This window comes from Hyla sarda, chromosome 5, assembly GCF_029499605.1.
Source record: "Hyla sarda isolate aHylSar1 chromosome 5, aHylSar1.hap1, whole genome shotgun sequence".
Classification (NCBI taxonomy): Eukaryota; Metazoa; Chordata; class Amphibia; order Anura; family Hylidae; genus Hyla; species Hyla sarda.
This window is the reverse complement of record NC_079193.1, coordinates 138640157-139216872: the sequence shown is the minus strand read 5'-3', so window position 1 is coordinate 139216872 and position 576716 is coordinate 138640157. Positions and strand designations below refer to the sequence as shown.

Genomic DNA, 576716 nt, shown 5'->3' with positions numbered 1-576716 from the left:
CCTCATGCTGCCAAGACCTCCACACTGTGTCATTCAGCCACTATATGGTCTCCTCATGCTGCCAACACCTCCACGCTGTGTCATTCAGCCAATATATGGTCTCCTCATGCTGCCCACACCTCCACACTGTGTCATTAAGCCACTATATGGTCTCCTTATGCTGCCAACACCTCCACGCTGTGTCATTCAGCCACTATATGGTCTCCTAATGCTGCAAACACCTCCACACTGTGTCATTCAGCCACTATATGGTCTCCTCATGCAGCCAAAACCTCCACACTGTGTCATTCAGCCACTATATGGTCTCCCCATGCTGCCAACACCTCCACGCTGTGTCATTCAGCCACTATATGGTCACCTCATGCTGTCAACACCTCCACGCTGTGTCATTCAGCCACTATATGGTCTCCTCATGCTTCAGCCTCATCCAAGCTGTGTCATTCAGCCACTTTATGGTCTCCTCATGCTGCCAACACCTCCACGCTGTGTCATTCAGCCACTATATGGTCTCTTCATGCTGCCAACACCTCCACGCTGTGTCATTCAGCCACTATATGGTCTCCTAATGCTGCCAACACCTCCACACTGTGTCATTCAGCCACTATATGGTCTCCTCATGCAGCCAACACCTCCACACTGTGTCATTCAGCCACTACATGGTCTCCCCATGCTGCCAACACCTCCACGCTGTGTCATTCAGCCACTATATGGTCACCTCATGTTGTCAACACCTCCACGCTGTGTCATTCAGCCACTATATGGTCTCCTCATGCTTCAGCCTCATCCAAGCTGTGTCATTCAGCCACTATATGGTCTCGTCATGCAGCCAACACCTCCACGCTGTCATTTAGCCACTTAATGGACTCCTCATTCTGACAAGACCTCCACGCTGTTTCATTCAGCCACTATATGGTCTCCTCATGCTTCAGCCTCATCCAAGCTGTGTCATTCAGCAACTTTATGGTCTCCTCATGCTGCCAACACCTCCACGCTGTGTCTTTCAGCCACTATATGGTCTCCTCATGCTTCAGCTTCATCTAAGCTGTGTCATCCAGCCACTATATGGTCTCCTCATGCTGCCACCACCTCCGCACTGTGTCATTCAGCCACTATATGGTCTCCTCATGGTGCCAAAACCTCCTCATGCTTCAGCCTCATCCAAGCTGTATCATTCAGCCACTTATATGGTGGCTGAATGACACCTATATGATCTCCTCATGCTGCCAACACCTCCACACTGTTTCATTCAGCCACTATATGGTCTCCTCATGCTTCAACCTCATCCAAGCTGTGTCATTCAGCAACTTTATGGTCTCCTCATGCTGCCAACACCTCCACGCTGTGTCTTTCAGCCACTATATGGTCTCCTTATGCTGCCCACACCTCCACACTGTGTCATTAAGCCACTATAGGGTCTCCTTATGCTGCCAACACCTCCACGCTGTGTCATTCAGCCACTATATGGTCTCCTAATGCTGCAAACACCTCCACACTGTGTCATTCAGCCACTATATGGTCTCCTCATGCAGCCAAAACCTCCACACTGTGTCATTCAGCCACTATATGGTCTCCCCATGCTGCCAACACCTCCACGCTTTGTCATTCAGCCACTATATGGTCACCTCATGCTGTCAACACCTCCACGCTGTGTCATTCAGCCACTATATGGTCTCCTCATGCTTCAGCCTCATCCAAGCTGTGCCATTCAGCCACTATATGGTCTCCTCATGCGGCCAACACCTCCACGCTGTGTCATTCAGCCACTATATGGTCTCCTCATGCAGCCAAAACCTCCACACTGTGTCATTCAGCCACTATATGGTCTCCCCATGCTGCCAACACCTCCACGCTTTGTCATTCAGCCACTATATGGTCACCTCATGCTGTCAACACCTCCACGCTGTGTCATTCAGCCACTATATGGTCTCCTCATGCTTCAGCCTCATCCAAGCTGTGCCATTCAGCCACTATATGGTCTCCTCATGCGGCCAACACCTCCACGCTGTGTCATTCAGCCACTATATGGTCTCCTCATGCTTCAGCCTCATCCAAGCTGTGTCATCCAGCCACTATATGGTCTCCTCATGCTGCCACCACCTCCGCGCTGTGTCATTCAGCCACTATATGGTCTCCTCATGGTGCCAAAACCTCCTCATGCTTCAGCCTCATCCAAGCTGTATCATTCTGCCACTTATATGGTGGCTGAATGACACCTATATGGTCTCCTCATGCTGTCAACACCTCCACGCTGTGTCATTCAGCCACTATATGATCTCCTCATGCTTCAGCCTCATCCAAGCCATGTCATTCAGCCACGTAATGGTCTCCTCATGCTGCCAACACCTCCACGCTGTGTCATTCAGCCACTATATGGTCTCCTCATGCTGCCAACACCTCCACGCTGTGTCATTCAGCCACTATATGGTCACCTCATGCTGCCAACACCTCCACACCGTGTCATTCAGCCACTATATGGTCTCCTCATGCTTCAGCCTCATTCAAGCTGTGTCATTCAGACACTATATGGTCTCCTCATGCGGCCAACACCTCCATGCTATGCCATTCAGCCACTATATGGTCTCCTCATGCTGCCAACACCTCCATGCTGTGTCATTCAGCCACTTTATGGTCACCTCATGCTGCCAACACCTCCACGCCGTGTCATTCAGCCACTATATGGTCTCCTCATTCTTCCGCCTCATTCAAGCTGTGCCATTCAGCCACTATATGGTCTCCTCATGTGGCCCACACCTCCACGCCGTGTCATTCACCCACTAAATGGTCTCCTCATGCTGCCAAGACCTCCACACTGTGTCATTCAGCCACTATATGGTCTCCTCATGCTGCCAACACCTCCACGCTGTTTCATTCAGCCACTATATGATCTCCTCATGCTTCAGCCTCATCCGAGCTGTGTCATTCAGCCACTTTATGATCTACTCATGCTGCCAACACCTCCACGCTGTTTTATTCAGCCACTATATGGTCTCCTCATGCTTCAGCCTCATCCAAACTGCTTCATTAAGCCACTATATGGTCTCCTCATGCTGCCAACACCTCCACGCTGTGCCATTCAGCCACTGTATGGTCTCCTCATGCTGCCCAAACCTCCAGGCTTTGTCATTGTGCCGCTCTGCTGTGCCATTCAGCCACTATATGGTCTCCTTATGCTGCCAACACCTCCACGCTGTGCCATTCAGCCACTATATGGACTCCTCATACTGATGCCACCTCCAGGCTTTGTCATTGTGCTGCTCTGCTGTGCCATTCAGCCACTATATGGTCTCCTTATGCTGCCAACACCTCCACGCTGTGCCATTCAGCCACTGTATGGTCTCCTCATGCTGCCCAAACCTCCACGCTGTGTAATTCAGTCACTATATGGTCACCACATGCTGCCAACACCTCCACGCTGTGTCATTCAGCCACTATATGGTCTCCTCATGCTTCCACCTCATCCAAGCTGTGCCATTCAGCCACTATATGGTCTCCTTATGCTGCCAACACCTCCACGCTGTGTCATTCAGCCACTATATGGTCTCCTCATGCTTCAGCCTCATCTAAGCTGTGTCATTCAGCCACTTTATGGTCTCCTCATGCTGCCAACACCTCCACGCTGGGTCATTCAGCCACTATATGGTCTCCTCATGCTTCAGCCTCATCCAAGCTGTGTCATTCAGCCACTATATGGTCTCCTCATGCTGCCAACACCTCCACGCTGTATCATTTAGCCACTATCTGGCTGCAACGTTTACAAAAAAAAAGTTTTTTGGGGGTGTTTTTGTAAAAAAATAAAATAAAAACTCAGTGAAAAACCAGGCTATATAACACACAGCTCCTGAACACATAGTAAATCTTTTTATAGCATGTTAAAGAGTACCTGTCATCAAACCATATTTTCTAAACAAACTCAGATTATATTCCCTAACTACTTCCAGTCCTGCCTCGAAAAATAAAAAAGCCTTAAAAAGCTTTTTGTCTCCCGGCAGGAGAAAGTGGGCGTTCCCCAGCAGGTGCAACATCACTGAAGCCTGCGAAAGCTGTGCTTCGCCATGCCCTGCAGGGCACTTCCTGAGATTGGTCTCCTGCTAGGCCGGGAGGAGACCACACTAACTGTTTGAATTGTGCAGGGAACAGAACAGAGTCACCTAGTGGCCATTTTTTCATTCCACATTAAAACCATATAAAGGTTGAGAATTTTAAAAGCAGGTAAATAGCAAAGTGTCTTATAATTACATAAAGAACAATATATTAAAAGTTTAGTTTGGTGACAGGTACTCTTTAACATGCTATAAAAAGATTTACTATGTGTTCTGGAGCTGTGTGTTATATAACCTGGCTTTTCACTGAGTTTTTTTTTTTTTTTTTTTTTGCAAAACACACCCCAAAAAAATGCCACACTGCATTCTTTTTTTGGTAAACGTTGCAGCCAGATGTTAGCTGCAAGTCAATAGGGTTTTATAAAACACCATACCCACTAGGCATTTTTTGTCTTTGGCATTTTTTTACTCCACTCTAATGTTTTTCAGCAATTTGGGCTCAGTGGGCGATCTGCAAAATCATAGCAAGTTAAGACTATGTAACTATGAAGATACTACATCAGCTTTCCCCTTGAACTGAGTTTAGTGTCACCTTAATGTAGAATATCCTTGTGGATATAAATAGCAATCAATTAATTATGTTTCTTGATTCCTTCTTTAGATTTCCTATTAGGCTTCATTATACTGTATCTGGAAACCTTGGAATAACTGAGTTCCTAAAGCTAGAAGGATTTTTTTTTGCTACTATTAGTTACATTAGGTAGCAAAGACCAGCAGTGGTGTCCTACTTTCCTCTCTGCAACACATCATTAATGTGTTCCACTTTTTAAATGAATGTTTCCTAAGGAAAGCAATTACTTATTATGTACAATAATATGCACTGGGGTATAGACTTTTCAGCCTACAGGTTGTGAAAATGAATATCTACCTGTATAAAGTACAAGCCTACAGAAACTACTGTGCAGAAATAGACAATCCCTTGTGGGGCAATGTGCAAGTGTTTTATTTTGTCCTAGTATTTCTACTAATGGATGAAATGTAGGGCAGGTAGGAAAGATAAAGCAAACCTTTAGCCTCATTTGAAGTCTATTTTGTCAGTTAAAGGGCTTATCCAGGGGTGATTTTAGTACATAACTGGCAGACAGTAATGGCTATGCTTAGGAAGGGTCTATGCTTGTCTTGGGGTTAAATGGCTATGCTGTGAGATTACCATAATACTGTGGCTAGCTTTTTGTGAACTGGTATTTCCTGTTTGAGTTTCCTTCTTTTGACTACAAATCCCATAATTCAATTTTCCTCCCTCCCACACATCAGCCACCCCACCCATTGAAACATAAATGAGCTGCATCCATTCAAAAGACCTGTTGTTTTCAATCAGGATGCCTACAGCTGTTGCATTAGTTGCAGATTGATCTCTCTCCCACCAAGCGATCCCTCCACCCATTGAAGCAGACAGGCTCCCTGACTAGTGAGTCAGGTCTCGGCCACATTGCAACCTGGGAAAATTCTGAGACAACAGTCATTTTGTATGCTGGTAAAAATAAATTTTGGGGTGAAAATCACAGAAGAATTGTGAGAAAATCGTCACACACAGGTACAAACACTATATTGTAAACTACACTAACTTTATAGCCCCTGTAGCATAGACAAATAAAAAAAACATTCCCCTTTAAGCCTAGGACATTATATAGAGTAACATTATGGGATTATGCTGATTAAATAAGAACTGTCCACAGGTAAGAATGAGGAAGTTTTTGTTCTCACATTGCTAATACCATTCTTCTTTCCCAGTTACATTTAGTCTAAATATTAATCATATGGAAATACGCCAGAATAAAACAATTCAAAGAAGGGGGATTCTTTTAAGGCTGTTTACCAGTTTTCTGGCATTAAGCAGCATCTTTGCTAAAAAAAAAAAAAAAATGAACTGGGCATAGGAACTGCCACAATTATTAAGAGGCTTTTGTTTCACAATCTGGCACTGTTTTATTTTTATTTGGGCTACCGGTCTTAATAAATTTGCCCCCAAATCCTTAATTCATCAGAGGTGTATGTGGAATGAACACATTTACAAATTGTTGTGCCAAAATTTTCAATACATTTTTAACCTAATGGCAAACATAACTTTGTCACAAAAAATGTCAGTTTTGGTAAAAAATAAATGTTAATTTAAGACATGTATTTGTGTGAAGCCCATGAAAATATCATTTATTTTATCTCAATTACTCTAGTTTAACACAGTCGTGTACAATCTTTTTAAGTTTGAAAGCTACATATTGTCATATTGTACCTCAAGTTCTAAAGCATCAATGCAACTTGGGCATACTTTAGACAGAACTTTTTCATGTAGTTTTTTTTTTTTGGCTTAAAAAAAAGGCTTCTTTGGCTTCCTATATACTAGAGTTGAGCAAGCTTTTCAAAAGTTTGGTTTACCGGACTTGCAGAACTTTTCGGAAGAGTTTTGTTTGCAGCAAACAAGTTCTTTGCAAATCAGCAATGCAATAACCCTGAAAACACATGTATAACATTGCCTAGAGTCACGTCTGTGAGTTACACTACCATTCACTTCAATGGGTCCGCAATAGTGGCAGATTTGCAGATTGCTGGCAGACCCATTGAAGGGAATGGTAGATAATTTGCATCGGATTTCCTGTAGCAATGACTGTGAGTTACAATCGTGTGACTGTACACTTGGAGTTCTAAAGCCCTGTATAAGCCCTGTATAAACCCTACATTCAAGTAGTTTTAAAGTGGTTTAAAGGCTAAGTTAAAGGGGTTATTCAGGGGAAAACTTTTATATGTTCTTGTAGACCCAGTTTTTTTTATTTGTACAAGGGGTAATAGGAAAAAAAAATTTGTAACCCAATTTCTCTCGAATAAGGAAATATCTCATATGTGGATGTAAAGTGCTCTGTGGGTGCACTAGAGGGCTCAAAAGGGAAGGAGCGACAATGGGATTTTGGAGATTGAATTTTGCTGAAATGGTTTTTGGGGGGCATGTCACATTTAGGAAGTCCCTATGATGCCATAACAGCAAAAAAACAACAAAAAAAAAACAACATGACATGACTAATTTGGAAACTACACCCCTCAAAGAATGTAACAAGGGGGAGCCTTAGCCACTTAAGGATGCAGGGCGCACCAGCCCTGCGCCCGGTCGCGGTGTCTAAAACGGGGTCATGCCATGGCCCCGCATTACACCGGGTCGGTCCGGGACCCTGGACTAATAGCGCACGGCACCGTCGTTATTAACCCTTCAGACGCGGCGATCAAAGTTGATCGCTGAGCTGAAAATGAAAGTAAACGCTTCCCGGCAGCTCAGTCCAGCTGATCGGGACTATCGCGATAAAATCGCGATGTCCCGATCAGATAGGACGCAAGCGGAGACCCCCTTACCTTGCTCCGTCGCATCCGATCGGCATTTGATTTATCCAAACCTGAGCTACAGGCTTGAGCAATCGAGCCCCTATCTCGCTGATCCATGCAAAGCTATGGCTTTGCAGGGATCAGTATAAAAGATCAGTGTGTGCAGTGTTCTAGCCCCCTATGGGAGCTATAACACTGCAAAAAAAGTGGAAAAAAAAGTTAACAAAGGTCGTTTAACCCCTTCCCTAATAAAAGTTTGTATCACCCCCTTTTCCCATAAAAAAAAAAAAGTGTAAATAAGAATAAACATATGTGGTATCGCCGCGTGCGTAAATGTCTGATCTTTAAAAATATATTGCTGATTAAACCGCACGGTCAAAAATAGCTTTTTTGGGTCACTTTTTATATCATAAAAAGATGAATAAAAAGCGATCAAAAAGTCCGATCAACGCAAAAATGGTACCGATAAAAACCTCAGATCCCGGCGCAAAAAAGTGGCCCCTCATACCAGCCCATACGCTGAAAAATAAAAAAGTTATAGGGGTCAGAAGATGACAATTTTAAACGTATACATTTTCCTGCATGTAGTTATAATTTTTTTCAGAAGTACGACAAAATCAAACCTATATAAGTAGGGTATCATTTTAACCGTATGGACCTACAGAATAAAAGTAAGGTTTAATTTTTACCAAAAAATGCACTGTGTAGAAACGGAAGCCCCCAAAAATTACAAAATGAAATTTTTTCTTCAATTTTGTCGCACAATTAATTTTTTCCCATTTCGTCGTGATTTTTTGGGCAAAATGATTAGTGTCAATGCAAAGTAGAATTGGTGACACAAAAAATAAGCCATCATATGAAATTTTATGTGCAAAATTGAAAGCGTTATGATTTTTAGAAGGTGATGAGGAAAAAATGAAAATGCAAAAACGGAAAAACACTGAGTCCTTAAAGGGGTACTCTGCCCCTAGACATCTTATCCCCTATCCAAATGATAGGGGATAAGATGTCAGATCACCGGGGTCCCGCTGCTGGGGACCCCCGGGATTGCCGTTGCGGCACCCCGCCGTCATTACTGCACAGAGCAAGTTCGCTCTGCAAGTAATGACGGGCAGAACAGGGGTCGGAGCATCGTTACAACACGGCTCCGCCCCTCGTGATGTCACGGCCCACCCCCCTCAATAGGAGTCTATGGGAGAGGGCGTGGCGGTCGTCACACCCCTGTCATAGACTTGTATTAAGGGGGCGGACTGTGATGTCACGAGGGGCGGAGCCATGACGTCACTCTGCTCCGTCCCCTGTATCGCCCATCATTACGCACAGAGCAAACTCGCTCTGTGCAGTAATGACAGCGTGGAGCCGCAGCGGCGATCCCGGGGGTCCCCAGCAGCGGGACCGCGTTGATCTGACATCTTGTCCCCGATCCTTTAATAGGGGATAAGATGTCTAGGGGCGGAGTACCCCTTTAAGGGGTTAAATGGGCACTCTCATTAACCCCTTCCCGACCTATGACATACCTGTACGTCATGGGTGGCAAGGTGTTCCCAACCCATGACATACAGGTACGTCATGAACATTACTGCCGCTACTCGCGGCACCCCGCAGCGCCCGGAAAGATGGTGGCTATCACTGATAGCCAGCCATCTTACCGTGCGACCACGGGGGGTTTCATCCCCCACCCCCCCCCAGCGATAGCTGCTATCAGCTGGTCAAATCTGACTAGCTGATAGCAGCGTTTCGCTATGAAAATACTTAGCAGCGCGGTGTGTGAGTCCCGATCACGGGGATCGGGACACACACCGCTCTGCTAAGTGTCCCTGACCCGTCCCCCGGCGTCACTTACCCGTCTGAGCAGTGTCTCGAGCGGTCCCAGCGGTCCCGGCGTCCTCCATGCGCTCCTGGCTGCGCTGCGTCCCGGAGGTGAGTTTGCAGCAGCAGTGCGGCATCTTCATTGGCAGCAGTGAGATCGCCGTAAAGCGATCTCACTGCTGCCTCTGAGAGTTTCAAAACTGCAACTCCCAGCATGCCCAGACAGCCTTTGGCTTTCTGGGCATGCTGGGAGTTGTAGTTTTGCAACATCTGGAGGTCCACAGTTTGGAGACCACTGTATAATGGTCTCCAATCTGTGCTCTTCCAGATGTTGCAAAACTACAAATCTCAGCATGCTCAGTCTGTCCAGGCATGCTGGGAGTTGTAGTTCTCTAACATCTGGAAGAGCACAGATTGGAGACCATTATACAGTGGTCTCCAAACTGTGGACCTCCAGATGTTGCAAAACTACAACTCCCAGCATGCCCAGACTGCCCAAGCATGCTGGAAGTTGTAGTTCGGCAACATCTGATCCTTCAGATATTGCCGAACTACAACTTCCAGCATGCCTGGGCAGTCTAAGCATGCTGGGAGTTGTAGTTTTGCAACAACTGGAGGCACACTAGTTGGGAAACAATGTCCGTTTCCTACCTCAGTGCCTCCAGCTGTTGCAATTGTTGCAAAACTATAACTCCCAGCATGCACTGACAGACCATGCATGCTGGGAGTTGTAGTTTTGCAACAGCTGGAGGCACACTGGTTTGGAAACACTAAGTTTGGTTGCAAAACACTTGAAAGTTTATTACTTAACTTAGTGTTTCCAAACCAGCGTTCCTCCAGCTGTTGCAAAACTACAACTCCCAGCATGCACGGACAGCCAAAGGGCATGCTCGGAGTTTGCAACAGCTGGATGTTTGCCCCCCCCCCCCAATGTGAATGTACAGGGTACACTCACATGGGCGGAGGTTTACAGTGAGTGCTGCAAGTTTGAGATGGCGCAAATTTTGCGCTGCAGCTCAAACTTCCAGCGGCAAACTTGCTGTGAACCTCTGCCCATGTGACTGTACCCTAAAAACACTACACTACACTAACACTAACCTAAAATAAAAAGTAAAAAACACTACATATACACATACCCCTACACAGCCCCCCTCCCCCCAAAAAATGAAAAACGTCTGGTACGCTATTGTTTCCAAAATGGAGCCTCCAGCTGTTGCAAAATAATAACTCCCAGTATTGCCGGACAGCCATTGACTGTCCAGGCATGCTAGGAGTTTTGCAACAGCTGGAGGCACCCTGTTTGGGAATCATTGGCATAGAATACCCCTATGCAAATCCCTAATTCAGGCCTCAAATGCGCATGGCGCTCTCTCACTTTGGAGCCCTGTCTTATTTCAGGGCAACAGTTTTGGGACACATATGGGGTATCGCCGTACTCGGGAGAAATTGCCTTACAAATTTTGGGGGGCTTTTTCTTCTTTAACCCCTTATGAAAAGGTGAAGTTGGGGTCTACACCAGCATGTTAGTGTAAAAAAATAAATTTTTTACACTGACATGCTGGTGTTGCCCTATACTTTTCATTTTCACAAGAGGTAAAAGGGAAAAAAGACCCCCAAAATTTGTAACGCAATTTCTCTCGACTACGGAGATACCCCATATGTGGGCGCAAAGTGCTCTGGGGGCGCACAACAAGGCCCAGAAGGGAGAGTGCGCCATGTACATTTGAGGCGATTTGCACAGGGGTGGCTGATTGTTACAGCAGTTCTGACAAACGCAAAACAATAAATATCCATATGTGACCCCATTTTGGAAACTACACCCCTCACGGAATGTAATAAGGGGTGCAGTGAGCATTTACACCCCACTGGTGTATGACAGATTTTTGGAACAGTGGTCTGTGAAAATGAAAAATAAAATTTTTGATTTGCACAGTCCACTGTTCAAATATCTGTCAAACGCCAGTGGGGTGTAAATGCTCACTGCACCCCTTATTAAATTCCATGAGGGGTATAGTTTCCAAAATGGGGTCACATGTGGGGGGGGTCCACTGTTCTGGCACCATAGGGGCTTCCTAAATGGGACATGCCCCCCAAAAACCCTTTCAGAAAAACTCACTCTCCAAAATCCCATTGTCGCTCCTTCCCTTCTGAGCCCTCTACTGCGCCCGCCGAACACTTTACATACGCATATGAGGTATTTCCTTACTCGAGAGAAATTGGGTTACAAATTTTAGGGTGATTTCTCTCCTTTTACCCTTGTAAAAATTAAAAAATTGGGTCTACAAGAAAATGCGAGTGTAAAAAATGAAGATTTAGAATTTTCTCCTTCACTTTGCTGCTATTCCTGTGAAACACCTAAAGGGTTAAAACACTTACTGAATGTCATTTTGAATACTTTGGGGGGTGCAGTTTTTATAATGTGGTCATTTATGGGGTATTTCTAATATGAAGACCCTTAAAATCCACTTCCAACCTGAACTGGGCCCTGAAAAATTACGATTTTGAAAATCTTGAGAAAAATTGGAAAATTGCTGCGGAACTTTGAAGCCCTCTGATGTCTTCCAAAAGTAAAAATTTGTCAATTTTTTTATGCAAACACAAAGTAGACATATTGTATATGTGAATCAATATGTAATTTATTTGGAATATCCATTTCCCTTTCAAGCAGAGACTGTCAAAGTTAGAAAAATGCTAAATTTCCAAAATTTTCATGACATTTTTAGATTTTTTACCAAGAAAGGATGCAAATATCAGTGACATTTTACCAATAACATAAAGTAGAATATGTCACGAAAAAACAATCTCGGAATCAGAATGATGAGTAAAAGCATTCCAAAGTTATTAATGTTTAAAGTGACAGTGGTCAGATTTTCAAAAAATGCCCAGGTCATGAAGGTGAAAATGGGCTGGGTCATGAAGGGGTTACAGGGGTATTCCGTGAATTTTTTTTATTTGACTATGCTACAGGGGCTGTAAAGTTAGTGTAGTTCATAATATAGTGTCTGTACCTGTGTGTGACGGTTTTCTGACAATTCTTATGTGATTTTTACCCCAATATTTATTTTTAACAGCATACAAAATGACTGCTGTCTCGGATTTTTCCCAGCTTGCTATGCGGTCGAGCCCTGACTCACTAGTCAGCTGATGACAGGGAGCCTGTCTGCTTCAATGGGTGGAGAGAGCAATCTGCAAGTAATGCAACAGCTGGAGGCACCCTGATTGAAAACCACAGGTCTGCAGCTCATTTATGTTTCAATGGGTGGGGTAGCTGATGTGTGGGAAAGAGGAAAATGGAATTGTGGGATTTGTAGTCAACAAAGAAAACTGAAAACAGGAAATACAAGTTCACAAAAAGCTAGCCACAGTGTTATTGTAGTCTCACAGCATAGCCATTTAGCACAAGACAAGCGCAGATCCTTCCTAAGCATGTCCATTGCTATTTTTTATTTGTGCTTAAAAAAGCTCAAGAGCACATTTTCCCTCATCTTATACACAGACTTTGGACCGAAGCCCAAACACAGGAAGTGTAGCCTGGTGTGCTGAGAGGGGTGTGTCCAGCCTCATCCAATCATAGCTCATCTCACACTTAGCTGCCATATGCTTTTGGTTGGACACACCCCTCTCAGCACTCCAGGCTGCATTTTTTAGTCTTCGGTCCAAAGTCTGTGTATGAGTGTGAGATGGGGGAAAAATTTCTCTTTAGCTTTTTTAAGCACAAATAAAACATAGGAAACATTTTTTTTTTTAAAACAAGTATATTAGATATATTTTTTATTTACCATAAGGAGTGCAATAGCAAAAATTAGTTTTAATGAGAGTTACACTTTAACACCCCACAGGTGTTTGACGACTTTTCATTAAAGTCGGATGTGTAAATGAAAAAATTTGGGGTTTTTTCCCCTAAAATGCAGTTTTTTTCCCCAAATTGTAAATTTATATAAGGAGTAAGGCTAGGTTTCCTCCTTTTTTTTTTGTACACCTAAAAAAACGCCAGCAAAAACGCCAGAAAAACTGCCACAGGTTTTTCATAAGTTTTGGCAGTTTTTCTTTTCTGGCGTTTTTTCTGGCATGTGTGGAAACAGCCAAATTTGTCCCCTGTGGCAGTTTTTTCACTGTCTTTAGGGTACCACTCTGTGGGTCGGATGTAGAGCGCCTGGTCCACAGAGTTTAAGGAGATGAGGAGTGATGTACAGCCTCACTACTCACCTCCCCCGGCTGTATAGTATACAGGGGGGCATAGTGTACACGTGTATACTATACAGGAGCCGAGAATCCTGTCACCAGACTGACAGGACTGCCTGCTCCTATAGCCCCTTTGGGCAGTATATAGTGTATACAGAACAGGAGGTCCACTTACCTCCCTAGTTTCTATCACCGCCGGTCCGTGTAGCTCTGCCCCTAGTGATGACATCATTAGGGGGAGGAGCTACAGACGGGATTCAGGCTAGTCTGAAGCTCTGTTCACATTGTCCGTTTTGGATAATGCGAACAGACCCTTCTGCCAGTGTCTACCCAGACAGGGAGACTCCAGCTGTTGCTAAACTACAACTCCCAGCATGCCCAGACAGCCAAAGACTGTCTGGGCATGCTGGGAGTTGTAGTTTTGCACCAATTGGAGGCTCACTGTTTAGGTAGACATTGCATTATGGGCACCCTGGTAACGTCAGGCTGTTGCTGCTTTGTTGGTATCTGGCTGATACTGAATATACAGGGAACCCTATGCATTTTTTTTTCATAAATAAATAAAAAAATAAAAATAAACGCATAGGGTTCCCCCTATTTTCAGTATCAGCCAGATACCAACCAAGCAGCAACAGCCTGACGTTACCAGGGTGGGCGAGGACCATTGTTACTGGCCCTCCCCAGCCTAAATAACGCCAGCCTGTTACCACCTAGGCCCAGGATCGCCTTTTTTGATGCTCTGGGCCTGTTGATACCGGCTCTTCCCGGCACCCCTGTGGCGGTGGGTACCGGGGTAATAGTTGGGGGTTAGCGCCAGCTGTTTTTGGGGCTAACGCTAAGCCCTGACTTAGTAACGGATTCCGTCTATTAGACAGCCTCCATTACTAAGCCTGAATATTCACTAAAAAAAACACAACACATTGGAAACATTATTTTATTTAAAAAAACACTCCCCCACAGCCCTCGTTAACCATTTTATTAAAATAAAAAAAATCAAGTTCATCCGTCGTAATCCATCGAATCTGTCGTAATCCTCTGCATACACGGATCTGAAGTGAGAAGAAAAAAACACAAAAAAATGGGTTAGGACATTTTTGCGCTCTCTGCAGGGGAGAGCGCCCATAATGCAATGTCTACCTAAACAGTGAGCCTCCAACTGGTGCAAAACTAGAACTCCAAGCATGCCCAGACAGCCTTTGGTGACCACATTTTGGAAACGACACCACTCACAGAATGATATAAGGGGGACAGTGAGCATTTACACCCCACTGGCGTTTGAAAGATCTTTGGAACAGTGGGCTGTGCAAATAAAAAATTAATTTTTTTTCATTTTCCCATCTAACATTAACGAAAGTAGTTTCCAAAATGGGGTCACATGTGGGTATTTATTTTTTTGCGTTTATGTCAGAGCTGCTGTAAAATCAGCCACCCCTGTGCAAATCAAAAATGTAGGCCTCAAATGTACATAGTGCACTCTCAGTCCTGAGCCTTGTTGAGCGGCCGTAGAGCATTTTACGTCCACATATGGGGTATTTCCGTACTATGAGAAATTGCATTACAAATTTTCGGGGTCTTTTTTCCTTTTACCTCTTGTGAAAATTTTAAGTATGGGGCAACACCAGAATGTTAGTGTTGCCCCATCTAGAAAAAATGTAGACCCGAACTTTTCCTTTTCATAAGGGGTAAAAGGAGCTTCTAAGACACTTGAGATTGCCATACTGCTGGTTTTATGACCAAATCAATGTCATACCCAAAATTGCCCATGTGGTCTCCAGGCCTTCTCCAGCATGGGTTATACAGGAAAAAAACTTTTATATATATATATATATATATATATATATATATATATATGTATATATATATATATATATATATATATATATATATATATATATGTATATATCAACTGGCTCCAGAAAGTTAAACATATTTGTAAATTACTTCTATTTAAAAATTTAAAATCTTAATCCTTTCAGTACTCATGAGCTGCTGAAGTTGAGTTGTTATTTTTCTGTCTAAGTGCTCTCTGATGACACCTGTCTTGGGAACTGTCCAGAGTAGAAGCAAATCCCCATAGCAAACCTCTTCTACTCTGTGCAGTTCCTGAGACAAGCAGAGATGTCAGCAGAGAGCACTGTTGCCAGACAGAAAATAACAACTCAACTTCAGCAGCTGATAATTATTGGAAGGATTAAGATTTTTTTAAAGAAGTAATTTACAAATCTGTTTAACTTTCTGGAGCCAGTTGATTTAAAAAAAATCAAAAGTGCTACTTATCGCTGAAGAAGAAAGATCTCCATTCCAGATTCCATTTCTGTCTTTTTCTGCACCATGATGTCCTTTGACAGCAGCAACATAAGCAGAGGCATGAAATGTTATTACAGGGGCTTTAGTTACAGCAAAAGGTGAATTGTGATGAGCACAAATATTTTAGAATTGTAATTAACCTTCTTTTTATGTGTTTTATGAAGGAGAATGTATTTTAAATTTAAAAATGTAGGGGTTTCTTCCTAGAAACTGAATTATTTAGTTAAAACTAGAGGCATGAAATACTAGAGGGATGAAATACTTAGAAAGTATAACTGGGCTAGCACATGTACTGCAGGGAATTTTGTGACACTTATTTACATCCCTTTTTTTTATATATCCTTATACAGTGGTATGTTGAGGGATCCGTGCAATGTTAAAGTGTAGCTCCCACCAAGTAATATATAATATAATCTGTCCCTACCTATTAGTAATCTAGCCCTAACCCCCTACCTGGCTTTAAAAAAAATTAAATCGCTTTAATAGAGCAGATTTAGTGCTTCTAAATCTGCTCTATAAAGCAGGGCAGGAAGCAGCGCGTCCCAGCAAGCGCAACGTCACTGATGCCTTGCTGGGCGCTTGCTTCCGCCCTCAGATCGTCTATGCAGCGCTTCTGTCGGGAGCGCGCATAGATGATCTGCCAATAGCACGGCAGGCAGCTCCGGGGTCTCCTCCTCCCTGTTTACCTGTGCATGTGCTATCCAGGGAGGAGGAGTAGAGGAGCATCGCCGGCCTGCCGTGCACGATAATACTGCCGAGACCCGGGACCGATTACAATAATGGTAGCTATTCTAAATAACTTACCCATCCGGAGGATCAGCGCAGCAATGAGTGCGAGCGCTGCCTCCGGACAGGGTAACGGGGGCGGGCGGGGCCGCGCGCGAGGCCAGTGGAGCTGGCCAATGCGCGTAGCCCCAGTTATCAGTGTGCTTGCTCTCGCCTGTTTGATTGACAGGCGGGAGCGAGCACAGCAGTGCCTGGATTTCGACTCATTGCCAGGCTGAAATGAGTCGAAATCCAGTAGTGACGTCACTGCTGAATGCATTCGGCCACTAGGAGGGCGACCCCTAGTGGCCGAATTTAAAAGTGATTTTAAACTTGTTTAAAATCACTTTTTTTAATTAAAGTATATTAGAGATATGTTGTAGTACTTAAGTACTACAACATATCAATTTTTTTACTTCATGACAGTGCCCATTTAAGTTTAGGGAGTTATACTCACCAGTCCCCGCCGCTCCGGACAGTCACCGCTGCCCTGGATGTCGCCCTCCATCATTGTCACCGCATCCCCGGGGTGTCCCCGCCGCTCCGGACCGTCTCTGCTGCCTGGGATCGTCACTCTTCATTGCCGTCATCCCGTCGCTGTGCACGCCGCTACTATTTGATAATGGGATGGCGTGCGCGGCGATGTGATGACGACGAAGGAGAGCAACAGCGATGCAGGGGATCCTGGACAGAACGGTACGGAGTCCCGGGGACAGGTGAGTGATCATCACCGGACAACAAGGGGCACCTTAAACAGCTATCAGACTCTGAGAGGCCATCTTATGTTGAAATTATCGTATGTCGGGGCCATCGTAGGTCGGGGGGTCACTGTAGTTAAACATGTATTTGTTTGAAAATTGCTGTTGTTTTTGGGAAATGGTATTCTGCAATAAAACAAGAGTCTCTGGATCCACACCATGGGGACTAGTTATTATGTGCTATGTACTAGTGGCCACAAAAAGTAATACATATGTGATATAACATCTGTTATAAAGGACCATTTTGAAAGTGAACCGACTATTATGGGAACTACTGTATGTACTGTACCAAATCTAATTTGTCCTCTAAATGTCAGGCATACTTCAGGTAGATTTCCATTAAGTGTGCTATATTCAGAAAGCTATGACATCTGGCGATACCTTATGTTGATATTAGAATATTGCTATAACTCAAGGCAACACAGTTTCCATGTGCACACAGGCAGTTATTAGAACAGCTGCTGTCTTCCGGCATGTTTACTAGGATGTATCAAACAAAAAATACTTTTCAAGTAGTTATTTGCGATATCCATTCAAAATGTACTTATCCCCAATCTCTCCACGTGCCTGCCCTCCCCATGATCTCCTGAATGGGCCTGGCGCTCAGTGAAGAGCACGTTCTGCATAACTAATTTCTATGGCAACCCCGAATAGACCCAAGTACAGCACTTATGCATTATGAGTGCTCACCAATATCGCGAGGGACCTGTGGATAGGGGATAAATTGATATTCGCTGGAGTTCTTCTTTAATGTTTTCTGGGCGGACATTCCCCACATTTTTGGCGGTGTGAACATGGCCTTAGGAGGAGATTCAGATTTGACTATTTAATATGAGAAAGTTTTCTTCCTCATAGATCAAAGTTAGTGTAATTTGCAAACATATTTTAATAGAAGGGCATGTCAAATCATAAAAAATACTAGAAAAATATTTTAAGACATACCAAGATTAAATTGAAAAAAAAAAGTCAAAGATAATTATATAAAGCCTTTATACAGAACTTCTTTGTTCATTTCTCTGTGACAAAATAAGTTCTAGTAGCAAGAACTTTCTTCTGTGTCAAAGAAGAAGTTTTACAATTGGAGCTGTTATCTGCAATATTCTGTGTCCTTCATTTGCATTGCTTAATAAGGGGAAAACTTTTATGCATGACTCTTTATTGGTTGTACTAGTTGTAGTATTTACTTAACTGAAATGTCACTTAAGATTAAATACCATTTACATAGTAGCATCAAACATGCTTGTAATATTAAAAGTCTGTCATTTCATTCCTAAAAATTATGAGATTACTTTACCATGTTCCAACAAAATAATTATTTAAGAAATACAAGCACATTTTGCTGTGCCCAATAAAATAGGTCAGTCCCTGTTGACCTCTGTACATTCCTTACATTCAGTTTTAAACTATTCTAAATCAAAACCAGTTTCTAGCAGATCCCCTTCTGACTGGACAGAAGGAAATCCACCTTTAAAGCGAAATCCACCCTTAACCCCTTAGCCCTTTTTCACCTTAAAGGGGTAGTCCAGTGGTGAAAAACTTATCCCCTATCCTAAGGATAGGGGATAAGTTTGAGATCGCAGGGGGTCCGACCGCTGGGGCCCCCTGCGATCTCTCTGTACGGGGGCCAGGCTCTCTGGCCAGATGTCGGTTGTCGGCCCCCGCACGAAGCGGCGGCTGACACACCACCTCAATACATTGCTATGGCAGAGCCTGACATTGCCGAAGGCAGCGCTCCGGCTCTGCCATAGAGTTGTATTGAGGGGGCGTGTCGGCCGCCGCTTCGTGCGCGCGGGCTGCCGGGGCCCTGTACAGGAGATCGCGGGGGGGCCCCAGTGATCGGACCCCCCGCGATCTGCAACTGTTAAGTTATTCACCACTTGTTCACTACTGGACTACAACTTTAAGGACTCGCCCGTTTTTTGCAATTCTGACTACTGTCACTTTAAACATTAATAACTCTGGAATGCTTTTACTTATCATTCTGATTCCAAGATTGTTTTTTCGTAACATATTCTACTTTAACATAGTGGTACATTTTTGTGGTAAATTGCATCCTTTCTTGGTGAAAAATACCCAAATTTGATGAAAAAAATTAAAATTTTGCATTTTTCTAACTTTGAAGCTCTCTGCTTGTAAGGAAAATGGATATTCAAAATACATTTTTTTGGGGTTCACATATACAATATGTCTACTTTATGTTTGCATCATAAAATTTAAGAGTCTTTACTTTTGGAAGACATCAGAGGGCTTCAAAGTTCAGCAGCAATTTTTACATTTTTCACAAAATTTTCAAACTCACTATTTTTCAGTGACCAGTTCAGTTTTGAAGTGGATTTGAAGGGTCTTCATCTTCGAAAACCCCCACAAATGACCCGATTATAAAAACTGCACCCCCCAAAGTATTCAAAATGATATTCAGTAAGTATTTTAACCCTTTAGGTGTTTCACAGGAATAGCAGCAAAGGGAAGGAGAAAATTCAAAATCTTCATTTTTTACACTCGCATGTTCTTGTAGACCCAATTTTTGAATTTTTGCAAGGGGTAAAAAGGAGAAAATTGTTACTTGTATTTGAAACCCAATTTCTCTCGCGTAAGGACCTACCTCATATGTCTATGTTAATTGTTCGGCGGGCACAGTAGAGGGCTAAGAAGGGAAGGAGCGACAAATGGTTTTATGGTGCCAGAACAGCAAAAAAAAAAACACATGGCATACCATTTTGGAAACTAGACCCCTCGGGGAACGTAACAAGGGGTAAAGTGAACATTAATACCCCACAGGTGATTCACGACTTGCATATGTAAAAAAATAATAATAATTTTTACCTAAAATGCTTGGTTTCCAAAAAATTTTACATTTTTAAAAAGGGTAATAGCAGAAAATAACTCCCAAAATTTTAAGCCCAATTTCTCCCGATTCAGAAAACACCCCATATGGGGGTGAAAAGTGCTCTGCTGGCGCACTACAGGTCTCAGAAGTGAAGGAGTCACATTTGGCTTTTTGAAAGCAAATTTTGCTGTGGGAGCATGCCGCATTTAGGAAGCCCCTATGGTGCCAGAACAGCCAAAAAAACACATGGCATACCATTTTGGAAACTAGACCCCTCAGGGGAATGTAACAAGGGGTAAAGTGAACCTTAATACCCCACAGGTGTTTCACGACTTTTGCATATGTAAAAAAAAAATTTTTTTTTTCCTAAAATGCTTGTTTTCCCAAACATTTTACATTTTTAAAAAGGGTAATAGCAGAAAATACCCCCCAACATTTGAAGCCCAATTTCTCCCGATTCAGAAAACACCCCATATGGGGGTGAAAAGCGCTCTGCTGGCACACTATAGGTCTCAGAAGAGAAGGAGTCACATTTGGCTTTTTGAAAGCAAATTTTGCTCTGGGGGCATGCCGCATTTAGGAAGCCCCTATGGTGCCAGAACAGCAAAAAAAAAAACACATGGCATACCATTTTGGAAACTAGACCCCTCAGGGAACGTAACAAGGGGTAATGTGAACCTTAAAGGGGTACTCCGCCCCTGGCATTTTATCCCCTATCCAAAGGATAGGGGATAAGATGTTAGTTCGCCGCGGTCCCGCTGCTGGGGACCCCGGAGATCGCCGCTGCAGCACCCCACCATCATTACTGCACAGAGCGAGTTCGTTCTGTGCGTAATGACGGGCGATACAGGGGCCGGAGCAGCCTGACGTCATGGCTCTGCCCCTCATGACATCACGACCCGTCCCCTTAATGCAAGTCCATGGCAGGGGGCGTGACAACCGCCACGCCCCCTCCCATAGACTTGTATTGATGGGGGCGGGCCGTGATGTCACGAGGGGCGGAGCCGTGACATAACGATGCTCCGGCCACTGTATTGCCTGTCATTACGTGCAGAGCGATCTCGCTCTGCGCAGTAATGATAGCGGGGTGCTGCAGCATCGATCCTTGGGGTCCCCAGTAGCGGGACCCCGGTGATCTGACAACTTATCCCCTATCCTTTGGATAGAGGATAAGATGTCTAGGGGCGGAGTACCCCTTTAATACCCCACAGGTGTTTCACGACTTTTGCATATGTAAAAAAAATTTTTACCTAAAATGCTTGGTTTCCCAAAAAATTTACATTTTTAAAAAGTGTAATAGCAGAAAATACCCCCCAAAATCTGTAACACAATTTCTCCCGAGTACGGCGATACCCCATATGTGACCCTAAACTGTTGCCTTGAAATACGACAGGGCTCCAAAGCAAAAGAGCGTCATGCGCATTTGAGGCCTAAATTAGAGATTTGCATAGGGGTTTACATAGGGGTATTCTATGCCAGTGATTCCCAAACAGGGTGCCTCCAGCTGTTGTAGAACTCCCAGCATGCCTGGACAGTCAGTGGCTGTCTGGCAATACTGGGAATAGTTGTTTTGCAACAGCTGGAGGCTCCGTTTTGGAAACAGTGGCGTACCAGACGTTTTTCATTTTTATTGGGGAGGGGAGGGGGGCTGTGTAGGGGGTATGTGTATATGTAGTGTTTTTTACTTTTTCTTTTATTGTGTGTTAGTGTAGTGTAGTGTAGTGTTTTTAGGGTACAGTCGCACGGGCAGGGGTTCACAGTAGTTTCTCGCTGGCAGTTTGAGTTGCGGCAGAAAATTTGCGCGGCTCAAACTTGCAGCCGGATACTTACTGTAAACCTCCGCCCATGTGAGTGTACCCTGTACATTCACATTTGGGGGGGGGACATCCAGCTGTTGCAAAACTACAACTCCCAGCATGTACGGTTTATCAGTGCATGCTGGGAGTTGTAGTTTTGCAACAGCTGGAGGCATACTACTTTGGCTGGGGATGCTGGGGATTGTAGTTATGCAACAGCTGGGACACACTGGTTTGCTACTTAACTCAGTGTTTCACAACCAGTGTGCCTCCAGCTGTTGCAAAACTACAACTCCCAGCATGTACGGTGCATGCTGGGAGTTGTAGTTTGCAACAGCTAGAGGCACACCGGTCGTGAAACACTGAGTTAAGTAAAAAAAACTCTGTGTTATCACCAACCCCGAGTTTTCTGTTGATTTTTTCAATACCTCTGACACTGAGGGAATATGTGTCCCCCCCCCCCCCCCATGAATTTCACTGAAATGTCGGGTTAGTGCTTACACCCCCAACTTTGAGACGTTTCATGTCCAAAATGTGTCTCCCAATACGGACCTTAAGTTGTGTGCAGTATGCCAGATAGAGAGATAGTACGACAATTTTCGTAGCTTTTTATAGGATATGTCATATTTGTACTATATGATGTAAATTGGTCAGTTTTCTCCATGTATCTACATGTTATACATCTTGTATCTCCACATACTATGTTTCCTATGTATTTTAACCAAGATGCATTTTCCTGTCTAGAGCTCTTTCTGCTGCTATAAGTGCTTGGTGAGAGGACCGATCCTGATGTCGGTCCTCTCCTAGGGACTATGTTCACACCTTTTGCGATTACTTCCCTTAACACAGTATTCACTTGTAATATAGGTAAATATTTAAGAATATTTTGTTTTATAGCATCAAATTGAGCACTATATGCAGTAACAAATGCTGTTTTTTTCCTTATTTTACCTACAATGTTTCCTCTGTTGGTTCCTTTTCTCCTCTGATTAGACCGTTTCTGTCCTTCTCACTGACTTTTTGCATAGCATAACATAAGTTATTTTCTGTGTACCCTCTCTCTATTAATCTCTTGTTTAGTTGTTCTGCCTCCTGTATGAATGTGTCCTCCTGTGTGCAATTCCATTTTAGCCTACATAATTCTCCATATGGGATGTTTTGAGTGACAGGCTTGGGGTGACATGATGTGGCCATTAATATAGAATTTGTAGCTGTTTCCTTACGATATGGACTAAAAATAGTTTTCCCTGCACTAGTAGTCAATGTGACATGCAGGAAGTTAATTCTTTTTGTGTCAAAGTGCAATGGGAATTTTAGATTTAAGTCATTCTCATTGATATACTGCACAAATAGGTCAAATTGTTTCCTTGTACCCTTCCCTATGATAAGCAGGTCATCTATGAAATCCCCTATCCATTATATGTAATCAGAAAAAGGGTTATTCGGAGTAAAAATAAATTGTTTTCCCAGAATATCATAAAGATATTCACAAACAACAACAAATATTCCTCATCAAACATATAATTTAACAATATGTCTACGGCTGACATGAGGTATTCCTCCAGACCAGGGGAGTAAGTACTGTAGTTGTATAAGCAAAACAACAACGCATCCATCCATTCTCTCTAGGGAATGGAAGGGTACAAAGAACAACACTGGTGGAACAATTGGTGGAACGTGATCTAATCAGGCTACATGAGAGTACCGTCCAGGACAACATGCTGGGTAATTTAAACGCGGAAAAAACATGCCTTTTAAACAACTGAGTGAAAATCCTCATATAGTGGTGCGTAACACCGATAAGGGCAGCAACATTGTTGTCCTGGACTCTGATCTGTATCGTAAGTTAAATTATGACAAGTTACAGGATGATGAAGTTTATAAACACCGGAAAACCTGACTGAATGGGTTAAAACCAAACTCAAAAAAGTACTGAGAGAAGGAGTGATATTGGGTTGTTAGATGAAAAATTTAAAGAATATTTGTACGTAGAGAACCCAGTGATGCCAGTATTCCATTCACTTCCATAAATCCACAAGGGACTCTTTCCACCACCTTTAAGACCTATAGGGGCAGTGATAGGGTCCCTTGTGGAGAGACTGGGTGAATGGGTAGATTTCTACCTACAACTCCTTACCAAAATTACTCCTATGTACATTAGGGATATCAGCCATACCATCGCTATGCTGGAGAACCTAAAATCATAAATATTTAATGTTTGATGAGGAATATTTCCTTCAGACCAGGTGAGCTTCGATGAGGGCCAAGTACTCACCATCATTTGCGAATATCTTTATGATATTCTGGGAAATACAATTTATGTTTTACTCGGAATAACCCTTTTTCTGAATGCATCCAATGGATAGGGCATTTCATAGACGACCTGCTTATCATATGGAAGGGTACAAGGCAACAATTTGACCTATTTGTGCAGTATATCAATGAGAATGACTTAAATCTAAATTTCACATTACACTTTGACACAAAAATAATTAACTTCCTGGATGTAACATTGACTAATAGTGAAGGGAAAACAATTTTTAGTCCATATCATACAGAAACAGCTACAAATTCTATATTAACCCCTTAAGGACCAAGCCCATTTTCACCTTAACCCCATAACGACGCAGGGCGTATATTTACGTCCTGCGCCGGCTCCCGCGATATGAAGCGGGATCGCGCCGCGATCCCGCATCATATCGCGTCTGTCCCGGCACTCATCAACGGCAGGGACCCGCGGCTAATACCACACATCGCCGATCGCGGCGATGTGCGGTATTAACCCTTTAGAAGCGGCGGTCAAAGCTGACCGCCGCTTCTAAAGTGAAAGTGACCCGGCTGCTCAGTCGGGCTGTTCGGGACCGCCGCGGTGAAATCGCGGCGTCCCCAACAACTTACAGGACACCGGGAGGGCCCTTACCTGCCTCCTCGGTGTCCGATCGGCGAATGACTGCTCCGTGCCTGAGATCCAGACAGGAGCAGTGAAGCGCCGATAACACTGATCACAGGCGTGTTAATACACGCCAGTGATCTGTGCAAGAGATCAGTGTGTGCAGTGTTATAGGTCCCTATGGGACCTATAACACTGCAAAAAAAAAAGTAAAAAAAAGTGTTAATAAAGGTCATTTAACCCCTTCCCTAATAAAAGTTTGAATCACCCCCCTTTTCCCATAAAAAAATAAAACTGTGTAAAAAAAATAAAAAATAAACATATGTGTTATCGCCGCGTGCGTAAATGTCCGAACTATAAAAATATATCATTAATTAAACCGCACGGTCAATGGCGTACGCGCAAAAAAAATTTTGGTCACTTTTTATACCATTAAAAAATGAATAAAAAGTGATCAAAAAGTCCGATCAAAACAAAAATCCTACCGATAAAAACTTCAGATCACCCCGCAAAAAATGGGTCCTCATACCGCCCTGTATGTGGAAAACATGACATTTTTAAACATATAAATTTTCCTACATGTAGTTATGATTTTTTCCAGAAGTGCGACAAAATCAAACCTATATAAGTAGGGTATCATTTTAACCATATGGACCTACAGAATAATGATAAGGTGTAATTTTTACCGAAATATGCACTGCGTAGAAACGGAAGCCCCCAAAATTTACAAAATGGCGTTTTTTCTTCGATTTTGTCGCAAAATGATTTTTTTTTTCCGTTTTGCCGTGCATTTTTGGGTAAAATGACTAATGTCACTGCAAAGTAGAATTGGTGATGCAAAAAATAAGCCATAATATGGATTTTTTGGGTGGAAAATTGAAAGGGTTATGATTTTTAAAAGGTAAGGAGGAAAAAACAAAAGTGCAAAAACTGAAAAACCCTGAGTCCTTAAGGGGTTAAAGGGGTTCTCCGGTGCTTAGACATCTTCTCCCCTATCCAAAGGATAGGGGATAAGATGCCTGATCGCAGGAGTCCCGCCGCTGGGGACCCCCGTGATCATGCATGCGACACCACGTTTGTAATTAGTCCCCGGAGCGTGTTCGCTCCGGGTCTGATTACCGGCGACCACAGGGCCGGTGGTGTGTGATGTCACCCCTCCGCCCCCGTGTGGCGTCACGCTCCACCCCTCAATGCAAGCCTATTGGAGGTGGTGTGCCACATGCCTTGCTGGTTTGGGGCGGCTCCTTTTTTTTTGTTTGTTTGTTCCGCCCTTTACCCACCCTACTATTTTCCCGGGTCAGCCCCCTAAGACAGCACACTAATATAATCAGCCCTGGTTGTGATACACTTGCATACTCACACAAAAGGGACTCCAACTCCCAGCATGTGTCATTCAGGAGTCTTCAGTCTGTGGTATATCACCAGCATGCTGCCTCTGTAGTCTCCTGGGGGTTGTAGTTCACCACACCTCTATAGGGCATGCACCAGTGTTTCCCAACCAGGGTGTCTCCAGGAACCAGGGTGCCTCCAGGTGTTGCAAAACTACTTCTACCAGCATGCCCGGCAGCCAAAAGCTGTCAGGGCATGCTGGGAGTTGTAGTTTTGATACAGCTGAAGACACCCTGGCTGGGAAACAATGCACTTTGTAATATACGGAATTGGCTAGAACAGTGTTTCCCAGCCAGTGTGCCTCCAGCTGTTTCAAAACCACAACTCCCAGCATGCCCAAAGGCTGTCAGGGCATGCTGGAAATTGTAGTTTTACAACAGCTGGAGGCACCCTGGTTTGGAAACACTGGTGTAACATGATGTGTATGCTGAATAGGCTAGGACAGTGTTTCCAAACCAGTGTGCCTCCAGCTGTTGCAAAACTACAACTCCCAGCATGCCCAAAGGCTGTCAGGGCATGCTGGGAGTTGTAGTTTTGCAACAGCTTGAGGCACTCTGGTTTGTAAACACTAGCATACACACACATAATAGGGACTACAACTCCCAGCATGTGTCATTCAGGATTCCCCCCCCCCAACCCCTTTACACATAGAAATCATCTCCAGTCCGAGATTTATTCCCCTGCAGTCTATACATCCCCAGCCCGTGCACTTTGTTATCCTCCCCTTCAGATTACACTTAGACCTGCATCCTCTGGGCTCTCAAAGAACAGAGAAAAAAAAAGCCCTGACACGTTGTCCACAGCCTAATCCTAACATGGCCGACACTGTGGACGACAGTAAGAGATCCAACACAGAACTACAGAACTTCCTGGCCCACAAACAGGTAGGAAAAAAAGACAAATGCTGCACAAACATATAATACATGTCAATTGCAAAAAACATGAACATTAAAAGAAGATGCAATATAGCCCAAAATCTTAACCACTGGAGTACCCTTTTAAGGACCAGAGCATTTTTTGCACATCTGACCACTGTCAATTTAAAGGGGTACTCCGGTGAAAAACTTTTTTATTTTAAATCAACTGATGCCAGAAAGTTAAACAGATTTGTAAATCATAAAGAAAAAGGATAAGTGCAGCTCAAAATTAATACACTAATCCGAGGTTAAATTGGGTAGGCACCTATACCCTAGGTGCAAGAGGAAAAAGTTCAGTAGCAAAAATGTTTACCCAAAACCTCAAGGAAAGTGTATATAGTATATATAGTATTTATAATGAATGGAACAGATCGTGCTTCAATTAACAGTAGTATTTATTATAATATCACATTAATTATAAAAATTGTGGTATGGTTAAGAAGATCCCCTCACAGGGCCCTATGGGGGGATCAGACAATAAAATAAAATACACTAAAATAGTTCTTCATGCCTCTAATGCGTGTTCATATAGCAGATAACATATAAATATATCTAGCAATAAATGGTTCACTGTAAAGGTATAAATGTCACTTTGTAATGTATCACAAAACTGTTCTTTCAATAAAGATGAATGGTAATTATTGTGAATGGCAGCTGTTTATGAAAAATGTTGCTGTATTGTTCTTCTGATATAAAAGTGTATCAGGATTGCGGTATCCTCTGAAGGCAGAGATATTAAAAGTTCCAGCAGAGTAAAATAGAAAGTCTGTGGACTATAAGTGCCGATATTTGTCTGCGCTGGCAGGCGCTGACTAAAGATGTTGCCGGTGGTGATAGCAGCTGGTCCGGACTGCACCGGACCTGTTGTTTAGGCTGCCCGTCTGTGTGCACAGGATTATAGAAGCGCTTTAAGAGTAAGGGTTATCCACCTCCTAGACACGTTTCAGGGTACTTAGATATCGACCCTTTCTTCAGTACCCTGAAACGTGTCTAGAAGGTAGATGCCATCTACATGTGCGGCTTTTCATTTGGCAGTTGCAGTTCTAATCGAATTTACCTCGCAGAGGATTTATGCGGCTAACACTTACGGCTCCTATTCCATCTCCACTCCGGTGAGGCCGTTGTTCCAGCAGAGTTCTCAGTGACGTCACATGCCAACTCCACGAGGCCGAGATATTGGAGCGCATCAGATTACCGTCAAACAGCTCTTGTCCCAGATCGGGTACTAAAGTGGACTGCCTAACATCAGATACTGGTGAGCGCATAACCCTTACTCTTAAAGTGCTTCTATAATCCTGTGCACACAGACGGGCAGCCTAAACAACAGGTCCGGTGCAGTCCGGACCAGCTGCTATCACCACCGGCAACATCTTTAGTCAGCGCCTCCCAGCGCAGACAAATATCGGCACTCATAGTCCACAGACTTTTTATTTTACTCTGCTGGAACTTTTAATATCTCTGCCTTCAGAGGATACCGCAATCCTGATACACTTTTATATCAGAAGGACAATACATTTTTTCATAAACAGCTGCCATTCACAATAATTACCATTCATCTTTATTGAAAGAACAGTTTTGTGATACATTACAAAGTGACATTTATACCTTTACAGTGAACCATTTATTGCTAGATATATTTATATGTTATCTGCTATATGAACGCACATTAGAGGCATGAGGAACTATTTTAGTGTATTTTATTTTATTGTCTGATCCCCCCATAGGGCCCTGTGAGGGGATCTTCTTAACCATACCACAATTTTTATAATTAATGTGATATTATAATAAATACTACTGTTAATAGAAGCACGGTCTGTTCCATTCATTATAAATACTATATACACTTTCCTTGAGGTTTTGGGTAAACATTTTTGCTACTAGATTTGTAAATTACTTCTATTAAAAAATCTTAACCCTTCCAGTACTTATTAGCGGCTGTATACTATAGAGGAAATTCTTTTCTTTTTGGATTTATTTTCTGTCACGACCACAGTGCTCTTTGCTTACACCTCTGTCCATGTCAGGAACTGTCCAGAGCAGGAGAAAATCCCCATAGCAAACATATGCTGCTCTGGACAGTTCCTAAAATGGACAGAGGTGTCAGCAGAGAGCACTGAGGGTTTGAAGGAAAATAAATTCAAAAAGATAAGAACTATCTCTGTAGTAGTGTAGTGAATTTATGGAACGGTCTACCTCAGGAACTGGTCACAGCAGGAACAATTAACAGCTTTAAAACAGGGTTAGATACATTCCTGGAACAAAATAACATTAATGCTTATGCAGAATTATAAAACTACATCCCTTCCCCTTATCCCCTTACACCCTTCACTTCAATTCCCTGGTTGGACTTGATGGATATATGACTTTTTTCAACCATACTAACTATGTAACTATATACAACTGCTAATAAGTACTGGAAGGATTAAGAAATTTTAATAGAAGTAATTTACAAATCTTGTATATACATAAATGAAAGTCCGGCACAGCACTGGCGAGCAAAGGGTATACAGTGGTATGATTGGATCCGTACGTAGGAGTGCAGTGAGATCACTGAAGGTGCAAAACGGGGTGCAGGTAAGGAAAGGCACAAGTCGCTGTGTAATCAAAGCAGTAGAAGAAAACCACACTCACCCGTCAGTAGTGCACCGATGCTTTATTACAAAAGAACCGTGGACATGAACGCAAGACAGCAGGATACCGGCAGGAACGCCAGGGCACACACACGTTTAGTAATACACCCTTGCATTCCTGCCGGTATCCTGCTGTCTTGTGTTCATGTCCACGGTTCTTTTGTAATAAAGCATCAGTGCACTACTGACGGGTGAGTGCGGTTTTCTTCTACTGCTTTAATTTACAAATCTGTTTAACTTTCTGGCACCTGTTCAGTTTAAATAAAAAGTTTTCCACTGGAGAATCCCTTTAAGCATTAATAAGTCTGGCATGCTTTTACTTATGAATTTGATTCCAAGATTAATTTATCGTGACATATTCTAATTTAACATAGTGGTAAATTTCAGTAGATACTTACAACATTTCTTGGTGAAAAATTTGAACATTTTATTTATTTTTTTACTTTGAAGCTGTCTGCTAGTAAGGAAAATAGACATACCAAATAAATTATATATTGATTCACAAATACAATATGTTACTTTATATTTGCATCATAAAGTTGACATGTTTTTACTTTTGGAAGACATCAGAGGGCTTCAAACTTCAGCAGCAATTTTCCAATATTTCACAAAATTTTTAAAATCAGAATTTTTCAGAGACCAGTTCAGATTTGAAGTGCATTTGAAGGGCCTTCATATTAGAAATACCCCATAAATGACCCCGTTATAAAAACTGCACCCCTCAAAGTATTCAAAATGACATTCAGAAATGTGTTAACCCTTTAGGTGTTTCAGAGGAATATCAGCAAAGTGAAAGAGAAAATTCAAAATCTTCACTCGCATGCTCTTGTAGACCCAGTTTTAGAATTTTTACAAATGGTAAAAGGAGAGAAATCTCCACAAAATGTGAAGCCCAATTTCTCACGAGTAAGCAAATACCTCATTTGTGTATGTAAAGTGTTCGGCGGGCGCAGTAGAGGGCTCAGAAGGGAAGGAGCGACAATGGGATTTTGGAGAGTGAGTATTTCTGAAATGGTTTTTGGGGGGCATGTCACATTTAGGAAGCCCTATGGTGCCAGAACAGCAAAAAAAAACTCAACAAGGGGTACAGTGAGCCTTAAAGGGGTTCTCCCTTGTTTATACAGTTTTTTGTTATTATGTTTGTGTGTTATGTGTGTATAAGTATGTTTTTTTATGTGGGTTGTGATTATGTATATATGTATTTTCTTACCTTTTGTGAAGATCCGGAAGCTGGCCCCTTTTTCTTCCAGCGGCTTGCTGTGTACCTCGGCCTCCACCATGTTGTGTTCGGTAAGTGGGATGTCGGGGGGTGTGTTCTTGCGTCTCTCCATCCTATCTTCTGACGTCCGAGGCAAAGCTTTTCTTCCTGTTTCTTCTGTGGCTCAGCGATGAATCTGCGACCTCTTCCGGCGCATGCGCAGGTATATATTTTTTTTTTAACAAAAATTTTTTTTTGTCTAGTTGACAAACTGTCTGCGCTTGCACGAAGCTACGCTATTAGCGTAGACCTAACGTACGCTACGCTGTTAGCGTAGCACTTGCGTACTCGCGCATGCGCAGACAGTTTGTCAATTAGACAAAAAAAACTTTATTGGTAAAAAAAAAAAAAACAACTACCTGCGCATGCGCCGGAAGAGGCCGCAGATTCGTCGCTGAGCCACGGAAGAAACAGGAAGAAAAGCTTTGCCTTGGACGTCAGAAGATAGGAAGGACAGAAGCAAGAACACACCCCCCGACATCCCACTTACCGAACACAATATGGCGGAGGCCGAGGTATACAGCAAGCCGCTGGAAGAAAAAGGGGCCAGTTTCCGGATCTTCACAAAAGGTAAGAAAATACATATATACATAATCACAACACACATAAAAAAAACACATACTTATACACACATAACACACAAACATAATAACAAAAAACAGTATAAACGAGGGAGAACCCCTTTAACACCCCACAGATGTTTAACGACTTTTCGTTAAAGTTGGATGTGTAAATTAATAATTTTTTCACAAAAATGCTGGTTTTCCCCAAAACTTTACATTTTTACAAGGGGTAATAGGAGAAAATGCCCCCAGAATTTATAACCCCATTTCTTCTGAGTATGGAAATACCCCATATGTGGATATAAAGTGCTCTGTGGGTGAACTACAACGCTCAGAAGAGAAGGAGCGCCATTGAGCTTTTGGAGAGAGAATTTGGGTGGAATAGAAGTCAGGGGCCATGTGGGTCTACAAAGCTCCCGTGATGCCAGAACAGTGGACCCCCCTACATGTGACCCCTTTTTTTCTGAATTACACCCTCACAGAATATAATAAGGGGTGCAATACTGGGAGTTGCTGTTTCAGGGGTGGGGACACTGTAAGGGTGTGTATATGCAACATTTTACTTTTTAATTTGTGTAAGTGTAGTGTAGTGTAGTGTTTTTAGGTGTAGTGTAGTGTAGTGTTTTTAGTACATTCACACTGGCGGGGATTTACAGTGAGTTTCTCGCTGGGAGTTTGAGCTGCGGCGGAAAATTTGACGCATCTCAAACTTGCAGCACAAAGCTGGCTGTAAACCCCACCCCTGTGACTGTACCCTGTACATTCACATGGGAGGGCTAAACCTTCAGCTGTTGCAAAACTACTAGACCATATATGCTGAGAGTTGCAGTTATGCTGCATCTGGAGGCACATTGGTTGCGAAACACTGAGAGTTTGTTACTGAACTCAGTGTTTCGTAACCAGTGTGCCTCCAGCAGTTTGCTGCTATAAAACAAATTATTCTTAAATATTTACCTATATTAAAGGTGGATACTGTTTTAAGGGAAGTAATCGCTCCAGGTGTGAATATAGTCCCTAGGAGAGGACCGTCATCAGGATCGGTCCTCTCACCTAGCACTTATAGCAGCAGAAGGAGCTCTAGGGGCTTAGCGTTAGCCCCAAAAACAGATAGTGCTAACCCCCAAATATTATCCCTTTACTCACCGCCACAGGGGTACCGGGAATACCAACAGGCCTGGAGTATCAAAAATGGTGCTTCTGGGCCTAGACGGTAACAGGCTGACTGGCAGTTGGAGTTTTGCATGTTTTGCTTGAAGGGACCACAACTCCCAGCATGCCCAGACAGCTAAAGGCTGTTCAGGCAGGATGGGAGTTGTAGTATTACACAGGTATAGAGTAATTAGCGTAATGTAGTGTTAGCGCAGTTTTGGAGTTATTAGCGCAGCATAGTGTTCGCGCAGTCTTAGCGTAGTCTGTGTAGCGTAGTGTTAGCGCAATTTTAGCTTAGTTAGCGTAGCATAGTGTTAGCGCAGTTTTAGCATAGTTAGCTTAGCGTTGTTTTACACATGTGTAGTGTAGCTAACTTAGTTTTAAAGGCAGATAAAGCGTAAAACTAGTAGTAGCTGTGACAAGACCAATCTCGCCACATTGCATTGGAGAAGCCTGGTTGCCCGCCTGCTGCCTTTGGAATATGGCCCTGGGAGATTGGGCCCTTTAAAAACAGTATTCAGCCACACCAGAGTGTATGTCACTCATTCTGGCCCTTTAAATACAGTGAGGTCATTCGGTACTTGCCCTCTGTGAGCGGTGATACCCCAGATAGCTATGCCATGGAGCTCATTCATATAATGAAAGACTATGGGAAAGACTTTAGCTTCATGGCAATTGAACTGTATGTGTGTGGTCTGAGCACCATTTGATAATGTGCGCTCAGACCTAAGCTATCTGGGGATATGTTGCATGTATATATTTTATGTAGTAATTGTGGCATTGTGTAGTTTTATGTCTTTTTGCAACCATGTGCTCAATGGAGTCTGCCTCTATCCCTGGATATAATTGGATTATTTTCCCATTGTCTCCAGGTCAGAGGGCTCTGTGGAACCAGTTTGAGGCAGATAGCCATGTGCCAACCAGGGCCCAAAAGATATTTTACTAACTTTTGAACCCCTAGTCTGATTCATGCCATTTTTAATATGTTGTTCCCCTGAATGGATTGATTGTTAATATGTAATTTGTATGTGAATGTGATGTATGGTTTTAGAGTTATGAAAGTTGGGTAAAAAGTATGTTTTAACTGTATGTGTAATTGAATTTCCTCTCAGGATAAGGGGAGGGAATGTGTGGGATGTAACTGATATGTGATTGGTTGTTTTATACCTCCCTGTGGGTGGTCCTGTATTTGAAAAGACTGTAATAAAAACCAGGCTGGGTGTGCCAGCACCTCAGCCCACTGCTTGACCCTCAACACAGAGCCTTGTCTCGTTCTTGGGGGGATTCACTGTATGCTGTTAGAGACTGATTGCCAGAAGTGTAAGCCGCTTGGGAGCTTTTCCTGTTTGTCTGGTAGCAGCTATTCGTTAGGTTCCAGTTTGGAGTGCTATTTTGTATCCAGTTTGGGAGTTTGGTGTTCTGCAGTAGCTGTGCCTGTGTTTCTGAAAAGGGGATTATCGCCTAAACGGTTTTTAACCCCTTGTGTGCAGAAACGGTCCGTTACAATTGGTGGCAGCGGCGGGATCGTTCCTACAGCCAGAAGGACAGCTACAGAACACCATTTCTTTGGATTTCCAAGTTGGGGGCAACGCATGTCCCAGTACAGTGACCCTAAAAGCAACAGATTGGAACCAGCAGTTTTGTATGAGGAGGAAGACCTGGATGGCCGGGATGCAGTCCACAAAGGCATCTGGTACCAGGCACAGGGTATTGTGGAATATCTGCAGGACGAGAGGCTCCCCAAGGAGGAGCAGCGACAGCAGAAGCAACTAGCCCTGCGGATGCCTTTCCTGGGAGAGCAGCCCCTGGAAGAGTGGGTAGAAGATCTGAAGCACCTGGTATGTTGGGAGATGTGGCTGGAAGATGCCTACCAGGCGCTGTGGTGGTATGAAGCTCAGTACTTACCCCGGACAGCCGAGCATGACAAGCCAGAGGGAGACAAGTTTGACGGTCCTGGCTTGTTATGGGAGACTTTTGCAGAGCCTGAGTTTGGGAGCACTACACAAGCCCGGATCCAGGATCTCTTTGAGTGGAGGGAGAGCAGGTATGACTGGGATGACCTTCATGGAGTGGAGCAATACCTGGCCCCCCTAGTAATCCGAGAGATGGAGCTGGAGCAGGATTACAGAGATCTGTTCTGTTTCATCGAGGATACCCAGCAGGAGAGCATCGTGGCAGACCCAGGTCCAGAGCCCTTCAGCTCGGAGGACATCGTGGAGATTTACTGTGAAGAACCCCAGGGAATTGGGAGCCCAGTCTCCATTCCCCAGAAGGCAGTGGCATATGTCGGGAATTGGGAGCCCAGTCTCCATTCCCCAGCGGCAGTGGGATATGCCGGGAATAGGGAGCCCAGTCTCCACTCCCCAGCAGCAGCATGATTTTTTGGGAATTGGGAGCCCAGTCTCCATTCCCCAGTGGCCGAGTGAGGTGCCGGGAATTGGGAGCCCAGTCTCCATTCCCCAGAGGCAGAGTGTCCAGCAGAGAATAGAGAGCCCAGTCTCCTTCCACCAGCAGCAGGACACTGTATTGGGAACAGAGACAGTCGGTCTCCCTCCACAGAGGATGAAAGTATGTATGGGAGAGGAGCTTGCTACCACATCTCCCCAGCGGCAGATCATTAATGGGCAGGGAGTAGAGAGCTCAGTCTCCTTTCCCCAGCGGCAGAATGTTCTATCAGGAGAGGAGCCTGTTACCCCCTTTCCCCAGCGACAGCTGAGAGTATCCAAAGGGGAGACAGTAGGTCTCCCCCTCTGGCAGCAGAGCTGTGCAACAAAAGGGGAGACAGTCGTGCTCCAGCAGCAGAGCCGTGCAGCTAAAGGGGAGACAGTCAGTCTCCAGCAACCAGGCTTCAACCAGACTACTTCCGTGGCAGTGCTGGCATCAGGGCAGAGTACCACTGGTCTCTGCCCCCTCAGCAACCCACCAAGGCAGCTTACCAGTTCGCCACACAGCCGTGGTGAGGCACCTGGACAAGATTCTCCTCTACCCCGGTGTAGTAACCAGTTATTGTGGGTGGGCGGCAGGAGGTCAGATACCCTGTTAAAAACTCAAGAGAAAATATAGGTAATTGGTTTTCTCAATCCAAAAAATTATAAAGATATCCCTTGGTGAGAGTAAATAGTATATAGCATAAGCGAAAGATCACCAATAAGGTTTAGATATCAAATCTTAATTTATTTAGTTGATAAAATTGTTATCAAAAAGTGTTAACTAATAATGGGAAGGGGGTGAGGGTACAGGTGAGTGCCTACACTCAGAGCCCTACCTATCTAGGGGGGGGGGGGGCTCCTAAACTAAGTGTGGATAGGAATAGGGGACATAGAGACAATACATACAGATAAGTTAGCCTCTTCTACCAACGCGTTTCGCCTAATGTAGATACATAGGCTCATCAGGGGACAAGAGGACAACAAATATATACAACGATAATAAGATATTGGTACATTAAAGCATTAGTGGGTTAACACTTAGGTACTAAACGATTGACATAGGACAGATATATTCAGATAGGTAAAGATAGGTAAAAATTGGTCTCAGTGGTCAGGGACAGTCAAACTTGAATATATGTCGTCAGTATCTAAATGTCAAGATATAGATGAATAGAGACATTTAGGAATGGGATATAGGATAAAGTATCAGACATAAATGATGTATAACAATGTCCTATACAGGTTAAAGTGATAGTAGAGAAATAATCTTCAGAGTATTTCTAGGTTCACTCCATGTAATATTTCATGCTGCAAGAAACAAATTACAAGACATGAGACATCCAATCTCAAAGGATATTCATAGAGATTCCACATCGTATAACAATTTATCTTACCACAGATGTTAATGTGGTAGGCGCCATGGTCAATAGAAAATGGTGATAGACCAAAGAGGTAACGTTAGGTCTAGACAAAAAAAGATAAACGCAAAAATTGTAGTTTACAACCACAGTATAACACCAAAGAGTAAAAGACATTGGAGCCATCGCATACCCTGATACGGAGACCTGTACATGTTAGATATCCCATATAGACCAGATTCGATTGGTTCCAGATCTAAATTGATGACTGTGAACCCAAAATTGAGGTCAGAATCAATTCATATTTTCCATGTGTTTCAATAGACATATATATAATGATAAAGTAATATGATAAGATAAAAATGGGAGCCAGTTGCACTGACCTGTCCACAGCCAATAGATAGAGTCAGCGTGTACATAGATAAAGTCAGGCCCATCAGCCCGAGGTGAATCCCAGGTAGCTGAAGAAAAATGAGGCCAAATCAAAATAGAAGGAAGCTGTATGGACAATCAATAAGTAAGGTACATAGTATAACTCCTTAAAATACCTTATTAGATGGAGGTATGATGGCTGCTACCGAGGATGGTGAGCACCAGCACGCCGCTGGATACCGTGGCTCACCCGGCGTTTAAATAGAGCTCCCGGGCGTCTTTGATGATGCTGCTTCCTGTATGTGGAACGCAGCAAAGACGTCATATCCGGTGAAATGACCCGCAGGGAAGACAGAGCTAATAGCGGCGCTACTTACAATATGTGGAGCGCAACCGGAAGTGCACTGTGGTTCAATGGACCGCAGAACAAAACAGCTCCTAGTGCCTGGAACGCAACGGGACGTAACTTCCAGTCCCCGTGGACCGCAAGAAAGGCGCAGTAGGAGTTAGGTAATAACCGCCAATAGCCCAGATGCTGACATAAATCAACACCATAACATGTCACATCACATCGGATTGCGATGTATAAACTGGCGTGACAGTCCCAAGTAATATGGAAAAAGAAATAGATAATAAATAAAATTAAAATAAACAAGATAAGAAAAGCACAATAGGGGCAACAAGAGCCTTCCTGAAAAAACACATGGAAAATGATTGATAGTTTGTCTGTTCAAGCACCACTGGGGCCCAACGATATAGATGGCATGCAATTAATATAATGAGGGATAATGGGGGGGGGGGGAGCACAATGAACAATCCCATGACCTCTTAGGGTAATCGACGATACTTTAGATGAATGATGCAAATGAAATTGCATCATTGAGTCCAAAGGGGACATAAGTCCTCAACTGATAAATCCATTTGGTCTCTATTTGTAGAAGTTTTTTGTCTAAATCTCCACCCCTACTATCTAGTTGGACCGTAGTAACACTCTGGAACTTTAGATTACAAGGAGAGTCTGGGTGGAAAAGATGCATATGATTAGATAGGGTTTTATCCCTTTGGTTTTTTATGTCCCCTATGTGTTCAAGAATACGTTGTCTAAGTTGTCTACTTGTTTTTCCGACGTATCCCTTGGGACAGGTGCAGGAGGCTAAGTAGATGACACCCATTGTTTTGCAATTCGCATAATTCCGATTGCAGACATCATACCTCCATCTAATAAGGTATTTTAAGGAGTTATACTATGTACCTTACTTATTGATTGTCCATACAGCTTCCTTCTATTTTGATTTGGCCTCATTTTTCTTCAGCTACCTGGGATTCACCTCGGGCTGATGGGCCTGACTTTATCTATGTACACGCTGACTCTATCTATTGGCTGTGGACAGGTCAGTGCAACTGGCTCCCATTTTTATCTTATCATATTACTTTATCATTATATATATTTCTATTGAAACACATGGAAAATATGAATTGATTCTGACCTCAATTTTGGGTTCACAGTCATCAATTTAGATCTGGAACCAATCGAATCTGGTCTATATGGGATATCTAACATGTACAGGTCTCCGTATCAGGGTATGCGATGGCTCCAATGTCTTTTACTCTTTGGTGTTATACTGTGGTTGTATACTACAATTTTTGCGTCTATCTTTTTTTGTCTAGACCTAACGTTACCTCTTTGGTCTATCACCATTTTCTATTGACCATGGCGCCTACCACATTAACATCTGTGGTAAGATAAATTGTTATACGATGTGGAATCTCTATGAATATCCTTTGAGATTAGATGTCTCATGTCCTGTAATTTGTTTCTTGCAGCATGAAATATTACATGGAGTGAACCTAGAAATACTCTGAAGATTATTTCTCTACTATCACTTTAACCTGTATAGGACATTGTTATACATCATTTATGTCTGATACTTTATCCTATATCCCATTCCTAAATGTCTCTATTCATCTATATCTTGACATTTAGATACTGACGACATATATTCAAGTTTGACTGTCCCTGACCACTGAGACCAATTTTTACCTATCTTTACCTATCTGAATATATCTGTCCTATGTCAATCGTTTAGTACCTAAGTGTTAACCCACTAATGCTTTAATGTACCAATATCTTATTATCGTTGTATATATTTGTTGTCCTCTTGTCCCCTGATGAGCCTATGTATCTACATTAGGCGAAACGCGTTGGTAGAAGAGGCTAACTTATCTGTATGTATTGTCTCTATGTCCCCTATTCCTATCCACACTTAGTTTAGGAGCCCCCCCCCCCCCCTAGATAGGTAGGGCTCTGAGTGTAGGCACTCACCTGTACCCTCACCCCCTTCCCATTATTAGTTAACACTTTTTGATAACAATTTTATCAACTAAATAAATTAAGATTTGATATCTAAACCTTATTGGTGATCTTTCGCTTATGCTAGATACCTTGTTAAGAAGAAATGAAGAGAGAAAAAAACGGAACCTTGTCTAGGCACTGTTCGCAGATCCAGGTTACTGAAACACAAATATGTATAGAAAGTAAAGTGCCCGGAGGCACTGCGTTTATTAATAGAGCTTCCAATGACGCATTTCAGAGGGTATTTCCTCCTTCCTCAGACTGGCATGCGAACAGCGCCTAGACAAGGTTCCGTTTTTTTCCCTTTTTTTTCTTTTTTTCTCTCTTCATTTCTTCTTCATCATATGGGAGAAGATTTCATCCTCTCCTGTTGGACCCTGGGCCGTGCAGTTCGCTTCCATATGCTGAGTAACCCTAAGGGGTGATATGCCTATTTCTACATACTTCCGGTGAGCAGCCATTTTATAGATTTGCTGCTTCCTTAGTCCCTGATTGGGACACAGATACCCTGGGTAATACACGAGGCGCAGCCCTCTCCTTAGACCTAAGGCCTTAGATACCCTGTTAGTCTGTTTGTAAAAGTGGAGAGATGTGAAGAGAACAATCTCGCCACATTGCATTGGAGAAGCCTGATTGCCCGCCTGCTGCCTTTGGAATATGGCCCTGGGAGATTGGGCCCTTTAAAAACAGTATTCAGCCACACCAGAGTGTATGTCACTCATTCTGGCCCTTTAAATACAGTGGGGTCATTCGGTACTTGCCCTCTGTGAGCGGTGATACCCCAGATAGCTATGCCATGGAGCCCATTCATATAATGAAAGACTATAGGAAAGACTTTAGTTCCATGGCAATTGAACTGTATGTGTGTGGTCTGAGCACCATTTGATAATGTGCGCTCAGACCTAAGCTATCTGGGGATATGTTGCATGTATATGTTTTATGTAGTAATTGTGGCATTGTGTAATTCTATGTCTTTTTGCAACCATGTGCTCAATGGAGTCTGCCTCTATCCCTGGATATAATTGGATTATTTTCCCATTGTCTCCAGGTCAGAGGGCTCTGTGGAACCAGTTTGAGCCAGATAGCCATGTGCCAGCCAGGGCCCAAAAGATACTTTACTAACTTTTGAACCCCTGGTCTGATTCATGCCATTTTTTAATATGTTGTTCCCCTGAATGGATTGATTGTGAATATGTAATTTTTATGTGAATGTGATGTATGGTTTTAGAGTTATGAAAGTTGGGTAAAAAGTATGTTTTAACTGTATGTGTAATTGAGTTTCCTCTCAGGATAAGGGGAGGGAATATGTGGGATGTAACTGATATGTGATTGGTTGTTTTATACATCCCTGTGGGCAGTCCCGTATTTGAAAAGACTGTAATAAAAACCAGGCTGGGTGTGCCAGCACCTCAGACCACTGCTTGACCCTCAACACAGAGCCTTGTCTCGTTCTTGGGGGGATTCACTGTATGCTGTTAGAGACTGATTGCCAGGAGTGTAAGCCGCTTGGGAGCTTTTCCTTTTTGTCTGGTAGCAGCTATTCGTGAGGTTCCAGCTTGGAGTGCTATTTTGTATCCAGTTCGGGAGTTTGGTGTTCTGCAGTAGCTGTGCCTGTGTTTCTGAAAAGGGGATTATCGCCAAAACGGTTTTTAACCCCTTGTGTGCAGAAATGGTCCCTTGTGTGCAGAAACAGTCCGTTACAGTAGCGTAGGGTGTAGCTTAGCTTAGTCATACAGTGAAGGGGGGCTACATTTCCCAGCATGCCCAGACAGTCAAAGGCTGGATGGGAATTGTAGTTTCGCAAAAGTAGCAGAGGCCATTGTGCTTTTCTATGTTAGCATAGCAGAGGTGAGTACGTCCTTGTACGTTAAAGTAGCAGAGGCAGTTGCGCTCTGCTACTTTAATGTAGCAGACGCCATTTTGCTCTGCTATGTTAATGTAGCAGAGGCGTGTGCGCCCTGAGCTGTGCTAGTTAGTTCATTAGGGATATACAGCCATCTATATAGATGGCTGTATACCGTCAGAAGGCCACTTACCCACCTCCGTTCCTGCTCTATCACTAGACGTTGAGCAACACAGGAAGATGACAGAGCTGGAATGGGGGTGGTAAGTTAGGCTCTCCAGGGCAAGAACACCCAAAAATGTACTAACCAATCTTTTTGTGTTTTTCTTCTACTACGTTGGATTTCGTGGACTACGACGATGACCTGCATTTATTTATTTATTTTTCATTTTTATAAAATGGATAACGAGGGCTGTGGGGGAGGGTTTTTCCTATTAAAAATGTTTTAACTTCTGTGTGTGTGTGTGTTTTTTTTTGTATTACTTTACAGGCTTGGCAGCGGAAGCTGGTAACGTCGGGCTGTTGCAGTTTGGTTGGTATCTGGCTGAAAATGAAAAGATGGGGAACCACACATTTTTTCTAATAAAAACGAAATAAATAAAAAAAAAACTGCGAGTGGTTCCTTGTCTTTTCATTTTAAGCCAGATACCAACCAAGCAGCCATATTTGGTGCTCTATGCCTGTTGGTATCGGCTCTTCCCAGTACCCTTTTGATGGTGGGTACCAGGGTAATAACTGGGGGTTAGTGCTAGCTGTTTTTGGGGCTAACGCTAAGTCTATAAGACGACTTCCACTACTAAGCTGGTAAAGGAAAAAAGGAAAAAAAAAACACTTTTTAAAAACTTTTATTCCAAAAAACCACTCCCCCACAAGCCCTCGTTTGCCATTTTTTTAATATTTAACAATAATAAAAAAATTAAAAAACACTGGTCATCGTTGTAGTCGACGACCCTGTAGCTAAACTAGAACTCCGGTGATGTGAGTTGTAGTTTAGCAACAGCTGGTGGACCCCATTCCTAAACTACAACTCCCATCATGTAGGTTGTAGTTTAGCAACAGCCGGAGGCATCCCGATTTTAAACTACAGCGGTGGGGGACTCTGGGGCTAGTGACAGGAGGGAGATGACTAGGTGGGGGGGGGAATAGATGAGCGAAATGAAGGAGGGGGATGAGTAGCGGGGATAAGATGGAGCTCAGGCGGCGGCAAAGTGATGCCAGTCCAAGCTCCTTTGTACAGGTCCAGGCTGGCTTACATTTACGGTTGCTTTGAAGGCGGTTGCGACTTTTCGTGCAACTTTCGCACTTGATAAATCCCTGACCACTGCAAAGTGAAATCTGACATTTGCTTTGGTAAGCTCTTTTGTAGATTTTTTATTTTTATTTACAACACATAGACATAAACAACACAAAAAAAACATCATAATACTAAAGTACAAGCTGTTTGGTTTCTCAATGTCACCTCTATTAATAAACCTAATCTTATTTTTCGTGTAACCTGTAACCAAAATTTAACTACTGCATTTTACATATTCATTCATGCAAAAGTCAATGAATTAATAAAGATTGCACCCTATCTTATATAATAACTGCTTGCCTTTAGCAAAAAAAAAGAAGAAAAATTAAGAATAAGAATAAAAATAAGAATAAGCCCTCCCATGCTTTGGTCCACTTAATTATTATTTATTATTAAAGTGTGTATCCAGGGAGGCCATGCTTCATTCAGAAATGAGATAGATATTATACTTCCCGTATTATATGCAATTGCTTTTTCACATTGGTATGAGTGAAATATAAAGTTTAGTAACTCTTTATAAGTTGGTATCACTGTGGATCTCCAATATTTTATAATGGTAAGTTTTGCCATGGTAAGAATCTTACATACTGCTATTCTCTGTAACTTTGGATAGTTTTGGATACCGATCAATAAAAGAATAATCTGTGGTGTCGATTGTGTATTTCTATTTGTTACTTGTCTTATTAATCTTTCCACTTGATTCTAGAACATTTTTAATTTTGGGCATAAGCATATAATATTTGAAAGTGTCCCTCTGTTTCCACAATGCCTCCAGCATTCCGGATCTGAATTAGCATACATGGCGTGGAGCTTAGTTGGCGTCACATACCATCGAAGTCTCATTTTAATAGCCACCTCCAATTGTGTCACACAGGGTAATGCCCTTCGTGTACACTGGAAGTTTTTTTTTTTCCATTCCATCTCTGATATGTGACATTCCAACTCCCTTTCCCATGCCCTATGTGCCGCATATTCTGCCAAGGGGAGGGATGGTTCCAATAAATCATAAATGGGGCGTAGTTTGAGTTGTGTTCTATTAAATATTCTATAAGCTTCAACATTGTAATGCCATCCTGCCTTATTTCTATCTTGAATACAATGCTTTATTCTTAAATATATATAAAAGTAGTTTTTAGATATATCAAAGGTACTTTGCAGTTGAGCATAGGAGCATAGGACCCCCTTATCGTTTATCAACTCTATAGTTTTAATTCCCTTTGACATCCAGGTCGATAGATTAAGGTCAGGTATAGCAATTGATAATATTGACAAAGGGGTTTCCATTGGTCCTAATTCTTGGGATTTCCCTGTTAAGTTCTGTAACATTGCCCAACGCCTCATCCCTGCCGCAGTGATGGGGGAGATCAATCTTGGTGAGTTCACTTTCCATATATTCAAATAGGGCATGAGTATATGAGAAATTGGAGAACAGCATTCTGCTTCTATCTAAACCCATGGTATTGATAACATTACATCTCTTGTAAAGATGTCCATCTGAGAGACTATAGTTGCTAAATAATAATTACGGAGGTTTGGTACCCCTAAGCCTCCCTTGTCTCTATGAAGAGTCATGAGTGACATCAAGGTACGTTTTCGCTGGCCTTTCCAAATGTAAGATGACATCAACTGGGTAATTTGTTTAAAAAAGGAACCAGGTAGGGCAATTGGGATAGTTCTATATAAATACAACAGTTTAGGTAGAACCATCATTTTAAATGAAGCTATTCTTCCTAGCCAAGATATCTCTATTCTCCCTGTCAATTCTAGCTCTTTTCTAAGTATTTGTATGAATGGGATATAGTTAACCGTATATAAAACTGAGAAAGTGTGAGGAATACGTGAGATATGTTGTCCTCCAATCTAATGAGAATTTTGATTTCAGATTTCTATCTGTCTCTGAGGGCGTATGGTATATCAAAACTTGTGACTTTGCAGAATTTATAATTAGATACCTGTCCGAAGGCTTCCAGAAGTCACATAGCCTCTGCCAGGGACTGCTCCGGGCTCTCCATTGACAAGATTATGTCATCCGCATATAAAGAAATCAGGTGCGCTGATGAACCAATAGAAATACCTTTAATTTTTTTCACTAGATCGAAAAGCAATAGCCAATGGCTCTATACATAAAACAAAAATTATTGGAGATATGGGACAGCCCTGGCTGGTACCATTTGAGATCTGGAAACCCTCGGACGTCACCCCATTAGAGAAGACCTTGGCTCTTGGAGATGAATATAAGGCCTATATTGCTTGCAATATAGCTCCTCCAAATCCAAAGGCCCGCAGCACCGAGAAGGTAAACGACCAATTTCTACGGTCGAATGCCTTCTCGGCATCAAGGGACAGGAAGGCGGATGTAATTCTCCTCCTGTCTATATGATAGAGAAGATTAATTATTCTTCTAGTATTCTCATAGGCCTGACGGTCTCTGATAAAACCCACCTGGTCCCTTGTCACCAGGCCAGTGACTACTGATGTTAGGCGATTGGCTAATAATGGGGCATACATTTTCACATCCCCATTCAATAAAGATATCGGATGGAAATTATTAAGTCTATCTGGCGTTTTCCCAGGTTTCTGCAAGGTCACAATGTATGCCTAAAGGTTCTCTCGAGATAAATTACCTTGTGTCATTGTTTCAATAAAAAAGGCCTTCATATGTGGTGCCAAGATAGAGGAGAATATTTAATAGTAAGTAGAGGTGAGGCCATCAAGGCCTGGGGCTTTATTTAAAGGAGAGGATTTTATAACCCGTGTTATTTCATCTATTGATATATGAGTATTAAGGGAAGAAATTTGAGACTGTGTAAGACATGGAAGAGATAGTTTCTGCAGAAAATCTTGTATGTTTAATTCTGTGGGTTGTGGAAGATTACCCTCAGTTGAGAGATTATAAAGCTCAGAGTAATAGTCTTTAAATATTCCAACGATTTCTGAGGGATGATATATTTTATGTGTTGACATAGCATTCCAGAGGTAAGGGATTCTTGATTTTGAATGTTTACTTTTTAATCGGAAAGCCAACAGCTTTCCCACTTTGTTATCATTACGCATAATATTGAGATTTTAATTTCCCTATTTGCTTTGCGTACTTATCATAAAAGTGTATATGTATTTTATCTCTAATCTCTCTTAGTTTATTAGCTAATTCTTGTTTGTTCAAGTCATCTGCTATTTTCTATTGCTCTAATAGATCATGTAATTCTTTCATGCGCTCTTTCTTATAAATATGACCCCATTTAATGAATGACCCTCTTTTGTAGATTTTTGCTTACAGCCAAAAGTCGCACAAAAAATTTCTTAGGCGCAGATGTGACTTTGTGTGTGACTTTTGTAAGCAAAAAAACAGCTCTAAATCCCTTAATAAATCTTCCCCCTCCCCCCCCCCCCATGTGTAAAACCACCACAATCTAGCATGAGAAAGTCATTAGAATTGCAACGCTTGGAAAAATCCATGCTGTCTTTCTCACTTGGCAGATTAAAAACCTGTTATTACTCCCAAAAAGGGATAATTTTTGGAATGCTCTGAAACATCCATGCTGTCTTCCAATACCTCTGTGTGCATTTTTACACCGTCAGGCATCTAATAACAACCAGGGATACTTTATGCATCTTTATTTTAGTCAATAAGCATAAAAAAATCCTTATCTCTAAGTAATGAGAAGTAACAGGCCTGGAGAAATCAGACTACATACACAAGTGAATGTTCAAGTCAGTCCTGTTTATTAATAGAAACCCTAAATCTTCACATGAACAATGACGTTTTTTGAAATAATTAATAGAAAAATGCAAAAATTAATAAATCAAGCAAATTATCAACTGAAACTCTAAAAAGTGACAGCTACAGAAATGATTACATGTTCTTCCTTCTTTTCAAGATGTACCAAGATGTTTCCACAGCTGCATGCCCCTGAATCAAGGTTCCTAAGAACTAAAATAAGCTTATTTCAACGTAATGGTCTTTGTCTTAGCAAGATGGCATATAAAAGTTTTAGCTTTATCCAAAATGAAGTCTAACTAGGGCAAAATAGCATATACTGTATTCTGTATATTTTCTCAGAAGTGCATTGAACAAGATGTTAGTTGCCATGGGTTACCGCATGTCACCATAATTGAACCTTAAAACCGCTTTAAAACTAGCTGAGTGCATTCCTAGCAGTGTTACACAGGGATTTGGCAGTGTTATAAATGTGGGGCTTATTTCATTGCCGGTTCGCAACAACCTAGTTTGACTAGGACTGAACATTTTAACATTTTGCAAAAGTTCAGCAAGCTTAGTGAGTCACACTTTTCAAAAGCATGTTCCTCTCTAGTATGCAGCAGAAGGAGGCAGGCTTACAACATACAGGAGGAGGTTTCAAAAAGAGGTTTTTCAAACTGTTCAAAAAGAGGTTTTTCACATTTTGCACTGCATGCACTGTGCTGCACATTGATTACTGCATGGAGTGTCCCACCCTCTCTGCCATATGAATGTGCAAAGCAAGGACCAGTGGTAGCTGTAGCCACTGGACAGCAGTCATTGGTGGACTAATGATACTTGTAAAGTGTCTCCATGAGCTTACGTAGAGGCCTAATTCCTAAGGTTGGACCTCCCTGTGCCTCACTTTCTCTCTGCAGAGACAGCACTGTGCCTGGTTTCCTGCATCTGGTAAGATAGCAAACAATTTCCACATGGCAGAATATCGTAAAGTGATAGGTACACTACCACTAGACTTTGCCCCTCCTCTGGAAGGCTATTTTCCTAAGCCTTCAGATGCAGCAGCATTGCCGCCACCTGCTCCTGAGCCTATCAGACCAACAGGCCTGCTGACATCTTCATACTCCTCATTGTCCCCACCACTACTCTCAGTATGAACTCCTGATGCCTGATCGTAGGTTCCCTGTCTCCCTTAGCATATCCACCATGATGCCTTACAGTATCCCCACCTCACCTACCACTACCAGTCTCACTAGTGCTATGCTCTGCCGCTGCTTCCCCTTTACCACCTCACCATCACAATCCAAAGACCTGACGAAGCAAGGGGTTCCTTGTGAAACACGTTGTCTCTGTATACTTTTTTACACCAAATAATCCCGTTGATTTTACCTCCGCTGTCCTCCATGCATTTGTGACAGGCAGCCACCTTGTAGCGCCGAATTGCGATCCACACCAGTGAGGGGCATATTCCTCATCATACCATTGATTGCAAGACCGACATCCTAGATGACTGGGAGCAGGACACAAGGCTGCCACAAGGAATCATCTTGGGTACATATACTGAATCATGCGCATTACAGTGTTCAGCACACCACTGAAAGATGAGTTTGCAATCTAACCACATTACTAACAGCACAAATCAGCCATTGCTTGTACTATCTTATTTTTTGGGAAAATTGTTGCACTTAAAAAGCGCCTCTTCTCTTTTCTGTTCTTTTTCTATGTGTATCCACGATCCAAAGGCTGACTGTGACACAACTTCTCCCTGTAGCTAATGCTATCCTTCTGCTTCACAGTAGAAGGGGGATGGGGGGAAGGTAGGAGAAAAGACAGAGATGATGAAACAGACCATCTAGGTTGCTTATAAGTGTTCAATGTAAACACTTTTAAGTGCGCTGATATATTACAACAAGGTAAGTATACTGTGTGCAATTAAATGAAGAAAATATATACGTAAAGCTGGCTAATACGCATTTAATGTACATGTTTTAAACTGCATTATTTTACAACCAGGTAGGTTTATTGGGTGTGCGATTAAACCAAGAATATATACCTACAAATGCTTTAAATTGCAAATGCCTGTTCAATGTACATCCTTTAAACTGTTTTATCTTACAACCAGGTAGGTGTGTGCACGATTAAACCTCAAAAATATTCATAAAGGCATTTTAGGCCTAGGGTGTGTTTGATGTACATGCTTTAATTGTGTTATCTTCACAAGCAGATAGGAACACTATGTGCACAATAAAACCCTGAAAATATAGGTAAAGGAGCTTTGGATGCCAATGCTGCATTTACAGCACTTTAACTGAGTTTACAGCACGTTGTTCTGTTTTGCACTTTTGTTTTTTCCTCCTTACCTTTTAAAAACCATAACCCTTTAAATTTTTCACCTACAAATCCATATGATGGCTTATTTTTTACACAACCAATTCTACTTTGTAATGACATCAGTCATTTTACCCAAAAATCCACGGTAAAACAAGAAAAATCATTGTTCGACAAAATTACATTTTTCTGTAAAAATTACACCTTCTTTTTATTCTGTAGGTCCACATGATTAAAATGATACCCTACTTATATGGGTTTGATTTTGTCTTACTTCTGAAAAAAAATCATAATTACATACACAAAAATGAATATGTTTAAAACTGTCATCGTCTGACCCCTTAATTTTCCACATATGGGGCGGTATGTCGGCTAATTTTTTTTTTTGCACCGTGATCTGAAGTTTTTATCGGTACCATTTTTGTTTTGATCGCTTTTTATTCATTTTTTCTGGCACAAAAAGGGACAAAAAAATACACTATTTTGGACTTTATGTTACACATTTTTATTTACAGTTTTTTTTTAATGGGAAAAGGGGGTGATCCAAACTTTTATTTGGGGAGGGGTTAAATCATCTTTATTAACTTTTTTTTCCACTTTTTTTTGCACTGTTATAGCCCCCATAGGGGACTATAACATGCATTACACTGATCTCTTGCACTGATCAATGATATGCCATAGCATAGCAATGATCAGTGTTATTGCCGCTTGACTGCTCCTCTGGATCTCAGGCACGGAGCAGTCATTCGGCGATCGGACGTCGAGGAGGATGGTAAGGGAAGCGGTTTCACCAGCTCACCACTGAGCTGCCAGGAGTACTTTTTTGTAACTTTAGATGTGGCAATTGACTTTGATTGCTGCGTCTAAAGGGTTAAAGGGTACCTCTCATAAAAAAAAAACTTTTGATATATTATAGATTAATGTTTGCAGAATAACTTTACAATTGCATGTTATTAAAAAATATGCTTCTTTCTATTTAATTTTCCACTTTGAAGAAATGACAACTAGGGGTCTCCCTACCAGTCCTGGCAGCAAGCATTTCAGACTCATGCTGGAGTCCTAAACTCTACGAGCTGCCAGTCTGCTTTGTTCACAAAGGAGAACACTCAGAGCTGCCAGCCTGCTTTGTTCACAGCCTGTTTGGCTGTGAACAAAGCAGGCTGGCAGCTCTGAGTGTTTAGGACTCCAGCATGAGTCAGAAATGCTTGCTGACAGGACTGATCGGGAAAAATACAATAGAAAGAAGCATATTTTTCATTAACATGCTATTGGAAAGTTATTCAACATTCATTAATCTAAAATATATCAAAAGTTTATTTGATGAGAGGTACCCTTTAATAGAGCACGTCACCATGATTGGTCCTGGCCGTTGTTAGATTGGTCCAGGCCCAACCCGCTATGACCTCACATTATAGGAAGGGAGCGGCCGCCCTTCATCTTTAGGCTAAGTTTCTACTTGTTTTTTTTTGTGGCACAAAAAAATGCAAGAAAAAACGCTGTGTTTGGCGTTTTTTTTCTTGCGTTTTTTCTTGCGTTTTTTTTTTGCATTTGAGTGGAAATAGCATTTTTGGCCCCTTTGTTTTTTTTTTGGAGGTACATACAGCCTTTATTTTTTCAGTCACTATTTTATAAGCTCTTTCATGTGCTATTTCCTAGTCATCAACCTGCCTAGATAACCTGAACAACCCCTGAAAGAGTTTTTTATGCACCGATTTTAAAATGAGTAAGCATGTACAAGTAATCAGACTTCATGAATGAGAAATGAGAATTTATTTGCTGCATATACTGTAAGTGACACATTTGTTTAAACCTTTACAGAAATGTAATTTTATTTAGTTTTTTAAGTATGTGGGCAGTTAGGGGTGTACCCATAGTTTGAATAGAAGTTGCAGTAACCTCCAGACCCTAAACATGGGTCACAAATAGTATGTTCCAGGAAAAAAAAAATCTGTTGTTGTAAGTGGTTTTCTAGGCATACTTACTTGGGCAAATTTTTTGGCAGAAAAAAACAGCAACCTTTAACTTCCAAACCATGGGCCCCACTTTTAATTTTGTCAAAGACCACACTTAGTCTTAAACCCTTTCTGCAGACAACCCAGATCTGTCTAAGGTTACATGATTCTTGCAACTGGAAAAGTAGTTAGTTGTCTTGCTTGCAGCAAGTCACCGGATAAGCCTCAACTTCACTAACTGGACATAGGAGGTATACTCTAACAAAGTCAAATTCTTACTCACTTCTATACCTTCCAGACCTACAAGAGATGTGCACACTACACTGGCTAGAGCCAGACTCTGAGTAGAGTGGGTTGCAATAGGATATTTTCCCTCAGCCTTTCTGGAAGCTTCTACATAAAAACTAGCTGGGGAGTGTAAAATGACCCACTCATCTTAAGATAATGCAAATGTTACACACCTGTAATACTTTAGTGTATGCTAAAAAAGTAATGTACAAAACAGCAGCTACACAAGTTAAGGCAGGCATTAGGCAATGGGCATTTGGAAAAGTGATTCAATTCACTCAATTTTGATATTTTTACTGTGGCACCAAAGAGTATGACATTTTAACAAAATGTAACCACATGCTGTGGAAAATTTTTAGCAGAAATTAATCTGATTTATTTTATCTATAAAGTGCATATTTAATAATGCACAGCATGTTAATTTCTGACATATAATGTGTGTGTACCGTATTTGTTGCAGATTCTCTCTATTCATATAAATTAGGATGTCAAAATCCATAATTAAAGATTTTAAAACCTTTTTTTTTTTTTTTTCTGTGAACAATCCATCAGAAAACCTGAAATGACAAATATACATAAAGGCCATATGATTTGATGAAGATTTGTCCTGAGGATTTCCCTGCAGATTCTTTTGTAGTGTGAACTTACACTAGTGAAGAAACAATATGATAGCTTATGTTTAGAACTACCTTTTCTATTAACACTGATCCTGTTTTACTTTGCAAGTCCTGGCTCTAAAACATAAAAAATGAAACAACAAAGGTTTTATGAAAGTATTATAGTAACTATCAGTGTTAAAGGGGTACTCTGGCTTTATACATCTTATCCCCTATCCAAAGCATAAGGGATAAAATGTATGATCGCAGGGGTCCCACCGCTGGGGACCCCCTTCAATCTTGGTGCAGCCCTTGGCAATCTGTGCCGGGCGCTGCCTCTGAGATGGGGACGTGACATCATGGCCACACTCCTGAATTCATGTCTATGGGAGGGGGCGTGATGGCCATCAAGCCCCCTCCCATAGACATGAATGGAGGGGCGTGGTGTGATGTCACTAGGGGGCTTGGCCCTGACATCATGTCCCCGTCCCGGAGGCAGCACCTGGCACAAAATGCCAAGGGCTGAACAAAGATTGCGGGGGTCTCCACCGGCAAGACCCCTGAGATCATACATCTTATCCCCTATCCTTTGGATAGGCGATAAGATGTATAAAGCCGGATTACCCCTTTAAGTCAAAATGCAAAATACCCCGGTGGAGAAACAGGTAAGTTATAAACTACTAACTCCACCAGATTCCTAACCAGGATGCCTTTAAGTATGCCCTCCTAGACATACAGCACCAAAATGGTCTTTCCTAAAGCCACTTCATCTGTAATATTTCATTACTATTCAGTATGTCTTGGCGACCCTCTACCACTACTGCCATCTATACCCTACAACTCACAGTTCACCACCCCTGCTGCCACTCACTACTACCAGGCCTACATAAGCACAGGTCCCTCTCTTGTACATTTACACTCTACTGATACTGCTGCAGCTACTTCTACCACCCTCTGCCTCTATACCTACCAGATAATTTCTAAAAAGAGAAACCATCATCCAAGACATTGTCACAAGCAAGTACCTCAGGGGATAAAGACTAGTGTTTTGGGGGGGGGGGGTGCGCTACCTAATGTGGGGAATCTATGCTATGCTACCTAACGTGGGGAATTTATGCTACGCTGCCTAATGTGGGGAAACTGTGCTACGCTGCCTAATGTGGGAAAACTATGCTATGCTGCCTAGTGTGGGCAAACTATGTTACGCTGCCTAATGTGGGGAAACTATGCTACGCTGCCTAATGTGGGGAATCTATGCTACGCTACATAATGTGGGGAAACTGTGCTACGCTACCTAATGTGGGGAAACTGTGCAACGCTACCGAATGTGGGGAAACTGTGCTACCTAAGGTGGGGAAATTATGCTATGCTGCCTAATGTGGGGGAACTGCTGCCTATCTAATGCAGATTAATGTGAGTTGCAGTGCAATGTTATGGCATAATCCTTTTTTTTGGGGGGGGGCAGGCACAGGCACATTCTTTTCACAGGGGCCCTCTGCTGTCTGTGTCCACCCCTGGCGCCAGGCATAGGCTGTATCCCTCTATATGGGGGTGCAGCTCCGTCCCCTGAAAAAAATCTCTCAGTCCTGCCACGCTGGTCCATCAATAACCGCCCTCCTCCCTGCCCTATTGCCCATCCACTCGCTGCTTTAAAAAGAAAAAGCGCAGTTCACATGTCACTTATTTCATCACTGCTCCTGCCCAGCAGCACTGTGTGTGCCTTTAAGACTCACACAGCATTCAATATGCGCCGGCGGCTGAAGTGACAGAAAGGAGCCAGCAGCTTCATCAGGTCACTCCTGCCCGGGCTTTCTGTGTGGCAGCGGCTTAGGGCTCGTTCACACAGCCGACTGCTCCCGTAAAAAAATGACCATTATGCAACCCGTTTACTAATTTTGCAAACGGGTTGCAAAGGGCTTTAACTGGATCCCATTAATCTCAATGGGATTTTTTTACATTCCTTTATCACCCATTTGCACCCGTTCTGTTTGTAACCCGTTATTTTTGAAAATAATGGATGTAAAGCGGGTCTTTTAAATGTAACATTGAAGTCTATGGCAAACGGATAAACCTTTAATGTCAGCCGTTTGCCCCCGGTTTATACTAACCTTTATTACTTCTGAGCATGCTCAGAAGAGGCTAAATCACCAGACTCCTGCAGTGTTGTGGGACTATTACTTCCATCATGGAACAGAATTGTTTCCATGATGGGAATAGTAGTTCCCTGGCTGTGGGAGTCTGCGGGTGACTGAGGAGACTACATTAGTTCTTGTACTACTACCCCCATCATGGAACAGGCTCTGTTCCATGATGGGGGTTGTAGTACAGGGGCTGAGGGATTGATCGCACCGGGTCTCACTTCTGAGACCTGATGCGATCAGAAGTTATAAAGCAGGGGAGAGGGTGGCATGGTCCGCTCCCCTGCGATGTATAGAGTGTTTTAACTTTCATTTTTAAATCCCCCGCGGGGAGCCCTGAATGGCCAGTACTGGGGAGCCATTCAGGGCTCCCAGCGGTGTTTTTAAAATGAACATTGTGAGTTGCAGGGGGGTTATATCTATATAAAAACGCTGTGGGGGGCAAGATATATAGCACTGCAGGGGGGGGGCAGACATATAGCCTACATATCTTTCCCCCAGTGTATTTATACTATGTCCCCCCCCCCCCGCAGCGCATTTATAAAGATATAACCCCGGCAGCACACTTATAAGAGCTATATATGAAAAACATTCTAACAGCAGCAAGCCGACCCAAGGCCTCTGGTCGGGCTCTGCACCATTTGGGACAGATAATTGTCTTTAGCTATGGTCACCTGTTTCCTTTATGAGATTCACAGGTCTCGGTCTCCCATTTTATATCAGTATAGTTAAAGTCCCCCATTATTATCACCTCATTCTAGACATGTGCAATTCGTTTCGGAATGAATACTAAACTTAACGAATTTTCCAGTTTTCGGGTGTTTGTTACAATCCAAATGCACGGAAAAGAAAATAGAATATTTCCAAAAAAGAATACGAATATACAGTTAACGAATGCATTTGTTAAGTAACGCATAACGAATAATGCAAATTAACGAATAACGAATGCATTCATTATCATTAAACCGAATGTAAGGAATGAATTAGATTTTTTTCATTGGGTTTACCTGAGAAAACTGCAAAAAAAGGTGAAAACAACAAGAATCCTAAGATAACACATGCTATTTATTACAAAAGAGGATCAGCAAGTGAAACTAATGTGCATTTCGTTTAGTAACAAATGCTAAATTTAACGAATTTTACAGATATAACGATAGATCAAAATTAACGAGTGCATTAGATGATATTGACGAATGCATCCGAAAATGAAAAAAAATTTTGCGGATGCATCCAAAAAACGAATATGACGAATGCACAGCATTCCGAATATTCACAGAACCGAAAATTTTTGAAAAACGAACAAAAGGAAAAAAACGAAATTTTTGGTTCTGCACATGTCTACCTCATTCTGATTTGCTGACTTGTTTATTTGCTTCATTAATTGATCTGCTTCTTCCATTATGTTTGGTGGCTTATATTTTTTTTTTTTTATCTCCATAAATTTCTACCCATAATGACTCTCGCAGTGCGGCCTTCCGACTGGACTTTACATAAAGACAAATTCCTCCCCCTTTCTGTTTTGTCTGATCCTTCCTGAATAGACTATAACCCTGTATGTTGACCGCCCAGTCACAGGTATCGTCCAACCAAGTCTCTGTTATACCCACTATGTCATAATCCTCCTCAGACATCAACCACTCCAGTTCCTCAGTTTTATTGGTCAGACTTCTGGCATTATTCAACATGCTATTCAATGGCATATGGTTTTTCTTACTTTGAAGCCTATCCCTATTAACTATTCGAACCCCTTCCTCCGCTCCACCCCCAGGTACATTAATAAGTCCCCCCTCTCTATCTACACTATCTTCCCCCTCTATGTTGTAGGTTCCCTCCCCCCCAGTCCCTATTTTAACCCCTTAAGGACAGCGGGCATATGCATACGCCCCCATTTTAAAGTCCTTAAGGACTGAGGGCATATGGATACGCCCGTGGGAACTCCGGTCCCCGCCGCTCGCCGGGCGGGGACCGGACTGGGGTGACTGCTGATATCTGATTTGTCAGAACGACAGATCAATCACGACCCTGCTGGGCGGCGATGGGGACGGCGAAGATGGCGGAGATTGGAGTCGGCGGGAGTCTCCTACCTTGCCCTGGTCCGGCGGGGGTCCCCTTGGGATAGGTGGCGGCAACAGGAGCAGCAGGATCGGCGGCAGCAACGGTGGCGGTCCCAGCGGAAGGATACAGCAGGAGGTGAGGCCTGATCACTTCCTGCTGTTGCTTAGCAACAAATCGCAGCATGCACAGGCAAAGGGCATGCTGGGAGTTGTAGTTTTGCAACAGCTGGAGTTCCAAATACAACTCCCAGCATGCCCTTTGGTAGTCTGTGCATGCTGGGAGTTGTAGTTTTGCAACAGCTGGAGGCACACTGGTTGCGAAACACTGAGTTAAGTAACAAACTCTGTATACCAGTCCTCTAGGGATAGCAGGAAAAAAGAGAGAAAGTAAGAAAATAGAAAAATAGAAAAGTGAGAAGTGAGAAATGGAAGGAGAGTGGAATAAATATAAGTGGTCAATAATGGATGTATTTATATCACTATATAGGATTAAATGAATAATAATTGTGATCAAATACGTATGAGTGCTGAGCCAGAGATGGACCGCACATAAACACGGTATATATACACACAGTATGTATGTCACTCTATGCGCACAGCAGCCTACCTACACGTATATCTAAAATGGACACACACATGGATTTGCAGGTCCGCACACAGAGCGGCCACACACAGGAGATATGACAAGAAAACGAACCTGAGAATGGATAAATTGAATGTAACAATTTATTTCTACAATAAAATGAATGTATATCTGGGCAGGGCCCTTGCTCCAGGTATACCAATCAATGATTAAAAAACGGCTGAAAAATTTAGAGATATTAGTCCATTGTAAGGATAAAAATTATGCTAATATAATAAAATGGTACTAGAACCTATTTCAGAGTTCAGTAGAAGCAGAGTTCAATAGAGTTCAATTTAAACAGTTGTAGCCAGAAGGATAACCATTGGCTACAACTGTAACAAAGTTCAATGCAGTTCAACTTTTCAGAAAATGATGCCACTGATTGGATGTTGCCTACAGTGCACTGTGGAATTAATTATATGGTATAATTTTTGATACCTTGTTTTAAGATGTTACCGTAGTGGATGCAGTGAATCTCCCTCAGAGTGGCATGCTCCGTGGATATGGGAATCTGTGCTGGTACGGTCCTGCGCCCGACCTTCTTACGGTAGCAGATGTAGCTGATGGTAATGTGTAATCTCGGTGGCTCGGTTCAGCGTCCGGCCTTTAAGGTATCAGCAGTGGCAGTGGCAGTGGTGGCAGCGGCAAACCCAGCAATAGAATCTGGGGACCCGGCAATTGGTCCAGCCGGTATGTCTCTTGGGGTAGTTGGTGAACTGCACTCCGTACAACAGAGGGAGGTGAGCGGTCAGCGTCCCTCGTGTGAATTGCGCGTGAGCCGCACAGTGGGCGTGCAGGTGCGGTGCTCCAGCGCTGTCAAGGATAGAGGTGTTACGCTGAGCGCCCCGGGTCCCCCTCCTCCTCCGGAGTGCTCGCGGCGTCTTCTGCCCTGCAGCGCTCCGGTCCGCAGCGCTGACCGGAGACGCTGCTCTGAGTCCCCTGGCGGGGATGCGATCCGCGCAGCAGGACGTGCCTGCCCGCGGGTCGCATCCCGTTCTTCTCACCTGTCCCGTTCCCCGGCTGTCACGGGCGCGCGCGCCGGCTCTCTGAAATTTAAAGGGCCAGTGCACCATTAATTGGTGCCTGGCCCAATCACTTGTTATCACTACCATTCTATATAAACCCACTTCCCCTTCCTGTCCTCGCCGGATCTTGTTGCCCTAGTGCCCTGAGAAAGCTTTTTGTGTATCCCAAGCATGTGTATCCAGACCCTTGCCGTTGCCCCTGACTACGACCCATTGCTGCCTGCCCTGACGTTCTGCTACGTCCGACCTTGCTCTTGCCTTGTCCCTGTGTACCGCGCCTGTCTCAGCTGTCAGTGAGGTTGAGTCGCTATCGGGTGGAATGACCTGGGGGTTACCTGCCGCTGCAAGTCTATCCCGCTTTGCGGCATGCTCTGGTTAAAACCAGTAACCCCTTTAATTCCATTCCCCTGGTACGGCCCACGCCATCACCTCACTGACACAGAGGATCCACCACCAGTGTCCTCTCCGCGTACCAGTCCGGATCCTGACAGTAGATCCGGCCATGGATACCGCTGAGGTCCCGCTGCCTAGTTTCGCTGACCTAACCACCATGGTCGCCCAGCAATCACAGCAGATTGCGCAACAAGGATAGCAGCTGACTCAACTGACCGTTATGCTGCAACAGCTTCTGCTGCAACTACAGCAACCATCTCCTCCGCCAGCTCCTGCATCTCCTCCGCAGCGAGTGGCTGCTCCCAGCTTCCGCCTGTCTCTACCGGACAAGTTTGATGGGGATTCTAAACAGTGCCGTGGATTCCTGTCCCAGTGTTCCCTACACCTGGAGATGATGTCGGACCAATTCCCTACCGAACGGTCTAAGGTGGCTTTTGTGATCAGTCTCCTGTCTGGAAAGGCCTTGTCATGGGCCACACCGCTTTGGGACCGCAACGATCCCGCCACCGCTACTATCCAGTCCTTCTTCTCAGAAGTACGTAGTGTTTTTGAGGAGCCAGCCCGGGCTTCCTCAGCCGAGACTGCTTTGCTGAACCTTGTCCAAGGGAGTTCTTCTGTGGGTGAATACGCCATCCAGTTCTGTACCCTCGCTATCCTGGAATAATGAGGCCCTCTGCGCGACCTCCAAGAAAGGCTTATCCAGTCACATCAAAAATGTCCTGGCCGCACGAGAAATTCCTGCTAATCTGTCTGAACTAATCCATTTGGCCACCCACTTCGACATGCGTTTCTCGGAAAGACGCCAGGAACTTTGTCAGGAAAAGGATATTGTTCGCACCAGGTGATTTTTCTCCCAGGCTCCTCTCTTCCAGCGTCCTTTGCAATCTGTTCCTGTCCCTTCCGCCGAGGAGGCTATGCAAGTGGATTGGTCCCGCCTGACCCTACAAGAGAGGACTCGCCGCCGAAACGAGAATTTGTGCCTGTACTCTGCCAATACCGAACATTTCCTAAAAGACTCTCCTATCCGCCCTCAGCGTCAGGAGAAACGCACGCACCTAGTTCACAAGGGTGAAACGACTCTTGGTGTGAATTCTGCCTCTCCATGTCTGACTGTACCTGTGCGGATTTCTCCTTCCGCCAACTCCTCCTTCTCAGCAGTGGCCTTCTTGGACTCTGGTTCTGCAGGAAACTTTATCTTGGCCTCTTTTGTTAATAGGTTCAGTATTCCAGTAACCCGTCTCGTCAAACCACTCTTTATCTCTTCAGTAAACGGAGAGAAATTGGACTGCACTGTGCGCTACCGCACTGAACCCCTGCCCACGAGCATTGGACTTCACCACGAAAAAATTTAATTTTTCGTTCTGCCTAACTGCACCTCTGAAGTTCTTCTCGGCTTGCCGTGGCTCCAGCGTCATGGTCCTACCCTCGACTAGCCCACCGGGGGGATCAAAAGTTGGGGTTCTTCTTGTCACAAGCGATGTCTCACATCTGCTTCCACTAGTAAAACTCCTGTGGCTTCTTCCTTACCAGGCCTTCCCAAGGCTTACCAGGACTATTCAGATGTAATCTGCAAAAACCAAGCAGAGGTCTTACCTCCACATAGACTTTTTGATTGTCCCATTGACCTTCTTCCTGGTACCACTCCGCCCCTTGGCAGAATTTACCCTCTGTCAGCCCCAGAGACTCAAGCCATGACAGAGTATATCCAGGAGAACCTAAAGAGAGGTTTTATTCAGAAATCCTCATCCCCTGCTGGAGCAGGGTTCTTCTTTGTTTCTAAAAAGGATGGATCCTTACGCCCATGTATTGACTACCGCGGTTTAAACAAGATTACCAAGCAAGTATCTTCACCAAACTGGACTTAAGGGGCACGTATAATCTTATTCGCATCCATAAAGGTGATGAGTGGAAAACCGCTTTCAATACCAGAGATGGACATTTTGAATATCTAGTTATGCCCTTTGGGGCCTGCAACGCCCCTGCAGTCTTCCAGGACTTTGTTAATGAGATCTTTCGGGACTTATTGTATACCTGTGTTGTGGTCTACTTGGATGACATCTTGATTTTTTCCTCTAACTTAGAGGAACACCGTCGTCATGTCCGTCAAGTGCTCCAAAGACTCCGTGAAAACCACCTGTACGCTAAATTTGAAAAATGTCTCTTTGAATGAAACAGTCTTCCTTTCCTAGGTTACCTAGTCTCTGGCCAAGGGCTTCAAATGGATCCAGATAAACTGTCAGCGGTTTTGGATTGGCCACGCCATTCTGGACTCCGCACTATCCAACTCTTCCTGGGATTCGCCAACTATTATCGACAGTTTATTCCCCACTTCTTCACCATTGTGGCCCCTATTGTGGCTCTGACCAGAAAGAATGCTAATCCTAAGTCGTGGCCTCCAGAAGCGGATGAGGCCTTCAATCGCCTCAAAGCTGCCTTTGCCTCTGCACCAGTTCTGTCCAGACCTGATCCGTTAAAACCATTTTTCCTGGAAGTAGACGCTTCCTCCGTCGGAGCCGGAGCCATACTTCTGCAAAAAAACACTACCGGACGTAACATTACTTGTGGTTTTTTCTCAAAGACTTTCTCTCCGGCAGAAATGAACTACTCTATTGGAGATCGTGAACTTCTGGCCATCAAGTTAGCACTCGAGGAGTGGAGACATCTATTGGAGGGTTCCAAACACCCCATTGTCATTTACACTGACCACAAGAATCTGTCTTACCTCCAGTCCGCTCAGCGTCTGAATCCTCGCCAGGCTAGATGGTCGTTGTTTTTTGCCCGCTTCAACTTCGAGATACACTTCCGTCCGCTGACAAGAATGTCAGAGCTGACGCCCTTTCTCGTTCCTCTGATGCCTCCGAGTCTGAAGCCCCTCTGCAGCATATCATACCACCTGAATGCCTGGTCTCCTCTGCTCCAGCCTCACTGGGGCAAACCCCCCCTGGAAAGACTTTTGTTCCTCCACGCCTTCGCCTCAGGATCCTCAAATGGGGGCATTCTTCTCACCTAGCTGGTCATGCTGGCATTAAAAAGTCCTTACAGCTAATCTCCCATCTGTATTGGTGGCCTACACTGGAGGGTGATAGTTACATAGTTACATAGTTACATAGTTAGTACGGTCGAAAAAAGACATATGTCCATCAAGTTCACCCAGGGAATTAAGGGGTAGGGGTGTGGCGCGATATTGGGGAAGGGATGGGATTTTATATTTCTTCATAAACATTAATGTTATTTTGTTCCAGGAATGTATCTAATCCTGTTTTAAAGCTGTTAATTGTTCCTGCTGTGACCAGTTCCTGAGGTAGACCGTTCCATAAATTCACAGTCCTCACGGTAAAGAAGGCGTGTCGCCCCTTGAGACTAAACTTTTTCTTCTCCAGACGGAGGGAGTGCCCCCTCGTCCTTTGGGGGGGGTTTAACCTGGAACAGTTTTTCTCCATATTTTTTGTATGGGCCATTAATATACTTATATACGTTTATCATATCCCCCTTAAACGTCTCTTCTCAAAACTAAACAATTGTAACTCCTTTAATCGCTCCTCATAGCTAAGATGATCCATGCCCCATATTAGTTTAGTCGCGCGTCTCTGCACCCTTTCCAACTCCGCAGTGTCCCTTTTATGGACAGGTGCCCAAAACTGAACAGCATATTCCAGGTGAGGCCGTACCAATGCTTTATAAAGGGGGAGTATTATGTCCCTGTCCCTTGAGTCCATGCCTCTTTTGATACATGACAATATCCTGCCGGCTTTGGAAGCAGCAGCCTGACATTGCATGCTATTCTGTAGTCTGTGATCTACAAGTACACCCAGATCCTTCTCTACCAGTGACTCTGACAGTTTAATCCCCCCTAAGACATACGATGCATGCAGGTTATTAGTACCCAGATGCATAACTTTACATTTATCCACATTGAATCTCATTTGCCAAGTGGATGCCCAGACACTTAGTCTATCCAAGTCATCCTGTTACTTATGCACATCCTCTATAGACTGTACCGTGCTACAAAGCTTGGTGTTATCTGCAAAGATAGAAACAGAGCTGTTAATACCATCCTCTATATCATTGATAAATAAATTAAACAACAGCGGGCCCAGTACTGAACCCTGGGGTACACCACTAATTACCGGGGACCAATCAGAGTACGAATCATTGACCACCACTCTCTGGGTACGATCCATGAGCCAGTGTTCAATCCAGTTACAAACTAAAATTTCCAAACCCAAAGACCTTAACTTACCTGTCAGACGTCTATGAGGGACAGTATCAAATGCTTTAACAAAATCCAGAAACACTATAGTTACAGCCATTCCTCTGTCAAGGCTTCTACTCACTTCTTAATAAAAGCAAATTAGATTGGTTTGACAACTTCTATCCTTAGTAAACCCATGCTGGCTATCACTTATAATACTATTATTCCCTATGTATTCCTGTATGTAATCCCTTATAAGTCCTTCAAACAATTTACCCACAATGCACGTTAAACTTACCGGTCTATAGTTTCCTGGGGAAGACCTAGAGCCCTTTTTGAAGATTGGCACCACATTCGCCTTGCGCCAGTCCCTTGGCACAATACCAGACACCAGAGAATCTCTAAATATCATGAACAGGGGTACAGATATTACTGAACTTACCTCTCTAAGAACTCTTGGGTGCAATCCATCTGGCCCTGGAGATTTGCTTACATTTATATCACTTAACTTACCTTGTACCATCTCTACATTAAGCCAGTTCAGTACATTACATGATGTGTTACCAGCACTGACCTGGCCAATGTCAGCTCCTTTTTCCATAGTGTATACAGAACTAAAGAACACATTCAGTAGCTCCGCTTTCTCTTGATCGCCTGTGACAACCTCCCCATTATCATTATTAAGGGGTCCTACATGCTCTGTCCTTGGTTTTTTTGCATTTATATATCTAAAAAAATATTTAGGATTAGTTTTGCTTTCTTTGGCCACCTGTCTCTCGTTTTGAATTTTTGCAGTTTTTATTACATTTTTACAGATTTTATTAAGCTCTTTAGACTGTTTAAATGTTATCGCTGACCCATCAGATTTGTATTTTTTTAAGGCTATTTTTTTGTTGTTAATTGCTCTTTTAACATCATTTGTCAGCCATGTAGGATTTAGTTTTAATCGTTTATATTTGTTCCCCTTTGGTATATATTTAGCTGTATAGTTATTTAGAGTTGATTTAAAGATGTCCCATTTACCTTCTGTATCAGTATTTGACAACACCTCCCCCCAGTCTATGTCCTGTAGTGCAGCACTCAGCCCAGGGAAGTTTGCCTTTTTAAAGTTATATGTTTTTGCCTTCCCCGCCTGTCTTTGTTTTCTACATTTTAAGTCAAAAGTAACTATATTGTGGTCGCTATTACCAAGGTTTTCCCGCACAGTTACATTACCAACCAGCTCTGCGTTGTTGGAAATGATCAGATCCAACAAGGCATAACTTCTTGTTGGGTCCTCCACAAACATGCCCATAAAATTATCCTGCAATAAATTTAGGAATTGACGCCCCTTTGTAGTTTTAGCCAACCCCGGACCCCAATCTATATCTGGATAGTTAAAATCTCCCATTATTACCACTGTACCTGCCCGGGCGGCCCTCTCTATTTGTTTATGAAGCCGAACTTCTATCTCTTCAGTGATATTAGGGGGTCTGTAGATTACCCCAAATATTATTTTTTTAGTATTTCCCTCCATTTGTAATTCTACCCACAGTGATTCCACCTCCTCAAAATCATCACACACTATGGCACCGTTCACACTGACTTTCATACCACTTCTTACATACAGACAGACTCCACCACCTTTTCTGTTCATTCTATCCTTGCAAAACAATGTAAACCCCTGCAGACTGACAGCCCAGTCATGCGAGGAGTCCAGCCATGTCTCAGTGACCCCAACTATATCAATATGTTCCTCCAGTATCAAGGCCTCAAGCTCCCCCATTTTATTTGCTAGGCTTCTGGCATTTGTGAACATACACTTTACATTTCCATCCTTTATGTTATTGGGGTTAATGGGATTCAAGGGTGTAAGTTTTATTTTCCTATGAAGCCTATTCCTATTAACTATTCTAACCCCTCCCTCCGCTCCACCCCCAGGTACATTTATAATTCCCACCTCTCTATCTACACTATCTACCCCCTCTTTGCTGTAGGTTCCCTCCCCCCAAGTCCCTAGTTTAAACACTCCTCCACCCTTCTAGCCATCTTCTCCCCAAGCAAAGCTGCACCCTCCCCATTGAGGTGCAGCCCGTCCTTACGGTAGAGCCGGTAACCGACAGCGAAGTCAGCTCTGTTCTCCATGAACCCAAACCCTTCCTTCCTACACCAGCTTCTGAGCCACTTGTTTACCTCCCTGATCTCCCGCTGTCTCTCTGGTGTGGCTCGTGGTACTGGTAGTATTTCAGAAAATACTACCTTGGTGGTCCTTGCCTTAAGCTTGCAGCCTAAGTCCCTGAAATCATTTTTAAGGACACTCCACCTACCTCTTACTTTGTCATTGGTGCCAATATGTACCATGACTGCTGGGTCCTCTCCAGCCCCGCCCATGTCACTCATGTCACTGATTTTGTTCGGGCTTGTACTGTTCGTGCCCGGGATAAAACTCCTCGCCAGAAGCCTGCTGGACTCCTCCATCCTTTTCCCGTCCCTGAGCAACCAGGGTCCCAAATTGCCACGGATTTCATTACAGATCTTCCCATATCCCATGGCAACACCGTCATCTGGGTGGTCGTTGATCGTTTCTCCAAAATGGCTCACTTCATTCTGCTTCCAGGCCTTCCTTCTGCGCCACAGTTGGCGAAGCAAATTTTTCTGCCGATTTTTCGTCTTCACGGGCTTTCCACGCATATCGTCTCGAATAGAGGCGTTCAATTTGTGTTAAAATTTTGGAGAGCTCTCTGTAATCAATTAAAGATCAAATTAAATTTCTCATCCTCCTATCACCCCCAATCCAATGGACAAGTGGAAAGAGTAAACCAGATTCTTGGTGACTACTTGCGACATTTCGTGTCCTCCCGCCAAGATGATTGGGTCGACCCTCTGCCCTGGGCCGAATTCTCGTACAATTTCAAAAATTCTGAATCCTCCACCAAATCCCCATTCTTTGTGGTGTACGGCCGTCACCCTCTGCCCCCCCTCCCCATTCCCACTTCTTCTGGAGTTCCTGCCGTGGATGAAGTAACCCGGGACTTCTCCGCTATCTGGAAGGAGACTCAAAAGTCGCTCCTACTGGCCTCATCTCGAATGAAGAGACATGCAGATAAAAAGAGAAGAACTCCTCCTGTCTTTCTCCCTGGGGACAAAGTGTGGCTCTCTGCCAAATACATACGCTTTCGTGTCCCTAGCTACAAGTTGGGTCCTTGCTGCCTCGGTCCTTTTAAAATCAAGAATCAAATTAATTATGTCTCTTACAAACTTCATCTTCCTTCTTCTCTTCGCATTCCTTACTCTTTCCATGTGTCTCTTCTCAAACCTCTTGTGCTTAACTGCTTTTCTCCCAAGGTTACTGTTTCCGCTCCTGTTTCTGGCTCCTCTGATGTCTTCGCTGTCAAACAGATCCTCGCCTCCAAGGTGGTCAGAGGTAAAAAAAAAAATTTGGGTGGATTGGGAGAATTGCGGTCCTGAGGAGAGATCCTGGGAGCCTGAAGCCAACATCTTAGATAAGGACCTCATTGCCAGGTTTCTTGACTCCAAAAAGAGGGGGAGACCTAAGGGGGGGGGGGTACTGTTACGCCGAGCGCTCCGGGTCCCCCTCCTCCTCCATAGCGCTCGCGGCATCTTCTGCCCTGCAGCGCTTTGGTTGGCAGCGCTGACCGGAGATGCTGCTCTGATTCCCCTGGCGGGGATGTGATCCGCGCGGCAGGACGTGCCTGCCCGCGGGTCGCATCCCATTCTTCTCATCTGTCCCAATCCCCGGCTGTCATGCCCCGGCACGCGCGGCCCCGCTCTCTAGGGCACGCACGTGCCGGCTCTCTGAAATTTAAAGGGCCAGTGCACCATTAATTGGTGCCTGGCCCAATCACTTGTTATCACTCCCATTCTATATAAACCCACTTCCCCTTCTTGTCCTCGCCGGATCTTGTTGCCCTAGTGCCCTGAGAAAGCGTTTTGTGTATCCCAAGCCTGTGTATCCAGACCCTTGCTGTTGCCCCTGACTACGACCCATTGCTGCCTGCCCTGACCTTCTCCTACGTCCCACCTTGCTCTTGCCTTGTCCCTGTGTATCGCGCCTGTCTCAGCTGTCAGTGAGTTTGAGTCGCTATCGGGTGGAACGACCTGGGGGTTACCTGTCGCTGCAAGTCCATCCCGCTTTGCGGCGGGCTCTGGTGAAAACCAGTAACCCCTTAGATTCCATTCCCCTGGTACGGCCCACGCCATCACCTCACTGACACAGAGGATCCACCACCAGTGTCCTCTCCGCATACCAGTCCGGATCCTGACAAGAGGTATAGATGGAATATCTCAAATAATGATTAGAATTGGAGGCTATACGCGTTTCACGGCTTGCTGCTGCATTCCTCAGTAGCCAAAAATATCACAGTATTTTTGGCTACTGAGGAATGCGGCAGCAAGCCGTGAAACGCGTATAGCCTCCAATTCTAATCATTATTTGAGATATTCCATCTATAACTCTATCCTTGACAGCGCTGGAGCACCACACCTGCACGCCCACTGTGCGGCTCACACGCAATTCACACGAGGGACGCTGACCGCTCACCTCCCTCTGTTGTACAGAGTGCAGTTCTCCAACTACCCCAAGAGACATATCGGCTGGACCAATTGCCGGGTCCCAAGATTCTATTGCTGGGTTTGCCGCTGCCATCGCTGCCGCTGCCACTGCTGACACCTTAAAGGCCGGACGCTGAACCGAGCCACCGAGATTACACATTACCATCAGCTACATCTGCAACCGTAAGAAGGTCGGGCGCAGGACCGTACCAGCACAGATTCCCATATCCACGGAGCATGCCACTCTGAGGGAGACTCACTGCATCCACTACGGTAACATCTTAAAACAAAGTATCAAAAATGATACCATATAATTAATTCCACAGTGCACTGTAGGCAACATACAATCAGCGGCATCATTCTCTGAAAAGTTGAACTGCATTGAACTTTGTTACAGTTGTAGCCAATAGTTATCCTCCTGGCTACAACTGTTTAAATTGAACTCTATTGAACTCTGCTGCTACTGAACTCTGAAATAGGTTCTAGTACCATTTTCTTATATTAGCATAATTTTTATCCTTACGATGGACTAATATCTCTCTATTTTTTAGCCGTTTTTTAATCATTGCTTGGTATACCTGCAGCAAGGGCCCTGCCCAGATATACATAAATTTTATTGTAGAAATAAATTGTTACATTCAATTTATCCATTTTCAGGTTCGTTTCTTGTCATATCTCCTGTGTGCGGTCGCTCTTTGTGCGGACCTGCAAATCCACGCGTGAGTCCATTTTAGATATACGTGTGGGTAGGCTGCTGTGCGCATAGAGTGACATACATACTGTGGGGGACATGTATCAAATATTTTACCCCTGTTCTGTGTGTATTTTTTTTTGCAAAATTTTGCGCAAGCCCTTTTTTTTGCGCATTTTTTTGCGCACGTTTTGGTAGAGCATGTCCTCCAGATGCGCCTGAATCTGGGAACCTTGGAGTGACATCTATAGTACACATGGATTTATTAACTGCGTACTTTTCCTTTACACCAAAAATGTTGCCGCAAGAGCTGTTTTTTGCGCAAATATAAGCCATCTTGGACTTAACGTAGCAAGATGCTCTAAATCATCGATTCTATTTTCCAAAGAGTGGATTGAGGAGATTACTATATTTACCCGCAATTTATGAAGCTCATTGCACTTAATTGATAAATTTAGCGCTTCTGCACATAATTTAGAATTCGGGAAAAGGGGTAAAATGCTTCTACCATACACAAATAATGATACATGTCCCCCTGTGTGTATATATACTGTGTTTATGTGCGGTCCATCTCTGGCTCAGCACTCATACGTATTTGATCACAATTATTATTCATTTAATCCTATATAGTGATATATATACATCCATTATTGACCACTTATATTTATTCCACTTTCCTTCCATTTCTCAATTTTCTATTTTTCTATTTTCTTACTTTCTCTCTTTTTTTCTGCTATCCCTAGAGGACTGGTATACATTCTTTGTATTTCTTTGCTGTCCAATTGTTGGAGTCTTGTGGGATTTAGACTTCCCAGTTAACCTCGGGATTGCTACTGAGTGAGCTACACTACCTTTTTGTTTTATTAAGTAACAAACTCTGTCTTTTGCAACCAATGAGCCTCCATCTGTTGCATAACTACAACTCCCAGCATGTATGATCTGTCAGTACATGCTGGGAGTTGTAGTTTTGCAACAGCTGTAGGTTTGCCCCCCCCCCCCCCCCCCATGTGAATGTACAGGGTACATTCACACGGGCGGGTTTACAGCGAGTTTTGCTGCAAGTTTGAGATGCGGCAAATTTTCCGCCGCAGCTCAAACTCCCAGCTCAAACTCATTGTAAACCTGCGCCCATGTGAATATATCCTAAAAACACTACACTAACTCATAATAAAGGTTAAAACACTACATATAAACACTCTAATATAAAAAAAAATAATGTATTGTACGGCAGTGTTTCCAAAATGGAACCTCCAGCTGTTGAAAAACAACAACTCACAGTATTGCTGACAGCCACTGACTGTCAAGGCATGCTGGGAGTTTTGCAACAGAGGATTCAAATACCCTATTTAGTCATCACATGCGCATAGCGGCTCTCTCACTTCGGAGCCCTGACATTTCTCAAGAAAAGTGTTTAGGGCCACAAATGGGGTAACTCGGGAGAAATTGCGTTATAAATTTTGGGGGGCTTTTTCTCCATTTACCCCTTAGGAAAAGGAAAAGTTGGGGTCTACACAAGCATGTTAGTGTAAAAAAATTTTTTTTTTACACTTACATGCTGGTGTTTCCCCATACTTTTAATTTTCACAAGCAGTAAAAGGAAAAAAAGACCCCCAAAATTTGTAACTACCCCATATGTGGGCGTTAAGTGCTCTGTGAGCGCACAACATGGCTCAGAAGTAAGAGCGTGTCATGTATATTTGAGGTCTAAATTGGTGATTTGCACAGGGGTGGCAGATTTGACAGCGGTTCTGACATAAACGCAAAACAATAAATACCCAGAGGTGACCCCCATTTTGAAAATTACACCCCTCACGGAATGTAACAAGGAGTATAGTGAGCCCTAACACCCCACAGGTGTTTGACAAATTTCCGTTAAAATTGAATGTGAAAATGAAAAAAAAAAATGTCACTAAAATGCTGGTGTTACCCTACATTTTTCATTTTCACAAGGGAGAATAGGAAAAAAGCCCCCCAAAATGTGTAGCCCCATTTATTCTTCTTTTTTCTTTTTTTTCATTCAATAATTTTTATTGAAGATTTGTTTTGTAAATAAAACAGAACAACACAAAAACATCTGAGTTATACAGTGAAGTACACCATGAAAAAGTACAATAATTACTAGCAGTCATACTTTTACAATCAAAGGTATGCAACACTGCTCCTCGTAACATGAACACGGTCTCTATACAGCCTGCTTGTGAGCAGAAGCAAAATAGAACCCTTATGGTTCTGAACACGGGAACCATAGAGAACAATATAGAACAAATGAAAGGTTCGAGTATACAGAAAATACGCTAGAACAAGTAGAAACAATCGCACCAGTGTGTGTCAGCTGATTATCATGACCACAAGGCCATGTTTTAGGATATTCAGCCTGGGTCGACTTGTGGACAGTGTGGGCTCGATATCCAGGATTTCCAGTGTTTAAGATATGATTTGAATTGGGAGCGGGCCAATGCGTATATTTTTTCATAGCTACAAGATAGGTTGACCATATTAATCAGTTCCATTAAGTCTGGCACTTCGACCGACTTCCATCGCCTGGTAAGCATCAGTTTGGTGGACATCAGGATGTGTGCAGTGACCGTACGTGCATGCATAGGTATGTTCTCCAGACCCAACAACAGGATGGCTAAACTAGGTTTTAGTTTAAAGTCTACACCCAAGAACCTTTTCAGTAGACAAGCGACGCCTGCCCACAGAGAAGAAAGTTTAGGACACCCCCACAGGATATGTAGGAGAGTCCCCTCCTCACCACAATTTCTCCAGCATAGTTTGGAGCAGTCAGGGTTAAACTTATGGAGTTTACTGGGAGTGTAATACCAGCGGTAGATGGATTTAAGAACTGCTTCTCTATGATTAGTGGAGCGAAATGAGGATTTAACTAGCCTAAGGGCAGTCAGCCATTGATCTGTCGTGAATGTAACCCCCAAGTCTGTCTCCCACTTATCCATGAATGGTAGCCTATTCGGTTCCGTCTTGTCGTTCAGTAGGTTGTAGAAAAGTGTGATACTTTTCTTGCTAGGAGAGGGCATTTGGAGAAAGGCCAAAATCCGGGATGGAACCTTAAAGCTACGTGTAGATTTGTCTGTCATGAGACTCCTAATCTGTAAACATTTATAGAAGTCAGTGCGAGGGAGATTATATCTGGTCTGCAGGTATGGAAAATGGATCGTGTCGTTGGAATCATAAAGATCTCCTACTGTTTGGACACCTCTCTCTTGCCAAGTATGGAGGGAGAGATCCGGGATATAGTGCGATAGAAAGTCCAGTGGAAAGTATTTCATCAAGCAACTACGTTTAGGGATAGGTTGTGCTAGGAACTGCTTCCAGATTAGATCAGAAAGGTTAATAGAGGTCAGGATAGTGGAGGGAAGAGCGGAAGAAGACCCTGTGGGAATTAACAACCTAGACCTTAGGGAGAGAGGCGCAGAGCATTCCCTCTCAATGCCTACCCAGTACTTATCGGGATTATCTGTCCACCAATACTGCAGCTGGTCCAATATACAAGCCCTATGATAGTCCTCGATATGTGGGAGGCCGAGGCCTCCAGCATCAGGGTGCAAAGTCATGAGTTTACGGGCCACTCTAGGTTTCCCATTTGCCCAGATGAACCTGGAAATGTCCCTGTTCAGGGAGGCAAAAAAGGACTTAGGAATAGTAACTGGTAGGGTCCTAAAAAGGTACAGGAGCTTCGGGAAAAGAAGCATTTTAAAGGCCGCCAGGCGACGCAGCCATGAGATTATTTGTTTAGAGTAGGACAGTAAAGATGTTGATATAGAAGCGGCTAAGGGAGGAAAGTTAGTGTGGAAGACAAGCTTGGAAGGGGAGGTCAGTTTGATACCTAGGTATGTTATTGCTTCTGTCTGCCAGTCGAGCTCAAACGCCTGTTTAAGAGATCCTACTTCACCTTGTGATAAGTTGAACGGTAAGATCTGTGATTTCGAGGAATTAAGCTTATAGAAGGATACCTTACTGAACTCTTCCAGCAGAGAGAATAGAGAGGGCAGGGAAGTAGGGACATCGATGTCAAGATGATGTCATCAGCAAATAGCGCTAGTTTGTGTTCCCTGTCTCCCACCCGTATCCCACGAATGTCAGTCTGTTCTCTAATCCTTTGAGCTAGAGGTTCGACTGTGAGAATAAAGAGAAGGGGAGAGAAAGGGCATCCCTGCCTGGTGCCATTCGACAGAGTGAACCGGCTGGATAGGGCTCCATTTATATAATGGTTATAATGGAGTATAATGCTTTAATGGCACTTAAGATGGCTCCGGAAAAGCCAAAGGTCTCCAGGACAGAGAAAGGGTATTGCCAGTTCACTCTGTCGAACGCTTTTTCAGCGTCAAGGGTTAAAAAAGCTGCAGGGGAATCGCGACTCTCACAATATTGGATCAAGGACAATATCCTTCTAGTGTTATCTGGACCTTGCCGACCTGAGATAAAGCCCACCTGGTCCGCATTAATCAAGGTAGGCAGGATAGGCATCAATCTAGAAGCTAGAATTTTTGCGTATACTTTTATGTCTCCGTTTAACAGGGAGATCGGTCTGTAATTTGAAGCCACGTCTGGGGATTTACCTGGTTTGGGTATAGTAGTAATCAGAGCAGTCAACATTTCCTGCGGGAGGGAGCCCGTGGTCATAGCTGCATTAAAGACGGTCAGTAAATGTGGTGCTAATATCCCGCTATATCTCTTAAAGTATTCATTAGGTAGTCCGTCAGGGCCGGGAGCTTTATGTGAGGGTAGTGACTTTATGGCAGTTAGCACTTCCTGTAAGGAGATAGGAGAATTGAGAGACTGCAAAGAAGAAGTAGATAGATGGGGAAGTTTCAAAGAGTGGAGAAAGGTGTCAATAGAAGATTGTGTTGGCTGTGGCGTTTGGGGGTCCTCTCGCAAGTTATACCGGTCCCTGTAATATAACTGGAATGCTTTCGCGATTTCTCGTGGGGAGAGAACTGTCCTACCTGATTTAGGGTGGGTCATGGCAGCAATTCTACTCTTGGCCAGAGATGGTTTAAGCCTTCTCGCTAGCATGGTGCCTGGTTTATTGTCTTGGGTATAAAAACGATATTTAGATTTACGCAAGTCCCTATCAAACTGGTAGAGAAGGATTTGTCTCAGCTGAGTTCTAGCTTGCATTAGGGTAGAGAGGGTGTCTGGGAGGGGATTAGTTTTGTGTAGGGACTCCAACACTGCCACCCTGTCCAATGCCTCCCGTAACTCTCGCATGCGTTGCTTCTTAAGGGTGGAGCCAAGGCGGATAAAATCCCCCCTTACTACCGACTTATGAGCTAGCCACAGAGTCGTTGGGGAGACATCTGGGGTTTGGTTAAGGTGGAAATATTCAGTTAACGCTTTTTCTATTGTAGAGCTATGCTGGGAGTGCGCAATAATATGGGAGTTTGCACGCCACACAAAGTCACTGTGGGTAGGCCTAGCATCAGTCAAAGTAAGCAGTGTAGGCGCGTGGTCCGACCACGTAATCTCACCTATATCTGTCCCACCAACCCTCTCTATCAGCCCCCTAGAGATGAGAGTCAGATCAATTCTTGAATATGTGTGAAACTGTGGAGAAAAATAGGTAAAGTCGCGTTCTGAAGCGTGGAATAGACGCCATGCGTCAAATAGATCATTTTCTTTTAGGATCCCATCTAAGTAATAAGCACGCTTCCCATCAACTCTAGATAGATCAAGGGCTGGATTAGGCACAGAATTAAAATCGCCGCACACGATCACTTCACCCTCCCTGTTGTCAGCTATCAATTTGAAAACTTTCTTCAGAAAGCGACTTTGTCTGTGATTTGGGGCATACACATTCACTAATGTGTATGGCACATTGTTGATAGTACAGATCAGGATTATGTATCTACTTTGCGGATCTATGAGCTGCTTTGAGATAGAGACTGCCAGGAGTCCCTAAGAGCAATTAGGACCCCCCTTTTCTTTTTTGCAAAAGTAGATGTTACAAGTACAGGGAACCTTCTATGACGCAAGGTGGGAGGGTTGGTGGAAGAAACGTGGGTCTTAAAGAACATGCACTTCAGCAAGAAAATGACACTTAGCAAACGGTGGAATAGGCTCTCAATCTTACACCGTAACGGTGGGTGTGGGGAGAAAAAGTCACTTAAAGGTCAAATATGTTGCTTTGAGCCATATCACCGGGTCACACTAACAATGATATTGGGGAAACAGCACAAGGTTAAATCAATACAGTATTATTCTCACTCCGGATTGCTCATGTGAGCCGGGGTAGAGCTAGAAGGTGTCCACTATCAGGTAACATGCCCCAGTCCTTCAGGATAGACAGTCCCATGTCAGCATTCTGCAAGGCATACATTTTTCCCTGCCTGTTTATAAGGATTTTTGCAGGGAAGCCCCACCGGTAGGGGACTCCGAGGTTTCTAAGAGCTTCAGTCAGGGGACTAAAACTGCGTCGAGCTTGGAGCGTAGCTGCGGATAGATCAGCAAACAACTTTATGTCTCTGTAGGGTTCTGGTAGGCTAGGGTGTCTGCGGGAGTATTGTAGCAACAAATCTTTGGTTTGAAAAAATGTGAATCTCGCCAAGACATCCCTAGGAAGATCTTCGGGTATAGAGCGCGGCCTTGCCACTCGATGGGCTCTGTCTACACTGTACTCATAAGCCTCCAGATCAGGAAGTAGGTGTTTGGCTAGTTGTTTTACATATGTGATCAACTGAGACCCAGGTATGTCCTCCGGTTTTCCCCTAAACTTCACATTATTTCGCCTATTGCGATCCTCAGAGTCCGCCATCTTTACATGCAATGCATCAACTTTTCCATCCAAAGCATTGTGGGCTTCCTGTAACTCATTATGGGCCCTGGCAAACGTGACCAGCTTGGTTTCCGTATGGCACACTTTCTGTTCTAACAGTTCAGCTGAAGCACGTATAGGCTTCAATAAGTTGCTAAAATCAGCCTGGAGGGAGCTGCGCACTATTTGCAGCATTTGTTTTAACATGGTGTCGGATACTGCAGCATCTTTGGTTTGTAGTGAGGAGAACAAGTCAGGGTCAGATGAAGGGCCATAGTCCCGATCTAATGCGGAGTCCTCGTCTGGGGCAGTCAGATGGGGCTTTTGTTTCTGTGGACTGACCTGTGGAGAAGCTGGTGTCTCCGCTGCATCAGGGTTCCCCTCTCTGGTCGCATCTGCTGGCGCGTCTGTCAGGCCCTCGATATCAGGCTCCCTCTCTCCTCTACCCTCGCGAGGCCGGTCCGAGGCTGTCGGGGAGCTCCAGTGAGACGGCACTTCAAAGGATAGGGTTTGATTTACCCGAGTAGAAGGTAAGGAGTGGTACGGGCTAAGCGAGGGTACTTCACCGCCACCTCTGTTGCGCCGGTTCGGCTTGCTTCTTCCCGCCGTGGCTTGAGAAGGGCGCACAGCGGCGCCATCTTGGAAAAACTTGCGGGCCGAGTCTCCGGGGTGGAAATAGTCCGTTAAACTCTGGTAATCCCCTTTTTTGTAGTCTCTCTTCCTGCCTTGGGTCGCCATGGTGTCAGATGCAGCTTAGGGTATAAGCTGAAAGTCGCTGGCAGAGAGAAAAGTACGTTTTGCCCGGCTCTACAGCAGGAGCTCTGAGTTCACACAGCCATTCAGTTCGGCGACCAAGCCACGCCCCCTGCCCCATTTCTTCTGAGTAAGAACATACCCCTATATGTGAATGTAAAGTGCTCTGCGGGCGAACTACAATGCTCAGAAGAGAAGGAGCGCCATTGAGCTTATGTCGAGAGAATTTGTTTGGAATGGAAGTCAGGGGCCATGTGCTTTTACAAAGCCCCCGTGGTGTCAGAACAGTGGACTACCCCACATGTGACCCCGTTTTGGAAACTACACCCCTCACGTATTGTAATAAGGGGTGCAGTAAGCATTTACACCTCACAGGTGTCTGACAGATTTTTGGAACAGTGGTCTGTGAAAATGAAAAATTAAATTTTTCATTTGCACAGCCCACTGTTACAAAGATCTGTCAAATGCCAGTGGGGTGTAAATGTTCATTGCACCCCTTATTAAATTATGTGAGGGGTGTAGTTTCTAAAATAGGGTCACGTGTGGGGGGTCCACTTTTCTGACACCACGGGGGCTTTGTAAACACACATGGCCCCTGACTTGCATTCCAAACAAATTCTGTCGACATAAGCTCAATGGCGCTCCTTCTCTTCTGAGCATTGTAGTTCGCCCGCAGGACACTTTACATCCATATATGGGGTATTTCCATACTCAGAAGAAATGGGGTTACAAATTTTGGGTGGCTTTTTCTCCAATTACTCCTTGTGAAAATGAAAAATTTGGGGTAAAACCAGCATTTCAGTGAAAAAAATCTAATTTTTCATTTTCACGTCCAACTTTAGTGGAAATTTGTCAAGCACCTGTGAGGTGTTAAGGCTCACTGTACCCCTTGTTACGTTCCTTGAGGGGTGTAGTTTCCAAAATAGTATGCCATGTGTTTTTTTTTTTTTGCTGTTCTGGCACCATAGGGGCTTCCTAAATGTGACATGCCCCCCAAAAACCATTTCAGCAAAATTTGCTTTCCAAAAGCCAAATGTGACTTCTTCTCTTCTGAGCATTGTAGTGCGCCCGCCGTGCACTTGACGTCCGCACATGGGGTATTTCCATACTCAGAAGAGATGGGGTTACACATTTTGGGGGGCATTTTCTCCTATAACCCATTGTAAAAATGTAAAAGTTGGGGGAAAACCAGCATTTTAGTGAAAAAAAATAAAAAGGTGTTAAGGTTCACTGGACCCCTTGTTACGTGCCTTGAGGGGTATGCCTTGTGGGGTTTGCTGCGGTTCTAGCACCATAGGGGCTTCCTAAATGTGACATGCCCCCCAAAAACCATTTCAGCAAAATTCTCTCTCCAAAATCCCATTGTTCCCTTCCCTTCTGAGCCCTCTACTGCGCCCACCAAACACTTGACATACACATATGAGGTATTTCCTTACTCGTGAGAAATTGGGTTACACATTTTGGCGGGCTTTTTCTCCTTTTACCCCTTGTAAAATTTGAAAAACTGGGTCTACAAGAACATGCAAGTGTAAAAAATGAAGATTTTGAATTTTCTCCTTTACCTTGCTGCTATTCCTGTGAAACACCTAAAGGGGTAACACACTTTCTGAATGTCATTTTGAATACTTGGAGGGGTGCAGGTTTTATAATGGGGTCATTTGTGGGATATTTCTGGAGACCCCTCAAATCCACTTCGAAACTGAACTGGTCCCTGAAAAAATCTGATTTTTAAAATGTTGTGAAAAATTGGAAAATTGCTGCTGACTTTTGAAGCCCTCTGATGTCTCCCAAAAGTAAAAACATGTCAACTTTATGATGCCAACATAAAGCAGACATATTGTATATGTGAATCAATGTTTAATTTTTTTTGGAATATTCATTTTCTTTACAAGCAGAGAGTTTCAAAGTTAGAAAAATGCTAAATTTTCCTAATTTTCATGAAATTTGGGGATTTTTCACCAAGAAAGGATGCAAGTAACAACGAAAATTTACCACTGTGTTAAGGTAGAATATGTCAAAACAATCGGTAAAAGCATTCCAGAGTTATTAACGCTTAAAATGATGTCACGATGCCGGCTGGCAGGTAGTGGATCCTCTGTGCCAGAGAGGGATTGGCGTGGACCGTGCTAGTGGACCGGTTCTAAGCCACTACTGGTTTTCACCAGAGCCCGCCGCAAAGCGGGATGGTCTTGCTGCGGCGGTAGTGACCAGGTCGTATCCACTAGCAACGGCTCACCTCTCTGGCTGCTGAAGATAGGCGCGGTACAAGGGAGTAGGCAAAAGCAAGGTCGGACGTAGCAGAAGGTCGGGGCAGGCAGCAAGGATCGTAGTCAGGGGCAACGGCAGAAGGTCTGGAAACACAGGCAAGGAACACACAAGGAACGCTTTCACTGGCACTAAGGCAACAAGATCCGGCAAGGGAGTGCAGGGGAAGTGAGGTGATATAGGGAAGTGCACAGGTGAACACACTAATTGGGACCACTGCGCCAATCAGCGGCGCAGTGGCCCTTTAAATCGCAGAGACCCGGCGCGCGCGCGCCCTAGGGAGCGGGGCCGCGCGCGCCGGGACAGAACAGACGGAGAGCGAGTCAGGTAGGGGAGCCGGGGTGCGCATCGCGAGCGGGCGCTACCCGCATCGCGAATCGCATCCCGGCTGGCAGCGGAATCGCAGCGCCCCGGGTCAGAGGACGTGACCGGAGCGCTGCCGCGGGGAGAGTGAAGCGAGCGCTCCGGGGAGGAGCGGGGACCCGGAGCGCTCGGCGTAACAGTACCCCCCCCCCTTGGGTCTCCCCCTCTTCTTAGAGCCTGAGAACCTGAGGAGCAGACTTTTGTCTAGGATGTTGTCCTCAGGTTCCCAGGATCTCTCTTCAGGACCACAACCCTCCCAGTCCACTAAAAAAAAATTTTTCCCTCTGACCTTTTTGGCAGCTAAAATTTCTTTGACCGAGAAGATGTCCGAGGAGCCAGAAACAGGAGTGGGAGGAACAGATTTGGGAGAAAAACGGTTGAGGATGAGTGGTTTGAGAAGAGAGACGTGAAAGGCATTAGGGATACGAAGAGAGGGAGGAAGAAGAAGTTTATAAGAGACAGGATTAATTTGACACAAAATTTTGAAAGGACCAAGATAGCGTGGTCCCAACTTGTAGCTAGGGACACGGAAGCGGACATATTTAGCGGAGAGCCATACCTTGTCTCCAGGGGAAAAAACGGGGGGAGCTCTTCTTTTCTTATCCGCGAACTTCTTCATGCGTGATGAAGCCTGTAAGAGAGAATTTTGGGTCTCTCTCCATATGATGGAAAGGTCACGAGAAATTTCATCCACAGCGGGCAGACCAGAGGGCAAGGGAGTAGGGAGGGGGGGAAGAGGGTGACGGCCGTACACCACGAAAAATGGGGATTTGGAGGAAGACTCAGAGACCCTGAAGTTATACGAGAATTCGGCCCATGGGAGGAGATCTGCCCAGTCATCCTGGCGGGAGGAAACAAAATGTCGCAAATAATCACCCAAGATCTGGTTAATCCTTTCTACTTGTCCATTGGACTGGGGATGATATGCAGAAGAAAAATTTAATTTAATCTTGAGTTGTTTACAGAGAGCCCTCCAGAATTTAGACACGAATTGGACGCCTCTATCCGAGACAATCTGCGTAGGCAACCCGTGAAGACGAAAAATGTGTACAAAAAATTGTTTAGCCAACTGAGGCGCAGAAGGAAGACCAGGAAGAGGGATGAAATGTGCCATTTTGGAGAATCGATCAACGACCACCCAAATAACAGTGTTGCCACGGGAAGGGGGTAAATCAGTAATAAAATCCATACCAATCAGAGACCAAGGCTGTTCGGGGACAGGCAGAGGATGAAGAAAACCAGCGGGCTTCTGGCGAGGAGTCTTATCCCGGGCACAGATAGTGCAGGCTCGCACAAAGTCCACAACATCCGTCTCCAGAGTCGGCCACCAATAGAAGCGGGAGATGAGTTGCACAGATTTCTTGATACCCGCATGACCTGCGAGATGGGAGGAGTGACCCCATTTGAGGATTCCGAGGCGTTGGCGAGGAGAAACAAAGGTCTTTCCTGGAGGAGTCTGCCTGATGGAGGCAGGAGAAGTGGAGATCAGGCAGTCAGGTGGAATGATGTGTTGCGGAGAGAGTTCAACTTCTGAGGCATCCGAGGAACGAGAGAGAGCATCGGCCCTAATGTTCTTATCGGCAGGACGAAAGTGAATCTCAAAATTAAATCGGGCAAAGAACAGAGACCACCGGGCCTGGCGAGGATTCAGCCGTTGGGCAGACTGGAGGTAGGAGAGGTTCTTGTGGTCGGTGTAGATAATAACAGGAGAACTTGATCCCTCCAGCAGATGCCTCCATTCCTCAAGTGCTAATTTGATGGCTAGAAGCTCTCGATCCCCGATGGAGTAGTTCCTCTCCGCTGGAGAGAAGGTCCTAGAGAAAAAACCACAAGTGACAGCATGCCCGGAAGAATTTTTTTGTAGAAGAACAGCTCCAGCTCCCACTGAGGAGGCATCAACCTCCAATAGGAAGGGTTTGGAAGGGTCAGGTCTGGAGAGGACGGGAGCCGAAGAAAAGGCAGACTTGAGTCGTTTAAAGGCGTCTTCTGCTTGAGGAGGCCAGGACTTGGGATCAGCATTTTTTTTGGTTAAAGCCACGATAGGAGCCACAATGGTAGAAAAATGTGGAATAAATTGCCTGTAATAATTGGCGAACCCCAAAAAGCGTTGGATAGCACGGAGTCCGGAGGGGCGTGGCCAATCTAAGACGGCAGAGAGTTTGTCTGGATCCATCTGTAGTCCCTGGCCAGAGACCAAATATCCTAGAAAAGGAAGAGATTGGCATTCAAACAGACATTTCTCAATTTTGGCATAGAGTTGGTTGTCACGAAGTCTCTGAAGAACCATACGGACATGCTGGCGGTGTTCTTCTAGATTGGCAGAAAAAATTAGGATATCGTCCAGATATACAACAACACAGGAGTATAACAGATCACGAAAAATTTCATTGACAAAGTCTTGGAAGACGGCAGGGGCGTTGCACAGTCCAAAGGGCATGACCAGATACTCAAAGTGTCCATCTCTGGTGTTAAATGCCGTTTTCCACTCGTCCCCCTCTCTGATGCGGATGAGGTTATAGGCGCCTCTTAAGTCCAATTTAGTGAAGATGTGGGCACCTTGGAGGCGATCAAAGAGTTCAGAGATGAGGGGTAAGGGGTAGCGGTTCTTAACCGTGATTTTATTAAGACCGCGGTAGTCAATGCAAGGACGTAGGGAGCCATCTTTTTTGGACACAAAGAAAAATCCGGCTCCGGCAGGAGAGGAGGATTTACGGATAAAGCCCTTTTTTAGATTCTCCTGGACGTATTCGGACATGGCAAGAGTCTCTGGGGCAGAGAGAGGATAAATTCTGCCCCGGGGTGGAGTAGTGCCCGGGAGGAGGTCGATAGGGCAATCATAAGGCCTGTGAGGAGGTAGAGTCTCAGCTTGTTTTTTGCAGAAAACATCCGCGAAGTCCATATAGGCCTTAGGGAGACCGGTTACTGGAGGAACCACAGAGTTACGGCAAGGGTTACTGGGAACCGGTTTTAGACAGTTCTTGGAACAAGAGGACCCCCAACTCTTGATCTCCCCAGTGGACCAATCCAGGGTAGGGGAATGAAGTTGAAGCCAGGGAAGTCCAAGGAGAATTTCCGAGGTGCAATTGGGGAGGACCAAAAGTTCAATCCTCTCATGATGAGATCCGATGCTCATAAGAAGGGGCTCCGTGCGGAAACGTATGGTACAGTCCAATCTTTCATTATTTACACAATTGATGTAGAGGGGTCTGGCGAGACTGGTCACCGGGATGTTGAACCTGTTGACGAGAGAGGCCAAAATAAAATTTCCTGCAGATCCTGAGTCCAAGAAGGCCACTGTAGAGAAGGAGAAGGCAGAGGCAGACATCCGCACAGGCACAGTAAGATGTGGAGAAGCAGAGTAGACATCAAGGACTGTCTCACCATTGTGCGGAGTCAGCGTACGTCTTTCCAGGCGAGGAGGACGGATAGGACAATCTCTCAGGAAGTGTTCGGTACTAGCACAGTACAGGCAGAGGTTCTCCATACGGCGTCGTGTCCTCTCTTGAGGTGTCAGGCGAGACCGGTCGACCTGCATAGCCTCCACGGCGGGAGGCACAGGAACAGATTGCAGGGGACCAGAGGAGAGAGGAGCCGAGGAGAAGAAACGCCTCGTGCGAACAGAGTCCATATCTTGGCGGAGTTCCTGACGCCTTTCGGAAAAACGCATGTCAATGCGAGTGGCTAGGTGAATAAGTTCATGTAGATTAGCAGGAATTTCTCGTGCGGCCAGAACATCTTTAATGTTGCTGGATAGGCCTTTTTTGAAGGTCGCGCAGAGGGCCTCATTATTCCAGGACAATTCTGAAGCAAGAGTACGGAATTGTACGGCATACTCGCCAACGGAAGAATTACCCTGGACCAGGTTCAACAGGGCAGTCTCAGCAGAAGAGGCTCGGGCAGGTTCCTCAAAGACACTTCGGATTTCCGAGAAGAAGGAGTGTACAGAGGCAGTGACGGGGTCATTGCGGTCCCAGAGCGGTGTGGCCCATGACAGGGCTTTTCCGGACAGAAGGCTGACTACGAAAGCCACCTTAGACCTTTCAGTGGGAAACAGGTCCGACATCATCTCCAGATGCAGGGAACATTGGGAAAGAAAGCCACGGCAAAACTTAGAGTCCCCATCAAATTTATCCGGCAAGGATAAGCGTATCCCAGGAGCGGCCACTCGCTGCGGAGGAGGTGCAGGAGCTGGCGGAGGAGATGACTGCTGAAGCTGTGGTAGTAACTGTTGTAGCATAACGGTCAGTTGAGACAGCTGTTGGCCTTGTTGCGCTATCTGTTGTGACTGCTGGGCGACCACCGTGGTGAGGTCAGCGACAACTGGCAGAGGAACTTCAGCGGGATCCATGGCCGGATCTACTGTCACGATGCCGGCTGGCAGGTAGTGGATCCTCTGTGCCAGAGAGGGATTGGCGTGGACCGTGCTAGTGGACCGGTTCTAAGCCACTACTGGTTTTCACCAGAGCCCGCCGCAAAGCGGGATGGTCTTGCTGCGGCGGTAGTGACCAGGTCGTATCCACTAGCAACGGCTCACCTCTCTGGCTGCTGAAGATAGGCGCGGTACAAGGGAGTAGGCAAAAGCAAGGTCGGACGTAGCAGAAGGTCGGGGCAGGCAGCAAGGATCGTAGTCAGGGGCAACGGCAGAAGGTCTGGAAACACAGGCAAGGAACACACAAGGAACGCTTTCACTGGCACTAAGGCAACAAGATCCGGCAAGGGAGTGCAGGGGAAGTGAGGTGATATAGGGAAGTGCACAGGTGAACACACTAATTGGGACCACTGCGCCAATCAGCGGCGCAGTGGCCCTTTAAATCGCAGAGACCCGGCGCGCGCGCGCCCTAGGGAGCGGGGCCGCGCGCGCCGGGACAGAACAGACGGAGAGCGAGTCAGGTAGGGGAGCCGGGGTGCGCATCGCGAGCGGGCGCTACCCGCATCGCGAATCGCATCCCGGCTGGCAGCGGAATCGCAGCGCCCCGGGTCAGAGGACGTGACCGGAGCGCTGCCGCGGGGAGAGTGAAGCGAGCGCTCCGGGGAGGAGCGGGGACCCGGAGCGCTCGGCGTAACAAATGACAGTGGTCATAATTGCAAAAAAGGGCTCAGTCCTTAAAGGGGTTATCCAGGAAAAAATTTTTTTTTATATATCAACTGGCTCCAGAAAGTTAAACAGATTTGTAAATTGCTTCTATTAAAAAATCTTAATCCTTTCAGTACTTATGAGCTTCTGAAGTTTAGGTTGTTCTTTTCTGTCTAAGTAATCTCTGATGACACGTGTCTCGGGAACTGCCCAGTTTAGAAGAGGTTTGCTATGGGAATTTGCTTCTAAACTGGGCGTTTCCCGAGACACGTGTCATCAGAGATTACTTAGACAGAAAAGAACAACCTTAACTTCAGAAGCTCATAAGTACTGAAAGGATTAAGATTTTGTAATAGAAGTAATTTACAAATCTGTTTAACTTTCTGGAACCAGTTGATCTATAAAAAAAAGTTTTTTTCCTGGAATACCCCTTTAAGGTGAAAAAGGGCTCAGTCCTTAAGGGGTTAAACACTCCTCCATCCTTCTAGCCATCTTCTTCCCAAGCACAGCTGCACCCTCCCCATTGAGGTGCAGCCCGTCCCTATGGTAGAGTCGGTAACCGACAGCGAAGTCAGCCCAGTTCTCCATGAACCCAAACCCCTCCTTACTACACCAGCTTCTGAGCCACTTGTTTACCTCCCTGATCTCCCGCTGCCTCTCTAGTGTGGCTCGTGGTACAGGTAATGTTTCAGAAAATATTACCTTGGAGGTCATTGCCTTAAGCTTGTGGCCTAAGTCCCTGAAATAATTTTTAAGGACACTCCACCTACCTCTTACTTTGTCATTGGTGCCAATTTGTACCATGACTGCTAGGTCCTCTCCAGCCCCACCCAGCAACCTGTCAACCCGATCCGTGATGTGCCGAACTCGAGCGCCAGGAAGATAACACATTGTTCGATCCCGGCCTTTGTGACAGATCGCCCTTTCTGTCCCCCTAATAATTGAGTCCCCCACTACGAGTACCTGGCTGGCCTGCCTGCACTCCTCCCTCCCTCCTTACTGGAGCAGACACCCCCCCTGGCGGTCAGAGGCAGAGTCCTGCTGCAGTACTGCTAGCTTTGAAATGGCATCCCCCTCATCTGCCAACCGGGAAAACTTGTTGGGGTGTGCCAGATCAGGACTAGCCTCCCTGTCACTTTTCCCTCTACCTCGTTTTCTAACTGTAACCCAGCTAACTGCCTGACTGTCCTGCACCTCCATCCCATTATCCTCCCCCACCTCTACCACAGAGAGTACTTGCTCAGTGAGCAGGAGACTCCTCTCAATGTTGTCATTGCGTCTAAGTGTTGCCAGTTGCTCCTCTAGATCCAGGATCTGGGCTTCCAAATGAACAACTCGCACACACCTCGCACAACAATATGCACCCTCAAACTGCTGTTCAAGGATTGCATACATTGAATAGGATGTATTGCTGACTGCAGGTTACAACATAGAGGCCATCTAGTTATGGGGATTTCACAGATTAATCACCAATAACAGACAGTAAATATTACAAATTAATTCTCTGTAGTCCTTGTGAGTTAAAGTCTGTACAATGTAAGTAAAGTAACACTCACAGCAATCTCAAACTTCTGCTTTCAAACTCTCAGATTTCTAACTCTCTAAGCAATGCCACTCTTACAAAGGCCCACTCAGACTAAGCAAGCTCAGATTGAGTCCCAATCTAAGATTTATACACCTGTGTTTGACTAAACTACACCTCCCCCTAGTGGTAGACTGAAGGGAAAAAAAAAAAGGGTGTGCCCTGCATGGCACACGTGTTCGTTCAATCTGGTTGTCAAGTGGTTCCTGAAGAGTTTCCCCCATCTGCAAGACATCCTAACAATGGGAAGGAAACGTTTCATGCACATCAGCCACTCGAACACCGCAAAGCACACCCTCCTTGAGCTGCAGCATCAGAACGATATCGCCCAACATAGTCTAATTTGCGACGTTTCCACACGTTGGAATTCCACCCTCCATATGTTGGACCGACTATACGAACAGAGAAAAGCCATCACCGATTTCTTGATGATCCATGTAACTTCAATGTCAACCAGTGGCAGCTCATAAATGACACCAGCCGTTTGCTCAGGCCCTTTGAGGAAGCCACCGTAGTAGTCAGTCACCAGGATTACGGGATGAACAACGTCATTCTACTACCTTATCTACTGCAACACGTGTTGGAAACGATGGCTGGTCAGGGCACTGGAGACATGGCGCTTACATCTCACAGTCACATGAACCCTGTGGGGCTGAACTGGAGGAGGGGAAGAAGGGGTGGAGGGGCCCAGTGGAGCACAGTTTAGGTTTCGCAAGATGTGCGGTTTTTCCAGTCATCTGACAGAAGAGGAGGAGCAGGAGCAGCCAGAGGAGCTAGAAGATTATGAGGAAGTTGAGACAGAGGACCGAGACACACCGTAACAGTATGCAGTGGAGATGGAGGCAGGGAGTCCCTCCGAGTCACTTGTACAAATGGCACGATGCATGCTCACTTGCTTGTGTAGTGACCGCTGAATTGTCACCATTCGGCAGCGGGATGACTTCTTGCTTTCCACCTTATTGAACCCTTGCTACCGGCACAAAATGGGGGCATTTGACCTTCTACAGAGACATCCTATGTAGTCAGTTGGCTGATATCTATCTGCGCCATCGTCCATCCTCTCGCAGGTCTGACTCGAGGGCCCTCTGTGCTCACATTCCACTGCCATGTCTGCTGGGGAGGGGTAGGGTGGCAGGAGCAGTACCAGCTCCATAAGCAGCAGCCTGAGTCTACAGTCGCTGATGAGTAGCTTTTTTTCACCCACATAGTGAAGCAACTCATCAGCAGCAGGTAGACCTGGAGCTGGATCTGAACAAGCAGGTACCTTGACATGGCCATGCCAACAGACCTTGAAGCTCCGCTGGACTTCTGGGCAGCCAAACTTGATTTGTGGCTACAACTAGCATAGTTTCCCCTGGAAAAGCTGCCCCCAGTTACAGACATTCCTCCGCATCAGACCACAAGTAAGTACTGAGGATATGCATTAGCTAAAACTTAAAGGAGTACTTCGGTGGAAACGTTTTTTTTTTTTGTTTTTTTTTAAATCAACTGATGCCAGAAAGATAAACAGTTTTGTCAATTACTTCTATTAAAAATCTTAATCCTTCCAGTACTTATTAGCTGCTGAATACTACAGAGGAAATTATTTTCATTTTGGAACACAGAGCTCTCTGCTGACATATAGTATTCAGCAGCTAATAAGTACTTGAAGGATTAAGATTTTCTAATAGAAGTAATTTACAAATCTGTTTTACTTTCTGGCACCAGTTGATTTAAAAAAAAATGGGTACCCCTTTAACTTTTCTTAGGATAAAATACATGTATCCAAAATCTTTTTTAAGTCAAACAAAAGGAAAGGTGTGCAACAAAACACCATGTGCCACCTACACAACCAAGTATTGATGTGATGCAAAGTCCTCTAAAAGGCAGAAGGGAACAACATATGGTTAATTGTCACCGATGGGGCTAAAAACTTCCCCTGTAAGGCACTACTCTCGCATTATGAATTCCCTTCTTGGCAAGTATTACTCGCCCTTAAAAGTGCGGCCCCACACAGGAACCTCTCCCTATTTCCACCTACAAACACTGCCATTTCACAGGGTATTTAGGTGGAAATGGGGAGAAAATCCTGTGTGGGGCCACCCTTTTTAGAGGCCCCGAGACGATTACATGCAGGAGTAGAAAGACTAAACATCCGACGAACAGAGAACTTTTGCCAAGAAATTAATGGACACTAGATATGCTAATATATACGGACACAATATTTGAACAACCAATCAAACTCTAACATATTAATTGTGATGTCATAATCAACCCTCCCTAAACCTCCTTCTTTGCAAAATGCAAAAACCAACAGTTTTTCCTGAAATAAAGCAGAACTCTTTTTAGGAGCAACAGAGCTTCATGCTAAGAAAGAGTGTATACCAACAAGCCCTGTGTGGTGTATATCTTCTTGTGTCGACAATTGGCAAAGTATATAGCAGCACAGTTAATCACATTTGAAAGCCCCCACTCGGTCGATCCTTATAATCCTCATGCTACCGCCACCTCCACACTGGGTCATTCATGCACTACATGGTCTCCTCATGCTGTCGCCAACTCCAGGCTGTGTCATTCAGCCACCATATGGTCTCCTCATGCTGCCACCAACTCCAGGCTGTGTCATTCAGCCACTATATGGTCTCCTCATACTGCCACCAACTCCAGGCTGTGCCATTCAGCCACAATATGGTCTCCTCATGCTGCCGCCAACTCCAGGCTGTGTCATTCAGCCACTATATGGTCTCCTCATGCTGCTGGCAACTCCAGGCTGTGTCATTCAGCCACCATATGGTCTCCTCATGCTGCCGCCAACTATAGGCTGTGTCATTCAGAAACTATATGGTCTCCTCATGCTTCTCCCACCTCCAGGTTGTGTCACTCTACCACCATGTGGTCTCCTCATGCTGCTGGCACATTGAAATAAAACTTTTTAGGTTCATCTATTTGAAATCTTCAATTTAAATGTTAAAAAATATCTTTAAACTTTTCAATTGTGAGGCCCTATAGTCTCGTCAGGCTGATGCCCCCTCCAGGCTAGGTTATTGAGCCACTATATTGTCTCCTCATGCTGCCGCCACCTCCACGCTGTGTCATTCAGCCACTATATGTTCTACTCATGCTGCCGCCAACTCCAAGCTGTGCCATTCAGCCACTCTATGGTCTCCTCATGCTGCCGCCAACACCAGACTGTGTCATTCAGCCACTATATGGTCTCCTCATGCTGCTGGCAACTCCAGGCTGTGTCATTCAGCCAACATGTGGTCTCCTCATGCTGCCGCCAACTATAGGCTGTGTCATTCAGCAACTATATGGTCTCCTCATGCTTCCGCCACCTCCAGGCTGTGTCACTCTACCACCATGTGGTCTCCTCATGCTGCTGGCATAATGAAATAAAACTTTTTAGGTTCATCTATTTGAAATCTTCAATGTAAATTAAAAAAAATAAGTTTAATCTTTTCAATTGTGAGGCCCTATAGTCTCGTCAGGCTGTTACCCCCTCCAGGCTGTGTCTTTCAGCCACTATATGGTCTCCTCATGCTGCCGCTAACTCCAGGCTGTGTCATTCAGCCACTATATGGTCTCCTCATGCTGCTGCCACATTGAAATAAAACTTTTTAGGTTCATCTATTTGAAATCTTCAATTTAATTGTTAAAAAATATCTTTCATCTTTTCAATTGTGAGGCCCTATAGTCTCATCAGGCTGTTGCCCCCTCCAGGCTGTGTCATTCAGCCACTATATGGTCTCCTCATGCTGCCGCCAACTCCAGGCTGTGTCATTCAGCCACTTTATGGTCTCTGCCATGCTGCCGCCAACTCCAGGCTGTGTCATTCAGCCACTACATGGTCAGCTTTTGCTGCCGCCAACTCCAGGCTGTGTCATTCAGCTACTACATGGTCTCCACATGCTGCTGCCATCTATTTGAAATCTTCAATTTAAATCTTAAAAAATATCTTTCATCTTTTCAATTGTGAGGCCCTATAGTCTCGTCAGTTTGTTGCCCCCTCCAGGCTGGGTCATTCAGCCACTATATGGTTTCCTCTTGCTGCCGCTACCGCCACCTCCACACTGTGTCATTCAGCCACTATATGTTCTACTCTTGCTGCCGCCAACTCCAGGCTGTGCCATTCAGCCACTATATGTTCTTGACTTGGCGAGTGGGCTTGTACTTTTTGATCAAAAATGTATACTAACAACCTGTTAGTTTTTGATATTATGCTGAGAAGCAATCAGATCATTATACAAGATTGTAGATGTGCACCATGTCTGTTTTTCTACCCGAATTCACACTGTGATTTCTATCCCCTCTTTTTTTTTTTTTTTTGAACATGTGCTGCACTCTTCCCCACCCCCTCAGCCCAACCCTATATAAGTAGTAGTTAGCTACACATGGGTCATTTCTTTCCTAGCAGCCTCCCAGTCTGACTGGGAGAGCATGGTAAGTGAGCCATTACACCTTGTTCACACTGGTGTGGTGCTGTGCGGTGTCCGTTACTGCCGTGGCGCCGTGTCTGCGGGGGGGGGTGCGGCCCATAGACTGGTTTGAGTGGCATTGGGGCCGCTCTGCTGGTGGGTCGTTCCCCTCTGTGGGCATTGGTGTCGCGGCGGTGGTGGTCGCCGCTCGGTACTGTGCCATTTTATGCTAGGGACGTTAGGGACCCACTCTAAATAGGTGGCCTTGACGTGGCGAGTGGGCTTGTACTTTTTGATCAAAAATGTATACTAACAACCTGTTAGTTTTGATATTATGCTGAGAAGCAATCAGATCATTATACAAGATTGTAGATGTGCACCATGTCTGTTTTTCTACCCGAATTCACACTATATGTTCTAGTCTTGCTGCCGCCAACTCCAGGCTGTGCCATTCAGCCTCTATATGTTCTCCTCATGCTGCCACCAACTCTAGGCTGTGTCATTCAGCCACTATATGGTCTCCTCATCCTGCCGCCATCTCCATGCTGTGTCATTCAGGCACTATAGGATATCCTCATGCTGCCAAACCATCCTCCACACTGTGTCATTCAGCCACTACATGGTCTCCTCCAGGCTCTGTCATTGTGCCTCTAATCTGCATGTCATATTGAATAACAGTATTATTTCACTAACCCAGCACACACCCTATGCTTGTTACAGCAAGGCAAAGTGTTGTACACCCCTATTGAGGCTGTCTGTAGGACAGAAATAGCCATTTTTAATACAGATTCGCCGCAAATAAATTTGGACTGAATTAATTTTTTTCGGTAAATTTGGCGGAACGGCCAAATCAAATATTTCAAAAATTCGCTCATTTCTAGGTTCTACCTCACTACTCTATCCACATGTGACTATGTCTGCTCTGGACCTCATCCACAACAGTGTCCCCCCTGAATCACCGCAGTTTGGTGATGATATTAGCTCTCTTTATTATTTAGATGTTTTTTTTGCTATAATATATAGGAAATTTACCTAATTTCCTAAATATAATATATAATTGCCCTAATCAATCAAAAAACATTTTTAGACTTATCTTTTTTGTGTGTGGGGGGACCTCTGGCAGTATTGTAACGTGGCATATAAAATTAAGCTTCAGACTTGGGAGCACTAAACTGAATTTTTGCACCAGGTACTGGAAAACTTAGCTACACCTCTGGATCTGATGGTGTGCAACCAAATAAGTGCAGTACGTTTAGTGAAATGATGCCAAACAAACACAACATGGCCTCTAAAGAGAACAATTTAATAATCCTACACCAAACTTGGTAGCAGAATTAGAGTTATCCTCAGATCTTAAAGCTTTTCAGATTATTGGATTTGTCCCTGGGCTGTTTAATGAGCTATATTGAATTATAGTAACAATAATAGATTGCTTTTATAGGCAACCTGTTCAAATAGGTCAAGTTTTTCCTACAGGGTAAAGCCTGTTTTTATCTTCTTATTTACGTCTTACCTATACTAGGCAGAAAAAGTACAAGTTGCTATATACAGTACGCATCATTTCAGTCCCACATTGTGACATTTCTTACAAGTGCCTCTCACCTTCACTTACAAAACACAAGTCTCCTTGATGGATTTTGATATTAAGAGTAATAACTATTACTAGCATATATATTTCTATTTACTGTAAACACTCTCCCCACCATCAACCCCACCGTCAACTATTTAACCCTTCATGAATTTTTTCCTCCTCACCTTCTAAGACTAACTTTTTAAATTTTTCACTGACAAAGTTGTATTAGGGCTTATTATTGGGGGCAAATTGTAATTTTTATTTTCTCACTTTATTTTATTCTAAAATATATTCCGAAGTCAGAAAAAAAATTATATGTAGGGCAAAATGTAAACAATCTTGGGGGGGCAAAAGTTTTTTTTCGGAATTTACAATATGTAAAACTGCAATGTCAAATTTATGGGTCAGTACAATTCCAATAAAATCAAGCTTAAATAATTTTTGTATAATTTATGGTTAAAAAATGTTTTTAACTTGAAAAATAAAAAAATAACTCTGTAAGCACTGTGGTCAGACAGAAAATAACCAAAATACAACTTCCTCTATGGTATACAGCAGCTGAAAAGTACTGGAAGGGTTAAGATTTTTAAATAAAAGTAATTTACAAATCTGTTTAACTTTCTGGCACCAAAAATGTTAAATATGTTTTCCACCGAAAAACCCCTTTACGTTTCTACACAGTACATTTTCTGAATCTTCTACAGTGTGTTTTCATAGGTTTGTAAACAGGGTTGTTGGGATTGTCCACATACATACATTTTGTATTCACATCTACCATGTTATATTTATTGTCACCAGTAATATCCTCATGAATAACCCAAATCTGGCTTAAAGGGGTACTCCACTGGAAAACATTTTTTTTAAATCAACTGTTGCCAGAACATTAACCCCTTAAGGACCGACCCATTTTTTACCTCTATGATCAGGCTCTTTTTTTTAAAATTTGACATACATCTCTTTAAATGGTAATAACTTTAGAATGCTTTTTCTGAGCAGAGCGATTCTGAGTTTTTTCGTGACATATTGTACTTTATAAAACTGGTGCATTTTTGTTGACACATGAAGCATTTTTTGTGAAAAACTTCTAAATATTGTGAAAAACTGGAAAATTTCTGGCATTTTTTTATTTAATTTTTTTTGTGGTGTACACTGTGCGGTAAAAGTGATTTATTCTGTGGGTCAGTACGATTATGGTGATACCCATTTTATATAGCTTTCTATGTTCTTTTTCCTTTTCTGAGCAAAATAATTTTTCTGCAATTCATTTTCCAACAGCCGTAACTTTTTTATTTTTGGTCCGACGCCATTGAGTAGGGGCTTATTTTTTGTGGGATGAGCTGTCATGTTTTGACCTCCTGCTGCCATAGCAACCAACGGCGACCCGCGATTGTATCGCGGCGCCGCCGTTGGAGAACAGGGGGTGAGCGCTCCCCCTGTCAACACCATAGATGCCGTGATCAGGATTGATCACGGCATCTATGGGGTTAATGCTGCAGGGACCGGCGCGATCGTGGCTCCGGCAGCTGCGGCGGGACTCCGGCTGTGATTGACGTATCGCTATGACGTATGCATACGTCCAATTGCGCGAACACGTCGGATGATTGGATGTATGTATACGTCCCATAGTGGGAAGGGTTAAACAGATTTGTAAATTACTTCTATTAAAAAATCTCAATCCTTCCAGTACTTATCAGCTGCTATTTGCTCCACATGAAGTTCTTTTCTTTTTCAATTTCCTTTCTGTTTGACCACAGTGCTCTCTTCTGACACCTCTGTCCATTTTAGGACCTGTTCAGAGCAGGATAAGTTTGCTATGGGGATTTGCTCCTACTCTAGACAGTTCCTAAAATGGACAGAGGTGTCAGCAGAGAGCACTGTGGTCAGACAGAAAGGAAATTCTAAAAGAAAAGAACTTCCTCTGGACCATACAGCAGCTGATAAGTACTGGAAGGATTAAGATGTTTTAATAGAAGAAATTTACAAATCTGTTAAATTTTCTGGCACCAGTTGATTAAAAATTTTTTTTTCCAGCGGAGTACTCCTTTAAGTGAAGGCTTCCATTATACCTAAAGGCACAAAAATGATATTTGTTAGTTGCCTATACTTTTTTCAAAGTAAGTTTAAGTGAATTAAGGTGAACAACAGTGAATCATTCAAAATTCTAGTAAGTCTGGGTGTGGTGCAATGTGAAAATCCTAGATATTTCACCTAAGACTGACAGCTGCATTGTATTTATCCAGTCTTTATATGTAAATGTGTCTTGTATATTAACATGTTTTGCTACTTTTTTTGAGATATCAAGGAGAAAGGTTATGTGCACACTGATTTAAGGGTCTAGACTTCTATGTTACTGATGTTTTCTCTTTTAGCTGTGCTCCCTTAAACCATTATAAAAACTGTAAAAAATAAACCGTTAAAAAAATAAATAAATAAAAAAAAACTCTAAACCAGGCAACTAATTTACTATTTATACAGTTATGTAATTGTAAAAGAGGTTCAGTCTTTGAAGAAATGCGATAGATTAATTATTTAGAGATGAAAGTCACATGAGCAGATCTCTGACAAAGGCCACCCAACATCCTCCCAGTAAAGACTAAATCATTTCACTAATCATGAAACAGATGTCACTAACAATAAAAGCAAAAACAATAATCCCTGGTAACAACCTTTTCGAGGTGGAGAAAAGTAACTATTACAGTTACTGTAAACTGGTTCACCTGATATGCAGACTGATTACTTTACAACATAATGGCACCATATGCTCTTTAGAGCTAGCAAATAGCCCACAGTCACTAGGAATTACTTTAGGCAAAGACAGTTGCCTTTTCTTGATTACTAATAAAAAAAATGTGACTGTAAAATTAGAAATGAAAATTATAGACAAATACAATTTAACTATAATAACAACCCATAGACAGCTGTACTCTTTAGGTTTCCATTGAGTACACTGAGTAAACCTCTTCAGTGCAGGGAGAAGAAACATGAGCCTATGTTGACTTCTTCAAGATTTATTTAGCAAAATATGTTTCAATTAAGGAGATGAGGTTAAAACAAGCGTTAGTTTTACTATTGCTTTACAAACTAAATAGAGACGCGCAAATCCTAGATTCTGACAAATCTTACAAAACTTCTCATAAAGGTCTAAAAGGCTACAAAGGCATTGCAAAAGACCTGGGTGTACATGAATCCATGTGTTACGCCCCACGCATGTGAAACCCCTGTGCCACAAGTGGCAGCTAGCCAGGCAGGCAGAATGGGGAGAATAGACACTATGGAAGGTGTCAGACACAGCAGAACTGAACAGGTGTAATAGCAGAAGCTGTGAGAACAACTAGCCACGATGGCTACAGATGTAACTAGGTGGGTGGAATAAGCTTACTGGCAGACCGAGGCAAGGTTGACAGTCCAATATCAAGCACAGGAATGACAAGACAGGATCCAAGGGATGAGGCAGGAACAAAGTCTAGTATACAGTACGGTGACCATTTTAGGACATCGTCAGTCATCAGACGTAACTCTGTCCCGCGTCAGGCAAAACAGCGTCCTGCCTCCTCCTTCAGACCAATCTTCAGTCAGTCATCAGTCACAACTCCCTCCTCCCTTCTCCATCATCCGAAACTCCCTCATCCAAAACTCCCTCATCCCTCAGATGAAAAACTTTCTGAAGCATAGCAGAGCCGAATCAGTGTCGGCTCTCTGCTATAAGGGTTCTGCTATACATGTCATTCAGTGTCGGCTCTGCTATACAGATTCTGTAGAATATGTAGTGTTTGTAGTACACGTGCAAGTTTCACAGTTTTGACTCTGCTGTACATGCTGTGCAGTGTTGGCTTTGCTATGCGGCAGGAAGTTTCGTCTGAGGGAGAATTGTCTGAGGGATAATGGAGTTTTGGACGAGGGAGTTTCGGATGAGGGAGGCGGGAGTTGTGGCTGATGGATGAAGGTGAGGGAGGAGGGATGAGGTGGGATGCTGTTTTGCCTGATGGGGGACGGAGTTGCGGCTGACGATTGACGGCGATTGGTCGAAGGCGGGACCCTGTTTCACCTGAAGCGGGACGGAGTTACGGCTGTTGACTGACGATGTCATAAAATGAATGCCGTAAATACAGGCAATGGTCAGGAACACTTGACCAGCAGAAACCTCAGAGACATAAGCTGGGCAGGAAACTACACTATTGCTAAGGCATCAGGCAACAGATGGTGCTGCTTTATATAGGGAGGGTTGGAGGTGGTAGGTAGGCAGTACATGACAGGATGTTCTTATTTGGTATTGTACTATTAATATGCTCTCATTGTATGGATCTTATTGCATTTAACTTTTGCCTGGGTCCACTGTTTGCTAATGTAAGCCTTGTGGATTTCCTCAGTTTGTAAATTCTTTTGCATTTTTGATCCATACCATAGCATTCTGTATACTGTTTCCCTGTACTTCATGCTGCTGTTTCCACCATACCCCCTCCACTTTTTCTGCAGTTGTGTTACGCCGAGCGCTCCGGGTCCCCGCTCCTCCCCGGAGCGCTCAAGGCGTCTCTCTCCCTGCAGCGCCCCGGTCAGTCCCGCTGACCGGGAGCGCTGCACTGACATGGCCGTCGGGGATGCGATTCGCACAGCGGGAAGCGCCCGCTCGCGAATCGCATCCCAAGTCACTTACCCGTCCCGGTCCCCTGCTGTCATGTGCTGGCGCGCGCGGTTCCGTACTCTAGGGCGCGCGCGCGCCAGCTCTCTGAGACTTAAAGGGCCAGTGCACCAATGATTGGTGCCTGGCCCAATTAGCTTAATTGGCTTCCACCTGCTCCCTGGCTATATCACATCACTTCCCCTGTACTTCCTTGCCGGATCTTGTTGCCTTGTGCCAGTGAAAGCGTTTAGTGTTGTCCAAAGCCTGTGTTACCTGAACTCCTGCTATCCATCTTGACTACGAACCTTGCCGCCTGCCCCGACCTTCTGCTACGTCTGACCTTGCCTCTGCCTAGTCCTTCTGTCCCACGCCTTCTCAGCAGTCAGCGAGGTTGAGCCGTTGCTAGTGGATACGACCTGGTTGCTACTGCCGCAGCAAGACCATCCCGCTTTGCGGCGGGCTCTGGTGAACACCAGTAGCCTCTTAGAACCGGTCCACCAGCACGGTCCACGCCAATCCCTCGCTGACACAGTGGATCCACAACCTGTAAGCCGAATCGTGACAGTAGATCCGGCCATGGATCCCGCTGAGGTGCCGCTGTCAAGTCTCGCTGACCTTACCACGGTGGTCGCTCAGCAATCGCAGCAAATTGCCCAACAAGGACAGCAGCTGTCGCAGTTGACTGCCACGTTACAGCAACTTCTGCCTCTGCTACAGCAGCAACCATCTCCTCCGCCAGCTCCTGCACCTCCTCCGCAGCGAGTGGCCGCTCCTAGCCTCCGCTTGTCCCTGCTGGACAAATTTGATGGGGACTCTAGACTCTGCCGTGGATTTCTGTCTCAGTGTTCCCTGCATATGGAGATGTTGTCGGACTTGTTTCCTACAGAACGGTCTAAGGTGGCGTTCGTAGTGAGCCTTCTTTCAGGAAAGGCCTTGTCTTGGGCCACACCGCTCTGGGACCGCAATGATCCTGCCACAGCCACAGTCCAGTCCTTCTTCGCTGAGGTCCGTAGTGTCTTCGAGGAGCCAGCCCGAGCTTCTTCTGCCGAGACTGCCCTGCTGAACCTGGTCCAGGGTAATTCTTCAGTGGGCGAGTACGCCATCCAATTTCGTACTCTTGCTTCCGAATTATCATGGAATAACGAGGCTCTCTGCGCGACCTTTAAAAAAGGCCTATCCAGTAGCATCAAGGATGTGCTGGCCGCACGAGAGATTCCTGCCAACCTGCAAGAACTTATCCATTTGGCCACCCGCATTGACATCCGTTTTTCTGAGAGACATCAGGAGCTCCGCCAGGAAAAAGACTTAGATCTCTGGGCACCTCTCCCACAGTATCCTTTGCAATCTACGCCTGGGCCTCCCGCCGAGGAGGCCATGCAAGTGGATCGGTCTCGCCTGACCCAGGAAGAGAGGAATCGCCATAAGGAAGAAAATCTTTGTCTGTACTGTGCCAGTACCGAGCATTTCTTGGTGGATTGCCCTATTCGTCCTCCACGTCTGGGAAACGCACGCACGCACCCAGCTCACGTGGGTGTGGCGTCTCTTGGTTCAAAGTCTGCTTCTCCACGTCTCACGGTGCCCGTGCAGATTTCTCCTTCAGCCAACTCCTCCCTCTCAGCCGTGGCCTGCTTGGACTCTGGTGCCTCTGGGAATTTCATTTTGGATTCTTTGGTGAATAAATTCTGCATCCCGGTGACCCGTCTCGTCAAGCCGCTCTACATTTCCGCGGTCAACAGAGTTAGATTGGATTGCACCGTGCGTTACCGCACAAAACCCCTCTCAATGTGCATTGGACCCCACCACGAAAGGATTGAATTTTTCGTCCTTCCCAACTGCACCTCTGAGGTCCTCCTCGGTCTGCCATGGCTCCAGCTTCATTCTCCCACCCTTGACTGGACCACCGGGGAGATCAAGAACTGGGACTCTGCTTGCCACAAGAAATGCCTCTCCCCCCCTCCCAGTCCCGTCAGGCAAGCCTCAGTGCCTCCTCATGGCCCCCGTCCTGGTGTCACCCTGCCCCGTGCCAAGCTTCACCCTCTGCCCTCCCTCCCCATTCCCACTCCTGCTGTACGGCCTGCCTTTGAGGAAACCCTTCAATCACTCCCGGTGTCCTCATCCCATGGGAAGCAGTTACCGGACAAAGAAAGGGGGAGACCTAAGGGGGGGGGGTACTGTTAAGCCGAGCGCTCCGGGTCCCCGCTCCTCCCCGGAGCGCTCACGGCGTCTCTCTCCCTGCAGCTCCCCGGTCAGTCCCGCTGACCGGGAGCGCTGCACTGACATGGCCGTCGGGGATGCGATTCGCACAGCGGGACGCGCCCGCTCGTGAATCGCGTCCCGGTCCCCTGCTGTCATGTGCTGGCGCGCGCGGCTCCGCTCTCTAGGGCGCGAGCGCGCCAGCTCTCTGAGACTTAAAGGGCCAGTGCACCAATGATTGGTGCCTGGCCCAATTAGCTTAATTGGCTTCCACCTGCTGCCTGGCTATATCACATCACTTCCCCTGCACTTCCTTGCCGGATCTTGTTGCCTTGTGCCAGTGAAAGCGTTTAGTGTTGTCCAAAGCCTGTGTTACCTGAACTCCTGCTATCCATCTTGACTACGAACCTTGCCGCCTGCCCCGACCTTCTGCTACGTCTGACCTTGCCTCTGCCTAGTCCTTCTGTCCCACGCCTTCTCAGCAGTCAGCGAGGTTGAGCCGTTGCTAGTGGATACGACCTGGTTGCTACTGCCACAGCAAGACCATCCCGCTTTGCGGCGGGCTCTGGTGAACACCAGTAGCTTCTTAGAACCGGTCCACCAGCACGGTCCACGCCAATCCCTCGCTGACACAGTGGATCCACAACCTGTAAGCCGAATCGTGACAAGTTGTTTACTTGGTGCCTTGTTTTTATATATTTCTTCTATTCCTAATGTGTTTGTCTTTATCTGCATATATGTTCAATAAAACGATACATTTTTACATTACTGGTCTTTTTGCTTGGTGTGTTTATATAGGGAGCGCCAAGAAGGCATTGGAGGGGGAACTATTAGGGAGTGCACATTGGCCCTATAAGTTCAAGGCAGTTCTCACATGCGCCCCCTAGTAGACAAGGTGGAAACTGCAGCCAAGGCTGAAGCAGCAGGAGAGAAAGCAGAGTATGTCCCCTGACGCTGAGAAGAACACAAGCCACAATACACCATGGGTAGGCAAAACATCTACAGAGAAAACTCAAGTGTTTTACAATTCTATCAAGGAGCATCTACAAGGGCACCAGTCCTAAAAGACACTAGAAAGAATTAAACTAAAGGATAACAGCAAAAAGACCCACAGAAGTGTAAACAATGTGCAACAACCTCTGTTCACTTGTCCATTAGTAATGAAAAATTACCTAAGGACAATAGAATAAAGTTGCTGCAGTCTACGCAGCCTGTCTCAAGTTAAGACCACTTGGATGCTCCATAATGCTTCTTTGAAAAGGTTATATGGACAATGTGACAAAAGCAATGTGTATATGTGTATCTATGTGTAACAACTGGGGCCATCATTTTTTAATATAAATTTCCTTGGCTGAATATTGCAAGGTAATAGTGCTACAGTAGGTAGAAAAAGTATTTGATATGCAGCCGATTTTGCAGGTTTTCCTACTTACAAAGCATGTAGAGGTCTGTAATTTTTATCACGTTGTATGATTTAAAAAAATTAATTTGCATTTTATTGCATGACATAAGTATTTGATCACCTACCAACCAGTAGAAATTCCGGCTCTCACAGACCTGTTATTTTTTCTTTAAGAAGCCCTCCTGTTCTCGACTCATTACCTGTATTAATTGCACCTGTATAAAAGACACCTGTCCACAGACTCAATCAAACAGACTCCAACCTCTCCTCAATGGACAAGGCCAGAGAGCTGTGTAAGGACATGAGGGATACAATTGTAGACCTGCAAAAGGCTGGGTTAGGCTTCAGGACAATAGGAAAGCAGTTTGGTGAGAAGGCAACAACTGTTGGTGCAATTATGAGAAAATTGAGCAAGGTCCCCCTGCTCAAGCAAGCGCATGTCTAGGCCCGTCTGAAGTTTGCCAATGACCATCTGGATGATCCAGAAGAGGAATGGGAGGACGTCATGTGGTCTGATGAGACAAAAATAGAGCTTTTTGGTCTAAACTCCGTTCACCCTGTTTGGAAGAAGAAGAAGGAAGAGTACAACCCCAAGAACACCATCTCAACCGTGAAGCATGGAGATGGAAACATTATTTTCTGCAAAGGGAACAGGACGACTGCAACATATTGAGGGGAGGATGAATGGGGCCACATATCGTGAGATCTTGGCCAACAACTGCCTTCCCTCAGTAAGAGCATTAAAGATGGGTCATGGGTCTTCCAGTATGACAATGACCCAAAACACACAGCCAGAGCAACTAAGGAGTGGCTCTGTAAGTAGCATCTCAGGCTCCTGGAGTGGCCTAACCAGTCTCCAGACCTGGACCCAATAGAAAATGTTTGGAGGGAGCGGAAAGTCGGCATTGCCCAGCGACAGCCCCGAAACCTGAAGGATCTGGAGAAGGTCCGTATGGAGGAGTTGACCAAAATCCCTTCTGAAGTGTGTGCAAACCTGGTCAAGAATTACAGGAAATGTTTGATCTCTGTAAATGCGAACAATGGTTTCTGTACCAAATATTAAGTTATGCTTTTCTGTTGTATCAAATACTTATGTCATGCAATAAAATGCTATTTTTTTTTTAAATCATACAATGTGATTTTCTGGATTTTTGTTTAAGATTCCATCTCTCACAGTTGAAGAGTACCTATGATAACAATTACAGACCTCTACATGCTTTGTAAGTAGGAAGACCTGCAAAATTGGCTGTATCAAATACTTGTTCTCCTCACTGTATCTACTGAGCTACATTATAAATGACCCTAGACTGATTACACAAGGCATTTACTTTTAATTTTACTGTATTTATTAGTCTTATAAAATCTTAAATCACCTTGTTAAAATCTTAAATCACCTTGTTTATATTCTGCATGTGTTTTACCATATTTTTAAATATTCAGCACTTTAATGTGTTTCTTTCATATACCGTTTGTTACTCTCTGTTCTTTGTTTGCTTTCCCTATGCTGGTTACTAATCCTTATTGCACCTGGTTAAAGTGGTACTCCGCCCACTAGACATCTTATTCCCTATCCAAAGGATAGGGGATAAGATGCCTGATCGCAGGGGTCCTGCCGCTGGGGACCCACGGGTTCTCAGGAGCGCCACCCCGCTGTCATCACAGCACAGAGGAAAATCTCTGTGCGTGATGACGTGGCGATTCAGGGTCTGGAGCACAGTGACGTCATAGCTCCGGCTCCTCGTGCCGTCACATCCCGCCCCCTTAATACTAGTCTATGGGAGGGGGTGTGGTGGCCGTCATGCCCCCTTCCATAGACTTACACTAAGGGGGCAGGGTGTGACGTAAGGAGGGTCCGGAGCCGCGACGTCACGGTTCTCCGGCCCATGTATCGCCCCATCATCATGTACAGAGATTTCCCTCTGTGCTTTGATGACAGCGGGGTGCAGGACCCCCGCAATCAGACATCTTATTCCCTATCCTTTGGATAGGGGATAAGATGTCTAGGGACGGAGTACTGTCAAGGATGGCTGCTGGTTAGGCCTTAAACTGTGAGTGACTGCCACTGTATACTGCTGAGTGCCGGCATAAGGAATACACACCAGACAGAATGTTGGTATAACATCTCCTTTTCAGCATACTGGCTAAGGAGCTGCCCCAAGGAGTTCTGTTTATTACACGGAAGAGCAATGGTTTTTACATTTGACAAAAAGGGGAGGTTAGTTATCACGTCAAAATCATCATGTTATCTTTTGATTAGTTATTTGAGTATTGCGTCTGTAAATAATAGCATATTTAACATTAATTTCTTTCTTGGCCGTAGTTCACCATCCTCCTATCTACCAGAAAATTCCAGATATCTCTGACCTTCTACACAGTCTATATCTCTTCAAATATTTTGTCTTCCAACTTTCAGCCTCTTATCTTGCTTCTTCTGATCCTGTTCCAAGGTCTTCATCTTCTTGGTCAGCAAGTTAGCAAGCTGAAATGTTTCATAAGGAAAATAATGTATTGATCATTAATCAAAATCAAAATGGTCATCCTTATCAGTATTTAAGATTGGACTGCAAAGTCCAGCCTCTCCAGATTTAGCTCCACGTCTGTCTGTCCTGGCTGCCATTCTTTTATGAATTTATTATATCTTGGCATTATATTACATTATAGTTTGACTGTTCTATTTTTTTTTTATTTAATTCTCAGTTTTTGTTACTTATTTCATCTCTGACACTAACCCATTAATGTTATTTACTCACTTTAACTTTTTTGTGCATATATACATATTTTAGAGTGTGTTAGTAATATGATAGTCTTTGAATTTGAACTTACAGTCACTGGCAATAAATCATACCTGACTTCTAGTAGACTAGTAAACTATTATATATTACATTGTATCAGAACTTTGTCTTACAAATGAATGTTACTGGCACAATAAAGACTTGCTAGAAGGAAATCTGGTTATGTCAGAACAATATGGCGAATGCAAAACATATCTCATTACTGCTTCATAGAAACATCATTAAATAATGCTTACTTGAAAAAAGTTGGCTACCCCCCCCCCTCCCCCTTTTGAAATCCTCCCACTGTTAATAAGGGGGGCTGGGAGCCAGATGGCTGTTATGAGAGATGAGACAGTGCACAGGAAAATAGTATTGAAAGAGAATGCTTATAAAAACACATACAAATAATATAAATGTTCCAAATATCACATGGCAATTACCTGTTGCATTTCATTAAAAAAATATTTTGAATTACTTTTTTGCTCTGTTAGAACTTTCTGACACCAGTTTATTTAAAAAAAAAATGTTTTCCACTGAAGTACCTTGTCATGACCGACTGGGAGGACAGAGAGAGTGATCCCTAAGCTTTCCCTAAAAACCACCCTCCCTGCCTACTTGCCCATCCATCCTAAATGGTGGATCGACAACTTGGAGCCAGTCCCTCCCTGTGCTAAAGTGCAGTGGCGTAAAAACAAATAATATACATAGTCGGTCATAGCTCAGAAACAGAACGGGAAAAATACCAGACAACCAGAAATACCAGACAGAATAACTCACAAACTGGGCAGAATATAGAGAATAACAAAGGACACTGTTCACACTGGACACAGATAACTAATACAAACAGATTAAGTTCAGAGTACATAGATCAGTGAGTAGCACAGAGGACACTATAGACCAATCAGGACCATCTTTAACGCGGGGCAAGAGGGGAAGCTGCCCTGGGCCGTCATTCCTGGGGGACCAAAGCAGCTAGCCCTTTAGCCCCACACTTAAGCAGGTAGCCGCCACCACCGATCAAGGCAGGGCCATATTAACGTAGGGGTGGATGGAGCTTCAGCTCCAGGCCCCAACTTTAAAATAGGCCCAGCAGCCTGCAAAGGTCACCCAGTGCCCACAGCAGCAACATTTGCAGAAAAAGAGGGCCAGCCCTGCGATGTCCCAGGCCGGCCCTGTTTCCTTACCTACTTTACCTTGGGTGATGACATGGGCTGGGTAACCTCCTGACCTGCGTGCGCACGTCCCTGCTGCGTGCCCCACGTGACATCAGGGTAGTCTAGGAGGCTCCTCCCCATAGCCGACCCGCACATAACAAGATTAAAATAATACCCCACATTGTGGCTGCTGCCTGCCTGAGGTCCTGCCGGTGGTCCTGCCTCTGGAGTCTCCCCCAAAGATACCACCAGTCCACCAGTCATGAACTAATTTGCCATTCAGGTATACAGAAAAGCTAGGTGACAATTTCTCACCTAGCGTTTCCATGCTCCTAATTGGCATGTCTGCTTATAATAGCTGAGCTATTATAAGCAGATATGCCATTCAGGAGCATGGAAAAGCTAGGTGAGAAATCGTCACCTAGCTTTTCAGGGCTGCTGAATGGCATATCATAGCTCAGCTATAATTGACAAATTTGACTAAAAGTTATAGGTAAATCTATCTATAATAGCTGAGCTTTGATAAGCAGATATGCCATTCAGGAGCACAGAAAAGCTAGGTGACAATTTCTCACCTAGCGTCTTCATGCTACTGAATGGCATATCTGCTTATAATAGCACAGCTATTATTGACAGATTTGAAGAAAAGTTATAGGTAAATCTATCTATAATAGCTGAGCTATTATAAGCAGATATGCCATTCAGTAGCATTAAAATTCTAGGTGCGAAATTGTCACGCAGCTTCTCTGTGCTCCTTAGTGCCATTTCTGCTTATATTAGACAGATTTGCCTATAATTTATAGAAAGTTATCCTTCTAGGCTTTAAGCAGCAAAGGCATTCAGGAGCACAGAAAAGCTAGGTGATAATTTTTCACCTAGCTTTTTCATGCTCCTGAATGGCATATATGCATATAATAGCTCAGCTATTATAGACACATGTGCCTAGAAGTTATAAACAAATGTGCTTCACAAAAAGTGTTAAAACAAATAAAAATGAAAAAAGGGATACAATTGAATTAACCCCTTCCCTAATAGAAATTTTAATCCCCCTTCTCATGTTTAAAAAAAAAAATGTAAACCCCCCCCAAAAAAAACAAAAAAAAACAATATATATATATATATATATATATATATATATATATATATATATATACATATATATTTTTTTTTTCTTCAAAATATTAAAATATAAAGTTGAGTAATCCGCATGGTCAATGGCCCAATTTGGGTATTGTTGTAATCGTATGGACCTTCAGAATAAAGCTAATGGAAGATATTTATCAAAACATGTGTAAAGGAAGAGTGGTGCAGTTGCTCATAGCAACCAATCAGATCACTTCTTTATTTTTTTAAAATGAAACAAGCGACCTGATTGGTTTCTATAGCCCAGTGATGGGAAACCTTTTTGAGCCTGAGTTCCCAAACCGTAATGCACGCCAATTTTTTTCCCTCAACTCCTTGGGGACGGAGGGCGTATGCATATGCCCTCGCGTCTCGTTACTTAAGGACGGAGGGCGTATCCATATGCCCTCCATATTTCCAATCACCGCAGCTCACCGGGCGGGGATTGGAACGGGATGCCTGCTGAAATCATTCAGCAGGCATCCCGTGACATCGCTCAGGGGGGTCATGAGACCACCCCATATCAACGATCGCTGCAAATCGCTGGTGAATTCAGATGGCGATTTGTAGCAATTCCGATCCCCAACGCTCGCCGGCCGATGATCAGAACAAAATGCTTGCTGAAATCATTCAACAGGCATACCGGCACAATGCCGGGAGGGGTCATGAGACCCCCCCATATAGGAGATCGCTGCAAATCACCAGTCTATACAGACCGGCTAGTTGCAGCGTTTCCGGGCATTCAGGGGTCTCCATAGACCCGGTGACCTGGATGTAAAGGGTCACGTGTGGTGTAGCACACGTGACCTAGCTGGCCTCAAGGTTAGCTGTGAGAAGAATCAGTGATCATCCTCCCACAGCCCTTTGATTGGATGGTACTACCATCCAATAAAATGTATTGGCGGGAGGGGAGCACCCTCCCCTTGCCCTCCAGAGGCCCCCAAATAACCTCAAAGTCCTGCTCTGCCCACCAAAAGCTTGTAGTTGGTGAGCAGAGCAGAGACTGTGAGGTGAACTACTAAAATCCCCCCATACTGTGCCCTTAGAACCCCCCTGTAGCCCCCTGTCCTGTCTTAGGCAGGGAGATTAAAAAAATTGTGAAATCCCCCCCATACTGTGCCCTAGGGCCCCCCTTTAGCTCCCCTGTAGTCCCCTGTCCCCTTGTCCTGTGAGGGATAGTGTTTTTAGGCAGGGACAGCTTGGTATAAAAAAAAAAGTAAAAAAAAATAAAGTAAAAAAAAAAAAGAGTCCTCCGTCTGCGGGCATTTATTTTTTTTGTGTGCCCCAGCCCTTATAGGGGCGCTGCGGCTTACCCCCATATTTTTTGTGGGGTGTAAGTTTATTTTTTTTTTTTTTACCCTTTATCCGCTAACTTTGGCCGGACCCTCTTCCCTATAAAGAGCGTCTGGCCACTGTTAGCGAATCGCCCACCCCACTGCATTTTTTTCGGGTGCAGCATTTTTTTGGGTAAATAAGAATTTTTCTTCTTTTTTTTTATAGCACCTTTTTTAGGGATTTCCGGTCCATGCCACCAGCAGCAGGACCGTACCCCTGTGTGTGCCTGCCCTGACCGCTGACAGTAATATATAACTGATCAGCGTTTTTTTTAGGGTTCAGGCAGGTGCTTTTTTGTTCCCCCCTTTTTGGTGTCTTCTGCGCCCCCTGCTGCCACTGAGCCCTAATCAGTGGCGCACACAACTGATTAGGTATACCCTCTTTTGTGCAGGTTTTTTTTTGGCGTTAGAAGCACACGCTTTTTTTTTTTTTTTCCTTTTTTTTTTCTTTTCTAGGTTTGGTATAAAGTAGAACTCCCCCACACATATACACAAAGTAAAACACACACACATATACACTCCCCCCCCTTTCCATAAGTGTTAGGCGATGGCTCGCAGGGCGTTTTCAGCGGAGGAGGCATATGCCTTACTTGCCTCCAACTCTGAAAGCGTCAGTGAGGGCGGGAAGACCCCACTTGCCTGGTCTCTTCCTCGCTCTCCTCCTCATCTAGTCATGATGAGGCCCCAAGGCGACGGAGACGCTGCCTTGCGAGACCACAACCCCCCCATGCAACTGACCCTGTGCCCCATACTAGTACTAGCGATCCTGTCGCCAGTGCTAGTATGGCAGCCCACCAGGCAAGTCCACTGGTACCCTCTACCAATGAGCCTGTCTGGACTACCCCAGAGAACTTTGAGCCCGTGATGCCTGGGTTTGTTGGTAACCCAGGAATCCAAATTGACATCGCCGGGTTCATTGAAATAGACTTTTTTTTTGTCAATATTTCAGTGACGACTTTGTCAACATGATGGTGACACAGACAAATCTGTACGCCCAACAGTTTGTCGGTGCTCACCCCGGCTCGATTTTGGCTAGGCCCAATGGCTGGTCTCCAGTCGATGCAGCCGAAATGAGGACCTTTTGGGCCTGGTCAAAAAGCCTAGTGTCAGGCAGACCCCACTCTACAGTATGGCCATGGCATGGGAACGTTGTGAGGCTTCTATGGAGCTATAACATTGCAAAAAAAATAAAAAATTAAGTCAATAAAGGTCATTTAACCCTTCAATAATAAAAGTTTAGTTTGCCCCCTTTTCCCCATCCAAAAAAATAAATAAATAAATTAAATAAATAAATTATATTTAAAAAAAAATAGTATGTCTGTATGTTTGTGTGCGTGTGTGTGTGTGTATGTATGTATGTATGTATTATATATGTATAACAAAAAAAATAAAAATAAATTCTGTGTGTTGCAGACATGCACGTATGTGGTATCTCCGCATGCGTGCATGTCTGGGGTATAACAATATGTCGCCGTTTGAAGTGTTCCGTCTATGGCGTACACGCAAATATAAATAAATAAATGAATAAATAAAATAAAATAATTTCAAATTAAAAGAATTAAATAAATATTAAATTTCACTATACACGTGAAATACATAATAAATAATATTGGTAATTTAATACACATATGACGGTTCTGTTTAGCATATTCGATCAATTTTCCTACCGTATGTATGTATAAACGACGTTAAAAAAATAAAGAAATAAAGAAATAAAAAATCAGAGAAAACGGCAAGGGTACTACGGACTACTTCGGATTACGGTGCAAATATTTGAGCTTTCATATCGTCCCCTCTTATTTACCCAGCTCCTCACCCCGCCCACACTGGCACCTCCCCTCTTACTCCCCCCCACTGCGTCCGCCCCCTCCCCATCACCTCTCCGCCCCGTGTTCCCAACCCCCCCCCTGCTGCCGCTGCTGTCCTTCTTCCTCCTGCCTCTCCAATGCCCCCCGTGGAGGGGTAGTGAGTGTGGTGGCGGAGTGCCCGCGACCCGGTGGTCTCCAGCGTGCCTTGTCCGACGCCTGCTGCGGTGGTGAAGTGGTTCTTCCAGCTATTGGCTTCTCCGTCTTCTGGAATTGGTGAGTGTTCTGATGCGGGGCTTGGCCCCTTCCCCGGTTAGTGTGCTTATGGCTGCGTTCTGTGCAGTGTTCGTCCTTTTGTTTCTGTGTGTATGTTGAGTTTGGTCTCTGGTTGGGAGTTGGGTACGTCTCTTCTTGACAGGGTGCTTTGGTAGGGTATCGTTTTCTGCGGTGCGTTTTCTTCGGTAACGGTATTGGCCTTACGCTCTGGGTGGCCGGGGTTTGGCAGACTTGGCTCCTGAGGCTTGTTCCTTAACCTGATTCGGTGGGTGCCGCCCTAGTTACGATTTTGTTTCTTATGGTTTTCTCCCCCTTTGTTTGGTTTATCTCTCCGTCTTTTCCCAATCTCTGGTAGGCATGGGACTTCTGTATGTCATTCTGGGAGTCTCTGTTTGCCTTGACTTGTGAGTTCTTCTGTTCGTGGTGGTATTCCGGAGGGTGATTCTCCTGTGCTCTACGCTTGTGGGGGTGTGGTTTGTTGTTGCAAGGCTGACATGCAAATTGTGAAGCGTTCCATATTTGGTGCTCGCTTCGGCAGCACATATGCTAAAATTGGAACAATACTGAGTAGATTAGCATGGGTTCCGCATGCCACGTTGGCGTTGGTCTGCTGCTTTCCTGTGGTCAGGGTGTGATTGCGTTTTCTCTGTTTTGGTTTCTTCGGGGCTCGCTAGGTGCCCTGGTTACGGTCCTTGCTGGTTTCCTGATTGTTCCACATGGACTATGGTTCCGGGCGGAGTTTTTTCCTGCAGGTTGTCTCTGGCCGCCGAGGGTTTGTGGTGTCTGTGCCCCCGCATATGTGCCCCGGGTGTGCTAAGGGCTGACGTTTCGGCTGGTTGGAGTTTTTCATGTGTCGTGCAGTGGACAGGCCTGCTTTCTGTCCCCCGTTGCAGCTCACGGGGAGCTCGCTCTGTTTCCGGATGTGGCCAGTTTGGTTGGTTGATGGTGTGGTTTGGTTTCCCAGTGGTGCTCCTGGGTGGTTTAGCTCTGGGTCTTGGTATTCAGTGGGTTTCTGCCATGCTTGGGTTTTGTTTGCGCTTTTGCCTTGGTATTGGTTGTGGGACTTTGGGTGCTTGCTTCGGTAGCTCATGTTCTGGACTTGTAACGATACTGTGTGGGTTGGCATGGCCCCTGCGCTTGGTAGCACTCTAATTTGGTGTTACTTTTCTTCTTTTCTGGGGTGCTTTGAGTGATCGTGGCATGTTGTTGGTCTGACATTCGGGGAGTTTTCACTGATATTACTCTTGCGGATTTCTTCCTGTGTTCGGCTTGTTGCGCCTAGTGCTTCACTGTTTGGAGTTACGATTTATGTTGGGGCTGTGCTCCCTGGGGTCGGTATTGGGTGTTGACGCTTTGTTCCGTTTTTCTCTGGCAGTGGTTGCTCCCTCGGGCGGAGTCGGAAGGTTTGTTTGTGCGGCCGGCCAGTGGGTCATCGTGAAGTGTGGTGTGTATTTCTTGGTCCGCTTTGGTGGCTCCTGCAACTTGGTTGCACTCACGGTGCGGCGTTTGCGAGTGGTTGGTTTGGTGTGGAGGCCGGGATGTTTACAGTGGAGGTGGGTCCTGGAGGTTTCATATGTGTCTGTGGATAGGGGATTTGTTTTTCGTACCTGGAATGCCCTTTGTAGTAACCTTCCAGGCTCTGATGTTTATTCCTATTTCGTTTTCATAGGATGTGATGACGGAAGTTACCTGCTGTGTCACCTCTCCAAGGAGGTTCGAGATTTGGGCTGTGTGCCGCCGGGTATCTTCACCTGTTCATGTGAATCACCTTCTATTCAAAAAAAAGAGGAGAAAACAGGTGGGTGGCTTTCCCACTGTGCTGCGATCCAGTGGGGTGCGGTTGGCGCATGGCGGAGGGTAATTTTTTCTTTTCTACTTTGCGGTTGGTGGGATGTTGGTGTGTACCTAGGGGCTGGGCCCGCAAGTGGGTGGCCTTGCTGTCGGCGACCGGTTTTTCCTATCAGTTTTGGGTCACTTGGTGCCAGCTGCGGGTTGGATTTTTGGTTGTCGCTATTGCGTCGTTTTGCTCATCCAAGGTTTGCGCTGGCTTTTTTTGGGGCTATGTGGATGGGGCACTTCCTTTCTCCTCATCTGCGACTGGGGTGTCTGTTTTTTGGGTGCCTATTTTGTGCATTTCGCGTAACAGTAAAAAAAAAATATATATATATATATATGAAAAATAGAATAATTAAAATAAAAGGGCCCCTTTTTTGTCCGAGACTGCTTCGGCGATCCAGGTAGCGCAGCTTGTGCTGCATGGGGGCCAGCGAATGACAGTTTTTTCGGGTTGTCGTCCTATTTCTTCACTGGGCGGCCCCCCCTTTTTTTTCTTTTTTGCTCCCCGCCCCCGGTTATTCAGTTTCGAGTTTTTTGTCTGTTTTGGGTTTTGCTTTTCTTTGATAGGATGGGGTGTTGTGAGTTTGAGATTCGCCCTCTTTTGTATTAGGGCCGGCGGAGATGGCTTGGTTTCCGGAGAGGGTAGCGCAGCGCGTGGGGCGCTGGCCATCTGCATGTTGCGTTGCTATTTTCGCCCAGTTTGATGTTTCCCATATGTGTTATGTTTTGCGAGCGGTTTTCCGCAAGGTGGTGCGAGTGCTGTGGCTCTCTTTGGTGTATGGGCGAGTCTGAGAGATGTGTTCGCACAAGAGTTATTAAAAGATAAAAATAAAACTAAAAAATATTTAATAAATAAAATGAATGAATACAAATAAATAAAAGAAATAGGTCCTGGCGGCAGGTACCTCGGTTTTCCTGGAGAGGAAATGTATTGGGCGTATTTCCTGGAGAGGAAATGTGTTGGGCGGATTTCCTGGAGAGGAAATGTGTTGGGTGTGTTCGGGGGGCTGAGGTGGCCCCAGGTGTTGGCTATCCAGTATCTCTTGGGTGGGGGTCGGAGCCCAGTGTAGGGCTAACTGGTCTCCTCCGTGGCGGTAAGAAGACGGTGAAAGCGGGGTCAACCCGGGGTAGACCTCCACACAGGACAGTATGGCAGCACCTCTCAGGTTGGCAAGAAGCCAATCGGTGTCTTTGTTACAGTTAAATTGTTATTTATATAAGTAATTTTATAAATAAAGCTGTGGCCGATCTCCACCCACGGAAAAGTTGAATTGTTGTTGTGTCAGTTATTATTTAATTATTGTAATAAGGGGGAGTTACAGCCTGCTAGGAGCTAATTGGGTCTCAACAGTCTGGAGGGGCAAGCTGTGCATAACTAGCTTGCCCCCTGACTGGTGAGCAGTTAAGGGGTTAAGAAATATACAGGCAAGGTTTTTAGCCCCCTCCTCCGCCTGTAAAAACTTGTTGGTAACTATAGTGGTATGTCCCATGGGTGGGGGGGAAGGAGTGCACCAATCAGGGGTTTAATAGTTTCCCGGGCTTTCAGGGGCCCTCCCCTGGGTATTTATAGCTTTGGTGCCTCCCTTCCCCCCTCAATCTGCCCAGGACCCGGAGTTTTGCCCTCCCTCCCTCCCTTTTTTTGTATCTCTGTTTATTGTAAGTCACAGCTTGGCGGTAAGAAGACGGTGAAAGCGGGGTCAACCCGGGGTAGACCTCCACACAGGACAGTGTGGCAGCACCTCTCGGGTTGGCAAGAAGCCAATCGGTGTCTTTGTTACAGTTAAATTGTTATTTATATAAGTAATTTTATAAATAAAGCTGTGGCCGATCTCCACCCACGGAAAAGTTGAATTGTTGTTGTGTCAGTTATTATTTAATTATTTTAATAAGGGGGAGGGGGAGTTATAGCCTGCTAGGAGCTAATTGGGTCTCAACAGTCTTGTAAATACTCACTGTACCCCTTGTTACGTTCCTTGAGGGGTGTACTTTCCAAAAAGATGGCACAGTTGGGGGGGGGGGGGATCCTCTGTTCTGCCACCATGGGGGCTTTGAAAATGCACTTGGCCCCCAACCATAATTCTAGCCAAAACAGCGCTCCTTCTCTTCTGAGACCAGTAGTGCGCTCGCCAAGCAATTTACGTCAACATATAAGGTATTTACTTATTCATGAGAAATTGGGCTACAAATTTTGAGGGGATTTTTGTTCAATTACACCTTGTTAAAATGAAAAATTTGGGGTAACATAAGAATTTTAGTGTTAAAAATCTAAATTTTCACTTTTACAACCCACTGTTCAATAAACCAGTGAGGTATAAGTTATTACTGTAATGCTTAATATGTTCCTTGAGGGGTGTAGTTTCCAAAATGATGTCATATGTGGGGCGTTTCCGCTGTTCTGGCACCAAGGGGGCTTTGTAAATGAACATGGCCCCCAACTTCAATTATAGCAAAATTCTCTCTCCTACAGCCAAACAGCGATCCTTCTCTTCTGAGACCTGTAGTGTGCTCACCGAGCAATTTACGTCCACATATGTGGTATTTACTTATTCATGAGAAATTGGGCTACATATTTTGGGGAGATTTTTGCTCAATTACACCTTATTAAAATGAAAAATTTGGGGTAACACAAAAATTTGTAGATTCCAAAATAGTATGCCATGTGGGTTTGTTTGTTTGTTTGTTTTGCTGTTCTGGCACCATGGGGGCTTCCTAAATGCAACATGCCCCCCAAAAAACATTTCAGCAAAATTCTCTTTCAAAAAGCCAAATTTTGCTCCTTGTCTTCTGAGCATTGTAGTGCGCCAATATAGCCCTTAAAGGGGTTCTCCGGTGCTTAAACATCTTATCCCCTATCCAAAGGATAGGGGATAAGATGCCTGATCGCGGGAGTTCCGCCGCTGGGGACCCCCGGGTTCATGCACGCGGCACCCCGTTTGTAATCAGTCCCCGGAGCGTAGGCTTGCATTGAGGGGCGGAGCGTGACGTCACACGCCGACGCAGGTGTGACATCACACGCCGCCCGCCCTGTAGTCGCCGGTAATCAGTCCCGGAGCGAACACGCTCCGGGGACTGATTACAAACGGGGTGCCGCGTGCATGATCCCGGGGGTCCCCAGCGGCAGAACTCCCGCGATCAGGCATCTTATCCCCTATTCTTTGAATAGGGGATAAGATGTTTAAGCGTCGGAGAACCCCTTTAACGTCCATATATGTGGTGTTTTCTTAATTTGGAGAAATTGGGCTTTAAATTTTGGGGTCCATTTTCTCCTATTTCCCCTTGTGAAAAAGAAAATTTAGGGTAACAGCATCATTTTAGTGTTAAAAATCAAATTTTCCATTTTCACGTCCAACTTCAATGGAAAGTCGACAATCACCCGTGAGGTGTTAAGGCTCACTATACCCCTTGTTACATTCCTTGAGGGGTTTAGTTTCCAAAATAGTATGCCATTTGTTTTTTTTATGCTGTTCTGGTACCATGGGCGCTTCCTAAATGCGACATGCCCCCCAAAAACCATTCCAACAAAATTCTCTCTCCTAAATCGCAAAGCTGCTCCTTCCCTTCTGAGCCATGTTGTGCGTCCGCAGTGCACTTAACATCCACATATGCCATACTCGAGAGAAATTGGGCTACACATTTTAGGAGTCTTTTTCTCCTTTTACCCCTTGTAAAAAAAGTGGGGCTACGAGAACATGTTAGTGTCAAAAAATGAGCTTTTGATTTTTTCCTCCACTTTGCTGCTATTCCTGTGAAACACCTAAAGGGTTAACAAAGTTTCTGAATGTCATTTTGAATACTTTGAGGGGAGAACTTTTCATAATGGGGTCCATTATGGGGGGTTTCTTACAGAAAGGTCCCTCAAATCCACTTCAAACTTAACTGGTCCCTGAAAAAAATTATATTTTGAATTTTTCATGAACATTTTTAAAATTGCTACTTTAGTTTGAAGCCCTCTAATATCTTCAAAAAGTAAAAACATGACAACTTTATGATGCAAACATAAATTAGACATATTGTATATGTGAATCAATATATAATTTATTTGTTATGTCTATTTTCCTTACAAGCAGAGAGTTTCAAAGTTAGAAAAATGCTAAATTTTCAAAATTTTCATCAAATTTGGGAATTTTTCACCAAGAAATGATGCACGTAACACCGAAAATTTACCACGAACATAAAGTTGAATATGTCACAAAAAAACTATTGCGGAATCAGAATGAAAAGTAAAAGCATTCCAGAGTTATTAATGCTTAAAGTGACAGTGGTCAGATGTGCAAAAAATGCTCCCATCCTTAGGGTTAATATGGGCTCCGTCCCCAAGGGGTTAAAGTGCCAGCACAGCAATTAAATCAGAATACTGGGGTTTAAGTTTAGAAAAAAAACAAAGGTAGGCAGTATGTTCCCCCCACATTAGGTTGCAGTTCCCCCACATTAGGTTAGAGTTCCCCCACATTAGGTAGGTAGTATGTTCCCCAACATTAGGTAGGAAGTAGAGTTCCCCCACATTAGGTTTTAGTTCCCCCACATTAGGTTGGCAGTATGTTCCCCCACATTAGGTTGCAGTTCCCCCAAATTAGGTTTCAGTTCCCCCACATTAGGTTGCAATTCCCCCACATTAGGTTGTAGTTCCCCCACATTAGGTAGGCAGTATAGTTTCCCCACATTAGGTTGTGGTTCCCCCACATTAGGTAGGCAGTATAGTTCCCCCACATTAGGTTGGTAGTATGTTCCCCCACATAAGGTTGCAGTTCCCCCACATTAGGTTGCAGTTCCCCCACATTACGTTGCAGTTCCCCCACATTAGGTTGCAGTTCCACCACATTAGGTTGGCAGTATAATTCCCCAACATTAGGTTGGGTATAATTCCCCAACATTAGGTTGGCAGTATGTTCCCCCACATTAGGTTGGCAGTATAGTCCCCCTACATTAGGTTGGCAGTATGTTCCCCCACATTAGGTTTGCAGTATATTCCCCCACATTAGGTTGGCAATATGCTCCCCGACATTAGGTTGTAGTCCCCCCACATTAGGTGCAGTTTACAGTGTATGGCTGGAGGCTGTATGTATGTGTACTGCTCCACTTCAGTGCTTCGACCACCATTCCTCCGGTCATGGGTCACGACCTATAGGCCATAGCAGTAGGTCCCGAAACCAGAGGAGCGGTGGTCGGAGCACCGAAGCTTAAGTGTAGGTGGTAACTTACCATCTTGGCCAGCGCGCGTCCTCCTCCTCGATGCTCCGCTCCTCCGTTCCTATGGGTGCACGCACAGGACATCAGTGACGTCCCTGCGCCACAGAAAGGTAACCGGGACATCCTTGTGTTCCGAAAAGATCTTTTGGGACACAGGGTTGCCCACAGAGGGGGCTCGGTGTGCCACCTGTGGCACGCGTGCCATAGGTTCACCATCAATGCTATAGGCGATTGCACCTCTCTTCTTCAACACAGGTTTTAATAAATCTCTCCCAATGTGTCACTGGTTGCAAAAAGTGCACTGTGTAGAAAGCCCTGCAAAATTGCATTTTTTTTTTCAATTTTGTCCCAAGAATATTTTTTGTGTGTTTCACTGTAGATTTCATGGTAAAATAAGTGATGTCATTGCAAAGTACAATTGGTCATGCAACAAACAAGCCCTTATATGAGTCTGTAGGTGGAAAAATAAGAGTTATGTCTATTAGAAGGCGAAGAGGAAAAAAACGAAACCCCAAAAATGAAAGGGTTAAAGCCAGGCTATAAGCAGCACTGGCATTTAGGAGCATGAAAGAGCTTGGTGACAACTTTTCACCTGGCTTTTCCATGCTCCTGAATGGTATATCTGCTCATAATAGATCTGCTACAAGACATGTGCCTATAAGCAGATATGCAATTCAGGAACACAGAAAAGCTTGGTCACAATTAACTCACAATTTCTAGCTTTTTCATGCTCCTCAATGGTGCATCTGCTTATATAATCTCAGATATTATAAAGAGATATGCCATTCAGGAGCATGAAAAAGCTAGGTGTGAAGAGCTTTTCCTTGTTTCTGAATGATATATCTTCTTATAGCTGTACTACTTAATGCAGTGCTGGCTAAAATGTTTCCCTACCAATTCTGCAGAAACGATATACGTCTGGGAGGAATCATCACAGCGGTCTGTGCTATATGGAAAATTGAAAGAGGACGACTCTTATGAGAGAAGATATTGCCTGTGAGTCTTACAAAATGGCATTACCATTTGGGCACTATAGATAGGCGGGGTTCACACTTGTTAAAATTAAAATTGTTTAAAGTGCATCTGTTGTACGCTAGTTTCACACTGCCGTTGCGCTCCGCCCTTAAACGGCCATTAGGCTCTTTTTCTTTTCAGCCTTTAACGGACGTTTTAGGAACGGTGCACAATGGTCAACAACGGGTCCCGATGGATCCCATTGTTATTAATTGGGTCCGTTGGGCACCGTTATTTTGTAGTGGGACTAGCAGAACAAAAAGACGGCGCAAGCAGTAATTTTCCTCCCGCTATTCCCCCAGGCTCCCCCGACAGCCGTCACAGTACCGTGTCCTAATGGCAGTGATAAAGAAGCCTTCTGCACATGAAATTGCTAACATAGCCAAAAAAAAGATGTTGATGCATGGATACTTTACATATCTTCATAGATGTTGTTTGTTCCTTTACAAAAATAAAAAATTTTAGGGGTGCATTGAGTGTCAAAGAGGTGTGGCTAGGGTGCGCTGTGCTACAGGGACAAAAAAATTGCTGGTCCAGGGTCCAATCAAAATTAAAGACGGCCCTGAGACCAAAGGTAAAGCACAGAGGAAACACTAGATCAGTGATCATGTACTCTATGATCAGTGCATGTACAATAAACTCCAAAGATCAGAAATGAGGAACTCTCTAGACTCCCCACTCCACAAAAGGAGTAGACATTATAATAAAGCAAAATAGACTACTAGCCAGAGGGTACACTTCAGCGTGTGATCAGGATACTGACCTAGTAGGAAACATAAACATAAAACACGAAACACACGACCAGAACTAGATGAGTTTGAATAGACTCCAGGAAACCAAACAGAAATTATAACATACAGAGCACAGGTAACACTAGATTAGAACCGGATGAGTCTGGATAGATTCCAGGATACAAGCAATAGACTCAGACAGTGTGAACACAGACTAAGCAGAAAGGACATACAAATCCTAAAAACAGACAGATGTAACACAGACTAAAATCTACAATAAACAAGAATATTTAACCATAGCTAAAACTCAGACAATATCACAAGATAAATACAAGGTGCATGATCAAACAGACATGGAAGTGTATTGCACAAATAACCAGCCAAGAATGCAGGAGAAGTCTGGTTTAAATAAACCCTCCCGAGTTCTCAATGGTTCAGAGCATTAACTATTCCCTATCCAGACAAACTGCTCAGAACAACCTAATGGGTGAATACACACTTAAACAGAAAAATACAAAAACAAACAAGCAGACATTACATACCCCTATAACCCCTTAAGGACCAGGCCATTTTACACCTTAGGACCAGAGCATTTTTTGAACATCTGACAACTGTCACTTTAAACATTAATAACTCTGGAATGCTTTTAGTTGTTATTCTGATTCCGAGATTGTTTTTTGGTGACATATTCTACTTTAACATGGTGGTAACTTGCATCCTTTCTTGGTGAAAAATCCCAAAATTTGATGAAAAAATTGAAAATTTTGCATTTTTCTAACTTTGAATCTCTCTGCTTGTAAGGAAAATGGATATTCCAAATAAAAAAAATTTTATTCACATATACAATATGTCTTCTTTATGTTTGCATCATAAAGTTGACATGTTTTTACTTTTGGAAGACACCAGAGGACACCAATTTTTCACAAAATTTTCAAATTCACTATTTTTCAGGGACCAGTTCAGGTTTGAAGTAGATTTGAAGGGTCTTCATATCAGAAATACCCCATAAAAGACCTCATTATAAAAACTGCACCCCCAAAGTATTCAAAATGACATTCAGTAAGTGTTTTAACCCTTTAGGTGTTTCACAGGAATAGCAGCAAAGTGAAGGAGAAAATTCACAATCTTCATTTTTTATACTTGCATGTTCTTGTAGACCCAATTTTTGAAGGAGTAAAAGGAGAAAATGTATACTTGTATTTGTAGCCCAATTTCTCTCGAGTAAGCACATACCTAATATGTCTATGTAAAGTGTTCGGCGGGCGCAGTAGAGGGCTCAGAAGCAAAGGAGCGACAAGGGTATTTTGGAGAGTACGTTTTTCTGAAATGTTTTTTTGGGGGCATGTTGCATTTAGGAAGCCCCTATGGTGCCAGAACAGCAAAAAAAAAAACACATGACATACGATTTTGGAAACTAGACCCCCTGAGGAACGTAACAAGGAATTAAGTGAGCCTTAATACCCCACAGGTGTTTCACGACTTTTGCATATGTAAAAAAAAAAAAAAATAATAAATTCCACTGAAATATGTGTTTCCCCCCAAATTTCACATTTTTGCAAGGTTTAATAGCAGAAAATACCCCCCAAAATTTGTAACTACGGGCGAACTACAATGCTCAGAAGAGAAGGAATGTACAGACAAGGAGAGCGCTCCTAGTGTGATACCGTAATGCAAAAATAATGTAAACAGACAAGAAAACTTGCTCACCAAGTATAGTTGTACTGCAACCAAGTACAACTATGGTGAAGGCGTGAAGTGACCCTGCAACGGGCGAAGAACGGCAGCTGCTCCTGGACACACAGGCGAAGTAATTAAACGGATCCCTCCAAGGAACAAACCAGGATAGAGGCAGCGCACAGGACTTCAAAGGTAAAATGGTTTATTTACCCGGCATGCAACGCGTTTCGCTGGATAACCAGCGAAACGCGTTGCATGCCGGGTAAATAAACCATTTTACCTTTGAAGTCCTGTGCGCTGCCTCTATCCTGGTTTGTTCCTTGGAGGGATCCGTTTAATTACAGAAGAGAAGGAGTCATATTTGGCTTTTTGAGAGCAAATTTTGGTTGGGGGGCATGTCGCATTTAGGAAGCCCCTATGGTGCCAGAACAGCAAAAAAAAACATGTGGCATGCCATTTTGGAAACTAGACTCCTTGAGGAATGTAATAAGGCATGAAGTGAACCTAAATACCCCACAGGGGTTTCACAACTTTTGATTATGTAAAAGAAAAAATTTTTTTTCATTAAAATGTGTGTTTCCCCCCAAATTTCCCATTTTTGCAAGGGTTAATAGCAGAAAATACCCCCCCCCCAAATTTGTAACCCCATCTCTTATGAGTATGGAGGTACCCCATAAGTTGAACTGAAGTGCACTAGGGGCGAACTACAATGCTCAGAAGAGAAGGAGTCATATTTGGCTTTTTGAGAGCAAATTTTGGTGGGGAGCATGTCGCATTAAGGAAGCCCCTATGGTGCCAGAACAGCAAAAAAAAAAAACACATGGCATACCATTTTTGGAAACTACACCCCTCATAGAATTTAATAAGGGGTGTAGTAAGTATTTACACCCCACTGGCATTTGACAGATCTTTGGAACAATGGGCTGAGCAAATGAAAAATTTAATTTTTCATTTTCACGGACCACTGTTCCAAAAATCTGTCAGACACCTGTGGGGTTTAAATGCTCACTGTACCCCTTATTACATTACGTGGGGGGTGTAGTTTCCAAAATGGGGTCACATGTTGGGGGGTCCATTGTTCTGGCACTATGGGGGCTTTGTAAACACACGTGGCCTTAAATTCCGGACACATTTTCTCTTCAAAATCCCAATGGCTCTCCCTCTCTTCTGAGCATTGTAGTGCATCCGCCAAGCACTTTACATCCACATTTGTGGTATTTTCTTACTCAGAAGAAATGGGGTTACAGATTTTGGGGGCTTTTTTCCTATTTTCCCTTGTGAAAATGAAAAATTTTGGGTAACACCAGCATTTAAGTGAAAAAAAAAAAATGTCATTTCCCCATCCAACTTTAATGAAAATTTGTCAAACACCTGTGGGGTGTTAAGGCTCACTATACCCCTTGTTACATTCCGTGAGGGGTATAGTTTCCAAAATGGGGTCACATGTCGGTATTTCTTTTTTTGCGTTTATGTCAGAACCGCTGTAAAATTAGCCACCCCTGTGCAAATCACTAATTTAGGCTTCAAATGTACATAGTGAGCTTTCACTCCTGAGCCTTGTTGTGTGCCCGCAGAGCATTTTGCGCCCACATCTGGGGTATTTCCATACTCAAGAGAAATTGCGTTACAAAATTTTTTTTTACACTAACAGTAGACCCCAACTTTTTGGGTGTAGACCCCAACTTTTCCTTTTCATAAGGGGTAAAAGGAGAGAAAGCTCCCCAAAATTTGTAGTGTAATTTCTCCCGAGTACGGAGATACCCCATATGTGGCCCTAAACTGTTTCCTTGAAATACGACAGGGCTCCGAAGTGAGAGAGCGCCATGTGCATTTGAGGACTAAATTAGGGATTGCATAGGGGTGGACATAGGGGTATTCTACACCAGTGATTCCCAAACAGGGTGCCTCCAGCTGTTGCTAAACTGCCAGCATGCCTGGACAGTCAGTGGCTGTCCAGAAATGCTGGGAGTTGTTGTTTTGCAACAGCTAGGCTCCGTTTTGGAAACACTGCCGTACAATACGTTTTCAATTTTTATTGGGGGGGACAGTGTAAGGGGGTGTATATGTAGTGTTTTACCCTTCATTTTGTGTTAGTGTAGTGTACTGTAGTGTTTTAGGGTACATTTTCACACTGGTGGAGGTTTACAGTGAGTTCCCTGCTAGAAGTTTGCGCTGCGGCGAAAAATTTGCCGCAGCTCATACTTGAAGCAGAAAACTTACTGTAAGCCTGCCCGTGTGAATGTACCCTGTACGTTCACATGGGGGGGCAAACCTCCATCTGTTTCAAAACTACAATTCCCAGCATGTACTGACAGGCCATGCAGGCTGGGAGTTGTACATTTGCAACAGATGGAGGCACACTGGTTGGAAAACCTTCAGTTAGGTTCTGTTATCTAACTCAATATTTTCCAACTAGTGTGCCTCCAGCTGTTGCAAAACTACAACTCCCAGCATGTACTGATCACCGAAGGGCATGCTGGGAGATGTAGTTATGCAACAGCTGTAGGGATCGCAACTACAACTCCCAGCATGCTGAGACAGCTGTTTGCTGTCTGTGCATGCTGGATTTGCAGTTTTGCAACATCTGGAGAGCTACAGTATAGAGACCACTGCAAACTGTGGCCCTCCAGATGCTGCAAAACTACAAATCCCAGCATGCCCTGACAGCAATCAGTTGTGTGGGCATGCTAGGAGTTGTAGTTTTGCAAGATCTGGAGGGCTATAGTTCAGAGACTACCATATAGTGGTCTCAAACTGTAGCCCTCCAGCTGTTTCAAAACTAAAACTCCCAGCATGCCCAAACAGCTGTCTGGGCATGCTGGGAGTTGTAGTTTTGCAACATCTGGAGTGCTACAGTATAGAGACCACTATATAGTGGTCTCGGAGTGCAGCCCTCCAGATGTTGCTAGGCAACTTATCGGCTTCTGTCGGATCCAGGGAGCCTGCTGCAAGTCATCGCCGCCCGCCGATCTCCAACGCCGATCGTCGCCCGCAGCCTCCGCAGATCGGTAAGTGGACTCCGGCGCCGGTCCTCTGTCATTTCCCCATTCTGCCCCGCCTATTGTGGGAGGTCAGGACGGGGAAAAGGAAAGTTAACCCCCCGCCCCCGATCTGCTATTGGTGGTCGCATCTAGACCACCAATAGCAGGGATTGGAGGGGTGGCACCCCTGCCACCTCACTCCTATCTCTTCAGGGGGATCGTGGGTGTCTTAGACACCCGCGATCCCCCTTATATTCCGGGTCACCATAGACCCGTAATGACCAGGAATCGCGCAAATCGCAAGTGTGAATTCACTTGCGATTTGCGCCGATCGCCGACATGGGGGGGGTTGATGACCCCCCCTGGGCATTTGCACGGGGTGCCTGCTGATCGATATCAGTAGTCACCCCGGTCCTATCCCCGCCCGGCGCGCGGCAGGGACCGAAATTCCCACGGACGTATGAGTACGTGCCTGGTCCTTAAGACCCAGGGTGCAGGGACGTACTCATACGTGCTTGGTCCTTAAGGGGTTAAGGACACAGACAATTTCATTTTTGTTTTAGTTTTTGTTTTTTCCTCCTCACTTTAAAAAAATCACAATCATAATTCTTTTATAATTCCATCTACAGACCTATGTCAGGGCTTGTTTTTTGCGTGGCCAATTGTACTTTGTGATGACATCACTAATTTTACCATAAAATGTATGGTAAATCCAAAATTTGTGTTAAAAAATTGAAAATAAAACTGAAATTTTGTAGGGTTTTGTTTTTTACGCTGTACACATAACGGTGAAAATGACATGTTTTATTTATTCTGTGGGACAATACAAATAAAATGATACCCTTGATTACATTGTAACAGTGAGCGCCCCGATCCCCTCCTCTGGACCGGAGCACTCACTGTCTCTGCCCCAGTCTGCGGTTAGCGTGGCGGACGGTCCCCGCACACACGCCGCATCCCGTGTCCCCTTACCCGCGGCCCTGTCCTCGTGCGCTGCCTCCCGGCACGTGTGGCCCTGCTCCTTAGGGCGCGCGCGCGCCGGCTTCATGAAATTTAAACGGCCAGCGCACCATTGATTGGTGCCTGGCCCTCACTGTTTTAATAAATGTCTCCAGCCCCTTCCTGCCCTCGCCGGATCTTTAGTGCCTTGTGCCAAGTGAAAGCGTTCCTATTGTTCCTGTGTTTGCCCTTGCCCGTTTCCGACCCGTTGCCCTTGACAACCGCCTTGTGAACCCTTGCTGCTTGTTGCCTGACTATCGCCTGTGAACCTGTGCCGCCTGCGCTGCGGGTTACCTGCCGCAGCAAGACCATCCCGCTTTGCGGCGGGCCCTGGTGAAGACCAGTAGCCCCTTAGACTCCGTTCCTCTGGTACGGCCCATGTCATTGCCCCTCTGGTCCAGTGGATACACCACCTGTCACCTGACCGGTTCGTTACAGTAAGATCCGACCATGGATCCCGCTGAGACGCCACTTCCTAGCCTTGCGGATCTTACCACCGTAGTGGCTCAACAGACTCAGCAGATTGCCCAGCAAGGTCAACAGCTGACCCAGTTGGCCGCCATGATGCAGCAACTCCTGCCTACCCAGCAACAGTCACCTCCGCCTGCACCCGCTGCTTCATCACAGCCTGCAGTCGTCTCCAGTGCCAGAATCCGCTTGTCCTTGCCGGACAAGTATGGCGGTGATCCAAAGCAGTGCCGAGGGTTCTTGTCTCAGTGCTCACTCCATCTCGAGTTACTGGTCGACCAGTTCCCGTCCGAACGAGCCAAGGTGGCCTTCATACTCAGCTTGTTCTCTGGGAAGGCCCTGGCTACACCTTTATGGGACCGCTTTGACCTGCCCGGGTTTCCTCTGCAGAGTCTGCTTTGCTGAACCTGACCCAAGGAGGCTCTACCGTGGATGAATACGCCATCCAATTCCGCACCCTCGCCTCTGAGTTGAATTGGAACAATGATGCCCTTTGTGCCACCTTCAAGAAGGGACTAAACAGTGAAATTAAAGACGTCCTAGCTGCACGGGAGATACCAGCTACCCTCAGTGACCTTATACTACTGGCCACTAGGATTGACAAACGCTTCGTCGAGAGACAAGAGGAACTCCTTCAGGAGAAGGAGAGAGCTTGTCCAAGACGCTATCCTCATCTGGCTCCTGTTCTTCAGCGTCCACCGCAACCCGTCTCTGGGCCTCCCGCCGTGGAAGCCATGCAGGTGGACCGGTCTCGCCTGACCCCGCAGGAACGAAGCCATCACAGAAATGAGAATTTGTGTCTGTACTGCGCCAGTACCGAGCACTTCCTCAGAGACTGTCCCCTTCGTCCACCGCGTTCGGGAAATGCTCGCACCGAGTAAACGTGGGAGAGGCGTTGCTAGGTGTGTATTCCTCCTCTCCACATCTTGTGGTATCAGTGCAGCTTTCCGTTTCCCCTTAGTCAATCTTCACTGCCACCACCTTCTTGGATTCTGGATCTGCCAGCAATTTCATCCATGCCTCCTTGATTGACAAGCATCAAATCCCTGTGGTCCCTTTGCCCAAGCCATTGCAGTACCGCACTTTGCCATTACCGATGGACATCGGGTTTTCGCATACAGAGACTTTGGAGTTCTTGGTCCTTCCATACTGCTCCTCAGAACTCTTCCTGGGCTTGCCATGACTTCAGTGTCACTGTCCCATCCTGGATTGGTCCTCCGGAGAGATCCTGAGGTGGGGTTCCTCTTGCTCCGACCGTTGCCTCAAGTCTGTTTTTGTCAAGCAAGACCCCGCTGTTCCTCCGCCACCTGGTCTTCCGGAGCCTTACCACTGCTTCGCTGACGTTTTTTGCAAGAAGCAAGCCGAAGTTCTTCCACCCCATAGACCCTACGTTTGTCCTATCGACTTGGTGCCCGGGACTACTCCACCCCGGGGTAGAATCTACCCACTCTCACCACCAGAGACTCTCGCCATGTCGGAGTACATTCGTGAAATTCTACAGAGAGGTTTCATAAGGAAATCTTCCTCTCCTGTTGGGGCCGGTTTTTTCTTTGTTACCAAAAAGGATGGTTCCCTCCGTCCTTGCATAGACTACAGAGGTCAAAACAAGATTACTGTCAAGAATCGTTACCCTCTCCCCTTGATCTCTGAGCTATTTGACCATCTCCGTGGGGCTAGGATCTTCACCAAGTTGGATCTGTGAGGAGCTTACAACCTGATCCGAATCCGAGAGGGTGACGAGTGGAAGTCCGCTTTCAACACACAGGATGACCATTTTGAATACCTGCGTGGTTGTATACCATGACGACATCCTAATCTTCTCCTCCAACCTGGACCAACATCGGGTCCATGTTTGTCTACTTCTTTCACGCCTTAGAAAGAATCGCCTGTAAGATCAAGAAATGTCTGTTCGAGCGGTCCAGTCTGCCCTTCCTAAGGGAAATCATTTCAGCCCAGGGTTTACAGATGGACCCGGCCAAGCTCTCAGCGGTACTGGACTGGCCACGTCCCTCAGGTCTCCGTGCCATTCAAAGATTTTTGGGTTTCGCCAATTATTATAGGCAATTCATTCCCCATTACTCCACTCTGCTGTCTCCCATAGTAGCTTTGAACAAGAAAGGGGCTAATCCTAAAGCATGGCCTTCTCAAGCTGAAGAGGCCTTCCAGTCCTTGAAAGCCTCTTTTGCCACCGCACCTGTACTCTCCAGACCTGACCCCACTAAGCCCTTTTCCCTGGAAGTGGATGCCTCCTCCGTGGGAGCCGGAGCCATACTCACCCAAAAGTCACCCAGGGGCAAGACACTTACTTGCGGCTTCTACTCCAAGACCTTCACTCCGGCCGAGAGAAACTATTGTATTGGTGACAGGGAACTGTTGGCCATAAAATTGGCACTCGAGGAGTGGAGGCATCTTCTCGAGGGCTCCATCCACCCTGTGAGTATTTTCACGGACCACAAGAACCTTGCCTACCTCCAATCTGCACAAAGGCTGAATCCACGTCAGGCTCGCTGGTCGTTGTTCTTTGCTTGCTTTAATTTTGTAATTCATTTTCGTCCAGCGAGCAAGAACATCAGGGTGGATGCCCTTTCCCGCTCTTCCAATGTGGTGGGCGATGAAATAACTCCCCAGCATATAATTCCGCCTGAGTGCCTAATTGCCGTTGCTCCAGTGGATCTGCGCTCTCTCCCTCCAGGCAAGTCCTATGTGCCTCCACATCAGCATCTACGAGTCCTCAAGTGGGGCCATGCCTCTTTATTTGCAGGTCATCCTGGGGTACAAAAAACTCTCCAGCTTATCTCCCAAAGATACTGGTGGCCTACTATGCAGAAAGATGTCTCGGACTTCGTCCAAGCCTGTATGATTTGTGCTCGGGACAAGTCACCTCGCCAGAAGCCAGCTGGTTTCCTCTTGCCCCTCCCTATTCCTGAGACTCTGTGGTCTCACATCCCCATGGACTTTGTTACCGATCTCCCCTCCTCCCACAGAATGACGGTCATTTGGGTCATAGTAAATTGCTTCTCAAAGATGGCCCACTTTGTACCTCTGCCTGGTCTTCAGCCTGCGCCAGTGTTGGCCAAACAGTTTTTCCAGCACATTTTCCGCCTCCACGGTCTCCCCAAGCACATTGTCTCAGACCGAGGGGTACAGTTTGTCTCTAAATTCTGGAGGGCTTTATGTGGTCAGCTCGGGGTCAAGTTGGACTTCTCATCTTCCCATCACCCTTAGTCCAATGGCCAGGTGGAACGGGTGAATCAAATTTTGGGAGACTATCTACGCCACTTTGTCTCCTCACACCACAGTGACTGGTCTGATCTGCTTCCCTGGGCAGAATTTTCCTATAATTACAAGCACTCCTTTGCCTCTAACAAGTCTCCATTTTTTGTAGTTTTTGGTCGCCATCCTCTTCCACCGCTGCCGCTGACTTCCTCTTCTCCCAAACCTGCAGTTGATGACCTTGTCCGGGATTTCTCTTCTGTCTCACCGCTCTCCTCAAAGCCTCTGCCCGCATGAAGTCTCAGGCAGATAAGAAACGCAGAGCTCCTCCAGAGTTTTTCCCTGGTGACAAGGTGTTCCTCTCCTCCAAATATATCCGATTTAGGGTCCCAAGCTACAAGTTGGGTCCCTGCTACTTGGGACCCTATAGAATCAAGAAGCGACTCAATCCTGTGTCCTACCAACTCCATCTTCCTTCTTCCCTCAGGATTCCCAACTCTTTCCATGTCTCCCTCCTAAAGCCTGCCATCTTTAACCACTTCTCCCCCAAGGTCTCTACTCCTACCCCTGTGACCGGCACAACGGATGTGTTCTCAGTCAAGGAGATTTTGGCATCTAAGCTCATCCGGGGAGGAAGATTTTTTTTGGTTGACTGGGAGGGCTGCGGCCCTGAGGAGAGATCTTGGGAGCCTGGGGAGAACATCTTGGACCGCAGCCTCATCCTCAGTTTCCTTGGTACCAAAAGGAGGGGGAGACCAAAGGGGGGGGTACTGTAACAGTGAGCACCCTGGTCCCCTCCTCTGGACTGGAGCGCTCGCTGTCTCTGCTCCAGTCTGCAGTTTCCCTGCACGTCCCGGTCAGACACGCTGACCAGGAGTGCAGAGTCTCCTCCGCCGGGGATGCGGTTAGCGTGGCGGCCGATCCCCGCACACACGCCGCATCCCGTGTCCCCTTACCCGCGGCCCCGTCCTCGTGCGCTGCCTGTGCCTCCCAGCGCGCGCGGCCCCGCTCCTTAGATCATGTGCGTGCCCCCGCTCCTTAGGGCACGCGTGCCGGCTTCATGAAATTTAAAGGGCCAGCATACCATTGATTGGTGCCTGGCCCTCACTGTTTTAATAAATGTCTCCAGATCTTTAGTGCCTTGTGCCAAGTGAAAGCGTTCCTATTGTTCCTGTGTTTGCCCTTGCCTGTTGCCGACCCGTTGCCCTTGACAACCGCCTTGTGAACCCTTGCTGCCTGCCCTGACCTGTTGCCTGACTATCGCCTGTGAACCTGTGCCGCCAGCCCTGACCTTTGCTACGTCCGACTATGCTTCTGCCTGCTCCTCTTGTACCGCGCCCATCTCAGCAACCAGAGGGGTTGAGTCGCTACCGGGTGGAACGACCTGGGAGTTACCTGCCGCAGCAAGACCATCCCGCTTTGCGGCGGGCCCTGGTGAAGACCAGTAGCCCCTTAGACTCCGTTCCCCTGATACGGCCCACGTCATCGCCCCTCTGGTCCAGTGGATCCACCACCTGTCACCTGACCGGTTTGTTACATACATACTTTTCTATTATTGTACTGCTTTTTTAAGAACCCTAAGGGTTTACCTTTTCTGAGATTTTGTTTGGCTTGGTTGCTTTGCTACACCTTAGCCAATCTGGCTGTGGCAGATATCAGGCTGAGTCACCTATGAGCTGTAAATTTAAGCCCAGCTCATTCCTTTGCTGGTTGCCAGTGAAAATGTCACATCAGGTAGGGATAGAGTGCAGCCCTAAACTTGCCCACACCCTCTGGCCTTGCCTACTTGCGTTCCTAAATAATGGGTCCACAACCATGAAATAAGTGAGGGACAGTCAAAAGTCAAAACAATAAAATACAATATGGTAGGCACACAAAACTAACAGAAAACAAACTAAACATACACACAGAAAAGCAAGGTCAGACTTGCCGTTCGGCAACTAGAATATACAAGGTAGCAATACGCAAATACAGAAGAGAGGTTGGAAAGCCAAGATCAATATCAGGAAAACAGACACAAACAACGCTGGTTACTTGAACAAGTTCTTTCACTGGCAACCAGCAAAGGAATGAGCTGGGCTTAAAGCATACCTGTCAGCTCACCCAAAAAAAAAAAAAGAAAAAACTTTTTTTATTTTATTTATTTTTTTGGGAGGGGGGGGGGGGGGGGAAGTGATTTGACCAAAACACAGCAATTTTGGACTTTCTTTATGTTTACGCCATTCACCGTACAGAATAATTTATATTTTGATGCCATGCATTCATCACATCATGTAAAGAAGGAAAATGTATGCATTATTGGTACCTGGTGCATTAAGTACCAATACGAATAAAAGGAAAAATGAAGCCACTACAACAATCCAATAAAATTTACATGTTAATTTCAATTAATTAAAATCATCACATCATATTTAACCCCTTGTGGACTGAGCCCATTTTGACCTTAAGGACCAGAGCATTTTTTGCAATTCTGACCACTGTCACTTTAAGCATTAATAACTCTGGGATGCTTTTACTTATGAATTTGATTCAGAGATTGTTTTTTCATGACATATTCTACTTTACGTTAGTGGTAAATTTTCATCGATACTTGCATCATGGTGAAAAATTCAAAAATTTCATGAAAAATTTGAAAATTTAGCATTTTTATAACTTTGAAGGAAGGAAAATAGACATACCAAATAAATTATATATTGATTCACATATACAATATGTCTACTTTATGTTTGCATCATGAACTTGACATGTTTTTACTTTTTGAAGACAACAGAGGGCTTCAAAGTATAACAGCAATTTTCCAATATTTTAAGTAAATTTCAAAATCTGAATTTTTCAGGGACCAGTTCAGTTTTGAAGTGAATTTGAGGGTCTTAAAACTGCACCCCTCAACATATTCAAAATTACATTCAGAAAGTTTATTAACCCTTTAGGTGTTTCACAGGAATAGCAGCAAATTGGAGGCGAAAAGTTCAAATCTTCATTTTTTACATGTTCTTGTAGACCCATATTTTTATTTTTACAAGGGGTAAAAGGAGAAAAAATCCCCTAAAAAATATTAATACAATTTCTCTCGAGTAAGGAAATACCTCATATGTGGATGTAAAGTGCTTTGTGGGTGCACTAGAGGGCTCAGAAGGGAAGGAGCGACATTGGGCTTTTGGAAAGCGAACTTTGCTGAAAATGTTTTTTTGGGGGCATGTCTCATTTAGGAAGCCCCCATGGTGCCAGAACAGCCAAAAACACCCCCCATGGCACATTGTTTGGGAAACTACACCCCTAAAGGAACCTAACAAGGGGTTCAGTGAGCATTTACACCCCACTAGCGTTTGACAGATCTTTGTAACAGTGGGCTTTTTAATTTCCACGGACCACTGTTCCAAAAATCTGTCAGACACCTGTGGGGTGTTAAGGCTCACTATACCCCTTGTTACATTCGTGAGGGGTGTAGTTTCCGAAATGGGGTCACATGTGGGTAATTATTTGTTTGCTTTTATGTCATAACCGCTGTAATCAGCGGCCACCCCTGTGCAAATCACCAGTTTAGACCTCAAATGTACATACTGCGCTCTTACTCCTGAGCCTTGTTGAGCGCCGCAGAGCATTTTATGTCAACATATGGGGTATTTCCGTATTTGGGAGAAATTGTGTTACAAATTTTGGGGGTATTTTTTTTCCTTTTACCTCTTATGAAAATGAAAAGTATGGGGCAACACCAGCATGTTAGTGTAAAAAATGCTGGCGTAGACGCCAACTTTACCTTTTCATAAGGGGTAAAAGGAGAAAAAGCCCCCCCAAAATTTGTAGTGCAATTTCTCCCGAGTACGGAGATACCCCATGTGTAGCCCTAAACTGTTACCTTGTAATACAACAGGGCTCTGAAATGAGAGAGCGCCATGCGCATTTTACGCCTAAATTAGTGATTTTCATAGGGGTGTACACGGACGCAAGCGTTACACTTGCCCCCGCCACCAAAAATACTGTACGCCAGTTTCCCCCAAACAGGGTGCCTCCAGCTGTTGCAAAACTTCCTACATGCCTGGACAGTTAATGGCTTTCCGACAATACTGGGAGTTGTTATTTTGCAGCTTGAGGCTCCGTTTTGGAAAAACTGATGTACAATACGTTTTAAATTTTTATTGGGGGGGGGGATATTGTAAGGGTGTAGTGTATATGTAGTGTTTTACCCTTTATTTAGGGTTAGTGAAGTTTAATATAGTGTTTTTAGGGTACATTCACAGGGGCAGGGGTTTACAGTGAGTTTCCCGCTGCAGCGGAAAATTTGCTGCATCTCAAACTTGTACCCTGTACATTCAAATGGGGGGACATAACTACAACTCCCAGCATGCACTGACAGATCGTGCATGCTGGGAGTTCTAGTTATGCAACAGCTAGAGGCACACTGGTTTAAATTTAGAAACACTGAGTTAGGTAACATACCGCTGTGTTTCCGCACCATGTGTTTCCAGCTCAGTGTTTCCCAACCCATGTGCTTCCAGCTGTTGCAAAACTACAACTCGCAGCATGCATGATCTGTCAGTGCTGGGAGTTATAGTTTTTCAACAGCAGGAGGCACACGGGTTGGGAAACACTGAGTTAGGAAACAGACAACCAGTGTGCATCCAGTTGTTGCAATACTACAACTCCCAGCATGCCCAGACAGCAGGAGGGCATGTTGGGAGCTGTAGTTATGCAACAACTGGAGGAGAACAGTTTAGAGACCACTGTGTAGTGGTTTCCAAACTGTAGCCCTCCAGATATTGCAAGACTTCAACTCCAAGCATGCCCAGACTGCCCAGTCATGCTGGGAGTTGTAGTTTGGCAACATCTGAAGTGCCAGGTGTTGCCGATCTATAATTCCCAGCATGCCTGAACAGTCTCTGCATGCTTTGAATATACATCTGGAGCGCTATAGTTGGGACATCACTGTATAGTGGTCTCCAAACAGTGCTCTTCCAGATGTTATAAAACTACAAATCCCAGCATTCTGAGACTGTCCAGGCATGCTGGAAGCTGTAGTTCTGCAACGTCTGAATGGCAAGATGTTACAGAACTTCAACTCCCAGCATGCCTGGACTGTCTGGGCGTGCTGAGAGTTGTAGTTTTGCAACATCTGGAAGGACACAGTTTGGAGACCACTGCACAGTGGTCTCCAAATTGTGGCCCACCAGATGTTACAAAACTACAACTCCCAGCATGCTTAAACAGCCAATGGCTGTCTGGGCCCATTGAGAGTTGTAGTTTTGAAACTACTAGAAGCAGCGGTCAATATCACTTTACGGCGATCTTCATTCCTGCATCTGACACCGCTGCCGCCGCTGCATCCGCTTGCCTGCCGCCGGTCTCTGGTTCCTGTGTGATTCGCAGGTAACTGCTGCCGCCGGTCCCTGCCGCATCCACAGCCCCCGCACCATCGACACCATCTTCTCCCGCTCTGCACCAACAATCCAGGGGCGGGCAGAGCGGGGGAAATTAACTTTCAACACCCCACCCCTGCCCTGCGATTCACCAGTCAGTCCTGATGGGCCAATCACAGGGGATAGGAGAAGGTGGCACCCCTACCACCTCGCTCCTATCCTTCAGGATGGTCGGGGCTGTCTCTGACAGCTCTGATCATCCCTATTTTCTAGGCTATTGAGTCATCAGAGACCCGATCAGCCCGGAATCACCACAAATTGCCGATCTGAATTGGTGATCAGCCGGCGATCAGCTGGCATGGGGGGGGGTCTCAGGACCCCCGAGGCATTTGCACGGGATGCCTGCTGAATGATCTCAGCAGGCATCCCGGTCCGGTCCCCACCCGCCGCACGGCGGGGACAGAAATTCCCACAGGAGTTCAGGTACGCCCTTGGTCCTTAAGTACCTTAACGCCCTTCATCCCCAAGAGGTTATTAAAAGGAGGAATAATACATCACATGAACCTGCACTATCATAATACATACAAGAAAGATGGCAATCACAGTGAAAGAATTATGTATATTAATAATGCCTCAAAAACAGTACATAAGGTATGTACTGACCGGAGTCACCTTTTTACTCCAGTCGGCTCATTTTTGACCCGTATCCTTTTTTTGACCGGACCTTAAAACGTAGTATACTAAGTTTTGAGGTCCGTGCAGAAAACCGGATATGGGTCAAAAATGAGTAAAATGGTGACTCCGGTCAGTACATACCTTATGTACTGTTTTTGAGGCATTATTAATATACATGTAAAATGGAACTGGCCTGCAATACAGGCTCTAAAGTGACTAAGAAATCAGACAATACATGTATAAATAAAGTGCGATGATTAAGCCAGACTGACCACTAAAAGTGCAAGTGCAGAGAATTAATAGGGTACTCCGGTGGAATATATATATTTTTTTTAAACAACTGGTGCCAGAAAGTTAAACAAAATTTAGGAACTGACCAGAGCAGCATATGTTTGGCAGGATTTTTCCGTTTTTGCATTTTCATTTTTTCCTCATCACCTTCTAAAAATCATAACACTTTCAATTGTGCACATAAAATTCGATATGTTGGCTTATTTTTTGTACCACCGATTCTAATTTGCAGTGACATTAGTCATTTTACCAAAATATCCACGGCGAAATGGAAAAAAAATTCATTGTGCAACAAAATTGAAGAAAAAATTTAATTTTGTAAATTTTGGGGTCTTCCGTTTCTACGCAGTGGATTTTTTGGTAAAAATAACACCTTATCTTTATTCTGTAGGTCCATACGGTTAAAATGATACCCTACTTATATAGGTTGGATATTGCCGTACTTCGGAAAAAAATCATAACTACATGCAGGAAAATTTATATGTTAAAAACAGGGCGGTATGAGGACTCATTTTTTGCGACGTGTTGTGAAGTTTTTAATGGTACCATTTGTATTGATCGGACTTTTTGATCACTTTTTATTCATTTTTTCATGATATTAAAAGGGACCAAAAATATGCTATTTTGGACTTTGGAATTTTTTGGCGTGTACGCCATTGACCGGGCGGTTTAATTAACAATATATTTTTATAGTTCGGACATTTCTGCACACAGCGATACCACATACGTTTATTTTTATTTAAAAGGGGGGTGATTCAAACTTTTATTAGGGAAGGGGTTAAATGACCTTTGTAAACTTTTTTTTTCCACTTTTTTTTGCAGTGCTATAGCTCCCATAGGGAGCTATAACACTGCACACACTGATCTCTTATGCTGATCCCTGCAAAGCCATAGCTTTGCATGGATCAGCGAGATAGGGGCTTGATTACTCAAGCCTGTAGCTCAGGCTTGGAGCAATCAAACCCTGATTGGACGCCACGGAGACAGGTAAGGGGACCTCCGCTCCTAGCTGATTGGGACATCGCGATTTTATCGTGACGTCCCGATCAGCCCAACTGTGCTGCCGGGAAGCGTTACTTTCACTTTCAGACGTGGCTGTCAACTTTGATCGTCGCATCTGAAGGGTTAATAGTGTGCGGCACAACGATCGGTGGCGCACGCTATTAGCCCAGGGTCCCGGTTATCGTTAGCAGCCGGGACCGCCCCAGTGTGATGCGGGGTCACAGCGTGACCCCGTTTTAAACACCGGGACCGGGCGTAGGGCGTACAGGTACGTCTTATGTCCTTAAAGGGGTACTCCGGCGCTTAGACATCTTATCCGCTTTCCAAAGGATAGGGGATAAGATGCCTGATCACGAGGGTCCCGCCGCTGGGGACCCCCGTGATCTTGTACTCGGCACCACAGTTAAAATCAGTCCCCGGAGCATGTTCGCTCCGGGTCTGATTACCGGCGACCACGGGGTAGGCGGCGTGTGACGTCAAGCCTCCGCCCCAGTGTGACGTCACACTCCGCCCCTCAATGCAAGCCTATGGGAGGGGGCGTGTCCAGAGCAGCATATGTTTGCTATGGGGATTTTCTCCTACTCTGGACATTTCCTAAAATGGACAGAGGTGTCCGCAGAGAGCACTGCAGTTGTGAAGAAAATAAATCCCAAATAGAAAAGATCCAAGCAGTAAGAAGAGAACGGACGGCTACTCTTTGTTCTGTAGTATATAGCTGCTAATAAGTACTGGAAGGATTATAAAATTTTAATAGAAGTAATTTACATATCTGTTTAACTTTCTGGCACCAGTTGATTTAAAAAAAAAGTTTTCCACCTGAGTATCCGCTCACTACATGATGGCACAGTCAGATATATAACTCATATCTCTGACTGTGCCATCATATAGTGAGTGGTGAAAAGCAGGTAGAAAATAGCAACTGGTCCATTTATAAGCCACACATTTTACCTTTTTTCCCTCTGCTTGGGTGAGGCTGAGGCCTCTTAGATTTATTACAGAAATAGCACAGCAGTAGTGTTGAGCGGCATAGGCCATATTCGAATTCGCGAATATTCGCGAATATATGGACGAATATTCGTCATATATTCGCGCATATTCGTTATATTCTCGTTTTATTTTCGCATATGCGAAAATTAACATATGTGAATATTAGCATATAAAAAATTCGCATGCGAATATGCGAATTTTCGCACGCCAGTCTCCCACAGTAGTATTACAGCCTTCTTTACACCACACAAGCTGGAAGCAGAGAGGGGTGATCACTGTGATGTGTACTGTGAAGAAAAAATATATATATATTCGTAATTACGAATATATAGCGCTATATTCGCGAAATTCGCGAATTCGCGAATATGCGATATTCTCGAATAATATTCGAATTGCGAATATTCGCGAGCAACACTACACAGCAGCACAGAGTATTTCTGGAAGGAACTGTAGTGAGTTAGACTGTCTGTTTCAATACAGTTCCTGCCAGAAATACTCTGTGCTGCTACCTGCCTTTCACCGCCCCCTACATGATGGTACAGTCAGAGATATAAGTTATACTTCACGTATAAAACTTATATCTCAGACTGTGCCATCATGTAGGGGGCGGTGAAAGGCAGGTAGAAGATACATACAACTATACAATTCATAAGCCAACCACCTGGCCAGGCTAGACTATTTATGTGTCCATGCAGATGCCGACTGAGAAAGCCAGCAGAGAGATCAGGGCAGTTCTTCGGCAGGGCACTTCTGTACACCGATGACAAGCAGGGCTCGGTACACCGAGGACAACCAGGGCTCCGTACAATGAGGACAAGCAGGGCTCCATTCACTGAGGAAAAGTAAGGCTCCATACACTGAGGACAAGCAGAGCTCTGTACACTGAGGACAAGCAGGGCTCTGTACACTGAGGACAAGCAGGGCTCTGTACACTGAGGGGGCTCCATACACTGACAACAAGCAGGGCTCTTTACATTGACAAGCAGGGCTCCTTACACTAGGGACAAGCAGGGCTCCGTACACTGAGGACATGCAGGGCTCAGTACACTGAGGACATGCAGGGCTCCATACACTGAGGACATGCAGGGCTCCGTACAATGAGGACATGCAGGGCTCTGTAGAGGACAAGCAGGGCTCTGTACACTGAATACAAGCAGGGCTCTGTACACTGAAGACAAGCAGGGCTCTGTACACCGAGGACAAGCAGGGCTCTGTACACCGAGGACAAGCAGGGCTCTGTACACCGAGGACAAGCAGGGCTCTGTAGAGGACAAGCAGGGCTCTGTACACTGAAGACAAGCAGGGCTCTGTACACCGAGGGCAAGCAGGTCTCTGTACACCGAGGACAAGCAGGGCTCTGTACACTGAGGACAAGCAGGGCTCTGTACACCGAGGACAAGCAGGGCTCTGTATACAGAGGACAAGCAGGGCTCTGTACACCAAGGACAAGCAGGGCTCCGTACACTGACAACAAACAGGTCTCTTTACATTGAGGTCAATCAGGGCTCTTTACATTGAGGACAAGCAAGGCTCTGTACACTCAGGGGGCTCCATACACTGACAACAAGCAGGGCTCTTTACATTGACAAGCAGGGCTCCTTACACTGAGGACAAGCAGGGCTCCGTAACATAGTAACATATTTCGTAGGGTTGAAAAAAGACCAGAGTCCATCTAGTTCAACCTATATCCTTCATGAGACCCTACTGAGTTGATCCAGGGGAAGGCAAAAAACCCTCATACTAGAGGTAAAAATTCCTTCCCGACTCCCATATGGCAGTCAGAATAAATCTCTCGATCAACATGCTGTCCCTAAATATCGAGTATACATAACCAGCGATGTTATTATTCTCCAAAAAAGCACCCAGACCCCTTTTGAACTCTTTTACAGAGTTCACCATGACCACCTCCTCCGGGAGAGAATTCCACAGTCTCACTGCTCTTACAGTAAAGAACCCCCGTCTGTAGTGGTGTAGAAACCTTCTTTCCTCTAAACGTAGAGGATGCCCCCTTGTTATAGATACAGTCCTGGGTATAAATAGATCATGGGAGAGATCTCTGTACTGCCCCCTGATATATTTATACACAGTTATTAGGTCTCCCTTAAGCCTTCTTTTTTCTAAACTGAATCCTTCTTTTTTCTAAACTGAATAACCCCAATTCTGATAATCTTTCTGGGTACTGTAGTCATTCCATTCCCCATATTACTCTGGTTGCCCGTCTTTGAACCCTCTCCAGCTCCACTATATCTTTCTTGTACACTGGTGCCTAGTACTGTACACAGTATTCTAAGTGTGGTCTGACTAGTGATTTGTACAGCGGTAGTATTATTTCCATGTCATGGGCATCTATGCCCCTATTGATGCACCCCATAATTTTATTTGCCTTGGCAACAGCTGCCCGACACTGGTCACTACAGCTAAGTTTACTATTAACTAAGACCCCTAAGTCCTTTTCCACGTCAGTGGTCCCAAGTTTGCTCCCATTTAATATATAACCCCGTCTCAGATTTTTCCTCCCCATGTGCATTACCTTACATTTATCAGTGTTGAACCTCATCTGCCACTTCTCAGCCCAAACCCCCAGCCTATCCAGATCCATTTGTAACATTGTACTGTCCTCTATTGTGTTTACTGCTTTACAGAGTTTAGTATCATCTGCAAAGATTGCTACTTTACTATTCAACCCCTCTACAAGGTCATTAATGAATATATTAAATAGAACAGGACCCTGTGGTACCCCACTAGTAACAGTCACCCAATCAGAATAAGTATCATTAATAACCACCCTCTGTTTCCTATAGCTGAGCCAGTTACTCATCCACTTACACACATTCTCCCCCAGCCCAATCCTTCTTATTTTATTCACCAATCTTTTATGTGGCACCGTAGCACATGCTTTGGAAAAATCCATATATACGACATCCAGCGATTGCCCTTGGTCCAGTCTGGAGCTTACCTCCTCATAAAAGTTGATGAGGTTAGTTTGACACTGAGGACAAGCGGGACTCCCGTACACTTAAGACAAGTGGGGCTCTTTACACTGAGGACAAGCAGGGCTCTGTATACTGAGGACAAGCAGGGCTCTGTACACCGAGAACAAACAGGGCTATTTACATTGAGGACACACAGGGCTCTGTACACTCAGGACAAGCAGGGCTCTGTACACTGAGAACAAGCAGGGCTCCTTACACTGAGGACAAGCAGGGCTCTGTACACTGAGGACAAGCAGGGCCCCATACACCGAGGACAAGCAGGGCTCCATACACTGAGGACAAGCAGGGCTCTGTACACTGAGGACAAGCAGGGCTCCGTACACTGAGGACAAGCAGGGCTCCGTACACTGAGGACAAGCAGGGCTCTGTACACTGAGGACAAGCAGGGCTATTTACATTGAGGACAAGCAGGGCTCTGTACACTGAGGACAAGCAGGGCTACGTACGCTGACGACAAGCAGGGCTCCGTACACTGACGACAAGCTGGGCTCCGTACACTGACGACAAGCTGGGCTCCGTACACTGAGGACAAGCAGGGCTCCGTACACTGAGGACAAGCAGGGCTCTGTACACTGAGGACAAGCAGGGCTCTGTACACTGAGGACAAGCAGGGCTCTGTACACTGAGGACATGCAGGGCTCTGTACACTGAGGACATGCAGGGCTCTGTACACTGAGGACAAGCAGGGCTCTGTACACTGAGGACAAGCAGGGCATTGTACACTGAGGACAAGCAGGGCTCTGTACACTGAGGACAAGCAGGGCTCTGTACACTGAGGACAAGCAGGGCTCTGTACACTGAGGAGAAGCAGGGCTCTGTACACTGAGGAGAAGCAGGGCTCTGTACACTGAGGACAAGCAGGGCTCTGTACACTGAGGGGGCTCCATTCACTGACAACAAGCAGGGCTCTTTACATTGACAAGTAGGGCTCTTTACACTGAGGACAAGCAGGGCTCTGTACACTGAGGACATGCAGGCTCCCTACACTGAGGACATGCAGGCTCCCTACACTGAGGACATGCAGGGCTCCGTACACTGAGGATATGCAGGGCTCCGTAGACAGAGGATATGGAGGGCTCCGTACACTGAGGACATGCAGGGCTCCTTACACTGAGGACAAGCAGGGCTCCATACACAGAGGACAAGCAGGCCGGACGCACTGGTCTTCGGTGGCAGCAGTAAACTCCGGCACTTTTCTTCACTACACTGGAAGTGAAGTTCACGTGACCTAAGCGCCGCTCCCAGGCAGCCACTGCGGTTCTCTTAAAGGGCTGCTGCTACAGTGGCTGTCTGGGAGCGGTATAACTGTAATAGCTCCGGCTCTGACTTAGCCGCAGCGGCAGGCCATTTCCCCGTGCTGGGTCCGGCTATTTAAAAAAAAAAATACTTAAAAAAAAAAAGATTTTATCTGACAAGCGGGGGACAGCTGGCCCTTTTCCCGACCGGGCCTTCGGACCACGGCCGAATGGACCGGCGGTCAGTCCGCCCCTGGAGAAGTGTTTGTTCCAATACACTATTATGTTATTCACTAAGAATATGTGCTATATGCATACAAGGTTCATACAAGGATCTGCAAATGATTTTCATTCAACCCTTTTACAACATTGCTGTATGCAATTGTAATACAGTGAAACCTCTCCAAAAGACAACCCCTCTAGAAGTTTGGAGGTGGAATTCTCACCTACACCTACTCTGTCTTTATCCTGCTGAAAATGGGTGTTTAAGGGTACGTTCGCACTGCGGAATTCCGTGAGTAGAATTCTGTGCAGTGAACAGTACCAGTGGCAGACAATTCCACCGCCGAAATTGTTCCGCACAAAGAAAGAACATGTTCATTCGTTGCACGTAATTCCGCGAGTACTACATACACGCCAATGGTAACGGCACAGTGCCCCGCAGTCCTACTGCAGAAGTCTTTTCAGTGGCGACCGCCTGACGGAATCTCTGCTCACGGAATTCCACGAGCGGAGATTCCATGCTGTACATACCCTAAAACCCTAAAACTGCCTTGGTATAAGTAAACATGCTCTTTTTCTTGGCATTTAGAACCTTTGTCTTGAAAAAGGTCTAAGCACTGGACACAGTATGAGCAATCTCTCTCTCTCTCTATATATATATATATACATATAGATGCATATTGTAAAATGTTGCAGTATCTTGTAATACCTTTTTTATTGGACAAACAGAATTTAGTATAGACAAGCTTTTGGGATTCCTCCCTTTATCAAGTCTTTGGACTTGATAAAGGGAGGAATCCCGAAAGCTTGTCTCTACAAAATTCTGTTAGTCCAATAAAAATGGTATTACAAGATACTGCAACATTTTATGATTTGCATCTGCATCACTGGACTAATACGGCTACTCAAATTTATTAAATATATATATATATATATATATATATATATATATATATAGTGATAAGGTGGCAAGGAAAGGGTGTATTTCCTTGGTTCACCCTGAAGTCTCTCTCACCTGCTTCTTAATTAATGAGGCAGGAGGGAAGGGAGGTGTGTATATAAGATGGAGAGTCAGTCTAATCTGGGCTCTTCCTAGGAGACAGCAAGTGGGCTGTAGGGGAGAGACAGAGCCTGCTGAGGAGTACACAGCCCGAGCTATGAGTGGCTCAAAGAGTGACATGAATTGTGAGTAGAAGGTTGCAGGTGACATATGTTTAACCAGCTGAGGGAAGCTCAGCGGTTGTTAGCCAGGACAAGCTGATCTGTTTAGTCAGTGACCAGACGGTCTAGGATTTTGTTTTGTTCCTGCTTTTTGTTTATTTTTTTCCCTGCAACCTGTCTAATAAAACTGGCAAGGTGCCAGATTTGCATTATAAACGTTTGTTTGCTGATTTATTGAGAAGAAACGCATCCTGTGGCGTAGTCTGGGACGATCCCAGAGTGAATCCCCGAGGACAGTTCCTTACAATATGGTGGAGGATGCGGGCAAACCGTTGCCAAGGGCAACCAACGGATGAGTTGCAGTTGAGCCGTTGCTAGGAGCAACCCCCTGCATGTTACAAGTCGGATGAGCCCAGCAGAGGAGTTCAAGCACAGGATGGTGTCTGTGGAGGAGCGTTGCTTGGGGCAACGGATTGAGATTTTTTTTTCTCTCTGGAAATGGGTCGCCATCGGGAGGTTGTTGCTGGGAGCAACCGACGTGGGCCACAACCGATGGTCACAAAGATGGAAAAGAGGACCCGTGAGTTATTAGTGGGTGGAGTCCCACTGTTGGTGGAGTTGGACTTTTGCCAGACTGTATCTCGGATTATGCCGGAAATAATTCCCTTTCTGAAGTCCCGCCCGGAGCCCGGTAAGACTGTTCAAATTACCTTTGATATATGTTTTGGGACAGTAAGCCAGATGATGGAGGTATGTGTGGAACTTACAGTGGAAATTGTACTAGGCAGAGACTTTCCGTATTTTTAGCAGCTGTGGGATGCCGAGAGTGCACCTGAGAGTTCGCACCCAAAGGTTCTGGAAGTAGTGAGGACTGGGGTGTCTCTACTGGTCTGTGTGAATGGTGCTGTATATTGTGATCCCGTGCAGGCTGATAATGTTTTTCTTGAAAAACTTATGTTAATGTGTTCTGATGTAAAAAGTACTGTTGCCACCTCTCGCAGGACGAAAGAAAACCTGTGTGAACTGGCAATAGAAGGTAAAAAAGATGGTGGTTTTGTTAGATCCAAAATGTGTAATAAGTCTGGCAAAGACCAGCTGCAGAAAGCCAAACCCTGCTGTAATGTCTATACAAGCCGGTATTTGTGGTTATAAAACAGTTAATGTGTATATTTCTACCCCCAATGGTACCATAAGTCACAAGGTTGCAATAGAGCCAGTATGAAGTAGTGCTGGGGAAGGATTTTCCGTTTTTTCAGCAGTTGTGGGAAGATAGTCAGGTGACTAGAGCAGGAACACCTGATAGGCTCACAACACTTGATTTGCACCACATAGCAGGGGACAGTAACTCAGCAGAGGCTGAGGACGGGGAGTGTCAGCAGACCCTAGGTATATCTCAGGTGGGAGTGTGCCAGACCACTAGGGGAGCTGAAGAACAGTTTGCAAGTCAAGTTATAGAGGTGACTGGAATAGAAGCTACAGAGATGCCTGTGGAAAAACCAAAACTCCCGAAGAGAGTACCAGTGGAGCTGGGGGCTGCGCTTACGGTCACAGACAGAGTCCTTAGTGAAGGAGATGTGGCGTTTGGACCAGAGAGAGGTCGCAACCAGGAAGGTCGAACCACTGGAGCAGATATTATTGCAGACCCAGGAGCCCTAGTCATTTTTGCCAGGCCGTGGAGAGACTGTGACAAGACAAAAGAAAAGTCTGCCAAGGAACCGAGAGACAGTTCAGAGGAACTGTTCGAGAATCACCTGGACTCGCTGGTGCCAAGAGCCATTGAAGTTGTTGCTAAGAGCAACAAACTTTCCGCCAAGAGATTACCAGTCCAAAAGGAGTGTTTAGCAAGAGTCTCCAGAGTTGCCAACTTGGTGGGAGAGGAAGAGTGCCAGGTGTCGGTGGCACCTATTGTTAATGATGATAACGAGGCACAAGCGGCCGCAGCCCCGAAAAAGGGGGAGACTTCATCTAGAGATGGAGAAGAGCTAGGTTGAGTGCCTGACAGAGGACCAGAGGAAGTCTCAAGGTCTAACAGCGAGAGTGAGGAGACCGCTGTCAGTAAAAGGTCTCGGAAAAGACAAGCTGGCCTTGGAAAAAAACTGGAGCAGATCCAGAATCTGGAAGAAACACTGCAGATGGTTTCTGTGAAGTTGACGGAGAAAAAAAAAGAGGTACATCGCTTGACAGAGGAGAGGGACAAATCGCTTGCTGACTTTAAGAAAGAGCAAGAAGTGAGGCTTCAGCTGGAAAAAGTCACGGAGCAACACAGAAGTGAGTTTGTGGCTCTGCAGGATGAAAGGTCCCGCTCCCAGGGTCTTGTGACCAGCAAGGAGAGTGAAGATGAGAGTCTGGCCAAGCAGATGTCATTCCAGGAAGAAGAAGTGAGTCTTCAACATGGTGCATATCAGGCTCTGCGGAGTGATCACAAGGCTAGGCTAGTAGCCATGGAAAAATTAGAAAAAGAGAAGAATGAAATGAAGATGGAAGTTGATGATCTTGCCAGCAATCTGGAGAGTGTCTCTAAAGATAAGAGACAACTTGAGGAGGAAGTCAAGGCGAATAATGCCCTTGCACATGCTCTTCAATCTGCCCGTCATGACAATGACTTGCTCCGTGAGCAGTATGAAGAGGGAAAGGCTGAGCTTGAGGCAGCTCAAAAGGAAGCCCGCAGATTGAGCACTGAAATCTTCAAGCTGAAGAATGCTTATGAGGAGGCCCTGGAACAAGTTGAGACTCTGAAAGAACTTGCAAGAACTTGCAACAGGAGATCTCAGATCAATCTGAACAGATTGGTGAGAGTGGAAAGTTTATCAATGAATTAGAGAAGACCAAGAAACAGTTGCTGGACAGTGAGAAGATGATCTCCGCAAAGCTCAAGAATGAGCAGCTGAAATATGTAAAGCTGGAAGGAGACATGAAGATCTTAAAAGAGAGCAGAGACCAAGCTATAGTGCAATTGGCTCAAGAAAGGCTTCTGGGGCAGAAGTCCCAGGATACAGGGATGCTTTCTCTGAATGCCAAAAAGTCCTCTAAAGCACAGGTTGAGGTGGAGCCTGGTAAAAAGTCCTCTAAAGCTAAGATTGAGGTGAAATCCGGTAAGAAGTCCCCTGAAGCTAGGACTGAGCTGAAATCTGGTGAGAAATCCTCTGAAGTGGAGACTAAGGAGAAGTCAGGTGGGAAATCCTCTGAACCTGAGCAGACCAAAAATTCTGAAGATGCTGAGACAGAGAAACCCTCTGAAGCAGAAGCTAAACCAGAGTCTACCTCAAAAGCTGTGAGTAAAGAAAATGGCACTACTGAAGCTACAGGTGAAGAGAAGAGTAAGCCTGAAGAAGCTGCAGAGAAGAGTAAAACGGTAGTAGAAGCTGATTCTACACAAGAATCTGAAGGAGCCAAAGACTCTGAAGCCAAACCTGAGGAAGCTGGTGCCCCTGAAGAGAAAGCTGGAAGGGATGAGGTGAAACCATATGAGAAATCCACTGAAGTCAAGACTGAGGTGAAACCAGGTGGAAAGTCCTCTAAAGTTGAGACAGAGATGGACCCGTGTCAGAGGTCCTCTGAAGCTACAGAGAACAAGACAGTGGTTGGTGAAGCCACTGAGGCCAAAAGATTCTCAGAAGCAGAGGCAGAGGTCCGGCAAGCCAGAAGAAGACAAAGTTTAGAAGCATCGGTCCTCTCTGTCCTTGATTTCAAGAACTCTGCCCACACCAGGGTGAAGAACCTGGTACTGGAGAGGTGTGACCGAGATACTTGCAATTGGTAGCTGGTAAAAGTCCGGAAGAAAGAAGTCAAGGACTTCAGAGACTGTGGGACAAAAGTTGTCCAAGAGAAAGGAAAGGCAGATGGTTTCTGCCTTTCAAATATATGTGCTCCTTCCCGGTGGTCTGAGCAAAGGGGGGGGGGGGGGATATGTGATAAGGTGGCAAGGAAAGGGTGTATTTCCTTGACTCACCCTGGATTTTGTTTTGTTCCTGCTTTTTGTTTATTTTTTTCCCTGCAACCTGTCTAATAAAACTGGCAAGGTGCCAGATTTGCATTATAAACGTTTGTTTGCTGATTTATTGAGAAGAAACGCATCCTGTGGCGTGGTCCAGGACGATCCCAGAGTGAATCCCCGAGGACGGTTCCTTACAATATATATATATATATATATATAACTCAATGAGGGACATGTATCAAAGATTTTACCCCTGTTTTGTGTTTACATTTTTGCGCAAAATTTTGTGCAAGCTGTTTTTTGCGTCTTTTTTTGCATACATTCTGGTGGAGCATTTCCGCCAGATGTGTATGTTTCGGTGTACCTTGGAGTGACATATTTAGTACGCATACATTTATTAACTGCGTACATTTCATTTACCCGCAGAAATCTTGCACAATGACCATATTTTTTACACAAATATAAGCCATCTTGGACTGCACGTAGCAAGATGCTCTAAATCATTGCTTCTTCTCTGTCTTCCATGGCTTCAATATCACGCTTCGCAACTCAACTGGAAATCTGGTGAAATAACATGCTGGGGACACTTTTGCCAAAATCACTGTCTTGTATCAATCCAGTCTAAAACTGTCTCTGCACCTCCTCCTATGCCTGGTCTGTTTCTTCCATATCAGGACTATTCAGACGTATTCTGCAAAAAGCAGGCCGAGACCCTTCCACCACATCGTCCCTACGACTGACCCATTGACTTACAACCTGGAACCACGCCTCCTGGAGGAAGAATCTAACCTTTATCTGTTCCAGAGACTCAAGCCATGGCTAAATATATCCAAAAGAACCTCCAAAGGGTTTTATCCAAAAGTCCTCTTCACCTGCTGGAGCGGATTTCTTCTTCTTTGTAGGGATGGTTCCCTCCCATCCTTGTATTGACTACAGGGGTATTAATAAGATCCCGATCAAAAATCGCCATACCCTACCTCAGATCTCTGAACTTTTTGATCGTCTTTGTGGTGCCAAGATCTTCTCCAAGTTGGATTTGCGAGGAGCATACAATCTTATTCGTATCTGCAAGAGAGACGAATGGAAAATGGCCTTTAATACCCGAGATGGAAAATTTTGAGTATCTTGTAATGCCTTTTGGTCTCTGTAATGCTCCAGCTTTTGGTCTCTGTAATGCTCCAGCTGTATTCCAAGAATTTGTCAATGACATCTTCCGAGACCTGCTCTACATGTGTGTTGTTGTATACCTTGATGACATCTTGATTTTCTCATCCAATTTGGAGGAGCATCGCTTACATGTCCATCTGGTTCTACAGCGTCTATGGGAGAATGATATTTATGCCAAACTGGAGAAATGCATTTTCAAGAGATCTAGTTTTCCGTTCCTCAGTTACATTATTTCTCATCAAGGCTTACAGACGGAACCTGACTAATTGACTGCGGCATTGGATTGGCCTTGTCCTACAGGTCTACGGGCTATTCAACGCTTTTTGGGACTTGCCAATTATTATCGTCAGTTCATTCCAGATTCCTCTTCCTTGGTTGCCCAGATAGTGGCTCTCACTAAGAAGAAGTTTAACCCCAAGACTTGGCCTCCTGAGGCCGAATAGGCCTTCTCTCACTTAACCCCTTAAGGACCAGGCCATTTTACACCTTAAGGACCAGAGCGTTTTTTGCAATTCTGACCACTGTCACTTTAAACATTAATAACTCTGGAATGTTTTTAATTATCATTCTGATTCCGAGACTGTTTTTTCGTGACATATTCTACTTTAACTTAGTGGTAACATTTTATGGTAACTTGCATCCTTTCTTGGTGAAAAACCCCCAAATTTGATGAAAAAAAAGAAAATTTAGCATTTTTCTAACTTTGAAGCTCTATGCTTGTAAAGAAAATGGATATTCAAAAAAAAATTTTTTTTTGGTTCACATATACAATATGTCTACTTTATGTTTGCATCATAAAATTTACATGTTTTTACTTTTGGAAGACACCAGAGGGCTTGAAAGTTCAGCAGCAATTTTGAAATTTTTCACAAAATTTTCAAACTCGCTATTTTTCATGGACCAGTTCAGGTTTGAAGTGGATTTGAAGGGTCTTCATATTAGAAATACCCCATAAAAGACCCCATTATAAAAACTAAACCCCCCAAAGTATTCAAAATGACATTCAGTAAGTATATTAACCCTTTAGGTGTTTCACAGGAATAGCAGCAAAGTGAAGGAGAAAATTCAAAATCTTCATTTTTTACACTTGCATGTTCTTGTAGACCCAATTTTTGAATTTTTGCAAGGGGTAAAAAATAGAAAATTTTTACTTGTATTTGAAACCCAATTTCTCTCGAGTAAGCACATACCTCATATGTCTATGTTAATTGTTCGGCGGGCGCAGTAGAAGGGAAGGAGCGACTAATGGTTTTTGGGGGGCATGTCACCTTTAGGAAGCCCCTATGGTGCCAGGACAGCAAAAAAAAACACATGGCATACCATTTTGGAAACTAGACCCCTCAGTCAACGTAACAAGGGGTAAAGTGAAGCTTAATACCCCACAGGTGATTCACGACTTTTGCATATGTAAAAAAAACTAAAAATTTTTACCTAAAATGCTTGGTTTCCCAAAAATTTTACATTTTAAAAAAGATAATAGCAGAAAATACCCCCCAAATTTGAAGCCTAATTTCTCCCGATTCAGAAAACACTCCATATGGGGTGAAAAGTGCTCTGCTGGCGCACTACAGGTCTCAGAAGAGGGGGCATGCCGCAGTTTGGACACCACTGTATAGTAGTCTCCAAACTGTAGCCCACCAGATGTTGCAAAATTACAGCTCCCAGCATGCCGAGACTGTCCATGCATGCTGGGAGTTGTAGTTCTGCAACATCTGAAGGGCCACATGTTACACAACTACAACTCCAAGCATGCCTGGACTGTCTGGGCATGCTGAGAGTTGTAGTTTTGCAACATCTAGGAGGGCACAGTTTGGAGATCACTGCACAGTGGTCTCCAAACTGTGTCCCTCCAGATGTTGCAAAAGTAAAACTCCCAGCATGCCCAGACAGCCAAAGGCTTGAAACACCTAGAAGCAGCAGTGAAGATCCCTTTACGGCAATCTTGACTACTGCATTTGACACCGCTGCTGCATCCACTTGCCGGCGACGTTTCCCTAAAGCCTGCCTGCACCAGTGATCAGGTAACTGCCGCCGGTCCTCCTACCACGCTGGCCACCGCCCCCACGCTGGTCCTCTCTGCCATCTTCCCCTGCTCTGCCCCAACTTCCAGGGGTGGGTAGAGCAGGGGAAATGAACTGTCACCCCCCGCACCTGCCCTGCGATTCGCCTGTCAGTCCTATCCTTCTGAGACAGCTCTGATCATTCCTATTTTCCGGGCGATCTGGTACCAGAGACCCGATCAGCCAGGAATCGCCACAAATCGTCAATCTGAATTGATCGCGATCGCCCACATGGGGAGTCTCAGGACCCCCCCAGGCATTTGCACGAGATGCCTGCTGAATTATTTCAGCAGGCATCCCATTCTGGTCCCCGCCCAGCGCTCAATGGGGACTGAAATTCCCACGGGCGTACAGGTACGTCCTGGATCCTAAAGTCCCAGGGAGCCAGGGTGTACCTGTACGCCCTAGGTCCTTAATAAGTTAAAGGGGTACTCCAGTGGAAAACAATTGTTTTTTAAATCAACAGTGCCAGAAAGTTATACAGATTTGTAAATTACTTCTATTTAAAAATCTTAATCCTTCCTGTACTTATCAGCTGCTGTATGCTCCACAGGAAGGTCTTTTCTTGTTGAATTTCTTTTCTGTCTGACCACAGTGCTCTCTGCAACACAATTGAAGGGGATAATGCAGAGTCTCCCTCAAATACTCTCTAGATGAATTGCTCTTGATATCAACCAAAACCAGACAGTAAATATAACATCAATGAGGCCAAATAAGAAAAAACATAACCTTTACTGGTATATTAAAATTTCAAATATAAAGAAATACAAAAAAAGTATACACTAGGTAGTGCAGTAAATAGAAGTAAGAAATTGTGCACTGTATAATGGATATGGTAATAGTTATCCAGATCAGTTAACTACGGGATAGGGAAAAAGGGGTACAGGTGACCGTACCTGTTCACAACCCAAAATATACTTTCCCTACCTTGTCTAAATTATCCCTACCTACACTCAAGTGTGGAGGGGTAAAGGATAATATTAACACAATCATATGATCTCCAAGATGGGGGTAAATTAACTCTAAATCTATTACTCCTTCCAACGTGTATCTCTCATGGTATCATTTGAGTTCTTCAGGCATGGAGGAGATATTTATAGAATAATATATAATGTCACCAAACATGTAAATAGACAAGCATAGATTGCTGAAATGTAAAGTAATCCAACACCTAAATAAACTTCAGCAATACACAAATACCAAAAAATGCTAAATTTTATTAGGTAAATACACAAATGAAGATAAAATCAAAGTACATAAGCATGGTGCACAGGACTGAGAGAATGCCGGAGGCATAGGCTAGAAAAACATTGGAATAAAGTAGCTCTAATTGCATATGTGGTATGCCTCGGGGGGGTGTAGGGTAGTTGGGATGTTGCTGTAGTATATGAGGGGTTAATTTAACCCTTGTCACTCGTGACGCCAGGGTGAGTGTTAAAACTCTGTGGTAATGCTGGGCCTATCGCCACCCTTCCCAAGAGCGATAGGTGAGTGTAGAATAACGGATTGTCCACAACCGGTGCTGAACTGAAAAACGTGTAGAAACTTTACTGAAGATTTTCTGTACATGCAGTAACGGTAACAGTCCAGATAACAGAGTCTATATACAGCACGGCAATGACTGACAGTTGGTTGGGACCGGTAAGTTCTCTTTGAGTAGGAGAATTAGATTGCATAGATCCGCATAGATCCATAGACAGCTGCGCAGATCCTACCTCATCAGCAGCCCATGAGGAAAGAGAGAGATTAATGGCCGCAGCTCCCTTATATGGGCAGGGGCTGAACCGTTTTAGATTGGTCCATGTCAGCTGTCACTCACCGTTACATAGGATTGTGGGTGATCACCTGACTAGAACCACCAAAGGTCCTTTAGCAAACCATAGAGTTCTGTGAACCAAGTCACATAACCCGCAGGTCCTGCGATGCTAATAAGGTAGGCATCTTAAATATACATATTTACACTTTTATTTACACAAATTTTAGCTAACTGAGGGGTGACGAGGGGTTAACTAAAGAAGAGGACCCCCACTGTTCCTAGGGACTCTGACTTTGGGGACCCCACCACAAGGTATGGTATGAAATGCGGTACCGGGAAACCACACATAGGTGTAGTCAACTGAGTAACAGTGGTACAAATGCAAATGAAACAAATCACAATAGTGAAAACTACAAAAGATACATAGATAGAACAATGTAGGTAACACAATGTAGAGCCAGATGCCACCTGCACTTACCCCAACGTACGTTTCACGCTACTGCGCTTCGTCAGGGGAGGTGACGAAACGCAGTAGCGCGAAACGTACGTTGGGGTAAGTGCAGGTGGCATCTGGCTCATATCCAGGATGAGAGTAGCCTGTACATTTGGCTACTTACCTCTCTGTGGTTGTCAGGATTTGGCAGGCTGGAGGTGGATCCTCTGTGTCAGAGAGGGATTGGCGTGGACCGTGGCGGCGGACCGGTTCTAAGTTGCTACTGGTATTCACCAGAGCCCGCCGCAAAGCGGGATGGTCTTGCAGCGGCAAAGGCTCAACCTCTCTGACTGCTGAGATAGGTGCGGTACAAGGGATTAGGCAAGAGCAAGGTCGGACGTAGCAGAAGGTCAGGGCAGGCAGCAAGGATCGTAGTCAGGGGCAACGGCAAGAGGTCTGGAAAACTGGCTTGGGATACACAAGGAACGCTATCACTGGCACAATGGCAACAAGATCCGGCAAGGAAGTGAAGGGGAAGTGAGGTAATATAGGGAAGTGCACAGGTGAACACACTAATTAAAACCAGGCGCCAATCAGTGGCGCACTGGCCCTTTAAATCGCAAAGAGCCGGTGCGCGCGCGCCCTAGGGAGCGGGGCCGCGCGCCGGGACAGCACAGACGGGTAACGAATCTGGTAAGCTGGCAGGGATGCGCACTGCGAGCAGGCGCGTCCCGCATCGCGAATCGCATCCCGGCTAGGGACATTATCGCAGCGCTTCCGGTCAGCGGGTCTGACCGGGGCGCTGCGAACAGGAGAACGCTGCGAGCGCTCCGGGGAGGAGCGGGGACCCGGAGCACTCGGCGTAACAGTGGTGGTAAAGAAATTAAGATAATTGAGGTAAAGATAAACCAAAGAGGAAATATTCTCTTAGAGATGATCCAAAGAGATTCCCTATATCGGCCCTGAGAAAACAAGATAGTAAATATTGTTTCATTAAAATAACAAAAATAAAGGGAAAAAAAGTTTAAAGAAACATAATAAAGATCACATCCTCACCTGGTAATATGACTCCCAATGAGATAGATGTACTGTATAAAACTTTCAGAAGAACCCATCAAGATATCTGGGTCTTAAAACTACAGTAGCCATACTTTCAAAAAATAAATGAGAGACATATGCATCATTCAAGACACTATTCCACTTAATAATTGTGAATTCGGGTAGAAAAACAGACATGGTGCACATCTACAATCTTGTATAATGATCTGATTGCTTCTCAGCATAATATCAAAAACTAACAGGTTGTTAGTATACATTTTTGATCAAAAAGTACAAGCCCACTCGCCACGTCAAGGCCACCTATTTAGAGTGGGTCCCTAACGTCCCTAGCATAAAATGGCGCAGCGCCAGGCGGCGACCACCACCGCCGCGACACCAATGCCCACAGGGGGAACGACCCAACGGCAGAGCGGCCCCAATGCCACTCAAACCAGTCTATTGGCCGCACCCCCCGCAGACACGGCGCCACGGCAGCAACGGACACCGCACAGCACCACACCAGTGTGAACAAGGTGTAATGGCTCACTTACCATGCTCTCCCAGTCAGACTGGGAGGCTGCTAGGAAAGAAATGACCCATGTGTAGCTAACTACTACTTATATAGGGTTGGGCTGAGGGGGTGGGGAAGAGTGCAGACAACATGTTAAAAAAAAAAAAGAGGGGATAGAAATCACAGTGTGAATTCGGGTAGAAAAACAGACATGGTGCACATCTACAATCTTGTATAATGATCTGATTGCTTCTCAGCATAATATCAAAAACTAACAGGTTGTTAGTATACATTTTTGATCAAAAAGAACAAGCCCACTCGCCATGTCAAGGCCACCTATTTAGAGTGGGTCCCTAACGTCCCTAGCATAAAATGGCGCAGCGCCGGGCGGCGACCACCACCGCCGCAACACCAATGCCCACAGGGGGGAACGACCCACCGGCAGAGCGGCCCCAATGCCACTCAAACCAGTCTATGGGCCGCACCCCCCCGCAGACACGGCGCCACGGCAGCAACGGACACCGCACAGCACCACACCAGTGTGAACAAGGTGTAATGGCTCACTTACCATGCTCTCCCAGTCAGACTGGGAGGCTGCTAGGAAAGAAATGACCCATGTGTAGCTAACTACTACTTATATAGGGTTGGGCTGAGGGGGTGGGGAAGAGTGCAGACAACATGTTCAAAAAATTTTATGCTAGGGACGTTAGGGACCCACTCTGAATAGGTGGCCTTGACGTGGCGAGTGGGCTTGTACTTTTTGATCAAAAATGTATACTAACAACCTGTTAGTTTTTGATATTGTGCTGAGAAGCAATCAGATCATTATACAAGATTGTAGATGTGCGCTATGTCTGTATTCTACTCGAATTCATATTGTGATTTCTATCTTCCCCCTTTTTTTTTTTTTTTTTGAACATGTGCTGCACTCTTCCCCACCCCCCTCAGCCCAAACCTATATAGGTGGTAATTAGCCACACTAGGGCCATTTCACTCCTAGCTGCCTCCCAGTCTGACTGGGAGAGCAAGGTAAGTGAGCCATTACACCTTGTTCACACTGGTGTGGTGCGGGGCGGCGTCTGTTGCTGCTGTGGCGCTGTGTCTGCAGGCGGATGCGGCCTATAGACTGGTTTGAGAGGCATTGGGGCCGCTCTGCCAGTGGGTCGCTCCCCCCCCCCCCCCCATGGGCACCTGTGTCACGGCGGTGGTGGTCGCCGCCCGGTGCTACGCCATTTTATGCTAGGGACGTTAGGGACCCACTCTGAATAGGTGGCCTTGACGTGGCGAGTGGGCTTGTACTTTTTGATCAAAAATGTATACTAACAACCTGTTAGTTTTTGATATTGTGCTGAGAAGCAATCAGATCATTATACAAGATTGTAGATGTGCGCTATGTCTGTATTGTACTCGAATCCACTTAATAATTGCATCCATGGATAGAACAAGTAAAGGGTATACAGATAGAGCAGGCTTATACAGGGGTTGGTGGAGGACTGGCGGAGAGGCTATGTTCCTTTCGCGGTCTACCCGCTTTCTCACACAGGCTTGCCTGTTCCAGAAAGACATCAGCAACATCACAATGCCCCACTGGAGAGTATTGTGGTGCAGTTCGCTCCTCTCTACCCTGCCTTTGCAGTATTCTTCACGCAGGTGAGCACTTTGTGAGTTGGTGAAAATATGGGTGCTATAGGCAAAGACAAAGTAAATTATGCTGGGAGTTGGAATCATAAGCTTACTTTGTAAAGTGTCTGACTTGGTGAGAACTAGCCTCATCTTCACAGGTCAGATCTTGAGATACCCTGCCACCAGCATCTGCCAATGAGGAGACAGACACCTCCATCAGCATCAGCCTCCTCATTGGTTGATTATGTTGAGCTGCCTGGCGCCGTAGCGCAGGGAGGCCCCATGACCCTTTGTTGCCGGGAGGCCCCCATGAGTTGTCAGTCCACCCCTGCCAGAGCAGGATAGGTTTTCTATGGGAATTTTCTCCAGCTCTGGACAGTACCTGAAATGGACAGAGGTCTCAGCAGAGAGCACTGTGGTCAGACAGAAAAGCAATAAAAAAAAAAGAACTTCCTCTGTAGTATAAAGCAGCTGATAAGTACTGGAAGGATTAAGATTTTTAAATACAAGTAATTTACAAATCTGTTTTAACTTTCTGGCACCAGTTGATTTAAAAAAAAAAATTATTTCCACTGGAGTTCCCACTTAAAGGGCATGTATGTTAGAAACCTCTATAAATATCCCATATTAAAAGAGCACCCAACAATGTATTTTGTTTTTTACTTTTTTTGTTTTTTGTTTTGTACTTTGGTTTTGTGACACGATAGCCATAAGGATGTATGAAAGAAAATCTTCTTGTGGCAGCCAAGCAGCACTAACTCTGACTGTATGCATAGAAAGAGATTAGTGTATTGCTGAGAGGTCCTTGTTCAGCCTTCTCTTCTCTTGAACTAGGCTATATTCTCCCTTTAAAAGAATCTTGCAAAACTTTTGTTATGGGGCAACTGGCATGAGCCTAATAGGGGTTTTGGCCTTCCTCTGGATCAACACACAAATGTTTCTGGTTAAACTTGTTGGACTATTATCTTTTTTTAAAGACATGCTGAGATTAGGCACTTGAAACTTTACACTGACTTGACTTTAGACTACAACCTAACTTGAGACTGACTAGTCTTTAAACTAATTTGACTTTAGACTGACTAGAAGTGAGAGTGCGTACTTTAGGACTCTTCATGGTAGAGTATTCTCCCTCCCTCACCTACGTTTCCTTGGGTTACTCTGAGATGTCCTTGATCTGAGGATATCCAGAAGGGAAACCCCAGATGTTAGTCCATCACTTTGGTCAGGCCAGCACAGAAGATTCCCAAACCTAGTCACCTATTCCTTATTTTGCTAGAGGGCCCGTCATCTTTGCTCTTGTCTCTAAAGTATCCACTTGTGTTGGTACGACCCCTGTAGCAGGACACGCCAGAAAGGTACAGTTTGTTGCCTAGACCTGTATTATTGTAGTGGGAGGCAGCCTCCTACTGAAGGTATGGAAGATGCTGCTGAATGATATTCCCAAAAAAGAATTCCAGAGCCTAACTAAAAAAACATATGCTTTAGATCCCTCCCCTGTCTGGACTGCGGTGGAGACAGGACAGCCCTTCATGAGCTGAACGGTGGACATGTGACATGTTTTCAGCTTTACATAGTGCAGATATATACAGACTGTTCACCATTTTGCACTACATTTGGAGTGCATGCAAAATACATATAAGGATATGGAAAAATATGCTTGCATGATTAATAACACATAGACCTGACATTGAATTGGGGACTTTTGAGGCAACAACCACCCAATAATATTCATGCTAGTAAAAGGTGACCTTGCTTTGGAACAACCCATAACAAACCAGACATATATCCACATAAAAAATACAAATCAGAACATACCACTACAAATGGTGCATCAAATTATTACTTGCAGATGAAAGCACAAGAAAACAGTGGCTGCTATTCTCTTCTGTTCCATTGGTCCTGCCTTTTGGGGAACCCACTTCCTTGTGGGGTGGCCCCAACCATAGTGGTGGCCCCTCTTTTAATTTCTAGGGCAGGATAAAACAAAAACAGGTACGAGAGGGGGGGGGGGGGGGGGGTTGACACATCTATAGCAGAGTCTACAGTCACCTGCACAAGACATGCTATAGATGTCCCACCCCATTTTTGTTTTTCCCTGCACTAGAAATTAAAAGAGGTGGTTTTGCCCACCCTTATAAGAAAGGTAGAACCAGAGGGAAAGGTCGAGAAAATATGTGGCAGCACTGTTTTTCTCTTCCTCCATATCTCTCCATATCAGATACTATCTGTAGTGGTATGTTCTGATTTGTAGTTTTATGTGGATGTATGTCTGATATGTACTTTTAGTGAATTCTTTTTAAAAGTTAAGTTTTAATTATATGCTCCACAGTAGTTAGTTTCCATACTAGGTAGCCCCCCCCCCCCCACACCCAGGTAGGTAGCTAGTTAGTTGGGTTGCCAGATATGTAAGTAGGTAGCCAGCAAAGTAGTTAGGTAGCCAGGTATGTAGGTAGTTAGCTAGCTAGGTAGATAGTAAGGTATGTAGGTAGTTAGGTAGCCATGTATGTAGGTAGCTAGCTAGGTAGATAGTCAGGTATGTAGGTAGTTGGGTAGCCAGGTATATAGGTAGCTAGCTAGGTAGTTAGGCAGTCAGGTATGTAGGCAGCTAGCTAGGTTGTTAGGTAGCCAGGTAGAAAGTCAAGTATGTAGGTAGCTATACACATTAAAACACCATAATAATGCCCCAATATTAATAAATAAAATATACAAACAATATCAAGTTTATTCAAACGACTACAAATTGAAACACGTAAAATGCTCCTAAGAGCAACACTGCACGAGGGGGCATAATATGTACACGATTAGTGATCTTATGTTTGACAAAATGAGTGATGGCTGCTACCCAATCCATCCATAGCACCCTCATGATCAATATACAATCATGCTGAAAAAGAAATTGTGCACCGATGGACAACAGGTGCTATGTATGCCTGAAGGAATAGAAGTATAAGTGAAATCAAATTACCAATCCACAATACTAACCAATAAATATGAGCTGTACAGGTACACATGAGGGAGAGAAAGGCTAAGTTCACATGTTGGAATTTCCGTGCAGAATTCCGATTGGAATGTCCGCACGGAAATTCTGTTGTAGCAGACTCTGTCCTGTTGAATTCAATTGGATTCTGCTGTGCCGTGCACACTGCAGAATTTCCGAGCCATATGCTTCTGGCATGGAAATTCCATTTCCCATGTCCACACAAAGAATGAACACATTCATTCTTTGTGTGGAAACTGCACTGAATGTATAGCTGCCTATGACATGGTGCATTCCTGTGTGGTCCTAGCGCCTGCATATTATGTAGACGCCTGCACTCCCCGGAATGTCCGCACAGAGATCCTCCTTCTGATATGTAAACATAGCCAAAGAGATACTAAAGTAGTAAAGCAGTCACGCCCCCTCCCATAGACTTGCATTGAGGGGGCATGGCATGACATCATATGGGGCGGAGTCGTGGCATCACAATCTCACGTCACCATGGTCGTGAGGCGTTAGGATGAGAGCCTCCAGCGCTGCCGGAAGCCGCAACAGGTGGGTGCTGAAGCCGAGATCCCGTGGGGTCCCCAGCGGCGGGACCTCCTTTAAAAGTACCATACTCAACATAAAATGTCACAGACAGGCATATGTGAATAGCTATATGATCCAACAAAGTAGCATATATAGTTACATAGTTACATAGTTAGTATGGTTGAAAAAAGACATACGTCCATCAAGTCCAACCAGGGGATTGAAGGGAAGGGTTTAAGGGGATAAGGGAAAGGGATGTAGTTTTATAATTCTGCATAAGCATTAATGTTATTTTGTTTTAGGAATGTATCTAACCCTGTTTTAAAGCTGTTAATTGTTCCTGCTGTGACCTGCTGTAAGCATGAGCATTTCACTGTTACTACACACAAAATATTCAAGTGCATGGACTGACTAGCTGTCTAATAGCTTCTATGTATCATACTCGTACTGTACCGTACTGCTCTGGGCCAGAACTAACTGCTAGCAGGTCCGTTGGGGTCAGCACATCACAGGGACCATGGAGAAGCAGTGATCAGCATGGGAACAAGGGCATTAGCAGGGCAGCTGCTGGGGACTGAGGTAGGTTCCTTCTTTACAACCTTGTAGAAATGTATTTTCCCTGGACAACTTCTTTAGTTTAGAATTTACAATTTCTCTCTATCTTGACCGATCTGATGTCTCCAATGCTTTTTATTAATTTCCTCTGGTATTGTTCCTATTCTTTCCAAGATTCTGCATTATCAGTGTCATTGCTTCTGCTGGTTGTGTGATTCCTCCCTTGGGCCTTTGATGATTTTTTAACTAAAAGCTTTCATGTTTAACCAATAGAATAAATTCTTTTTAGCCATCTGCTAGCCCATTCAGCACGTTTTCCTTGTGCAGTAGTAAGAAGGCAGCAGCGGTACATGCCTATACAAGCTATCCTAAGCTGTCTGGATATGAGCTCCTCCTTCTCATGCTTCATGTGTAAGCAGCCCAGGCTTTCTGCTTCAGCTCACTTCTATCCTGATCACCAGGGCTGACAGCCACACTTCCATGTCCCATACCTCCAGGCTTTTTTTACTATAAAGGGAGAACACAATTCAACCACACGCTGTGCACTACTGCAAAAAGCAATTCTAGTCAAAATACAACTTGCCTGGAAGGAGAGACATACAGACTGGATTATTATAAGGAAATCTACAGGATGATAAACCAAGCATTTACGTTGAACTTATCATGAAGGCATACACACACAGGAGGAGAAAAACAGTAGCAGCCAGTGGTCAATGAGATGCTACACATTCCTCTTTAACTAAAGACGACATAGTTTTTAGTCAGTATATCCTAGAGAAAATGATTCCTCCAAGCGACACCATGGGAGACAGCGTGGAAAAAGATGATGAACTTGGAAACACCGAACAGCCTCACTCTCCAGCTTCCACCAGTAGCCAAGAATCAAAGGTATTTCCTTTTGTCTTTTGACTTGTCGTAGTGGCCCTACAGGTTGCTACTCTAGAAAGGGTGAAAGCTAGTGTGAAAAATTCTACATGTGTTCTTAACCTGACCCAATGTCTTTGATGTACTGTGACAATGATTTGCTTCAGAATTGTCTTAGGAATGCTACATATAGATGTTCAATGAATACAGGGAAACCTCTCCAAAAGACCCCCTCTTTGAGAAGATTACCCCCTTACCCAGACCAGATTTTAGTTCCTCATTTAATAAGCGTTCTTTGAGAAGATCAAAGACCACTTCCCTAGACCAAAGACCACTTTCACTTTTTGTAAAATTTAGGGTGGTTATCTCAAAGAGGTTTCACTGTATATTGTAAGCTAATGGTATACTACCTGCAAGATGTCTGAATATTCGAGTGACGTTCCTCGTTCCTAACTTTCGCTTTTACTTTATGTTATTGCTTTATCAGCAATTGGTATGCAATTGTTGGAATCCCTTCTTTTGTACAATGATGATAAGCCAACAGGGTTGGGGGTTTCCAATGCCGCCTTGCAGATGGTGGTAGCAGAGGTCAGGTGCTGTTTATGACAGCCTGTATTTAGTGGATCTATTTCACACACAAGCTGTTGATGCCCATTGAAACACAGCAACAATCTTGTAAAGGGTGCTTGTATTTTACTCATATCGCATGTAAAGAATGAGAACCCTGCAGATTATCAGATAATCTTAGAAGACATTTCCACACTTAACATTTTAAGGGTATAAGGTGTCAGATTTTTCATCTGAATGCAGTATGCATTAATCCCTGTACATGCTGTTGAATAAAAACCTGTTTAGATTTACGGGTAAGACTTTCACTCACTGAAATTTCTGCAACAAAACCACCATGTGTGAGCAAACTCTAATATGGAATAAATAAAGATACAATTTACTAATATAGGTAATGCTGATTTGGGACAGAGATCAGGAAATTGTGCAGCACGTATAGACATAGATATGTATTTTATGATAGCTACATGAATATATATATATATATATATATATATATATTTGTAAAATACATTTACCATTAAATGTAACATGGGACAACATTTTTCTTAAAATGCATACCTTCCCTATTTTGGAGATATAATTCGGAACTTTAGGCTTTTAAATCACTCTGGGTACAGCTTTGAAATAAAGTGTGTACAGCAGGCATATGCAATGCAAGGTGAGGAGTTGGCATGGAATGTTCTTTTCTGTATGCCAAGGATGTCTTCGACTTAGATCCGCTTCTATGTGCAGTGATGAAGTGTTATCCCAGGAACCCTGACTTGCTGTGTAGTCTTGATGCTGTGTGTTCATTCTTACTAGTCAGGTGCAAATGTTCGTGTTTATGCTGCTCAACCAGGACATTAACAGTAAAAGTTCTTGGTACTAAAGGGGCAGTGGAAACATTTTGGAACAATATCAAGTTCTGCAGTCACTGTGTAAACACTGCCTACTTTTTCAATAACTGTTTCAAATAATGATGTGTTCAAGGCAAAACTGAATTGTGGGCCTATTGTAAGTATACGCATGAGAAGGACTCTAAAATAAGACTAGGAAAGTGATCAAAAACTCTATTAGGTTACTTAAGTACTTGTCCACAATTTAGTGTTAAAGCACCTGCCATACACATGTCCGTCCACCCTGATGTATGTCTGTACTATGCCATGCTTTATGATACCAGTTAAGAATAACTTCTGGGAGGGAATCTTTAGCTGCAGGTGCTTCCAAAGGTACTTGTGTTTAAAGGGTACCTCTCATCAAAAAAACTTTTGATATATTATAGATTAATGTTTGCAGAATAACTTTACAATTGCATGTTATTAAAAAATATGCTTCTTTCTATTTAATTTTCCACTTTGAAGAAATGACCACTAGGGGTCTCCCTACCGGTCCTGTCAGCAAGCATTTCAGACTCATGCTGGAGTCCTAAACACTACGAGCTGCCAGTCTGCTTTGTTCACAAAGGAGAACACTCAGAGCTGCCAGCCTGCTTTGTTCACAGCCTGTTTGGCTGTGAACAAAGCAGGCTGGCAGCTCTGAGTGTTTAGGACTCCAGCATGAGTCAGAAATGCTTGCTGACAGGACTGATCAGGAAAAATACAATAGAAAGAAGCATATTTTTCATTAACATGCTATTGGAAAGTTATTCAACATTCATTAATCTAAAATATATCAAAAGTTTATTTGATGAGAGGTACCCTTTAATAACTAGACTTTATAAGCATCTACATATTGTGTATTGTAATTGGTGCAGTCTTATGGGGAAGATAGGGAGGGATGTATTAATGCTTTCACCAGAAAACTAGTGTAAAACTAGTTGCAAATGTTTGGACATGTCTTTGCAAAACACAGGAAATGTCACAAATATGCAGTGGTTCAAAAAGTAGCGACAATGTTTCATTAAAACTACTCAAAAAACATTGATAAATGAGTTCTGGCCGCAGTTCATAAAAAAGATGCCCAGGAGTTAGAAACAGTACAAAGAGAAATGGCATGATAAGTGATAAGTCACAGGGAGAAAATAATTAGAGATGAGCGTATTGAAGCTGATGAACACAAATTTGTTCCAAAGTTCATGAAAAATTTGATTTGCAACGAATGCGAATATCGCCGCGGTTCTATCTCGCAAATCGCTTCATTAAACTCCATTTACTGCGGTCCAGGCTCCAGGGCATCTAAAATGGCGGATCCACATGTCAGTACATGGGGCAAGGAATCCTGGGAAGGCCGGAAGGCAAGGCGGGATGACCCTGAATCACATGCAGGATGCAGCCCATCAGCAGCCAGTCCCCCCCGTGATGTCACAGCCCTATATACTCGGCAGCCATATTCTGGCTCGTAATTTCATTCATTACACTGCAGAGAGATAGCATGGACATCGCTGTGAGTGTGTTACACAGAAAAGCTTGTTGCAGCAGCGTTTCACCTCTTAGTCACCTCAGCCTTCTGTAGGACACAGAACACAGCGTTTTTGCACATATATTAATTCGTACTGCAGCGATTAACCTCTCAGTCACTGTGAACAGCATTGTATTACAAGAGAGGGGCAGATAGCTGTCTGTTGCCTCAGCTGCAGAAACATTTTCAGAGGAGGGAGAAATAATTTTATAGGGCAAATCTGTGTCTTTGTTCCACAACAACTGGTCTGCTAGTTATACTAGTCTGTAGACAGTATAATCCATACCCAGCAGTCCATTCCTAATAGTATTTTAGAGAGAATCTTTTTGCAATTTTGGGTTTAGTACAGTGACTGTGAGTTTCTGCTGGTGTGCAATTTTTTTTGCGTACATTAGCACATTTTTCTGCCCTCATAAGTGCATACCACATACGTACATCGAAGTAGAGTACTATTTTAAACCTGTTAATCTGTCAAGGGCCTAGATACTGTGAGAGTCCAGGCAAAATACTCACCGGCTGGTGTTTTTACTGAAATACTTTTTTAGGTGTACTGTAAAGCATTTTTCTGCCCTCATAAGTGCATACCACATACGTACATCTAAGTAGTGTACTATTTTAAACCTGTTAATTTGCCAAGGGCCTTGATACTGTGAAAGGACAGTCAAAAGTACACACCTGCTGCTGTTCTAGACAAATACTGTTTTAAGCGTAGTGAAGCGTATTGTACTCATATACGCACTAAGTGTGTAAGGCAGAGAAATGCCAGGATTTGCACAGAGGAGTGGCAGAGGCCTAAATTCATCAGGCAGAGGTTGCAGCAGACTAGGGGCAAGTGGCAGCAGGAGTCGCAGTGAGAGGCCTGAGCTCCAGGTATCAGCTAGCAGTCATATCTCAACCAGCAACCCATCTGCCGGTCATCCGCTTAATCACAAGTGACCTTTGATACTCCCAGTCAGTGGGTTCCTCAGACACAACCCTCAGTTGGCATGGCCCGGGAGCATTCACTGTCCTTTCATTGACTCTGTCCTTTGCCGTTCCCTCCCCTAAAGAAGTATCTTATGCTGTGGGATGAGCTCCACTATTCACTGAGGACGATCTAATAGAGGACAGTCAGCAGCTACTGCCCAGCCAAGAAGTGAAGAAGACATCTGCCGCTTCCCACGCTAGGTGGGCAAGTAGTGATGTGGAGAGTGATGTGGGAGGCGGTGTTGCCAGGGTTCAGGGTCCTGAAGCAGACACTGTTGAGGAAACTGAGGAGGACATCAGTGACGTGCAGACACTTGTTGATGATGATGAAGCTGATCGCAATTGGGAGCCAGGTATAGAAGGGGTGTAATAATTATCAGGAGAAAAGAGTTGCAGGTTGCCCATGAGACAGCAGCTGAGACAGCAAGGTGGTAGCATGGTTGTCAGTCAGCATGGTGGCACAAGTAGAAATTCTGGAGCCAAACGTGCCCGGGGGAGACCACCTGCTTCAGGGCAGCCTACCTTCCCGGAAGGTAGTGGAACAGGGGTTCCTGGAAAAGGCGTCAGTAGCAGTCGATCTCATGCTTCTGCCAACTACTGACTGTGGCATTCAGCCACTATATGGTCTCCTCATGCTTTAGCCACCTCCAGGCTGTGCCATTCAGGCACTATATGGTCTTCCCATGTTGCCACAAACTCCAGGCAGTCATTCAGCCACTATATGGTCTCCTCCAGGCTCTGTCATTGTGCTACCATGTTAGATTTGGTCCTTTGTGCCCAAACGCCAGGGTCCTGGGATACTAAAACTTGGGAGTTAAAATTTCAGCAACTATATGGTCTCTTCATGCTTCAGCCACCTCCAGGCTGTGCCATTCAGACACTATATGGTCTCCTCATGCTTCAGCCAACTCCAGGCTGTGCCATTCAGACACTGTATGGTCTCCTCATGCTTCAGCCAACTCTAAGCTGTGTCATTCAGACACTATATGGTCTCCCCATGCCGCCACAAACTCCAGGCAGTCATTCAGCCACTATATGCTCTCATACTGGTGCCACCTCCAGGCCTCCTGTCACCTCCTGTCATTGTGCTGCCATGTAACATGTGAATCATTGTTAGATTTGGTCCTTTGGACCCACACGCCGGGGCCCGGGACCCTAAAACTTGGGAGTTAAAATTTCAAACTCAAAATCCTCAATTTCAGTTTAAAAAATCTTAAATTTAAATTTAAAAATCTTAAATTTCAATGGTCCCTTCATGCTTCTGCCAACTTCAGGCTCTGCCATTCAGCCACTACATGGTCTCCTCATGCTTCAGGCAACTCCAGGCTGTGTCATTCAGCCACTATGTGGTCTCCTCATGCTTCAGCCACCTCCAGGCTGTGCCATTCTGCCACTTTATAATCTCCTCATGCTTCAGCCACCTATAGTCTGTGCCATTAAGCCACTTTAGGGTCTCCTCATGATTCAGCCACCTCCGGGCTGTGTCATTCAGCCAATATATGGTTTACTGATGCTGCTGGGCCTGGGCCTGAGCCTAACATTTTTTATGGTAGCCCTAGCTACTAGTACTACCATAAATCTTCAATTTAAATTTCAAAATTCCTCTTTCTTAGGGATTGTGAAGCCCTAGTGTCTACTCATGCTGCTGCCAGCTCCAGGCTGTGTCATTCAGCAACTATATGGTCTCCTCATGCTGCCAACACCTCCGCACTGTGTAATTTATCCACTATATGGTCGCCTTATGCTGCCAACACCTCCATGCCGTGTCATTCAGCCACTATATGGTCTCCTCATACTTCAGCCACATCCAAGCTGTGTCATTCAGCCACTATATGGTCTCCTCATTCTGCCAACACCTCCACGCTGTGTAATTCAGCCACTATATGTTCTCCTCATGCTGCCAACACCTCCACGCTGTGTCATTCAGCCACTATATGGTCTCCTTATGCTTCAGCCACATCCAAGCTGTGTCATTCAGCAACTATATGGTCTCCCCAGGCTGCCAACACCTCCACGCTGTGTCATTCAACCACTATATGGTCTCCTCATGCTGCCAACACCTCCATGTGGTGTCTTTTAGCCACTATATGGTCTCCTCATGCTGCCAGCACCTCTACGCTGTGTCATTCAGCCACTATTTGCGAATGCTTGTAATCTGCATGTCATAGTGAATAACAGTATTATTTCACTACCCCAGCACACTCCATATGTGTGTTAGAACAAAGCAAAGTGTTCTACGCCCCTATTGAGGCTCTCTGTAGGCCAGAAATAACCGTTTTTAAAGGGTTACTCCACTCCCAAGCGTCCAGAACATTGAGTTCCTGAACGCTGTGTGCGGGCTTCCGTGTTCACGCCGGCCTCCTCGTGACATCACACCTTGTCATGTGATGTCACATCCCGCCCCCTCAATGCAAGTCTATGGGAGGGGGTGTGATGGCAGTCACGCCCCCCTTCCCATAGACTTTCATTGAGGGGGCAGTCCATGACATCATGAGGGGGTGGGCATGAACACGGAAGCCCGCACACAGCATTAAGGAACTCAATGTTTCGGACACTGGAGATCGGAGTAACCCTTTAACCCCTTAACGACGCAGGACGTATATTTACGTCCTGCGAAGGCTCCCGCGATATGAATTGGGATGGCGCCGCAATCCTGCATCATATCGCGTCGGTCCCAGCGCCAATCAACGGCCGGGACCCGCGGCTAATACCACACATCGCCGATCGCGTATTAACCTTAAAGTGAAACTGAAAGTGACCCGGCTGCTCAGTCGGGCTGTTCGGGACCGTCGAGGTGAAATTGCGGCGTCCCGAACAGCTGACCGGACACCGGGAGGGCCCTTACCTGCCTCCCGGGTGTTCGATCGGCGAATGACTGCTCCGTGCCTGAGATCCAGGCAGGAGCAGTCAAGCGCCGATAACACTGATAACAGGCGTGTTAATACACGCCTGTGATCTGTGTAAGAGATCAGTGTGTGCAGTGTTATAGGTCCCTATGGGACCTATAACACTGCAAAAAAAAAAAAAAAAGTGTTAATAAAGGTCATTTAACCCCTTCCCTAATAAAAGTTTGAATCACCCCCTTTTCCCATAAAAAAAATAAACAGTGTAAAAAAATAAATAAATAAACATATGTGGTATCGCCGCGTGCGTAAATGTCCGAACTATAAAAATATATCATTAATTAAGCCGTACGGTCAATGGCGTACGCGTAAAAAAATTCCAAAGTCCAAAAAGCGTATTTTGGTCACTTTTTATACCATTAAAAAATGAATAAAAAGTGATCAAAAAGTCTGATCAAAACAAAAATCATACCGATAAAAACTTCAGATCACGGCGCAAAAAATGAGTCCTCATACCGCCCCGTACGTGGAAAAATAAAAAAGTTATAGGGGTCAGAAGATGACATTTTTAAACGTATAAATTTTCCTGCATGTAGTTATGATTTTTTCCAGAAGTGCGACAAAATCAAACCTATATAAGTAGGGTATCATTTTAACCGTATGGACCTACAGAATAATGATAAGGTGTAATTTTTACCGAAATATGCACTGCGTAGAAACGGAAGCCCCCAAAAGTTACAAAATGGCGTTTTTTTTTTTCAATTTTGTCGCACAATGATTTTTTTTTCCGTTTCGCCGTGCATTTTTGGGTAAAATGACTAATGTCACTGCAAAGTAGAATTGGTGACGCAAAAAATAAGCCATAACATGGATTTTTAGGTGGAAAATTGAAAGGGTTATGATTTTTAAAAGGTAAGGAGGAAAAAACGAAAGTGCAAAAACGGAAAAACCCGGAGTCCTTAAGGGGTTAATATAGATTCACTGCAAATAAATTCGACCCGAATCAAATTCTTTCGGAAAATTTGGCCGAATCGAATTTTTCAAATGTTTTCTCATCCCTAAATAATTTTATTTAGCTGAGAAAAGAGACATCTAAGAGAGTTTAAATAACTTGTATAGTAAATAAATAGCCTGAACAAAAAATATGCTGAAAATTCCCTCAAAAGACAATCCTTCCTCCTGGAGTAAGGCTGGGTTCATATATGTCCTACCTCCAGCATAGGTGAACGCAGCTTAAATCTCGTGACAACTGATGCCGCAACTGATGACAATGTGCATCAGTTGTCATCAGTTGGATGGCATCTGGCATCAAAATTGGGATGCTGGATGACTGTGAACTGTCCCAATCAAATGAATGGGATCAGTTCTAGCATCTGAATCCTCCCCTGCACGAGTACCCATTACCCTGTCTGTGTTAATCAGCTTGCAGAGATTGAAGCATTATACTTCTTGAATAAAGGACCGAGCTGCTTTTGACAAGCTACTATCCCAGTGTGGTGAGTGCATTCATTTCTCTACTATACAAGGACTGTACCACTATGACTTGCTGTCAGTGAATAGCACCCCACACCACACCTGTATTTTCCTAATTGCTCCCTGACTAAGCAGGCTAGCAGTGCATAGTGCATCTCCTTCATTTACTCCGTTCTCGCATCAGTGTCCCTCCGGTGCAGGACAACTGATATATGTGAACCCAGCCTAACAACGGTTTGAAAAAAGGTGACAAGACTGAAAATCGGTGAAACAGTCTACATCAGGAGCTGTCTCAGCAAAAACAGTATTTCAAAAAAGGATTGAATTTCATTTCTTTGAACAAAGTGACATCGGCACGTATTTATATTAGGTTGAACTCGATGGACTTTTTTTTTCCACCTTACAAACTATGTTACTATATGTATACCGTTCTGGATTGAATGTTAATCCGGTCTGATCAATACCATGGAGCAGTTTTTTTTTTATTTAAAAAAGGGCTCTACATACTTAAATGTTGGGATGCAGAAGGACCCTTTTAGAATCAATGGAGTCTATCCAGCTCCATTCATGTCTGTTTTGTAATCATTTTTCATGTTGTGCTCCTATGACAGAGCAGAGATACAAAAATTACAAAGCAGATGTGCACAGGGCTTTAGTGATTAGATACATACAAGGATGGACCATTAGAATGTAGAATAGTCACATTCTTTACTAGCAATTTTACATAAATCATTAGTACAAGAAAATATGAGAAAAATGTGAAAAAAAATGTGTAATGTATTTTATTAGAAAAAAAAGCTTATTTCCTCACTTACCAGGCTTTGTTCCGTGCCCTGCCGCAACCTCATCATTTACACTGAAAAAATTGCTAAAATGCATCTTTAGAGTAGGGTCACACATACATATTTTGCTGCATATTTACTGCTGCATATTTTCTTACCCATTGAAGTCAATACATAGCAATATCAGCTGCAATATGCAGCAAAATACTGCACATGTGAGCGTACCCGAAGGGCACGTACACGTGTATTTTACTGCAGATTTTCTGCTGCTGATTTTCCTACCCATTAAAATCATTGAAAATCTGCTGCATAATATGCACATGTGAACATGTGGCTCGTTCACAAGGGCGGATTTGATTGCGAACTTGCAGTATGTTTCCCGCTGTGAGTTTAAATGGGGCCGAGCTCTCCATGGGCTGTCTGCAGCAGATTTTCGGCAGCGGAATTTCCGCTGTGGAACATCTGCCTCGGACCCCAATGAAGTAAATGGGAAATTCCACTGATGAAAAACTATCATAGACTGCTTGTGGAGAGCCCACCCTCATTTAAACTCGCAACGGGAAACTGACAACCTCACACTCACATGGGCGAAAGGGGTCTCTTGAATATATTGAGGTGGGCAGGCATATGAGAGCAGAGGGGAAGGAGACAGGAAAGCTGGGTATGCCGAGTCCTGCCTCCAATGCACCGAACCGAAGATAAACATATTAGCAATGGTGGCTAATACATTGTATATCTCCGGGATGATAGCAAAGATCTGGGTGAGTGATAAACGGTTTTATTCTGGTGAACCAGCTGTCAGTTTCCATTGAAAGGTATCTGTGTTAAAGTTTCGACAACTTGCCTGGACTAACCTTGACTGTAACTAACCACTAACTGGAGGTCTCCCTGATGGGATTGAGTTTTTGCCTTGCTTTATTAAATCGTATGAAATATGCACAGTACATTCCATCAATACTGAGCGCCAAGGGTTTATTTACATGCTGTCCCTCTGTACATGGATGTGAAAAGGACATTGTATATATTTATGTCATCTGTAGAATTATGTAAATGTAATTTCATCACACAGCCAAATGTAATGACTGCCAGGTAGACATACTTCTCCTAGTTGTGGTGCTATGAGATCAGTGTCTGGGAAAGAGCTGCATCTTATATTAAAGGGGTATTCCAGGATTTTTTGTTCTTTAGGCTTTGAGCCCATTATATAATATTGTGTAATATGTTTCTATTACCTCTGTGTGCCACTTTACCTTGCTGCCAGAGGCAATGGGGGAGATGGGAGTAACCTGTGTAGAGAAAATGTTGACCAGTTGCCCATAGCAACTAATCAGATTGCTTCTTTCATTTTTAAAAGAAAATTAAAGAAGTGATCTGATTGGTTGTTATAAGCCACTCAGCAACTTTTCCTCTGGACAGGTTTTGATAAATATGCGCCTATATGTCATAAAGGAGTACTCCTGGATCTGAAAATGTATCCCCTAGCCTAAGGATCTCCCATACGGGGCCCCAGCAGTCCGCTGGGAGGGGGCGTGTTGACCACCACATGAAGCTGTGTCACACACACATCCTCAATACAGCGCTATGGCTCTCCCATAGCATTGTATTGAAGGGGGGGAGATGTCAGCCATGTGGCCTATGATATTGTCTTTGGCTGCATGGAATGCTGGGAAAGGACACAGACAACAGTAAAATAAAAGACTTGCACTACAGCCCTTTCGGGTGTGGGCCCTGTGCATGAAAATGGGATAAAGTTGTGCATGGAGGTAATAGAAGCTCTTTTAACAGTGTTTTAACTTACCACTATGGGCTCAAAGACTGAAGAAAAGAATCCTAGTATACCCCTTTAACCCCTTAAGGACAATGGACGTACTCCTACGCCCCCGTTTCCGAGTCCTTAAGGACCGTAGGAGTACGTCCTGTCCATTCCCGGCCCCCCGCCGCTAGCCGGAGGGGAGCCGGTGCCCGATGCCTGCTGAAATCGTTCAGCAGGCATCGCGGCATATCGCCCAGGGGGGTCATTATGCCCCCCCATGTCGGCGATGGCCGCAGATTGCTGGACAATTCAGTCCAGCTATTTGCGGCGATTCCGGGTAAATCGGGTCTCCAGTGACCCGGTGACCCGGAATTACTGGCTGATCAGCCTGCAGGGGTGAGGTGGCACTGGTGCCACCTCATGATCGCCCTGATTCGTCGGCCGGATTCCCGGCCGACCAATCAGGGCGCCTGCTGCGGGTGTCACTCCCACACCCGCTCCGCCCCTCTTCCGGAGGACGTGAGCGGGTGCGGGACGTGCACCCCTGGTGCTGGGGACCCCGATCCCCGGCGTTAATGTTGGGATCGGGGCCCTAGGAGCGACGGCGGCGGGACTGACCTGCAGCGTCGATCAAGCAGCAGCAGGAGGTGAGTGATAGCCTCCTGCTGTTGCTTAGCAACAGCTCCCAGCATGCAAAAAGGGCATGCTGGGAGCTGTAGTTATGCAACAGGAGGAGGCAGACCACCACAACTCCCAGCATTCCCTTATGGGCATGCTGGGACTTATGGTTTTGCAACAGCTGGAGGCACATTCTTTCTATGGAAAAGTGTACCTTCAGCTGTTGTGTAACTACAACTCCCAGCTTGCACAAACAGCTAAAGTGCATGCTGGGAGATGTAGTGGTGCATCTGCTGGTTGCATAACTAAAACTCCCAGTATGCCCGTTGGCTGTCGGTGACTGCTGAGAGTTGTAGTTTTGCAACAGCTGAAGGCACACTGAGTTAAGTAGCAAACCAGTGTGTCTCCAGCTGTTGCATAACTACAATCCCCAGCATCCCCAGCCAAAGTAGTATGCCTCCCGCTGTTGCATAACTACAACACCCAGCATGCCCTTCCGCTGTCCGTACATGCTGGGGGTTGTAGCTTTTGCAACAGCTGAAGGCACACTGGTTGCAAAACACTGAGTTTGTTGCCAAACTCGGTGTTTCACAACCAGTGTGCCTCCAGCTGTTGCAAAACTACAACTCCCAGCATGCACTGATAGACCGTACATGCTGGGAGTTGTAGTTTTGCAACAGCTGGATGTTTCCCCCCCCCCAATGTGAATGTACAGGGTACACTCACATGGGCGGAGGATTACAGTAAGTATCCGGCTGCAAGTTTAAGCTGCGGCAAATTTTCTTCTGCAGCTCAAACTGCCAGCGAGAAACTACTGTGAACCCCCCGCCCATGCGATAGTACCCTAAAAACACTACACTAACACAAAATAAAATAAAAAGTAAAAAACACTACATATACACATACCCCTACACAGCCCCCCTCCCCAATAAAAATGAAAAACGTCTGGTACGCCACCGTTTCCAAAACGGAGCCTCCAGCTGTTGCAAAACTACAACTCCCAGCATCCACTTATAGACCCTACATGCTGGGAGTTGTAGTTTTGCAACAGCTGGATGTCCCCCCCCCCCCCCCAATGTGAACTTACAGGGTACACTCACAAAACAAAACAACTACTCCCAGTATTACCAGACAGCCACTGACTGTCCAGGCATGCTGGGACTTTTACAACAGCTGGAGGCACCCTGTTTGGGAATCACTGGCATAGAATACCCCTATGTCCACCCCTATGCAAGTCCCTAATTTAGGCCTCAAATGCGCATGGCGCTCTCACTTTGGAGCCCTGTCGTATTTCAAGGCAACAGTTTAGGGTCACATATGGGGTATCGCCGTACTCGGGAGAAATTGTGTTACAAATTATGGGGGGTATTTTCTGCTATTACCCTTTTTAAAAATGTAAAATTTTTGGGAAACCAAGCATTTTAGGTAAAAAAAAATTTTTTACATATGCAAAAGTTGTGAATCACCTGTGGGGTATTAAGGTTCACATTACCCCTTGTTACGTTCCCCGAGGGGTCTAGTTTCCAAAATAGTATGCCATGTGTTTTTTTTTTTTTTTTTTGCTGTCCTGGCACCATAGGGGCTTCCTAAATGTGGCATGCCCCCAGAGCAAAATTTGCTTTCAAAAAGCCAAATGTGACTACTCCTCTTCTGAGACCTGTAGTGCGCCAGCAGAGCACTTCTCACCCCCATATGGGGTGTTTTCTGAATCCGGAGAAATTGAGGTTCAAATTTTGGGGGGTATTTTCTGCTATTACCCTTTTAAAAAATGTAAAAATTTTGGGAAACCAAGCATTTTAGGTAAAAAAAAATGTTTTTTTTTTACATATGCAAAAGTCGTGAAACACCTGTAGGGTATTAAGGTTCACATTACCCCTTGTTACGTTCCCCGAGGGGTCTAGTTTCCAAAATGGTATGCCATGTGTTTTTTTTTTGCTGTTCTGGTACCATAGGGGCTTCCTAAATGCGGCATGCCCCCAGAGCAAAATTTGCTTTCAAAAAGCCAAATGTGACTCATTCTCTTCTGAGACCTGTAGTGCGCCAGCAGAGCACTTTTCACCCCCATATGGGGTGTTTTCTGAATCGGGAGAAATTGGGCTTCAAATTTTGGGGGGTATTTTCTGCTATTATCCTTTTTAAAAATGTAAAATGGGAAACCAAGCATTTTAGGTAAAACATTTTTTTTTTTTTTTTTTTACATATGCAAAAGTCGTGAATCACCTGTGGGATATTAAGGTTCACTTTACCCCTTGTTACGTTCCCACGAGGGGTCTAGTTTCCAAAATGGTATGCCATGTGTTTTTTTTTTGCTGTCCTGGTACCATAGGGGCTTCCTAAAGGTGACATGCCCCCCAAAAACCATTTGTCGCTCCTTCCCTTCTGAGCCCTCTACTGCGCCCGCCGAACAATTAACATAGACATATGAGGTATGTGCTTACTCAAGAGAAATTGGGGTTCAAATACAAGCAAAAATTTTCTCCTTTCTATCAATTGCAAAAATTCAAAAATTGGGTCTACAAGAACATGCAAGTGTAAAAAATGAAGATTGTGAATTTTCTCCTTCACTTTTCTGCTATTCCTGTGAAACACCTAAAGGGTTAATACATTTATTGAATGTCATTTTGAATACTTTGGGGGGTGTAGTTTTTATAATGAGGTCATTTATGGGGTATTTCTAATATGAACACCCTTCAAATCCACTTCAAACCTGAACTGGTCCATGAAAAATAGCGAGTTTGAAAATTTTGTGAAAAATTTCCAAATTGCTGCTGAACTTTGAAGCCCTCTGGTGTCTTCCAAAAGTAAAAACTCATAAATTTTATGATGCAAACATAAAGTAGACATATTGTATATGTGAACCCAAAAATGTTTTATTTTGAATATCCATTTTCCTTACAAGCAGAGAGCTTCAAAGTAAAAAAAATGCAAAATTTTCATTTTTTTCATAAAATTTTGGGATTTTTCACCAAGAAAGGATGCAAGTTAGCATAAAATTTTACCACTAAGTTAAAGTAGATTATGTCACGAAAAAACAATCTCAGAATCAGAATGATAACTAAAAGCATTCCTTAGTTATTAATGTTTAAAGTGACAGTGGTCAGAATTGCAAAAAACGCTCTGGTCCTTAAGGTGTAAAATGGCCTGGTCCTTAAGGGGTTAAGCTAGTGAGACTTTTTAGGCTGGTTTCACACAGTGTTTTGTACCATTAATTCTTGTTTTTAATGGAATTTTCAATGTCTCTTTAGTGGCCAGATGTTACATTGCAATCTATAGTGAAATATTAAACACACTACAAGTGTTTTTCTTTTTGACATGTTACCGGCTTCTTTTTATTTCCCAGCATGCTCTGGGTATGGCATTTGTTTCTGGTATTTGTCCCATAGGCTTCTCTAAGAAAACAAAGACAGAAAAATACATGTCCTAAATCTATATATATAAAACTCAACGTGTGTGTGTGTATGTATGTGTGTATGTTCCAGCATCACGTCCAAACGGCTAAAGATATTAACATGAAACTTGGCACACGTTACTTATATGTCAACAACAAACATAGGATAGGTGATTTAACCCTTACTCACCCCCATTTGCCAGGGGCGGAGTTTATGTTTAAAGTCCCATACAAGTCAATGGGAAATATATGTTACTGCATAACTTCCAAACGGCTTGAGATATTTTGATAATACTTGGTCACATGTTACTTATATGTCCACTTAAAATATAGGATAGTTAATTTAACCCTTAACCACCCCCATTTGTGAAGGTCAGGGTTTTTGTTTAAAGTCCCATGCAAATCAATGGGAAATGTATGTTCCCACATAACTTCCGTACCGCTGGAGATATTTCAATACCTGGTACACAGATTATGATATGAAGACGTGATATGAGGTTGGGATAGGAGGTCGGGATAGGAGGTCGGGATAGGAGGTCGAGATAGGAGGTCGAGATAGGAGGTTGAGATAGGAGGTCGGGAAAGGAGGATGGGAAAGGAGGTTGAGATAGGAGGGCGGGATAGGAGGACGGATAGGAGGTCGGGATAGGAGGACGGGATAGGAGGTCGAGATAGGAGGTCGAGATAGGAGGTCGTGATAGGAGGTCGGGATAGGAGGACGGGATAGGAGGACGGGATAGGAGGACGGGATAGGAGGACGGGATAGGAGGATGGGATAGGAGGATGGGATAGATGGACTGGATAGGAGGAAGGGATAGGAGGACGGGATAGGAGGATGGGAAAGGAGGATGGGAAAGGAGGTTGAGATAGGAGGACGGGAAAGGAGGACGGGATAGGAGGACAGGATAGGAGGACGGGATAGGAGGTCCAGATAGGAGGTTGTGATAGGAGGACGGGATAGGAGGACGTGATAGGAGGATGGGATAGGAGGATGGGATAGATGGACTGGATAGGAGGAAGGGATAGGAGGACGGGATAGGAGGATGGGAAAGGAGGATGGGAAAGGAGGACGGGAAAGGAGGTTGAGATAGGAGGACGGGAAAGGAGGACAGGATAGGAGAACAGGATAGGAGGACGGGATAGGAGGTCGAGATATGATGAAGGAATAGGAGGTTGGGATAGGAGGTCAGGATAGGAGGTCGGGATATGGGGTTGGGATATGACAACAATATATGAGGACGGGATATGAAGCTTCCTCCTTTGTTGATTTTCCTCCACAACAAGGATTAGGAACGAAAAACCGGGAAACGCCGGGTACTCAGCTAGTATTATATAAAATGACCTCCAAAAGTACCAACAATGTTATGAAAATGAAATAAAGATGTTTTAAACATATTTTTTGAATGTTCTCAAGTAAAGTAAATAAACACTGTAAAAATAGCGTAGTATGATTCCTTCAGGGTAGATACGTATTGACACTTTCTAGCAGAATAAATATTTACGGATCCCTTAACGAGATACATTTGTTGTATCTTAATGTACATCAATATGGAAATGGATTTATTGCATGGCTGACATATCAAATAGTACAGTATGCGAGTGAATTACTACATTAGAATGATGGATCTCTTGGCAACTACATTGATTTATTATTATTTTTCTTGTATTGTATTATCATGCCAGAAAAAACGCACAGACTAGACAACTTCATGCTGCGGATGCACTGACAGCAGTGACAAGAGGGACTGCACAGTGCGCTCCATCCCAGCTGCAGCCGGGTAGCTCTGTATGTCCGCTATTAGCGGCAGATTTAATGCTGTAAAAATCCCCCACTGCAGCTGGGAGATCACTCTGCAGTCCCTCTTGGGACTGCCGTCGGCAAATCCTCGCAGCAAAATACGCTGCGGATTCACCCTGTGTGAACCCGCCCTTACGCAGTTATTAATGAAATTTATAGGCTGTGTATGCACAGGTTTGGAGGGTCTCTGTTAACTCCGAATTTTCTACTAGTGTACTTTAAAATGGATTTCCTGATCCAGACGTAGTTTTTACTCAGGGGCATAAATTTGTAGGTCTAGGTAGGACATAAGCCTGGCATAAAGATTGACTATGTTGTAAATAAGATTTCATTTATAAAGACGCATTTGTAAACCTTAGCACGTATAAAACCAAACATTGTGCCTCCGGCTGTTGCAAAACTACAACTCCCAGCATGCCCGGACAGCCAAAGGCTGTCCGGGCATGCTGGGAGTTGTAGTTTTGCAATAGCCAGAGGAACACTATTTGGAACAACACTGGAATAATGCTTTACAAAGAAAAAGTTCACCGCAGTGTTGGATGTGCATTCGTATGCCCGCAGGTTATCGGTAAAAACATCGCTGGCGTAGTCCTGTTATTTAACTGAGCTGGAAGGTTGAGGGTTAGAGGTACCGCACTTTGACTGAGATCAGTTCTGATAACCTGATGGGTAGAAAAGCTTTTTAAGGCGCTAAAAATAGATCCAAGTGGTTTCCGTGCTTTCTTCTCATGGGCTAATAGCTTTACAAAGCAGGAGCAGGTAGCTTAAACCATCTGCTTGGCAATTCCCAATATTGCTTCTTTTTAATATCACTTTGCCTACAGCAACACACCGTAGAAGAGTAGCATACAGCAACCTTTATAGCTTCCAATAACAGGCTAGGATATTTTCCTTTTCTGGACTGCAGCGCTGCGTACATATGTATATCTGTGTCACTACTGCGAATAATCCATTGACCGACTGAAAATTGAATTTGCAATTAAAATCAGGTTAGATATTATTTAGTTATGTGACTCATCGCTCTACTATTACTTGCAAATGAATTGTTCCACTCAGCAGATCAGAGCGACATAATTCCTGGTCCATGTCCATTTTATTTGTCTAATAGAGTGAATGATGCCCCTCCATTCTACATTAGAGGCTGATAAGGAAGACATTGTAAACGTCTAATCTCCTGGGTTTTAGTCTTGTAGGCCATTGAGGGACGTTGATAAAACTGTGCTTTGGCACAGATACAGTTGAATACCTTGTAGCTTGTATAGGCAGATGGAGGGCAGATAGTTTGCTGGCATTGTGTTGTGTCTTTGCTCACTAAGTGTCACTTTGGTCGTAATTCATGGAAGTACGTAATAGAGAATTCCAACCGTTTTAGTAGAGGGCGTTTTCAGAGGTCAGTAGTAAGACAATACAATCTTATATCATATGGCATGAAGAAACTGATTCTATCATCCTATTAAAGGTGACATTAAAGAGATTAAAAAAAGCACCCTTTTGTCCATAGGTTGTATCAAGTGAATGAAACTAAGCTGCAATCACACAAAGCACATGGACAAGAGTGATACCCTTTCTGGGAAAAAAAAAAGTTTTCTTTTTTTATTTCCTACCGTACAACCCTAAAGCCAGCCTAAGAGACTACTGCACACATTTTAAGTTGTGATAGCTAGAGATGAGCGAATTTCTAAAAAATACGATTCAACCGATTCGACAAATTTTCCCAAAAAAATTGGTTCGGACCGAATTTATTTGCAGCAAATCACTGTTAAAAAGGGCTATTTATGGCCTACAGAGAGGTTAACCCCTTAACGATGCTGGACGTATATTTACGCCCTGCGCCAGCTCCCGCTATATGAAGCGGGATCGCGCCGCGCTCATCAACGGCCGGGACCCGCGGCTAATACCACACATCGCCGATCACGGCGATTTCCGGTATTAACCCTTTAGAAGCGGCGGTCAAAGCTGACCACCACTTCTAAAGTGAAAGTGAAAGTGACCCGGCTGCTCAGTCGGGCTGTTCGGAACCGCCGCGGTGAAATCGCGGCATCCCGAACAGCTTGCAGGACACCGGGAGGGCCCTTACCGGCCTCCTCTGTGTCCAATCTGCGAATGACTGCTCCGTGCCTGAGATCCAGGCAAGAGCAGTCAAGCGCCTATAACACTGATCACAGGCATGTTAATACACGCCAGTGATCTGTGCAAGAGATCAGTGTGTGCAGTGTTATAGGTCCCTATGGGACCTATAACACTGCAAAAAAAAGTAAAAGAAAAGTGTTAATAAAGGTCATTTAACCCCTTCCCTAATAAAAGTTTGAATCACCCCCCTTTCCCCATAAAAAAAATAAAACAGTGTAAAAAAAAAAATAAATAAACATACGTGGTATCGCCGCGTGCATAAATGTCCGAACTATAAAAATATATCATTAAGTAAACCGCACGGTCAATGGCGTACGTGCAAAAAATTCCATAGTCAAAAAAAGCGCATTTTTGGTCACTTTTTATACCATTAAAAAATGAATAAAAAGTGATCAAAAAGTCCGATCAAAACAAAAATGATACCGATAAAAACTTCAGATCACTGCGCAAAACAATAGTCCTCAACCCGCCCTATATGTGGAAAAATAAAAAAGTTATAGGGGTCAGAAGATGACATTTTTAAACTTATAAATTTTCCTGCATGTTGTTATGATTTTTTCCAGAAGTGCGACAAAATCAAATCTATATAAGTAGGGTATCATTTTAACCGTATGGACCTAAAGAATAATGATAAGGTTTAATTTTTACCGAAATATGCACTGCCTAGAAACGGAAGCCACCAAAAGTTACAAAATGGCTTTTTTTCTTCGATTTTGTCGCACAATGATTTTTTTCCGTTTCGCCGTGCATTTTTGGGTAAAATCACTAATGTCATTGCAAAGTACAATTGGTGACGCAAAAAATAAGCCATAATATGGATTTTTAGGTGGAAAATTGAAAGGGTTATGATTTTTAAAAGGTAAGGAGGAAAAAACTAAAGTGCAAAAACTGAAAAACCCTGAGTCCTTAAGGGGTTAAATAGGGGTGTAGGTCATTTTGCCTTGTCCTAACACACATAATGAGTGTGCTATGTTAGAGAAATAATACTGTTATTCAGTATGACATGCAGATTACAGGCATCGCTATTAGAATCACTGCCACAGAGCGTCTGGATGTGGCAGATTTTTCATGTAACTTTTATTTAATTTAATTTGAATTTATTTTAGTTTTTTGATTACCCATTCTCGTGAGCAACGAGCTGGTGGTCCTCCGGCAGGCGAGATGCAACCTGTTCCAGCCCCTGCCTCTCAGCGCCCCCTGACTGTGAAAGTGAGAATGTTTCATTGAATCAGTTATGGTTCATTGATATTGCTCCAAACTGTTTTATTGTATTCTTGTGATAATTCCACAGGTAATATGATGTCAATGACCATAGGGCCTCAGTCTTGAAAAGATTACATAGATTTTTTTAAATTTAACTTTAAGAATTATATTAGATTCCCAAGTTTATTGTCCCAGTGTTTACTTTGAACTAATACTGTATGACCACAAAACCCAATCTCACAAGGAGTCACATGGTGGCACAATGACAGAGCCTAGAGGTGGCAGCAGCATGAGGAGACCATAATCTGGTAGAATGACAAAGCCTGGAATTGGTGGTAGAAAGAGGAGACCATAAGGCTTCACAATCCCTAAGATTAAAAGTAGAATTTTCAAATTTTAATTGAAAATTTATGGTAGCTAGTGCTACCATAAAATTTTTTAGGTAATGTCAAAGGCCCAGCAGCATTAGTATACCATATAGTGGCTGAATTACACAACCTGGAGCTGGTGGCAGCATGAGACAATAGGGCTTCACAATTCCTAAGATTAACCCCTTCAGGACCCAGGACGTACGGGGACGTCCCCGCGCCGGGCAGAGATCGGAAGCGGATGCCTGCTTAAATGCTTCAGCAGGCATCCAGGGCAAACCCCGAGGGGGGCCATGTAGGCCCCCCATGTCGGCGATCGTCGCAAATCGCAAGGGAATTCGCCCCTGCGATCTGCGGCGATACCGGGCTGATCGGGTCTCTGGGACGCGACCGCCCGGTAATTTTGCATGATCCCGGTTGTCACAGACAGCCAGGATCATGCTGGAGTATAGGAGCGAGGTGGCAAGCCTGCCACCTCCTCCTATCCCCTGCGATCCGTCGGTTAGCCAACCGACCAATCGCAGGGGGGGGGCTGTTACTTCCTCCCGCCCTGCCCGTTTCCTGGAAGTCCAGACCGGAGGACGCGGTGGGGGACGGGGGAGTGCTGGGGCCCGGCCCGACCTCGTCCCTGAAGACCCGGATCCCGGTGATGAAGACAGCGGCGGAAACAGGTGAGTTCCTCTTCAGCCGCGGTCGGGCCCTTTACAGCACTGCACGTCGCCGTAAAGCGACATGCATTGCTGTAATGGGACCCTGTATACTACAACTCCCAGCATGCCTAGACAGCCCTTGACATCTGGGCATGCTGGGAGTTGCAGTTTTGCAACATCTGGAGGTCCACAGTTTGGAGACCACTGTGCCCTTCCAGATGTTGCAAAACTACACATCCTCAGCATGCCCTTACTGTCCAGGCATGCTGGGAGTTGTAGTTCTGTAACATCTGGCCCTTCAGATGTTGCAGAACTACAACTTCCAGCATGCCTGGACAGTTTTGGCATACTGGGAGTTGTAGTTTTGCAACATCTGGAAGGGCACAGATTGGGAACCACTGTATTAGTGGTCTGCAAACTGTAGTCCTCCAGATGTTGCAAAACTACAACTCCAAGCATGCTGGGAGTTGTAGTTCGGCAACATCTGGCTCTAAAGATGTTGCCGAACTACTACTTCCAGCACGTCTGAGAATGTTTGGGAGTAGTGGTTTTGCAACAACTGGAGGCACACTGGTTGGGAAACATTTGTCTGTTTCCTAACTCAGTGTTTCCCAACCCGTGTGCCTCCAGCTGTTGCAAAACTATAACTGCCAGCATGCACTGATAGACTGTGCATGCTGGGAGTTATAGTTTTGCAACAGCTGGAGGTGTCCCCCCCCCCTGTGAATGTACAGGGTACATTCACATGGGCAGGGGGCTTACAGTGAGTATCAGGCTGCAAGTTTGCAATGCAGCAAATTTTGCGAGGCAGCTCAAACTCGCAGCGGGAAACTCTCTGTAATCCCCCGACCGTGTGACTGTACCCTAAAAACACTACACTACACTAACACAAAATAAAATAAAAAGTAAAAAACACTACATATACACATACCCCTACACAGCCCCCCTCCCCTCCCCAATAAAAATGAAAAACGTCTGGTACGCCACTGTTTCCAAAATGGAACCTCCAGCTGTTGCAAAACAACAACTCCCAGTATTGCTGAACAGCCGTTGACTGTCCAAGCATGCTGGGAGTTTTGCAACAGCTGGAGGCACCCTGTTTGTGAATCACTGGCGTAGAATACCCCTATGTCCACCCCTATGCAAAACTGGGGAGCAGCCCCTTAAATCTGTTTGGCACTGTACATATTTGTAACATAGTAACATAGTTCATAAGGTTGAAAAAAGACCAGAGTCCATCAAGTTCAACCTATAACCCTAATGAGTCCCTACTGAGTTGATCCAGAGGAAGGCAAAAAAAAAAAACTAAAACTCGAGGTAAAAATGTATTCCCAACTCCAAATATGGCATGAGAATAAATCCCTGGATCAACCTTCTGTCCATATAGATTTAGAATCCATAACCTGTAATGTTATTATTCTCCAAAAATGCATCCAGACCCCTTTTAAATTCTTTTACAGAGTTCACCTTGACCACCTCCTTTGGTAGAGAATTTCACAGTCTCACTGCTCTTACAATAAAGAACCCCCGTCTGTAGTGGTGTAGAAACCTTCTTTCCTCTAAACCTAGAGGATGCCCCCTTGTTATAGATACAGTCCTGGGTATAAATAGATTATGGGAGAGATCTCTGTACTGCTCCCTGATATATTTATACACAGTTATTAGGTCTCCCCTAAGCCTTCTTTTTTCTAAACTAAATAACCCCAATTCTGATAATCTTTCTCGGTACTGTAGTCCTCCCATTCCCCGTATTACTCTGGTTGCCCGTCTTTGAACCCTCTCCAGCTCCACTATATCTTTCTTGTACACTGGTGCCCAGTACTGTGCACAGTATTCTATGTGTGGTCTGACTAGTGATTTGTACAGCGGTAGAATTATTTCTTTGTCGTGGGCAACTATGCCCCTATTGATGCACCCCATGATTTTATTTGCCTTGGCAGCAGCTGCCTGACAATGGTCACTACAGATAAATTTACTATTAACTAAGACACCAAAGTCCTTTTCCACGTCAGTTGTCCCAAGCGTTCTCCCATTTAATACATAATCCCAGCCTGGATTTTTCTTCCCCATGTGCATAACCTTACATTTGTCAGTGTTGAACCTCATGTGCCACTTCCAAGCCCAAACCTCCAACCAATCCAGATCCATTTGCACTGTCCTCTATAGTGTTTACCGCTTTACAGAGTTTAGTATCATCTGCAAAGATTGCTACTTTACAATTAATCCCCTCTACAAGGTCAATAATAAATATATTAAATAGAACAGGACCCAAGACTAACCCCTGTGGTACCCCACTAGTAACAGTTATCCAGTAACAGTTGTGAAGTGTTGGTGTGGCACCATGGTCAATCTACTCTGATTCATCTGGCATTGGTGGCTGGAAATCCTGGCTGATCCATGCCTGATTCATATTCACAAAGGTCAGTCTCTCCACATTTTTCATGGACAGACGAGTTCTCCTTGGGGTGACTATGGCCGCCGTTGCACTAAACACCCACTCTGATGGCACACTACTGGCCAGGCAGGACAGCTTTTCCAGGGCAAACTCTGCTATTTGCAGCCACAAATCAAGTTTGGCTGCCAAGTAGTCCAGCGGATCTTCAAGGTGTGTTGGCATGGTCATGTCAAGGTATGCCTCCACCTGCTGGTTCAGGTCCTGCTCCAGATCTACCTGCTGCTGATAAGTTGCTTCACTCATCAGCGACTGTAGACTCAGACTGCTGCTGATGGTGCTGGTATTGCTCCTGCCACCCCATTCCCCCCAGCAGCCATGGCAGTGGAAGGTGAGCACCCCGAGTCAGACCTGCGAGAGGATGGACAATGGCGCCAATAGGCATCGACCAAATGACTACGTCAGATATCTCTGTAGTAGGTCAGTTTGTCCTCCCTCTCAGTGGGTGTAAAAAAGGCCCCCATTTTGTGACGGTAATGAGGGTACAATAAGGTGGAGACCCAGAAGTCATCCTGCTGTCGAATGGTGACAATTCGATATTCACTACACAAGCAAGTGAGCATGCATCATGCCATTTGTGCAAGTGACTCAGAGGGACTCCCTGACTCCATCTCCACTGCATACTGCCATGGTGTGTCTGGGTCCTCTGTCTCACCGTCCTGATAACCCTCTAGCTCCTCTGGCTGCTCCTGCTCCTCCTCTCCTGTCAGATGACTAGAAAAATCACCCATTTTGCGAAACCTAAACTGTGCGCCACTGTGCCTCTCCCCCTCCTTATCCTCCAGTTCAGCCCCCACAGGGCTCATGTGGCCATGAGATGTAGGCATCAGGTTTCCAGTGCCCTAATCAGCCATCGTTTCCAACACATGTTGATGGAAATTAAGCAGTGGAATGACATCGTTCATCCCGTAATCCTGGCAGCTGACTAATAATGTGGCTTCCTCAAAGGGCCTGAGCAAATGGCAAGTGTCATTGTTACGCCGAGCGCTCCGGGTCCCCGCTCCTCCCCGGAGCGCTCGCTTCACTCTCCCCGCGGCAGCGCTCCGGTCACGTCCTCTGACCCGGGGCGCTGCGATTCCGCTGCCAGCCGGGATGCGATTCGCGATGCGGGTAGCGCCCGCTCGCGATGCGCACCCCGGCTCCCCTACCTGACTCGCTCTCCGTCTGTTCTGTCCCGGCGCGCGCGGCCCCGCTCCCTAGGGCGCGCGCGCGCCGGGTCTCTGCGATTTAAAGGGCCACTGCGCCGCTGATTGGCGCAGTGGTTCCAATCAGTGTGTTCACCTGTGCACTTCCCTATATCACCTCACTTCCCCTGCACTCCCTTGCCGGATCTTGTTGCCTTAGTGCCAGTGAAAGCGTTCCTTGTGTGTTCCTTGCCTGTGTTTCCAGACCTTCTGCCGTTGCCCCTGACTACGATCCTTGCTGCCTGCCCCGACCTTCTGCTACGTCCGACCTTGCTTTTGCCTACTCCCTTGTACCGCGCCTATCTTCAGCAGCCAGAGAGGTGAGCCGTTGCTAGTGGATACGACCTGGTCACTACCGCCGCAGCAAGACCATCCCGCTTTGCGGCGGGCTCTGGTGAAAACCAGTAGTGGCTTAGAACCGGTCCACTAGCACGGTCCACGCCAATCCCTCTCTGGCACAGAGGATCCACTACCTGCCAGCCGGCATCGTGACAGTAGATCCGGCCATGGATCCCGCTGAAGTTCCTCTGCCAGTTGTCGCTGACCTCACCACGGTGGTCGCCCAGCAGTCACAACAGATAGCGCAACAAGGCCAACAGCTGTCTCAACTGACCGTTATGCTACAACAGTTACTACCACAGCTTCAGCAGTCATCTCCTCCGCCAGCTCCTGCACCTCCTCCGCAGCGAGTGGCCGCTCCTGGGATACGCTTATCCTTGCCGGATAAATTTGATGGGGACTCTAAGTTTTGCCGTGGCTTTCTTTCCCAATGTTCCCTGCATCTGGAGATGATGTCGGACCTGTTTCCCACTGAAAGGTCTAAGGTGGCTTTCGTAGTCAGCCTTCTGTCCGGAAAAGCCCTGTCATGGGCCACACCGCTCTGGGACCGCAATGACCCCGTCACTGCCTCTGTACACTCCTTCTTCTCGGAAATCCGAAGTGTCTTTGAGGAACCTGCCCGAGCCTCTTCTGCTGAGACTGCCCTGTTGAACCTGGTCCAGGGTAATTCTTCCGTTGGCGAGTATGCCGTACAATTCCGTACTCTTGCTTCAGAATTGTCCTGGAATAATGAGGCCCTCTGCGCGACCTTCAAAAAAGGCCTATCCAGCAACATTAAAGATGTTCTGGCCGCACGAGAAATTCCTGCTAATCTACATGAACTTATTCACCTAGCCACTCGCATTGACATGCGTTTTTCCGAAAGGCGTCAGGAACTCCGCCAAGATATGGACTCTGTTCGCACGAGGCGTTTCTTCTCCTCGGCTCCTCTCTCCTCTGGTCCCCTGCAATCTGTTCCTGTGCCTCCCGCCGTGGAGGCTATGCAGGTCGACCGGTCTCGCCTGACACCTCAAGAGAGGACACGACGCCGTATGGAGAACCTCTGCCTGTACTGTGCTAGTACCGAACACTTCCTGAGAGATTGTCCTATCCGTCCTCCCCGCCTGGAAAGACGTACGCTGACTCCGCACAAAGATGAGACAGTCCTTGATGTCTACTCTGCTTCTCCACGTCTTACTGTGCCTGTGCGGATGTCTGCCTCTGCCTTCTCCTTCTCTACAGTGGCCTTCTTGGACTCTGGATCTGCAGGAAATTTTATTTTGGCCTCTCTCGTCAACAGGTTCAACATCCCAGTGACCAGTCTCGCCAGACCCCTCTACATCAATTGTGTAAATAATGAAAGATTGGACTGTACCATACGTTTCCGCACGGAGCCCCTTCTTATGAGCATCGGATCTCATCATGAGAGGATTGAACTTTTGGTCCTCCCCAATTGCACCTCGGAAATTCTCCTTGGACTTCCCTGGCTTCAACTTCATTCCCCTACCCTGGATTGGTCCACTGGGGAGATCAAGAGTTGGGGGTCCTCTTGTTCCAAGAACTGTCTAAAACCGGTTCCCAGTAACCCTTGCCGTAACTCTGTGGTTCCTCCAGTAACCGGTCTCCCTAAGGCCTATATGGACTTCGCGGATGTTTTCTGCAAAAAACAAGCTGAGACTCTACCTCCTCACAGGCCTTATGATTGCCCTATCGACCTCCTCCCGGGCACTACTCCACCCCGGGGCAGAATTTATCCTCTCTCTGCCCCAGAGACTCTTGCCATGTCCGAATACGTCCAGGAGAATCTAAAAAAGGGCTTTATCCGTAAATCCTCCTCTCCTGCCGGAGCCGGATTTTTCTTTGTGTCCAAAAAAGATGGCTCCCTACGTCCATGCATTGACTACCGCGGTCTTAATAAAATCACGGTTAAGAACCGCTACCCCTTACCCCTCATCTCTGAACTCTTTGATCGCCTCCAAGGTGCCCACATCTTCACTAAATTGGACTTAAGAGGCGCCTATAACCTCATCCGCATCAGAGAGGGGGACGAGTGGAAAACGGCATTTAACACCAGAGATGGACACTTTGAGTATCTGGTCATGCCCTTTGGACTGTGCAACGCCCCTGCCGTCTTCCAAGACTTTGTCAATGAAATTTTTCGTGATCTGTTATACTCCTGTGTTGTTGTATATCTGGACGATATCCTAATTTTTTCTGCCAATCTAGAAGAACACCGCCAGCATGTCCGTATGGTTCTTCAGAGACTTCGTGACAACCAACTCTATGCCAAAATTGAGAAATGTCTGTTTGAATGCCAATCTCTTCCTTTTCTAGGATATTTGGTCTCTGGCCAGGGACTACAGATGGATCCAGACAAACTCTCTGCCGTCTTAGATTGGCCACGCCCCTCCGGACTCCGTGCTATCCAACGCTTTTTGGGGTTCGCCAATTATTACAGGCAATTTATTCCACATTTTTCTACCATTGTGGCTCCTATCGTGGCTTTAACCAAAAAAAATGCTGATCCCAAGTCCTGGCCCCCTCAAGCAGAAGACGCCTTTAAACGACTCAAGTCTGCCTTTTCTTCGGCTCCCGTCCTCTCCAGACCTGACCCTTCCAAACCCTTCCTATTGGAGGTTGATGCCTCCTCAGTGGGAGCTGGAGCTGTTCTTCTACAAAAAAATTCTTCCGGGCATGCTGTCACTTGTGGTTTTTTCTCTAGGACCTTCTCTCCAGCGGAGAGGAACTACTCCATCGGGGATCGAGAGCTTCTAGCCATTAAATTAGCACTTGAGGAATGGAGGCATCTGCTGGAGGGATCAAGTTCTCCTGTTATTATCTACACCGACCACAAGAACCTCTCCTACCTCCAGTCTGCCCAACGGCTGAATCCTCGCCAGGCCCGGTGGTCTCTGTTCTTTGCCCGATTTAATTTTGAGATTCACTTTCGTCCTGCCGATAAGAACATTAGGGCCGATGCTCTCTCTCGTTCCTCGGATGCCTCAGAAGTTGAACTCTCTCCGCAACACATCATTCCACCTGACTGCCTGATCTCCACTTCTCCTGCCTCCATCAGGCAGACTCCTCCAGGAAAGACCTTTGTTTCTCCTCGCCAACGCCTCGGAATCCTCAAATGGGGTCACTCCTCCCATCTCGCAGGTCATGCGGGTATCAAGAAATCTGTGCAACTCATCTCCCGCTTCTATTGGTGGCCGACTCTGGAGACGGATGTTGTGGACTTTGTGCGAGCCTGCACTATCTGTGCCCGGGATAAGACTCCTCGCCAGAAGCCCGCTGGTTTTCTTCATCCTCTGCCTGTCCCCGAACAGCCTTGGTCTCTGATTGGTATGGATTTTATTACTGATTTACCCCCTTCCCGTGGCAACACTGTTATTTGGGTGGTCGTTGATCGATTCTCCAAAATGGCACATTTCATCCCTCTTCCTGGTCTTCCTTCTGCGCCTCAGTTGGCTAAACAATTTTTTGTACACATTTTTCGTCTTCACGGGTTGCCTACGCAGATTGTCTCGGATAGAGGCGTCCAATTCGTGTCTAAATTCTGGAGGGCTCTCTGTAAACAACTCAAGATTAAATTAAATTTTTCTTCTGCATATCATCCCCAGTCCAATGGACAAGTAGAAAGGATTAACCAGATCTTGGGTGATTATTTGCGACATTTTGTTTCCTCCCGCCAGGATGACTGGGCAGATCTCCTCCCATGGGCCGAATTCTCGTATAACTTCAGGGTCTCTGAGTCTTCCTCCAAATCCCCATTTTTCGTGGTGTACGGCCGTCACCCTCTTCCCCCCCTCCCTACTCCCTTGCCCTCTGGTCTGCCCGCTGTGGATGAAATTTCTCGTGACCTTTCCATCATATGGAGAGAGACCCAAAATTCTCTCTTACAGGCTTCATCACGCATGAAGAAGTTCGCGGATAAGAAAAGAAGAGCTCCCCCCGTTTTTTCCCCTGGAGACAAGGTATGGCTCTCCGCTAAATATGTCCGCTTCCGTGTCCCTAGCTACAAGTTGGGACCACGCTATCTTGGTCCTTTCAAAATTTTGTGTCAAATTAATCCTGTCTCTTATAAACTTCTTCTTCCTCCCTCTCTTCGTATCCCTAATGCCTTTCACGTCTCTCTTCTCAAACCACTCATCCTCAACCGTTTTTCTCCAAAATCTGTTCCTCCCACTCCTGTTTCCGGCTCCTCGGACATCTTCTCGGTCAAAGAAATTTTAGCTGCCAAAAAGGTCAGAGGGAAAAATTTTTTTTTAGTGGACTGGGAGGGTTGTGGTCCTGAAGAGAGATCCTGGGAACCTGAGGACAACATCCTAGACAAAAGTCTGCTCCTCAGGTTCTCAGGCTCTAAGAAGAGGGGGAGACCCAAGGGGGGGGTACTGTTACGCCGAGCGCTCCGGGTCCCCGCTCCTCCCCGGAGCGCTCGCTTCACTCTCCCCGCGGCAGCGCTCCGGTCACGTCCTCTGACCCGGGGCGCTGCGATTCCGCTGCCAGCCGGGATGCGATTCGCGATGCGGGTAGCGCCCGCTCGCGATGCGCACCCCGGCTCCCCTACCTGACTCGCTCTCCGTCTGTTCTGTCCCGGCGCGCGCGGCCCCGCTCCCTAGGGCGCGCGCGCGCCGGGTCTCTGCGATTTAACCCCTACAGGACCCATGACGTAACGGTACGTCCCGACACCCTGGGTCTTAAGGACCAGGGACGTACATTTACGTCATGGTCAGTTTTAGTCCCCGCCGTGCGCCGGGCGGGGATCGGAGCGGGATGGCTGCTGAAATCATTCAGCAGGCATCCCGTGCAAATGACCAGGGGGGTCATCAGACCCCCCCATGTCGGCGATCGCGGCAAATCGCAAGTGAATTCACACTTGCGATTTGCGCGATTCCGGGTCATTACGGGTCTATAGTGACCCGGTGACCCGCAATGTAAGGGGGATCGCGGGTGTCTAAGACACCCACGATCCCCCTGAAGCGATAGGAGTGAGGTGGCACGGGTGCCACCCCTCCTATCCCTGCTATTGGTGGTCTAGACGCGACCACCAATAGCAGATCGGGGGCGGGGGGGTTTACTTTCGTTTTCCCCGTCCTGCCCTCCCACAATAGGCGGGGCAGGACGGGGAAACGACGGGGACCGGCGCCGAAGATCCACTTACCGATCCGGGCGGGCGTCGGAGGCTGCAGGCGACGGAGATCGGCGGGCGGCGATGACGTGCGGCTGGATCCGACGGAAGCCGGTGAGTTGCCAAGCAACATCTGGAGGGTACAGTTTGAGACCATTATACAGTGGTCTCTAACTGTAGCCCTCCAGATGTTGCAAAACTACAACTCCCAGCATGCCCAGACTGCTGTTTGGGCATGCTGGAATATGTAGTTTTGCAACAGCTGGAGGGCTACAGTTTGAGACCACTATATAGTGGTCCCTAAACTGTAGCCCTCCAGATCTTGCAAAACTACAACTCCTAGCATGCTCAAACAACTGTTTGCTGTCAGGGCATGCTGGGAATTGTAGTTTTGCAACAGCTGGAGGTCCACAGTTTGGAGATCACTTTGCAGTGGTCTCTAAAACTGTAGCCCAACAGATGCAAAACTGCAAATCCCAGCATGTCCAAACAGCAATCAGCTGTCTCGGCATGCTGGGAGTTGTAGTTGCGTACCTCCAGCTATTGCATAACTACATCTCCCAGCATGCCCTTCGGCGATCAGTACATGCTGGGAGTTGTAGTTTTGCAACAGCTGGAGGCACACTGGTTAGAAAATACTGAGTTAGGTAACAGAACCTAACTGAAGGTTTTCCAACCAGTGTGCCTCCAGCTGTTGCAAAAGTACAACTCCCAGCATGCACGGTCTGTCAGTACATGCTGGGAGTTGTAGTTTTGGAACAGCTGGAGGTTTGCCCCCCCCCCCCCATGTGAACGTACAGGGTACATTCACACGGGCAGGCTTACAGTAAGTTTCCTGCTCCAAGTTTGGGCTGCGGCAAATTTTTCGCCGTATCTCAAACTTCTAGTGAGAAACTCACCGTAACCCGCCAGTGCGAATGTACCCTAAAAACACTACACTACACTACACTACCACCTAATAAAGAGTAAAACACTACATATACACCCCCTTACACTGTCCCCCCAATAAAAATGAAAAACGTATTGTATGGCAGTGTTTCCAAAACGGAGCCTCCAGCTGTTGCAAAACAACAACTCCCAGCATTTCCGGACAGCCACTGACTGTCCAGGCATGCTGGGAATTTAGCAACAGCTGGAGGCACCCTGTTTGGGAATCACTGGCGTATAATACCCCTATGTCCACCCCTGTGCAATCCCTAATTTAGTCCTCAAATGCGCATGGCGCTCTCTCACTTTGGAGCCCTGTCGTATTTCAAGGCAACAGTTTAGGGCCACATATGGGGTATCACCGTACTCGGGAGAAATTGCACTACTAATTTTGGGGGGCTTTTTCTCCTTTTACCCCTTAGGAAAAGGAAAAGTTGGGGCTACACCAGCTTGTTAGTGTAAAAAAATAAAAAAAATTACACTAACATGCCGGTGTTGCCCTTTACTTTTTATTTTCACAAGCGTTAAAAGGAAAAAAAAGACACCCAAAATTTGTAACGCAATTTCTCCTGAGTACAGAAATACCCCATATGTGGGTGTAAAATGCTTTGTGGGTGCACAACAAGGCTCAGGAGTGAGAGTGCACCATGTACATTTGAGGTCTAAATTGGTGATTTGCACAGGGGTGGCTGATTTTACAGCGGTTCTGACATAAACCCCCCCCAAAAAATACCCACATGTGACCCCATTTTGGAAACTACACCCCTCACGGAATGTAATAAGGGGTACAGTGAGCATTTACGCCCCACAGGTGTTTGACAGATTTTTGGAACAGTGGTCCGTGAAAATGAAAAATTTTATTTTTCATTTGCACAGCCCACTGTTCCAAAGATCTGTCAAACGCCAGTGGGGTGTAAATACTCACTGCACCCCTTATTAAATTCTGTGAGGGGTGTAGTTTCCAAAATAGGGTCACATGTGGGGGGTTCCACTGTTCTGGCACCACGGGGGGCTTTGTAAACGCAGATGGCCCCTGACTTCCATTCCAAACAATTTTTTTTCCCAAAAGCTCAACGGCGCTCCTTCTCTTCTGAGCATTGTAGTGCGCCAGCAGAGCACTTGACGTCCACACATGGGGTATTTCCATACTCAGAAGAGATGGGGTTACAAATTTTGGGGGGTCTTTTCTGCTATTAACCCTTGCAAAAATGTGAAATTTGGGGGGAAACACACATTTTAGTGAAAAAAAAAATTTTTTTTTTACATATGCAAAAGTCGTGAAACACCTGTGGGGTATTAAGGCTCACTTAATTTCTTGTTATGTTCCTCAAGGGGTCTAGTTTCCAAAATGGTATGCCATGTGAGGGTTTTTTGCTGTTCTGGCACCATAGGGGCTTCCTAAATGCAACATGCCCCCCAAAAACCATTTCAGAAAAACGTACTCTCCAAAATCCCCTTGTCTCTCCTTCGCTTCTGAGCCCTCTACTGCGCCCGCCGAACAATTTACATAGACATATGAGGTATGTGCTTACTCGAGAGAAATTGGGCTACAAATACAAGTATACATTTTCTCCTTTTACCCCTTGTAAAAATAAAAAAATTGGGTCTACAAGAACATGCAAGTGTAAAAAATGAAGATTGTGAATTTTCTCCTTCACTTTGTTGCTATTCCTGTGAAACACCTAAAGGGTTAAAACGCTGACTGAATGTCATTTTGAATACTTTTGGGGGTGCAGTTTTTATAATGGGGTCATTTGTGGGGTATTTCTAATATGAAGACCCTTCAAATCCACTTCAAACCTGAACTGGTCCCTGAAAAATAGTGAGTTTGAAAATTTTGTGAAAAATTGGAAAATTGCTGCTGAACTTTGAAGCCCTCTGGTGTCTTCCAAAAGTAAAAACACGTCAATTTTATGATGCAAACATAAAGTAGACATATTGTATATGTGAATCAAAATTTTTTTTATTTGGAATATCCATTTTCCTTACAAGCAGAGAGCTTCAAAGTTAGAAAAATGCAAATTTTTCAAATTTTTCATCAAATTTTGGGATTTTTCACCAAGAAAGGATGCAAGTTACCACAAAATTTTACCGCTATGTTAAAGTAGAATATGTCACGAAAAAACAATCTCGGAATCAGAATGATAACTAAAAGCATTCCAGAGTTATTAATGTTTAAAGTGACAGTGGTCAGATGTGCAAAAAACGCTCTGGTCCTGAGGTGTAAAATGGCCTGGTCCTTAAGGGGTTAAAGGGCCACTGCGCCGCTGATTGGCGCAGTGGTTCCAATCAGTGTGTTCACCTGTGCACTTCCCTATATCACCTCACTTCCCCTGCACTCCCTTGCCGGATCTTGTTGCCTTAGTGCCAGTGAAAGCGTTCCTTGTGTGTTCCTTGCCTGTGTTTCCAGACCTTCTGCCGTTGCCCCTGACTACGATCCTTGCTGCCTGCCCCGACCTTCTGCTACGTCCGACCTTGCTTTTGCCTACTCCCTTGTACCGCGCCTATCTTCAGCAGCCAGAGAGGTGAGCCGTTGCTAGTGGATACGACCTGGTCACTACCGCCGCAGCAAGACCATCCCGCTTTGCGGCGGGCTCTGGTGAAAACCAGTAGTGGCTTAGAACCGGTCCACTAGCACGGTCCACGCCAATCCCTCTCTGGCACAGAGGATCCACTACCTGCCAGCCGGCATCGTGACAGTCATGTATGAGCTGCCACTGGTTCACATTGAAGTTGCACAGAGGGATACCCCTATCCGCTTGCATCATCAAGAAATCAGTGATGGCTTTTCTCTGTTCGTATAGTTGGTCCAACATATGAAGGGTGGAATTCCAATGTGTGGCAACGTCGCAAATCAGACAGTGTTGGGGGATACCATTATGACGCTGCAGCTCAAGGAGGTTGTGCTTTGCGGTGTACGAGTGGCTGAAGTGCATGCAAAGTTTCCTTCCCATTGTTAGGATTTCTTGCAAATGGGTTGAACACTTAAGGAACTGCTTGAAAACCAGATTGAACAAGTTAGCCATGGGGGGCGCATGGTTCAGCCTTCCCTGTCGCAGCGCAGACAAGATGTTCTTCCCCTTGTCAGTCACCATGGAGTAAGCCATGCTCCAACTTCTTTATGAATGACTTTTAGCAGTTCCTCCCCTGTGTGGCTCTGTTCGCCAAGGCAAACCATGTGAAGAACAGCATGACACTGCCGTGCCCTGCATACATGGTATGCTGGAGAGGCACTGAGACTTGTCCGTGCTGTGGTGGCTGAGGACATGGTGGAGGATGAGGAGTGGAGATGCACACTGTCACAGGACCAACGGCCTGAGAGTGTGGAGGAGGAAGCGGCGTGACCTGTCCAAGTTGCTGTTGTAGCTGTGCAGGAACTACATTCCCCCAGCGGGCCGTAAAGGAACCTGAATGCTGGCAACACCACCTCCCACATCAATCTCCTCATCACTACTAGCCCGCCTAGCGGAGGAAGCGGCAGATGTCTCCTCCACTTCTTGGCTGGGCAGTAGCTGCTGACTGTTCTCTATTAGATCGTCCTCACTGAATAGTGGAGCTGAACCCACAGCATAAGATACTTCTTAAGGGGAGGGAACAGCATAAGGCAGAGGAAATGGGAGGACAGGGACTGCTCCAGGGCCATGCCAACTGAGGGTTGTGTCTGAGAAACCCACCGACTGTTGAATGGGGGTATCAGATGTCACTTGTGATGAAGTGGATGATCGTGTTAACCAATCGATGACGGCAGATGGGTTGCTGGTCGAGACACGACCGTTAGCTGATACTGAGGGATCAGGCGTCTCACTGCGACTCCTGTTGCCACTTGCCCCTAGTCTGCTGTGACCTCTGCCTGCGCCTGATGAATTTAGGCTCTGCCACTCCTGACACTTCTCTGCCTGACATATTTAGTGCGTATGTGAGGAAAGTACAATACGCTTCACTACGCTTAAAACAGTATTTGTCTAGAACCGCAGCAGGTGTGTACTTTTGGCTGGCCTTTTACAGTATCAAGGCCCTTAAGACTTTAACCGGATCAAAAAAGTACACCACTTAGATTTACGTATGTGGTATGCACTTATGAGGGCAGAAAAATGCGCTACAGTACACTTAAAAAAGTATTTAAGTAAAACACCAGACGGTGATTACTTTTGCCTGGACTTTCACAGTACCTAGGCCCTTGATAGATTAACAGGTACAAAAAAGTACACTACTTAGATTTAGGCAGAAAAATGCGCTACAGGACGCTTAAAAAAGTATTTGAGTAAAATAACACCTGGTGATTAATCTTTGCTTGGACATTCACAGTATCTAGGCCCTTGAGAGTTTAACAGGTACAAAATAGTACACCACTTAGATGCAGGTATGTGGTATGCACTTATGAGGGCAGAAAAATGCGCTACAGTACCCTTCAAAAAGTATTTCAGTAAAACACCAGCCAGTGATTACTTTTTCCTGGACCTTCACAGTATCTAGGCCCTTGACAGATTAACAGGTACACCACTTAAATGTAGGTTTGTGGTATGCACTTATGAGGGCAGAAAAATGCGCTACAGTACGCTTAAATAAGTATTTATGCACAACATCAGCAGTACACAGCAGTGCTTCAGCACACAGTCGCTGTATACTAAACCCAAAATTGCACATTCTCTTTCAAAGACCATTTGGAATGGACTGCTGGGTATGTATTATACTGTCTACAGACTAGTATAACCAGAAGACCATTTGTTGTGGAACAAAGACACTGAGTTGCACTAAAAACATATTCCTCCCTCCTCTCCTAAAGTTTCTCCAGCTGAGCCAGCTTGTTCAAACGTATGAGGCAACACACAGCTCTCTGCCCCTCTCTGTAATACACTGCTGTAGAAAGTGACTGGGAGGTTAATTGCTGCAGTAAAAAAATTATTTTCAGTGAATAACGCACTGCTCTCTGTCTTCCTGAACACTGACGTGATTAGGAGGTGAAACGCTGCTGGAAAAAGCTTGTGTGTGTAACACACAGCTCTATCTGTCCTATCTCTCAGCAGTGAAAGGATGAAGTGATTAACCGGAATATGGCTGCCAATTATAGAGGGCTGTGACATCACAGGGTGACTGGCTGCTGATAGGCTGCTTCTTGCATGTGATTCAGGGTCATCCCACCTACCCGCCTTCCCAGGATTCCTTGCCCCATGTTCTCACATGTGGATCCGCCATTTTAGATGCCCTGGAGCCTGGTCCGCACTAAATGGAGTTTAATGAAGTGATTTGCACGATAGAATTGCGGCTATATTCCCATTCGTTGCAAATTGAATTTTTCATGAAATTCATAACTAATTCGGATTTGTCTCTAGTAGTAGCATCTATTAAAGTCTACAGGGGCCACAATTCGCCTTTGATTTCATCATGCATGATCACCTGTCTTAATAAAGGGGTTATCCACCATAAGGAGAATTTAGTACTTGCCAGCCAGACAGTAATAGATATGCTTAGGAAGGATATGTGCTTGTCTTGGGGCTAAATGTTGATGTTGTAAGTTCACCATAACACTGTTTCACCATAACACTGTTGCATTGTTGACTTTTTCCTTTTGGAGTTCCCTCCCTAAAAGTCCCAGGATTGCCTGTTTAAGGTCACTTTTCTCCCTTCCACACATCAGTCACCCCACCCATTGCAGCACATCTGAGCTCCCTTTCATGCAATCTGTGCTTTAAACAACAATTCCCTGCAGCCCTATGGAGAATGATCTCCCTCCCACCCAGGGGTCGATCCGTCCATTGAAGCACAAACATGCTCCCTTTCAACTCCTGGCTAGTGATGTAATTTCTCTGGCTGCATTGCAACCTAGGAAAAGCCTGAGATAACACTAATTTTGTATGCTGCTAAAAATGAACACTGTGAAAAGGTCACATAAGATTTGTTAGACAAGCCATAAAACACAGGTACAGACACTATATTATGAACTACATTAACTTTACAGCCCCTGTAGCACAGTCAAAAAACCTGGAATACCCTTTTAGGGTCTATTCACATGTGCAGTATTCGGCGCAAATTTGATGTGCATATTTGATTACGCAGGATTTTAAGCTGTGTTCAGTCATTCAGTTTTTACATTTAAATCTGCAGCAGAAAATCCTGTGCATCAAATCTGAACAGAATACTGTACATGTGAATAGACCATTAAAAAGGTTTATCTGTGTATGTTGTATGGAGGCACTCTATAACAGCACATGGAGTGTCTATGGCTTCATTCTAAAGAACAGAGGGTTTCCTTTTGCCTCTATACAGGCTCCATTCATACAGCTCTTTTATGTGAATGACAACTAAGGCTAGGTTCACTGAAGCATACTTTTCTCATTTTTTTAAACTTATCCAACCTGATACATAAAATGACCTTTAATATCCAACATATTTTGCATCCAATATAACAGACAGCATAATCTTTGTCCTCATTGCCTGTCTTACCCCTTTTTTTTTTTATTTATGGGATCATGTACTTAACTGTAGGCTTTACCTCCAAGATATTTATTGGATTTCTCAATTCCTCATTTTTTGTTGTTGTTGTTGGTAATAAAAATGCAAACACGCTATTTTTAGCATAACGATTTTGTGGATTATGTGTTTTTTTTTTTGGTTTTTGTTTTTTTACCAGAGTACATCCTTTAATTTTGTAACTATAATAGGCTGCATTCAGACTAACATGTGCCTTTAAAATTATTGTAAAAAATTAGTAGGAATCCCTACTAGGCATAACAAGGTTATGACCTACGCATGGACTTACATTATGTTGTCAGTATGAGAACAAATCTTTGTGACATCGTGCTGTGGGAATCTTTATGTTGTGCTTTCTGAAAAAGCAATTAAGATGCAAATAAGGTGCATATATTTAACCTTTGATTTAATGGCTTGAGTGGCACTGAGAGGATAAGGATTCTGACAATGCATGCGTATCTGTATTGAGATCCTTTGGTAAATCTACTATCATCTTTAAAGACAGGAAATGTTTTCTACATAAAATCTCCAAATTTTGTATGAATTTAACCCATTTGCTCTATAACGTTGATGAGTGTCCTGCTAGAAATAATTGACTGTTTTCCGTTGCGAGAACTGGAAAATAATACTGTACTATACATGTTTTTCTTTATATATGGCACTTATATAGAAAATGCATACACAAAGGTTTATGTTCTTTGGATAATCCCTATTTGTTCGTTGGGCCTCCTGATGACAAAATTATTACACTGTCTACTACTAGCAATCCCAATTATCAACTGCAATCTATAGAAAACCAGGTCGAAAGTCCTAACTATTCCTGCAGTGCCACCACAGGGACAATGGAGAATTACACAGTCACACATTACTGAATCCTCCAGAGAAAGGTGTTCCAGGAGCTTCTCTCCAGTCTGGCTAATAGAAGAAATCTCTAATTTGGAGTTGGAACATGGGTTTTCTTAACAAGGCAACACTTTTAAAGGGGTACCCCATTGGCCAGTATTCAGGATATTTAGTTCCGAATGCTGTGCACGTGCTGCGGGCGTTGGCCACGTCCCCTCATGATGTCAGGCCCCTCCCCCTCAATGCAAGTCTATGGGAATGGGCACCATGCCCCCTCCCACAGACTTGCATTGAGGAAGAGGGGCCTGATGTCACAAGGATGCGGTGCCAGACCTCGCAGCGCACGCACAGCATTCAGAACAATATGTTCTGAACGCTGGCCAGTGGAGTACTGCTTTAAAGGGTAACACCATTACTTCTCTTGATACAATTGTGAATCATATGGAAATAGAGGTAGTACATCAGGAAATATTGTGGCCAAAAAATACAACCCCTTAATGCCTCTCCTGTCTTTGTACCATTACCACCCAACATGTCGGCTGCCTTCATGTCAAAAATTGTGTCAGCCGGGAGAAAATCTGGGGAGCTGAAACATGTATCTACTCTATCCTTTAGGACTAGCCATTTCTGCATTATTTTCTATAGTGATACTATTTTTGTAACCATGGTTAGTAGTCACATTTTCTGGCTCTTTAAAATGTTTTACCTTGAACAGTATAGCATTAAATGTATTTATTGGTGCCAAGCTGTAGTTGGTGTGATGCTTATGTTCCTTAATCTGTATAAGCTTTTGCAGCCTTTGATGACTTTCAATCTGTATCTTCCGAGTATAAAGAATGGATAGAAGGTAGACAAAGCTTTCAGGGATATTTATAGCTTGTGTACTCACTTCCTTTTGCATCACAAATGTATTTTCCCCTCTGTGCTCTGAACATCAAGGGGCTATGTCATCTGTTAAGTGGATGCATCAGAGAATAATGATTTCCTATTACGTGTTATCAAGTCTGGTAGCTCCATACAGTTTTATTAAATTGACAGTGACAGTACAGTCCAATTTCCATACAGCAATCTACACCTGAAAGCCAGAGAAATCCTCTTCCTTTGATGTTTTCTGGGATTGCCATGGTAACCATTGTGACGTTATAGGGAGAGAATCCACATCGTCAGTGCATAAACAGAAGAACAGATGGATTCCATGGGATGCTGCCTATATACTGATACATGGCATAAGTAATCTGAAGAAACAGTTGCAGGCTTCCAGCCATATACTGAGACAGATTGGGACATGCTCATTTGTGTTTGCTTTATGAACATTTATTTATAGGAAATACAAACCTCTTTATGTACCAGGACACAAAATGAGCTATTTTATTCCTGGTCACAATATTAGAACCGAAGTTCTATTTTTAGACGCTGCCTCATGGAACATGTATATATGTAACAGTATATATGCTACACTATAATGCACTGAATAACTACATTTGCATATTAAAGTGATAATAATCTGTCTATCAATAGTGCTTTTCGGTATTCCCATTATTAATGCACCTAATGACATTGCAAAATGCAGGTTGTGCAGGTTGTTTCATGGTGCAGAGGGACACTTAAAGGGGCTATGTTAATTGAATAATGTCATGGAATATCATTAGAATATCCTATACTATCCTATTTTATTTGGCCGATTTGCCAAATTTTCAGCTTCAATTTGCTCATCTCTACTACACTCCTTAACATTGAAATTACGACACAAAGACATTGAATTATGGAAATCACAGGATCAATACACATGTTAATGATGTGTTAATGATGAGAAATTGGCAACAATGTATTTTCTAGTATCTTGATGTAATTAATGTGGAGTGTGAATACCAAGTGCAGAAATACTTCTACTTACACCTTCTGCTATAAATAAAGAATAAAGAAATGTTCTTCCATGGTGAATGCACTTGGGCACATAAATCTTTCAATCATAAGGTCCTCTGCTGGTAGCTTTCTTTGCAATTTTCGGCCAATGCTTTCACAGATGTGCTTGATGGAAGACAAGTCCAGAGCCACTACAGGCCATGGTACCACATATAGACCACAGAGACTGCTCACAGTAGCAAGAGAAACATGCTGCTTAAAGTTGTCTTGCTGAAAAATGGTTCCTGTAACACATTGACTAAAGCTGTTAGTGTACCTGGAATAGAGACTGGAGGGGTCCGGCTACAATACATTATGCCAACCCATTCTGGGAGTAGAACCAGTATGACATTCCCCCATTAAGTAGGAGAATGCTGTTCCCACAGCAGAAAAAGGATGTCTTCCTGGCGCTCCTCCAGCAGTGGTAAATCATTTTAACCGTAGGCACGGACTTAGAAAATAAAAAAGTTTATTGAAACATAGATAATGGCGGACTATGTGTTTCGAGGGGCGTGATCCCCTCTTCATCAGGTCCAAGGATCATTGAACCTGACGAACAGGGGATCACGCCCCTCGAAACGTGTAGTCCGCCATTATCTATGTCTCAATAAACTTTTTTATTTTCTAAGTCCGTGCCTATGGTTAAAATTATTTACCACTGCTGGAGGAGCGCCAGGAAGACATCCTTTTTCTGCTGTGGGAACAGCATTCTCCTACCTGATCTTCAAGACCGCCTGAAGGACGGGATCGATGTCGGCAGCACCCCAGCTTTAGTGAGCCACGAATTTGGTTGGCTATATGCACAAAGTGGTGTTGTACCCAGAGTACAACACAACAAGGTGAGCGTATTCCACTATAGTACATAGTATACCTCAAACCTATAAGGATTAACCACGCATAGCTGCGCTTCTTTCTGTCTCATTTTCTCTATGTATGCATCCATTCCCCCCATTAAGGATTTTTTTATGGTGTTGCCCCCATGGCCTTCAGACCAAACTTCAGCTATCAATGCATCTAAGAAAGGATTGTTGAAAAGAATAGAAGCCATTCCAGCCTCCATGACTATCTTACTTTGCACCACAATAGTTTTCGAGAGTGGTATATGAGGTCAATGGAACACCTGTAGCTGGACGTGTAGCTCATAACGCAATGTTGTGAAAGTTGCTTTTTGTGTAGACACTAATCGACTCCCTAGACTTGGTATGTGATGTCCAATTTCACTCACAGTATAAAATGGTGTACTATGTGTCATTCTTCTACATAGAGATATTCTTAATCCATTAAAAGGGTACTCCAGTGTAAAACATATTTTTTTAGTCAACTGGTGGCAGAAAGTTAAACAAAATTTAAAATTACTTCTATTTAAAAATAATAAACCTTCCAATACTTATCAGCTGCTGTAGGCTCCACAGGAAGTTGAGCAGTTCTTTTCAGTCTGACCAAAGTGCTCTCTGCTTACACTGTTGTACGTGTCAGAACTGTCTGCAGCAGGAGAGGTTTCCTTTGGGGATTTGCTCCTACTCTGGACAGTTTCTGACATGGACAGAGGTGTCAGTAGAGAGCACTGTGGTCAGACCGAAAAAAAACTATACAACTTCCTCTGGAGCATACAGCAGCTAATAAGTATTGGAAGGATTAAGATTTTTATATAGAACTAGTTGATTTGAAAAAAATTGTTTTCCACCACCCTTTTAAGTGATTAAGAATATCTCTATGTAGAAGAATGGAACGTAGTACACCATTCTATACTGTGAGTGAAATTGGACATCACATACCAATAGTTTAATTGAATGATTAGATCATTTGGCATGTTTTTAATAATATAAGGTAAATATTACAGGAGGTAAATCACTTACAGTTTATTTACTGAACACCACTCTTTTTATGAAAAAGGTACAGAGGCAAACAAAACTAATAAGGGACATAGAGCATCTTAGTTATGAGGAAAGATTGAAAGAATTACATTTGTTTAGTCTTGAGAAGAGACGTTTAACCCCTTAAAGACCAAGTGTTTTTCCGTTTTTGCACTTTTGTTTTTTTCCTCCTTACCTTTAAAAATCATAACCCTTTCAATTTTCACCTAAAAATCTATATGATGGCTTTTTTTTTTTTGTGCCACCAATTCTACTTCGCAATGACAACAGTCATTTTACCCTGTAAATTTTGGGGGCTTCCGTTTCTACGCAGTAAATGACACCTCATCTTTATTCTGTTGGTCCGTATGATTAAAATGATACCCTACTTATATAGGTTTGATTTTGTCGTACTTCTGGAAAAAATCATAACTACATGCTGGAAATGTAATATGTTTAAAAATTTCCTCTTCTGACCCCTATAACTTTTTTATTTTTCAGCGTAAAGGGTGGTATTAGGGCTCATATTTTGCGCTGTGATCTAAAGTTTTTATTGGTACCATTTTTATTTTGATCTGACTTTTTGATCACTTTTTATTCATTTTTTATGGTATGGAAAGTGACCAAAAATACACTATTTGCGACTTTGGAAATTTTTTGTGCGTACGCCATTGACCGTGCGGTTTAATTAACAATATATTTTTATAGTTCAGACATTTACACATGCGGCGATACCACATATGTTTTATGTTTTTTTTTTTATGGGAAAAGGGGGGTGATTCAGACTTGTATTAGGGAAGGGGTTGAATCACATCTATTAACTCTTTTTTTTACACTTTTTTTTGCAATGTTATAGCCCCCATAGGGTTTATAACATACATTACACTGATTGCAGGCACTGATCAGTGCTATGCCAGTGCTGGATCTCAGGCTTAGAGCAATCAAATGCCGATCAGAGAGCGTGGAGCCAGGTAGGGATCCTCCCACTGTCCTCTCAGCTCTTCGAGACCGGCAGCATATTTTCCCGGCTTACCAGCTGCATATTCTCCCGTTTTAAACGCCGCAATCAACTTTGATTTTAGCGTCTGAAGGGTTAATACCGGACATCAGCCCGATCAGCGATGTCCGGTATTAGCCGTGGGTCAGAAGCTTCATAGATCGGGAGCCGGCCACGGACATAAATATATGTCCGTGGTCGTTAAGGGGTTAAGGTGTGATATGATCAACTTTTTTAAGAATATAAATGGCTCATACAAAAAATATGGGGGAAAACTTTTCCAGGTAAAACCCCCTCAAAAGAGAAAGGGGCACTCCCTCTGTCCGAGAAAAAAAAAAGATGAAGTCAGGCAAAACTTGTATCATAGTAATAATAATATAGTAGTGACAATCTACCGTAAATTTTATGGTTCCCATTTAAAGTAAATTTACCTAATTTCTGAATAATTGAAGTACATTAGATTTGGTTGCACTTTGCTTGGTGTGGAAGTTTCTATGAAAAAAGCTTCTTTTTAACATAAGTCAAATCTTGGCTGTAGAAAGATGTACATTATACGTTATGCTTCAATTTTTTTTACTCTTTTTTTTTTTTAAGAGTGGCAGCTGTGTTTACTTAAAACATGGAAAATGGGATTAAAATGTCATGACTTTTTCATGACCAGTAGTTAATACTTGATGGTGTTTACTAAGGAACACACTGTACCATTACACAGCTTTTTAAATCTAGGATAAGCTGTGAAGCCCAGAAAAAGAATGACTCTTTGAGATTGTCATTTCTTTGTCATTTTAGTCAAGCACCCTACACACCTGCTATGTTACAAGCTGTACTCTTGCAAGTAATCATTAGTAACCCTGGGCTTCTAGCCTTTGCACTATGTTTGCACTGTGTTACAAATATTTATTTTTAATAAGTTTTAGAAGAACTTAGAGGGAATTTACTAAGCCGTTTAGGTTTTTAAACATTCAAAAATGCAAATTTGTGTGGTGTATGTCACATTTGAGCAGAGATCTGCAATGTTTTTTGCCATTTAACTTGCCTTTTGTCTTGACATTCACAGTTAGGGGTGGTTCACATCACGTTTTCTCCCATACGGGAGCGCATACGGCAGGGGAGAGCAAAAACCTCACGCTCCCGTATGCCTTTCTATGCACTCCCGTATGTAATTCATTTCAATGAGCCGTCCGGAGGGAAATGTTTGGTCCAGTCGGCTCATTTGCGCTTTTTCCCCAGATCTAAAACTGTGGTCAATCACGGTTTTAGGTCCGGTTGTAAAAGTGCATACGGCGCAAAAATGAGCCAACCGGACAGAACGTTTCACTCCGGACGGCTCATTGAAATTAATTACCATATTTATTGGCGTATAACACGCACTTTTTAGGCAAAAAATTTTTGCCTAAAGTCTACCTGCGTGTTATACGCCGATAAGCCGCTGCAGTTCAATGATTTAAAGCGGGCGCTTTAAATCAATGAACTGCAGGGGCTTTGCAGGTGCAGAGACCGCTGTCGCTGCCAGCTTCTCTGCCCATGCCTGTCCTGGGGTCTAGAGCCCTGCTGCCGGCCCTTCTCTCCCCCTGGCTATCGGTGCCGCTGCCTGTTCTCTCCCCCTGACTATTGGTGCCAGCGCCCCATTGCTGGTGCCGATAGCCAGGGGGAGAGAAGCAGCGCCGGCAATGGGGCAGTGGCACCGATAGCCAGGGGGAGAGAAGGGGCAGCGGCACCCATTGCCGGCGCCGCTGCCACGTTGCCTCCCCCATCCCCGGTTGTATAATTACCTGTTGCCGGGGTCGGGTCTGCACTGCTTCAGGCCTCCGGTGTGCGTCCCCTGCGTCGTTGCTATGCGCTGCGAGACGCAATGACGTCACTCGTCATTGCGCTGCGCCGTGCAGCGCATAGCAATGACGCAGGGGACATACACCGGATGGCTGAAGCAGCGCGGACCCGACCCCGGCAACAGGTAATTATACAACCGGGGATGGGGGAGATAGCAGCGGGAGATAGCCAGCGGGGCAGATAGCCAGCGGGAGAGAAGCGGCGGCAGCAGGGCTCTAGACCCCAGGAAAAACAGGGGGAGAGAAGCGGGCAGCGACAGCCCCTCTCCCCCTGCCTTTCCTGGGGGTGTATTGGGGTATACGCATGCACACACACGCACCCTCATTTTACCAAGGATATTTGGGTAAAAAACTTTTTTTACCCAAATATCCTTGGTAAAATGAGGGTGCGTGTTATGGGCCGGTGCGTGATATACCCCGATAAATACGGTACATACGGGAGCACATAGAAAGGCATACGGGAGTGCAAGGTTTTAGCTCTCCCCTGCCGTATGCGCTCCTGTATGAGAGAAAACGTGATGTGAACCCAGCATTACAGGTGTGCCTAATTTATTAAAAGTTTAATAAACTTGGTGCATCTTATGCCACCATATTTCAATTAATTTGTCCCCTAATCTCCAGTTTAAATGATTTATATCATTATAGTTTATTAACTACTTCCAACTAAAAAAGGTCCCTACAATAGGATGTATGCATACGTCCTATTGATCTTCTGCTCTGAGCACTGCACTGCAGGTGATCGGCGGCAGACACTGTTGTCAATAGCTGCTGAGACTAAGATCACTCTGGTCACTCACTGTCCCCATCAGGAACCCAGCATAAAAAAAAGTGTAAAAATATGTCCCTTTCCCCATGAAGTCCTGTATTAGCACAAAAAAAAAAAACTATTCATAATAGGTATTGCCACATTCGTAATGACCTGTTAAAAAAAAAACAACAGTAATGTAATTTATTCTGCACGGTAAGAACCGTAAAAAAAACAAAGTGAAAGAATCACTAATTCTGTTCCAAGACATTGAATAAAAATGTTCAAAAGGTAACATTTATCGTAAAAATTACAGCTTGTCCCAAAAAAACATGAACCCCTCACACAATGTGGTCAGACGAAAAATAAAAAAGTTATGGCTGTTGAAACATGGCAACAGAAAAAAGAGAAAAAAAGGATTTTGTTATGAAAAGGAAGAAGAACAAGTGTGGGAGAAAAATGCCCTCACGCTTACAAACAAGGGTTCCTGAGACTTGAAGTTGGAGGAAGGAACTCCAACATGGAATAGCTATTTCACAAAAAGATAGCCTTAACGGTATGATAATCACATAACACAGCTATTTAGCCCCAAGAAAAGCATGGATCTTTCCTGGTGATCACCATGGGCCTAATGAAACGCTGACAGGTGTGAAGCGACTGTCGTCGTCCAGGTGAAGACGACGACACATAGGGAATAGTTGAAAGTCTGTCATTTGATGTGTCTGATGAATGAACCACTGTGAAGATAAACCTTCCTGGGGAGTGCACTCGTCTCTTTTCTTTTTCTTATAGTTGGATTCAATTCTACTTTAGCCAGTCTTCAAGTGACAAATCCTGTTGCCATCGCAACATGCTGTCAGTTTTTCCATCCATTTGCTAGAGCACCAAAATTGTACTGTTCTATATCAAGCAAATACTTCGGCCTTTGTCCAAGTGCCATTTTATTTATTTATTTATTTTTGCTGCTTATAGCACCATGCACTCATTGCTTTGCATCTTATTTAGCATCACCACAAATTTTTGTATTCTGTGTTAATCAAGTATTTATACGGTGTTGTTATACTTCATCCCATGTCTTTGCAATGTTGTTCTAATTTTAAGAACATTTAAAAAAATCTTTTTTCTACATGAAATGCCTTCAAATTTCACATTGCTGTACAGAAATTGCCAATTTGCTATAACTCTCGCAATCCTCTCTTATTAATTTCCTATGGCTATTTCCATGGTAATTTATTTTCAAATTGCATAAAAATTTTAAATTATTACTAACGCTACACAGCTGCCAATCTCCTACCTGGTTTATTATGTTCCATACTGTACTGCTGCTGTTGCTCTCACTGCCGCTATAACTCAATCTACTACCACAGCTGCTAACAACACCTAAAAGCAACATTTTCAACCATATCCATCATATTCTTTACTGTTCTACTGCTGCTATCAATGCTGCTAAAAGTACCTCCCCTACAGAGCCACACATCTACCGTGTTGCACCTCATTTTTGATTGTGTATTGAGTGTATTGCAGATACAGCTACTACTACCCTTACACAGCTGCACATCTCCTGCTTTGTCTATCATTATGGACATTTATCAACTGGTTTAGTCATGTTTTCTTTACTATAATTGTCGCAAAATTGTCGCAACTACGACTACGCGATTTTTCGTGCGAAATTTTGACTGGAAAGCGAGAAAAGCAAGTTTTCCAAAAATGAACTACGTAGTAATAATTTTAAAATGGACTATGGGTAGTCAGGTATTTATTAACTGCGACAGTCGCAACTGCGCAAAAAAAAGTCGCAACAGGGTTAAAAATTGACTAAATTTACTCCAGCTCAAACATGGAGCAGAAAAAGCTACTACCAAAGTAAAAAAGGAAAAATTGCTTACGTGAAAGAAAATTATCAACAGGCTGAAAGCAGTTGATAAATAAGTCACACATAAGCAAAAAAAAAGTAAGGAAAAAAATTACAAAAAAAAAGAATACATAAGCAAACATTGATAAATGTCCCTCCATGTTCTCAAAGGAAATCTGTCATCAGTGTCACCTGAACTAACCTGTCATGATGCCTACCTGCCTGACGAAGGGGATCCTAAGCCCCCAAACGCGTTGCACCCTGGCTTAATAAATATCATATATATTCATCATTACCTTCTGATTGAATTTGTGGACTGCGCTGTGGAACCGGGTATTTTTTCTCTATATTTATTTATTCTGTTCTGAATCGGCCTGCTCATCGCTGGATCCGATACCGGGAGGCTGCACCACTATCTTCATGCGCTTGTGTGGTTGTGTCAATTACACAACCGTACCAGGTGAGAGGACCACTAAAACATTTGTGATTCCTGCACCCACCTACTTTTACATTGTCTACAACGTATTGTCCTATGAGGAGCTCTGCTTTTTGTTGTTTTTAGACCTGCACTAAACTGTCAGTACAGACAGGTAGTGCAGGTGACACTGAGGACAATGGTACTTACCTTGTCTCGTTCCATGCTGTAGTTCCCTGGCAATCTTCGGTATCTTCAGCCCCAGGCCGACTTGGAGCATGGGCGGAGCTTATTGACGTCGCTGCTGCTGTTTGCTAGCAGTGGGACAAAGCAGAGAACAGCAGAGGTGACGTCACTAAGGTCCGCCCATGCTCCAAGTCGGGCCCGGAGCTCCAGTATGGAACAGGACAAGGTAAGTACCATTGTCATCAGTGTCACCTGCTCTACCTGTACTGTACTGATCGGCTAGTGTAGGTGACACTGATGACAGATTTCCTTTAATGTATTACTGAAGCTAATACTGTACGACACCTGAAGCTGCTACCAGTATTCTTACATAAAAACACATCTTCTGTATTTTCCTTCATATTATATACTGTGCTGATGCTGCTGGGAACCCTACTTACAACAAAACCAAAACTGCTCTCAAATAAGGGATGCTTTTTTTAACAGTTTATACAAAAGCCTTTGCTTCTTTACTTCCCAGGACAGGCACACTAGGTTCAAATCAAATCAGGGGCCACATCTGCATGGCATTTGCCAGTTCCTCCATTGTGTTTGTGTGGATTTATTTCAGCTCTCCCCACTGAAATACAAGTTATACGCAAATACATATAATCCACCAAAAAATTAGGAACTGCATAAAGGACTGAAAATATAGTTCATTAGAAAATCAGAACAAACATATTTCGAACAAACATTGAATTGTAAAATGAATTGGTCCAAAGTAACCCCAAATCCATCTGAACCTGATGGGGTTACTCCAATTGAATAAATAAATCAATAAAAGTGGCTGGCAAAAAGTGTCACAGGGCTAGGGAAAAAAAAGATATTTATCAATAAGAATGAAATTTGTGGTTTGCTGCATCATGCAAGATAAATGTAATGCTATAAATAGTGAAATATACACCTCTGTATAGAACGCAGATAACTTGTGGTCATATGTTAATTTATAAATTGTATATATATATATATATATATATATATATATATATATATTTATAAATGTAGCACCCCATTAATAGTGAGATGCCTAAAAATGTTTACAATACCATGCAGTGTGCAGTATGCAGGAGATAGAGCATAGCATAGCTCATCATAAACCAAAAAGACAGCCACATTTCATAGACATACAAAACAAATATAAAATTTAAAATACTGCAGATAACACCCACCATACACAATGCACCGTTTTGCATTACCAGAGGCTTCAGCTAAAATAAAAAATTGGCAAATTCATTAACCCCTTAAGGACTCAGCCCATTTTGGCCTTAAGGACTCAGACAATTTAATTTTTACGTTTTCATTTTTTCCTCCTCGCCTTCTAAAAATCATAACTCTTTTATATTTTCATCCACAGACTAGTATGAGGGCTTGTTTTTTGCGGGACCAGTTGTCCTTTGTAATTACATCACTCATTATATCATAAAATGTATGGCGCAACCAAAAAACACTATTTTTGTGGGGAAATTAAAACGAAAAACGCAATTTTGCTAATTTTGGAAGGTTTTGTTTTCACGCCGTACAATTTCTGGTAAAAATGACATGTGTTCTTTATTCTGAGGTTCAATACGATTAAAATGATACCCATTATTATATACTTTTATATTATTGTTGCGCTTAAAAAAAATCACAAACTTTTTAACCAAATTAGTACGTTTATAATCCCTTTATTTTGATGACCTCTAACTTTTTTATTTTTCCGTATAAGCGGCGCTATGGGGGCTCATTTTTTGCGCCATGATCTGTACTTTTTTTTGATACCACATTTGCATATTAAAAACTTTTAATACATTTTTTATAATTTTTTTTTAATAAAATGTATTAAAAAAGTAGGAATTTTGGACTTTTAAAATTTTTTTTCGTTCACGCCGTTCACCGTACGGGATCATTAACATTTTATTTTAATAGTTCGGACATTTACGCACGCGGCGATACCAAATATGTCTATAAAAAATGTTTTTTACGCTTTTTGGGGGTAAAATAGGAAAAAACTGACGTTTTACTTTTTTATTGGGGGAGGGGATTTTTCACTTTTTTTTTACTTTTACTTTTACATTTTTTTACATTTTTTTTTACACTTGAATAGTCCCCATAGGGGACTATTCATAGCAATACCATGATTGCTAATACTGATCTGTTCTATGTATAGGACATAGAACAGATCAGTATTATCGGTCATCTCCTGCTCTGGTCTGCTCGATCACAGACCAGAGCAGGAGACGCCGGGAGCCGCACGGAGGAAGGAGAGGGGACCTCCGTGCGGCGTTATGAATGATCGGATCCCCGCAGCAGCGCTGCGGGCGATCCGATCGTTCATTTTAATCGCGAACTGCCGCAGATGCCGGGATCTGTATTGATCCCGGCACCTGAGGGGTTAATGGCGGACGCCCGCGAGATCGCGGGCGTCAGCCATTGCCGGCGGGTCCCTGGCTGCGATCAGCAGCCGGGATCAGCCGCGCATGACACGGGCATCGCTCCGATGCCCGCGGTTATGCTTAGGACGTAAATGTACGTCCTGGTGCGTTAAGTACCACCTCACCAGGACGTACATTTACGTCCTGCGTCCTTAAGGGGTTAAAGGTGGTTATCCATTATTACAAAAAACATTGCTGCTTTCTTAACCCCTTAAGGACTGGGCCATTTTAAATTTTTGCACTTTAGTTTTTCCTCCTCACCTTCTAAATATCATAGGCCCAGATTTATCAAAGACTGTCTATGGTAGAGCTATTTTCCCACGTTTATTTAGGTGGTGGGTTTATCTAGCGTGGATCTTATTTATCAGAAGGTGCAGCAGATGATGAATTTTGCGCAGTTCTGCTGTGGTGGGAAAAGCTCTACCACATACACTTTTTCTAGACGCTTGTGAGGGAGGGAAGTAGACACTTTCCCTGGTCCTGAATTTGGCAGGTTAGGTGTTTTTACTTAATTTCACAGAGCTGCCTGGACATTTTTACATGCATTTTAGACACTACAATCAAATTTGATTGCTGTGTCTAAGGGTTAAAGCCGGGCATCATCTCAGGCATGGAGCAATCGAGCGGCGATCGGACGCCAAGGAGGAAAGTAGGGGCTCTACTCGTGTGTCCGCAGTGATCCTGAACAGCCCGACTGAGCTGCCAGGAAGCATTTTTTTTACATTTTAGATGCGGCGATCAACTATGGTTGCAGCGTCTAAAGAGTTAATGCCGGACAAAGAGTTAATGTCTGAAAGGCAAAGTCCGGCAATAGCCATGGGTCCTGGCTGCTGGTAGCAGCCGGGACCGTGCGGGCATGATGCGAGCTCAGCTCCTGAGCTCGCTTCATAACCCTGCCATGCCGCAGCGTCGTTTATAAATGGCGTTCTGTGACAAGGGGTTAAAAAAAATGTGAAAAAGAGTCCTCAGGTTGTGTGTGGTATTACAACTCAACAATAAACTACAAGGGTTTTTATTGCCACTGATCAATTTAACCATATATACATACATACAAGTCTGTCATTTTTTTTGTTGGGTGGAGTTGCCCCATATAGTGCAATATATGAACACAGCCCTTTGTGGCAGTTGTCTATGTATATTACACAGCAATTTATAACTCATTATTGTATGAAATATATGTTTGGCCGTGGGGTAACACAAGTCCACTTTTTGGGAGGAGGTCCCAGGTTGTTTTGGTTAAGTGACCACAGATTGTGGTACAGTTCAATATTATAACAGCACAAGTCACTATATGTGGAACCCTCCTGCTTATATGGTAGTTTTGCACGTGACCCTACTGATGTTATGGGAACACAGGATAGTGGAATTTATAAAGACTCTATAGGGTACATTTTATGGTTGTGTAATAAAGATTGTTTTAATTTTAACCCCTTATGGACAATGGACGTACATGTACATCCTGATGCGATGGGACTTAACACCCCAGGACGTACATGACAAGAGCACTGGACCGGTGCTCATGTCATGCACTTCAGGTCCCAGCTGCTATCACCAGCCTGGGATCCGATCGCGCTGATGTGCATCATTCACCCTCAGATGCCTTGATCAATAAAGATTACGTCATCTGCTGCAATGCGGGTGCACTGATTGAAAAAAAAAGTTTAAAAAAAAGGTTAAAAAAATTTGAAAATCCCCTCCCCCAATAAAAATGGAAATCAACCCTTTTTTCACGTATATCGCGTAAAAAATTTATAAACATATTTGGTATTGCCAATTGTGTAAATGTCAGAACTATCAAAATATAATGTTAAATGGGCCCTGTCATCAACTTTTTTTTTAATATGTTGTAGTACATATGAACTACAACATATCTCTAATATATTTTCATAATTTTTTATTTTTTTTATTAAAATGTTTTAATTTACGTTTTAAAACTGGCCACAAGGGGTCTCCCTCCTAGTGGCCGGCTGCAGGCTGGCGTGACGTCACGCCTGAATTCGGACCAATGCCGGCCAGGCAATCAGTCCAAATTCATTCAGCCAGTGCTCAATCAGACAGGCGGGAGCGAGCGCATTGGCTGCCTGGCCTCAAATGCCGGCCACTCCTCCCGCACCATGTCGCTGCTGCTGCCCCTGCATGATGCTGCTGATGCTGGACACTGCAGTTTGTTTGTATGTATGTTTAGGGGAGTGCAGGGATCTGGGTTTCAACACGGGGGTTGGGGGAGAGAGAGACTCAGAGTTTTAACATGGGGGGGGGACGGAGGGAACAGGGTAGTGCAGCACCCATGGCTCTAACTTATTGTTTTCAGCACAATGTGCCTCCAGCTGTTTCACTACTACAACTCCCAGCATGCCCTGACAGCCAATGGATGTCAGGCAAGCTGGGAGTTGTAGTGGTGAAACAGCAGGAGGCACCCTATGTAGATGAACTAAGGGCGGAAGTTGCCCCCCCCCCCCAGCAGGCATCAGTGAGCACACTACCAGGCCCAGGTAAAAATCTGTATTAATGTGCATAAAGAAGCCAAGGAAAGATGGGAAAAAAGGCATCAAAAGGCATCAAATTACAGATTAGACATTATTATAATATGTCAACAAAAGTTAGATTTTATTTCAATCATTTGCACTTTCAAAATAACAGAAAACCAAAAAATGCCATCTGCAAAAGTTTGGGCACCCTGCAGAGTTAATATCTTGTACTGCCCCCTTTGGCAAGTATCACAGCTTGTAAATGCTTTTTGTAGCCAGCCAAGAGTCTTTCAATTCTTGTTTGAGGTATCTTTGCCCATTCTTCCTTACAAAAGTCTTCCAGTTCTTTGAGATTTCTGGGCTGCCTGTCACGCACTGCTCTTTTAAGGTCTATCCACAGATTTTCAATTATGTTGAGCTCAGGAGATTGTCAAGGCCATGGCAAAACCTTCAGTGTACGCCTCTTGATGTAATCCTCCGTGGATTTCAAGGTGTGTTTAGGATCATTATCCATTTGTAGAAGCCATTCTCTCTTTAACTTCAGCTTTTTCACAGATGGCATCAAGTTAGCATCCAAAATTTGCAGAAATGTTATTGAATCCATTTTTCCTTCTACTCGTGAGATGTTCCCTGTGCCAGTGGCTGCAATACAACCCCAAAGCATGATTGATTCACCCCCATGCTTAACAGTTGGACAGAGGTTCTTTTCATTAAATTCTGTTCCTCTTCTTCTCCAATTGTACGTTTGCTCATTCTGGCCAAAAAGTTCAATTTTAACCTCATCGGTCCACAGAACTTGTTTCCAAAATGCATCAGGCTTGTCGATATGTTCATTTGCAAAGTTCAAATGCTGATTTTTGTGGTGAGGACGTAGAAGAGGTTTTCTTCTGGTGACTCTTCCATGAACACCATATCTGTATAGGTATCTATTCATAGTGGAATAGTGTAACCACAACTCCAGTGTCTGCCAGATCTTTCTGGAGGGATTGTGCAGTAAAAAGTGGGTTTTGAATAGTTTTTCTCACAATTCTGCAAGCTGTTCTGTCTGATATTTTCTTGGTCTTCCAGATCTTTCTTTAACTTCCACTGTTCCTGATGACTGCCATTTCTTAATTACATTCCGAAAAGAGGATATTGACATCTGAAAATGTTTTGCCATCTTCTTATAGCCTTCTCCAGCTTTGTGAGCGTCAATTATTTTCAGATTTCTAGACAACTGCTAAGAAGAACCCATGGTGCTGATTGTTGGGGCAAGGTCAGATGAGTGTGGGCATTTAAAACCTTTGAGATTGACATCACCTGGTCTTCCCAGACGATGATTGAGAACAATCCATGACACTGGCAGGTCTCAGCTATGCAAAGGGGGCAGTGCATGATATAAATTCTGCAGGGTGCCCAAACTTTTGCAGATGAAATTTTTTTTTTTCTGTTACTTTGAAAGTGTAAATGATGGAAATAAAATCTAACTTTTGTTGACATATTATAAGAATGTCTAATCTGTGATTTGATGCCTTTTGGAGATGTTTCCATCTTTTCTTGGCTTCTTTTTGCACATGAATACAATTTTTTACCTGGGGTGCCCAAACTTTTGATCCCCTCTGCAAAGGCTTCTGCCTATAACCCTTTGTATACAGTACAAACACTGGTAGACAGCTACATACCCCCCCCCCCCCCCCCCCAACTAGAAAAGATGAGTTTTAGACCTTTTCTAATTTACATTGATGTTACTAATACTATCTCGGCAATGATGAGCTAGAAAGGGGTTGGAAACTGTCCTCAGAGTGAAAGATCATACACAACTTTTCTAGCCAATTGGGGCACTCCTAAATCTGATTCAGTCTCCTAACTAAATCAGGTGCTGGTCCTGTCTGTTTCGTGTTCAATCCATGAGGGAGAGGAGCAGGATTCTTCTTTTATGTTTCTGCAGTATACTGGAGCCCTCATAGCAGCTAGTGTCTACCCACCTAATCTGGTGAAAGATGCCATATAAGTTGTATAATGGGCAGAAATAGTACTGCTCCTCATGTGCACACAGAGCTTATAATGTCTATTTAGCATCTTTAGCTATCGCAGAGTTACAATACGTGCCTCCTGTTAAAGCACCGCACTATACATGTCCCTGTGATAAAACTTACTTTCTTTGTGCTGTAATTGTTTTCAAGAAGACTTTAGGCCTTTTTATTTTTGTCATTTTGTCAGTAACAAGATTCTGTTCTGTTGCCCATGGCCCGTATACTGGGCTGCTTGAGCATGGGAACAGAAAGTGTTATCTTGGGGACACAGGCATATAAGATCTTTTCAAAGCATGTGAGTTATTTCAAACCCTGAGAACCGACCTCCATTAATTTCTTTATCCCATCTCTGTCTCATATTTAAAATTAACAAAGGTGAAGTCCTTGGGGAAAACAATCAGTTTTCCTCAAAAGTTAGCAAATAAAGTGCTTTTCGGAGTCTATATCATTAAATATTTTTATCACAGAAACAAATGGCATTTTGTCATCATACATAACTGTGTACAGCGCAAGGCCAGTGGAAGTAAAATTATGTAAATTCCCATCTGTGTGGAAGGCTCTATTAGGATCTTATGTAACAGATTCTGCCAAATGTATCCTTTTATTTCTGGCAAAATAATAGACACTGTGACAGAACCCCAACAGAACCTATTAAAGTCAATGGGGGAGATTTATCAAAGGATTTAGACTGTTTTTTCCTGACTAAAATTGTCACACAGAAAGTTGCAGTCTAAATACATACAACTTTTTCTTTAGAGGATTTTTAGTACATGATGCATTCTTGGCTACTTTAGAGGGGAAAAATGCATTGGTGCTGAATTTATCATTAGCGACTTTTCTGTGAAATGTCAGACCATACTGAAGCAGGTTTAAATACAGTCTTAACCGTAGATCCTGAATTCCGTGCGCAGAATTTATCATTTATCGTGTGCCTTTTGATAAAATAGGCACACAATAGACCGGTCTAACGCTCTGCAGGTTGGTCTATATTGATCCGGAAAATAGACAACTTTGATAAATCCTTCCCAATGGGTTCTGCCATCGCAGTTGGTGTATGTCATATTATGGATCCAGTTCTGGCATTCATTTTTCTTTTCCCATGACAAATGAGGAAAACAGAATTGCAGATGCAGATTTGATCTAAGCCATATGCAGCAAGTACAGAATTCAATGGGTCCCATTGATCAAATGAGATATTAATCAGAAAATGCTAAGATCAACATGAGAATATGTGTTTAGCCACAAAGGAAAGTGCCTATACACATTTATTACTGCATACAGTACTGCTGAAAAACCGACCGAATGTGTTACAGAGTATTTGCTATTTTGACAGATTTGGTAAATTGGTTTTTCAACTTATTGTTTTTTTAAAGGGGTACTCCACCCCTAGACATCCTATCCCCTATCCAAAGGATAGGGGATAAGATGTCTGATCACGAGGGTCCTGCCGCTCGGGACCCCCACAAACTCGGCTGCGACATACTAGACATCCGGTGCATGGAGCAAAGCTGAATAACTGGCGATGCGGTGTGGAGGCTCGTGACATCACAGTCATGCCCACAGTCATGCCCAAGTCTATGGCCGTCATGCCTCCTCCCATAGACTTGCATTGAGGGGGCATGGCAGTGACGTCACAAGCGGGGCCCAGCACTGAACATCTTAGAATAAGATGTCTAGGGGCGGAGTATCCCTTTAACCCCACTGGCTGTTATCTAGACTTCTGTTGCTTTTTCTGGGTCCTAACTGTGGCTTCTAGTCCTCAGATACTTACAGTAGAGCACAGAATGACCAGCAAGCAGTCACAAGGAAAAGTAGACAAGCATGTTTCAACATAAAAAGGAAACAAAAACAAGATGGCAACCTACCATTTGATGACTGGAACTGGAGATGATGCTTTGAATGAAACAACTAAATAAGGACAGCAACAAGTGATGAAATAGAAGATAAAAAGTTAAAGCTAAACATAGCAAGCTTACCTTACTTCTCCTGTAATATAAAATAATAGCCCTAGATTAAACAAAGCCAAAAAACATAACCAGGAGGTGTTAAAATAACAGGATAACACCGTTGCCTGGCATTAACCCTTAATAATCTGATAAAAGCAGATTGCAGGAATTAAAATGATGCCAGATGATTAATTGCATTTTTTCCGTTTTGCCCCACAAGTAATGTTTTGGCTTCACCATGGATGCTGTTGTAAAATAAGTGATGTCATTACAAAATACTATTGTTCATGCATAAAACAAGGCCTCATATGGCCCCTTGGGTGGAAAATGTAAATAATTATGGCTATTAAATGCAAGGAGGAAAAATGAAAATGCAAACATAGAATGGCTTAAGGGGTTAAGCACTTTACAAAAGGTATGAAGCATTGACACTAGTGTAGAAGTAAAAAAAAAGGAAACGCCCCAGGAAAGGCGCCTTGTTCCTTACCCTAAAACTGCAGAGAAAGGGAGAGGGGAAGAGTCCAAGACTCTTTAAAATTGCCGCTCACCTTGAGCATATGTAAATACGCGTGTAACCACAATCTGAGGTGCAATGAGGATGGATCCCGTGCGACCCCAAGGTCCCAGGAGATAACCAGAGGATGTAATGTGAAGCTCAATGTAAATCAGAAAAATGACCTTAACAAAGGCGCCCAGGTATCCAGAGGGAATATATAATAACCAGATGAAGGAAGTGAAATACAGTTCTTGTTTATTAAATCAATAAAACAAGTAAAAACAATAACGCGTTTCGGGGTGTAGCAACCCCTTCTTCAGATTGGTACAGTGCATACAACAGAGTGAACATGTGGCCTTTTATATGGTTATCAATAAAGGCACAAAATGGTGGCAAGGTCAGGAGTTAAAGTTACATGATGTGCAAAAACAAGTATGTAAATGTTTTTTTCATGAATAGAACATGGCTTCAGCAAAAACTAAGAAAAGCAATATTACATATAAACAATAAAGCAGTTTGGAGAAGAAGAACAGTAATAATGTAGTAACGTTTCACTGTCAAACTGAACTTCATCCGAGGCGTGCTGAAAAAGAGGCTTGGTTGCTGTAAAAGGAGAAATAGATCACTCCGTGCGCTCCATGCACTCCACAAATTGTAAACAAAGTCTGCTTGTCTCTCCTTGATAGTGAGGGACGCGTTGCCACGGAGCAGTTCCTGTGCAGTGCGTGATGTTGGAAGCGCTCAACAGTGAGTGCGGGCGCTCATTAGAAGTGCTCTGAGTTATAAATGATGCTCACAGCATTAAGCAGGAGCTGCTGACAGGGACGGTATAGTGGAAACCAATGATGGACATAGTGGACCACAATGTACTAGAATGTACTATGTAGAATAGAAACTAAATATATAGTTGCAGGACAAATACATAGTTGATGTCACGATTCGGCAGGCTGGAGGTGGATCCTCTGTGCCAGAGAGGGATTGGCGTGGACCGTATCGGTGGACCGGTTCTAAGTTGCTACTGGTTTTCACCAGAGCCCGCCGCAAAGCGGGATGGTCTTGCAGCGGCGGTAGCAACCAGGTCGTATCCATCGGCAACGGCTCAACCTCTCTGACTGCTGAGAAAAGCGCGGTACAAGGGAGTAGACAAGAGCAAGGTTGGACGTAGCAGAAGGTCAGGGCAGGCAGCAAGGATCGTAGTTAGGGGCAACGGCAGGAGGTCTGGAACACAGGCTAGGAACACACAAGGAAACGCTTTCACTGGCACAATGGCAACAAGATCCGGCAAAGGAGTGCAGGGGAAGTGAGGTATAAATAGGGAGGTGCACAGGTGAAGGTACTGATTAAAAGCCATGCGCCAATCAGTGGCGCACCGGCCCTTTAAATCGCAAAGACCCAGCGCGCGCGCGCCCTAGGGAGCGGGGCCGCGCGCGCCGGGACAGCACAGACCGGGAACGAGTCTGGTAAGCGGGTCGGGATGCGCATCGCGAACGGGTGCGTCTCGCATCGCGAATTGCATCCCGGCTGGGAACATTATCGCAGCGCACCTGCCGACCGGGGCGCTGTGAATAGGAGAACGCTGCGAGCGCTCCGGGGAGGAGCGGGGACCCGGAGCGCTCGGCGTAACAGTTGATTACAAACAGTCATGAATAGGTACATTATTCATGTAGAAAGTAGGAATATGTAAAAAGTTTATATTTATAGGTGTATCAATAAGACCAGGCAATTTAATAAGATAAAAGCTAATAGTGGATGACAGGTTAGTAGTAAGATGTATGCTAATAATAAAATACTGATGATAATAAATAGATTAAGGTGATAAATAGGGGGGCATATAGTTCGAATAGATACATAAAAATATTCTAATAAAAGAATATATATATATATATATATATACACAAAAATATATAATAAGGTATAGAATAATAACATCTTTTATATAAATATAATGGGTGTATATAAAAAGAGAGGAACAGAATTCTCTTATATGACTTCAGATTAAAGATTACTTTCAATATACTCTTTTAGGCCTAGAGGATGCAAAGTGCGCAGTTTGTAAATCCAAAAATTCTCACGTTGTATTGTATATCTGTATTTTGTCTTTATTAATGTGTTCAATAGCAGGGATTTTGAATGTATTTGATTTGATTTGATTATGATGTATAGAAGCGTGTCGTGAAATGCTATGGAGCTGATATTTTAAAGTTACATTACTCCAATGTTTATTCATATGATTTCTCAAACATTGTGTGGTTCGTCCTATATACTGCATATCGCAAGTACATTGTAAGAGATAAATTATGTACTTACTTGTCATATGAGATTTCATAGGGAAAACTTCCACAGAGACTTTTCATCACTCTACACAATTATTGATCATAAATTGGGTCTCAACGCAATCTCTCACTACCTCAACAATGATGCCACTATATCTCAAGAGCAAAGGGATTTTATCCTTAAAGGAATCAAATAAATTTTAACCCACAACTATTTTTCATTTTTAAACCAAATATACACAAGAGAGAGGGACCGCAATGGGGACTCGTTTTGCGCCTAGTTTTGCAAACCTTTTTGGGCGTTTTGAAGATATTGTTTTATACACACACCCCTCTTTTATCCATTGTAAATATTACAAATTGTATATTGACAATATTTTTATTGTATGGGATGGCACCCATGCAGAATTAACATCTTTTTTTACAACAATTGAATAATAATGACTGGGCCTTAATTTTGACACAAAATATTAATGAAAACAACACTGAATTCTTAGATGTAAATAAAAGTACTAAAGACAATATTACTGAATCCCAAAAGAAAAGATGTCTACATTTTATTACTACCTTTCCGAATAATAGTAGCCAAATCAGACACATTTTGGCAAAACATTGGGACATCTTATTAAATTATCCATTTCTTCACTCTAGTCTTCCACCTAAACCTCAACTAACATGCCGAAGAGCAGTCTTTGAAGAACATTATTGCTCCTAGTAAACTTAAAACCCATAGTGACAGAAATCCAGTAACCTTTCTTCAACAAAATGGCTGCTTTAAATGCAATCACACCCGATGCTAATGTTGTTCCAACATGACACACCTGGTGAAAGAATTCCGTTCAAAAGTCTCTGGGGAAATTTCTGATCAAATCTGATATGACATTTGATTCTCAGTACATAATTTATCTCTTACAATGTACTTGCGATATGCAGTATATCGGACGAACCACACAATGTTTGAGAAACCGTATGAATAAACATCGGAGTAATGTAACCTTAAATTATCAGCTCCATAGCATTTCATGACAAGGCTGAATGACACAGCCTGGAGTTGGCTGAAGCATGAGGAGACCATATAGTGGCTGAATGACACAGCATGGAGGTGTTGGCAGCATGAGGAGACCATTTAGAAATTTAAATTGAAGATTTATGGTAGCTAGTGCTACCATAAAAATGTTTAGGCCCAGACCCAGCAGCATCGGTAAACCATATATTGGCTGTATGATACAGCCTGGAGTTGGCTGAAGCATGAGGAGACCATATGTTGTCTGAATGGCAAAGCCAGGAGTTGGCAGAAGCATGAGCAGACAATTGAAATTTAAGACTTTTAAATAGAAATGTAAGATTTTTAAACTGAAATTGAGGATTTTAAAATTGAAATTTTAACTCCCGGGCCCCGGCGTGTCCCGGGCCCCGGCGTGTGGTTACAAAGGACCAAATCTGACAAGGAGTCACATGTCACATGGCAGCACAATGGCAGACCCTGGAGGTGGCATCAGTATAGGAATGGGGTAGCTGGGGTAGTGAAATAATACTGTTATTCACTATGACATGCAGATTACAAGCATCGCTATTAGAATCACTGTCGCATATAGTGGCTGAATGACACAGCGTAGAGGTGCTGGCAGCATGAGGAGACCATATAGTGGCTAAAAGACACCACATGGAGGTGTTGGCAGCATGAGGAGACCATATAGTGGTTGAATGACACAGCGTGGAGGTGTTGGCAGCCTGGGGAGACCATATAGTTGCTGAATGACACAGCTTGGATGTGGCTGAAGCATAAGGAGACCATATAGTGGCTGAATGACACAGCATGGAGGTGTTGGCAGCATGAGGAGACCATATAGTGGCTAAATTACACAGCGTGGATGTGTTGGCAGAATGAGGAGACCATATAGTAGCTGAATGACACAGCTTGGATGTGGCTGAAGTATGAGGAGACCATATAGTGGCTGAATGACACGGCATGGAGGTGTTGTCAGCATGAGGAGACCATATAGTGGATAAATTACACAGTGCGGAGGTGTTGGCAGCATGAGGAGACCATATAGTTGCTGAATGACACAGCCTGGAGCTGGCAGCAGCATGAGTAGACATTAGGGCTTCACAATCCCCAAGATTAAAATATGAATTTTGAAATTTAAGTTGAAGATTTATGGTAGCTAGTGCTACCATAAAAAATTTTAGGCCCAGGCCCAGCACCATCAGTAAACCATATATTGGCTGAATGACACAGCCTGGAGGAGGCTGAAGCATGAGGAGACCATATAGTGTCTGAATAGCACAGCCTGGAGTTGGCAGAAGCATGAGGAGACCATTGAAAGATTTTTAAATTTAAGTTTAAGATTTTGAAATTGAAATTGAGGATTTTGAAATTGAAATTTTTAACTCCCAAGTTTTAGTGCCCCGGGCCCCGGTCTGTGGGTACAAAGGACCAAATTTGACAAGGTCACATGTCACATGGCGGCACAATGACAAGAGCCTGGAGATGGCATCAGTATGAGGAGACCATATAGTGGCTGAATGACTGCCTGGAGTTTGTTGCAGCATCAAGAGACCATATAGGTCATGAATGGCACAGCCTTCAGTTGGCTGAAGCATGAGGAGACCATATAGTGGCTGAATCGCACAGCCTGCAGTTTATGGAAGCATGAAGAGACCATATAGTGGCTTAATGGCACAGCTTGGAGTTTGTGGCAGCATGAGGAGACCATATAGTGACTGAATTGCAAAGCCTGGAGTTGGCTGAACCATGAGGAGACCATATAGTGGCTGAATGAGACAGCCTGGAGGTGGCAGAAGCAGCATCAGGAGTCCTGAAAGTGACTCTAATGCAGGGGAATTTCTGAAACTGGGGACCAGCACCTTACTTATGTTTTGCAGTATCCATGGCAGCACAATGAGAGAGCCTAAAGGTTACAGCATCATCATGAGGAGACTATAGAGGAGCACAATTAGAGTGCCTGGAGGTGGCAGCATCAACACGAGGAGACCATATGGCAGCGCAATGACAGTGCCTGGAGGTGGTAGCATCAGCATGAGGAGACTATAGAGAGACCATAGAGCAGTACAATGAGAGAGCCTGGAGTTGGCAGCATCAGCATGAGGAGACAATGATATAGGTCTAGAATCCATAACCTGTAATGTTATTATTCTCCAAAAATGCATCCAGACCCCTTTTAAATTCTTTTACAGAGTTCACCATGACCACCTCCTCTGGCAGAGAATTCCACAGTCTCGCTGCTCTTGCAGTAAAGAACCCCCGTCTGTGCTGGTGTAGAAACCTTCTTTCCTCTAAACGTAGAGGATGCCCCCTTGTTATGGATACAGTCCCCTGATATATTTATACATAGTTATTAGGTTGCCCCTAAGTCTTCTTTTTTCTAAACTAAATAACCCCAATTCTGATAATCTTTCTGGGTACTGTAGTCCTCCCATTCCCCGTATTACCCTGGTTGCCCATCTTTGAACCCTCTCCAGCTCCCCTATGTCTTTCTTGTACACTGGTGCCCAGTACTGTACACAGTATTCCATGTGTGGTCTGACTGGTAATTTGTACAGTGGTAGAATTATTTCCTTTTCATGGGCATCTATGCCCCTATTGATGCACCCCATGATTTTATTTGCCTTGGCAGCAGCTGACCGACACTGGTTGTCATATACGATGGCTAAAATATGTATCCATGTTGCATTGTGGCTGATTGTCATTCTTTACTTGTAATATATGTCCTGCCAAATGTCCATCGGTATGCACACTTTTTAATCCCATTACCCTCTTCTGTGTTAGTTTAGCATTTCAAAGAATCCCTCCTGTTTGGTCACCCTGCCAGGAGACGACCGTCTAAGCTATGACTTCCAGTGGCCATTTGGGGGCGATTAACATAACTGTGCTAATTAATGGACACTGCTTGCCTGGATGGTAAATTTGACGCCTTCACAGCCAAGCAGACTCCAAGGCCTGTTGTCAATAGATCAAAGAAATGTTTGGGACATATTCCCCCTGTGTAAATGCCATGTCTTCCAATATGAAATATGGGGGTCAGGGTAGTATGTATGCAGCCCTATATTGTACGGTTAGATTCTCCATCATAATACCTTTAAAATGAGTCCTCACATGACCCTTGCGTATTGATCCCTGCCCGAACTATATGCACTGGGTAAATCATACACAATAAGGGGGACATGTCAGGTACCCCTAGAAAGAGGATTTGATGGAGAACCCAAATATTAGAAAATTATGTGGGTGCCTGGCCCATGATAGAAGATAGAAGACATTTCCTATTCTTTGGGCATAAAGGTATCATAAGGGAGTGGCAACATCTACCTCTCCTCCTTGTCCTGTCCAGGGGCTGAACATAGAGGTGTCTCTTGTTCATAGCAGGATATAAAACTGCAGACCTGGGGGGGGGGGGGGGGGACTAGGGGCGCTTGCATGGGGGACGAGATCTAATTTTGGATGCCAGATGCCATTTCCTACCAGACCCCATGGGATAGAACTCTAACTTTTTTAAGTAAGGACTCTATGTTTTTTCCCTTTTATTTTATTTTCTGTGTGGTGAAACTTTTTCTTGTTAATATCTGTTTTTATATGTGCTGTAAACATTTTTCTTTCATAATAAATCATTCATTTATTAAGTACCGCCTTATGTCTGGTAAAACGGACATACATTGTCCTTGAAGAGAGCTAAGTTATAGTCTTAAATTTACTTACCGGTTCGGCTACATTATAGATTTGGATTAATCTTTTTCCTGTTTTTATATACTACTGGAGATAGTAGATTATATTTGGGAATTGTAGCATATCCAGATTGGATTGATAGCTTCCTGTCGGCTTGAAATTGACAGGTGGTGGCAGCGATACATTTAATTGGGTGGCGTAAGAGAGATTTTTTATCATTATTTTCGGTCTAGTGCAGACAAATAGTGATTGTATAGATGACCCTTCCACCTGCACATCTCGGTTCGTGACACTGGTCACTACAGCTAAATTTACTATTAATTACAATTTTTTTAGTGGTTTTGACATAAACCCAAAACAATAAATACCCACTTGTGACCCCATTTTGGAAACTACACCCCTCACGGAATGTAACAAGGGGTATAGTGAGCCTTAACACCCCACAGGTGTTTGACGAATTTTCGTTAAATTTGGATGTGAAAATGAAAAAAAAAATGTTTTCACTAAAATGCTGGTGTTACGATACATTTTTCATTTTCACAAGGGAGAATAGGAAAAAAGCCCCCATAGTGCCAGAACAATGCCCCACATGTGGCCGCATTTTGGAAACTACACCCTCACAGAATTTAATAATGGGTGCCGTGAGCATTTACACCCCACAGGTGTGACAGCCCACTGTTCCAAAGATCTGTCAAATGCCAGTGGGGTGTAAATGCTCACTTCACCCCTTATTAAATTCTGTGAGGGGTGTAGTTTCTATAATGGGGTCACATGTGGGGAGGGTCCACTGTTCAGCATGTAAATGCACATGGCCCCCGACTTCTATTCCAACCAAATTCTCTCTTCAAAAACTCAATGGTGCTTCTTCACTTCTGAGCATTGTAGCTTGCCCACAGAGTACGTTACATACACATATGGGGTATTTCCATAATCTCCGATTACCCCTTGTGAAAATGAAAAATTTGGGGTAACACCAGCATTTTAGTGAAAAAAATCAAATTTTTCATTTTCATGTCCAACTTTTCAAACACCTGTGAGGTGTTAAGGCTCACTGTAACCTTTGTTATGTTGCTTGAGGGGTCTAGTTTCCAAAATAGTATGCCATGTGGGTTTTTATTTTTTATTTTTTGCTGTTCTGGCACCATAGGGGCTTCTTAAATGCGACATGCCCCCCCCCCCCCCCCCAAAAAAAAAAAAACATTTCAGCAAAATTTGCCTTCCAAAAGCCATATGGGACTCCTTCTCTTCTGAGCAATGTAGTGCACACGCAGTGCACTTGACGTCCACACATGGAGTATTTCCATACTCAGAAGAAATGGGGTTATAAATTTTGGGGGGCATTTTCTCCTATTACCCCTTGTAAAATGTAAAATTTGGGGGGAAAACAGCATTTTAGTGAAAAAAAAATTAATTTACACATCCGACTTTAGCAAAAAGTTGTTAAGGCTCACTGTACCCCTTGTTATGTTCCTTGAGGGGTGTAGTTTCCAAAATAGTATGCCTTGTTGTTTTTTTTTTGTTTGTTTTTTGCTGTTCTGGCACCATAGGGGCTTCCTAAATGTGACATGCCCCCCAAAAACCCTTTCAGAAAAAACATACTCTTCAAAATCCTATTGTCGCTCCTTCCCTTCTGAGCCCTCTACTGCACCAGCAGAACACTTTATATATACATATGAGGTATTTCCTTACTCGAGAGAAATTGGGTTACAAATTTTGGGGTCCTTTTTCTCCATTTATCCCTTGTAAAATTTTAAAAACTCTGTCTACAAGAACATGCGAGTGTAAAAAATTTAGATTTTTAATTTGCTCCTTCACTTTGCTGCTATTCCTGTGAAACACCTAAAGAGTTAACATACTTTTTGAATGTCATTTTTAATACTTTGAGGGGTGCAGTTTTTATAATGGGGTCATTTGTGGGGTATATCTAATATGAAGGCCCTTCAAATCCTCTTCAAATCTAAACTGGTCCCTGGACTATTCTGTTTTTGAAAATTTTGTGAAAAATTTGAAAATTGCTGCTGAACTTTGAAGCCCTCTGATGTCTTCTAAAAGTAAAAATATGTCAACTTTATGATGAAAATATAAAGTAGACATATTGTATATGTGAATCAATATATCATTCATTTGTTATGTCTATTTTCGTTATAAGTAGAGAGTTTTAAAGTTAAAAAAAAATGCAAATATTCATATTTTTGTTCAAATTTTAGCATTTTTCACCAAGAAATGATGCAAGTATCAACACAAATATAGCACTGACATAAAGTAGAATATGTTGCGAAAAATAAAATTTCAGAATCAAAATGAAAAGTAAAAGCATCCCAGAGTTATTAATGCTTAAAGTGACAGTGGTCAGATGTGCAAAAAATGCCCAGGTCCTTAAGGTGAAAATGGTCTGGGTCCTTTAAAATTATAATCCTTGACTTACCTCCTGCCACTCCACAGTGCAGCTGGTATTGCTCTCCCATTCTCTGTTGTTTTCTTCCTTCCTCGCTTATGGGGCCCACAGCGATGTTCTGCCTCAGCCAGTGATATGCTGAGCAGCAGACTGATGTGCCGCGCCTTGCCAACAGGAAGAATGCTTGGCCCCAAAAGCAGGAACAGTAGTGTACAGGAGGACAATAGAGCGACACCAGCAGCACCTGGGGTCTGGCGGGAGATAAGTCAAAGTTTCTTATTTTAATTGCGTCACTCTGAGCATAATGGGTGAATAAAACATTTTGTTGGAGTATTCTTTTAAGTTTAACTCTAAGTCCATTGCTTTATGAAAGGGGAACCAATAAGGTATCAATCAGCTGGCCACAGTCTGTTGTTTAAAGGCATTAATAGAGCAACATCTAAAAGGTGAGTATATGGCAGGAGGGGCACTCTTAAGCAGCTCCCCCTTTTTGAAGCATTTACATCTAATCTTTGCATCCCTTTGTTATGCAATCTGTCCTATAAAGCACTTCTTCGTTACAGTGCTAGATATGTAAGATCTCTAATAGTGAAACACAGTGTTGATCCTAGTATGCCTTCTCTACCCTTGTACGCAGCTTCTATAGTGGTGTTAATGGAAGTTCATTTTTCAGTCTATATCAAGATTAACTTTCCATAGAAAACTTTTCATAGATTGTAGCTGTGTGTCTGCACATCAGTGAGTATCATTGGCCGTGTGACATAGACAGTAATCATCTACATTGTTTTGCTGCCAGCATGCTTGAGAAATAGATCTCTTCTGGACAATATCAGTTGCAATCTTTTGTGCCTCATACTGCTTGTGTTTATGTTATGAAAGAGGAGCTAGCCAGGCAGATTACAGTGCGTTCAGTGATGTCAGCTGATATAGTCTGTATGCTTGTCCCATGTGTGAGGCTATTACCAACAAACAAACAACAACAGACACCTTGCATAGTTCAGGGTTCAGTGAAAGTGCACCTCATTCTTCTTCCTGCGAAAAAAGAGAAGCCAGATGAATGGCTGACAAAGCAAGTATTTCCTGCTGCAATGAAAGAGGTTCTCAAATAACCTTTCTACTCATTAGGGATTCTGGTGCATCAGGGACTTTTCTCATTAGGGACTCTTCTCATTAGGGACTCTTCTCATTAGGTACTCTTCTCATTAGGGACTCTCAGTGCAGAATTTAGTTCAACATAGTTCAAGTAAAGTCAGTACAAAATTCAAGAACTTGTGCTCATTGCCAAAAATGCAATTCACCCCCCCCCCCCCCCCCAAAAAAAAAAAAAAAAAAAAAACAGCAAAGCTAGGCACTCAGCACAACATAAGGGTGTCAAAAAGAAAGTAGGAGGCCATAAAGCTCCTTGGGGCTCTACTATACCTCCATATACTTTCATTCTGATGCATGGAAAGTACTTTTTTTCTTCTGGCAGATTGGATGAGCTGCAGAGGTATGGTTGAATTCTATCCTAAAATAATTTTGTCAAGGACAGTGTACTGGCCTAGAATGGCAACTTAAAGGTACTTGATACTCCACTGTTTCGATGTAATAAAAATAACTTTTAAAATTGTCACCCACAAAACTGGGCATGCATGAGATTTCGGCAATTGCTTGTTGAGATCGGGGCTTAAGGCGTAAATACAATAAATGCTTAGCTGTTAGTGAGGTTCTCAGTGTAGTGAGTCCAGGCTCGCACTGTGATTTTATAGTATCTGTGCCATTTTGTGGTATAATACTGTGCAATGTGCAAAGGGGATAGGAGTAGGACTATTTAGAGTCAACCCTAGGGACTGAGGTTGTGGCGGAGAATGATGAATTGTTTCAAACAACTTTCCCATGTGATAGTCTTGGTGTTTACAACTATTTTTGGAAATTACTTATTTTACCAAAAATGACTCCATACCCCAGAAAAAAAGCTTTTTTGTCTGGGCTACTAACAGGCATTGTTACAGTCCTGAAGATTGTGACTACGTGCCACAGGTTCCCACCCAAATGACTAGTTGCAGGTAATTTTAATATTGCAGTCAATGACATTAAATGTTAATTTATTTACGTCTACAAATTAGCTACAGACATCGAACATTAGTAGGAAATATCATATCATAGTTATATGCATTGCTTGCGGTCATGCTTATATAGGCTAAATATTAGTGACAGGTAAGAAGTGGTTTAGCTAGGCCTGGGGCAAATCCAATACCAAAATGCACCACTGGTAAAGGGGAGAATATCTCCATCCACATGGGGTCCAGCAGTACAATGAGGATAAATAGCTCCATACTGAAGGAACTGTGTCACACAGGCATTGTACCCGCAAGCGCTAAGTCATGTATATATCTGTAATATTAATATGTGTTGAATTGATATGTAATGTGCTTATAGCTTTCCATGTTTCAGTGTTAAGTAAATGGGCTTTAAATCAGGATTTATACCACGTTTAAAGCTCTTATTCAGTATCAATTTTATTTGTGTTGAGGGTGTGATGAGGGCAGATGGAATTACATTAGGGGCAGATGGCATTAACCCCTTGTTAACCATTAACCCCTTGTTTACCAGGACGTGGTTTAACCTCTTCACTACCTGAAGGTATACCGCTGGATCCTGGGCTAGGCAAGGGGCAAATAATGACTCCGACGCCAACAACGACAGCTTTACTGACTTAGACAGATGCACCAGTCTTAACAGCTTAGCCAGGCTCAAGGAGGTGACCAGTGACTTCAGAGACCTCATGGCTCACTGGGACTTATAGTCGACTTGAACAATTTGATTCAGGGCCACGCTGACTTGACACGGCTGCGTGGTAGGCTTCAGGCCTCCTCAGGACACCAGACAATCTCTCTGGACATGACCTCACTGTTCCTCAGCAAGAACTAATCTCAAGAGAAGAGACTGAACTAGCTCCTTCCAGGGTTTATATGGGGGAGACTCTGGAGGGGTCCCATAGGTCACCCTGTAGGTCACATGGTCACTGGTACCTTCCCTGGTTACAACACATAGCAACATTACTTAAAGGTATATAACATTATATGTACATTACAATACAGAACATAAGCACTGTCAACTAGTTATGGCACATAGGTGAAGGGGGGGCCCCAGGGGTCACTGGATGGAGTCTGCCTGAAAGGGCAGCAAGGGTACAGGGGTGCAACTCCTGTACTGGGCCACCGAATATTCATGAAAAGAATATGGATACCTTCAGTCCATGGAGGTGAATGGATGCTTTCAGTCCATCTTACATTGCTTTTATGTTCTGCTCAGTTGTATTAATCTGTGTATATTGTGTGTGTGTGTGTGTGTGTGTGTATGTGTGTGTGTGTGTGTATGTGTGTATGATGGTTTGGCAACTATGTTTACCAACTGCCTAAAAAAGCATGTGAGGCTGAGCTTCTATATCATCTCAATAGCAGAAATAAGGGGCTGCCAGACATGTCCTCGATCCTTGTTTCCTCTGCTGTGGACATCATGATCCAGTCAAGCTGCCTTAATTCACATTAACATGTCAGACAAATATGTAATGTGTATGGCCAGCTTTATTTCATACCTCTTTGTATAGCACTATATGGTAAAGAGACTAAACAAAAGCATATCGCACCACTCACAACCTAGAACAATGTGTGATAATTATTTACGCTCAGTGAACTATAATATGTAAGCTATTTGCTGCATTTATAGTGTGTGAAAGGCTGTCAGATGCTGGCAAGTGTGGCTCTTAAATGGTGGTTATAAACAGTACAGAGCTACAGAGCCATCACAACCAGCCTGAGGGCAATATCTCATAGGAAGTATACGAAAATTGCTAATTATTCTAGTCATATTTTTCTGTTTTAGCCTTATAGAGGGTTGACATAGTAAGTTATCATAAGATTAGGTCCAAGGCTCTACTTTCCTAACATTAACTAGTAGTATACTACATTGTCATAAAACATGAATGGATGAATTATAATCTATATACAATGTTAGGATGTAAAGGACGCACTAATATGCATGATAAATTAACATACACTTCTCAAAAAATTGACTTTTCTGGATTTTTTGTTGCTGGACTTTTTGAGAATATGCCACCAATATCTGATCTGTGGGGATCTGACAACCAGCACCCCCGCCATTCTGCTGTTTGCCAAAACCACAGCACCAGCATGCACAGTGAATGGGGAAAGAAGCAGACAACTCCATACATTATGTAGAGCCAGGGCTGGGTTACGGCAGTACAGTTACATACTTTATGTGGGTACCATGGCTCTGACAAACAGCTGATACACGGGGGTGCCAGCTGTCAGACCCTACTATTTATCTATTGATGGCCTAAATGAAAAAGCTCAGGAAACCCCTTTAAGTTTAAGAATATAACACCAAGTCAATTTAACTTTAAAGATATCAATATATCTGTCTAGTAAGGAAGCATAGACAATTGTGAATACATTTCACCTGGCTTGGTGCAAAATAAAAGGGGCAACAAGTACAGTGGAGATGCAACAGCCACCACAGGGCATGTAGGCTATTCTTTGAAGGGGTACTGCAGTGTGAGACAACTTATCCTCTATCTGAAGGATAGGAGATAAGTGTCTGACTGTTGGGGGCTCTACTGCTTGACCCTTGTGATCTCCTGCATGGCACCCCAGCTCTGCTATGCACTGACCTGTGTCAACCCCCACACAAAGCGGAGGCCAACAAACCCCTTCTGTTGGGTGTATCTCCGGCTCTCCCATAGCAGTAGATGGACGGAGTGTGTCGACCATTGTTTTGTGCGTGGGTCAACAGTCTCCTTAAGTGGAGCGGAGATGGGATAAGTTGTCTTACAGTGCAATAATCCTTTAACCCCCTTGACGACACAGAACATATATTTACGCCCTGCGCCGGCTCCCGCGATATAACGCAGGGTCACGCGGTGACCCCGCATCATATCGGGTCGGTCCCGACGGCTAATAGCGGACTTCACCAATCGGTGAAACCGTGTCCCGATCAGCTGTATGGACGCGAGGAGGGTCCCTACCTGCCTCCTCGTTGTCCGATTGCCGAATGACTGCTTCATGCCTGAGATCCAGGCAGGAGCAGTCGAGCGCCGAAAGCACCAATCAATGCTATGCTATGGCTTAGTATTGATAAGTGTGGGCAAGCTGTGTAATGCATGTTATAGTCCCCTATTAGGGCTATAGCATTGCAAAAAAAAAAAGTGGAAAAAAAAGTTAATAAACATGATTTAACCCCTTCCCTAATAAAAATATGAAACTGTGTAAATAAAAATATATATAAGCATATATGGTATCGCCGCATGCGTAAATGTCCGACCTATAAAAATATATAGTTAATTAAACCGCATGGTCAATGGCGTACATGTAAAGAAATTCCAAAGTCCAAAATAGCGTCACATTTGGTCACTTTTTATACGATTTATATGATGGCACCAATTCTACTTTGTAATGAAATCAGTCATTTTAGCCAAAAATCTACAGCGAAATGGAAAAGAAAAATTATTGTACGACAAAATTAAAGAAAAAATGTCATTTGTAAATTTTGGGGACTTCCGTTTCTATGCAGTAAATTTTTCGGTAAAAATTAAATTTTATCTTTATTCTTTAGGTCCATACGATTAAAATGATACCCTACTTATATAGGTTTGATTTTGTCGTACTTCTGAAAAAAATCATAACTGCATGGAGGAAAATTTATACGTTTAAAATTGTCATCTTCTGACCCCTAAAATGTTTTTATTTTTCTGCGTACGGGGCGGTATGAGGGCTCATATGTTTTGATAAGACTTTTGATCGCATTTTATTCATTTTTTTATGGTAGAAAAAGTGACCAAAAATACACTATTTTTGACTTTGGATTTTTTTTTTTGCGCATACGCCATTGATCATGCGGTTTGATTAACTATAAATTTTTTTAGTTCGGACATTTACACACACGGCGATACCACAAATGTTTATTTTTATTATGTTTAACAATTTTTTGTATGGAATTTGGGAAGGGGGGGTTATTTAAATTTAATAAGGAAGGGGTTAATGTGTGCGTTTTTAAACTTTTTTTTACACTTTCAGTCCCCTTAGGGGACTTATGGAGAAATCATTTGATTCCTTATACAGATCAATGTGGTTCCATAGAACCACATTGATCTGTGTGCTCTGCGCTCCATTAATAAAGCCTGGTCCTGCCAGGTTTTTTCATTCTGAGAGCAGGAGCAGCTGTGGAAGGAGAGGTAAGACCTCAGGCTACCTCAGCAGTGAATCGCTTAACATTAAAAACAATCACATTAACAACTATTTCACATAAAAAATTACATAATACATTTTTTTAAAATCATTTTCTGATCACCAATAACATATTAACAATAACTTATTTGCCCACCTATTGTTTGTCAACACGGTAAACTAGATATACAGTATAGTGTATAAAGGGTATACAGTTATCTTCAAACATTTTTTATGATAGATAGATTACATGTACAATCTATCTCATATCTATCTATCTATAGACATGAATTAGCTCTGAAGATAAATGCTGCATTAGAAATTCAATCTCAGATAGCTGCAGCACATATTATATAGCTGCCAGGCACTTTTAGGATCTGTTTCTATTTTTAGCTGCATAGCAAGTATAAAACGTGTGTGTACTACCACCAATAGTGTTTTCTTTTAACTGGTTTTGTTTAACAACTTATTACTTAGTATATTTATAACATATACAATACCATAACTACACAGAATGTCATCATGGGAATATTCTTATAATTTACAGTTATTCTGTATTTAAAAAAAATGTGATAGTTTATCTTGTACTCCTAATAATATAAAATTTAGGAATCACAATATATTATGAAATTGATTTAATAGCAATTACTTTTTGCAAAAACGCTAAGAAAGGCGATAGGAGATTTTCCCCTGTGATCTTACAGTAGCTGGCTCTTTTTGAGCTGTCTAGTAATGAGTAACAATTGTTCAAGTATGTGTTATTTACCACAATCTTCAATAATCCTCATTAAACAGTAGTCATAGCATTAAAGTGAATGTAACACCAATATTTTTCACAACTAGAGGCAGATATTAAAACATGCTTTTTTAGTTTTTTATTTCCTGACCTACAGATATGCTTTATAGCAAGTCCCATGGACCGTAGGCAACCATAGACTGAAGCTGTCCCATCCAGAGGAATTGAAGACACTAGTGAGCATTCTTTGTGAACTTTTTGGAGGTCATTTTACAGGGAGGATGAGGGATAGGAAAAATGACCTTGGCAGCAGGCGCTCAGGATCCCAGTGGAGGCAGTCACACTCAGGTCACGAAGTGGTAAAGTTCAGCAACATTATTTGATGTACAGATGGTTGTATTGCTGTACATCAAAAAAAAGTTGCTGAACTTTACCACTTCGTGACCTGAGTGTGACTGCCTCCACTGGGATCTTGCGCGCTTGCTGCCAAGGTAATTTTTCCTATCCTTCATCCAGTATATCTACAGGACACCATCTGGCTGTTCCTGGGACCTTTGGGCTGCACAGATCAACACCCTCTTTACAACCCCAATACGAGGGGATATGCATATTTCCTATATGCGCAAGGTGAGCGGCTAATCTACAGAGCCTGCAAGAACCCCCCTCCCGCAAGGGACACCCCCTACTTATCTAGGGTAACGCACGAGGCGCCATCCTCTGGTCTTCTCTTTTTTCTACTTCTCTATAGATTTTACAAGGAGGGATGTTCTGATCTCTGCGGTGGATCAAGTGTTATCGCTCTACTGGTGTCACCTTTCACTGTTCTCTTTGTCTGTTACTCAGAAATGATCTGTACCGAACAGAAAGTCTCTGTTTTAATTTTAGCCTTAGTGGCCAGAAAGGAAACTGCAAAATGTCATGGTTATTTCAAAATATAGATAGTTAAATGGAAAATTAGAAGAAGAAAAAAAAAGCAATCGCCACAAATTCTTTAAAACTACGGTTAACATAAGATCTTGATTTAAGCAATGGGTAATTTTTTGATCATACATTCCTTTTAAAACCACTGACAGTTAAAGTTAATAACATTGATTTTATTATTATTATTATTACTACTATTATTATGGTGCCTGTCAAGCAGTATGACACTTTTAAAGGGGACAGCTACATGGGAAGTTTGTGTAGAAGGTATGGAGGATGTTGGTAAGGCAAAGACCAAAAGACATCTGGGCAAAATAATCTTGGAAAAAGTAAGTCATGATGGTCTGGGTTGGACAGAGAGGAAAATGATAGTGAATTCCCAATATTATTCTACCCTGCAGAGCACCTGTGTAGCCATGAGATAAGACCACTACATGGTTTGAGTGTGGTAACATTATTGGTTATATTTGTCTGTGGTGGCTAGTGTGGGAGGAATATTTGGGCCATTTCTAAAATAATTTTTGCATGTTTGATAAATGCATGACTAAATGATGAGGTATACTTCCATATATACATTATAAAGCAATAAAAAGGAGATACCAATGTGATGAAATTTGTTTCACGTTTTGTCAGTTCAGGCTCCCAAATTGTGAGACACTGACCTGCAGTATAGGATCACTATTGTACCTGTACCTTATAAAGACATATTTCTTCAGGGGGAGAGATTATTTAGCATACCTATTCACATGAACCATTGCCCATAACATTCCCTAATCCAACTGGTGGTCTCCAGGAGGAGAAACAATATTCCAAAAGCTACATTAGAAGCTATATATCCAGACAAATAATATTATCTGTATTGTCCTCAGGCAAGAACCCCAAAACAGTTGTTTGTCTCTTTCTTTTGGAGGCTACCCTGGCTTGGCTAAAATCCCTAGTCATGTTTAAAAGCTCTGTATAGTACAGCTTACACCAACTGTTGAATGGATGGATGGATGGATTGAATACAAATTCAAGGCCCATGCCATTCCCACACTGTACATTTATAGAGCTATGTAAAAAGTACAACAAATAAATTAAAATGCACCAATAAAAAGTTGTTTGATCTAATGTTCAAAGGCTTCATTAACAACCAGCAAAAGAACTGCGCTCAGCCCTGTGATACATGCCAGTAGCTCTGGCAGGCAGACTTATGAGCTCACACCACAAGTTGGCAGAGTATGTACACACTTACAATCTCATCAGTAACTTTGCACATAAATATCTGTTATTGAATTATTCAAAAAATATACACAGATCTATAGTATAAAAAATAAGATATAAAGCCATCAGTGGAGTGAATTAGACTGGTAGGTATGCAAATACAAAGCTTCGTACAAAATGCTTTTGGGGTCCCAAGATCATTTCACTGTAGAAGTTGGCAGCATGCATTGTGCTTATTATTTTTTATTTTGAACAAGTATTTATGTGATCAAATATATTTCTTTGATGCTTCACCTATGAAGTACCTTTCTTTTATCATTCTTTTGAAAGGGCTGTCTGGGACTAGAAAAAAAGCATTTTTAGATTTATTACCACTATTGTTGATAGGCTGTGTCTAGCATGCAGTCATAGACAATGGCCCGCATTTATCATTGCAGTGTAAGTGAAGCATTTTTTTTACTCCTTTTTTGTGTGCTGGTAATGTGTAGGAACAGCAAATGTATTAAATGGTCAAAGAGCATTTGATAAATTTTGTGCAGGTCACATTTTCTGAAATTTCTCTCTTCACATACACCAAAAAGCTAAGCTAAGTCTGGGCTGGTACAGTTTTAGAGACTTTTCAGTGGCTTTGCACCTTTTTTGCTTCTTTTCACAAAAAGGCGCAGTTGATAAAACCCTTCCATATCATGTGCATTGCCAAAATCAGTGGATTTCAACCCAAAATCAGCAGAAATGTGTAAACAAAAAGGGGCAAAAAAAAAGGCGCAAAAATCCCTGCTTGCTCCTTTTTTCGCCCCTTGTTAGACACAAAAAACAGTCTAAAGAAAATGATAAATGTGGGCCAATAGTGGTACAATTTCTAGAAAACATTATTACTTCTTTAATCATATATAACATTACAAGCCACTGAGCTCATGTTTTCTGAGAGCTACAGAGATCATGTTTTCTTGACCATGCATTTTTTGCATTTCTTGTAAAAAAAAAAAATATATATATATATATAAAAACAAAAAGAAGGTAAATAGCTTTCTGTCATTTTTACTGTAAAAAAAAACTAAACAAAAACAAAACACAGGAAAATAGGAACTAAACTCCCCACTGAAAATGCTGTGGCAATGCTACATGTGAACATCTAGTACCAACATATTACAGAGGCTACAAAGACAAGGCAACACCCTAAATCAGTACTATAAGATTTAAAAACCTTTTGTTAACAATAACTTTTCCCATATAATATCTATACTTCATAAGAAATGTTATGGCCAAAGTCCAGTACATGAGGGTGGGACTAGCACTCTGTGCTCACTCCTGTCCTATCAGACTGAAAACAGAAAGGAAGGGATTACAGAGCAGCCTGCAGTGATTGGATGAAGCGACCCAGCACAGTACAGCAGACACAGCAGTGAGAAAGAAGAGTAATGCAGAATGGGACACGCCCCCTCCAAAGCACAGAATGGCAAACCAAGTGAGAAACAAATAGAATGTATTTGTGAGAGAAATATAGGTGCTAGGCACATAAAATTATTTGTACATGATCAGGATTACTGAGTAACATTTTGTTTTTGCTTGTTCTTTTTGTGGGATATCACAAGTACTTTTAAGATCTGGTGAAAATATATAGAAAGATTTGTATAGACAATTAAAGCAATACCTGTTCTTCGAATGTTAGCTTAGTTTTCAATAGTCAAGAAAACTCTTCCTTAGAGCTTATTCACACATGGCTTTTTTTTTTTTTAATACATTGCATGTTAATATGGATCAGCATGGGTACAGTTTTTAGCCCATAGAAGTCAATGGGTAAAGGTTTTTTCCAGGACAATAAGACAAATGGCAGGATAGACCATCAATCGCTATCTGGCTTTCATTACACTAGTAGATGTTAGTTCAATCTCAACCTAAATAAATAATTTAGACACATATGTTGTGACCTGGGGTGAGGTGTGCAACCCCAGGTCACAACAAATGTGCTCATATATATCTTTGGTAATCCCATAGAATTTATTTGGGGGAAGAGTGACCCATATTTTTATGGTTTACTAGCCATCCGCCCCTCACCGATCAAATACTGATTACCTATCCTGTGGATACCAAAGTGTTTACAGATCAAATAAAACCACATCACTACTAAGTGTTTCTCCTCATGCAATGTTAGCTGCCGACTGACAGATGGATAAATGTTAAGGACGATTTCTTCCACCTAGCAGGGATGGGAAGGACATAAAAAATAGTCAATCCTCTGATCACTCCCAGTCCTGCGCCGCCACACCAGACTGTCCAGTAGAGGTGTATTGTAAAGCCACCATACAGTGTGCATAGGTCAATGCAACCAATCACTGGCCTCGGAGATTACAACCTCAGGAGCAAAAAACCTCATTTACTCCTTCCTGACCGATGACGTACAGTTACATGATGGGTTGGTTGAAGAAATATGTTTATAAGGGTCAAAACAGAAATGCATTGATTTTTTTTAACCCCTTAAGGACTCAGGGTTTTTCCGTTTTTGCACTTTCGTTTTTTCCTCCTTACCTTTTAAAAATCATAACCCTTTCAATTTTCCACCTAAAAATCCAGATTATGGCTTATTTTTTGCGTCCCCAATTCTACTTTGCAGTGACATTAGTAATTTTACCCAAAAATGAACGGCGAAACGGAAAAAAAAATCATTGTGCGACAAAATCGAAAAAAAAATGCCATTTTGTAACTTTTGGGGGCTTCCGTTTCTACGCAGTGCATATTTCGGTAAAAATTACACCTTATCATTATTCTGTAGGTCCATACAGTTAAAATGATACCCTACTTATATAGGTTTGATTTTGTCGCACTTCTGGAAAAAATCATAACTATATGCAGGAAAATTTATACGTTTAAAAATGTCATATTCTGACCCCTATAACTTTTTTATTTTTCCACGTACGGGGCGGAATGAGGACTCATTTTTTGTGCCGTGATCTGAAGTTTTTATCGGTATGATTTTTGTTTTGATCGGACTTTTTGATCACTTTTTATTCATTTTTTAATGGTATAAAAAGTGACCAAAATACGCTTTTTTGGACTTTGGAATTTTTTTGCGCGTACGCCATTGACCGTATGGCTTAATTAATGATATATTTTTATAGTTCGGACATTTACACACTCGGCGATACCACATATGTTTATTTATTTATTTTTTTACACTGTTTTATTTTTTTTATGGGAAAAGGGGGGTGATTCAAACTTTTATTAGGGAAGGGGTTAAATGACCTTTATTAACACTTTTTTTTACTTTTTTTTGCAGTGTTATAGGTCCCATAGGGACCTATAACACTGCACACACTGATCGCTCATCCTGATCACAGGCGTGTATTAACACGCCTGTGATCAGCATTATCGGCGCTTGACTGCTCCTGCCTGGATCTCAGGCACGGAGCAGTCATTCGTCGATCGGACACCGAGGAGGCAGGTAAGAGCCCTCCCGGTGTCCGATCAGCTGTTCAGGACACCGCAATTTCACCGCGGCGGTCCCGAACAGCCCGACTGAGCAGCCGGGATACTTTCAGTTTCACTTTAGAAGCGGCGGTCAGCTTTGACCACCGCTTCTAAAGGGTTAATATCGCACATCGCCGCGATCGGCGATGTGTGGTATTAGCCGTGGGTCCCGGCCGTTGATTAGCGCCGGGACTGACGCGATATGATGCGGGATCGCGGCGCGATCCCGCTTCATATCGCGGGAGCCGGCGCAGGACGTAAATATACGTCCTGCGTCGTTAAGGGGTTAAAGGGGAATATGGTGGAAAACATTTTTGTTTTTTAAATCAACTGGTGCCAGAAAGTTAAACAGATTTGTAAATGACTTCTATTAAAAAATCTTTACCCTTCCAGTACTTTTTAGCAGCTGTATGCTACAGAGGAAATTATTTTCTTTTTGAATTTCTTTTTGTCTTGTCCGCAGTGCTCTCTGCTGACACCTAATGCCTGTATCAGGAACTGTCCAGAGCAGGAGAAAATCCCCATTGCAACCTATGCTTCTCTGGACAGTTCCAGACACGGACAGAGGTGTCAGCAGAGAGCACTGTGGACAAGTAAAAAAAAAAAAAATTTAAAAAGAAAATAATTTCCTCTGTAGCATATGGCTACTAAAAAGTACTGGAGGGGTAAATATTTTTTAATAGAAGTCATTTACAAATCTGTTTAACTTTCAGGCACCAGTTGATTTAAAAAAAAATATTTTCCACCGGAGAATCCCTTTACGGGTTTGTTTTAAGGTAAATATTATAGCACATATATTAAACCAAAATCCCATAATTCTTATCACCACAAGCAGAAATGTCCAGACTATTAAAATATATTACTCCCTAAAAAGCCATTATCCCCCAAAAAATCTTATGTATGGTGGCATTTACATCATGATTGTACTACACATTTTTGCATATGTCAGCATCCTGTCAAAGGGATGCCAGTGTTTACCGCCACATGCAAGCACCATGACAGCACCATTAACTTTACTGGCCCAGACACCAGTTTTGGGCCATTTCTTGCACATTTATATTTCTGCTGTACATTTGAGTCCTAGACATATAAACATGTGGGAATGGCCAGAACATAATTACTAGTTAACTACAGTTAGGCCATTAAAATGAATGGAGGCACTGACAGTACACAGCAATATCTATAGACATTACTTTTTGACAGGATGCCTATATACAGAAGATGGTGGAGGGGCAGTAGATATCGCATATCTAGATTTTAGTAAGACTTTTGACACTGTGCCACATAGAAATGTATCAATAAACTGCAATTGAGCTTGCATTTCCATATTGTTAAATAGATTATGCAGCGGCTGAGTGACAGAGGGTTGTAGTCAATGGAGAATATACAGAGCAAGGTCTTGTTACCAGTGGGGACCTCAGGGATCTTTACTGGGACCAATTTAGTTTAACCCCTTAAGGACGCAGGGTTTTTCGTTTTTTGCACTTTCATTTTTTTCCTCCTCACTTTTAAAAAATCATAACCCTTTCAATTTTGCACCTAAAAATCCATATGATGGCTTATTTTTTGCACCACCAATTCTACTCTGCAGTGACATCAGTCATTTTACCCAAAAATCTACAGCGAAATGGGAAAAAAATCATTGTGCAATGAAATTGAAGAAAAAACGCCATTTTGTAACTTTTGGGGGTTTCCGTTTCTATGCAGTACATTTTTCACTAAAAATGACACCTTATCTTTATTCTGTAGGTCCATACAATTAAAATGATACCCTACTTATATTGGTTTGATTTTGGTTTGATTTTGTTGTACTTCATAAAAATCATAACTACATGCACTGAAATTTATATGTTTAAAATTGTCATGTTCTGACCCCTATAAATTTTTCATGATATAAAAAGCGACCAAAAATACGCTATTTTGGACTTTGGAATTTTTTGGCGCGTACGCCATTGACCGTGCGGTTTAATTAATGATATATTTTTATAGTTTGGACATTTACACACGTGGCAATACCACATATGTTTATATTTATTTTTATTTACATGGTGTTTTTTTTTATGGGAAAAGGGGGGTGATTTGAACTTTTTATTAAGGAAAGGGTTAAATGACATTTATTAACTTTTTTTTACACTTTTTTTTGCAGTGTTATAGCTCCCATAGGAGGATGTAACATTGCATACACTGATTGCCAGCACTGCTCACTGCAAAGCCATAGCTTTGCAGTGATCAGTGTTATCGGCGGTCGATTGCTCAAGCCTGCATCTCGGAGCAATCAATCGCCAAAGGGACACGCCGGAGGAAGGTAAGAGGACCTCAGCTTGTGTCCCAGCTGATCGGGACACTGCATTTTCACTGCGGTGGTCCCGATCAGCCCCACTGACCAGCCGGGCAGCTTTCACTTTCGTTTTAGACGCGGCGTTCAACTTTGAAGGCGTCTAAAGGGTTAATAGTGCGCGGCACCGCAATCGCTGCTGCGCGCTATTAGCCCCGGGTCCCGGCTTCAGATACATGCCGGGACCGACCCGATATGACGCGGGGTCACCGCGTGACCCCGCGTTATATCGCGGGAGCCGGCCAAGGACTTAAATATACGTCCTTGGTCGTTAAGGGGTTAATATCTTCATTAGTGATATTGCAAAAAGTCTCGATGGTAAGGTATGTCTTTTTGCTGATAACACAAAGATTTGTAAGGCTGGGTTCACATATGTCCGGCATCCGGCATAGGTGAACTCAGCCTAAATCTCGACGCAACTGATGCCACAACTGATGACAACTTGTAATCAGTTGTATGGCATGCAGCGTCCATTGTTTCTGGGCAAGCTGCGTTCCCCTGTCCGGTGCCCTCCGACCATCCGGCGTCAAAATTGAGACGCTGGATGATTGTGAACTGTCCCACTCAAATGAATGGGATCAGTTCTAGCATCAGTTTCCCTCCGGTGCATGCCGGAAGGAAACTGTGCCGGACGACTGATATATGTGAACCCAGCCTAACAGAGTTTGTGTTCCTATTTGATCATTTCATGAGACTTAAATAGGCAAACAATGTAATAGAGCAGCAGGAAATTCCATCAGAATGCTTGGGTGTATAGGGAGAGGTATAATCAGTAGAGAGGAAAGGTGCTCATGCTGCTTGCAGAACACTGGTGAGATCTCACTTGGAGTATTGTGCGCAGTACTGGAGACCGTATCCCCAGAAGGATATAGATACTCTAGAGAGAGTTCAGAGAAGAGCTACTAAACTAGTACATGGATTGCAGGATAAAACTTACCAGGAAGGGGAAAGGACCTTAAAATGTTTAGCTTGGGAAAAAAAGACGAGACAGATGAGATATGATAGAAACGTTTATATACATATAGGGAATCAATACGGGGAGAAGAAAGAAGAGTAAAAAAAACTACCACAAGAGGACATAGTTTTAAACTAGATGGGCAAAGTAGATGGGAAGTATTACTTTAGTGAGAGAGTAGTGGATGCATGGAATAGCCTTCCTGCAGAAGTGGTTGCTGCAAATACAGTGAAGGAGTTTAAGCATGCATGGGATAGGCATAAGGCTATCCTTCATATAAGATAGGGATATACATAAGGCTATCCTTCATATGAGATAGGGATAGGCATATGGCCATCCTTCATATAAGATAGGGCCATGAACTATAAATAGTATTTAGAATTCACAAATGTTCTTGTCTGGAGACACATTTTATGTTTTTATGTTTCTACCAGAAATGTTTAATGAAATCTGCTGAAAAATATGCTTGGGAAAGTGAACTTTAAAAACTGACGGCAACTGGTAGAAACTGATGGCCAGTAATGTTTGTTTGTTTTGAACAGAAAAGGGTAAAAAAAAAAATCTTGATGACAACTGATGCACTTTGGCATCAGTTGTTGCCAGTCTTGAGATAAAAAAAGAAAATGAGTCTGATTCAACTGATAAGTGTGAACATACTCTAAGTGTTAACATACTGATAAACATAGTGTGAGTAATGATAATCTCTGCATAGTGTTGTATTATATATCTGTGCTATAACGTAATAAAAAGTCCCTACGGCTCGATAAAGAAAAGTTTTACAGTTCTACTATGTGCATGAGGCATAATGGTGGTAGCAAATTGTACTTACCAGTGTATACAAATCAAAGCTATATAATCTGGTCTCTTTGTATTGTATGTTCTTAGTATATTTGTAGTTTGCAATAGTAAAAATAAGTAACTGAAGAAAGGCGCAGACTTCTGTGGTAAAGGTATAATAACTTTATTAAATGCACACAAAAATAATAAAATCCATAATGATACATTAGGGATCATTATGGATTTTATTATTTTTATATGCATTTAATAAATATATTGGACCTGCATCATGGGAGACAGCACTTTTCTTCAGCTGCAGTTGGGATTTGGCACACTGTGCTCCCAGGCATAGAAACATTTTGCAGGTGTGATTAGCTGACGCTTTGTATCACTATAGCAGAAATACGGTAAGTACTGTACTTTGAGTCTCTAATGCATACACAAAACATTATAGACTATTATGACCATTATAGATTATTTGGAGCATTTGTAAGTCTTACTAGTTTTAAGATGCTTGTCTACTCAAGTCTGCGCTGCATGTAGATTGTCCTGCAAAGTAAAAAGTAAATAAACAGTTAAATTATTACAATCGTTCCATAAAATACTTGTAACCCCCTGGAATTATGGATGTGTATTATTCTGCAATTACATGAAGTGTCCAGTAGATGGTGGAGTGCACAAGCAAATGAATTGTGCAATGACCAAAGCTGGGAAGGGGGAGTTTTGTGGACATGTGCTTCTGGCCATCTTGAATTTTTCAATTCCAGTAGAGCAAGCTGAGAAAGAGGTTCAAAGAGTGCTGCTTCAGCAGCTGAAATATATCTGCTTGCAGGTTAAACTATATCTAACAACTATTCAAAATATGTTGTTATGGGCATATCCGTGACCCCCTAGCATATATGACTCCATAACGATACCATCAAAATTAAACCTCACATGACCCACGTGTATGGATCCCTGCCTGAACTGTACTGGGCAAACCTTACACAATGGGGGGGGGGGGGGGTCATGTCAGGTATCCCTATGAAAGGCAGTCTATGGAGAGCCTGAATATTGAATAACAGGTCGACCAGTTGAGGGTCTCAGCCCCTCCCATTTCTCCACCTTGTGCAGCCCAGATGACTACCTACAGGTGTCACCTGCCAACAGCATATATAGAATTATTGGCCCAGAATGCAGGGGTGAGCTTACATGGGGGGCAATATCTAATTTTGAATACTAGACTCCACTTTTCTGCCAGATATTATGTAATTGAATTTTATACTTTTCTGTATGTAAGGTTCTATGGGAGAGATTTATCAGAGCCTGTGCAGATGAAAAGTTGTCCAGTTGCCCATAGCAACCAATCAGATTGCTTGTTTCATTTTTCACAAGCCTTCCTAAAAATGAAAGAAGCAAGCTGATTGGTTGCTAAAGGCAACTGGGCAAGTTTTCCTCTGCATATGTTTTGATAAATCTCCCTCTATATTTTTCCCTTTTTTATATCTTATATGTGGGGTGTAAATTCAATTCTAAATACCTGTTTTTTATCTGTACTGTGAATATTTTTGCTTCTTAATAAATAATTAATTTATTAAGTCCTGCCTTAGTCTGGTAAAACAAATCATGTATTGTTCTGGAAGAGAGGTGGGTTATAGTCCTAAATTTACTCACATGATTGGCTATACTGTAGATTTGGGTTAATCTTTTTCCTGTTTTTAAGCTCCTGGGAATAGTAAACTATATTTGGTAATTGCATAAAATGAAGAAATGGAAACAACGGAGCACTCATCCGATATGTCTTCCAAAAGGCTTTATTCCAATGATGCAAAACATGCACGGATAAACGGGTCAGGTACAGGGGAGCAGCTGACCAACAGGAGGCAGGGGAGCTCTTCATTTCCTACTCCCCCACCTCTTGCTTGTCAGCTACTACCCTGCACCTGCCCCATTCATCCATGCATGTTTTGCATCGTTGGAATAATGCGTTTTGGAAGTCATATGGGGTGAGTACTCTATTGTTTTCATTTCTTCTTATTATGCATGGACTATTTTTCATGATGTGGAGCACCACCGATTCCGACCTCACTGGACTAAGTGCAGTATTGATTGCCTAATGCAGTGCCTGAGTCATTTCCAAGGAATTGCAGGGGCAGGCCCTGTCTATGTCTGACATTTTGGATTATATTTGGTAATTGTATTGAATCCAAGTTGGATTGATGGCTCCTGTTAACCGGAATAGACAGGTGGTGACAGCAATATATTAAAATTGCGCCCTATCACCCACATTATGACATGTGTGACAAAGACTATTTAGAAAGTTGTTTACTTTTTTATTCAGGAATAAAATCATTTAAAAAAATGATTTGCAAAGATAGCCATTGAATTTAAGGTCGGTGGCCTGGTCTTAATCAATGTTGATCACTTCAGTGGTCTGGAAAAGTGTTGACATGCTAAGGAGGATCTGAAGCAATAAGACTCAAAGGAATACTGGGACAGCAACAAAGTGAAGATGCGGCAAAGACAGAAGCAAGGACATACTGATCAAGGCCTCTTCTGTAGAGAATTTTGAAATATGCTGGTGACATATAAACTGCGGCATAGAAATCGGGGGATTACAATATGAACAAAATTAGGTTTGGCCATGTACTCCGGGCTATAAGTGCTCTACAAATCCATGTAGGTCATTAAAAAACTGATTGATGAACTTATGATGCATGAGTTAAGTGGCTTAACCCCTTGGGGACGGAGGGTTTTCCAGTTTTTGCACTTTCATTTTTGCCTCCTTACATTATAAAAATCATAACCCTTTCAATTTTGCAGCTAAAAATCCATATGAGATCTTATTTTTTGTGCCACCAATTCTACTTTGTAATGACATCAGTCATTTTACCCAAACATCTACAGCGAAACAGGGAAAAAATTATTGTGTGACAGAATTGAAGAAAAAACACAATTTTGTAAGTTTTTGGGGCTTCTGTTTCTACGTAGTACACTTTTCGGTAAAAATGACACCTTTTCTTTATTTTGTAGGTCAATATGATTAAAATTATACCCTACTTATATAGGTTTGATTTTGTCGTACTTCTGGAAAAAATCATAACTACATGCAGGAAAATTTATACATTTAAAATTGTCATGTTCTGACCCCGATAACTTTTTTATTTTTCCACATATGGGACATAATGAGGGTTCATTTTTTGCGCCATGATCTGAAGTTTTTATTGGTATCATTTATGCATTGATTGGATTTTTTGATCACTTTTTATTCATTTTTTCATGATAAAAAGAGTGACTAAAAATACGCTATTTTGTACTTAGGAATTTTTTGGGCGCGTGCGCCATTGACCTTGCGGTTTAATTAACGATATTTTTTTTAATTCGGACATTTCCGCACACAACGATACCACATATGTTTATTTTTATTTACACTGGGTTTTTTTTAATTGGGAAAAGGGGGGTGATTCAAACTTTTATTAGGGGAGGGGTTAAATGATCTTTCTTCTCTTTTTTTTTCACTTTTTTTTTGCTGTGTTATAGCTCCCATAGGGACCTATAACACTGCACACACTGATCTTTTACATTGTTCAATGGTTTCTCATAGGAAACCATTTATCAACGATTCTGCCGCTTGACTGCTCATGCCTGGATCTCAGACACTGAGCAGTCATTCGGCGATCGGACAGCATGGAGGCAGGTAGGGACCCTTCAGCTGTCCTGTAAGCTGTTCAGAATGCCACGATTTTGTTGCGGCGATCCCAAACAGCTCCCTGAGCTAACCGGCAGTTCTTTACTTTCACTTTAGAAGCGGTGTTAAACTTTGAACGCCGCATCTAAAGGGTTAATAGCGCGCTGCACTGCGACCAATGCCGCTCGCTATTAGCCACGGGTCCCGGCTATTGTTAGAGGCGTTGCCCAGCATTATAGAAAGGGAGTGGGCTGAGGGCGCCCTCCGTCCCCAAGGAGTTAAAGGGGTACTCCGGTGGAAAACTTTTTTTTTTAATCAACTGGTGCCAGAAAGTTAAACAGATTTGTAAATTACTTCTATGAAAAAAATCTTAATCCTTCCAGTACTTAGCTGCTGAATACTACAGAGGAAATTATTTTCTTTTTGGAACACAGAGCTCTCTGCTTACATCACGAGCACAGTGCTCTCTGCTGACATCTCTGTCCATTTTAGGAACTGTCCAGAGCAGCATATATTTGCTATGGGGATTTTCTCCTAAAATGGACAGAGAGATCAGCAGAAAGTACTGTGCTCGTGAGCAGAGAGCTCTGTGTTCCAAAAATAAAATAATTTCCTTCCAGTACTTCTTAGTATTCAGCAGCTAAGAAGTACTGGAAGGATTAAGATTTTTTTAATAGAAGTTATTTACAAATCTGTTCTGGCACCAGTTGATTCCACCGGAGTTCCCCTTTAACCCTTTAAGGACAGACCCATTTTTTAGATTTTTTTACATTTTTTATTTGACATGTATCTCTTTAACCCCTTAAGGACCCAGCCAATTTTCACTGTAGGACACGCCCATTTTTTGCACATCTGACCACTTTCATTTTAAGCATTAATAACTCTGGGATGCTTTTACCTTTCATTCTTATTCCGAGACCGTTTTTTCGTGACATATTCTACTTTATGTTAGTGGTAAAATTTTGTCGATGCTTGCATCATTTCTTGGTGAAAAATTCCAAAATTTGATGAAAAAATTAAGAATTTTGCATTTTTTTTAACTTTGAAGCTCTCTGTTTACAAGGAAAATGAATATTCAAAATAAATTATATATTGATTCACATATACAATTTGTCTACTTTATGTTGGCATCATAAAGTTGACATGTTTTTACTATTGGAAGACACCAGAGGGCTTCAAAGTTCAGCAGCAATTTTCCAATTTTTCACAACATTTTCAAAATCTTTTTCAGGGACCAGTTCTGTTTTGAAGTGGATTTGAAGGGCCTTCTTATTAGAAATACTCCACAAATGACCCATTATAAAAATTGCACCCCTCAAAGTATTCAAAATGACATTCAAAAGGTTTGTTAACTCTTTAGGTGTTTCACAGGAATAGCAGCAAAGTGAAGGAGAAAATTCTAAATCTTCATTTTTTACACTCGCATGTTCTTGTAGACCCAGTTATTGAAATTTTACAAGGGGTAAAAGGAGAGAAATGTTCCTAAAATTTGTAACCCAATTTCTTTCGAGTAACGAAATACCTCATATGTGTATGTCAAGTGTTCGGCAAGCGCAGTAGAGGGCTCAGAAGGGAAGGAGCGACAGTGGGATTTTGGAGAGGGAGTTTTTCTGAAATGGTTTTGGGGGGGGCATGTCACATTTAGGAAGCCCCTATGGGGCCAGAACAGCAAAAAAAAAAAAAAAACACATGGCATACTATTTTGGTAACTACACCCCTCAAGGCACGTAACCAGGGGTCCAGTGAGCCTTAACACCCCACAGGTGTTTGACGACTTTTTGTTAAAGTTGGATGTGTAAAAAAAAATTTTTCACAAAAATGCTAGTTTTCCCTCAAATATTTTTTTACAAGGGATAATAGGACAAAATGCCCCCCAAAATTTGTGACTCCATCTCTTCTGAGTATGGAAATACCCCATGTGTGGACGTCAAGTGCTCTGCTGGCGCACTACAATCCTCAGAAGAGAAGGAGCGTCATTGAGCTTTTAGGAAAAAAGATAGTTTGGAATGGAAGTCAGGGGCCATGTGCGTTTACAAAGCCCCCCTTGGTGCCAGAACAGCGGACCCCCCACATGCGACCCCATTTTGGAAACTACACCCCTCACAGAATTTAATAAGGGGTGCCATGAGTGTTTACACCCCACTGGCGTTCGACAGATCTTTGGAACAGTGGGCTGTGCAAATGAAAAATTACATTTTTCATTTTCATTGACCACTGTTCCAAAAATCTGTCAGACACCTGTGGGGTGTAAATGCTCACTGTACCCCTTATTACATTATGTGAGGGGTGTAGTTTCCAAAATGGGGTCACATGTGGGTATTTCTTTTTTTGCGTTTATGTCAGAACCGCTGTAAAATTTGCCACCCTTGTGCAAATCACCAATTTGGGCCTCAAATGTACATGGTGCGCTCTCACTCCTGAGCCTTATTGTGTGCCGCAGATCATTTTACGCCCACATATGGGGTATTTCCGTATTCAGGAGAAATTGCGTTACAAATTTTGGGAGTCTTTTTTTGCTTTTAATGCTTATGAAAATAAAAAGTATGGGGCAACACCAGCATGTTAGTGTAACATTTTTTTTTTACACTAACAAGCTGGTGTAGCCCCCAACTTTTCCTTTTCATAAGGGGTAAAAGGAGAAAAAGCCCCCCAAAATTTGTAGTGCAATTTCTCCCGAGTACGGAAATACCCCATATGTGGCCCTAATCTGTTTCCTTGAAATACGACAGGGCTCCGAAGGGAGAGAGCGCAATGCGCATTTGAGGACTAAATTAGGGATTGCATAGGGGTGGAGATAGGGGTATTCTATGCCAGTGATTCCCAAACAGGGTGCCTCCAGCTGTTGCTGAATTCCCAGCATGCCTGGACAGTCAGTGGCTGTCCGGAAATGCTGGGAGTTGTTGTTTTGCAACAGCTGGAGGCTCTGTTTTGGAAACACTGCCATATAATACGTTTTTAATTTTTCTTGGGGGGACAGTGTAAGGGGTGTATATGTAGTGTTTTACCCTTTATTATGTGCGAAAAATTTGCCACAGCCCAAACTTGAAGCAGGAAACTTACTGTAAACCTTCCCGTGTGAATGTACCCTGTACATTCACATGGGGGGGGGGGGGGGGGGGCAAACCTCCAGCTGTTTCAAAACTACAACTCCAAGCATGTACTGACAGACCGTGCATGCTGGGAGTTGTAGTTTTGCAACAGCTGGAGGCACACTGGTTGGTTCTGTTAACTCAGTATTTTCCAACCAGTGTGCATCCAGCTGTTGCAAAACTACAACTCTCAGCATGTACTGATCGCTGAAGGGCATGCTGGGAGATGTAGTACGCCTACGTCATGGGTCCTTAAGTACCAGGGTGTCATGACGTAGGCTTAACCCTTAAGGGGTTAAATGGTAATAATTTTAGAATGCTTTTTTCTGAGAAGAGCGATTCTGAGATAGTTTTTTCGTGACATATTGTACTTTATATAAGTGGTGCATTTTTGTTGACACATGTAGCCTTTTTTGTGAAAAGCTTTAAAATATTGTGAAAAACGGAAAAATTTCTGGCGTTTACATTTTATAATTTTTTTTTATGGTGTACACTGTGCGGTAAAAGTGATGTTATATTTATTCTGTAGGTCAGTACGATTATGGCAAAAGCCATTTTATAATAGCTTTCTATGTTCTTTTTCCTTTTCTGAGCAAAATTCTTTTTCTGCCATTCATTTTCCAACAGCCGTAACTTTTTTTATTTTTCGCCGGACGCCATTTAGTAAGTGCTTATTTTTTGCAGGATAAGCTGTACTTTTTATTGGTATCATTTTTGTGCTATGTGCTACCTTTTGATCTTTTTTATTCCGCTATTTGTACCAAACTTGGCAAATTTTGTGCTTTTTTTGATGTTTTTTTTACGCCATTCACCATACGGGATAATTTACATTATAGTTTTATAGTACACGTCATTACGGACGTGGCAATACCTATTATGTATATGATTTGTGTTTTTGATCTTTTTTTGTGATAATACAGGGTTTTTATTGGGAAAGGGGCATTTTTGTATTTTATTTTTTTTAACTTTTTACAGGTTATACTATGCTACAATACATTTGTACTGCAGCACAGTATGACCTGATGAGCTGCACACACTACAGCCTTTGCGATCCAGCCTCTGGCTGGATCTCACAGGCTTCCGTAGCAGGCAGACAGGAGTTCATGATCTGACCTCCTGCTGCCATAGCAACCAATGGCGACCCACGATCGTATTGCTGCACCGCCGTGGGTGAACAGGAGGAGAGCGCTCCCCCTGTCAACACCATAGATGCCGTGATCAGGATCGATCACGGCATCTAGGGGGTTAATGCTGCCGGGACCGGCGCGATCGCGGCTGCGGCAGCTGCAGCGGGACTCCAGCTGTGATTAACAGCCGAGTCCCGTCACCGATCTCCTGTGCTGCCCGCAGCAGTGCCGGAGATCGCTAGGAAGTATGCATACGTCCAATTGCACGAACGTGTCGGATGCTTGGACGTATGCATATGTCCTATAGTGGGAAGGGGTTGAGGCTATGTTCACAAGGGTGATTGTCTGCTCGGAAAATTTCCATGCAGACATTCTCCTAGCGGAGACGGGAGAACACTAGGACCACTCCGAAATGTGCCATCTCATAGACAGCAATGCATTTCCATGTGGACTCCGCAGAAAGAATAGACATGTCTATCCTTTCTGCGGACTCTGGAATTGGGATTCCTGCAGCAGAAACATTTGCCTAGAAATTCTGCCTTGTGCATCAGAATTCCATTAAAATCAATGGGGCTCTGTTGCTGCAGAATTTACGTTTGAAATTCTTCTTCAGAATTCCACACAGAAATTCTGCCATCTGAACATAGCCTAAGAGCTGCAGCACTGGCTCCCAACAACTGCAATTGACACCCCCCCCCCACTTTCGCTGACACACACCCTTTTCTCCCATTGACTAATAGAAAAATACAACAAACATTTTTAGCCAGTACACTTACATCATTTTGCATTATCATAATTGGTCCTGTATACAATACATTCCTGAAGCATTAGTACCACACGTCACATTGATTTCATTCTTTCACTGCTATGAAGATTTCTCTGGCAAATAGAGGCACTAAGTGCATTTTTAGGGTAAATAAGTAACCATTTAGAGTACAGCTTAATACATACATTGAAAGATGATTATGACAGAAGTGGAGATGTCTTTCCTTGTGTAGCAGGCACTTGGGTACATAAAAGACGCAATGTAATTGGCTTGGTGTAACCCTTCTGAAATCCAGCACATGTCAAATCAATAATGAATGTCATCTAGACACTTCAGGGTTCTATCATTTTCCTTCTTAGATGCACTAATGAGGTTTGATTGCTACCTCCCCTGCTAAGCCATTAGAGGAGCCATTTTCGGAGCAAAGTGAATGTGACTCACTGCAGCCGATTCTGGTGAAATACTTTTATCTTTTATTTATAGAGCCTTATGTTGCTATAAAGGGGCTTTATTTTATACTTTAGTCATTAAGTAACCCTATGGGCTACATGCAGAAAAAAATATCCAAAATATGAGCCCTAACTAATGAGGAAATACAAATAAAACTGCCCATTAATATAGGATTCACATTGATGAAATATGACAGTCTTGACAACATCAATAATTTTGCTTGGTGACCTCTCAAATTTCTCTTGTTGGCAGAGCTGAAGTAAGCATCAAGCAAGTGCTTAATGCTGAGGCTATCCTTCATATAAGATAGGGCCAGGGACTATTGATAGTATTCAAATTATTGGGCAGACTAGATGGGCTAAATGGTTCTTATCTGCCGGTACATTCTGTGTTTTTGTGTATGACTTGTCTCCTCTCCTCAATAATCTTGCACACTATAATTTATACTTTGCTGGGGCCTTGCAAAATTGAAAAAAAAATATAAATCCTCCTCCAAGCACTAATCTCAGAAGCAGGCTGGAGAGACAATCCACGGGGGACTGGAAGAAGAAAAAATGGAACTGCAACAGGGCCAGCGGGGGAACAGGATAGGCAAGTGTGGTTTAGCGGGGTTTTTTGCAAGGCCTGGAAAGAAATGATTGCTTTTTTTGTTATACTTTTTTTTTATTTATTTTTTTGTTAATGCTCCTTTAAGGAGATTAGGGGTAATGTTTATTTCAATTTTTTTGTTAATTTTGTGAATATTTCTATTTTTCTATGATTCTAATATATAGCTGATATAAATTATATGATACTGTACTTAAATCCAAAGGCTGCCTATATATTTATGTTAATCATAAATCCAAAATCATATCTCCCAACTCCACGCTAAACACTGTTTAACTGGATATAAGTTGGGACACCAATTTTGCCAGCTAGGAGGAAATAATATTAGGATAATATCATGATTTACAGACAGCAATCTGAGGTGTATGGATATTTTAAGATCTACTGACAAACAACTCCTGTTCTGATCTTTGTAATGTACAATGTCATTGAGGAATCTAATATCCGCAAATTATCAATATCTTCTTATTACTTTCTATGTGAGAACTCCGCAATAACTTTTTCTTTTGTATTTACAGCTATGGCCATAAATCTTGGCACCCCTGAAATTTTTCTACAAAATTAAGTATTTTCCCCAGAAAAGGATTGCTGTAACACATGTGTTGCTATACACATGTTTATTCCCTTTGTGTGTATTGGAACTAAACCAAAAAAGGGATAAAAAAATCAAATTGGACATAATGTCACACCAAACTCCAAAAATGGGTGTGGTAGCCCTTGGGGGGTGTATGGTAGTGGTGGTATGGGTGAGGGCTGGTATTATTGAGGTATAGCTTCGGCCTATCGCCGCCCTTCACAGAAACGACAGGCGTATGCAGATAATGACTGAAGGTCCACACTGGAGTTAAACTTGAACTGAAGTAAACTTTACTCTTGAACTTGTGGTACATTCAGAATACAGTAACAGTCTCTGTAATACACTTGTATAGACTTCAATGACTTACAGTTGCTGTGGACCTTGTGTCTTTTGAAGGTTAATAGAATGAAGGTAATTGGTGCGTGGATCCGGCCGGATTTAGGGGTAGATTAGGTCCGGTAGTCCCGCAGAGTGTTTGGGGATTGATACACTCTATAACTATAATTGTTCAGCCGTTGCCGCAAGGCTCAGGCCTAACTCACTGCGATTACTGCTGTACAGGTCTTCTCTCATCAAGAGCACAGGAGCAAGAGAGCTAAAATGGCTGCCGTGTCCCTTATATGGACAGGGGGCAGAGCCTAATCTGATAGGTCCAAGGTCAGCTGTCACTCACCGTCACACAGGCTTCTGGGTGATCATCTGACTTCCTATACACATAATAATACCAAAACGAGGCTAGAAATACCAAAGTGAGGCCTGGAACGCATCCAGAGTGAGGCTTGGAACGCATCACATGACCCGAAGGCCCTGCAATGCCATAGAAAAAAGTAATTAACTATTTATTTACATATATTATGCTATTTACATTAACCTTTGCATAAATTACTAATTATATACTAGAATAGAGGCGACTAGGGGTAGACTGGATTAATAGGAATCCCTACGTCCTAGGGACTCTGGCTATGGGGACACATAAATAAACAAGTACTGTATAGAATGCGGTACTGGGACACCACAAACCCCCTTACTAAAGATAAGTCAGCCTCGACGTCTGTCCCCTGAGACAGAGGGACTAGGACTAAAACAGGATGCTATAAAACAGGATGAACTATACATTTGCTATACATCCTAAGTAGACTAAACACATTTTGATGCTATCTAGACATTTGAATACTATCTAGACATTTGAATGCTATCTAGACATTTAAATGCTATCTAGACATTTAAATGCTGTTCAGACATTTAAAGAAAGCTATCTATCCTTTAGTTTCTAGCTTCCTATACAACTTTATTAAACTTATGATACATTTTGAGGCTTACTAGGCAATTAAATCTCTCTAGACAATTAACTAGCTATCTAAGACATTTTTATTAGCTCTCTATACATTCTGAGGCTAAACTGAACATTACCACATACTTCTATATATAAGGCTAACTAGACATTAGTACAGCTCTATTTACCTTTTGCATCAAGCTGATTAGACATTTGTATTATCTCACACATTCTATATGCCAAACATCAAGTTACCTGTTAGTTAGTACACGAAGGGTATACTGGCTAGCCGGAAGCTAGGTCACAGTAAGGGTGGCTACTAGGGTCTATCGACTACACGCTACTTACCCCTAGAGCACTTTCAAAACAACCTATCCAGGTTATTCTAAGAATTACGTGTTTATTTTCTGTATTTGCAAGAGCACCTGCTGGCCAGGCAGAGCATTTCACACACGCAATGAAAAGAGAAAAGAAGAACTGTACCTAACAGTGGCAGGAATTGGGTATAAATATGCTACAATTAAGTGTCACTTAAGTGAGATATTTATTTGTTTTTGTGTATGCACTAGAGAAATTTTGAAGTAGTACATTAAGTGAGTAATCTAGGGTACTGGAAAGTGCTATTTGAAAGAGAATCCTCCCTATCATTTTTTTGGGGGGGTTGAGACAGGTGCTAGCGATGGGCGACAGCAATAATACTACCCTCGGAGGAGCCGAGGTGTCCCCTATTGAGTTACTACTAAACACCTTTGATTTATGATACATTTGTATGTACAAAAATGTATACATATTTTTAGTGGAGTGTACACGTGCTGTACGTCGATATTTTCCATGTACAACTCTGAGCAATTTTAATGTACATAGACATTTGACTATATTTTCTATGTAAATTCCTCAGAAATTCCCAAAGGGTGCAAAGTCCCACGCGGAACAAGTTACCAATCAAAAACATACAAAAAGCGTGACTTCAGACTAAAATATTAAATTTTATTGGTACAAATAGTAAAATACACATATAGGCAAAAAAAGCCAAAAGAATCAATACAATACTGGACACATGACAATGAGAGCGAAGAAGATGGGCTATCTCACTCCAACATTTAAGGTATTATCAAGTGGTGAGGAATGAAAATGGGAGATGAGACGCCACTGCCCGACATCCTGGCTTCTTCCAGTGGCGTCTCATCTCCCATTTTCATTCCTCACCACTTGGTAATACCTTGAATATTTGTTGTTTTCACTAAAGGACTGTGATTGTTCTTAGTTTATTCAGAGGTACCTGCCTCACTTGCACTTAGCTAATTCATACCATTGAATTTGGCCTTAATTGAGCCATGTTGGCGTGAGATAGCCCATCTTCTTCGTTCTCATTGTCATGTGTCCAGTATTGTATGTTGTGTATTGATTCTTTTGGCTTTTTTTTGCCTATATGTGTATTTTACTATTTGTACCAATAAAATTTAATATTTTAGTCTGAAGTCACGCTTTTTGTATGCTTTTGATTAATATATTTTCTATGTACAAACCTAACTTACTATTTATGTACACAACCACAGGGACATCTTTCTGTGTACGGAACCATATACAAATTTACTATATATTTATCAACACTCCAAGATATTTCAGGTGCATTCACCCGATAAGTGCAACATTTGTCATAAGAGTTCTTATGAAGTTGGTGATTTATAGATGAAGCAGGCGTGTAAAGATCAACAGTCCACCTACACTAGGAGTCCAAGACGATATACTAATTGGCGTGTAAGGATCAGCAGTCCACCTACACTAGGAGTTCAATTCAAGAGTGAACACGGCCTTAACCACAACTCAGCCGGGTACAGTCCTTGATGAATCTCCTACAGGCTAGAAGTCTCTTGACTTAAAAGTCAGGCACAAGCTTAGTGGTTACATTGCTGAACTTTAAACTGAAACAAACTTAGCACAGTCCTGCTAGGCACTTTCTTGAACTTGGTTCCTGTAAGACAACATGGTTAGACAGAAAAACAATAAGACATTACTTTAGAGTCTCTTTAGAAGATGTTCTTCTTCGCTCTTGTAGTGCCTCTCTTGGTTCCCCTATATCTGCCAACATCAAGGGCAGGATCAGACTTGACATAGCTTTGCCACACCACATTGGTGAGAATGGAGTTGTGGAAGGCAGCTTGAGAAGGGGTTATAGGCTTACTAGCCGGGATTACTGTGGGGCAATAGGGCTTGCGCACCATCTCCAAATTAGGAGCAACCCATGACCCTTTCGTTGGTACCTAAGGAACTGGCAAACTCTCATTGCTCCGAGAGGGCCTTGGTACATCTGTGGGTACCCCAGGGTTAGACAAACTCTCACTGCTCCGAGAGGGTCTAGGTACCGACTTGGGTGGCCGCAATTTTGGCCTGTTTTCTTGACCATGTAGAACTTGACTCTCGACGGTATGAAGAAGATAAAGAACTTGGTCCTTTGCTGTACACAGAAAATTATTAACTTGACTCTTTAGGCTCCTTCTCCTTGGGTACGCTGGTGGAGGCGTTAGGAGCAGACCTTGTCGGCCTCAAGTTGAAGGGATTGGACTCCCAATCCGTTGACGGGAAATATTTGAAAGGAAGCTGTGTTGGGGCTGTTGGTCTGGTGACCGCTGCAGCCCATTCTCCACGGAGGCTCTGGATGGGGGTGTACTCCACAATTTCACCCACCTCTAAGGTATTGAACTTTTTATGGAGATATGGCCTTTGCACTGCTCGCCGGTTTACGAGGATGGTCTGCCCAGTGTGGCAGTCAAGGAGTGTCCCATAACCTCTGACCTTGTCGAACTTGGCCACAGTTGCTCTTCTTCTTTCCAATGGCTCCTCCCCTTCTCGGGGGTGATCCCATTTACTGATGTACAATGCCTCCATTTACTTGGTATTTTCTTGATACCGCACTCTTTCTTCATAGGGCAAGTGTACGTGCTTTGAAGCATAGAGTTCCTTGTATCGGGCCTTTAGCTTTTCCATCAATTTAGCCAGCTCGGCTTCTTGACGGGCCCTTTCCCTTTCTGCAGTTGGGATTGGTGGGAGTGTCTTCCCAGGTAACGGTTGAAGTACTCTGTGCATGTACTCAATCAGCTCCGGCTCATCTCCGAACACCCATTGCAGCAATTTTGGTGAGCACGGTCGTGCACTTGGCAAACTTGATCGAGGAATGACCTCAGGGCTGGAGGAGGAAGAATAGGCCGCCGTAGGCGGGGTACTCACAGCAGACTCCTCCGACGGGATCTCGGCCCACGAGCCCCAGGTCCTGTGGTGAGGGGACAATCTCACCGGTGACGCACCTCCAGGTGTCTCTGCACTGTTCACTGGAGGTGTCTCTGGCCAATCGTCGTCGTCATCATCAGGCAGTGGGGGAAGATTTCAGGCCCCCTCTTCGTCTAATGACAACCGCTGCAGACGGTCAGCAAGCTCTTGAAAAAGTTGGGCTGCGACTGCCACAACTTTCCGTGTTTCTGCCGCCATTTTGCCAACTTGACCACGTGGAACGCTGCTCTCCGCCATGTCTGTACTCTCCGGCTCTCTCTGCAGACTGGAAAGGTTGCTCTCTGTGGCGTCTTTTATAGTGGGCTTCTCTAACATGGCACAGGGCAGGAAGGACACTATCGGTGCAGCCCGTCTTCGGGTCCCTCCAGAAACGATTCCTGCATCTATGAGTTCCCCTTCGGCTGCGACACAGCAACTTGGTGGCCACGCCCAGGGGCGTGGCGTGGCACGGCGTGGGCTTTCTTCACGCGCTTTTCTGGTAACAGTTGAGGTCCGCCCTTGCTGACTGGACCAGAGGATCGCAGCATAAATTCGTTGCGCAGTTTACACATTGTAGTTGCAAGCAGATTTTCGCCTCCCCCCCTTACTTTTCTCTTGGCCCCCTTGTATGGTGCACCACAAGCACCGTTCCTGTACACAGCAACACATGAATAAAGTTCGCTTCTTAGGGGGAGTACACTTTCACTAGTGGCAATGGTAGGCACACACCTGAATCCTGTTCGTGCAACGCCAAAAAGGCTTTGTGGTAGCCCTTGGGGGGTGTATGGTAGTGTTGGTATGGTAATGGTATAGGAGGGGTTAATATTAACCCTGTCACTCGTGATGCCAGGGTGAGGGCTGGTATTATTGAGGTATAGCTTCGGCCTATCGCTGCCCTTCACAGAAACGACAGGCGTATGCAGATAATGACTGAAGGTCCACACTGGAGTTAAACTTGAACTGAAGTAAACTTTACTCTTGAACTTGCGGTACATTCAGAATACAGTAACAGTCTCTGTAATACACTTGTATAGACTTCAATGACTGACAGTTGCTGTGGACCTTGTGTCTTTTGCAGGTTAATAGAATCAAGGTAATTGGTGCGTGGATCCGGACGGATTTAGGGGTAGATTAGGTCTGGTAGTCCCGCAGAGTGTTTGGGGATTGATACACTCTATAACTATAATTGTTCAGCTGTTGCCGCAAGGCTCAGGCCTAACTCACTGCGATTACTGCTGTACAGGTCTTCTCTCATCAAGAGCACAGGAGCAAGAGAGCTAAAATGGCTGCCGTGTCCCTTATATGGACAGGGGGCGGAGCCTAATCTGATAGGTCCAAGGTCAGCTGTCACTCACCGTCACACAGGCTTCTGGATGATCATCTGACTTCTTATACACATAATAATACCAAAACGAGGCTAGAAATACCAAAGTGAGGCCTGGAACGCATCCAGAGTGAGGCTTGGAACGCATCACATGACCCGAAGGCCCTGCGACGCCATAGAAACAAGTAATTTACCATTTATTTACTTATATTATGCTATTTACATTAACCTATGCATAAATTACTAATTATATACTAGAATAGAGGCGACTAGGGGTAGTCTGGATTAATAGGAATCCCTACGTCCTAGGGACTCTGGCTATGGGGACCCATAAATAAACAAGTACCGTATAGAATGCGGTACTGGGACACCACATGGGGTAAACAAAATTGTTGGTACCCTTATAAAATTGTGGAAAAATAAGATTTTTTCAAGCATGTGATGCTCCTTTAAACTCACCTGGGGCAAGTAACAGATGTGGGCTATAAAAATATAAAAATCACACCTGAAAACAGGTAAAAAGGAGAGAAGTTCACTTAGTCTTTGCATTGTGTGTCTGTGTGTGCCACATTAAGCATGGATAAACAGAAAGAGGAGAAGAGAACTGTCTGGGGACTTGAGAACCAAAATTGTGGAAAAAATATCAACATTTAAATGAAATGAAACGCTATGGTAGGAGACCCAGGAAGACCCCACTGCTGACACAGAGACAAAAAATAGCAAGACTACATTTTGCGTAATTAACTTGAGTAAGCCAAAATCCTTCTGGGAAAACGTCTTGCGGACAAATGAGACCAAGATAGAGCTTTTTGGTAAAGCACATCATTCTACTGTTTACCGAAAACGAAATGAGGCCTACAAAGAATAGAACAGAGTACCTAAAGTGAAATATGGTGGGGGTTCAATGATGTTTTGGGGTTGTTTTGCTGCCTCTGGCACTGGGTGCCTTGGATGTGTGCAAGGCATCATGAAATCTGAGGATTACCAACAAATTTTGTGTGGCACTGTACAACCCAGTGTCAGAAAGCTGGGTTTGTGCCCGAGATCTTGGGTCTTCCAACAGGACAATGGCCCCAAACATATATGTCAAAAAGCAATAAAGCGCTGGAGAGTTCTGAAGTAGCCAGCAATGAGTCCAGATCTAAATCCCATTGAACACCTGTGGAGAGATCTTAACCCCTTAAGGACAAGGCCATTTTATACCTTAAGGACCGGAGCGTTTTTTGCAATTCTGACCACTGTCACTTTAAACATTAATAACTCTGGAATGCTTTTAGTTATCATTCTGATTCCGAGATTGTTTTTTCGTGACATATTCTACTTTAACTTAGTGGTAAAATTTAATGGTAACTTGCATCCTTTCTTGGTGAAAAATCCCAAAATTTGATGAAAAAAATGAAAATTTAGCATTTTTCTAACTTTGAAGCTCTCTGCTTGTAAGGAAAATGGATATTCAAAATATATTTTTTTTGGGTTCACATATACAATATGTCTACTTTATGTTTGCATCATAAAATTTATGAGTTTTTACTTTTGGAAGACACCAGAGGGCTTCAAAGTTCAGTAGCAATTTTGAAATTTTTCACAAAATTTTCAAACTCACTATTTTTCAGGGACCAGTTCAGTTTTGAAGTGGATTTGAAGGGTCTTCATATTAGAAATACCCCATAAAAGACCCCATTATAAAAACTACACCCCCTAAAGTATTCAAAAAAACATTCAGTAAGTGTATTAACCCTTTGGGTGTTTCACAGGAATAGCAGCAAAGTGAAGGAGAAAATTCAAAATCTTCATTTTTTACACTCGCATGTTCTTGTAGACCCAATTTTTGAATTTTTGCAAGGGATAAAAAGGAGAAAATTTTTACTTGTATTTGAAACCCAATTTCTCTCGAGTAAGCACATACCTCATATGTCTATGTTAATTGTTCGGCGGGCGCAGTAGAGGGCTCAGAAGGGAAGGAGCAACAAATGGTTTTTGGGGGGCATGCCGCATTTAGGAAGCCCCTATGGTGCCAGGACAGCAAAAAAAAAACACATGGCATACCATTTTGGAAACTAGACCCCTCGTGGGAACGTAACAAGGGGTAAAGTGAACCTTAATACCCCACAGGTGATTCACGACTTTTACATATGTAAAAAAAAAAATTATAATGTTTTACCTAAAATGCTTGTTTTCCCAAAATGTTTACATTTTTAAAAAGGGTAATAGCGGAAAATACCCCCCCAAAATTTGAAGCCCAATTTCTCCCGATTCAGAAAACACCCCATATGGGGGTGAAAAGTGCTCTGCTGGCGCACTACAGGTCTCACAAGAGAAGGAGTAACATTTGGCTTTTTGAAAGCAAATTTTGCTCTGGGGGCATGCCGCATTTAGGAAGCCCCTATGGTGCCAGAACAGCAAAAAAAAAAACACATGGCATACCATTTTGGAAACTAGACCCCTCGGGGAACGTAACAAGGGGTAATGTGAACCTTAATACCCTACAGGTGTTTCACGACTTTTGCATATGTAAAAAAATATATTTTTTTTTTACCTAAAATGCTTGGTTTCCCAAAATTTTTACAATTTTAAAAAGGGTAATAGCAGAAAATACCCCCCAAAATTTGAAGCCCAATTTCTCCCGATTCAGAAAACACCCCATATGGGGGTGAAAAGTGCTCTGCTGGCGCACTACAGGTCTCAGAAGAGAAGGAGTCACATTTGGCTTTTTGAAAGCGAATTTTGCTCTGGGGGCATGCCGCATTTAGGAAGCCCCTATGGTGCCAGAACAGCAAAAAAAAAACACATGGCATACCATTTTGGAAACTAGACCCCTCGGGGAACGTAACAAGGGGTAATGTGAACCTTAATACCCTACAGGTGTTTCACGACTTTTGCATATGTAAAAAAATATATATTTTTTTTAACCTAAAATGCTTGTTTTCCCAAAAATTTTACATTTTTTAAAAGGGTAATAGCAGAAAATACCCCCCAAAATTTGAAGCCCAATTTCTCCCGAGTACGGCGATACCCCATATGTGGCCCTAAACTGTTGCCTTGAAATACGACAGGGCTCCAAAGTGAGAGCGCCATGCGCATTTGAGGCCTAAATTAGGGACTTGCATAGGGGTGGACATAGGGGTATTCTACGCCAGTGATTCCCAAACAGGGTGCCTCCAGCTGTTGTAAAACTCCCAGCATGCCTGGACAGTCAACGGCTATCTGGCAATACTGGGAGTAGTTGTTTTGCAACAGCTGGAGGCTCCGTTTTGGAAACAGTGGCGTACCAGACGTTTTTCATTTTTATTGGGGAGGGGGGTTGTATAGGGGTATGTGTATATGTAGTGTTTTTTACTTTTTATTTTATTTTGTGTTAGTGTAGTGTAGTGTTTTTAGGGTACAGTCGCACGGGCGGGGGTTCACAGTAGTTTCTCGCTGGCAGTTTGAGCTACGGCAGAAAATTTGACGCAGCTCAAACTTGCAGCCGGATACTTACTGTAATCCTCCGCCCATGTGAGTGTACCCTGTACGTTCACATTGGGGGGGGGGGGAACATCCAGCTGTTGCAAAACTACAACTCCCAGCATGTACGGTCTATCAATGCATGCTGGGAGTTGTAGTTTTGCAACCGCTGGAGGCTCCGTTTTGGAAACAGTGGCGTACCAGACATTTTCATTTTTATTGGGGAGGGGAGGGGGGCTGTGTAGGGGTATGTGTATATGTAGTGTTTTTTACTTTTTATTTTATTGTGTGTTAGTGTAGTGTAGTGTTTTTAGGGTACAGTCACACGGGCGGGGGGTTCACAGTAGTTTCTCGCTGGCAGTTTGAGCTGCGGCAGAAATTTTGCCGCACCTCAAACTTGCAGCCGGATACTAACTGTAATCCTCCGCCCATGTGAGTGTACCCTGTACGTTCACATTGGGGGGGGGAACATCCAGCTGTTGCAAAACTACAACTCCCAGCATGTACGGTCTATCAGTGCATGCTGGGAGTTGTAGTTTTGCAACAGCTGGAGGCACACTGGTTGTGAAACACCGAGTTTGGTAACAAACCCCCAGCATGTACGGACAGCAGAAGGGCATGCTGGGTGTTGTAGTTATGCAACAGCTGGAGGCATACTACTTTGGCTGGGGATGCTGGGGATTGTAGTTATGCAACAGCTGGAGACACACTGGTTTACTACTTAACTCAGTGTGCCTTCAGCTGTTGCAAAACTACAACTCTCAGCAGTCACCGACAGCCAACAGGCATGCTGGGAGTTGTAGTTATGCAACCACCAGATGCACCGCTACAACTCCCAGCATGCACTTTAGCTGATTGTGCAAGCTGGGAGTTGTAGTTACACAACAGCTGAAGGTACACTTTTCCATAGAAAGAATGTGCCTCCAGCTGTTGCAAAACTACAAGTCCCAGCATGCCCATAAGGGCATGCTGGGAGTTGTGGTGGTCTGCCTCCTGCTGTTGCATAACTACAGCTCCCAGCATGCCCTTTTTGCATGCTGGGAGCTGTTGCTAAGCAACAGCAGGAGGCTGTCACTCACCTCCAACGATCCTCGCCGCACAGGTCAGTCCCTCGTCGTCTCCGCCGCCGCCACTGCTCCTGGGGCCCCGATCCCAACAGGGGCGCCGGGGATCGGGGTCCCCAGCACCCGGGGTGCACGTCCCGCACCCGCTCACGTCCTCCGGAAGAGGGGCGGAGCGGGTTGCGGGAGTGACACCCGCAGCAGGCGCCCTGATTGGTCGGCCGGTAATCCGGCCGACGAATCAGGGCGATCGTGAGGTGGCACCAGTGCCACCTCACCCCTGCTGGCTCTGGCTGATCGGGGCCGTCTCTGACGGCCCCGATCAGCCAATAATTCCGGGTCACCGGGTCACTGGAGACCCGATTGACCCGGAATCCGCCGCAGATCGCTGGACTGAATTGTCCAGCGATCTGCGGCCATCGCCGACATGGGGGGTCATAATGACCCCCCTGGGCGATATGCCCCGATGCCTGCTGAACGATTTCAGCAGGCATCGGGGACCGGCTCCGCTCCAGATGGTTGCGGGGGGCCGGTAAAACACATGACGTTCTCATACGTCATGTGTCCTTAAGGACTCGGAAATGGAGACGTATGAGAACGTCATGTGTCCTTAAGGGGTTAAAATTGCTTTTGGGAAAAGGCGCCCTTCCAATAAGAGAGACCTGAAGCAGTTTGCAAAGGAAGAGTGGCCAAGCATTCCGGCTGAGGGGTGTAAGAAGCTTATTGATGGTTATAGGAAGCGACTGATTTCAATTCTTTTTTCCAAAGGGTGTGCAACCAAATATTAAGTTGAGGGTGCCAATAATTTTGTGTAGCCCATTTTTAGAGTTTGGTGTGACATTATGTCCAATTTGCTTTTTTTCCTCCCTTTTTTGGTTTAGTTCCAATACACACAAAGGGAATAAACATGTGTATAGCAAAACATGTGTTACTGCAATCCTTTTCTGTGGGAAATACTTCATTTTCTAGAAAAAGTGGTGCCAGGGGTGCCAACATTTATGGCCATGACGATATGCTCTTTTCACATTTGTTTTCATTAATAACTGTATTCCCTGTAATATTACAATGTTGGAAAAATTGTTTTCCCTGTAGAACTCTACATTGTGCTTTTCCTCTGGTAAACTGTATTTTCCCTAGCATAAGAGAGAGGCAAAAAAAATTTAAAAAATTTAAAAAAAAAACAGTACAGAGTAATTCTCCCCCCCCCCCCCCCCAAAAAAAAATAAAAAATAAAAAATATGAAGTGCTTCTTATGGTCTAGCAGTAAGCTTCCGACATGTGGGATTTTATAAATTTTTAGCATCTTCTTCACTGTGTTTAGGTATTTTAACCTTTGTATGAGACAGACTATGATATGTACTAAGACTCTTTACAATACTATTAACTGTGTTTTTATGAATTTGTCCAAATGTAACCATCAATTGACTTAAGTGTATTTTCTAGAATTCATTATTTATAGTTATGCCTACATAAAAAGTCACACTGCATATTTTTATGATAGAACTGACACTATGCTTTAACATGAAATGTAATTGCATTTTTCTAATTACCTAAACCAGGTTAGGTGTTAAAAAGATGAAAGCTTGTAGTGCAACATATAGACTTGTTTGATGCTGTGAGATAAAGGGAATTTAAAGATGTACAGCCATTGTTTTAAGTCATTCTTAATGTAAGTGTTCTATAGAGCCCTTTCATTCGGGAAGTCAATGATGATCCGAGACTTCCCCAATTATTTAGGCCTTTAATACACGGGGCAACTAAGAGCCGAATAGGCTGATATCTGCCTGTGTAATAGGCTGAGAAAGAAGCAAACGCTCATTCATTGGCTGATCAGGTAAAAAAAAAATCATTGGCTGTCAGCCACAGATCTTCCCATGTGATGGGAAATGTGTGGCCGAACGCTGATAGTAACACAGAGCTTTGAGAATGGTCCAGCAATTGTTTGTGTGTCCCCTTCCATAAGACACTCAAGCCATGCAAAGACACTGTAAATTATTGCCGATCTACTAGATCAGTGTTTGTTTACTGTGCAGGGTCAGCCCATGAAATACGGCCCTTAATCATATGTATGTAAGACTTATCAGAAGAGTCTCTCTTTTTACAATAAAGTCAATTAAACATAGAGACATAAAAGGGTGGCCTTTGTAGCAGACAGGGATAATGAAACATTTAAGGATATTCAGTTTTTTTTATTCATAAGTATTCTGTTTTTTAGCAGTTTGCACACAGATACAAATATAAAAAAATGATGGCTAAATATCTGATTTGCTAATCTTTCTTTATTGTTTACAGCTTCAGAAACTAAAGAAATCACTGTCATTCAAGACCAAGAGTGTACGCAGTAAAAGCGCTGATAACTTCTTCCAAAGAACTAGTAATGAAATGAAATTCCAAGTAGATTTGGAGCCAGAAGGTAGTCCAACCAATGCCAGTCAGATCCAAAGCTCAGAGACTCAGCCGTCAACTCCAACCAAAGTCCCACAGCCACCTGACAGCAAAGCACATGTTTTTCAGGAACACATCTTTAAAAAGCCCACTTTTTGTGATGTATGCAACCACATGATTGTAGGTAAGACTTTTAAATTCATTATCTTGAGTATATGTTGGACATATCATATGGTATAAGGTGGCTCTATATCCATAGTTTTTAAACGTCAAATATATTTTTCACATCAAAAATTATAATGATTGAGGAAGAAATATGTCAATGGTTTCTGTGTAGGTTTTGGTGAAAAATACTCTCAGATATTTAAAGGGGTACTCTGCCCCTAGACATCTTATCCCCTATCCAAAGAATAGGGGATAAGTTGTCAGATCGCTGGGGACCCCGGGGATCGCTGCTTCAGCACCCGCTATCATTACTGCACAGAGCGAGATCGCTCTGTACGTAATGACGGGCAATACAGGGGCCGGAGCAGCGTTACGTCACGGCTCCACCCCCTCGTGATGTTGCGGCCCGCCCCCGTCAATACAAGTCTATGGGAGGGGGCGTGGTGGTCGTCACGCCCCCTACCATAGACTTGCATTAAGGGGACGGGCCGTGATGTCATGAGGGGCGGAGCCATGACGTCACGCTGCTCCGGCCCCTGTATCGCCCGTCATTACACACAGAGCGAACTCGCTCTGTGCAGTAATGATGGCGGAGTGCCGCAGCGGCGATCCCCGGGGTCGCCAGCAGTGGGACCGAGGCAATCTAACATCTTATCCCCTATCCTTTGGATAGGGGATAAGATGCCAGGGGCGGAGTACCCCTTTAAGTAACCACTGATTTGCAGCATTGAGTAAAGAAATTATGTTTTTACACTAGTTTTCTGAAGAAATTATTGATAAATTCCCACATTGGTGCATAAAACGTTAGGAAAGACGAAACTGAAATGTATTACTTTATTTTTGCTATCTTACTATAGGTTTTCTTCAAACTCCTTTACATGTAGAATAAGGTGTTCTTCTCTATATGTCAGGAACATGTAAAATCATATCCCTTATAATTGATCTTTGCAAATTCTATACCTTTAATATTAGCATAGAAATACACAAATGAGTCCATCTCACTGCAGAGTGCCAGGGTGTGTGCACGGAAGTGCCACGCCAGCACAGTCCAGTATGTAAAACAGCACAGAGAAACACCAGCTTACAACCATGGGCAAAAAGAAATCACTTGTAGACTTATTAGGTTTCCATTACAGGAATGAAACACAAAATACAGAAACCAACACGTTTTGTGTTGATTCAGCCTTTAATCATGATAACCATGGCTGGACACAACAGACTGGGCAAAGCATCTTGCAGTATTTTGCCTGCCGTAATAACAGGGTGCCTGACCATAGACAACTGCTGTACTTTGCCATCAGTAGGCAAAGTCGCATCACCAGATATATGTGAAATCCCCCTTAATACCTACAAACTTTATTTTTTATGTTAGCATTATAATAGTTTAATATAGGTACATATATAATTGAAATCAACAATACCAATAGAGTATGTTTTGGGGGCAGTGCTGTAGCTGGAGCAGAGATAATAGTTGCACCCAGGTAACATATTAAACATCACTGCAATAAAGCAAATATATCTGATTTTGGAGTCCAGGACCTAAGTTAAATGACAGACCAGCTCCATGAAACATTTCTGTAGCTTGGTTTCCAAAGTAACAAGAGTGTGGTCCAATCAGGGAAGGGTGCTAAAGAGTCAGTAAGCGACTTTAAGATCCACAAAAAGGAGAAATGTTTTCACAGCAAATATAGCATAGAATATACATAAAGAAATTGTCTAAAACAGACAACCCCCATGTCCCAATATACTTTGAAATGGTTAAGTACAAGTAATAAATTCTATTCAACTAATTTTTTTATTGATTTTATTTTTAAACATAAGCCTAAATTAATGTCATAGACAGCAACGAAATGTTCATTAGGTATTCTTGGCTCTTACAATAGATCCAGAATTTTAGATATAAAGATTGAGGGCCAAGGCCATGACGAGCCATCTGTTAGTGCAGTACAAACAACTAAAGCCATGAAACAGAAGCTGTTATTTCTATTTAAGAAATGTATCATGATTTAACTGTCACGCTGAAGAAATTTACAAGCTCAGGACAATATGTTCAACAAAAGCATGAGCCATCAACTTCTACAAAAGAAAGTCAGATTTATTGTAATTTCATTTATTGCCTGTTTACAGTGTTGAGGCCAGATGGGGAATTACTTCCCACATAGAGACATTCAGTGTACAGAACCATTAAAATATTTTGGTTATTTATTTCCCATTTCTCCTCTCCTTTTTGGTGACAATCACCTCAATAAAAAAGAATTATATATATATATATATATATATATATATATATATATATATATAGGAACTGAGAAGATGAAAACGTGCATGTAAGAATTGACATGATATTGGGTAAGTGTGAAAGGCAAGGGATCAGGCAGTGCGTACCCCCGCAAAGAGTTTATGGGGAGGAGGGGAGACAGGCAACGTTTTTTTTTTTTTCCCACTGATCGTTACTGACCTGCACTTTCTAGCAGCTCCAATCACACAGCCTTCATATTCTTTAGCAAAGGTGACCCATGGGCATGCTGACGCCAGCTCCCAGGTTACAAAAGCCCTCACTCTACTGACAGGGCTTACAATACTTGTTCATGCACCACATGTTTCCTGTGCCATTTTATGTGATCCTAACTCCTCCCCCTGTTGGAACAGTAGTACAAACCTAGTACTGTTTGCCCCCTCCCCACCCCGATACAGGGTCTACACACAAATGAGCAGGTGTGATTTGCTGGTTTCCATGCTGTCTGGGTGCAACCAACCTCCAGCTGGTCAAAAAAGCACTATACATGATATATGTTTATATGCAATAATGTACAGCATGATATACACAAGATAATACTTGGCACACATTGGGTTAAGTAAAAGGAACAACAGAATAAAAGAACAACAGAGTCTTTCTTCAGGGAGAAAAGCAAGTTTTCTTTAAAAGTAAAAGAAACAAAGAACAATAATAAAAGGCCCAAGGCGCAGCTAACTTGCAAATCTCAGCAAAGGTTACATAGAAAAAAATGTTATTTACAAATATTTGGTATTGCTCAGATTGCCCAAATTGTCCCAACTATTAAAATATAGCAATATTGATCCTGTACGGTAAACAATGTAAATTAATTTTTTTTTTTTAAAGACATCAAAAATGGTACAAAAAATAAATAAATAAATAAATACAAATCACAATGCAGAAAATTTGCCCTCAAACAACCTCATAGGTGTAAAAGTTAAAGAGGTCAGAAAAAGTAGATTGTAAGCATACTTACCTTTTCTATTATTGCACAAAATATATAAATATGCATTTTGTTGTAATTGTATTGACTCACAGAATACAGTAAAGATACCATGAAAGTTTTACCATAAAGCATACTGTGTAAAAACAAAACCCCCTAAAGTTTTTTTTAAAGTTTCCTATTACAAATAATATATAATTTTTTTTGCTTCACTGTGCATTTTTACGGTAAAATAAAAGGTAATCACAAAGTACAATTGTTCCCACAAAAAAAAGGCCCTACAGTACTGAGCCAGGCACACAGCACAGCGCCATGGAGCACATCTTCCATGCTGTTTTCAAACAATCCCCGTACACGAAACTTCACCGATCTATGTACAGGGGCCTCCCACCCTGCCGCCATGCTACGTCCGATGTCTATGTGTGCAAGGCAGAACTAGCAGTTTATACAGTGTACAGTCAGGCGGGTTAGTGACTTTATGATTAACCATTGAAAATCTAAGGGTCTAAAGTTTGAACAGGAATTAGATTCCAAAATAAATAAGTCAGGGAGGTTATTACCTTAACCATAACCACCTCTTAATTCTCTACAGTATTGCTCTTTAAATTCTGAGACACACCCCGGTTGAAAATTATTTGGCAATTTTGACAGAAGTTAATAAAGGCCATTGTCTTAACCTCTGTAGCTACATTGATCTCTAGGTTGGCAAAAAAAAAGAATAAAAAAAAAAAAAGATTATTTTCTGACTATTTTAATGACCTTCTGGGTTTAGGTGATAATTTTGGAAAATGTTTTTTTTTTTAGCCTAGTCCACTGGTTGGGCTACTGTGTCCAAACATTCTTGAGAAGCCTTGCTTTATGACAATAGGTATTTATACTTGGTTCAAAGTCAAAAGGTCATAATGAGTGGAACTGGAATAGCGCCCTAAAGAAACTGAGAACTTAGGCTGATCTCACTGCTGACAGTAACATAACACTTCTGGGATTTCAAGGTGCTCACATACGTCTGCTCATGTGGTACTAGACTCATGGACTCATTTGATAATGTCAGTGATGTGGTTTACAATGAGTGTGAGTGATCTTGTTTGGAGGACAAAGTGGAATTCAATGTATAATTCATGTGTAGTACCTGTGCTGGTTCTTTAGTTTGTTTGTTTGTTTGTTTGTTTTCAATATTGGGCATACTTACTTGTCTAGTATTAAATGCTTCAGAAACATTCTGAAAAAGTTGGCGGGCATTCTACCAATATGCTAATATATTTTTATAGCTATAGTTTCATTTAGTGATCTGTAGACCATTGTGCAATATATCATTCTGCATGCAGAGACTGAACTTTGTTCATTCCAGTCTGGGATATGGTTATTAAGGTACTCTGTAGATTACGTGTTAGGTTAATAGTTATTCTGATTCGTATTCTGGCTGGGAAAAGATTTCTTTTTCTTTTGGAGAAACTGTAGTTTTCTGTAATAAATATGAGCTTGCTTAGAAGTCAGGGTTAGATGGAAACAGATGATTAGACTCTCAATTCAATTATTCTGCAGTGGTTTCTTCTTGGAGTTTCAATTACAGTTCTGTGGTATACTGGTTAGAGTGGTAAATCGTATTTGGTCCTCAGGCATCAATCTGTATCAACAAAAGTCTTCAAAATGAGGAATATCAGCCCATTTGTATCAATGTTTTGCTGAAAGTTCAGTTTAAAATGATGTAGAAAGTGAACTCAGCATGAAATAAATGGGTAGTCTACTTTGTGACACGGTTTAGGTCAAATAAATAACATTGTACTATAGCAGAACCATCCTGTTCTGGTTTTGTAGGATATATTAAATTGCTAGCATAAATCACAGAATACAATAAATTGCAGTACAGTAAAAAAATAAAATAAAAAAAACATAATGATTACTTATAAGTATCGGTATCACAGCCTAACACCCTGTTTTAAATTTTTTAACAGTATTCCATGCACTAGTTCAAGCACAAATCTTCAAGGGCTGGGCTTTATGGATGGAAATTTCTTTCTCTCTATCAGGTCAATAGGGCCTGTTTTTCTTTTTTGTTTATTGCTTTTTCTTGAAAAATGTCCTAAAGCTTCTTTAGGATAATAGAAAAGAAATTACTTTCCTGCAGGATGCCAAAACAGCATATGAATCCAGCCTTAGTTTATTTCTTTATTTTTTATGTCCATTAATGGAGCTATGTGAGGGCTTATATTTTTGTTGGATAAGTTGATGTTTTTAGTGTGTTAATTTACTAATTTTTAGGTATATGGAACTTTTTTTTATCTCTTTATATTTATTTTTGCAGAGAAGGTTATGAATGAATAACAGCAATTTTTGCATTATTTCAACATTTGGTTATGGATATTCTGTTTTTCATAATAAGACATTTTTAATTGGATGTTTTTTTTACATTTTTTAAACTTGTGTTTATTTTTAATTTTTAATCTCACTAGGGAACAATGATTAAATGCTTGTATCACACACTACAATACTTGCATAGTGCAGTATGTTATACTTATTAGCACTATTTGGGCATGGGAAGTGGTGGCATATGAACATCTTTGGTGACCACCTCATCACTTTGACATGTTATACTGTCAGAGATGTCAGCGTAAACGGGCTAGCAGTTTCCCTTTAATAAACTCAAACCGTGTTTTTTATAATATCGAGCTTCCATTGGACTTCTATATGAGCATATTTTCCTTTGACATAATCCCTGAAATAAGCGGTGTACTCTTGCAGGGATAAAATCACACCTAATTGACAATGTGATATTTTTATTTCAGTGCTAAACATTAAATTACATGTTGTTGGAGACTTTCGGCCCTATCCTTATATCCATTGTGCAGTAGGATTTTGTATACAGTAGCTATGGCTAATGTTATCTTGAATTGCCAATAAAAAAAAAGACTTTATGGCAGTTTTAAATTGCTAAGTAGCATTAGTATATTATTAGTAGCTATAATTTATATAGAAATGTAAAATGTAAAGAAGTGCTCACTACTATACCTTGTTCGTGAGCTGCCAGGCAATCCAAACAATGACATAATCTCTGCTTAGTATTTTATAGAAGTAAGTATGAAAACGATTTTACAGTTTGAAGAAATCCACCATTCTTTTCTTTAATAAATATAGGTTTTCATTTTCTTAATCAAATTCCTTCTAGAATGTGCACTAATCGGCAGAAATTGCAGTATCTGTATGCCTCTTTTCATTATCCTCAAGGGTAGCATAAAGAAAACAGAATATGTTCAAGGGTATTGCAGAACATTTCTTCACTTATTTTATTGTTATTTTTTATAATTTTTCAGTATGTGGCAAATAATTGTACAAAACTAAAAGACCATGAGGTACACATTGTTGATTTGCTGTTATATACTTGTGTTTATTTTTTGTTAACCCCTAGACGACAAAGGATGTACCTGTACATCCTTGCCGTTTGAGACCAAGGGCAAACCCTTATGCCCTATGATCATTAAAGAAGTAATTCAGCTTAGAAAAATGTATCCCCTATTCAAAGGATAGGGGAAAAGTGTCAGATCAGGGGGGGTTCGACCGTTAGGACTGTGTGATCTCCTGTACGGGACCCTGGCTCGCCACCTACACAGAGCAGTGTGGAACACCACACAAAGCTGGTAGAGCAGGTCCAGGTTGGGCAGTCACTTAGAAGCAGAGATCTTCACACACAACATAACTGCAGTGACCAGTACCTGTTCTGTATCCGCTACATGCTGGTGATGTAAGACATGTGATGATGCCACAATTATGTGACCAGTATATGTGGGGACAGAGCTCAGAAGTGCTGGATAGAAGAAAATGTGGTTGAAGCACCTGTCATAAGCGGCGCTTAAAAAGAGTGAGTGAGTGGCGGTCACATGTTTCCTGGATTGAACAGAGCTCAGATACATGCATATTTATAAAGGCAGTCTGGCAGAAGAGCGCACCAAGGGGCTGGAAACGCCCCCTGTGCGCCGAAGCTCTTCATTTACATTTCTGGATTTTGAACTATAACTGAAGAAGGGGTCTATTTAGGAAAAAAAGGTGGACAGTGTTAGAATCAGCATCACCTATTTATTTATTTATTTATTTATATAGCGCTTACAGATTCCGCAGTGCTTACACCTACACTATTACCCAGTACCAGCAGGTTAGCGTGTATGGTGCTGGTACAGATTCCCTTTAACCCCTTAAGGACCAAGGACGTACCGGTACGTCCTTGGTCCTGCTCTTCTGATATAACGCGGGGTTACACAGTAACCCCGCGTCATATCACGGCGGGCCCGGCGTCATAGTGAAGCCGGGACCCGCCTCTAATAGCGCGCAGCGCCGATCGCGGCGCCGCGCGCTATTAACCCTTTAGCCGCGCGCTCAAAGCTGAGCCGCGCGGCTAAAAGTGAAAGTGAAAGTTCCCGGCTAGCTCAGTCGGGCAGTTCGGGATAGCCGCGGCTAATCGCGGCATCCCGAACAGCTGACAGGACAGCGGGAGGGCCCCTTCCTGCCTCCTCGCTGTCCGATCGCCGAATGACTGCTCAGTGCCTGAGATCCAGGCATGAGCAGTCATGCAGCAGAATCGTTGATCACTGGTTTCTTATGAGAAACCAGTGATCAACATAGAAGATCAGTGTGTGCAGTGTTATAGGTCCCTATGGGACCTATAACACTGCAAAAAAAAAGTGAAAAAAAAGTGAATAAAGATCATTTAACTCCTCCCCTATTAAAAGTTTGAATCACCCCCCTTTTCCAATAAAAAAAAAAACACAGTGTAAATAAAAATAAAAATAAACATATGTGGTATCACCGCGTGCGGAAATGTCCGAATTATAAAAATATATCATTAATTAAACCGCTCGGTCAATGGCGTGCGCGCAAAAAAATTCCAAAGTCCAAAATAGTGCATTTTTGGTCACTTTTTATATCATTTAAAAATGAATAAAAAGTGATCAATAAGTCCTATTAATGCAAAAATGGTACCGTTAAAAACTTCAGATCACGGCGCAAAAAATGAGCCCTCATACCGCCCCATACACGGAAAAATAAAAAAGTTATAGGGGTCAGAAGATGACAATTTTAAACGCATTAATTTTCCTGCATGTAGTTATGATTTTTTCCAGAAGTCCGACAAAATCAAACCTATATAAGTAGGGTATCATTTTAATCGTATGGACCTACAGAATACATATCAGGTGTCATTTTTACCGAAAAATGTACTACGTAGAAACGGAAGCCCCCAAAAGTTACAAAACAGCGTTTTTTTTTCAATTTTGTCGCACAATGATTTTTTTTCCCGCTTCACCATAGATTTTTGGGGAAAATGACTGACGTCATTACAAAGTAGAATTGGTGGCGCAAAAAATAAGCCATCATATGGATTTTTAGGTGTAAATTTGAAAGAGTTATGATTTTTTAAAGGCAAGGAGCAAAAAACGAAAATGCAAAAACGGAAAAACCTCCGGTCCTTAAGGGGTTAAAAGTACCCTGAGAGCAGAAAAGATTATAGACTCCTAAGACCTCCAATATGTAAAGCTGTCAGAAAGATTTATATGCCACACACAACAAACTTTAAAAGCCATTGTGAGGGATTAAGGTGTTTTTTTTTTTTTTTTTTTTTTACCGACTAAAATAACCCTTAATCTCACACAACCTTTTTAAATTGCAAGCAAAATGCCCCATTTGTCCTTTTCGTTTACCATAATTATAGTGGGAATGTGGCAGGAGGGAAGGATTACTGCAATCTGAGAATATATGGCTAAAATTAGACTGCAGCTTGGTGGAATTATTATTATTTTTTTTTATAAAATGCTGACATAGCCACTTATTGGAGCTCCTGGGGGTTTTATATTATCTCTGGCAGGAAGTATTTTTGGAAGCCAGCCATGCTGCTATCTAGGGACATGCATATATAGACCAAACAAGTTAGATTATCCTCAGGTATCTTGGGAAGTTTATATTTAGCTAAAGAAAAGCATTGTTTGTCCACACTTGTCTCATTAGGGACCAAGCGGGAGGTAAATTTAGACTACAACAACTATATCTGCCTTGTTGTTTCCTTATATCTCTCAATGAGTCCCAGCAGAGAACATTTGCAGAGCTTTATTTGAAAATCTTTTCTCAAAATATTCAGGTTGTGGGATAACGTTGACACACAAACAGAATGATGCTAAATAGAGCTGAATGCCAAAAATGACATTTACTGTGTAGCAAAGGCTTTAGAAAATGCAGAGGAAAAAGCCTTTGGTTTGTTTGTTTTCAGTCGAGTACATTAGACTGATCCCACTCAACTGTTCTAAAGGGATACTGATGGCTTCTACTACTGGTGATAGATGGAGCAAGATATGTGTGTAGGAAGGAGATATATGAGCCGTGAAAATGGCGACACCACTAGTAAAGAAGATTTCCTGCTTGACCTGTAAAGCTGTCCGTACATAATCGATGGTGAACCAATCCCTCCATATAAATGCATAATCTGCTCAGCTGCATAATAACATTCCCAGTAATAGTGAAAGTATACTTACCAGTTTGGTTAGAAAGCTTTTTCCCTTTTATGAAGAGTACCCCATGTTTTATTGTTCATTTTATAGTTCAGTAGGATTTTGTTCTTGATAGTCATATAGTATCTTTTTTTTTAACCATTCCAAGTAACTTTCCACCACAGTGTCACCACAGACTGATTCCAGACCTAAGAACTTCACACATCACAACCAATTAAGTCATTTAAATAGTTACCATTTCAGCTCTAGAGAAATCTATTATGTCTAACTGCTCCAGTTTGTAATTTACCACCCCATGTATTATGTCTGTATTATATCTTTAACATGGTTTAACCACTTCCCCCGTCAATGATGTTTCCATCTTTTTTTCACATTTACAGAGCCACTTGAGGGCTTGTTTTTTGTGGGACCAATAGTACTTTAAAAAGACACCCTCCACGTTACTACAAAATGTACTGTGAAACGCTGCAATGCTGCAAATGATGAGGGATTTAGTTTTTGTACCATTCACTTTGCAGTGTGATAAATTATCTTTATTCTGCACAATTCAGTACAATTAGAGCAATACCCTATTTATATTATGTTTCATATTGTGGTAACAGGGTGTGATGAGGGCAGATGTTGTTACCCTAGGGGCAGATGGCATTTACTCCTTGTATTCGTGATGCCATGGCATGGTTTATCCTTGATACCACCCGAAGGTATATCGCTAGATTCTGGGCTAGGCATGGGGGCAATAATGACTCCAACGCCAAGTTACGGATTTAGATTTACTGAGGGTAGACAGATGGTAAAGTCTATACAGTTCAGCCAGGGCCCACGGAGTTGACCAGTGATTCAGAGACCTTAAGGGCTTGCTGGGACTGGCCAATGTAATGTAGGCCACGCTGACTTGACAGATGACAGGAACTGACTTGACTTGACTGAAGACTTACAAAGCTATGACAGTAGCTTACTTGCATTTGATGGGGGCTGCAGGACTTGACTTTGAGGCCTCCAACACTCTGGACACACATACTAGGCACGACTGACCTCAGCAAAGACTTATCTCCAAAGAGAGCGAGCTAGCTCCACCCAGGGCTTATATGAGGGAGACTAGCAGGGAGCCCATAGGTCACTCTTGGGGTCACTTGGTCACTGATACATCCTAGGTAACAATCACATGACATATCACATGGTACAACTCTTAAAGCAACAAGACATTTTATAATACATTACAATGCAGAACATATGTACAGGGGGGAAACAAGTACAAGGGAGTCCAGGGGACACTGAACGGAGGCTGCCAGACAGGGCAGCATGGGTACGGGGTAACACCTCCCGTACTGGGCCACCCAGTATGTTTACAGGGTGTGCCATAAACACATTAACAACCACGGACGTAATTGTACGTCCTGGTTTTGCGGGACTTCCTGCACCAGGACGTATATTTACGTCCTGTGTATGATCGCGTCATACATGGCAGGTTCCCTGCTGCTAGTAGCAGCCGGGGACCCGCCCATAATGGCCGAAATCCGCGATCGTGCGGATGTCCGCCATTAACCCCTCAGATTCCGTGATCAATACAGATCACAGCATCTGCGGCAGTGCGGTACTTTGAATGGATGATCGGATCGCCCGCAGCACTTCTGCGGCAATCCGATCCTCCAGCATGGCGGCTGGAGGTCCCCTCACCTGGCTCCGGCCATCTCCCGGGGTCTTCTTCTCTGGTCTGCGATCGAGCAGACCAGAGCAGAAGATCACCAATAATACTGATCAGTGCTGTATCCTATACATAGCACTGCACAGTATTAGCAATCAAACGATTGCTATAGATAGTCCCCTATGGGGACTATTAAAGTGTAAAATAAAAGTTGAGAAATGTAAAATTAAAATGTAAAAAAAATAGTGAAAAATCCCCTCCCTCAATAAAAATGAAAATTGTCAGTTTTTCCCCCAAAAAGTGTAAAAAATTTTTTATAAACATATTTGGTATCGCCGCGTGCGTAAATGTCCATACTATCAAAATATAATGTTAATTTTTCCGTATGGTGAATGGTGTAAACGTAAAAAAAATTTAAAAGTACAAAAATGCTTTTTTGTCACATTTTATTTAAAAAATTTATAAAAAAATGATCTAAAAGTTTTATATATGCAAATGTGGTATCGATAAAAAGTACAGATGACGGCGCAAAAAATAGTCCTATATATGGAGAAATGAAAAAGTTATAGGTGGTCAAAATAGGGCGATTTTTGATTACTGATTTTGTACAAAATGTTTTAGATTTTTTTTAAGCGGTACAAAAATATAAAAGTATCTAGCCATTGGTATCATTTTAATCGTATTGACCCACAGAAGAAAGAACACATGTCATTTTTACCGTAAAGTGTATAGTGTGAAAACAAAACCCTACAAAATTGTGTTTTTCATTTAAATTTCGTTGCAAAAATTTTTTGGGGGGTTTGCCGTACATTTTATGGTAAAATAAGAGGTTTCATTACAGAGTAAAATTGGTCACGCAAACAACAAGCCCTTATATGGGTCTGTAGATGGAAATATAAAGGAGTTATGGATTTTAGAAGGCAGAAAAACAAAAACACAAAAATAAAATTGGCCTGGTCCTTAAAGTGAAAATGGGCTTGGTCCTTTAGGGGTTAATATGGATACACCTTAATAAAATGGGAATTGTTGGTGATATTAACTTCCTGTTTGTGGCACATTAGTATATGTGAGGGGGAAAATTTTCAAGATGGATAGTGACCATGGTGGCCATTTTGAAGTCAGCCATTTTGAATCCAACTTTTGTTTTTTCAATAGGAAGAGAGTCATGTGACACATCAGACTTATTGGGAATTTCACAAGAAAAACAATGATGTGCTTGGTTTTAACGTACCTTTATTCTTTCATGAGTTATTTACAAGTTTCTGACCACTTATAAAATGTGTTCAATGTGCTGCCCATTGTGTTGGATTGTCAATGCAACCCTCTTCTCCCACTCTTCACACACAGATAGCAACACCGCAGGAGAAATGCTAGCACAGGCTTCCAGTATCCGTAGTTTCAGGTGCTGCACATCTCGTATCTTCAAAGCATAGACAATTGCCTTCAGATGACCCCAAAGATAAAAGTCTAAGGGGTCAGATCGAGTGACCCACTAACCCACATTGGATAGATCCCTCCAAGACTGTTGGAAGACAAAAATTGATGGTATGGTGTGGTGGGATACAAAGATAGTGGGGCCATTCTTCATCAATGGAAACCTCAAGGCCACTGGATATGCGAAATTGCTACATGATGATGTGTTTCCCTCTTTATGCACTGAAGCTGGCACGTTCCCTCAGTTTTTCCAGCAAGATGGTGCACCACTACATTATTGGTGTCAGGTCCGAGCATTCCTAGATGAACAGTTTCCTGGAAAGTGGATTGGTCGTCGTGGGCCAGTTGAATGGCCCCCAAGGTATCTAAGATCTGACCCCCTTAGACTTTTAGCTTTGGGGTCATCTGAAGGCAATTGTCTATGCTGTGAAGATACGAGATGTGCAGCACCTGAAACAACGGATACTGGAAGCCTGTGCTAGCATTTCTCCTGCGGTGTTGCTATCAGTGTATGAAGAGTGAGAGAAGAGGGTTGCATTGACAATCCAACACAATGGGCAGCACATTGAACACATTTTATAAGTGGTCAGAAACTTGTAAATAACTCATGAAAGAATAAAGTTGCGTTAAAATCTAGCACATCATTGTTTTTCCTGTGAAATTCCCAATAAGTTTGATGTGTCACATGACCCTCTTCCTATTGAAAAAAACAAAGTTGGATTCAAAATGGCCGCCTTCAAAATGGCCGCCATGGTCACCACCCATCTTGAAAAGTTCCCCCCCCCTCACATATACTAATGTGCAACAAACAGGAAGAAAATATCACCAACCATTCCCATTTTATTAAGGTGTATCCATATAAATGACCCACCCTGTACTTTAAGCTAATTTTAACTTGTACCTGTCATTTGCAAAAACTTTATATAACGTAGATAACCAAATTATGTATATATTAATAGCATACATTGGTTAATAAATGTGTATATTTGTTGGTGGAAAATGCTGTCTTGTCCCTGCAGCTACTGCCTCTGTGCAGAGACAAAATACAGAAAGTGTGGATGGCAAAAGCAGGGCTCTGTGCACAGAGGATAAGCAGGGCTTTGTGCAATGAAGATAAGTAAGGCTCTGTGCACGGAGGACAAGCAGAGCTTTGTGCAGTGAGGACAAGCAGGGCTCTGTGTACTGAGTACAAGCAGGGCTCTGTACACTGAAGATAAGCAGGTCTCTGTGCACTGAGGACAAGCAGGGCTCTGTACACTGAGGACAAGCAGGGCTCTGTGCACTGAGGACAAGCAGGGCTCTGTGCACTGTGCACTGAGGACAAGCAGGGCTCTGTACACTGAAGACAAGCAGGGCTCTGTGCACTGAGGACAAGCAGGGCTCTGTGCACTGAGGCAAGCAGGGCTCTGTACAGTGAGGACAAGCAGGGCTCTGTACAGTGAGGACAAGCAGGGCTCTGTGCACTGAGGACAAACAGGGCTCTGTACACTGAGTACACGCAGGGCTCTCTGCACTGAGGACAAGCAGGGCTCTGTACACTGAGGACAAGCAGGGCTCTGTACAGTGAGGACAAGCAGGGCTCTGTACAGTGAGGACAAGCAGGGCTCTGTGCACTGAGGACAAACAGGGCTATGTACACTGAGGACAAGCAGGGCTCTCTGCACTGAGGACAAGCAGGGCTCTGTACACTGAGGACAAGCAGGGCTCTGTACAGTGAGGACAAGCAGGGCTCTGTACACTGAGGACAAGCAGGGCTCTGTACAGTGAGGACAAGCAGGGCTCTGTGCACTGAGGACAAGCAGGGCTTTGTGCAGTGAGGACAAGCAGGGCTCTGTGCACTGAGGACAAGCAGGGCTTTGTGCAGTGAGGACAAGCAGGGCTCTGTACACTGAGGACAGACAGGGCTTTGTTCAGTGAGGCTCTGTGACTCACCCCAGCCTCACACAGCAGGATAATTGACAAGCCCTCCTGCACAGAGGCCTGCTTGTCCTGCCCCCACTTCCTTTATTTGGTCTCCTCACAGAGACACAAAGGCAATATCTGCAGGGACAAGACAGTATTTTTCCACACAAAAATATACATATTTTGTAACCAGTGCATATTACAAATTTATCAAAACCTAAACAGAGGAAAAGTGGAGCAGTTGTCCATAGCAACCAATCAGATTGCTTCTATTATTTTTCAGAGGTCTTTTTTTTAAAAAGGAAAGAAGCAATCTGACTGGTTGCTACAGGCCAATGTTTCCTCTGCACAGGTTTTGATAAATCTCCCCCATAATGTTAATATCTACATTATGTAAAATGTTTTTGCAAATGACAGGTACACTTAAACTTAAATAAAAAAATGAAGGATGTTTGGCCTGGCTGCTGAGGATTACGGTCGCATAAAAGGATCCTTCTACTGTCTCTTACTTTTCTGCCATGTCAGGAAAAAGGAGGAAGGCGGTGAGATTTTGTTTGTACCGCAGTGTGACTCCCTCTCAAGATGGCGCTGATCATATTCAGAGACCCGCATCCGCAGCCTTACAGTCATCAGAGCACGAATAGGTGAGCTCCCGGCTCCCATTCACCTGAACCACCCCTGATGCAGCCCTGCACCTCTTCTTTCAGATGATCACGAAGTTGCCTCGCCTCAGGCATCCATTGATTTCTAACACAGCGTAAAGGACTTGCACTCAGCTGAGAGCAGGGATGGACTGTGACCAAAAATAGGCCCGGGCATATTAGACTATGAAGCCCATTTTTTTGGTTGTGGGTCCCAGGAGCCGAACCAAAAAAAGAACAAAAAAAAATGGGCTGCATAGTCTAAAATCACAACGGTTAAAGTGGCTCTCCCACTGTTGCTAAGCTACAACTCCCATAATGGCTGCAGAGTTTCAGGCATGATGGGAGTTATAGTTTTATAACAGTTGGAGAGCCACAGATCAGGGTACATTTTCTTTTCACTTTTCTCCCCTCCCAGCCCCCTTCTCTTTAGACACCCCCTTCAATCATTCTCCTTCACACTTTTCTGCCCCCTCCCAAGACCCCTCCTCCCCCAAGACCCCTCAGTCATCCTCCTTTTCATTATGCACCCCCACACCCCTCCCCCAAGACCCCTCAGTCATCCTCCTTTACACTTTCTGCCCCCCCCCCCCCCCCCGGGATACCTCCGCCCCAAAACCCCTCAGTCATCCTCCTTTACACTTTTCTACACCCCAGACTCATCCCCCCCAGACCCCCCCAGTCATCCTCCTCCACATTTTTCCAACCACCCCCAGATCCCTTCTCCCCCCAAAACCCCTCAGTCATCCTCCTTCACACTTTTTTACACCCCCAGACTCATCCCCCCCAGACCCCCTCAGTCATCCTCCTCCACACTTTTCTGCCCCCTTTAGACCCCTCACTCCCCCCAAGACGCCTTATTCATCTTCATTCACACTTTTCTGCCCCCCTTCTCCTCTGCCCCCCTCCCTTCAGTCATTCTCCATCACACTTTTCTGCACCCCCAGACCCATCCCCCCTCCAAGACCCCCAGTCATCCTTCTTAACCCTTTTCTAAACCCCCCTCCCCCGCGATCGCTTTCAGGCCCCTCTCCATCCCCCTTTTCCTCTGCACCCCCCTTCCGTTATCCTCTATCATACTTTTTTTTTTACTGCCCAGACCCCTTACTCCCCTCCAAGACACCTTTCTTCAGTTATCCTCCTTCACATTTTTCTGCCCAGACCCCTTCTCCTCTGCACACACCCCCTGATTTATTTATTCTCCTTTATACTTTCTGCCTTTCCCCCTTCCTCTCTTGCCTTGTAACGGAGGCTTTTGGTTAGCAGGCCATAGAGGCTCCGGGTTCCTCTCCTCCTCAGAACGCCCCTGACATCAGGGGCGCGTCTGCATGCGGACGTCTGCTGCTCTTAAAGCAGCAGTGTCCCTGCCCCGGCTCACTGCACTTGGGGCCCAGGACCAGTCACCTGCCCAGAGTGAGGCCCCTTTTTTGTGGTATGGTTTGGGTGGGTGTGTTAGTGAGCAGGCAGAACGGACTGTTTTTTTATGCTACACCGGCCACTACTTTCAAAACGGTGGCTGAGGCTTTGAAAGAAGTAGCCGGTGTAGTGCAGAAAACAGGTGTATCGCATCAGGGCAGACAGACGGCCTGGCCCACTGGGCAAATGCCCGGTCTACCTGATGGCCAGTCCGGCCCTGGCTGGGATTCATGCAGCATCTCCGAGTGCCTTCCTGCACTCACCGGCAGCCTCTCCATCGTGCAGCCCAGAGAAGCAATGGCCCCATCTCTCTGCAGCTGATCCACATATTGAGGTACAGGGGTGGGTTACTCTCTGCTCCCTGGCTGTGGAAAGGGGTGATGCGTTGGGCACCATAGCAGTGTCAGACCAGTCTCTCATGACCCTATCTCTTTGAAGCTGATCTGCATATTGAGTTACAGGGGTGGATTACTCAAGGCTCCCTGGAAGTGTAAGGGGGTGATGTGTTGGGCACCATAGCAGTGTCGGACCAGTCCCTTGTGGACACCACTATGAAATCTATGCTACTTGTCCTTCGCAAGACTTTCTCCTGGACATGTACAACAGGGTTTCCCCACTGAAAAACTACAGTGGATGACCTTGTTGGCAGAATTAACCATGTGGAAAGCAAATTTAAGGAATTCGCAGATTTACACAATGTCCTCATAGATTCATACAATGTCCCTGATTACTGAGGGGAGCATAGTTTCCTTGTGGGTTTTGATTCCCGCCAGGTATTTTTCCATGGTATTTACTAATGTTTCCCTACGTTTTGTTCTTTTCTCTATGTTTAGTTTTTTTTTTTATACAGGCTCTGAGCTGTGGGGGTTTCCAGAGCTCAAGACTATCACATAATCTGTGGAAACATTAATAAATATGTTGTGATTTTTTGAAAATTACGGGCCCCTGTTCAGCGGCCATGCTCCCTTTTCCTGGTGGCCATGCCCCTTTTTCTGGTTTTCTAAGTAAAATGGAGAGTTGGTCAGGTTTTTGGAAATGTTGGCGCAAATTCTGGCACAGACACAATTTGTGGCACAATGCAACACGTTTTAGTGCACAACCCCACAAAACAGGTTGGGTTTACAATACTAAATCAGGGCCAATGTCTTAGAAGAATAAGTTGTGGCTCTTGAAGCAAAATGGTCACCTGTTCACCCACAGTAAATCTGATACACTGGGTTATAGTGTGGGTGAACAAGAGACCAATGTGAGGTTTCTGACCGATATACGTGCCTGCAGTCCGGCACCCAGTCCCTCTAAAATTCAGCTTCTTCCATGGTTGAATTACGTGCTGGAAGCAGGCCCGCTGACTGCATTTGAATATTCATGGGCGCTGGTCACCTAAGCACTTGTGCCTCTTGAGCGCTCATGTGACCAGCTCCCATGAATATTCAAATACAGCTGGTGGGCCCGTCTCCAGGACGCAATTCAGCGCTGGAAGAAGCTGAACTTCAGAGGGACCAAGTGCCGGACTGCAGGTACGTTTATTGGTCAGAAATCTTGCATAGGTCTCCTGTTCACCCACACTATAACCCAGTGTATTGCGTTTAGTGTGGGTGAATGGGTAACCATTTTCATTTAAAGCTAAAGATTAGGAACAAGAAGACAGGAGCCACCACAATAACATTGAACTGCAGGGAGTTCCAGAATCACACCAGCCTGCAGGGATACCCATTCATGGTCGATCACTCATGAAAGCAGTACTACCTTCCAGCTCTCCTCAGGAAGTTGAAGTAGATCAAGCACACGGTCCCATGCCTGAAACATCTGGAGGACTTTGCTCCCTGAGATGTACTAGCATGAGTCCATATCTTCACTTTTATGGAATTATGGAATATTCTCACAAGCATGGAGGTCTTCCGGCTTAATACATCTTAGTTGTGGCATACTCTGATCTTTCTACTGCCACTCTGTGAGCCAGCAGGGCTCTGCAACCTATTACTAAGATTTCTTATGGCTGTGGATTCTCAGTACGTCTGTTGAGTAGATGTGAAGACTCGCTTCAAGTGGCCCAATCATTTGCTTAGGGTCAATCTCTGCTGAGCTTAGCTCCTACTTTTGTTTACTATTGTTACCATGGTTATCAGGATAGCCAGCCTTAATGTAAATGGCATGAATGGTCTTTAAAAGGTGACATATTGTGTGCCCCAAAAAAATCTTCCTTCCAGAGAAGCACATAGGATCAAAGACCCTGTTTTCCAGTAGCTATTCCAATATCACTATAACAGTCTTCATAGTTGTAAGGAATACAGTGGCTTTTCAACTAAAGGAGGTGATTGCAGACCCTTGGGAGAGATATATTACTAGAATGAAGAAATAGCTACTGACTTCCAATCCTTCTATGCACATCTGTATAATTTGGGTTACTCCATCCCTTCCCCCCAGACTCTCAGACAGTAATCCAATCATATTTAGACTCTGTACACTTAGTTAAATGGACAGATACCCAAGTACTCAACAGCAAGATTACAGTAGAGGAAGTTTGTTTCCGCCCGGCTGGCAAGGTGCCTGGATCGGACAGGTTTGCCAGCTCCTATTTTAAAACTTACTTACTAGTCTGTCACTCTATCAACATAACTTTTGCAAAGATGCAAATTTCTCTGGTTCCCTGCCTAGGGAAAATTTACAGGCCCTCACTACCACTATACCCAAACTGGGCAAGTCCAGAGATTGTCCCTATAATTTCAAGCCCATATACCTCCTAAACCAAAATTTAAAAATATTTCCTAAATTGCTGGCCACCAGAATTGCCTTAGTTCTCCCCCATTTAGTATGCCAGGACCAAGCAGGGTTTGCTTCAGGGAAGCAAATGTCTGATAACATCTGAACACCTGGAGAATGCTTATTTTCTTTCACCACATCTGTCTGCCACTACCGCCTTGATTCTCACATTGGATGCCTAGAAGGCCTTCGACCGCCTTCAGTGGTCATATGCGTTCTCAGTCTTATGTACAATGGGAAGAACATAAGAAAACAAAGACTGCACTCACCATCTGGCATGTCTTTTATTCAATCATGTGTAGGCATTTGGCGGAGGAAGACCTTGTGCGAAACAACTTGTCCTGGGGTGCCCCCGCCTCGTCCGCTGAACGCCTACACATCTTTAAATAAAAGACACGCCGGATGGTGAGTGCAGTTTTTGTTTTCTTATGTTCTTCACATTTGTAGTCACATCTGACTTTGCACCACCTGTATACACTTCCCTTAGGGATCTCAGCATCACCTCTCCTATCTACAACCACCTGACCCTAGTCCTGCATGTGCCGGATTATTTTTCTCACTATTTTATGTACAATGGGCCTCTCAGGGAAGTTTCTCTTTGCGATACCAAGGCAGAGCTGTTCCCTGTCCCCCAACACAAACCCCTCCCCATGCCCCCCCCCCCCCCCGATATACAGTTTATCTATGTAACCCTTGGCCCGGGCCCTCCGACTAGATGTTCGTGTTTATCCTAATTGGCCTTAGACAACAAATTACCTTCTTATAGGCAGATGATGTTATTGTTTTGCTAACCACACCTGACCTGTCCCTTCCAACAGTTATAGAGAACTTCGCTACTTTCGAACAACTTTCCTATTACCACCTAAATGAATCCAAAACACAATCATTACCTCTAAATTTATCCCCTCATATTCTAGCTTCCCTACGGACTACATATTGCTTTGATTGTGGTGAGGCCAGTGTTACGCCGAGCGCTCCGGGTCCCCGCTCCTCCCCGGAGCGCTCGCTTCACTCTCCCCGCGGCAGCGCTCCGGTCACGTCCTCTGACCCGGGGCGCTGCGATTCCGCTGCCAGCCGGGATGCGATTCGCGATGCGGGTAGCGCCCGCTCGCGATGCGCACCCCGGCTCCCCTACCTGACTCGCTCTCCGTCTGTTCTGTCCCGGCGCGCGCGGCCCCGCTCCCTAGGGCGCGCGCGCGCCGGGTCTCTGCGATTTAAAGGGCCACTGCGCCGCTGATTGGCGCAGTGGTCCCAATTAGTGTGTTCACCTGTGCACTTCCCTATATCACCTCACTTCCCCTGCACTCCCTTGCCGGATCTTGTTGCCTTAGTGCCAGTGAAAGCGTTCCTTGTGTGTTCCTTGCCTGTGTTTCCAGACCTTCTGCCGTTGCCCCTGACTACGATCCTTGCTGCCTGCCCCGACCTTCTGCTACGTCCGACCTTGCTTTTGCCTACTCCCTTGTACCGCGCCTATCTTCAGCAGCCAGAGAGGTGAGCCGTTGCTAGTGGATACGACCTGGTCACTACCGCCGCAGCAAGACCATCCCGCTTTGCGGCGGGCTCTGGTGAAAACCAGTAGTGGCTTAGAACCGGTCCACTAGCACGGTCCACGCCAATCCCTCTCTGGCACAGAGGATCCACTACCTGCCAGCCGGCATCGTGACAGTAGATCCGGCCATGGATCCCGCTGAAGTTCCTCTGCCAGTTGTCGCTGACCTCACCACGGTGGTCGCCCAGCAGTCACAACAGATAGCGCAACAAGGCCAACAGCTGTCTCAACTGACCGTTATGCTACTACAGTTACTACCACAGCTTCAACAGTCATCTCCTCCGCCAGCTCCTGCACCTCCTCCGCAGCGAGTGGCCGCTCCTGGGATACGCTTATCCTTGCCGGATAAATTTGATGGGGACTCTAAGTTTTGCCGTGGCTTTCTTTCCCAATGTTCCCTGCATCTGGAGATGATGTCGGACCTGTTTCCCACTGAAAGGTCTAAGGTGGCTTTCGTAGTCAGCCTTTTGTCCGGAAAAGCCCTGTCATGGGCCACACCGCTCTGGGACCGCAATGACCCCGTCACTGCCTCTGTACACTCCTTCTTCTCGGAAATCCGAAGTGTCTTTGAGGAACCTGCCCGAGCCTCTTCTGCTGAGACTGCCCTGTTGAACCTGGTCCAGGGTAATTCTTCCGTTGGCGAGTATGCCGTACAATTCCGTACTCTTGCTTCAGAATTGTCCTGGAATAATGAGGCCCTCTGCGCGACCTTCAAAAAAGGCCTATCCAGCAACATTAAAGATGTTCTGGCCGCACGAGAAATTCCTGCTAATCTACATGAACTTATTCACCTAGCCACTCGCATTGACATGCGTTTTTCCGAAAGGCGTCAGGAACTCCGCCAAGATATGGACTCTGTTCGCACGAGGCGTTTCTCCTCCTCGGCTCCTCTCTCCTCTGGTCCCCTGCAATCTGTTCCTGTGCCTCCCGCCGTGGAGGCTATGCAGGTCGACCGGTCTCGCCTGACACCTCAAGAGAGGACACGACGCCGTATGGAGAACCTCTGCCTGTACTGTGCTAGTACCGAACACTTCCTAAGAGATTGTCCTATCCGTCCTCCCCGCCTGGAAAGACGTACGCTGACTCCGCACAATAATGAGACAGTCCTTGATGTCTACTCTGCTTCTCCACGTCTTACTGTGCCTGTGCGGATGTCTGCCTCTGCCTTCTCCTTCTCTACAGTGGCCTTCTTGGACTCAGGATCTGCAGGAAATTTTATTTTGGCCTCTCTCGTCAACAGGTTCAACATCCCGGTGACCAGTCTCGCCAGACCCCTCTACATCAATTGTGTAAATAATGAAAGATTGGACTGTACCATACGTTTCCGCACGGAGCCCCTTCTTATGAGCATCGGATCTCATCATGAGAGGATTGAACTTTTGGTCCTCCCCAATTGCACCTCGGAAATTCTCCTTGGACTTCCCTGGCTTCAACTTCATTCCCCTACCCTGGATTGGTCCACTGGGGAGATCAAGAGTTGGGGGTCCTCTTGTTCCAAGAACTGTCTAAAACCGGTTCCCAGTAACCCTTGCCGTAACTCTGTGGTTCCTCCAGTAACCGGTCTCCCTAAGGCCTATATGGACTTCGCGGATGTTTTCTGCAAAAAACAAGCTGAGACTCTACCTCCTCACAGGCCTTATGATTGCCCTATCGACCTCCTCCCGGGCACTACTCCACCCCGGGGCAGAATTTATCCTCTCTCTGCCCCAGAGACTCTTGCCATGTCCGAATACGTCCAGGAGAATCTAAAAAAGGGCTTTATCCGTAAATCCTCCTCTCCTGCCGGAGCCGGATTTTTCTTTGTGTCCAAAAAAGATGGCTCCCTACGTCCTTGCATTGACTACCGCGGTCTTAATAAAATCACGGTTAAGAACCGCTACCCCTTACCCCTCATCTCTGAACTCTTTGATCGCCTCCAAGGTGCCCACATCTTCACTAAATTGGACTTAAGAGGCGCCTATAACCTCATCCGCATCAGAGAGGGGGACGAGTGGAAAACGGCATTTAACACCAGAGATGGACACTTTGAGTATCTGGTCATGCCCTTTGGACTGTGCAACGCCCCTGCCGTCTTCCAAGACTTTGTCAATGAAATTTTTCGTGATCTGTTATACTCCTGTGTTGTTGTATATCTGGACGATATCCTAATTTTTTCTGCCAATCTAGAAGAACACCGCCAGCATGTCCGTATGGTTCTTCAGAGACTTCGTGACAACCAACTCTATGCCAAAATTGAGAAATGTCTGTTTGAATGCCAATCTCTTCCTTTTCTAGGATATTTGGTCTCTGGCCAGGGACTACAGATGGATCCAGACAAACTCTCTGCCGTCTTAGATTGGCCACGCCCCTCCGGACTCCGTGCTATCCAACGCTTTTTGGGGTTCGCCAATTATTACAGGCAATTTATTCCACATTTTTCTACCATTGTGGCTCCTATCGTGGCTTTAACCAAAAAAAATGCTGATCCCAAGTCCTGGCCTCCTCAAGCAGAAGACGCCTTTAAACGTCTCAAGTCTGCCTTTTCTTCGGCTCCCGTCCTCTCCAGACCTGACCCTTCCAAACCCTTCCTATTGGAGGTTGATGCCTCCTCAGTGGGAGCTGGAGCTGTTCTTCTACAAAAAAATTCTTCCGGGCATGCTGTCACTTGTGGTTTTTTCTCTAGGACCTTCTCTCCAGCAGAGAGGAACTACTCCATCGGGGATCGAGAGCTTCTAGCCATTAAATTAGCACTTGAGGAATGGAGGCATCTGCTGGAGGGATCAAGTTCTCCTGTTATTATCTACACCGACCACAAGAACCTCTCCTACCTCCAGTCTGCCCAACGGCTGAATCCTCGCCAGGCCCGGTGGTCTCTGTTCTTTGCCCGATTTAATTTTGAGATTCACTTTCGTCCTGCCGATAAGAACATTAGGGCCGATGCTCTCTCTCGTTCCTCGGATGCCTCAGAAGTTGAACTCTCTCCGCAACACATCATTCCACCTGACTGCCTGATCTCCACTTCTCCTGCCTCCATCAGGCAGACTCCTCCAGGAAAGACCTTTGTTTCTCCTCGCCAACGCCTCGGAATCCTCAAATGGGGTCACTCCTCCCATCTCGCAGGTCATGCGGGTATCAAGAAATCTGTGCAACTCATCTCCCGCTTCTATTGGTGGCCGACTCTGGAGACGGATGTTGTGGACTTTGTGCGAGCCTGCACTATCTGTGCCCGGGATAAGACTCCTCGCCAGAAGCCCGCTGGTTTTCTTCATCCTCTGCCTGTCCCCGAACAGCCTTGGTCTCTGATTGCTATGGATTTTATTACTGATTTACCCCCTTCCCGTGGCAACACTGTTATTTGGGTGGTCGTTGATCGATTCTCCAAAATGGCACATTTCATCCCTCTTCCTGGTCTTCCTTCTGCGCCTCAGTTGGCTAAACAATTTTTTGTACACATTTTTCGTCTTCACGGGTTGCCTACGCAGATTGTCTCGGATAGAGGCGTCCAATTCGTGTCTAAATTCTGGAGGGCTCTCTGTAAACAACTCAAGATTAAATTAAATTTTTCTTCTGCATATCATCCCCAGTCCAATGGACAAGTAGAAAGGATTAACCAGATCTTGGGTGATTATTTGCGACATTTTGTTTCCTCCCGCCAGGATGACTGGGCAGATCTCCTCCCATGGGCCGAATTCTCGTATAACTTCAGGGTCTCTGAGTCTTCCTCCAAATCCCCATTTTTCGTGGTGTACGGCCGTCACCCTCTTCCCCCCCTCCCTACTCCCTTGCCCTCTGGTCTGCCCGCTGTGGATGAAATTTCTCGTGACCTTTCCATCATATGGAGAGAGACCCAAAATTCTCTCTTACAGGCTTCATCACGCATGAAGAAGTTCGCGGATAAGAAAAGAAGAGCTCCCCCCGTTTTTTCCCCTGGAGACAAGGTATGGCTCTCCGCTAAATATGTCCGCTTCCGTGTCCCTAGCTACAAGTTGGGACCACGCTATCTTGGTCCTTTCAAAATTTTGTCTCAAATTAATCCTGTCTCTTATAAACTTCTTCTTCCTCCCTCTCTTCGTATCCCTAATGCCTTTCACGTCTCTCTTCTCAAACCACTCATCCTCAACCGTTTTTCTCCCAAATCTGTTCCTCCCACTCCTGTTTCTGGCTCCTCGGACATCTTCTCGGTCAAAGAAATTTTAGCTGCCAAAAAGGTCAGAGGGAAAAAATTTTTTTTAGTGGACTGGGAGGGTTGTGGTCCTGAAGAGAGATCCTGGGAACCTGAGGACAACATCCTAGACAAAAGTCTGCTCCTCAGGTTCTCAGGCTCTAAGAAGAGGGGGAGACCCAAGGGGGGGGGTACTGTTACGCCGAGCGCTCCGGGTCCCCGCTCCTCCCCGGAGCGCTCGCTTCACTCTCCCCGCGGCAGCGCTCCGGTCACGTCCTCTGACCCGGGGCGCTGCGATTCCGCTGCCAGCCGGGATGCGATTCGCGATGCGGGTAGCGCCCGCTCGCGATGCGCACCCCGGCTCCCCTACCTGACTCGCTCTCCGTCTGTTCTGTCCCGGCGCGCGCGGCCCCGCTCCCTAGGGCGCGCGCGCGCCGGGTCTCTGCGATTTAAAGGGCCACTGCGCCGCTGATTGGCGCAGTGGTCCCAATTAGTGTGTTCACCTGTGCACTTCCCTATATCACCTCACTTCCCCTGCACTCCCTTGCCGGATCTTGTTGCCTTAGTGCCAGTGAAAGCGTTCCTTGTGTGTTCCTTGCCTGTGTTTCCAGACCTTCTGCCGTTGCCCCTGACTACGATCCTTGCTGCCTGCCCCGACCTTCTGCTACGTCCGACCTTGCTTTTGCCTACTCCCTTGTACCGCGCCTATCTTCAGCAGCCAGAGAGGTGAGCCGTTGCTAGTGGATACGACCTGGTCACTACCGCCGCAGCAAGACCATCCCGCTTTGCGGCGGGCTCTGGTGAAAACCAGTAGTGGCTTAGAACCGGTCCACTAGCACGGTCCACGCCAATCCCTCTCTGGCACAGAGGATCCACTACCTGCCAGCCGGCATCGTGACAGCCAGTATACAATATCTAGGTTTTCATTGGTCATATCCACATTCCACTTTCTATCACACTAACTATGAACCCTTACTGAAGACCATCTCAACTGAAGCTGATAACCTGTCCAAAGCTGATATTTCCTGGTGGGTAGAGTGGCAGCCTTTAAAAAAAAAACTCCCTTAACCCTTGCCTGATACCTTTTTTTGTAGAATGCAACCGGTTCTGGCCCATTTTGTGTCGGCCAGTAGGAAACCTAGATCGTTTGCAAAGATTCTATCAAAATTAATAATGGCGGGTAGGCTTGGTACCGTTCTCATAATATTCGATATTATATATCCACCATGATAGCCTTGTTAAAACATTGGTGGCAGAATAACTCAGATATTCCATGAATACAAATTTAAACCTATTCTATTGCCCCATATTCTGTTCTTGGCCTACTTCTTCCCTCTCTGGGACATACCAAAGTGCCATTCTTAAACCCAATAGGGTACAGGCGTCCTTCCCCCTGTGGAAGTCGTCGGGTAGCGACGGAACGCGTGGGGCTCCGTGGCACCGTCCTGTTCTATTTGTCTGATCTTTTCCATGCCGGTCACCTCTATATGTCTACACACGGGTTGTATACACTGGTAGGATGTTTGTATGGTCAGGGTTCTACATTTGTGCATACATTCAGTCGTTATTTATGAACTGATTCTGCTAGACTATACTATTATACCATACCTTCCTACCTGCATATAGTGCTGTTTATACATTGTGACACGGATGGTATATGTCATATGTTTATTCTATATTTCAGGACGGTGGTTAACTAGCTTAGGGGGTTCACTATTTTGTATATGTATTAAATTTATATGTGCCTTTTTTCTTTTATTGTTCTTAATAAAATTATGGAATTCTTATAAATTATTGGTGTGCTCTCTATAATAGTGTGCGGTCTGTTTGTCTTGTTTGGATTACTCTAACTTGCACCTGTCCGGTGTCGCCGCTCTGCAGACCTGTACTCATTACTGCCACTGCCCCGTTCTGCCATCAGCCTCATGGCATCTTATGGAGGAGCATGTGACATACTCGTAACTCTGCTTCCTTCTTTCTTTCAGGCGGAATCAGCGTCTTTCTCCCATAGAGATCAATGTTATGTTTTGAGTCAGAAGCATTTCCACGCAGAATTTGCACGGAATTGGCTTGGAATTGGCACGGAATTCGCGCGGAATTCGCGCGGAATTTCTGCATGAAAAAATATATAATTTTATGAATAGAAATACTTGAATTCCTCAGTGTGAACATACCCTAAGACGCCATGATGCAGACGGCAGAACGGGGCAGCGGCAGTGATGCGGATTGCAGAACGGGGCAGCGGAGCGGAGCACTCCACCAGGTATCGGATTTGGTATCGGGGACATTAGACGAGTCCCCGATACCATGCACATACCTGGTATCGGCCCCGATACCGATACAAGTATCGGTATCGGGACATCCCTAGAAGATACCATTTCTTCTTGAAAAGGTGGAAACTTAAGCGTTCCTCTTTGCATTGTATAGACATCTAGCTAAGTGCTCCTATTGTTCTACTCCTGCTGCTCCTCCCAGCTTGCTTGTGGCCTTAAAGTGGCAAAACTTTTTTTTTTTTTTAGATCAACTGGTGCCAGAAAGTTAAACAGATTTGTAAATTACTTCTATTAAAAAATCGTAATCGTTCCAGTACTTTTTACAGGCTGTATACCACAGGGGAAATGTTTTTCTTTTTGGATTTCTCTTATGTCACGACCTCGGTGCTCTCTGCTGACCTCTGCTGTCCATTTTAGGAAATGTCCAGAGCAGGAGAAAATCCCCATTGTAAACATATGCTGCTCTGGACAGTTCCTAAAATGGACAGCAGAGGTCAGCAGAGAGCACTGTGGTCGTGACATAAGAGAAATCCAAAAATAAACATTTTCTCTGTTTGACTTGCGGCAGGAAACAGAACAGAGCCACCTAGCCACATTAAAAACATATCAAGGTTGAGAATTCTAACAGCAAGTAAATAGCAAAGTGTCTTGTAATTACATAAGGAACAATATATTAAAAGTTTAGTTTGGTGACAGATCCTCTTTAATAAAAAAAAAACTATTGAATAAAAATAAAAATGCATTCTTACATTTTCATATTCTAAACCCTAGAACATTTTTTTCCTTTTTGGTCAAGTGAGCTGTATGATGGGTAATTTTTTGCTTCATGAACTTTTATTGGCACCATCTCAGATTTAATAGCATTTTTTTTATTGCTTTTTATTAAAATTTTAATAGGTCATTATTATTAAACATGACCACATGAATACACATGAAACATATGAAGTGCCAGAGAGGCTTGGGTGTACCCAATCTTAAGAAATATTACCAAGCAACAAGATTGGGCCAATTTTCGCAGGTGCATGCGGGCCCCTCGTCCCCTCAGTGGGTCACAATTGAGGCCTTAGCAACCCTGTTGCGTCCCCTGACCCCCCTTCAGTGGCTTCCCACTAAGGATAGACACCTGATTCTCTGTCCTCCAATGTCATAATCACCAGCCTTATGGGATAGTCTTTAAGGGGTACTCCGGCCCTAATACATCTTATCCCCTATCCAAAATATAGGGGATAAGATGTCTGATCGCGGGGGGTCCCGCCACTGGGGACCCCCGCAATCTGTCATTGCACACCCACCTTTGTGAGCTCTCTGCAGTGCTGGAGGCTCCAAATGTGTAGCATGACGACCACGAGGCCGGAGTATTGTGACATCACGACCCCGCCCCCATGTGACAAACCTCTAACTGCTAGTGTATCGGAGGGGGCCGTGGTCGTCACACTACACATTTGGAGCCTCCAGCTCTACGTAGAGCTCACAAAGGTGTGTACGCAATGACAGATTGCGGGGGTCCCTAGCCGCGGAATGCGACCAGACATCCTATCCCCTATCCTTTGGATAGGGGATAAGATGTATTAAGACCGGAGTACCCCTTTAAAGTTTCACTTTGCAATCTCCCCATACGCCAACCGTCCTGACCTTTCGGAACCCAAGGTTCCCTCCTGGCATGATGCCCTCAGCATTCTCCTGGTGGTCCAATAAGGGCCATCTTCGCATGGTGACTTTATACACAGGTTAGGCTTTAAATCTTTGGAGCATCTCCGCTCCTTCTAAAGTCTTACTGATTTTGAAATGTTTTAGTTCAGCCAAATCTCTCACTTTTTAGCTACACTTAAAACACCGGCTGTTGATGTGACTTGTCGCACATGCTTTAAATTGCTTTGTATCAACTCCTCAAAGAGCAGAGGTTTCATTTCCACCATCTATGGCTGTCTTTTTGGTACCTTAGACAAACTTTCATATATGTTGGCCTGGGAGACAGGCCTGGGCATCTACTTTGAGCCCAGGCAATTGAGTCGAATGGCTGAAGTTACCTCCGAATTACCTCTCTATTAATGTTGCCTTGCGGGAGGCAGGCTGGAAAGTGCTATTGATATGGTATCTTGTCCCTATGAGTATTGCTAAGATGTTTCACTTTGAATCCCCCTTGTGCTTTCGTAAATGTCAGCAGAGAGGCACTTTGGTTAATGTCTGGTGGAAATTCCCACAAGTAATGCGATTCTCGATCCACATATATCACCTTATTTTTTCTGTTACGTAAATTAATCTACGGAAATGCCCAGAACAGGCTTTACTAAATGCCCCGATACCCAACATCCCAAAGGGGAAAAGGAAACTTACCTACCTCATCTTTCTGGCTGCCAGAATTGCAATAGCTATGGCTCGGGCCATTCCACTACATCTGGTTAGATCTAAACTGAATTGGATCATGGCCAATGATAAACTGACAAGCAGCCTTTTGGACTCTCAAGCATCTCTCCTTAGGCCGCACCTCTTTATCGGTTCATTTTCTAATAGTTAGGCTTGTAGGAGCCACCTTCCCCCCCCCCCTTTCTTTCCCCATCCCTTAGTTATTGGTTTTGTTTGTCTTCCCTTGTGTGTCTGTGGATGTGTTTTCTTTGTCCTGGGACCCCCGGGATTTCTGTGTACAAGATAGAATTTTTTGTTTAGTTAGCCTTTATGGGCCAATGGCCAGGTTAATCTAGGCCTCCATTATGCTTAGAGGTGTGGTACCTATGGAAATTGAGGTCCATTGACCCAATATGGTCCTGGTGTGAGTCCATGGGAAGGTAGCTTCGGATCTTTGGTTTATCCTCCCTCTCCACCTCTACTTCTCTTTATGTATTAATATGGTATGTCTTTCTCCAATTACACATATGTCCTATGTTTATTGTTGGCTCAATAATACTAATTGAAAAGAAATGTGAAGTAGAAGTAGGGCCTGTTACATTCCCAAAGACATTTCTCTATTTAACCACCTATATGCCATGTCAATGAAGATCTTTAAGGTGGTTAGATTCCACAGGCTGGTCGCTTCCAGCATTTATATGCATCATGAGAATGCAGATTCTGAAGATCTCCATGATTCTCTTCTTCCTTATTTACCCTGCCATGAAATGGTAATGTGTGTTTAAAATCTCAGTCTATTATCTATAACTAAATAAGAGCCTTAGTAAATGATAAAATGAAACTTAGTTACAAGGCAAAATATATTTTATAATTTCATATGGAGAGGTGCACAATCTTTTTTCGGTCTGATGGTTGCATTCACATATCGCAGTAGCATAGTAACAATTAAAACATAACTTTTATTATATACCAAGTAAAATTTGTAATTAAGGGGCAAACTAGGTCCATCAAGATGGAACATACAAAGCAAAAATGACATAGGGTTATATGTGAGTAGCTCTACCGCGAGCCTCGCTATTATACTTCAATAGCTGTTCATTATATGATGACTGGTTTGCAATTAGGATTTTGTTATTAACAACCATGTGAGGCTCTTCTCAATGTTGTTATTCCAGTGTGGTGCGCTGTTGAATTGTGTTGCATTGTCTGGAAACAATTGAGGCCATCATGTGAATATACCTTAACTTCAATGGGTAGCAAAATCTGCAGGGAAAAATATAAGGACGTGTGAACTGACCCTAGGGGTGTATGTACATGTACACTTTCCTGCACATATTTTATGCTGCAGATTTTAAGCCAGAGAAACATAGAAACATAGAATGTGTCAGCAGTAAAGAACCATTTGCCAAATATTCTCAGTAATATGAATATTATTCAAGGAAATGGAAGGTCACTTCTGCTTCTGATCTCCCAAGTAAAATTGCCAAGTTGGCCGATGATGCGAGGGCCTCAGTATCAGAGATGGCAACCCTCGTGGATACTGGTCTCCCTAACAGCCGGGGGAACAGCTGAACTAGTAGTGTGGGGGATGGTAACGCAGGTAGGCCAAGACAGTTAGTTGTGGTAGGGGATTCTATAATCAGGAAGACGGATAGAATAATTTGTCGCCAAGACCACCTCAACCGAATGGTTATCTGTCTCCCTGGTGCCAGGGTTCGGCATGTGGTGGAAAGGGTGGACAAATTACTAGGGGGGGCTGGGGATGACCCAGCTGTCGTGGTCCATGTGGGAACCAACAACAGAATACATGGTAGGTGGAGGTCCTTGAAGAATAATTACAAGGAACTAGGTGCCAAGCTGAAGGGAAGGACCTCTAAGGTGGTGTTCTTTGAATACTTCCTGTGCCATGCGCATCGCAGGAAAGGCAGCGGGAGCTTAGGGAGTTAAATGCATGGCTTAAGTCGTGGTGTGAGGGGGAAGGGTTTGGGTTTTTAGAGCACTGGGCTGACTTTTCATTGGGGTACAAACTCTATTCTACGGATAATTTGCACCTGAATGGAAGGGGGTCCGCTGTGCTGGGGGAGAGAATCCTGGAAGGGGTGGCTGAGTATTTACACTAGGTGAGTGGGGGGAGGATAATAATGCAAAGAAAGCAGACAGTGGGATGGATAGGTTAGAGAGGGGTCAGGACATAATGGTGGGTGGAGAGGAGTCCTGTGGGGGGAGGTTAAGAGCAGTGGATAAGGAGATCCATGGTTTACAAACCAGCCGTAAAAATAAATGTAGCCCGAAAAATTGTAATCCCAATAATTCAAAAAATTCCATTAGTCCCAATAACTCAATAACTACAATAAGCCCCATTAACTCAAAAAATACTGTTAGCCCCAATAACTTAAATAACAACTTTAGACCCAATAACGCAAAAAATCCCATTAGCCCCAATAACTTAAATAATAACGTTAGACCCAATAACTCAAAAAATCCCATTAGCCCCAATAACTTAAATAGTACCATTAGCCCTTATAACTCAAACAATAACATTAACCCCCCAATAACTCTGAAAATCCCATTAGTGAGACTATATGTGTAAAACTTAATGGAAATGTAAGTGTATGTTCACAAATGCCAGAAGCCTAGCAAATAAAATGGGGGAGCTTGAGGCCTTGATGCTGGAGGAACATATTGATATAGTTGGGGTCACTGAGACATGGCTGGACTCCTCGCATGACTGGGCCGTTAATCTGCAGGGGTTTGCATTGTTTCGCAAGGATAGAATGAACAGAAAAGGTGGTGGAGTCTGTCTGTATGTAAGAAGTGGTATGAAAGCCAGTGTGAACGATGCCATAGTGTGTGATGATTCTGAGGATGTGGAATCACTGTGGGTAGAATTACAAAAGGAGGGAAATACTGAAAAAATAATATTTGGTGTAATCTACAGACCCCCTAATATCACTGAAGAGATAGAAGGTCGGCTGTATAAACAAGGGCCGCCCGGGCAGGTACAGTGGTAATAATGGGAGATTTTAACTATCCAGATATAGATTGGGGCCGGGGGCAGGCTAAAACTACAAAGGGGCGACAATTCCTAAATTTATTGCAGGATAATTTTATGGGCCAGTTTGTGGAGGACCCAACAAGAAGTGATGCCTTGTTGGATCTGATCATTTCCAACAACGCAGAGCTGGTTGGTAATGTAACTGTGCGGGAAAACCTTGGTAATAGCGACCACAATATAGTTACTTTTGACTTAAAATGTTGAAAACAAGACAGACGGGGAAGGCAAAAACATATAACTTTAAAAAGGCAAATTTCCCTGGGCTTAGAGCTGCACTACAGGACATAGACTGGGGGGAGATGTTCTCAAATACTGATACAGAAGGTAAATGGAACATCTTTAAATCAACTCTAAATAACTATACAGCTAAATATATACCAAAGGGGAACAAATATAAATGATTAAAACTAAATCCTACATGGCTGACAAATGATGTTAAAGAGCAATAAACAACAAAAAAATAGCCTTCAAAAAATTCAAATCTGATGGGTCAGCTATAACATTTAAACAGTACAAGGAGCTTAATAAAATCTGTAAAAATGTAATAAAAACAGCAAAAATTCTAAATGAGAGACAGGTGGCCAAAGAAAGCAAAACTAATCCTAAATATTTTTTAGATATATAAATACAAAAAAAACCAAGGACAGAGCATGTAGGACCCCTTAATAATGATAATGGGGAGGTTGTCACGGGCGATCAAGAGAAGGCGGAGCTACTGAATGGGTTCTTTAGTTCTATATACACTATGGAAAAAGGAGCTGACATTGGCCAGGTCAGTGCTGGTAACACGTCATGTAATGTACTGAACTGGCTTAATGTAGAGATGGTACAAGGTAAGTTAAGTGATATAAATGTAAGCAAATCTCCAGGGCCAGATGGATTGCACCCAAGAGTTCTAAGAGAGGTAAGTTCAGTAATATCTGTACCCTTGTTCATGATATTTAGAGATTCTCTGGTGTCTGGTATTGTGCCAAGGGACTGGCGCAAGGCAAATGTGGTGCCAATCTTCAAGAAGGGCTCTAGGTCTTCGCCAGGCAATTATAGACCGGTAAGTCTAACGTGCATTGTGGGTAAATTGTTTGAAGGACTTATAAGGGATTACATACAGGAATACATAGGGGATAATAGTATTATAAGTGATAGCCAGCATGGGTTTACTAAGGATAGAAGTTGTCAAACCAATCTAATTTGCTTTTATGAAGAGGTGAGTAGAAGCCTTGACAGAGGAATGGCTGTGGATATAGTGTTTCTGGATTTTGCCAAAGCGTTTGATACTGTCCCTCACAGACGTCTGACAGGTAAGTTAAGGTCCTTGGGCTTGGAAACTTTAGTTTGTAACTGGATTGAACACTGGCTCATGGATCGTACCCAGAGAGTGGTGGTCAATGATTCGTACTCTGATTGGTCCCCGGTAATTAGTGGTGTACCCCAAGGTTCAGTACTGGGCCCGCTGTTGTTTAATTTATTTATCAATGATATAGAGGATGGTATTAACAGCTCTGTTTCTATTTTTGCAGATGACACCAAGCTTTGTAGCACAGTACAGTCTATAGAGGATGTGTATAGGTTACAAGATGACTTGGATAGACTAAGTGTCTGGGCATCCACTTGGCAAATGAGGTTCAATGTGGATAAATGTAAAGTTATGCATCTGGGTACTAAGAACATGCATGCATCGTATGTCTTAGGGGGGATTAAACTGGCAGAGTCACTGGTAGAGAAGGATCTGGGTGTACTTGTAGATCACAGACTACAGAATAGCATGCAATGTCAGGCTGCTGCTTCCAAAGCCGGCAGGATATTGTCATGTATAAAAAGAGGCATGGACTCAAGGGACAGGGACATAATACTCCCCCTTTATAAAGCATTGGTACGGCCTCACCTGGAATATGCTGTTCAGTTTTGGTCGCCTGTTCATAAAAGGGACACTGCGGAGTTGGAAAGGGTGCAGAGACGCGCGACTAAACTAATATGGGGCATGGAACATCTTAGCTATGAGGAGTGATTAAAGGAGTTACAATTGTTTAGTCTTGAGAAGAGACATTTAAGGGGGGATATGATAAACGTATATAAGTATATAAATGGCCCATACAAAAAATATGGAGAAAAACTGTTCCAGGTTAAACCCCCCCAAAGGACGAGGGGGCACTCCCTCTGTCTGGAGAAGAAAAGGTTTAGTCTAAAGGGGCGACACGCCTTCTTTACCGTGAGGACTGTGAATTTATGGAACGGTCTACCTCAGGAACTGGTCACAGCAGGAACAATTAACAGCTTTAAAACAGGGTTAGATACATTCCTGGAACAAAATAACATTAATGCTTATGCAGAATTATAAAACTACATCCCTTCCCCTTATCCCCTTACACCCTTCACTTCAATTCCCTGGATGGACTTGATGGACGTATGTCTTTTTTCAACCACACTAACTATGTAACTATGAATAGTCCCTGGCCCTATCTTATATGAAGGATAGATTATGTCTATCCCATGCATGCTTAAACTCCTTCACTGTATTTGCAATGAACACTTCTGCAAGAAGGCTATTCCATGCATCCACTACTCTCTCACTAAAGTAATACTTCCTGATATTACTGCAGAAACCTTTGCCACTCTAATTTAAAACCATGTCCTCTTGTGGTATTTTGTGGGCAGCACTTATTGCCAGTGTAGATCCTTACAAGAGAATAATAATTCCATTATTTATATGGCGCCAACTAATTCCAAAGTGCTGTACAGAGATTGTCATTTGGACATTGGTCCCTGGTCCCAATAGGCAGGAAGTCCCTACTCTGCTGATGACTCATCACTTGACATTGCGTCCACTGGAAGAAACTGAATATCAGGGCAGTCATATGGCCAAGCCTATGAACACAAAAATTGCTGGAAATAAAAAATGAAAGTGTATATAGAAGCTACAATACACACAAAAGCCATTGCAATTTCAGTGAATTGAAATATCATAGACAATTATTCAAGTCATTTTGTTAACATTCTTGCTCCTCTATATAGATTATATAGATTTTGTTTAACTCACTATGAAGATTTTTTTGACCCTTATAATGACCCTTAACTAAGTGATTGTTGCCAACCGTGCCATTTCCTAGGCCTTCAACTTTTTTACTATTTGTCCTATTGGTGATTTTCAGTGAGATGTTCTATACTGTGTTAGCCAGTTCCTTCACTAAACTTTGGGCTTGTCTATTTTTGGTTCTTTTTTTTTCTCATTGGAGAATTTTTTCAGACCATATTGAGTTTTTGTAATGCCCCAACAGGTGTAGACTTGCTGTGCCACTTACCGGTTTGGCTTTGGGCCAAATTTGGGAGCAGAGTCTAAGTATTCCCCTGGTTTTTACCCTTTATCCCCCTCTAGGATGTGGAAACTGGACTTCAGCTGCAGAGTAGATACCAGGTAGCTACCACAAGAATGGTTCTAGTAAAGAGGCAGCTGGCCAGGCCGGCTATAAAGCCTCAGTGCCAAGCATTGGGGATACAGGCAGGAGGGCAAACTGAAGCTGTAGATGGTCCCAGCACAGAAAACAGAGTCCAAAGTAGCAGAGTTGAGTAGATGTTAATAACAGATCTAAGTAGCTCAGAATCAGCCAGGTGGTGTTAGCTAGCTAAGAATACAGAGGGATGGTTGACAGTCATGGTCATACACAGGAGAGGAGCAAAGTACAGGAGGTTCAGGCAGTGACAAAGTCAGAAAAACTGGATCAATGCAGACAAACACCTTTACGGATGGAAACTACAGTGTTGCTCTGGTATTAAGGAATAGGAGGAGCAAAGTTATAGCTGCCTGGTACAGTACAGAAAAGGAAGTCCAGAGCCTGCAGTAGGGAGGGGGGAGCTGAGTGAGCTTCTCAGCCAAGGTAAGCAGCTGGACACGCTGCATGTTTGTGGTTTTCCCAAAGTAGCTAAAGAGATTTAGAAGCTTATTCAGCATGGCAATATAAGTTTTAGCAGTCAGCACATTTAAACTTATTTTATTAGAAGTATATTAAAATTCTAGTACTTATTCTCTAATCTCTAAGAATTATAAAGTAAAATTAAGTAAGATATTTTAGTCTTGGAGCAGGCAGGAGTTTCTTGTAAAGGTGGCATATAACTAAACTTCGCTTACAGCATAAGATAAAATAAAGTATGGTAAGGTGCTCTGTGAATATTGGACTTTATGATCTTATCATGAAGCATATTTGTTACATATATCCATAATATATATATATATATATATATATATATATATATATATATATTCAATTTTGAACCATCTTTTTTGAATCAGTAGATAGATAGATTTACATAGTTTGTAAGGTTCCGCTAAAACCCTACTGTGTTAATCCAGAGCAGAGGAAGGAAAAAAAAAAAAAAAACATGAGGCTGATGTCAATTGCTCTATGACAGGGGAAAAGTTTCTTCCGGACTCCGATATGGCTCAGAATAAATTCCTGGATCAACGTTCTATTCACATAAATCTAGTATCCATTACCTGTAATATTATATTTTTTCCATAAAAATATCCAGGCCCCCCTTGTACTTGTTTACTGAGTCAGACATCACAACATCATGTGGCAGAGAGTCCCATAGTCTCACTGCTCTTACGGTAAAGAATCTCTGTCTGTGATGATGCAAAATTGGAAAAATGTTGCAGCACTCCCAGGTAGAATCAAAGAAGTAGCTTTATTCCATCAAGCAAATAAGGTGGGACATTTCGGTTGCCCATGCAGCCATTATCAAGCATCAAGGGATAAAAAGATCACTGGAAAGATCACTGGAAAGATCACTGGAAAGATCTCTGTACTGTTCTTTCATATATTTGTACATTGCGATCAGATCACCCCAAAGACATATTTTCTCCAAACTAAATAACCTCAACCTTGATAACCTGTCTTGGTCCTGTAATCCTCCCATACCATTATAATAGTTGCCCCCTCTGCACCCTCTCCCATTCAGCTATGTCCCTCTTACTGTCCACCAGTACCCCCCAAGTCAATTTTAGAAGTTATTCCTAATCATGGCCATCGTCAGTTGGTACAGCCAGTACTCCAGTAGCACAGAATCAGAAGACCACTGTACGTACATTATCTATTTATATAAACACTACAAATATTTCCACTAGTGACATGGCATATGTCTAGGCAGGAATCCAGGATGTGTGGCAGCATATCTAGTGATGCATTGTCTCAGGTCATTTTAGATCCTGTGAGCGAGGGGGGAAAATAAATACATGTATTTCGTGTTTTCACCATTAGTTTATTGCTGCTATTGAACGCAGCATCAAAACAGTTAAATGATGTACACCAGAGTGATGACCGTGATTTGATTGTTAAGATGCTTCAATAAACAAAACTAATGGTCAAAAAATGAAATACATTTACTGTATCTGCTGCCATAGAAAATAAAATCATGAGGTGCATCAATATCATGGAGGCAAATCACTAGTCAGACCCACTTAGAATACTGTGTACAGTACTGGGCACCAGTGTACAAGAAACATATAATGGAGCTGGAGAGGGTTTAAAGACAGACAACTAGAGAATTATATTAAATGGGAGGACTACAGTACCCAGAAAGATTATTTAGTTTACAAAAAGATGGCCTAGGCGTGACCTAATAACTATGAATAAATACATCAGGGGACTGTACAGTGATCTCTCCCATGACCTATTTATACACAGGACTGTATCTATAACAAGGGGGCATCCTCTACATATATGGGAAAGAAAGCTTCTGCACCACCACAGACGGGGGTTCTTTACTGTAAGAGCAGTGAGACTATGGAACTCTCTGCCAGAGGATGTGGTCATGGGGAACACAGTAAAATAGTTCAAAAGAGGCCTGGACACACTTCTGGAGAGTAATTACACTACTGGTTATAGTCACTAGATTCTGTACAGTGGTCTTGATCCAGAAATGTATTCTGATTGCCAGATTGGAGTTAGAAAATAAATTGGGCCTCTACCTCATGAGGGTTTCATCTTCCTCTGGATCAATGCTATAGGGTAATGCAGTAGGGTGACACAACCAAGCTGTAAGTAATCCCGCGATGGTGTCACCCCAGCACTTCATGCTTGCAGCACGGGAGACACAGGGACGCAATCCCTGGCAGGCCAGCACGATGATGTCACCACCAAGCGGTACCAGAGGGGACAGTGTGTGGCAGGTTTATATAGTTAGAGGGTGCAATGTGTGGTAGCATTATATTGAAAGGGTACAGTGTGTGGTAGTATATTTAGAGGCTACAGTGTATGGCAGTATTATAAACAGAGGGTACAGTTTGTAGCATTATTATGTTCAGAGAGTGCAGTGTGTGGCAGTATTATATTCAGAGGATACAGTGTCTGGCAGGGTTATATGAATTATTGTTTTCATATAGAGGATCAGAAAGTGCTGACAAAGTGAGGAGCCACTGCCATCTGGGCATCAAGTTCAGTAGTGAGAAGATTTAGCTGGAACAAGTCACGGTGGCATGTAGCAGCTAAATTAGATAAGACAAGACTATAGAGAAGACAGCACCTGTAGTGACTGATATCATTGTCTATTCTGCCTTGCTATGTCCCATGAAACAACTCCCAGCATCACCTCACCACTGCTAAATCATACTGGGAGCTGTATTTTTAAATGGTAAAAACATCTCGAGCGCTGTCCCCTTCTGTCCCAATTGGTATATTTGATTATCATTCGGAAAAAAAAATTCCGCAATGTGCTACACCACTGGCGTCTAGAGATGGGCGAATTTTTCAAAAATTCGAATCGGCCGATTTGCCGAATTTTCCCCAAAAGATTGGTTCGATATGAATATATTTGCGGTGAATTGCTATTAAAAATGTCTATTTCTGGGCTACAGAGAGCCTCAATAGGGGTGTGGAAAACTTTGCTTTGCCATAACACGCATAGGGAGTGTGCTGTGGTAGTGAAATAATACTGTTATTCAGTATGACATGCAGATTACAGGCGTCGATATTAGAATCACTGCCCTATGGGAGCTATAACACAGCAAAAAAAAGTTTAAAAAAAGTTAATAAAAATCATTTAACCCCTTCCCTAATTAAAGTTCGAATCACCCCCCTTTTCCCATAAAAAAAAAACAATGTAAATAAAAATAAACATACATTTATATAAAATAAAAAAATATATTGTTAATTAAACCTCACGGTCAATGGCGTATGCGCAAAAAAAGTTCCAAAGTCCAAAATAGCGTATTTTTGTTCACTTTTTACTTCATGAAAAAATTTATAAAAAGCGATCAAAAAGTCTGATCAATACAAAAATGGTACCGCTAAAAACAACAGATCAAAAAATGAGCCCTCATACCGCTCCTTACAAGGAAAAATAAAAAATTTATAGGGGTCAGAAGATGACAATTTTAAACATATAAATTTTCCTGCATGTAGTTATGATTTTTTTTCAGAAGTACGACAAAATCAAACCTATATAAGTAGGGTATCATTTTAATCATATGGGCTAACAGAATAATGATAAGGTGTCATTTTACTGAAAAATTTACTACGTAGAAACGGAAGCCCCCAAAAGTTACAAAATGGCGTTTTTTTCTCCAATTTTGTCGCACAATGATTTTTTTTTTCCGTTTCGCCGTAGATTTTTGGGTAAAATGACTGATGTCATTACAAAGTAGAATTGGTGGCGCAAAAAATAAGCAATCATATGGATTTTTAGGTGCAAAATTGAAAGGGTTATGAATTTTACAATGTAAGGAGGAATAAACCAAAGTGCAAAAACGGAAAAACCCTCCATCCCCAAGGGGTTAATGTAGGGAGTTAAGAGGACAAAATGAAAAAGTGGTATTAAATGAGGAAGTCACAGCCTCTTCACTCATTGGGGTTCCTAGAGATGGATCCCCACCAATCTGATATATCCGAAATATCAAGCTACCAGAAAACCCATTTCACATGCATATTGCTTGAAGTGATTAAACCTTTTTTTTTTTTTTTTGTTCTAATTGTCATAGACATTATTATGTAATCTTTTAAAAGTTAAATTGTTAAGACTTTAAGTTATTACCCCAATGGTACTTTTTATTCTACATTAGAAGTCAGATTCAAAACACTCAGGATTCTTTTCCTCTCACTGTTTCTGACAGATAAAAGGGTTCAGCCATTATTACATTTAAATGATGATTTATTTATAGATTGGAAACTGTATAAAGCATGCATATTTCATGATGACTAATAGGTGTAGCAGTCACTGTGTATTCTTGCTATAGTTTTCTTTGTTTGAGGGAGTATAAGATCTTAACTTATAAGGATATATTGGTTGCACAGTAGTATCTTTAATCTTGGTGTTATTGAAGAAAAAGAAAGAAATCCAGCATCAAAACAGCAGTGTTTGGATAAATTCTTTATTTCTTCATCAGGTTAAAGATAGCAAAAGGTTGTCTGTAAGTGATGCGTTTTGCACTTTACACACATGAATGTGTTTCTTGTAGGCAACTTTTTTCAGCCAAACATTGGCCCTCATTTACTAAGAGTGGAGTTTTTTTTTGTCTGTCTGCTTTTTTATTTAATTTTTTGTCCTCTTCTATTTTCTGTGAGTTATTTCCTATTAAAACACAGGCGAAACACAGGCGAAAATCCTGGAAAAAAGATTCAAAGAAAAGAGATACCCTGGTCTAATCATAAAGGAAGCAATGAGAAAAGTACTACACAGAACACAAAAATAGTGTCTTGTCCCGGACAAAGAAAAGAAAAAAGTTGACACTGCGATACAATTAAACAAACAAAAGACCAACTTTATAACCACATTCTCCACCGCCGCTACTCGGATGAATCAGATATCGAGAACACACTGACACATCCTCCAAAGCGACGTATACCTTAAAGGAAAAATTCCCGAGCACCCCCAAATCACGTTCCGCAGAGCCCCCACTCTGAAGAACCTGCTGGCCCCCAGCCAGATACGACAGCACAAACAGACTAAAGGGACCATGACCTTACCTGTAGGAAGCTTCAGATGTGGGTCCACCCGTTGCAAATGTTGCAAGGAGATCAAAAACAATGTAAATGATTAAGTCATATTCAACAGATGAAAGATTCCAACTCAAATACAGACTGACATGCCAATCGAATTATGTCATCTACCTACTGGATTGTATGTGCGGTCTGCAGTATATAGGCAGGACGACCCAATCCCTGCACTGTCGGATGAACAAACATAGACAAAATATAAAGAAAAAATGTATTCTCCATGGAGTCTCCTGGCACTGTGCAATTGCACACCCGGAGAGTGCGGATCCCATAAAAATCACTCCTATTGATCACATTCCTGATCACAATTCCAACCGATTTGAACTCCTAAAAAAACGAGAGGTCTTTTGGATCTTCAAGTTGAGCACAGTGAACCCGAGGGGTCTCAATGAAATAGTCGAGACTATTATATAATCCGTTATCATAATTCCAATAATCCTTTATGTCCATATAATGGCTCAAGCTAGCTAGACAACCAGGGTATAGTAAGTGTCTACTGCCAATAACCTTCAAATAGACCACCCGTCATATGCTTCATACCCGCTGCGACTACAATTTCGGTCCGGTTAGACACGCCAGGAGCGCTATAATTATTAAATAATTTTTAATAATTGTTATATCCATATACACACCGGCATGCCCATCCCCTATAACCAAGGAACATACCCAAGATAAAATTATCTTGCTCCCAAACAGAGGATACCTCACCATCCGCTTACCTGCATCAAGATAGTCCACACCGCTCCTACAAAGAAACCATTACGTTCTCCTTTAATGGTGTTTCCAGCGGCCTGGACCGAACTACTAATCTACATACCAGTTTCGGCGTGTTCCACTCTATGCTTGTGCTACGGGGTAACTCCAAAGAAATACCCCCAACATGCAGGGACAGCGCATGCGGCGACAAACGGGTCCGCAGCCTGCCAACAGTGGGCACTCGTACATGAGACCACAGCGCCTCCTAGAAGTTACAAGGTTCCAATACCTAATATGAATATCACAAACCTGGCGCACCAACCTGCGGAGAGTTCCTCATCTTGTTAATATTCGCAGCCTGACCGCAGCCCAACAGCAGTGGGCACCTTCTAAGGGAGACCTCAGCACCTCCTAGGAGTGGTGAGGGTATAAGTGCTAATTTAACCAATATAGAGGTGTTATACCATATCTATAATTCTGCTTTACATATTTTAAGTGTTTCATGTTTTTTAATCTCCTTATGTGTAAAAAAACTTTTTGGCAAAATGTGTTAATTGCAATGACCCGGTGACCCGGCAGCAGTTCTATGCTGGTCCACAGGTGTATATTTAAACGAGCGGGAATGTGCTCTTGTAACAACCACAGCCTGATGAAGAACCCGGCCCGGGTTCGAAACCAATGTATTGCACCCTTCTTTTTTACCAATAAAGGCCAGTTGTTTTATGGACTACTACCGGCTGGAATCGTTACTTGGGGAATAGGCGCCAAGGGCTAAGCAAGTCCTATCTTTTCGGTTCTCCTCATACATTTCCTATTTTTGTTTCACGTTGGGTTTCTTTTTGACGCACAAGGGTTTAATTTTGTCCACACCAGAGGGGACAAAAAAAAAGAGTGAATAAACAGTGGCTCTTCCCATGGTATCAGCGGAGAACACTGTAGTCAGACAGAAAAGAACAACTAAACTTCCTCTGTAGTATAGAACAGCTGATAAATCCTGGAAGGATTAAGAATTTTTTTATAGAAATAATTTACATATCTGTTTAACTTTATGGAGCCAGTTGATATGAAAAAATTGTGCTCCACTGGCGTACACCTTTAAATTTGGGTGCCACATGTGCTCTTTGAACCATGATGATTTTATTTAAGAAATAACAAATGTTTTCACTAAATTTTAGAAAAACTTTTAAGCATTCATTTGGACACTGTGACTGCCAGCCATAGTGACAATATTCTACATACCAGATGAAAGAAAAGGATGAACGTGGATTATGTTAGCAATGCAACAAATAAAGTTGTGCAATAGATATTGAATAAATGACAGGTAAATATTAAAAAGTATTAGTATGAAACAATGCAAACATCAAAGTAAACCTTATTTTAAAAATACATTTATTTAAAATCTCAACACATTTAAGGTATAAAAATATTTATCCATATATCCTATCAAGTCAGGAATATGAGTCCCGATGAAAGGCGAGTTAAGTGAACCAGTCTTTTTAATTTTGGTTTACCTAGTTTATGCATATTGCCCATAATAACCATGCTTGGTGAAAAATCGACCATTTTTCCTGTTTTGCACCAGCCTCTGGCAGTCAGGTTTTTAGAATTCACTCTTCTCCGCTTTTTTGTCGCGTTTTGGACAAAAAAACGGAGTGATTTTAAAAAAAATCTCGGGTTATGCCCATTTTTGTAAGCCACGCCCCCTTGTAGGGTTTTCTCAAACTCTCCGAGTGATTTTTAAGAATGTTTTTTTTTTTTGTTCAAACATTTCGCAAACACTGTTGCACAGGCGTGCGCCTAAATTTAATCCACAAAACCAAATAAAAACTGGCGGGTTCGGCTTAATAAATGATGGCCATTGTGAATACAATTGTAGGAATAAGCACTTGTTTTTGTGTATTTTCTGCTTATACATTAAAGTCCATCTATCTATCTACTGTATGTATAACTTTTTATTGAAAAGCAGCTTGCATGACTATATAGATACATTTGTACAACAATTTTTGTTCTCTGTGAATATGCAAAATAAACAACATCCTGAATTTGAGGGGGGTGTCCTTCTGATCATAAAACCTTAATGAAATGTTAAATTTTCATGCTGAACCACAATATGAGAAATAAGATATTACATTCATTGAAAGCAATTGGTTGTCCATAATGTGTGTAGCAGTATCTTTGTAGCAGCTCTTTTGCTTTATACAAGTATATTAGGGTCCTAAAGAATAAATTCCCACCTGTCGATTTAAAATCCTCTAATATGTTATTTGGCAATGGTTTTCCTATACAAGACATTCCCTTTAAACACTGAGAATGTAGAAAAAATTGATATGAAATAGATAGATAAACAGACAGACCGACAGATAGATAGATATGAGATAGATAGATAAAACTTCAAGAAAAACAGAACTTCCAGAATTGACGTCTTTCAGCAAAGGGTGCAGGCAGGTATAAGACTGCGGTTACCAGGTCCAGAGCAATAGCCAAAAGATAAGTGCAGCAGACCAACGATTCCGTAGCCTCATGCTACCTTTCTCACTCAATAAATGTATCTTGAGGCCACTGAAACATTGGCGCCGATTTACTAAAATCTGAGTGTTCTTTCTGGAGTGGATTAGTTTCACTCCTCTTTTTCTGGGAGCTGATTGACTAATGTGTCGCACGTGTCGGTTCATTTGCTGTCGCATGTTTTTTTTTTTGTGTTGCACATACTCTGAGTTGAAAGAAAAAAACTAAAAAACATGGGTATAGAATACAATTATAAATTATAAAAAAAATATATAAATTATAAAAAGAATATAAATTACACATCAATAGCATGTGCCAAACCAAACAAGCAAAACACAAGATTTAACGGGAATTAAGCAACAAAATAGAACAAAAAAATATTATAATATAGGAGTTTAAACCCCCCCACACAAAATAAAAAAAAATTAAAAAATAATAATATATATATATATATATATATATATATATATATATATATACAATGAAAGGCATATTTGAAAGTTTAAAATGCATTGCATATTCTAAAAATCCTTGTGTAGAACTGTAAAACGAAAAAAGAGAAGAAAATAGTTTAAGCACTCCCCACCAAGCACTGTGCCTTTGCCAAAATCACTCGCTTTTGGTAGTTTTTTTGTTAACCACGCCCATTTTCTTGTAATAAAAATCACAGTATTTTCGAAAGTGTAGGTTGTGCGGTGTAAAATTTGGGCGCAGAATAAGTCGCACGGATGATGAGACAAAAATTTTGGCGCATAAACCGAGAAAAAAAATTGGTTGGACTTTAGTAAATCAGGGCCATTGTCTGCTTTTCTGCACTATAGAATAATCTACTCTTTTATTATTGGATACATTTGGTGTGCTGCCCTTATCTTTTGGATAGATAGATATTAAATAGATAGATAGATACAGCAATGACGTTGTACACACCACTCCAACAGAGTTAGGTCTCCCAAATTAATTGAAAGAATCAAAAAAAATATCGGGAACCTATAAAACTTCACTTTTATTTTCGTCCTTAATTAAAAAATAGCAACATTTGTCTAAAATATAAACACTTCGACCGTCACCAGTGTATGTACTGCACCAAGGTTTTCACCTTAGTATGCTTATATTATATTTCTGTGATTATTAAACATTCTTGCACAGATAACACAGTTCCACTGTTTGAGTTCCATAGTTTAACTCCAAAATAGTCCTTATTGTAATTTACATTACATAGTCCACCAAATGTGTTATTGCTAGAATACAATTACAGTTAGTTGGTGCAATCCAAATTATCCAGCACACTTCAGACTTATGGTTCATGAATCACACTTCCTTCAATGCCAGACACATCATATTGTTCCTTGGAAGAGTAAGTTGCTATTCACACACTGTGTTTTTTATTTCATTAGTCCATTCCAGTTCCCTTTTAGTAGAACGGTTAATATTCCTCATACAGTGTGTGAATATTTGTCAAAGTACCGTATTTTTCGCCGTATAAGACGCACTTTTTCTTCCCTGGGGGGAAAAAGTCGGTGCGTCTTATGCGGCGAATACACCCCTATCGCGGCGGTCCTTGCGGCCATCAACGGCCAGGACCCGCGGCTAATACAGGACATCACTGTTCGCGGTGATGCCCTGTATTAACCCTTCAGACGCGGCGATCAAAGCTGACCGCTGCGTCTGAAGGAAAAGTGACACTAACCCGACTGAATAGCCGGGTTAGTGCTTACAGGACACTGGGGGGGACCTTACCTGCCTCCTCGGTGTCTTCTCCGTTCTGGGATCCCCTGTATGCCGGCGCTCTCCTTCCTCGCCATCACGTCGTCGCATACGTGCGTCGGCGTGCATAACGACGTGATGGCGGCGACGGAGAGCGAGGATACCCGGCCGGCAGCAGAGACTTTCCAGAGCGACGGGGACACGGCGACAGCGATGGAGCGACATCCAGGGCAGCGGTGACGGGTCCGGAGCGGTGGGGACACGTGAGTATTACCTCCTATGCAGTGGTCTTCAATCTGCGGACCTCCAGATGTTGCAAAACTACAACTCCCAGCATGCCCGGACAGCCGTTGGCTGTCCGGGCATGCTGGGAGTTGTAGTTTTACAACATCTGGAGGTCCGCAGGTTGAAGACCACTATTGGGTTCAAAATCTTTATTTTTTTAGATTTTGCCCCTAAAAATTGGGTGCGTCTTATACGCCGGTGCGTCCTATAGGACGAAAAATACGGTATGTATCCTGTATTCAGCCACAGCGACATCTATAATCTGGCCCAAGTTTTTTAAGGCTAATCTTGCGTTTTTAGTGTGGTTTCTTTACTCATACTTCACACTTTATAATCCCGCTATTCATTTCCACCAATTGTCAATGTTCTACGTTACTGTTGCAGTAATTGTTGTGGTGAGCCTTAGAGCAGACCGCAATAAAACCTTTAAGGCTACTTGAGTTGTACAACATGCACTTTTGATGAATTGTTGAACATTTGCTGTACTCTCGTGCTCCCCATAATATCTGTATTAACTGGCTGTGGTGTTACGTTGTTATGATTAAGCACCAATGTACTCTGCATTTGTAGTGCGTTTAAAAAAAAAAATTTGAGGCCCTCTCATTTCAGGCGCTCCTTCCAACTGCGATAAATAGATAGCTAGATAGATAGATAGTGTAACACATCCCTTGTCCATAGATTTTTTTTGTTTTGTTTTGTTCTATTCTTTTATAGGATAAATTTAGGATGTACCTTTTTAATGGATGATGTACAAATTCAATTTCCTGAGTTTTTGTGCATATAGTCCAGCATAGGCTGTTAGAGAATACATAGAGGTTCTTATGTATGACATGTGCCTACCTGTTGAAGCTGATGGGGCATGCATGAGTTTTCAGCCATACTGATTGAAATTCCATCTCTGAAATGATTTCCTACTGCTGCCTACATTTCCAATGAATCATCTGTCTTTGCTGAGAGTGGTTTATCACTTCACCTGGTCATCTAATTAGGTTGCTGGTGCTGACGATCATGAGGATAATTGATTATACTCATAAGTTGGTTCACACAGTGTGAGATGAAAACAAAAAATGACAGTAACATAGGTTAAAAAAGTGTGAGTTTTAAAAATCTCTGAACATATTATCACTAAACATTGCAGTTTTATATATATAATACAGGAATATGGGTGCACTACTGTGGTAAATGTATACAATAACATTGGCTATCCCTCAACACTGATGTTAAAATTGAGACATTCGCCAGTATATCCTTATATGAAGGACATACCAGAGCCCGCACACCAATGCCAAGGTTTCTCAAATGGCGCGGGACCTAACGCTAATCCTACCTGTGCGTGATAAGCAAAACAGGGGCCAGTGGGCAATTACGGCAGCATTTGGTCGACTCACAGCCTCCTCCCAGGTACCCTCCAGCGTGGCTGAGCACACATACAATGGGAGAAGAGAGACAGGTTGCAAGCCCCACCTAAGTTGGCTAATATAGGTGCATGGCCCCACAGGTGCTACCCTAATGCTGCCTGGAATATATTCAAGGACGCTGTGAGTCGACCGAATGCTGCCGTAATTGCCCACTGGCCCCTGTTTTGCTTATCACGCACAAGTAGGATTAGCGTAAGGTCCCGCGCCATTTCAGAAACCTTGGCGTTGGTGTGCGGGCTCTGGTATGTCCTTCATATAAGGATATACTGGCGAATGTCTCAATTTTAACATCAGTGTTGAGGGATAGCCAATGTCATTGTATACATCTACCATAGTAGTGCACCCATATTCCTGTATTGTATTATTCTAATTGTTACACATCCACACCATTTTTCTGGTGTAGGATTCTATTGTGGCACTTGTACTCTGCTGCAGGTATCCTCCATTGTATGCATTTTTATGCTGGGGATCGCCCCTAGCAACGGACTACAAGGGCAGGATCTGCTCCCCCAGTATAAATGCACAACCGCATTTGGGGTTGAGCACTTCCAGCCATTTGAGACCACATTTGAGACCACATTTTTTGTTTTTATATATATATATATATATATATATATACACACACACACACACACAGGAGAATACAGCAGCACCCTGCTAGCACAAAGATACAGATAAAACATGATATGCTATATAGGTATAATGCAAAAAATGAAAAAGTGAGGTACTTAGCTCACAATTTGGCGGCCAAATAGTTTAGACCATCCCACCACGGTAAGGTGACCTCATTGGGACGGACCCTACACTGTGAATCTTCTTCTGTGCAATCAGTTAAACGGGCATTGCAAGGTCTGAGACATCCGCACCTTATACAGCACCTAATAGAGGTGGGTGGGGTGCAGGAGCCAACATGGAGGTAGCCACTCCCCCATATGTGTAACACAAACAAGAATAAGTTGGCCAGCACATACTGATACTGAAACTACTGCATGGACCTGGCATACAGGTGCACGCTGCTAGGCTGAAAATACATAAACAGGAGAATACAGCAGCACACTGCTAGCACAAAGATACAGATATATATATATATATATATATATATATATATATATATAGATATATACACACAATGTGTGTACTGACATCGACTTTCCATAAACTTACATAGAGCCTATTATGTTTTTTATACTTAAAGTGCTTTTTGGTTTTGATTTTACAATATTTGAACCCAGCATCAAAGTGTGTTTTTTAGAGAAATCAAAGAAAGGCGAAAGTGATTTGACCCCCAGTATAACCACAATTGAGGTTTTCTATGAACAGCTGAAGTAGAGACGAGCGAATGGAAGCTGACGAACCCGAATTCGTTACGAATTCCATTAAATATTCGATTCGCAATGAATGTGAATATCGCCACAATTCTATCGCACAAATAGCTTCATTAAACTCCATTTACTGTGGTCCAGGCTCAAGGGCATCTAAAATGGTGGATCCACATGTCAGTACATGGGGCAAGGAATGCTGGGAAGGCGGGAAGGCAAGGCGGGAAGGGAAGTAGGCGGGATGACCCTATAATCACATGCAGGATGCAGCCTATCAGTAGCAGTCACACCTGTGATGTCACAGCCCTATATTCGGCAGCCATTTTGCAGCTCGTCATGTCATTAATTTATGTTTAGTACACAGCTTTTTTGTGCTGCAGCACTGTTGTGTACCGCTGTTGTTGTGCAAAAATAAAAACCTTTTTAAGTGTACTCTACCTCCTTTTTCTGCCCTCATAAGTGCCTACCACATACGTACATCTAAGTAGTGTACAATTTAGTATCTGTTTATCTGTGAAGGGCCTAGATACTGTGAAAGTCAAGGCAGAAGTAATCACTGGCTGTTGTTTTACTAAAATAAGTTTTTTTTAAATGTACAGTAGAGCATTTTTCTGGCCTAATTAGTGCATACCACATAAGTGGTGCACTATTTTGTGCCTGTTAATCTGTCAAGGGCCTACATACTGTGAAAGGACAGCAAAAAGTAATCACTAGAGTGTTTTACTCCAATATGTTTATTAAGTGTACTGTAGCGCATTTTTCTAACCTCATAAGTACATAACACATACATAGTGTACTATTTTGTACCTGTTAATCTGTCGAGGGCCTAGATACTGTGAAAGTCCAGGCAAAAGTACTCCAGTTGGTGTTTTTACTAAGATTCTTTTTTAAATTTTTACAGCATTCTGGATAACTTTTTTTTCAAAATTCACTGTAAAAATAACACCTTTTACCATGATTTGCACATTTGCGATGTGTGCTCACAGCCCCAGATGTACAACTACTATATATCCTGATCCCATAGAGATAGCACCAGTATATAGATAGAGCTGGGAGGGGAGAGGAGGGATGAGGAAGAGTCTGGGAGCTAGGAGATGTGATATGATAGGTAATGATGTTTTTCTGTAGTTTACAGTCTGACACATAAAGCACTGTAACTTTCTGTTGGTCAGACTGGTGATCACATAACCCAGTTACTGTAATGAAACGTACGGATGCAGTTGTGCTAGAATAAAACAGATGGTGCTGTAGGATAAGTGATGTAGAGTGTGCATGATATAGGGGGAAACACCTGGAGATCTTATTTAAAGGGGTACTCTGCTTCCCCAGCATTCGGAACATTTTGTTCCGAATGCTCGGAGCGGCTGGGTCGTGACATCATGCCATGCCCCCTAAATGCAAGTCTACGGGAGGGAGCGTGGCGGCCGCCAAGCCCCCTCCCATAGACTTGCATTTAGGGGGCGTGGCATGACATCACGAGGGGCATGGCCGTGACATCATGAGCCGCCTGCACCCAGCATTCTAAAGGGCGGGACCCCCATGATCAGACATCTTATCCCCTATCCTTTGGATAGGGGATAAGATGTTTAAGGGCGAAGTAAACCTTTAAGCTTCTGAGCTCCACTGTAATGTTTGTTCCAGTGATTTCAACTTCCTCAACTTCTAAAGTTGTACAACTGTATTGATAGAGAGATACAGTAGATATGAGATAAATAGATATAGATTTAGTTGAATTTAATATTTAAATTTGTTGCTATAAATATTTTTATGCATTAAATACGTGTATCATACTTGCTTAAAGCATGACAATAAGTGGGAACAGCACGGAGCACTGTAAGCTAAAGATGTCACTGTAAATATTCTATGCCAGCTGCAGTGAATTATGAATGTAGGACAGCAACGTTTACTGTTCATATATTTAATTTATTATATTTTAGCTTACAGCTGTGGCAGACTAGGGCAGGTTCTGTGTTAGAGCTGTAACTTACTCTTTATATTACTAAGAAGAATATTGCCCTGTTCCATGGAAGCAGGAACATAGAATAATGAGCCATTAATACTGGGTCTTATAAATTACTTTCTCAGTCATACATTGTCTATCTTTACATTGCTTATAATGGACTTCTTATTCATTTTACTGCGTTTTTTTCATGAGACTGGGCATTATTTAATTGGTTGCTGAGAAAGGTCATGCTTATTATATTCATATTCTGTCCACATAGCTTAACTATATCATAATGATGGAAAAGGGCATTTAATCATGGAGTTAAAATTATTTTGTCTATTACTTTTATCTTCAAAAAAAAAGTTTATAATATTTTTGTTATGATTTTAATAACCATTTAAATTCTTGATTCCATTACAAAATGAACATTGGAAAACACAAATTTCTTACAAGAACAAAATGTAATTCTCCCATATGCAGAAAATTCGGAGGGTACCCCTCAGTCATGTTCTTGTCAAATTATGCATAATTAGAATCAAGGGGTAAAATAATGATGTTTTATGCCAATGCTTCTTGTCCTCAGTTCCCAACTAGCTCTCCTGAACACAGTGTCTACATGTCTACAGTGCTATTTCTTTGCAGCCCTTTCACCCAGTGTGCTCAGCATTAGGCACTAAAATAGCTCCTCAGTCTTTTGTGAGATTTCACCGATTCTTTAAATAAGGTGCTGCATATTGTATACAGAACTGTTCACTTTACATACTAAATTGGAAAACACTGGGTATAGCTAACATGGAAATGGACTCTGGAGTATTAATGAATAGCAGGGGTGTTACTAGGAAATAAAAAGATCTGGGGCACAAGCCACAGGACATGTACCCCATCCCCACCTCTTACTGTGGAGTGAATTGAGTGCAGATGTTAAAAATTGTACTCAAAGGCTCTGACCACATATGGTCAGGATATTATTATTTTCATGCCCTTAAGGACTCTTTTGCACTTTCGTTTTTTCCTCCGTACCTTTTAAAAATCACAAGCCTTTCAATATTGCATCTAAAATTCCATATTATGGCTTATGTTTTGCGCCACCAATTATACTTTGCAGTGCCATTAGTCATTTTACAAAAAAATCCATGGCGAAACGGAAAACAAATTCAATGTGCGACAAAATTGAAGGAAAAATGCAATTTTGTAATTTTTGGGGGCTTCCGTTTCTACATAGTGCGTTTTTCGGTAAAAATTACAAATTTTTTTATTGTGTAGGTCCATACGATTAAAATGATACCCTACTTATATAGGTTTGATTTTGTCTTATTTCTGGAAAAAATCATAACTACATGCACGAAAATGAATACGTTTAAAAATGTCATCTTTTGACCCCTATAACTTTTTTATTTTTCCATGTACAGGGCTCATTTTTTGCACTGTGATCTCAAGTTTTTAGCGGTACCAATTTTTTATTGATCAGACTTTTTGATCACTTTTTATTTCTTTTTTCATTATATAAAAAGTGACCAAAAATAAGCTATTTTGGACTTGGGAATTTTTTTGCGCATACGCCATTGACCGTGCGGTTTAATTAAAGATACAGTACAGACCAAAAGTTTGGATACACCTTCCCATTCAGAGTTTTCTTTATTTTCATGACTATTAAAATTGTAGATTCACACTGAAGGCATCAAAACTATGAATTAACACATGTGGAATTATAGACATAACAAAAAGTGTGAAACAACTGAAAATATGTCATATTCTAGGTTCTTCAAAGTAGCCACCATTTTCTTTGATTATTGCTTTGCACACTCTTGGCATTCTCTTGTTGAGATTCAAGAGGTAGTCACCTGAAATGGTTTTCACTTCACAGGTGTGCTGGTGTGGAGGAGGAGGTGTGATGGTGTGGGGGTGCTTTGCTGGTGACACTGCTGAAGATTTATTTTAAATTGAAGGCATACTGAACCAGCATGGCTACCACAGCATCTTGCAGCAGCATGCTATTCCATCCGGTTTGCGCTTAGTTGGACCATCATTTATTTTTCAATAGGGCAATGACCCCAAACACACCTCCAGGCTGTGTAAGGGCTATTTGACCAAGAAGGAGAGTGATGGGGTGCTGTGCCAGATGACCTGGCCTCCACAGTCACCGGACATGAACCCAATCGAGATGGTTTGGGGTGAGCTGGACCGCAGAGTGAAGGCAAAAGGGCCAACAAGTGATAAGCATCTCTGGGAACTCCTTCACGACTGTTGGAAGACCATTTCAGGTGACTACCTCTTGAAGCTCATCAAGAGAATGAGTGTGCAAAGCAGTAATGAAAGCAAAAGGTGGCTACTTTGAAGAACCTAGAATATGACATATTTTCAGTTGTTTCACACTATTTTGTTATGTATATAATTCCACATGTGTTAATTCATAGTTTTGATGCCTTCAGTGTGAATCTACAATTTTCATAGTCATGAAAATAATGAAAACTCTGAATGAGAAGGTGTTTCCAAACTTTTGGTCTGTACTGTATATTTTTATAGTTCGGACATTTCTGCACACAGCGATACCCCATGTTTATTTTTATTTTCATTGTTTTTTTTTAAATAGGAAAATGGGCGTGATTCTTACTTTTATTAGGGAAGGGGTTAAATGATCTTTCTTAACTTTTTTTTTTCACTTTTTGTTGCAATGTTATAGCCCCCCTAGGGGCTATAATATTGCACACACTGGTCTTATACACAGATACTGCCATGTATTAACATGTCAATGGTAAGTGTTATCAGCGATCGATTGCTCAAGCCTTGATTTCAGGCTTGGAGCAATTCATCGCCAATCAGACGCGCCAGAAGCAGGTAACGGACCCTTCACTTGTTCTAGCTGATCAGGACATCACAATTTCACTGCGATGGTCCCGATCAGTCCGACTGAGCTGCCGAGAGTATATTTTTGTTACTTTAGAGGTGGCGATCAACTTTGAACCCCACGTCTAAAGGGTTAATAGCGCACAGCATGGTGCCGCACGCTATTATTCGCCGGGACCAACCCGCTATGAAACGGGGGTCACAGCGTAACCCTGCGTTATAGATCGGTACCGGGCACAGGATGTACAGGTACGCAGTGCGTCCTTAAAGGGGTATTCTGCCCCTAGACATCTTATCCCCTATCCAAAGGATAGGGGATAAGATGTCAGATCGCCAGGATCCCGCTGTTGGGGACCCCCGGGATTGCCGCTCGTGGCATCATGGCTCCGCCCCTCGTGGCATCATGGCCTGCCCCCTTAATGCAAGTCTATGGCAGGGGATGTGACGACCACCATGCCCCCTCCCATAGACTTGTATTGAGGGGGCGGGCCGTGACATCACGAGGGGCAGGGTCGTGATGTAACGATGCCCCCGCCCCTGTATTGCCCATCATTACGCTCAGAGCAAACTCGCTCTGTGCAGTAATGTTAGCGCGGTGCCGCGGCGACGATCCCGGGGTTCCCCAGCAGCAGGACCCCGGTGATCTGACATCTTATGCCCTATCCTTTGGATAGGGGATAAGATGTCTAGGGGCGGAGTACCCCTATAAGAGTTTAAAAGAGATGTGGGCTTGGGTGACAGGGACATAATACTAATGCTTCATGAAGCATTGGTGCTGCCTCACCTGGAATATGCTATTTAGTTTTGGGCACCAGCTTATAAAAGGAGTGTCCTGGAGCTGCGAAGGTTATGCTTAACTAAACAAATAATGGGCATGGAGCATCTTAGTTATATGTAAAGACAACAAAAAAAAGAGGGTGGTTTCCTTGGATCACCAGGAAAGTCTGAAATGCCATGAAATTTAACTTTAATATTTTATTGTTAAGAAAAGTTACATTTTACAGCACTTCAGGCTTTTCTGGTGATCCAAGGAAACCACCTTTGTTTTTCGTTGTGTTTATTCTGTGAGGTCTATTATTTGATGCACAGGTGTAGCAACGGTCTGTTGTTATATGGAAAGACTAAGAATTACATTTGTTTAGTCTTGAGAAGAGACCTTTAAGGGAGAATATAATCAATTTAAGTATATAAGCGGCCCATGCAAAAAATATGGCAAAAAACTGTTCCAGGTGAAAACCCCTCAAAATACAAAGTGCACTCTCTCCATCTGGAGAAAAAAAAAGACTTAGTCTCCAGTAGTGAAAAGTCTTTTGAATTTTTGGAACTCACAGCAAAAGCAAAAACTGTTGAGGGCATCAAAACAGGCTTAAATTCATTCTGAGAACAAAATAACATTTGTAAATATGCCAAAATATTGAATCACATTCTTTCTCCTTCCTCCAACCCCTAACCCTTTCCTTCACCTCCTTGGTTGAACTACTGTATATGTCTATAAGGTTTACTGAATGGTATCCTATGCAAAGAGCTACCCTGAAAGACTTCTGTGACATGTCAACTACACAGCACTGACTCTGAACATAGGCCACTGAGGAAATGAGGGGGAAGGGGAGGAGGGCAGTAGTTGCAGTGTTGCCATCTGTGATCCGAATCCCCTGCTAGTGGGTGGAAATTCTGATTTCCACCCACTGAGCCAAAGGGACAGGATCCCTGGGCAGGTGCAATGACATCATATCATCACACTGCCCTGGTGTTTCATAGTTGCAAGTCTGAAGTGGTTGCACGGTGCACCCTGTGAATGAATGGAATAACAGAGCTTACAGTCATGCTACTTCACTGCATCTGCATACGGAGGACACAGATGCAGTTAAGGGTGGCAGTCACCCAGAGATTCGAGGCACCATGCTAAAATCCTAGGCTAGTGACCTGGTGCTAGTGATCCGCCAGTTGGAAGGTTAACTATACTTTAGCAACCATTGCCAGCCAGCTCCTGCAAAGGCAATTCCAATCATAGGATGCATCAAGATGGACAGTATGTGAACACAGCTCTTTCTCAAAATCATGTTGCATCACATGTTATGTATACACCTCATGCGTTCTGTCGGAGGTTTTTCAGACAGCCTCTTAAAGGAGGCTCTGACATATGCCACAGTATAGACATAGGAGGACATTTATCATTAGGTGTCTATTGTAGACACAGATCTACCCCTTTACACCGACTGTCTAGTTTACACTCTTGCTCAAAATTTACAATAGTTGTGCACAGTAAACTTTGCGCAAATATAGAATCCCCGCTTTACCGTGCACTCCTTCTCTACCTCACACTTCACAGAGCTGTGGCGTTTTCCCACGGTACACTGCTCACATAGCTAGAAGTGCCAGAGCAGCAGTTTGTGCCGAACAAAACTCTGCATAATAGTCAAATCGTAAATCTTTACAAAGTACACAGAATGTTTGGGTTAAAAAAATATGTAATTTTGCAAAACAATCTTTCCCCTTACCTCTATATCAGTGTTTACCAACAAGAATGCCTTCAAGTGTTGCAAAACTTGGCATGCTGGGAGTTGCAGTTTTGCAAAAGCTGGAGGCACCCTGATTGGTAAGCACTGTGTACATGTACCAGAGCTGAGTGTGATCATATACATGCAGCATAAATTAGAGTGCGGCATGTGTATGGAGCAGAGCTGAATGTGTGATTATGTGTATGCATGACCACACACACTCAACTCGGCTGCATACACACAGTCACACTCAGCTCTGCTCCATACACACAATTACACACTCAGCACTGCTACATACACATGATCACACACTCAGCTCTGCTGCATGCACACAATCACAATCACTCACTCAGCTCTGCTGCATACACAGTCACACTCTCAGCTCTGCTGCATATACACAATCACACACTTAGCTCTGCTGCATACACATGATCACACACTCAGCTCTGCTGCATGCACACAATCACACACTCAGCTATGCTGCATACACACAATCGCACACTCAGCTCTGCTACATACACAGTCACACACTCAGCTCTGCTGCATTTACACAATCACACACTCAGCTCTGCTGCATTTACACAATCACACACTCAGCTCTGCTGCATTTACACAATCACACACTCAGCACTGCTGCATACACATGGTCAGGCATATACATAGACCTAACAGCTGTACCTCCTTCTCCCTCCCTGCACATACAGTGGTATTCTTAGCTGTATGGTGACCATGGATACAGTCTACACAGGTGCAATCTCCTGCACTCATCAAGAACAGTGGGAGTTTGAATTTTACGCAGTTGGAAGTTTGAACATTCTACATCCTCATGTCCTCATAGCTGATCGGACCACCACAGTTTTACCATGGTGGTCCTGTTCAGCTCCGCTGAGCTGCCGGGAAGTATTTCTGGATACATGGAGCAGTCAAAAGCAACTTTCCTCTCTTCTTTCTGGTGACACATGAAAATACCAATTTGTAAGTGATTTGATTAAGCAAAAGTAGTGAAACATCGGTAAAAAAAAGAAATTAAAATTAAAAAATCTTTAGTATTGCCGTAAGCATACTGACAAATTTAATAATAAATACAAATTTTGTATGTCACATGGTAAACAGCACACAATTTTAAATAGGGAAAAACTATAAATAAAATCACTGTGCTATTTCCATTCTCAAAGTGTTGATCAATAATTTATTTGTATTCAGATAACTCATCTCCTACAGCTATGTCAGGAGAAAAACAGACAAACAAATCTTTATTTAAAAAAAAGTTTTTATTGTGCAAAAGAAGAGAAAGATATATGATTGACCTGGTATAAGACTGGTCAATGAAGTGTTACTGCACAAAATAGGTAAATGCCTTTCTATAGTTTAAAAATAGACTCGTTCTCCTGTTATAAAATATTAAGGATGTTCATTTCTTAGTGATTGTTTCAATTGCAGCAAACAATGAAATTATTTCAATAGAAGCATTCTGGCTAAAAATAATCAATGTAGAGTATAGCAGAGCACAAAAGACAAGCTTTCACGTACATTGTTCTGCCGTTTTAGGTACATTCCAATATTTCAATATGACTCCAATAATATGACTTCCATGTTTCTATTATCTGCTATGGCATACACCTTGTAACTCTGCAATATCATTGATATCATTTTATGTTCTCCACAAAAGGAGACATTTTCTCCTGCAACTTGTTATTAAGTAGGTTTAATTCAATCCAACTCTTTAGACATCTCTTTCACATCCAAACAGGCTTTATAGAACCTCGGATTATTGTCCATGCTATCAGTGTGCTTCCAACAGCTTTTCCTGTAGAATCCTAAAATTAGAAAATTCAGAAGTCGGGGATGAATTTTATCTTCCTCACCATGTGTTGGTCTGTTTCTCACTTTAATGCTTGTAGAATATTTTTAAGCTTTGGTCATTGTTAAAAGGAGGAGGCACAGTACAGGTCTGTAAACGTTTGGGAATGTTTTTGTACATAATAAGCATATTTTTGAGAAGGATGAGTTTTATGTAAATGCAAGATATATATGGCATAGAATGTTTCTACAAATATCAATGTAAGGGAAATTGTGATTTATTCCCTGCCTAACGTGTTGTACCAGGTTACATGAACCTAGCACCATAGAAATGTATGAATGAACTCCTCTAATAAAACAACACACCACTCATTCATATCCTCTTAGCTTTGATATTAACAGGAGTGATCTAGATGCAGACTATTTGCCAAATTCATCTGTCATATTTAATTAATAATAAATCATTATAGAAATAAAATAATATTAACTTTTATAGGATAAAGATTAGACACCTGTATTGTTGGAGTTTGACTATTGGGAGTTGGGAAAAATCCATATTGTTGGCTAAGCGACTATGGTTGGTTTCTATAGAAATCAATGGGAAATACAGAATGAACTGAGCAAGCTTAGACAACTTTCCACTGTAAGCTAGGGCCAAGTGATTCCCCTTTCTTAAGAGCTTGGGGGTCTCACTTTCACTAATAACACTTTAATGGCATAGTTACCTGTAAGGCTAGGTTCAGACTACGGAATCTCCGGGCAGAAAATTTCCGCCCAGAGATTCCGAGTGCAGCCAGCGCTGACTGAATCAGTCGGTGCTAGGACCGCGCGGACACTGCAGTCTCCAATAGACTGCAATGTGTTCCACGCGGATTTCCGCCTGAAGAAAGAGCAAAGCCATTCTTCAGGCGGAAATTTCCAAGCGGATTTTCCATTCACAAATTCCGCTTCACAAATTCCAAAGTGTGAATTTGTGAGCGGAAACCCATTCACTACACTATACATTTTAGCAAGCGGAATTTCCGCCTGCAATTTCAAAGCGTAATTGCAGGCGGAAATTCCATTGTCTGAACCTAGCCTAAGTAGTAAAGGTTACAAGAGGGAAAATGAAGATTGTGTTTTTCCATCTTATCCACTCTATTCATATATATATATATATATATATATATATATATATATATATATATATTAATCTACATATAAATTAATAGTTAGAGAAAGAGGTGTAAGTACATTATGAATATGTCACCTGCAAATAAATAAAAGAAGTAGAAATGGTCAATGAAAGTGGGCACAGGAGTAGTGATAAAAAGGCACATGGGCTAGATTTACCTGGGCTCATGTCATGCTTGGCAATGCTCCGTGGGCACTTGAGCCTCATTTGCACGGGATAGGACTATGGAGATATATGATAAAAAAAAGTATGCCCAGAATTCTAATGACTAGCCCTTTCTAGCCACAGACTTACACGTTGTGCTCATAAGTTTACATACCCTTGCAGAATTTATGATTTTTTAACCATTGTTCAGAGAATATGAATAACACAAAAACCTTTCTTTCACTCATGGTTAGTGGTTGGCTGAAGCCATTTATTGTCAAACAACTGTGTTTACTCTTTTTTAAATCATAATCACAATGCAAACTACCCAAATGACCCTGATCAAAAGTTTACGTACCCCAGTTCTTAATACCATGTTTTGCCCCCTTTAACATCAATGACAGCTTGAAGTATTTTGTGGTAGTTGGGGATGAGGCTCTTTGTCTTCTCAGATGGTAAAGCTTCCCATTTTTCCTGGCAAAAAGCCTCCAGTTCCCCTAAATTCTTGGCCTGTCTGGCATGAACTAAACGTTTGAGGTCTCCCTAGAGTGGCTCAATGATATAGAGGTCTGGAGACTGAGATGGCCACTCCAGAACCTTCACTTTATTTTGCTGTAGCCAATAAGATGTCGACTCGGCCTTGTGTTTTGGATCATTGTCATGTTGGAATGTCCAAGTACATCCCATGCGCAGCTTCCTGGATGATGAGTGCAAATTGTCCATCAGTATTTGTTGATATATTACTGCATTCATATTGCCATCAATTCTGAACAAATTTCCTGTGCCTTTGTAGCTCACACATCCCCAAAACATCAGTGATCCACCACCATGGCACACTATTTGGGAAACCACACCCCTCAAGGAACATAACAAGGGGTAGAGTAAGCCTAAAACACCTCACAGGTGTTTGACTGGTTTGCGTTGAACTTGGAGGAGAAAATGAACATTTTGATTTTTAACGCCAAAATGATGGTGTTACTCAAAATTTTTCATTTTCACATGTGTAATAGGAGAAAATGGACCCCAAAATTTTAAGCTCAATCTCTCCCGATTAATAAAACGCCCCATATGTGAACATAAAGTGCTCTGCTGGCGCACTACAGGTCTTAGAACAGAAGGAGCTCAATTGGACTTTTGGAGAGATAATTTTGCTGGAATTGAAGTCTGGGCCATGTGCATTTACAAACCTCCCATTCAGCCAGAACAGCAGAAACCCCCCATATGTGACACCTTTTTGGAAACTGCACCCCTCCAGGAATGTAACAAGGATTACAGTGAGTACGTACACCTCAGAGGTTTTTTGAACAGTGGGCTGTAAAAGTTAAAAATGTGATTTTTTTGCACTATATTGATAGTGTTACCCCAAAAGTTTCATTTTCACATGGGGTAATAGGGAAAAAGGCCCCCAAAATTTGTAGTGCAATTTTGCTTGAGAAAAAAATACCCCATATGTGGATGTAAAGTGCTCATGCGGGCGCACTGCAGTGTTCAGAATAGAAGGAGCCCCATTGGGCTTTTGGAGTGAAAAGTTTGTTGGAATTGAAGTTGGGAGCCATGTGCGTTTACAAAACCCCCATCGTGCAAGAACAGCAGAAACCCTACACTTGTGACACCATTTTAGAAACTACACCCCTCAAGTAAGGTAAAAAGGGTTATAGTGAGTAATTACACCTCACATGTTTTTTGAACAGTGGGCCGTAAAAGCTAAAAAATTTGCTGTTATTAACTAATAATTTTTTAGCCCAATTTCTCCAGAAAAAGGAAATACCCCATATATGGCGGTAACGCATTATGCGGGTGCAAAACAGGGCTTAGAAGACAGCACCAATGAGATTTGACGCTTAAAGTGGTGATTTGAATTGCGATGGTTGAGGTTCTGACATAAAAATAAAATAAAAAAACGGCAAGTGACCACAATTTTGAAACTACACCCCTCAAGGAAGGTAACAAGGGGTATACGTCACAGGCTTTTTTGAACAGTGGGCCATAAATTGAAAACATTTATTTTTTTTTTACACTAAAATGCTGGGTTTACCCAATTGTTTACATTTTCACAAGGGGTAATGGGAGAAATTGGGTTACAAATTTTGGAGGGATTTTTCTCCTGACTATGGAAATACATCCACATATTGGGTAATGTGCTGCGTGGGTGCACAACAAGGCTCATAAGTCATAGAGGTCTGTTTGTATTCGCGGTCTATGGCATATTAGTAGCTGACAGTTACATACATTCAGAGGAAAATACAAAAAATTAAACACCCACATGTGACACCACATTTGATCGCACGGGTGTTTCCTAAATTTATTTTCCAGGAATGGATGAAGGGTAGCTTTTGAAAATTGCAATTTTCAAACTATGCTTTGCTTCATCTTTCTGGGAACAAGTAACATGTGACTCCGAATTGTCACCTGGAAATACAACAGAGCTAATGAGCGAGAACTCTTCGCATTTGAGGCCAATGTTTCTTACGGACCTAACAGTTACATACATTCATAGGAAAATACAAGAAAGGAACACCCACATGTGAGTCTATTACCAACAGTACACCCCCTAGGGAAGGTGTATAGGGGGAAGTGGATATTTGAAACAGACAGGTGTTCCCAAAATTTATTTTCCAGGAATGGATGAAATGTAGTACGGGGAAAATGAAAATTGCTATTTTAATACTGATATGCCAATTATTTTCCCAGAATGATGACCCAGAGTATAGCCAAAAGTAAAAATTATCAGAGAGATCTACTCCCCCCATATACTGATTGTAGCCCAGAATACAATCAGGCTTGAGGACCGGTCCCACGGTACCTTGCACAGGGACAGGGATTCTGCTGTTCCCATGAATTGTGGTGAGCATAAGGACATCCCTCTTGTCCTTATACCTGACAAGCAATAGGTTTTCATGGGTAAGGGCACGGGACTCACCCCGGGGGATAGGAGTCTGCTGGGATACAAAGGAAGCCTCCTTAAAGGGGTTGTGCGCTGCCCTGACTTTCGGAGCTCCGCTCACAGCGTCCGGAAGTTCATTACTCCGAACGCTGTGTGCGGGCTTCCGTGTTCGCAGCCGCTGGGCGTGACATCACGCCCGGCCCCTCGCGGCATCTCTCCCGCCCCCTCGTGACGTTTCGCCCGCCCCCTCAACGAAAGTCTATGGGAAGGGGGTGCGACCGCTATCACGCCCCCTTCCCATAGACTTTGGTAGAGGGGGCGGGTGTGACATCACGAGGGGGCGGGCGAGATGTCACGATGTCGTGACATGTCACGAGAGATGTCACATAAAGGTGGTAACCCTTATCTAGCAATGTGTGCAAAAGGCCCCAAACGATTTCCCGCTAACTCTCAGAAAGGGGGGACATTCTGGGGGTTCAACACGGGAATCTCGTCCCTCATACATCATAAACTTGCAAGTGTACCCAGAAGTACTTTCACAAAGTTTATACATATTTACGCCATACTGCGCCCAATTGGATGGAATGTATTGCCGAAAGCTGAATCTCCCCTTAAAGCTGATGAGAGACTCATCAATAGACCTCCCTTCCAGGGTGATAGGCCCCCCAAAATTTGGTCCCGAAGTGATTGATTACCGTCCGGATTTTATACCGGCGGTCATACACAGGATCAGTTTTGGGGGACATGCCACATTATCAGCATAATGCAAACATTTCCGAATGGCCTCGAACTGAGGACGGGTTATGGCCATACTGTAGAGCGGGGTCTGGTAGAGGACGTCCCCACTACAGTATTGCCTGACCTTTGGTTTTTTAAATAGGCGCATATGCAGCACAAGGCCCCAAAAGGACCTCATTTCGGCTGCATCAACTGAGAACCAGCCGCCGAGCCTAGCTAAAAAGGAGCCTGGGTTTGCGGCGATGAATTGTTGGGCATACAGATTCGTCTGCTCAACCATAAGATTGACAAAGTCGTCACTGAAATAATAACTTAAAAAAGTCTATTTCAGTGAACCCGACTATGTCAATCTTGATTCCTTAGTCGCCAACAAACTCAGGAATCACCGGCTTGTGGTCCGCTGGCTCAGTCCAGACAAGTTCTCCAGTACAGGGCACCTGTGAACTTGACAGGTTTGACTAGTATGAGGGGGTTTGGGGGTTTGACTAGTATGAGCGCCAGGGAGACTCGTACTAGCATGAGGCACAGGGTCAGGAGCAGAGGAGTTTTGCAGCCTCGCATGGCAGCGTCTCCACCACCTTGGTGGCTTATCATCAGAACTAGATGATGAGGAGGATGAGGAAATAAGGAAGGTGGGGTCTTCCTCGTCCTCTGTGGCTTTCAGTGTCTGTGGCAAGTATGGCATATGCCTCCTCCACTGAAAACACCCTGCGGGCCATTTTCCTACTCTAATGGGGGCTGGTGTGTGTGTGTGTGTATTTGCTGCATGTAGTGTGGTGCTTGACTAACTGCCCTACCCTAACCCTCCCTAACCCACCACCTAACAAAAAAATGTATAAAATAAAACAAAACTAAAAAAATTTAAAGCTTTCTTTTTCTTTTTTTTTTTTTAACAAAAAAGGACTTCTAGTGCAAAAAGCCCTGCGCCCATAAAAAAAGTGCTTAACTTTATAAGTAGTGTGCACACTGATTAGTGCTTGGTGGCGGCAGGGGGCGCAGAAGTCTGTGGGGGATCCGGCCACTCAGCCAAGAACATTGGCTGGTGGCACGTACACAGACCTCCACACGAAAAAAATAAAGTTAAAAAACGATAAAACACGAAAAAAGCACCTGCCTGAACCCCCCCCCCCCAAAAAAAAACACAGATCAGTGATAAATCACTGACAGTGGTGGGGCAGGCTGCACACACAGGTACGATCCGTCCACACAGCACAGGCATCTTACTGGTTGTACGAACTGCCCATAGGTGCAAAAAACAAAACAAAAACAAAAAAAACTATACCTGTATGCCCTGGGTCCTTAAGGACTCGGGATGCAGGGCGTACCTGTACGCCCTGCAGCCCTAAGTGGTTAATGCAGCAAAGCAACAAACAAAATTAAATTGCTTATACTATATGTCAAATTTAAGTCATAGAGACACCTGGCATTTGTTTGTGCTGCCTGTAGTGTGGTGCTTGACTAGCTGCCCTACCATAACCTGCCCTAACCCTCCCTAACCCACCACCTAACAAAAAAAATATATAAAAGAAAATTAAACTAAAAAAAGAAAAAGCTTTTAAAAAAAAATGAAATAAAAAAAAATGACTTCTAGCGCAAGAAGCCCTGCGCCAAAAAAAAATAAAAAATAAAAAGCATTTACCTAATCAGTGGTGTGCGCACTGATTAGCGCTTGGTGGTGGCAGGGGGTGCAGAAGTAAAAAAAAAACACTGATAAATCACTGACAGCGGTGGGGCAGGCCGCACACACAGCACAGGCCTGCTACTGTTGGCACAAACCGCCTATAGGTGCAAAAAAAAAAACTGCGATAGCCCTGAAAAAACAAAAAAAATTATGATCATTACTACGGGACTGATCAGCGGTGGGTGGGCTGTAGCTAATGGTGGCCAGCCACTCTTTTATATATGGAAAAGGGTTGGCCACACATGTCTGCGCCCCAAAAAGAGGATGGGGGCAGACCGCAGCGACCCTGTAGGGCCCAGGTCACGCAGCTAAAGGTGCTGCGGACCCGCGGACACCTACAGACAGTACAGCGCAAAAATAAAATTATATATATATATATATTTATTTATTAATTCCTTTTTTTAACCCCTAGAGCTCTGTCCCTGCCTAACTAAAGCTGTACCTAAATCGCTACTGTGCCAGGGGGCACAGAACAATACCAGATGGCCCTTTTACACTGTGAGGGGGGAGATGCAGCACGGAGCTCCGTCTGGCTCAGCACCAGACACAAAATGGTGCTGATCAGAATGGAGCAACATGCTCCTGCTCTTCTCCCCCCCCCCCTCTCCATATACTGTGATTGGTGTGGTCACTACAACCGCCCAATCACAGCTGTCCTGGGGTGTGTGGAAACACTGCCTCCTCCCAGGACAGTATGGAGGATGATCGGTGGTGTATATTACACAACTGATCATCCTCCTTTTCCGGGTCATCGGGTCACATGTGACCCCGATGACCCAGAATCACTGCAGATCATGGTCCCAATTGACCGGCAATCTGCGGTGATCCCTTATAGAAGCCCTAGTGAGTTACATTCTAAATTCCATCAATTCCAATTTCATTTTTTTTTTATTTACCATTGAAGTAATTAAAACATTGAAATGGAAACCATCCATTGTCATCCATCATGCTTTTCATTTGGATGCATTAAACACGCATCAGTTGAAGATGAAAGTCTAATCTCAGTATGAACAGAGTAAAGAAGCCTTTACTATTATACATTCACAGGCAGTAAGTAATAGCTTTCTATGTCATTAAACTGATGTGATGGCTGAGAATGTATCTTTTTATAATTTTAGCACCTCTACTGTATATAAAGCGGCAAAGCCACCCAATAAATTATTGAATAAAAAGACAGATTACAGTTAGCAGAGATAAAGATTAAAAAAAAAAAAGGAACTCTGCTGGCAGTGTAGTTTAATGTATTAGCAGTTCATGTTTACAAAGACAACACTTGCATTCCAGTGAGATTATTACTTGACAAGCCATAGATAATATAATAGTTATGCAAGCCATTTAAGCGAGTGGAAAAACTGTCATCTTGTTATATACAATCTTCTCTTTAGTGTTCATCTGGTGTATGTTCTTACTTTATTACTATCATGGAAATTGCTTTAAAGGACATTGCTTTTGTGTGTCTTGTTAATGCTCCGAAGACGTCAGCGGACTTGAAAATAGCAGGCTTTGCACATAAACGGTGAGGCCTAAATCCACATATAAATATAATGGAAAGACGATGATGATAATTTGAATATTACAAGCTATTACATGCTTTGTGCCGCAGTTAGTGGCTTTTCTTTTCAATGATGGTTTGTAGAGATTTAAAGTTGCCTAAGGAAGTAAAAGAACTTTCTGGATAGGTTGGTAAAATAGAAATACAGTGGGTGGAATTCAGAAAGCATTGCTCTGAGCTGGCGGACAAACACCTCAGTACACCAGTAGACACCTTATAATAGATCATTGCATAATATCAGTTAAGTATATAATTATATGAAGTAAGAACATACAGTATTTTTCATTTTTATTACTTGAAATAAATAAAAGAAAATTTACAGTAGGTTGCAGCAAACATATTTTACAAGTAGCTAACTGAGTTTTTTTGTCATACATTGTCAGAGTGTTAACATTTAAAACATTTTTAAAATGTTAAAACTCTAGCCCCCTGCTGACTTTGCAAGAAAAAGTCAGAGGTGGCTAGAGGAAGTACAGGGGCTGCAACAGAACTAAGCCTATAGGATTATTGAGGCTCATAGTATAAGAGTTGATCACAGTCTGGTCTCCATGGTCACAGTGGTCCGAAAGATTCCACAGAAACTCCTTACACCTCTTGAGCTGGCAAGCTATAGGTTGCCACCCCACGGTACTTGTAGCCACCCCAGGGTACTCCCTGTGTATATTTCCTGGCTGCTGGTATTTTGGGGTACACTTTGTGGTTATGTGCACTTAGAACAGCCAGATACAGGTATAATTTGAAAAAGCTCCAGGTTCGCTTTCCTGAAGTTCAGCAAAAATCATCCAAGGTGGAGGCATAATTCTTATGCTTCAAAAAGATCAGGCTTGGATTTAGGGTGGTGCAGGACCATCTAAGTTATTAGTCTCTCTAGGGTCCCTAGGAAATACACATACAGTTGTCTCACTGGTATTGCAATTCCCAACAGTGGGGTACAGTTACTGAAGACTTAGAAGACATGGAACACTTGGCCTAGCCAAGAGCTGATATTCTTCTTCCTTTTCTCATTACCTGCTCTCAGATTTTACAAGCTTAACCCCTTAAGGACTCATAAGGACTCAATTTTATTTTTAAGTTTCCGTTTTTTTCCTCCTTGCCTTCTAAAAAGCATAACTTTTTATATTTTCTGTTTCAATGTTTTTTTTAATTAAAATTTTAGCAAAATAACAAGTCATCAGGTACAACAGACATAAATTACAAATAGCAGGTACATCAGGTACAAACAGGTATACTGTTACAAATACAGAGCATATACAAAACCTTCACTTAGTTACAAAGCCTTGCATGATGGAGGGTAGGCAGCATAGCATGACAATACATTCAACCAGTACTACAGATCAAATTGGTATGCCTCCACCAGTGCCGCAATGTACATGAGGTATATGTTCCACTAGTAATGTTGTCCAATCAGAAAGAAAACAAACAAGTAGTTGAACAGGGGTAGAACCAGGACAGGGTTAGGGAAGGCACTCTAAGGAAAGCTTTGTTCAGTAACCATATGAGTATAGAGAGGACAAAATCATTACACGTTTTTTGGCATATATCCAGGAATGGGCCAGGAGTGCCACAATCTGATGTTGGAGCCCAGGCTGCCAGTGTTATAGGATATGGCACGTTCGCTGAGATATGAATTGTGGAGAAGGGTGAGCAGTTCCCCAATGGATGGAGTGACAGAGGATTTCCAATGTCGTGTTATTATGAGTTTGGCAGAGACAAGTATTTTGCATATTAGGAATCTGAGAGTTGGTGGGAAATGATATATATATATATATCAAACATGTGTTCTCTGTGAAGAATAGGATGTAGTGAGAAAGGTCTGTGTCTATCAAGTCTAGATAGATCCACCGTCTGATCCACCACTGTGTTAAAATCACCTAGGACTACAACATGTCCCTGTTTATATGAATTCGAGTAGAATACAGACATAGCGCACATCTACAATCTTGTATAATGATCTGATTGCTTCTCAGCGCAATATCAAAAACTAACAGGTTGTTAGTATACATTTTTGATCAAAAAGTACAAGCCCACTCGCCACGTCAAGGCCACCTATTCAGAGTGGGTCCCTAACGTCCCTAGCATAAAATGGCGTAGCACCGGGCGGCGACTACCACCGCCGCGACACAGGTGCCCACGGGGGGGGGGGGGGGGAGCGACCCACTGGCAGAGCGGCCCCAATGCCTCTCAAACCAGTCTATGGGCCGCACCCGCCCGCAGACACAGCGCCACGGCAGCAACGGACGCCACCCCGCACCACACCAGTGTGAACAAGGTGTAATGGCTCACTTACCTTGCTCTCCCAGTCAGACTGGGAGGCTGCTAGGAGTGAAATGGCCCTAGTGTGGCTAATTACCACCTATATAGGTTTGGGCTGAGATTCTATGTTTATGTTTGTGTAAGATTCTAAATATCTTGTTAGTAAACACTATTTGTTTTCTAATTGGAGCGTACACAGACATAAGGGTATATGTTACATTGTTAATTGAGCATACAGTCAAGATATAGCGCCCCATTCTATCTGACACAGTATTAATAAGCTGGAAAGCCACAGAATTCCGAACAGCGTAAAGGACTCCCCTCGATTTAGTAACAAAATGTGAATGAAATATGTGAGGGAACATAGGGTGCCATATTCTGTGGGCATCAGAGGGCAAAAGATGAGTATCCTGTACAGCTATAATATTACAAGCCAGGGATTTGACCTCTCCCCACAGGTAAGAACGCTTATGGGGGAGTTCAACCCATTAACATTGAGAGAAGCAAATTTAAGTACCATAATTACAGTCTCTGAAGCTAGAAAAGATGAGTTGCAGTCCATAGAGAACGTCCAGATCCCAAACGTTGATAGCAGACATTTTGCCTCTCATCGTGCAGTGCCTGTAAAAGAAAAGGGGGTAGGGGGGAGAGTTGGGGGAAGGGATATGGGAAAACAGGAAGAGAACATAAACAACAGGTTCCAACAGCATATAGGAACCAAGAGAGTCTGGAGAGTAGTGAAGAAGAATCATCACAGCAATCGGGGGAAAGAGTCTTTAGCAGGGTGCAAAGGGGCCAGGAGACACCCGAATTCGATCCATTCAGGTATGACCCTTTTTACGGTAGGAGACCACCTTCCAGTCCGGTTGTATGCGGGATGGCGACGAAGATTGATCATCGGGGGGTAAGGCCACTTCCACCCCCCATGAGGAAAGCAAATGGGCCCCATCTTGGAGGGACTGAATAACATGCATGCGGTCGTCCTTATGGATGAGAAGCCGAGTTGGGAATCCCCATTTATACAGAATCTTGTGGTCTCGGAGGGCTGCTGTAATGGGGGCCAAATTCCTGCGGGATTGCAAGGTGGTAGCTGATAAGTCCGTATACAGGGAGACCATACGGTATTGGTCAGGAAAGGCATCTCTATGCCTGGATTTAGCCATCAGCGCCTCCTTAATGTGATAAAAAGGAACTCTGGCAAGTGCATCTCGCTGCACGTCGTCTGTCAGATGTTGGGGACGGGGAACTCTATGAGCCCTATCTAGAAGGAGATCCTTCTGCGAGATGTTAGGTAGTAGGGCGGACATGAGACCTTGCAGGTAGGAGGACAGGTCTTTCGCTGACACATCTTCGGGGATCCCCCTGAATTTTACATTGTTTCGCGGCAACCTATCCTCAAGGTCTGCAATTTTGCTTGAACCTTGAACCTCTGATTCTAAATCATAATGAGCGTCTATGAGATCATTGTGTGATGACGCAAATTCCGCCATTTTATGTTCCGTATGGTCAATGCATTTTTCTGCTTCATTAATAGCTGTGCGAAGCGGCACTAAAGACTGCGCCAATATAGTAGAAATAGAAGAGCTGAGAACTGACAGCGTATTTTTCAAAGTAACCTCAGTAAATGGAACATCAGAGGCAGGAAAGTCATTGAAAATTGGAGTACTCACAGGGTTGGAGAGGTTAATGCCATCTGTAGATTCACTGCCACAGGTAGGAGACATGCGAGGCCACTGTTTCAGTTGGCTCGCTGATGCAGGAGAGGGAAGCAAGGAAGAGGACTGTAGCGCTGCATATCTTGAAGGAGCCGACCCTGGGGAGGCATTTACCAGGTGTTCCAGAGCAGCTGAGAGTCCGAGTGTGTCCCCCTGGTGCTCCGGTGAGGGAGGCAGAGAGATGCTTCTACATTGGGCTCCCGTAGGTAAGGCAGAGCGGGATGTCGAATCAGCGCTGTTACTGCTACGAGCGCACTGTGAGGACCTGCCGGCGCCATCTTGAGAAGCACGGCCGCCCGGAGCTGCATAGAAGTCCGTAAGTTTCTTCGGCCTCCCGAGGGTTTTATTCCTCCTGCGTGCGGTCATTGCTTGCCAGGCTGTGCCGGAACGTGTGGGAAGGGGTCTGGGATAGTTTGAGTCGGGAAATCTCGGGTCAGGCAGCTGTGGATGTCGCTGTGCGTCGGAGCTCTGTATTCAGGCGTCCATCTCCCCTCGCAGCTAAGCCACGCCCCCCAACTCTTTTATATTTTCATCCACTGACTAGTTTGAGGGCTTGATTTTTGTCCTTTGTTTTTCCAGTTGTCCTTTGTAATAACATCACTCACTTTACCATAAAATGTACAGCGCAACCAAAAAAATACTATATTGCAAATTATGGAAGGTTTTGTTTTCATACTGTACACTTTACGGTACAAAAGACATGTTTTCTTTATTCTGTGGGTCAATACGATTAAAATGATACGCATGATTACATACTTTACTATTATTATACCGCTTAAAAAAAAAATCGCTAATTTTTTTAGCCAAATTAGTGCATTTGAAATCCCTCTATTTTGCTGACGTATACATTTTTCATTTTTCCATATAAGCAGTGGTATGAGGGCTAATTTTTTGTGCCGTGATCAGTAATTTTTTTTTATACCACATTTGCATATATAAAACTTTTAATACATTTTTTATTAATTTTATTTGGAATAAAATTTTATAAAAAAAAAGCAGCAATTTTGGATTTTTTTTTTTTTACGTTCACCCCGTTCACCGTGCGGGATAATTAACATAATATTGTAATATTTCAGATATTTAAGCACACGACGATACCAAACATGTTTATTAGAAAATAAAATTAAAATTTTTGGCGGTAAAATGGGGGAAAACTGACAATTTACATTTTTATTGGGGGAGGGGATTTTTCTAATTTTTTTAACTTTTATTTTTTACTTTTTTTACTTTTATTTTTACACCCATAGGGGACTATTTATAGCAATCATTCGATTGCTAATACTGTTCAGTGCTATGCATAGGGCAAGGCACTGAGCAGTGTTATCGGTCATCTTCTGCTCTGGTCTGCTCGATCTCAGACCAGAGCAGAAGACCCGTGGAAGGCAGCGAAGGCAGGTGAGGGGACCTCCGTCTGCTGTTCTGGACGACCGGATCGCCGCAGATGCCGTGATCTGTATTGATCACGGCATCGGAGGAGTTAATGGCGGTCATCCGCGTGATCGCAAATACCAGCCATTACCGGCAGGTCCCTGGCTGCTATCAGCAGCCGGAACCTGTTGGGCATGACCCGAGCATCGCTCCGATGCTTGCAGTTATGTATAGGACGTAAATGTATGTCTTGGTGCGTTAAAGGGTTTATCCAGGAAAAAACTTTGTTTTATATATATATCAACTGGCTCCAGAAAGTTAAACAGATTTGTAAATTGCTTCTATTAAAAAATCTTAATCCTTTCAGTACTTATGAGCTTCTGAAGTTAAGGTTGTTCTTTTCTGTCTAAGTGCTCTCTGATGACATGTGTCTTGGGAACCGCCCAGTTTAGAAGTAAATCCCCATAGCAAACCTCTTCTAAACTAGGCGGTTCCCAAGACACGTGTCATCAGAGAGCACTTAGACAGAAAAGAACAACCTTAACTTCAGAAGCTCATGAGTAATGAAAGGATTAAGATTTTTTAATAGAAATAATTTACAAATCTGTTTAACTTTCTGGAGCCAGTTGATATATAAAAAAAAGTTTATTCCTGGATAACCACTTTAAGTACCACCTCACCAGGACGTACATTTACGTCTGCATCGTTAAGGGGTTAAGATAGTATCCAAGACATACTTCATAGCAGCTAATTTTGCCTCAAGCTGTCCTGCACTACTTTTCATTCACAGCCATTCACAGGGAGAGAAGATGACATTGCATTCCTCTCTCCTCCTCGCTCTATATTAAACTGAACTTCCTCTTCATCTAAATAAAGAGGCTGTACCAGAGCAAGGTCCTCCCTCACTTCTTAAGGTTTCTAGCTATGTGTGAGCTAACCCTTAAATGGGCAAACTTTTGTAATTTACACCCTGTAAAAAACAAAAAAAAACAAACAAACACTCTCCCTGCTTCATACACAGGCAGAGAGTGAGTGCTATTCACGGCCTATTGCCAGACAGCACTTCCTGAGTTTGGTCTCCTGCCAGGTAACCAAAGGCTGCTTTTGAGCAGGCAGAATGCAGTCTGGACCAAAAGGGAGACCCCTAGTGGACAGATTTATAAGACCATTAAAGTGACATAAAAATACATGTTTTCCTGGAAATTACACATCTTACAAATCTTATTTTACCTGCTATATCACATGCAAAAAAATTTTTTTTTTTATTACAGTGCCCATTTAATGGACTCAGCCTTACCTGGTATACCACAGTTACAACAGTACAGTACAAACAGTATAACACAGTGCAAATTGGTATATAACATCATAGATAACAGGCACATTTGTAATAAGGCATTTATCAGATGACATTGAACCATATGCACATGTGTCACAGTCTTCCAGAGTCAGTGGTTTAGTTTATAGAAGTCATATGGACAATGGTTTGTCCTAATTTGATACATTTTCAAAAGAACATCTTTAAGCTCTATTTGTATGATATGTAAGGTTTGTTCTAAATTCAAATGTAATACTTATAAATTATAATACTGTTACTTAAAAAGAAATCACATGATCTAAATCAGATTAAAAACTTCCATTGGTTTGTAGAGATTCTATTAATGATGCAGCAAGCAACAGTTGTTGACTCACTGTGTTACCAACCAATTAGGTTTTGGGCCACGCTCTAGAGTGGACTCTAAAGAGCTATCAATACAAGGAGGCAAAGCTGCCGGCGCAGGTGGCTTGAGGATCAAGCACAGGCAATGGACCATGTGAGAGTAGCCAGTATTTCGACGTGGAAACAGTACCGAAAGTGTCCCGAGGTGCTCTCCCTCCACAGAAGCTTAGACAGCAACAAAATCAACAAAGAAAGAAACAGAAGGGGCACCCACAAATCTTCTTTCGCTCCGACCTTTATTGGGAGGGTTTACAGCAGCGGGAACGCCGGGCAGATCTTTTTGCCACGCCAAACCAGGTACAAACAGACATCATGTTGGTAATAGCTATTTCGCACCGCTCCCGGCGCTTCTCCAGACCACACCTACAAAGTGACGTTGGTCAGGTAAAATACCTGCTGACCAGGTACGTCATTGAAGGCGTACACATCAAACAGAAAAGCTTTAACACTCTCCTGCCTGAATAGACAGAAATCAAGACAGATACAACATGCATTAAAAACCTAAAGCAACATTAACTCTATTGGTATATTTAACTAGAACCTTGTTAAATTAAACGAAAGTGCTCATGTCTAAACGGTGATTTAGACCGAAACTACCTTGCACTTTAGTATTGATAATCCATTTTCCTTCTCTGTGTAATAAAGCCTTTTTCCTATTGATGCCTTTATTGTGCTCCACCATCTCTAATCCCAAAAATGTCATGGCTTTAACATTTCCTCCATGTTCTTTTATATGAGCGATCAACCTTGGGGAACCTTTTTGGTTCTAATAGAATTTACGTGCTCTCTAAGCCTTATATTAAAGGTTCTAGTAGTACATCCTATATAAAATCGTTTGCATTCACAGATAATAGCATAGACTAAATGGTTACTTCTACAGCATGTGCTATCTTTAAATTTCGCTACCTCTCCTCCTAGAGTTAATGAAAAATAATTGATACTGTATTGAACATATAAAGGTAAAAGCAATAAAAATTGAGACAGCAACAAAAGAAAATATATACTGACTGCTGTAAAGCTAGGTATGTGGAAATAAGGGATGTGCAACAATATGTAAGTTAAAGTGACTGGTGCAATCTATACGGCTCCAAAAAAGGTGCAGCATGCGATAGATGTAAACAATGTACTCACTTTAACATAGAGGCAATAGCCAAAACGTCATGCATATTGCACATATCCCAAGAGACAAACTAGTGGTGCAAGAAATAGGGAGAAAAAGGGAGAAAAAATATAATAAGTGAGTGTTCCACCCAAGAGCCGGGCAATGGAGGAGTCCAGAGTGAGAGACAATGACCAAAATCTCACCGGAATCCGACTAGGGAAGCACGAAAAAGAACTTTACCCGGATGAAAGGTGGAGCAGTCTCCCCGTCCCAATACACATACCCTATGCAACAAATCAGACCGCAATGTCGTTTTGCCGTGAAGGCTGTTTTGTTGGGTTGTGCACCAGAATTTGGTGAATTGTGCCAGAATTTCTGTTTGCACCTACTAACTCTCCATTTTACTTTGAAAACCAAAAAAGGGGTGTGGCTGCCAGGAAAAGTGGTGTGGTCGTAAAAAGGGAGAGTTCTAAAATTCCTACATATTTACTAAGGTTTCCACAGAAGATGTGGTGGATTTAAGCTCTGGAAAACCCCACAGATCAGAGCATGTGTAAAAAAAGAAAAACGTAGGGAAAAGTGCAAAATGTAGGGAAACCGAAGTAAAAATATCTGTTGGAAAAAACAACCTACAAAGAAAACTACACTCCAATCTTAGTAAATCAGGGCCGTTGTAAAGGGCATTACAGTGCCTTCAGCAGCTTTCCATCTCTCCATATTATATTTGGGTGAAGTCTCCAGACCTTACATTACATTTTGTCTTTTCAAATAGAGAAAACAGACATGGTCGCACATGCACAATGATCTAATGCTTCTCAGCAACATTTATTAAACTAACAGGTCGCTAGTGTACTTTATGATCATGAAGTGCAAGCCCACTAACCACATCACGGCCACCTGTTAGCAGTGGGTCCCTAACGTCCCTAGTAGGGATGTCCCGATACCATTTTTTTAAGACCGAGTACGAGAACCGATACTATAATTCAAGTATTCGCCGATACCAAGTACGAGTACTTTTATTTTAAAGGGAATCTGACAGCATGGTGACGCGGTTTCTGGCGCAGTTTACCGTGATGATATGTAGGTTCCTTGCTGTGTGCAATGGAGGCGGCTGCTGTAGTATGAGCCAAGATGTCTCTCTCCATTGGGCAAAACAAGGAATTTGCATTGGCGGCGAGACCTATGTCTCCGGAGCAATTGTGCTGATGTTCACATGGTGAGCAGCGGTAGAAGCCGGGTCACCTGCACTATATACCTATAAATTGAAGTTAGTGCAATTGACTCTGCTGTAAGATTGCCTTTAAAGGAGTTCTCTAAGCTAAAACTTTTAACCCCCGCTGTGCCCGGGCTGTAAAACTATACATAATAAACTTTCCCTTACCTGCAAACGATCCCCCATTGTTCCAATATCGTCGTCGTGTTCTCCAGTCCCGGTCTCTTCCACTTCCTGCGGGTCGGTGACTTCACTCTGCGCTCAGCCTATCAGTGGCCGCAGCAATGTCCCGTCGTGGCCGCTGATAGGCTGAGCGCAGAGTGAATTCACCGACCCGCAGGAAGAGGAAGCTGTCAGAGACAGGAGCACGGGCGGCGATATCGGAACAACGGGGGATCGTAGGCAGTTAAGTGAAAGTTTATTATGTATAGTTTTACACCCCGGGCACAGCGGGGGATAAAAGATTTCAGTTGAAGAACTCCTTTAATAGTAGGGAGTATCCCCCTTTAGACATTAGAAGGGCCCCCCTTTAGACATTAGCAGCCCCTCCCCCTTTAGACATTAGCAGGGGCCCCCCTTTAGACATTAGCAGGGCCCCCCTTTAGAAATTAGCAAGGCCCCATGTAGACATTAGCAGGACCCCCCTTTAGACAGCTAGCAGGGCCCCCTTTAGACATAAGCAGGACCCCGCTTTAGACAGCTAGCAGGGACACCCCTTTAGACAGCTAGCAGAGACCCCCTTTTAGAAAGCAAGCAGGGACCCCCTTTAGAAAGCAAGCAGGGACCCCTTTAGACAGGGACCCCCTGTAGACCGCAGCCCTCACCCTTGTAGACAGCTCACCTGCAGCTGTCCTCTGTCGGCTGCTGCCGCTCCGCTGCTCCTTCCTCCCGTTGCATCATGGCGATCTATGGAGGAGCATGTGACATACACATCACTCTGCTTCCTCCGTAGCGTTACGCTGGGCGCAGGGGAGGAGCAGTGACGTGTGTGTCACATGCTCCTCTGTCGATCGCCATGATGCAGACGGGAGAACCAGTGTTAGTGAAGATCGGGACACAGAACGCTTAAAGACACAGTTTTCTTCACTACACCAGGCAGCGGAGCGGCAGCAGGTATCGGACATGGTATCAGGGACATTGAACGAGTCCCCGATACCATGGAAATGGCCAGTATCGGCCCCGATACGATACTAGTATCGGTATCGGGACATCCCTAGTCCCTAGCATAAAATGGCGTAGCACTGTGCGGCGACCCCTACTGCCACAACACAAGTGCCCCCACAGGGGTAATGACCCACTGTCAGAGCAGCTCCGATGCCACTCAAAACCAGTCCCAGGGCCATGCCTCCCCATGGAGATGGTGCCGCGGCAGCAATGGACCCCGCACAGCACCACACCAGTGTAAACAAGGTGTAAAAGCTCACTTACCATGTGCTCCCAGTCAGACTGGGAGGCTGCCAGAAAGGAAGGGGCCCAACTTCCTGATTATTTATATATAGCTGGGCTGAGGGGGAGGGACAGAGTGCAGACCAAGTAAAACAACAAAAAAAGAGAGGGGGATAGATAACATAATATGAATTCAAATAGAGAAAACAGACATGGTCACACATCCACAACATGCACATTCACAATGATCTAATGCTTCTCAGCAATATTTATTAAACTAACAGGTCTTTAGTGTACTTTATGTTCATGAAGTGCAAGCCCACTAGCCACGTCACAGCCACCTGTAAGTAGTGGGTCCCTAACGTCCTAGCTAAAATGGCATAGCACTGTGCGGCTACCACCACCGCTGTAACTGTTTTCTCTATTTGAATTCACATTTTTTCCATCCCCCTCTTTTTTTTTTTTTTACTTGGTCTGCACTCTTCCCTCCCCCTCAGCCCAGCCCTATATAAATTAGCAGGAAGCTGCACAGGGCTCCTTTCTTTCTGCAATCTCCCAGATTGACTGAGAGCACATGGTAAGTGAGCTTTTACACCTTGTTCACATTTGTGTGGTGCTGTGCGGCGTCCATTGCTGCCGCGGCACCGTGTATATTTGGAGGCGCTGCCCTGGGACTGGTTTGAGTGGCATTGTTGCTGCTCTGCCAGTGGGTCGTTACCCCTGTGGGGGCACTGGTGTTGCAGCGGTGGTGGTCGCCGCCCAGTGCTATGCCATTTTATGCTAGGGACGTTAGGGACCTACTACTTACAGGTGGCCGTGACGTTGCTAGTGGGCTTGCACTTCATGATCATAAAGTACACTAACGACCTGTTCGTTTAATAAATGTTGCTGAGAAGCATTAGATCACTGTGCATGTTGTGGATGTGAGAGCATGTCTTTTTTCTCTATTTGAATTCAGATTTTCTCTTTTGTGAGCATTGCTCTGTCCCTGAACATGACAATTTTTATTGCTTCCAACAAATCAAGATAATTTAGCAATGTTTTCTCTAGAAAACTGGTGTAAAACAGTCACAATTTTTTTGTGGAAAAAATATTTGCAATTGTTTTTCACTAAAGCCTACACAGAAGCCATTGATACATTTTCCACATCATCTTCAGAATCTGACTGTTCACTTGCTGTATAATATATTCTACCCCTTGACAGATGCAAATGTCACAAGATAATAAATGTTACTTACTTCACTATAGTGGTTTTAATGTTATGGCTGATCAGTGTATAAGCTAGGGACAGACAGTTAGTCATACATTAAGGTCTGCAAAGACACATAATCTAGTTTAAAAAAAATGAAGTGAAGGGTGTCATGTGCTAATGTTATTGTAAATAAACTGTCAGTATGTGACACTTAATTAATAATTATCACTTTGTAATATACATTAGGGGATTATAATAAAACCGATGCTATGACAATTTGGAGCAAATGACCTTTAAAAATACATTGGCCTTATTTATCTATCTGGTGGAAACCAAAATGGCCAGATTTTCAGATAACAACCAATCAGAGCTCATCTTTCATATCATAATGAGTAGAGATGAGCGAATTTTTAAAAATTCGATTCGGCCAACTAGCCAAATCTTTCGAAAAAATTCAGTTCGATTCGAATTTATTTGTGGCGAATCTATATTAAAAACGGCTATTTCTAGCCTACAGAGAGCCTCAATAGGGGTATAGAACACTTTGCTGTGCTGGGGTGTGCTGGGGTAGTGAAATAATACTGTTATTCAGAATAACATGCAGATTACCGGCATCGCTTTTAGAATCGCTGCCACAGAGCGGCACAATGACAGAGCCTTGAGGTGGCATCAGTATGAGGAGACCATATAGTGGCTGAATGACACAGCGTGGAGGTTTTGGCAGCATAAGGAGACTATACAGTGGCTGAATGACACAGCATGGAGGTTTTGGCAGCATTAGGAGACCATATAGTGGCTGAATGACACAGTGTGGAGATGTTGGCAGAATGAGGAGACCATATAGTGGCTGAATGACACAGCATGGAGGTGTTGGCAGCATGAGGAGACCATATAGTGGCTGAATGACACAGCTTGGATGAGGCTGAAGCATGAGGAGACCATATAGTGACTGAATGACACAGCGTGGAGGTGTTGGCAGCATGAGGAGACCATATAGTGGCTGAATGACAAAGCGTGGAGGTGTTGGCAGCATGAGGAGACCATACAGTGGCTGAATGACACAGCGCGGAGGTGGTGGCAGCATGAGGAGACCATATAGTGGCTTGATGACACAGCTTGGATAAGGCTGAAGCATGAGGAGACCATATAGTGGTTGAATGACACAGCGTAGAGGTGTTGGCAGCATTAGGAGACCATATAGTGGCTGAATGACACGGCGTGGAGGAGTTCGCAGCAGGAGGAGACCATGTAGTGGCTGAATGACACAGTGTGCAGGTGTTGGCAGCATGAGGAGACGATAAAGTGGCTGAATGACAGCGTGGAGGTGTTGGCAGCATAAGGAGACCATGCAGTGGCTGAATGACACAGCGTGGAGTTGGCGGCAGCATGAGGAGACCATATAGTGGCTGGATGACACAGCTTGGATGAGGCTGAAGCATGACACAGCGTGTGGCTGAATGACACAGCATGAAGGTGTTGGCAGCATTAGGTGACCATAAAGTGGTTGAATGACATGGTGTGGAGGTGTTGTCAGAATGAGGAGACCATATAGTGGCTAAATGACACAGTGTGGAGGTGTTGACAGCATGAGGAGGCTATACAGTGGCTGAATGATACAGCGTGGAGGTGGTGGCAGCATGAGGAGTCCATATAGTGGCTGGATGACACAGCTTGGATAAGGCTGAAGCATGAGGAGACCATATAGTGGCTGAATGACACAGCGTGAAGGTGTTGGCAGCATTAGGAGACCATATAGTGGCTGAATGACACGGCGTGGAGGTGTTCGCAGCAGGAGGAGACCATGTAGTGGCTGAATGACACAGCGTGGAGGTGTTGGCAACATGAGGAGACAATATAGTGGTTGAATGACAGCGTGGAGGTGTTGGCAGCATAAGGAGACCATACAGTGGCTGAAGGACACAGCATGGAGGTGGTGGCAGCATGAGGAGGCCATATAGTGGCTGGATGACACAGCTTGGATGAGGCTGAAGCATGAGGGGACCATATAGAGGCTGAATGACACAGCGTGAAGGTGTTGGCAGCATTAGGAGACCATATAGTGGTTGAATGACATGGCGTGGAGGTGTTCGCAGCATGAGGAGACCATATAGTGACTGAATGACACAGTGTGGAGGTGTTGTCAGCCTGGAGCCTGGAGTTGGCGGCAGATGAGGAGACAATAGGGCCTCACAATCTCTAATAATGAAAGATGAATTTTGAAATTTCAATTGAAGATGTATGGTACCTAGTGCTACCATAAACATATATAGGTAATGTCCTAGGCTCAGCAGCATCACTTAACCATGTAGTTGCTATATGACACATACAGGAGCTTGCAGCAGCATGAGTACACAAGATGGGTTCACAACCCCTAATATTGAAAGATCAATGTTGAAATTTCTATTGAAGAGGTATGTTACCTCGTGCTATCATCAAAGAATTTAAGGCCCAAGTCCAGCAGCATCACTAAACCATAAAGTTGCTGAAACACACAGACTGGAGCAGGGCTTCACGACCCCTAACATTAAAATGTTAATGTTGTAATCTGTATACAAGACGTATATTAGCTAGTGCTAACATCAAAAAATTTTAGGCACAGGCCCAGCAGCATCGGGAAGCTGTCACGCACCTGAATGCAGGTGGTCTGGAACAAGATGGGGATCCTCTACCTGTGTGGCTAATGACTCGGATGGACCGTATTGGGGAGCGGAGGCTAAGGTGCCACTTGTCTTCACCAGAGCCCGCCGCAAGGCAGGATGGGCTTGCTGCGGCAGGCGACACCCAGGCCGCTACCCCCGACATGGCTTGACCACACAGGTAACTGGGCAAGGCGAGGTACAGACGGATGAGGCTGTAGCGTAGTCAACGTAGCAGAAGGTCAAGGCAGGCGACAAATTTTCGTAGTCAAAATACGAAGCAGGAAGGTCTGGGTACACGGGTACGGCAACAGGCAATAGGAAACGTTGAAGATCCCGCATGGGGGGTGTGGGAGGTGTAGGAACTTATAATGTGGTGTCAGGTGCAAGACTAATTATGGGTGCACTGGCTCTTTAAATTTCAGGGCTCCGCTGAGTTAGCAGGGTAAGCAGAGCAGGGTAAGTGACAGGGTGGGATTTGCATGCGGGCGCGTTCCGCGATGCGAATCCCAGCTCCGCCGACAGACGGGGACGCCGGAACACTGTGCACACGGCCGGAGCACAGCGGCCGGAGCGCAGCGGCCGGAGCGCAGCACGTGACATAAGCCATGTAGTTCCGGAAACACACACCCTGGATCAGGCAGCAGGATGCGTACATAAGAGGGCTTCACAACCCCTAACATTAAAAGATCAATGTTGAAATCTCGATTGAGTGTGTATGTTTGCTAGTGCTAACATAAAAAAAAATGTAGGTAATATCCAAGACAGTCCCAGCAGCATCAGAAAACAATATTTTTGCTTCATGACACAGCCTGGGGGTGGGGAAAGCAAAAGGAGCCCATATAGTGGCTGAATGGTACAGCCTGGAGTTGGCCGAAGCATGAGGAGACCATATAGTGGCTGAATGGCACAGCCTGGAGTTAACAGAAGCAGAAGGAGACAAAATAGTGGCTGAATGAAACAGCCTGGAGGTGGCAGCAGCATCAGGAGTCCTGAAAGTGACCCAGTGACAGAATGGTGTGGTGGGTGGCAATACCAGTACCCGGTGATGAAGGTGGCTGGAATGTTTGTAACTGGGGAGCAGTGCCTTATATCTGTTTGGCACTATCCATATTTGTGAAGTGTTGGTGTAGCACCATGGTCAATCTACTCTGATGCATCTGGCATTGGTGGGTGGAAATCCTGACTGATCCATGCCTTATTCATCTTCACAAAGGTCAGTCTCTCCACATTTTTGGTGGACAGACGAGTTCTCCTTGGGGTGACTAAACACCCACTCTGATGCCCCACTAATTGCTGGGCAGGACTTTTCCAGGGCAAACTCTGCTAGTTGCGGCCACAAATTAGTTTGGCTGCCCAGAAGTCCAGTGGATCTTCAATGTTTGTTGACATGGCCATGTCAAGATGTGCCACCACGTGGTTCAGGTCCTGCTCCATGTCTACCTGCTGCTGATGAGTTGCTGCACTATGTGGTTGAAGAAAGGTTCTCATCAGCGACTGTAGACTCAGGCTGCTGCTGATGGAGCTGGTACTGCTCCTTCCACCCCACCCCTCCCCAGAAGCCATGGCAGTGGAAGGTGAGTGCAGAGGGCCCGCCGAGTAAGACCTGCTAGTGGATGGATGATGGCGCCGATAGGCATCAGTCAAGTGACTATGTAGGATCTCTCTGTAGTAGGTCAGTTTGTCCTCCCTCTCAGTGGGTGTAAAAATGACCTCCATTTTGTGCCGGTAGCGAGGGTCCAATAAGGTGGAGAGCCAGAAGTCATCCCGATGCTGAATGGTGACAATTCGGCTGTCACTACGCAAGCAAGTGAACATGCATCATGCCATTTGTGCAAGTGATTCGGAGGGACTTCCTGCCTCCATCTCCACTGCATACTGCCACGGTGTTTCTGGGTCCTCTGTCTCACCTTCCTTTATAACCCTCTAGCTCCTCTAGATGATCATGCTCCTCCTCTCCTGTCAGATGACTAGAAACACCGCCCATCTCATGAAATCTAAACAGTGCTCCACTGTGCCCCTCATCCTCCTCCTTCTCCAGTTCAGCTCCCACATGGCTCATGTGGCCGTGAGATATAGCCGCAAAGTCTCCATTGCCCTGACCAGCCATTGTTTCCAACACTTGTTGTAGGATATGAAGCAGTGGAATGACGTAGTTCATCTTAAAATCCTGGCAACTTAGGTATAATGTAGCTTCCTCAAAGGGCCTGAGCAAATGGCAGGTGTCATGTATGAGCTGCCACTGGTTCACATTGAAGTTACACAAGGGATTACCCGTATCCGCTTGGATCATCAAAAAATCGGTGATGGCTTTTCTCTGTTCATACAATCAGTCCAACATATGGAGGGTGGAATTCCAATGTGTGGCAATGTCACAAACCAGACTATGTTGGGGGATACCATTCTGACGCTGCAGCTGAAGGAGGGTGTGCTTTGAGGTGTACGAGTGGCTGAAGTGCATGCAAAGTTTCCTTCCCATTCTTAGGATGTCTCGCAAATGGGGGGAACACTTCAGGAACTGCTTGACAACCAGAATTAACACGTGTGCCTTTTCAAAAATGAAAGAAGCAATCTAATTGGTTGCTATGGGCAACTGCACAACTTTTTCTCTACACTGGTTTTGATGAATCTCCCCCATAGAGGGAGATTTATCAAAACCTGTCCAGAGGAAAAGTTTCTGAGTTGCCCATAGCAACCAATCAGATCGCTTCTTTCATTTCTCAGAGGCCTTTTCAAAAATGAAGGAAGCAATCTGATTGGTTGCTATGGACAACTGCACAACTCTTCCTCTACACTGGTTTTCCGCATATGCGCATATTCGTTAATATTGAGCCCTCCCTTCTTTAATAGTATAGGGAACTTTGACTAGTGCATTAACTCTGGGGTTTTTTGCCTATTGAAACCAATAGGCCCATTGTGGTCTATGAGGTTCTCACGGCATATGAAACAGTAAGATAAGCAGGACTGTCTTGGCAGCACAGTGGATGGGAGACCACCACGGGTTCAAGTCCTGGGGTGGGGCAGAATGTTACAGTGCTGTGGTTTAACTTTACTGGAAAAGCAGCTAAGTTGCCCATAGCAACCAATCAGATTGCTTCTTTCATTTTTCTGCAAAATGAAGGAAGCAATCTGATTGGTTGCTATGGGAAACTCAGAAACTTTTCCTCTGGACAGGTTTTGATAAATCTCCCTCTATGGGGGAGATTCATCAAAACCAGTGTAGAGGAAGAGTTGAAAAGGCCTCTGAAAAATGAAGGAAGCAATCTGGTTGCTATGGGCAACTCAAACTTTTCTAGGAAAGTTTTGTAGTTGCCCATAGCAACCAATTAGATCGCTTCTTTCATTTTGCAGAGGCCTTGTGAAAAAAGCAATCAGATTGGTTGCTATGGGCAACTCAGCAGCTTTTCCAGGAAAGTTAAGTTTATCCACAAAGCTGTAACACTCTGTCCCACCCCGGGACTCAAACCCGTGGTGGTCTCCCATCCACTGTGCTGCCGAGACGGTCCTGCTTATATTACTGTTATATATGCCGTGAGATCCCCAAAGACCACAATGAGCCTATTGGTTGCAGTGGGCAAAAAATCACAGAGTTAATGCACCAGTCATAGTTCCCTATACCATTAAATAAGGGAGGACTCAATATTCGCGAATATGCGCATATATTTTCGGTATGCGCATACATTTTCGTATATGCGGAAAAAAACGAATATTCGTAATTACAAATATATAGTGCTATATTCATAATATTCGTGAATTCGCGAATATGCGATATTTGCAATTAAAATTCGAATTGCGAATATTCGCGAGCAACACTAATTAAGAGGTACAAAATAGTACACTACTTAGATGTACGCATGTGGTATGCACTGATGAGGGCAGAAAAATGCGCTACAGTATTCCTAAATACTCTGTATTTTTGTAAAATACCAGCAGAAGATTACTTATGTCTGTCTCTTCACAGTATGTAGGCCCTCGACAGATTAACAGGTACAAAATAGTACACTACTTAGATGTAGGTATGCACTGATGATGGCAGAAAAATACTCTACAGTACACGTAAAATAGTATCTGAGTACAACACCAGCCGATGAGTACTTTTGGCTGTTCATTCACAGTATGTAGGACCTTGACAGATTAACAGGTACAAAATAGTACACTACTTAGATGTACGTATGCGGTATGCACTTATGAGGGCAGAAGAATGCGCTACAAAGCGCCAAAAAAATCTGTATTTTTGTAAAACACCAGCCGGTGATTACTTTTGGCTGTCCTTTCACAGTATGTAGGCCCTTGACAGATTAACAGGTACAAAATGGTACACTACTTAGATGTAGGTATGTGGTATGCATGGATGAGGGCAAAAAAATGCGCTACAGTACACTTGGAAAACATATTTTCATGAAACAACAGCCAATGATTACTTTTCCCTGGCCTTTCACTGTATGTAGGCTTATTACAGATTAACAAGTACAAAAAAGTGCACTACTCAGATGTAGGTATGTTGTTTGCACGTATGGGGGACAAAAAAATGTGCTACAGTACACTAGGAAAACATATTTTTGTAAAACACCAGCCGGTGACTACTTTTGCCTGGAATTTCCCAGTATCTAGATTTGTTACAGATTTACAGCTACAAAATAGTAGACTGCTTTGATGTAGGTATGTGGTATACACGTATGAGGGCAGAAAAATGCACTACAGTCTGCTGAAAAAATGTATTTTTGCACAACACCAGCAGCACACAAAAGTTCAGCACCACAAAAGAAAAATGTGTATTAAACACAAAATTGCACTCTGTCAAAGAATATTAAGAATGGAGTAAACTGCTGGGTATTATACCGTCTACAGACTAGTATAAGCAGCAGATGATTTCTTGTGGAAAAAATACACAGAATTGCGCTGAAAAATCATTCCTGGCTCCTGTGATACGGTTCATGAAGTTAAGGCAGCTTGTTGTTGTTACGCCGAGCGCTCCGGGTCCCCGCTCCTCCCCGGAGCGCTCGCAACATCCTCGCTATGGCAGCGCCCCGGTCAGTTCCACTGACCGGGTGCGCTGCGATACCGCCTCCAGCCGGGATGCGATTCGCAATGCGGGTGGCGCCCGCTCGCGATGCGCACCCCGGCTTCCGTACCTGACTCGCTCTCCCTCGGTCCTGTCCCGGCGCACGCGGCCCCGCTCCCTAGGGCGCGCGTGCGCCGGGTCTCTGCGATTTAAAGGGCCACTGCGCCACTGATTGGCGCAGTGGTTCCAATTAGTGTTTTCACCTGTGCACTCCCTATGTATACCTCTCTTCCCCTGCACTCCCTCGCCGGATCTTGTTGCCCTTGTGCCTAGTGAAAGCGTTCCCTTGTGTGTTCCTAGCCTGTGTTCCAGACCTCCTGCCGTTGCCCCTGACTACGATCCTTGCTGCCTGCCCCGACCTTCTGCTACGTCCGACCTTGCTTCTGTCTACTCCCTTGTACCGCGCCTATCTTCAGCAGTCAGAGAGGTTGAGCCGTTGCTAGTGGATACGACCTGGTTACTACCGCCGCAGCAAGACCATCCCGCTTTGCGGCGGGCTCTGGTGAACACCAGTAGTAGCTTAGAACCGGTCAACTAGCACGGTCCACGCCAATCCCTCTCTGGCACAGAGGATCCACCTCCTGCCAGCCGGCATCGTGACAGTTGTTATGTATGAGGCAACGAAAAGCTATCTGCCCCTCTCTGATAAAATTCTGAATAAAGTGACTGGGAGGTTAATGGCTGGTGTAAAAATGTCCACAATGCTGATGTGACTAGCAGTTGGAAGTGGAACGCTGCGCTATGATGAATTCAGCGTGTCTGTGTAACACACAGAGATACACAGTCCTTCCTATCCCTCTGCAGTGTATGGCATGAAATGAGCAGCCGCAAAATGGCTGCTGATTATATCGGGCTGTGACATCACAGGGGTGACTGAATGCTGATAGGCTGCATCCTGCATTTGATTCAGGGTCATTCCGCCTAACTCCCTTCCCGCCTTGCCTTCCCACCTTCCCAGCATCCCCTGCCCAATGTACTGACATGTGGATCCGCCATTTTAGGTGTCCTGGAGCCTGGAACGCTGTAAAATGGAGTTTAATGAAGCGATTCACGCAATAGAATTGCGGCGATATTCGCATTTGTTGTGAATCGAATATTTCATGAAATTCGTAATGAATTCGGGTTCGTCAGCTTCGATTCACTCATCTCTAATAATGAGCTGTCATATCACAAAAATGTTATATATTACTTAGTACCTGATCCTGACCATGTACAAATGCACATATTTTTATGAGTCTAGCGCCGATATATGTGAAAATAGTAAAAGACAAAGCCGTGCGCACCTGGTGAAGATCGTAAGGTAAGTGTGTACTGTGGGGAAAAAGAAGATTTGTGTCTTACCAAATGGTGTTATGCTCAGAGCACAGCACCTATGTTCGCATGGGAAATAAAAGGTCAGCGGCACATGGGTGCCGCCAGTAAGGAGATACTGGTACCGGAGTAGATAGGATAAAAAATTCGGACATCAAAGGTCAGCAAAAATGGGACACCACTGGAGCGCTAGACCCTCAGGAATAGAGGGTAGATCAAACTTCCAGATGTAGTTTTATTGTAAAAAGTTAAAACAGCGCTTCACATAGGACTTTTCGAGACGCCCTATGTGAAGCATTGTTTTAACTTTTTACAATAAAACTATATCTGGAAGTTTGATCTACCGTCTATTCCTGATAGTCTGGCGCTCCAGTGATGTCCCATTTTTACTGACCTTTGATGTCCAAATTTTTTATCCCAGCACCTATATATGTCTTATAAATACCTTCTTTCTGTTGCTCACTTGGTTTTCCATTCTGTGCTCTGGGGGGGTCTTTTGCTCTCACTCTTATCTTTCTCTCTTAGTCTGCTGTGCTGTGCTGGGTCTCTTCGTCCAATCACTGCAGACTGATCTGTAACCCCCCCTCCTCTCTGTTTTCATGCTGCAGTCTAATAGGACAGGAATTAGCATAGAGGAGTGCTAGTCTCCTCTCTTACTGGACTTTGTCCCTGCCTGTGTTTCAGCTTGGACAGTACCTGTCATTAAAAAAAAAAAAAAAAAAAACCTTTTGACACGTTCTAGTTGCATTCTCTTGAGACATTGTAATATCCATTGAGACTTGTAGGCATCTCCTAAACACTTTTTTTTTTGTAATTAAAGGGGTACTCCGCCACTAGACATCTTATCCCCTATCCAAAGCCAATTTTTTATTTAGATGAATGAGCTCCTGTTAGTGATGCCTCCACACAGTGGTTACACACTTGAACACTTAAGAGATCTCATCTTTTCTGGCATTACATTGTACTCAAGTTCTTAAAGAAATCAGATAAGCATCTGTATTCCGAGAGTAACTTGTAAAGCATATATAGCAATAACAGTGTGCATTATGTACTGGTTATATGAGCACAACGTAACCAGTAGTAATGTTTAGGTTGTGCTCATCTCTAAAAACTTAAGGATGTTGCCTTTTCTTACCTTAATGACCAGACCCAATTTATCTCATCTGATCTGTCTCTTAAGTTGTATTAACTTTGAAATGCTATTACAGAGTGAAGCGATTCTGAGATATTTTTTTTTTTTTTGTGTCACACATTGTACTTTATATTAGTGGTAAATCTGTTGATAAGTGCAGCATTTTTTGCAAAAGACTCCAAAATATTGTGAAAAATTTTAAGATTTCTCATGTTTTTTAAATATTTTTTTACTGTGAGGTAAAAATTATTTTATCTTTATTCTGTGGATCGGTATGATTATGTACCCAATCTATATTGCTTTTTATGTTCTTTTTCCTTTTTACAACAAAATCCTTTTTTTCTCTTTTTTTTTTTTTTTTTGTTGCCATGTACAAATGTGCCTGTTTATTTTTTTTATCATACGCCATTGTGTGAGGGCTTATTTTTTGCGGGACAAGCTATACTTTTTAATGGTACCAGTTCTGAGATACATGCTAACCTTTGATTATCTTTGATTATTTTGATTATTTTTATTCCATGTTTTCTACCAAAAATAGCGATTCTTGCACTTTTTATTGTAAAAGTCCTTAAGGAAATGGCAATGCTTTCTGATTTTTTTGTGATAATACAGGGCTTTATTGGGAAAGGGTCATGTACATACATTTTTTTTACTCTTGATATATTTATTGAAAATGTTTTTATTTTTATACTAGTTACTTTTTCCTGTTATACTATGCTGCAGTACATAACATTGACATTACACTGACACTCTGACACTCCTTTGGCTAGACCTCACAGGTTGCCCTACTTGGCAGACAGGAGGCCATCAGCTGGCCTCCTGCTGCCATGACAACCATCGGTATCCTGTAATCGCATTGCAGGGTTGCCGGAGGGAAAGAGGGATTGTCCTGTCAATCCTATAGGGTAAATCCTGTGGGGTAATGTTGCCAAGACCAGTGCAATCTTGGTCTTGGCAGCTGTAGCAGAATCTGCAATTGCTGACTTTTTTTTGTGCATTTACACTGTTTACTGTATAGCATTATAAACATAATGTTTTCATAGTTTCCACACACGACGATACCAAATATGTGTTATCTATTTATTTATTTTTTTTATTTGAAAAATGGAAAAGAGGTGATTAAAATTTTTATAAGGGAAGGGGCTTATTTGTATAAAAAAAATATATAAATATTTTATTTAATGGACTTTTACATGCAATATTGAGATTGCTGACACTGTACAATGCTATTATATTGCATAGCTTTACTCAGTGTTATCAGTGATCTGCAAATAGAGCCTGGCTTTGCAAGCTTTATTAGCAAATCAAAGCCGGCACGTGTATGAAGCAAGTATGGGGACCTCCAGCAGGCAAACAAATTGATCGGACCCCCCCATACATGTTGTGGGGGTTCTGATTCAGCTGGGATCACTATAGATCATGGCACTTAAGGGGATAATGATGGGGAATGCCAAGATCGCTGATAGCTGCCATCACTTACAGTCTATGAAGTGAGCACAGGGGTTCAACACAACTTGAAATTTATAAAAATTAATTTACAATATAGAGTTATTTGGTAAACACATTGCATTACTCATGTTCCACTGATATTGACTGACTACAAGATTGATAAGGGTAGAGTAGCTTTCACAAGAATTCTGCCTTAAAAGCTGACATCCTTAGAGTGCTCCTTGCTGACTGATTGGACATATTTGTAGCTGCAATAGCGTTCGTTTTCTGCAACATTTTAATAAAATGAACACCATTTTAACTAAACTCCGGAAGCTTTCTTTTCCACACTTGTCATTTTTCCACTCCAAAGTATCTGTACCTTTCACTGAATAGATAAGCGGGGTATAAATGCTCGACTCAGAGGGTGTGAACAGGAGGCTGAGGCGGTGTAAATCCTATTGAGGGGGACGTGATTGTAAAGCTTCTTATAACACCCCCCGAACAAGATTTATACACCCTCAGCTTCATATTCACGTCCCCTGGGGCAAGCATTCTATTTTGCATTAGCGTTCCCTTTCATCTGACTATTCATTCAAAGGAGAAGAGAGTCAATCAAATCGTACAATGGGAACAGGAGGCGAGCGGTACCAGGAAAGTACAAACACTGTTGGGCACCCAACATGGAATCCCCATAGGTCCTTCTTAATATAGATAAATATAGAAAAATCATATTTATACCTTTATTCAGATGGCAGCCTCTTAGCAATAATACTGTTAGCATTATGTCTAATTTAGAAAATCAATATTGATTTAGCACTGATGGGCTTTATAAATGCATGGTTATGTTTGCTTGGCAGATGAACAGTAGGATTACAATGGCTAGTAATTCTTGTTGTCAGTGAATTGGAATGCATAACGTTTACATTCAGTGACTGAAACCTTTCTTTGATCATGTTCTGCTCAGAGCTTTGAAATAACTGCCATAGACCAGCGTTTCCCAACCAGTGTACCTCCAGCTGTTGCAAAACGACAACTCCCAGCATGCCCGGACAGCCTACGGCTGTCCAGGCATGCTGGGAATGGTCGTTTCGCAACAGCTGGATGCACATTGGCTGGGAAACACTACCATAGACCAAAGTTGCCCAATCTGTGGCTATGCAGCTGTTGCACGACTACAACTTCCAATATGGCTTGACACTCATCTGCTGTCGGGGCATGCTAGGAGTTGTAGTTTTGCAGCAGCTGTATTGGGCAACACTGATCTATGGTAATGCAATGGGCAAGAGCTCCAAATCTCTGAATCTTTGTCCGGATTTGTCCGGAATGTTCCTCTTGATTGTGAAAATGGTACGGAAAAAAATATGGGTGCATGCAGAAAGAAAAAAGAGAACAAACTGAACAGCATTTATGGGAATCAGAGTGGTTCTCACTGGTTTATCAATAAAATAGCTACTGTATAATATATTATATCAGGTTGTATAGGAAAACAGTACTTCCCTGATGTACTTCCCTGAAATTGTCACAGAATGTTGTAAAAAATAGCATAAGGTTACATATTTCTACTTCGCAAAGAAGACAAAAAGTGTATCAGCTTTTCAGACTGTCCACTTGTCAGATTCATGGGAACTATTGATTGGGGTTAATTAAAATCTATGTCTGTTGACAGGAACGAACACAAAACATGGCCTGCGATGCAAAGCCTGCAAAATGAGCATTCATCACAAGTGTGCGGAAACAATTGCTTCACAGCGCTGCATGGGAAAACTGGTAAGTCAACAAAGGCACCCTCATTTGGATTGTACTTCTGAGAAACATAACATATCCTAAATGATCCTTATCTTTCATGGAAACATTGTGAGTAGGCTATAAATCTCAGCTCTGCTATGGGACTAATTAAGTTAAAAGGGGGACGAGTACAAAAATGAAATGCAAAATGCCTTACAGAATATAGGGCGAAACAGCAAAATGCCCACTTTAAAAGAATGTATCATTAATACTTGATGCCTCCTGGCAGGATATTTCATGTACTTACATTTAAAAATATGTTATTAAGAAAAAGAGACTTAATAGAACATTTAGAGGATGTTAAAAATTAAAGGAGTAGTATAGTGAAAATGTCTTCATCCCATTGTGCCCAGCCTGCAAAAAAAACACAAACAAACATTAACTCACCTTCCTCCGTCGCCCCCGTAGCGCCGCAATAGCTCTTCGGTCCTCCGGTCTTCTTCCTTCTTCCGTGTGCACGGATTGTCACACTGCAGCCAGCGTATCGCCGGCCGCAGCGATGTCCTGCCATGGCTGGTGATAGGCTATGGCTGGTGATAGGCTACGTGCAGTGTCATGTAAGGAGCCCGAGCAGCAGGGAGAGGGCGGGGCCCCTGGCTCCTTACGTGACACTGCACTAAACCTATCACCGGCCTAGGCGGGACATTGCGGCAACTGGGGATACGCTGACCGTAGGGTGAAGATCCGTGCTTATAGCGGTGCAACGGAGGAAGGTGAGTTAAAGTTTGTTTTTGTTTGGTTTTTTGCAGCTGCACCATTCTTATCCACATGCTGCGACTGGTACTGCATCTTAGCCCATTTCACCTTTAGGCAAGGTTCACACTATGGAATTTCCATCAGAAATTTTGCTGCATGAAGCTTAACATGCAGGTGAATGGGTTTTCCGTGAACACATTCACACTTCAGAATTGTGTGAACTAAACTTGCGAAAGAAAATCCAGAGAAAAAAAATTCTGCCAGAACATTGAACCTGCTCAATGTTCTCGCAAAATCCGCTCCACAGACATTGCCATCTATGGGGACGACAATGTCTACACGGTCTTAGTGCCGACTGAGTCAGTCGGCTCTGGCTGTGCTCAGAAGCTAAGGGTATGTTAACCCTGTGGAATTTACTTGAGTTATTCCGCTCCCTTATTCTGCTCAAATTCTAATACATTGACTCTAATTATCTTTACACATCTCTATTCACACTGAGGAACTTCCAACGCTGTATTCTATTCTGCCAGGGGATTGAAAATGTTCAATGGGACTTCATTTTTCCAGATGAAATGATTTTAGAGTGGAATTGAAGCAGAATTGAAGTGGAATTGAAGCAGAATTTTTTATGCTGAAATTTTTAAGGAGAATTTAGAACAACCCCATTGGTGGCTGTGAGAGATGAGCGAACTTTTGAAAAATTTGATTTGGCCGATTCGCCGAATTTTTGGTTCGATACAAATTTATTCTGGGCAAATCTATATTAAAAACTGCTATTTCTGGACTACAGAGAGCCTCAATAGGGGTGTAGAAAACTTTGCTTTGTTCTAACACGCATATGGAGTGTGCTGGGGTAGTGAAATAACACTGTTATTCAGAATGACATGCAGATTACAGGCATCGCTTTTAGAATCACTACTGCAGAGCTTCACAATGACAAAGCCTGGAGGTGGCATCAGTATGAGGAGACCATATAGTGGCTGAATGACACAGCGTAGAGGTGTTGGCAGCATGAGGAGACCATATAGTGGCTGAATGACACAGAGTGGAGGTGTTCGCAGCATGAGGAGAAAGTAGGGCTTCACAATCCCTAAGATTAAAAGATACATTTTGAAATTTAAATTGAAAATTTATGGTAGGTAGTGCTACCATAAAATTTTTTTAGGCCCAGGGACAGGCCCAGCAGCATCAGTAAACCATATACTGGCTGAATGACATAGCCTGGAGGTGGCTGAAGCATGAGTAGACCATATAATGGCTGAATGACACAGCCTGGAGTTGGCTGAAGCATGAGGAGACCACTGAAATTTAAGATTTTTAAACTTGAAACTAAGGACCAAATATAATATGGAGTCACATGTCACATGGCAGCACAATGACAGAGACTGAAGGTGGCATCAATATGAGGAGACCATATAGTGGCTGAATGACTGCCTGGAGTTTGTGGCAGCATGGGGAGACCATATAGTGTCTGAATGGCACAGCCTGGAGTTGGTTGAAGCATGAGGAGACCATATATTGTCTGAAGGGCGCAGCCTGGAGTTGGCAGCAGCATGAGTAGACACTATTGCTTCACAATCCCTAAGATTAAAAGATAAATTTTGAAATTTAAATTGAAGATTTATGGTAGCTAGTGCTACCATAAAAAAATTTTTAGGCCCAGGACCAGCAGCATTAGTAAAACAAATATTGGCTGAATGACACAGCCTGGAGTTGTCTGAAGCATGAGGAGACCATATAGTGTCTGAATGGCACAGCTTGGAGTTGGCTGCAGCATGAGTAGACAAAAATTTAAGATTTTGAAATTGAAAATGATGATTTTGAAATTGAAATTTTAACTCCCAAGTTTTAGTGTCCCAGGCCCCGGAGTCACATGTCACATGGCGGCACAATGACAGAGCCTGGAGATGGCATCAGTATGAGGAGACCATATAGGGGCTGAATGGCACAGCCTTGAGGTAGCTGAAGCATGAGGAGCCCATATAGTGTCTGAATGGCACAGCCTGAAGGTGGCTGAAGCATGAGGAGACCATATAGTGTCTAAAGGGCACAGCGTGGAGGTGTTGGAAGCATGAGGATACCATATAGTTGCTGAATGACACCGCCTGGACCTGGCAGCAGCACGAGTAGACACTAGGGCTTCACAATCCCTAAGATTAAAAGATAAATTTTGAAATTTCAATTGAAGATTTATGCTAGCTAGTGCTACCATAAAAATGTTTAGGCCCAGGCCCAGCAGCATCAGTAAACCATATATTGGCTGACTGGCACAGCCTAGAGGTGGCTGAATCATGAGGAGACACTATAGTGGCGGAATGGCACAGCCTGGAGTTTGTGGTTGCATGAAGAGACCATATAGTGGCTGAATGGCACAGCCTGGAGGTGGCTGAAGCATGAGGAGACCATATAGTGGCTGAATGGCACAGCCTGAAGTTGGCTGAAGCATGAGGAGACCATATAGTGGCTGAATTGCACAGCCTGGAGTTTGTGGCAGCATGAAGAGACCATATAGTGGCTGAATGGCACAGCCTGGAGGTGGCTGAAGCATGAGGAGACCATACTGTGGCTGAATGGCACAGCCTGGAGTTGGCTGAAGCATGAGAAGAGACCATATAGTGGCTGAATGAGACAGCCTGGAGGTGGCAACAGCAGCATCAGGAGTCCTGAAAGTGACCCGCTGACAGTGGTGTGGTGGGTGTGGTGGGTGGCAATACACGGTGACGAAGGTGGGTAAAAAAAGGTCTAATGCAGAGGAAGGTTTGTAACTGGGGAGCAGCAACTTAAATCTGTTTGGCACTATCCGTTTTTGTGAAGTGTTGGTGTGGCGCCATGGTCACTCTACTCTGATGCATCAGGCATTGGTGGGTGAAAATCCTGGCTGATCCATGCCTGATTCATCTTCACAAAGGTCAGCCTCTCCAGACAGACTGTCTCGTGGACAGACAAGTTCTCCTCGGGGTGACTATGGCCCCGGCCGCACTAAACATCCGATCTGATGGCACACTACAGGTCGGACAGGACAGCTTTTCCAGGGGAAACTCTGCTAGTTGTGGCCACAAATCAAGTTTGGCTGCCCAGAAGTCCAGCGGATCTTCAAGGTGTGTTGGCATGGTCATGTCAAGGTATGTCACCACCTGCTGGTTCAGGTCCTGCTCCATGTCTACCTGCTGCTGATGAGTTGCTTCACTGTGCCACCCAACCCCTCCCCAGCAGCGGAAGGTGAGCGCAGGGGGCCCCCCCGATTCAGACCTGCGAGAGGATGGACGATTGCGCCGATCGGCCAACTGACTACATAGGATGAATCTGTAGTAGGTCAGTTTGTCCTCCCTCTCAGTGGGTGTAAAAAAGGCCCCTATTATGGAGGTAGCGAGGGTCCAATAGAGGTAGAAATCCAGAAGTCATCCCGATGCCAAATTGTGACAATTCGGCTGTCACTACGCAAGCAAGTGAGCATGCATCGTGCCATTTGTGCAAATGACTTGGAGGGACCCTGCATCCATCTCTACTGCATACTGCTGCGGTGTGTCTGGGTTCTCTGTCGCGCCTTCCTCATAATCCTCTAGCTCCTCTGGCTGCTCTTGCTTCTCCACTCCTGTCAGATTACTGGAAAAACTGCCCATTTGGTGAAACCTAAACTGTGCTCCACTTTGTCCCTCCCCTCCTCCTCCTCCAGTTCAGCCCCCACAGGGCTCAAGTGGCCGTGAGATGTGGGTGCCACGTCTCCAGTGTCCTGACCAGCCATCGTTTCCAACACGTGTTGTAAGAAATGAAGCAGTGGAATGATGTTGTTCACCCTGTAATACTGGCGACTTAATAATAATGTGGCTTCCTCAAAGGGCCTGAGCAAACGGCAGGTGTAATGAATGAGCTGCCACTGGTTCACATTGAAGTTACACAGGGGAGTAACCCTATCCACTTGGATCATCAAGAAATCGGTGATGGCTTTTCTCTGTTCGTACAGTCAGTCCAACATATGAAGGGTGGAATTCCAATGTTTGGCAACTTCATCAATCAGACTATGTTGGGGGATACCGCTCTGATGTTGCAGCTCAAGGAGGGTGTGCTTTGCTGTGTACGAGTGGCTGAAGTGCATGCACAGTTTCCTTGCCATTGTCAGGATGTTTTGCAAATGGGGTGAAGACTTCAGGAAGTGCTTGACAACCAGATTCAACAGGTGTGCCATGCAGGGAGTATGGCTCAGCCTTCCCAGTCGCAGCGCATGTAAGATGTTCTTCCCGTTGTCAGTCACCATGGTTCCCATTTCCAGTTTTCGTGGAGTAAGCCATGCTCTGATTTTTTACGAATGACTTTTAGCAGTTTCTCCCCTGTGTCACAAGGCAAACCATGTGAAGAACAGCGTGACACATATGGTATGCTGAAGGGCCACTGAGACTTGTCCGGGAAGTGGAGGCTGAGGACACGTTGGAGGATGAGGAGGCGGAGTCGCACACTGTCACAGGACCAACTGCCCGAGAGCATGGAGGAAGAAGAGGCGTGACCTGTTCAAGTTGGTGTTGTGGCTGTGCTGGAACCACATTCACCCAGTGAGCCGTAAAGGACATGTATTGTCCCTGACCATAGTTAGAGCTCCAGACGTCGGCGCTGCCGTGCACTTTGGCACACACAGACAGGCTCAAGGACTGGCCCACCTTCTCTTCCACAAAATTGTGCAGGGCTGGTACTGCCTTCTTCACAAAGAAATGGCACTCTCTACCTCGGCTTGGCACAAGCCATCAGTTCTCTGAAAGGTACAACTTGGACAGGAGCACATGCGCCATTAGAAGAGTGGGCACATACTGTTGTCTCTTGGACATGGCTTTGCCGATGGATTGTTGGCGGAATGGCTGACTAAAAGTAGGAGGAGCAGGAGCATCTGAAGTGACAGAAGGAGGGTATGACACACAGCTCCCTTCAGCTGAGGTGAGGGAGCCTTGGCTGGCTGAAAGAGGGAGCAGCGTGCCACTGGGTGATGCAGAAGGCTGGACCACTTCATCGGAGCCACGGTTCTCCCAGGTCAGTTTATGGTGGTGAATCATATGTTGACACGCTTCACTACACTTAAAACAATTTGTCTAGAACAGCAGCAGGTGTGCACTTTTGGCTGGCCTTTCACAGTATCTAGGCCCTTGACAGATTAACAGGTACAAAATAGTACACTACTTAGATGTAGGTATGTGGTATGCACTTATGAGGGCAGAAAAATGCACTACTGTACGCTTCAAAAATTATTGGAGTAAAACACCAGCTGGTGATTACTTTTGGCTGTCCTTTCACAGTATGTAAGCCTTTGACAGATTAACAGGCACACAATAGTGCACCACTTAGATGTAGGTATGTGGTATGCACTTACAAGGGCAGAAAAATGCGGTACAGTACGCTTAAAAAAACGAATTTCAGTAAAACACCAGCTGGTGATTACTTTTGCCTTGACTTTCACAGTAACTAGGCCCTTGACAGATTTAAAATAGTACACTACTTAGATGTAGGTATGTGGTATGCACTTATGAGGGCAGAATAATGTGCTACAGTATGCCAAATAGACGTATTGGAGTAAAACACCAGCCAGTGATTACTTTTGTCTGTCCTTACACAGTATGTAGGCCCTTGACAGATTAACAGTTATAAAATAGTACACTACTTAGATGCACGTATGTGGTATACACTTATGAGGGCAGAAAAATGATCTACAGTATGCATAAAAAAAAGTATTTTTGCACAACACCAGCAATACACAACAGTACTGCAGCACAAAAATGCTGTGTACTATACACAAAATTGCATTCTGTCAAAGATTATTAAGAATGGGCTGCTGGGTATTATACAGTTTACAGACTAGTATAACCAGCAGATGATTTGTTGTGGAACAAAGACACAGAATTGCGCTGAAAAATCATTCCTGCCTCCTCTGCTAAGGTTTATGAAGTTGAGGCAGCTGGTTGAAATGTATGAGGCAACACACATCTATCTGCCCCTCTCTGTAATACTATGCCAAAGAAAGTAACTGGGAGGTTAATGGTTACAGTAAAAATCCTTTTCAGTGAAAAAAAAAACACTGCTCTTTCCACCTGATTTGACTAGGATGTGAAACGCTGCTGGGATATTCCACAGCCAGCACGCCACTCCACCCACTTGGCCCAGGTGTTTTTAATTAGTAGGAAACTGCATAAGGGTTTCCTCCTACCATTCTCCCAGCCCTATGTCAGTAAACACATGGTAGGTTTCATGCTGGTGTGGTTCTCTGTGGCGTCCATTGTTTCTGTGATGCTTTGTCTGTAGGGTGGAGTGGCCCAGAGCCAGGGGCTTGGTCGGGCAGCAGTGGGGCTGCCTGGCCACTGGGTCACTCCCCCCGTTGGGCATGGGGTCTCAGAGGCAATGGTCGCCACCGGGCGCTACACCAGTGTCAGGTTAGGGACCCACTCTAATCAGGCTGCCTTGACGTGGCGAGTGGGCTTTTTGATCAAAATGTATACTAACAACCTGTTAGTTTTTGAAATTATGCTGAGAAGTTGATCAAATTACTTATGGTGGATGTGTTTCTCTTTTTGTGCTGCTGGGATGAGCTTTTCTGTGTAACACACACACAGCGATGTCCGTCCTATCTCTATGCAGGGTAATGAATGATATGAATATATAGGGCTGTGACATCACAGGGGTGACTGGCTACTGATAGGCTGCATCCTGCGTGTAATTCAGGGTCATCCTGCCTACTTCCCTTCCTGCCTTGCCTTCCCGGCATTCCTTGCCCCATGCACTGACATGTGAAACCTCCATTTTAGATGCCCTGGAGCCTGGACTACAATAATTGGAGTTCAATTAAGCGATTTGTGCGATAGAATCGTGTCGATATTCGCATTCGTTGCAAATTGAATATTTCATGAAATTCGTAATTAATTCAGATTCGTCAGCTTCGATTTGCTCCTCTATAGTGGCTGTAGTGCTGATCCTCCTCCAGATTTCCTTTTAAAAAATACTGCTTCAAATCACCCCCCAAATTCTGCACCAATTCTGCAAAAAATAGCAGAATTTGCTGAATTTCCTAACTTAAATGATTCCTTGTCAATTCCTCAATGTGGACATACCCTTATAAAGCAGGACTGCAATGTCATAAATAGACTATGTGAAGAGAAATGTTGTTTCTGGTAAAAAAAAATTTAAAAAAAGTGCACCCACCTTTAGGATCTAATCACATATACAGCATCCTGCGCATATTTGATGCACAGGATTTGAAGCTGTGTTCAGTCATTTAGTTTACATTGAAATCTTCAGCATTTAATCCTGTGCATCAAATAATGCACATCAAAAATGTGCAGGATACTGTACATATGAATAGACCCCTTATACTATACTACAACTCATGTTAGTGACAAATATTTAAATACATTTAGCTCAACATTGTATAAAATCATGGTCACCAGAAAGTATGATGTGCAATAGCAAGTTCTACTATAGAAGCTACACATGAATCTTACTAGTAAACATTGGTTTTTGTGTTGCAACTTTATGTTTTGGTTTTATTCTATACTAACTATTAATTTATTTATTTTATTTTCCTTTCTTTTTATTTCTGCTGTCTATGGCTGCATTTAGCCAAAAGGTTTTCGACGCTACTATAGTTCACCATTACTTATACATGAGCAGTTTGGATGCATCAAAGAAGTAATGCCTATTGGTGAGTATTCCTTTTGTTTTCTTTTTGATTCCTTGATAAACTATTGTAGTATGTTCATGCCATTAAAAAGGCTTTGCGCATATATATATATATATAGAGAGAGAGAGAGAGAGAAAGAGAGAGAGAGAGAGAGAGAGAGAGAGTATTTATATATATATATATATATGTATATATATATATATATACACACATATATACCAGCATTTGCATAATATTTTTATAGCCATCTGCAGCACAATACAGAGAACTGCAACACAAAGTTTTATTTTATAATACATGCTTATAAAATAAAGCAGCTTGATACACTTACCAGGTTAATAAGTCTTTCTACTTTTATTTTTATTAAACCATCTGGAAGACCTATCACTGCCCCCCCCCCCACCCCCCCCCCCCCCCCACCCACAACTCCCTCCCCCCACCCCATACACACACACACACACACACATTCTTTACCCATTAACTTGCCATTGTACTGCCCTATGATTTTGTGAAATACCCGGTCTGGTATGAGGGTATTTCTACATCAAGTCACAAAGTAACTTTTGTTTAGAGGAACAGTTATTTTTTAAAAATTTTTAAACTCACTTGTACAGTATCCTCTGTGGATTTGCTGCTGCAGATTTCATGTTGTTGTATTAATGCAAATAGTTGAACAAGCATCAAATCCTCAGCAGATCAGCAGCATCAAATCCACAGCAGATATGGTATGCATGAATTTACCTTAAAGAAAGTTTCCCAGAAGGGAAATTTTTTTTTAAAGTCATCAGTGCCATCAAAATAATGCATATTCTCCTGCCTAATCCCTCAGCACAGTCAGTATAAAGGTGCCTAGATCCCCCCAGTTTACCGCCTGGTGATGTGCTGAAATAAAAGATATGCTACTTAGCCAATTAATGGCTAGGGAAGGTCAACACCGCAGCCATTTCCTGCCTGGGCAGGCATTTACTATATGTCCTTCTACCAAGAAGACATAATCAGCATGGACAGATATTTTTTATTTTATGGCACCCTGACCCTGTCTAATAGTGTTTCCTCCTGGGAGAACTCTTTGAACATCTACCCTGTATATGTTGTGCTGATCTTCTGTGGTAATGGGCACATTAATAAATATTGACAAGCAAAATGTGGATTATTTGGTGAAATAACCTTTTGTGCTCCTCTCTAACCATCTTCTATGTTTGAAGGTGTGCCTACCTTTATTGTGTATCTATACAAGAAGACTCATAATGTGCAAGGGTGGCACTATGGTAAAAACACATAACAGACACAATGGTTGTATTAGTAAAACACACAAAAAATGCCATATTTGTCACATGGCTTTTTTGGGCCAAACACTGCAGTCAGATGATAGTTGAATTGGAATACCTACATGGCATTTTTGGAATTAGATTTCCTTTTAGTTGAGTTTTTGGCTCAGTAGCAGTTTTTGAAGACTGCTACAAGGTGTGGCTGTGGCTTTGGCTTTATAGGTTGAAACAAAAATATGGCCTTTTTTTTCTAGCAGGTATTTGCCCCACTTCTTCAAAAAAAATAACCTTATGAAAAAATGTCATGGCATAATAAAAAAAAACGTAGAGGGAAGAATGCCACATAAAAATGCCTATTGGGGACACCATAAAAACAGCAACATGGAGGAAATAAAAAAAAAGGGCTGAAATGCTGAACAAAAGTTGTGTCTGCTGCAAACGGAGAAGAGAACAACAGGGAAGTGTCTGTGCAGTGAGACGGCTGAGTAAAGGCAGTTATCCATTACTGATGAGAGGCATATGCCATATTCAAATTCGGGATATTTTGTGAATTTATAGACGAATATTCGTCCTATATTTGCGAAATTCACATATTCGATATATTCACGGTTATTTATGCTTTGCGTAAATGCACAAATGCACGTATGCGGATAACTATATCTATCTATATTATCTATCTATTTACAGTATATTATCTATCTATCTACAGTATATTATCTATCTATCTATCTCATATCTATCTACCTATCTATTTCCTATCTACCTATCTACTGTATCTATCTATATTATCTATCTCATATCTATATTATCTATCTATCTATCTATCTATCTTATCCATCTCATATCTATATTATCTATCTATCTATCTAATTCAAAGAGAAACAGCACTCCCAGAGCTCAATATAAATGGGTGCACGCTGAACCAGACCCTGGTCAGAAGTCCAAAACTTCACAGAAAAGTCCAATGTGGTGAAAAAAAGGAAAAGTTTATTCCATCATGGTTTTTCTATCTATCTATCTCATATCTATCTCAGATCTATCCATCTATCTCATATCTATCTCCGATCTATCCATCTATCTCATATCTATCTCCGATCTATCCATCTATCTCTCTATCTATTTCATATCTATTTATCTATCCATCTCATATCTTTCTCCTAATATTCTTGGTCTATACAGGAGTGATAATGGGTCTATAACATTTTTCATTTTGAATATTATGTCATATTCGCGAATATCGTCACTTTCTATCTACCTAATTAATTTTAGTGATGATATTCTTGAATTTGAGGATATTCGTGAATATTCACTCTCCAGTCTAATACAGTAAATAGTATAGGAGCCTATTTTAGACCACAAGACGTGATGTATTCTGTGAAAAAAAATTATTATGAATATTCGTAATTGCGAATATATATAGCGCTATAGTCACCATATTCGCGAATATGCGAAATTAGCGATAAATATTTGAATTGCGAATATTCGTGCTAAACATTGTCCTCCATAGCCTCCAAAATGGAACATTGTAACTTTGTATACACCGGTTACTGCCATTGCACAAGTAACAGAGTTTTAAGTAAAGATGTACTTTAACTAAAAATACATTAAAGACTCTTCTGCAGTCAGTGACCCAGTTGTCTGGCAAAAGCGGCCAGGAACAAATAAATAGAAATTTGCCCATGACAAGCAGAGATTTGCAGAGAGTAGCAAGGAAACCTTTACTAAAATATATTCGCTCTGTGCTGAATATTTTGGGAAAGATTTAGCTTGACAGTTTTGCCAAATCAAACTGTGCGCTACATCTACCTTTTTGTGAAGCCATTTCTACACAATAGACAATTATAATGTTTGGACAAATACTGGACAAATGTATAATGTATTGTGGTATGTGGCAAAGAACCATGATGCAAAACCAAATGTGAATGAATTGCAGTTTGGCATGTGGTTTGTGGTTTATTTTTTTTGTCTTTGACTTTTTAGAGGCATTAAAAAAGGGTGTGGTTTAAGTGTCATGATTTTTACACACATTAATTATTTGTGACTTTCTGAAGTCAAACTAAAATTTCACAACTCCACTCAAAGAGAGTAATTTATAATTTTAACATTTTCACCCCTTTTTTTCAAGCTTGCACTATCTCCTTTATGTCAATTACAACTGAAAAATAATGTCCCACAATTTATAAGGAATTTGCATATTTTTCTCAATGCTATTTTTTTTATGTTTTACTACACCATCTAAAAAATGTGGTAACTTTTTAAAACATGGAATATAATAAATATGTGTAAAAAGCCATGACACTTCGATCATCCCATTGGACCACCCCAACCCGCCCCCACAACAAAAAGTACATTGAAAAAAAAAATTATCATACATGTGAATTTTGATGCAACCCCCCCCCCCCCCACACCCCCCACACACACACACAGTTTTATAGTGATAAGAAGTCTTCAATCATGCAAGTAAATTGAACCCATGGCATGGGCTTCACCTAAGCATCAGAAAACCAGAAACCCCATTAGGCTGGGTTCACATATATCAGGTGTCCGGCATTGTTTCCCTCTGGCATGCACCGGAGAGAAACTGATGCTAGAACTGATCCCATTCATTTGAATGGGACAGTTCACAATCATCCAGCATCTCAATTTTGCCGCCGGATTGTTAGACACGCTGTACAGCATCAGTAAGGGGAATACAGCAAGCTGTGTTCCCCTGTCCAGCGTCCAGAATGCCATACAACTGATGGCAATTGATGCATGTTGTCATCAGTTGTGGCATCATTTGCGAGATTTAGGCTGAGTTCACCTATGCTGGATGCTGGACATATGTGAATTCAGTCTTACAAAGTTGCATCAATTCACATTTAAAAGCTTGTGCAGAGCACCTCACAGAAGAATACACCCCATGCAAGGGCACCCTAATGTCTCATTTACTTCCAGTTTGGTATTTTTTATTTTTTTTTTTAGCTTAAAAAAATAATTTGTATATACCTGTCAGCACATGAAAGCATTTTCCAAATGTATTCATCATTAAAAAAAAAAATCTTGTGTTTTACAGCTTGTGGAAACAAAGTAGATCCTGTCTATGAGACTCTACGATTTGGAACCTCTTTGGCACAGAAAAACAAGAAGAGCAGCTCTGGAAGTGGGTCCGACTCGCCCAATAGGAGCTCTGTAATAGTTTGTCTTAATTAATGTTATTATTCTTTGCCTATTATCTTATAATGAATCGATTAGCACTTTAGATGATACATTTAGAAAATCTGTTTTATATGCTGTTTTATAGCTGATCTTTACCTTTTGGAATGCATTCTATATTTGCTAACAATACTGATATTAAGATTCTTATTAATGTTAGACTTTTTTTGTCTTTGAGGAAATATTTTTCAAATAACCAGCTGTTAAGACAACCTCCTCTGACAAGAGTTAAGGGGATATTTTATGAAGTCCTAGATGCTTTGTAGTTTTGTATAGCTTTAATAAAATTTTCATTTAGTTTAAATAATACGTATATTCCTTGCCCTTCCCCATCACGTTATAAATATAAGAAGGTACATTTCCTGATCTCCAAGTTTATCCTCCATTTTTTCTTTTGCTTGCATTTCCTTACAGTTGCTCCTGTTGTGCTTGCAAAAAATATGTAATTCTGTGATATTTATCTATTTTATTTATACTGACAGGAAAAATGCATAGCGCTGAAATAAAAAGATAATATTGAGTGAACAAAGTTTGCATCTTTTTTATAGTTGAAAGGTGTGGCGGTGTTTTGTTTCATCACATTCATTTCAAGTAATACTTAAAGGGTTGTCTCACAATGACAGCACCTTAAAAAGTAAAATAGGCTTCTTTCAATCCTGAGCATCAGAACTGATCATTGGGACAGCAATAGCCGGGCATTCTTCTCCCCTCTCACATCTGCTATTGGAAAATGGGGCATTACAATGGGATCATTGGATGGCTGTCCATGTAATACGGGGACATCCAGAGGAATACTCCTTTAACATTTCTATAAGCTACAGAGGAAATGTTTGTTATTTGCAGCCCTGCAGGTTTTTATACAAAAATGGCTGACGTGAGCAACAACAAGAGAGGAAGTTTATCAGGCTAAGTGGGCAACTTTTTTTTTTTTATTCCTTTTGAATACTCCAATTTTGATGCTTCCCAAGGTGATGGTGGATGCCCATCATAATTTTTTTTCCCAATAATGGTAGCTCACAAAATTACAACACTTTTTCTATAGGAGGTTCAGGTGTGTAAAATGCATTTGTTATTAATAAATGTACTGACCTCCATGTCATGTAAAATGGTGGACAAGACAACAAAGGCATTTCTACACAGACTAACTTTTCTTAAAAACTGGTACATGATATGCCTTTTTCTACAGAGCAGGGCTTTTCAATGCAAATATTACAAACATTGCTTAATCTATCTTTCACTTGTCTCCTAAACTCTACAGTATGTAATGACTCGTCCCAGATTGGTCCGAAGGGTTAGTTACTGGCTTGGCTTGTAGTTGCTGTGGGGATGCCCTGGCTTATCCGTGTTCTGTCTCTTTAGCCAATTAGATACCTTGTGTGACCACACCTTCTCACCAGCCTATATAAGCCTGCAGTGTGCTAATACATCTCACCTGTGAAACAACATTGTTCCAGTAGCTAGCGCTCATATCCTGCGTCTGTATTCATCTTGATTACCTGGTATTTGTGATCCCGGTTTTGTCTTTAGATTTCTCTCTGGTTCTTGTCTCGGAATATTACTGTCCCGACTCTGCTTGTTGACAATCCTTTGTGTGTGTTTTTCTCTTTTGAGTATTGTTATAGTGCGTGTTTACCTTTGTATTCCTGACTGTTTCCCTGACCCTTTACTGTGTTTTTGTAGTTTGTTACTTTGCCAGCACCTTAGTTAGGAAGGGACTGTCTTCATGGATTGTGGATCCGTCCAGGGCAGATACACAATAGGTAGGGACAGGGTGAGTGCAGGACCACACTATTCCCTGTCTATATATTATTCTCTGTATTACTGTAAAATAGACACAATGAATTTAATACGGTTGCTAAATCAGAGAATGTTACAGCCAGGGATAGGACTGTCCAGCTGCACCCCACAAACAACTAGGGGTACCCTCACTGGTGAGACCTGCCTCACAGTTTGAGAAGCACTGCTGTGAAGGTTAATCTGTATAGAAGAGCCCATTATAGGAGCACTGTAGGCACCTGCCCTGGATCCTCCACCAGCAAGCAAAAAGTGTATTTACATGTTTACATTCATACAGCAAGGTGTGTGGAAACCCAGTATATAATAAATGGCTGTACATAAAAAAAAACACTACTGCTCTCTTCCAGAAAGTTTATTGTCCCTCCCTATTTATTGTGACTGATCCTGTATATTATATACAATGCATTGGAAAGTTTTCAGACCCTTTCACTTCTTTCACATTTTGTTATGTTGAGATAAATAAAATAAAAAAATATGTTCCCCCCATTATTTTGAACTCAATACTCTATAATGACAGAGTTAAAACACATTTTTTTTAAATGTTTGCAAATTTATAAAAAAAAAAAAAAAAAAAAATAGAAGGAAAACCTAAATTTTCATGTGCGTTCAAACTCAGACCCTTTGCTATGCCACTTATAATGTAGTTCTGGGGCCTCATATTTCTCTTTATCATATCATATGGAAAGAAACAACTCTGTCTATAAATAAATATGAGAGCAAACCAAGTCATGAGGATGAAAGACCTGCCTGTAGAGTTCAGAAAAAAGATTATGCGGAGACACAGATCTGAAATAGGGTACAAAGGAAATTTTTGCTGCACTGAAAGTTTTCAAGAGCACAAGTCTAATAAAACCAAGATCAATCTTTATGACCTCAATTCTAAGGGCCTTTCTGGAGGAAACCAAGCACATCACCTGCCCAATACCTGCTCATCACCTGCCCAATACCATCCTTACAGAGAAGGAAGGGCAGTGGCAGCATCATGCTGTGGGGATGTTTTTTAGCAGCTAGGGCAGAGATACTGGTCAGGATTAGGAAAAGCTGACTACAGAGGTATTCTTAAAGGGGTACTACGGTGGAAATAAATATTTTAAATCAACTGGTGTCAGAAAGTTAAACAGATTTGTAAATTACTTATATTAAAAAATCCTAATCCTTCCAGTACTTATTAGCTGTTGTCTACTACAGAAAAAGTAATTTTCTTTTTGAATTTCTTTTCTGTCTATCCACAGTGCTCTCTGCTGACACCTCTGTCCATGTCAGGAACTGTCCAGAGCAGGAGAGGTTTGCTATGGGGATTTGCTCCTACTCTGGACAGTTCCTGACATGGACAGAGGTGTCAGCAGAGAGCACTGTGGACAGACAGAAAAATTCAAAAAGAAAATAACTTTCTCTGTAGTAATCAGCAGCTGATAAGTTCTGAAGGATTAAGATTTTTTTAATAGAAGTAATTTACAAATCTGTATAACTTTCTGGCACGAGTTGATTTAAAATAAATAGTTTTCCACCGGAGTACCCCTTTAATGAAAATCTGATCAAGAGTTTTCTAGACCTCAGACTAGGCTAAAGATTCACTTTCCAACAAGACAATTGGGGAGATTTATTAAAACTTGTGTAGAGGAAGAGTTTTCTTCTTTCATGATTGGTTGCTATGGGCAATTGTACTACTCTTCCTCTACACGCGTTTTGATAAACCTCCCCCAACTATCCTTTGCAGTTACCCTATCTTTGTTTAAATGTATCAAAGTCATCTTTTTTTTTCTTAATTAAATAACCCCACTTTTGATACTCTATCTGGTGACATATATGTTTGTATGTATTTTTGCCATCCTTAATAGGGTTGGCACCTTTTGCACCAAAGTAAAAAGGCCAATTTAAAAAGAAGTTTGGTTTTGGGGATGTGGCTTAACATAGAGTTTAATTAAGGACTTAGATCTGAAAACAATTTATTGTTCTAACAGCCGAATGTGACATGTCCACGTGATAGACCACTCTACTAAATTTAACAATGCATAATGATATTGCAAATTATTGGGTGGGCATAGCCACAATTTAAGCTCATTTGGGCAGGTCCTGTATGGCATACTGTGGGCCTCAAATGTGACACAGGCACTCTTGGTAATCCACAGGACGTAATAACAATCCTCTTTAAAATATGCACCCACTTTTCTTGGAGGCAGTGGCTGCAAACAGTCATATCTGCTGCTTCTTTCTTTTTCTCTGGACAATGGAAAGCCAATGAAATGTTGTGTGCATTTCTGTGACCACCTGACCCCTCCATAATGTACAAATGAATTATAGGCGGGAATTTACTATGTTGAAAAAAAATATGAGAAATAATTACCAGAACCCTACATACACTTCATGTATACAAACACTTCATATATACAAATGCAGTCACATCCCTAGCTATAGAGACATAGCCATACACCCCACCTATACAAATATTGGCACACCCCCATCTGCACAGATACAACCTTAAGCCATAAGGAGGTTGTCTGGGGAGCAAAAAAAGGTATTATCTGTTCTGCTTCCTTACCCTACACTTCCATCCTCTGTACGTCTCAGAAGTATACCTTTTAAGACAAGAGGGAGCAGATGCCAACATTCGGCAAATTGTACAGCAATTGAACATCATGTGAGAATGTGGTTTCCCTTGAATGTGATGGTTGTGGCTTGGCAAAAATCCTCTTACCCTTGAAAGTTATACTATGCAAAGGGAAGAAATCCCTTTAATAAAGAGATGTAGCCAAATACACTCACACATAAAATATAGCCATATCCCCATGTAAACATATATAGCCACACACCCCATCTATACTGACACACTCATAGACCCCTCCTATAGAGATAAAGTTATACCCCCACCTATACAAGTAAAGTCAAAGACCCCAATTTAGAGATTTATAAAAAATATAGACACACCCAACCTCTTCAAATATAGCCACACTGACACTATTACAGGCACAGCCCTAAACTTATACCTCTACACCATGCTTACCTCCCCTCAGCCTTACAGAGCACCAGCCTAAGGACATGAGCTGCTATGCTGCTTGCCCCTGTTCTCTGCCCTATTATATAGTGTTGCTCGCGAATATTCGCAATTCGAATTTCGCATATTCGCGAATTCACGAATATTCGCAAATATAGCACTCTATATTCGAAATTACGAATATTCGCTTTTTTTCACAGTACACATCACAGTGATCATCCCTCTCTGCTTCCAGCTTGGTGGTGTATAGAAGGCTCTAATACTACTGTGTGAGACCACCGGGCGAATATTTGCATATGCGAATATTCGCGAATATTGATCCCTCCCTTCTGCTGCTTCTATCAAGTTACACTGGTATACTTGCTATAAAGTTCATAAATTTTCACATATGCCAATTTTCGCATATGCGAATTTTCGCGAATATTGATCCCTCCCTTCTGCTGCTTCTATCAAATTACACTGGCATACTTGCTATAAAGTTCATAAATTTTCACATATGCCAATTTTACGCGAATATTCCGAATATGCGAATTTAGCAAATATATGACGAATATTCGTCCATATATTCGCATAATATCGCAAATTTGAATATGGCCTATGCCGCTCAATACTAATGATCTAGGACTCATCTGACATACACTTTCACCTACACCTAATCCGTCCTTCATGTATCTTGTAATAAACATTCCCCCCCCTCAATTCCACTTCTAGGTACAAAGAAGTAGTCAGATCAGTCACATGACAATAAATGCTGCCCTCCATAGGGTCAAACCAATAATAACTCCTCCATCTAAAGCCACAAATCAGAATTGGTGAGTATACTGTGTATGTTCTGCCCTAGTGGTCACAATACTTACCACAGCTACGCATTAAATATTAAAACAAAAAAAACAGCAATAACATTGCCAGTGAAAAATATGTACTGGCACCAGCCTCATGGTGTGGACAGAGGCTCCTACAGTGTTCTAAAGCCATGCACATTCTCATTCCATCCTAGTTTTGAACATCCCTTACAATAAGTGATCAGTTTGACAAGACAGATCTCATAAATCCATACTAATACTAATAGAGAAAATGTTTAAGCCTTTTACCATCAATCAAGCTTAAATATACATGTGTATAGTTTCCTGACTCACATTTGACCCCTTTTTAAATAATAGAGTAGTGAATTCATGTTGCAGTCTCTCTGCTGTGAGAGGGGAGGGGGGTAATAATCGGGAGCCATCTCAATGATCAAGGCACACAACACATTCTGACATCAAACTAGCAACATGCTGCCCCTTCAGCACAGCTATATAGAGAAAATAAATATTCTCTAAAACAATACAAGAAAAAGACCTACAGTATAGAAACCTATAATATTTCTGACTAAACAAATATGTCAAGGGATGCTTTAAAAATAAAAAATAAGGCATACTTATCCAATCACTGGCCAAAGTAGGTCACCACCACTGCAGAAGGGTAGTAGCATGTACTTGAGTTGTTCCATGAGTGGTAACTTTTGGCACACTGCTGCTTTGCAGTCCTGAATTTATTTATATGTTTACCTTTGTACACGTCAACTGTTTACACCTCCTACACCGCTTTTAAGGAAAAGTGGATGTGGCTTAGTAGGAGTCAATTCTTGGTGGATTTAAAGTTTCCTTCATTGATAATTTATTTCCTAAATTTAAATTAAAGTAACTTTTTTAATAGTCTTAATTAACCCCTTAACGACCACGGACGTAAATGTACGTCCTGGTTTGGAGGGACTTCGCACACCAGGACGTACATTTACGTCCTGTGTATGATCACGAGCATCGGAACGGTGCGGGACCCGCCGGTAATGGCCGACATCCACGATCGCGCAGATGTCCGCCATTAACCCCTCAGATGCCGTGATCAATACAGATCACGGCATCTGCGGCAGTGCGGTACTTTACTTCAAAGCAATTGTAAAAATAAAAACGCTGGGAAAAGTGCAAAATGTATGGAAACCTTAATACTTCTTACTGTGGAAAAATACTTGTAGGGAATTAAAACTCACAAAGAAAACTATACTCCCCTCTTAATAAGTCAGGGTCATTGTGTGAACACAGCCATACACTGCATTTGCACAGAAGAAGAAATTCTGTTCTTCCGTGTCTTCAACTTAAGAAGCAGCAGTAGCATGAAGGACATTACAGAGTAACACTGAGCAGTAGAAGTCGTAAATCAAGTCCTTGAGTGATTGCAAATAGAGTATACAAGCTGACTATATTAGCTGTCTCATTGCTTGCTTCTGGCTCTATCTAGTCACTTTCTCCCCTTCTGCATAGGTTCTTTTGGGAAGAAGGTAACCCAGTCCCTCAGTGAACTAATAATATGTCTTGTAAGTCAGGCAAGTTATTTTTCAGAGTGAATGATGAGTTTAAGAGTAGCAAGAAATAAGCCAGATTCTTTTTCTCTTGGAGGAAGAAGCATTTTCAATAAAGAAAAAAAGTATTAAAAAGTTTCTTACATTTGCTAACTATTTGTTTATATATGAAAAATGTGTTCATCTGACAGGGCCTATTTAAGACCAATGTGTGACATGCTGGTCTTAAAGGGGTACTCCGGTGGAAAAAACAAATTTTCATATTAACTGGCTCCAGAAAGTTAAACAGATTTGTAAATTATTATTATTATCAGCTGCTGTATACTACAGAGGAAGTTGAGTTGTTTTTTTTTTCTATCTGACCACAGTGCTCTCTGCTGACACCTCTGTTCATGTCAGGACCTATCCAGAGCAGGAGAGGTTTGCTATGGGGATTTGCTTCTACTCTGAACAGTTCCTGACATGGACAGAGGTGTCAACAGAGAGCACTGTGGTCAGATAGAAAAGAAATTCAAAAGGAAAACCACTTCCTCTGGAGCATGCAGCAGTTGATAAGTACTGGAAGGATTAAGATTTTTAAATAGAAGTAATTTACAAATCTGCTTAATTCTCTGGCATCAGTTGATTTGAATTTTTTTTTCCACCGTACCCTTTAATAATTCCTTAGTGCCTAGGGTAGCATGAGCTACATATAAGGTGCTGGATGGGACAAGTCATTCTTCTGCTCAAGGAATGCCTAGGAAAGAACTGGGCAACTCACAAGTAAGGGGGCAATTTAAAACTTAAAAAGGAGATATTTCATCTTCCCTAACCAATCAGGTATATGTCACCAACCAGTTTTACCTTATAGAAACAGTATAGAAGTAAGCAAATTATGAATTGCAGCTTCTAATACTTTGTTTAGGTGAGCACGCTTGCTATTCATCAAATACATAAACCTTCTACTTGCATATTTCACTGTAAAATCATAACAAAATGTACTTCAGAGTTAATTAGAAAAGAACTGCGTTGCACGTGGAATTATTTTTAGTGAATATTAGCAAAGTCCTGACCTCACAGGACTCTATTCTTCAATATTTGCAACCTCACAGGACTCTATTCTTCAGTCATACTAGTAAGGTTAAAACGACAAATAAAATGCAATAATTTGCTGTATATTCAGCTAACGTACCAGTATTATGAAATGTTATCTTTATCAAAATAAGTGGTATAAGCGGTTGGCGTAGATCCCCCTTACAATCATAAATTGCACCATCTGCCATAAATCCCCAGAAAGTCTTCAGCTGGCAGTATTACTCATTATTAGTTAGTGTATCATAAATGTAATTTATTTAAAAATGTTCTCTCCCCAGAAAATACGGCTATTAAGTAGAACTGTTTATGTATACGTACACATATAAATTGTGTGTGTAAACACTACTTGTTTACCTGTCAGGTGTTGTGTTGTCTTTGTTTTTTTTTACCTGATCCCCCTTAACTTAATAAAAATTATAAAAAAATGTTGTTCATAATTTGATAAGCAACAGTAGAGATCCAATGGGGTAATCAGAGTTACATGATCCTTTGTACTTGCTACTATACAGTATTACTATTATACCTTTAACCACTTGCCTGTTTTAGTCCTTCAGGACTTTATCAACTTGTACCAGGAACTATAAGAATTATAATTTTTTTTCATCAACAAAGCTTTATGATGACTTGTTTTAAAAAAAACTGTAGAATTTTTATTTCATTTATTAACACTATTTTGAGGTTTGGCTTTGGAGTTAAAGGAGATATCCCATATATAAATGTTTTTCTGCCATTATGCCTGGGCTGCCAAAATATGAAAGAACAAATGGGACTTCCGCCTCTCCCACGGTGCTCCGGTATCACCACTCTAGTCCTCTGCTGCCGTCTTCTTCCTGGTTGCCTGTGGTCAATGTGCCACACTGCAGCTCAGCTAATCTCTGGCTGCAGCAATGCCCTGCCTCATCCATTCATAGACTTAGCGGCAGCGTGAGGCATTGAGCCCCAACAACCAGTGCTGGTGGTCATTGCATCACACTGCCACTCACCCTATCACCAGCCGAGGCGGGACATCACTGCAGACGGTGATTACCAGAACCACAAAGTGACACGTTGACCATAGGAAATGAGAAAGTAGATGGCAGCGTAGGATTGGAATGGCAATGCAGGGACACTGAGAGAGCAGTGGCAGGTGATCACATTTGTTTTTTTATTTACTGGCAACCAGGCATAATGGCAGAAAATAGTTCTGCATGTAATATCTCCTTTGACTTTTTGACTTGTTTTTGAGGCATTTCTAGATTTGCATTCTGCCATTCCAGTCCAAAGTGCTTATTATAATACCATCCATTCATGCCAGCAACAGAACCCTCAGGCCAACCACAGTTGTGTTTGGTGTTCTCTGAGTACTCTAGGCCCTGACAACAACCTTATTTGTAAGATGTTGTTAATGACCCCGAGCATCACTTAAAGGGGTACTCTGATGGAATTTTTTGTTTGTTTTAATCAACTGGTGCCAGAAAGTTAAAACTGATTTGTAGATTACTTTAATTATTTAAAAATCTTAATCCTTCCAGTACTTGTCAGATGCTGTATGTTCAGCAGGAAGTTATTTTTTTTTTCCATTTCTTTTCTGACCACATTTCTCTCTGCTGACACCTCTGTCAATGCCAGGAATCCCCATGACAAACCTATCTTGCTCTGGACAGTTCCTCTCATGGACAGAGGTTACAGCAGAGAGCATTGTGATCACACAGAAAAGGAATTCAAAAATAAAAGAACTTCCTTTGGAGCATAGAACAGCTGATAAGTACTGGAAGAATTAAGATTTTTAAATAGAAGTCATTTATAAATCTGTTTATCTTTCTGGCACGAGTTGATTTAAAAAAAAACGATGTTTTCCACCAGAGTACCCCTTTTAGTAAGTAGAGTATTAACCAGAAAAAAATAATTATCTTTCATGTTTAATGACATCTGTAAACAAGCAACAAAGTTTCCATTTGAAATTAAAACTGGCAAAAATCTTTTCCTAAAGTGGAGAAAAGCAGTTTAAAGTTTATTAAGAAAAAAGGTTTACAAAGTAAAAGAAGTTTGACGAGAGTTAGGAAACAATAGAGGAAAATAAAAAAGAGTTAAGACGTTCTTGGAGACCCTCTTCCTGGATAACAGATAGAGGAAGTCGCCCTGTGTCCAAACTTGGACCTATTTACGGCTTATTTTTTGGCCACATGGGCATCTCCTTTAGTCCTCAAAGATCATTTTGTTTTCAACTGTTACTCTGTCTGTCATCTTGGATCTTATCTTAACATTTACCAGTGTTCTCACCCATGTCAAGCCATGATTCCAATCTGGGAAAGATTTGGAATGCTTTCCAACACTACAAAACAATATAAGAATCATACAGTATCTCACATACATGAGTCCCCCCCCCCCCCCCCCCCGCCCCTCACATTTTTGTAAATATTAAATTCCATCTTTTCATTTGACAACAAAGTAGAAATGACACTCTGCCACATTGTAAAGTAGTAAGTGCACAGCCTGTATAGCTGTGTTTAATGTTGTTGTCCCCTCAAAATAACTCCCTCTGTACCCCCCTTAAGTGCAAATGTCCAAATTGGGACCAAGTAGCCCCAGTGGCATGTGACTCTGCAATGTTACAAGGTCTCAGATCCCAGATGTCTTGAAATTGGTGTTTTCGCTCTTACATTCTCCAATACTGTTCACTGGAAGTTCAACATGGCACCTAATAGCAAGGTACTCTCTGAGAATCTGAAAAAAAGAATTGTTCCTCTACATAAAGATGGCCTAGACTAGAAGAAGTTTGCCAAAACCCTGAAAATGAACTACAGCACGGTGGGAAAGACCAAACATAAACCATGTGGTTTCAATGGACAGGTTCCACTCAGAAAAGGCCTCACCATGGTCAAAACAAAAAAGCTGCTCAGACCATATTCTATGCATCCCAGGAGGAAGTCTCTTCTAAATATGACGCACAAGAAGGCCTGCAAACAGTTTTCGGAAGACAAGCAGACTAAGGACATAAGATACTCGAATCATGTCCTGTGGTCTGATGAGAACAAGATAAACTCATTTGGTTTAGATGGTATAAAGCGTGTGTGGCGGCAACCAGGTGAGGAGTACAAAGACAAGTGTGTCTTTCTACAGTCAAGCATGGTGGTGGTAGTGTCATGGTCTTGGCTGCATGAGTGCTGCTGGCACTGAGGAGCTACAGCTCATTGAGTGAACCATGAATGCCAACATGTACTGTGATATACTGAAGCAGGGCATGATCCCCTCCCTTCAGAGACTGGGCTGCAGGGTATTATTCCAACATGAAAACAACCCCAAACACACCACCAAGATGACCACTTCCTTGCTAATGACTGGCCAAGCATGTCCTCAGACCTATATCCTATTAAATATCTGAAAGCATTCTCAATCGGAAGATGGGGGAGCAAAAGGTCTCTAACATTCACCAGCTCCATGATATTGTTATGAAGAAGTGGATGAAGACTCCAGTGGCAACCTGTGAAGCTCTGGTGAACTCCATGCCCAAGAGGCTTAAGGCAGTGCTGGAAAATAATGGTGTCCACACAAAATATGGACACTTTGGACACAATTCTGACATTTCCACTTAGGGGTGTACTCACTTTTGTTGCCAAGATTTAGGCATAAATGGTTGTGTGTTAAATTATTTTAAGGGGAAACAACATTAAAGGGGTACTCCACCACTAGACATCTTATCCCCTATCCGAAGGATAGGGGATAAGATGTCAGATCGCCGGGGTCCCGCTGCTGGAGACCCCTGGGATCGCCGCGGCGGCACTGCGCTATCATTACTGCACAGAGCGAGTTCGGTCTGTGCGTAATGAAGGGCAATACAGGGGCCCCTGTACTCCGCCCCTCGTAACATCACGCCCTGCCCCCTTAATGCAAGTGACAACCGTCACACCCCCTCCCATAGACTTATATTGAGGGGGCAGGCCCTGATATCACGAGGGGCGGAGCCGTGACATAACAATGCTCCGGCCCCTGTATTGCCTGTCATTACGTGCAGAGCGAACTTGCTCTGTGCAGTAATGATAGCGCGGTGCCGCAGAGGAGATTCCGGGGGTCCCCCTGGCAATCTGACATCTTATCCCCTATCCTTTGGATAGGGGATAAGATGTCTAGGGGCGGAGTACCCCTTTAAACAATGTTACACAGGCGGTGCACTCACTAATTTACATTTTAGTAGAGTGTCATTTCCTTAGTGTTGTCACATAAAAATATTACAGAAGATATTACAGAAATGTGGAGGGTGTATTCACTTATGTAAGATATTATACATATTAAGGCAACAAGCCATCAATATCAAATTCACATGATCAGTGTATAAGGATCATGTTGATTAGAATCTCATTACTGTCTCTAATCAGTTAAACAATCTTGTCTGAGGATGACCTTGTAGACCTTGTCCCCCAATGGGAAAAGGACGTAAACAAATATTATGAGAACATTTCTTTCAAAACAATTCTGAAGCATAATAATGAACCAAAGTACTCTATACAGTAAGAATATATTATTAGATACAATTTCATAGTAATTTTTATCAAAGAAATATTGTTTTTATGACATCACATAAGATTTAAAGGAAAACGGTCATCTGTTCACACTAAACCCAATACACTAGGTTATATTGTGGGTAAACAGGAGATCGATGAGGGGTTAATGGGTTACATACATACCTGCACTCCGGAGATCTGTCACTCTCAAGATTGGCATCCATCTTCAGTGTGTTGCATGCTGGAGAAGGGCCCGCCGGCTCAATTTTAATATTTATTGTCGCTAAGTCAGCGCAGCGTTCATTTGACCAGTGACAATGTTGAGCTAGCAGGCCCGCCTCCAGCGTGCAATTCACTGAAGATGGATGCAGATCTCGAGAGGGACAGATCTCCGGAGTGCAGGTATGTATTTAACCCATTAACCACTGATTGGTCTCCTGTTTACCCTCAATATAACCCAGTGTATTGGTTTTAATGTGGTTGAACAGATGACTGTTTTCCTTTAACTTGGCCTTCTTTCCCCTTTCACCCAGACTGCTATTCACGCCCTAATTTATTATACACTGCTCCTCATAATTCCTTTTGTTACAAAGACTGCTCCTCATGGTCCCCCCTCCCTCACAGTCTGCTTATGTCCCCCTTTCTTACTAGGACATAATCAAAGGTGACATACTAGGTGATCGCCTACCTTTGCATACCTTTGCCCCGGCCTTGCACTTACACTCAGTCTTATATCGAGCCATATAAAGCCACTTATGTTATTTGCCACAGACACCAGAATATTGTAAAGCTGTTTGCTGAAGGAATTTCAAACAAAAAGTTCATTTAAGTTTTATTAAATTTTTTATTTAATACCTATTTTATATTGCGATGCATTTGTTCTTGTTCTATATACAGCAAATAAAATAATAGAATTATAATGCTCTTATCATTTACAATATATATATGATATTGTTTATCTTTGTTTTTTTGCCTTGCAGACTACAGATTTACTTGAAGTTCCAGAAGAAGGAGATAATCCGTATTTATTGGATATAGGCAGACAACGTAGTGATAGTGGTGAGTTTTTGCTTTCCATCATCCCACATTTCAGGTCTCTTTTAAAAACCCTAATTAACCATAAAAGCAATTAATATCAGATACAAGTGTTAAACACCTGGCTGAATGGCTGGCAGCTTTGAGCTGGGTTCACATGCTGCATTTTTTTCTGCCTTTTGTGTGGTCTTGCAGGGAAAAAAATCAAAAACAGTTTCGCAATGCAATTATTTGAAGAACAGAATTTACCGACGAAACATGTTTTTCAACCATGTACAGTTGTGTCCTTTCTTACCTTTACCCACACATTCCAAAATGATGCACATCAGTGAGCATCCACCCAGTGGTTGTGATGTGTATTGTAGACTGTTAAAAGTTTGCCAACGTGATATTGCCTTGAATTTGAATCATGATAAATTAGAATCCTTAACTAAATTTAAGGAAAGGTAAGGGTAGACACATCTGTACTTGTAAATAGCACAAAAATACTCACCCCGTTCAGGACTGCCCTGTAGAAGTGTATCGGTGATGTCATGATATACTGGGCACAGGCCACTGCAGTCGTACACTGGCCCTAGTGATCATGTGCACTTCTCCTTGCACATGACACAAAGGCCAATGATGCACTGTAGCAGCCCATGCACAATATACAGTGACATCAGTGACATGAGGGTTTTCTTCTCCCTACCCCTGCTATCCTGTCATTTTTTTTTTAAAAGGTCAAAAAAAAAAACTTTAACTCATCATTAAATTAAGCTGCTTTTAGTGTTCTCGTGACTATAAGACAGAATACATGTGTATAATTGTTTTATTTTGTAAGACTCATTATTAGTTAACTGTAAAGGTTTCTCGTTCTTATTACATACCTGATTCTGAAGCAGCCTTTTTGCCTGTGCAGCTGTTCTGTAAAACCATGAACATTAGAAGCCTTAGTCAGAAAATGACATATTGACTTCTATAGGACAGCATTGCGGAAATTTGAAATTCGCAGAGCAAACCACGCAACAAGTATGAGGAGGGCGGTACTGCTGAGCTTTTCCATCACCTATTGTTATTGGTATAATATAGATTGAGCTACAAATACTTTAGGGAGTGCTATTAAAACGTAACTTTTATTCATATCATTTAAAACACACTTATCTGTGATACTCAAAAGCAATATGTATCCATTTTAAATATATTGTTATTACATATTAAGGATTGGCATTTTTAACTGGTATGAATAAAAGTTAAGTTTTCCTAGCAATCCCCACAGTATTTTTACTTGCCCTCTGATAATGACATGACTGCTGGCCCTGCCCAAGTGTACAAAGCAAAAGCTAATAGGAGACTGGAAATGTCAACTTATTGTAAGGGCTCAGTGACTAGCGCTTTAAAGTAGTACTGCAGCCGAAGATAACTTATCCCCTATCCACAGGATAGGGGAAAGGTGTCTGATAGCACGGGGTTTGACCGCTGGGACTTCCCGCGATCTTCCGTTTGGGGACCCGGAACTGCCACGGCTCTACACTGCTAACGCTTGTGACGTCGACCTGACTAAGAGGTTGACCGACACCCTCCTCCATTCAGTACTATGGGAGAGGCGGGGCTGCAGAAACACTGCATCTCCACCTCTCCCATAGAGATACATGAAGGGAATGTGTCGGCTGTGGCGTCATGCTGTGTTCAACACGCCTCCTGCATGAGGATAATCGTGGCAGTTTCGGTCCCTATACGAGATATTGTGGGGGGGCCTCAGTGGTCAGACCCCCCGCAATCAGACACATATACCCTATCCTGCGGATAGGTGATAAGTTGTCTTTGGTTTCAGTGTACCTTTAACTGAGCAGAGAGATTGTATCTCTATCTACTGCCTGTGCACACTACACAAGGATATAGAGGGATAGCAGCTCTGAATACCATCAGGTTTCTCAGTAAGTGAGACGCTGTGCTGATGATTAATGCTACCAGTCACACGACAGTTCTGGGCTCCAACTCCTCATCCTTACATAGGTAGACAATAGATGGATATACAGTACAATCATGGTTTCTTTTTTGTCAGTTAATAGTGGCATAAAGGAACTGGGTTAAAGGCCTTTTTACATGGGTGGATTAAAGGTTATCCACCATTAGGTTATGTTAATACTTACCTGTCAGACAATCCTTGCTCGTCTTGGGGCTGAATGGCTATGGAGTCCACCATAAGCTGCTGCTTTCTTTTTGTGAAATAGCTATTTCCTGTTGGAGTTTCATACCTCAAACTACAAGTCCCAGGATCCCTTGTAAGTGTGAGTTCCCTTTTCTCCCTCCCACACATCAGTCACACCACCCATTGAATCCTACCTGAGACAATTCCTTGCAGCAATGTGGAGAAAGATCATTCTCCCACCCAGCGGTCGCTCCACCCATTGAAGCAGACAGGCTCACTTTAACACCATACTAGTGATGTAATGTCTCAGGCCGCACTGCAACCTGGGAAAACCTAAGATTACATTAATTTTAAACAAACAAAGGGGCAAAGGCATAAGAGTTTTGAGACCAGCCATCAAACACAGGTACAGACACTATATCATGAACTACACTAACTTCACAGCCCCTGTAGCATAGTCCAAAAAAAATCCTGGAATACCCCTTTAATAATTGTCTGATTGGATCTTTTGTGCAGCCAGCTAAATCATTGTTATCTCGTGATGTCAAGTAATGTGTGGCCACAAAAGCAAATGAATGCCAGTCTCCCAGCCTGTCAGCTCATGTAAAAGGGCCCTTACTCACCTATTCTCTGGAATCTAGTGAAACAAAGGTATGTTACAAATCTATGAAGAAGTTCCCTTTATTAATACGGAAGAAACAGGACTTTGCACACCTTAGACACATGCTTGTCAATGTTATTATTATTATTATTATTATTAATAATTTTTAATCTAAAAAGCATTTTTACAGTTGGGTCCAATGTATTGGACCTTCATGAGATACAGATTGCAGGATTAGGGAAGGTGAGAAGTTGTGGTCTATGCCATGTGTGCCATGGTGTGCATTTTCTCTGGTGTAACAAACCATACAATGTTCTAGCTTTATTAACATAAAACTGGTATACTTGTTTGACCACGTATGATCCAGCCAATTTTGCAGTTTCAGGATTCAATATTTGTTGTTAATTTTCTCATTGAAACATTTTTGTTTTTTTTCCTGTTGACATAGCAATCTGTATGTTCTTTGCAGGGTAACCTGTAGTTTTTATCACCATCATGTTGAGATACATATAATTGATTAACAGTTTTTTTGAAGAAAAAAAAAAGTAATCCTTCCACAGTTGTTGATTTTTTTTTCCAGAGTGTTTATCACACAGTACAAATATTGTGTTAACTTAATATTGTAGGTCAGTATAATTACAACAATATAATTTTTTATGTATTTGATATTTCGCACAAAAAGGTAGGAAACCATGTGTTCTGCAAAAAATAATAATTTTTGTGCCACTACATTCTAAGGGCCAGAGCTTTTTACATTTTCTGCCAAATAGGGTATTTAAGGCTTTGCTTTTTGTGGTGTGCGTTAGTTTTTATTGGTACTATTATGGGGTGAATGCATTTTTATTTGAACTTTTAGTAATTTTTTAGGGGATGAGAAAAAAAAATTTAAGCTTTTTGTAACGCTATATACTATGTGTGCAGATGACATGTTAACATTAAATATGGTAGTACAAATACAGTGATGTCAAATATAAAAAGTATATTTTATAGAGGAAAAAAGAGGAAGGAAGGAATTCCACAATTGTTTGTTTGATTTTCAAGTAAATACCATGCCATTTACAAGGTATTCTACATGTTATTTTTCGAATCAAGTGGCACTATATCTCTTTTGTTTTCTGTGTTTAAAAGACATATGTTTTAACTCTGCTAGAGGGGTACTCTGCCCCTAGACATCTTATCCTCTATCCAAAGGATGTCTGATCGCGGGGGTCCGCCGTTGGGATGCCTTGCGATTTCCCTGGGTGTGGCACCAGAGGCTTGTGATGTCACAACCACGCCCCTAGTGATGTCACATTATGCCCCCTTAATGCAAGTGAATGGGAGCGGGGTGGCCATCAAACCCCCTCCCATAGACTTGCATTGAGGGGGTGACGTCACGAGCCTCCAGGGCTGCACCTGGCATTCTAAACGAACGCCGGGTGCTGCAGTGAGATCGCGGGGGGTCCCATGCGATCAGACATCTTATCCCCTATCCTTTTCCCTATAATTTAGGGATAAGATGTCTAGGGGCGGAGTACCCCTTTAAACTAAATTTAGCTTTTTTTTCTTTCACCTATTGACAATCTTATGATCATGATTCTATGTCCTTCAATCCTCTTAGATGCTTTTAAAGGAGTTAAATAGCTAAGTCCAGAGGTTTCTTTTGGCCCGGCCTTTGCAGTTGGAGAATGGATGTCATGCCAGGCTTCAGTTAATAATCACATAGACATAGCTTCTATGCCCCTATGACCATCTTGATGTAAATATATACACCTCTGAGCCTTAACAAAAGGGATTTTTATGATGTACACTTGCATGCTAGGTCTATGATAAATGACCACTTTTGTATTTCTTAATGTTATTTCATTATCAAATCTAAAATGTATCAAAACCTTTTTTTTTACTGCTTTACCTTATGTTTAGATGAGCAGATAATGGTTAAAGTTTTTGTTATTTCCCCAGCCTTAATGTCCCCATGCTTTGTTGGTGAAAAGACCACAGTATATATAATTTCAGATAATTTTATTATCCCTTCCCTCTACATCCCTTCGAAGGATGCTGCACTTGGCAAGCAGGTTAAGTTAATGATTTTTCCATTCACAAGTTTCATATAAGGATCTAGAATCTACTTACTCTTGTGTCAGTATGAGTCTTGTTCGCCAGGAAAGTTTCTTATTTCCATTACAAACAGTCTCGCACCTTAATGCTAAATTTGGCAGTGTGGCAAGTGAGTGTGCCAAAATAAAGTGATTAAAGAGGTAAGATGCTGAGTGCACACATGGCTATAGTATATGTTACTATTGTCACCTTCCCTATTGTGAGACAAAGTATTAAATCATTTTTGTGCTGTGAGATATTGTAAATGATAGTCATGTGCTGCATGCTATATAATACCTTTTATTATTTGTCCAAAGTTATTTTTTGTTTAAATTTCAGTACATCGCCAAATATCATGTAAATTCTCTTTCAGGCTTTACCGGATAGGCGGTAAAATAAATGGAACCCACAAGAGAATTTTGCATAGTAGTAGAGAGGATGTATGTGGTTTGTCACCTTTAGTAATCATTTTATCTGTTTCACTGAAAAATGTCAGCTACTATGTTTAAATGGGTATTCAGACTAAATACATCTTATCCCCTATTCAAAGGATAGGGGATAAGATTTCTGACCGCGGGGGGCCTGCCGCTGGGATCCCCCGCAATTTCTGTGCAGCACCCGCATTCTATGCCGGGCTGCAGCTCTAGTCTCAGAAACCTCTTTGTTTCCGGGACTGGAGACGTGATGTTACGCCATGCCCCCTCGTGACGTCACAACACGCCCCCTCCATTCATGTTTACAGGAAGGGGGGTGATGGCATGAATGGAGGGGGCATGGAGTGACATCTCCAGTCCCAGAAACACAAAGGTTTCCGATACGGGAGCTGCAGCCCCGCATAGCATGCAGGTGCTGCACGGAGATCATGGGGGGATCCCAGCGGTGGCCCCCCACGATCAGACATCTTATCCCCTATTCTTTGGATAGGGGATAAGATGTCTTTGGCCGGAAAACCAGGGCTCAAGTCCTGCAGGAACATGTGGGAACTGAGTTCCTGCACTTTTTCCACGGCATGAATACCATACCCATTAGCAGGACCAGCCCTTGAGTGGAAATCTTCTTCAGGTTTTCTATTGATGTACCAAATAGGGAACAGAAGGAAATTCAGGGATATAACAGAGTTCCAAGGGTTTGTTCATTTTCCTATATGGGGCACAAATATTTTTGATATTGTTATTGGTAATGTATTTTCTAGTTAATTACATTGAACTCTTTTTTTCTTCCAGTTTTTAGCTACTTAGAAAATGGTACAGAAAATATAAATGAAGAACAGCAGCAGAGCGAAATCCACTCCACGGTACTCTTCATTTATTGATGTCACTGAACTGTATGTGTTGCACTTTAGAGTGGTAAGAAATGTATATATGGTTGGGGGTGGGGTAAAAAAGTGGGACTCACCTCACCCGATCCCCTGCAGCTGCCATTTTGTTACTTCTGGCCTTCACTCGTCATTGTATTTTCCTGGTTTTTGTGATGTGTTTTCCCAGCAGGAACAGTCCTACTGAGCCAATCACTGGCTGGATTGTTGTCTTGCATAATTTAGTGACTGGCTGAGCAAGCAGTTCTTGAAGAGAAAGCACATCACTTGAACCAGGAAAAAGCAATCATGAACCGGGAGGATCAGGGTCGGTCAGTACCATTTTTTTATACCACTTCCAGCCATATAAATAAAAAAAAACTTATATTCCTGGACAACCCAGGACTTCTCATGTAACAAAAGAGTCCTTGTTGGCCAGAGCACCTGGTTGGAAATCAGTTTTAGTTTGTTTTAATGTTAAGAAGAAGAAAAAAAGCTGACCAGTATCAAAGATTTAAGTTATATTTTGTAAAACTGTCGCAAATGAAAAATGAATGCACTCCCCTTCAGTCTGACTGTTACTTTCTAAAAGGATATTAGAAATATAATTGGTCCTCTGCACTAGTGTTAATAAATCTCTCTAATGTGCACTTTGAGGCCACTTTGATATATGGGGCCATATGAATGTATTAGTATACATTATAATACATATTGTGGCAGTGTGGCAAGGAAAGGGTGTATTTCCTTGGCTCACCCTGCAGAAGCTCTCACCTGCTTCTTAGGTAATGAGGCAGGAAGGAAGGGAAGTGTATATGAGTAGTGTTGAGCGGCATAGGCCATATTCGAATTCGCGAATATTCGCGAATATATGGACGAATATTTGTCATATATTCGCGAATATTCGCATATTCGTTATATTCTCGTTTTATTTTCGCATATGCGAACATTCGCGTGTGCGAAAAATTAACATATGTGAATATCAGCATATACAAAATTCGCATATACATAATTCGCATATGCGAAAATTAGCATATGCGAATTTTCGCATATGCGATTTTTCACACGCCAGTCTCACACAGTAGTATTACAGCCTTCTTTACACCAGACAAGCTGGAAGCAGAGAGGGGTGATCACTGTGATGTGTACTGTGGAAAAAAAAAAAAAAAAAAATAAACGAATATTCGTAATTACGAATATATAGCGCTATATTCGCGAAATTCGCGAATTCGCGAATATGCGATATTCGCGAATAATATTCGAATTGCGAATATTCGTGAGCAACACTATATATGAGATGGAGACTCAGTCTAATCTAGGCTCTTCCTAGGAGACAGCATGTGGGCTGTAGGGAAGAGACAGAGCCTGCTGAGGAGTACACAGCCCGAGCTATGGGAGGCTCAAAGAGACTGCCATGAATTGTGAGTAGAAGGTTGCAGGGGACATAAGTTTAACCGGCTGAGGGAAGCTCAGCGGTTGTTAGTCAGGACAAGCTGATCTGTTTAGTCAGTGACCAGACGGTCTAGGATTTTGTTTTGTTCCTGCTTTTTGTTTATTTCTGTCCCTGCAACCTGTCTAATAAAACTGGCAAGGTGCCAGATTTGCATTATAAGCATTTGTTTGCTGGTTTATTGAGAAGAAACGCATCCTGTGGCGTGGTCCAGGACGATCCCAGAGCTAATCCCCAAGACGGATCGTCACAATATTTATAGTTGTTGTGGTATATTCATTGTTTATTTTGGCAACTGAGAGATTGCTTGTAAAAAAAAAAACACATTTCATGCTTTGTGATCTATATCACAGGTGTGTCTAGATTATCTCATCCATAAGCTACATTTTACCAACGAATTACTGCTACCTTAAATTACGCATGCTGCTCCTTTAAGAAAAAAAAAACACAGCTCATATAGATTTGGCTCTGTTATGACGAATGTAGGAAGCACTAAATTATCTGGCTCTAATCCCACCACTTCTCCCACTCGGTTGTGTGTCAGCGAAAAACAGTAAACAGGCAAATTAAAAGAGCACTCCATCATCTAAGCATTCCTCTCAAGAGGGAAGTAAACTGTGTCCTGTTCTGTACTTTATTATATGTAATTTTGGAATTGCAGTGCAGAAGTACATTGAACAGTGTTCACTACAAATGGCAGCTAAACTAAGTTGTTGCAGGGCTGAGTTTGTCAATTTGTCATACAAAAACAAATTTCAACTAAAACCAAACCTAAAATCAAAAAATGCTGGCTGGCAATAACTATTTAACCGAAAAATCTATAGTATTTAAAATGTTTCCTTTTTTTAAATTCGGATTTCTTCATAAACACTTTTAATTATCTTAAGTGGCCCAGTTCTGACATTCTCTTGGACCTCCTCCAGATGCTGCCGGCAGTATCTCATGACGTCCTGACGACCGATCCTGCTCAACATTGTTGGATGTGACCAGATTTAAATGGACATTTGCTGTTCTCAAATGCCTGTGACTGTGGTTGCTACTCATCACCAGCATTCCTGTTTCCCTGTGCCTGTTCATGTGCTCCTGACTTGACTTGACTTGACTTTTGACTGTATCCTAACTACTCTCTTGCCAGCTGATTTTGTATTACACTGCCCTCCTGGTTTAGAGATGATAGCCCAGTTGGGGTTAACGTTAAGAACAGTTGTTCAAGTAAGTAGGGACAGTGGTTTGGGGCAAATATAGATCAGCACTGTTCACTACCTATTATGAAAACAGTGCTATAAAATACCTTTAAACACATTGGGGGAGATTCTCAAACACTACTGTAATTTCTGTGCCAGCGATATGAATCACACCTTTTTTTTTTTCTCCTCACATTTTCAAAGGTCTTTTGTGCTGCTTTGAAAACATGAAAATGTGAAAATACATTTTCGCGCCACTTTCTTTTTTTTTTTGTGCCGCAATTTTTTTTGTTGCAGTCATATTGGATTTTTTTGGGCGCCAAAAATGCAGAGTTTGGTGGCAAAATCAGAAATTTTTGTGCCAAAGTTTACATCGCAGGAAATTCTGGTGGAGACATTTCACAAAATATTCCATGGTTACTGGTGCCCAGACAAAACATTTCTGAGCTTAAATGTGAGTGCAGGTACAGTGATCAAGAAAAAAAAAATAGATTTTTTTATAACATCTTTCAATAATAATTTTTTTTTTATATAATTAAATAATTACTTAACACCTTTTCTCCCAAAAAAACTAAACAAAGAAAAAGAAACAAAAACAATAAAACTACAACCATTTCTGTGATTTCTACATTATCAAAAAGCTGGTGTGAATTTTTTTATGTAAACTGGACTTTGACCCCTTTGAAAATATCATGTAAAGCAGACAATATAAGTGGGCACGACCACTTTTACAAAACTGATGTGAACAGTGTAAACTGCGTCGCAAAGCTCTTTGAAAATGTGGTCGATACTTTTCGCACCAAAATTTTGGTTGAAATTGTTTTTTTTGGTGCAAAATTCTTTGAGAATCTCCCCCCTATGAATGATATGTACTAATATTTTCCCATTTATATTTTAGGGCACTGTATGAAAAAAGGAGAACACCACATTTTTTCACTGTATACATACATTTTTAATAAACCTTATTGTGGCCTGGAGCAAACTTATCCCTCATACCAGTACTAAGGCCCAAAAGCATGTTAGCCATACTCTTCCACATGATTAGCAGCTCCATTAAGGCATGAAAGGTTAAAATAAAAAAACGTTTCCAATTTACAGTATACATAAACAATAAAAAATACACGTAACTGATATTGCCATGTCCTTCTATTTCTACACTAAAATATCATGTTATTCATCCCATGTCATGAATGGCATAGAAAAAAATACACAATGTGAAAATTGCTGTACAAAATAACAAAACCTATATGAACGTATTAACACTGAAATTGTAATATCCCACATGTTATTATTTACAACAACAAAAAAATTGAGGAATTGTTCTTTTTTTCATTCTGTCTTAAATTTTAAGATTTTTCAAATAATTGCATTGTAACAAATACAACTTATCCCACAAAACAAGATCTTATATGGCAATGTGGATAAAAAAAAAGTTTAAAAAGCAGGAATGAAAAGACGAAAACACTATTGCGAAAAATGTATTTGGCAGGAAGGGGTTCAAGGGTCTTCTGCTTTCCCTTGGTGTGTGCACTATCCATGAATTTGGTGAACGACATTCCTTTAGGCACTGTTCACACCTGTGTTCATAACCTATAGCCTTATAAATTTAACCTGCAGTTCAGTTGGTCTATAATTATTACTGCATTTTACAATAAGTGTCCGATGTCCAGTATAAGTGTCATAAAAACAAATTCTATTTGACATTGAAGTCGACATGCTTGACACATCACAGTACTAGTTTACAGATGATTAACTTGGGCAACATATCAGAAATTTAGACAAGAACAACACAGAAGCAGTCACTATTAATGAAACCATTGAGAGGACTGATGTATTCGGATGGCACATGTTTCTATGGAGACAAAAATTACATTTTGAAACTGTTGAAAACCTAGTGTCCTCCTTAACTACAAAGTATTGTAAAATGCATTTGTGATATATTTGGTCTTCTATATGACTAATAGCAATATTTTTCAGAATTTGGCATTTGATAAAGTCAAATATGTTTTAGAATTGTGTTCCTACTTTTAGGCAGAAAGTGAATGATGCAACACTAACTAACACATCACAGCAATGTTCTTTCACCATTTAATATTTTGACCATTTATCATTAAAAGTCCCACCCTAGAAGCAGAATGATGTATTTGAATTGAGCCAGTGGTGTCCATTCCACTGTAATGTTATGTTCACACGGCAGAATAGCCACAATTAGGCACAAATTCCGTTCAGAAAAGCTTGCTGAACAAAATTACGTCGGAATTGCGTCAGAATTTCTGTGTGCACAAAAGACAGAATTCTGCGGAAATTCAAAGCCTCATTGAGTTCAATGGGAATCTGCCCGCAATTCCGTAAAATTATGTGGAATTTCCGTAGCGGAATATCCGCCATGGAAATTCCGCTGTGTGAATGGGACAACGAAATCCCATTAAACATATTGACCCTGATTTACTAAGAGTAGAGTGTAGTTTTCTTTGTGGGTTTTAATTCCCTACAAGTATTTTTCCACTTTATTTACTAAGGTTTCTGTCACGATGCCGGCTGGCAGGAGGTGGATCCTCTGTGCCAGAGAGGGATTGGCGTGGACCGTGCTAGTGGATCGGTTCTAAGTCACTACTGGTTTTCACCAGAGCCCGCCGCAAAGCGGGATGGTCTTGCTGCGGCGGTAGTGACCAGGTCGTATCCACTAGCAACGGCTCAACCTCTCTGACTGCTGAAGATAGGCGCGGTACAAGGGAGAAGACAGAAGCAAGGTCGGACGTAGCAGAAGGTCGGGGCAGGCAGCAAGGATCGTAGTCAGGGGCAACGGCAGGAGGTCTGGAACACAGGCTAGGAACACACAAGGAAACGCTTTCACTGGCACAATGGCAACAAGATCCGGCGAGGGAGTGCAGGGGAAGTGAGGATAAATAGGGAGTGCACAGGTGAACACACTAATTAGAACCACTGCGCCAATCAGCGGCGCAGTGGCCCTTTAAATCGCAGAGACCCGGCGCGCGCGCGCCCTAGGGAGCGGGGCCGCGCGCGCCGGGACAGGACCGACGGAGAGCGAGTCAGGTACGGGAGCCGGGGTGCGCATCGCGAGCGGGCGCCACCCGCATCGCGAATCGCATCCCGGCTGGAGGTGGTATCGCAGCGCCCCGGGTCAGTGGATCTGACCGGAGCGCTGCAGTAGCGAGAGTGTAGCGAGCGCTCCGGGGAGGAGCGGGGACCCGGAGCGCTCGGCGTAACAGTTTCCTTACATTTTGCACTTTTTTCTACATTTAGTTTTTTTTACACATGCTCTGATCTGTAGAGTTTTTCTCAGCTCAAATCATTTTCTGTGGAAACCTTAGTAAATATGTTGGGATTTTTTGAAAATGTTAGGGACACGGTCCTTTTGTGGCCACGCCCCTTTTCCAACACCCACGCCCCTTTTGTGGGTCTTCTCAGTAAAATGGAGAGTTGGTCAGGTTCTTTAAAATTCTGGCGCAGGCAGAATTTTTGGAACAAAGCATTAGTATATGTTGCACAATCCAAGGTTGTGTTTTCAAAGAAAATTACAAACAATAAATGTATGACCACTGCATTTTAACCCCTTAAATTTATTTTTACATTTTAGTTTTTTCCTCCTCGCCTTCTAAAAATCATAACTTTGATATTTTCATCCACAGACAAGTATGAGGGCTTGTTTTTTTGCGTGACCAGTTGTCCTTTGTAATGACATAACTCATTTTACCATAAAATGTATGACACAACCAAAAAAAATAAAAATACTATTTGTGTGGGGAAATTGATAAGAAAACCTAAATTTTGGAAGGTTTCATTTTCATGCTGTACACTTTACATTAAAATAGACATGTTTTCTTTATTCTGTGGGTCAATAAGATTAAAATGATACCCATGATTACATACTTTTCTATTATTATACCGCTTAAAAAAAATCACAAACTTTTTAACCAAATTAGTGCATTTAAAATCCCTCTATTTTGCTGACCTATAAAACTTTTCCATTTTTCCATATAAGCGGCGGTACATTCACCGTATGGGATAATTAACATTTTATTTTAATAGTTGGGATATTTACGCACGCGGCGATACCAAATATGTTTATTAAGATTTATTTTTTACACTTTTTGGGGGTAAGATGGGGGAAAAACAAACATTTAAAATTTTTCTTGAGAGAGGGGATTTTTCACATTTGCTTTACTTTTATTTTTTACTTTTATTTTTACACTTTAATAGTCCCCATAGGGGACTATTTATAGCAATCATTTCATTGCTAATACTGTTCATTGCTATGCATAGGTCATAGCACTGATCAGTGTTATCGGCTATCTTCTGCTCTGGCCTGCTCGATCTCAGTCCAGAGCAGAAGATGCCTGGAGATGGACGAAGGAAGGTGAGGAGACCTCCGTCTGCCATTAAAGATGATCGGATCACCACGGCAGCGCTGTGGGCGATCCAATCATCCACATTAAGTGCCGCACTTCTGCAGAAGCCGTGATCTGTATTGATCACGGCATCTAATGGGTTAATGGCGGATATCCGCACGATCGCGGAAATCGGCCATTACCGGTGGGTCCCTGGCTGCTATCAGCAGCCGGGACCTGACGCGCATGACCAAAGCATCGCTCCCATGCTTGCGGTTATGTATAGGACGTAAATGTGCATCCTGGTGCGTTAAGTACCACCTCACCAGGACATAGATTTACGTCCTGCGTCGTTAAGGGGTTAAGTGGCCCACATAAACAAATCTTCAGAAATACCTTATATTGTAAGTAAAAAAAAAAATGTGCATAGAAATACGCAAAATCCCCCCAAAAATGCAAAAAAATAAAACACACAGATTAAACAAAACAAACAAAAAAGATTCATAAATCTACCCCAATGTGCTTTAAATTTCAGCAGAATTTCTAGCAGAATTCTTCCAATGAGGGGTGTTATTCTGACACAAGAGTTTTCCCCACTAATTTAGGATACATTTAGTTCAAAGGGTATGCCCAGCCAAGGTGCCTACTACAAAAATAACCAGAAACAACCTACGGTATGTGACTTTTGAATGCTAACCCCAGAAGCAAAATGTTATGACTGCCGTACTTATCATCAACCACCAAGAAATATAGGACACATACATCTTTCCAATGTTTCCTCAGTTTTTTTTACAGTTCATGGCAATGCTTTATCTCAGCTTTTACTTCTTTAATCAGATTCCCAGCATCTCAAAACTGTTCAAATATACATGCTTAGTATTTGATAACATTGCCTTTAAAATGTAACTAAGGTGACAAGTCTTGGGTAGCCGTCCACTAGCTGCTGGAATTTTGGCCCATTCCTTCTGACAGAGGGGATGTCAGGTTTGTACACTTCCTTGTTCACACACAGTTTTCCTCTTCTGCCTATAAAGTTTCTATGGTATTGAAGTCAGGACTTTGTGATAGCCATTCTATAATATGAGCGTTACTTTGTTGTCCTTAAGCCACTTTGCCACAACTTGGAGATATGCTTGGAGTCATTGTAAAATTTGAAGGCCCATTTGCACTCAAGCTTTAACTTCCTGACTGATGTCTTTAGATAGTGTTCCAATATCTACATATAAATGTTTCTTCTTCAAAATGCCATCTATTTTGTTAGATGTGCCAGTCCCTCCTGCAACAAAGAACTCTAACAACATGATGCTGCCACCCCTGTGCTCCACTGTTGGACAGCTGGACAACATTCTTTGTCTTGTAAATCGCCCAATCATTATCTATACTCCAATGGTCATTTATGGCCTAACAATTCCACCTGTCTGTTGTCATGAATATGGCCCTCAACTCTAAAATAGCATTCTCTCCTTGTTTAACCGATGTTGTCAAACAGATAATGACTATAGACTTACAGTCCCTTGTTGATGGGAAAATATAACACCAGCTCAGTGGAACAGCTTTAGGGAGCCCTTAGGGTACATTCAGACGAGCGGATTTACAACGGATTTTACACTATGACCCACCGCTGAAGGACCTCTATATGCTGCTGTGGTGTCCCGGTACCTGATTGCATCCGTTACCTTGTGGTGAGGTCCCCAAAGTCAGAGTCCCTAGGTACCAGTGGGATCCTCATCTATAGTTAGCCCCTTGTCACCCCTTTAATAATTACAATTATTCAAATTCTAATTGTCTATATGTGTATAAAGTGTACTTACCTTGTTGTAGGGTCGCAGGACCTGCGGGTCACGTGATGCGTTCCAGAACTCTATGGTTTTTACTCAAGGACCTTTGGAGGTAGTCAGGTGATCACCCACCATGCTTTGTAACGGTGAGTGACAGCTGACATGGACCAATCCAAAACGGCCCTGCCCATATAAAGGGAGCGGCGGCCATTAATCTCTCCCTTTCCTCGTAAGTTGCTGATGAGGACGGATCTGCGCAGCTGTCATCGGCAACCACTAGGCCAAAGCCTTGCGGCATCGGCCATCATTCCAAAACTGTGAGTTACTTAAATTCCCTATTACTCTGCAAAATCACTGGACCTAAACAGACCCCTAAATCCAGCGGATCTCTGCAGAACCTAATTCTACTGGTCTCGGGATAACCTATCGGTCCTAGGCAACTGTCGGTCACTGCCGTGCTGATAATAGACTCTGATAATAGAGACTGTTACCATTACTGAATGTACCGAAGTTCATCAGTAAAGTTCCTGCAAGTTCAAGTTTAGCACTGCCGTGGACAATCGTTTATTTCTGCATGCACCTATCGTTTCTGGGAAGGGTGGCGATAGGCCTAGCAACTACCTCAGCGTATTAACCCTCACCCTGGCGTCACGAGTGACAAGGGTTAAATTAACCCCTCACATTACAACACAGCATCACCCCAACTACACTATACCCCCCAAGGGCTACCACACTGCCTTTACATGTGCCTGCTTGGAGTGGCAATACACCGCTATGAGCAGACACACTGCGATGTGCGAGTCGCCGCGCGCATGCGCAGTAAACTCGCACATCACGGCAGCTCTTGACCTAGCTCATTGAGCAGGGGGAGCGGCCGGGATGTGTGCGAGTACACCACGCATGCGCGGTGACTCACACATCGCTTCGGTGTGTTTGCACGTAGCAGCGTATGGCCGCTCCAAGCAGGCACATGTAAAGGCAGAATACAGGAGGTCCTTCAGCGGCGGATCTGCAGCATAAAATATGCTGTATGCTGCTCATCTGGACATACCCTTAAGATCCTACACATGCTAATTTGCTCCTGAGTTGGTGGGAGAGGACATTGACATTTGCAGAAGAAATGAAGGCCTGCACTAATAAGACTTTAATATGGGCCAAATACATAGATGGCATCTTGGTCACTATGATACAAAGGAAGAAAATGGCAACTGAAAGTCTCCTCTAGTGAGACCTCTATTAGGATCTATGACTGAGGGGTGATGGAGAATGATGTTGAAGCCAAGGAAGACCAAGAAGAAGCTCCGAAGTCCAATGTGGTAGCACATAAAACTAATTTTTTTCCCTTCTTTCCCTACTTGCATGACGAGGGTTTCAGTGCGGAATTGCACCTTACAGTTCAGATTTTATCAATTAACAGAAGAAATGTAGAAGGGCTTCACTGGAAGACTGTGTTTATGGACCTGGGAGGCACCAATGAAGTTTCCAGCGGAACCGGAGTCCAAAAATGCAGAAACGATAAAAGAAGTCTTGGCAGAGGAAAAACTTGAACCGGGGTTGTCAAGCAAGGAGAGGTAATATTCCCATCGAGGGATGCCACTCCTACTTGCCCAAGATGAGAGCGTTCTCCCAGACGCGGAGGACGTATAGAAGTGTCTTTGAGAAAGTGCTCAGGACTGGCACAATATAGGCACAAATTCTCATTGCGTCGACGGGATCTTTCCTGCTGTGTTAAGTCAAAACGGTCCACTTCCTTAGCTTCTTCGGCAGTAGGCAAAGTAGACAGTAGAGGTGGATGTTGGAACACTGTGCCAGACGAGGTAATCGCCGTGTTTGGGAAGGTTCTTTTTCCAATGGAAGTTCTTCCTGCATCTCGGCAAAACGCACATCAATTCGAGTGGTAAAATGGATAAGTTCACTCAGGTAAGTCAGAGAATCTCGTGCAGCGAGAGCATCCTTGATTCTAGAGGAAAGTCTTTTTTTAAAGGTATCACACAAGGCCTAAGCCTCAGCAAATTCAGAGGCAAGTGTGTGGAACTGAACCGCGTAGTCGCCAACGGAGGAGTTCCCTTGGCAGAGGTTCTGAAGAGCTATCTTGGCAGAGGAGGCTCGCGTGGGTTCTTCAGATGCATTGCAAAATTCTGCAAGGAAGGCCGACAGGTTCAAGGAGACCGGATCTCTTTGATCCCAGAGAGGAGTAGCCCAGGCTAAAGCTTTTCCAGACAGTAGACTCACCACAAACGCCACTTTAGCACATTCCGTCTGGAACAGATCCGCAATGAGTTCTAGATGGATAGAACACTGTGTCACAAAGCCTCTACACACCTTGGGATCTCAGTCATACTTAGATGGCAAGGACAAATGAGGCTTGGTCCCGGGAGAAGCTGCAGACACAGGAGGAAGCTCAGAAACAGGTGGCTGCAGCTGTTGCTGCTGCTGAGCTGCAAGAAGCTGGCCCGCCCCCTCAATGAAAGTCTATGGGAAGGGGGCGTGACCGTGACGTCACGAGGGGCCAGGCGTGACGTCACGCCCGGCGGCCGCGAACACGGAAGCCCGCACACAGCGTTTGGAGTAATGAACTTCCGGACACTGCGAGCGGAGCTCCGAAAGGCAGGGCAGCGCACAACCCCTTTAAGTCTAGCAGACGTTTTTTAAATTATGAAAAGTGCCCTCTTTTTTTACTTGAGTCCCTGCCCTTAAAAATGTCTGTGCATGTCCCTGCCCCTATCCTTTCGATAGGGGATAAGATGTTTTTGCCCAGAATATCCCTTTAATAAAGTGCTGAGAAAGTGTCTCGCATTTAGTACACAGTGCTGCATTCTTAATGTAATCCCCTCCCCCCTCCTTTTATTCATTATCAATATCAGCAGTTCATTGCTTTCACCAGGGCTGCTTTTGTGGTGTTCCCCCTTCCTTGCTCTGTTCCTGCTACTGTTTGTTTTTCTGTGCTCACATATCACCTTGCAAACCTAGTATATCAATAGCCCCTTCTCTCCCCATGTGTCATCTATAGTACTGTACTTAAAGCATCCCCAATGCAGTACCAGCTTGTCCAGTCCAGTGCACTTTCTTCAGCACTATGTCATGGCATAACAGAGAGGAGGAGGGTTTGTGAGGAGGTGCTGTCCTGTAACTAGCGAGGTAAGTATTGGAGAGTTCAGGTGTGAGTACTGCAACAATACAGCCCAGCTGTGAAAATATTGTGCACCATGGAATAGAGTCCCAGGATCTCCTTAACAGGAATGAGACCAGAAAATTATATTTTTACCACTCTGAACAGTTAAAGGGGTACTCTAGTGGAAACAATTTTTTTTAATCAACTGGTGCCAGAAAGTTAAACATATTTGTAAATGACTTCTTTTTAAAAATCCTCATCCTTCCAGTACTTATCAGCTGCTGCTCATGCTCCAGAGAAAGTTATTTTCCTTTTTAATTTATTTTCTGTCTGACCACAGTGCTCTCTGCTGACACCTCTGTCCATGTCAGGAACTCTCCAGAGCAGGAGAGGTGTGCTATGGGGATTTTCTCCTGCTCTTAACAGTCCCTGACATGACCAGAGGTGTCAGCAGAGAGCACTGTGGTCAGACAGAAAATAAAGTAAAAAGAAAATACTTTAATGTTAAAAAAAAAATAGGCAGATGTTTAAAAGTCTTTTAAAGGAACATTTTAAATACTATTAGTGCACTTTCTTCAGCACTATGTCATGGCATAACAGAGAGGAGGAGGGTTTGTGAGGAGGTGCTGTCCTGTAACTAGCGAGGGAAGTATTTTACCCTAAAATATATGAAGCAACAAAAAAATATTATTGTCATCGAACATCGAACCCCTGCAATTATGCTGCAGGTTGCCGCAGATACCGTGGTCAGTAATGATCACAGCATCTGAAGGATTAATGGCGGGCATCAACACAATCACGGGGTCCACAGCTCCTGTGTTCGCTTCATGTACAAGATGTAAATATATAAGAACCAGCGCACCAGGACATACATTTACATTTATTGTCCTTATGGGGTAAAAAAAGACACAGTAAACTAGGTGTATGTTAATTCCTGAATCTCCTTAATTTTGGTATAGTGAATTGTAAATATTTGTGCCTCTCTGCTCAGAAAATAGTATCCATGGCACCGTAACATAGAGCCCCATTCATATTACTTAAAGGGGTATTCCATGAAAAACTTTTTTTTTTATATCAACTGGCTCCAGAAAGATAAACAGATTTGTAAATTACTTCTATTAAAAAAATATTCATCCTTCCAGTAGTTATCAGCTGCTGAAGTTGAGTTGTTCTTTTCTGTCTAACAACCGTGCTCTCTGCTGACACCTGTCTGTCTGTCTCAGGAACTGTCCAGAGTAGGAGCAAATTCCCATAACAAACCTCTAATGCTTCGAACAGTTCCTGAGACAAGCAGAGATGTCAGCAGAGAGCACTGTTGTCAGAAAGAAAAGAACAACTCAACTTTAGCAGCTGATAACTACTGGAAGGATTTAGATTTTTTTTAATAGAAGTAATTAACAAATCTGTTTAACTTTCCGGAGCCAGTTGATATATAAAAAAAAATCAGTTTTTTTCCTGAAATACCCCTTTAACCCCTTAACGACGCAGGACGTATATTTACGTCCTGCGCCGGCTCCCGCGATATGAAGCGGGATCGCGCCGCGATCCCGCATCATATCGCGTGGGTCCCGGCGCTAATCAACGGCCGGGACCCGCGGCTAATACCACACATCGCCGATCGCGGCGATGTGCGGTATTAACCCTTTAGAAGCGGCGGTCAAAGCTGACCGCCGCTTCTAAAGTGAAACTGAAAGTATCCCGGCTGCTCAGTCGGGCTGTTCGGGACCGCCGTGGTGAAATCGCGGCGTCCCGAACAGCTGATCGGACACCGGGAGGGCTCTTACCTGCCTCCTCGGTGTCCGATCGACGAATGACTGCTCCGTGCCTGAGATCCAGGCAGGAGCAGTCAAGCGTCGATAATGCTGATCACAGGCGTGTTAATACACGCCTGTGATCAGGATGAGAGATCAGTGTGTGCAGTGTTATAGGTCCCTATGGGACCTATAACACTGCAAAAAAAAAGTAAAAAAAAAGTGTTAATAAAGGTCATTTAACCCCTTCTCTAATAAAAGTTTGAATCACCCCCCTTTTCCCATAAGAAAAATAAAACAGTGTAAAAATAAATAAAAATAAACATATGTGGTATCACCGCATGCGTAAATGTCCGAACTATAAAAATATATCATTAATTAAGCCGTACGGTCAATGGTGTACGCGCAAAAAAATTCCAAAGTCCAAAAAAGCGTATTTTGGTAACTTTTTATAACATTAAAAAATGAATAAAAAGTGATCAAAAAGTCAGATCAAAACAAAAATCATACCAATAAAAACTTCAGATCACGGCGCAAAAAATGAGTCCTCATACCGCCCCGTACGTGGAAAAATTATAAAGTTATAGGGGTCAGAAGATGACATTTTTAAACGTATAAATTTTCCTGCATGTAGTTATGATTTTTTCCAGAAGTGGAACAAAATCAAACCTATATAAGTAGGGTATCATTTTAACCGTATGGACCTACAGAATAATGATAAGGTGTAATTTTTACCGAAATATGCACTGCGTAGAAACGGAAGCCCCCAAAAGTTACAAAATGGCGTTTTTTTTTCGATTTTGTCGCACAATGATTTTTTTTTCCGTTTCGCCGTGCATTTTTGGGTAAAATGACTAATGTCACTGCAAATTAGAATTGGCAACGCAAAAAATAAGCCATAATATGGATTTTTAGGTGGAAAATTGAAAGGGTTATGATTTTTTAAAGGTAAGGAGGAAAAAACGAAAGTGCAAAAACGGAAAAACCCTGAGTCCTTAAGGGGTTAAAGAATCAGGGAAAACTATCACTTTCACAGGAAGAAAAGCTGAGGGCTGGAAATGTCACAGGGCTCTGTGATCAATGGAGATAGCCGGGAAAGAGACGATGGGACAGATTTATCAGAATCTGTGCAGAAAAAAATTTGAACAGTTGCCTATAACAACCAATCAAATAGCTTTTTTATTTTTCAGAGGCATTTAACCCCTTAAGGACGCAGGACGTAAATGTACGTCCTGGTGAGGTGGTACTTAACGCACCAGGACGTACATTTACGTCCTGTGCATAACCGCGGGCATCGGAGCGATGCCCGTGTCATGCGTGGCTGATCCTGGCTGCTGATCGCAGCCAGGGACCCGCCGGCAATGGCCAACGCCCACGATCTCGCGGGCGTCCGCCATTAACCCCTCAGGTGCCGGGATCAATACAGATCCCGGCATCTGCGGCAGTGCGCGATTTGAATGAATGATCGGATCGCCCGCAACGCTGCTGCGGGGATCCGATCATTCATAACGCCGCACGGAGGTCCCCTCTCCTTCCTCTGTCCGGCTCCCGGCGTCTCCTGCTCTGGTCTGTGATCGAGCAGACCAGAGCAGAAGATCACCGAAAACACTGATCTGTTCTATGTCCTATACATAGAACAGATCAGTATTAGCAATCATGGTATTGCTATGAATAGTCCCCTATGGGGACTATTCAAGTGTAAAAAAAAATGTAAAAAAATGTAAAAGTAAAAAAAAAGTGAAAAATCCCCTCCCCCAATAAAAAAGTAAAACGTCAGTTTTTTTCTATTTTACCCCCAAAAAGCGTAAAAAATTTTTTTTATAGACATATTTGGTATCGCCGCGTGCGTAAATGTCCGAACTATTAAAATAAAATGTTAATGATCCCATACGGTGAACGGCGTGAACCAAAAAAAAAAAAAAGTCCAAAATTCCTACTTTTTTAATACACTTTATTTAAAAAAAAATTATAAAAAATGTATTAAAAGTTTTTTATATGCAAATGTGGTATAAAAAAAAAAGTACAGATCATGGCGCAAAAAATGAGCCCCAATACCGCCGCTTATACAGAAAAATAAAAAAGTTAGAGGTCATCAAAATAAAGGGATTATAAACGTACTAATTTGGTTAAAAAGTTTGTGATTCTTTTTTAAGCGCAACAGTAATATAAAAGTAGGTAATAATGGGTATCATTTTAATCGTATTGACCCTCAGAATAAAGAACACATGTCATTTTTACCATAAATTGTACGGCGTGAAAACGAAACCTTCCAAAATTAGCAAAATTGCGTTTTTCGTTTTAATTTCCCCACAAAAATAGTGTTTTTTGGTTGCGCCATACATTTTATGATATAATGAGTGATGTCATTACAAAGGACAACTGGTCGCGCAAAAACAAGCCCTCATACTAGTCTGTGGATGAAAATATAAAAGAGTTATGATTTTTAGAAGGCGAGGAGGAAAAAATTAAAACGTAAAAATGTAATTGTCTGAGTCCTTAAGGCCAAAATGGGCTGAGTCCTTAAGGGGTTAAAAAACATGAAAGAAGCAATATGATTGGTTCATATGGGCATCTGGTCAACTTTTCCTCTTCACAGGTTTTATTAAATCTCCCCTGATGACTGGAGGCTCACATAGACTTGTGATAGACCTAGACAGTCTGTGGTGCAACGTGACATTGGTGGATGGAGCGAGACATGATGTCCCAGATGTGCTCAATCGGATTCAGATCTGGGGAACAGGCGGGCCAGTCCATAGCATCAATGCCTTCCTCTTGCAGGAACTGTGTGAACTGTGTGATGAGCTGATCTTTTGAGCTGTGTTCAGGGCTATAAAAAATAAATAAAAAATAAAACTTAGGAGTCACATGACCAGTGACAAGAGCAGAGGAATAGAGCTAATGAGAAATACAGGAGAGCCATGCATATATTTTAATCCACATATCTGGTTTACATATAAATAATAAGCATGTGCCGAACCAAAAATTACATTTCGTTTTTTTTTTCGGATAAAAAATGTTTAGGTTCTGTTAAACCTTCGGGATACAGTAATTTGTTTTATTCCGTTTTCGGATGCATTCGAATATATTTTTTCCGGTTCTATTCGGAAACTGTTCGGCTTTCAGATTAATTCGTTATTTTGGATCTATTCGTTATACATGTCGTTAATTTTACTTTAGTTTTCGTCCGATTTTGTTATTCGTTTTTATGGTTACTGGAGATGGAGATACCTTTTTTAATAAAATGTTGTAGGGTACCATTAAAAAACTAAAATAAAAAAGATTCACAAGTGAAGGAAAAAAATTGTATCTAACGAAATGTATCTTTTTTATAACAAATTTTTTATTAACTTTTAAACAGTGATCAATTTATGTGGGCGGGCAGGGCACTAAAAAGGTAGCTGGCAATAATAAAAATGTAGTGTGTGTGTGTGTGTGTGTGTGTGTGTTTTCACTTTTTTTCCTTTATTTTTTACATTTTTAGGTAGTACTACTACTCCCAGCATGGAACACACTGTTCCATGATGGGAGTAGTAGTACCTGTACTAATTGACAGATCGCCCAGGGTTCGTTGCGATCCTCCTGTATAATGTATAGATGCGGCCGGCTGCTCTTCTATGGTCCCCTGCACTGTCGAATGTATACACCTATTCATATGGGAAATCTGAATATGTGCATATATACGTCAGTGCAGGGGACCGTGGAAGAGCGGCCGGCCGCATCTATAAATTATACAGGAGGATCACAGCAGGTGTCAGGAGTGACATCCGCTGTGATCTTTCCTCAACTGCAGGTACTACTACTCCCAACATGGAGCACACTCTGCTCCATGCTGGGAGCTGGAGTGCCTGCATTAATAGACAGATCGCAACAGGTGTCAGAATTTACACTCGCTGCGATCTGTCTATTAATGCAGGTACTAAAGCTCCCAGCATGGAGCAGAGTGTGCTCCATGTTGGGAGTAGTAGCACCTGCAGGTAAGAACAGATCACAGTGGGTATCACTCCTGACATCCGCTGTGATCGTCCTGTCTATTGCTTTCTCCTGTGCTTGCATCTCTGCTCTATACTCCATTCATATTTGAATCAGAGAGCGGTGATTGGCTGCAACCTGGTGATTGGCCGGAGTATAGTGCAGAGATGGGAGCGCTGTATAGAGCGGCTCCGCATCTGTGCTATATTATGGACGATCACATCGGGTGACACGACTGACACCTGGGGCGATATATCTATTAGTACAGGTACTATTACTCCCAGCATGGAACAGTCTGTTCCATGCTGGGAGTAGTAGTACTACCTAAAAAATGTAAAAAATAGAGAAAAAAAAGTGAAACACACACACACTTTATTAAACGGTCCCTTGCTTCTAAATGAAAATGAATTTTGTTTTAACAAAAATAAAATTATTTTTTCACAATTTCGTAGGCATGTACAATTTGTTTTGTTACGAATTCAGATTCATTCGGATGCAAATATTTTGTACATTTGGATCAATCCGAATGTACGAAATATGAACAATTCGGACAAAAAGGAATTACGTCCAAAATGAATTCCACAAGCCTAATTTAATAATTTATTTGGATGGATCCATTTTAGAGAAGAGGCATTATATACCTTTAAATTAGACATGAAATATATTCAGTAATTTATCATTACAAAAAGCACTTCTAGAGATCTGCACACATTTATTTGAAATGTACAACAAATTTTTATTATTTACTGCTTTTCAGCAAAATTTCAACAACTGTATACCCCCTTGTGCTACAACCTGATTATAGTTAAAATGGTGTGTTGCCTGGCAGCAACCATCACTACCACAACATAGTGCCCATAGGGTTGTGACCCAGTGACCTGGCAGCCCCACTAATGTCAGCCCTATCACTAAGTTTACCTTAACATGTGCTCACTCGGGGAGATTTAACAAAACTTGTGCAGAGGAAGAGTGGTGCAGTTGCCCATGGCAACCAATCAGATTGGTTCTTTCATTTTTCACAGGTCTCTTCAAAAATGAAAGAAGCCATCTGATTGGTTGCCATGGGCAACTGCACCACTCTTCCTCTGCACAAGTTTTGATAAATCTCCCCCACTGTCTGAAGACTGGGAGAAGCTAGGAATTAACCCTTTCTCAGACTCCTGATAATTAAAAATATATGTGCCAAATAGATAAGCGCTGGAACAATGAGAAATCTGGAAAAAAAAGTGGGGGGGGGGGGGACTGGCTAATAGGTTGCGTGTTTTGAGAAAAACATTTTTTTTTTGTGGTATAGTGACTTGATCTACTTATAATAAACGTCGTATAATCTGAAGCAGAATACAAATCTACCAGGCACCATTTATAATACCGGAGTTTGCTTATATCAGAGAGTCAAGAGCTCCAGATCTATGGCATGGGTGCAACTGCTACCACAACATTCCCTATAGCAATACTTTACCTACGATTAAGTTTACAATAAATCTAAAAAAAATTATAATTATTAATTGTATTTGATGTCATTCAATGACATGTGATCTATAATCTTGAGAACAAGGCATAAATTATATATTTAGGTTTTTCTTAGTTTACACTATAGAAATATGGGTGCAGAAATATTTTTGACCTTCTTAGCATTAGCAATATGAATGTTCTGAAAGATTAAGTGTCAACTCCCACAAAATTTACAATATCTTCTGGCATCTTTAAGCCCACACAGTGATTCAGACATTGCGAGTCTGGCAGCAGGCACTGTGTGAGCACAAATGGTTTTGAAGACAACAAATTTGAAAATCTGTTGTTTTATTTAACATAAGTTCAATGTTACACGAATACAGGGTAGAGGCGGCACATTGACTGTCTTCTGCAATCCATAGTAATGGCTAAATCCCAGTCATAGAAACATATGCCACTGCACCTTTTTCCTGTTTATCCCCTATACTATTCTGGTTACTAGGAACATATATGCTCTTTTTCAACTTGGGCGTAAATGTTGTATAGTTTGGTGCCCTGCTTCTATACATTTTGGCATACAATTCTGTAGATAAATAGTTAAATCATCAATCTTTCCTGCCTCAGTCCTTTTGCTGGTTGTTGACCACCAGGCTGTCATAAAATACAGTGGGGCAAAAAAATATTTAGTCAGCCACCAATTGTGAGAGGCCTGTAATTTTCATCATAGGTATACCTCATCTATGAGAGACATAGTTGCCCCACTGTAGAATGTTTTAGCGCTTTTTCCTATTCAGTCATTAGAAGCAGTGAAGGCATGCATCTCTTGTTTTACATATTTCTTCTTTGTTACAGTATTATCATGTCATATGGTAGACTGGTCGACATCATTAAAGTTGCATATACACTGCTCAAAAAAATTAAGGGAACACTTAAACAACACAATGTAACTCCAAGTCAATCACACTTCTGTGAAATCACACTGTCCACTCAGGAAGCCACACTGATTGACAATCAATTTCACATGATGTTGTGCAAATGGAACAGACAACAGCTGGAAATTATAGGCAATTAGCAAGACACCCCCAATAAAGGAGTGGTTCTGCAGGTGGCGACCACAGACCACTTCTCAGTTCCTATGCTTCCTGGCTGATGTTTTGGTCACTTTTGAATGCTTGCTGTGCTTTCACTCTAGTGGTAGCATGAGACGGAATCTACAACCCACACAAGTGGCTCAGGTAGTACAGCTCATCCAGGATGGCACATCAATGCGAGCTGTGGCAAGAAGGTTTGCTGTGTCTGTCAGCGTTGTGTCTAGAGCATGGAGGCACTACCAGGAGACAGGCCAGTACATCAGAAGACGTGGAGGAGGCTGTAGGAGGGCAACAACCCAGCAGCAGGACCACAAACTCTGCCTTTGTGCAAGGAACACTGCCAGAGCCCTGCAAAATGACCTCCAGCAGGCCACAAATGTGCATGTGTCCACTCAAATGGTCAGAAACAGACTCCATGAGGGTGGTATGAGGGCCCAACGTCCACAGATGGGGGTTGTGCTTAAAGCCCAACACCGTGCAGGACATTTGGCATTTGCCAGAGAACGGCAAGATTGGCAAATTAGCCAATGGCGCCCTGTGCTCTTCACAGATGAAAGCAGATTCACACTGAGCACATGTGACAGACATGAGACGTGAAAGAGTCTGGAGATGCCGTGGAGAACATTCTGCTGCCTGCAACATCCTCCAGCATGACCGGTTTGGTGGTGGGTCAGTAATGGTGGGGAGTGGCATTTCTTTGGATTGGGGGGGGCGCGCACAGCCCTTCATGTGCTTGCCAGAGGTAGCCTGACTGCCATTAGGTACCGAGATGAGATCCTCAGACCCCTTGTGAGACCATATGATGATGCGGTTGGCCCTGGATTCCTCCTAATGCAAGACAATGCTAGACCTCATGTAGCTGGAGTGTGTCAGCAGTTCCTGCAAGAGGAAGGCATTGATGCTATGGACTGGTCTGCCCGTTCCCCAGACCTGAATCTGATTGAGCACATGTGGGACAGTATGTCTCGCTCCATCCACCAATGCCACGTTGCACCACAGACTGTCCAGGAGTTGGTAGATGCTTTAGTCCAGGTCTGGGAGGGAGGACATCCCTTGGGAGACCATCAGCCACCTCATCAGGAGCATGCCCAGGCGTTGTAGGGAGGTCATACACACACGTGAAGGCTACACACACTACTGAGCCTCATTTTGACTTGTTTTAAGGACATTACTGTTACGCCTAGCGCTCCGGGTCCCCGCTCCTCCCCGGAGCGCTCACGGCGTCTCTCTCCCTGCAGCGCCCCGGTCAGTCCCGCTGACCGAGAGCGCTGCACTGTCATGGCCGTCGGGGATGCGATTCGCACAGCGGGACGCGCCCGCTCGCGAATCGCATCCCAGGTCACTTACCCGTCCCGGTCCCCTGCTGTCATGTGCTGGCGCGCGCGGCTCCGCTCTCTAGGGCGCGCGCGCGCCAGCTCTCTGAGACTTAAAGGGCCAGTGCACCAATGATTGGTGCCTGGCCCAATTAGCTTAATTGGCTTCCACCTGCTCCCAGACTATATCTGCTCACTGCCCCTGCACTCCCTTGCCGGATCTTGTTGCCTTGTGCCAGTGAAAGCGTTTAGTGTGTCCAAAGCCTGTGTTACCTGAACTTCTGCTATCCATCTTGACTACGAACCTTGCCGCCTGCCCCGACCTTCTGCTACGTCTGACCTTGCCTCTGCCTAGTTCTTCTGTCCCGCGCCTTCTCAGCAGTCAGCGAGGTTGAGCCGTTGCTAGTGGATACGACCTGGTTGCTACTGCCGCAGCAAGACCATCCCGCTTTGCGGCGGGCTCTGGTGAACACCAGTAGCCTCTTAGAACCGGTCCACTAGCACGGTCCACGCCAATCCCTCGCTGACACAGAGGATCCACTACCTGGAAGCCGAATCGTGACAGTAGATCCGGCCATGGATCCCGCTGAGGTGCCGCTGCCAAGTCTCGCTGACCTTACCACGGTGGTCGCTCAGCAATCGCAGCAAATTGCCCAACAAGGACAGCAGCTGTCGCAGTTGACCGCCACGTTACAGCAACTTCTGCCTCTGCTACAGCAGCAACCATCTCCTCCGCCAGCTCCTGCACCTCCTCCGCAGCGAGTGGCCGCTCCTAGCCTCCGCTTGTCCCTGCCGGACAAATTTGATGGGGACTCCAGACTCTGCCGTGGATTTTTGTCTCAGTGTTCCCTGCATATGGAGATGTTGTCGGACTTGTTTCCTACAGAACGGTCTAAGGTGGCGTTCGTAGTGAGCCTTCTTTCAGGAAAGGCCTTGTCTTGGGCCACACCGCTCTGGGACCGCAATGATCCTGCCACAGCCACAGTCCAGTCCTTCTTCGCTGAGGTCCGTAGTGTCTTCGAGGAGCCAGCCCGAGCTTCTTCTGCCGAGACTGCCCTGCTGAACCTGGTCCAGGGTAATTCTTCAGTGGGCGAGTACGCCATCCAATTTCGTACTCTTGCTTCCGAATTATCATGGAATAACGAGGCTCTCTGCGCGACCTTTAAAAAAGGCCTATCCAGTCGCATCAAGGATGTGCTGGCCGCACGAGAGATTCCTGCCAACCTGCAAGAACTTATCCATTTAGCCACCCGCATTGACATGCGTTTTTCTGAGAGACATCAGGAGCTCCGCCAGGGAAAAGACTTAGATCTCTGGGCACCTCTCCCACAGCATCCTTTGCAGTCTACGCCTGGGCCTCCCGCCGAGGAGGCCATGCAAGTGGATCGGTCTCGCCTGACCCAGGAAGAGAGGAATCGCCGTAGGGAAGAAAATCTCTGTCTGTACTGTGCCAGTACCGAGCATTTCTTGGTGGATTGCCCTATCCGTCCTCCACGTCTGGGAAACGCACGCACGCACCCAGCTCACGTGGGTGTGGCGTCTCTTGGTTCTAAGTCTGCTTCTCCACGTCTCACGGTGCCCGTGCGGATTTCTCCTTCAGCCAACTCCTCCCTCTCAGCCGTGGCCTGCTTGGACTCTGGTGCCTCTGGGAATTTTATTTTGGAGTCTTTTGTGAATAAATTCCGCATCCCGGTGACCCGTCTCGTCAAGCCGCTCTACATCTCCGCGGTCAACGGAGTCAGATTGGATTGCACCGTGCGTTACCGCACAGAACCCCTCCTGATGTGTATTGGACCCCACCACGAAAGGATTGAGTTATTCGTCCTTCCCAACTGTACCTCTGAGGTCCTCCTCGGTCTGCCATGGCTCCGGCTTCATTCTCCCACCCTTGATTGGACCACCGGGGAGATCAAGAACTGGGACTCTGCCTGCCATAGGAAGTGCCTCTCCCCCCCTCCCAGTCCCGTCAGGCAAGCCTCAGTGCCTCCTCATGGCCCCCGTCCTGGTGACACACTGCCCCGTGCCAGGCTTCGCCCTCTGCCCTCCCTCCCCATTCCCACTCCTGCTGTACTGCCTGCCGTTGAGGAAACCCTCCATTCTTTCCCAGTGTCCTCATCCCAGGGGAGGCAGTTACCGGACAAAGAAAAGGGGAGACCTAAGGGGGGGGGGGGTACTGTTACGCCTAGCGCTCCGGGTCCCCGCTCCTCCCCGGAGCGCTCACGGCGTCTCTCTCCCTGCAGCGCCCCGGTCAGTCCCGCTGACCAAGAGCGCTGCACTGTCATGGCCATCGGGGATGCGATTCGCACAGCGGGACGCGCCCGCTCGCGAATCGCATCCCAGGTCACTTACCCGTCCCGGTCCCCTGCTGTCATGTGCTGGCGCGCGCGGCTCCGCTCTCTAGGGCGCGCGCGCGCCAGCTCTCTGAGACTTAAAGGGCCAGTGCACCAATGATTGGTGCCTGGCCCAATTAGCTTAATTGGCTTCCACCTGCTCCCAGACTATATCTGCTCACTGCCCCTGCACTCCCTTGCCGGATCTTGTTGCCTTGTGCCAGTGAAAGCGTTTAGTGTGTCCAAAGCCTGTGTTACCTGAACTTCTGCTATCCATCTTGACTACGAACCTTGCCGCCTGCCCCGACCTTCTGCTACGTCTGACCTTGCCTCTGCCTAGTCCTTCTGTCCCACGCCTTCTCAGCAGTCAGCGAGGTTGAGCCGTTGCTAGTGGATACGACCTGGTTGCTACTGCCGCAGCAAGACCATCCCGCTTTGCGGCGGGCTCTGGTGAACACCAGTAGCCTCTTAGAACCGGCCCACTAGCACGGTCCACGCCAATCCCTCGCTGACACAGAGGATCCACTACCTGGAAGCCGAATCGTGACAATTACATCAAAGTTTGATCGGACTTCGGTGTGGTTTTCCACTTTGATTTTAAATGTGACTCCATATCCAGACCTCCATGTGTTGATAAACTTGATTACCATTGACCATTATTGCGTGATTTTGTTTTCAGCACATTAATCTTTGTAAAGACGAAAGTATTTCATACGATTAGTTCATTCGTTCAGATCTAGGATGTGTTATCTTAGTGTTTCCTTTATTTTCTGAGCAGTGTATCTCACTATTGCATTGTTTGCAGCTACCATATACCATGCTAACTCTACAACAAGTAAGAATAATGTTAAACAAGAGTGTAAATTATATTAAATAACATACTTCACATATTCCTCCTGCTGTCCTGTGTCCGGCTGCAACCACACAACTACTAGTGATTTGCAGAAGACTTTGGGAGTTATAAGAGCAGCTGCATGTAATATATCAGAAAACATATTTACAAATACTAAATAGTAATATAGACAACCCATATAATGTCAAAAATATCTCATCACAATCGGAAAATGAACAAATAAACGGGTTATCCAGGAATAAAAAACACAGACATAATATCTTTCAAAGACTGCACCCTGTCTATCTCCACTTTGGGTGTGGTATTACAACTTGGCTCCATTCACTTCAATGGAACTGAGCTGCAGAACCACACCCAATCTGGAGACAGACAGGGAGTGTTCTTTGAAAGAAATTGCCTCTTTTTTTTTTTTTTTATTCCTGGATAACCCCTTTAAGACTTCGGTATGGGAACCTTAAAATGCATGACTGCTAAAAAGGTATGGCTCTTCTACAGCCCAAAATTTGCCAGACCATAAGTGGTTAAAAATGTAAATGTAAAAAATGTGGATGTTATATGTCCTGTCTGTTTCTTTTGCTACAGATTCCACTGTTTAAAGATGCAGTAGATACTTATGTTGCCTTGTACAAATATGTACCACAAGAAAATGAAGACTTAGCAATGAGGTACCTGTTTTTTATATTTTATTTTAATTTTTTTTAATATTATTTAAGGGCAACTCTGAAATTGTTGTAGAGTCCATGCATTGTCTCAGTTTAATATTCTTGTTGATGTATAGTTCAATACATTAAAGAAGCATATCTATTACACTGTACTATAATTCCAAACATACTGTACATGACATCTGTGATCCCTGACTTCGGCCCCATTAAATTAATTTATGGAGCCCCTGTCTCTCTCAAGCACAGTGATGTGTATGTTGTTCTGTTCCATAGACAGCTATGCTATGGATGGGATGGATGGTCTGGCTGGCACATAGGGACATGGGATCCAGGGGCAGAGCTGCATAGTTATACATAACGGGCCAAAATGAAGACTCGGTATATAAAAAGGTTAGAAATTACAATGGTTATTATGGTTTGTCATAAACTTTATAAAAGGCGACCAACACTTCAACATTAAGTTACTGTTTATTTAGCATGAGAGTGTATATAGTAATGGTAAGTAAAAAAAAAATATATATATATATATAAATAGCACTCATTACTCCCTGTATTCATAAAAAAATCTTTTACAGTGGTCCCTCAAGTTACATTATTAATTGGTTCCAGGACAACCATTGTATGTTGAAGCCATTGTATGTTGAGACCATAACTCTATGGGAACCTGGTAATTGGTTCTAAAACCACCAAAATGTCATCCAAAAATAGGAAAAAAGAGGATTACACAAAAATAAGTATATAACTAATACAGATATAGATAAGTCCTTACATATAAAAGTAAGAAAGGTCTGCTGGGAGCTGTAAATCACTGTCTATGTAGAGGACAGGAGCTTCTTCAGGGTCCTGTACAGTACACGCAATGTCCTAAAAAAGTAAAATGGAGCCGCCCTTACCTGGTGTCCAAAGAAGCAGCTAACCCTGGCACAGGTATAGAGTAATACAGAACACGTAATACCCCCCTGTACTGTAGGGAGGCACTACCAAACAGCCAGTCAGTGCATGCACTTCAGTAATACAGGTGTTTTACCAGTGAATTCTCATTATGATTGGTTAGTTCTTCCAGCCATTGGCACGTTTCACAGATCTGGACTGTCCATAGCATTGTATGTTGAGTCTGGTTTTAAGTTACAATAGTCCAGAAAAGACCATTGTACGTTGAAACTATTGTATGTTAAGGCCATTGTTTATGTTGAGGCCATTGTACGTTGAGGGATCACTGTTTTCAATAATAAATATGATGGTTAAACAGGCAAGATGCCCAGAGACAAGGTTAGATCCTGTCTGGGCTTCAAATTAACTGTGGGTGTTTGTCTAGGGTCTTGAATTATTTGTAGTTTTATTTTTTATTTTGATTTTGAGGTCTGAATATATTTAGGGATCTTGGGTCTGATTTTATGTAGAGATCTAAATTAGTTCGGAAAATTTGTTCTGGGGTCTGAATTTGTTCTGGGCTTTAGGTTCAAATTTTTTTTGCAGTCTTTGTTGCAGTATGATTTTATTAAGATGTCTTAGGTCTGAATTTTTTTAAGGGTTTGAACTGAAATTTAAATTCTCATGAGGGGGCATCAAAGAAATTCTGATTTAAACTAAAGCCAAACCTGGAAATTACACAGTAGTACTCATCACAGCTGCTTTGAATCCTGCACTGGGACCAGGTATTAAAGGGGTTATCCAGGAGGAAAAAAAATATATAATATAATGATATATATATCTCAACTGGCTCCAGAAAGTTAAACAGATTTGTAAATTACTTCTTTTAAAAAAATCTTAATCCTTTCAGTACTAATGAGCTGCTGAAGTTGAGTTGATCTTTTCTGCCTAAGTGCTCTCGTATGACACCTGTCTCGGGAACTGTCCAGAGTAGAAGCAAATGCCCATAGCAAACCTCTCTACCATTTGCAGTTCCCGAGACAAGCAGAGATGCCAGCAGAGAGCCCTGTTGCCAGACAGAAAAGAACAACTTGACTTCAGCAGCTGATAATTATTGGAAGGATTAAGATTTTAAGTAATTAAGTAATTTACAAATCTGTTTAACTTTCTGTAGCAAGTTGATATAAAAAAAAGTTTGTTCCTGGAATACCCCTTTAAAACACATACTAGGAGCAGCAGCAGCATTTGTGTTTCTGTCTCTTTCTGCAGCACATCCTGTCTCATCCCTGCCCTATTCCATTGATTTTATGAGCATAATCTGTAACCTGATCTCTCAGTGAGCTTATTTCTGCCTTACTGAAGGCAGACGTTACCAGAGAATTGATACTGAGGGATATGTGTCAAAGCAATGCTGAATGAGAATAAGCTGTTACGTGAGGAAAGAGACATTGGGGACATTTATCAAAGCATTAAGTAGTTCTTTTTGCTTAAAATTGTCGCTAAATTGTCGCACGTGCGCCTACACTCTTTTTTCTGCGACTTTTTGCTTGTGCAGTGCCCTAAGCAAAAAATAAAAATCTTGCTTACCAAAGCAAAATGTGATTTTTGACTTGCAGTGGTCAGAGATTTATCAAGTGCGAAAGTCGCAAAAAAGTCGCATCGCATGAAAAAAAGCTACTAAATTTACTCCAACTCAGACATGGAGCAGAAAAAGTCACTACCAAAGCAAAAACAGAAAAAGTGCTTACGTGAAAGAAATTTGTCAACAGGCTGAAAGCAGTTGATAAATAAGACGCACATAAGCAAAAAAATAGTAAGAAAAAAATAACTAAAAAAAGGAATACATAAGCAAACATTGATAAATGTCCCCCATTGTTCTTGGCTTGTACTATTGATTTTTGGAAAAAAAACTAAAACCACACTTACTCTTCATAAAGTTTTATCTTATGTTAATAATTGTTGAGTTTTGTGTATATTTGATACAATACATTGGCATAAAAGCAGTTATTACTTCTCACTGCTCTATGACTCGAATTTCTTCTAACTCGATAGACTTTGCCGGTGCGTATAAGTGATCTTTTTCAGGACACTTAATGAAATCTGCCACCTGAAATTTTTGCACAGTTTATTTATGGCCCAAATACAACCATGACAGATAAGCAACCTCCAAGTAGACAGTGCTGAAAACTGGTTTACCACACACCAGCTGAGGCTTTTCATCACCGCTTGACTCTAGACCGAGAAGACAGAAATGATTATAATGTAAACTGGCTACAGAGCAGCCAGCCCCTAAAACAGATCACAGCCTCAATCTAAAACAATAACTGCTGCAAGAAAAGGTTATATCACACTATTGTTTGTACGTCACTTCACAATTAGGCTGTGTTATTTGTTATGTTGGGATTTGATAAGATAAAAAGTATGAGGTAAACTTTACTTTACTTCAAAACCAGGATTAGATCCATCAGGGTTTCTAGCATATTTGACCGAGAGAATAGTTTAGTATTTAGTGCTTTTCTTGCCATCAAATCAGATGAGGCCCATCATGATGTGTGGGGTCCTATCTGAAAAGACATCCAGTCATAGCTCCTTTATGAATAGAAGGTGTGAACAGTGCCAAAAAGTATAAAGTAAAGCTTTAGGCCTAAGCTACTCTGAGACTTTTGTAGCACAACTGATTGATTTTAAAGAGAACAAATCATCAGATTTTACCCTATATAACGCTTGGCAATGCGTTATATAGGGTAAAATCTTTATGCTCACCATCCCCAGGGACGCTCCTGCCCCCAGGGATGGTAAGGATATGAACTTATTAACTAGTCACCGCCAGGCCCGTAAGTAGTCCCCTGGGCGGTGTGCTCCTCTCACCTAGTCCCATTCTTCGGCCTGCAGCAACGCCACCTCCGCTTGATTGACGGGCCATGTAATCGATCTGCTGTCTGTCCAGTGAGCAGAACGATGACGCGGCCCATAAATCAAGCGGAGGGGGCATCGCTGCCGGCTGAAGAACAGTGACTACTTTATAAGTTCATATCCTCACCATCCCTGGGGGCATGATGAGGATAAAGATTTTACCCTATATAACGCATTGCCAAGTGGTATATAGGGTAAAACCTGATGACTGGTTCCCTTTAATTATCAAGCTACAGCTGTAATCCTAAGGAATTCATTTGTATATAATCGTGTCACCCAAATCTAAAGCTGACACTCAATAGTTAACACTACATAACATTCTCACTGTAGCCTTGGGGAGCATTTACATCGTTGCAAATGTGTTCCATTCTTCTGAATGGGGTTACTTCTGCAGCAAGCTTATGGAGTTCTGCAATACCATATTGAAATGAATACGACAATCAGAGAGATTTATGCAACTAATCTTCTACTTAATATAGGTTTAAAGGTATAGTTGAACAACTGCATATTTTCTATGTTCCTTAAAAATCTGTTACACATTACAGTGCATTTCTACATATTCTGTAAGATTTATCAAATCTTATCCACATGCTGCAAAAAAAAAAATTCTGGGCAGAAATTGATTTGAATGGATTTTCCTATTTAAATTTAATGGAGAAGAAGAAATTCACAAGGACATAGTTGCAGATTTTTATGCAGACTACATGTGGATCCAAGGCAAAATTCAAAAGTTTAGCCACAAACTCAAGTCCAGCTTCTCTCTATGGAAGGGGAGGTTAGAGGGAGATAGCTGAGACCAGTTGGGATGGCAATAGGTCCTGATAATAAACCTGAGCCAGTTTAGGGATTGATGCTTGTTTCTGCTACCAATTTCTACCCACTCCCCTATCTAGTCCTATAATGGGATTGGCCTGGAGAAAAGAAAAACATTACTGCGGAGGCAAGTGGATATGTACTGCCACCTGTACATTCTACTAGTATACAGTTACCAACTGCTCCAGGAAAGAAAAGAGAAAAGGACTAGAGACATCATTAAGGGTTAAAGTAAATAGGACCAGTTCCAAGTACCCTAAGAACACCAGAACATTGGGTTACCCTGATCCAGCCACATGCATACCTGTTCATCTGTTCAAGAACTGTGCCTCCTTTACGATGAAAAAGCTACTTTTCAGTAAAGAAACTAACCGTTTACGTTTATTATTGTGTCTGGTCTCATCCTCCTATGTAACCTTCAAGGGCAACCACAAAACGGCACGAGCTCTGACAATACAGAGGTGGTGGGTGCCCCAGAGGAATATAACTACCACCATCATTAGTGTAACCCCTGCTACAGTGCCAGTCTAGTACATGTGAGGAGACCATGTGAAAGTCCTAAAGCTCTTTTAACAAGTGAAACACAGACCCTAACTGGTGTGAGGACTACAATCCTCAGCCATTCTAGAGGCCTCCTTCCTATTGTTCCATCTGAGATCCCTGTGTCTTATACAAAATTCTTTAATACAATACACAAACTGCGAAGGGTATCACTAGTGAGGGGTCAACCACTTGTATGTGAGTTGCTGCTGGGTAAACAATTTAAAAGGAAGCTATCTAATACCACACAGGCCTGTATACCGTGCACCAATCTATGACATGGTAACATAAATGACTCTTGATCTTTTGGGTCCTGGAGTCAACTTTTCAGGTAGTCTAAAGTAATTTTATGGATTACAACCAATGTGAGACCCAGGAATCAATATTGATCTGGCTACGTAGGTTCTAGTAAAGAAGGAGAATCCATGTTTCATTGTATTCAGTTTATACTGTACACAGCAACTAAAGAAAAATATATTTGTTTTTGGTCTTTTTTTTCTGTAGACCTGGAGATATAATAACTATACTGGACGATTCGAATGAGGACTGGTGGAAGGTAAATTTTATTTAGACAATCTTTAGACCATAGATTTTCTGCAAAGACTTTTGCTGTTTCTATTAACTTACAAATTTACAAACTGTATATTAAAGCACGGTTATGTTATGACTTTTTAGCCCCTTAACCTTTTAATAGTATGTCAAAGATGTTTATAATTGTAATGCACTTTTGGCTTCTTTATAGCAGTATTACTCTTCATAAAAAGCCCTTTTCTTGTTAATTGGCAATAGTCTGATGAGCGTAGGCCGGGGTTCACAATGCCACAGAGCTGCCTCTCCTTCACATCAGCACTGGGACCACTGTATGATTGACACACAGGTCCTCTGCGCAACAAGTTCTCTGAGCCAGTGCTTGCTCCCTCTGCAAGCGTTTGCTCCTGAAACTGTCTTCACATGCCTAAGTCTTTTTGTGCATTTGATAAATCTGATTGATGCTGATTGATAAATATTTCATGTGTTAAGACTGTCTAGTCTATGTTTATACCAACAATTTGTTTGCTTTAAACTGGAATTGTGTGTGAAAATTTTGGTGTATTCAAGCCATTACTTTTTTACCAATTTCACATCACTTTACAATGCCACTACCCTTTTAATGGGCCTAGTAGTGGGTAAAAATTACAGTCAAATTCCCATAGTAAATCTAGGCCAATTCATTTGAAACACCAAACAAGAAAGGGTTAGAAAGCTTTTTTGTGTGTTGGGGGAGAGGTCTTCTTCACCAAAGTATAAAAAATGTATAAATAAATAAGTAAATATTTTCATTACTATGTGCAATACCTTTTTAACACACATCAGATATCATATTGTTAAGAGTAGCAACCAGTGTAAACTTATTGGCCCAAATTTATTATTCTTGTATGTTTTCCCTATATGGATTTTACAAATTTTGGCAAAAGTCTTGGAAATATGGTGGTGAATTGCAATCAGGTTTAAACAAATCATTAACAAAAAAAAATGATATTACATAAAAATCCATCGTAGTTTTCTATAATTTTCTCTACAATTATGTTGGATTTTTCTGACCACTTTAAAGGAGTACTCTGGGAAATTAAAAAAATTATCTCCTATCCTATAAGGATAGGGGATAAGTGTCAGATCTCAGGGGGTCCAATCACTGGGACCCTCCAGCTCTCCTTCTAAATGTAGTGTGCCAACCACCGCACCAAGTGGCGACCGAAACGCTCCCTCCACTCAGCTCTATTTAAGAGGCAGAGATTCCAGAGTGCAGTAGTCCGGCTCTCCCATAGAGCTGCATGGAGGGGGCATGTCGGCCGCCGCTTTGTGCAGTGGTCGACACACCCCATTCAGGAAGAGAGCCGGGACCCTGTACAGGAGATCTCAGGGGTCCCAACAGATGGACTGCCACAATCTGACACTTAACCCCTTATTCTTAGGATAGGAGTTAAAGGGGTTATCCAGGAAAAAATTTTTTTTTTCAACTGGCTCCAGAAAGATAAACAGATTTATAAATTACTTCTATTAAAAAATCTTAATCCTTTCAGCACTTATGAGCTGATGAAGTTGAGTTGTTCTTTTCTGTCTAAGTGCTCTCTGATGACACGTGTCTCGGGAACCGCCCAGTTTAGAAGCAAATCCCCATAGCAAACCTCTTCTACTCTGTGCAGTTCCCGAGACAAGCAGAGATGTCAGCAGAGAGCACTGTTGCCAGACAGAAAACAACAACTCAACTTCAGCAGCTGATTATTATTGAAAGGATTAAGATTTTTTTAATAGAAGAAATTTACAAATATGTTCAAATTTTTGGAGCCAGTTGATCTAAAAAAAAAAAATAAAATTCCTGGAATACCCCTTTAAGTTTTTACACCCGGAGTACTCCAGTAAGATTTATCAAAAAGCATTTTATCAGCATTTTAGTGTAGATTTTTAGAACTAATCTGTAGAGTTTTGAGAAAAACTCATGGGCATGCCCACTTCAGGTTAAAAATCCATTTTGTCAAGTTGTTCACTTGTAAAGTGTTGCAATTTGTTAAAATTGCAGCACCGTTATTGCTAATGTTTGAGGGTACCTTCACACATGCAAATTTTTGCTGAAGATCTTCTGCAGATTTGCTTCAGCAGATTCTGCTGCCCATTGACTTCAATGGGCAGCAAAATCTGTTGAAGCAAATCTGCAGCAGATCTGCAGAAGAAAATACGCACATGTGAACACACTCTAAATATATTTTTAAAAGTGTATCAAGCATATTACCCACAGAATACTTTACACCAGACATTTGAAGGGAAATATATTGGAATTATGTAAATCTTCATCTATTAAAATTCCTAAGATGTTTCTTCACAGGGTAAAATCGAGGACAGAATTGGTTTCTTTCCTGCTAATTTTGTACAAAAGGTCCAAAGCAATGAGAGATTTTTTCGTTGTACAAGAACGTTCATTGGGAGCAAAGAACAAGGACAGATAACACTTAAGGAAAATCAGGTACGTACCTTATCTGTGGATTCACAATCCAATATTTGGGAAATATTCTTGTATTCTACAGAAAGGGGAAAATCTGTCACACTTTGTAGTGAAATGCAGTAGAAGCAGTCATGTAATAAATATACAGGGTGGGCCATTTATATGGATACATCTTAATAAAATGGGAATGGTTGGTGATATTAACTTTCTGTTTGTGGCACATTAGTATATGTGAGGGGGGGAAACTTTTCAAGATGGGTGGTGACCATGGCAGCCATTTTGAAGTTGGCCGTTTTGAATCCAACTTTTGTTTTTTCAATAGGAAGAGGGTCATGTGACACATCAAACTTATTGGGAATTTCACAAGAAAAACAATGATGTGCTTGGTTTTAACGTAACTTTATTCTTTCATGAGTTATTTACAAGTTTCTGACCACTTATAAAATGTGTTCAATGTGATGCCTATTGTTGTTGGATTGTCAATGCAACCCTCTTCTCCCACTCTTCACACACTGATAGCAACACCGCAGGAGAAATGCTAGCACAGGCTTCCAGTATCCGTAGTTTCAGGTGCTGCAGAATGGGCAAAACAAAAATTGGAGCAGGACCCTCAGTTTACGCAGAAGATTTTGTTCAGTGATGAGGCAACTTTTATGTGAATGGTGAAGTTAACCTACAAAACCACCGCTATTGCTCTGACACTAACCCACATTGGATAGATCCCTCCAAGACTGTTGGAACACAAAAATTTATGGTAGGGTGCGGTACATGGGGTACAAAGACAGTGGGGCCATTCTTCATCAATGGAAACATCAAGGCAACTGGATATGCAAAATTGCTACATGATGATGTGTTTCCCTCTTTATGCACTGAAGCTGGCACGTTCCCGGAGTTTTTCCAGCAAGATGGTGCACCACCGAATTATGGGTGTCAGGTCCGAACATTCCTAGATGAACAGTTTCCTGGAAAGTGGATTGGTCATCGTGGGTCAGTTGAATGGCCCCCAAGGTCTCCCGATCTGACCCCCTTAGACTTTTATCTTTGGGGTCATCTGAAGGCAATTGTCTATGCTGTGAAGATACGAGATGTGCAGCACCTGAAACTATGGATACTGGAAGCCTGTGCTAGCATTTCTCCTACAGTGTTGCTATCAGTGTGTGAAGAGTGGGAGAAGAGGATTGCATTGACAATCCAACACAATGGGCAGTACATTGAACACATTTTATAAGTGACCAGAAACTTGTAAATAACTCATGAAAGAATAAAGTTACGTTAAAACCAAGCACATCATTGTTTTTCTTGTGAAATTCCCAATAAGTTTGATGTGTCACATGACCCTCTATTGAAAAAACAAAAGTTGGATTCAAAATGGCCGCCATGGTCACCGACACATATACTAATGTGCCACAAACAGGAAGTTAATATCACCAACCATTACAATTTTATTAAGGTGTATGCATATAAATGGCCCACCCTGTATTATGTTTTATATCATAAAACTATAATAAAGAACATAGATTAAATAAAGTTGCTAAGAGTCTAAACGAGTAGGTAGAAAAGAGCAGGAATGGTCAATGCTGTTCCTAAGGTCACCCTTTCATTAGCTATAAAAAAATAAAAATAAAAAAAAATTATAAAATATAGAAGGGTTGTCCAAAAATGCCACTCCGTCCCCCTATCAAAAGACCCTCATCATCCAATTCTGATGACAGGCTAAGGCTGCCAACAGACACAAAAAACTGACCGTCTCTTTCTCCTCCAAGATGCAGTTTTTGTGGTGTTTTTCTTAAAATAGTTTTCTATCAAATAGGCTTTTTTTGTGGTATTTTGGTAAAAGCCTGCTAAATGTGTCTCAAAAGTCACAAGCAAATAAAAAAATGTAAGGCAATATGCGCCACAAAATATGTGCAAAAAGCTTAGTAAATACCCTGCAAACACCCCCCTCCCTTCCCCATAGTGACTGTGTATATGTAGTATTGACAAGTCTTCAGCTCTACAAAGTCTGAAATGTAATGAATGACTGATCTTTAGGTGACAGAGGTAATCAACTGGCCCACCATGGCGCCAATTGTCTGGACTGGTGGACTGGCAAACAGCACCTCTGCCCTGCAGCTGCTTGCTTTCAGGCAACCAGTAAGAGGATGGGATCCAATCACCCTGCATTCAATTGTATAGGTGTCTTTAATGGGGTACTACTGTGGAAAACTTTTTATTTTTTTAATCAACTGGTGCCAGAAAGTTAAACAGATTTGTAAATCACTTCTATTAAAAAATCTTAATCCTTCCAGTACTTTTTAGAGGCTGTATACTAAAGAGAAATCCAAAAAGAAAGGCATTTCCTGTGATGTCCTGACCACAGTGCTCTCTGCTCACCTCTGCTGTCCATTTTAGGAACTGTTCAGAGAAGCATGTTTGCTATGGGGATTTTCTCCTGTTCCTAAAATGAACAGCAGAGGTCAGCAGAGAGCACTGTGGTCAGCAGAGAGCACTGTGGTCAGGACATCACTGGAAATGCATTTCTTCTTTGCATTTCTCTTTAGTATACAGCCCCTAAAAAGTACTGGAAGGATTAAGATTTTTTTAATAGAAGTGATTTACAAATCTGTTTAACTTTCTGGCACCAGTTGATTTAAAAAAAAAAAAAAAAAAAAGTTTTCCATGGTAGTACCCCTTTAAGACACCTCTACTATGATGCAGATGAAATGATTAGAGTTGCCTTTGTCATTCTGCTCTGGCCATACGGGACCGAGGCAGGTGAGTATTACCAGGGGCCAGTCATGTTTGCCAGCCTATAGCACCCCAGTTGTGGCAAAACTACTGCTCCCATCATGACACTGGCACAGTTAGTTAGTAGTGTTGCTCGCGAATATTCGCAATTCGAATATTATTCGCGAATATCGCATATTCGCGAATTCGCGAATTTTGCGAATATAGCGCTATATATTCGTAATTACGAATATTCGTTTTTTATTTTTTTTTTCTTCACAGTACACATCACAGTGATCACCCCTCTCTGCTTCCAGCTTGTGTGGTGTAAAGAAGGCTGTAATACTACTGTGTGAGACTGGCGTGCGTAAATTCGCATATACGAAAATTCGCATATGCTAATTTTCGCATATGCGAATTTCCACATATGTTACTTTTCGCATATGCGAATTTCCCCCATATGTTAATTTTCGCATACGCGAAAATAAAACGAGAATATAACGAATATGCGAATATTCGCGAATATATGACGAATATTCGTCCATATATTCGCGAATATTCGCGAATTCGAATATGGCCTATGCCGCTCAACACTATTAGTTAGAAGTGTACTAGTACAGTCAATTAGAAGTGTACTTGCACAGTTCATCAGGGGTGCACTGGCACAGTTATTTAGAAGTGTACTGGCACAATTTATCAGGGATGTACTGGCACAGTTAACTAGAAATGTACTGGCACAGTTCATTGGGGGTGCACTGGCACAGTTAATTAGAATTGTACTGGCACAATTTATCAGGGATGTACTGGCACAGTTAACTAGAAGTGTACTGGCACAGTTCATTAGGGGTGCACTGGCACAGTCCATCAGGGGTGCACTGGCACAGTCCATCAGGGGTGCACTGACACAGTTCATCAGGGGTGCACTGGCACAGTTCATTAGGGGTGCACTGGCACAGTTAATTAGAATTGTACTGGCACAATTTATCAGGGATGTACTGGCACAGTTAACTAGAAGTGTACTGGCACAGTTCATTAGGGGTGCACTGGCACAGTTCATTAGGGGGTTTACTGGCACAGGTAATTAGAAATGTACTGGCACAGTTTATCAGGGATGTGCTGGTACAGTTCCTAAGGGGTGCACTGGCATAGTTCATTAAGGGGACAGTGGCATAGTTCATTGGGAAACAGTGGTATATTTAGGCAAGCAGTGGCACAGTTGATTAGGAAGCAGTGACACAGTTCATTATTGGAACTGTGGCACATATCATTAGAGAAGCAGCAGCACAGTTCTTTGAGGGCACTAACTTAGTTCATTTGGAGAAAAAAATGGCAAAATTCATTAGGGAAGCAGTGGCACAGTTCTTTTGGAGGGACTCAATGACACAGTTTACTAGAGGTGCACTGGCACAATTCATTATGGTGTGATAACACAGTTTATTATGGGGGCAGTGACATAGATCATTAATGGGGCAGAGGCGCAATTTATCAGGGGAACAGTGGTACAGATTATAAGGGGACAGAGTGTAACAGTTCATTAGGGAGTAGTGGCACACTACTAGAAGGGCAATGACACTCCCAATTCCCAATCATTCATTATTTCAAGGGGCGCATGGCATAGTGTTTAGAAAAATTATATTAAGGGGGCACAGCATTTAACAGTATTGTATTCAGGGTATAGTAGGAACACAGTATATGGCAGTATTCAGGTAATACTGGGAACTGTAGATTTACAATCTCCACACTTCAGTAGATCATTTTACCCTGTGACCTATTATTAAAGTAATAATAATATTCCGTAAAGGGCAGCGCCTCTTTCTTGCATGACAGTATGGCCACTGGGTGTGAACCAGGTCTTAGCTTTCAGTTTGTAACTTCACCTGAGTGCAGACCTGGATAAATGGATCCTTACGAACAGTAGTTAAGTACCACTGGTCTAGGGCGATTTTAGCTTCCATAGGGAACCACTGATTTATTTATTTTTTGCTTCATAAAATCATATAATTTTAGCTAAAACTAAAAAATACCATTAAGGTCTAAATTGTTAATATGCTGTGTGTGTATTCCACACGTTTATAGTATACCTTTTCAATAACTTACCTGTGCAACAACTATTTTTTCCCCTATTTTCCATATCTTGTAACATAAATCCAAAGTCTTGTATAATAGACTGATGTTGAATGGTGCCTATGACAAAATATGCATTTGTGTCCACCCTCCCATTAGAGTATTGTTAGCATTAAATAGTAAGTATATTATCGAATAGAGGAGACAAAACTTGATTTCAATAAACATGTTCTTAAAGGGGTACTGTGCCCCTAGACATCTTATCTACCTATCAAAAGGATAGGGGATAAGATGTCAGATCGCGGGGATCCCACCGCTGGGGAGCCCCGGGATCTCGGCTGCAGGACCCACCTGTTGCAGCTTCCGGCAGCGCTGGGGGCTCTCATACTAACGCCTCACGACCACAGTGACATGAGATTGTGACATCACGATCTCACGTCACCGTGGTCGGGATTCCAAGCCTCCAGCGTTTCCGGAAGCCGCAACAGGTGGGTCCTGCAGCCGAGATCCCGGGGGTCCCCAGCGGCGGGACCCCCGTGATCTGACATCTTATCCCCTATCCTTTTGATAGGGGATAAGATGTCTAGGGGCGGAGTACCCCTTTATTACGTCTGTCTAGAATTGTAGTTTGTAACTATTTCAATGTAATTTACTGCAAGGACATATTTTAAAGGGGTATTCCAGGCAAAAACATTTTATCCCCTACCCAAAGGATAGGGGATAAGATGTCTGATCGCGGGGGGGGCGGCTGGGCCCCCCTGCGATCTCCCTGCAGCACCCGCATTCTATGTGACATCACGCCACACTCCCTCCATTCATGTCTATGGGAGGGGGCGTGATGGCCGTCACGCCCCCTCCCATAGACATGAAAGGAGGGGGTGTGGCGTAACGTCGTGTCCCCAGTCCCGGAAACCCGGAGGTTTCCGAAACTGGAAACGCAGCTCCCGCATAGAAAGTGGTGGGCCCCCCACGATCAGACATCTTATCCCCTATCCTTTGGATATAAAATTGCCCATAATAACCCTTTAAACTACTGTATAATTGTTTGAAACTGAGTATATTATCCCAAATTATAGCAAAGGAACAATACATTGCCTGTTAATATAAATCATGATAGGTGGCTGCTGTTTTTTCCATTAACACATATTGTACTGAAAATCCCCATGACAACATGATGTACCATGTTAATTTAGCTCTGTGTGTGCAAAAGAATAATCCACATGATATCATTGGAACAAAGAATTTGCTTACTTAACTTTTATTGCAATTACGTCTTATGTTATGAAGCAAAAATGTCCCCCTCAATTATATTGAGTTTATAAAGGCTTATAATATTGAATTAATAAATACTGTATGACAATTCAACTTTAGATATTGTGAGAATAGTTGTTAAAGATGGATCTTCCTAAAAAAGACCTATTGGCTCTCCTGAAAAGTTTGTTTTTCTAAATGTTTGTATTCTCCATAAAATAATAAAGCTGGAAATGTATGAACAGTTGGCAATAAGGTATCTTTCTATACTGTCTATTATCATATACACAAATTACCAATTGGTAACTAAATACCCTGTGCTTCCCATACACCATGAAGTAATTTACTAAAACTTAACTTTTATTACTCTAAGCCTTAAATTAGAAACCCAGCAAAGGACCAGTGTAAATATAATGTACTTGGTTTAAGAGCATTATCAGCCAGCCGACAGTAAAAGTATGTGATTGTGTCAGAACATACATGCCTGCAGGACCATGCATACATGTACAGCCTCTGTTATCCATGCCTTACTTAACACACCAGAACACTGCCCCCCTACATGTTTTACCACAATAATGTGGCATCTTCAGAGGAAAATGGGGGCAAAAAACATTTAACTGGGTTTTTATAGGTTCCTATGGTGGTGTCACAGGCCATAATTGCTGAATTTAAGCCAATCAGAGAGCACTAGAAGTTGTGAGCCAACTCAATACCACTCTAACCAGTTGGCTTCAGTTAAACATACTGTACACACATGCAATAGCACTTCTGAAATAAATAAATAAATACATTTCTGATGCGCAGGCGCAGATGTCAACCAGGCCGGTACTAATGTTAGAAGAGCTATGCTGTCAACAAATGAATCAATATGCATATAAATGATGGATAATAGAGGGAGGCGCAACAACATCAGGGTGCGAGGACTGCCTGAGGCTACACGTGTTCGCAGCCACCGGTGTTAAGCCGAGCGCTCCGGGTCCCTGCTCCTCCCCGGAGCGCTCGCGGCGTTCCTCTCTCTGCAGCGCCCCGGTCAGACCCGCCAACCGGGAGCGCTGCACTGACATTGCCAGCGGGGATGCGATTCGCATAGTGGGACGCGCCCGCTTGCGAATCGCATCACCAGTCACTCACCTGTCCCGGCCCCCGGCTGTCATGTCCTGGCGCGTGCGGCTCCGCTCCTTAGGGCGTGCGCGCGCCAGCTCTCTAAGATTTAAAGGGCCAGTGCACCAATGATTGGTGCCTGGCCCAATTAGCCTAATTAGCTCCCACCTGCTTCCTGGCTATATTACCTCACTTCTCCTGCACTTCCTTGCCGGATCTTGTTGCCTTGTGCCAGTGAAAGCGTTTAGTGTTGTCCAAAGCCTGTGTTTCCAGATCTTCTGCTATCCACATTGACTACGAGCCTTGCCGCCTGCCCCGACCTTCTGCTACGTCTGACCTTGCCTCTGCCTAGTCCTTCTGTCCCACGCCTTCTCAGCAGTCAGCGAGGTTGAGCCGTTGCCGGTGGATACGACCTGGTTGCTACCGCCGCAGCAAGACCATCCCGCTTTGTGGAGGGCTCTGGTGAATACCAGTAGCATCTTAGAACCGGTCCACCAACACGGTCGACGCCAATCCCTCGCTGACACAGAGGATCCACATCCAGCTAGCCGAATCGTGACAGTAGATCCGGCCATGGATCCCGCTGAGGTGCCGCTGCCAAGTCTCGCTGACCTACCCACGGTGGTCGCCCAGCAATCGCAGCAAATTGCACAACAAGGACAGCAGGCTGTCGCAGCTGACCGCCACGTTACAGCAACTTCTGCCACTGCTACAGCAGCAACCATCTCCTCCGCCAGTTCCTGCACCTCCTCCGCAGCGAGTGGCCGCTCCTAGCCTCCGCTTGTCCCTGCCGGACAAGTTTGATGGGGACTCTCTACTCTGCCGTGGCTTCTTGTCTCAATGTTCCCTGCATATGGAGATGTTGTCGGACCAATTTCCTTCAGAACGGTCTAAGGTGGCGTTCGTAGTGAGTCTTCTATCTGGAAAGGCTTTGTCTTGGGCCACTCCGCTCTGGGACCGAAATGATCCTGCCACAGCCACAGTCCAGTCCTTCTTCGCTGAAGTCCGTAGTGTCTTCGAGGAACCAGCCCGAGCTTCTTCTGCCGAGACTGCCCTGCTAAACCTGGTCCAGGGTAATTCTTCAGTAGCCATCCAATTTCGTACTCTCGCTTCCGAATTATCTTGGTATAACGAGGCTCTCTGCGCGACCTTTAAAAAAGGCCTATACAGTAACATCAAGGATGTGCTGGCCGCACGAGAGATTCCTGCCAACCTGCAAGAACTTATCCAATTGGCCACCCGCATTGACATGCGTTTTTCTGAGAGACACCAGGAGCTCCGCCAGGAAAAAGACCTTGATCTCTGGGCACCTCTCCCACAGTATCCGGAGGGATGAGCAGCAGCTCTTGACTCTTATCTCTCCAGATGCGGACTGACCACTCTGTTGGGGGCTGATCGGGAGGTTCTTAATGCACCCATCATGGGGAGGAACACTCGGAGGTCCTCAAATCCCTTCCTGCTGGTTGCTCCCCTGGCCCAGACAGCTTCACGTACCTCTACTATAAGACTTTCTCCTCTGTCCTTGTGCCTAAGCTTGTCCCTCTTTTCAACTCTTTCATGGGGGGAGGAGATCCCGCAGTCCTATTTACACTCTTTGATTACCTTGATACCTAAACCTGGCAAGGATCAACATGATTGTTCTAGTTATCGACCTATTGCCCTTCTTAATTCGAATCTTAAATTGTTTTCAAATGTGTTGGTGGTTAGACTTTGTACCTTTCTCCCCTTTCTTATGCATAAGGATCAGGTTGGGTTTATCCCCTGCCGTCAGGGACGGAGACAACACCAGGAGGGTAATAGATCTTGTGGACCTGGTCAATCGAAGATCCGAACAGGTGTTACTTCTTAGCTTAGATGCCGTAAAGGCGTTTGATAGACTGGGGTGGCCATTTCTTTTTTCCACCCTCCAGAAATTTGGAATCACAGGCAATTTTTTGACTGCGCTGCGGGGAGTCTACTTCTCTCCTACTACTACTCTTAAGCTTCCTCATACCCCCTCTCCGACTTTCCCCTTATCCAATGGCACTCGTCAAAGCTGTCCACTGTCCCCTCTGGTTTTTTACCCTCTGCATTGAACCTCTGGCTGCCATGATTAGGGGGAACCCGGACATTGCTGGCATTTCTTTGCATGACAGGGAATTCAAGATCTGCTTATTTGCTGATGCTGTTCTTCTTATGCTCTCCCGAACCTTGCTTTCTCTCCCTAATTTGTATAGAGCTTTACATGAATATGGTATGGTCTCCGGCTTCAAGGTTAACCTCTCTAAGTCTGAGGCCCTTCCTCTCAGTCTTCCCATTTCCATCTCCACTCTCTTGCGCTCCAATTATTCTTTTAAATGGTCCCCCTCAGCCATCAAATGCTTGGGGGTTCATCTTACTTCTCACTTTTTCCTCTCTGTACTCAGCCAACTACCTTCCGCTTTTTTGGGAACTTAGTGCCCTTCTAGAAAAGTGGCAAACTCAATACATCTCCTTTTTTGGGCGTATTGCGGCGGGAAAAATGACAATCCTCCCAAAAACTCCTCTATTTTTTCGAAACGTTACTGATTCGTGTGCCGTTATCCACCCTCCGTTCCTTTGAATCGGCCATTTTTCGTTTCATCTGGCATGGGAAGAGGCATCGCCTACCTATGTCTGTTATGATGGCTAGTAGGGCGTGGGGGTCTAGCGGTCCTGGATGTAATTAAATACTATTGGGCTGCCCATCTGTGCCATCTTGCAGCGTGGAATACATATCATACATACAGCCGCTGGATGGAGTTGGAAAAACTTTGGTTAGCCCCCTTGCACCCTAACACTTTCCTCTGGTCTCCTCTGGCTTCTACTGTCTCAACCTCCCCTCTGCTGGGCCCCATGACTTTCTCTAAATATTTGTGGGGATACTGTTCTGTGAAGATTAAATTGTTCTCCCGCTCCTCCCCCCTGCATTCTTTCCTTTATCATCCTGATTTTCCTTCGGGTCTGTCCTCTAATGGTGCAGAAGTGGGGTTCTAGGGATCTTTTCTCTTGGGCAGATGTTGTGGACCCTCTCTCCCGCTCTCTCCTGCCCTTTGATCAATTAGTGTCTCGTTGGGACCTCCCCTTGTCTGAACACTTTAACTACCTGCAGTTCCGGCATTATATGTCATCCTTGATTGGGTCCACAGTAGTTTCTTTGCCTACTGGATTTGAGAGACTGTGCCGTGGTGGGCCTCAGGCGAGGGGACTTCTCTCTGATATTTACTCCTTGCTTCTCCACCCTCCTGGTGGGACCCCTCCCACTCACCAATACATGGATCATTGGGAGACTGCACTCGGCACTACCATCACCCTTCCTCAGTGGCGGGTTATCTGGAAGAGGGCCTCTAGGGTTTTGATCTGTACGGCTTATAAGGAAACCCAGTATAAATTAATAATGGGATGCTATCACACTCCCGAACTGTTGAATAGGCTGAACCCAGACATCCTCCCTCAGTGCTGGCATTGCAGGGTGGGACTGGGCACACTATTTCATATATTCTGGTCATGCCCTCTGTTAACGGAGTACTGGTCTAAAGTTTAGAGGTTACTGTGTGATGTTTTGGGTGTTCTGGTCCCTCTAGATCCTCGTATTTACCTTCATCTCTCGTACCCTTCTTTGTCTAAGAAACCCTTCAAACTCTTTCACCATATTGTCTTGGCGACCAAGTATTGGAAGAAAACTTTCCCCCACCCCCTGATTTGGCCCGGTTTGCCCATATTCGTAAGATCCACTCTCTGGAATTCTTGACAGCTTCCCTCAATAATTCTATTCCCTTGTTCCTCTCAGTCTGGGAGCCCTGGGATTGCTTTACTGATTTGATTTCTGGCATTGATTTTGTCTCTTCTCCTTTTTCTCTCCCTCCCCTTTCTCTTCCATTTTCTTTTCTCTCTCTCCCCCCTGCCTCATGTGTTTGTTGCGTGTTGTACATGTGTGCCTATTGTAAGTCTCCCCTTAGCCTCCCCCCACCCCTCCCCCCAACCTTCTTGTTGTGGTTCTTGCAATCCCTATGCTTGATATTTATGTTGCGTGGCGACACGTTGGTTCAGGCTGTTTTACGACTACTGAGGTGGTCCTAGGACTATAATATTTTGGTAAATGCAGAAATAGCGTTCGGCACAGCACTGCTTATTGTGGCTTTTGGCAAGTTCATGTGCACCTGTGTAGAGGGTGGCAACTGCAGTAAATCCGACCTGGGGTGCTCAATTTATTTGAAAACAGTCCATATGAATGCAGCAATGAAAGAAGGTAAATGGCACTCACCAGTGTCGTAGTATAACAAACTTGTTTATTCCATAAAGTGCAGCATAATGACAGACAAGGCAAGGGAGGACTTGGACGCCGTCCACGTAGCGGTGATAGCTATTTCGTGTGCGAGGCACACTTCCTCAGACCACTCCCCTACTACCGCCGGAACTCAGGTTAAATACCTGTGCTCCGGTGCAGGTGGGCGTATCTCTTAACTTACAACTGTGCAAAGGGACATAGAAAAAGAAACCCAAAGTGAAACACAGACAAGTTAAAAACAAATACACCTTTGCGGAGAACCAGAAGGGGATGCAGGTAAAACCTTTTAAATAAAAATTGCTAGGTCTACCTTATCATTCAGCCCTAAAGTGCCTTGTGCCTTAGTGCGCAAAATCCATCTTGTTTCGCTCTGGAGTAATGTTTTTCTCCTATCACCGCCGTCTTTGGTGTTAACTCTTTCTATTCCGAAGAATTCCAATACTTTGGAATCTCCATTGTGTTCTTCTAATACATGATTAATTAATCTTGTAGAGCCCTTTTGCGTTTTTAAAGAATGGATGTGTTCTCGGATGTAATATTTTGGCACTGGAGGCCTTCCACGATTTTCGGTGCTTTATTGCCCTGCCTTGGCCTTACCTTATACCTGTTTTCTTATTGTATTATTATGATTGTTATTGGGCCTTGGCCCCTATGCTTTTATTGTACCTCGCAGATTGTGTTGGGCTGCGGTCCTTGTGATGTCATTTTTCAGTTTTTTTTTCTGTTTGGATTTATGTTTAAGAAAAACCTTTAATAAACATTACAGTTTAAAAATAAAATGCTATATTAGTGAAGGAGACACATTAAATAGGATAATATGATTCACCGCTCATTTCTTCTTAGAATGTACATACCCCATATGTGAATGTAAAGTGCTCTGCGGGCAAACTACAATGCTCAGAAGAGAAGGAGTGCCATTGGGCTTTTGGAGAGAAAATTTGTCCGGAATTGAAGGCCACGTGTGTTTACAAAGCCCCCATAGTGCAAGAACATTGGACCCCACATGTGACTTCATTTTGCTAAAAACACCCCTCACGTAATGTAATAAGGGGTACAGTGAGCATTTACGCCCCACCTCCGTTTGACAGATCTTTAGAACAGTGGTCTGTGCAAATGAAAAATAAAAATTTTCATTTTCACGGACCACTGTTCCAAAAATCTGTCAGACACATGGGTTGATAAATTTGATTTCCATTGATAAATTTTGTGTGATTCTGTTGTCAGCACATTCAACTATGTAAAGATGAAAGTATTTCATACGATTAGTTAATTCATTCAGATCTAGGATGTGTTAGCTTAGTGTTCCCTTCACTGGCTCAATTTACATATTCATTGTCTGTGACTCCACATCCTAGTGAAGTGGAGTCACAGACAATGGATATGTAAATTGAGCTGGTAAAGCCCTGTGCCCTGTGCCCTGTACCCGATTCTTTGAATTTAGCAGAGGACCTTCGGGGGGACATATCTCAGGACCTACTGGACATATTTTAGTTAGTGACCCCTTGTTGGACTCCTGTTCACCCACACCATAATCCAGTGTATTAGGTTTAGTGTGGGTTAACAGGCTGACAGTTTTCCTTTAAACCAAGTATAGGATTTTTTCTCTAGTCTTTTTGTTAGATTTTCAATTTTAGGCTTAGAACAATAAAAGTTAAATTCTAGTAGATTACTTTATGGAGTATGAGAAGCATGAGGTATTTAGGCTCTACTGAATCTCAGCCAGGGGAACTCCTCTGTTGATGACTACGTGGTTCAATTCCGCACTCTGGCCTCCGAGTTGGCATGGAATGGTGAGGCCTTGTGTGCCACTTTAAAAAAAGGATTGTCTAGCAGAATTAAAGACGCCCTCGTTGTGATCTTGCTACTCGTATTGATGTGCATTTTGCCGAAAGGATGGAAGAGCTACGCTTGGAGAGGGTACCTGCTCGTACCCAACGGTTTCCTCGTTTGGCTCCTGTGTTCCAACGTCCATCTCTTCAATCTCCTGTGCCTCCTGCTGAAGATGCTATGAAAGTGGATCGATCTCACTTGACACCACTAGAGAGATCTTGACGTCACCGTAAGAATTTGTGCCGGCATTGCGCTAGCCCGAAGCACTTCCTTAAGGACTGTACAGTTTGTCAACAATGTCCGGGAAAACGCTCACACCTATGGTATGTGGGAGAGGCCTCTCTAGGTGTGAATACTTTCTCTCCTCACTTAACCATTACTGTACAAGTCTTCACTTCTGCCAAGTCTTCCTTCTGCGCTACAGCATTTCTGGATTCTGAATCCGCAGGTGACTTTATTGATGCTTGGTCCACAAATATCATCTTCCTGTTACTCAGCTTGCCAAGCCTTTGTTCATCTCCTCAGTTAATGGACAAAATATAGACTGTATGGGGAACTTCCGTACCAAATTTCTCCTCATGCAAGTGGGAGTGTTGCATAAAGAAAAGATTGAATTCTATATACTGCCACACTGTACTTCTGAGCTTCTTCTTGGCCTTCCTTGGCTTTAAGGTCATTCTCCGCATCTGGATTGGAGAACTGGAGAAATTATTTGCTGGGGCAATTCTGTCAAAATAATTGTCTCCAACCAGTTCAGCCTAAAGTTGTTTCTCGTCCTCCTCCTTTACCTGGCCTTCCGCTACCTCACCAAGATTTTTCTGATGTTTTCTGCAAGAAGCAGGTTGAATCTCTGCCTCCACATCATCCTTACGACTGCCCTATAGATCTTCTGCCTGGTACCACTTACAGTAAAGAACCCCCGTCTGTGCTGGTGTAGAAACCTTCTTTCCTCAAGACGTAGATGATGCCCCTTTGTTATAGATACAGTCCTGGGTATAAATAGATCATGGGAACTTTTATTGGGAAAGAAGCTTATTCATTTTTATTAACATTTTCTTTATATTTTTTCACTCTTTATTTTGTCCCCACAAGGGTCTATGAACTGCAATCATTCAATTGCAAATGCTGAATAATGCTGTGCTATAGCACTGCATTGATAAGTTTTATCGGCACCCCACTTGCACAAGCTTCTGTGGCTGCTTGCACATTTGGAGTGCCGATTGGATGGCACAGAGCCAGGTAATTGTCACGATTCGGCTCACAGGTTGTGGATCCACTGTGTCAGCGAGGGATTGGCGTGGACCGTGCTGGTGGACCGGTTCTAAGAGGCTACTGGTTTTCACCAGAGCCCGCCGCAAAGCGGGATGGTCTTGCTGCGGCAGTAGCAACCAGGTCGTATCCACTAGCAACGGCTCAACCTCGCTGACTGCTGAGAAGGCGTGGTACAGAAGGACTAGGCAGAGGCAGGGTCAGACGTAGCAGAAGGTCGGGGCAGGCGGCAAGGTTCGTAGTCAAGATGGATAGCAAAAGTTCAGGTAACACAGGCTTGGACAACACTAAACGCTTTCACTGGCACAAGGCAACAAGATCCGGCAAGGGAGTGCAGGGGAGGTCATCAGATATAGCCAGGGAGCAGGTGGAAGCCAATTAAGCTAATTGGGCCAGGCACCAATCATTGGTGCACTGGCCCTTTAAGTCTCAGAGAGCTGGCGCGCGCGCGCCCTAGAGAGCGGAGCCGCGCGCGCCAGCACATGACAGCAGGGGACCGGGACGGGTAAGTGACCTGGGATGCGATTCGCGAGCGGGCGCGTCCCGCGGTGCGAATCGCATCCCCGACGGCCATGACAGTGCAGCGCTCCCGGTCAGTGGGACTGACCGGGGCGCTGCAGGGAGAGAGACGCCGTGAGCGCTCCGGGGAGGAGCAGGGACCCGGAGCACTCGGCGTAACAGTACCCCCCCCCCCTTAGGTCTCCCCCTTTTTTTGTCCGACAACTGTTTTACCTGGGACGAGGAAACCGGGAAAGAATGGAGGGTTTCCTCAACGGCAGGCAGTACAGCAGGAGTGGGAATGGGGAGGGAGGGCAGGGGGCGAAGCCTGGCACGGGGCAGTGTGTCACCAGGACGGGGGCCATGAGGAGGCACTGAGGCTTGCCTGACGGGACTGGGAGGGGGGGAGAGGCACTTCCTATGACAGGCAGAGTCCCAGTTCTTGATCTCCCCGGTGGTCCAGTCAAGGGTGGGAGAATGAAGCCGGAGCCATGGCAGACCGAGGAGGACCTCAGAGGTACAGTTGGGGAGGACGAAGAGCTCAATCACTTCGCGATGGGGTCCAATACACATCAGGAGGGGTTCTGTGCAGTAACGCACGGTACAATCCAATCTGACTCCGTTGACCACGGAAATGTAGAGCGGTTTGACGAGACGGGTCACCGGGATGCGGAATTTATTCACCAGAGAATCCAGAATAAAATTCCCAGAGGCACCAGAGTCCAAGCAGGCCACGGCTGAGAGGGAGGAGTTGGCTGAAGGAGAAATCCGCACGGGCACCGTGAGACGTGGAGAAGCAGACTTTGAAGCAAGAGACGCCACACCCACGTGAGCTGGGTGTGTGCGTGCGTTTCCCAGACGTGGAGGACGAATAGGGCAATCCACCAAGAAATGCTCGGTACTGGCACAGTACAGACAAAGATTTTCTTCCCTACGGCGATTCCTCTCTTCCTGGGTCAGGCGAGACCGATCCACTTGCATGGCCTCCGCGGCGGGAGGCCCAGGCGTAGACTGCAAAGGATGCTGTGGGAGAGGTGCCCAGAGATCTAAGTCTTTTTCCTGGCGGAGCTCTTGATGTCTCTCAGAAAAACGCATGTCAATGCGGGTGGCCAAATGGATAAGTTCTTGCAGGTTGGCAGGAATCTCTCGTGCGGCCAGCACATCCTTGATGCGACTGGATAGGCCTTTTTTAAAGGTCGCGCAGAGAGCCTCGTTATTCCATGATAATTCGGAAGCAAGAGTACGAAATTGGATGGCGTACTCGCCCACTGAAGAATTACCCTGGACCAGGTTCAGCAGGGCAGTCTCGGCAGAAGAAGCTCAGGCTGGTTCCTCGAAGACACTCCGGACTTCAGCGAAGAAGGACTGGACTGTGGCAGGATCATTGCGGTCCCAGAGCGGTGTGGCCCAAGACAAGGCCTTTCCTGAAAGAAGGCTCACTACGAACGCCACCTTAGACCGTTCTGTAGGAAACAAGTCCGACAACATCTCCATATGCAGGGAACACTGAGACAGAAATCCACGGCAGAGTCTAGAGTCCCCATCAAATTTGTCCGGCAGGGACAAGCGGAGGCTAGGAGCGGCCACTCGCTGTGGAGGAGGTGCAGGAGCTGGCGGAGGAGATGGTTGCTGCTGTAGCAGAGGCAGAAGTTGCTGTAACATGGCGGTCAACTGCGACAGCTGCTGTCCTTGTTGGGCAATCTGCTGCGATTGCTGAGCGACCACCGTGGGAAGGTCAGCGAGACTTGGCAGCGGCACCTCAGCGGGATCCATGGCCGGATCTACTGTCACGATTCGGCTCACAGGTTGTGGATCCACTGCGAGGGATTGGCGTGGACCATGCTGGTGGACCGGTTCTAAGAGGCTACTGGTTTTCACCAGAGCCCGCCGCAAAGCGGGATGGTCTTGCTGCGGCAGTAGCAACCAGGTCGTATCCACTAGCAACGGCTCAACCTCGCTGACTGCTGAGAAGGCGTGGTACAGAAGGACTAGGCAGAAGCAGGGTCAGACGTAGCAGAAGGTCGGGGCAGGCGGCAAGGTTCGTAGTCAAGATAGATAGCAAAAGTTCAGGTAACACAGGCTTGGACAACACTAAACGCTTTCACTGGCACAAGGCAACAAGATCCGGCAAGGGAGTGCAGGGGAGGTCATCAGATATAGCCAGGGAGCAGGTGGAAGCCAATTAAGCTAATTGGGCCAGGCACCAATCATTGGTGCACTGGCCCTTTAAGTCTCAAAGAACTGGCGCGCGCGCGCCCTAGAGAGCGGAGCCGCGCGCGCCAGCACAAGACAGCAGGGGACCGGGACGGGTAAGTGACCTGGGATGCGATTCGCGAGCGGGCGCGTCCCGCGGTGCGAATCGCATCCCCGACGGCCATGACAGTGCAGCGCTCCCGGTCAGCGGGACTGACCGGGGCGCTGCAGGGAGAGAGACGCCGTGAGCGCTCCGGGGAGGAGCAGGGACCCGGAGCGCTCGGCGTAACAGTAATGGACCTCTGTCCCTCCTTTTAGTGGATCAGGAAACACAGAATTTGACAAAGCGGTCTCGATCAGCTACAGTGTTTTCCCACATAGACCAGTATATGGTGGGTCACTCAATTAATTCACCTATAGATCACCTTAGTGATCCAGCAAAAAACCCTTTTTCCCATATACCATTAAAAAGTGCTTTATTGTCAATTAATTGTGAATTAAAATATTAGTGCACATCAAACCCCAAGTCTGATCAAGGTATTCAGCGTGCCTTACTGGCCACACAGTATTAAGCCTCATGCACTGCAGTTGCTATGTGGCTATCGCTGGGGAGATGTGTCACTATGGTTAAAACACTACACCTCAGCCCCCCCTCAACATGTTTCACTGCATCCGCAGCTTTGTCAAGAGGTAAACAGGGCACCTTGATCAGACTGGGGGTTTGATGTGCACTAATATTTAAATTCACAATTGATGTACCATTGACAATAAAGCACTTTTTAATGGTATATGGGAAAAAGGGTTTTTTGCTGGATCACTAAGGTGATCTATAGGTGAATTGATCAGCTACAGTGGGCAACTGCAACTGAATTTAACCCTTTTAGATGCCACTATCAACTTTGATTGGGGTATTTAAAGGATTAATTTCAGACATCGGCCTGATCGGTGATGTCCGGCTTTAGTAGTGTGTTCCTGCAGCTGGGACCCACTAAATATGAAGCGCGTTCAGCTCTTGAGCGCACTTCATACTGTGGGAGCGGGTGGAAGGTGTACGACGACACCATTTGTCCTTGAGGGGTTAAGTCTGAAAAATATTGCTGTTCTGCTTGTACCAAGGAACAAACAGAAGACAGAAATTCTACATGAAATAATTGCAAACTTTTCAATGAACAAATTTCCGATATCCACAATACATACAAAGTACTGTTGGGAAATGTTGGAATTTTCTATGAAGCAAAGATAGCCAAATAGTGCAGTTTTCTCTGGCAGGTCTGTAGTGTGCATGTGCAATCTGCAGTCTGCAATGTGAGGCTTATCCCCTATCTGCAGGATAATGGTAAGTGTTGTGACTTGGAATACCCCTTTAAGAATCTGCAAGAGTACTATAGTACAACAAAGTGACATGACCAGAATGGAGCGTTCTCCTGTGAATCAAAGCATAAATGAGCCAACCTATAAGAATTACTTATCTCATAGGAAAAATTCCTATGACAAAGCTGTATTTCAAGCATTTTGGACAATGTAGGCTGACATACCGATCCATATTTCAGCCTCTATTGTTTACATAATCTACTATTACTATTACTATTACAAATGCAAGATATGTTTTGTTGCTGATTATATTTTTAGAGAAATACATTTTTATAAGTTTTTACAGAAATACATTTTCTATTGTTTTCAATTAGTGGTTAGAATTATTGAGAAATGGATTAATGTTTTCATATATTTTTTTTCACTTTCAGATATGTACCAGTTCTGAGAAGGAGAACAATGGATTTCTTAAAGTCACCTGTGGGAAAAAAAATGGATTTGTACCCATTGATGTTTTAGAAAATATCTGACGCTAGGATTTGGCTGTAGCTTTAATTCAAGCTTCCTAGAGATAGGTGTGTGCGTCATAGGGCGTTATCTGATACTGTTGGTCTCACACAAACCAACTCAGAATGGATTCACAGTTGTACGAGAACTGAATCAGGAGATATGGACTGTTAGAACTCTGGAGAGATACAAAAAGTGACTTATAGAAAAGCATACAAAATTTTCAGCTGGAAAAAACGAAAATGCTGCAATGTTAATCATGAACTTTATTAATGAAGTTATAGCCTCTGTCTATTATTTAACACTGCTCAAGTCTATATTCAACCTTTTCTTAGGATCAGGGTTCAAGGAGAAGAGCATTGGGTATATCACTGCCTTTACTGGGACAAACGTGTTTCCATAGCCCACTCTTCTTGTAACATTGGAGCAATGATTTTACCTCCCTACAAACAGTACAGTAGACTGTAAGCCCTATAGGGCAAAAACTGTGCCTGTGTCATTTATTGCTAAGTTATGTGTCATTTCCTGTTAAACACAATTGTATTTTATATCACCAAAATAGTTGAGGAATATAGGTGTTACCTTAAAGCCCTTCAGTCATATATATTACTTTCTTTACATTGCACTTAAAGGGGTATTCCAGGCAAAACCTTTTTTTTATATATATATAAACTGGCTCCGGAAAGTTAAACAGATTTGTAAATTACTTCTATTAAAAAATCATAATCCTTCCAATAGTTATTAGCTTCTGAAGTTTTCTGTCTAACTGCTCAATGATGATGTCACGTCCCGGGAGCTGTGCATGATGGGAGAATATCCCCATAGGAACTGCACAGCTCCCAGGACGTGAGTCATCAGAGAGCAGTTAGACAGAAAACAACAACTCAACTTCAGAAGCTAATAACTATTGGAAGGATTAAGATTTATTAATAGAAGTAATTTACAAATCTGTTTAACTTTCCGGAGCCAGGTGATATATTAGTTTTAAAAGGGACTAACTTCTCTCCCGGATTCCCAGTTGCTGCTATGCCAAGGCCGCTCACCAGGCTCCTGTTCAACTCCACTTCATAGTCCTGTCCTGGCTTAATGATTGGTTAAGTTTTCATTTAATCATTTCATGTGTGGTGAGACAGTACTAGGATGGAGGAGTTGACTAACCTTTTTTTTTTTTCTTTCTTTTGAAAGCCAGTCTTCTCCTTTTTAAACAATATTTTTTTGCCAGACATTATTTTAAACTATAAATAATTATTCTATAACAAAATATATACATATACAGAACATATAGAAAAGTGAGAATACATGTTTTAATGGCTCATTTATAGGAATGTACACCAACAGCAGGAGGCCTCTATGATGAGCTACTGGAGGGTATGAGATCCATTTACTATTCATGCACAGAACACCCCTTTATGTCTCTCTAGCAATCCACCAGTTAAATTAAGCCATGAAATTAATCCAGTCTCTTATATTACTAATATATTTAGGAATATTTTAGCTGCTTTTAGGTTGCCAGTGAGGGCCTTTACCTACTGTGCTACTAAGCAGCGGAACAGGTTGAACACATAGTATTGTTAATTACGGTTAATTAACTGTTAATACCTGAGACTTGGATATACCATATTTTTTGGACTATAATACACGATTTTTAGCAACAATAAATCTTGTGTGTGTCTTATAGTGCACTGCCAGAGGGATCAAGCAGTGCCAGACACCCCTAATGGCTTCCTTAATGATAACACATTGCTCTCATATAGTGTGTGATCATTGAATTATAGCTGCCTGCAACCAATCCGGCAGACAATAGACTTTAAGGAACTCCACAAATGCTGGTGCACAGACTATGAAAAACAGCATCACAGGTCAGGTGACACAGGTAGGGACCTCTCTTGAACAAGGGCAAAACTTGGCTGTCTGGTAAAGTTTCCTCTCCATTCTCTGGCTGCTCCTTTCACTGAATTAAACTTATTGCAGTAGAAACCCGTATCCTGGAGAAATTCCAGTTACATTAGCTGTAGGGAAGCAGTGTAAAGGTTAAACTTCTTGGCTTCTTTCTGCAATATATAAAAATCAGTGATAAGGAAACAGGAGCAGCCAAAGAGAAATCAGTATGCACCCAATGACCTGACTGGTTTGTGCATTTTTTGCTACTGAAATGAATTTAGTTTAGAGCAGCATAAGGGTGAAAATATCTTTCAACACTGATGTAATATTTTTTTAATGATATTTCTGTTTTCAATGTATAGTAGATAATTGTGACTATTTTCTATAAATTTGTTAATATTTAGTTAAATTAAAATTGACTGAGACATGTTTATATTCTTATAGGTAGCCCATTATTACCCCTGTGCCCTCTGCGCTTGTGATATGTGTCAGGTTTTATAGAGTGTACTTATCTGAGCTTCCACAATGAAATATTATGATTTGTCCCAGTCTAATATTAGAGTGAAGACTAACAGCTATTTCCAATATAACCAACAAAACATTTAAAAACTGCTGTGTATATAAAAAGACCAATTCTGAATAATTTTTGTAAATTATCATTGAAGTCCAATGAAATTCATATTGCCCTTCCATGTTGTCACTAAATATTTTAACTACTTTTGAAATCATATTTTATCATATGGCCGAGTTAGTCAAAAAATAATAATGACCCCATATGACGCAAGTTGCTTACATATTCCATTAACACACAGTTATAGTTGTATGCATATAACGCAGTATTTTGTCTTCAATATTGCATCCAGGGGACCTGACAGTACCCAAATTATAAGATACTTAGGAGGACCAAACGACCAATGTAAAAGGATGAAAAGCTCACTTGTAAAAGTAAAATCTTTTACTAAATGGTTTTATTAAGATGATCCCATTGTTTTTATTTATTTGCATCCTGGGTGGGACATCCTTGGATGTATGTACTGTATTGTTTATCTTCATGTTTTTAATCATTATACCAAAAAGAAAGATCATTTCTGTAAGGTTTTTCTTTCCTGTTCAAGCCCTTCTTTAAACTCTACCACAGTACCAGCCTGGTTTACTTAAATTGTGCAAACCTATTTTTAACTCTTTACTCTGAAAATGTAGCATATCTTATAAATAGATATGGTTGTTTTAACAATAATGAATAAAGCTTGTATTTCACTAGACGTTTCCAATAAAATGTGATTCATATACAGTATAATAGGGATCTGCTAGAACATATGCTTCATGCTATCAGGGTTTTTGGAGGCATCACAAGCATCATAAGCAAGAGTTAAAAATAATGTTTTCATCAAAATAGATAAAAATACTATTTGCCACTAGATTCCCTTTATTTGGTGGATAACAGGACCACTACTTAGCAGCGTAGTGTTTAAGATAGCGCTTCTGAACTACAAATCATTATATGCATGTATGTTTCAGGAGAATTTGTATGTGTTACTTTGCCTAATTAATGGAATCAGAAACAAAAAAAAACAAAATAAAAAGGAGTGGACGGACCACTTTTCTTTGGCAATGCTGCAATTAGTAGCAGTATAATGCATCAAATGACTTACTTCACTGAGGGGAGTTTAGTCCTTTTGCTCCCCCCGTGCCGACTTGCTTCCCCAGTCACCCTCACAGCCTTGTCCCACTAGTGGTCTCCAGCTGTTTCTTTCCTCTTGCCGATATTCATGTCCTCTCTGTTAGATGGAAGGCTCTTTAGTGTAAAGACCATTTATTGCACATGGAACAATTGAATATACATAAAACAATAAAGGACCCGACGTGTTGCGGAGCCTCCTCCCTTAGGGGTTAATGTTACAAGCTACACATCCACAAACTATATACCCTCAATCCATCGTTTCAGGAAATGACATCATTACTACTATTTTCATTCATATAAAAAAGGCTACATATTTTTTTTTTTTATCTAAAGCCGAGGAACGTGCTTTCGATTCATCCAAAGTGCAAGAAAAAGTGCAAACGTGTTACACTAAAAGAACGTGCACAAAGGATGCGGTCTATCGCAAGCCCTTCTCCGATAGGAGAGAGGCCCCCCAACAAACCTTACCCTTCACCTTCGGACCAAAAGGTACCTGCGAGGTTCCAGGTTCGATGTCCCTTTTCGCCGAAGCTACTAGGGGACCACAAATGCTCCCGGCATCCCCCTTGGCGTTAGCCAAGGTATCTGCCCGCAGAGCCGATAACGGTAGGTACCCTGCCAAAGCAGGAGTACCCGGGGTGTTTGCAGGGAGGTGCGGAACCTAATGGCCACACACACCTCCCCTAGACCGCCAGGAGGGACACCCAGAAGGGCTACCGCATCCTGACAAATCCTGTGAACACACAACACGCAAAAAGTGACACAGTGAGACAAAAAGAAATAAATAAGTGAATGTGTGCAGATATGCTGCCCGGACATACGGCCGGATCTATAAAAATTTCTCTGATCCTAGCCAGAAGGCCGGGAATCAAGAGGTGAGTGCCACAAGGTGAAGAGATTATGGTGCCCGTGCTTCAACTCAGTGAGCCTATCCTCCCAGTGAGTTTCGGCACCTCGGGGTCACCACTCCCCGAGGCACAAAAGTACCTCGGCTCTAGACCCTCTCAGCCTCATGGCGAGACCCGGAGGGAACAGGTCACATCGAGGCAGCCATCGAGCTGATTCCTCAGAACCAGCCACGGAAAGCCCTGGTACACCTGCATCCATCCCCACCAGCATGAAAACTGATAAGAACAGATACTACACTTGATCTTAGCCAAAAGGCCGAGAAGCGATAAAAAAGGCTACATATACCCACAATACTTATAGCAGGAAATGACTTCACTACTACCATTTCATTCATAAAAAGGTCTACATATACGCACAACACTATACACCATGGAGTGACATTGTTACTGTAATTTACATACAAACTCATCCACATGACATCAGTGCTACAATATACATTATATAATTCAGTTTGTAGAAGAAAAAGTCGGCACTCACCATTTTCTTCTTTTCTTTATTAAAGAATACTCACGTATTACATCTACAGGACGGGAGACGGTGCATGGGAAGGGTACCACTAGGCTACAGCACTGTTTCGCTCTCTACAGAGCTTCAATGGGCCTGTTGAAGCTCTGTAGAGAGCAAAACAGTGCTGTAGGCTAGTGGTACCCTTTCCCCCCCATGCACCGTCTCCCATCCTGTATATGCAATACGTGAGTATTCTTTAATAAAGAAAGGAAGATAGAAGAACATGGTGAGTGCCGACTTTATTTCTTCTACTAACTGAATTGTATACTTGCACTACATTTGATCAGAGCACCACACCGTTCTTCACCAGTAGAAGCTATTATTCCAGGCTGAGTAATACACCTCTTTCATGCTGGCAGTGCCGGGCTAATCTGTCTATATGAAGTGTTGACAATATACATTATACTTGCTCCAGGGTTTCATTAAAACCTTTTGGGAAGAGCGTGTCTAATTAAAAAATATAAAAGCTTTCTATTTGACACAATAAAGAAAACCTCCTCAAGCTCTCCTCCACTTGCTCTAGTGAGATTACTTTCAACAATTCAGGGTCTCCATTATGGTGGGTAGCAAAGTGTCTTAAAACACTATGTTTAGGGAATCTATGTTTTATATTAAATCTATGCGAATTAAATCGCTTTCTTAATGTTTGGGAGGTCCTTCCTACGTAATGGATGCCACAAAGGCATTCCAATATGTATATAACAAAATCACTACCACAATTAATATGAGATTTAACAAAAAAATAAATTCTCATGTGCTTCTACTAACCAATGTTGCGGTTCCTTGTTGAATATATTTACATGTCCCATACTTTTTTACCCCACATTTGTAGGCTCCTTTATGGTTATCACCTATCTACTTTATCTGCACTTGCCCAAAGCCTCTTGTAAGAAGGTAAGGTATCTCCTTCCGATATAGGCCAATGCTTTTTAACCCCTTAAGGACTCAGGGTTTTTCCGTTTTTGCCCTTTTGTTTTTTTTCTCCTTTTAAAAATCATAGCCCTTTAAATTTTGCACCTAAAATTCCATATTATGGCTTATGTATTGCACCAACGATTCTACTTTGCAGTGACATTAGTAATTTTACCAAAAAATCCATGGCGAAACAGAAAAAAAATTAATTGTGCGTCAGTAAAAATGACACCTTTTCTTTATTCTGTAGGTCAATACAATTAAAAGGATACCCTACTTATATAGGTTTGATTTTGTCTTACTTCTGGAAAAAATCATAACTGCACGAAAATGAATACGTTTAAAATTGTCAACTTTTGACCCCTATAAAACATATACATTTTTCCGTGTCGGACGGTATTATGGCTCATTTTTTGCACCCATTTTTGTATTGATCCCACTTTTTGAACGCTTTTTATTCATTTTTTCACAATATAAAAAGTGACCAAAAATACGCTATTTTGGACTTTGGAATTTTTTGGCATGTACGCCATTGGCAGTGCAGTTTAAATAATTATATATTTTTATAGTTCTGACAATTCCGCATATACCACATATGTTTATTTACACAGTTTTTCCTTTTTAAATGGGAAATGGGGGGGGGGGATTTTAACTTTTTATTAGGGAATCTTAATCTTGATCTTTATTACCTTTTTTCACACATTTTTTTTGCAATGTTATAGCACACTCTAGTGGCTATAACACAGCACATACTGATCTTCTACACAGATCATTGCCATGCATTAACATGGCAATGATCAGTGTTATCGGATTTCAGGCTTGGAGCAATCAATCGCCGATCAGACGCACCGGAGGCAGGTAACTGACCCTCTGCTCGCGTTCTAGCTGATCGGGACATTGCGATTTAACCGCTATGGTCCCGATCAGCCCAACTAAGCTGCCAGGAGTGTACTTTTGTTACTTTAGACACGGCAATCAAATTTGATGCCGCGTATAAAGGGTTGATTGTGTGTGGCACAACGATTGGTGCCACACACTATTAGCCCAGGGTCCTGGCTTTCAATAGCTGCTGGGACCGACCCACTATGACACAGCGTTTAACTTAATCGATAATTAGAGATGAATTCTAAAGCGATTCGATACTTCACAAACTTCTCGGCTCGGCAGTTGCCGACTTTGGTCTGCATAAATTAGTTCAGCTCCGGTGGGCTGGAAAAGGTGGATACAGTCCTAGGAGAGTCTCCTAGGACTGTATCCACCTTTTCCAGCCCATCGAAGCACCTGAAAGCTGAACTAATTTATCCAGGCAAAAGTCAGCAACTGCCGAGCCAAGAAGTTTGTGACGTATCGAATCACTGTAAATTCGCTCATCTCTATCAATAATGCATTCATAAGCAATATAACCTTGTTGTGCTCGCTCAATTACCATGACCACTTACTGAAACCGTATGTAAAAAAAAATGTTTTTTTATTTTTTTAAACAGTGCATGTAAATAACTGATTATAACTGCAATAATTAACAACCCTGCAAACAAGGGGAACCAACACTAGAACAGGACTTTGCTCCTGGACGTCACTCTAGAACACAGAGCTCTGCGTAATAACTCCCCCAACCAGGAGTGCCTGAACCAGAGGGCTGACCACATGCCCATGCCGCCATGCCAACAACCACCACAGTGAGTCACTAAGATAGCTGTACTAAGACACATGACACAGCACATGTCAAAATAGCATCATAAACTGCCCAGAGTATCCACAGGAGTGAAGTATCACAGGCTATCACCAAACCAACCAGATAGCCGTACGTCGTACAAGCTTCCAAGCACTCCCAATCTCCCTGTACCTCGTAATGCAGCTAAACGGCCATAGCAGCAGAGAGGTAACGTACTCAGCCCGGCAGCCATACTGAGCCACCATGCTACAAAAGCTCATGCCAGCCACTCCGCTGTCAGTGCAAAATCCCCCTGATATTACTTTCAACTACAGAGCATAGCATGCTCGGATAAAATTCCCATTGTACGCAAGCAACATATACTCCACCATAAGGTGAGGGGGGCATTATATACCTCACGCCACTCCCACAAATACAGCCTTGATTACATATCTTGCTTTGCGTTATATTCACAATACTAGCAAACCATAGGTACCTGTAATTTTAATTTATTTTATTTTTTCGAAAAAGACAGAAGAGGCTGTAGACCATGGTGTTGGAAAACCTTCATGATGGAGTTGACTGTAAACAGTATTCTGAAACGTATTATATAGAGTTCCTGACATGGATAGATGTGTCAGCAGAGAGCACTGTGGTAAAGTACCCCTTTAACATCAGGATTTTTTTGTAAAGGTTACAACTGGGTTAGCACAGGCCAGCCCAATACAAAAATACAGCGGTCCCTCAAGTTACAATATTAATTGGTTCCAGGACGGCCATTGTATGTTGAAACCATTGTATGTTGAGTCCATAACTCTATGGAAACCTGGTAATTGGTTCTGAAGGCCCCAAAATGTCATCCAAAAATAGGAAAAAAGTGAGGATTAAAGAAAAATAAGTTGATAACTAATATAGATAAAGCAAGTATTTACATATACAAGTAAGAAAGATCTGCTGGAAGCTGTAAATCACTGTCCATGTCAGTGTTTCCCATCCAGGGTGCCTCCAGCTGTTGCAAAACAACAACTCCCAGCATGCCTGGACAGCCAAAGGCTGTCCAGGCATGCTGGGAGTTGTCGTTTTGCAACAGCTGGAGGTACCCTGGTTGGGAAAGACTGGTCTATATAGAGGGCAGGAGCTTCTTCAGGGTCCTGTACAGTAAAGTCAAAATGTAGCTGCCCTTACCTGGTGTCCAAAGAGCAGCTAACTGTGGCACAGGTAAAGAGTACAGAACATGTAGTACCACCCTGTATTGTAGGGGGCGCTACGAGACAGTTAGTCAGAGCATACACTTCAGTAGTACAGGTGTAAATGTCGATTTTGATTTGTTGGTTCTTCAAGCTGTGGTAGCACTTGGGGGGTGTATAGTAGTGGTGGTATGGTATCAGTATATGGGGTTAATGTTAACCCTATAGTTCGTGACACCAGGCTGAGGGCTGGTATGCTGAGGTAATGCTCCGGCCTATCGCCGCCCTTCCCAGTAACGATAGGTGCATGAAATGACTGAAGGTCCACAAGGAGATTGAACTTGAACAACTTTATTAAGTGCTTGCGATTCATCCAAGGCACAGTAACAGTCTCATGCAAACAGTCCTTATATCGCTCAGTGACTGACAGTTGTTGCGGACCTTGAGCTATTTAGAAAGTCTCTGAATTTAGGGTAGATATTTTCAGATCCGTCCGGATTTAGGGGTTATATTAAGTCCGATGATGCTGCAGAGTGTCTGGGGATTAATACACTCTCTATTCTGAATTACTCAGCCGTTGTCGCAAGGCTCGGGCCTAACTCACTGCGATAATTACTGAGCAGATCCTTCTCGTTAGACAGCCCAGGAACAAGAGAGAGATCCTTACTGTTTGGCTGCGCAGGAACAAGAGAGAGAAAACACGGCCGCCTCTCCCTTATATGGGCAGGGGGCCGGGTAAATCTGATTGGTCCGAACATCTGTCATTCACCATTACACAGAGTAATGGGATTGCATACGTCACAGCGCCTCCAAAGGTCCTTAAGCAGAATACCATAGAGTTTACCTAGTCACGTGACCCGCAGGTCCTGCAACGCTACGGAACAGGTAATTAACTATTTATTTACATATATATTACTATATTTACATCAACCTTACATAACTTACTAGGCTATTAGTTGGAATAGAGGCGACAAGGGGTAGGCTACACAACAGGGATCCCTACGTCCTAGGGACTCTGGCTATGGGGACCCACACATACATAGGTACCGTATAAGATGCGGTACCGGGACACCACAAACCCCCTTACTTAAAATAAGTTGCCTCGACGTCTGTCCCCTGAGACAGAGGGACTAGGACTAGAACAGGATGCTATAGAACAGGATGATCTGTACTTTTGCTATACATCCTAAGTAGACTAAACACATTTACATTCTTTTGATACCTTTCCTAGTATCTGGATTAGGCAATTAGAAATCTATCTAGACATTTTAATGCTATCTAGGCATTTAATGCTATCTAGACATTTAAAGAAGCTATCTATCCCTTAGTTTCTAGCTTCCTATACAACTTTATCAAACGTATTATACATTTTGAAGCTTACTAGACAATTAGGCAGCTATCTGACATGTAGTTGCTAGCTCCTAAGACACTTTATGAGCTCTCTATACATTTTTATGAGGCCAAACTGAACATTAGCACATACTTCTATACATAAGGCTAACTAGACATTAGTACAGCTTTCTATACAGTTAGCTTCAAGCTGACTAGGCATTTGTATTATCTCACACATTCTATTCGCCAACAATAAGTTACCATTTAGTTAGTACACGAAAGGTATACTGGCTAGCCGGAAGCTAGGTCACAGTAAGGGTGGCTGCTAGGGTCTATCGGCTACACGCTACTTAACCCTAGAACACTTTCAAAACAACCTACTAGGTTATTCTTAGAATTACGTGTTTATTTTTGTATTTGCAAGAGCACCTACTGGCCAGGCAGAGCATCTCACACACGCAATGAATAAAGAAAAGAAGAAGTGTACCTAACAGTGGTAGGAATTGGGTATCAACATGCTACAATTCCTAAGTGTTTTCTTGAGTGAGACATCTATTTTGATTTATGTACTAGAAAAAATTGAAGTAGTACATTTAAGTTAGTAGTCTAGGGTACTATGAGTGCAAGTACTATTTTAAGAGGGAATCCTCCCTACTATTTTTGTTGAGACAGGTGCTAGCGATGGGCGACAGCAATAATACTTCCCTCGGAGGAGCCGAGGTGTCCTCTGTGAAGTTACCTACTAAACACCTTTAGCTTATTATACATTTGTATGTACAAAAATTATACATATATTTTTAGTGTTCAGTGTACACGTGTAGTACATCGATATTTTCTGTGTACAGTCCTGACTTGATTTTTGTGTACATAGACATTAGACTTTTTTTTTCTGTGTACAAACCTTACTTACTACTTATGTACACAGACACGAGGATACCTTCCTGTGTACAGAACCATATACATATTTACTATCCATTTATCAACACTCCAACATGTTTCAGGTGCATTCACCCGATAAGTGCAACATTTATCATAAGAGTTCTTATGAAGCTGGTGGTATATACATGAAGCAGGCGTGTAAGGATCAGCAGTCCACCTACACTAGGAGTTCAAGGAAAATATACAAATTGGCGTGTAAGGATCAGCAGTCCACCTACACTAGGAGTTCAATTGAAAAAGTGAACACTGCCTTAACCACAACTCAGCTGGGTACAGTCCTTGATGAATCTCCTACAGGCTAGGAGTCTCTTGACTTATTAGTCAGGCACAAGCTTAGTGGTCACGTTGCTGAACTTTAAACTGAAACAACTTAGCAAAGTCCTGCTATGCACAATTCTTGAACTTGGTTGCTGTAAGACAAAAATGGTTAGACAGAAAACAATAAGACATTAGAGTCTTTTTAGAAGACGTTCTTCTTCACTCTTGTAGTGCCTCTCTTGGTTCCCCTATATCTGCCAACATCAGGGGCAGGGTTAGAATTAACTAGTGTTGAGCGGCATAGGCCATATTCGAATTCGCGAATACTCGTGATTATATGGACGAATATTCGTCATATATTCACTAAATTTGCATATTCGTAATATTCTCGTTTTATTTTCGCATTTGCAAAAATTCGCGTATGCGAAAATTAACATATATGCGAACCTTAGCATATGCAAATTTTTGCATATTCGAAAATTCGCACGCCAGTCTCACACAGTAGTATTAGAGCCTTCTTTACACCACACAAGCTGGAAGCAGAGAGGGGTGATGACTGTGATGTGTACTGTGAAAAAAAAATAAAAATAAAAAAAAAAAAACAATATACGTAATTACGAATATATAGTGCTTTATTCGCGAATATTCGCAAATTCGTGAATATGTGATATTCGCAAATAAAATTCGAATTGCGAATATTCGCAAGCAACACTACAATTAACATAGCTTTGCCACACCACATTGGTGAGGACAGAGTGGTGGAAAGCAGGTTGAGAATGGGTTATAGGCTTACTAGCCGGGATCACAGTGGGGCAATAGGGCTTGAGCACCATCTCCAAATTAGGAGCAACCCATGACCCTTTCGTTTGTATCTTAGGAACTGGCAAACTCTCACTGCTCCGAGAGGGCCTTGGTACATCTGTGGGTACCCCAGGGTTAGACAAACTCTCACTGCTCCGAGAGGGTCTAGGTACCGACTTGGGTGGCCGCAACTTTGGCCTGTTTTCTTCACCCTGTGCAGAACTTGACTCTCAATGGTATGAAGAAGATGATGAACTTGACTCTTTGCTGTACATAGAAGTTGATGAACTTGACTCTTTAGGCTCCTCCTCCTTGGGTACGCTGGTGGAGGCTTTAGGAGCAAACCTCTGTGGCCTCAAGTTAAAGGGATCGGACTCCCAATCCGTCGACAGGAAATATTTGAAAGGAAGGTGTGTTGGGACTGTTGGTCTGGTGACCGTTGCAGTCCATTCTCCACGAAGGCTCTGAACGGGGGTGTACTCCACAATTTCACCCACCTCCAAGGTATAGAATTTCTTATGGAGATATGGCCTTTGCACTGCTCACCGGTTTACGAGGATGGTCTGCCCAGTGTGGCAGTCAAGGAGTGTCCCATAACCTCGTACCTTGTCGAACTTGGCCACAGTTGCTCTTCTCCTTTCTAATGGCTCCTCCCCTTCTCGGGGTGATCCCATTTACGGATGTACAATGCCTCCATTTCTTTGGTATTTTCTTGATACCACACTCTTTCTTCATAAGGCAAATGTACGTGCTTTGGAGCATAGAGTTCTTTGTGTTGGGCCTTTAACTTTTCCATCAATTCGGCCAGCTCGGCTTCTTTACGGGCCTTTCCCTTTCTGCAGTTGGGATTGGTGGGAGTGTCTTCCCAGATAACGGTTGAAGTACTCTGTTCGGCTCATCTCCGAACAACCATTGCGGCAATTTTGGTGAGCACGGTCATGCACTTGGCAAGCTTGATCGAGGAATGACATCAGGGCTGGAGGAGGAAGAATAGGCCATCTCTGGCGGGGTACTCACAGCAAACTCCTCCGACGGGATCTCAGACCACGAGCCCCAGGTTCTGTGGTGAGGGGACAATCTCACCGGTGACACACCTCCAGGTGTCCCTGCACTGGAGGTGTCTCTGGCCAATCGTCGTCATCATCAGGCAGTGGGGGAAGACTGCAGGCCCCCTCTTCGTCTAATGACAACCGCTGCAAACGGTCAGCAAGCTCTTGAAAAAGTTGGGCTGCAACTGCCACAATTTTCCGTGTTTCCGGCACCATTTTGCCAACTTGACCACGTGGAACGCTGCTCTCCGCCATGTCTGTACTCTCTGGCTCTCTCTGCAGACTAAAGAGGTTGCTCTGCGTGGCTTCTTTTATAGTAGGCTTCTTCAAAATGGCAATGGGCAGGAAGGACGCCATCGGTGCAGCCCCGACTTCCAGTCCCTCCAGAAACGACTCCTGCATCTCTGAGTTCCCTTTCGGCTGGGATACAGCAACTTGGCGTCCACGCCCAGGGGCGGGGCGTGGCGCAGCGCAGGCTTTCTTTGAGCACTTTTCCGGCAGCAGTTCTGCTCCGCCTGTGCCGACCAGACCAGAGGATCGCAGCATGAACTCATTGTGCAGTTTACACATTTCAACTGTAGACAAATCTTCGCATCCCCCTTACTTTTCTCTTGGACCCCTTGTATGGTGCCCCACAAGCACCGTTCTTGTACACAGCAACACATGAATAAAGTTTGCTTTCTGGGGGGGAGTACACTTTCACTAGTGGCAATAGTAGGCACACACCCGAATCCTGTTCGTGCAACGCCAAAAAGGCTTTGTGGTAGCCCTTGGGGGGGTGTATGGTAGTGGTGGTATGGTATCGGTATAATGAGGGGTTAATGTTAACCCTATAGTTCGTGACGCCAGGCTGCGGGCTGGTATGCTGAGGTAATGCTCCGGCCTATCGCCACCCTTCCCAGTAACGATAGGTGCATGAAATGACTGAAGGTCCACAAGGAGATTGAACTTGAACTTTAACAACCTTACTTAAGTGCTTACAATACATCCAAGGCACAGTAACAGTCTCATGCAAACAGCCCTTATATCGCTCAGTGACTGACAGTTGTTGCGGACCTTGAGCTATTAAGAAAGTCTCTGAATTTAGATTAGATATTTGCAGATCCGTCCGGATTTAGGGGTTATATTAAGTCCGGTGATGCTGCAGAGTGTCTGGGGATTGATACACTCTCTATTTCGAATTACTCAGCCGTTGCCGCAAGGCTCGGGCCTAACTCACTGCGATAGTTGCTGCGCAGATCCTTCTCGTTAGACAGCCCAGGAACAAGAGAGAGATCCTTACTGTTTGGCTGCGCAGGAACAAGAGAGAGAAAACATGGCCGCCACTCCCTTATATGGGCAGAGGTGGGGTGAATCCGATTGGTCCGAACATCTGTCATTCACCATTACACAGAGTAATGGGATTGCATACGTCACAGGGCCTCCAAAGGTCCTTAAGCAGAATACCATAGAGTTTACCTAGTCACGTGACCCGCAGGTCCTGCAACGCTATGGAACAGGTAATTAACTATTTATTTACATATATATTACTATATTTACATCAACCTTACATAACTTACTAGGCTATTAGTTGGAATAGAGGCGACAAGGGGTAGGCTACACAACAGGGATCCCTATGTTCTAGGGACTCTGGCTATGGGGACCCACACATACATAGGTACCATATAAGATGCGGGACACCACACAGCCATTGACACGTTTCACAGATCTGGACTGTCTGTACATTGTATGTTGAGTCTGGTTTCAAGTTATGACGGTCCAGAAAAGACCATTGTATGTTGAAACCATTGTATGTTGAGGCCATTGTAAGTTGAGGGATCACTGTAGTATGTTTTATTTTTATTATTTTTTTATTATATTTTTATTTTATGAACAATTATACATTCCATATAAAATCTAATTTTCCATTTTTGTTCATCTATGATTAATATTCCAAAAGAATTATTCTATCTTCCCCTCCCCCAGCCCCCCCCCCCCCCCCCCCCCCGTACATTTCTCCAATCCGGTTCCAGTGCCCTGTCCGACCCTCATCACTGAATATTCCTTTTGCTTTACTTTATCTTTATCTACTTCCCCTCTTCTTCCCCACCCCCCTACCCCCCTTAAATAGACCTTCCTGTGGTTAAAACCAAACAAAAATTAAAAATAGCATTTTGGCTCCCCCTCCTCTGAATCCAACCTCTCATCCAGACCCAACCACATTACTCATTTTCTCCCTCTCACCTACTTCCTCACTCACACTCTCTTGGTCTCTTCCATACATATCCTCCTTCAATCCTCCTATTATTTTTCTCCCCCTTTTTTTTTTTTTATGAATAGGGGGAGCTATTCAAATTGAATTAATTCACTTAGTCCAGTGCAAGAACTCTCAAGCACTCCATTTTCATTCTGGCCTGGAGAAAAGTGGAACAAGAGAGGGGAGCCATGAAAAATCACAAAATAAAACAAACCAAAAATAGTATGTTAAAGGGGTACTCCAGTGGAAAACAAATGTTTTCAAATCAACTGGTCCAGGAAAATTCTACAGATTTGTAAATTACTTCTATTTAAAAATCTTAAGTCTTCCAGTATTTATCAGCTGCTGTATGCTCCAAAGAAAGTTGTCTAGTTCTTTTCAGTCTGACCACAGTGCTCTCGGTTGCCACCTCTGTCCATGTCAAGTACTGTCCAGAGAAGGGAAAATCCCCATAGCAAACCTCTTCTGCACTGGACAGATCCTGGCATGGACAGAGGTGGCAGCAGAGAGCACGGTGGGTGATCAGACAGGAAATAACTACACAACTTCCTCTGGTGCTTACAGCAGCTGATACGTACTGGAAGGATTAAGATTGTTAAATATAAGTAATTTATAAATCTGTTTAACTTTCTGGCACCAGTTGATTTGAAAACAGTTGTTTACCACCGGAGTACCCCTTAAAACACAGCTGCAGCAGTCTGCTTTATTTTTTTGTCTATGTTTTTTGTATCCAAAACAAACAGAATAAGGAAAAAGCTCACTTCATCTATTACCGACACGTGGTATAGTGGTAGTAAAAGAAATGCAGTGGGAAAATAAGCATTGCCTGTATAAAACTGTTCCCATGGGTTATTTTTCTCTGGCCTAACGGTGCATCCCATTAATGTAATATCATGGCAATATCATTTTATATGGCATGGAAAGTAACATCTACACATAATAATGAAATGTGTGGCTTTCCACTTCAGTTACCTACTAATATAATATTTTACTGACATGAGTGAGTGGTAATCTAGTTAACCCTGTGGAAAACAGTAATTGAGCCTTCTAGCATTTTCTGACCTTTTGGATAGCATGCTGATGACAACAGCGAAGATATTTAAAATGCCACCAAAATGTAATGCAAACATGTTTATATTTCATATATGAATTTCCAATTTACCAATTCCATCTCCAGCAAAAAAAAACTTTGTATTGATGGCTAGTAGAAATTACACTCCAATACAAAAAAAAACACAACTTCATATGAATTACACAGTGAAAAAAAGAAAAAAATACTGTATTTAATTCTTTATTCCCCCCACCTTAGTTAATAGAATGTTCTGTAAGCACCATAAAATAATGTACATCTGAAATCGCATAGTAAAAGGCAAGTAGAATGGCAGATTATAATTCAGGTTTCTTGAATTTATATAAAAGAAAAACCACTTTGAAGCAAAAAAAAGTAATTCCCTTGAAATCCAGTGCAGCTTAAATGTTATCTATCTGAACACAGAGACCCACATGTGCATGTTCTTGGTGTCTGTCGTGTAGAAAAATCCATTATTCAGAAGTTAAATATTAATGTGCACAATAATACCTCAAGATAGAGGCAGAATTGGGATGTCAGCAACCTGATTCATTTCCAAGCATAATCAAGCGGACAAATTTGCTGCAGCTCCATTGTGTTGAATGGGATTCTGCTGCACCATGCAGCCAGCAGATTTTCCACACTGGAATTCAAATTCCAATGATTGACATATCAATTCTTTCAATGGATTCTGCTAGAAAATGTATTGCCGTCTATGGAGACCGTGCATTTCCAAGCTGTCCTGGAAATTTATCAGGTGGACATTCCGCTGTGTAAATATAGCCTCAGTGTTATTGATCAATGCAGAGTGTATTCCTTGGAGATACAGCTAAATGTTCTTCAATATGAATTAATCTGGAGCCAAATTACTAGAATTAGAAGCTTTTAGTAAGAACTAGTGTTGAGCGGCATAGGCCATATTCGAATTCGCGAATATTCGCGAATATATGGATGAATATTCGTCATATATTCATGAATATTCGCATATTCGTAATATTCTCGATTTATTTTCGCATATGCGAAAATTCATGTATGCGAAAATTAGCATATACGGAAATTAACATAAGCGAAAGTTCGCATATGTGAAAATTAGCATATGCAAATGTTCGCATATGCGAAACTTCGCACACCAGTCTCACACAGTAGTATTAGAGCCTTCTTTACACCACACAAGCTGGAAGCAGAAAGGGATGATCACTGTGATGTGTACTGTGAAAAAAAAAAAAAAAAAAAACAATATTCGTAATTACGAAGGTATAGTGCTATATTCGCGAATATTCGCGAATTCGCGAATATGCGATATTCGCGAATAAAATTCGCATTGCGAATATTCGCGAGCAACACTAGTGAGAACAATGGCCACTTTCTTCACTTCACTCTTCACTTCTGTATGAGCCAGTAGCATTTGACAACTGCTCTGAATTGGAACTACTAGCCTAAAATAAACCTGAAGCCTTTTACACAACGCTCTCTCTTGGCAGGTTTTGGCCAATGGTCTGATCTGGTGACCCAGAAGTCCATGGGGTCTGGACTCATGGGGGGAGATTTATCAAAACCTGTCCAGAGGAAAAGTTGCTGAGTTCCCCATAGCAACCAATCAGATCGCTTCTTTCGTTTTTTAAAAAGGACTCTGAAGAATGAAAGAAGCAATCTGATTGGTTGCTATGGGGAACTCAGCAACTTTTCCTCTAGACAGGTTTTGATAAATCCCCCCCCTTGGTGTCTATCAGAGAAAGGTCACAGGTTAGGTATGCATCATCCTGGTTGTTCATCTCTAAACTATATCCCTCCATCATCCTGGTTGTTGGTCTCTAAACTATATCCCTCCAGATCTTGCAAAACTACAACTCCTAGCATGCCCACATTGCTGTTTGTTGTCTGGACATGCTGGGAGTTGTAGTTTTGCAACATCTGGAGGTCCACAGTTTGGAGATCACTGTGCACTGGTCTAAAAACTGTAGCTCTCCAGATGTTGCAAAACTGCAAATCCCAGCATGCCCAGAAAGCAAACAGCTGTCTCGGCATGCTGGGAGTTGTAGTTGGGTACCTCCAGCTGTTGCATAACTACATCTCCCAGCATGCCCTTTGGTGATTAGTACATGCTGGGAGTTGTAGTTTTGCAACAGCTGGAGGCACACTGGTTGGAAAATACTGAGTTAGGTAAAGGACCTAACTGAAGGTTTTCCAACCAGTGTGCCTCCAGCTGTTGCAAAAGTACAACTCCCAGCATGCACGGTCTGTCAGTACATGCTGGGAGTTGTAGTTTTGAAACAGCTGGAGGTTTGCCCCCCCCCCCCCCCATGTGAATGTACAGGGTACATTCACACGGACAGGTTTACAGTAAATTTCCTGCTTCAAGTTTGGGCTGCGCCAAATTTTTTGCCGCAGTGCAATCTCCTAGCGGAAAAATTCACCGTAACATGCCAGTGCGAATGTACCTTAAAAACACTACACTACACTAACACATAATAAAGGGTAAACCACTACATATACACCCCTTACACTGTCCCCCCCAATAAAAATTTTAAACGTCTTGTACGGCAGGGTTTCCAAAAAGGATCCTCCAGCTGTTGCAAAACAACAACTCCCAGCATTTCTGGACAGCCACTGACTGTCCAGGCATGCTGGGAGTTTAGCAACAGCTGGTGGCACCCTGTTTGGGAATCACTGGTGTAGAATACCCCTATGTCCACCCCTATGCAAACCCTAATTTAGTCCTCAAATGCGCATGGCGCTCTCTCACTTCGGAGCCCTGACGTATTTCAAGGAAACAGTTTAGGGCCATATATGGCATATCACCGTACTCGGGAGAAATTGCACTATAAATTTTGGGGGTCTTTTTTTCCTTTTACCGCTTGTGAAAAGGAAAAGTTGGGGGCTACACCAGCCTGTTAGTGTAAAAAAATTTAAAGTTTTACACTAACATGCTGGTGTTGCCCCATACTTTTTATTTTCACAAGCGGTAAAAGGAAAAAAAGACCCCCAAAATTTGTAATGCAATTTCTCCTCAGTACAGAAATACCCCATATGTGGGCGTAAAATGCTCTGCGGGTGCACAATAAGGCTCAGGAGCACCATGTACATTTGAGGCCTAAATTGGTGATTTGCACAGGGGTGGCTGATTTTACAGCGATTCTGACATAAACGCAAAAAAATAAATACTCACATGTGATCCCATTTTAGAAACTACACCCCTCAAGTAATGTAATAAGGGGTACAGTGAGCATTTACGCCTCACAGGTGTCTGACAGATTTTTGGAACAGTGGTCCGTGAAAATGAAAAATGTTATGTTTCATTTGCACAGCCCACTGTTCCAAAGATCTGTCAAACGCCAGTGGGGTGTAAATACTCACTGCACCCCTTATTAAATTCTGTAAGGGGTGTAGTTTCCAAAATAAGGTCACATGTGGGGGGTCCACTGTTCTGGCCCCTCGGGGGGCTTTGTAAACGCACATGGCCCCTGACTTCAATTCCAAACAATTTTTTCCCCAAAAGCTCAATGGCGCTCCTTCTCTTCTGAGCATTGTGGTGCGCCAGCAGAGCACTTGATGTCCACACATGGGGTATTTCCATACTCAGAAGAGATGGGGTTACAAATTTTGGGGGTGTCTTTTCTGCTATTAACCCTTGCAAAAATGTGACATTTTTTTTTTTTACATATGCAAAAGTCGTGAAACCCCTGTGGGGTATTAAAGCTCACTTTATTCCTTGCTAAGTTCCTCAAGGGGTCTAGTTTCCAAAATGGTATGCCATGTGTTTTTGTTTTTTTTGCTGTTCTGGCACCATAGGGGCTTCCTAAATGCAACATGCCCCCCGAGCAAAATTTGCTCTCAAAAAGCCAAATATGACTCCTCTTCTGAGCATTGAAGTTCGCCCGTAGTGCCCTTCAGGTCAACTAATGGGGTACCTCCATACTCAGAAGAGATGGGGTTACAAATTTTGGGGGGTATTTTCTGCTATTAACCCTTGCAAAAATGTGAAATTTGGGGGGAAACACACATTTTAGTGAAAAAAAAACAAATTTTTTTTTACATATGCAAAAGTCGTGAAACACCTGTGGGGTATTAAGGCTCACTTAATTTCTTATTACGTTCCTCAAGGGGTCTAGTTTCCAAAATGGTATGGCATGTGTTTTTTTTTTCTGTTCTGGCACCATAGGGGCTTCCTAAATGCAACTTGCCTCCAAAAACCATTTCAGAAAAACGTACTCTCCAAAATCCCCTTGTCGCTTCTGAGCCGTCTACTGCGCCCGCCGAACAATTTACATAGACATTTGAGGTATGTGCTTACTCAAGAGAAATTGGGCTACAAAAATAAGTATACATTTTCTCCTTTTACCCCTTGTCACCTATAAGGCAATATAACAAAGAATATGTTGCCGAGGCCACCCACTGGGAAAATTCAACACCAACAACAAAAGCGTCAGCAACAAAGATGTATGAAACATTACAAAAGTTTATTTATTGAGAATAAAAAAAGGCATCATAGCAATTAAAAAGCACAGTGTACACAGCTGGAAGAAAAGGCAGAAACATACGGGCTCAAGGTAAGGGGTATATGAATGCAAAGAACACTGACAAACGTTGCATAAACAAGGGACTCACATGAAAAGATGCAGACCATGCAATAAAGTTCAATATTTGAGTACAAATGCAACAGCGGTCAGGAAGAATTACAGAAGTATATTACCACAACCGAGCCATGTAGTTACCTGCACCTGCCCCAACGCACGTTTCACGCCAATGCGCTTCGTCAGGGGGCGTGGCTATTCCTGGATACAGGTATTCTATTTATATGGTGGACTGACCTATCCCTAACTAGTGACCATGAAAGACATGCAAATGCACCAATCATTATCTACCGCCTAGAGGAAGTGGTAATATGCAAAGCCTTACCTAGTTCAAAGGAATGGAAAACTAGCGCCATAATGGTGCCGCGCGATCCCGGAAGTGACTGCAGCCATGTGATCGTATCGGTCACATGACCGGAGACACGCCCGTGTGATGACGCGGAGGTAAACAAAGTCCTGTGTGTCAATAATGAGCGCCGGGAGGATGGAAGCAAAACATAGCGGGAGGCGCATGCGCATGTGTGTTCAGACCGAACTTAGACAAAGTGAAGAGTGCAAATAGTGCTGAAGTGGAACATGCAGTGCAAGTGAAAAAACAGTGAACAACAGGTGCGACATACAAAATATTAAATATTAAAAAGTTAATACCTACCTGAGGTGATTGCTGTGTAAAGAAAATTAATTATAATATGTGTAGCCAATGACTGGATGTGACTAGATAGCGTGTATGTCAGTCGAATGTGAGCCTATAGGAGAAAGTGAGGAAAGTGAACGTGGTGTAAGGATAATGTGAGTGTAATATAGACTATGTGTGACTATGTGAAGGTGAGATAAGTGCCATGTGTTAATGTGAATATAACATAACACAGCGTAGTGGACAAATAATAGACTGTGGTATTAAACCACATCAATAGTGGATAATTAGTAGACAATTCATTATTGAAATATAAATATATTTAAAAAAATATATATATATAAAAAAATATATATATAAAAAAATGATTGTAAATGAATTATTCTATGAAGGAACTGATGTGTGTACACACATATATATATATATATATATATATATATATATATATATATAAATATATAAATAATATTAAAATCTGTAAAGGTGTGCATAAAGAATCAATGCGTCTAGACACATACAAAAAAGTGCAAATGCAGATAGTGGATGCTGCCTAGGCGCAAATAATACATGGCTCGGTTGCTGATTAATAAACATATTGGTGGCAAGAAGATATGGGGTGCATTATACAATGAATAGTCCAGTGGGAAATGGTGCCCATCCAGCAAGGAACTCTAGAAATAAAGAGAATGAGAGACAAAAGAGAGAAGGAAATAAAAATTAAAATAAGATAATTAAAAACCCTATAAAACCAGAAATAAACAACTGGGAGCAGACCAAAAATACAGAATACACGTGTGATGGTTATATGAAGGGGGCATAACTGATATAGTCATTGAGTCCGGCAGGTTGCATGGTTTTGAGTTTCACAATCCATCTGATCTCCCGTTGTGCCAACAATTTTCTCCACTCACCTCCTCTGGGACTGATGAAGATCCTATCTATTCCTTTGAACCTGAATCCTGTGGGATCACTGTTATGGTGTGTCTTGAAGTGTCTGGGAATGACGGTAAGACTGGATAAATCCTCTCGATTACTGGCGGCTGCAATGCCTAGAACATGTTCCCTAATACGTCTTCGGAACTCTCTCGTGATCATGCCAATGTAAATAAGTCCACAGGGACATGTTGCATGGTAGATAACTCCGACAGTGTTACATGTGATATTGTGTGTAATCCTGAAGTTCTGTTCCCCACTAGAGTCAAGAAAATGGGTATCATCAGCCACATTCTTACATGCCACACATTTGCCACATGATTTACAGCCCCAACGTGGGCCCTTGTTGTCAGGTATCACTGTCATAGAGGGTCCTGTATAGTGGCAATGTACCAGATTATCTCGAAGATTCGTAGATCTTCTATATGTGACAGATGGATACTTCTGGATATACAATTTGAGGATAGGGTCCACCGTCAGTAGATCCCAGTATTTACCCAATGCATTTCTCACTTCGTTAGATTGTGTATGGAATGTGGTGATGAACCTCACCTGATCATCCTTGTTGTTCTTGGGTCGAGTTTGGAGTAGCGTGTTCCGATTGGCAGCTTTGGCTCTGAAATAGGCTCTCCGGATAGCATGTTCTTCATAGCCACGGTCACGGAATCTTTGACTTAATTCTCTTGCTATTGTCTCAAACGACTCTTCAGTCGAACAAATGCGACGTATGCGTAGGAATTGACCAATAGGGATACTCTGAATGAGTTTCCTAGGATGGGAGGAATTGGCATGAAGAAGTGAGTTAGTGGCCGTACTTTTCCTGTATAGATCAGACTGTATGACCCCACTATCAATCTACCTTAAATGTGACATCTAGGAAATCCATGTTTGTCCGTCCGTACTTGAAAGTAAGTTTGATGTTCTGATCATTTCTATTGAGATTTTCCATAAATAGGTTCAGTTCTTCCACCGTACCTTTCCATATGAAGATGATATCATCTATAAATCTTGCCCAGTATTGGACCCTGTCAACAGAGAGGTGAGTGTCAGTCTGGAAAATGGAACGTTCCCAAGCGCCTAGAAACAGATTAGCATAAGAGGGCGCACAAGCCGCCCCCATTGCTGTGCCCTGCGTTTGCAAGTAAAAGGAGTGTTTAAACAAGAAGAAATTGTGGGTCAAGGCGAACTGTAATAATTCAACAATGAACTCACCAACTCCAGCTTCTGTATCAGACATCCTAAAGAAGAGTTTTACTGCATTGCTACCATCCGTATGTCGAATAGATGTATAAAGCGATTCGACGTCGCATGTAACAATTAACATGTCATCCTCAAGATGTATGTCCTGCATCCTGCGGAGGACATCAGTGGTGTCCTTTAGATATGATGGTAATGTTTCGACCATATCTCGTAGGACAGAGTCTATAAGTTTACAGATAGGCTCACAGAAATTATTTCTACCTGATATGATTGGTCGGCCGGGTGGAGACGTCGGATGTTTATGCACCTTGGGCAGGAGATATAATGTTGCCACTGTGGGATATTCAATCGTAAGTTGTCCCATCTGTTGATGTGTGATGGTTCCTCTTGAGACAGCACGTAGGAGGATCTCTTTTAGTTCAACCTGAAATTTAATAGTTGGATTAAATGTTAATTTCTTATAACAGGCAGTATCTCGCAGTTGTCTCAGGGCTTCTTTTTCATAAAGGTGGGTGGGCCAAATGACCACATTCCCACCTTTATCTGATGGTTTGATGACGACATCCTTCATTTTTTGTAACTCACTGATCGCTTTACGTTGGTTTGTGGTACAGTTCTGACGAGTATACTCGGTGTTAACACCTTCAATTTCTTTTGATACCAACTGAACAAACAGATCAATATTGGAAACGAGTGAAAGAGGAGGACACTTACGTGATTTCGGTGTGAGAGTTTTGGGAAACCATTCAGGAGGTGTGTCTTGTTGTTCATCTGCCAATTCTTCGAGGGCTTGGAGTGCAATATATTCATCTCTTGTTGAACAAATTGTTGCAGAGGATTGATTATGAAAGATCTTCTTGAATACTAACTTTCGTGCGAAGAGATGTAGATCTTTAATGGTATCAAACTGATTAATTCTAGAAGTGGGAACAAAGGTGAGACCTAGATTTAGAACATCTAGCTGGGCAGGTGTTAAAACCTGATCTGAAAGGTTAATTACCTTAAAGTTTTGGCGTTGAGCATCAGTGGTATTAGCTCTGTCATTACGTCTGCGGCTAGGTGGACCATTTGTTTCATCCTTCTTCCTTTTGTAGGAGTGGTGTCTCGAGTTCCTTGTAGACATAGATGAGGCATCGGATTCCGCATCGGCTGACGTCATTGAGGATATGGACTGAGACCTCGAACGCATCGCCGAGCTTGAAAACTTCCATTTATAGATTCTATTATTCAAAAAGTCTTGTGTGTCTCTATGAAATTTCTTTGTCTTTTGTGCCTGTATCTGTTTCTCCCAGATTTTATGGGCCTCATCCATCTCCTTCTTAAAAGACTCAATCTCTGGCTCACTCAGCGCATCATATAATTGTTTAGTTGCAATCTCAATATCACATGTAATTTGATCAAGAGTTCTTGTATTAAGATCTATGATTAGTTGTAAAAATGTCATAGAACATTTATTGCATGTTTCCTCCCATTGCTTGCTAAACTGTTCGTCATCTCGCCCATAAGATGGGAATATTTGGACCCGAAGCCCTCTTAGAATAAAGTTTCTGTTCACATATTGCTCAAGAGAGGATTTGTTCCACCATACCTTGACTCTTTTATGTAGTAAATTCCTCAATGTAGATTTAAATAAATGTGTATTCATTTGGTCTGCTCCTACCAGCGTTGTGTCACTTGTGCTAAACAGGTCATTAACCTGGGACCGCCAGGTCGCTTCTCTGGCTGAAAAGTCCATTTCTGGACAAAAAAATTCCTCTGTAAAAAAACAGGAAAACAAAATGTCACCTATAAGGCAATATAACAAAGAATATGTTGCCGAGGCCACCCACTGGGAAAATTCAACACCAACAACAAAAGCGTCAGCAACAAAGATGTATGAAACATTACAAAAGTTTATTTATTGAGAATAAAAAAATGCATCATAGCAATTAAAAAGCACAGTGTACACAGCTGGAAGAAGAGGCAGAAACATACAGGCTCAAGGTAAGGGGTATATGAATGCAAAGAACACTGACAAATGTTGCATAAACAAGGGACTCACATGAAAAGATGCAGACCATGCAATAAAGTTCAATATTTGAGTACAAATGCAACAGCGGTCAGGAAGAATTACGGAAGTATATTACCACAACCGAGCCATGTAGTTACCTGCACCTACCCCAACGCACGTTTCACGCCAATGCGCTTCGTGAGGGGGCGTGGCTATTCCTGGATACAGGTATTCTATTTATATGGTGGACTGACCTATCCCTAACTAGTGACCATGAAAGACATGCAAATGCACCAATCATTATCTACCGCCTAGAGGAAGTGGTAATATGCAAAGCCGTACCTAGTTCAAAGGAATGGAAAACTAGCGCCATAATGGTGCCGCGCGATCCTGGAAGTGACTGCAGCCATGTGATCGTATCGGTCACATGAGCGGAGACACGCCCGTGTGATGACGTGGAGGTAAACAAAGTCCTGTGTATACTTCTGTAATTCTTCCTAACCGCTGTTGCATTTGTACTCAAATATTGAACTTTATTGCATGGTCTGCATCTTTTCATGTGAGTCCCTTGTTTATGCAACGTTTGTCAGTGTTCTTTGCATTCATATACCCCTTACCTTGAGCCTGTATGTTTCTGCCTTTTCTTCCAGCTGTGTACACTGTGCTTTTTAATTGCTATGATGCATTTTTTTATTCTCAATAAATAAACTTTTGTAATGTTTCATACATCTTTGTTGCTGATGCTTTTGTTGTTGGTGTTGAATTTTCCCAGTGGGTGGCCTCGGCAACATATTCTTTGTTATATTGCCTTATAGGTGACATTTTGTTTTCCTGTTTTTTTACAGAGGAATTTTTTTGTCCAGAAATGGACTTTTCAGCCAGAGAAGCGACCTGGCGGTCCCAGGTTAATGACCTGTTTAGCACAAGTGACACAACGCTGGTAGGAGCAGACCAAATGAATACACATTTATTTAAATCTACATTGAGGAATTTACTACATAAAAGAGTCAAGGTATGGTGGAACAAATCCTCTCTTGAGCAATATGTGAACAGAAACTTTATTCTAAGAGGGCTTCGGGTCCAAATATTCCCATCTTATGGGCGAGATGACGAACAGTTTAGCAAGCAATGGGAGGAAACATGCAATAAATGTTCTATGACATTTTTACAACTAATCATAGATCTTAATACAAGAACTCTTGATCAAATTACATGTGATATTGAGATTGCAACTAAACAATTATATGATGCGCTGAGTGAGCCAGAGATTGGGTCTTTTAAGAAGGAGATGGATGAGGCCCATAAAATCTGGGAGAAACAGATACAGGCACAAAAGACAAAGAAATTTCATAGAGACACACAAGACTTTTTGAATAATAGAATCTATAAATGGAAGTTTTCAAGCTCGGCGATGCGTTCGAGGTCTCAGTCCATATCCTCAATGACGTCAGCCGATGCGGAATCCGATGCCTCATCTATGTCTACAAGGAACTCGAGACACCACTCCTACAAAAGGAAGAAGGATCAGACAAATGGTCCACCTAGCCGCAGACGTAATGACAGAGCTAATACCACTGATGCTCAACGCCAAAACTTTAAGGTAATTAACCTTTCAGATCGGGTTTTAACACCTGCCCAGCTAGATGTTCTAAATCTAGGTCTCACCTTTGTTCCCACTTCTAGAATTAATCAGTTTGATACCATTAAAGATCTACATCTCTTCGCACGAAAGTTAGTATTCAAGAAGATCTTTCATAATCAATCCTCTGCAACAATTTGTTCAACAAGAGATGAATATATTGCACTCCAAGCCCTCGAAGAATTGGCAGATGAACAACAAGACACACCTCCTGAATGGTTTCCCAAAACTCTCACACCGAAATCACGTAAGTGTCCTCCTCTTTCACTCGTTTCCAATATTGATCTGTTTGTTCAGTTGGTATCAAAAGAAATTGAAGGTGTTAACACCGAGCATACTCGTCAGAACTGTACCACAAACCAACGTAAAGCGATCCGTGAGTTACAAAAAATGAAGGATGTCGTCATCAAACCATCAGATAAAGGTGGGAATGTGGTCATTTGGCCCACCCACCTTTATGAAAAAGAAGCCCTGAGACAACTGCGAGATACTGCCTGTTATAAGAAATTAACATTTAATCCAACTATTAAATTTCAGGTTGAACTAAAAGAGATCCTCCTACATGCTGTCTCAAGAGGAACCATCACACATCAACAGATGGGACAACTTACAATTGAATATCCCACAGTGGCAACATTATATCTCCTGCCCAAGGTGCATAAACATCCGACGTCTCCACCCGGCCGACCAATCATATCAGGTAGAAATAATTTCTGTGAGCCTATCTGTAAACTTATAGACTCTGTCCTACGAGATATGGTCGAAACATTACCATCATATCTAAAGGACACCACTGATGTCCTCCGCAGGATGCAGGACATACATCTTGAGGATGACATGTTAATTGTTACATGCGACGTCGAATCGCTTTATACATCTATTCGACATACGGATGGTAGCAATGCAGTAAAACTCTTCTTTAGGATGTCTGATACAGAAGCTGGAGTTGGTGAGTTCATTGTTGAATTATTACAGTTCGCCTTGACCCACAATTTCTTCTTGTTTAAACACTCCTTTTACTTGCAAACGCAGGGCACAGCAATGGGGGCGGCTTGTGCGCCCTCTTATGCTAATCTGTTTCTAGGCGCTTGGGAACTTTCCATTTTCCAGACTGACACTCACCTCTCTGTTGACAGGGTCCAATACTGGGCAAGATTTATAGATGATATCATCTTCATATGGAAAGGTACGGTGGAAGAACTGAACCTATTTATGGAAAATCTTAATAGAAATGATCAGAACATCAAACTTACTTTCAAGTACGGACGGACAAACATGGATTTCCTAGATGTCACATTTAAGGTAGATGATAGTGGGGTCATACAGTCGGATCTATACAGGAAAAGTACGGCCACTAACTCACTTCTTCATGCCAATTCCTCCCATCCTAGGAAACTCATTCAGAGTATCCCTATTGGTCAATTCCTACGCATACGTCGCATTTGTTCGACTGAAGAGTCGTTTGAGACAAGAGCAAGAGAATTAAGTCAAAGATTCCGTGACCGTGGCTATGAAGAACATGCTATCCGGAGAGTCTATTTCAGAGCCAAAGCTGCCAATCGGAACACGCTACTCCAAACTCGACCCAAGAACAACAAGGATGATCAGGTGAGGTTCATCACCACATTCCATACACAATCTAACGAAGTGAGAAATGCATTGGGTAAATACTGGGATCTACTGACGGTGGACCCTATCCTCAAATTGTATATCCAGAAGTATCCATCTGTCACATATAGAAGATCTACGAATCCTCGAGATAATCTGGTACATTGCCACTATACAGGACCCTCTATGACAGTGATACCTGACAACAAGGGCCCACGTTGGGGCTGTAAATCATGTGGCAAATGTGTGGCATGTAAGAATGTGGCTGATGATACCCATTTTCTTGACTCTAGTGGCGAACAGAACTTCAGGATTACACACAATATCACATGTAACACTGTCGGAGTTATCTACCATGCAACATGTCCCTGTGGACTTATTTACATTGGCATGATCACGAGAGAGTTCCGAAGACGTATTAGGGAACATGTTCTAGGCATTGCAGCCGCCAGTAATCAAGAGGATTTATCCAGTCTTACCGTCATTCCCAGACACTTCAAGACACACCATAACAGTGATCCCACAGGATTCAGGTTCAGAGGAATAGATAGGATCTTCATCAGTCCCAGAGGAGGCGAGTGGAGAAAATTGTTGGCACAACGGGAGATCAGATGGATTGTGAAACTCAAAACCATGCAACCTGCCGGACTCAATGACTATATCAGTTATGCCCCCTTCATATAACCATCACACGTGTATTCTGTATTTTTGGTCTGCTCCCAGTTGTTTATTTCTGGTTTTATAGGGTTTTTAATTATCTTATTTTAATTTTTATTTCCTTCTCTCTTTTGTCTCTCATTCTCTTTATTTCTAGAGTTCCTTGCTGGATGGGCACCATTTCCCACTGGACTATTCATTGTATAATGCACCCCATATCTTCTTGCCACCAATATGTTTATTAATCAGCAACCGAGCCATGTATTATTTGCGCCTAGGCGGCATCCACTATCTGCATTTGCACTTTTTTGTATGTGTCTAGACGCATTGATTCTTTATGCACACCTTTACAGATTTTAATATTATTTATATATATATATATATATATATATATATATATATATATATATATATGTGTGTGTACACACATCAGTTCCTTCATAGAATAATTCATTTACAATCATTTTTTTATATATATATATTTTTATATATATATATATTTTTTTAAATATATTTATATTTCAATAATGAATTGTCTACTAATTATCCACTATTGATGTGGTTTAATACCACAGTCTATTATTTGTCCACTACGCTGTGTTATGTTATATTCACATTAACACATGGCACTTATCTCACCTTCACATAGTCACACATAGTCTATATTACACTCACATTATCCTTACACCACGTTCACTTTCCTCACTTTCTCCTATAGGCTCACATTCGACTGACATACACGCTATCTAGTCACATCCAGTCATTGGCTACACATATTATAATTAATTTTCTTTACACAGCAATCACCTCAGGTAGGTATTAACTTTTTAATATTTAATATTTTGTATGTCGCACCTGTTGTTCACTGTTTTTTCACTTGCACTGCATGTTCCACTTCAGCACTATTTGCACTCTTCACTTTGTCTAAGTTCGGTCTGAACACACATGCGCATGCGCCTCCCGCTATGTTTTGCTTCCATCCTCCCGGCGCTCATTATTGACACACAGGACTTTGTTTACCTCCGCGTCATCACACGGGCGTGTCTCCGGTCATGTGACCGATACGATCACATGGCTGCAGTCACTTCCGGGATCGCGCGGCACCATTATGGCGCTAGTTTTCCATTCCTTTGAACTAGGTACGGCTTTGCATATTACCACTTCCTCTAGGCGGTAGATAATGATTGGTGCATTTGCATGTCTTTCATGGTCACTAGTTAGGGATAGGTCAGTCCACCATATAAATAGAATACCTGTATACAGGAATAGCCACGCCCCCTGACAAAGCACATTGGCGTGAAACGTGCGTTGGGGCAGGTGCAGGTAACTACATGGCTCGGTTGTGGTAATATACTTCTGTAATTCTTCCTGACCGCTGTTGCATTTGTACTCAAATATTGAACTTTATTGCATGGTCTGCATCTTTTCATGTGAGTCCCTTGTTTATGCAACGTTTGTCAGTGTTCTTTGCATTCATATACCCCTTACCTTGAGCCTGTATGTTTCTGCCTTTTCTTCCAGCTGTGTACACTGTGCTTTTTAATTGCTATGCTGCATTTTTTTATTCTCAATAAATAAACTTTTGTAATGTTTCATACATCTTTGTTGCTGACGCTTTTGTTGTTCCTTTTACCCCTTGTAAAAATTAAAAAATTGGGTCTACAAGAACATGCGAGTGTAAAAAATGAAGATGGGGAATTTTCTCTTCACTTTGCTGCTATTCCTGTGAAACACCTAAAGGGTTAAAACGCTGACTGAATGTCATTTTGAATACTTTGGGGGGTGCAGTTTTTATAATGGGGTCCTTTGTGGGGAATTTCTAAGATGAAGACCCTTCAAATCCACTTCAAACCTGAACTGGTCCCTGAAAAATAGTGAGTTTGAAAATTTTGTGAAAAATTGGAAAATTGCTGCTGAACTTTGAAGCCCTCTGGTGTCTTCCAAAAGTAAAAGCATGTCAACTGTATGATGCAAACATAAAGTAGACATATTGTATATGTGAATCAAAAAAATGTATTTGGAATATCCATTTTCCTTACAAGCAGAGAGCTTCAAAGTTAGAAAAATGCAAAATTTTCACATTTTTCACCAAATTTTGGGATATTTCACCAAGAAAGGATGCAAGTTACCACAAAATTTTACCACTATGTTAAAGTAGAATATGTCCCGAAAAATCAATCTCAGAATCAGAATGATAACTAAAAGCATTCCAGAGTTATTAATGTTTAAAGTGACAGTGGTCAGATGTGCAAAAAACGCTCTGGTCCTAAGGTGTAAAATGGCCTGGTCCATAAGGGGTTAAGTGCCATTTTCTATATGACAGTGTGGACGCCGATACTGCAGACATTGCTTAATGAAGTGAAGTATTTCTCCAGTATACATGTGTTTTGTCTGTACATTAATACATAATTCATCTATGTTCCCATTTATTGTGTTATGACCTGTTATTGTCTGCTAAGTGCATTTCTATAACATGAAACATCACAGCAGGATGTCCTAAGTAAAAGCAACTGATCAACAGTAATGCATTCGGGTCGTCCCTATTAATGTAGGTAATTTCACCCATTAGCATTTTCCTAGGCAAAAACAAAATGTTTATCAGATGACAAAAAAAAATATTTTTCTTTGCCTAAGTAGCTTTGTCATTACCATATTAATGACAAAGCTACTTAGACACATGTAAATACATCAGCTCTTATTTATTAAATACTGACTTATTGGACCATTTGTATCTCATCAGAATGGACAGTAGATAATTCAGATGACGGTCTTGTGTTATAGACTGAGAAAAGGCTGTCTAAAATAGATTCAAACTTGTTCATACTCCATAAATGATGTATTTAGACTGTAGAAAGTGGATTTTTTAAAGACATATGCCTAAATATTTTACTACTCTCTTAACCCCTTAAGGACCCAGCCAATTTTCAGTGTGGGACCCGGCCATTTTTTGCACATCTGACCACTGTCACTTTAAGCATTAATAACTCTGGGATGCTTTTACCTTTCATTCTGATTCTACTTTATATTAGTGGTAAAAATTTGTCGATACTTGCATCCTTTCTTGGTGAAAAATTCCAAAATTGATGAAAAAATTGAAAATGTAACATTTATTTTTAACTTTGAAGTTCTCTGCTTATAAGGAAAATGAATATTCCAAATAAATTATATATTGATTCACATATACAATATGTCTACTTTATGTTGGCATCATAAAGTTGACATGTTTTTACTTTTGGAAGACACCAGATGGCTTCAAAATATAGCAGCAATTTTCCAATTTTTCACAAAATTTTCTAAATCAGCATTTTTCAGGGACCAGTTCACTTTTGAAGTGGATTTGAAGGGCCTTCATATTAGAACTACCCCATAAATGACCCCATTATAAAAACTGCACCCCTAAAAGTATTCACAATGACATTCAAAAGGTTTGTTAACCCTTTAGGTGTTTCACAGGAATAGCAGCAAATTGAAGGAGAAAATTCAAAATCTTCATTTTTTACACTGGCATGTTCATGTAGACCCAGTTTTTGAATTTTTACAAGGGGTAAAAGGAGAGAAATCTTCCTAAAATTTGTAACCCAATTTCTCTACAGTACGGAAATACCCCATATGTGTATGTCAAGTGCTCTGTGGGTGCACTAGAGGGCTCAAAAGGGAAGGAGCGACAGTGGAATTTTGCTGAAATGTTTTTTGGGGGCATGTCGCATTTAGGAAGCCCCTATGGTGCCAGAACAGCAAAAATAAAAAATAAAAAAAAATAAACACATGGCATACTATTTTGGAAACTACACCCTCAAGGAACGTAACAAGGGGTACAGTGAGCCTTAACACCCCACAGGTGTTTGACGACTTTTGATGCGTAAATTATTTTTTTTATTTTTCACTAAATTGCTGGTATTCCCCCCAAATTTTACATTTTTACAAGGGGTGATAGGAGAAATGCCCCTGATAATGTGTAACCCCATCTCTTCTGAGTATGGAAATACCCCATGTGTGGACGTCAAGTGCTCTGCTGGCATACTACAATGCTCAGAAGAGGAGTCACATTTGGCTTTTGGAAAGCTAATTTTGCTGAAATAGTTTTTGGGGGGCATGTCACATTTAGGAAGCCCCCATGGTGCCAGGAGAGCAAAAAAAAAAAACACATGGCATACAATTTTGGAAACTACACCCCTCAAGGAATGTAACAAGGAGTACAGTGAGCCTTAATACCCCCACAGGTGTTTGACGACTTTTCATTATTTTTTTTTTTTTTTTTTTTTTAACTAAAATGCTGGTCAAGTGCACTGCAGGCGCACTACAATGCTTAGAAGAGAAGGAGTCACATTTGCAAATTATGCTGAAATGGAGAGGGGCATATCGCATTTAGGAAGCCCCTATGGGGCCAGAACAGCAAAAAAAAAAACACATGGCCTACTATTTTGGAAACTACACCCCTCAAGGAACGTAACAAGGGTTACAGTGAGCCTTAACACCCCACAGGTGTTTGATAACTTTGGATGTGTAAATTTTTTTTTTTTTTTCACTAAAATGCAGGTTTTTCCCCAAATTTTACCCTTTTACAAGGGGTTATAGGAAAAATGCCCCCCAAAATGCATAACCCCATCTTTTCTGAGTAGGGAAATACCCCATTTGTGGACGTCAAGTGCACTGCAGGCGCACTACAATGCTCAGAAGAGAAGGAGTCACATTTGCAAATTTTGCTGAAACGGGGGGGGGGGGGTGAATATTTAGGAAGCCCCTATGGTGCCAGAACAGCAAAAAAAAACACATGGCATACAATTTTGGAAACTACACCCCTCAAGGAATGTAACAAGGAGTACAGTGAGCCTTAATACCCCCACAGGTGTTTGACGACTTTTCATTATTTGTTTTGTTTTTTTTTACTAAAATGCTGGTTTCCCCCAAATTTAACATTTTTACAAGGGGTAATAGGAGAACATGGCCCCAAAATTTATAACCCCACCTCTTCTTAGAATGGAAACACCCCATATGCAGACGTCAAGTGCACTGCAGGCGCACTACAATGCTTAGAAGAGAAGGAGTCACATTTGCAAATTATGCTGAAATGGAGAGGGGCATATCGCATTTAGGAAGCCCCTATGGGGCCAGAACAGCAAAAAAAAGACACATGGCCTACTATTTTGGAAACTACACCCCTCAAGGAACGTAACAAGGGTTACAGTGAGCCTTAACGCCCCACAGGTGTTTGATAAATGTTCATTAAGTGGGATGTGAAAAGGACAAATTAGATTTTTTTTTTAAACTAACCAAAGTATGATTGGGGTGTCGCTAAAAATAATATTTAATAATTCTCTTAAAATCCCCCAGTAGTAAAGAAATGTGGAACCCAGAGAAAAGAGTAGGGAATTATAGTAATCACACAACAGAGCATATAAAAGTGTTGGACATTTCATATATTATACATACTCATATTGCTCTTAGGCCCAAATTAATCCCTTATGGATGAGCGGGATCATACAAAACATTGGGCTCACTGTATATAGGTGAGGGTATATCACCTCTCCCATATATCGATCATATATTATAAAGGACATACACAATCATATATGTCCCTTACTCAACGCAACAATAATGTTCCCAGATTAGATTTTTTTTACACTAAAATGCTGGGGTTATCCAAATTTTTCATTTTCACAACTGGTAAAAGGAGAAAATGACACTGTAAATTTGTAAGTACATTTCTTTGGAGTAAGGACATACCTCATATCTGGATGTTAGTAGCTCTGCGGGTGCACACCGTTCTCTGAGGAGCAGGAGCGCAGTCAGGATCTTGAGCTTCCGCTTTGCTGCCTATGGAGCCAGAACAGTGGGACCTCCCCCTCAAGGGGCATTACATGGGGTACACTAAATAACTAAAATGGGGTAGAGTGGGATGTAAAATCATAAAAAAAAGGTTATGTTCCCAGAATGATGACTCATAGACAAAACTAAAAAATATGCCCACCCCAAACCCTATCCTCTGAATCATAATTCTGGGAATGTGATGTGTGTAAAGCGGGGTCTGGTATAGGATGTCCCCGCTCCAGTACTGTCTGACACTGGTCTTTTTGACCAGGCCCATATGCAGCACGAGGCCCCAGAATGTCCTCATTTCTGCTGCATCAATGGCGTACCATTCATTAGGCCTGGCCAAAAAAGAATCTGGGTGGTGGGCTATGAACTGCTGGGCATACAGATTTGCCTGCTCCACCATGTGATTGACAAAGCTGTCACTGAGAAAATAACTGAAAAAGTCAATTTCAGTGAATCCAGCCATGTCAATCCGGATTCCGGAGTCGCCAACAAACGCCGGAATAGCCGATAAGCCTCTGGGGGTCTCCAGATATGTTAACCGGAAGGGGGCTCCTGTACACTTGTGTGGGGGGTCAGACTCCTAGTACGAGCCACATGGATGTACGTACTAGTGTCAGCCACTGGGTAACTATCATGGGGGGTGCGTTGCCTCGCCTGGCGGCATCTCCGCAGCCTTATAGGGGGCTCATCATCAGTACTAGATGATGAGGAGGACAAGGAAGAACACAGGAATGGAGGAACTTCCTCATCCTCACTGGCAGATTCGGAGTCAGAGGCAAGTAAGGTGTATGCCTCGACCGCCGAAAATGCCCCGCGAGCCATCGCCTTTTTTCTACGTTGGCGTGAGGGATGGTGACGGGGGGAGGGTGTGTGTGTGTGGGAAGGGGCAGGGGAGTATGTAGTGTGTGTTTGGTGTGACGGTATTATATAATAGTGTGTGATTCAAAAATCACACACCGTTATATGGTGGGGAAAAAATGCTGCAGCCAAAAAAAAAATGGGGGGCCAAATGCAGCACCCTGAACCCCTAATAGGGCCGGGTTACGCTGAAAAATTGTGGTGGACCCTTGGGGACCTGTTAGGGGGTCGGGGGGAAATTTACTATTTATTACTTTTTACTCCTACCTGTGGCTGTGATGAATTCTGTCCCTGCTCTAAAGGGGGATCTTCTTCTCTGAGGGAGCTCCGATCTCGGCAGAAGGGGGTCCCTGGCTCCTTCTTGCAGCTCTGACCGCTGACTGAACTCAGTGAGCCGGCAGAGCTGCAAGAGGATGCTGTTAACCCCTCCCCTGCCAGCTGCTATTGGCTGGACGATCCTGGGGGGGTGACGAAATCACCACCTCCCCATAGATACAGTGGGTGATTGGGGGTGTATCCAGCGCCCGCAGGTCACATATGATTAGTTCCCTAATGTGGGGACAGTGCAGCTGACAATTCATTCCCTGATGTGGGGGCTGCGGGGTGAGAAGCTAACCCACGGGGGGAATCATGATAGCGCTGCGGCTGACATGTTACTGATTCTCCGGCCATGGGGAACATGCGCCCGTGGGGGGAATCATGATAGTTGACACCCCTGATTCCCCCTGCGGGCGCAAAGTCCTTATGGCGGGGAAGGGGTTACATGTCAGCCGCAGGGTATTCAGTACATTGTGAGTCAGGCGCAGGGCTGGTTGACAGCGGGAGGAGACATCCATCCTCCCGCAACAATTCAATTAATATTCATTACAGGGGTGTGGAAAAGGGGCAAAACCATTGCAGGAGAATAAAAAACAGCAACGCCTGAAGCACTGAGCAACCAGAAAAACTACTGAACTTCCTTCACAGAAAAGAGGTCAGTAAAAAACAGATATGCATTGGACAGATGTAGAACATGTGAATTACAAAAGTGCTAAACTCGCTACAAATACGCTAGATAACCATAAAACTGTGGTACCGAAGTACCCCTTTAACAAAAAGTGAAATAGTGGGGTGTGGTCTGGCTGCCTAGCTGCATGCACGCATAGAGCCTGAGCTCCGGCTCCTGCACTGAATTAAGCGATTTTTAAGCGATACCAGACACTTCATTTTCACCCGAAACGGTGGATGATATCTGCCACCATGCCTGGTAGGAGAAGGAAACCTCCAAAGCAATCTACACTTACATTATATCAAGACAGTCGAAAAGTACATGTAGGCCCACTAGGCCTAAAACAAAAAAAAACTAAACAAAGATGTTTTCCAGGACTGAACACCAATAACATTTTCAACTTATCTTCTTCCTTCCTTAACCCCCTAGAGAGAAAGGTACTTGAAAGAGGCCTTTCCTTCTGTCCTACTAGTGGATCCAATGACTTCCAGTTATTTTTGGACTTCAATGCATTCAATGGAAGATTAACTATTAAAAGACATTTCAATATGAAAGATGCAGACCACCAGACTACCTATACAAACCCATCTACATTTACCACTCCACTAGAACCCCCCCCCCCAATTTGTAAAGGATTACGCCCTAACTCTCATTGACTTAAATTGAAACATTCTCCACCTTAGTATCTAAGGTTTTTAAACAGCTCAACCACAAACCATATACCTCTAATCTATCCTACCGAGAAAAAATGAATTTGAAAAATCTTGCTTCGAATGAAGATTTAGTAATCAAAGCAGTGGATAAGGGGGGGGGGGTAGTGATCCTCAACTGAGAGAACTATATCTCTGAAGCCTAAAGACAACTATCAGATACCAACTTTTACCAGAGCCTCATTTACAATCTGACAAAAAATATTTCAATGCACTCAAATTCTTACTTGAAGAATACTATACCAAAGGAGTATTATCTAAACATGAGTTCGACTATACACTTGTCCAAGAGCCTGCACTCCCTATATTCTATCACCTGCTAAAGGTGCACAAGAACCATACACACCTACCAGGGAGGCCTATCATCTCAGGCATTCATTCTGTTACATCCAATCCATCTCATTATATCAACATAATCCTCCAGATATAAGTTATCAACTTAGAATCATATCTCAAAGACACTTTCATTCTGTTTTGTCACCATGGACATTTTATTACTTTATACAGTGATCAATCACCAACTTGGTTTAGAAGCGATTTCATATTACTCGTCACAGGAAGGACAAAGGACAAAAGAAATTCGTCCTAGATGGGATCGAGTTTATCCTAACTCATAATTATTTTTCCTCCAATAACAAAAATTTTTCACAACAGAGGGACACCGCAAAGGGGACGTGCTTTTCACCAAGCTTTGCTAACCTATTCGTCAGTCGGTTTGAAGAAAACCACATCTACAACCATCCCCATTTCTCGCACTGCAAATATTATAGGCGATACATAGACAATATTTTTATCATCTGGGATAAATTCAATATCTTCCTCCACCACTTGAATAACAATAAATGGGGGCAGAGTTCACATACTCCATATATCACAATAATGCCGATTGCTGTTTCTTAATGTCACTTTACTCCATACTGATCAGTGCACTTTAGGGACCAAAACATACTTAAAAAAGTAGACAGTAATAGTTATCTTCATTTCAACAGTTCACATTGCAAAAAATGGTTACTCAGCATACCCTTCAGTCAATTCAAATGGATCCGCAAGAATTGTACCTCAAACTTGGATTACAAAACTCAAAGTAAGATTCTAACCAATAGATTTAAAGCTAAAAATGATCCTTTCAGTATAATAAACTCAGCATTTGCCAGGGCTATCAATTGAACACAACATCAGTGTCTAGCAAAATCCTGTGCCAATGAACCTGCAACTTCATCACAACTTTTCCCAGCAGTAGCAAAGAAATGAGGTCTATCTTAACAAACACTGGAATATTCTGTAGAGTGATCCGTTTTATGTACTATTCTCCCCTCCAAATCACAACTTACCCTTTGTCAGGCACGCTCCCTGAAAAATATCCTTGCCCCCATCAATATAAAGACTAAGAAAAATTATACGTTCCTTCACAAAAATGATTGTTTTAAATGCAACCAAAAGCGTTGTAAATGCATTTCGAATATTTTACCCTCAACACAATTTCACATTTTTTCTAAAAAGCCATATGACCTGCAACTCACAATATGTGATTTACCTATTACAGTGTACTTGCGGCCGACAATACGTAGGCTGCACAACTCAGTGTCTCCGTACTCGCATCAACAAACCCTGTAGTAATGTCACCTTGAATTATCAATTACACAGCATCTCAAACACACTTCCACTCACCACAACAGCAGCTTCCAAGATGTTACCGTTATTGCTAGTGAATCTGCGCCTACGTGAACATTTCTGGATTTTCAAACTCCAAACACTGCATCCACTAGGTTTAAATGAATACATTGAGAGTAATCTATAAATCACTTATAAGTATGTATTGACTCAAATTACTATTGTGGTAAGATCTAGTTTGTTAAATTATTTATATATATATATATATATATATATATATATATATATATATATATATTTTTTTTTTTTTTTTTTTATTAATTTTTCCTTTGTGTCTATACAATCTACAATGTATTATGTACATGCCAAACATATATTTTCTATTATTCACTACTGTCTACCTACTGTAATGTTAAGGATTCTATGCTTTATGCTTGTTGTTGTCTGGGTAGATTGTTAGCTAGCTAAGTAGATAGCCATGCAGGTAGGTAGCAAGGTTGGTTGTTAGCAACATAGGTGGGTAGCTAGCTAGGTAGACAGGTAGGCAACTAGCTAGGTAGATTGTTAGCTAGCTAGCCAGGTAGTTAGGTTGTTAGCTAGCTAGGTAGCCAGGTAGTTAGGTTGCTAGGTAGATGGATAGCTAGGTAGGTAGATAGGTAGGTATTCAGGTTGCTAGATAGCCTGGTAGGTAGGCAGGCAGCTAGCTTGCTACATAGGTAGCCAGGTAGTTAGATAGCCAGGGAAGTAGGTAACCAGGTAGGTAGGTTGTTAGCTAGCTTGGTAGGTAGGTATTAACACTTATCAGGTTAAAATGGTGGGTCTCCCAGTACATTAATTATATAGACACTGATTTGAATAGGGACCTTCCATACGATTTAAATATACCTTTTATTATGTTCCAATAAAATATCGACTTACACAACAAAATATACAGGCTGCCACCGGTCACCTATGGATTAGCACACATTTATCCTATTGTAGTTGTGCATACATCGTCTCTCAGGATAAACTCCATATAAAATGCAAAAACAGTGTATAAAAACACACAAGATATATACACAAAAAATCCCAACAGGAGGCATGGTCCAGTTTTATCTTTGTTCTCAGTCGAAGTTGAGTTCTTTACATGACATAAATTCCTTTATGTATCAATATGTTCTCATTTATGCCACTATTCACATGTAACTGTTTATTCACTGTATCTGACTATATTCATTCTAGGGATGGTAACTAGCATTCACATGTAGCAGTTAATTCTCCATGCAACTGTTCACACATATGTACGTGTTTTAGTTTGTGGATATTCTATTGCAAACAAACAATAATACTCTCCTTAGGCACTGTGGTTAGTCCGATGTGTTAGCAGTCACCATGTTAGTTACCATAAAAGAACAACTGAAATACTGGAATATTGGAATTAGAGATGAGCGAACTTACAGTAAATTCGATTCGTCACGAACTTTTCAGCTCGGCAGTTGATGACTTATCCTGCGTAAATTAGTTCAGCCTTCAGGTGCTCCGGTGGGCTGGAAAAGGTGGATACATTCCTAGGAAAGAGTCTCCTAGGACTGTATCCACCTTTTCCAGCCCACCGGAGCACCTGAAAGCTGAACGAATTTATGCAGGAAAAGTCATCAACTGCCGAGCCGAGAAGTTCGTGAAGAATCGAATTTACTGTAAGTTCGCTCATCTCTAATTGGAATAACTAACCACAGTGACTAAGGAGAGTGTAATTGTTTGTTTGCAATAGAATATCCACAAACTAAAAAAGCATACATATTGAGAAATAACTGGTACACGTGAATGCTAGTTACCATCGCTAGAATATATGTAGTCAGATACAGTGAATAAACAGAGTTACATGTGAACAGTGGCATAAATGAGAACATATTGATACATAAAAGGATGTCATGTAACAACAACAAAAAAAACTCAGCTTTGACCTATAGTGAGAACAGAACAGAAGATAAACCTAGACCATACCTACTGTTGGAATTTTTTGTGTATATATCTTGTGTGTTTTTATACACAGTTTTTGAACTTTATGGGGGAGATTTATCAAAGCCTATGTAGAGGAAGAGTGGTGCAGTTGCCCCTAGCAACCAATCAGCTCGCTTCTTTCATTTTTCACAGGCCTCTTTAAAAATGAAAGAAGCAATCTAATTGGTTGCTATGGGCAACTGCACCACTCTCCCTCTACACAGGTTTTGATAAATCTCCCCCTATATGTTTATCCTGAGAGACTGTGTATACACAAGTGCAATATGATAAATGTGTGCTAAACCATAGGTGACCGGTGACATCCTGTTTATTTTGTAGTGTAAGTCAATATTTAATTGGAACTTAATAAAAGGTATATTTTATGATATGGAAGGTCCCTATTCAAATCAGTGTCTATAAGACAGGTAGGTTGGTTTTTAGCTAGCTAGGTCAGTTGGTAGCTAAGTGGATTGGTAGTTGGTAGTTAGGTAGATAGCATGTAGGCAAAGTCAGATAGTTAGGTAGCTAGGTAGATAATCAAGTAGGTAGGTAGCTAGCTAGGTAAATAACCAGTTAAGTAGGCATCAAGGTAGGTAGTCCGGTAAATAGCCAGGTAGCTTGGTAAAAAAAAAAAAAAAAAGTCCTAACAAGCAGCACATCCGCCCAGGTACAATACGTATATGGTGCACGCTGTCATCGGGTTCCTGTTTAGGGAATCCAACATCAATCCATAGAAAGGACCGCAGCACACATAAAGTTCAAATAAAGTGCAGTGTTTTTATTGTTGCATCCTTACAACATGAAGTGCGATGTTTCTGAGGCCTCTCGCCTCCTTTTTCAAGCTTCATGTGTGCTATTGCACTAGTGCCCATCACTCCATTTTCTAATCCACCTATATACACAGCTTCCTATGTTATGCATTGGCTGCAGCTTGTATAACACTGTGTAATTGCCGTTTCCTAGATAGTGGTAGCTGGTTTCAAGTATTTGGGCTCCATTCACATTGTCATAGGCGATTATATGTGTTTAATCCGCTTCAATTGATCAGGGATCACGTTGTAGCGAGTATTCTTTTCACATCGCTTCACGGGCCATCAGTGACAGTCACCAGTACAATAGCGCAGTGTTGAGACATTTGCAATAAAGTGAACAGTGAATACATTACCTGGTGCTAATATTAGGGACCTGATGTCATAGACAGGATTTTGTGCAATTATACAAGAAGGGTCCTGACATAAAGGCAAAGTTATGCACCTTATGTTTATGAATGCGCAATTTGCACAAAATGTGAAACAGTAACACCTAATTAAGTATGCACTTTGAATAACACTAGAGACTAAGCATCTATGATTGTATGAAGTGCACTCCATCAGTTGCTCTATTTGTGAACTAAACATACAAAGGACATTAACTCGCATATAAATCGAACTGCACAATAAAAAGTAGTATTAAACATTCACAGAAGTAATTACATAGTAGCGTGTCTAGGTGAAAATGGTGAAATAGAGAAAGTGTGAATTAACACTGTGTATTGTGACCAAAAGCCACATTGCAGGACTAGTAACAAGCGGGTATGAGAGGTAGCTGGTAGTGGCCATCACATTCAGAGTTTTTATAGAATGTTGTAGAGGTGCTATAGTTTTCGGTCACCACCCCACACCATCCCCGTTCCCCACACCAGAGTACAAAAAAAAAAAAAAAATAACACCTAGTCCCACACGCGTTCTCTCTTCTCCCCAGTGCAGGCGCTGATGAGTGACGTCATTGGCTCCTGCGTCGGGGCAGAGGTCATGGCCGTCTGAACTGTGTGCGCAGTTCAAAGAGGCTCCAGCGGTGAGTGATCGGCTACGGATGCCTCCCTGGGTTAAATTGACCCAGGGAGTATGTAATACAGCAAAGTCTGCGGCCAGAACTGGGGGGGGTTCCAACGCCCATGACGTCAAACCTAATTTGCAGGCACGGCACTGTACCTTTATGCGTGCAATTATATTATTACTATTATTTATCATGCTTTATGTGTGCAATTATTTATGTTTGGTTGTTATCCCCCTTTTATAAGTATTGGACATATATCAAATTTTTTTTATGTACCAGCTGCTCGGTTCTCCTGAACTGTCTTATGCCGGAGTTTGTTTACTCCATGTGGCCGCATGCTGGAGTCTCGTTCTGACACACACGAACTCGGCAATCAAAGCCTCATTTCTGCTCAGACTACATCCAAGCTTCATTTCTGTTCAGACCTGACATCTAATGTCACATTTTTAAATAGTTTCCGGATTTGTTTTTAAACTTTTGTTGAACCTTATGTGTTTTAATAGATGTACCTATATAAACCCCACATGTATGTTAATCTGTGTGTACATTCTCAATCTGAAGAAGGGATGTGATACCCAAACCCCTTTTTTGCTGTATCTTTTATCCAATAAAGATGACTACTTGATTCCTTATCCTGCATTGGCAGTGATATTTTTCAGTACTCCTGACCACCTGTTTGAAGGTAATTTTCCTTCCATTGCCAAGTGCCTCTACAGGACATCCGCTGAATGTTTCCTGGGACCTTCTGGGCCTGCACAGGATATCACTTACTCCTGTACCCCGGATTGAGGTGATATGCGCATGATCTATCCGCTCAAGGAGTGCAGCAAATTTATAGAAGTGACTGCACCCCTCTATAGGGGTCTCCTCACCATTGGGGTAATACACAAGGTGCCATCCTCTGGTCTCTCTACTTCTACACAGGTTCTAGCTTTGCCTCTCTCTAATGTGGTGCTCACTGACTGTCATGACAGACATGCTGCTGCTCCAGCATGAGTCCTTACTCATGGACACACAATCTCTCATCCACCCACTGCTTTCAGAAATAGACAGCCTGGGGGGGGGCAGAGTAAATTACTTTGAAGTGAAACTTGGCAATTTGCCAAAACCCCCAATGACCTAGCTGATGCTCATGATGACCTAGAAGATGTGGTTGACCACAAGGACAGAGGTTGTTGCAAGACTGTGCTACCTGGAGATATCCTGGACTATACACAGTCCCTCGTTAAAGCAGCACTTCCCACATGCTTTGACCAGGATCTTGAGATTGACAGAGCCCATTGGGTACCTCGCCCCAAAAAATCAGGGAGACATGATTTCCAGAGATCTCCTCACCCGAGTACACTTTGTTCTGGATCAATAAAATATCCACTTACAGGTCACCTGTGTGGGTCCAAATTAGTCTTAGAGGTATAATTTGGCAAAATGAGAAGCTACATTAATGAATACGCAGACAAGCTGGTACAATATCAATAATGTGCTGATCTTTACTAAAAAATGGCTACCTACCTTTTATACACTAGATATACGTCATTGATTATATTTTTTGGGATATATACAGAGCATTTTCTCATACAAAAACAAGAGAACATCCCCCAGCCCTCATAATCATTGGAGACCTTGCCAGATTCAAAATAAATGAATTGTCTCCTCTCTCAAGGTTGGCCTTCTCCCCCTCCACATACAACCATCTCATGGTCTTGCTCATATAATCCTTGTTCTTCTGGTATTTAATTATCCAGTTGCTATTAACTATTTCATTTCCATAACAACTTCTTTAAAGTAAAAGATACTTTGATGGCTTTCTCCAGAAAAAATGGAGGCCTTCCTGCACCATTTCACAAAGTTTTATTGTTCGAAGACCTATCTGCAGCAACTCTGCAACTTCGCAGGATACTATCACCAATCACCACACTAGTTCATTTCAAGAATTAAATGTCATCAGATCCCTGGCAGATGGCCGGAAGCTCCTTAACAAGTGGAATATTGAGGTTCCACCTCCACAATCTTCTTCAACACGGCAACTGCTAAAGGACTGGTCCGTAGTAACATGAAGTCTGATACATTGGACATTCAGTCTAACAGTGTGGAACTGTGTGAGTGCTCTGCTGGCTCCCTGCTGAACCTAGTCTAAGGCTGCAGTATGGGCGTTGACCCCAATTCAGTTGATAGTACTCTATCTACTTTTCTCTGTTATTGTATCCTTTATTGGCTTTCCACAAGTGTTACCTTTTGTTTTTGTTTATGGTTTATTCTATTATTTTTTTTGGTCATAAATTCTACCTTGCCTACAGTCATACTGCTTGGGTTCCGTGGGCACTGAAATGTATTTTGCTATGCTATCGCATGTTATTTTTGTTAATATATTTATTTGTTAATATATTATGGTATTGAAATTTGCGTGTCTTAATTTGAATGGGTGCGACATGTAGGAAAAAGAGGGGGGGACAAATACCTGTCTTATTAAGGAACTATAGACAAAGGGAGACAGCGCTCCTAGTGTGATACCGTATGGATAAAAGGTAAAGCTAAAGCAATGTTGCTCACCAATGTTGGTTGTACTGCAACCAAGTACAACTATGGTGTAGGCATAAAACCCTCGACGGGCGGGACTCGGCAGCTGCTCCTGGCAACACAAAGTGAAGCAAAGACAGATCCCTCCAAGGAAAGCACAGGATAGAGCTGACGCACAAGACTTCAAAAGGTAAAGACTGATTTATTTTACCCGGCATGCCGGGTAAAATAAATCAGTCCTTACCTTTGAAGTCTTGTGCGCCAGCTCTATCCTGTGCTGTCCTTGGAGGGATCTGTCTTTGCTTGTCTTATTAAGGAGCATTCAGGCCACTAAGTCTCAAAATAAAGCCAATCCTTCTCACACCTTAGCCTCACACTCAGACAGATCTGAGCCAGGACCTTAAAAGCCTAATGTTTACCTTTTATTAGAAGGCCTTCCTGAGGACTAAAGTCACGTATTACTCCCAGAACCATAAAGCTGGCAAGCTTTTAGCTGCCAGACACACAAAACGTAGGGTTCTTCATCTTATTCACACTATCTCCAACACCAAGTTATATGCGTCCAGTGATATTGCTAATGGGTTTCAGGCATAGTACGCCCAACTTTACAACCTAAAAGGCTGTGAAGAAGATTTATCAAAACCTGTCCAGAGGAAAAGTTGCCAAGTTGCCCATAGCAACCAATCAGCTCGTTTCTTTCATTTTTAACATGGCCTCTGCAAAATGAAAGAAACGATCTGATTGGTTGCTATATGCCTTCTCGGTGCTATGACAAATGTGTTTTAGGGGTCCTATAAGACTGCTATCGGGGCATTATACCGCAACCCTACTGCCTAAACATTTGTTAATGACGCCCTGTCCGATGAGTTTGCCCTTACCAATGGCACGAAGTAGGGGTGCCCCCTGACCCCCCCCCCCCAGGAGAGATGGCTGGGTTACAGGGGTGGAGGTGGGAGGGAGATCACACATACACCATCTCTTTATACGCAGATGATGTCTTCCTATCTCTCACATATTCCATTAGTACTGGACTACATGTCTAACACTCTTTTCTTCCATATTATCCATTTTATTCCATATTATCCCTCTCTATTAGTTGGTTCCTGCAACTTGTACTGTTATTCATAGGGATTGACCTCCTTCCCACCAAACTTAGATTCTTAACCTGTATGTTCTGTATAATTGCCAAAACTCTTTTACTTTGCAAATGGAAAACAACAGAAGTTCCTGACTCGGCAGAGGTGGTCTCCGCAATTATGATAACCTGCTCTTATGAACAAATTATCTCCATGGATAATGGCTCATATTCCACTTATTTTATGAACAATTGGCATATCTGGATTCAACCTCCACCCTCAGAGAAACCCCTTCTTCAGATCATGCACCTCCACAATCTACGCAGACAGCTCAGGCAGTGTACTTTGTACTTACAGTGTGCTTTGATGAATGTTTTGCTTTGTAAGGCATTGTTATTCTACTGGTTTATATTGATATTTTATGATGCTCATAAATTTTTTTATTTTATGATGCTCATTGGTGCACTGAATATTTTCTTCTGTTCTACACTTTTTATGCAATGTTGAGTCACACTGGGTATGTCCGGTTTATTTAAAAAAAAAAATTTTTCAGTCCTTTGTATTTTTCTTAAAAATGCAGCATGCTCTGGGACTTAAAAACACCTTTAGAAAAAAATGTCTCAATGAAAAGAACATGAATGCTAACAAAAAACTACATGAATCTCATGGTGTACAAGCCAAAAAAGGTACAAAACCTATTTCCCTTTTCTCAAATTGCTCTTGTAAAATAAAAGTTGAGCTATGATTGGTTGCTACCTGTCTGACACAAAAATGAGATGCCCACCTCCCAGAGAAATTTCTTCTAGATAGGTAATGATTATATCTTGAAACAGATTGAGGTCAATTATCATGGGCTGCGACTTTTGGTGTTTTAAACCAAGCTTGCAGACTACAATTTTGCCGTGCACAACTGTCCGGCATGTATTAGGAGGCATGTATACTTATGCTGTAACTTTTGGATCACCTGTAGAGAACAGATTTGAGCTGCAGGCAATCCAAATACACTTGGCATAAGCAGGATAAAAGTGTCTGGTGTAGTGCATTGCTGTATAGTGCTGTATACTAGGGCCACTATGAGCTGTCCAAAGTCCCTGCTCTGGCTGTGTATTGCACTTTAACTCTTTAGGGTAATACACTATGCAGCAATGTACAGTATATGCATTGTTGCATAGTGCCCTCCCCCCACGGCTGTTCTGAGAGCTCTTTTCAGGCCCAACACTGAAGTGGTTAACTAGCAAGGCTGAGCATCATTGGTTAACTCCTAGGGGCCTATAAAGTATACAGCTGTCTATATAGACAGTTAGGATCCATCCGGGTTCCTAAGCAGCAACTTTTCAGCCATCTGGGTTCCTAAGCAGCAACTTATTTCATATGTAGCCCCCCTCTTGTGACATCATGGTCACTACAGGCAGGACTGCAGATCACAGAATAAACTGTACAAAGGTCCAGATGGTTAAGTGATGCTGCATTCTCTCACACAGCGTTTTTAACTCCTTCATGACCTTTCAAATTTTGGCTCAGGGTTTTTTCCTTCTTATTTTCTAAGACCCATAGCTTTTTTATTTTTCCACTGACAAAGTTGTACTAGGACTTATTTTTGTTGTAAAAAAATATGTAGAAATATGAAATTGTGCAATTTTGTGGGGCAATAATTTTTTCGTCTAATTCATGTTTCATTTTATGGCAAAAAAATTTGAAGAAAAAAAATCTGTTCATTGTCGTTTTCTTGCCCCTACCTATTATTTGTTTTTCCACCTACGGAGCAGTGTTAGGCTAGGACTCCACTGAGATTTTTGCGATTTTTGTGTTATAAAAACGCCAGAAAAACTGCCACAGTTTTCCCCTGCGTTTTGGCGTTTTTACCTTTGTGTGGAATTTGCCTTTTTTGGCCTCGTGTTTTTTTTTTTTTTTTTTGTTTTTTTTTTACAAAATAGTTGGGTACAAAAAAAAAAAATAAAAAAAAGGATGCAGTAGGGATGTAAAAATGTATTTAACTAAATGTTTATTTCTGTTCCATGCTGGGAGTAGTAGTACCTGTACTATAGACATATCGTCCCGGGTGTCAGTCTGACACCCGATGCTATCGTCCATTATATAACAGAGATGGAGCGGGTCTATACAGTGCTCACACCTCTGCTCTGTACTCTGAATGATGTTCTATTCACATCACTGGCCGTTCATATTTTCCGCCCAGAGCTTTGATTGGCCGAATGGTTGCAGCCAATCACAGCTCTGAGGGAAATATCAATGAGTGAGCGGCCGCTGCAATCCTCCGGTATAATGTATGGATGCGGCCGCTCTCCTATGGTCCCATACACGCCGTATATATACACATATTCCTATTTCTCACAGAGCTGTAATTGTCTGGAACTATCTGGCCAATCACAGCGCTCTGCGGGAAATATGAATACGTGTATATATACGGCAGTGCAGGGGACCATAGAAGAGCGGCCGCCACATCTATGCATTATACAAGAGGATCGCAAGGGACCCCGGCGATCTGTCAATTAGTACAGGTAACTACTACTCCCATCATAAAACAGTGTGTTCCATGCTGGGAGTAGTAGTACTACCTAAAAATTGTTAAAAAAAATAAGTGAAAAACACACACACACACACACACACACACACACACACTACATTTTTATTATTGTCGGATAAATTTTTTGTGCTTTACCCGCTCACATAAATTGATCCCTGTTTAAAAATGAATAAACATTTCATAATAAAAAAGACACATTTCGTTAGATACAAATTTTTTCCATCACTACTATCTTTTTTTTTTTTTTTTTTTATAAAAAAAATTTTTATGGTACCCTACGAAATTTTTATAAAAAAAAGGTATCTCCATAATTTTTTGGGATCGCTAAAGTCCAAAAAAGAATAAAATCCGCCTGCAACAATGCAACATTTTAAACCAACATGACGTTTTTCTTGGCGTTTTTGCTCTCTCATAGACTTCTATGGGAGGAAATTGCTGAAAAACGCCAAAAGGATTAAAAAAACGCCAAACTGAAAAATGCCAAGTGAATCTGGCATTTTGCAGTTTACTATTGACTTGCAGCTAGCATCTGGATGCCCCATGAACTGTAGTTTTTAACAGTACCACTTTTGTGTAGTTATCACTTTTTATTACTTTTTTCCCAAGATGTGATGTGACCAAAAATCACAAATCTCAAGGTTTGGAATTTTTTTCGTTTCAGCAGTTAACTACGCATGATGAGGAAGGTTGTAATTTAATAATAGGTCAGACAAGAACACATGCAGGAATATCAAATAGTAAAAAAAAATTACAAAAACTATGTTTTAAAAAATGGGAAAAGACAAGTGAATTTTTGTTGAGGAGGAGGGTTTTATATGATTTGCATTACCTTGATATAAATGTAAATCCTAATAAAAATTTGACCAAAAAAAAAAAAAAAAAAAACACATTTGGCATCACTTCTTGCAGAATTGTCCAAACTATTGAATGATTACATTTCAACTGGATAAAAGCGAAAACCAAAGCAATGTAAATGTAGTACCAATAAAAACGACAGATCAAGGCACATAAAAAAAAGTTTATTTTTATTTATTATATTTTTTGTCCAAATGGTGTTGTTGGAATCAGGGAATCATGGAATTGTGCTAACTGAAGAATGTCAGTTTTACTATATGGTAAACTCCCAAAAATGGTTGGCCTACAAAATTGCACAATTCCATTTTTTTTTTTTTCAAATACTGCCACATAGTATACAGTTAAATTAAGGGTTCCAATAAAAAGTACAACCTGTCTTACAAAAAATAAGCCTTAATACAACACAGTGTCAGTTAAAAAATAAAAACATAGGAAAGGGGATAAGTATATTCAATTAAACTGATCAAACTATAATATAACACATGCTAAAGCTGAAAATAATTCTTCAAAAAATGATGGAATATTTTCTCATTTACAACATGAAAACTGAACAGTGCTATAATCTAAAAAGATGCCAACAGATGTGCTTGACTCCTTTATTGTGCTTGTAAGTCCAATCTGTCACTAAAAGATTTTCTGCAATGATAGAACGAAGAATTTTATCAGACGTTCAACTTCCTTAAAGCTTATACATGTGACATCTGGACACTGCTATTCAATTTGGCAGCTGCACAATATTCTGAAATTACAACCATCTAAGTGTAACTGTCTGTTTTGAAACACCCAACTTGTTTTTTAAGGTGCATAGATATTAAAGGGATACTCCCAGGCCCCCCAAAAATGTTTTTAACTCAGCTGGTTAAAACAGATATGTAAATTACTTATATTAAAAAATCTTAATCCTTTCAGTACTTATCAGCTACTGTATACTACAGAGAAAGTGGAGTTATTCTTATCTGTCTGACCACAGCGCTCTCTGCTGACACTTCTGTCCATGTCAGGAACTGTCCAGAGCAGGAGCAAATTCCCATGGCAAAACGATCCTGTTCTGAGACAGACAGAGGTGTCAGCAGAGAGCACTGTGCTCAGACAGAAAAGTAATTCAAAAAGAAGATAACTTCTTCTGGAGCATACAGCAGCCTATAAGTACTGGAAAGATTAAGATTAAGAAGATTAACCCCTTGGGGACGGAGCCCATTATAACCCTAAGGACAGGAGCATTTTTTGCATATCTGACTACTATGACTATTAATAGTATTAATAACTCTGGGATGCTTTTATTTATAAATTTGATTCAGAGAGTGTTTTTTCGTGACATTCTACTTTATGTTAGTAGTAAATTTACGTCGATACTGGCATCATTTCTTGGTGAAAAATTCAAAAATTTCTGGAAAAATTAGAATATTTTGTATTTTTCTAAATTTGAAGCACTCTGCTTGTAAGAAAAAGGGACATGTCAAATAAATTACATATTGATTCACATATACAATATGTCTACTTTATGTTTTAACTTTTTGAAGGCATCAGAGGGCTTCAAAGTATAGCAGCAATTTTCCATTTTTTCCCGAAAATTTCAAAATCTGAATTTTTCAGGGACCAGTTAAAGGACAAGTCTCACAGTAAACAATTGTTCAGCTTTTAGTGCAGAAGGTAAAGTTATATAGGTTTGTAAATCACTTCCATTACCAGTGCTGCTTAGAAACAAGCTTTTTCTGCATTCTTCTGTCTGACAGGAAATTCAGCTGTTCCAGGTTTTCATGACTTTCGACCCCCTATTCAGGCTGTTATCAGCAGCATCCAGGGGCCGTGACGTGACAATTACCCAGAAAACCCCTGTGCTGCAGAGAGCTCCCTGTGCTCGGCCTTATCCCCTCCCATCTGATGAATATTCATACTGTCCTCCCTCTGTTCTGCAGTGATTGGCTGAGCAGCACTGCCCATATGTCGGCTGATTCAGATCATAGTTCTCTCCCCTCTCCTTGCTAATGTTTTTACACTGATAATGGAGGAGAGGGGGGAGGGGAGGGAGCTGCCAGCGTGGGGCTGTCACACTGAGAATGGAGGGGAGGGAGAGTAGAGTTGTCACACTGGGCAGAGAGGAGTGCAGGGCAGAGGAGGGGGGAGGTGATTGTGCCACTGTAAAGCTGTTTCATTGAGAGGAGGAGGGGGAGGGAGTGATTTTACAGTGTAAAACTGCAGCTTCAACTCCAGGGTCCCTCTCTCTGAACACTGAGATTACATTTTGTTTCCTCGTGGCCACCCTGCTGTATAGGGATATGATTGGAGCTCAGTGTTATGTGGGAGTGACTAACATAAGTTAGGGGTGGTAAAAAGCTCTCTGCTCAGGCAGCTGAGAGCAGGAAATGTGAGCAGTGCATGCAGGGAAATGTAGTCTTTGATATCACAGGCATAGCCACCATAACCAGGAAGTAACTGGAATTTATGAGCTGAATAGCCGGTGAATGGGGGCCGGAAAAAAAATCACAAACATGTCAGAGAGGTGGTAGGTGAATATACTATGGAATGGCTAGGTATTTTATTTTTTCTTTGCTGCATGGGATATCTTCTTTAAGTTTAGAAGTGAATTTGAGGGTCTTTCTGTTGGAAATCCCCTACAATGGACTCCATTATGAAAACTGCACCCCTCAAAGTATTCAAAATGACATTCATAAAGTTTGTTAACCCTTTAGGTGTTTCACATGAATAGCTGCAAAACGGAGGAGAAAAATAATAATGAACATTTTTTACACTAATATGTTATTGTAGCCCCATTTTTTTTTTTTTTGACAATGCCATTTTGGGGAGCGAATTTTGCTGAAATGGTTTTTGGGTGGCATGTCGCATTTAGGAAGCCCCCATGAGAACAGTAAAAAAAAAAAAAAAAAAAAAAAAACACATGGCATACTATTTTGGAAACTACACCCTTAAGGAACGTAATAAGGGGTACAGTGAGCCTAAACACCCCACAGGTGATTGACAAACTTTCATAAAATTGGGACATAATTATTATTTTTTTCAATAAAATGCTGGTGTTACCCCAAATTTTTCATTTTCATAAGGGGTAATTGGAGAAAAAGAACCTTCCCCCCCCCAAAGAGTATGGAAATACATATGGGGATGTAAAGTGCTCTGCGGGCAAACTGCAGTGCTCAGAAGAGAAGGGGCGCCATTGGGCTTTTGGAGAGAGAATTTGGTTGGAATGGAAGTCGGGGGCCATGTGCATTTACAAAGCCCCCATGGTGCCAGAACAGTGGACCCCCCCCCCCCACATGTGACCCCATTTTGGAAACTACACCCCTCACAGAATTTAATAAGGGGAGCAGTGAGCATTTACACCCCACTGACATTTGACAGATCTTTGGAACAGTGGGCTGTGCAAATGAAAAATATTTTTTTTTCCATTTTTGCGGATGACTGTTCAAAAAATCAGACATCTGTGGGGCATAAATGCTCACTGTACCCCTTATAACATTCCATGAGGGGTGCAGTTTCCAAAATAGAGTCACATGTGGGGGAGGGTCCACTGTTCTGGCACCATGGGGGCTTTGTAAACACACATAGCCTTCAATTCCAGCCTAGTTCTCTCTCAAAAAGCCCAATGGCGCCCCTTCTCTTCTGAGCATTGTAGTTGGCCCGCAGAGCACTTTACATCCACATATGGTGTATTCCCTTACTCAGAAAAAATGATGTTACAAATTTTGGGAGGCATTTTTCCTATTACCCCTTGTGAAAATGAAAAATTTGGGGTAATCAGCATTTCAGGGAAAGAAGTTTTTTTTTTTTTCATGTCCAACTTAAACGAAAATTTGTCAAAGACTTGTGGGGTGTTAAGGCTCACTATACCCCTTGTTACATTCTGTGAGGGATGTAGTTTCCAAAATGGGGTCCCATGTGGGTGGTTTTTTTTTGCGTTCATGTCAGCCACCTCTGTGCAAATCACCAATTTAGGCCTCAAATGTACATAGTGCGCTCTCACTCCTGAGCCATGTAGTTCATCCACAGAGCATTTTACGTCCATATATGGATTATTTCCGTACTCGGAAGAAATTGCTTTAGAAATTTTGGGGGTCTTTTTCTCCTTTTATCTTTTGTGAAAATGAAAAGTATGGGGCAACACCAGCATGTTAGTGTAAATATTAATCATTTTTTTTACACTAATAGGCTGGTGTAGCCCCTAACTTTTCCTTTTCATAAGGGGTAAAAGGAGAAAAATTCCCACCAAAATTTGTAACACAATTTCTCAGAAATACCCCATATGTGGCCCTAAACTGTTGTCTTGAAATTAAACAGGGCTCTGAAGTGAGAGAGCTCCATGCGCATTTGAGGCCTAAATAAGGAATTTGCAATAGGGGCGGAGCCGGATACAAGGATGGGGCTTGTCTCCACCAAAACCCTACAGCAGTGTTTCCCAAACAGGGTGCCTCCAGCTGTTGAAAGACTCCCAGCCTGCCAGGACAGTCTATGGCTGTCCGGCAGTATTGAGAGTTGTTGTTTTGCAACAGCTGGAGGCTTCGATTAGGAAACACTGCCATATGAGACATTTTACATTTTTATTGGGGGGGGGGGGGAGGGACGTGTAAGGGGGTGTATATGTAGTGTTTTTTTCTTTTTATTATTTGTTAGTGTAGTGTAGTGTTTTTAGGGTACATTCACACGGGAGGGGGTTCACAGTGAGCTTTCCGCTGGAAGTTTAAGCTGTGGCGGGAAATTTGCCACAGCTCAAACTTGTAGAAGGAAACCCACTGTAAGACCGCCCTTGTGAATTGTGTAGACACACTGGTGGGGAACCACTGAGTTAAGAAACAGACTCTAGCTCATTGATACTAACCCGTGCACCTCCAGCTGTTGCAAAACTACAACTCCCAGCATGTATGGTCCGTCAGTGCATTCTGGGAGTTGTAGTTTTGCAACAACTGGAGGCACACAGGTTGGAATCACTTAGCTAGGAAACAGAGCTCAGTGTTTCCCAACCGGTGTGCCAACAGCTGTTGAAAAACTACAATTCCCAGCATGCCCAGACAGTCAGTGATGCTGGGCGTGTAGTTCTGCAATATCTTGCCCTTCAGATGTTGCAGACCTACAACTCCCAGCATGCCTGGACAGTTTGGGCATGCTAGGAGTTGTAAGTATGCAACAGCTGGGGAAGAACAGTTTGGAGACCGCTAAGTAGTGGTCTCCAAACTGTAGCCCTCCATATGTTGCAAAACTACAACTCCAAGCATGCCCAGACTATCCAGGCATGCTGGGAGTTGTAGTTCTGCAACATCTGAAGGGCCAGATATTGCAGAACTACACGCCCAGCATCCCTGACTGTCTGGGCATTCTGGGAATTGTAGTTTTGCAACATCCTATACCACCCTATAGTGGTCTCCAAACTGTGCCACTTCAGATGTTGCAAAACTACAACTCCCAGCATGCCCAGACAGTCAGTGCATGTTAAAAGTTGTAGGTTTGCTACATCTGGATGACCACAGTTTAGAGACCACTACACAGTGATCTCCAAACTGTGGCCCTCCAGATGTTACAAAACTACAACTCCCAGCATGCCCAGGCATGCTGGGTGTTGTAGTTTTGCAACTTTTAAAAGGCCACAATGAAGATCGCTTACCTGCGATCTTCACTGCAGCCTCCTCCACCGCCGCACTTTCCATCCGCACTCCTCCTGCTTCCGCTGATGCCGCTCCAGGATGCCACCGCCAGTCCGGGTAAGCTGACCATGCTCTCCCGCCCCCCACCCCCGCTTGCATAGAAAACCCCGCCCCACCCGCTATGCCCGGTCTTCGTACTGACCGACCAATGGCAGGGGATAGGAGGAGGTGGCAACACTGCCACCTCACTCCTATGCTGTAGGATGGTCGATAAGCTCCGATCATTCTTGTTTTCCGGCCGATTGGGTCACCAGTGACCCAATTGGCCCGGTTCGCCGCAAATTGCCGGTCTCAGGACCCCCCTAGGCATGCCTGCTGATAGATATTAGCAGTCATCACGGTCCGATCACCGCTCAGCGAGCGGTGGTGATCAGAAATGCGAAGGGTGTACAGGTACGCCCTCCGTCCTTAGAGTGACGGGACGCGAGGGCGTATCCATACGCCCTCCATCCCCAATAGGTTAAGAATTGTTTTCCACCGGAGTACCCCTTTAACTTTAGTGACCAGTACATGATGGCATCTGCCAAGACTAAAAGTCATGGGATGTATCAAGAAAGGAATAGAGGTTCGTGACATTGACATAGTTTTGCCTCAGTATAAAGCATTGGTCAGACCGCATATAGAGTGTTGTGTCCAATTTTTGGTACCTGTACATAAAAAAAGAACATGATGAAGTAGAGAGGGTGCAGAGGAGGGCAACAAAGAGAATTAATGGTATAGGTGGATTACAGTGACAGGACAGGTTATCAAGCTTGAGGTTATTTAGTTTGGAGAAAAGATGTCTTAGGGGTGATCTGATTACAATGTACAAATATGAATGGACGGTATAGAGATCTCTCTAGTGATCTTTTATACCTAGATGGGTAACTATGATAAGGGAGCATCCTCTTCATCAAGAGGTAGGAAGGTTTTACCATCATCATAGATGGAGAGTAGTAGTATAGGGCCAGGTGGGAGTAGTAGGACTCCAGATAGAGTCTAAAGTATCACAGTAGCTTTATGTGGTGTCTAATGGGTGGCATGTTGTGTACACTATGGGTGCCGTGTCCGTGAATAGAGTTTGTGAAGCCTGGGTAGTGTTAACCACCACACTCCAAGGATAAGCGGTTGCAGGTACCAAGCATCAGATAAAGAAATTCCTCAAATGCCAGGTTAGGGAAACCATTTTTACTTTACTTCAGGAATTAGCAGTACAAACAAGAACAGTTTAGTTCCATGCAATATTCGCTGAAGGCTGCAACAGAGAACCACAATTGCTGCTTTGCACTATGGAACTTGTAGTCCTTGCAGATTAACTTGTGACTTAGATTTAGCTGAGACTGGTCTGAACCTGAATTGGAGAGACTGACTTGCTGACTGGAAATTGACTGACTTTGGAGCTGACAATCACTTACTCTGCACTTCACTTGTGGAATCCTGTGTAAGGGTGATGTCGTTTAGGAACAATGATAGTCACAGCAACTTGGTCCCTTAGGCCTGTCCTGTGGTGAGGCACATGTTCTACAATAGAGGTCTGGACTTGACCTCCACTCACTCTCCTCTCCTCCACACAACTGACTAGCTCCTCCTCGCCTGGGCAGACCTGAGGGAGCAGGGCAGGAGGCCTTAGTTAGTACGGTCCAAAAAAGACATACGTCCATCAAGTTCAACCAGGGAATTGAAGGGTAGGGGTGTGGCGCGATATTGGGGAAGGGATGGGATTTTATATTTCTTCATAAGCATTAATGTTATTTTGTTCCAGGAATGTATCTAATCCTGTTTTAAAGCTGTTAATTTTTCCTGCTGTGAACAGTTCCTGAGGTAGAATGTTCCATAACTTCACAGTTCTCATGGTAAAGAAGGCATGTCGCCCCTTGAGACTAAAATTTTCTTTTCCAGACGGAGGGAGTGCCCCCTCGTCCTTTGGGGGGGGGGGTTAATCTGGAACAGTTTTTCTCCATATTTTTTGTATGGGCCATTAATATACTTATATACATTTATCATATCCCCCATTAAACGTCTCTTCTCAAGACTAAACAATTGTAACTCCTTTAATCGCTCCTCATAGCTAAGATGTTCCATGCCCCATATTAATTTAGTTGCACGCCTCTGCACCCTTTCCAGCTCCACAGTGTCCCTTTTATGGACAGGTGCCCAAAACTGAACAGCATATTCCAGGTGAGGCCGTACCAATGCTTTATAAAGGGGGAGTATTATGTTCCTGTCCCTTGAGTCCATGCCTCTTTTGATACATGACAATATCCTGCTGGCTTTGGAAGCAGCAGCCTGACATTGCATGCTATTCTGTAGTCTGTGATCTACAAGTACACCCAGATCCTTCTCTACCAGTGACTCTGCCAGTTTAATCCCCCCTAAGACATACGACTCATGCATGTTATTAGTACCCAGATGCATAACTTTACATTTATCCACATTGAACCTCATTTGCCAAGTGGATGCCCAGACACTTAGTCTATCCAAGTCATCTTGTAACTTATGCACATCCTCTATAGACTGTACCGTGCTACAAAGCTTGGTGTCATCTGCAAAGAAAGACACAGAGCTGTTAATGCCATCCTCTATATCATTGATAAATAAATTAAACAACAGCAGGCTCAGTACTGAACCTTGGGGTACACCACTAATAACCGGGACCAGAGTATGAATCATTGACCACCACTCTCTGGGTACGATCCATGAGCCAGTGTTCAATCCAGTTACAAACTAAAATTTCCAAACCCAAAGGCCTTAACTTACCTGTCAGACGTCTATGAGGGACAGTATCAAATGCTTTAGCAAAATCCAGAAACACTATATCCACAGCCAATCCTCTGTCAAGGCTTCTACTCACCTCTTCATAAAAGCAAATTAGATTGGTTTGACAACTTCTATCCTTAGTAAACCCATGCTGGCTATCACTTATAATACAATTATCCCCCATGTATTCCTGAATCTCTAAATATCATGAACAGGGGTACAGATATTACTTCTCTAAGAACTCTTGGGTGCAATTCATCTGGCCCTGGAGATTTGCTTACATTTATATTACTTAACTTACCTTGTACCATCTCTACATTAAGCCAGTTCAGGCCTTGATTGGTAAAGCATTCATGTGGTTCTCCGTGCATTCTCCTGCACAGACAAGACCAACTCTCCACAAGACAATAAAGAATACAAGATATTAAATAAATGGCAATACATTAAAATACATTACAATGCATATAATATGTAAATCTGAGCTGTGGGCCAGAGCAGACACAGTAAAGTGGCATCCACCTGACAGGGCAAAAGTGTTTTCCGCACTGGGACACCACATGTGGACTCCGCAACCATTGTCATAGGGGGTCTGCATGTATGTTGTCACTCTATAATGATGGTGTTTGGGTGCAGATGTGCCCTTGATGTTAGCTGCAAATAAGTTGGACACAACACAGGTGTAAACTTAAAGGGGTAATCTGGTGAAAACATTTTTTTTATTTTTTTTTAAATAAACTGGTGCCAGAAAGTTAAACAGATTTGTAAATTACTTCTATTTAAAAATCTTAATCCTTCCAGTACTCTTCAGCTGCTGTATGCTCCACAGGAAGTTTTTTTCTGTTTTTTTTTCTGTTTTTCTGTTTCCTGTTTATGTCAGGAACTGTCCAGAGCAGGATAGGTTTGCTATGGGGAAAGCACTGTGGTCAGACAGAAAAGAATTTCAAAAAGAAAAAAGGATTAAGATTTTTATATAGAATTAATTTACAAATCTGTTTAATTTTCTGGCACCAGTTGATTTAAAAAAAAAAAAAAAAAAAATAGTTTTCCACCAGAGTATGACAACTTTACTGAAGAAAATTTCTCTGTAAATATAGGCCCAGATTTATCAAACTGTGTGAGAGAAACAATAGAGAGATGTTCCTATAACAACCAATCACAGCTCAGCTTCCACTTTACCAGAGCTCGTTAGCTGAGCTGTGATTGGTTGCTGTGGGAAATCTCTCTATTTTTCTCTCACACAGTTTGATAAATCTGGCCCACAGTCTCTTAAAGGGGTACTCCGTGGACAACAAATTTGTTCAAATAAACTGGTGCCAGAAAATTTACTCATTTGTAAATTAGAAGAAAGAGTGGTATGTCCAGCTCACAGCAAACAGATTGCGAAATTCTGTCACCCAAGAGAACAATAAAAATAAAATTAGGAAAAAGAAGGCATTCAGTCCTCAGCAAACGAACACAAAATTTGGTAATATGATGGATGTATGGTTCAAAAATTTGGAAAAAATACAAGTTTCCAAATCTAAATATAAATTATTATATGCATAAAATCAATACAGCAATAATATATATATATATATATATATATATATATATATATATATATATATTATATATATACCTGGAGAGAAAAATAAGTATATAATAATGTAGACAAGTTGTATAAAAACATAATAAAACATAAGAATATAACTAGGACCAGTCCGACAAAATCAAATGAAAAATGTTTTATTTTTTTAATTAAAAAAGAAAAATAATAATATGGCACAAGACCTGCAGATAAAAATTGTAGAACAAGTCCTATTATCACAAAGTAACAGTTCCCAATTGTTTCATGAATTTGTTGCCAAACCTGTAGACGAATAAACTGTAACAAAAAAAGTCCCAGTGGAAGAATAAATCTTGTATAGTGAATGGCAACAAGCCAAGTTCCATATGAGAAGCACCAGAAATAGGGTTAACACATCAAGTTATCACATAAGGAGCCTCGCAGTCTGGCTGTTGGCGTTTGCCGGTAAGCGATTCCTTAAAATGAAAGTCACAGGCACTAAGTGCCACTCACCCACTCCACGCAAGTCCCAAGGGTACCGGGAGTGTTATCTTTTTGCTCCAGCTAGAAGCGGCAAAAGCATCGGCAAGTGCAATTGCTCGCTACCGCAAGCTCCCGGCGTATGACGCGGATTGTGGGTGGTCACGTGACACAAATTTCAGTCGGCTGATCAGATGGATTCTTTTTACTTATACAGGCTCTGTAGAGTGGCTTTGTACAGGCTCCGTAGAGTTGAGATGGTGTCGACGCCCTGCTGTCTTCACACAGGTAAAGGAATTACTGGGATTTAACCAGTTCAGGGCAGCAGATCCTGATAGTCCGGAATATCCAATAATCTGGCAACTTGGATTTGGATCTGAATCCGGTGATGTGAGATTATGTCCAATGTGTTAAGAAGGTTTTCCAGGGTTTAAAATAATGTTGAAAAAATTAAAATAAAATAAAAAAAATGATAATAATAAAAGTAAAATGTAGTAAAATAAAACATCTCTCGAGGGTTAAGACCGCATATGCATTGGTCAGAATAGGTCTAGAGATACCAAACGCGTTTCGGGGTGTATAGCTAAACATAAGCCGTTCAAAAACCCTTCCTCAGTGGTCAATAGCAACTTTTTTTTACTTTTATTATTGTTATTTTTTATTTATTTTTCACATTATTTTAAACTCTGGAAAACCTTGTTAACACATTCGACATAATCTCACATCACCAGATTCAGATCCAAATCCAAGTTGCCAGATTATTGGATATTCCGGACTATCAGGATCTGCTGCCCTGAACTGGTTAAATCCCAGTAACTCCTTGAGGCTAGGTTTCCACTTGTTTTTTTTTTTTGACAAAAACGCCAATAAAAACGCCCATTCTGCCGCATGGCGTTTTTTTTGTGAAAAACGCTGCGGCCAGATGTTAGCTGTAAGTCAATAGTAAACTGCAAAATGCCAAATCCACTTGGCATTTTTCAGTTTGGCGTTTTTTTAATCCTTTTGGCGTTTTTGGGCTCCTTGGCAGTTTTTAAAAAACGACGTCTAGTCGAGACTTTGGCGTTTTTTCGGGAAAATCTTGGCATTTTTCTCCCATAGAAGTCTATGGGAGTGAAAAAACGCCAAGAAAAACGCCATGTGGGTTTTAAATTTGGTGTTTTTTCAGGCGGTTTTTATTCTCTTTTGGACTTTAGCGATCCAAAAAAGTGTTGGAGATACCTTTTTTTATTAAAATTTTGTAGGGTACCATTAAAAAATTATAATAAAAAAGATACAGTAGTGATGGAAAAAATTGTATTTAATGAAATGTATCTTTTTTATAACAAAATTTTTATTAATTTTTAAACAGGGATCAATTTATGTGCGCGGGTAGGGCACTAAAAATGTAGCCGACAACAATAAAAATGTAGTGTGTGTGTATGTTTCACCTTTTTTTTTACATTTTTTAGGTAGTACTACTACTCCCAGCATGGAACACACTGTTCCATGATAGGAGTAGTAGTTACCTGTACTAATTGAAAGATCGCCGGGGTCCGTTGCGATCCTCCTGTATACATTATAGATGCGGCGGCTGCTCTTCTATGGTCCCCTGCACTGCCGTATATATACACCTCTTCATATTTCCCGCAGAGAGCTGTGATTGGTCAGATGGTTCCAGCCAATCACAACTCTGTGGGAAATAGGAATATGTGTATATATACGGCAGTGCAGGGGACCATAGGAGAGCAGCTGTCGCATCTATACATTATACTGGAGGATCGCAACAGGTGTCAGGAGGAGTGACACTCGCTGCGATCTGTCAATAATGCAGGTACTACAGCTCCCAGCTTGGAGCAGAGTGTGCTCCATGTTGGGGGTATTGGTACCTGCAGTAAGGGACAGATCCCAGGGATCTCACTCCTCCTGACACCCGCTGCGATCAAAGTGACTGTCGGGATCAGCTGTTCTCAAGGCTACAGAGCCGGGAGATCAGCTGATCCTGAGCAGTATATATACATTGTATACCTACTGCCCAGCAAGAACTTACAGTGAGCCTGCAGTGTGTATACAGTATACACATTGGTGGCTCATTTAACCCCTTACTGAGCTGTGCGCTATGCACCAGCCCAGCAAGGAAAGAGTTAACTTACACTGCTGGACAGGGTAGGTTAACCCTTTGGGCGGTATACACTATATACAGCTATCTATAGATAGCTGTATATAGTATATACAGAAGATGGAGAAGTCCCCTTACCTCCGTCCAGTCCCCGCGGGTCCGCGTAGCTCCGCCCCTAGTGATGACGTCATTAGGGGTGGAGCTACAGACGCGATCCAGACTGGCAAGGGTATAAGGCTCTGTTAACATTGTCTGTATTGGATAATGGGAACAGACCCTTCTTCCAGTGTCTACCCAGACAGGGAGACTCCAGCTGTTGCTAAACTACAACTCCCAGCATGCCCAGACAGCCAAAGGCTGTCTGGGCATGCTGGGAGTTGTAGTTTTGCACCAATTGGAGGCTCACTGTTTAGGTAGACATTGCATTATGGGCGCTCTCACCTGCAGAGAGTACAAAAAATGTCCTAACCTATTTTTTTTTTCCTTTCTTCTCGTTTCAGATCTGTGTATGCAGAGGATTACGACGGATTCGATGGATTACGACGGATGAACATGATTTTTTTTATTTTAATAAAATGGTTAACGAGGGCTGTGGGGGAGTGTTTTTTAAAATAAAAAATTTTTTCCAATGTGTTGTGTTTTCTTTTTCATTGAATATTCAGGCTTAGTTATGGAGGCTGTCTAATAGACAGAATCCATGACTAAGCTGGGGCTTAGCGTTAGCCCCAAAAACAGCTAGGGCTAACCCCCAATTATTACCCCGGTACCCACCGCCACAGAGGTGCCGGGAAGAGCCGGTACCAACAGGCCCGGAGCGTCAAAAATGGCGCTCCTGGGCCTAGGCGGTAACAGGCTGGCGTTATTTAGGCTGGGGAGGGCCAGTAACAATGGTCCTCGCCCACCCTGGTAACGTCAAGCTGTTGCTGCTTGGTATCTGGCTGATACTGAAAATAGGGGGAACCCTATGCGTTTTTTTTTTGTTTTTTTTCTTTCTTATTTATGAAAAAAAAATGCATAGGGTTCCCCCTTTTTTCAGTATCAGCACGCTACCAACAAAGCAGCAACAGCCTGACATTACCAGGGTGGGCGAGTACCATTGTTACTGGCCCTCCCCAGCCTAAATAACGCCAGCCTGTTACCGCCTAGGCCCAGGAGCGCCACTTTTGACGCTCCGGGCCTGTTGGTACCGGCTCTTCCCGGCACCCCTGTGGCGGTGGGTACCAGGGTAATAATTGGGGGTTAGCGCCAGCTGTTTTTGGGGCTAACACTAAGCCCCGGCTTAGTCATGGATTCCGTCTATTAGACAGCCTCCATAACTAAGCCTGAACATTCAATTAAAAAAAGACACAACACATTGGAAAAAATATTTTATTTTAAAAAAACACATTCCACTACAGCCCTCGTTAACCATTTTATTAAAATTAAAAAAATAAAGTTCATCCGTCGTAATCCATCGAATCCGTCGTAATCCTCTGCATACACGGATCTGAAACGAGAAGAAAAAAAAACACCAAAAATATAGGTTAGGACATTTTTTGCACTCTGCAGGGGAGAGCGCCCATAATGCAATATCTACCTAAACAGTGAGCCTCCAATTGGTGCAAAACTACAACTTCCAGCATGCCCAGACAGCCTTTGGCTGTCTGGGCATGCTGGGAGTTGTAGTTTAGCAACAGCTGGAGTCTCCCTGTCTGGGTAGACACTGGCAAAAGGGTCTGTTCCCATTATCCAAAACGGACAATGTTAACAGAGCTTCAGACTAGCCTGAATGTCTGTAGCTCCGCCCCTAATGACGTCATCACTAGGGGGCGGAGCTACACAGAGTGGCAGTGACAGAAACGAGGGAGGTAAGTGGACCTCCTGTTCTGTATACACTATATACAGCTATCTATAGATAGCTGTATATTCTGTATACCGCCCAAAGGTGCTATAGGAGCAGCGAGTCCTGTCAGTATAGTGACTGGATTCCCGGCTCCTGTATAGTATACACAGGTACACTATGCCCCCCTGTATACTATACACCGGGGGAGGTCAGTAGTGATGCTGTACATCACTCCTCATCTCCTTACACTCTGTGGACCGGGCGCTCAGCATCCGACCCACAGAGTGGTACCCAGAAGGCAGTGAGAAAACTGCCACAGGGGACAAATTTGGCTGTTTTCACACACCAGGGAAAACGCCAGAAAAAACGCCAGAAAAACTGCCAAAACTCAGGAAAAACCTGTGGCAGTTTTTCTGGCGTTTTTGCTGGCGTTTTTTTAGGTGTACAAAAAAAAACAAGTGGAAACCTAGCCTTACCTGTGTGAAGACAGCAGGGCGTCGACACCATCTCAACTCAAAGCCACTCTACGGAGCCTGTGCAAGTAAAAAGAATCCATCTGATCAGCCGACTGAAATTTGTGTCACGTGACCGCCCACAATCCACGTCACACGCCGGGAGCTCGCGGTAGCGAGCAATCGCACTTGCAGGTGCTTTCGCCGCTTCCAGCTGGAGCAAGAGGATAACATCCATGGGACCCTCGGGACTTGCGTGGAGTGGGTGAGTGGCACTTAGTGCCTGTGACTTCTATTTTCAGGAATCGCTTAGGCTAGGTTCAGACTACGGAATCTCCGGGCAGAAAATTTCCACCCGGAGATTCCGAGTGCGGCCAGCGCTGACTGAATCAGTCGGTGCTAGGACCGCGCGGACACTACAGTCTCCAATAGACTGCAATGTGTTCCGCGCGGATTTCCGACCTGAAGAAAGAGCAAAAAGAAAGAAAGAGCGGAAATTTCCAAGCGGATTTTCCGTTCACAAATTCCGAAGTGTGAATTTGTGAACGGAAACCCATTCACTATACAGTACATTTTAGCAAGCGGAATTTCCGCCTGCAATTTCAAAGAGGAATTGCAGGGGGAAATTCCGTAGTCTGAACCTAGCCTTACCGGCAAACGCCAACAGCCGGGCTGCCAGGCTCCTTATGTGATAACTTGATGTGTTAACCCTATTTCTGGTGCTCCTCATATGGAACTTGGCTTGTTGCCATTCACTATTAGTGTTGAGCGGCATAGGCCATATTCGAATTCGTGAATATTCGCGAATATATGGACGAATATTCGTCATATATTCGCGAATATTCGCATATTCGTAACATTCTCGTTTTTATTTTCGCATATGCGAAGATTCACATACCCGAATATTCGCATATGCGAAAATAACATATGCGAAAATTAGCATATATAAAGTTAACATAAGCAAAATGTCGCATATGCGTAAATTAGCATATGCTAATTTTCGCATATGCGTAAATTCGCACACCAGTCTCACACAGTAGTATTAGAGCCTTCTTTAAACCACACAAGCTGGAAGCAGAGAGGGGTGATCACTGTGATGTGAAAAAAAAAAGAAACAATATTCGTAATTACAAATATATAGCGCTATATTCGCGAATATTCGCGAATTTGCGAATATGCGATATTCGCGAATAAAATTCGTATTGCGAATATTCGCGAGCAACACTATAATCACTATACAAGATTTATTCTTACTATTCTTAACATTCTTACCATTCTTCCTCTGGGACATTTTTGTTACAGTTTATTCATCTACAGGATTGGCAACAATTTCATGAAACAATTGGGAACTGTTACTTTGTGATAATATGACTTGTTCTACAATTTTTATCTGCAGGTTTTGTGCCATATTATTATTATTATATTTTTTTCATTTGATTTTGCTAGACCGGTCCTAGCTATATTCTTATATTATTATCTTTTTATACAATTTGTCTACATTGTTATATACTTATTTTTCTCTCCAGGTGTGTGTGTGTGTGTGTGTGTACATTTGCTGTATTGATTTTATGCATATAATAAATTATATTTAGATTTGGAAACTTGTATTTTTTCCAAATTTTTAAACCATCCATCCATCTCATTACCTAATTTTGGGTTAGTTTGCTGCGGACTGAGTACTAGAGATGAGCGAATCGAAGTTTACGAACCCGAATTCATTACAAATTTCAGGAAAAATTCGATTCGCTACGAATATCGCCGCGCTTCTATCGCACGAATCGCTTCATTAAACTCCATTTTACAGCATTCCAGGCTATTGGAGACCTAAGATAGCGGATCCACATGTGAGTACATGGGGCAGGGGATTATGGGAGCGCGGGAAACAGCGGCGGGAATGAAGGTGGCGGGCTGACCCTGAATCACATGTGAGATGCAGCCTATCAGTGTTCACTGACCCCTGTGATTTAACAGCCCCATCTTCCCTCTGGTCATTTCTCCTATGCACGAGATAGGGAAAGGAAGTGACTGCATGTCTGTGTGCTGATCGCATACAACGGCGTTATACAGCATATATGAAGCGGTGACATCAGCATTAGGGAAAGACACAGGGCACAGTGTTGCTGCAGTTCTGACTGAGAACGATTCTAGCAAAACCTCGTCTTCTCCTTACTCCATATAGCAGGCATAGAGGTGCGTCATAGATCTCACAGCTGTTTTACCTGTATGGAGCATCTAATCTCCTCTTTTTCAGCCCAATTGAGTTTTTTCTGTTGCTCCAAAATCTGATTCTCACAATTGTGTGACAGAAAGCAATTTAGGGTTTAATCCCTGTAAAAAAACAAAATTCTGTGGTGCTGCCCAGTTGGGTCCTGCTGCTGTTCAGAAATAAGTCATATTAGTGTGGACTTTAGTGCCTTTTTACCATTTTTCACCTGTTACTCTGTCTCTGTGCTAAATTCTGTGTTATACCACACGTTATACACCTGCCGGTGTATGAAAGAAAAAAAAAAGTTTTTCCTGCGTACAAATACGCTTAACAGTGCGCTCATCATTGCAAAGGACATACATACAACAAAGGCGTGTACTATTTAGTAACTGTTATTCTGTCTAGGGCCTATATACATTGAAAGGACAGCCGTAAGTAATCGCCTGCTGCTGTTCTATACCCTCATAAACGCACTAAGTATGTCAGGCAGGGAAGTGCCAGGACGTGCACAGAGAAGGGGCAGAGGCCTACATACGTCAGGCAGAGTTGGCAGCAGACTTGGGGTGAATGGCAGCAGGAGACGCAGCAATAGGCCTGAGCTCCCGTTAACACCCAGCGGTCGTGTCGTCGACCCATCTCTCCTCGTCAATTGGTTTGCACACTCATCCCCATCATCACAAGCGACATCTGACAACCCCAGTCAAGAGTCGGTGGGTTCCTCAGACACAACCCTCAGTTGGCATGGCCCGGGAGCAGTCCCCGTAATCCCATTGCCTTTGTCCTATGCTGTTCCCTCTCCCAAAGAAGTATCTCATGCTTTGGGTTCAGCTCCACTATTTAGTGAGGACGATGTAATAGAGGACAGTCAGCAGCTAATGGGCACCCAAGAATGTGAGGAGACATGCGTCGCTTGCTCCGCAGGTGGCCAAGTAGTGATGCGGAGAGTGACGTGGGAGGCGGTGTTTCAATTGTTCAGGGTCCTGAGGCAGATACTGTTGTGGAACACGAGGAGGACATCAGTGACGTGCACACATCTTTTGATGATGATGAAGCCGATCGCAATTGGGAGCCGGGTGCAGAAGCCGGGGCTTCATCATCATCAGAAGAAGACATTTGCTCTTTGTCTATGAGGCAGCAAGGCGGTAGCACGGTTGGCAATCAGCGTGGTGGTGGCAGTAGTGGAAATTCAGGAGCCAAACGTGCCAGGGGGAGACCACCTGCTTCGCGGCAAGCTACCATTCAGGGAGGTAGTGGAACAGGGGTTCCTGGAGACGGTGCCAATAGAAGTGAAATAGTGCGGTCTGCGGGTGGGAAAATCCGCTACTCTGCGGTGTGGTTGTTCTTCATAAAGAATCCGGAGGACCTTAGCGTAGTCACATGCAAAATCTGTCGGCAGAAAGTGAAGCGTGGCCAGGGTCCCAATCTCGGCACCACGGCCCTGCGTCAACACATGATTCGCCACCATAAAGCAGCCTGGGATAACCGTGGCTCCGATGTAGTGGTCCAGCCTGCCGCATCACCCAGTGGCCATCCGCTCCCTCCGTCATCCAGCCAAGGCTCCACCACCTCAGCCGAAGGGAGCAGTGTGTCAAACCCTCCTTCTTGCGCTTCTGCTTGTTCCGCTGGTAGTCAGCCATTCCGCCAACAGTCGATCAGCGAAGCCATGTTCAAGAGTCAACAGTATGCGCCCACTCATCCAACGGCGCAGAAGTTGAATGTGCTCCTGTCCAAGTTGCTGGTGTTGCAGTCCCTCCCTTTCCAACTGGTGGACTCTGCAGCTTTCAGGGAATTGATGGCTTGTGCCGAGCCGAGGTGGAGAGTCCCAAGCCATCATTTCTTTGCGAAGAAGGCAGTACCAGCCCTGCATAAGTTTGTACAAGAGAAGGTCGGCCAGTCCTTGAGCCTGTCGGTGTGTTCAAAAGTGCACAGCAGCGCCGACGTGTGGAGCTGTAACTACAGGCAGGGACAATACATGTCTTTTACGGCCCACTGGGTAAATGTTGTTCCTGCACAGCCCCAACAGCAACTTGGACAGGTCACACCACTTCCTCCTCCACGCTCTTGCTCCAAGGCAGTTGATCCTTTTACAGTGTGCGCCTCCTCCTCCTCCCCCGTGTCCTCGGCCTCCACTGCACATCCAAATCTCGGTGGCCCTTCATCGTACCACGTGTGTAGGGCACAGCGGTGTCAAGCCATCCTTCACATGGTTTGCCTTGGCGAACGGAGTCACACAGGGGAGGAACTGCTGAAGTTCATTAGGGAAGAAATCCGAGTATGGCTTACTCCACGAAATCTGGAAATGGGAATCATGGTGACCGACAATGGGAAGAACAGTGTGGCCGCGCTGCGACAAGGAAGTGTGAACCATTCGCCCTGCATGGCACACGTGTTGAATCTGGTTGTCAAGAAGTTCATCAAGTCTTCATCCCATTTGCAAGACGTCCTGACAATGGCAAGGAAACTGTGCATGCACTTCAGCCACTTGTACACCGCTAAGCACACTTTGCTTGAGCTGCAGCATCAGAACGGTATCCCACAACATAGTCTAATTTGTGACGTTGCCACACATTGGAATTCCACCCTCCATATGTTGGACAGACTATACGAACAAAGAAAAGCCATAGCAGATTTTTTGATGATACAAGCAGATAGGAGTACTCCCCTGTGTAACTTCAATGTGAACGAGTGGCCGCTCATACGTGACACCTGCCGTTTGCTGAGGCCCTTTGAGGAAGCCAAATTTTTTGTTAGTAGCTCGAATTACGCCATGAACAACGTAATTCCACTCCTACATTTACTCCAAAAAATGATTAAAAACATGGCTGGTCACGGCAATGGAGACGTTGCGCCTACATCAGAAGGCTAAATGAGTCCTGTGGGGGATGAACTGGAGGAGGATGATGAGGGGCAGAGCACAGTTTACGGTGGATGAGATGGCCAGTGTTTCTGGTCATTGGACAGGAGAGGAGAAGCAGGAGCAGCCAGAAAAGCTGGAGGGTTATTACGAGGGAGGAGAGACAGAGGACCCAGACACACCGTGGCAGTATGCAGTGGAGATGGAGGCAGGTAGTCCCAGCGAGTCACTGTCACAAATGGCACGATGCATGCTGAGTTGCTTGCGTAGTGACCCCCGAATTGTCAAAATTCGTCAGCGCGATGACTTCTGGATTTCCACCTTATTAGACCCTCGCTACAGGCCCAGAATGGGGGCCTTTTTTACACCCACTGAGCGGGAGGACAAACTGACCTACTTCAGGGAGCTTCTACGTAGTCGGTTGGCCGATGCCTATCGGCCACATGGTCCATCCACTCGCAGGTCTGACTCGGGGGGCCCACTGCGCTCACCTTCCACTGCCACGGCTGCTGGGGAGGGGTGGCAGGAGCAGTACCTGCTCAATCAGCAGCAGCCTGAGTCTACAGTCGCTGATGAGTAGCTTCCTTCAGCCGCATAGTGAAGCTACTCATCAGCAGCAGGTGGACATGGAGCAGGACCTGAACCAGCAGGTGGTGGCTTACCTCGACATGACCCTGCCAACAACCGTTGAAGATCCGCTGGACTTCTGGGCAGCCAAACTCGATTTATGGCCGCAACTAGCAGAGTTTGCCCTGGAAAAGCTGTCCTGCCTGGCCAGTAGTGTGCCATCAGAGCAGGTGTTTAGTGCGGCCGGGGCCATAATCACCCCAAGGCAAACTCGTCTGTCCACTAAAAATGTGGAGAGACTGACGTTTGTCAAGATGAATCAGGGATGGATCAGCCAGTTTTTCCATCCACCAATGACAGATGGGTATGAGTAGATTGACCATGCTCCTACAACAACATTTTCTCTAATGTGGTTGGTTATGAACCCTCTGGGGCAGACCTGGGCATTGTATGGCCCGCTTGCCACATACGGCCCTTTGATTGGCTCTGACCAGCCCGCGCTGATTGGGGGACAACTATGCTGCCTAATCTGGGGGACAAGTATGCTGCTAATGTGGGGGACATCTATGCTGCCTAATTTGGGGGACAAGTATGCTCCTAATCTGGGGGACATCTATGCTGCCTACTCTGGGGGGCAAGTATGCTCCTAATCTGGGGGACATCTATGCTGCCTAATCTGGGGGACAAGTATACTCCTAATCTGGGGGACATCTATGCTGCCTACTTCGGGGGACAAGTATGCGCCTAATCTGGGTGACATCTATGCTGCCTAATCTGGGGGACAACTATGCTCCTTATCTGGGGGACAACTCTGCTCCTAATCTGGGGGACAACTAAACTCCTAATCTGGTGGACATCTATGCTGACTAATCTGGGGGACAACTATGCTCCTAATATGGGGAAAACTGATGCTTCTGGCCTTGTGCCTATAATTTTTTGAAGTTTAGCAGTAGCTAAATACATGCTTAATGCAAATGTCAACATCGATCATTAAATGTAAGGGGTTATGAAACCCTCTTGGGTACTGCGAATGACTGCTCCAGACTCATTCTGTGTCTTTCACAAACTACTTGCCTCCCTGGTGCCTCAGGCCTTGGGCCCATAATTTTTTGAAGTTCAGCAGTAGCTAAATACATGCTTAATGCAAATGTAAACATTGATCTTTAAATGTAAGGGGTTATGAAAACCTATTGGGTACTGCAAATGCATGATCCAGACTCATTCTGTGTCTTTCAGGAACTACTTGCCTCCCTGGTGCCTCTGGCCTTGGGCCTTAAATTTTTGGATGTTTAGCAGTCGCTAAATACATGCTTAATGCAAATTTCAACAATGATCGCTAAATTCTCGGCGCTCTGCCAGGGCCTTCTCCTACCCCGCCTGGGCCGATCCGAGGACCTCACTAACCAACTCACTAACTAATCCAATCTCTTATAGCGACGGGCGGTGTGTACAAAGGGCAGGGACTTATGACCCTCACTTACTGGTAATTCCTCATTTTAAGGTTAAATAATTGCAATCCCAGATCCCTATCACGAACTGGTTTCAGCGTGCAACACGCACCTGTCCTTGAAAGATAGACGCTAATCCTTTCAGTGGAGCGCTAGTGCGGCCCAGGACATCTGAGGCCATAACACACCTGGTATTGCTCGCTCTCGCAATTGATCTGGCAAGGTAAGGGGTTATTAAAGACTCTTGGGTACTGCTGAGACCTACTCCTGACTGCTCCTGGTGCAATGTATGGGGTAATTAAACACTCTTGGGTAGTGTTATTGTTAAATTTACTGATAATTTTAGCAGTAATAAAATTAAATTTTGCAGAATGCTAACCGTTACACAACGGAACGCTTGTTGCGTGTGATATTTTAATGAAAAAAAATATATATATGGAGAGGGATTAACTCTGCTTAATCATTTTTGGCGATTAGAATCCTTTTGTGATCTGATCTTTTGGAGACAGATGCGCTTACACACATGTAATAATTTTTTTAACCAAATTAAAAAAATTGTGTGGTTTATTATTTTTGAGAAGAATGTCTTTTGGTGGTCCACCGTCCTGCATTATAGAGTCTTCTGAACTGCTGTATATGCGCTTGTTTTTATAAAAACAGGTATTTTGTCAGACAATTTCAATAAAATTTTGCGTTTTTTTGGGGTGGATTTTGAAGCCCGGGTGTGTACTGGTGCATCAGCCAACTCCAGGCAATATATGGGTTCCTGATGCCGCAGAGGTGGGGCCTGGGTCTTGAAATTTCTAATTTTTAGATAGCGGGTGCTACCTATGAGAAATCTTTGTCAAAAATTTCATATATTGTGTTGTTTTTTTGGGGGGGATTGTGAAGCCCTGGTGTGTAGTGTACTAGTACATCAGCCAACTCCACGCTGTGCCATTCAGCCACTAAATGGTCTCCTCTTGCTGCCAACATGTCCACACTGTGTCATTCAGCCACTATATGGTGTCCTCATGCTGCCAACACCTCCACGCTGTGCCATTCAGCCACTATATGGTGTCTTCATGCTGCCAACACCTCCACGCTGTGCCATTCAGCCACTATATGGTGTCCTCATGCTGCCAACACCTCCACGCTGTGCCATTCAGCCACTATATGGTGTCCTCATGCTGCCAACACCTCCACGCTGTGCCATTCAGCAACTATATGGTGTCCTCATGCTGCCAACACCTCCAAGCTGTGACATTCAGCCACTATATGGTGTCCTCATGCTGCCAACACCTCCAAGCTGTGCCATTCAGCCACTATATGGTGTCCTCATGTTGCCAACACATCCACGCTGTGCCATTCAGCAACTATATGGTGTCCTCATGCTGCCAACACCTCCACGCTGTGCCATTCAGCCACTATATGGTGTCCTCATGCTGCCAACACCTCCAAGCTGTGACATTCAGCCACTATATGGTGTCCTCATGCTGCCAACACCTCCAAGCTGTGCCATTCAGCCACTATATGGTGTCCTCATGTTGCCAACACATCCACGCTGTGCCATTCAGCAACTATATAGTGTCCTCATGCTGCCAACACCTCCACACTGTGCCATTCAGCCACTATATGGTGTCCTCATGCTGCCAACACCTCCACGCTGTGCCATTCAGCCACTATATGGTGTCCTCATGCTGCCAACACCTCCAAGCTGTGACATTCAGCCACTATATGGTGTCCTCATGCTGCCAACACCTCCAAGCTGTGCCATTCAGCCACTATATGGTGTCCTCATGTTGCCAACACATCTACGCTGTGCCATTCAGCAACTATATGGTGTCCTCATGCTGCCAACACCTCCACGCTGTGCCATTCAGCCACTATATGGTGTCCTCATGTTGCCAACACATCTACGCTGTGCCATTCAGCAACTATATGGTGTCCTCATGCTGCCAACACCTCCACGCTGTGCCATTCAGCCACTATATGGTGTCCTCATGCTGCCAACACCTCCACGCTGTGCCATTCAGCCACTATATGGTGTCCTAGTGCTGCCAACACCTCCATGCTGTGCCATTCAGCCACTATATGGTGTCCCCATGCATCCAACACCTCCACGCTGTGCCATTCAGCCACTATATGGTGTCCTCATGCTGCCAACACCTGCACGCTATGTCATTCAGTCACTATATGGTCTCCTGACACTGATGCCACCACCAGGCTCTGTCATTGTGCTTCTGTGCGGCAGTGATTCTAAGAGCGATGCCGGTAATCTGCATGCTATTCTGAATAACAATATTATTTCACTACCCCAAAACACTCCATATGCGTTTTAGGACACAGCAAAGTGTTCTATACCCCTATAGAGGCTGTATGTAGGCTAGAAATAGCCTTTTTTATTATCGATTCGCCACAAACAAATTCGGATCGAAACGAACTTTTCGGGAAAATTCGGCGAATCGGCCGAATCGAATTTTTGAAAAGTTCGCTCATCTCTACTGAGTACCTACTTCTTTCTCATTTGTAAATTAGTTCTATTTAAAAATCTTAATCCTTCCAGTACTTATCAGCTACTGTATGCTCCAGAGGAAGTTGTAGGGTTCTTCTATTTTTTCTGACCACAGTGCTCTCTGCTGACACCTCTGTCCGTGTCAGGAACTGTCCAGAGCAGGAGAGGTTTACTATGGGGATTTGCTCCTTCTCTGGACAGTTCCTGACACAGACAGAGGTGTCAGCAGAGAGCACTGTGGTCAGGCAGAAAAGAACTATGCAACTTTCTCTGTAGTATACATCAGCTGACAAGTACTGGAAGGATTAAGCTTTCTGGCACCAATTCATTGTAAAAAAAAAAAAAAGTTTTCCACCGGAGTACCCCTTTTCCTTATCCCCTAAGGATAGGGGATAAGTTTGAGATCGCGGGGGGTCCGACCGCTGGGGCCCCCTGCGATCTCTCTGTACGGGGCCCCGGCTCTCCGCCGAGATAGCGGGTGTCGACCCCCGCACGAGGCGGCGGCCGACACGCCCCCTCAATACATCTCTATGGCAGAGCCGGAGATTGCCGAAGGCAGCGCTTCGGCTCTGCCATAGAGTTGTATTGAGGGGGCGTGTCGGCCGCCGCCTCGTGCGGAGGTCGACACGCCCCCTTCCAGCGGGCTGTCGGGGCTCCGTACAGGAGATCGCGGGGGGCCCTAGGGGTCGGACCCCCCGCGATCTGCAACTTATCCCCTATCCTTAGGATAGGGGATAAGTTGCTCACCACTGAATCACCACTGGACTACTCCTTTAAGGCTCAGGATAATGACATGTTCACATAGTTTTAGCCTCAGTGGGTACAATTCCCTTAGTAGCTTTTTAAGCCTGAGGCAGTTTAATGAGTCTTTAGGAACACTTGAAGCACTTTTTAGTGTTGTTTAAAGGGGTACTCCGGCGCTTAGACATCTTATTCCATATTCAAAGGATAGGGGATAAGATGCCTGATAGGGGGGGTCCCGCCGCTGGGGACCTCTGTGATCTTGCACGCCGTGCCCCACTAGAATCAGTCCCCGGAGCGCGTTCGCTCCGGGTCTGATTACTGTCGATCATGAGGCTGTCAGCTGTCACACCCCCTCCCGTAGGCTTGCAGAGCGTGACGTCAGACTGAGGCGGAGCTTTAACCTCTTCAGGACGCCGGACGATTGCATATGCCCTGCATCCCGAGTCCTTAAGGGGGTGGGGCGTATGCATACGCACCGTGGGAATTCCAGTCCCCACCGCTAGCCGGTTGTGGACCGGACTGGGATGCCTGCTGAAATCCTTCAGCAGGCATCCTGGTACATCGACCAGGGGGGTCCTGAGACCCCCCCATGTCGGCGATCACAGAAAATCGCATGTCAATTCAGACCCAATCACCCAGAAAATAGGGATGATCGGAGCTGTCAGTGACAGCCCCGATCATCCTGAGGGCTAGGAGCGAGGTCGCAGTCCTGCGATCTCCTCCTATCCCCTGACATTGGTCAGAACTGATTCTGACCAATGGCAGCGCAGGATAGTGGGTTCTGCCCACCCATGGATGTCGTGGGGAACCTGGAGGAGAAGTTGCCTGGGGTCCCCCGATCGTCGCTGGAGACAGACACGGGTAGGGAAACCACATGGGGGGGGGGGGGGGAATGAAAGTGAAAGTAAAGTGATCTTTACTGTGGCAACCACTAGGAAGGCCAAACTGCAACTCCCAGCATGCCCAGACAGCCAAAGGCCATCTGAGCATGCTGGGAGTTGCAGTTTTGCAACATCTGGAGAGTCACAGTTTGGAGACCACTGTTACAGTGGTGCCCAAACGGTAGCCCTCCAGATGTTGCCAAACTACAACTCTCAGCATGCCTCGACTGCCCAAGCATGCTGGGAGTTGTAGTTCTTAAACATCTGTTCCTTCAGATTTTGCAATTTTCATGAAATTTTTGAAAATTGCTGCTCTACTTTGAAGCCCTCAAATTATTTCAAAAAGCAAAAAATATGTCCATTTTATGATGCCAACATAAAGTGGACATATTACAGGTAGAGAGCTTCAAAGTTAGAAAAATGCTAAATTTTAAAAATTTTCATGAAATTTGGGGATTTTTCACCAAAAAAGGATGCAAGTAACGCCGAAAATTTACCACCAGAATAAAGTAGAATATGTCACGATAAAACTATCACAGAATCAGAATATTCGGTAAAAGCGTTTTCGAGTTATTAATTCATAAAGCGACGGTGGTCAGAATTGCGAAAAAAGGCTCAGTCCTTATGGTGAAAAAGGGCTGCGTCCTTAAGGGGTTAAGGATTCAGTTTCAAAAGCATTAACTGAAAAGGGATTTTTACAAGTTGGCTCCCTATGGTGAACAGTTAGTTAGAAGATTTTTTTGTTACTCATGGCTAGTTAAGGTACTATGCTATATTGCAGGGCATAAGACAGTAAAGGTTTGTGATGTAGTAGTCACATGGCTAAGATTCCAGTGGAAGCAGAAGAGTACTTGTTTAACTTATTTTGACTGAAACAGATCTCCCTGTCTTCACTTAGGTGCAAATAAGTTGCACCCAACACAAAAGTAAACTTGAACTATGAATAATAATGTTATTGTAGAAAATTCACGTTAAAAGCCAAAGCAGGATACAGTCTGTTAATTATTGGAGCTGTGATCCGGCCCGAGGCTGGTAAAAGGACCCTCTGCTGCCCTTTAGCTCATCGGACTCCTATGATTGAGGGTGGTTTGATGAACATCACTGAGCTACCAGCCTGTGTGATTTATTCCTTTTAGATGCCTTGATCAGCATTGATCACAGTGTCCAAAGAGTTAATGACATGCAGCGGCGAGATTACCCCTCACCACTATTAGGAGGAAGTGTCCGGCTAGTGATGCAGCTCCTGGGCTCACTTATAGTCACCCAATGTTTTAGGGCATACAGGTACACCCTTAGGTGTTAAAGGGGTACTCCGGTGGAAAACTTTTTTTTTTTTTTTTTTAAATCAACTGGTGCCAGAAAGTTAAACATGTTTGAAAATTACTTCTATTAAAAAATGTTAATCCTTCCAGTACTTATTAGCTGATTAATACTACAGAGGAAATTATTTTCTTTTTGGAACACAGAGCTCTCTGCTGACATCACGAGCACAGTGCTCTCTGCTGACATCTCTGTCCACTTTAAGAACTGTCGAGAGTAGGAGAAATCCCCATAGCAAACATATGCCGTTCTGGACAGCTTCTTAAATGGACAGAGATGTCAGCAGAGAGCACTGTGCTCGTGATGTCAGCAGAGAGCACTTTGCTTCAAAGAGAAAATAATTTCCTCAGTATTCAGCAGCTACTAAGTACTGGAAGGATTAAGATTTTTTTTTAATAGAAGGAATTTACAAATCTCTCTCATTTTTTGCACATCTGACCACTGTCACTTTAAGCGTTAATATCTCTGGGATGCTTGTATTTATGAATTTGATTCCAAGAATTTTTTCGTGATATATTATACTTTATGTTAGTGGAAAATTTTCGTCGATCCTTGCATCATTTCTTGGTGCAAAATTCCAAAATTTCATGAAAAATTTGAAAATTTTGTATTTATTTTAACTTTGAAGCTCTTTGCTTGTAAGGAAAATAGACGTACCAAATAGATTATATTTTGATTCACAAATACAATATGTCTACTTCATGTTTCCATCATAAAGTTGACATGTTTTTACTTTTGGAAGACATCAGAGGGCTTCAAAGTATAGCAGCAATTTTCAAATTTTTCAAGTAAATTTCAAAATCTGAATTTTTCAGGGACCAGATCAATTTTGAAGGGAATGTGAGGGTCTGTATGTTATAAATACCCCATAATGGACCCAATTCTGAAAACTGCACCCCCTCAACTTATTCAAAATGACATTCAGAAAGTTTATTAACCCTTTAGGTGTTTCACAGGAATAGCAGCAAAGTGAAGGCAAAAATTCAAAATCTTACATTTTTACACTAACATGTTCTTGTATACCCATATTTTTTATTTTTAAGGAGAAAACCCCCCCCCCCCCCAGAATTTGTAACCCAATGTCTCTCGAGTAAGGAAATACCTCATATGTGGATGTAAAGTACTCTATGGGGGCACTACAAGGCTCAGAAGGGAAGGAGCGACAATGGGATTTTGGAGAGCTAATTTTGCTGAAATGGTTTTTGGAGGGGCATGCCACATTTAGGAAGCCCCCATGGTGCCAGAACAGAAAAAAAACACCCCACATGGTATACTATTTGAGAAACTACACCCCTCAAGGAATGTAACAAGTGGTACAGTGAGTCTTAACACCCCACAGGTGCTTGACAAATTTTCAATAAAAATGGACATGAAAATGAAAAGTTTTTCATTTTCACAAGGGGTAATAGATGAAAATGTCCCCCAAAATTTTAAACACCATTTCTCTCGAGTAAGGAAATACCTCATATGTGGATGTAAAATGATCTGTGGGTGTACTAGAGGGCTCAGAAGGGAAGGAGCGACATTGGGCTTTTGGAAAGCGAATTTTGCTGAAATGATTTTGGGGGGGGGGGGGGGGGCAATTTCTCATTTAGGAAGCCCCCATGGTGCCATAACAGTGAAAAACACCCCACATGGCACACTATTTGGAAAACTGCACCCCTCAAGGAACGTAATAAGGGGTACAGTGAGCATTTACACCCCACTGGCCTTTGACAAAAAATGAAAAATTGCATTTTTCACTTTCACAGACCACTGTTCCAAAAATCTGTCAGTCACTTGTGGGGTGTTAAAGGGGTATTCCAGGAAAAAACTTTTTTATATATATCAACTGGCTCCAGAAAGTTAAACAGATTTGTAAATTACTTCTATTAAAAAATATTAATCCTTTCAGTACATATGAGCTTCTGAAGTTAAGGTTGTTCTTTTCTTTTCTGTCCTCTTTGATGACACCTGTCTCGGGAAACGCCCAGTTAAGAAGAGGTTTGCTATGGGGATTTGCTTCTAAACTGGGCGTTTCCCGAGACAGGTGTCATCATAGAGGACTTAGATAGAAAAGAACAACCTTAACTTCAGAAGCTCATAAGTACTGAAAGGATTAAGATTTTTTAATAGAAGTCATTTACAAATCTGTTCAACTTTCTGGAGCCAGTTGATATATATATAAAAAAAAGTTTTTTCCTGGATAACCCCTTTAATGCTCACTATACCCCTTATTATATTCCGTGAGGGGTGTAGTTTCCAAAATGGGGTCATATGTGGGTATTTATATTTTTGCGTTTATGTCAGAACCACTGTAACCAGCAGCCACCCCATTTGCAAATCGCCAGTTTAGGCCTCAAATGTACATGGCGCTCTCTCACTCCTGAGCCATATTGTGCGTCCGCAGAGCATTTTACGTCCACATATGGGGTATTTCCGTACTTGGGAGAAATTGTGTTACTAATGTTGGGGGTCTTTTTTTTTCCTTTTACCTCTTATGAAAATGAAAAGTATGGGGCAACACCAACATGTTAGTGTAAAAAATGAAAACATTTTTACACTAACATGCTGGTGTAGACCCCAACTTTACGTTTTCATAAGGGGTAAAAGGAGAAAAAGCCACCAAAAATTTGTAGTGTAATTTGTAGTGTAATAAGTACGGAGATACCCCATGTGTGGCCCTAAACGGTTGCCTTGAAATACAAAAGGGCTCTGAAGTGAGAGAGCGCCATGCACATTTGAGGCCTAAATTATGGATTTTCATAGGGGTGTACCCGGATGCAAGCGTTACACTTGCTTCTGCCACCAAAAATACTGTATGTCAGTTTTCACGAAACAGGGTGCCTCCAGCTGATGCAAAACTCCCAACATGCCTGGACAGTCAATGGCTGTCTGGCAATACTGGGAGTTGTTATTTTGCAACAGCTGGAGGCTCCGTTTTGGAAAAACTGATGTACAAGACGTTTTAAATTTTTATTGGGGTAGGGGGGGCGACAGTGTAAGGGTGTGTATAAGTAGTGTTTTACTCTGTATTTAGGGTTAGTGTAGTGTAGTTTAGTGCTTTTAGGGTACATTCACACGGGCAGGGGTTTACAGTGAGTTTCCTGATGCAGCGGAAAATTTTCCTCATCTCAACCTTGAAGCGGGAAACTTGCTGTAAACCTCCGCCCGTGTGAATGTACCCTGCATGCTGAGAGTTGTAGTAATGCAACAGCTAGAGGCACACTGATTGGGATTGAGAAACACTGAATTAGGTAACAGACTACCGCAGTGTTTCCGCACCACTGTCTGTTTCCTAACTCAGTGTTTCCCAACCCATGTGCCTCCAGCTGTTGCAAAAGTACAACTCCCATCATGCACGGTCTGTCAGTGCATGCTGGGAGTTGTAGTTTTGCAACAGCTGGAGGTTTGCTCCCCCCCCCCCCCACCCTATGTGAGTGTACAGGGTACTGTTACGATACGGCAGGCTGGATGTGGATCCTCTGTGTCAGCGAGGGATTGGCGTGGACCGTGTTGGTGGACCGGTTCTAAGTTGCTACTGGTTTTCACCAGAGCCCGCCGCAAAGCGGGATGGTATTGCTGCGGCGGTAGCAACCAGGTCGTATCCACCGGCAACGGCTCAACCTCGCTGACTGCTGAGAAGGCGTGGGACAGAAGGACTAGGCAGAGGCAAGGTCAGACGTAGCAGAAGGTCGGGGCAGGCGGCAAGGTTCGTAGTCAAAGAGGATAGCAGGAGATCTGGAACACAGGCTTTGGACAACACTAAACGCTTTCACTGGCACAAGGCAACAAGATCCGGCAAGGAAGTGCAGGGGAAGTGAGGTAATATGGACAGGGAGCAGGTGGAAGCTAATTAGGCTGATTGGGCCAGGCACCAATCATTGGTGCACTGGCCCTTTAAATCTTAGAGAGCTGGCGCGCGCGCGCGCGCGCCCTAAGGAGCGGAGCCGCGCGCCAGGACATGACAGCCGGGGGCCAGGACAGGTGAGTGACTTGGGATGCGATTCGCGAGCGGGCGCGTCCCGCTATGCGAATCGTATCCCCGCCGGCAGTGTCAGTGCAGCGACGCCGCGAGCGCTCCGGGGAGGAGCAGGGACCCGGAGCGCTCGGCGTAACAGGTACATTCACACCGGCGGGTTGACAGTGAGTTTCCTGCTTCAAGTTTGAGCGCAAACTCCTATCGGGAAACTCACCGTAAACCCCCGCCAGTGTGAATGTACCCTAAAAACACTACACTACACTAACACATAATAAAGGGTAATACACTACATATACACACCCTTACACTGCCCCCCAATAAAAATGAAAACGTATCATACAGCAGTGTTTCCAAAATAGAGCCTCCAGTTGTTGCAAAACAACAACTCCCAGCATTTCCGGACAGCCACTGACTGTCCAGGCATGCTGGGAGTTTAGCAACAGCTGGAGCCACCCTGTTTGGGAATCACTGGCGTAGAATACCCCTATATCTACCCCTATGCAATCCCTAACTTAGTCCTCAAATGCGCATGACGCTCTCTCACTTCGGAGCCCTGTCAAGCAAACAGTTAAGGGCCACATATGGGGTATTTCCTTACTCTGAAGATATTGTACTACAAATTTTGGGTGCTTTTTCTCCTTTTACCCCTGTACATCAGCCTGTTAGTGTAAAAAAAAATTTTATGTTACACTAACATGCTGGTGTTGCCCCACACTTTTTATTTTCACAGGGCAAAAGGGAAAAAAAGACCCCCAAAATTTGTACAGATATACCCCGTACAGATATACCCTGTATGTGGGGCGTAAAATGCTCTGCGGACGCACAACAAGGCTCAGGAGTGAGAGTGCACAGTTGAGGCCTAAATTGGTCATTTGCACAGGGGTGGCTGATTTTACAGTGGTTCTGACATGAATGCAATAAAATAAATACCCTCGTGTGACCCCATTTTGGAAACTACACCCCTCACGGAACGTAACAAGGGGTAGAGTGAGCCTTAACACCCCACAGGTGTTTGACGAATTTTCACTAAAATGCTGGTGTTACCCTAAATTTTTCATTTTCACAAGGAAAAATAGGAAAAAAGCCCCCAAAAATTTGTAACCCCATTTCTTCCGAGTAAGAACATACCCCATATGTGGATGCAAAGTGCTCTGCGGGCGAACTACAATGCTCAGAAGAGGAGGAGCGCCATTGGGCTTTTGGAGAGAGAGAATATGTCCAAAATTGAACACCATGAGTGTTTGCAAAGCCCCCATAGTGCCACAATAGACACACACCCCCTCCATGTGACCCCATTTTGGAAACTACACCCCTCATGGAACGTAATAAGTGGTGCAGTGAGGATTTATGCACCATAGGTGTCTGACAGATTTTTGGAACAGTGGTCCGTGAAAATGAAAAATGTAATTTTTCATTTGCACAGCCCACTGTTCCAAAGATCTGTCAAATGCCAGTGGGGTGTAAATGCTCACTGCACCCCTTATTAAATGATGTGAGGGGTGTAGTTTCCGAAATGCGGTCACATTGGGGGGTCCACTGTTCTGGCACCACGGGGGGGCTCTGTAAACGCTCATGGCCCCTGATTTCCATTCCAAACAAATTCTCTCTCCAAAAGCTCAATGGCGCTTTTTCTCTTCTGAGCATTGTAGTGCGCCAGCAGAGCACTTGACGTCCACACATGGGGTATTTCCATACTCAGAAGAAATGGGTTTAAACATTTTGGGGGGCATTTTCTCCTATTACCCCTTGTAAAAATGTAAAATTTGGGGAAAAAACTGCATTTTAGAGAGATTTTTTTATTTATTTACATATCACACCTGTGGGGTGTTAAGGCTTCTTGAAGGGGTGTTGTTTCCAAAATAGTAGGCCATGTTTTTCTTAGTTTGCCCGCAGAGCATTTTACGTCCTAACATCAGGTATTTCCATACTCAGAAGAGATGGGGTCAAAAATTTTGGGGAGGACATTTTTTCCCATTACCCTTTATAAAAATGGTAAATTTAGGGGGGGAAAAATGCACTTTAGTGAAATAAATAAATTTTCATTTATACATCCGACTTTAACGAAAAGTCGCCTAACACCTGTGAGGTTTTAAGACTCACTATACCCCTTGTTACGTGCCTTGAGGGGTGTAGTTTCCAAAATAGTATGACATATGTTGTTTTGCTGTTCTGGCACAATAGGGGCTTCCTAAATGCGACATGCCCCCCAAAAACAATTTCAGCAAAATTCACTCTCCAAACTCCCATTGTCGCTCCTTCCCTTCTGAGCCCTCTACTGCGCTCTACAAAAACATGGGTCTAAAAGAACATGCAAATGTAAAAAAATGAAGATTTTGAATTTTCTCCTTCACTTTCCTGCTATTCCTGTGAAACACCTAAAGGGTTAACACACTTTCTGAATGTCATTTTGAATGCTTTTAGGGGTGCAGTTTTTATAATGGAGTCATTTATGGGGTATTTCTAATATGAAGGCCATTCAAATCCACTTCAAAACTGGTCCCTGAAAAATTCAGATTTTAAAAATGCTGTGAAAAATTGGAAAATTGCTGCTGAACTTTGAAGCCCTCTTACGTCTTCCCAAACTAAAAACATGTCAACTTTATGATGCAAACATAAAGTAGACATATTGTATATGTGAATCAATATATAATTTATTTGGAATATCTATTTTCCTTGCAAGCAGAGAGCTTGAAAGTCAGAAAAATGCTAAATTTTCAAATTTTTTCATAAAATTTTGGAATTTATCACCAAGAAATTATTTGCCACTAACATAAAGTAGAATATGTCATGAAAAAACAATGTCTGACTCAGACTGAAAAGTAGAAGCATCCGAGATTTATTAATGCTTAAAATGACAGTGGTCAGATATGCAAAAAACGCTCTTGTCCTTAAGGTGAAAATGGGCTGCGTCCTAAAAGGGGTTCTCCGCCCCTAGACATCTTATCCCCTATCCAAAGGATAGGGGATAAGATGTCAGATCGCCGCGGTCCCTCTGCTGGCGACCCACAGGATCGCCCCTGCGGCACCCAGCTGTCATTACTGCACAGAGCGAGTTCGCTCTGTGCGTAATGACGGGCGATATAGGGGCCAGAGCAGCGTGACGTCATGGCTCCGCCCCTCGTGACATCACGGCCCGTCCCCTTAATGCAAGTCTATGGCAGGGGCGTGACAACCGCCACGCCCCTCCCATAGACTCGTATTGAGGAGGCGGGCCGTGACATCACGAGGGGCGGAGCTGTGACGTAACGATTCTCCGGCCCCTGTATTGCCCGTCATTACGTGCAGAGCGAACTCGCTCTGTGCAGTAATGACAGCGGGGTGCCGCAGCGGAGATCCTGTTGGTCGCCAGCAGCGGGACCGTGGCGATCTGACATCTTATCCCCTATCCTTTGGAAAGGGGATAAGATGTCTAGGGGCGGAGTACCCCTTTAAGGGCTTAAGTCCCAGATGGCAAGGGCATACAGGACCTTTTGTCATGTGTTTCATAAGAAAATGACCTATTGAAATCAAGTTTGTGTTTTTTTTCTTATTTTTTAAGAATTTGTGGTGTTTTTTCTTTTTACTATCTTTTTAAAATGTTTTGCTAAAATTAAGCAGTTTTCATTCTCAACATCAAGCCTAAAACTAAACTGAGACTTCCTTTTATGTCTGTGATGATAGGGCATAGAAGTTTGGAAAGTGATCTGTACAGCATCATACCCCTCCCTGTAGAATGATTTTGCAAAGGTCAGAGAGTATGTTTAGTAAAGTTTCCAATTTATGTCAATGGGAAACCTCCTGTCTATAGTTGTCTATGCTGTAAAGCATAAAATGGTGTTAAAAGAGCTTAGGCAAGATAGCTGCCCCAATAGTAATGTTTAAAAAAGATGTAAAAAATTACAATCAGAAAATAGAAACAGATAAGAAAAAAAGAACATCTTTCAGTATTTGACTCCGATTAATAAAAAACAAAATAGCTTATTGGTAAAAATTATCTTATGGTATGTTTTATTGGTCTGTTTTGGGTGTAACTATGATTTTGTCATCCAACATACAACCTTGGGAATTAATTTAAACCCCTGACCCTTTGGGGGCTTGTGTTTTTTTTTTTTTTTTTTAAATATATCTAAGTGTTAAGTAATAGCTCCTGGGGTGTGTACCTGCAAGTTAAAGGGGTATTCCAGGCAAAACCTTTTTTATATATATCAACTGGCTCCGTAAAGTTAAACAGATTTGTAAATTACTTCTATTAAAAAATCTTAATCCTTCCAATAGTTATTAGCTTCTAAAGTTTTCTGTCTAACTTCTCTATGATGATGTCACGTCCCGGGACCTGAGTCATCAGAGAGCAGTTAGACAGAAAACAGCAACTCAACTTCAGAAGCTAATAACTATTGGAAGGATTAAGATTTTTTAATAGAAGTAATTTACAAATCTGTTTAACTTTCCGGAGCCAGCTGATATATAAAAAAAAGTTTTGGCCTGGAATACCCCTTAACAAAAAATCTAATAATTGGGCACTGTTAATCTTATGGCCAGATGGTCTCGGGTTAATAAATACACTGTTTGAGAACCTCAGGCTAATTATAATTAAGTGTAAATTTAAAAATTTTACAATAAAATGGGAAAGAGGGTATTAGTTACCATTTGGTCAATTGTAAGTAAACTGTGGATTATATTTCAACTATTCATGGATCAATGTAGCGTAAGCTCACTTTAGCCTTGTGCTTTGTCCCATTCAGGGTGTATTTTTTTTTCTTTTGTTTTTGAGCAGTATTTTTTTTCTCTACTCAAGTCCCTTAGTTTTAACAGATTGAGCCAGCGTAGCTCCTCTGAATGTAGCACAAGCTAAGAACTCGACCTTAGTTGTGTAATAAATGCCTTTAGATTTTAACTGCTTTAAGACATGACAGTTCTATGTATATATCACAACTTTAAATGTTGGGCTGTGTTTGTTTCCTCAGATTTATAATGTCTTGCTCATAACTTTGGGTTAAAAGTAGAGATGAGTGAACTTTTCAAAAATTTGATTCAGCCGATTCGCCAAATTTTCCCGAAAAGTTTGTTTTGATCCGAATTTATTCGCAGCGAATCGATGTTAAAAAAAGGCTATTTCTAGCCTACATACAGCCTCTATAGGGGTATAGAACACTTTTCTGTGTCGTAAAACGCATATGGAGTGTGCTGGGGTAGTGAAATAATACTGTTATTCAGAATAGCATGCAGATTACCGTCATCGCTCTTAGAATCACTGCCGCACAGCAGCACAATGACAGAGCCTGGTGGTGGCATCAGTGTCAGGAGACCATATAGTGACTGAATGACATAGTGTGGACATAGCGTGGCAAGAGGAGACCATGTAGTGGCTGAATGACACAGCGTGGAGTTGGCTGATACACTAGTACACTACACACCAGAGCTTCACAATCCCCCCCCCAAAAAAATAACACAATATATGAAATTTTTGTCAAAGATTTCTCATTGGTAGCACCCGCTATCCAAAAATTTGAAATTTCAAGACCCAGGCCCCACCTCTGCAGCATCAGGAACCCATATATTGCCTGTAGGACACAGCCTGGAGTTGGCTAATGCACCAGTACACACCAGGGCTTCATAATCCCCCCTCCAAAATCAACACTATGAGAAATGTTTGTCAAAGATTTCTCATTGGTAGCACCGGCTATCCAAAAATTTGAAATTTCCAGAACCAGGCCCCACGCCCTGTGACATCAGTAACCCATATATTGCCTGCATGACATAGCCTGGAGTTGGCTGATGCAAGAGTACACACCAGGGCTTCACAATCCCCCCCCCCCCCCCAAAAAAAAACAACACAATATATGAAATTTTTGTCAAAGATTTCTCATTGGTAGCACCCGCTATCCAAAAATGTGAAATTTCAAGGCCCAGGCCCCACCTCTGCGGCATCTGGAACCCATATATTGCCTGAAGAACACAGCCTGGAGTTGGCTGATGCACCAGTACACACCCGGGCTTCACAATCCCCTCCAAAAAACAACAACATTTTAGAAATTTTTTAAAGAAATACCTTTGTGTAAGAACAAGCACATATCCAACAGTTCACAAGACTCTATAATGCAGGACGGTGGACCACCCAAAGACATTCTTCTCAAAAATAATAAACCACACAATGTTTGAATTTTTTTAACAAAAACTAATTCAATATGTGTGTAAGCGCATCTGTCTCCAAAAGATCAGATCACCAAAGGACTTTTTTCGCACAAAAGAGTTAATCCCTGTCCGAATTTTTTTTTTTCTTTCATTAAAAAATCACATGCAACAAGCGTTCCGTTGTGTAACGATTAGCATTCTGGAAAATTCAATTTTATTACTGATAAAATTATCAGTAAATTAAAAAAAAAAACACTACCCAAGAGTGTTTAATTACCCCATACATTGCACCAGGAGTAGTCAAGAGTAGGCCTCAGCAGTACCCAATAGGCTTTAATAACCCCCTACCTTTGCACGATCAATTGCGAGATCAAGCAATACCAGGTGTGTTATGCCCTCTGATTTCCGGGGCCGCAGGCGCGCTTCACTGAACGGATTAGCGTGTCTCTATCTTTCATCGACCGGTGCTGGTAACCCGCTAACTCCCGGAAAGGTAAGCTGCCGCGAAGCAGGTGGTCTCCTCCGAGCACGTTTGGCTCCAGAATTTCCACTACTGCCACACCACGCTGACTGCCAAGCGTGCTACCGCCTTGCTGACTCAAGGGCAACCTGCAACTCTCTTCTCCCGATGATGAACCCCCTTCTCCTGAGATCGAGCAATAACAGGTGTTTATGCCCTCAGATGTCCGGGGCCGCAGGCGCGCTCCACTGAACGGATTAGGGTGTGTCCATCTTTTTTTGTAGCACCCGCAATCCAAAAATTTTAAATTCCCAGACCCAGGCCCCACCTCTGCGGCATCAGGAACCCATTTATTGCCTGAAGGACAAAGCCTGGAGTTGGCTGATGCACCAGTACACACAAGGCTTCACAATCCGCCCCAAAATCAACAAAATTGTATAAATTTTTTTTTTTAATTTACAACTTTGTGTAAGCACAAGCGCATATTCAACATTTCGGAAGACTCTATAAGGCAGGACGGTGGACCACCCAAAGACTTTCTTCTCAAAAATAATGAACCACACAATTGTTGAATTTTGTTTTAAAAAATTGAAATTCCTAGACCCAGGCCCCACCTCAGCTGCATCAGTAACCCATAGATTGCCTGAAAGACACAGCCTGGAGTTGGCTGATGCACAAGTACACACCCGGGCTTCACAATCCACCCCAAAAAAACAATTTTTTTTTTAAAATTGTCTGACAAAATACCTTTTTGTTAAAACAAGCGCATATACAGCAGTTCAGAAGACTCTATAATGCAGAACGGTGGACCACCCAAAGACATTCTTCTATAATATAATAAACCACACAATATGTTAAATTTTTTTAAATAATTGAAATTCCAAGACCAAGGCCCCACCTCTGCTGCATCAGTAACCCATATATTGCCTAACGGACACAGACTGGAGTTGACTGATGCACGAGTACATACAACACACCCGTCACCCGGGCTTCACAATCCCCCCCCAAAAAAACGCAAAATTTTATCGAAATTGTCGGACAAAATACCTTTTTTTTAAAAAAAACAAGCGCATATACAGCAGTTCAGAAGACTCTATAATGCAGGATGGTGGACCACCCAAAGACATTCTTCTCAAAAGTAATAAACCACACAATGCTTGAAATTTGGTTAAAAAAATTATTACATGTGTGTAAGTGCATCTGTCTCCAAAAAATCAGATGGCAAAAGGATTCTATTCGCCAAAAATGATTAAGCAGAGTTAATCCCTCTCCATCTATTTTTTATTTTTATTTTTCATTAAAAAATCACACGCAACAAGCGTTCCGTTGTGTAACGGTTAGCATTCTGCAAAATTCAATTTTATTACTGAGAAAATTACCAGTAAATTTAACAATAACACTACCCAAGAGTGTTTAATTACCCCATACATTGCACCAGGAGCAGTCAGGAGTAGGCCTCAGCAGTACCCAAGAGGCTTTAATAACCCCTTACCTTGCCCGATCAATTGCGAGATCGAGCAATAACAGGTGTGTTATGGCCTCAGATGTCCTGGGCCGCACTAGCACTCCACTGAACGGATTAGCGTCTATCTTTCAAGGACAGGTGCGTGTTGCTGAAACCAGTTCGTGATAGGGATCTGTGATTGCAATTATTTAATCTTAAAACGAGGAATTACCAGTAAGTGAGGGTCATAAGCTGGCGTTTATTAAGTCCCTGCCCTTTGTACACACCGCCCGTCGCTATAAGCGATTGGATAAGTTAATGAGTTGGTTAGTGAGGTCCTCGGATCGGCCCAGGTGGGGTAGGAGAAGGCCCTGGCAGAGCGCCGAGAATTTAACGATCATTGTTGAAATTTACATTAAGCATGTATTTAGCTACTGCTAAACATCCAAAAATTTAAGGCCCAATGCCAGAGGCACCAGGGAGGCCTGTAGTTCCTGAAAGACACAGAATGAGTCTGGAGCATGCATTTGCAGTACCCAAGAGGTTTTCATAACCCCTTACATTTAAAGATCAATGTTGACATTTGCATTAAGCATGTATTTAGCTACTGCTAAACTTCAAAACATTATAGGCCCAAGGCCTGAGGCACCAGGGAGGCAAGTAGTTTGTGAAAGACACAGAATGAGTCTGGAGCAGTCATTCGCAGTACCCAAGAGGGTTTCATAACCCCTTACATTTAAAGATCAATGTTGACATTTGCATTAAGCATGTATTTAGCTACTGCTAAACTTCAAAAAATTATAGGCTCAAAGCCAGAAGCTTCAGTTTTCCCCATATTAGGAGCATAGTTGTCCCCCAGATTAGTCAGCATAGATGTCCCCCAGATTAGGACCATAGTTGTCCCCCAGATTAGGCAGCATAGATGTCACCCAGATTAGGAGCATACTTGTCCCTCAGATTAGGCAGCATAGATGTCCCCCAGATTAGGCAGCATAGTTGTCCCCCAATCAGCGCGGGCCGATCAGAGCCAATCAAAGGGCCGTATGTGTCAAGCGGGCCGTACAATCCCCAGGTCTGCCCCACTATGCGGCTGAAGGAAGCTACTCATCAGCAACTGTAGACTCAGGCTGCTGCTGATTGAGCCGGTACTGCTTCTGCCACCCCTCCCCTCCCCAGCAGCCGTGGCAGTGGAAGGTGAGCGCAGAGGGCCCCCCGAGTCAGACCTGCGAGTGGATGGACCATGTGGCCGACTATGTAGAAGCTCCCTGAAGTAGGTCAGTTTGTCCTCCCTCTCAGTGGGTGTAAAAAAGGCCCCAGTTCTGGGCCGGTAGCGAGGGTCTAATAAGGTGGAGATCCAGAAGTCATCGAGCTGACGAATTTTGACAATTCGGGGGTCACTACGCAAGCAACTCAGCATGCATCGTGCCATTTGTGACAGTGACTCACTGGGACTACCTGCCTCCATCTCCACTGCATACTGCCACGGTGTGTCTGGGTCCTCTGTCTCGCCTCCCTCGTAATAACCCTCCAGCTCCTCTGGCTGCTCCTGCTCCTCCCCTCCTGTCCAATGACCAGAAACACCGGCCATCTCATCCACCGTAAACTGTGCTCCGCTCTGCCCCCCATCATCCTCGTCCAGTTCATCCCCCACAGGACTCATGTAGCCTTCTGATGTAGGCGCAACATCTCCATTGCCGTGACCAGCCATGTTTTCAATCATTTTTTGGAGTAAATGTAGGAGTGGAATTACGTCATTCATGGCGTAATTCGAGCGTTGAGCTGCCACTCGTTTACATTGAAGTTACACAGGGGAGTACTCCTATCTGCTTGTATCATCAAAAAATCCGTGATGGCTTTTCTTTGTTCGTATAGTCTGTCCAACATATGGAGGGTGGAATTCCAACATGTGGCAACGTCACAAATGAGACTATGTTGTGGGATACCGTTCTGACGCTGCAGCTCAAGCAAAGTGTGCTTGGCGGTGTACGAGTGGCTGAAGTGCATGCACAGTTTCCTTGCCATTGTCAGGACGTCTTGCAAATGGGGTGAAGACTTGATGAACTTCTTGACAACCAGATTCAACACGTGTGCCATGCAGGGCGAATGGTTCACACTTCCTTGTCGCAGCGAGGCCACAATGTTCTTCCCATTGTCGGTCACCATGGTTCCCATTTCCAGATTTCGTGGAGTAAGCCATACTCGGATTTCTTCCCTAATGAACTTCAGCAGTTCCTCCCCTGTGTGACTCCGTTTGCCAAGGCAAACCATGTGAAGGATGGCTTGACACCGCTGTGCCGTACACACGTGGTACGATGAAGGGCCACCGAGATTTGGATGTGCAGTGGAGGCCGAGGACACGGGGGAGGAGGAGGCGCACACTGTAAAAGGACCAACTGCCTGGAAGCGAGAGCGTGGAGGAGGAAGCGGTGTGACCTGTCCAAGTTGCTGCTGTGGTTGTGCAGGAACAACATTTACCCAGTGGGCCGTAAAAGACATGTATTGTCCCTGCCCGTAGTTACAGCTCAACACATCGGCGCTGCCGTGCACTTTTGAACACACTGACAGGCTCAAGGACTGGCTCACCTTCTCTTGTGCAAACTTATGCAGGGCTGGTACTGCCTTCTTCGCAAAGAAATGACGGCTTAGGACTCTCCACCTCGGCTCGGCACAAGCCATCAATTCCCTGAAAGCTGCAGAGTCCACCAGTTGGAAAGGGAGGGACTGCAACACCAGCAACTTGGACAGGAGCACATTCAACTTCTGCGCCAATGGATGAGTGGGCGCATACTGTTGTCTCTTGGACATGGCTTCGCCGATCGATTGTTGGCGGAATGGCTGACTACGAGCGGAGGAAGCAGGAGCGCAAGAAGGATGGTTTGACACAATGCTCCCTTCGGCTGAGGTGGTGGAGCCTTGGCTGGATGACGGAGGGAGCGGATGGCCACTGGGTGATGTGGCAGGCTGGACCACTACCTCGGAGCCACGGTTATCCCAGGCCGCTTTATGGTGGTGAATCATGTGTTGACGCAGGGCCGTGGTGCCGAGATTGGGACCCTGGCCACGCTTCACTTTCTGCCCACAGATTTTGCATGTGACTACGCTAAGGTCCTCCGTTTTCTTCATGAAGAACAACCACACCGCAGAGTAGCTGATTTTCCCACCTGTAGTTCGCACTATTTCACTGCTATTGGCGCCGTCTCCAGGAACCCCTGTTCCACTACCTCCCTGAATGGTTGCTTGCCGCGAAGCAGGTGGTCTCCCCCTGGCACGTTTGGCTCCTGAATTTCCACTACTGCCACCACCACGCTGATTGCCAACTGTGCTACCGCTTTGCTGCCTCATAGAAAAAGAGCAAATCTCTTCTGATGATGATGAAGCCCCGGCTTCTGCACCCGGCTCCCAATTGCGATCGGCTTCATTATCATCAAAAGATGTGTGCACGTCACTGATGTCCGCCTCGTGTTCCACAACAGTGTCTGCCTCAGGACCCTGAGCAATTGAAACACCGCCTCCCACGTCACTCTCCGCATAACTACTTGGCTGCCTTGCGGAGCAAGGGACGCATGTCTCCTCACATTCTTGGCTGCCCATTAGATGCTGACTGTCCTCTATTACATTGTCCTCGCTAAATAGTGGAGCTGAACCCAAAGCATGAGATACTTCTTTGGGAGAGGGAACAGCATAGGACAAAGGCAATGGGATTACAGGGACTGCTCCCGGGCCATGCCAACTGAGGGTTGTGTCTGAGGAACCCACCGACTCTTGACTGGGGTTGTCAGATATCGCTTGTGATGATGGGGATGAGTGTTTAAACCAATTGACGAGGAGAGATGGGTCGACGACACGACCGCTGGGTGTTAACGGGAGCTCAGGCCTATTGCTGCGACTCCTGCTGCCACTCGCCCCAAGTCTGCTGCCAACTCTGCCTGACGTATGTAGGCCTCTGCCCCTTCTCTGTGCACGTCCTGGCAGTTCCCTGCCTGACATACTTAGTGAGTTTATGAGGGTATAGAACAGCAGCAGGCGATTACTGACGGCTGTCCTTTCAAAGTATATAGGCCCTAGACAGAATAACAGTTACTAAATAGTACACTCCTTTGTTGTATGCATGCCCTTTGCAATGATGAGCGCACTGTTAAGCGTATTTATACGCAGAAAAAAACTATTTTTTTGTTGTATACACCAGCCAGTGTATACTAATGTGTGGAATAGCACTGAATTTAGCACTGAGACCGAAATACAGGTACTAAATAGTACACTACTTGGTTGTATGTATGCCCTTTGCAATGATGAGCGCACTGTTAAGCGTATTTGTACGCAGGAAAAACTTTTTTTTCTCTTTAATACACCGGCAGGTGTATAACGTGTGGTATAACACTTAATTTAGCACAGAGACAGAAAAAAAGGTGGTATATGGTACACTATTTGCTTGAATTTAGGCCCTTTGCAATGATAAGGCCACTGAAAAAGCGTATTTTTACGCAGGAAAACCTTTTTTTTCTTTAATACACCGGCAGGTGTATAACGTGTGGTATAACACTTAATTTAGCACAGAGACAGAAAAAAAGGTAGTATATGATACGCTATTTGCTTCTATTTAGGCCCTTTGCAATGATAATGCCACTGAAAAAGCGCATTTTTACTCAGGAAAAACTTTTTTTTCTTTAATACACCGGCAGGTGTATAACGTGTGGTATAACACTGAATTTAGCACAGAGACAGAGTAACAGGTGAAAAATGGTAAAAAGGCACTAAAGTCCACACTAATATGACTTATTTCTGAACAGCAGCAGGACACAACAGTGCAGCACCACCAAAAAAAACTATCCAGGGATTAAACCCTAAATTGCACTCTGTCACACAATTCTGAGCAGCAGAAGATTTGTGGAGCAAATAAAAATAAACTCAATTGGGCTGAAAAAGGAGGAGATAAGATGGTTGATAAAGTTCAGGTAGCTTGTTGATCTGTATGAAGCTGACAGCTATCTGCCCCTCTCTGCTGCAATGCTCAATAACATGAATAGGAGGTTTAGCTATCAATGATCCTTCTCAGTGTAACAGCACAGCACTCTGCACTCCTGCCTTTCCCTAATGCTGATGTGACTAGCAGTTGCAGTGTAACTCTGTGGTTTGAGCTATTCACACACACGCAGTCCCGTCCTCTCCATCTGAGTGCATAGATGAAATGAAATGAGGCAAGATGGCCGCCGATTATATAGGGGCTGTGACATCACAGGGGTCAGTGAACACTGATAGGCTGCATCTCACATGTGGTTCTGGGTCAGCCCGCCTACCTTCATTCCCGCCACTGTTTCCCGCCCTCCCATAATCCCCTGCCCCATGTACTCACATGTGGATCCGCCATCTTAGCTCTACAATAGCCTGGAACACTGTAAAATGGAGTTTAATGAAGCGATTCGTGCGATAGAATCGCGGCGATATTGGTATTCATTGCGAATCGAATTTTTCATGAAATTCGTAACGAATTCGAGTTCGTCAAGTTCGATTCGCTCATCTCTAGTTAAAAGCATTTAAACTTTGCCAGGCTTGGCTTGTGGCGCCTAAATGCATGAAGAGTTGAGGAAGTAGAACTAAGATGATGTCAGAGAACCCAACATACCTTCCAGCTAGCATCAAGATCGTAGTACGCCAGCCTATCATTGCTTGCATTTTGTTACATACAGCTCCCATGCCAATCAGGAGACAGCATAGGAGTGGGTATAAGAGACTGTTAAAACTCCATGCATTGTAGTGGACAGTGCGCAGAGGAACTGACTTAGGAATAACTGATCCCAGAAAGTCTTCATAAATACAATACAAAACAAGCTGAACAAAGCATTGTGCAGTGGGCTGACCTCAGACAGTGACCTGTCACCTGCATTAATGTATCCAGTTTCTGCACTACAAATCCCAACAGTGTGACTGCAGAACAAGTACATTAAAGCTCTTACAATACAATACAAAGCAAGCTGAGCAAAGCAGTGTGTTTAACTGTATTTTAACATGAATATTCATTTATAGAGTTGAGAGTGAACATGGAAAAGGCATTTCAGGCCAAGTTAACTGTATTTTCTGGACTTAAATATAGTGTTTGAAAGTGAATGTGAACTAGACATCTTACACCAAGATACCTGTACTTTCTGGATATTAATCAAACCAAATAAATAATCAAAAAAATCTATAAAGCTTTTCTACCTGGGTTTATAAAAAAACAAATTGCATTTAACCCCTTAAGGACCAGGCCCATTTTGGCCTTAAGGACCAGAGCGTTTTTTGCACATCTGACCATTGTCACTTTAAGCATTAAAGGGGTACTCCAGCGCTTAGACATCTTATCCCCTATCCAAAGGATAGGGGATAAGATGCCTGATCGCGGGGATCCCGCCACTGGGGACCCCCGTGATCTTGCACGCAGCACCCCTGTTAAAATACCGGTGTGAGGTGTTTTTTTGCGCCCCCGTGAATCCTTGCGTCGGCTCCTCCCCCAGCTCTCCGAAGATTTCCGAAGCTAGAGCTGGGGGAGGGCAGAGCAAGGGGAGAGAGAAGTACACGCCCCCTCCTTCCTCTCCCCTCCCTGAGCTCAGGACGGACGTAGATCTCTACGGGGAGAAGTGCACGCCCCTTCCCTCATCTCCCCAAACTGAGGACGTAGATCTCCACGGGGAGAAGTACATGCCCCCTCCCTTATCTCCCCGAGCTGAGGACGTAGATCTCCACGGGGAGAAGTACATGCCCCCTCCCTCATCTTCCCTGCTTGAGCTCTGTCTGTTTTTACTGTATACGGACTGGGGATGTACTCCAGGGACTGGGAATAAATCTCTGACTGGGGATGATTTCTATGGGAGGAGGAGGGGGTCCCTGATATGTGTGTGTGTGTGTGTGCTGGGAGTTGTAGTCCCTGTTATGTGTGTATGTGTGTGTATGATGGGAGTTGTAGTCCCTGTTGTGTGTGTGTGTGTGTATGCTGGGAGTTGTAGTCCCTGTTAGGTGTGTGTATGCCAGTGGTCCCCAACCAGGGAATGCTGGGAGTTGTAGTCCCTGTAAGGTGTGTGTGTGTGTGTGTGTGTATCCTGGGAGTTGTAGTCCCTGTAAGGGGTGTGTATGCTGGGAGTTGTAGTCCCTGTTAGGTGTGTGTATGCCAGTGGTTCCCAACCAGGGAATGCTGGGAGTTGTAGTCCTTGTTAGGTGTGTGTGGGTAAATGCTGGGAGTTGTAGTCCCTGTTAGGTGTGTATGCTGGGAGTTGTAGTCCCTGTTAGGTGTGTGTGTATGCTGGGAGTTGTAGTCCCTGTTAGATTTGTGTGTGTATGCTGGGAGTTGTAGTCCCTGTTAGGTGCATCTTTGCTTCCCTGTATGAACCCTGTGCATTTCTGCTTCCCTGTATGAACCCCGTGCATCTCTGCTTCCCTGTATGAACCCCGTGCATTTCTGCTTTCCTGTATGAACCCCGTGCATCTCTGCTTTCCTAGTCCCTGTAAGGTGTGTGTGTGTGTGTGTGTGTATGCTGGGAGTTGTAGTCCCTGTAAGGTGTGTGTGTATCCTGGGAGTTGTAGTCCCTGTAAGGTGTGTGTATGCTGGGAGTTGTAGTCCCTGTTAGGTGTGTGTATGCCAGTGGTTCCCAACCAGGGAATGCTGGGAGTTGTAGTCCCTGTTAGGTGTGTGTGTGTGTGTGTGTGTGTGTATGCTGGGAGTTGTAGTCCCTGTTAGGTGTGTGTGTGTGTGTGTATGCTGGGAGTTGTAGTCCCTGTTAGGTGTGTGTGTGTATGCTGGGAGTTGTAGTACCTGTTAGTTGTGTGTATGCCTGTGTTTCCCAACCAGGTAATGCTGGGAGTTGTAGATTTGCAACACCTGGAGGCAACCTGGTTGGGAAACACTGGTGTATGCCCTGTAGAGATGTGGTGAACTACAACTCCCAGGAGACTACAGAGGCAGCATTCTGGTGTTATACCACAGACTGAAGACTCCTGAATGACACATGCTGGGTGTTGTAGTCCCTTTTGTGTGTATACCAGTGTTTCCCAACCAGGGCTGAGTTATGTTAATGTGCTGTGTATAGCACAGGTTTCCTCGGGATGCAAGGGGGGGACGAACTGCACGGGCTGGCTTATGTGTTTTCATTGGATGTTCATTAGCCCCTTAAAGAGGACGTAAAAATGCATGGGGTTTATACAGGACCTGAACATCACTGTATGAACCCTGTGCATTTATATGTCAGCGTTCATACAGGGAAGCAGAGATACACGGGGTTCATACAGGGAAGTAGAGATGCACAGGGTTCATACAGGGAAGCAGAAATGCACGGGGTTCATACAGGGAAGCAGAGATGCATGGGGTTCGTACAGGGAAGCAGAGATGCGCAGTGTTCATACAGGGGAGCAGAGATACACGGGGTTCACACAGGAAAACAGAGATGCACGGGGTTCATACAGGGAAGCAGAGATGCACAGGGTTCACACAGAAAAGCAGAGATGCACGGGGTTCATACAGGAAAGCAGAGATGCACGAGGTTCATACAGGGAAGCAGAAATGCACTGGGTCCATACAGGGAAGCAGAGATGCATGGGGTTCGTACAGGGGAGCAGAGATGCATGGGGTTCGTACAGGGAAGCAGAGATGCATGGATTTCATACAGGGAAGCAGAGATGCATGGGGTTCATACAGGGAAGCAGAGATGCACAGGGTTCATTCAGGGAAGAAGAGATGCATGAGGATCATACAGGGAAGCAGAGATGCACAGGGTTTTTACAGTGGTCTTCATGTCAGCGTTTATTGTACTGCAGCTTTGAGAGAAAATCATGTCAGGAGGGACGTACAGGAGAAATAACTCTGTAGCATGTACAGCTTCATCCAGGGGAAATTGAGAAAGAGGGGAAAACCGATTTTGGTGGCAGCCGCCAATTGAAATCTACACTTGCAGAATTCTGCAAGTGGAGTTTTAGAAAAAATCATTATGCGATAGCCTGGGGGAGTAGGGTATGGGGAGTGTAGCTGTGCGGTGACTAAAGGGTGTCTGGTTATGCCTTGCTATTCGTAATGCCAGGGTGAGGGCTCCTCTGTAATGCTTGTCCTACCGCCACCCTTCCCAAGAGCGATAGGGAGGTATAGAATAATTGAATGTCCGCAACCGGAGAGTTTGCTGAAAACAGTTGGATCTTTTACTGAAGATTTTATGCAAACTTCACAACAGGAACAGTCTCCTCTACAAGTGCAAATTCTCTTGGAGATTGACAAAGGTTGGGACCTTAAGCAATTTAGAGTCTTTAGGATAATATGCGCTGTTTCACTGGATTTAGGGGATTTCGTTGCGGTATAGTAGTCACGCTAGCTTTAGCGGGGATTAGTTTAGGATTCACGGTTTAGGTTCTGCTGAGGCTGTTAGGTTGTTGGGCCTAGAGCGTCTTTGAAAGTTGTGCAGATCCGTCCTGCTAGTCTGGCATCCACGAGAGCAGTAACCCAAGAGAGCGATCATTGGCTACAGCTCCCTTATATGGGCAGGGGCTGGACTAGTGTTAATTTGTCTATACTGATGTCAATCACCTTCACAGAGGATTATTAGCAAGGTAAGTATACTATACATTGTATAAAATATACATTATTACCAAACGATTTCAGCAGGCATCACGTGCCATTCACCGCCCAGTTACCGGTGGTGAGAAACCCTGAGGCCGTACAGGTACACCCTTGGCCCTTGGACCTAGACAGGTTAATGATTTAATCTAAAACTCCACTCACAGAATTCTGCAAGTGTAGATTTCAATTGGCGGCTGCCGCCAAAATCCGTTTTCCCCTCCTTCTCAATTTCCCCTGGATGAAGCTGTACATGCTACAAAGTTATTTCTCCTGTACGTCCCTCCTACATGATTTTCTCTCAAAGCTGCAGTACAATAAACGCTGACATGAAGACCTCTGTACAAACCCTGTGCATCTCTGCTTCCCTGTATGATCCCCGTGCATCTCTGCTTCCCTGTGTGAACCCCATGCATCTCTCCTTCCCTGTATGAACCCCGTGCATCTCTCCTTCCCTGTATGAACCCCGTGCATCTCTCCTTCCCTGTATGAATCCAGTGCATCTCTGCTTCCCTGTATGATCCCCGTGCATCTCTGCTTCCTATATGAACCCCCTGCATCTCTGCTTCCCTGTATGAACTCTGACATATAAATGCACATACAGTGATATTCATGTCCTGTACAAACCCCATTCATTTCTACATCCTCTTTATGGGGCTAATAAACACCCAATGAAATAGCAGAAGCCAGCCTACAACTCCCAGAATACACACACACCTAACATGGACTACAACTCCCAGCATACACACACACACCTAACAGGGACTACAACTCCCAGCATACACACACACACCTAACAGGGACTACAACTTCCAGCATACATATACACACACATAACAGGGACTACAACTCCAAGCATACAAACACATAACAGGGACTACAACTCCCAGCATACACACACACATAACAGGGACTACAACTCCCAGCATACACACACACCTAACAGGGACTACAACTCCCAGCATACACACACACCTAACAGGGACTACAATTCCCAGCATACACACACACACCTAACAGGGACTACAACTCCCAGCATACATACACACATAACAGGGACTACAACTCCCAGCATACACACACACACGCACACACCTAACAGGGACTACAACTCTCAGCCTACATGCACACATAATAGGGACTACAACTCCCAGCACACGCACACACATAACAGGGACCCCCTCCTCCTCACATAGAAATCATCCCCAGTCAGAGATTTATTCCCAGTCCCTGCAGTACATCCCCAGTCTGTGTACAGTAAAAACAGACAGAGCTCAAGCAGGGAAGATGAGGGAGGGGGCATGTACTTCTCCCCGTGGAGATCTACGTCCTCAGTTTGGGGAGATGAGGGAGGGGGCGTTCACTTCTCCCCGTGGAGATCTACGTCCTCAGTTTGGGGAGATAAGGGAGGGGGCGTGTACTTCTCCCCGTGGAGATCTACGTCCTCAGTTTGGGGAGATGAGGGAGGGGGCGTGCACTTCTCCCCGTGGAGATCTACGTCTGTCCTGAGCTCAGGGAGGGGAGAGGAAGGAGGGGGCGTGTACTTCTCTCTCCCCTTGCTCTGCCCTCCCCCAGCTCTAGCTTCGGAAATCTTCGGAGAGCTGGGGGAGGAGCCGACGCAAGGATTCATGGGGGCGCAAAAAACCACCTCACACCGTGCGCACGTCTGCTCCCTCCCCCGAAGTGTCCTGCCTCAGCTCCTGAGCTCCTCAACACCGTCTTCTGAGGATTCTTAGAGGAAAAGTTCAGCCACAACCCCCGGACATTCCTGGAGCTGGAGCCGCCTGGGCAGAGGAGAGAGAAGACAAGAAACACTGACCTGGTGAGACCCTGTGCCATGTGTCATATGTCTGCAAAACTGTCATGTGTGCAACTGTCTGCTGTGCTCTGTATCTAATCCTGTCATGTGTGATACTGTCTGCTGAGCTGTGTATCTAATCCTGTCATGTGTGCAACTGTCTGCTGTGCTCTGTAACTAATCCTGTAATGTGTGATACTGTCTGCTGTGCTCTGTATCTAATCCTGTCATGTGTGGTACTGTCTGCTGAGCTGTGTATCTAATCCTGTCATGTGTGATATTGTCTGCTGTGCTCTGTATCTAATCCTGTCATGTGTGATACTGTCTGCTGTGCTCTGTAACTAATCCTGTCATGTGTGATACTGTCTGATGAGCTGTGTATCTGAGCCTTGTATCTAGTCCTATTATGGATGATCTGTCTGCTGAGCTGTTGTATCTAATCTTTCCATGGTTGATACTGTCTTCTGAGCCTGTGTATCTAAATCTGTTATGTGTGATACTGTCTGCTAAGCCTGTGTATCTAAATCTGTTATGTGTGATACTGTCTGCTAAGCCTGTGTATCTAAATCTGTTATGTGTGATACTGTCTGCTGAGCCTGTGTATCTAAATCTGTTATGTGTGATACTGTCTGCTGAGCCTGTGTATCTAAATCTGTTATGTGTGATACTGTCTGCTGAGCCTGTGTATCTAAATCTATTATGTGTGATACTATCTGCTGAGCCTGTGTATCTAAATCTGTTATGTGTGATGCTGTCTGCTGAGCCTCTGTATCTAAATCTGTTATGTGTGATGCTATCTGCTGAGCCTGTGTATCTAAATCTGTTATGTGTGATACTGTCTGCTGAGCCTGTGTATCTAAATATGTTATGTGTGATTCTGTCTGCTTAGCCTGTGTATCTAATCCTATCATGTGTCATACTACTGCTGAGCTTGGGGCTGGACTGGCCATTAAGAAATAGAGACCATGTGAGAGGCCACAATAAGGGGCCATGAGCAGAGGAGTCAGGAGGATTTAGGGGTATGATGGGGTCAGAGGGGTCTGGAGGAGGACACAGTGGTCTGGGGGGATAGGCTGGGGGGATAGAGGGGTCTGGAGGAGGACACAGTGGTCTGGGGGGATAGAGGGGTCTGGAGGAGGACACAGTGGTCTGGGGGGATAGAGGGGTCTGGAGGAGGACACAGTGGTCTGGGGGGATAGAGGGGTCTGGAGGAGGACACAGTGGTCTCGGGACAGAGGGGTCTGGAGGAGGACACAGTGGTCTCGGGACAGAGGGGTCTGGAGGAGGACACAGTGGTCTTGGGACAGAGGGGTCTGGAGGAGGACACAGTGGTCTGGGGATAGAGGGGTCTGGAGGAGGACACAGTGGTCTGGGGGGATAGAGGGATCTGGAGGAGGACACAGTGGTCTCGGGACAGAGGGGTCTGGAGGAGGACACAGTGGTCTCGGGACAGAGGGGTCTGGAGGAGGACACAGTGGTCTCGGGACAGAGGGGTCTGGAGGAGGACACAGTGGTCTCGGGACAGAGGGGTCTGGAGGAGGACACAGTGGTCTTGGGACAGAGGGGTCTGGAGGAGGACACAGTGGTCTCGGGACAGAGGGGTCTGGAGGAGGGCACAGTGGTCTCGGGACAGAGGGGTCTGGAGGAGGACACAGTGGTCTTGGGACAGAGGGGTCTGGAGGAGGACACAGTGGTCTCGGGACAGAGGGGTCTGGAGGAGGACACAGTGGTCTCGGGACAGAGGGGTCTGGAGGAGGACACAGTGGTCTGGGGGGATAGAGAGGTCTGAAGGAGGATTTAGGGGTGCAGGGGACAGATGGGTCTGTAAGGTATCTATTTAGGGGTCACAGTATCTGGCAGGGTTATAATGATTATTGTCTTCTTATGGAGGATGAGGATCTGTGGACAAAGTGACTAACGTATGATGTGCTTATGTCAGACTCTGCAGAGAAGATGGAGCTGGAAGAAGTCCTGGCATCTGGACCAGATAAAGAAGAAAAGAAAAGACAACAGAGAAGACGTCACTCAGGTCACTGATATCATTGTGTGTTCTGTCTGACTGTCCTATCAGCTGGGGTCTATTGTAAGTTCTGCAGGGATGATGGGCGATAATGTACTCCAACCTGTGGCTCTGCAGATATTACAAAACTACAACTCCCATCATGCCTAGGGCTCTCCAGCATAGTCCAAAATGGTGGGAATTGAGAGGTCAGGCAGGTAAACTGGGTGGGCACAATCCTTTGTAGTGGACACTATTATGTTTTAAGGGTCTCTTGTATGGTACAGCTATGTACTGAGCACACAGTCTATGTACTACTATACTATGTCATGGCACACAGTGGGTGGCACTAGTGTACCCTAGCGGCATAGTGTGTGACATTATTATATACTGGCAGCACAGTGTGTGACATTAGTATATCCACAATAGGCGGAGGTCGGCACTTCCCTAGTTTGGTGGTGCACGTGGATGGATCAGGCCCAGAACATAGTAGAGAAGTAATCCCAGCACTCACCATATGTTCAATGATATGCAATAAACTACATTGAATATATGGTAAGTGCTGGATTTACTTCTCTTCTATGATTATATCCATGCAGCACAGTGTGTGACATTATTATATCCACAATAGGCAGAGGGCGGCACTTCCCTAATTTGGTGGTGCACGTGGATGGATCAGGCCCAGAACATAGTAGAGAAGTAATCCCAGCACTCACCATATGTTCAATGATATGCAATAAACTACATTGAATATATGGTAAGTGCTGGATTTACTTCTCTTCTATGATTATATCCATGCAGCACAGTGTGGGGCACTGTTAAAGCCTGGTGGCACAGTGTGCAGCGCTGGTATATCTAGGAGGCACAATGTGCGGCACTGTTAAGTCCTGGTGGCATATAGTATGTAGCATTTTATAATTACCCCCCCCCCCCTCTTTTGTGCTAGTGATGTTAGGGACCCGCTATGTACAGATCGCCATGACGTGGCTAGCGGCCTTGTACTTCATGATCATCAAGTACAGTAACGACCCATTAGTGTAATGTAAGTATAATATTTTGTGTGTAGGGGTGAGACATGAGGAGGGATTTGGGTGGAATGGGGGCGTGGCCAGGGCGGAGTCTTGCCGGCGGCCTTTGCTTTATTTGGTCCGGGGGCCCTGAGTGTTGTCAGTCCGCCCCTGCGTGTGGTTGAGTTTTATCAAAATTTGTGCAGAGTATAAGTGGACCAGTTGCCCATAGCAACCAATCAGATGGCTTGTTTTGTTTTTTAAAGGATTTTAAAAAAATTAAGGAGGGATCTGATTGGTTGCTATGGGCTACAGGTTAACTTTGTCTCAGCTCACGTTTTGATAAATATCCCCCTCAGATCTTATTTTGTTTCCTGAAAAATTTAGATTAACCTCTTAAGGACGCAGGGCGTATCCATACGCCCTGCATCCCGAGTCCTTAAGGACGCAGGGCGTATCCATACGCCCGTGGGAATTCCGGTCCCCACCGCTAGCCGGTTGGGGACCGGAGCCGGATGCCTGCTGAAATCGTTCAGCAGGCATCCCGGCATATCGCCCAGGGGGGTCATTATGCCCCCCCATGTCGGCGATCGCCGCAGATCGCTGGACAATTCAGTCCAGCGATCTGCGGCGATTCCGGGTCAATCGGGTCTCCAGTGACCCGGTGACCCGGAATTACTGGCTGTTCGGGGCCGTCTCTGACGGCCCCGAACAGCCAGAGCCTGCAGGGGTGAGGTGGCACTGGTGCCACCTCACGATCGCCCTGATTCGTCGGCCGGATTACCGGCCGACCAATCAGGGCGCCTGCTGCGGGTGTCACTCCCGCACCCGCTCCGCCCCTCTTCTGGAGGGCGTGAGCGGGTGCGGGAAGACGACCCCGGGTGCTGGGGACCCCGATCCCCGGCGTCAATGTTGGGATCGGGGCCCCAGGAGCGACGGCGGCGGCGAGGGACAGTCCTGTGATGAAGCAGCAGCAGGAGGTGAGTTACAGCCTCCTGCTGTTGCTTAGCAACAGCTCCCAGCATGCAAAAAGGGCATGCTGGGAGCTGTAGTTATGCAATAGCAGGAGGCAGACCACCACAACTCCCAGCATTCCCTTATGGGCATGCTGGGACTTATGGTTTTGCAACAGCTGCAGGCACATTTTTTCTATGGAAAAGTGTACCTTCAGCTGTTGTATAACTACAACTCCCAGCTTGCACAAACAGCTAAAGTGCATGCTGGGAGTTGTAGTGGTGCATCTGCTGGTTGCATAACTACAACTCCCAGCATGCCCGTTGGCTGTCGGTGACTGCTGAGAGTTGTAGTTTTGCAACAGCTGAAGGCACACTGGTTGTGAAACTTAGAGTTTTTTTTTTACCTAACTCAGTGTTTCACGACCGGTGTGCCTCCAGCTGTTGCAAACTACAACTCCCAGCAGTCACCTTACACCATGCACCGTACATGCTGGGAGTTGTAGTTTTGCAACAGCTGGAGGCACACTGGTTTTGAAACACTGAGTAAGGTCACAAATTCCGTGATACATAACCAGTGTGCCTACAGCTGTTGCAAAACTAAAACTCTCAGCATGTACAGTCTGTCAGCGCTTGCTGGGAGTTGTAGTTTTGCAACAGCTGGATGTCCCCCCCAATGTGAATGTACAGGGTACACTCACATGGGCGGAGGATTACAGTAAGTATCGGGCTGCAAGTTTGAGCTGCAGCAAATTTTCTGCAACAGCTCAAACTGCCAGCGAGAAACTACTGTGAACCCCCCGCCCGTGCGACTGTACCCTAAAAACACTACACTACACTACCACAAAAAATAAAATAAAAAGTAAAAAACACTACATATACACATACCCCTACACAGCCCCCCTCCCCATCCCAATAAAAATTAAAGCGTCTGGTACGCCACTGTTTCCATAACGGAGCCTCCAGCTGTTTCAAAACAACAACTCCCAGTATTGTCGGACAGCCGTTGACTGTCCAGTCATGCTGGGAGTTTTGTAACAGCTGGAGGCACCCTGTTTGGGAATCACTGGCGTAGAATACCCCTATGTCCACCCCTATGCAATCCCTAATTTAGGCCTCAAATGCGCATGGCGCTCTCACTTTGGAGCCCTGTCGTATTTCAAGGCAACAGTTAAGGGTCACATATAGGGTATCGCCGTACTCGGGAGAAATTGGGCTTCAAATTTTGGGGGGTATTTTCTGCTTTTACCCTTTTTAAAAATGTAAAGTTTTTGGGAAAAGCAGCATTTTAGGTAAATTTTTTTTATTTTTTTTTTACATATGCAATAGTCGTGAAACGCCTGTGGGGTATTAAGGTTCACTTAACCCCTTGTTACATTCCCCGAGGGCTCTAGTTTCCAAAATGGTATGCCATGTGGGCTTTTTTTGCGGTCCTGGCACCATAGGGGCTTCCTAAATGCGGCATGCCCCCAGAGCAAAATTTCCTTCAAAAAAGCCAAATGTGACTCCTTCTCTTCTGAGACCTGTAGTGCGCCAGCAGAGCACTTTTCACCCCCATATGGGGTGTTTTCTGAATCGGGAGAAATTAAGCTTCAAATTTTGGGGGGTATTTTCTGCTATTACCCTTTTTAAAAATGTAAAACTTTAGGGAAACCAAGCATTTTAGGTAAAAAAATTTTTTTTTTTCACATATGCAAAAGTCGTGAATCACCTGTGGGGTATTAAGGTTCACATTACCCCTTGTTACGTTCCCCGAGGGGTCTAGTTTCCAAAATGGTATGCCATGTGGGGGTTTTTGCTGTTCTGGCACCATAGGGGCTTCCTAAAGGTGACATGCCCCCCAAAAACCATTTGACGCTCCTTCCCTTCTGAGCCCTCTACTGCGCCCGCCGAACACTTTACATAGACATTTGAGGTATGTGCTTACTCGAGAAAAATTGGGTTTCAAATACAAGTAAAAATTTTGTAATACCTCTGTCTGTCTCAGGAACTGTCCAGAGCAGGAGAGGTTTGCTATGGGGATTTGCTCCTGCTCTTGACAGTTCCTGACATGGACAGAGGTGCCAGCAGAGAGCAGTGTGGTCAGACAGATAGGAAATTCAAAATGAAAAGAACTTCCTCTGGAGCATACAGCAGCTAATAAGTACTATAGGAAAGACTAAGATTTTTAAATAGAAGTATTTTACATACCTGCTTAACGTTCTGGCACCAGTTGACTTAAAAAATTGTTTTTCACTTGAGTACCCCTTTAAAATGCATATGATTGACTGAAGAAATGAGGGGGGGGGCTTGTAGGGGAAAATCAATTAAAATGTATATGGCAGGGGATCCAGGGGGGGTTCATTAAAATGGCACAGGGGGATCAGTTGAAATGACACAGGGGGATCAACTAAAATAGCATTGGAGGATTGGGGGGACTGAAATGGCACAACGTCCCAATGTCATTTCAATCCCCCCTTTGATCCCCGCTGTGCCATTTCAATCCCCCTCCTCTTATCCCCCCCCCCTGATTTTCCCATGTAATTTCAATTGTCCCCTTTAACCCCCTTTGCAATTTTAATCCCCTTCTGATCCCCCTGTACCATTTAAATCCCCCCTTTGATCCCCCCATGCCATTTTAATCCCTTTTTGTTCCACTTTTCCATTTTTCTTCTCCCCTTTTGATCCCCCTGTGCCATTTTAATCCCCCTCCTCTTATCCCCCCCCCCCCCCCGTGCCATTTCAATTGTCAATCTCTGATCCCCCTGTGGCATTTCAGTTGCCCCCCTCTGATAGCCCCCATGCCATTTTAATCCCCTTCTAAACGCCCTGTGCCATTACATGACGTGTATAGGTGGAGCTATAAATAATTAATTAATTATGCAAATTATCATTGCCAGTATTTTTTTGCAATAAAGGTGGCAACCCTAATTGTATCATGACTTTATATTCACAAATCCTTCATATCCCAAACTTCATATCCCACCCTCATATTCTGACATTAAAGGACCACTGTAGTGCTAGACTTTTAAATATCCCTGTGCCCGGGCCTCAAAAATAAACAAAATAAACTTTAACTCACCTTCCTACGAGCCCCCGTTGGTCCGACACAGGCCTCGCGGTCCATCGTTGCGAACCTCGTTCAACTTCCTGGGGACGGGGACACCGCAGAGTCGTCGGCTTATCACCAGCCACAGCGATGTCCCACCCCGGCTGGTGATAGGCTGAGCCCACTGTCATGTAAGGAGCTCTGGCCGGCTTGTGAAATGACAGTGGGCTCAGCCTATCACCAGCCGGGGTGGGACATCGCTGCGGCTGTTGATAAGCCGACGACTCTGCGGCGTTCCCATCCCCAGGAAGTTGAACGAGGTTCACCCCGCTGGACAGTGAGGCCTGTGCCGGACCAACGAGGGCTCGTAGGAAGGTGAGTTAAAGTTTATTTTTGAGGCTCGGGCACAGGAATATATAAAAGTCTAGCACTACAGTTGTCCTTTAAATCCTTTCCTCATATCCTGACTTCTTACTTTGTCCTCATATCCCGACCTCATATCCCGACCTCATATCACGTCCTCATATCCCAACCTCATATCTCGTCCTCATATCCTGATCTCATATCCCGTCCTCATATCCCAATCTCATATCCCATCCTCATGTGGGGCTGGTTTGTGATAAAGAGATTGTAGGCCGAAAAAATAAATTGGGCCTTGCTTTGTGATGGGATGGCTTGTGGGAGGGGTTGTGGCTCTATAGTCGGATTGGCACATTCACCCGGAGATGTGGAGGTTGTGGAGTAAGATGGGGCTGGGCTGTGATATAGACATTGGGGGAGATTTATCAAAAACTGTGCAGAGGAAGTGCGGTGCAGTTGCCAATGGCAACCAATCAGATCGCTTCTTTCATTTCTAAAGAGACCTCTGAAAAATTAAAGAAGCAATCTAATTGGTTACCATGGGCAACTGCACAACTCTTCCTTTACACAGGTTTTGATAAATCACCCCCATTGTGTTGAAGAGCATGTGATGTGGTTGTATGGGGCGAAAATTGTGTTTTGGGGCCTTGAGCTGTTAAAAAATGGCTGAAAATAGAAGAGTTGTAGATTGCTGGAGGGGCGGGACTTATAGGAGGGGTGTGGTTTGCAAGCTGGACTGACACACTCACCCGAGGATGCAGAGTGGAGCTGTAGGAGTCCCATAGACTTGCAAGGAACTTTAGTCAAAAACCCAGACCCTCGCAAATGGGTGTAAGTTAGGGTAGATTTAAGTCTGCTATATTTTTAGTTGACATAAGTAACATGTGACCAAGTTTCATAGAAATATTTTCAGGCATTTGAATTTATGGAAGAGAAGGCGTTAGATCTACTTCTCCAGGAACATCATCTATAACATCTATTGGGGAACTCTCTTGAGGTAAGAACTTTACTGCAATGATCTCCTTTCCTCATACTCTTCTACTATTGCTCAAATACTAAATATTTCTTTGCTTTCTATGTAGTTTCCCAATAACATCTATAACATTTGAGACTCTCCTGAAGACTCATCCAGTGAGGAGACCTCAGTGTAGTAGATTAGCAGCAGCCGGCACATCTGATACAGCGCCTTCCAGCCTCGCCATAGAGAAGACATCACTGTGCTCTGATCTCAGAACATTTGAAGATACAGCGCCCTCCAGCCTCTACGCAGAGATGACATCACTATGCTCAAATCTCACAACATCTTACATTTTGAGATTTAATAGTAAAAATATATATTTTTTTTTATCATATGTTATTGTGTTTTATTGCATTATTACCAAGTCTAATACTCAGGGGACAATGTATCATGGCATAGAAAAGTGAAATATATTTGCACAAGGCTTGTTTTAAGTGAAAATGTGCAACCTTACCAACTTTTTGTGCAGCTAGAATTGCCACCTGGCTGGTATTTTAGACTCCCTGATGGTATGTTTTCTATATAAAGACAGGCTATGCAATGGCCGGTATTTTTCTAAGCCCTCTGTGCTGTAAAGGAAGAGGAAAGAGCTAACCACGCCCCCTCCCTTTGCCAGCTGAGCTCTTATTGGTGGAGACTTCTGCTAGCTGAGCTGTGATTGGTGGAGAATTCTCCCTCACACACAGGCCTGTCATCTGCCTGCACGGAGCTCAGGACACTCAGTAAAGGAGAAGATTAACCCCCTCTTCGCCGCCCTGATCCTACAATAAGTGACTGCAGCCCCTGTAAGTAAGTACTCGCACAGTGTCTGATAAGGGGAGGGGGTGGCAGAGCAGCAGACTGATGAGAACATTAAAGGGGTACTCCGCTGCGCAGCATTTGGAACAAACTTCTGAATGCTGGAGCCAGCGCTGGGAGTTTGTGACATCATAGCCCCGCCCCCTCAATTCAAGTCTATGGGAGAGGGGGAGAGGGCGTAACGGCAGTTTGTTCCAAATGCTGAGCAGCGGAGTACCCCTTTTAGGGAGGAGGATTGTTTTGTTTTTTCCTTCAGGATCTTCTTCAACTTTAGAACTACAACTCCCATTGTGATCTGTCTGTTCAGCCTGTGCTTCCTCCAGGGGGGCACAGACAGAGCACATTATGAGTTGTAGTACTTTTATAATTTTTACAGTCCCCTATGACTCTGCAGCTTCTGTAGACTTATGAGGCTCAGCCTTGGGGTCAGTTCACGCATCCAATTATGCTGCAGATTTTGGGGCCTATTGAATTCAATGGGCAGCAAAATCTGCCACAGAAAATGCTCACCTGTGAACTGTCCCTTAGGCTGTGTTCACACGAGCAGATTTGTTTTCAAACTCGTACCGTGTTTCCCGCTGTGAGTGTGAATGGGGACGAGCTCTCCACTGCAGATTTTCTGTAGCAGAATTTCCTCTGTGGAAAATCCACAACAGACCCTATTGACCCCATTCAAACTCACAGCGGGAAACATGTTATGAGTTTGAAAACAAATCCGCCCATGTGAACACATATTTTGCTGCCGTTTGCTGATTTTCTGCAGCTGATTTAGCTGCTGTTTAATTTCAATGGGTATGAAAATTAGCAGCAAACCACAGTAAAATATGCACGTATCAATGTACCCATATGCAAAATGATGGCTTGTATGGCGGTACTGTTCAGTCATGGTATGGTGGTGTTATCTAGTCTTGATATGGTGGTATCGCTCCGTTCTGGTATGGCAGTGTTGTGTTATCCATTCTTGGTATGGTGGTATTGTTCAGCTGTTATGGCGGTGTTATCCAGTCATGGTGTGGGGATATTAAGTTACAGTATTATTTAAGGTAGGGTAAATCTTTGTATACAGATGGGGAACTGGGGCACAGTTCACATTAATGACCACCAGGAGTGGGTTGTGCACTAATATGTGGTATATATATTTATCAATCATGCCGATGAAAAGAATGTTGTGTAAACTCATATATGGGGTCAGTATATATTATAACTTCATGTATGGGGTCAGTATACAGTGACCCCCCCGACCTACGATGGCCCCGACATACGATAATTTCAACATGCGATGGCCTCTCAGAGGCCATCGCATGTTTAATGCAGCATCAACATACGATGCTTTTGTATGTCGGGGCCATCGCATAAACGGCTATCCGTCAGCGCAGACTGCTTCAGCTGCCAACGGACAGCCATTTATGGTGCTCCCTGTGCTCCGGTGATGGTCTCCTACCTGTCCTTGGGGCTCCGGAGCGTCCTCTTTGGGATTCCCTGCATCGCTGGCGCTCTCCCTCGTCGTCATCACGTCGTCATCACGTCGCCGCACACACCGTCGCGTCATCCAATAAGAGTGGCGTGCATAGTGACGTGATGGCGTCGACTTAAGAGCAACTATCCCGGAGAAGCAGAGACGTCCGGAGCCTCGGGGACACCACTGGGACGCGGCGACAGCGATGGAGGGCGACATCCAGGGCAGCGGTGACGGTCCGGAGCGGCGGCGACAGGTGAGTACAACTTTCTATACTTGACATTGCATGGATCCCTCAACATACGATGGTTTCAACAAACGATGGTTCATTTGGAACGGATTACCATCGTATGTTGAGGGACCACTGTATAGTATTAATTCATATATGGGGATAACATATAGTATAAATTCATAAATGGGGGTCAGTTTATAGTATAACTTCATATATAGGGTCAGTATATAGTATTAATTCATATATGAGGGTCAGTTTATAGTATTAATTCATATATGGGGGTCAGTACATAGTATACATTCAGTTGTGGGGACCAGTATTTAGTAAATAGAAACATAGAATGTGTGGGCAGCTAAGAACCATTTGGCCCTTCTAGTCTGACCAATAATCCTATCAATAGTCCCTGGCCCTATCTTAAATGAAGGATAGCCTTAGGCTAGGTTCAGACTATGGAATCTCTGGGCAGAAAATTTCCACCTGGAGATTCCGAATATGGCCAGCGCAGACTGAATCAGTCGGCACTAGGACTGCGCAGACACTGCCGTCTCCAATAGACTGCAATGTGTTCCGCGAGTATTTCTGCCTGAAGAATGGAAAGAACCTAAGAGAAGAGTTGTCCTTCCCAGAGAGTTCAAAAATCGTTTTCTCTTTGATGAAAAAGACACAGAATTGTGGAATGAGATCCCAAAAGATGGATGTTCAAGTTACTAAGGTTGTGAAAAAGTTATCATTACTATTCGAGGATTCTTCTCAATTAAGAGATTCTATGGATCGTAAAGTAGATGTTCTCTTGCGGAAAATCTGGGAGGCATCGTCGGCTACGCTTAATCCAAATATTGCGGCTACAAGTGTAGCTAGGGCCTTGTATGTAGGGTTATCTCATCTGGAAGATCATATTGAGAATAAGACCCCACGCAAGACCTTCTCTAATCTATTCCCTTGCTGAAACTGCAGCAGGTTTTTTTGGCTGACCCATCTCTGGAATCATTTAGAATGGCAGCAAAGTCTGCGGGACTTTCTAACTTATCTAGGAGAGCCCTGTGGTAAAAAAATTGGAATGGAGTTAATACTTCTAAATCTAAACTTTGGGCTATTCCCTGCGTAGGAAAAGTGGTGTTTGGTCCTTTTATAAATGACATTCTGGAAAAGGCGGCAGACAGGAAAAAGGTTTTCAGGAAGAAAAAACAAAGAAACATCAGAAAACTTTTCGTCCCCAAGGGAACAGGGTCACCAGTTTCAGAGGTAAAGGGAAATCCTGGAGATGGAGTTACCCTAAAGGGGGTAAAGGAAAGGAGTTTATCCTTAACCCCAATCAGACCCGAATAAAACAATGATTGGAGACCGGTAGGAAGGAGACTGAAGTTCTTTCTCTCCCTGTGGAGAGAAATTACTTCAAATGCCTGGATCTTGACCTGATAAATTTCGGATACAAGATATAATTTTCTTCTCTCTCCCCCCTCCAAAATATCTAATTACAAGACAGGCATCGCCCATGCTTCAACACAAAATGTTGGAAGGTATTCAGAGTCTCCTGCAATTGGAAGCAATGTCTTGGGTTCCAGAGATGGAGCAAGGTCAGTGCCATTATTCTTCCCTGTTCATGGTACTGAAGCCAAACGGCTCATTCCGCACGACAATAAACTTGAAGCCTCTAAACAAGTTTAATGTATTCAAGAAATTCAAAATGGAATCCTTGAAATCAACAATTCCAATGATTGCAGCGGGGGCTTATTTCCACATCCCCCATTCATTTGGATTTTCAGAAATATCTCAGATTTGCCATTTGTCACAATGGGGAGATCCTGCATTTTAAATTTATAGCTCTTCCATTCAGGTTTGCATCTGCCCCCAGACTCTTCACAAAGTTGATGGTCGAAGTAGTGGCATTTCTGAGGTTACAGAACATTGTAATAATTCCATATCTAGACAATCTTATCTCAGCAGAATCAAGGGATCTTGCAGAGTTCATCAAAATCAGGTGATTTCTTGCTTACAGAATCTAGGTTGGATAATCAATCTTGAGAAATCAGATTTGATTTCCAGCCACAGGAAGATATTTCTGGGCTTAATCCTGGATTCAAGGAAGATGTCCATGTTCCTTCTAAAAGAAAAGATAATATCAATTCAAGAGAAATGTTCAAGCTTCCAAAGGAAAAGGTTGGTGTCCGCGAGGGAAGCAATGTTGGTGTTAGGGTCATGAGCAACAAGAGACAGGAGCCGGCACATACGTAACTAAGCAACACTGTAAGCGAGCATTGCACACAGGACGGGATCCAATCAAAGCCTGCAGTGGAGGTGCGTGGCCAAAGCAGAAAGAACAACACAAGAGCAAATAAAGACAGTCAGGTCTTTTTATTCTATCCAGCCAGCATAGCGGTGTTACAGGCGGGGGAGCGAGGTTGCAGTGGATGCAAGACCTCTAGCAAAGATCAGGGACTGCAATCAGTAATATTTGTAGCCCCCTTTTGGCCAACGAGGGGTTAGTTTTGTCTCCTGAAGAGCCTTGTAATAGATGACCCATTTCATCTTCCATTGAGGCATGATCATCTTCTCCAGGGCTCAGTATTTCATCAAGGCATCCAAAATTTACAGCTCACGGCATGGATCCTGAGGAGCTTCCCTTACATCAAAGGCGACTATCTAAGAAAGTAAAAGTCTACATCCAAAATCTATTTAAAAATCTGGAAGAGCTTGAGGTTTACTGAGAGGCTTTATTGTTCCCTGATTGGGAGTTTTGGTGTTATGTAACGCCTGAACATGGACTTGTTCAGCACCTGTATAATTGTACGGTGATTGTACTTTGTTTGTTTATTTGTTTTTACTTGAAACTGAATAAAATTTTAATTGGAAAAAAAAAAAATCTGGAAGAAGTTTATGGACTGGATTGCTCCAAAATAAATTGATATTTCTAAACCTGATATACCTTGTATTCAGTAAGTACCCTTAAGGTACAGGGGCCAGCCTTGGGTGCAGTGTTTGTTTGATAAACCAATTATGGATCACCATATTCTTCAAGAGGGGAACAAGTCCCAAAAGGATTAAAGGTCCATTCTACTAGGGCCATGTCTGCTTCTTGGGCAGAAAGATCTGCTGCGTCCATTGACTAGATTTGCAAGGCCGCCACCTGGTCCAGCTCTCATACATTTTTCAGATATTATAGAGTTGACTTATCAGATTCTCAAGCCCTTTCCTTTGTTAGAAAGGTGCTATATGCTATTGTCCCTCCCTAAATTATTTACTTGGTATTTCTCCGGTGGCTGTCATGGTAAATGATTAATAAAGACAGAATTATGACTTACCGATAATTCTTATTTTTTTTTTTTTTTAGTCCACCATGACAGCCCCTTAATTCCCTCCCTTATATTTTATTATGTTGTGTATTCTTTTGTATCTCCTGTCCCTATGGGTAATTTGAAATACACTGAGGAGGAGTGGGAGGGAAGGGGCTTTTAACCTCTCTGTTTCCTGTTCCTATTAGGTCCCAGGGGACCATCTCTCCGGTGGCTGTCATGGCGTACTCAAAAAAAACAAATTATTAGTAATTCATAATTTTTTGACTTTTTTGATCAGTATTGGCTTCTAGACCCAAAGCCAAATATAAGTCAGAAATGGCGGCTGAAAATATCATAAATGGTGATTAAATGCGCAACATCAGGTAGGCGAATGCATTCCACTTCATTGTATTTGTTTAATCGGGGCCAAGTCCAAGTCCTGCAGCGTGTCCTGAGCCGTATTCAGCAGGGCAGGCTTCTCTATAGTTTCATTCCCTCCTTTACTAGAATTTTCTCTGGGATTGTTTCCTCTGTGCTGGATCTGTGACCCCGGAACAGTGAGCGGATTTATGGGATGGACACGAGTCACATGACAGGTTTATAGAGCAGGAGGAACCCCGCTGTGATGGTGAGAGGCCATATAGAGCGCCACAGCGGTTAGAGACATTACTGATAAAAAGTGATGATCCTCCGTCACATTAAGAGAGGGGTCCACATCCTTGGAAGGGTCTTCCCTCCAATAGGGAAACAATCAGCAGGATCATTCTTAAAGAGTACCTATCAACTAAACTGTCCCTAATCCCCCCTCCCCATCTGTCCCTGACTCTATCCCTGTCTTCATTTGTACCGTAAACGGCCTTTAAATACCTTTTTTTTTTCATCCCCTGTGGCTGCTCAAATTCCTGCCGTGAGCTATGGAGGGAGGGGGCATGACCAGGCAGGTGCGACGCCATCTGATGCTTGCCGGGGCGCACTTCCGCTCCTTCTTTAGGATATATGAATGATGTGGTGCTGACCACTATTCTCGGTTAGGTCTCCCAATATTAAAATTGAGAAAAAATGAAAAATAAGGGAACTTTTAAAAATGTACTTTTATTTCGTCTTCATAAAAACCTTAGGTTCAGTACATATACAAAAATAGAAAAATATGAAACTATTCACCACCACCAGTGTAATGAATCCTCTTATCTTCAATAGTGCTGTGATCACCGTCTTCTGTTCACTTTCACAAAGTCTCTGTTAGGGTGCATTCACACCACGTTTTGTACATACGGGTGCTGGATCCGGCGGGGGGGAGGGGCTAACCGTTCACTCCCGTATCCCGGCCGGATCAGCCCGTGACTCCATTTACTTTAATGATCCGACCGGAGTCAAACGGTGACTCCGGTCGGCTCAGTTTTGACCCGTATGCTGTTTTGTACCGGACCTAAAACCGTAGTATACTACAGTTTTAGGTCCGGTCAGGAAACCGCATACTGGTCATAACTGAGTCGACCGGAGTCACCACTTGACTCCGGTCGGATCATTAAAGTAAATGGAGTTACGGGCTGATCCAGCCAGGGTACGGGAGCGCCCCTCCCCCCCGCCGGATCTGGCACCCATATGTACAAAACATGGTGTTAATGCACCCTTAGATGATGATGTTCAAACCCTTGTTGTTTCAGTTCTGATAACTAGTCCTTCTTCCAGATTTATGGACCAATTCACATTGATAGTTGTTGTAAATGCGTTTTTTCAGATTTATAGTAGTTGTGCGTCTTCTATAATCACATAAATACATGTATACACGGTGCTTTTATCTTACTTTGTCCATGAATACTTTTCCAGATTTATATTGATAATGCTTCTTTCTTTTAACCCCTTAAGGACCCAGCCCAAATATACCTTAAGGACCCGGCCATTTTTTGAACATCTGACCACTGTCACTTCAAGCATTAATAACTCTGGGATGCTTTTACCTTTCATTCTGATTCCGAGATCGTTTTTTCGTGACATATTCTACTTTATGTTAGTGGTAAAACTTTGAATCTCTCTGCTTATAAGGAAAATGGATATTCCAAATAAATTATACATTGACTCACATATACAATATGTCTACTTTATGTTTGCATCATAAAATTGATGTGTTTTTACTTTTGGAAGACATCAGAGGGCTTCAAAGTTCAGCAGCAATTTTCCAATTTTTCACAAAATTTTCAAAATCTGAATTTTTCAGGGACCAGTTCAGTTTTGAAGTGGATTTGAAGGGCCTTCATATTAGAAATACCCCACAAATGACCCCATTATAAAAACTGCACCCCTCAAAGTATTCAACATGACATTCAGTAAGTGTGTTAACCCTTTAGGTGTTTCACAGGAAGGAGAAAATTCAAAATCTTCATTTTTTACACTCGCATGTTCTTGTAGACCCAGTTTTTGAGGGGTAATAGATGAAAAATCCCCCCAAAATTTGTAACCCAATTTCTCTCGAGTAAGGAAATACCTCATATGTGTATGTCAAGTGTTCGACGGGTGCACTAGAGGGCTCAGAAGGGAAGGAGCGACAATGGGATTTTGGAGAGGGAATTTTGCTGAAATGGTTTTTGGGGGGCATGTCACATTTAGGAAGCCCCTATGGTGCCAGAACAGCAGAAAACCCCAACATGGCATACCATTTTGGAAACTAGACCCCTCAAGGCACGTAAAAAGGGGTCCAGTGAGCCTTAACACCCCACAGGTGTTTGAAGACTTTTCGTTAAAGTCGGATGTGTAAATGAAAAAAAACTTTTTTCACTAAAGTGCAGTTTTTCCTCAAAATTTACAATTTTTACAAAGGGTAATGGGAGAAAATGCCCCCCAAATTTGTAACCCCATCTCTTCTGAGTATGGAAATACCCCATGTTAGGACGTAAAATGCTTTGCGGGCGAACTACAATGCTCAGAAGAGAAGGAGTCACATTTGGCTTTTTGAAAGCAACTTTTGCTGAAATGGTTTTTTGGGGGCATGTCGCATTTAGGAAGCCCCTGTGGTGCCAGAACAGCAAAAAATACCCACATGGCATACTATTTTGGAACCTACACCCCTCAAGGAACGTAACAAGTGGTCCGCTGAGCCTTAACACCCCACAGGTGTTTGACGGCTTTTCGTTAAAGTTATTTTTACTAAAATGCAGTTTTTCCCCTAAATTTTACATTTTTACAAGGGGTAATAAGAGAAAATAACCCCGAAAATTTGTAACCCCATTTTTTCTGAGAATGGAAATACCCCATGTTAGGACGTAAAATGCTCTGCTGCTGAACTACAATGCTCAGAAGAGGAGGAGTGCCATTGAGCTTTTGGAAAGAGAATTAGTTTGGAATGGTAGTCAGGGGCCATGTGCGTTTACAAAGCCCCCGTGGTGCCAGAACAGTGGACCCCCCCACATGTGACCCCATTTTGGAAACTACACCCCTCACAGAATTTAATAAGGGGTGCAGTGAGTATTTACACCCCACAGATCTTTGGAACAGTGGGCTGTGCAAATGAAAAATTTAATTTTTCATTTTTACGGACCACTGTTCCAAAACTCTGTCAGACACCTGTGGGACGTAAAAGCTCACTATGGCACTATGGGGGCTTTGTAAACACATGTGGCCTTCAATTCCGGACAAATTTTCTCTACAAAATCCCAATGGCGCTCCTTCTCTTCTGAGCATTGTAGTTCGCCCGCAGAGCACTTTAAATTCACATATGGGGTATGTTCTTACTCAGAAGAGATGGGGTTACAAATTTGGGTGGCTTTTTTCCTATTTTCCCTTGTGAAAATGAAAAATTTTGGGTAACACCAGCATTTTAGTGAAAAAATATAATTCTTTTCATTTTCCCATCCAACTTTAATGAAAATTCGTCAAACACCTGTGGGGTGTTCCGGCTCACTATACCCCTTGTCACGTTCGGTGAGGGGTGTAGTTTCCAAAATGTGGGTATTTTAGTCCACGATGAGTTATTGATGTCCGACACTGATGGTGATCAGCATCAAATACCGCTATTGCAACTTCCTTATATAAGACGTTATGTCCACTCTCCACCTTAACCTACCAGGTTCTACCTATCCCTTCTTCTAAAGTCAGTTATCTGGCGTGTCTATGTACAAGGATGGTCCATATTAAGCCCGGGTATGGATAGGAGTGGATTCAGAGATAGGTTAGGGTAAAATTAATAACGTGTTCTAACCATTCTATCAGTATTTTTTGTATGGATTTTTTTGATTGGACTTCATAAGGAATACACTAAAGCGAACGATGTTTCATTATAAAACGCTACATATTATTATAATTATGACAGTATGATGTGCTAAATGTATTTTATTGGGGGGCATTACCTAAGATTACCATGAGGATTAAGAGGTATTATTTTTCATATTTGTTTTGCATTTATTTTTTGTATTGTTGTTTTTAATCACTTGTTTGTTTTTTTATATTATGTATATATGGAAATTTATTTCTACATGTTGTTTATTACCTTTTATCTAGAAAAAATCTAGATATATTTATGTCAAATTTAAAGAGAACTTTTACATTTTAATGCACTATATGACTTTTGGGGGGGACACTAGAACAGACCATATTTTGGAGATTGAACATTTACCGTATATACTCGAGTATAAGCCGAGTTTTTCAGCACGATTTTTCGTGCTGAAAACACCCCCCTCGGCTTATACTCGAGTGAACTCCCCCACCCGCAGTGGTCTTCAACCTGCGGACTTCCAGAGGTTTCAAAACTACAACTCCCAGCAAGCCAGGGCAGCCATCGGCTGTCCGGGCTTGCTGGGAGTTGTAGTTTTGAAACCTCCGGAGGTCCGCAGGTTGAAGACCACTGCGGCCTTCAACATCATCCAGCCCCCTCTCACCCCCTTTAGTTCTGAGTACTCACCTCCGCTCGGCGCTGGTCCGGTCCTGCAGGGCTGTCCGGTAAGGAGGTGGTCCGGTGAGGAGGTGGTCCGGGCTGCTATCTTCACCGGGGAGGCCTCTTCTAAGCGCTTCGGGCCCGGCCTCAGAATAGTCACGTTGCCTTGACAACGACGCAGATACGTCGTTGTCAAGGCAACGGCTCTATTCCGGGCCGGAAGCGCGGAGAAGAGGCGCCCCCGGTGAAGATAGCAGCCCGGACCACCTCCTCACCGGACCACCTCCTTACCGGACAGCCCTGCAGGACCGGACCAGCGCCGAGTGGAGGTGAGTACTCAGAACTAAAGGGGGTGAGAGGGGGCTGGATGATGTTGAAGGCCGCAGTGGTCTTCAACCTGCGGACCTCCGGAGGTTTCAAAACTACAACTCCCAGCAAGCCCGGACAGCCGATGGCTGCCCGGGCTTGCTGGGAGTTGTAGTTTTGAAACCTCTGGAGGTCCGCATGTTGAAGGCCGCAGTGGTCTTCAACCTGCGGACCTCCGGAGGTTTCAAAACTACAACTCCCAGCAAGCCCGGACAGCCGATGGCTGCCCGGGCTTGCTGGGAGTTGTAGTTTTGAAACCTCTGGAGGTCCGCAGGTTGAAGACCACTGATGGCGAATGATGAGAAGAGGATGATGAAGGGGGGGGGGGTGTGGGGATGATGAAGGGGGGTGGGGATGATGAAGGGGGGGGTGTGGGATGATTACAAGGGGATGATGAAGGGGGGATGTGTGGGATGATAAGGGGATGTGTGGGATGATGACAAGGGGATGATGAAGGGGGGATGTGTGGGATGATGACAAGGGGATGATGAAGGGGGGATGTGTGGGATAAGGGGATGTGTGGGATGATGACAAGGGGATGATGAAGGGGGGATGTGTGGGATAAGGGGATGTGTGGGATGATGACAAGGGGATGATGAAGGGGGGATGTGTGGGATGATGACAAGGGGATGATGAAGGGGGGATGTGTGGGATGATAAGGGGATGTGTGGGATGATGACAAGGGGATGATGAAGGGGGGATGTGTGGGATGATAAGGGGATGTGTGGGATGATGACAAGGGGATGATGAAGGGGGGATGTGTGGGATGATAAGGGGATGTGTGGGATGATGACAAGGGGATGATGAAGGGGGGATGTGTGGGATGATGACAAGGGGATGATGAGGATGTTAATGACGGGTCTGGATGATGACAGGGGGGGATGAGGTATTTCCCACCCTAGGCTTATACTCGAGTCAATAACTTTTCCTGGGATTTTGGGTTGAAATTAGGGGTCTCGGCTTATACTCGGGTCGGCTTATACTCGAGTATATACGGTATATAAAACTTGAATACGCTATAAATTCATTTAATCCCTTGGGCTTGACTGAGTCCATCCAAAATATCCATTTGGCTTCCACTTGTAAGAGAATCTTATCCCAGTTACCTCCTCTGACTGGGGGACTGACCACTTCTAACAAATTAATTCCCTAGGGTTTGCATCATGGTTTTGGGAAAAGTGCTTTCCCACAGGAGTATCTTTCTGATGCCTTATATTGGCTAAATGCTCTTGTATCCTACTTTTAAGTGTCCTGAATGTTTTTCCCACATAATTCACCGGCAGGGGCAGCTCAGTACATACACCACCCCTTTCGTGTTACAGTTCGCCCAGTGTTTAAAAGAGAATATCTTATGTGTACTAGCACTTTCACATCGGTTACCCTTTTTGATGTGTGAGCACACAATGCACCCACTACAAGGGTAGGTGCCTTTAGCCCCTGTTCTTAACCATGTCTCCTGATTTTTTTTCCAGTTCAAAGTTACTCCTTGTGAGCCTATCTTTCAGATTTTTCCTCCTTCGATTTGTTATGGAGGGACTTTGTGATAGAACTGTTGACAACATTTTGTCTGTTATAAGTATTTCCCAATATCTTCAGAAGATTTCTTTCAATTCCTGGGATTTATCATCAAAGCTACCTATTATTCAGATAACTTCATCTTCCTCCTGTCTCAGTTTTGGGCTTAGCAGTTGGGCCCTCGGACTTTGTAGGGCCCTATGATAGGCTTTCTTCAGTACCTTATTGGGATACCCCCTTTCTCTCAGTCGTTTCCTCAATTCTTTGGCTTTCATTTCAAATTCTGTGAGGCTCGAACAATTTCGCCTCACCCTTAAATACTGTCCTGTCGGTATACCTTTCTTAATGGGGAGGGGGTTGTAACTCTCCCACTGAAAAAGGGTATTAGTAGCTGTGTCTTTTCTATGGAGTGTAGTCTCAATCGTATGGTCTTACTTTGATGTCCAAAAATTCAATTCCATGCTGGCTGATTGTATGCGTAAATTTGAGGTTAAGTGCATTGTTGTTCAGAATTTGTACAAATTGTTCAAATTTGTTTTTTCATGATGTCCAAATCAATAGGACATCATCTATGAATTGTACCCATAAACTGATGTGCTGCGTCCATTCATTCATTTCATCTCCGAAAACGGTTTGGTCCTCCCACCAGCCTAAGTATAAATTAGCGTAACTGGGGGCACAAGGGCTCCCCATGGCTGTTCCACAGCTGCTGGTGGAAGGACCTCCCCTCAAAGACGAAATCATTTCTTGTGAGAACAAATGATAATAAACGGAGAAATTAATTATGCGAGGTGTATTGTAGTCCCCTTGTTTATAAGAAGGACTCTGTCGCTTTAAGCCCTAGGTCATGTGGAATACTGGAGTACAAAGCCTCCACATCCAAGTAAGACCCTTCTTCAAGTTCTAGACCTTCCAGTCTCCTCAGCACATCCATTGTGTCTCACACAAATGATGGCAGCGAGTACACAAAGGGCCTTAATACCTGGTCCACATATTGACTTGGGGCTTCCATCAAATTGTCTACCCCCGACACAATGGGTCGACCCCTTTATGGGGGATACCCCTTGTGTATCTTTGGGATCGCATAAAAACATGCTGTTTTTGGCATATCGGGTTTCAAATATTCATATTCCACCTCAACTGATCATCTTTGCACTTTTAGCCTCATTTAGAATCTGTAGTAACTCAGCACTAAATTTTTTGGTTGGATTTTCTGTCATCCGTGTGTAACATTGTCTGTCATTAAGTAGACTAATACACATCTTTTTATATTCCTCCCTGGCCATCAATACAATGTTTCCCCCTTTGTCCGAGGGTTTGATGACCAGGGAGGAATCTTTTTCAAGAGTTGTCAATGCCTGTCTTTCAGCTCTAATAAGATTTTGGGGTCTACTCAGCCGAGTGTCCAAAGTGTCTAATGGCTTTTGTCACTACATCTGTTAAGACATCTATATTACTATACTCTCCAATAGGGGCCAGTCTCGTGCTTTTTTTATGTAATTGGGTGAAGGAGAGGTAACTGGGATAAGATTCTCCTACAAGTGGAAGTCAAATGGACATATTGAATAGATTCAGTCAAACCCAAGGGATTAAATGAATTTATAGCGTATTCAAGTTTTATATAAATGTTCAATCTCCAAAATATGTTCTAGTGTCCCCCCAAAAGTCATATGGTGCATTAAAATGTAAAAGTTCTCTTTAAATTTGACATAAATATATCTAGTCTTTTTCTAGATAAAGGTAATAAATAACATGTAGAAATACATTTCCATATATACATAATATCAAAACAAACAAGTATGATGAAAAACTAAAAAAAAGAAAAGCAAAACAAATATTACAAATAATACCTAATACTGTCATACTTACAATAATATGTAGCGTTTTATAATGAAACATTGTTAGCTTTAGTGTATTTCTTATGCAGTCCAATCAAAAAAATCCATACAAAAAATACTGATAGAATGGTTAGAACACATTATAAATTTTACCCTAACCTATATCTGAATCCTATATCCTATCCATACCCAGGCTTAATATAGACCATCCTTGTACATAGACACGCCAGGGAACTGACGTTAGAAGAAGGGATAGGTAGAACCTGGTAGGTTAAGGTGAAGGGTGGACATAACGTCTTATATAAGGAAGTTGCAATAGCGGCATTTGATGCTCACCGCCATCAGTGTCGGACATCAAAAACTCATTGTGGACTTACAACCTGGGAAAACAGCCTGAAAAAGGTTCCTGAAGAACTGGCAAAAGAAACGCGTCGAACCGGACAATATGAACTGCACCTATGATCAATATCAGGTCTTGCTTTATACTAACAAATATCTATAATTGAATGCTATCACATGAACATTTACAATTTATATAAATGACATTGAGAGCATAGTACAACTAAGTGTGTAAAATGGACTAATATACGTATGGTATCTGAAACATTTAAAAACTACATAAAAGTCTGCACGTGGGTTTTCTGACTTAGGCTAGAATTCCACTGAGATTTTTGCCCTGCGATTCTATTGGCTTAAAAACGCCAGAAAAACTGCCATAGTTTTTCCCTGCGTTTTTTATTTTTTTTTTTTTTTTTTCGTTTTTACCTTTGTGTGGAATTTGCCTTTTTTGGCCTCTTTGGCATTTTTTTTTACAAAATAGTTGGGCACCCAAAAAAAAAAAAAAAAAAGGATGCAGTAAATGTCAAAAATTTATTTAACTATATGTTTATTTTTTTTATAACAAAGTTTTTATAAATGTATTTATAAAGTGTGTGTGTGTTTAACTTTTTTTTTCTCCTTTTTTCTCTCCATTTTTTTTATGTAGTACTACTACTCCCAGCATGGAACACACTGTTCCATGATGGTAGTAGTCGTACCTGTACTATAGACATATCCCCCCAGGTGTCAGTCTGACACCCAATGCGATCGTCCATAATATAGCAGAGATGCGGCTCTATACATCGCTCGTATCTCTGCACTGTACTCCGGCCAGTGATGTGAATAGAACATCATTCATATTTTCCACCTAGAGCTGTGATTGGCCTGATGGTTGCAGCCAATCACAGCTCTGAGGAAAATATCAATGAGTGAGTGGCCGGCGTACAGTGCAGAGATGCGAGCGCTGTATACAGCCGCTCTGCATCTCTGCTATAGATAGGACTATAGATAGTCAGTAGTGATACCCGCTGTGATCTGTTCTTAACTGCAGGTACTACTACTCCCAACATGGAGCACATTCTACTCCATGCTGGGAGCTGTAGTACCGGCATTAATAGACAGATCCCAGCGAGTGTAATTTTTGACACATGATGCGATCTGTCTATTAATGCAGGTACTACAGCTCCTAGCATTGAGCAGAGTGTGCTCCATGTTGGGAGTAGTAGTACTTGTAGTTAAGTAAAGACAGCGGATTTCACTACTGACATTCACTTGGATCCTCCTGTATAATGTAGAGATGCGGCTGGAACCATTTGGAACTATATGTGAACCAAAAAAAAAATTATTTTGAATATCCATTTTCCTTACAAGCATTTCATCAAATTTGGGGATTTTTCACCAAGAAAGGATGCAAGTTACCATAAAATTTTACCACTATGTTAAAGTAGAATATGTCACCAAAAAACAATCTTGGAATCAGAATGATAAGTAAAAGCATTCCAGAGTTATTAGGCTAGGTTCACACTGTGGAATTTCTGGACAGAATTTCTGCTGGAGATCGAGCTAGCGGCACTAGAAATTCTGCCCAGAAATTCTGCAGTGTGAACCCAGCCTAAATGTTTAAAGTGACAGTGAAGTTTGGGATATGAAGGATTTGTGAATATAAAGTCATGATACAATTAGGGTTTTATTGCAAAAAAATTCTGGCAATGATAATTTACATAATTAATTATTTATGTGTGACATCACAGATAGCTCCGCCCATACATATCATGTAATGGCACAGGGGCATCAGAAGGGGATTAAAATGGCATGGGGGGTATCAGAGGGGGGCAATTGAAATGCCACAGTGGGATCAGAGTAGGGCAATTAAAATGCCACAGGGGGATCAGAGATTGGCAATTGAAATGGCACGGGGGGGGGGGGGGGAAGAGAGAAGGGGGATTAAAATGGCACAAGGGGATCAGAAGGGGAGAATGAAAATGGAAAAGTGGAATAAAAAGGGATTAAAATGGCATGGGGGGGGTCAAAGGGGGGATCAGAGTAGGGGGGATTGAAATGGTACAGGGGGATCAGATGGGGGAATTAAAATGGTACAGGGGGATCAGAAGGGGATTAAAATCGCAAAGGGGGTTAAAGGGGACGATTGAAATTACATGGGAAAATCAGGGGGGGGGGAGATAAGAGGAGGGGGATTGAAATGGCACAGCGGGGATCAAAGGGGGGATTGAAATGACATAGGGCCGTTGTGCCAATTCAGTCCCCCCAATCCTCCAATGCTATTTTAGTTGATCCCCCTGTGTCATTTCAACTGATCCCCCTGTGCCATTTTAGTGAACCCCCCCGATCCCCCTGCCATATGCATTTTAATAGATTTTCCCCTACAAGCCCCCCCCCCCCTCGCTCCTTCAGTCAGTCATATGCATTTTAAAGGGGTACTCCAGTAAAAAACAATTTTTAAAGTCAACTGGTGCCAGAACGTTAAGCAGGTATGTAAATTACTTCTATTTCTATCTTAGTCCTTCCTATGGTACTTATTAGCTGCTGTATGCTCCAGAGGAAGTTCTTTTCTTTTCAAGGTTAGAAAAACTAAGCTGATTTCTTCCAAAAAACAGCACCAAACCTGTCCTCAGCTTGTGTGTGGTATTGCAGCTCAGTTCCATTGAAGTGAATGGAGACAAGTTGTAATAAGATGAACAACCTGAGAACAGAGGTGGCGCTGCCTTTATTTCTGGACATCCTCTTTAAGGGTGTGTTCACACCAGCGTACTTTCTTTCAAACTTGAAAGTTTGATAGGGGGCGGGCTCTCCACCAGCTGTCAGTGGCACATTTTTGGCAGCTGAATTTCCGCTGCAGAAAATTCGCCGCAGACCCCATTGAAAACATGCTGCGAGTTTGAAAGGAAATACGCTCGTATGAACGCACCAAGCAGATTTTTGACAGCAGAATCTCCGCTGTTAAAAATCCACCGCAGACCCTAGTGAATGTAATGGGGTCTGCGGTGGATTTTCCGTGGAGAGCCCGCCCATTTCAAACTTTCAAGTTTGAAAGAAAATACTCTAACGTGAACACTCCCTAAATGTCCGGGTTTTGTCTATTTAGGGTTCGTAGGTACGAGCTTTCCTATACAGAGGGTCACTTCAAAAATAAAAAATGGCCGAACTATACCACTATATGGTTTTACAGTAAGGGGTATATGTCGGGGATTAACAGGGGCAAATGTTATGACATTTTTTATGGGTCAATATGCTGGAATTGGTTGTTGGATTCTACGGTGCCTGATGGGAACAGGAACAGGTTTAGATTAATCAACATTTTTCAGGAAACAAAATAAGATCTGAGGGGGATATTTATCAAAACGAGAGCTGACCTGTAGCCCAAAGTTAACCTGTAGCCCATAGCAACCAATAAGATCCATCCTTAATTATTGAAAAGGCCTTTAAAAAACGAAACAAGCCATCTGATTGGTTGATTTGGACAACTGGTCAACTTATCCTCTGCACAAATTTTGATAAAACTCAACCACACGCAGGGGCGGACTGACAACACTCAGAGCCCCCGGACCAAATAAAGCAAGGCCCCCCGGCAAGACTCCGCCCTGACCACGCCCCCATTCCACCCAAATCCCTCCTCATGTCTCACCCCTACACACAAAATATTATACTTACATTACACTAATGGGTCGTTACTGTACTTGATGATCATGAAGTACAAGCCTGGTAGCCACGTCATGGCCATCTGTGCATAGCGGGTCCCTAACATCCCTAGCACAAAAGAAGGGGGGGTAATTATAAAATGCTACATACTATATGCCACCAGGACTTAACAGTGCCGCGCATTGTGCCTCCTAGATATACCAGTGCTGCACACTGTGCCACCAGGCTTTAACAGTGCCCCACACTGTGTTGCATGGATATAATCATAGAAGAGAAGTGAATCCAGCACTTACCATATATTCAATGTAGTTTATTGCATATCATTGAACATATGGTGAGTGCTGGGATTACTTCTCTACTATGTTCTGGGCCTGATCCATCCACGTGCACAACCAAATTAGGGAAGTGCCGCCCTCTGCCTATTGTGGATATAATAATGTCACACACTGTGCTGCCAGGATATAATAATGTCACACACTGTGCCGCTAGGGTATACTAGTATAGTAGTACATAGACTGTGTGCTCAGTACAAAGCTGTACCATACAAGAGACCCTTAACCAGGGCCGCCATCAGGGGGGTACAACCGTTACCCTAGTAAGGGGCCCGGATCCCCAGGGGGCCCGGCTGTGTCCGACACTTTTTTATTTTTAAAAATCACTGAAAGCTGTGAATGGGGGGGGCACAATCACGTAGTAAACTGGTAATGGACACAAGACAAGATAACGAAAGCTTAAACAATAGAGCAGGGATGAACGGGTCCTTGTAGATGTGACGGCCTGCGGGGTGCATACAAAGCTGAACAGTATCATATAGAAACAACAGAAGAAATGCAGTACGCACTCACCGCTAACGTAGCTGTATCCAATCCGGGAGTCCGGGACTTTTTTTTTTTTTTTTTATGGCTCCAGTGGAGCAGCCATTATGCACTGACAGACTGTACAGTCAGTCACACTGTCACCCCGGGGCCAGCAGCCACACATAACTCTCTAGCGGGAGCTGCAACTTTAAGAGAGTCGCCGGCAGGAGGTAGCATAATGAAGGGGCCGTGCGCAGGCACGTCCGCTGCGCTATAATCTGCACGCCGATCATCTCAGTAGTGCTGCCTGCATGGGAGGAGCTGAAGTGTACAGGATGATGAGACCTGGGGACTTTGGAGGAGAGCCTGCCCTGAGCTGAAGGCACCCGGCCGGCCATGAGGGTACTTAGTAGTAAAAAAAAAAAAAAAGCTTGGCTGGGGACCGGGGGCCAGGGGGACGGAGGTAGGGTGGGTTGTGGTGGTGTGTTGGCGTAAATATGGAATGACAGTGGCAGGCAGCTGGAACCTGCTGCCTGGGGGGAGGGACTGAGATCTGCAATTATATGGAGGCAACTGTTAGCAAAGAGGGGCCTACAAAAACAATATGGGGTAACAGTTGTTGTAGGGCCCCTCTTTGCTGACAGTTGCTCCCATGTAGTTGTAGGTCTCAGTCCCCAGGTATATTGCCCTCTGAGAGGGGCCTACAATAACTATAGGGGGGCATCTATTACCAGTGGGGCCTACCTAGACTATATGAACCAACTCCTATACTTTGAGTGTACAGCAGTGTTTCCCAACCAGGGTTTCTCCAGCTGTTGCAAAACTACAACTCCTAGCATGCCCAGACTACCTTTGGCTTTGCCTTTGCAACAGCTGGAGGCACCCTGGTCGGGAAACATTGCTGTACACCCTAGTCTACCTCCGGTTATGTGTAAAAAATATGAAAGTAAAAAATAAAAAAAAACACATACGTTATCATTGCGTGCATAAATGTCTGAACTAAACACTCAACTCAACAGTCAATGGTGTAAATGTAAAAATCCTGAAATGCATATTTTTGGTCACTAAATACTAGAAGAAAAAAATGGAAAGTGGTCAAAAAGTCCCATCAGCACAAAAAAAGGCCCCTCATACATCCCTGTATACAGAAAAATTTAAGAGTTATAGGAGTCAGAAGAGGAGGATGATTTTAAGCATATTTATAGTCTTACAAAAAATTAGTAAACTAAAGCAATCTATAAATTGGGTATCATTGTAATTGTATGGACCTTTATAATTTAACACCCTTAACCACTTAAAGGTACTCCGCCCCAAACATAAGATGTTAGATCGTGGGGGTCTCGCCGCTGAGGACCCCTCGTTCCCTGTGCCGGTAGCGGCGACATTAGGAACTTGCAGCTTCCGCATTCAAAACATCATGGCACACCCCCCTCCATTCATGTCAATGGGAGGAGGCGTAACGGCTAAGACGTAGCCATCAAGTCTCCTCCCACAGAAATTAATGGAGGGGGTGCGGCGGCCGCATCAACAGTCATTGGCCACGGAGCAGAATTTGCTCCCTGCGCCAAATGACTGGGTGCCACAGAGGATATTTTTTTAATTAATTAATTTAGCATTTTTGTTTTTTCCTCCTTGCCTTCTAAGAGCCTTACAGACCCATATAAGGCTTTTTTGCACCACCAATTGTACCAAAAAATTTTGTGTGGTGAAATTGAATAAAACCATCATTCAATTCATACTAAAGTTTTACTTTCTTTGTAGTTCCAAAAATTATATAGGTCCAAGGGTTGGGACTGGCCCTAGTGGGGGGAATCAGAGGCGGGCCCCGGGGGTGGGGGGGCCTAGCCCTTGATCTGTGTAAGGGGCCCCGAAATTTCTGATGGCAGTCCTGCCCTTAACACATAATAGTGTCCACTACAAAGGATTGTGCCCACCCAGTGTGCCTACCTGACCTCTCAACTCCCATCATTTTGGACTATGCTGGAGAGCCCTAGGCATGATGGGAGTTGTAGTTTTGTAATATCTGCAGAGCCACAGGTTGGAGTACATTATCGCCCATCATCCCTGCAGAACTTACAATAGACTCCAGCTGATGGGACAGTCAGACAGAACACACAATGATATCAGTGACCTGAGTGACGTCTTCTCTGTTGTCTTTTCTTTTCTTCTTTATCTGGTCCAGATGCCAGGACTTCTTCCAGCTCCATCTTCTCTGCAGAGTCTGACACAAGCACATCATACGTTAGTCACTTTGTCCACAGATCCTCATCCTCCATAAGAAGACAATAATCATTATAACCTTGCCAGATACCGTGCCCCTAAATATATCCCTTACAGACCCATCTGTCCCCTGCACCCCTAAATCCTCCTTCAGACCTCTCTATCCCCCCAGACCACTATGTCCTCCTCCAGACCCCTCTGTCCCGAGACCACTGTGCCCTCCTCCAAACCCCTCTGTCCCGAGACCACTGTGTCCTCCTCCAGACCCCTCTGTCCCGAGACCACTGTGTCCTCCTCAAGACCCCTCGTCCTCGAGACCACTGTGTCCTCCTCCAGACCCCTCTGTCCCGAGACCACTGTGTCCTCCTCCAGACCCCTCTGTCCCGAGACCACTGTGTCCTCCTCCAGACCCCTCGTCCTCGAGACCACTGTGTCCTCCTCCAGACCCCTCTGTCCCGTGACCACTGTGTCCTCCTCCAGACCCCTCTGTCCCGAGACCACTGTGTCCTCCTCCAGACCCCTCTGTCCCGAGACCACTGTGTCCTCCTCCAGATCCCTCTGTCCCGAGACCACTGTGTCCTCCTCCAGACCCCTCTGTCCCGAGACCACTGTGTCCTCCTCCAGACCCCTCTGTCCCGAGACCACTGTGTCCTCCTCCAGACCCCTCTGTCCCGAGACCACTGTGTCCTCCTCCAGATCCCTCTGTCCCGAGACCACTGTGTCCTCCTCCAGACCCCTCTGTCTCGAGACCACTGTGTCCTCCTCCAGATCCCTCTGTCCCGAGACCACTGTGTCCTCCTCCATATCCCTCTGTCCCATAGGCGTGCGCAGCCTATTGCATTAGGGTGTGCACCCTAAAGCACAAACTCACGCAGCGCACGCGTGTGTGTGATATATATACACACACACACACACTCTTGCTTGCATGCACACATACATAAACATACCTACACTCATAAATATCAATACAAACAAAATGAAAAACTTTATTAAAACTTTTTTTTGGATTGGAGGCTCCATTATACATACACTGTACAGCAATCATACCTCCATTATACATACACCGTGACTGTACAGCAATCATACCTCCATTATACATACACTGTACAGCAATCATACCTCCATTATACATACACCGTGACTGTACAGCATTCATACCTCCATTATACATACACTGTACAGCAATCATACCTCCATTATACATACACCGTGACTGTACAGCAATCATACATCCAATCCATTAATAATGGATTGGATGTATGATTGCTGTACAGTCACAGACAGTGTATGTATAATGGAGGTATGATTGCTGTACAGTGTATGTATAATGGAGGTATGATTGCTGTACAGTGTATGTATAATGGATGTATGATTGCTGTACAGTGTATGTATAATGGCGGTATGCTTGCTGTACAGTGTATGTATAATGGAGGTATGATTGCTGTACAGTGTATGTATAATGGATGTATGCTTGCTGTACAGTGTATGTATAATGGCGGTATGATTGCTGTACAGTTTATGTATAATGGCGGTATGATTGCTGTACAGTGTATGTATAATGGATGTATGATTGCTGTACAGTGTATGTATAATGGCGGTATGATTGCTGTACAGTGTATGTATAATGGAGGTATGATTGCTGTACAGTGTATGTATAATGGATGTATGATTGCTGTACAGTGTATGTATAATGGCGGTATGATTGCTGTACAGTGTATGTATAATGGAGGTATGATTGCTGTACAGTGTATGTATAATGGAGGTATGATTGCTGTACAGTGTATGTATAATGGATGTATGATTGCTGTACAGTGTATGTATAATGGATGTATGATTGCTGTACAGTGTATGTATAATGGAGGTATGATTGCTGTACAGTGTATGTATAATGGAGGTATGATTGCTGTACAGTGTATGTATAATGGATGTATGATTGCTGTACAGTGTATGTATAATGGTGGTATGCTTGCTGTACAGTGTATGTATAATGGTGGTATGATTGCTGTACAGTGTATGTATAATGGATGTATGATTGCTGTACAGTGTATGTATAATGGAGGTATGATTGCTGTACAGTGTATGTATAATGGTGGTATGATTGCTGTACAGTGTATATATAATGGAGGTATGATTGCTGTACAGTGTATGTATAATGGATGTATGATTGCTATACAGTGTATGTATAATGGATGTATGATTGCTGTACAGTGTATGTATAATGGATGTATGATTGCTGTACAGTGTATGTATAATGGATGTATGATTGCTGTACAGTGTATGTATAATGGAGGTATGATTGCTGTACAGTGTATGTATAATGGATGTATGATTGATGTACAGTGTATGTATAATGGAGGTATGATTGCTGCACAGTGTATGTATAAAGGAGGTATGATTGCTGTACAGTGTATGTATAATGGATGTATGATTGCTGTACAGTGTATGTATAATGGATGTATGATTGCTGTACAGTGTATGTATAATGGATGTATGATTGCTGTACAGTGTATGTATAATGGATGTATGATTGCTGTACAGTGTATGTATAATGGATGTATGATTGCTGTACAGTGTATGTATAATGGATGTATGATTGCTGTACAGTGTATGTATAATGGAGGTATGATTGCTGTACAGTGTATGTATAATGGAGGTATGATTGCTGTACAGTGTATGTATAATGGATGTATGATTGCTGTACAGTGTATGTATAATGGATGTATGATTGCTGTACAGTGTATGTATAATGGATGTATGATTGCTGTACAGTGTATGTATAATGGTGGTATGATTGCTGTACAGTGTATGTATAATGGATGTATGATTGCTGTACAGTGTATGTATAATGATGGTATGATTGTTGTACAGTGTATGTATAATGGATGTATGATTGCTGTACAGTGTATGTATAATGGATGTATGATTGCTGTACAGTGTATGTATAATGGATGTATGATTGCTGTACAGTGTATGTATAATGGATGTATGATTGCTGTACAGTGTATGTATAATGGATGTATGATTGCTGTACAGTGTATGTATAATGGATGTATGATTGCTGTACAGTGTATGTATAATGGAGATATGATTGCTGTACAGTGTATGTATAATGGAGGTATGATTGCTGTACAGTGTATGTATGATGAATGTATGATTGCTGTACAGTGTATGTATAATGGATGTATGATTGCTGTACAGTGTATGTATAATGGAGGTATGATTGCTGTACAGTGTATGTATAATGGAGGTATGATTGCTGTACAGTGTATGTATAATGGATGTATGATTGCTGTACAGTGTATGTATAATGGATGTGTGATTGCTGTACAGTGTATGTATAATGGATGTATGATTGCTGTACAGTGTATGTATAATGGATGTATGATTGCTGTACAGTGTATGTATAATGGATGTATGATTGCTGTACAGTGTATGTATAATGGATGTATGATTGCTGTACAGTGTATGTATAATGGATGTATGATTGCTGTACAGTGTATGTATAATGGAGGTATGATTGCTGTACAGTGTATGTATAATGGCGGTATGATTGCTGTACAGTGTATGTATAATGGATGTATGATTGCTGTACAGTGTATGTATAATGGAGGTATGATTGCTGTACAGTGTATGTATAATGGAGGTATGATTGCTGTACAGTGTATGTATAATGGATGTATGATTGCTGTACAGTGTATGTATAATGGATGTGTGATTGCTGTACAGTGTATGTATAATGGATGTATGATTGCTGTACAGTGTATGTATAATGGATGTATGATTGCTGTACAGTGTATGTATAATGGATGTATGATTGCTGTACAGTGTATGTATAATGGATGTATGATTGCTGTACAGTGTATGTATAATGGATGTATGATTGCTGTACAGTGTATGTATAATGGAGGTATGATTGCTGTACAGTGTATGTATAATGGCGGTATGATTGCTGTACAGTGTATGTATAATGGATGTATGATTGCTGTACAGTGTATGTATAATGGCGGTATGATTGCTGTACAGTGTATGTATAATGGTGGTATGATTGCTGTACAGTGTATGTATAATGGATGTATGATTGCTGTACAGTGTATGTATAATGGACAGGGCCGTCTTTAATTTTGATTGGACCCTGGGCAAGCTATTTTTTTTGGTCCCCCCCCCCGGTCCCCCACCCCCATCCCACACACACTCGGGATCAGTACAGGATCAGTAATGTAATGTATGTACACAGTGACCTCACCAGCAGAATAGTGAGTACAGCTCTGGAGTATAATACAGGATATATCTCAGGATCACTACAGGATAAGTAATGTATGTACACAGTGACCCCACCAGCAGAATAGTGAGTACAGCTCTGGAGTGCTGACCAATTAGTTGCGGGTGTGGTCGTGCTTCAGCTGTGCTGTGTGTCTGCTGTGTCTCCTGAGCTCCAGGGATTTCCACCTGTTCCACCTGGGGCCTGCTTCCTCCTCCCCAGGGAGGGAGTGGGTTTCCAGGCATGAGTGAGGGAGGCGAGGCCCAGGCTTCTGCTCCTCGGACTAGGCCGCAGGGGAGCAGTAGAAGCCAGCAAGCGGCCGGAACATCGGAGGATTTGGGGGTGAGGCGTTCTACTAGGAGTCGCAGCAATGCTGCTCCAACTCCCCCCACAGAGGCGAGAAGCTCCAAGGTGGGATCCTCCTTGGGAAAGCTGGGTGCTGCCAGTGGAAAGCTGGGTTCGTCCGGAAGAAGGCAGAGTGCTCACGGAGGTGAAGCCGACCTCAGTGAGGAAGGCTGGGGAGTGCTGAGGACCCGGGAGTCTATTTCCACCTATACCTCCCGGGTAAAAAGTCACCTCCGTGAGTATGAAGACGCCTGTAAGGCCATCAGGAGGCTCCGAGAGGAACTGCGCTGTGCCCGTGCCAAGGCCAAGATTACTCCAAAAAGGAAAAAGACAGAGATCCAGGGGCAGATAAAGGGACTCATGTCTGAAATACAAGTTTTGGAGGAGAGGAGAGCCGAATTATTGGAGAAGAGTGGTCCATTTAAAGAGAAACTGGAAAATGAGGAGCGCTTCAGGGTGAAAGAAGAAGATAAAAATAAAAGGTTGATGGGGCTGCAACCTGAGAGCCAGGTGGATGATGTGGAGGAGATGGAGGAAGAACAACAGCCAGATCCACCTGGTGACCTGCGGCAACAGCAGCAGGCCCCGTACAGTGGGCCCCCTGCACAGCAACCAGCATTATCACCTGCCGACTCAGGGGAGGACAGTGACAGCAGCTACCAGGGAGGGGCGCTAATGGCCCAGATCCGCATGCTGGAATCCCCAGTGTGTCCTCAGAACCTGATGTTTGGAGATGAGCTCCCAAATGAGGCACCTGGGGGTAAGAAGAAAAAGAAGACCAAGTCAAAGCAGCAAGAAGTGGTGAGTTACATCTACACCCCCCTCCCTGTATACCCTGAGTCGGCCGCAGGGTCAGCTCATTGTGCAAGCCCTGTTACCCAGCCCAGCCCGTGTTCTGTGGTGGACTCGGTGCAAAGGTGCGGGGAGAGTACAGATACTAAAAGGGCGCAGAGCTCCATGCCTGTTTGCAGTAGCAGGGATGGAGCAGAGAAGGCATCGGCCGAAAGGCCGTACAGTGAGGGCGGCCCAGCGGTGGGCAGAGAGGCAGACTCCGGTGCTGTAGTTCGCTCCCCTGTGGGAGAGGGGGGTGACTCAGTGCTGGAGGTAGCAAAGGGCATAAAGGACACTCCCAAAAGTGAAGAAAAACGTTTGTTTTTTATTGGTGCCGCTGATCCCATTGATCAGCGGCGCCATGAAAAGACTGGAGATGATGCTGATGAGGCGGAGGGCACTAATAAGAACAGGGCTGGGGCCTCCTCTAGACCGGGCAAGCATGCTGCTCGGTCCCTTAAAGGGCCAGCGGAGGTTGTCCCAGCCCTAGTGCCCCGTGATGCTGAGGCCGGATTATCTGTTTCTGGTCCAGCCAGTGTGAATGAGAAGGTAAATGGGGGTACGGGGTGTATGACTGGGGAGCGGATGGAGGTTAATATTATTGGAGAAGGTGATTTTGCTGTTGCTGAAATTAGGGGTGGTGATGGGACTACAGATGATGTTATTGGAAACAATGTTGTTGGGGGAAGTGCTAATGTTGTTATTGGGGGTGGTGGGGATGTTGTCATTAGAAGTGGTGTAGGTGTAGGGTCTGGTCCGGTTGCCCCCCCAGTGGTGACAGATCATAGGAGTTATGCCAATGTCACTGCTGGGGGAAGTAGAATACGTTCCTCGTCTCCTGACTCTAGGGACGGTTTATTGCAGCGA

The 576716-nt window shown here is 43.3% G+C and overlaps 1 protein-coding gene and 1 pseudogene across 2 annotated transcripts; one reads left to right on the top strand and one right to left on the bottom strand.

The window, feature by feature from the left end:
• Nucleotides 1–154797: 154797 nt before the first annotated feature.
• Nucleotides 154798–442818, top strand: STAC (SH3 and cysteine rich domain). 2 transcript variants are annotated; one of them, XM_056520385.1, is made up of 11 exons: nt 154798–154914; nt 262052–262328; nt 354521–354621; nt 362923–363004; nt 367307–367422; nt 381103–381181; nt 387186–387256; nt 412468–412550; nt 418188–418239; nt 420544–420681; nt 439600–442818. In XM_056520385.1, exons 1-11 carry the CDS (start codon nt 154873–154875, stop codon nt 439696–439698), a joined length of 1140 nt encoding a protein of 379 aa, XP_056376360.1. In that variant the 5' UTR covers nt 154798–154872; the 3' UTR covers nt 439699–442818. The 2 variants fall into 2 exon arrangements, with proteins under 2 accessions (XP_056376360.1, XP_056376359.1); XM_056520384.1 differs by lacking the exon at nt 154798–154914 and adding an exon at nt 155274–155778.
• Nucleotides 442819–444267: 1449 nt separating this feature from the next.
• On the bottom strand, nt 444268–444413 carry LOC130275236 (U2 spliceosomal RNA; annotated as a pseudogene).
• Nucleotides 444414–576716: the final 132303 nt, after the last annotated feature.

Bases quoted from the DNA above. Each gene is read 5' to 3' on its own strand.
- STAC (XM_056520384.1), top strand. From the start codon at position 155,671: ATGATTCCTCCAAGCGACACCATGGGAGACAGCGTGGAAAAAGATGAT. The intron at 381,182-387,185 runs GTGAGTTTTTGC...TTTTTCTTCCAG, and splicing joins CAGACAACGTAGTGATAGTG to TTTTTAGCTACTTAGAAAAT. The intron at 420,682-439,599 runs GTACGTACCTTA...TTTCACTTTCAG, and splicing joins TAACACTTAAGGAAAATCAG to ATATGTACCAGTTCTGAGAA.